The sequence below is a fragment of the Emys orbicularis genome, chromosome 4 (genome assembly GCF_028017835.1).
Source record: "Emys orbicularis isolate rEmyOrb1 chromosome 4, rEmyOrb1.hap1, whole genome shotgun sequence".
In the NCBI taxonomy this organism is placed as follows: domain Eukaryota; kingdom Metazoa; phylum Chordata; order Testudines; family Emydidae; genus Emys; species Emys orbicularis.
The window spans coordinates 106,019,196-106,545,387 of record NC_088686.1 but is presented as its reverse complement, the minus strand read 5'-3'; the positions used below and the strand labels follow the sequence as shown (position 1 = coordinate 106,545,387).

Genomic DNA, 526,192 nt, shown 5'->3' with positions numbered 1-526,192 from the left:
TGAAGTCCTCTGTGCAAGTCACTGATGATTTGCAAACTTTGAATGAAGACTGGTTGTTTGTGGTGCCATGTGAGTGTGGTCTTCCAGCATTTTAAAACAGTTCTTAAAATTTCAAGGACCTCCGTAGTGCAGTCAGCAAATGCATTTGCGATTCATCTAGGGACTTGGGTTCAACTATCGGGTCACAAATGTTATTTACACATAAGAAAATACTTTACCCCACAACTTCACATAATTGATTCTCCCTACTTGAAAAACATAGGACACCAAGAGCAGATATGTTGCAGGTCAGAAATGATTTGCATTGGCAGATATACTTGGCTCAGACTAATATTGTCAGTCCCTCACCTCTTGTAAAAATAACTCTATTGATAAATTTTATTCGTTTATGTGATACAACAATATTTAAAATCAGAGGGTGCAAATACAATTTACTGTCTCATGCATGTGATTAGTTACTCCACTGGGTCTGGCTGCACTACATGTATAGGTTTCTTATTCACCTATCAGTTTTATGGTGACCACAGTCTGTTCTCTTTGGACAAAGCTGTATGAAGACTGTAAAATCACACACTATAATTTTTAGCACTATTTTAGAAACACTTTTCAATGAAGGCTGACCGTGATAGACTATAGTACTGACTGTCACTAGCAAGGAACTTAAAGTAAAATATGCAATGATGAAGAGACAGCACAGGAAAGTCACAATCTATTTTATTTGCCCAGCAATAAAATGCTCTTTAGATTCTTCCCCCCCTTCCTCCTCTTTCTCCCCCCCGCCCCCCCCCCCAGTACAATGACCAATCATCTTTCCAACCCAGAAGAGCAAAGTACAATTGAAAAGTACACTTAAAGCTTCTTTTGGTGCCTAAAACATTCATGGTCCAATTTCTTAGGAATTATTACAATAAAAATCTAAGAATGTCTTTCTGAATGTTAAACTGGGTTGTTACTAATAGGAGCTAGTTAAAATAAAATCCAAAATCCCAGTTTTATTAGCTATCGTGTGCATAATTTTTTCCTTCAGTATATAGCATGTAAATAGTAACATACAGTAAATATAACTAGATTTTATTTCCTGCTCACTTGATGCTTTTGAGACTTATTCCATTCCATCATCAAAACCACAAGTCATGTAGACACAGGAAAGTAGACTACTGTTTTTGTGAAACGTTCCATTGTTAAATAAATTGAAAGCAATACATACTGCCTTTTTGCAGTGTTATTACAGCACAGTGTCTTACAGCACAAAATATAAGTAGAAACTTAATGCTTTTTTAAAAATTTGATTTTGCGACTGACAGTTGTCTGGACTTCAGTTAGAAAATATGTAGTACTGTATGATTGTTAGTATTTGTCCTGACTTCTGGTTAACAGTGTTCTTCATAGCTCAACTGATTTCTGTGCCTTTCCCTCCCCTCACAAAATTCACATTGGCTCAAGCTTTTTAGGATCATGTTTTAATTTTTTGTCTGTAAAATCTAGTCTTGGGTCCTCAGGAAAATACTAGAGGAACAGCACTGAGTTTGCATCTCTTTGCACTATTCTTGAGGGGTTAGAAAAAAATCAGTGGTCAAGACTTTTGAGAAACTGTTTCTTTTCTTATTAAAGGATAAATAAAAATAAGCATGATAAAGGAACATACTAAAATTGGGATGAAATTTGTCAGAACACTCATTTGATGTTTTAAAATGAATATAGTCTCAACAGCTTTTTATACCTTGTTTGATCTAGTAAAAAGATTACATTTTATGCAACATGTGTGGCCTGCAGCCAGAAATAGAATTGTCTCTAAGGAGCATATGTTTTGATATTTGAAAATAACAGCTTGCTCTACGAACAGTTACCACCTCACTTTCTCTACTAAATAACCTAACCTAGGACTTTGCACTGATATTTTTATTACTGCCTTTTTATGATCTACAGGTACCTATATGTAGAAGCGTGTGTGATCTTTGATAAAAAGTTCATTTCTCTATTTTTAAAAATAAGGTTGTGTAGACATCTCAATATCTTGCCTTAAAGTGACTGCTCTTTCTAGGATTCTAATATGGTGATTTTTTCCCCCCCCCCAAATTAAATAAATCTTATTTCTGGTATTTGCAGGATATGCATGTTACATAGAGGGGAAAAATGTTTGGGCAATGTTGCACCATTCTCATAATCCACAGGAAATTAATTTCCTTGTATGCTATTTACTCACATACTGTGATTAAAATAGTGTAAATATTTCATAGATGGTATTGGTAAAACTCATTGGGAGCAAATATGGTAGTTTGCCTCACATTATCTATACATCTGTAAGAACCAAATATTTCAATTATACTGATAGCTAATAAAGATGCACAATATTGCCATCAAAACCCTACCTGTAATGAATGGGTTAAATGTGACTCCATAACTGTCTTACGATTACATTAAACACTATTCTGGAATAAAAAACTTGTGCTGTCTCTTTTCCCTCCCTTCTCCACTCAAACAGAAACCTCTGAAGCCAAACTCTACCCTAAGATGTGTGCAACTTTATTTGAAAGCCAAAAGGAAAAGTCTACATGAGTCAAGATACAACTTGGCCTTAAGTATTCAAAATACCCAGTGCTGTATTGTGCACGCTTGACTATAAAGCTAAAAAACAGCAGATTATTATTATTTTTTTAGTATGTCAGTATTAAATTAACCCTAATAGTGAGCTTTGTAAACATCCTAGTTGAAACTTTCAGTGCAGGGGATTTAGCCGGTATCTTCCATGGTTAGGGGTTCGTTTGTGTCATGGAAGTCCAGATTTTGTGACTTTTGTGGGGGCCAGTGTGGCTGACCCCAGGGCTGCCCAAGCAGCTGGCTTTGGGGCCAGCTGCTTAGGTGGCCTTGGGGACAGCCAGACCTGCTGCTGCTGGAGTGGCCCACAGCCACCCACACCAACCGCTGCTCGGGCAGCCATAGGAAACTAGCCCTGGGGAGTGCCTGAGCAGCAGCTGGTGCAGCCGCTTCCCTGGGGCAGTGGGTCTGTCATTGGTCTCCTCCCTTTCCGCTCCTTTCCCTGCCCCCCTCCAGGCAGCTGGTGCTGCAGCAGCGACCTCTGTATTTCTAGTGTGTCGTGGGCAGGTCACAGGCCCGTGAATTTTTGTGCATTGCCCATGACCTGTCCACGACATACTATAAATACCCATGACTAAATAGTAGCCTAACTTATGGTTCACTTAAGCATATTCTACCAAATGCTGGGTTAGGGTTCCTCTCCTCACTGGGAAACCTCAGCATGGTGATAATCCCACCAAATTATATTTGTGTGCATGTAAAATACAAAACACTTATTTCTACAGATGGGCAGTGGGGAAGGGCTGGAATCATCCTTAGAAACCTTAAGGAAGGGAGAGTATAGAAGAAAAATGATTAAGTAGCAGATTTGTGGTCAATAAAAATAAATTAGCCCTCTCCTGAACTTTGGAAAACCTAAACTTTGTACATAGAGCTATGAAATCCTGAGTTAATGCACTGGCAATCAGCAGCAAAAACCAAAGGCTACCATTTCCAACTATTACTGTATCTTATGAAATCAATAAATACTCCTTAATTCACTCAGGAATTAATCCTTCCATTTCTTAGGTATGCATGTATGATTCTGACTTAGTATGTTTCTTCTCCCTTCAACCTGATGCCCTTTTAAAGGAGGAGGGAAAAAAAAACTGTAAGATTAACCTCGAGGAAGAGTTTTTAAACCTGTATCAAACAATCAGCTCAAGTCAATGGAAAGTGGTTAACTATAATTTGTCCTTACTGGGTTAGAAGTCCAGTAACACTCAGTGAATAATGGATAAAGTAATATTACTTGTATTCAAAAGACTTTCCTCTGCAGGCTTCAACTTTTTTAGTATTTTCTTCCCTCTACAATCACATTTGCACCAACTTTTTTCTAAAAGAATCCTAGTGTGGTTAAAGTTGTAGGACTAAACAACTTTCAAGACTGATTCTGGGCTGCATATTTATACCTGCCTTTGGAAATTTCCACCACATGCGTCTGATGAAGTGGGTATTCACCCACAAAAGCTTATGCTCCAATACGTCCGTTAGTCTATAAAGTGCCACAGGACTCTTTGTTGCTTTTTACAGATGGGAGTAAGGGGGATAGGATAGTGGTGCAGATGCAGCCGTCTGTGCCTGTCTTAACTACCAATACCTAACAGAGCACTGCAGCCTGGTGAACATGATGCACAGATGTTCTGAGCAAAACACCTGCTGGATGCTACAAGAGTAAGTTGTGCATGGCCCATCTGGTGCTGTTGTTGACAGGAAGAGGTTTCTTCCCCTGGCAGGAGCTGAGTGCACTATATAAACTGCAGCACTCAGTGTCCTGACTTGCAAGGAAAAATGAACCATCTCACATAGTCTAACCTTTTGCATATGAAACTTACAAATTGTTGGAAATGGCAAGATTCAAAGAATTTAGTCAACACCTGTGGAAATGTCACCAGGAGGAAATATTAGGAGAAAATAGCCACTTTAGAACATTGAGCAGTAACCAGATTAGGAACCTGCAGTACTTTTCTAGGATACTAGATTAATGGTAAGGAATATATTGCTTGGCAGGCTAGGATAATTGGCAGTGCTGCTTCTTCCTAGGAAGAAAAATATTTCTTTCACTACCTGCGCCTACTCTGACCACGGAGGCTACTTATGCACATGGCCTCATCCTTGCTGTCACCTTCTTCCCTGGCTGTTTACACAACTGTTGCATCTTGCCAGAGTTGCAGAGGTGAGTGCCCTGGGGCCTAGTCTGACATGAGCAGGTGTGGGCGCAGGCCCTGTCTGCCTCTGACACAGGCTAAGGTGCTGTGGGCACCCGGGCTTTTACTTTCCCAATTTAGCAGGGGTTAGAGAGCGTGTGCCTTGTTTTGAGGACTGGAGTCTCGGTTAGTGCTGGGGGGGGCACATAGTGCCTCTTTGAGTCTGAGCCTCGAGTGGGGCTGTTGCTGCGCAGGCTCCCAACATAAGCATGGCCAGCGCGGGTCAGACGAAAGACCTGTCCCGCCCAGGGTCCTATCTTCCACCAGTGGCTGGCATCAGCTGCTTTAGAGGCAATGAGGACGAGAGCTGCTGGAGTGGATCCAGCCCGCCCCAGCCCCAGCTCCTGACAGCGGGCCAGGCCCACCCCGAGCATGAGGTTGTATCTGACCAGCTGGGCGAACACGCAGAGCTGGACCCAACTTCCATGAGTTTCGCTGATGCTTTTGTAAACCCGGTTACAGTTCTGGCCTTCACGAGCCCCCCTGGCCCCGCGCTCCCCGCCGGCGTTCCCGGGGTTTGCGTTACACCTGCTGCCTGTTACCGGCGCTGGGGAGGGTCAATTAGAAGCGGTTCGCTGGCGCCCAGGCCGCTCCCCCGTCAGGCGTCCCGCTCCGGCAGCTGTTCCCGCCCCCTCCCCGCCTTCCTCTGGGCCTCCCGGGCCTGTCTGTGCCGGGGGAGCCGCAGTGCAGGCTGGGATTTCTCGCCCGTCCCTAGCGCCAGCTGGGAAGGCTCCTCCTGCCGCGGTGCATGCTGGGAGCCATGGTCCTTCCTCGGAACGGGTGAGGAGAGCGCCTCTCTGGTTGGCCGGCGCGCGGACAGGGCGGAGTTACGCGTTGACGTCTCTTCCGGCGGAAGGGGTGAGCCACGGCCCCCACCTCCCTCTGGTCTTTCTTTCGCTGCCCGGCGCCATCATGGGTCGCATGCACGCTCCGGGGTAAGCGGTGGCGGCGCCGGTTTGTTCCCGGGGGCCGCGCCTAGCGAAGCGGGAGCGGCCGGAGGGTCCCGGCCCCACGCCGCGCAGAAGACGGGCCTGGGCGGGGCGGGCAGAGTGAAGCCGGGGCGTCCGGCATGGCCCTGCGCGGGCCTGAGTCCCGCTTTCGAGCCCCGCTGGCGCGTGGGGCACGTGTCGGGTTCGGCCTCGGACCGCGGGGCTCTGTGGCAGCGCTGGGCCCTGCACCCCGCTCGCAGCCGAGGGCAGCGTTGGTATTTGGGTGCTGGCACCACCCGCCCCGCAGGCTGCCCCTGCCCGGCTGCAGGGATAAGCGCGCGGCTGCCCGCCCAGCCCCCCTGAGTGTCGCTTGTTAAAGACCTCGTCCTAGCTCAGAGCAGCGAGGCCGGTGGCTGTGGGGAGCGCCGAGCAGTTAATGGGGTGGTCACGCTGGTGAGGGCTGATAGATACATTCCTCCAAAGGAGGGGGAAAGGGCAGTGCGGGAAAGTAGGGCAGATACATCGAGTGGCTCGGCAGTAGTGACCGTGGTAAGTTACAGTCCCGGGGGTTGCCACATGTATGTGTCGCCCTGAGGTCTAAAACTTAAAGATTTTTTTCCTTTAATTTTTCCACTCAGTATCGCATGCCTCTCTTTTCAACAGGAAGGGCCTGTCCCAGTCAGCCTTGCCCTATAGGCGCAGTGTGCCCACAGTAAGTAAACATTTTGGTTGCTTGTCATATTACTTTCACCTCTTGACCATTGGTTTGACTTGACTCAGGTGTACAGTGTTAAAGGATCTGATTTTCACACATGCTTCCAGTTTGGTGGATGCAGCATTATGCCCCCAGTGAAAACAAAGCACAGCTTGTAGTATGTAGATATTTAGTTACATGAGTTGCATGTGCTGACAGTTTGGTGTCTAAATCTTACGAATTTGGCTTTTCAATAGAAAACTAGGTCCTACAACCTAGTGGCTGCCCCATTTCCTTGGAAAGAGTTCATGGTCTCTGCAGTTTATGGGATAGTTCTGTATCTTTCCAGTTACTTTCACAAAACTTCTGTAGGCAGTATCAAAGACAAGGGATTGACTATACTTGGAGAATATGTGGCTTCCTAAAGAAATGTCTGCACATGGACACAGGAAACTTTAACTGAAGGTGTAAATGTAAAGCACACTAACCACTTACGCAAATGCTTTTGTTCAGATGTAGTGGCCTTACTTCACTTTAGCTTAATTGTGTAAGTGAATTAAGCTAAAGTGAACTAAGGCCACTTTACTTCTGAAAGAGAGCATTCTCACAGGAGTTTAATGTGTTCTACGGTCATAACTTGAATTAACTGAAGATAACTTTCCTGAACATCCTCGAAGAATGAACTTCGCTATGAATAGAGCACTGAGGTAAACCCTGCAGTGCTGCTACCAGAGCAGTCTTTCCTCAAGAAAATCTTAAAGGGATGTCCATTAGAAATGTTAGTCATTTAACTTAATATATTTTTATTAAAAATAGTTTTCCTTTGCAAGTTACCCTTTTAAGTTAAAGAACTACACAAACATTAACCTACTAGGCAGAAATTGTTGTCCCATGCACAAAGTAAACTAAAAATATGGAGTAATCTTTTCTCCATCTTAATTTCTAGTGATAGATAATGGAGTAATAGAGAAGGCAAACTGGCTGTTTTTAGGTTTGAGATCCTCTAAGGCTCCAGTTAAATTTCAGTAATGCTTAATTCACTTTATAGATTTGCATTACTTTTTTGTATGTGATTGTTTTGTTTGACAAATCAGACAGTAAAACCAGGTAACTACTGGAGACCATATTTGAAGATCCAATTGGAGAGGAACGTCCTTGGTGTTACAAATCTGAGTCCATTTAGTTCCTTTTAGGTTTTCTTATCAGATTGTTGTGGAACTTTAGTTCTCCACGTTTTGTCAGGTAGTGTTCTGTTCACTAAGGCAATCTTTTACTTCAAACCACGAAATGCCTTTTAACAATTCACTCACCAGAACTGGTTTTTTGTATGTTACAATGTACAACATGATCATGGTAGTTGCACTGCTGCTATGGGTTCAGTGATAACTCCCTGGTGATATAATATTTTCTTTACTGTTATGCTGTAGTGCCAGTCCAAGTTTTGTTGTGCTCTTGGGCACCACAAAGCAGTCTACCTCCAGCCTCTAGAGGAGATTGTAGAGTAATCATGTATGTGCTTCTGATGATTAGCACTGACTGTTCCATGCGTGCCACATGCCATTAGCGAAACATGCTAAGAATATCCCCTTTATAGTGCACATAAATATTTAATAGACTATTATTGCATTTCAAAACTATTAGGGTTGTAGTTTCTCCTATGCAATCTATACTTATTCATCACTGTGGCTCTTTACAACAATTTTTTTTCTAGTGGTTAAAACTAACTTCTGATGATGTAAAAGAACAGATCTACAAACTGGCTAAGAAAGGTCTGACTCCCTCACAGATTGGTAAGTTTTCTGAACTCTTATAAAGAATGGATTTAAAACCGCGAATCTGGGTTTAATTCTCACTTTCGCTAAAACTTCTTGGTGACACTGTACATCTTAATGTGAAACCTTAATGTCTGTCTGCTTTGATTTTCTTCTTCTCTCCCCCCTTGTACAATATGGGAGGTCTGGGGAGCTAGGTTAAATTAATTGTTTGTAAAGTGCTTTGTGGTCCAGCAGTTGCATTGCTCTGGTAAGATGTAGGTCTCACTGTGATGATTGTTTTCCAACCATTCGCAGTTTCCACCAGAAAGGTTTTCCTTAATGTTGGCTAAACCTTCCTTGGATGTCTGAGTGAGCCTTTAGAATAGTAGCACTTGTTGGCATGTTTTTTCTGGTATAAAGTATGTAACTTTTAATTTCAGGTGTAATCTTAAGGGACTCTCATGGTGTTGCCCAAGTTCGTTTTGTCACTGGCAACAAAATTTTAAGGATCCTTAAGTCCAAGGGACTTGCCCCAGACCTTCCAGAGGATCTGTACCACTTGATCAAGAAAGCTGTTGCTGTTCGTAAACATCTTGAGAGAAACAGAAAGGTAAGCTTTCATTGACCAAGGTCTGAGAGTGGCAAAAGTGTTTTTAAAAAAAAAAGGGGGGGGGGAAGTTTACCAAGATAAAGTACCTTAAAAACTTAAGCTAAACCTGGAAGAGTCTTTGAACTAATTTTAGACACTTTGCGATAATCAGTTGGATTATAAAGATTTATTTGCCTTTCCTTCATTTGTTTTTTGAAATATATAAATAGCAACTCTGTTGTGGCTTTACTTATTTTATTAGATTAATTGAATTTTGAAAATGAACCTTGTGATACTGTTCTGAAATTGCTATACATATTTGAATTAATATTATATACAGTTATACAAAGTGCAGATCAGTTTTTGATACTTAGTGTTTGTTTTCTAATCTTTACATGACTGGTAACTTTGCAGTCTGAGCAGAGATTTTCAGTATGCTTCAGGAAATGTTGGCCATTACTTCATCTGAGTAAATGTAAAGGGCACAGCTGATAAAGCTAAGACTTTTATTGCCTATAAAACAATACAAACAATTTTGGACTTGCCTGTCTTGTTAGCACAAATGCTTATCTTATACTTAAGTCTGCATGAACTTGATGGGTCAAAGAGCAGGATTGAACTCAAAAGTGGGGATAGTGGCCCTTTACAATAGCTGTGTGTAATACTGAAATACTTCCCCTTTCACGAAAGCTTGTCTTAAGTGTAAGTGGATCTCTTTGGATGTTACAATCAAATCAAGAAATTCCCATTATATCTTCCTTTCCTTTTTAAGGATAAAGATGCCAAATTTCGTCTGATTCTGATTGAGAGCAGAATTCACAGGCTGGCTCGCTATTACAAGACCAAGAGAGTACTCCCACCCAACTGGAAGTAGTAAGTGTTTGTCTGTTCTCTTGTCGGTTCCAACCTGGAGGTCCCACAGGCCTAGTTGACAGTGGAGTTGAATCCCCCACCCTCATTCTAGGCAGGACTGTGACAGAGATAACAAACTTAGCTAGGTTAGAAAATCCAGTAAATTTGTAGGCTGCTATAGTGACCAGCATCAGCTAGATTAATTTATTATACAGTATCATACATAAACTGCAATCTCATCTACCTTGTTTCAAATTATATATTTTTAATCTAAAATTGCCTTTCTCTATAGTTCCCACATTACTTCCATTGCTCAGGTCAGACAGCTCACTATGATGATTGATTTTTTTTCAACCATTTGCAGTTTCCACCAGAAAGGTTTTCCTTAGTGTTGGCTTAACCTTCCTTGGATGTCTGAGTGAGCTCCTGTAATTCTGAAAAGTCTAAAATCAGCTAGTTAGACTGTTAAAAATTACTGCTATTGTAGCTGTTCTTTGCTCCAGTCAAATATAACAAAGCTGATTTGAAGCAACAGTTTGTTTTGTTGTTTTGGCAACTAACTTATCTGAGAAGTTGCCACTGCACTGGCAATATCCAAAATGAGAGGGAAATAATTTTCTTTTCTTTTTTTTCCCAGCGAGTCATCCACTGCCTCTGCTCTGGTCGCATAAGAGTTCACTCTTCTTTTTACTGAAAGAATAAAGTCACATTAAAGACCTGTGTTGTCTTCTAAATTCTGTGTGGAAGTTTCAATAAATAAGTTTTGGGAAGCTGGTGTAAATTATATCTAATATTATATAAGGGTGCTTGTTAAAAAATGGAGGTATGTGTAGTATACTGGATCATATTTGGACGGATGTGAAGTGAACTGAACTGGATCATGCCAGCTGAACGTATTTTATGTGGTTCTCATTGAAGCCTGTGCCCGATCTGTGAAGCTAGTGACAGTAGCCATCTTGCTGCTGTACACCCAGTTTCTGAACTATTTGTTCTTACCTTGTGGTTTTACAATAGCACGTGTTCCTCTTGCTGCCATAACTTAGAAAACAGGTAAACAATTGATTTGCCTTTTCTAATGTGGCAAATTCAAATTGAGCTGCTGCATTTCAATCTGGGAAAGGGTTGGAAATATAATAGTTGAATCTAGCCCTTGCAAGGAGAAATTGACTAGTATTTGACTATTTGTTAGACCCTCTTAATACCCATAATTTAATGGTTTCTGTATTATATGAATTTTGCAGATATTCCCATGCCCTTAGCACTATTTGAATCTAGGGTCTGTGCTGATAAATCAGCCACTGATACAAGAAAAATAAATAACCCAGTTGCAGTTATACAGGTTGATTGAATATAGTGGTATCTGATCCATCTTGTTGTAATAGATTAAGAAAACCAGTTGTAATCCTGCTCTTGTGCCATTAAAATCTGTCCATTGCCCTGCTCACTGCCTTTTTAAAAAAGCAGGTTTTCAAAACACTTTTGGAAGGTTACAATTTCTAAATATTTTGGTTAGATGACCTGACAAAGGGAAAAGTTTGTGCCCCCTTAGGCTTTCTGTACATATAAAGCAGAATTTCTTGCCTTAAAATGTTAAATCTAGTATCCTGTTTCATTAGAGGACCTAGACAGGGGCTTGAAAGCTTCCACAAAACGATCCTTACCTGTTGTAAGTTGAGCTCTCGGAAAGGGTGGTTGATTTCAGGAGCAAGCTCTTACCAGAGAGGCCTCCTTCCTCAGTGGCAGTTCTCTAGTCCAACTGTGTTCCTGTTGACTTGTGCTGACCTAAAAAAGCTTAACACAGTACAGCAGCTGAGGTTGCTTTATGTATATAGTAGAAGGATTTGCTGCAAGCTGGGAATGTATGACCGGATGCATCACTTGGTGATTACCTGTTCTGTTCATTCCTTCTGGGGCACCTGGCATTGTCCACTGTCAGAAAACAGGATACTGGGTTAAATGGATCCAGTATGGCTGTTCTTGTGAGATCCAGTTGGCTTAGGATGCTATCCTGGGACTGGCTATCAAGGCCTGGCTGTGTCCCACTTCCTGTATGACAGTTCCTCTGTAAAATTAAGATAATAGTACTGCCCTACCTCATGGGTGTTATGAGGATAAATATATCAAAGATTGAATAGCTCAGGTTTTATGGTAATTGGTGCCCAAGTAAGTTAAATTGCAGCAAGAACTTCATGCAGTAGATTTTTCCTTGTAACCTACTTGGTCCAGTGGAACACTTCACTGCCTCAGTAGTCATCTTACATCTTGATTGCATTACAACCACTTCTTTCCAAGTAGAGACTGCCCAGCAACCCTAATCTCTACTCCATTTTGAAAGGGTAGGTGCAAGAAATAGTAACTGTAAGGAGTTCTGAGATTTTGACCCTGCTGGTTCTGCAAATGCCTGCTTAAAAGAACTGTTCTGTAGGGGCAAGATACCCACCATGCACCCTACTGTTAATGCTGAAGCTCTGTTCTAAATTTTCTTAGTAATGACCAAAGCGTATTGGGGGTGGAGAATTGCTTCTTCCTTCACAGCTCCAGTTTTTGTGCCCCACAAACACTACTGAATTTCTCTGTATGTCTACCCTCAGGTAGGAAAACTTTATCATCCCTATTTTACAGGGGGAACTGACATACATAGGCAAAATTGTGGCCATAACCAAAAATGTTGGCATCAGATGTTATCTGGAAGAATTAGTAAAGTTCTAAGTCCCTTAACCACAGGCCCATCCTTTATCTTTCTGCAGCTACCACCCTCTTCCACTGTTTTCTGGCTTGATGTTAGGCTTGGTCTACACTCCTGAGTTAGATTTCACAGCTCTGCGCTGCAGCAAGGGGCTCACAGCTGAAGCTGTGAAATTAAAAAAGGCTGGTAGGCTCCCTACCATGAAATTGAGCCTGGCCTCAGGCTCACAGCTGGAGCTTTCAAACCCCACTCCACCTTGGGGTAACAGCCCCAACTCTGAGCCCAGTGCTGGGCACAAATTTCACAAGAAGGAGCCTACCAGCCTTTCTTGTCAATTTCACCGCTTCAGCAGTGAGCCCCCCACTGCTACTCTGAGCCTGAGGCAGCTGTGAAATTGACAAGAAAAGCTGGTAGGCTCCCTGCTGTGAACACTGCTAGGCTCACAGCTTGGGCAGTCCACAAATGTTGGTATTGTGCTATTTACATAAAAATACGGAATGGTGGTTTTTAATGTTCATAGTCCATAGCAAACATTTGTGGACTAATTGCCAAAAATCTTCTAGAGGTCTCTCCTGAGAAATGTCATTTTGGAGTTGGGAGCAGAGAACAAAGGATGCAGTTTTAAAAAAAGACTCTGATAACATTACTATAGTGCATATATTCCTAATGCTTCATTAATTTTTTTTCTGTGGCCTTTCATGAAAAATATTTTGAGTAAGTTTTGACGATAAAAATTATTCCATATGCAGCTAGAATAAAAGCAAAATTTTATTGATGCTTTGAGTTTGATCTCCAAACTTCAGGATTTGTAATACTCTGTTGCTGTCAAATGCTTTCAAGGTACAGATTCTCTTCTGTATGTACAATACCAGGTGGCCTTTGGGTGCTACCATTATATAAATATTTGTATTGCTACATAGCTGACTATATGAAGGTTAGTAATTATGAACAGAGATGAGACCAACCCTTGTAGTTCAAATGCTGAGTTAGAAACCATCCAAATTTCCCCTATGGGTTAATGTTAGTGTTCCTGTTCATTCCTAACGCTACCACTGTTGTGTCTAGCTCCCACCAGCCATCCTCCTGGATTCTAATAATTCAATGCTGGAGATATGTGGATGCTATAGGCAAAATAATACAATTGAAGGAGACTGATAGCCTTATAGTGAGCCTGAACTATTTTTTTCCCTTCTATGCAACTCCTTCATTAACGATTCTGTGCAACTTTTGTAACAGTTTGTCCCAATGTCTTTACCAATATTTTCCTTCTTGCTAAACTTCCTTGGACTTGTTCTTTGCCTGCCTGATGCCCTCTGCCCTAGAGGTGGTTGCATTTCAGCGGTACTGTATGTCTTATGTGCAGCTTCAGCATGTAAAATACTTTGAGATGTAAATGCAATTAGTTATGAAAATTATAATTCACAATTATGTAATGCCTCTGAAAAGCACAGAGGCCTGGGGAGGGGAGATGTATGTACTGTAATCTGTAGAGGACTGCCTCCAGTGTTTGCATGTGACATACCCACACTAATCTCAGCCATACACACACAAGTACTTATCTTTGGTGTTATGAGAGGTCTTAACAGGCACAGTCCTGGTAGGTGGCGCTCAAGAATATATAGCATAGGGCCTGTAGTTGTAGGACCAGTAAAACTTCTTGTGGTGGGCTGCAAATAGCTTTCTTCTTTTTGTGCAGCTCTTTCCATTAGCACCTAACAGGTCTGGTCTACTGTGCTGATGGAGGTGCAGGAGCGAAGTCAACAGCTAATATCTTTTGATGTGACAGCAGCTTGCAGAGTTGGTGGGAAGGATGAGGAGGCAGGTACCCCTTCTGGCTCTTGCCGGGGGGAAGTTTCTGTAGCCTCACTGACTTATAAATTGCAGAACCATTCCCGTGCTCACCACCTTCAAGTTAGCATGACAGCTGGAATAGCCATGGGACTTGAAGACAGGCAGTATAGTCTCTAAGGCCATGTTGTTGAGTGACCAGAGCTCAGTCCATTCTCCCTGCTATATCCACTGAGCTGTGTTGCCAAAGTGGAGCCTGAGTTAAAACCTACTATTTTCAAATGTTTAAATTTTCTCAACTTTTGAAAAGTCTTTAAGGGAAAGAGGAGGTTGGAAAAAGTATTTTAAAAGTACAGAAGCCCATCACAGACCTGGGGGTGGGGGGGGAGATGGTAGCCTACAGCAGGGTTTGTTTCAGACACCTTAATTTAGAACGTGTATGGGAGGTAAATTCAGAACAGAGCCTTTGTATTCTTCCCAGCGGATTTAGCTGGCCTGAAGATGCTGACACTGATCAAAGTAAAATACTGCATTAGATTTATTTTTAAAAGGTTGGACAATTTTAGGACTAATATTTGTATTTCATCTGAACAATCAAATCTCGGATTTCTGGACATGCCTACAAAAACTGGCTGCTGGAGGGCCAAGACCACTGCCTATCATGCTGACCAGTATCCTCTCATTATTTCCTAGTGCTCCCCCATTTGTCTGTATCCATCTGTTGTTTCTTGACTTACACATGGACCATAAGCACTTTGGGCAGGGTCAGTGTTTTTGTTCTATGTTTGTACAGTGTGCCTAGCACAGTGGGGACCTGGTCTGTGATTGGGCAGGAGCAGTTGGCCAGTGGTCAGCCCTGGGGCTGGAGCAGCACGCCCCCCTCCAGCAACAGTCCCACTGTTAGTTTCCCCCCCCCCCCCGCCTCCGGGTATTTTTAGTAAAAGTTAGGGGCTGGTCATGGGCTTACATGAATTTTTGTTTATTGCCTGTGACCTGTCCCTGACTTTTACTAAAAAAATACCTGTGACAGAATCTTAACCACCCTTGAGAAAGGAGGGGTGTCCCTATTACATAGCAGTTGTAGTGCATTGGCCTGGGAGTGCTCTCCTCTTCTGTCACACACAGGGATTGTCTTCACTGCAGAGTTAACCTGGCTCCCATTCATACAAAAACCTCTCACCAAGTATGGGGGTGCTTTACATCCCAACTAGCTGACTTGTCTGGAGCTATAGGCTAAAACCCATTTTCAACTGGGATGGTAAACTGCCAACTTTGCAGTGAAGACACAGACTAATCCACTTGGGGACTTCATAATCCAACACCTTTCCACAATTTCCATGACATGGCCAGAAACAGGTTCTCTCACAATTCACTTGGAAAGAATCATAGAATGGTGCAACCTAGTGCAGTGCAAAGCACCGTGGGATAGAACCCCAGAAGTCCTACTGATACACCAGGGTAAGAGCAGCACCCATGTGGACACTGATGCCTTAATGTGGCCATGGGGAAAGGATTGTTCCTTTCCTCTAAAGCATCAAGCATCCACCTCTGCTGAGCACATAACAGGCATCCTGGAGCAATAGTGTGCAGTGAAGTCATGGTGGGTTAAGCAACGCTTACCCTGATTTATCAGGCACCTTTACATGCAGCTGTAAAATCTGAGTCTCTGAACATAATTTCACATGTTAGTACCACCTCTGCCCACTTTTGAGACATCACTTTGCAGCTGCTGACAATCTGACTTGGAATGGTAAGTCCTACATCCCTAGGAATAAATCAATATGTACTTGATATGCATGCATAATTCCTACAGTCGTTAAGAGAGAGCTAGAGAAAAGGTGTGGGAGATAATATACAGAGGGGAGAAATTAGCAACACCACCAACCCCTGCCCTGCATAAGGGGCTGGAAGGAAAGGAAGCCCCTGGTTAGTTAATGTTTGCAGGGTGCTCTAAAGATTTAAAGTGCTGTTTGAATGCTAAGTATATATTTATTATTATCCTGAAGTATTCTGTGGTATGTGACTGTTTATTTGATGATGCTTCCCCTGTGAAAGATAAATAATGGGGAACCATTCCTCAGATTGTGAGAACCACTTTTAATATTTGCAAAATTTTATAACTGTCCAGAGCTCCATTTTCAAGGCCTTCTATGAAGAATAGATGACTTTTCCTCAGGTAATTTATTTCAAGTAAGGAAACACAAACAAAGATTATCTCAGTGATAAATCATTGCTGCCACTAGACTGCTGAAAATATTAAGTGAAAAACAAAACACCACCTCTCAGCACATCTATGACTGTAACGATCGGACAGGGCAGGAGCAGATTAATGGTGTTTAGAAATGTAAGGCTGCAAGTTATGCTGTTCTGCTTTCTCTGGAAAAAATACAGAACTTCAAGAATGTGTTCTCTGTCAGCATTTCGCTACCTTTTCAAAGACTTCAAATCACTGTATGTAAATTAATCCTAAATACAAAATGTGTATAAAACCGATCTTCCTGATTCTCTGGGGAGAGGAAAAGAAGTATCTAGCCTTGTTCTTCCTGGCTAATAAACTGGAGAATAAATATGCCCATCCGCAGATCTTTTTGAGAATTATCAGAGCTGTGAATGTCCCTGCACTCAAAACAGATCTGTGATTTGACTCCTCCCATCATTAGTACTTTCAGATTGGAGGGTATCTGATCAGTCAGTTTCTTCACTGTTAATGCCACCCTTACAGCAAGCAATGTAGTTAAAAAACATTGCACGCGTTTCCTGGAGTTCAAGGGCCGCCTCCTGCTCCCACTCCCATTGAAGTAAATAGAAAAATTCCCACTAAATTCAATGAAAGCAGGATTGGGCTCCCAAGTTTCCAGAGTTGCTGGTGGGTTTGGTTTGGGCCAATGCAGCTGTGCATTCATGCAGCTGTTTTGTTTCCTTTTCAATGCTGGAATCAATCGAGTGAAAAATTTGCTCTGTTGCTGGGCAGTTCCTTGCAATAACTCTGCATAATCTGCATGATAATACATTGCCTTACCATAGTAACCTGCAGCCACTGCATGCCTTGGCAACAGGAAATAGTTCAACAATATTCACTGTACAAATGGGATGTCTGCAAACTGTGCTCATTGCCCTTTTATTCATCTGGAGGATTTTTTTATATACTTTGAGTTTGATGGGCTAAGGCTTTTTTTCCTCCCTCTCCATTGTGTGACAACTTTTTCCTCCGATGCAAGTTGGAAGGCTATAACACTAATGAACAGTGTGGTGACTAGTGCAACCTCTTCCCTTTCACCAGCAGGATTTATTAAAAACATTAACCAGCACAGGTCAAGTAACTGGAATTACATAAATATAAAAGGTTAATGCTAATGGCAGTGCAAAACACATACCAGAGGCACCTGTAAATGGTCTCACTGGCATAGAATTATTGGGAGATTGCTGAGTAGTACTAATTTAGCTTTTAGGACAAAAGGAAGTGAAGCATGCCTTGTTACATCTACCTGTCAGCCTGAGATATAGTGTGGCAACTAATTACTGCTAGCTTTGCTTTGAGCAAGTGTAGTACCTATATTAAAATACATTGCCTGGGTTTTCTAGCAAGGGCCTTTGGGCTAGTTTTATGAGCTAATATTTTATTCTCTTTGATGCTGCTTACTTAGGACCCTTGTCTGGGTCAGAATTCTCATTCTTCAGAGCCCAGAAGGGGCTTTCAAGTTGAGCAGGGCTGTTGGGGACCAGGCTCTTTTATGGTTCCTGCAGGTTCTTTGTGATGGAGATTAGTAATTTGCATAGATCCCTTAACCCCATTTTACTCTGGAGTAGGTAGTGGGCAGCTCCTATCTTGTGCTGGAGAAACTGTCACCGAATCAGCTGTGGTGGGAAGTATGATAGCCATAAAAAAAAAGTTCAGGTTAACTGAACAGTCAAGTTGAGCCAAATTCCAAAGAACCAGTTCCAATGTGGATGATATTGGCAGTTTGGGATTTGGATAAGCATTTACAAATTTTGGGGAAAGGGGTGGAAAATCATGAAGACTTTATGTAAGTGGGTCTGTTAAAGATGGCCAGTTGGGATATATCCAGCATTTGGGCAGGTAAAATTCAGATAAGAGAAACCCTGACTTTCCCCTCTCCCCCACAATGAAAAATGTAATGCTCTATCCAAAACAAAATTCCACCCCCATCCTTGCTAACCTCTATGAAACAGCATAAACAAATTAGGACTGAACATTATTAACCGTTTATAAACTGCAGCGATAATAATACTTAGGAGTAGAATAGGGCATTTCATTCATAGAGCTCAAAACACTTTGCAAAAGAAAATAAGTATGCTTATCTCCAATTTACAGATTGTAGGAAGGAGGCAAATGAGGCACAGAGACCTGCACAAGCAGAGCCAGGAATATCCAGTGCTTCTTTTTTAAGCTCTCTCACACTGATTTTATATCATTGCATTTTACAGTATAACATTTATATCCTCTCATTTAATTGGAATGACTCCTGATTTTTACAGGTGTAAGTGAGAGTAGAATCAGACTTCAGGTCTCCTGGCTTTCAGGCCAGTACCCCAAACCCTGCCTCCTTAGCACTACAACTATATTATATTATTGGCTAACAACAATACTTCTGTAGTGTCAACCGAGGATCTTAAAAGGCTTTACAAGCATTAACTAATAAAGCTTCCTGGCGTGCCTGTGAGGTAGGTAGAGGGGATTTAAATGTTACTCTAGCCATGACTGTAATGCAGCCACTTGTGGTTTGGAATGCAGCAGCTGTTAAGCACCGTGCCCAGGAGTAAATATTTGCTGGGTCGAGTCCTTTACGCTTTGTACTCAGAGTACTACCTTTGAATTTTTCATCCTTACCCTTGCAGTGTTTTTTTTCTCTCTCTCTCTCTCTTTTTTTTCTTTGCATATAAAATATACAGTCTTTCTCCCTTGCTTCATTTGGCTGGATGCTAAGGGTACACAAATGTTAGCCCTATACCAAAGCAGACAGTATGTCAGTTAGCAAGATACACTCAATTGTGTACTGGTAATAGGGTGACCAGATGTCCCAATTTTATAGGGACAGTCCTGATTTTTGGGTCTTTTTCTTATATAGGTTCCTATTACGCTCCACCCCCGTCCTGATTTTTCACACTTGCTGTCTGGTCACCCTAACAGTTAATAAAAGGCAAATAAATTATAAATACAAAATGCAAAAGGGTAATAAGATATATGTCTGTTCAAATTAGTCTGTCAAATGTAGCACAGAATTACTTTTTAATTTTACAACCAGAGGAGTAGCAGGGCAGTTATCTGGAAGCACTAAGGGCCTCTTACTAAAAAGAGGTTAGTCCTAAACTCTGTCATCATCATAGGAAATTTTTATTTATTTAATGTTTGCATCTGTGCAAGCATTGTGACATGCTTCCCATAAATTAATCCTGTTACTTTTTTTTTAGTAGATGGATTATTTTGCCTCTGAGATATTAGCCCAGTTTTACAAAAAATAAAATAAAATTCTGTAGCATGGGTTCCGTGTGAGTCTCATTGCTAGAAAAACCTCAAAACTGTTACCCGTGTAGGTACTGGGCCAAAGGGAAACTCCCACTGATGTTCCTAGGAGCCTTGTCTGTATCAGGTCTGCAAGGTCAGATCCTTAATAGATTTTAATTCCCTGCTGAGGGAGTTTTTTTGTTAAAACTGTTTTTGGGTAGGCATGGTGGCTACCTAAAGATAGTTCACTGCACTGGGATTTAGGAGACTTGGGTTTAGTTCCCAGCTTTGTCATTGACTTGCTGACTGACCTTAGGCAAGTCACTTCACTTCCTTGTCTCTGTTTCCCTCCCTGTAAAATGGGGATAATGATATTGATCTTTGTAAACCACTGTGAGATCGACGGATGAAAAGTGTTATGTAAGAGCTAGGTGCTGCTATTATTCAGTTTAGTAGATGAAAGCATTAAATAATCCTTTAATGATGTTTATGTTTAGGGGGAAAATGTATGAAGTTGTATAACACAACAACACACCCACAAATGAGAGTAGCAGGCATGAGATGCTTTCCTTGCTCCCCTGTGTGGGTTACCCATGTTGCTGGTCACACTATGGGCAACAGCAGCACTGTCTGTTTCCCACTCCCCCTCCTGTACTTGTGGGCTTGCAGTGGCAAGAAGTGGACAGAGCCACAGCCCCACCCTCCAACACACAGCATGACTATAGAGCTGTGGAGAGGAGAATTGGTGTACTAGGAATAGGGCAGGCACAAGTAACTTCCTCCATAGAGTAACAAGGAAGCAGGGATCAAAGGGTATGTCTACACTACAGGATTAATTCGAATTTATATAATTCGAATTTAGGAAACCGATTTTATAAATTCGAATGTATTCGGCCACACTAGGCACCATTAATTCGGTGGTGTGCGTCCAAGCTACCATAGTAGCATCGATTTCCAGAGCGTTGCATTGTGGGTAGCTTTTACATAGCTATCCCATAGTTCCCGCAGTCTCCACCCCCCTTGGAATTCTGGGTTGAGACCCCAGTGCATGATGGGGCAAAAAACATTGTCGCAGGTAGTTCTGGGTACAGCCTCCCCCTCCCTCCCTGAAAGCAACGGCAGACAACCATTTCACGCCTTTTTTCCTGAGTGAACTCTGCAGACTCCATTCTGCATCAAGCATGGATCCCGTTGTGCTCCAGAACGCAGTCTTGAACATTATAAACACCTCGCGCTTTCTCGTGGAGTTTATGCTTACACAGGACCAGAAAAAAGAGGCGAGGAGGAGGAGGAGGCGGCGATTGCAGCGCAGCGACCAGCGTGATGAGGACATGGACACGGACACAGAATTCTCTGAGACCGCGGGCCCCGGTGCTTTGGAGATTATGATGTTAATGGGCCAGGTTATAGGCTTTGAACGCCAATTCTGGGCCCGGGAAACAAGCACAGACTGGTGGGACCGCATAGTGTTGCAGGTGTGGGACGATTCCCAGTGGCTGAGAAACTTTCGCATGCGTAAGGGCACTTTCATGGAACTTTGTGACTTGCTTTCCCCTGCCCTGAAGCGCCAGAATACCAAGATGAGAGCAGCCCTCACAGTTGAGAAGCGAGTGGCGATAGCCCTGTGGAAGCTTGCAACGCCAGACAGCTACCGGTCAGTCGGGAATCAATTTGGAGTGGGCAAATCTACTGTGGGGGCTGCTGTGATGCAAGTAGCCAAAGCAATCACGGAGGTGCTGCTACGAAAGGTAGTGACTCTGGGAAATGTGCAGGTCATAGTGGATGGCTTTGCTGCAATGGGATTCCCTAACTGTGGTGGGGCAATAGATGGAACCCATATTCCTATCTTGGCACCGGAGCACCAGGGTACCCAGTACATAAACCGCAAGGGGTACTTCTCAATGGTGCTGCAAGCACTTGTGGATCACAAGGGACGTTTCACCAACATCCATGTGGGCTGGCCGGGAAGGGTTCATGACGCTCGCGTCTTCAGGAACACCAATCTGTTTAAACGGCTGCAGCAAGGGACTTACTTTCCGGACCAGAAAATAACCGTGGGGGATGTTGAAATGCCAATTGTTATTCTTGGGGACCCAGCCTACCCCTTAATGCCATGGCTCATGAAGCCATACACAGGCAGCCTGGACAGGAGTCAGGAGTTGTTCAACTACAGGCTGAGCAAGTGCAGAATGGTGGTAGAATGTGCATTTGGCCGTTTAAAAGGTCGCTGGCGATCCTTATTGACTCGCTCAGACCTCAGCCAAACCAATATCCCCATTGTTATTACTGCTTGCTGTGTGCTTCACAATCTCTGTGAGAGCAAGGGGGAGACCTTTATGGCAGGGTGGGAGGCTGAGGCAAATCGCCTGGCTGCTGATTACTCGCAGCCAGACACCAGGGCGATTAGAAGAGCACACGATGAAGCGCTGCGCATTAGGGAAGCTTTGAAAACCAGTTTCATGACTGGCCAGGCTACAGTGTGAAATTTATGTTTGTTTATCCTTCCTGAAAACCCGCCCCCTTTATTGACTCATTCTCTGTAAGGAACCCACCCTCCCCCTTCCCCCAGCTTGCTTTCAAAGGAAATAAAGTCACCATTGTTTAAAAATCATTTATTCTTTATGAATTGATTATAAAAAGAGGGAGAGAACCTGAGTGGGGTTTGGGAGGAGGATCAGCGGGAAGGAAAAGCCCAGTAAAAAAAGGTTAAGAAAATGGCAGCCTTTTGCTTGGGCTGTCCACTGGGGTGGAATGGGAGGGTGTACGGAGCCTCCCCCCCCCGTGTTCTTACACATCTGGGTGGGGAGGCTATGGAAAATGGTGAGGAGGTAGGGGGGTTATACAGGGGCTGTAGCGGCACAGAACCTGAGTGGGGTTTGGGAGGAGGATCAGCGGGAAGGAAAAGCCCAGTAAAAAAAGGTTAAAAAAATGGCAGCCTTTTGCTTGGGCTGTCCACTGGGGTGGAATGGGAGGGTGTACGGAGCCTCCCCCCCCGTGTTCTTACACATCTGGGTGGGGAGGCTATGGAAAATGGTGAGGAGGTAGGGGGGTTATACAGGGGCTGTAGCGGCACAGAACCTGAGTGGGGTTTGGGAGGAGGATCAGCGGGAAGGAAAAGCCCAGTAAAAAAAGGTTAAAAAAATGGCAGCCTTTTGCTTGGGCTGTCCACTGGGGTGGAATGGGAGGGTGCATGGAGCCTCCCCCCCCGTGTTCTTACACGTCTGGGTGTGGAGGCTATGGAACATGGTGAGGAGGTAGGGGGGTTATACAGGGGCTGTAGCGGCACTCGGTTCTCCAGCAGCCGTTCCTGAAGCTCCACCAGACGCCGGAGCATGTCTGTTTGCTCACGCAGCAGCCCCAGCGTTGCTTCCCGACTCCTCTGATCTTCCTGCCGCCACCTCTCATCTCGAGCGTCTCTCCTCTCCTCACGTTGGTCCCTTCTGTCCTCACGTTGGTCCCTCATGTCCTCACGTTGGTCCCTCATGTCCTCACGTTGGTCCCTCCTGTCCTCACGGTCACTGGCTTCTTTCCTATACTTGCAAACCGTCTCCTTCCACTCATTCAGATGAGCTCTTTCATTCCTGGTGGATTGCATGATTTCGGAAAACATCTCTTCTCTCGTTTTTTTTTTTACGACGCCTTATCTGGGATAGCCTTCGGGAAGGAGGAGGGAGGCTTGAAACATTTGCACCTGCTGGAGGGAGTGAAAAAAGGAGAGAATTTTTTTAAAAGATACATTTTTCATAACAATGCTTATACTCTTTCACGGTGTATACTATTCACATTACATAGCACATGTGATTTCTGTGCAAGGTCGCATTTTGCCTCTTAATATTGAGTGCCTGTGGCTTTGCTGCTAGAGATCACAGACGCAGGTCGGGGCAACAGAATTCACCTTGCATGCTGCCATGGTAAGCCACTGTCTTTAGGCTTCTGCGCCCTGCTTTCCCACATACCAAGCAAAGCCCGTTGTGCTGCAGTTTTCCTGTTAGCTTGTTTTCTGCTGCTGAAGGTTAACACCCCCCCCCCCCATCCAATTCTCTGGGATGAGTGCTTTATCCCTCCCCCCACCGCCTGGCTGGTATCAGGGAAGATCCCAGCAGGAACCAAACTAACACCCCCCCCCCACCCGCCATGAATTCTCTGGGATGAGTGCTTTATCCCTCCCCCCACCGCGTGGCTGGTATCAGGGAACATCCCTGCAGGAACCAAACTAACACCCCCCCCCCCACCCGCCATGAATTCTCTGGGATGAGTGCTTTCTCCCTCCCCCCACCGCGTGGCTGGTATCAGGGAAGATCCCTGCAGGAACCAAACTAACACACCCCCCCCACCCGCCATGAATTCTCTGGGATGAGTGCTTTATCCCTCCCCCCACCGCCTGGCTGGTATCAGGGAAGATCCCTGCTAGCAAAACGCGAAAAGCTCTGGGCCAATCCTCCCCCCCCCCCTTGCACTTGGCTAAATGCAGGGAAGGATTTCTTTTCAGCCACAGGCAAACAGCCCAGTAGGAACGGCCACCTCAGTCCCCTTAATTAAATTCCCTTATTTCAACCAGGTTACCCTAAGCGATATCACTCTCCTGAGGATTACACAGCAAGATAAAGAACGGATGTTGCTTGAATGCCAGCAAACACCGGGACCATACGCTGCCAGGCTCTGTCAGGCAATGATACCAGATTACTTGCTACTAGCATGGCGTGGTCAAGTGTCCTACCATGGAGGACGGAATAAGGCTGCACTGCCCAGAAACCTTGTGGCAAGGCTTTTGGAGTACCTCCAGGAGAGCTTCATGGAGATGTCCCTGGAGGATTTCCGCTCCATCCCCAGACATGTTAACAGACTTTTCCAGTAGCTGTACTGGCTGCGAATGCATCCCAAGTGCTCAGGGCAAATTAATCATTAAAAATGCTTGCTTTTAAACCATGTTTTATATTTTAAAAGGTAAACTCACCTGAGGTCCCTTCCATGGGGTCATGGTCTTGGGTGCTGGCTTGGGAGGCTTGGGAGGGTACTTCAGTCAGGGTGAGAAACAGTTCCTGGCTGTTGGGGAGAACGGAGAGCTGGGTGCTCTCTGCCAGCTCGTCCTCCTCCTCCTCCTCTTCCCCTTCCGCGGAATCATCAGGTGTCCCTGATGAGATTATCCCCAGCTCGGAATCCACAGTCAGAGGTGGGGTAGTGGTGGCGGCCCCCCCTAGAAATGCATTTAGCTCAGCGTAGAAGCGGCATGTCCGCGGCTCTGACCCGGAGCGACCGTTTGCCTCCTTTGCTTTTTGATAGGCTTGTCTGAGCTCCTTGACTTTCACGCGGCACTGATCTGTGTCCCTATTGTGGCCTCTCTCCATCATGCCCTTGGAAATTTTTTCATAAGTTTTGGCATTTCGTCTTTTCGAACGCAGTTCAGCTAGCACTGAATCCTCTCCCCATATAGAGATCAAATCCAGTACCTCCTGTACGGTCCATGCTGGTGCTCTTTTTCGATTATCAGCCTGCATGGTTACCTGTGCTGATGAGCTCTCTGTGGTCACCTGTGCTCTCCACGCTGTGCAAACAGGAAATGAAATTCAAATGTTCCCGGGGCTTTTCCTGTCCACCTGGCCAGTGCATGCGAGTTCAGATTGCTGGCCAGAGCGGTCACAATGGTGCACTGTGGGATAGCTCCTGGAGGCCAATAACATCGAATTGCGGCCACACTAACGCTAATTCGAATTGACAAATTCGATTTTGGCGCTACTCTGCTCGTCGGGGTGGAGTACAGAAATCGAATTAAAGGGCCCTTTAATTCGAATTAAATGGCTTCGTTGTGTGGACGGTTCCAGAGTTAATTCGAATTAAAGCCACTAAATCCGAATTAAAGGTGTAGTGTAGACCAGGCCAAACTGAGTCACAATTCCTGGGGCCTTTCAGCTACCCACTGCCCCTTACTCAGGGTAAATTGCAAGGTGCCTATCTAACCCACTAATCTCGGCCTTACATATACTGCTATGAAGAAAGTTACAAATCAGGCCACTTAAAACAGAGAAGTTGGGAGCCTTGGATGTGCTGTATTTCTGAGCCACTTTAGTTGTTAGTATTGTAACCTCTTGACTGATACAATATCCTTTGAAATACTTAACTTGGGATTTTATTGTGTAGTATTTATAATTTAACAGCCTTATACGGATAGTTCCTCTGAGAACCTATGCAGAGCCTGTGGTTGCTTCAGGAATCTTTAGAAATGCTCAGCTTATCTGCCTTCCATCTCTAGAAAACAGCAATTGCATCACCAACTGCAGCTGTAGGATAAGTTTCTAAGGGTCACAAGCTTGTACAAAAGATTCTATTTCAGACAGAAGAGATTTGGTTGCCCTTCAGCCTGTTTCTGATCTAATCCACAGATCAGCCTAATAGGGCTGATTATGACGTGAGAAGTATTCATCCCTTGCAGCAGCCCGGGGCACTCTAATGAACCAATGATATCATTTGAGCAACACAATCACGTCCTGCTGCAGTGTTGCTTTCGACTTAAGGAGCAGTTAGATTTTTTCTTATCCCCCACCAAAACTGAAAAGTTCAAGCTATTTCTTGTCTGCAAGTGACTGTAATCAGAAATGTCAGACTACAGATATTGAGACTATATAAATTTAATAAAACAGATGTGAGTCCAGAGTGACACAAAATCCTACAATATACAGAAGTGGAGTGCTGTTTATGTAGACAGGAGTTTGACTTGAGAGGCAACTCTCTCTTTTTGGGAAAACAAAAACATAAGTTTCATTCTCTGGAACTACATTCAGTTGCTCTGTTTACTCATGTTATTTAGTCTTTATTATCAGAGTTGTATGAAGGGATTGTGACGTTCCCCTCTGGTGTTGTCTGGACTGGTGATCTGCTAGGCCACTCCAATCCTTGACTCTGGGAACCAGCCTTATCCTGCTCTGCTGTGAGAACCCCCACTCCTGGGCTGTTCTCGCACAGCCTCTGGCATGTAAGCTGCTCCCAGCTACTTGCTAGCGAATGACACTAGCCAATATCTCCGGTCCCAGAAACAACCCTATGAACCTCCATCTTACAGTGTCCAGTTATGCCCACTGGACGCTGCAAGCTTATATAAGTTTGTCAATTTAACAAAGAAATTGATATGTACCAGGCTTGTTCTTCCAAGGGGAGTCTCTGGAAACCAAACACATTGCTTCAGATACAATAAACAAACAGGTTTACTAACTATAAAGATAGATTTAAGTGATTATAAGTCAAGGCATAACAAGTCAGATTTGGTCAAATGAAATAAAAGCAAAACGCATTCTAAGCTGATCTTAACACTTTCAATGTCCTTACAAACTTATAGATGCTTCTCACCCCAGGCTGGCTCTTCAGCCAGGCTCTCCCTTTTGATCAGTGGTTCAGTCACTTGGTGGTGGTAGTGTCTGCAGATATATGTGAAAGAGAGAGAGCATGGCAAAATGTCTCCCTTTTATCATGTCCTTTCTTTCCTCTTGGCTTTGCCCCTCCTCCCCCCTTTCAGAGTCAGATGAGCATTACCTCATCACAGTCCCGAACTGCCCAAAGGAAGGGGGTGACTCCCTCGAGGGTCTAACAGATTCTTTTGTTGCTGCCTAAGTCAGTGTCCATTGTTCCTGTGAGGCTGGGCTGGGTTTGTCCCATCCATGCCCTGACGAGGTGTGAACTGCCTCTCTGTTCTTGGCTTGCTTTAAGCCATGAAGATACATTTTCAGCCTCATCATTATATACACATGAAATTATAACCTATAACCTTACTATAACCTTACTGTAACAATTACTATAACATCACTATAACAACCGTGCTCAGTGCATTATGAGCCTTCCGAAGACACCCAACATGACAAACTTTGCATTGGATACCACACAATCATTTTGTAAAGATGAACATGGGGATGTAGGGTGTTCCCCCGAGGTACAGAGTGTCACAGAGATCTAGGGTGACCAGATAGCAAATGTGAAAAATCGGGATGGGGGTGGGGGGTAATAGGAGCCTATATAAGAAAAAGCCCCAAATATCGGGACTGTCCCTATAAAATTGGGACATCTGGTCACCCTACAGGGATCCTAATCTAAAGTATACTACAATATTAAAGAACACTTGAAATAAGAATAGTTCAAAGTCCACAGATGCAATTATGTAAACTAAATAATCACCCTTTGCATGTACATACCACTTTTAATTTGAGGTACTCAGATTGCTTTACCATGGCCCTGATTCAGCAAAGCACTTGAGCATATGCTTAATTTTAAGCATATGAACTAGTCCCATTGAAGACAACTCTTTGCACTAAAGTCAGACCCAAAAGGTAGCTACATAATATTATCCCAGTTTTACACATGGAAAAACAGAGGCACAGGGAGATTATGTGACTTGCCTGAGATTACACGGTGAGCCAGTCTCATTCTTCCTAGACCTTTGCTTTAACCACTATCCATGATGCTTGCAGAGTCTGACAGTGCGGACCCCTAATGCCAAGAGGCTTCACAGCAGAAACCCTGCTTTAGATTAGCATAGTCTTCATTAAGGTGCAGAGAATACAACAGTCCTGTTGATGTTTTTCATGGGCCTCATGGATCCTAAGGCTATTCCTGTCTGCCACTTCTGTTGTATCTGCTGTAGGGCAGCCCCTAGCCTTTATGGGGCTCTATGCAAAGTTACAAATGTAAGGCCCCACCCAACACTGCTCCCTCATTATCTATAGCTGGGTTCCCCAACCACAGCTACCTCCTGCCTGTCTGCACCCCCATCTTCAGTCAGCTTCACCTGTTTATGAGTTTCTAAGGGTATGTCTACACTATGGGATTACTCCGAATTTACAGAATTCAATTTTTGGCAACCGATTGTATAAAGTCGAGTGTATGCGGCCACACTAAGCACATTAATTCGGCGGTGCGCGTCCATGTACCGAGGCTAGCGTTGACTTCCGGAACGTTGCACTGTGGGTAGCTATCCCATAGCTATCCCATAGTTCCCGCAGCCTCCCCGCCCATTGGAATTCTGGGTTGAGATCCCAATGCCTGATGGGGCCAAAAACATTGTCGCGGGTGGTTCTGGGTACATCCTCCCCCTCCCTCCGGGAAAGCAACGGCAGACAACCGTTTCGCGCCTTTTTTCCTGGGTGAACTGTGCAGACGCCATACCATGGCAAGCATGGAGCCCGCTCAGCTCAAGACAGCAGTCATGAACATTGTAAACACCTCGCGCGTTATTGTGCAATTTATGCTGAACCAGAACCTGCAAAACCAGGCGAGGAGGAGGCGGTGACTGCAGCGCAGTGACGAGAGTGATGAGGACATGGACACAGAATTCTCTCAAACCGCGGGCCCCGGCGCTTTGGAGATCATGTTGTTAATGGGGCAGGTTCTAGCCGTGGAACGCCAATTCTGGGCCCGGGAAACAAGCACAGACTGGTGGGACCGCATAGTGTTGCACGTGTGGGACGAGTCCCAGTGGCTGCGAAACTTTCGCATGCGTAAGGGCACTTTCATGGAACTTTGTGACTTGCTTTCCCCTGCCCTGAAGCGCAAGAATACCAAGATGAGAGCAGCCCTCACAGTTGAGAAGCGAGTGGCGATAGCCCTCTGGAAGCTTGCAACGCCAGACAGCTACCGGTCAGTCGGGAATCAATTTGGAGTGGGCAAATCTATTGTGGGGGATGCTGTGATGCAAGTAGCCAAAGCAATCACTGAGCTGCTGCTACCAAAGGTAGTGGCTCTGGGAAATGTGCAGGTCATAGTGGATGGCTTTGCTGCAATGGGATTCCCTAACTGTGGTGGGGTGATAGATGGAACCCATATCCCTATCTTGGCACCGGAGCACCAGGGCAGCCAGTACATAAACTGCAAGGAGTACTTTTCAATGATGCTGCAAGCACTGGTTGGTCACAAGGGACGTTTCACCAACATCAACGTGGGATGGCCGGGAAGGGTTCATGACACTCGCATCTTCAGGAACACTAATCTGTTTAACTGGCTGCAGCAAGGGATTTCCTTCCCAGACTAGAAAATAACCGTTGGGGATGTTGAGATGCCTATAGTTATCCTTGGGGACCCAGCCTACCCCTTAATGCCATGGCTCATGAAGCCATACAAAGACAGCCTGGACAGTAGTCAGGAGCTGTTCAACTACAGGCTGAGCAAGTGCAGAATGGTGGTAGAATGTGCCTTTGGACGTTTAAAGGGTCACTGGCGCATGTTACTGACTCACTCAGACCTCAGCCAAACCAATATTCCCATTGTTATTGTGCTTGCTGTGTGCTCCACAATCTCTGTGAGAGTAAGGCGGAGACATTTATGGTGGGGTGGGAGGTTGAGGCAAATCGCCTGGCCGCTGTTTACGCGCAGCCAGACACCAGGGCAATTAGACGAGCACACCAGGAAGTGCTGCGCATCAGAGAAGCTTTGAAAACCAGTTTCATGACTGGTCAGGCTACGGTGTGAAAGTTCTGTTTGTTTCTCCTTGATGAAAACCCGCCCCCTTGATTGACTCATTCCCTGTAAGCAAACCACCCTCCTCACTTCGATTACCACTTGCTTTCAAAGGAAATAAAGTCACTATCGTTTAAAAATCATGTATTCTTTATTAATTGATTATAAATATAGGGAGAGAACTGACAAGGTAGCCCGGGTGGGGTTTGGGAGGAGGATAGGAGGGAAGGAAAAGGCCACTTCAAAAGTTCAAAATAATGACAGCCTTTTGCTTGGGAGGGTGCACGGAGCCTCCCCCCGCCCCCGTGTTCTTGGGCGTCTGGGTGAGGAGGCTATGGAACATGGTGAGGGGGGAGGGCGGTTATACAGGGGCTGCAGCAGCACTCTGTGATCCTGCTGCCATTCCTGAAGCTCCACCAGACGCTGGAGCATGTCCGTTTGATCACGCAGCAGCCCCAGCGTTGCAGCCTGCCACCTCTCATCTCGAGTGTCCCTCATGGCCTCACGTTCACTGGCATCTTTCCTGTACTTTGATACCGTGTCCTTCCACTCATTCAGATGAGCTCTTTCATCGCGGGTCGATTGCATGATTTCCGAGAACATGTCGTCTCGCGTGCGTTTTTTCCCCCGCCTTATCTGAGATAGCCTTCGGGACGGAGGAGGGAGGCTTGAAAAATTTGCAGCTGTGGGAGGGAGGGAAAAAAGGGAGAGAAGTATTTAAAAAGATACATTTTACAGAACAATGCTTATACTCTTTCACGGTGAACAACACTATTCACATTACATAGCACATGTGATTTCGGTACAAGGTCGAATTTTGCATCTTATATTGAGTGCCTGCAGCTTTGCTGTTAGAGATCACAGACGCAGGGCTGGGCAACAGAATTCGGCTTGCATGCAGCCATGGTAAGCCATTGTCTTTCGGCTTCTGCAACCTTCATAAAAGCAGCGCCCTCCTTTCCCATACCAAGCAAAGCCCATTAAGTGCTGCGGTTTTCCTGTTAACGTGCAGCAGCAGAAACCAAACTAAACCCCACCACCACCCATCCAATTCTGTGGGATGATCGCTTTACCCCTCCCCCCACAGCGTTGCTGGTATCAGGGAAGATCCCTGCAGAAACCAAACTAACCCGCCCCCCATCCAATTCTGTGGGATGATCGCTTTACCCCTCCCCCCACCGCGTGGCTGGTATCAGGGAAGATCCCTGCTAGCCAAACACGAAAAGCTCAGCGCCAATGCCTGCCCCGCTTGGCTAACTGCAGGGAAGGATTTCTTTTCAGCCACAGGCAAACAGCCCAGTAGGAACGGCCACCTCTGTCCCCTTCACTAAATTCCCATATTTCAACCAGGTTACCATGAACGATATCACTCTCCTGAGGATAACACAGCGAGATAAAGAATGGATGTTGCTTGAATGCCAGCAAACACCGGGACCATACGCTGCCAGGCTTTGTCATGCAATGATACCAGATTACTTGCTACTAGCATGGCGTGGTCAAGTGTCCTACCATGGAGGACGGAATAAGGCTGCACTGCCCAGAAACCTTCTGCAAAGGCTTTTGGAGTACCTCCAGGAGAGCTTCATGGAGATGTCCCTGGAGGATTTCCGCTCCATCCCCAGACACGTTAACAGACTTTTCCAGTAGCTGTACTGGCCGCGAATGCATCCCAAGTCCTCGGGGCAAATTAATCATAAAAAAACGCTTGCTTTTAAACCATATTTTATATTTACAAAGGTACACTCACCAGAGGTCCCTTCCATGGCCTCATTGTCTGGGATACCGCCTTGGGAGGGTACTTCAGTCAGGCTGAGAAAAAGATCGGAGAATGGAGTGCTGTGTGCTCTCCGCAAGCTTGTCCTCCTCCTCCTCCTCATCTTCCCCGTCCGCAGAATCCTCAGGCATGGCTGAGATTACCCCCTCCTCGGAATCCACGGTCAGAGGTGGGGTAGTGGTGGCAGCCCCCCCTAGAATTGCATGCAGCTCAACGTAGAAGCGGCATGTCTGTGGCTCTGACCCGGAGCGACTGTTTGCCTCCTTTGTTTTTTGATAGGCTTGTCTGAGCTCCTTAACTTTCACGCGACACTGATATGAGTCCCTATTGTGGCCTCTCTCCATCATGCCCTTGGAGATTTTTTCAAATGTTTTGGCATTTCGTCTTTTGGAATGTAGTTCTGCTAGCACGGAATCCTCTCCCCATATAGCGATCAGATCCAGTACCTCCCGTACGGTCCATGCTGGTGCTCTTTTTCGATTCTCGGACTGCATGGTTACCTGTGCTGATGAGCTCTCGGTGGTCACCTGTGCTCTCCATGCTGGGCAAACAGGAAATGAAATTCAAAAGTTTGCGGGGCTTTTCCTGTCTACCTGGCCAGTGCATCCGAGTTCAGATTGCTGTCCAGAGCGGTCACAATGGTGCACTGTGGGATAGCTCCCGGAGGCCAATACGGTCGCATTTTGTCCACACTAACCCTAATTCGAACCAGCAATGTCGATTTCGGCACTACTCCCCTCGTCAGAGAGGAGTACAGAAATCGATTTTAAGAGCCCTTTATGTCGAAGTAAATGGCTTCGTTGTGTGGACGGGTGCAGAGTTAATTCGATTTAACGCTGCTAAATTTGACCTAAACTCATAGTGTAGGCCAGGCATAAGAGCTCTTGAGGCACACTGTATGGGCTGAGTAGCCAAGCAGTGGAGCTGCTCCACAGCTTTCCAAGTGGGGATGGCAGTCAAGGCATTAGATGTACAGGAAATGGCCATGGTTGCAGATGGGTAATCAGAGGACACTCTTTCTGGCAGGCTGTGTGTGTATTGAAGGCAAAACAGTATATACCTGCAGCTCCCATAGCCCTTCAATAAGATCAGTGGGTGCTCATCTCCTATGAAATGCAGGCAATCCGGTATACAGTACTGTGACAAAAGGCAGAAATTTTCCAGGGGGCTGGATAAATTATTCTAGAAAAATACTTTCAAGGAATGAAAATTAAAGACAAACTAAAAGAAACTCAGTGTTACCTTTGAGTAACACAAAGGCTGAGCAAAACACAATCCTATCATTCCACAGATTTCCTGAGACAGCATGATCTCACAGTATTTAATGTTCACAGTAGCCTCATGACAAGTCACAGACCCCATTTATCATATAGAGTTCAGAGGTTCTGTCTCAGTGGTCAGGAAACAGTATTTCCCTTTTAATCCTTCTCTCTCATGGACTAAATTATTAACACTCTAGGGGGGAAAAGTTATTTAAGGGGATTGGGAGCAAAGCTACTTTCATGAGTGATATCTTTATTACTAGCTAGTTATTTTATCACGGCCAGATACTACAGCCTGTCATAGGGTGACTGGCTCTTTAAGGGGATTCAGGCCCAGCCTCACCTGTGATGGACCAGCTACCGCCTAGCTGAGACCAGCTACAGATCATGTGATTATAAAAGCCAGCAGGTGTCTCAGTCAAATGTAGAGAGTTGGTAGGGAGGTTTTTATGTAAGGCCCTGAAGTAGTGCACGATGGAGGTATGTACTCAGTAGACTGGAAACCTATAGCATGTAGAAGACCCTGGATTAGGAGGAAGGGATGATTGATTTGATGTATTGTACTGGTTTTATGGGGGAAGAAAATAAAGCTGAAGCCCTGAAAAAGGAGACTGAATGAGACTTTGGGTACGGTATCCTAGGCTGAAGAGACAGATTAGTAGCATAGACCAGGCCTAGAACACATCAGGAAGGGAAAATGTAAAGGTGCCCCCCCTCCAAAAAAACCACACACACACAATGTAGTTATTCCTGCATTTTAGTAATCTGCATCAGTTTCCAGTACATGAAAGGCAAACAGAAATATTTAAGAATCTGAAAGGAAGGGTTAACAGCCATGGATTGGATAACTCAATATGTATTAATGAGCCCTGCTTGTAGTTACATTTATATAGTGCTTTGGGATCTTTCAGGGTGAAAGGAGCTATATGCTTGCTTTGCGATCTCCTTGTCCTCCTGTAAGCAAGGTTGGTGGTGCAGACACATAGAGCATGTGTGATTGGGAAAGGTGCTATATAAAGGTAAGATGCTCTTATATATTAATGTCAGTGATTAATCATATTCCTAATTCTCTAGCTGGCTTCTCCACATCAGGTTTTCTTGTCCTCTAACACAACCCCGCTGCTAAATGAGGCAAAAGTAGTTATTGTGATGTTTGTATCCTCACTATTGGATTTGAAGAAATACCAGAATAATTGGTGTTCAGAGATGGGAAAGACCTATTAGCTAATCCAGTGCGAGGTAACATTCTTGAAGAGTCCCTGTGCCTGACCATCAAGGAATGTGTCTGAGTTATATAGATATTGGGTGCTACACTGACCTCAGCTATCCCTGTTGCAAGCTGGGCTGGACCTTTAAGAAGAGTGGAGTACTGAGTTTCTGCCCTTATGGTATTTGGGAAGGATCACGTGGCCAAGAGCCAGGCCTGCTGGGACACTTAAGAACTCTGTTTGGGAGATCAGAATTGAGGTAAGACTTAAGAGATTCTCCTCTTTCCTCTGCTAGTGGCCAAGGATGTGGCTAGTAGCTTAGCCTGAGGAGAGGGTAACAGAACCCTGAAGTGGGGAGTGGGATCCAGCCCTGTTCAAAGGGGTGAAGGTTGGGGAGCCTTGAGAGGGGTATGAAGGATAATCCAGCCCTGGGTTAAGAGTGGATGTAAAGAGCTGTGCAAAGGAAGCAATTTGCAGCACAACAGCAACAAATGTTTTACTGGTCCCACAAAACTCAAGAACTGTTGTGTATATATATTCTTAACTATTTACATATATACAAACAGAGCACTCTCATAATGCCTGGAAACTGACATTGTGGTTTGAACCCCGATACAAGGGGAGAAGAAATCCCCTTGCACAGAGTGGTAAAGGACTGTGAAGCCCTGCCCTGGGGAAGGGCTGGAGGACATCTGTTAGAGCTGAACTGTAAGTTGTATGTTTTATCTGTTAGAAAGAGAAAACTGAGGCAGGTTGAAGCACCCATACAGAGGGTATGGTAACCATAGGAGGATTCTCAGAGTGGGCTGTGGAGGTGGGAGTCCCCCAGTGGTGCTGGAACTAGAGGTGCTGGGAATGCTGCCGCACCCTCTGGCTTGAAGTAGTAATAACAAACACCGAATACATGTTTTCCATCATGTAAACCCATGGATTCCCCAGCAGATGTAGAGCTGATATACTGGCTTCTATACTACTCTCTTCCTGGGGCAGGAGTGGGAAGAGCTAGAACACAAGGCACTCTGGCTAATCTGAGCTAGCAGATGGCCCTTTAGGGACCATTGTCAGCTGGCATAGGTTAGAGTAGCCCCCAAATTCTGTTAATTGGATCCAGGGCAGAGTAGAGTGCTCCCTGATGGCCATTCCTCTCTGTTGCACCAAGTGGAGCTCAGGAATGGGAGAGAATATGAACTACTGCCTTTAAATGGCCACAGCAGGAATGATTTCAAAGTTTGCCACCTTTTTACTGATAGGAACAAAAAGCTGTTTATGGAAAAATGGCAGCCCTCCAGGACTAGAATGTATGTCACATGAAAGCAATGTCTTGTCCAAACTGGCCTTTATTTCCCATCACAATACACAATATTTTGCCCACAGTAACTTCCAGGAGGGAATAGCATGAGGAAATAGTTCTTCATTCAGTAGTTCCAGCGGGCCAGCTCTTACATGAGATTCATGACCAGTAGTAAACAACACAAATGTTTACCTCAGTGCTAGTGTACCGGTGCATCCATACCTGCTAATAGTAACGGTTAATAAATTTGCACCCAAAGAAACCTTCACTTCAGTGTTGCCAGTCCCAGTGTTCAAAAATCATACATCAAGCCCCCAATAATCCTGGCTTACTGAAAATAAGATATTGGGGTTCTTATTTACCTTTTGGATTTTGAACCTTTGGGGTGCACTCTGGTCATGTTTTCAATCTTTTTTTCTGCAAACATGAGGGCTAGAAATGTACTTTCATTAAAAAATAAAATTTGAACTGCTTATGTAGTTACCTGAGACCAGGAGCAGTGGCTTTTTGAAACATCTCATCTGACTTGCAGTAACATCATGAGAACTGAAAACACTAAGTTCAGAGTCAAAGCCAAAAGCAGGCCTGTAGCTATGAAGTTTATGTAATTGCTCTAATCAGTATTCTAGATCATCTGCTTTACTGGCAGTATTGATGCTTGAATGAATCTTATTGCCAACCTTTGTAACCTAACACTGAAAGAGATGCTTGGGGTTTTGCGACTGCCTGGAGTAAATCAGTGTAAAAGTTTCAGTCTGGAGTTCAATGTGTGATATGAATGGTCAGCTCTGTATGAGTGTAAGTGTTGTCATCCTAAATGAGCCTTTCACTTTACTAATTCCTTCCCTACACAGGTTTCAGAGTGGTAGCCGTGTTAGTCTGTATCAGCAAAAACAACGAGGAGTCCTTGTGGCATCTTAGAGACTAACAAATTTATTTGGGCATAAGCTTTCGTGGGCTAGAACCCATGCATCTGATAAAGTGGGTTCAAGCCCACGAAAGCTTATGCCCAAATAAATTTTAGTCTCTAAGGTGCCACAAGGACTCCTCATTGTCTCCCCTACACAGTAATTGACTTTAACTGGATACTCTGATTTATCAGGGTTTGTGATAATGGTGGTATAGCAAAATGATCGAAAAGGAAAAGAGATTTTTGTGTGTGTAAAGGGGGTAGGGAGAGAGATATAATCTGATACCACATGTATATGTGGGTGTTATCAATTTCCAATGCTATTGTGCAGACAGGGACACTGGAATCAGAAAGGAGATGTCTGGTTAAAATCTTAGTTTCTTAATGGCACCATAAAGCCAGCTCACTAGGGCTTGATACAAAGCTCATTGAAGTTAATGGAAAGTCTCCCATTGACTTCAATGGACTTTTGCATCAGGCCTTAATGACTTAACTCTGGAGGCCTTACCCAGATAAATCTCCCATAGATTTCAATTAGGGGTAGGAAGCAGTTGCCTGAGTGAGGACTACAGGATCTAGTCACAAATAACTATTGGAGTGCCCAGACTTTTCCAGCAGGAGGAACAGATCCCTCCAGCTTTTGCAAAATAATTGATGAAAACTTTCTGGTAAATTTTGCTGACTGATTTCATTATTGTTGAAGTCTCAACTGAACCTCAGAAGTCATCTCTACATGCTAAATGCTTTCATTATCTTTTACCTTCTTAGGGCCATAGTTTCCAAAGAAATCTCTACATCTGCACTATCCAGCTGTGACTCTGCACAAGCAAATGACATCTTCATGAACATAGTCACTTTAACTTCCCAAAATGAGTGCACATGCTGTTTCCATGTAGAAACCTGTATATTTGGGTACCCAAACTCCTCCTCTCCCCAAAAATGTTGGGTGCACAAATAAAGGCACAAAAAAGTAGAGACCCTTCTGGCCCTTACTATTTAGTTTGACCTTGGGCTGGTCTATTCTTCATTACTGCCACTGTTACTATTGCTATTATTCTTGTTTAATGAGATAATCCAAATCTCATTTGATTCACAGAGCACTGGATACAACACACTTTATTAAAGCATTTCTGAGTTCTGCATGTCAACTCAGCTGTCTGCAGTTCTATCTTCTATGAAGGAAAGAGACCTGCTAATGCAGTTTACAGTTGACTGTTTCTCAGAAGCATTAGCTTTTGTCAGTGTGTATATTTGAACAGCAGATTTTTTGTTAAAGTAATAAATTTATTGTACATTTTGGTTAGAGGTGTTAACTGAGTATATTTAATAGTGATTCTCAGAAAGAGAAAACTACAGCAGTTTCTCTTCTACCAAAAAAGTCACCTTTCTTGTGAAAGCAGTAACACAACAACTGTGGGGCTACTTTTCTTGACTGATGGCAGGATGCCAGAGACCATTGAAGAGAACTCCACTCACAGAGGTTCCTTTGAGTATTTTACAGTGACGCTGGAGAGCCTTGCCGCTGTCTTCTGCTTGCACTTCCTCTTTCAAATCTTCATTGCACCTTGATGCTGCGCACACTTCCCTTAGACATTAATGTTTACACATTATCACTAATACCATGTTGAAGTTTTCCATATTCTGTCTTTTGTTTGGAACTAGTCAAGAGCTGCTTAGTTATTAATGCATATGATGGTGTGGTGGTGATTTGAAACAATGAAAAATGGCACAGACAATTTAAATGGAAACTGTCCCTCAGTTCTTAAACAGGTCCTTAGAATTGTGCTGTGTGTGCCAGCGTTTTCTCTATTTACCTTGGATTTTGTCAGTGTAATATGCAGGGCTCCATGTGCCCTGCAATTTTGAAGCCACAAAGTTTACCAGACTATTTGCCCTTTGCTGAAAAATCGTGATCCAAGGACTAAGTTACCATTTAAAAAAAAAAAAAACCAACCTAGCGCTCATGCTTGTAGAGAAGTCATGGCATTTGCTACTCTACACGTATATATTTTATCACTTGAGTCTGCAGACAGAGTGAAACCATAGTTCTGGGAGGTGTGAATTGCCCGGGATTGCTAACTCTGGAAGTGTAAAATATTGACATTTAAATTGTCACCCTTGACCCTGCCAGCAGGTAGGGGATCTTGGGGGACAACTACTGCACTGGTGGGGTGCAAAATAAGCTTTATTAAGAAAATGCAAAAACAGGGAAAATTCAATAGTGAGGGGTATGGGGTTTGTTAAGGTAGACAATTGGGGAGGGGTTTCTTTTAGTAAATAGGATAGGGGGTTTCAATAGTGGGGTACAATATAGTGGGGTACAATACAGTTGGTAACCAATTAACACTGAAGTATAAATGTAACAGGTAGATAACAGTTTCTATGTAAAGGGTGTGATACAGCAGCATATAACCAACTAACAGTTATGGGTAAAATGTGTTAAATAACCAACAACTCTATGTAAAAATATGTCACAGTGGTGTAAATGTAAAATGTGAGGTGTGTTAGAAAGAAAAAGGGTAACCAATGGGGGTTTATGCTAGACTTTAGTAATACAATTGAGGTTTGGCAGCAGTAGGAGCGGGGTGAGCACGTGGGGGAAGGGATTAAAAGAGAGAGAGAGAGAGAGAAAGGCAGTGGTAGAGGAATGAGGTTGGGGGATGGGGGAAGAGGAGCACGTGGTGGAGCAGAGACCAAAGGCAGAGGTGCTGCGGAGGGAGATTTAAACTCAGGGAGACACAGAGAGCAGACAGGCTGCAAGTTTAAACAGCAGAGAGACTGCAACGAGTGACTGGGGAGCTCGGGGGGGAGACACGGGCAAGCTCGGGGGGGGGGGGTAGCGGGAAGACAGACTTAACCACAATTATACAGAACACAGCAAAATCTTATCTATGATCTAACTTAACCAAGACTATACAAATTAGCAAGTAACAGAACACAATGCAACAATTTTTTAAACCTAACTTACAGAGCACAATACAAACAATTCTTTAAACCTAACTTAACCACAGCTATGCAAAATGAAATTACAACTTATCTGGACTAAGAACCTGATTCTAATAGGTGCACCTTACACTCCCTGCCACTTCTTTGATCGGGAGGGGGAGCAGTTCCAGAGGGCAGAGTGGTGTGTGCCCAGGGTACAACCCGGGGGGAGGGGGGGGTTAACTAGTGGTGGCCGCGGCAGTGGGGTGGCTGCAAGCTGGCAGGCCAGGATACAGTCCAGGAAGGCACAGCCTAGCAGCGGCACAGGCTTATTTCTAGCAGCAAAGGCGCTGCGGAGCCAGAAACAGATTACAGATACAGACCAAGGAGTTAGCTTGGGTCTGTCTGCTGGGGAAACAAGGCCAGCAGCTAGGACAGGGGGAGTTTGCAAGAGGGAGTTCTTACCATTCCCCAGGACAGCAGCAAGCACAGAGACAGGAACGGCAGTAGCATCGGAGGATGGAGAGAGGACTCGATTCGCTTACAATAATCAGGAGATCTCCAGGCACAAATTCGTTGTTCGTGGGAGGGGAGTTTAAAAATGGGGGTACGCTCAAAAACAAACGAGAGCGGGGAGAGGGCCGCCCAAAGACCCCTAGCTGATCAGACCAGGTGGCAAAGCAAGGACCTTCTCCGGGGTCTGATCAGAAAATGTCCGGCTTTAAAGGCAAACTCAGGCAGTTCCCCACCAGTACTTTTGATTGGCTCCTCTTGATACAGGGGAGGAGAGAAGGCAGGGAAAGGCTGCAGGTAAGCATAGGCATGCCTGGGCATGTTCTGAGCCACAGGTATGACTCATATGCTTAATTAGTTGGCCACTTCAGGTCTTGCATTTCTGGGCAGCGCCCCCCACACCGAGCCCGGGTCTGAACAAAGGAACCAAACAAAGAAGCAAGAAGCCCCCTCCCTAGGCAGAGCAATGGCTCCAGTTAGTCTGTACAAGTCATTCCTATGAATAGGGCTGTGACTTTAGTTAGCACAATGGCCGGGAGGGACGGGCACACAGGACAAACAGAAAGGAGAGGGGGGAAAAGGAATGCAGCAGGGGGACAGCTGTAACAGACAACCCTTAATTTTGCATTAACTAGATGTTTCTGATACATCATCAAAGTTCTTATCCTGTTTTCCCAAACTGCCTTCCTTGCCTCTCCACTGGCACCTTAAAGACTAACATTTATTTGGGCATAAGCTTTCGTGGGCAAAAAACTGTTAGTCTTTAAGGCCTGGTCTACACTGGGGGGGGGGGGGGAATCAATCTAAGTTACACAAGTTGACTTACTTAGATCAACTTACCGCGGTGTCTTCACTGCGGTAGGTCGAGATCAACTTACTGTGGTGTCTTCACTGCGGTAGGTCAACTGCTGAAGCTCCCCTGTCGACTCCGCCTATGCGTCTCGCTCTGGTGGAGTACCGGAGTCGACGGGAGAGCACTCGGCGGTCGATTTATCGTGTCTTCACTAGATGCAATAAATCAACCTCCGCTGGATTGATCGCTCCGGAGGTAAGTGTAGACATGCCCTAAGGTGCCACCGGACTCCTCATTGTTTTTGTGGATACAGACTAACACGGCTATGTTATGCTATACAAAGCACATGAGATTAGCTAACAAAATATTTAAATTATACATTAATTTTTATAATATAAATATAAAATCCTACTCCTACAGCTACCCCTCTGATACTTGATACCCCAACTGTCTTTCACCATCAGCCAGGCTTCCCCTGACACAATCTTCAATGCGGTGTAAAATAAATTGAATTAAGTTCCATAGCCCCTTTCAGGACTGGGTCCATTGTTTGTATAAAGTAACTGCAATCCACTAGTCTAGTTGTAAGCAGTTTCCTCTGGGGACCCACTCTTGTAAAGGAGAATTACATCAGTGATTATTGGCATCTGTATGGAAAGAAGGACTAATCCCTTCTCACGTAAAGATTTGGTATAATGATTCAAGTTTCCTTTCGTAATTCACTTCTTCCTTCAACTATATTAGGATGCAGGATAATTAAATGCTTCAGCTTCCTGTAATAAAAAAAGTCACTTTTTCAGAATTGCCCAGGTGTGATTTTTTTTTTTTTTTTAAATAGCTGAGGCTCATTAATGGTCCTGTACATATTTTTAGAGCTTGGCATCAATCAGGAAAGGTCATTAGATCATTATGCAAGTAACTGAATCAGCAAAATGGAATTTTATCTTGTCAAAGTTTAACATTATCAAAGTGATTCAAAGACATTCATTTGCCTTGGATCTAAGTTAAATTTGCCCCTTTAGAGAGACACAATACAAAGCGCTAAGGCTATGTCTACACTACAAACTCTGTTTGATGCAAGTTATGCAAGCATGCGGACGCTTACATTTACATATCGCCAAATACAGGTCACACGATTCTCCTGTATTTGCTGTTCTACAGGAAGTACCACAACAACTGGAGATGTGAGGATTTCTTCTAGGACAGGTTGTTATGGGACATAGTGAAAAAACAATTCAAGGTTATTGGTGGCATTCACGGAGCAGCTGCAAATAGTGGATCGCTGCTTCTGGGCCAGAGAAAAAAGCACTGGCTAGTACGATTGCATTGTGATGCAGGTTTGGGATGACAAGCAGTGGCTGCAGAACTTTTGGATGCAAAATGAGAGCTGCATTGACAATGGAGAAATGAGTGATGCTTGTACTCTGGAATCATGCAACACTGATTTGCTACCAGTCAGTGAGAAATCATTTGGAGATGGAACATTCACAGGAGAGTCTGTTGTCTCGCAAGTCTACAGGGCCATTAATCATCTCCTGATATGCAGGTCTGTGACTCCTGGCAACGTGCAAGACACAATGGTGGATCACAAGGACACTTCCTCTATATCAGTGTGGGTTGGTTAAGGAAGGTGCATGATGACTGCATCTTTAAGAACACAGGCCTGTTCAGAAAGCTGCAAGTAGGGACATTTCCCCCCAACTGGTGATAATGAAATGCCAACAGTGATTCGGGGCGGCCCGGACTCCTCTTTGCTCCTGGGCTTATAAAGCAGTACATTGGCCATCTTGACAGCACCAAGAAAAGATTCAGCTACTGGCTCAACAGGTGCAGACTGACTGTTTGAATGTGCTTTTGGTAGACCAAAGGAAACACTGGCAGTATTTATTCACTAGATTGGATCTCAGTCAGAAACACATCCCAATGGTGTTAGCTGCCTGTTGCATCCTGCATAATATCTGTAAAGTAAAGGGGGGAAAAGCTGCTGTCAGGATGGAGGTGGTGTGGCAGCTGACTTTAAACAGCCAGACACAAGGGCTATTACAAGAGCCCAATGTGGACCTATATAGTTGATGGTGGCTTTGAAAGAGCACTTAAAGGATTAGCTGTGGTAGTGGCTTCGGAGTGCCTTGGCACAGCACTGCTCTCCAGCCGCAACCATGGTGAGTATGGCCTGCTGAGGGGTGGGATGGTTTTTTTTCTGTTGCATGAAGCTATAAAATTTTGGTCCCTATTCCATTGATATGAGCATAGGGCAATGGCATGGAATATTGAAACTATTTTCCAAAGGTGGTTATGATTTTAGCTGATATCTCACTTCTGAGGATCACAAAGGCACAGAGAACACAGCTGCTATTGGCATTCTGAAGCTGTCCAGGCCCATATGCCATTAGCTTGTTTACTGCAATGGTACCAGCCAAACTATTGCAGAGTGGGGTGGGAAAGTGTTCTATTGGGGAGGAAGCAATCCCTAGAAACCTTCAGGAGAAGATTGCAGAGTATCTCTGTGAAAGTTTTATCAAGATCTCAGGAGGATAAATGGGACATGCCTAGGCACACAAAGTGTCCTGCATGGCCCCTCCTCCTGCCTAACCCTACAGGGGAATGAAAAAACGGATGCCAACTCTACCTCTGTTGTACTGCTTTTGTCTTAAATTGGGGATGGGATTATAAAGTCTCCAGGATTATAAATTAGCTTTCATGAACGCTGAACTCACTTTAAAAACCTGGAGAGATGAAGTACTGTGTGGATTGTCATTTATGTTCCGTACAAATAAACATCAGAGGTGGAAATGAGATGGATGACCTGTTTGGAAACTCTTCCTCTCTGTGGGAAAGCCCTAAAAATTCTTCTTGATGAACCAATAATCTCCTCAACCACCTCATTCAAACCAGACCTGTTGCAGCACTGTTGCTGCAGAGAGAGGCTGTACAGCTTTCTCTGGAGCTGGTCAATGCTTTTCTCAACATGGGTGGAGTGAACAATCCAATACATTGTGATGGGCCTCTTTCAGTCCTGGTCCTATACTGCCCCAGGCCCTATCGGTCTTGAAATAATTATATTTAGCAGCTTTTAACTGGAGCATCCTAGCCTTTCTTTGCTAATCTAGAACTTCGGTGTTAAAAAATCACCGGAAAGTGGCTTGTGTTCAGAGATTGAGGTTTTTTTAAACATAGAAAGGAGTTCACTGTCCATGTGAAGCTCATGGGCAGGAAGCACTATTCTCCACCAGAGATCATAAAGCAATGCTTCTGCATCTGAGAAGTGATGATCAGATATCAAAGGAAGGAAAAGGGGAATACTTAGTGCTGGACTGAGGCCTGAAAAATCCATACCCCAACAGAGGTAGCTATGCTGACCTAACCCCCTGTGTAGACACAGCTATGTAGATGGAAGAATGCTTCCGTTGACTTAGCTACCGTCATCTGGGGAGGTGGTATATGGAGAAACCCCTTCCTTTGCTGTATAGGCCAGGGGTCGGCAACCTCTGGCACGCGGCTAGCCAGGGTAAGCACCCTGGCGGGCCGGGCCAGTTTGTTTACCTGTCGCGTCCAGAGGTTTGGCCGATCGCGGCTCCCACTGGCCGCGGTTCGCCGCTCCAGGCCAATGGGAGCTGCGGGAAGCGGTGCGGGCCGAGGGATGTGCTAGGCGCGGCTTCCCGCCACCCCCATTGGCCTGGAGCGGCGAACCGCAGCCAGTGGGAGCCGCGATTGGCTGAAGCTGCAGACGCGGCAGGTAAACAAACTGGCCCAGCCCGCCAGGGTGCTTACTCTGGTGAGCCGCATGCCAGAAGTTGCCAACCCCTGATATAGGCTATGAGCTGTAGATATGCTGGTGTAGTCCCCATAGTGTAGAGACAGTTCTCTGAAGGAAAAAAAGAAGTTCTGTAATGATTCAACACCTCCCTTTCACTCACTCACTAATCTCTGGCAAGTAAATAGCCACTTTGTTTTAATACATAAACAAAATATTGCATTGAAGTGTGGGCCTAGCTGAGTTTAAGGAAGATAGAAAATTTGGCTCTAAACTTATGCTGGTATAAACTGACACAGCTCCATTGACTTCAATTTGACCTTGAAATTGGTGATGTATTCTTGTCCCTTGTTTCTGTGCTGCCAAAGTGTCTCAAAATATTTAGTATGCTGCACTACATGAATGGCATGAGACTGTATCTCAGCTTCTGCACAAAAAGTGACATTGTACATAACTGGCAGCTTTGACTCCTTCTGTGCGGGTGCAAATGAGGTTTGCCCTGTTAATGAATACTGTGAATTGTGCACAATTGCATACATTCCATTCACAACAGTTTGAAAAAACTCACCTATTTGTGGTTTTTAAATCTAAAGAAAACAGACCAATCTGTGGGCTGTCCTCTGGGTAAATACCACCTATGCTTTTACCACAACAGCTTCTTTACAGAAAGCAGGGCCAGATTTTTAAAAGATATATTTAGGTGCCTAGGGGGATTTTCAAAAGCTCCTATGTGCCTAACTCCTATTGAAATCACTGGGAGTTACTTAGGTGCTTTTGAAAATATCACAAGGTGCCTAAATACCTTTAAAAATCTGTCCTTGGTTTCCTCAGCTTTTTCAGTTTGAACACTGTTTTAGTGATGGGACATAAATGTCCTAAATTTCCAAGCTGAGGAGAAAATGTTACCAGTTGTTTGAACAAGGACAGAAATGAAAGCAACTTTTTAAATCACACTGATGACGATTGCCAAACTTAGGCCCTGATTCAGCAAGGTACTTGAGCATGCATATAGCTTTAAGCATGGTAGTAACCCCATTGAAATCAGTGGGGCTACTTCTGAGCTTAACTGACAAATGTGTGTGAGGGTATGTCTACACTACAAAATTAGGTCGAATTTATAGAAGTCGATTTTTAGGAAACGATTTTATACAGTTGATTGTGTGTGTGTCCCCACTAAGCGCATTAAGTTGGCGGAGTGCATCCACAGTACCGTGGCTAGTGTTGACTTTCGGAGCGTTGCAGTGTGGGTAGCTATCCCACAGTTCCCGCAGTCTCTGCTGCCCACTGGAATTCTGGGTTGAGCTCCCAATGCCTGATGGGGCAAAAACATTGTTGGGGGTGGTTTTGGGTACATGTTGTCAGTCGCCCCTCCCTCCATGAAAGCAATGGCAGACAATCATTTCACGCCTTTTTTCTGTGCAGACGCCATACCACGGCAAGCGTGCAGCCCGCTCAGCTCAGCTCACCGACACCGCCGCTGTTGTGTCCTGGATGCTGCTGTCAGCAGATGGTGCAGTAGGACTGCTAACTGTCATCATACACCGCTTCCACTGCTATTCTGCTCTGCTGCTCTTGTCTCAATAGCGAATTTCTCCATGTTGTCTGTCATGTGCTCCTGGATACGTGTGTTCTTCCTCGGGGTAATGTGTGCGGTGCTAACCGTCGTCTTCCACCACTTCCGCTACAACTCTGCTCTCCTGGTGCCATGAATCTACCTCGCAGGTCCTCTTGTCTTTCTGTATAAATATCTATTCTCGTGGCATCCGTCATCATCCACAGCTTCCGCTGCAACTCTGCTGTCCTGCAGATGCCATACCACGGCAAACATGGAGCCCGCTCAGCTCACCGCTGCTGTCGTGAGCATTGTAAACACCTCGTGCATTATCCTGCAGTATGTGCAGAACCTGCAAAAGCAGGCGAGGAGGCGACAACAGCGCGATCATGATAGTGATGAGGACATGGACACAGACTTTTCTCAAAGCACAGGCCCTGGCAATTTGGACATCGTGGTGATAATGGGGCAGGTTCCTGCTGTGGAACGCCGATTCTGGGCCCGGGAAACGAGCACAGACTGGTGGGACTGCTTAGTGTTGCAGGTATGGGATGATTCCCAGTGGCTGCGAAACTTCCGCATGCGTAAGGGCACTTTCATGGAACTTTGTGACTTGCTTTCCCCTGCCCTGAAGCGCAAGAATACCAAGATGAGAGCAGCCCTCACAGTTGAGAAGTGAGTGGCGATAGCCTTCTGGAAGCTTGCAACACTAGATAGCTACCAGTCAGTTGGGAATCAATTTGGAGTGGGTAAATCTACTGTGGGAGCTGCTGTGATCCAAGTAGCCAATGCAATCAATGAGCTGCTGCTATCAAGGGTAGTGACTCTGGGAAATGTGCAGGTCATAGTGGATGGCTTTGCTGCAATGGGGTTCCCTAACTGTGGTGGGGCGATAGATGGAACGCCTATCCCTATCTTGGGACCAGACTACCTTGGCAGCTAGTACGTAAACTGCAAGGGGTACTTTTCAATGGTGCTGCAAGCACTAGTGGATCACAAGGGACATTTCACCAACATCAACGTGGGATGGTCGGGAAAGGTGCATGACACTCGCATCTTCAGGAACTCTGGTCTGTCTGAACAGCTGCAGGAAGGAACTTACTTCCCAGACCAGAAAATTACTGTTGGGGATGTTGAAATGCCAATAGTTATCCTTGGAGACCCAGCCTACCCTTTGCTCCCATGGCTCATGAAGCCATACACAGGCAGCCTGGACAGTAGTAAGGAGCAGTTCAACTATAGGCTGAGCAAGTGCAGAATAGTGGTAGAATGTGCATTGGACGTTTAAAAGCTCGCTGGCACAGTTTACTGACTAGGTGAGACCTCAGCAAAACCAATATTCCCATGGTTATTGCTGCTTGCTGTGTGCTCCACAATATCTGTGAGAGTAAGGGGGAGACGTTTATGGCGGGGTGGGAGGTTGAGGCAAATCATATGGCGGCCGATTACACGCAGCCAGACACCAGAGCAATTAGAAGAGCACAGCTGGGTGCCCTGAGTATCAGAGAAGCTTTGAAAACCAGTTTCATGACTGGCCAGGCTACGATGTGACAGTTCTCTTTGTTTCTCCTTGATGCAAACCCACCCCCTTGGTTGACTCTACTTCCCTGTAAGCCAACCGACCTCTCCCCTTCGATCAGCGCTTTCAGAGGCAATAAAATCATTATTGTTTCAAAATCATGCATTCTTTATTAATTCATCACACAAATAAGGAGAAAACTTGCAAGGTAGCCTGGGAGGGGTAGGTGAGGAGGGAAGCACCGGGTGAGGTGCTAGATGAGGAGAGGAGGGAAGGACAAGGCCACACTACAGTTCAAAACTTATTGAATGCCAGCCTTCTGTTGCTTGGGCAATCCTCTGGGGTGGAGTGGCTGGGTGCCCGTAGCCTCCCCCCCACGTTCTTGGGCATCTGGGTGAGGAGGATATGGAACTTGGGGAGGAGGGCACGCAGTTATACAGGGCTGCAGCAACGGTCTGTGCTCCTACTGCCTTTCCTGAAGCTCCACCAGATGCCAGTTTTCTTCCCCATTAGCCTCAGCATTGCATCCTACTTCCTCTCAGTGTGCTCCTCCCTCCTCTCATCGCGTTCATTTAACGCTTTCCTGGACTCTGATATTATTTGCCTCCACGCATTCTGCAGAGCTCTTTCAGTGCGGGAGGACTGCATGAGCTCGGAGAACATGTCATCGCGAGTGCGTTTTTTTCGCCTTCTAATCTGCGCTAGCCTCTGGGATGGAGATGATAGGGGGAGCGTAGAAACATTTGCAGCTGCGGGAGGAAAAAAAGAGAGAGTAGTATTTAAAAAGATACATTTTAGAGAACAAAGGGAAGACTATTTCACACTGAATCAAGCAATTCAGATTACATAGCACGTGTGCATTTGGTACAAGGTCGCATTTTGCCTCTTATATTGAGTGCCTGCCAGTTTGGTGTGAGACATCACACACGCTCGGCTGCGCAACAGAATTCGTCTTGCAGGCAGCCATGGTAAGGCAAAGAGTTTCGGCTTCTTCAACCTTCATAACATGTGGGAACGGTTTCAAACAGCAGCGCCCTCCTTTCCCATACCAAGCAAAGCTCGTTGGGTTGGCCATTTAAAAGGACGGGGCTGCGGTTTTAGGGTGAATGTGCAGCACAATCCAACCCCCCCCCAATTCTCTGGGATGATCGCTTCACACCCCCACCCCCACCGCGTGGCTAGTATCAGGGAAGATCCCTGTCAGCCAAACATGAACAGCTCAGCATGAACGGGCCTCCCCTCACTGCATGACTAACAGCGGGGTGATTTCTTTTCAGCCAAAGGCAAACAGCCCAGCAGGAACGGGCACCTCTGAATGTCCCCTTAAACAAATTTCCCGTATTTCAACCAGGTGACTATGAATGATATCACTCTCCTGAGGCTAACACAGAGAGATAAAGAATGGATGTTGCTTGAATGCCACCAAAGCCTGGGCCCATTTGCTGCAATGTTTTTTTCTGCAATGATTCCAGACTACTTGCTACTGGCTTGGCGTGGTAAAGTGTCCTACCGTGGCAGACGGAATAAGGCTGCCCTCCCCAGAAACCTTCTGCAAAGACTTTTAGAGAACCTCCAGGAGAGCTTCATGGAGATGTCCCTGGAGGATTTCCGCTCCATCCCCAGACACGTTAACAGACTTTTCCAGTAGCTATACTGGCCGCGAATGCATCCCAAGTCTTCAGGGCAAATTAATAATTAAACACGCTTGCTTTTAAACCCTGTATTATATTTACAAAGGTACACTCACCAGAGGTGCCTCCTCTGGCTTCATGGTCCGGGAGCCTGCCTTGGGACCATGGGAGGGTATTGGCTCCAGGGTGATAAACAGTTCCTGGCTGCCAGGGGGAAGGGATTCTCTGCTTGCCTGCTGTGAGCTATTCTCAACCACCTCCTCCTCCTCATCTTCCTCATCCACAAAATCCTCATCCCTGTTGTGTGACTCCCCTCTTGCAGGTGTCCACAGACAGTGGTGGGGTAGTGGTAGGGGCCCTCCCTAGAATTGCATGCAGCTCATCATAGAAGTGGCATGTATGGGGCTCTGACCTGGAGTGACCGTTTGCATCCTTTGTTTTTTGGTAGGCTTGCCTCAGCTCCTTAACTTTCACGCGGCACTACTGTGTATCCCTGTTGTAGCCTCTGTCGATCATGCCCTTGGAGATTTTGGCAAATATATTGGCATTTCGTCTTTTGGAATGGAGTTCTGCCTGCACGGATTCTTCTCCCCATACAGCAATCAGATCCAGTACCAGATCCGTTCAGTTCATGCTGGAGATCTTTTGCGATTCTGGGACTCCATGGTCACCTGTGCTGATGAGCTCTGCGTGGTCACCTGTGCTGATCAGCTCGCCATGCTGGCCAAACGGGAAATGAAATTCAAAAGTTCCCGGGGCTTTTCCTGTCTACCTGGCCAGTGCATCTGAGTTGAGAGTGCTGTCCAGAGCGGTCACAATGGAGCACTCTGGGATAGCTCCCGCAGGCCAATACCATCAAATTGCATCCACACTACCCCAAATTCGACCCAGCGAGGTCAATTTTAGCACTAAACCCCTCGCCGGGGAGGAGTACAGAAATCGATTTTAGGAGCCCTTTAAGTCAACAAAACAGGCTTGGTCATGTGGACGGGTGCAGGGTTAAATCGACCTAACGCTGCTAAATTCGATCTAAATTCGTAGTGTAGACCAGGGCTAAGTAATTTGCTGAATCGAAGCCATGGCTTGTTAACACGAGAGAGTGAGCGTGTGTGTATATTTGTATTGTTGCTTAGCCACTGAGACCAACCTTCCATATTCTACATATAGAGGCTGGAGGAGAAAAATGAGAAAGTGACTGAATTACAAGTGAAACTCTGATTCAAAATATCAAATGACTTGGAGCTCAACAGCTTAAGGGATATCAGCAATAGTCTTTCATTTCTGGCACTGTGGTTTGAATTTCCTGAAGGCATAAGTATTTGGAAATGAACAGACTGACTCTTAACTCTGCTCGGATAAAGTTGTCTCAAGAATTGGCTGGAAAAGAGAATTCTGACTGCTGCTAGTAGTGGTGTTTTTTCCTGGAAAGCTTGGCATGAACACTGTAGTAAGAAAGATCAGCTGAATACTTCACACCTGAGAAGTTAAGGCCTAGTGATCTCTCTTGTTGCTTTTGCTCTTTATCTTATTTATGCCACACTTCAGCAGCCATATTTATTGGCAGGTGTTTGTTTTGTATTTCCCTCACCAATCAGGCTGTTTTATAGCCTAGCATTGTGGTGCTTAGTGCAAAGCAGATCAATATTTCACTTTAAGTTTCTGCCACAAGAGAGCAGTGTTGATGTTATAAGCTGAGGCAGTGTGCCTCGCATCATCTTTTTTTCGTCCATCAAAACATGTTTGAACATTGCAAGTGAAATTCTGATTTAGTATAACAAATGTTCTGAGAGCTCAACAGATTAGAGGTTAAACACAATGAATGATCTTTAATTTCTGATGCTGTTTCAGTCTCTTGGAGGTATAACGGAAATGAGTTTGGGGTTGTCTTTTTATTTTTTAATAGCTTATAAAATTCGTGGTGTTTCACCCTCACACACAGCATATACAATTGTTTGTTACAACTTTGTTGACGTTAATGGAATTTCCTGGGTGTAAATGAGAGCGTAATTTGGGAGGGGTATGTGGTGATGTGACAAGATTTTCAAAGACGCTGAGCTTCACTGGGAGTTACGAATGCTCAGCTGTGAAAACCAGGCAAGTGCTGCTCATTTACATGAACAGGGTCAAATCTTGATGGTCTTGATTTGCAAAATTATCACTGAAGAGCATCCGCAGTAGATCAAGTTAATGGGAGTTTTGCATGAATAAGCATGCAGACTTTGCACAAGTACATTGCATTAGTAAAGATGGCTTGTGTGTGTGTTTTGTTGGCAAGCTATTGGTGAGGATCACAACTACTGAACCACTACAGATATTCATACAGCATTTGTATCTTGGGGATAGAAATTCAGTTCTCACAGATCAGTTAGAACTGTGTAGGAAAAACACCCCCTCTCCTCCCCCCACACTTCCTCCACACTCTCCCACCAAGCTGGAAATCACAGATGTGGTGTTACTTGAAAAGAGAAAGCATCCATTTAGTCTCTAAACTTTCAATATTTCAATATTTTCCACAAAAATGCGTAATGTGACTTCTTTACTGGTGTAAAAGCTATGGGTTTTGCTCTGATGTAATGAAGCTGATTTGTTCCCCAGTGGAATTTTGCCACTCAATACAATTAATGATGGTTACATTTGGGTCTTGATCAGATTTACCAATTCTCACAAATTCATGAAAATCTGTGTTCACAGGCAAAAGCTGATAATTCATTATTGCAAGAGTGAACAGAATGACTTATCAATAAAAGCAAATTATTCAGTAAACTTATACTTACTTATAAAACAGATATTGGACATGGTCCTTGCCTTGAAAGCGCAGGCGATGATTTTAAAGTTGCTGAGCACACACACTTCCCAATAACTTCACTTCAAATCACTGGCCTACAATTTTTGAGAAGTCGTCTGCTTCAGAGATAAAAAGTGCTATTTATTATGTATTTTGATGTGCTTAATTCAAATATGACAATTAAAACAACTGATTGGCTACTGTTTCTAAGATATTTAAGTTTTTACATTTTATGTCTATGTATATTGTGTAGATAGTAGAGTTTTAATCATAAATTGTAAACCTAGGTCTTTTCATGTGTTTATGGTTGCTTTACATGATAATATTTCACCTGTCCTGTTTATGTAACACTTTAAAAATCAGCAAAAGGGTTATATAAATTTATTATGAAACAAAAGGCAAAAAACTATTATGTACATAGTTTAGTCCTATTCAGTGTCTGCTCGGCGCTTCTTGGCTTGTCTCTTGTATTCATTAAATGGAGCATCTCTTGTCACTGTCCAGCAATAGTCTGCAAGCATTGATGGGCTCCATTTGCCCTGATAGCGTTTCTCCTTTGTTGCAATGTCCTGGTGAAATCGCTCGCCATGCTCGTCGCTCACTGCTCTGCAGTTCGGTGGAAAAAAATCTAGATGAGAGTGCAAAAAATGTATCTTTAGTGACATGTTGCAACCAAGGCTTTTGTATGCCTTGAGGAGGTTTTCCACCAACAACCTGTAGTTGTCTGCCTTGTTGTTTCCGAGAAAATTTATTACCACTAACTGGAAGGCTTTCCATGCCGTCTTTTCCTTGCCATGCAGTGCATGGTCAAATGCATCATCTCGAAGAAGTTCACGAATCTGAGGACCAACAAAGACACCTTCCTTTATCTTAGCTTCACTTAACCTTGGAAATTTTCCACGGAGGTACTTGAAAGCTGCTTGTGTTTTGTCAATGGCCTTGACAAAGTTCTTCATCAGACCCAGCTTGATGTGTAAGGGTGGTAACAAAATCTTCCTTGATTCAACAAGTGGTGGATGCTGAACACTTTTCCTCCCAGGCTCCAATGACTGTCGGAGTGGCCAATCTTTCTTGATGTAGTGGGAATCTCTTGCACGACTATCCCATTCGCAGAGAAAACAGCAGTACTTTGTGTATCCAGTCTGCAGACCAAGCAAGAGAGCAACAACCTTCAAATCGCCACAAAGTTGCCACTGATGTTGGTCATAGTTTATGCACCTCAAAAGTTGTTTCATGTTGTCATAGGTTTCCTTCATATGGACTGCATGACCAACTGGAATTGATGGCAAAACATTGCCATTATGCAGTAAAACAGCTTTAAGACTCGTCTTCGATGAATCAATGAACAGTCTCCACTCATCTGGATCGTGAACGATGTTGAGGGCTGCCATCACACCATCGATGTTGTTGCAGGCTACAAGATCACCTTCCATGAAGAAGAATGGGACAAGATCCTTTTGACGGTCACGGAACATGGAAACCCTAACATCACCTGCCAGGAGATTCCACTGCTGTAGTCTGGAGCCCAACAGCTCTGCCTTACTCTTGGGTAGTTCCAAAGCCCTGACAAGGTCATTCAGTTCACCTTGTGTTATGAGGTGTGGTTCAGAGGAGGAGGATGGGAGAAAATGTGGGTCCTGTGACATTGATGGTTCAGGACCAGAAGTTTCATCCTCTTCCTCGTCTGACTCAAGTGAGAATGATTCTGGTGCATCGGGAACCGGCAGTCCTTCTCCGTGGGGTACTGGGCGTATAGCTGATGGAATGTTTAGATAATGCACAGTCCACTTTTTCTTCTTTGACACACCTTTCCCAACTGGAGGCACCATGCAGAAGTAACAATTGCTGGTATGATCTGTTGGCTCTCTCCAAATCATTGGCACTGCAAAAGGCATAGATTTCCTTTTCCTGTTCAACCACTGGCGAAGATTTGTTGCACAAGAGTTGCAGCATATGTGTGGGGCCCACCTCTTGTCCTGATCTCCAATTTTGCAGCCAAAATAAAGGTGATAGGCTTTCTTAACCATAGTGGTTATACTGCGCTTTTCTGATGCAAAAGTCACTTCACCACAAACATAGCAGAAGTTATCTGCACTGTTCACACAAGTACGAGGCATCTCTGCTCACTTTGGCTAAACAGAAATGTGTCTCTTTGCAAAATCAAACACTGACAAATAAGAGAGCATGACACTGTATGATTTCTAGAGCTGATATAGGGCAATTTGTTCAGCAGACTGATGTAAGCTTCGTTATGATTGCATCATCCATGACTTCTAGGAATAACATGATGCAATTCATATCGTGTATGACGCAATACCAGCTTCAGATTGCATCATTCATTGTTTTGCCTAAAAAGCAAGTACTGTCCAAACCCAGTCATAGATTTATTCATAGATCCAGTCAAAGATGTATTTTAGTCATTTCTGGTTTAAATTGAGATCTCTTCCCTTTATAATTCACTTATCCTCCGCCATTCCCAAGTCAAGGGTCGTATATACTGACCCAATAGCATATCTTGAAAACTAGACCCAATCAACAATTTTAAGCATCATTTTCGTTCTCAGTGACCCAGAATTAGTAAAGATTGACTACATTTATTTCAGAAGCATTTTGGCTGTAGAGCAGTGTTATGAATGTTCAGCATCTATGTGAATCAAGACTAAATGAGACACACCCAAGCCAAGTCACAAGACAACAATTTCAGTGAGTGTGGATGAGGGGAAGATAGGAAGGATTACCTGAAGAGAAGGTGGGTTTGAAGGGGAGCTGTGAGAGATTGCTTGGCAGATAAAGGTAAAGAGAATGTTCCAAGCATGACAGCAGCATTTTAGGTATGAAATCAAGAATGGAAAGAATTATGGGACAAATTTTCTGTGGGCATAGCGCTACTGAAGTCGGTGGAGTTATACCAACAGAGAATTTGCCTTAGTGGGGGCAGATCAATAGGAGCACTGGGAAGAGAACAGGGAGGGAGGGTCTATGGAAGGTGGAAAGGAGTAAACTACAGTGGAGAAGGGAGGTTAGGGAAGTGGGGTTGGGGGAGTCAACATTCTGCAAGGTCTTGTAAGTGAGGATGAGGATCCTGAATAAGGAGTAGTCTGAACTGGATTTGGATGTCTAACTAAAAATAGCTTTCTTCTCTTATTTAAATATGCATAATATCTACAAAGCATTCAACTTTCTATGTGCTGCTATGATTGGAATGACTTGCACCCTAAATTAAGAACCATTCATATCTTCTGGATTTTCCTGTACAGTTTATGAACGTACCAGAGTATAAGCTGTTTTTTTTTTAAATCTGATAAGTAAGGATAACATAATACACTTGTGCAAACCTGAAATGCCTATATTTAATCTCTAGTGGCTGTGTTTTGTCTTGAAGTTTAATTCTCAGTTTGAATAAATGTTGTACAAGGAAGATGTACAGGGATTTTATGCAAGGAAGAGGTATAGGGACTATTAAACCACATTTTTAGAAGAGATTATTCTGTTTGTTCTAATATACCTATGAGCTTCCCCAAGGGTATATTGAACACAATTTCATATGCCAAGGTATTCAGTTTCTACATATGGAAATTACATGAGTGATGCAATGGCAGGAACTGTACCTTTCAACTATACCTCAAAATATAGATTGCTTTGAAATTAAGTCAGATTACCTTGCTGATTATAGCTATAAGCAATAACCATATATTTAATTTAAATCTTAGGCCTATATCCAACATGTAGTAATGTGAGACTGATGGATTTGCTAGAAACTTGCAATCTTGTTTCCATTCCATTAATACTCAGGACAGGGAGAAATATTACATTGGTTTGACACATTAATGCAGAAACTAGTGCTCTGAATAAAATCTTATTTAGTATAGTGTTCTAACCATGACAACAGCAACCCCTATAGAATGCAGGTAGAAATAATGAACTTACAGCCACAGCTATCTGTGTAATGTCTGGATTTCACAGAATGCTTTTGGTTAAATTCAAGCTTAATTCTAAATGTCTTTTTTTTTTAATGCCCATTATAAAACATGGTCATGAACATTTCACATATTCTGTAAAGTCAGATTTAATTTTCTGGCTTTGAAAGACTTGTATGAGGCTATTAAACCTATTGGCACACTGTCTAAATAAAACATATGTTTTTAGATTAGTTGTTAGGCTGCTCACCCACTAATAAATCAAGCTGAGTTCTTGATTTATCCTGAAGTTTTGTCATAGGAGAACATCTTGTAGTTTTTGTGCACTAGCATATGAAATGTTGTTTAACTTAAGGTAATCAGTTCTTTCCCTTCAATCAGCTAACAAAAATTGGTATTGTCTGTGTGAAGTATGAGCTTACAGGACATTGGTTCTTTTTGTATTTGGCAATAGATGCAGAGTTCCTGATGGAATTTTTGTTTAAGAACAGAACTATCCAGTACTCCACACTCTTTACATCTTCCCTTCCTCTTCCCCCCCTCCAAACAGTAGAGATAGCAAAAGTCCAATTATCAAACATGGTAGCCTTAATAGGATTATAAATCCTGACTTGGTACAAAAAATTGTATTGATGGACTGATTTGGGGATCCAAATGCAACTCCGGGCAGTCTGACCCCACAGTGTGGAGTGAACAGTGCCAAGAGTTGATTTCATGCCTAGTATGTCCACCATTATAATTACTCCTGGGGGAATTCTGCACCACTGTACAATGCAGAATTTTGCAGAAATTAACATGTGCTCAGAATTTCCTTTCCCCCACAGAAATGGGCTGCAGTGCTCCTAGTCGCCACTGGACCCAGCAGAGCCCAGCTCCAACATAAAAGACACTGCTAGGGAGAGGGAGCTAGAGGGTTTCTGGCAGCTGCAATTCCCAACATGTCCTGAGGGCAGGGGGTATTTTTGTGTGTGTCTATATTGTTACAGGCATACTTGCTGACAAGTATTTTGAAATAAATGTACATAATCACGCCAGTTTCAATTATTTTGGTGAGTTATTTTGACAAATAAAATTTGCAGAATTTTAAAATATTGTGTGCAGAACTTTTAATTTTTTGGTGCAGAATGCTCCCCAGGAGTAATTATATCTTTGAGAAGAGAGTGTTCTAACCAAAGACCAGGCTACATGGCTAAGATTCCATTCACGAGGTGGGGTGGCACTGTTTGTCTCAGCTCTTTTGGCAGTGCTTGCTCTTTCAGACTACAGGCTTGTTGCCACCTCTGAGAGTTTAGATAGTTTTTAGGGTGTTGCAGAGACTTCGGGGGAAGAATAATATAAGTAAAAATCAATTTTGTAGATAGTGATACACTCAGAATCAGCCATTTTACTTCTCCTACTATGCAACTGTGTTTTACTACTCCTTTTAAAAAATTCAAATACAAATTTTATTTTAAATTTTTTTCAAATGAGTTTACTATTTCCCTCCCACCACATTTGAGATAGTGAAGGAGGAACTGGACCTAATCTTCCCTCCCTAATAAGCAATGCAATCTACACGTAATGCTGAATTAGTCTGTTCAAAACCAAGCTGATGGTATAGTGATGGAAAACCTCCCCAGGGGCAAGACTTCAGATATTTATCCAAATTCTGGCATTGTCCTATGCCCTCCCAGACACACACTCTGACCCTCCCTTCACACCAATGTTTCTTCCCCCACAAATCTGGACTCCTCAAGTTGTCCTACTGTGGCAAGGGCTACACTCCATGGTGAACAATTCACCTCTGGAGGCATTTGGCTCTAATTTCTCAGTTTTTGGGGGGCACAATATTTGCTATATCCAAGGTGCTAGTATCTGCTGTGAATAGGTCACCCTAATTTTTTGGCAGTGAGATCCAGAAACTTTCAACCAGTCCCAATACTTCCTGTTTTATTAAAATTTCAGATAAACTTTAGAAAACATGCCAAGTAAAATAAAAAAGCAATTGAATTTCTTAAACAATCCTGTACCAGTGTCATGGTTGTTCTAATACCTAGGAGTGTTCTTTACTTGATTCCTTACTATACCCATGTTAATTCAGACATGAAATACACTTGTTTGCAGTGGTGTTGTATCTGTGTTGGTCCCAGGACATTAGAGAGACAAGGTAATATCTCTTATTAGACTAACTTCTGTTGGTGAAAGAGACAAGCTTTTGAGTTTCAGGTCAGACCTGAAGAAGAGCTCTATGTAAGCTTGTAAGCTTCCCTCTTGCATCAACAAAAGTTGGTCCAATAAAATGTTACCTCACCCATCTTATGAAATATGCTTGGCTTTCTGAAAAACCGGTGCCATTCTCTTCTTGCACTACATGACCCCATATGCAGCCCTTTAATTAAGCTGAGTACTTCTGTATCCTAGAATCATAGACTTTAAGGTCAGAAGGGACCATTATGATCATCTAGTCTGACCTCCTGCACAACGCAGGCCACAGAATCTCACCCACCTACTCCTGTATCAAACCTATGTCTGAACCATTGAAGTCCTCAAATCATGGTTTAAAGACTTCAAGGTGCAGAGAATCTTCCAGCAAGTCACCCGTGCCCCACACTGCAGAGGAAGGCGAAAAACCCCAAGGGCCTCTGCCAATCTGCCCTGGAGGAAAATTCCTTCCAGACCCCAAATATGGTGATCAGCTAAACCCTGAGCATGTGGGCAAGACTCATCAGCCAGACACCCAGGAAAGAATTCTCTGTAGTAACTCAGATCCCACCCCATCTAACATACCATCACAGGCCATTGGGCATATTTACTGCTAATAGTCAAACACCAACTAATTGCCAAAATTAGGCTATCCCATTATACCATCCCCTCCATAAACTTATCAAGCTTAGTCTTGAAGCCAGATATGTCTTTTGCCCCCACTGCTCCCTTGGAAGCTGTTCCAGAACTTCACTCCTCTGATGGTTAGAAACCTTCATCTAATTTCAAGTCTAAACTTCCTGATGACCAGTTTATATCCATTTGTTCTTGTGTCCACATTGGTACTGAACTTAAATAATTCCTCTCCCTCCCTGGTATTTATCCCTCTGATATATTTATAAAGAGCAATCATATCTCCCCTCACCTTCTTTTGGTTAGGCTAAACAAGCCGAGCTCCCTGAGTCTCCTTTCATAAGACAGGTTTTCCATTCCTCGGATCATCCTAGTAGCCCTTCTCTGTACCTGTTCCAGTTTGAATTCATCCTTCTTAAACGTGGGAGACCAGAATTGCACACAGTATTCCAAACGAGGTCTCACCAGTGCCTTGTATAACGGTACTAACACCTCCTTATCTCTACTGGAAATACCTCGCCTGATGCATCCCAAGACCGCATTAGCTTTTTTAACGGCCATATCACATTGGGGGCTCATAGTCTTGCTGTGATCAACCAATACTCCGAGGTCCTTCTCCTCCTCTGTTACTTCCAACTGATGCATCCCCAGTTTAAACAATAATTCTTGTTATTAATCCCTAAATGCATGACCTTGCACTTTTCACTATTAAATTTCATCCTATTACTATTACTCCAGTTTACAAGGTCATCCAGATCTTCCTGTATGATATCCCGGTCCTTCTCTGTATTGGCAATACCTCCCAGCTTTGTGTCATCTGCAAACTTTATTAGCACATTCCCACTTTTTGTGCCAAGGTCAGTAATAAAAACATTAAATAAGATTGGTCAAGAATAGGTGACCAATCTTTTTTCACGTGAGAGAGAGACACTCTGGAACAGAAATTAATAATTCCTCTACTTGCTGCTCTTGTCATTTTTATCCTTCAGGATGCAAGGTATGGGATTCAAAGGGAGGGAATGCAGAATTTTGAATTTCATGATTTACCTCTAGTATTTTTAGATTTCTTCTAAGTAGCCCTAGTCAAAAAACTAGTGGTCACCAGAAATAGCAATGCAGCAAATCTGTTCGCTCTGCTGGAGGATAGTCATCCTGGAAATGGAACTCACTGCAAGTCCATTTACAGTAGAGGTGGGCCTGAGCTGTAAAGTTCGTATCCAGATCAGAACTCTTCCTAAGCTTTGAGGGTGTTTTGATCTGTGGCTTTGATTCAGCCTTATCTATAATGTATTATTATTATGGTAATACCTAGAGGCCCAAACTAAGATCAGGGCTACACTACTACGTGCTTCACACAAACAAATTGAGTGTCCCTGCCCTCAAAAGCTTACAATCTAAACAGACAAGACAGACTAAGTTTATTTTCCCTGTGGTTTTTACAGATGTGGAACTGAAGCAAAGAGATTGACTTGTCCAAAGTCACACTGAAAGTTTGTGGGAGAGCTGGTAACTGAATCAAGATGTCCAGTTCAGTGCTTTAACCACAAGACCTCTCAATTGTTTTTATTTTATTGCAAACTTTGGTGGAAGAGTAGAGAGAGAAAAAAGTAACTTTTCAGAGTTTTAGTCTTTGAGATATTTGGCAGTTCTTTTAACTTGCTCCCTCCTGCAGCTACTTCCAACTCCCAGGACTTGAGTTTTCACTGGTGCCAAATACTGGCCCCACTGTTACACAAAGATGTTCAGAAAAATGACAGATGAAGCAAGAACTGAAGTTCTCTGCCTGTCCTTCCACCCTTGTCTTAAAGTAAAATGTAAACTCAAAGGACTTTATGAGGCTCTCTCTTGTGCTGTTACAATAGTTCTTAGAAGTGGAAGAATTCTGACTAAATTAGGTTTTCATTACTTAGTTTTCTAGTACATAATCCTGAGTTTAAAATGGAAAGGAAAGTTGCTAACTTTCATGCTTTCATTGTGAGTCTCACAATATTTGGTGTTTTCTTAAAACCCTAGCTTCTGCAATCATGTGATAGGTGAGAATTTCAGCTTTCATTTGGGAGAAAGACAAAGCTCCTTATGGTGGACAAAACCTTGAAAATGTGAATTTAAGGCTCAAAATTAGAAGGCAAATAAGAACCCCACTTATTTTTTTTTAAACTTCATGATTTTAAGCCGATGTCATGATTTTTAGAGCCTGGTTCATGATTTTTGAACATTTGGGATTGGCAATACTATAATATAGTTTACCCACCTAAACAGTGGCTTTAACATAGTGGGCAGGCAGTAGGGTTCCAATTCATTGTTGCCCTATGTCCCCTTTATATCTGCATAACCAGCACGCTGAGGCAGTAAAGCAGGCTCCCCTGGTGAATATCACTGGTATGGAGGGCCTCTCCACAGGTGCAAAGCCAGCTTTGCTGACTCACCATTTCTACTACAGGAGCCCCTGGCACAGGAGACATGCTGAGGTGAAGGGGAGGGGAGGTATGTTGGGGCAGGAGGTGGTATGGCTGTGGGGTCTCTATGCCCCAGCTATTCTGTGGCTTTACAAGGCCAATAAGGATCATGGCAGCCAGGGTGCAAGTTAGGGCAGCCGGTAGGCTAAGCCCAGGGCCGGCTCCAGGCACCAGCCCACCAAGCTTGTGCTTGGGGCGGCACCTGGAGGGGGGCGGCGCAGCGCTCCGGCTCCGGCCGCCGGGGAGAGCGGAGCCCCAAGCGCCGGGGCTCGCCGCCCTCCCCCCGGCGCTCTGGCTGCCGGGGAGAGCGGAGCCCGGAGCGCCGGGGCTCGCCGCCCTCTCCCCGGCGGCCAGAGCGCCCTCCTCCCAGGGCTCCGGCCGCTCTCCCCCCGGCGCCCTCCCCCCGGCCGCCGGGGAGAGCGGAGCCCCGGCCGGGGCTCACCGCCCCCCCCCCGGGCTCCGGCCGCCCTCCCCCCCCCCCCCGCGCTGGGGGTGGGGGGTGGGGGCGGCCGGCCGGAGGCTTTTTTGCCTGGGGCGGCAAAAAAGCCAGAGCCGGCCCTGGCTAAGCCACCTCCAATAACCACAGCATTGGGGAGAAGCTGCCCTCACTTCAGTCCTTGTGTCAGCCATGCTGCTGACATAGGAATGAAATCCCTCCTAAGCCCTCCCTTTGGAAGCAGTGAATGGGGACAGGAAATGATTAGTCAGGATCTGAGTGAGGAAGTAAAAAGGTTGCATGTCTCACCCAGATGTCCTTTTTTCTGCCACTTTGGGCAGAGATTAAACCCAACCTCAGGCAACTAGTTTCTTAAGAGAGTGATTTTTTTTGAAGTCTCATTATTGTTGAATGTTTTACTGATTTTAATAATGTCTTTTTCATTGTTGCCTTTGTCTTCATCACCTCTTTGTCACTGAGAACGGTTTGCCAGGATTGTAGGAACAGGAGCATAGAGCACTAGTAATGTGAATTACACTTGCCCATCTACGACAAAACTTAGAAATGTTAGACACACAGATGCTTGATCCATGATCTGTAACAGACACATGACAGTTACTTTAAGAGGTCACCTCAGACTGTCCGGCTGCATTATTGGTGAGGGTGAATTCTTCTGTCTTTTACCTATGTAAATTCAGGGTAAATCCATTGAAATGAAGTAGAATTTGGCCTAGAATATCTATTTAGTTTAGTGTCTCAAGTGGCAGATTGTATAAAAAGAACACTGTGTATTGTACCTGCAAGGTAACAGACTTTAATAATTTGAGCTCTGTATAGAAGAGCTTTAAAAAGGACTATTCATTTATTATGTTGTTGTTTATAACTTTTCCAGGCGCTAGTGTCAGGAATGTCAGGAAATACAGTGAATTCATATCATGTACACCAGCAGGAAAACTGAGTTAATTTCAATAAATTGGCCTGGATAAGTAGGAACAGTAGGCAACCTTGGAACTGATTAACATGGAAGGTAAGTATCTACCTCAGAAGGTGACTGATACCCAAAATAAATTCACAGTAGTTCCATTAAATAGGCAGTGAGATCTTGGAGATGCCTTCTGGGATATTCACATGTAGGATTACCCTACTTGCAATTTAATATCCCTATAGTTTTGTACAAACACCCCTTCCTCTTCCTATGATTTAATTCTGAAATTATACGATCTCTTTAATCTACAGTAAAAATGACAGTAATGTCTTCTAAATCAGACAACTCTGCACCCTTACTCCTTTCCCTGGCAGTCTTCAGGGGAGAGGCCACAGCTCGCCCTGCCCTCTTCTGCTGTATAAGTACAGTAAGATGCAGTAGTATTCCAAGGCTCATTAATGTCCCTTTCAAATATCATGCTGCTGGATCTCATAAGGTATAGGATATCATTGTAAAGGCTGTCAGTGCAACCCTGTCCTCCTTAACCTAAGCTTGTAATAACTCATATGTTTCAGTGCTTGGCTTCTCCTATAGAGACTTACTAATTGTGCTGAACAGTGCTCATGTGAACAGAATACATTTCTGAAGGGATTACACTGAAATCACCCAACTTCTTCCCCTTGAGACCTAAGCAAGATTTAAAATGAGGTATCTGGAAATGGAAATAAATTAATTTATTTACGGCATTTTGTATTATGCACAGGAAACAAACAAACAAGGTTGAACTCCCTGGGCATCCTCCTCCTCATGTCCAACAACTATCTGCACCTCACACACATCATGCCCTAGTTTTCTATGGATGTTCCAGTTTTACATTTCCAGCCTGTTATAGCTGAAACTAGTCCTTTGTCCCAGTTTCAATAAAGTAATTCTTTGCACTTATATAGCATCTTTCAGCTGAGGTACTTACAGCATGTTACAAATGATAATAAAGCCTCTCTATGCCACTAGGAGATGGAAGTAAGGGTCAGTTCACCTGCTTCTGCAGTGAAATGTAGCAGCTGTTTAATTACAGACGGTGATGCTTATGGTCAGGAAGGGTAGAATACTACACAGAGGGGACAATGTGGGAGGAATGTACGTGAGCAGAATGTAACTATTTGAGTTGGAATTTAGCCAGGTACCGAGAAATCTCTAATCAGCACAAGTGAACAGGACTTTGTCTCTACATCTTATCTGAAAGACAACACCTCTAGCAGTACAGTGTCGCCCCGCAAACACCAGGCCGGGCCACTGATCAAAAACTGACTTAGAGAGGAAAGTACCACCTACAAAATCTACTTCCTGCAGCACCTATTTGTTCCTTGGAGGTCTCTTTTCAAAGTACTGACCCAGTACAACCATCGCCACTTCCCTCTCGAAGTGCAAGGTGTATTCCTTTGACCTTGCCTTCTCTAACAAACAGCAACCTGTCTCTGTATGTGTATGATATAAAACCAAACACTTCACTACACACATTTCTCCCCCTGGGCAAGGATGAGAGAACACAAACAAGCTAGATGTGAGGCAGGTTGCTTAATGCACTATTGGAAGACAGTCAGGTACTATGATGAAGAGCATGGTATAAGAACCTACATAGAATATGTTAGTTGACTGGTTCACAATTCAAGGTGGTTTGATTACAAGTAATCAGATGACTTCCCAGTGCTCTGCCATCCTTGTGGTATTGAGTTGAAATTGAAGCCTAGCTACGAAGGCTCCTCCCCAGTTAACTGTTGTGCAGTTTAGCCACTGTGATACTCAGTACCTCGGGGGAACACCCAGCACCCCCATGTTCATCCTTGTAAAACGATTGTGTGGTATCCAATGCAAAGTTTGTCATGTCGGGTGTCTTAGGAAGGCTCATGATGCACTGAGCATGGTTGTTATAGTGATGTTATAGTAATTGTTACAGTAATGTTATAGTTATGTTACAGGTTATATTTTCATGTATATAGTTATGAGGCTGAAAAATGTATTCTCATGGCTTAAAGCAAGCCCATGCAGAAACTCTCCAAGAACAGAGCGGCAGTTCACACCTCATCAGGGCAGGTATGGGACAAACCAAGCCCAGCCTCACAGGAACAAAGGACGCTGGCCTAGGCAGCAACAAAAGAATCTGTTAGAGCATGGCTACACTTGCAGATGTAGAGCGCTGTGAGTTAAACCCGCCTTCGTAGAGCGCAGTAGGGAAAGCGCTGCAGTCTGTCCACACTGACAGCTTCAAGTGCACTGGCGTGGCCACATTTGCGGCACTTGCAGCGGCATTGGGAGCAGTGCATTATGGGCAGCTATCCCAGCATGCAAGTGACTGCAACGTGCTTTTCACATGGGGTGGGGTGGAGTGGAGTGTGACAGGGAGTGTGTTGTGTGTATGTGGGGGGACAGAGTGGGTTTTTGGGGTGCTGAGTGTGTCAGCATACTGTCTTGTAAGTTCAGACCCCCCGTTTCCCTCCCGCCTTTCTCTCACTCACTCAAAGCAAACAGTAAATGTTTGCTTTTTCTCGGAGATGATAAGCAGCCGGCTTCTCTGAAACGGAGCTTTGAAAGGGCATTTCCACATTCCTGCAGCTGATTTCACAATGACAAGAGTGGCCACTTGACTTAAGGGGATTATGGGATGTTTCCGGAGGCTGATCACAGCGCAGTAACGCAACACCTCGTTCACACTGGCGCTGCGGCGCTCCAGCAGGGGCACAGCAAACGTTAATGCACTCGCCGAGGTGGAGTACCAGCAGCACTGTAGCTGTGGAGTCAGAGCGTTCTACGTGCCTTGCCGGGGAGTGAGCTAGGGCGCCCAGGGCTGCTTTATTGTGCTGTAACTCGCAAGTGTAGCCAAGGCCTCTCTCGAGAGTCTCTCCCCTTCCTTTAGTCAGTTTGGAACTGTGATGAGGTAATGCTTACCTGACTCTGAAGTGGGGATGGCAAAGCCAAGAGGGAAGAAAGGACATGATAAAAGGGAGAGAGATTTGCCATGCTCTCTCTCTTCCACCTACATCTACAGACACCACACCAAGCGACTGAAGCGCTGATCAAAGGGGAGAGCCTGGCTGAAGAGCAACCAGCCAGCCTGTGGTGATAAGCATCTAAGTTTATAAGGGCATTGAAAGTGTTAAGATCAGCTCAGAATGCGTTTTGCTTTTATTTCATTTGACCAAATCTGACTTATGTTTTGACTTATAATCACTTAAAAATCTATCTTTATAGTTAATATCTGTTTGTTTGTCCTACCTGAAGCAGTGTGTTTGGTTTGAAGCGTGGCATAGACTTCCCTTGGGATAACAGGCCTGGTACATATCAATTTCTTTGTTAAATTGATGAACTCATATAAGCTTGCAGTGTCCAGCGGGCATAACTGGACACTGCAAGGCAGAGGTTCCTCGGGTTGTGTCTGGGACCGGAGGTGTTGGCTAGTGTCATTCGGTTGCACAATCTAAGGAGCAGCTTATATGCCAGAGGCTGTGCGTGAACAGCCCAGGATTGGGGGTTCTCACAGCAGTGCAGGGTAAGGCTGGCTCCCAAAGTCAAGGATTGGAGTGACCTAGCAGATCAACGGTCCTGATAACATCAGAGGGGAACGTCACACCCACCAATATCTAAATCTCACATGAAATAATGTGCTGCAAGGTTGAATGCTCACACCTCCATACTCCATTGCTCTACAGCAGGGGTAGTTAATAGGCAGACCACAGGCCAATTCTGGACTGCCAGATGCTTTTGAATGGATTGCAAAATCTTTTTATATACTACTTATTGGTATTGTTATTTTTTATTATTTTCTCTGGATTCTGGACATTGATTATATCTGGACCTTGACAAAAAAATAATTGACTACTCCTGCTGTACAGCATGCAACAGTTCAAAGGGTAAGTTCAAACTGTAGTCACCTCTGGGTAGCAAGCTCACGTTTAAAGTTAAGCAGCAGAGCATGATAGGAAGTGGAAGATAGGGACATTACCTGTCAATTTTCCTACCCAACTTCTATCCTCTCTCAAAACCTGCTAGGAACAAATTCACCTAACCCATCAGTTTGTGTCGTAGTTGAAAAATCCACCTACCTAATGTCAGTGATAAATATCCCCAACTCCAAAGCTGTCAAAATCCACCTGCATCCCCTACCTCCTCTGACAATATTAGGTGACGGCCCCTGCTTTTCTCTTTTGTGCTCACTCCCACAGACTTTATGTATTGAAGATTTTTTTTGACAGTGTTTCAATAACAATTCCCCCCCCCCTTTTGAGTGAAATCCTGACAGCATCCCCAAGTTCTCCCCATGCTCCTGGTCAGAGAGGTTTTGTTGGAGAGAACAGTGCAATAGACTCCTAGGAGGTTAGGGTCCCACTGCACTGTCATCTCTACTGTTGAGGAATTGTCTTGGCTGTCCTGACCACATAACTCAGTTTAGTCTTGATTATGTAAACAGGAGCAAATGGTTTATGACCACATTACCAAACTGTTGCAGCTCTGGGACTATATTCACCCACGATGGAGCAGGGATGGGTAAATGGCCCCTGATACCTTAGCTGGGATTCACTCTTAGGGTGATGTCACTGACTGCCCTCCTTTGGTGTTTCTATTGGGAAGTGGGCAGCTTGAAGTTGTGTCCTGCCCTGGCCATGCTCTCCCCTAGCCAGCACAAGGTATTTTTGGTCTGTGCTTGTGTGACTAAGTGGCAATTTTGGTACTATTTTTATGATTCCTATCTGTGCCTCAGTTTTCACTGTACTTCACACTGCTATGCATGGAGTATAAAAGGTTGAAAAGCTGCTCTTGGGGCAAAGCAGGGGACATGAGGTGGTGTGTCACATAACTGTCTGTGGTGGCATGAATGGTTCTTAAAGGACTGGCTGAAGCCAACCCATATGAATGGAGGAACTGGAACGACAGTGGGAACCCCAATGGCCAGAATGTTCACAATTAGCAACCAGCAGCCAAGAGGAAGGAGATTTTTTCCCCCACCTCTTGGCAGGAAAGCAGGGCAAAATCCCCAGCTGGAGAACAAAGGACAATGGTGTCATGTGGCTGGGTTAAGCGCTGGCCTTTGGAGAAAGAGACAGAGACAGTGAGAGAAGGCCAAGAGGGCTTCAACAGCAGCATGGCTCAAGGGAGCCCTGGATTGGCATTGGTCAGGCTAAACACTAACTTAATCTTTGCCTGCCTTTGTTAACATAAGGACTTTCAGAGTCTATATGCCAGGTGACTAATAAATTGTTGCATCATTTTGAAAAGACTGCCAGGTGTCTCTGCAAATACTCATCGAGAGCATTGTCCTGAAGGGGTACAGTACAAGCCTCCCGCAGGACTCTGGCTTGGCTGGACTAGCTGCAAAGATCCACGGAGAGCGAGACAGGAATCGCTAATGCCTGAAGGCCCAGTTTCAGAGTCTTGGAGGCTATGAGTGGGCTGTTATGGAATTGTGTGGGTGCTTGGGGCTACGCACACTAAAGGGGTTACTCTCAAGGGACTGGTTATAGGCTGAGACATAGACCAGAACCGTGGATCTGTGACAGCTTGGTCACTAAGTCTTTCTATGTGGCAGAGCAGTGGCTCTGACCACTTACCATGACAACTTCCCCTGGTAGACTTTCTGCTTCTGGGGACTGCTGCCAGCGTCTATGCCATGTGGAGTAAACCTGAATCCTGGTCTTTACAACAGGTTTTGATAATGGTGTTAGAACCTGGTTTGATGCCATCTACATAGGTAAGACCAAACAATGCTATAAAATAATATGATCCCTAACGTGGTAGACTTGTCTAAGATGATGGATCCTTTAGAACAGTTTGGCCAGTACAGTTCATGAGTGTGGGGGAATCTTCTGCCATGATATTCCAGGAACTGCGAAAGGGTGAGGGTGTTTGTGGGAAATCAGTTGAGAGGGATCAGTGCATGGGAGTGGGGTTGAAATAAGGACAAGGTGATAAGAATGAGCATCCTTGGTAGTCTGAGTTGATAAATATGTTTGAGCCTCCTTATTTCATACTGTATTTGGAATTAAAATATTAGATCAAAGTCTAATAGAATAAAAAATTAAGACACCTCCCCTCCACCCCCAGCAAAAATGGCATTGATGTTTAGGTAAAAAGTCCCTAAAAATGGTGCTAAAATTTCCTTCATATTTCTACTGTGTCTGCTAGTCAATGTATTATTTTAGCTGTGGGATTTCTCCACTTGTTAGTTGATTTTATAAGCTTAATAAAAAAGCTACTGTTCTTCTTTACTTGGCAGAGTGTTCCAGCTGAACCAAAGTCCTTTACAAATTAATCCAAGATTTTTTTTGCCTTGTTATCCTTAGTAATAATGCCATTTTCCTCATAATTCATGCATGACCTTCTTTACAAAATTCTTTGGGGGCAAAAAACCAAAAAGCTTGTCATAAACGTATCTATGACTCAGTGCTATTCAACATGCCTCAGTTCCATTTCTTATTTTCTTTATTCATTGGTGAGACAGGATTATGCTTAATCCTTTCAACAGCCTCATATTTGTGATGTGCTGGCGTCTTTTCTTTGTTCTGTTCATTATTACAGAGGCTATTAGAAAGATATGTATAAGACATTTCAAATTGTTGAGCTGGCAAATGTTTATTCTAAGTGGCTTTTGATTCCGAGGGGAATGCCAAAGGGATTTTAACTGGTTCTTTGTTGTTTGCCTTGCATGTTAATTTTGTTTGGTGGTGATTTGGCAGAGATATAGAAAATATTTATGTCAATTAAACTGTTTTATTACATTAAAAATGTCACCAGGTGCAAATCAAAATGTTTGGAAAAGCAACTTTATTAATGCACGAACATGATAAATAATCAACACTGTGACCACTCTTTAATCTAAATTTCTTTCCTGCCCACACAAAAATAGTGTTATTCCACTCCAGAGATACTGGCAAATGGTAGGTAGCCAGACTACAGCTATAGAAAGTTGCAATCAAACTTTTTATTACTTGAAATTTGAAAGACTGCTCTACAGAAATGGTTCACTTGGGTGCAGAATGCTACAGGGGAGGCTGTTTTCCCTTTCAAATTAGGCAGCAGAAATTTTGCTTATTCCATGACAGCTGTTCATGGACAGCAAAAAAGAACCAGAGATGATAAACACTATAATACTTCTCCCTGATTTGTAGAATGTCTCAAGTCTCTGGTCACAAGTTTTTAGGGTATGTAAACAGTTTTAATTGTATGTGGTGATGTGTGTTTGATTGTGGGTTTTGTGTTTTTGTTTTTTTTTTAATTACTCAATTCCCCCCCCTTAAGTTTATAAACATACTATTATAGTTTTCCAGCACAGGGCTATACAATATTTGGCTATCTGCCAGACTCCACTTCATACTGTGGCTATGTCTACACTACAAGTGCTGCAGCTTCACCGCGGTAGCACTATAGTGTAGACATTTGCTACAGCAACAGAAGGGGTTTTTCCATCACTGTAGTAAATCCACCCCCTCAAGAGGTGGTAGCTAAGTTGACGAAAGAATTCTTCCATTGATCTAGTGGTGTCTGTAGCAGGGTTTAGGTCACTTCACACCCCTGAGTGATACAGCAAGGTTGACCTAAATTTTAGGTGTGGGCCAGGCCTGACACTGGATTAATGCTCTGCCTTCTGGAAAACACTTCATATAGCTCCTTGGGCAGAGGAGAGACTTTGGGCCCAATTCTTAGATACTGTCTTCCTGTATTTGGAGCTTGATCCGTAACCCATTGAGGTCAATGGAAATATTCCTACTGACTTTGGGTTTGGGGATAAACTTCAGGAAGGGGTAGTGAAGCAAGAGTGGCTTTAAAGTAGTGTGGTCTACTGGATATGGCACTAGCCTGGGACACAGGAGACGTGAGCTTATTTCTACCTCCGTCACTGATATGCTGTGTGACCTTGGGTAACTCACTTCACCTGTGTGTCTCTTTTTCTTCTCCTACCCTTTATCTTGTCTATTTAAACGGTAAGCTCTTCTGAACAGGGACTCTCTCTTACTATGTATTTGTACCTAGCACCATGGGACCCTGATCTGGTTGGGGTCTCTAGCCACTACTGTAACACAAATAAGAACTCACTCAGTCTCCTGCTGCCAGAAACTTTTTCTGTGTTGTCATGGCCTAGCCTGCTGATAGCAACATGTATTTGCCCACCTTGCAGAATGTTAAGCCTTATTATTTATTTGTATTAGCTAGCACCTAGTAAGAGCCTAGTCACAGATCAGGATCCCATTGTACTGTACAAACACAGAACAAAAAGATGGTCCTTGCCCAAGGAGCTTAAAAACGAAGTATAAGACAAGAGACAACAGATGGATAAAGACAGAGAGGGGAGTACAGAGAAACAATGAGACAGTATTGGTCAGCATGATAGGCAGTGGTCTCTGCACACCAGCGGAGACCTTTATTTATTATTATTTTTTTTAAATACGTCATGGCAAAGGAGAACTTTGAGGAGGGATTTTAAGGTGGATAATGAGGTAGCGTTGTGGATTTTATGGGGAGTGTCTCCCAAGTATGAAGCACAGCATAGAAGAAATCATGAAAATGCTTGTTTAAATAAGTGGTCAATGGAGGCTGGCATCATGTGCCATTTGGAGATGAGCATCAACAGCTTGATAGTAAACGAGAGATGATAGGTAGTGTTGGAATTGACCATGAAGGAGCTTGAAAGTGAATATAAGCAGATTATGTTTGATGTGATAGAGAAATGAGAGCTGGGGTGGGGGGGGAGGGATGCAAAGAGAGGAGTGACATGGTCAAAGTGATGGGCTAGAAAACTAATCTTTGCAGCAGCATTCTGAATAGTTGTGAGCACAGCTAGATTGCAATTGTAAAGGCCAGAGAGGAGGAGGATGCAGTAATTGAGATCGGAGATAATGAGAGTTTGGATGGGAGTTTTAGTTGTGTGGATTGATAAGAAAGGCAGTATCTTTTTGATCCTTTATGTCCTTGGAGAAGGAGACCTGACACATACAGTGGCTCCTCCATACCATAGTCAGACAATACCTCTTTGTTTCACACAGTAACTAAATCATAAAAGTGATATGGAGGGGTTTGTGTAAGCTAGGGGTGAGAAGGTAATGTGTACCTGCTTTTCTTTCTGAGGGTCCACTCCATTCTGTGCACCATTTCTTCTTTTTATTGGAGGGGAACATCTAGCACTTGTGTATACTTGCACCTTGTCTATAAACAAAAATTGAACCAATTAAACTATATTGGTTTAGAAAATGATTTAGCTAAATTGGTGAAACTTTCTTGGTATAAATGTTCTTAAACCCATTGAGGGAGTTGCACAGATTTATACAAATCAGTTTCTAAACCAATTTTCTTAAAGTGATACAATGTTTTTGTGTCGACAAGGCCTTAGTAAACATTTAAGAGGTAAACTCCCTTAAGTTTAAGGTTTCTAGTAAATTTTTGCTCAAGCTTTGAGGACCCTCTTTAGGCATCCGATTTTTGCTGATTCCTTAAGTAGCTTGTGAAAATTTCAATGTGCATTGGGGGGGGGGAGGGAGAGAGGAGAGCATAAAAACAGTTGAGACTCTGTTTTGCTCTGTTCATAGCTGTGAATGTTTCCCAGCAAAAGCTATCATCATTCAGTACTTGTCATCAGGAATTCAAATCAGATAAGAGTAGGGTACAGGGAATGTAGTTCCCATTTCAGCATATGACAAAACAGGAGGCTTTCCAAATTGTTAGGTAAAATAAATTTTTATAATTTTGATTAAATTATTAATACATTTAAAAGTAACATTCACTGTTCGCTTAAAATTCCTCTGCTATCCCATAGTTTCAGATGGAGTTGTCCTACTCTATCATGAAAGCTCCTTCCTCTTTGATTAAGTGCCCTCAGGATCATAATTGTACCACAAACCTCATTAGATAAGATTACACTATTGCCACTTAATATTGTGCCAAAATATATTTCAGTGGTCGTTTAGAACTTCCAATCAGCTTGCATGTTAAATTGTAAAGGACGCTTATAAGAAATACTGCACACAGAATCATGGCTTGCATGGATACCACAGGACCCTTTCAAGCACAATAGATGCCAGGTGACAGAGCCCGAAACAGAAAGAGTTTTTCTCTCCATTTCCCTGCATCCTGTGTCATTTTTTACACCCATGAATAGTGGGTGTAAAATTATGCCATTCTGATTGTTACTTCCTTCTCCACCCGGCTGAGTGCTGCTTGAGCCCAGTGCCCAGAGCAGCTACCGCAATTGGTCCTAGGGTATGTCTACACTACAAAATTAGGTCGATTTTATAGAAGTTGCTTTTTAGAAATCGATTTTACAGTCGATTGTGTATGTCCCCACTAAGCGCATTAAGTCGGCGGAGTGCATCCTCACTACCATGGCTAGCATCGACTCACAGAGCCGTGCGCTGTGGGAAGCGATCCCACAGTCCCCACAGTCTCTGCTGCCCATTGGAATTATGGGTTAAGCTCCCAATGCCTGATGGGGCAAAAACATTGTCGCAGGTGGTTTTGGGTACATGTCATTACTCTCCCCTCCCTCCCTCCCTCCCTTCCTCCATGAAAGCAACTGCAAGCAATCATTTTGCGCCTTTTTGCCTGGGTTACCTGTGCAGACGGCATAGCACAGCAAGCATGGAGCCCGCTTAGTTCACCACTGCTGTTGTGAGCATTGTAAACACCTCGCGCATTATACTGCAGAATGTGCAGGACCTGGCTAAGAGACGGCAGCACGAGGACGATTGTGATGAGGACATGGACACAGACGTTCCTGAAAGCATGGGCTGTGGTAAATGGGACATCATGGCAGCAATAGGGCTGGTTGATACAGTGGAACACCAATTCTGGGCCTGGCAAACAAGCACAGACTGGTGGGACCGCATAGTGTTGCAGGTATGGGATGATTCCCAGTGGCTGCGAAACTTTCGCATGTATAAGGCCACTTTCCTAGAACTCTGTGAGTTGCTTTCCCCCGCCCTGAAGCGCAGGAATACCAAGATGAGAGCTGCCCTGACTGTTGAGAAGCGAGTGGCAATAGCCCTGTGGAAGCTTGCAACGCCTGACTGCTACTGGTCAGTCGGGAATCAATTTGGAGTGGGCAAATCTACTGTGAGGACTGCTGTGATTCAAGTAGCCAATGCAATCACTGACGTTCTGCTATCAAGGGTAGTGACTCTGGGAAATGTGCAGGTCATAGTGGATGGCTTTGCTGCAATGGGGTTCCCTAACTGTGGTGGGGCGATAGACGGAACGCATATCCCTATCTTGGCACCGGACCACCTTGCCAACTAATACGTAAACCGCAAGGGGAACTTCTCAATGGTGCTGCAAGCACTGGTGGATCACAAGGGACGTTTCACCAACATCAACGTGGGATGGCCGGGAAAGATGCATGACACTTGCATCTTTAGGAACTCCGGGCTGTTTGAGCAGCTGCAAGAAGGGACTTACTTCCCAGACCAGAAAATTACTATTGGGGATGTTGAAATGCCAATAGTTATCCTTGGAGACCCGGCCTACCCCTTGCTCCCATGGCTCATGAAGCCATACACAGGCAGCCTGGACAGTAGTAAGGAGCAGTTCAACTATAGGCTGAGCAAGTGCAGAATGGTGGTAGGATGTGCCTTTGGACATTTAAAAACTCGCTGGCGCTGTTTGCTGACTAGGTTAGACCTCAGCGCAACCAATATTCCCATTGTTATTACTGCTTGCTGTGTGCTCCATAATATCTGTGAGAGTAAGGGGGAGACGTTTATGGCGGGGTGGGAGGTTGAGGCAAATCGCCTGGCTGCCAGTTTTGAACTGCCAGACATCAGGTAGATTAGAAGAGCACAGGTTGCCACGTTGCGCATCAGAGAGGCTTTGAAAACCAGTTTAATGACTGGCCAGGCTACGGTGTGACAGTTGTGTGTGTTTCTCCTTGATGCAAACCCACCCCCTTTGTTGATTTTAACTCCCTGTAAGCCAACCACCCTCCCCCCTTCGATCACAGCTGGCAAAGGAAATAAAGTCACTATTGTTTTGAAACCATGCATTATTTCTTTATTAATTAAAAAAAAAAGGGAGATAACTGATAAGGTATCCCGGATAGGGTAGGGTGAGGTGGGGAAGGAGGGAAGGACAAGGCCACATTGCTTATTATAGCCACACTACAAATCAAAACTGTTTGAATGACAGCCTTCTGTTGCTTGGGCCATCCTCTGGAGTGCAGTGGCTGAGTGCCCGGAGCCTCTTTCCTCTCTCCCCCACCCCCCCATGTTCTTGGGTGTCTGGGTGAGGAGGATATGGAACTTGGGGAGGAGGGCAGGCAGTTGTACAGTGGACGCAGTGGCGGTCTGTGCTCTTGTTGGCTTTCCTGCAGCTCCACCAGACGCCTGAGCATGTCTGTTTGCTCCCCCATTAGCCTCAGCATTGCATCCTGCCTCTTCTCATCACGCTCACTTAATGCTTTCCTGGACTCTGCCACTGAATGCCTCCATGCATTCAGCTGTGCCCTATCAGTGCGGGAGTACTGCATGAGCTCGGAAAACATGTCATCACGAGTGTGGTTTTTTTCGCCTTCTAATCTGCGATAATCTCAGGGACGGAGATGACAGGGGGAGCATAGAAACATTTGCACCTGCGGGGGGATAAAAAGGGAGAGTAAAATTTAAGATGATACATTTCTGAGAACAAAAGGGAGACTCTTTCACAGTGAATCAAGCAATTCACAGCAGACAGTACATGTGCTTTAGGTACAAGGTTGCATTTTGCCTTTTATACTGAGCGCCTGCTGGTATGGTGACACATCACACATGGCTGGGCAACAGAATTCGGTTTCCAGGCAGCCATGGTAAGCCAAAGGGTACCCGGGTTTGGCTTCTAATGCCTTGATAACATGTAGGAATGTTTTCAAATAGCAGCGCACTCCTTTCCCATAGCAAGCAATGTTGGTTGGGTTTGACATTTAAAAGGAGGGGCTGCGGTTTTCGGGTGGATATGCAGCACACATCTCCCCCCACCCCTCCGCGTGGCTATTTGGGATGATCCCTTCCCCCTTCACCCCGCTGCATGGCTATTCAAAGGGATGATCCCTTTTATCCAAGTGCAAACAGCCCAGCACGAACAGGGTCCTTTTTCTGTTCACTTACAAAAATCCCCCTATTTCAACCAGGTGACCATGAACGATATCACTCTCCTGAGGCTAACACAAAAAGATATAGATAGAATGTGGCTTGAATACGACCAAAACCCAGGACCATTTGCTGCCATGCTTTGTGCGGCAGTGATTCCAGACTACTTGCTACTGGCTTGGCATGGTAAAGTGCCCTACCGTGGAGGACGAAATAAGGAAGCCCTCCCCAGAAACCTTCTGCAAAGGCTTTCAGAGTACCTCTAGGAGAGCTTCATGGAGATGTCCCTGGAGGATTCCTGCTCCAGCCCCAGACACGTTAACAGACTTTTCCAGTAGCTGTACTGGCCTCCAGGGCCGGCTTTAGGAAGCGCGGGGCCCAATTCGAACATTTTCGGCGGGGCCCCGGCAGGGATGACTAACAACAACAAAAAAAACCCTGTAAAAAAAACCCTTTCATTTCTTCCATGTATTATTTACTTTCCATAACTATATAAATAATAAAATTATATATTATGTACATTGCGTCATATATGCTCTTGATTGGTTATTAATGAGCTCCGTTTCACATGTGTGGGTCCCCACCAGTCCCTGGGGGTGTGCTAGGGTGACCAGATGTCCCGATTTTATAGGGACAGTCCTGATTTTTGGATCTTTTTCTTATCTAGGATCCTATTACCCCCCCACCCCCGTCCCGATTTTTCACACTTGCTGTCTGGTCACCCTAGTGGTGTGCACATGTGTGGGTCCCAGCTGCTCCCTGCCCCCCTCATTGAAGCAGCTGTGCAGGGTTACTGCCCTGGGAACTGCAGGGCACCAGTGGACATGGGGCTGGCTGGAGGCAGGGCAGGGGCTGACTGGAGGTAGGGTCTGGCTGCAGGCAGGGCAAGGGGTGTGGGGCTGGCTGGAGACAGGGGTGTGTGGGGTGGGCTGGCTGGCTTCAGGCAGGGCTGCAGGGGGGCACGGCAGGGGTTGGCAGGGCTGGAGACAGAGGAGTGCGGGACTGGTTGGCTTCAGGCAGGGGGGTGCGGCAGGGATTGGCTGGAGACACGGCAGGGGGTGCGGGGCTGGCTACAGGCAGGGCAGGGGGTGCAGGGCTGGTGCGGGCAGGGCAGGGGGTGCAGGGCTGGCTGGCTTTGGGCAGGGCCGCAGGGGGGTGCGGCAGGGGTTGGCTGGAGACAGGGCAGAGGGCGCGGCAGGGGCTGGCTGCAGGCAGGGCGGGGGGGCAGGGCTGGTGCGGGCAGGACAGGGGGTGCAGGGCTGGTGCGGGCAGGGGGTGCGGGGCTGGAGGTAGGGCGGGGGGGCAGCAGGGGCTGGCTGTGGGCAGGGGGTGCAGGGCTGGCTGGAGACAGGGGCTGGCTGCGGGCAGGGCAGGGGTTGCGGGGCTGGTGTGGGCAGCGGGTGCAGCAGAGGCAGCTGGAGCCCCAGCCCTTTAAATAGCCCCCGAGCCCCCCACTATCCCAGGGCTCTGGGGGCTATTTAAAGGGCCCGGGGCTCCCCTGCTTCTACTGCTCCGGCCCTTTAAATAGCCACTGGAGCCCTGGGGAAGCGTCGGGGCTCCGGCGGCTATTTAAAGGGCCGGGGCGGTAGAGGCAGCGGGAGCCCCGGACTTTTTAAATAGCCCCCAGAGCCCCGCAGTCCTACCCCAGGGCTCCAGCAGTGGGGCTCTGGTGGCAATTTAAAGGGCCTAGGCCCTTTAAATTGCCCCCTGGGGAAGCCGGGCCACCCCAGTATGGCGCACCAGCTCTTGCCCGTATGCCGTACCGGGGCTTGGGTGCAGGGCCCTCTTAGACACAGGGCCCGATTCAGGGGAATTGGTTGAATTGGCCTAAAGCCGGCCCTGCTGGCCGCGAATGCATCCCAAGTCTTCAGGGCAAATCAAACATTAAACACTATTGCTTTTAAACCCTGTACTGTAGTTACAAATGTGCACTCACCAGAGCAGCCTTCTCCACCTTCAGGGTCGGGGATCCCACTTTGGGAGGGTATTGGCTCCAGGGTGATGAAAAGGTCCTGGCTGCCAAGGAGAACGGATTCACCGCTTGCCTGCTGCGCATTCTCCTCTTCCTCCTGCTCCTCTTCCTCATCCACAAAATCCTCCTCCATGTTGCGTGAGACTCCCCCCTTGCAGGTGTCCACGGATAGTAGTGGGGTAGTGGTAGGGTCCCCCCCAGAATGCCATGCAGCTGATCATAGAAGCGACATGTATGGGGCTCTGACCCAGAGCGACCGTTTGCCTCCTTTGTCTTTTGGTAGGCTTGCCTGAGCTCCTTGACTTTCACACAGCACTGCTGTGTGTCCCTGTTGTAGCCTCTGTTCATCATGCCCTGCGCAATTTTGGCATATATATTAGCATTTCTTCTTTTTGATTGGAGTTCTGCCTGTACAGATTCTTCTCCCCATACAGCATTCAGATCCAGTGCTTCCCATTCGCTCCATGCTGGAGCTCGTTTCCGATTCTGGGGGGACTGCATGGTCACCTGTGCTGCTGAGCTCGCCACGCTGACCAAACAGGAAATGAAATTCAAAAGTTCCTGGGGCTTTTCCTGTGTACCTGGCTAGTGCATCGGAGTTCAAAGTGCTGTCCAGAGTGGTCACACTGGAGCACTCTGGGATAGCTCCCGGAGGCCAATAATGTCGATTTGCGTTCGCACTACCCCAAATTCGACCCAGCAAGGTTGATTTTAGCATTACTCCCCTCGCCGGGGAGGAGTACAGAAGTTGATTTTAAGAGCCCTTTAGGTCGACAGAACGGGGTTGCTTGTGTAGACGCATTCATTATAAAATGGACCTAACGCGGCTAAATTCGACCTAACCCTGTAGTGTAGACCAGGGCCTAGAGTTGGTAGGGAAAGCAGAGGACGGGGATGGAGAGACATAGTCTGCTGCTGCCCCTCCAGGCAACTGGGGCCTTTTATAGGCTGCCCCTGGAGGAAGCTGCAAGGTGAAAGCTCATGTGGATGCTGTTTGGATTTAGTGTCCTGGAGTGGTCTCCTGGCTGTAGTGGGGAAGAAAAGAGAGCCCACTCTCTTTCCTTCCTGCTACCTTCCTCGGAACAGGGGCCTTCTGTATATATATTTACATCCACCATTTTGTCGTGTTTTATTTATTTATTTATTTTGAAGTTCAGTATCCTACATTTTGTCTCTTAAGTTTGCAGGTAAGTAATAAATCATCCTACAATAGTACAAGGATGGCCAAGATGACCTAATAGGTCTATTCCATCTCTGTCCATAATTTAATGAATAAACCTAGCAACACATTGTACTAAGTGGCTAATCATAACAAATTGCTTTGGCATTCACTATAATATACCATTAACCATGATAAAATATTTTGGAATCAATATAGTGTAAATAAACTTGCCAATTAGTAAGACAATGAAAATAATTTTGGGGCCCAATCCTGTTACCATTAGGACTTCAGCAGGAAAAAAATTGGGCCCCAATCCCACAAACACTTATGCATGTGCTTTAACCTTAACTTTACTACTGTGAGTAATTTCATTATAAGTAGTTCTGCTCATGACAGCAACTTAAGCACATGTATAAGGATCAGGGCATTACTTTGGAGGTTCTGATAGGTAATTCAAAAGATCTAATGATCCTCTACATAGTACAAATGAGACAAAACATAGTACATACCTCAGTGAGACATCTTGGTTCAGGCAATACTAGAGCACATAGGCGCCGACTCCGTGGGTGCTCTGGGGCTGGAGCACCCACGGGGAAAAAATGGTGGGTGCTGAGCATCCACCGGCAGCCCCCCTGTCAGCCCCCTTTCTCCCCCAGCACCTCCCGCCTGCCAGCGGGCCCTGCACATCAGCACCTCTCCCTCCCTCCCTGTGCCTCCCGCGATCAGCTGTTTCGCGGCATGCAGGAGGCTCTGGGGGAAGCGGGGGAGGAGCGAGGATGTGGCGTGCTTGGGGGAGGGAAGAGGCAGGGTGGGGACTTGGGGAAGGGGTGGAGTGGGGGCGGGGTCTGGGGCAGAGCGAGGGTTGAGAACCCCCTGCACATTAGAAAGTCGGCACCTGTGCTACAGCAGGGCGCACAAGAACTGGGTTTTATTTTTGGTTGACACTGACCACTTGTGTAACTTTGGGCAAGTCACTTTATTTCTGTGCCAGTTTCTCCATCTGTAAGTGAGGCCAGTAATACTAGTCCACCTTTTTAAAATGCTTTGAGATCTATGGTTGTAAAGTGCTAAGTATTATTTCTATGAGTACAGGTTAGATCCAGAAGTATTCCAAAGTCTTTCACACCAGATCATCCCTGTTCATAGAAGAATCTTAATTGCCATTTGTATCTGTCTATCTAGGTTATCATATTGGTGTTCTTCACTGTAATATGTGAGCACTTTCCAAATATTTAAAAAGACATATTTATCTCTCTCCTTTCCCAGTGGGTAGAAAAAACACTAAATTAGAGTTAAGGTTATTATTAACTGCTGTCCAGAAAGTACTTATTGCAGGAAAATTAGTACAGCTCACCGTGTGTGTGTATCTGTGTATATATATATATATATGTGTGTGTGTGTGAATGAAAACATATATGAATGAATGATTTTGTGGAAACAAGTTATACTTACTTTAAAATGTACTTACTACATTATATAGGATAAATATTCAGAGGAAATTCTAAATAATTGCAACTGGGCTAGCTTGGAAGCAGTGTAACTGAGAACAGAAATTGGCTCTATTCTAGAGTAGTTAATTTATCCTGTGTATTTTGGAAACTGGTCATCTGGAAGCACACATTTATTTTAGTAAGATATAAAATTAATTAATTACAATCAGTGAGACTCCCTATTGCACCTATTTTCCGCTCAAAGAAAGAGAATTGCTTTGGAACAATTTGGAAAATGAGCAATGAAAGATGTATCAAATTGTACCTTTTTAAAATCTATCTTTCTAAGGATCTAAAAACCTTTGCAAATAGGGCCAGCAAGCAAATGTTTAATCTTTGCAAATGCAAAAGCCTGTGGCTCCAGACAAAAGATCATTAGACATAACCTTCTTGCAAAGTTGTAATGTAAGATTAAATATGATTAATAGGATACATTTAATTAACTGAATGCCTCTTTCTGACAGACAATGGCCTCTGTAAACATTAACTTCATAAACAGTACTGTCAATGATGTTGATATAATCTTGAGTCCCAACCATCTTTCTCATGCAACTCATTTTTTTTCCTCTCAGAGGAATACAACCTATACACGTATCCTTGTTAATTAGGCTACATTATAGCCAATATATTTATCAAGCCTTCCTAATGAGGAAAAATAGCATTTAGATTTAAAGTTGGCAGTCTAAAAAAAATTAAAAAATCACAGATTAACCATTTAAATCCTTAAATGGTTCTCTCCCCATCACGTAGCCCTGATGTACAGAAAGCTTTATCCTTCATCGAAACATTGTCATGGATACACTAAGGGACTGCTGCACTGAGGGGAGGGATGCTAAAATGGGGCTCAGCCAAAGCCATGCCTCCCACTGGACCTAGAACTGTGCCAGTGAGTTCCCAATACACTCTGGGGGCTCTAGGATCCATGGCTGCAGAAAGGAGCCAGCCAGAGACAACAGCTGGAAGGGGCAGACGCTGGCAAAGCAGGGACATTTGGACCTCTTCACATTCAGAGAACTTTCTACAGTTCTGACTGGACTTTCTCTGCTCTGTGCTAATTGGCTGTTTGCTTCAACAGTCCTCCTCCCTCTTTCTCACAGTCTCTTCACCACAGCTTCACTCCACGCCTGCCCCTCTTACCCTCTGCTCCCCTGCCCTGTGCCCCTCACCCATTTTACTTTCAGTTTATCCCCTCCTAACTAAAAAATAACAAAACACACAAAAAAGTAGCAGGAACATGATGTTTGCTGCCATCGTGTTGTTCAATCTGCCGGAGCATTCTACGTATTCCCCCACTTTGTGTCTGTCTTGTATATTTAGATTGGAAGCTCTTTGGGGCAAGGACTGTCTATCGTCCTGTGTTTGTACAGTGCCTAGCACAATGGGGCCCTACTCTTTGTTGGCTCTTAGGCACTGCCATAATAAACATGTTAAAATAATAATTATAAAATGTCAGTTCTCCCTAATGCCCCGATGTACAATAGAAGCCAAATACGGATGAAAGTCATAACACAGGCAAGTATCAGAGGGGTAGCCGTGTTAGTCTGAATCTGTAAAAAGCAACAGAGGGTCCTGTGGCACCTTTAAGACTAACAGAAGTATTGGGAGCATAAGCTTTCGTGGGTAAGAACCTCACTTCTTCAGATGCAAGTAATGGAAATCTCCAGAGGCAGGTATAAATCAGTATGGAGATAACGAGGTTAGTTCAGTCAGGGAGGGTGAGGTGCTCTGCTAGCAGTTGAGGTGTGAACACCAAGGGAGGAGAAACTGCTTCTGTAGTTGGATAGCCATTCACAGTCTTTGTTTAATCCTGATCTGATGGTGTCAAATTTGCAAATGAACTGGAGCTCAGCAGTTTCTCTTTGGAGTCTGGTCCTGAAGTTTTTTTGCTGTAAGATGGCTACCTTTACATCTGCTATTGTGTGTCCAGGGAGGTTGAAGTGTTCTCCTACAGGTTTTTGTATATTGCCATTCCTGATATCTGACTTGTGTCCATTTATCCTCTTGCGTAGTGACTGTCCAGTTTGGCCAATGTACATAGCAGAGGGGCATTGCTGGCACATGATGGCATATATAACATTGGTGGACGTGCAGGTGAATGAGCCGGTGATGTTGTAGCTGATCTGGTTAGGTGCTGTGATGGTGTTGCTGGTGTAGATATGTGGGCAGAGTTGGCATCGAGGTTTGTTGCATGGGTTGGTTCCTAAGTTAGAGTTGTTATGGTGCGGTGCGTGGTTGCTGGTGAGAATATGCTTAAGGTTGGCGGGTTGTCTGTGGGCGAGGATTGGCCTGCCTCCCAAGGTCTGTGAAAGTGAGGGATCATTGTCCAGGATGGGTTGTAGATCACTGATGATGCGTTGGAGAGGTTTAAGCTGAGGACTGTAGGTGCGGATGAAGGATAAAGCTTTCTGTACATCAGGGCTACGTGATGGGGAGAGAACCATTTAAGGTTAAACCTTCATCGAAACATCACAGATTAACCTGCATGGCCCCACAATATGCCAACATTTTTATGGCTGACCTGGAACAACGCTTCCTCAGCTCTCGTCCACTCACGCCCCTTCTCTACCTACGCTACATTGATGACATCTTCATCATCTGGGCCCATGGGAAGGAGACCCTGGAAGAATTCCACCATGATTTCAACAGCTTCCACCGCACCATCAACCTCAGCCTGGACCAATCTACACGGGAGGTCCACTTCCTAGACACCACAAAGAAACAACAAAGGAAAGGAGAAAACAACAAAAGAAACAAAGTAAACTACAAGTCTTTCTATCACTCCCAACATTTTTTCCTAACATCCAACCTAAACCTTCCCTGCTGCAATTTAAGCCCATTGCTTCTTGTCCTATCTTCAGAGGTTAAGAAAAACAATTTTCCTTCCTCCTCCTTGTAACAACCTTTCACATACTTGAAAACTGTTATGTCCCCTCTGTCTTCTCTTTTCCAGACTAAACAAACTCAATTTTTTCAATCTTCCCTCATAGTTCATGTTTTCTCGACATTTGTTGCTCTTCTCTGGACTTTCTCCAATTTGTCCACATCCTTCCTGAAATGTGGCACCCAGAACTGGACATAATACTCCAGTTGAGGCCTAATCAGCGCGGAGTAGAGCGGAAGAATTACTTCTCGTGTCTTGCTTATAACACTCCTGCTAATACAGCCCAGAACTATGTTAGCTTTTTTTGCAACCACGTTACACTGTTGACTCATATTTAGCTTGTGGTCCACTATGACCCTCAGATCCCTTTCTGCAATACTTCTTCCTAGGCAGTCATTTCCAATTTTGTATGTGTGCAACTGATTCTTCCTTCCTAAATGGAGTACTTTGCATTTGTCCTTATTGAATTTCATCCTATTTACTTCAGACCATTTCTCCAGTTTGTCCAGATCATTTTGAATTTTAATCCTATCCTACAAAGCACTTGCAACTCCTCCCAGCTTGGTATCATCTGCAAACTTTAGAAGTGTACTCTCTATGCCATTATCTAAATCATTGATGAAGATGTTGAACACACATACATATTGATACATAGTGCTCCTTCATTATATGTGTCTTCTTGGTGTTTTCTTTCCCCCCCCTGTTGTAAAGCTATGCTCCACTGCAGACTATTATAGTCTTACTTTTAGAGAGGACTGTCTTTATTCTTAAACCCTGACAGAAGGTGGAAACCAAGAGAATGGACGCTTCAGGGAATTTGTGGTAGAATATAAAGACTTTTACTCCTAAATATCTAGACTGAATGTGACCCAGCTTGTTAGGGCTAGTCTACACTGGCAACGCTAAAGCGCTGCTGCGGTAGCACTTTAACGTGGCTTGTGTGGTCGCGGCATAGCGCTGGGAGAGCTAAAAAACCCATCTCGGCAAGGAGCGCTGGTGCACTGTCTACACTGGCGCTTTACAGCGCTGCAACTTGCTGCGCTCAAGCCCTTAGTTACTGAAGGTTTTTTATTGGATGTTAATCACCTTAAGTGAAGTAAATTTGATGGTCTCAATCCACATTAAAAAATTATCACCAGAATTGGAACCCTTTTTGGCAGTCTCACACTGAGGCCAAAGTATGAATAAGTATGAAGAATTAATTACACACGCACCCCTATAATCTGGTCCCACATTGGTGGAGCAATCTGTGGGAGCCTGTACTGTCACAATCCATGGAGTAACTGTTCTGTGGATTAGAGAACACCTGTCGCTAGAGAGGTCAGTCTGGTTTTGCTAATAAACATTACATTCACTCAAGGAAACAAGGTAAAGAAATTTCCTCAAAATTGCTACAACTCCAAAGAGTAAATCTAATTAGCCATGGTACCTGGTCTTAATACTTTTACAAAGCCTGTATAACAGCATCATTGTTAACATCAGTTCCTTCTGCACTCTGGAAAAAGGGCAGGGGCTGACAGTACAAAATAAAAAGTGGAATTTTTAATTTAAATTACATTTTTTTTTGGTTCAGCAACAACAACAAAAGCAGCGTTAATAGCAATCATGACTTTGGGCCAAGGCATTTCCTGGGAAATTAGTCGGTATCTGAGGAGAACAGCCTGAAGCAAAACTTGTTATCCTGATCAATCCCTAGGAAATGCCCCAGGCCTCTGTTAGTAGTACAGCAAAATTGTGCTAAAGTTCCACTTGAGAATTTGCACATTCTCTGCAGATTTGCATACAGTAAGAAGGAGGCTTTGTGGTAGTTTTTCAGGATCTTCATTTTCACCATACCACAACGTGGCCTTACCAAACCTCAGCCAGACACATTATGTGGGATTTTTTTCTTTTTAAAATGGGTGCTGCTCTGACAATGTCTCCACCAGAAAAATTTGGAAGGAAATGAGCAAAACACCCACATAATTATTGTTGACAGAACACAGCTGTAATTTAACCAAGAGTGATATATTGTTAAGCCAGCCATCCACATCTCTGTTAATAAACCAATGATTTTAAAAGTATTTAGTGCCCAAAAGAACTGTACAGTCATTTTGCTTGAGAAACAAATAATGTAAAAGACATCTGCTGGACTATGATGATGTGGGAGTAATTATTGCTAAGTCTCTGAAGAACAATTAGAATTAGTTTTTATTACATTTTTCACTTTATAATTAACATTGTAACTGAAAGAATCAAGATGTAAATCTGAATTAAAAGGAATTTTAAGAGATACTGAGAAATATAATACTTTACAAAGCCGTCTGTGGAAAGACTATACAATGCGGAGTCAAAAAGACAAGTTTACCCTTGTACTATACAATACATTGCTTTGCTTTTGTTCTCTTCTGTATTCAGTCTGGTTAATTGTTAAAATTGGATTTCAGAGAACTGTGTAATTAAGAAGTAGTAATGAATGTATCATCAACCTAGATGATTATTGCATTCATTAGATATCTCAGTTATAAAAACAGTTTACAACAAAACATTCTGGAGTCTTGTGAGAGTCTTAACTATTACAGAAAGCACCAATAAAGGGATATCAAAGGAGGGAGGGAGATAAACTGAACAGGGTACAGCAATCTTTCAGTTTATCTGAAAAACACTGATATACCCTGTTAAACTATAAAGATCCCCAATATTATCACTCCTTAATTGCATAGTAACTTCATATGTAGATTTAAAAAATGCAAATTTGTATCACATGGATTCTGAATGGTGTGAACTGTGATGCTTCAGATATAACCAAAAGGTTATTATCCATCAGAGGCTAGAGTAGAAAATAAAAGAGCTCTGAAAGTAGTACTATTTTAATTGAAGGAAAATACTTAATTTTCATTTTAACTCACATAAAACAATACCAAATTTCATAGAGAACTTAGTTTTTTTGTACTGGCCCTAGTTATTAAGGTGTCAGCACTGTTGATCTGTTTCAAATGCCTGTATTTTAAAAGCAGGAATGAAAAGGTTTGACATATGTATAAGTCATTAAATTACAGAACAGTGTTTTGCACCCTGATGACCTATTCGATTATAAAGTAAGCTGAGACACAGAATCTATTTTTGACCTATTATATGAAGGGCCACCTACACAGACTCAAGAGGAGTGGAGAACATATTAGAATGTTTCTCTCCACCCCTTCTGTGATAGTCTGATTCAATAGTCCAGTCATAGCAACAATTTCAAGAGCTCTTCTATGCAATTTCAGAAAATATCCTTTCCCCCTTTTTTTTAAAGCATACCCACATTATTTAGCACTCTGGACAGAAATGGCCATCCAGGTTACTACCTAACAGATCATTGGTATTTAATAGAATAATGGCATTTTATCTCTGTGGCTAGTGGCCAAGCAATAGAGCTATTTAGCCAAATTGAGTCTTGATGTAAGAAACGAACCTCATTGAAGTTAATGGAATTGCATCAACTTATATTAGGGCTGAATGTGGTCCCTGTGACGTTGCACTCTATATGATTTTATGAAAATATGCTAATGGGTGAATATAATATAATATAATATAATTAATATAATATAACTGGAATATGCTTCATGCAAAAGGTCTCTTGTAAGGTATCATTACAAAGCTTATAATCTACTGAGTGTGGTCATCATATATGTATAAATGTATCACTCTTGTATTTGAAACTAGAAATATGAAATATAACTCTGAGGTCCGATTGTAATTATGCAAAGTGTGGGCCATTAATGGTGGTTTGGAATCTTGATGGCTCCCAGCAACTGGGACAATTGACCGTAGATGGCTCTGTTTACTTGTAAGTCTTTGTGTATACGTGTGTGCTGGCAAGTGGGTAATGAAGTCTTACAGTGACACATGATCATGTCACCTGAACTGGAATCCATCTTTAACCTGGTGCTTTTCCATTTAGAAGAATGGGTGGGAACCCAGAGAGGGACAAAGGATTCCTGCCTTGTGCAAAAGATATATAAGGGGGTGGAACAGTCATGAGAAATCCTCTAGCTACCACCTGAGCTGGAACAAGGACTGTACCGGGGGAAGGATTGGGCACAGACTAGGAAGGTGTCCAGTCTGTGAAAAAAGCCTGTTGAAACATCTCTGAGGGTGAGATTTACCTGTATTCAGTTTTCTTACTGTATTAGGCTTAGACTTGCGTGTTTTATTTTATTTTACTTGGTAATTCACTTTGTCTGTTATTACTTGGAACCACTTAAATCCTACTTTTTGTACTTAATAAAATCACTTTTTACTTATTAATTAACCCAGAGTATGTATTAATACCTGGGGGGGGGGGCGCAAACAGCTGTGCATATCTCTCGATCAGTGTTATAGAGGGCGAACAATTTGAGTTTACCCGGTATAAGCTTTATACAGGGTCACATGGATTTATTTGGGGTTTAGACCCCATTGGGAGTTGGGTATCTGAGTGCTGGAGACAGGAGCACTTCTTAAGCTGTTTTCAGTTAAGCCTGCAGCTTTTGAGGGACGTGGTTCAGACCTGGGTCTGTGTTTGTAGAAGGCTAGCGTGTCTGGCACAACCAGGCAGGGCACTGAAGTCCCAAGCTGGCAGGGAAAAACGGCTCAGAGGTAGTCTCAGCACATCAGGTGGCGTCCCAAAGGGGTTTCTGTGACCCAACCTGTCACAGCCCCCTTTGTGCAAATCCAGAGAATTCCAATTTTCTACTGAACAAAACCATTTAAAAATATTGTGTTGATGCACTGGGCTAGATTGTGGAGTTAACATGAGCCTGGAGTAAAGATTCATGTGTAATTGTGCTGCCTTAGGAGTCACAGCTTAGTCCCTTCTTCCCTCTTTTCCAGGGCAAGAGTAAGCTACACCAGCCTGCACCTTTGACTTTAGAAAAGTTTTCTAGCTTTTTTTTTTTTTGGACTCATCTCTCCAAAACAAATTAGCCTGCAAACTCAAAAGTGCTAATGCTGCAGCTTATTTAGAATAGGCACAGGAGTTGTAAATGCAGAACAAGTTGTAAATCAGGGCTTATAAGTGTTTTGTTGTGTTACTCTTGCTGAGGAGAGGTGCCTCAGAGTTACTTTGTGAGGTTAATATGGGAATTTTACAAAGACCTATAATATACAAGGATTGTGATGAGATGGGAGCACATACCCTACATTAAGATAGGCAGGGAAGGGGTAAACTAGGGGTTCATTAGAGCAAGGTGATAAAGAAGAAGCAATCTTTCCTTTTCAGCCTGTAAGGAAGCTCCTAGGGTTGGACTAGGTCAGGAAGCAAGGAGAAACTAGGAAATTGACCATCTTGCATAGAGTATACTTTGTAAGATAAGTTTCAGAGTAGTAGCTGTGGTAGTCTGTATCAGCAAAATGAACGAGGAGTACTTGTGGCACCTTAGAGACTAACACATTTATTTGAGGATAAGCTTTCGTAGGCTAAAACCCACTTCATCGGATGCATGCAATGGAAAATACAGTAGGAAGATATATATACACAGAGAACATGAAAAAATGGGTATTGCCATAGCAACTATAACAAGAGTGACCAATTAAGGTGGGCTATTAGCTGCAGGAGAAAAAAAACTTTTGTAGTGATAATCAGGATGGCCCATTTCCAACAGTTGTCAAGAAGGTGTGAGTAACAGTAGGGGAAAAAACTATTTCCCCATGCTATTTTTTTTCCCTACTGTTACTCACACCCTCTTGTCAACTGTTGGAAATGGGCCATCCTGATTATCACTACAAAAGTTTTTTTTCTCCTGCAGCTAATAGCCCACCTTAATTGATCACTCTTGTTATAGTTGCTATGGCAATACCCATTTTTTCAAGTTCTCTGTGTGTATATATATCTTCCTACTGTAGTTTCCACTGCATGCATCCGATGAAGTGGGTTTTAGCCCACGAAAGCTTATGCTCAAATAAATTTGTTAGTCTCTAAGATGCCACAAGTACTCCTCGTTCTTTTTGTAAGATAAAGTTGTTTATTTTGGGTCCCCTGATGAAGTTGTCTCTCTTTTCTTTGCAGTTTTTGTTGTTGCTTGTTATTACTTGAACCAACCTGAAGACCGCTTCAGTTCTGACTCCATGCACATTGGGTTAAGAAGGAGAAGCACCTCTGTGCATAGGCACTATGCAATATTTTTCTTTTTATTTCTCTTTGTTTTTACATGCTTTCTTGCTACTCATAGCTATTGCCTGGGTCACACTCATACAGAGTTGTTGTGTTGTATTGTATATACAGGGAAAAGTAAATGTATCTTTAAATGTTTATCAATATAAACAAACTTACTGCTGATTCCAGACTCAGCTGTTGCAGCAGCTCAGTTGAGACTGTGGTAGGAGGGATATGGATATGGGGCAGGAAACTTGGAGAAAGTGTAGATGGATGTGAGCCTAGGTGTAAGAGTTTGTCCTATCTCGGGGAATCTCTTTCTGCCCCACCACCCCCACGAACATGATACAGTTCTGTTGTGATCTGGAAGCCTACTTTCGTCGTCTCCGACTCAAGGAATATTTTCAACACACCACAGAACAGGCACTGACCCACAGGAACCCTCCTACCAACACTACAAGAAGAAGAATTCTGTGTGGACTCCTCCTGGCGGTTGAAATGACAGACTGGACTTCTACATAGAGTGCTTCCGCAGACGTGCACAGGCTGAAATTGTGAATAAACATCATCACTTGCCCCATAACCTCAGCCATACAGAACGCAACACCATCCACAGTCTCAGAAACAACTCTGACATTATAATCAAAGGGGCTGACAAAGGAGGTGCTGTAGTCATAATGAACAGGTTGGATTATGAACAGGAGGCTGCCAGGCAACTCTTCAACACCACATTCTACAGGCCACTTTCCTCTGATCCCACTGAGGAGTACCAAAAGAAATTACACCATCTGCTCAAGAAACTCCCTGCTACAGCACGGGAACAAATCTACACGGACACCCCACCCTAGAGCCCCGACCAGGGATATTATCTGCTACCCAAGATCCATAAACCTGGAAACCCTGGACGCCCCATCATCTCAGGCATCGTCACTCTTACAGCAGGATTATCTGGCTATTTGGACTCTCTCCTCAGACATTACGCTACCAGCACTCCTAGCTATCTTCGAGACACCACCGACTTCCTGAGGAAACTACAATGCATTGGTGATCTTCCTGAAAATACCATCCTGGCCACCATGGATGTAGAAGCTCTTTACACCAATATTCCACATGAGGATGGAATACAAGCTGTCAAGAACAGTATCCCTGATGAGGCCACGGCATACCTGGTGGCTGAGCTTTGTGACTTTGTCCTCACCCACAACCATTTCAGATTTGGGGACAACTTACACCTTCAAGTCAGTGGCACTACTATGGGTACCCACATGGCCCCACAGTATGCCAACATTTTTATGGCTGACTTAGAACAACGCTTCCTCAGTTCTCATCCCCTAGCACCCCTCTTCTACTTGCACTACATTGATGACATCTTCATCATATGGACCCACCTGGATTTCAACAATTTCCACCCCACCAGCAACCTCAGCCTGGACCAGTCCACACAAGAGATCCACTTCCTGGACATTACAGTGCAAATAAGTGATGGTCACATAAACACCACGCTATACCGGAAACCTACTGACCGCTATACTTACCTACATGCCTCCAGCTTCCATCCAGGACATATCACACAATCCATTGTCTACAGCCAAGCCCTAAGATACAACCGAATTTGCTCCAATCCCTCAGACAGAGACAAACACCTACAAGAACTTTATCAAGCATTCTTAAAACTACAATACCCACCTGGGGAAGTGAGGAAACAGATTGACAGAGCGAGATGGGTACCCAGAAATCACCTACTAGACAGGCCCAACAAGGAAAATAACAGAACACAACTGGCCATCACGTACAGCCCCCAACTAAAACCTCTCCAGCACATTATCAACGATCTACAACCGATCCCTCACTCTCACAGACCTTGGGAGGCAGGCCAGTCCTCGCTTACAGACAGCCCCCCAACCTGAAGCAAATACTCACCAGCAACTACACACCACACCACAGAAACACTAACCCAGGAACCAATCCCTGTAGCAAACCTCGTTGCCTACTCTGTTCCCATATCTACTCTAGCAATACCATCAGAGGACCCAACCACATCAGCCACACCATCAGAGGCTTATTCACCTGCACTTCTACTAATGTTATATATGCCATCATGTGCCAGCAATGCCCCTCTGCCATGTACATTGGCCAAACCGGACAGTCCCTACGTCAGGGGCGGGCAAACTTTTTGGCCTGAGGGCCGCATCGGGTTTCCAAAATTGTATGGAGGGCCGGTTAGGAGAGGCTGTGTCTCCCCAAACAGCCAAGCATGGCCCGGCCCTGCCCTCTATCTGACCACTCCTGCTTCTCGCCCCCTGACAGCCCCCCCGGGACTCCTGCCCCATTCAATGCCCCCTGTTCCCTGTCCCCTGACCGCCCCCCGGAACCCCTGGACCTGACTGCAGCCTGCCACCCCATCCAACCCCCCCATTCCTGACTGCCCCCCGGGACCTCCGCCCCATCCAACCCCCCCGTCCCCTGACAGCCCCCGCCACCCTATCCAACCCCTCCTCTCATTCCTGACTGCCCCCCGGGACCCCTGCCCCATCCAACCACACCTTCCCCCCATCCCCTGACTGCCCCGCGCCACCCCATCCAATCCCCCCCATCCTTCCTGACTGCCCCCCAGAGACCTCTGCCCCCATTCAACCCCCCCCGTTCCCCGCCCTCTGACTGCCCCGACCCCTATCTACACCCCCGCCCCCTGACCACCACCCCGAACTCCCCTGCCCTCTATCCAACCCTCCCACTCCCTACCCCCTTACTGCGCTGCCTGGAGCACCGGTGGCTGGTGGCACTACAGCCGTGCCGCCCGGCTGGAGCCAGCCACGCCACCGCGCAGCACAGAGCACCGGGTCAGGCCCCAGCTCTGCAGCTGCGCTGCCCCAGGAGCTCGCAGCCCGCTGCCCAGAGCATTGCGCCGGTGGCGGGGCGAGCTGAGGCGGTGGGGGAGGGGGAACAGCAGGGGAGAGGCTGGGCTAGCCCCCAGCAGGAGCTCAGGGGCCGGATGTGGCCCGCGGTCTGTAGTTTGCCCACCTCTGCCCTACGTAAAAGAATAAATGGGCACAAATCGGACATCAGGAATGGTAACATACAAAAGCCAGTAGGAGAACACTTCAATCTTCCTGGACATTCTATAACAGATTTAAAAGTAGCTATACTTGAACAAAGAAACTTCAGAAACAGACTTCAAAGAGAAACAGCAGAGCTAAAATTCATTTGTAAATTTAACACCATTAATTTGGGCTTGAATAGGGACTGGGAGTGGCTGGCTCATTACAAAAGCAGCTTTGTCTCTCCTGGAATTGACACCTCCTCATCTATAATTGGGAGTGGACTACATCCACCCTGATCGAATTGGTCCTGTCAACACTGGCTCTCCACTTGTGAAGTAACTCCCTTCTCTTCATGTGTCATTATATAATGCCTGCATCTGTAATTTTCACTCCATGCATCTGAAGAAGTGTTTTTTTTACCCACGAAAGCTTATGCCCAAATAAATCTGTTAGTCTTTAAGATGCCACCGGACTTGTTGTTTTTGTGGTAGAGACTAACACGGCTACCCCGATAGGTGAGGGTAGGGGACAGAAAGGATATTGATGGATGACATGGTGTCCTACTCCCTGGCCTTGTAATAGAGGGGCTATACAGCAAGCAGACGAGAGGGAGAAGGGCAGAACAATGATGGATTTATAGTGGGGTATAGTAGTGGGGGAGATGGAAGTGAGGTGCATTGAATTGGAGGAGGCACAGAAGGGGATGCAGGAAAAGGCGGAGTCTTCTCTATGCATAAAACTTAAAATGCTCAACATATTCTAGATTTAAAACTTTAAGCCTCTTAGGTTTAAATCTATATAAAAGCCTCTCAACACCCTTTCTGCTCCCGATATCTCTCTCAAAGATAATTTCCCTCAAACGCACACCACTTGTGGACTTGCAAAGTCTGCAGGAGGGCAGCCCTGCTTTGGAGAGTCTCATAAGTTCTGTTAGAGTAGGGCTCTGCTCCTATAGTCTATATTCTTCAAGCTGATTTAAAGGTTTGTGTTCATTTCAAACAAACATATTCACAAACATCATTCTATTGAAAGTGTTAAGGGTGAAGTATGTTTCATTGCAGTTCAGCTAAAAATTCCCCTGACCAAAAAAACCCACACGAAAAACCTCACCACCACTCTCTTTACAAAAATCCAAACATTATAAAGTCTGAAAAATTAACAGTTAAAGGCTTTCTACTGCTATACAATTGTTCAGCTCTATCCCCACATACACTTTAGCACAGACCCAGTCTTAATTGTGCTACCTTGTTTTATTCTGTAATGAAAATATGGTATGGATGTATACTGTTGCCTTTACATAAAGTTTGTTAAATGTGTAAATACAGATTTTGAAAGAAAAGTAGTCTTAGGATACTTTGGTATGTAATAGTTGCATAGTTGCATAAATTCAGTGTGATGTGTAGTGAAATAGAAAATAATTTTATTAACGGAATTGGAATGCTTAATCAATTTTTAGCTGTGGAATATGTTTGTGGTGTCACAATTGTATCTAAATAGACTGTTTTCACTATGTATATTATATTGTATAGCAACTAATACATCTAGGGTTTTTTTGTAGTCCATAATGTTAGAAAATTGGAACTGAATTACTTTACTAGGAAATCAACTAGAAATTCATTTTGATTTATGAATATAGTTTTGCAGATTTTAGAGAACAAAGTTAAAGTTGTGTGGGCAGTACAAGTGATAGTGAATGATGAAGAACGATATGGCAGTGGGGAACTACCTGCATATCTTAAAAGTTAATTTCCAAATTTTAATATCCAATTTTTTTAAAGGTGGAGGAGTTTTGTAAAGAAGGTATAATTATATAGATAACATTAGCTGAACTCCATTAAAAGACATGTTCGACATTAACACTTTCTAATCCTTTTTGTTGTGAATAATCTTTTTTTTTAAACCAAAAAGAGTATTTAGCATTTTTCTTTACTCTAAGGAGACTTCACTGTTCTGGAAGCAGGAGTTTGAATTTGATTTGCACCACAAGCATTGCTTTCTCTGTGGCATTTTCCCATCTGCCTCTCTCAGTTGTTACAATCTCTCTGTTGACCTGAGTGTGAACTATCAATCAGATCACACTGGGTGTTGATTTGGTGAGCATGAATAATAGCCTTAAACATTATTTGCTGTGCCCAGTGTCTTCCTCAGTGCCTTCCAGGAATTGTAGAAAGCAATTAAACTTATTCATATTCTTTCCAGCATCCAGAAAAATGAATAATTCTTTCTTCAGACTTTTGGATTCCCCTACGTATAAACTGACCTGGTTTACTTTGAGCTATATTCATTTTAAGATAGTTGTAGCATTATAGGGTGTGATCTTGCGCCTACTGAAGCCAGTGGCAAAACTTCCAACCTATTTCAATGGGAACAGGGTAGACTCTCATATACACACACGCACGCACACAATTTGCCTTCAATTTACCTTTATTTTCCATGTCCTTTGGAGCTTACATTCTGTGTTTCACTCACAGTATGCCTGTTTTAAATACACAATAAAATTAAATGAATGTATGTTAAAGTACAAGAGAATATGCTCATGTTCAACCCTTATTTGGCATTACTGTTGATTGATTTATTATTAGCTGATACTGAGTAACATTGTGATGATTCCTTCAAATATTTTTTGATATATTATTTTATGCAACAGCAACATCAAAGTTAGAAATGGGTGACCAAACACTTCAGCAGTGTGAAATGTCAGAACAAACAGTTGTCTCTTTCCTTCTTTCTTGTAGTTGTCTCATCTAATTTTTTTACAGCTGTTGATAAATTTTTGCCACACTTATGTCTATTCCCACTGACTCCTGTGGTCCAATTGATAGAGCACCGTACTATGAGTCAGACATGGGTTTTATCCCCAGCTATGTCATTTACTGTGACATTGGACAAGCCATCCTTGCTGTATTTCACTTTTACTATCTGTAAAATGGGGCTAATTCTTATTCACCTTTTAAAATTACTTTGAATCCAAAGCTATCAAAGGGCTATACAAGTGCTACATATTACCGTTTGTGATACTGAGCCAGAAAGGGTTAAGAAAAAAAATCACCATTTATTTCCAGGAATTAAATCTCCCAATCTCACTTTTTTTGGAGCAATACCTTCAAAAAAGGATCTTGGAAAAAGGAATTTACTTAATTTCCTCAATGACTTTTTCATATTTCTATCAGTCCTTAGCCTAACAGTAGCACAGTCTTTTCACATGAGGAGTCAGTGTCGGATTTCTGACTTGTTGTAATGCTTGGGAATTTTCCCTTACTGAACTGGACTTTTTTTTTTTTTTTTGCATGGCCTTGGGGGAAGATGAGCAGGTTGCACCATCTAGAATTGGGTATAAGTGATTTTGTACACATAGCATTTGTTAGGGGGGCTGTATCTCGGGAGGCTTTTGTTCAAATGATCCCAAATTTAGACCACTAACCCTACTCTGCACCCCCATGAGGCGCACAAAATTTCAAGACCATCTGAGTCAGCACGTGGATTTTCGAGTACTTAGAAGGGTTGTCTTTTAATCAGTAAGTGACTTAACAGTAACTACTGTTACTCTGCTGTAATACAATATTCTGCTTTTAAGTATTGTATATAAGGTCTGTAATAAATGAGTGCCAATGCAGCACATTCTAATAATGCAAAAAAGTCTGTGTAGTTGTTTATAAGGTATATGTTTAACCTTTATGTTAAAATACAGATTATGCAACTGCAGACTAGACTCTTGATAAACAGTTTATTTAAGTCAATGGGAATCTCCACTGACACCAAAGGTCTTTCAATCAGGCCCTTGTAACTCAAAGGGAAATGTTTGCCTTCAAGTTAAGAAACTTTCTTATTTTATTATTTAACATATATGAAAACTAAGCTGTATATTTGTATGGTTTTATTAAGAAAGCCTGTTGTTGGTTAAAGGACAATAATTAAAAATATTGATATGAAACCAGCTGAGATTAAAGTGTGTAAGTGCATGTAACGGAAGTTAAGGTATATCAATTGAATCATGTAGAAGTCTTTCATCACCACCTGATGTTAAAGAGCAGTAGTAATTCAACATGTCAATATCAGTAAGAGAATTTAATATCTCTGTGGGATAAGAATGGGACTTTAATGTGCAGATTAAAGAGCTCAAATCAATAATGAGAAGTAATTATCTCTGGTAGGGAGAGAAGTATGCAACATCTTTTTCAAAAGTTTATAGTTGCTTACACAGCCTCAGAAGCAGGTTTTAATGTTGAACAATGCTAGAATAGGTTCCTTTTGAATTATTTAAAATATTTTCCATTACGTTACTGAAGACAAGTCACAATATCATTCCAAGTAGTGGTTTACACAATGAAGGGTTATTGTTAAACTCAGTTAGTGGTCATTATGAGTACAGAAGTCCACGCAATCATGCGGGTCTAGAGGCAATGCTATGGGAGGGAGCTATAGGCCAATTTAGTCCATGCAATTAATGGGTGTAAAAGGACTTGCCCTGGGAACTACAGTAAATTAAGCTTGAGTCTTGTTTTATCTGCTTTTTACAGCTATATGCACATTGTTGACACTAAACAAGTAAATAATTATAAAGGCAATAATAACAAATGCAGAGGACGGAGCTTATCACAGTGCGAAGTATCTGCAAGAATATACTCCTTTCTGAGCACCACACCACTAGAAAGATATTGACACTGGTGGTAATTCAAAGAAAAGTAACAAAAATGTTCAGGAGTTTGTAATGCTGACTTAAGAGGAAAGGTTAGGAAAAGTTTGGTTTATTGATGATCTAGGAGTAGCGGTGCATAAGATTCTACCAATACTTGGAAGGTGTTAGCAGTGAGGGAGAGGAATTATATGATATGGTACATGAAGACATAACTAGGAAGAATGGGATAAAAGAAAAAAATTAATCTGTATAATTAATCTGTATAATCCTGCATGAGCAAAATGAATAGGAGTTTTTCACTTTCAGCATCTGTGAATCAAAGCATAGGAAAGACATTCACCCCTTAAGCGCTCAACAATTCATTAAAAATCCATCCTATGTTTTTCCTGTGTTTAGTAGAAACCAGCTTACTTTCCAATATCTTTCCCAATTTAAAAGTTCTTGAGGCCTGATTCTCCCTGGCTTTTATCTTTTGTGTAGTTATTTGCACTTCTGCAAAATCAGGATGCAAAAACTCTACCATGGTAGAATGGTAGGGGTGTGTTTTACATCCACTTTGCACTGGTATATGTAGCTGTGCAAGACAGTGGGGAATCAGAGTAGAAAAACAGGTTTCAATGAATGTCAAATTCATCTCAGCTCTACATCTTTCAGTAGAGGACTTAGTTTGCTGTATATAGGTCCTTGGAACCTAAATATCAAATGAGACCTTGGAAACAGAGGGCCCCTGTGTACTGTGTATACATTCAAGATCCCACAGTATTTTAGTAAAAGAAGGAGTTTGACCCAGTGACTTTAGCTAAAATTTTCCCTTCCTCAATGCTGTGTAGGGTATGTACATTTTAACCCTAAAGCAACTGCATTTCAGCAGCATTGCATATAGGAGGTACTGTGCAATAAAAGGTGCCATGTAAATGTATTGCAAAATTCTGCTTCATTAACGATCTGGTGTTTCCATTCCCTTGGCTGAACAACCACACAACCTACCCTCCCCCTACTTCTTCAGTATAGCCACAGGTTGCTGGCAAGATAGCAATTAATCTCCCTCATCCTCTTGTCCTCTACATCAAAGGCCTAGACTGACTAATGCCTCAGCCTGGGAAACAAGTGGAGGAAGGAATAATAACTTTTTATATTCAGTCCCCATACTGAGTCATTCCATCTGCCGTGGACTTGCTGGTTTCCTCGCAGAGCGTTCTCCATAGGAAAAACAACAACAAAAACCAGCAGGCAAACAATTTTTTGCTAGGAAGTGAGGGACTTTATGAATTAGGAGAAAACAGAGAATCATAGGTGCTGAAACAAGGGGTACTGCTGCACCTCCTTTCTTGAAGGGGTTTCCACCATATACAGGGTTTACAGTTCGGTTCAGTGGCTCTCAGCACCCCTGCAGAGAACGGAGGCTTGGGTCAGATTAAAGGGGGGACCAGACACATGGTTGTATCCCGTGTATGTATGCGAGCTGGAGTTCGAGGGGAAGAGGAGGGCAGGAATGGGGGAACAAACAGCAATCGCTGATCAGCAGGAGTTACTCCGCTGCAGTCAGCGGAGTTGCACCAGCTAAGGTAAGCGGAGAATTCAGCCTGTTGTGCCCTGTTTGTGTGGGGGCATTTCAAGCGCGTTGTGGCTGGGGGGAGCGTATGTGGAACAGGCACCGTGAGCCCAGCTCCGTGCGGGGAAGGGCTGAGCAGTGGGACGCCCGCACTGTAACCAGTGAGCTGAGAGAGGACCGGAGCGGGTCTGTCTCTTCCCTCTGCAGCCAGTTCCCCGGGGAGAGGGATTCTCTCGCGGCTGTACAGCCAGGGACCCGCCACCCCTGCCCCGCTCCCTTCTCCTCCTCTCCCAAGGGAGCGGGCAGAGTTCTGCCTGCGCCTTTACCAGCCGGTGGCGGTGGCGCTGCTGAGCAGAGCCGGGCACTGGGCGCCGGCCGCCCGCCCGCGCTCCCCTTGGCACCCCCTCCCCGGCCGGCCGGCTGGCTGTGCGCACGGCGAACATGGCGGCGGCGGAGGCGGTGGGGCGGGACGCTCTACCTGAGCACTGGTCCTATGGCGTCTGCAGGGACGGCCGGGTGTTCTTCATCGAGTAAGGCGCGGGGAGGCGGGTGTGTGGGGGTCCGCCCGGGGCTGCCCGTCACTAACAGGTGCATGTTTTCCGCTTCTCCCTCCTAGTGACCTGACCCGCTCTACTACTTGGCTGCATCCTCGCACCGAGGAGCCCGTCAACTCCGGCCACATGATCCGCTCAGGTGGGTGCCCGCCCGGGGCTGGGGGTGTGTCGCGTGGCGGGGGAGGAGCGGGTAACGACCGTTGTGTGGCGGGGGTCTCGCGCCCTCCCCAACCTCCCCCGGACAGGGAGGCACCTTCAGGGCACCAAGTTCTCACTCCCTCCCCCTCCCTTTGTTCTGCCTCCCCAGATCTGCCCCGCGGCTGGGAGGAGGGGTTCTCCGAGGAGGGAGCCAGCTACTTCATTGAGTGAGTACCTCGCTCCCCGGCCCCCGCCGGCGGGGCGTCCCCCCGCGGGGCAGCCGGCGTTGGTCGGAGGGAGGGAGCCGCTTGTTTTACGGCTCGCAGGGGGGATGGTCGGTTTCTGCGTGTGTGAAATGGTTCCCGCAGCCTGCGCTTGGCTCCTGTTTAATGATTACCGCCAGGGAAAGCGAAAATAAAGGCGGCGGGGAGCTGGTCGCTTGGAAAGCGAGGAAGGAGCCGGACGGGAGATGGAAATCCAGGGTCTCTGGCTTTGTCCTGGGCCGGCTCTTGCCTTGCCCCGTCTCCTTGGAGCTTTCTCTGTTTATTTTTTTCCCCACTGAGAAGCAACAAGTTTCACCGGGGGGACGGGGACGTCTACTCTTGGCGGTGTTTACATTGCAGGTTGGGGCAGCTGGGGCTCTCCCTGGCTGCGCTGGAGTAGCGAGCGGCGGCTGAAACTTGGCGGAGTGTTTTGCTCACGCTGAATGGAACGTGTTTGGAGCCGCACCGCAGCAACCAAGTGTGTTTTAAAAACAATGCTGCGTGAATGAATGAGGGCTGCGGCGGCTTTTCTTAAATCCGAGTGGATTTTATTCATTGGTTAAAAAAAACAACGGAGGTGTATTCTCAGGATGTTTCTGCGAGGAGGCTTTAAATGATAAATGACAGTACAGTAGGATGGGAGGTAATTGAGAAGTGTAACTTTATTCAAAAGCAAATTAACAGGAGCTGGAGGACACCCATGCTATCCTAAAGAGGGGGTGTGATCACAATTAGGGTATTTGGAAAGCTGCAGAAAATGTGGGGTAAATTGTGGAGGTGTCCGTATTTGGGTTTTGATGCTCCTACAGTATAAATAAACTCTTGTTGCTTTACACTAGTGGTAATTATATAGATAAGTATTGCAAAGGGGAGAAAGTGGCCTGATGTTTGGGCATATATTGAACAACTGGGATAACTTTGTCTATATTTCCATGTTCGTTATGCCAGACTCCTTGCCACCCTGAATCAAATGATGAAGGTGCTATAATGAATGTATATTTAATACCTACATTGATCTTGTGGAGGGTTTGCATTCCTTTTCTCTCTGCCCCATAACCCTATTCATTCCTCCACATTTTTAATCTACTTTTTAAAATCTCTGTTTGGGAGGGAACACGTTAAAATGAACAATAAACTTGAACAGTTGTGGCAGTGCAATAAAATGGAGGATCATTATATCCTAAAAGAAACAACCCCTCTGCCCCTTTATACCTAAAGGAAAGATACTTGCCTGGGGAAATGTCAATTCTGCAAAACTTGATCCTCTTTCAAAGCTGTGGTGCAGCATTACCAGTCACTTCCTGCAAATATTCAGGATGTAGGACGATTTAAAAATAAATGATCAAATTCCCATATGTTGGCCTACACAGGTGAAATAGTTCAGGGATGTTCCAAAGTTAAGAAGATCCATGGATACTATACACTGAGTATTAGAGCATGCAGCAGAAGTGAAATACTGAGAGATTGACAACCCAAGGACACAATATGCCTTCAAACTCCTGGGAGGTAAATTAAGATCTCAACCCATAAATGGAGTCATTTGGAAACTTCGGAGGTTGTGTGCCTGAGGACAGGTGGAGTAGCTTCTGTCTCCTGTCGTATAATAGCTTGTTTTTTTTAAAGATATGTTTCTGGGCTCTTGTTTCAGTTGAATAGCTTGTAATGGGAGTTGTCTACTGAAAAAGTTTGCCTCTTGGGCTAGGAAATTTCAAGAAGATGGCTGTCATTTTGCATATCCTATGGCTTTCATGGATGATGTAGTGTTTTTGGGGTGTTCCCAGAAAACCAGTTGTCATTTTACTTGTGCAGCATATGACCTTTGAGATCATGTACTTGGATTTGATATTTTCGAGATGCCTTAGTCATTTTGCATCCTACAAAATGTTTTGGATAATTGAGTACTCGGTGTGTTGGCATTCCTTGAAAAACTCCTGCTACATAGGAATTTATTTTCTGTCCTTCTATGTGTGTAATGATATATGGTGCCTAATAAGCTTCAGAGAGATTTGTAGGAGCAGGTACCATTCTGAATCTGCTATGGATGGTTTAGGGGGAGAGAAGTAATCAGTGTTTGTAGGTTGTCATTCCATGAAGAGAGGTTCTTTTCACTTTGCCTGTGCAGACTGCCACCGGACCTAGAAAGTTGTAAAACTTACTTTGGGTTTCTATTCCAGGAAACTTCTTCCAAACTTCACGGTGTATTCATATTCCTTTTTTAGTTTAATTTATTTTAGTATAATATGTTTTACTTTTATCCTTTGCTCTCCTTCATACACATTATTGCTCTCCTTGTAGTTTAGTTTCCCATGTTGACTTTCTTGAATACTTGATTGCTAATTTTAAGTGTTGACTTTATAAAGGAACACATTTAAAACTTTCCCAAGTCATCCCTTTATTAGTGACTCATCTCTGAAAGTTTGATTTATTCTGGATGTTGTTAATTTCCATTGTCACTTGAAATAATTTAGGAGAAGAATATATACTTTACACTTTATATTTGCGTATTAACATACATGATAATTAGATGCACCTCAAAACCATGCAAACACTTTTAAGTTAATCCACTGCATTATACATTAGATGCCATGCAACATGGTGGTAACTAGTAATACCTGAATGTGTACCAGAAAATATCTCACTTTAAAATTTAAGTCAAGATTAAAAAGGAAACATGATCATGGTAGTAAGAAGACAATATTTTGATTCAAAAGTAAGGAAGAATTTATTACTGTTTAACTCTGTTTATGGTCTGTTTACCATGAAAAAAATGCACTGACTCTAAAGGCTTCACTTGGTGATGGTGACTTTTAAAAAGGACTCCAATTTGCTTCTTCATTATTTAGAAGCTTTGACAATTCTGCATTGTATTACAGACGTGTAACTGATTTCCCCCCCCCCCCCAAAAAAAAAGGCAAGTCTGTTTCAAGATGTGGCAATTCTATAGTTACCTGCTTCCTACTATTACTTTTAAGACAGGATCATCTGGTTTTAGAATTGTCATTTTTTTCTTGTGTAATCAACTAAAATTATTATATTAAGTGGAAATAAACACTAGCAAATGATAGAATAGATTTTTTTCGTGAAAAGTGAATTCTTTATGCAATATTTATTTTGACTCTTGAAATTAGAATATCAGTAGCTGAACACTCCATTTTTTTTGTTGGGCAATTATTGAAATATGTGGAAACACTTGCATTTTTGTTGTTTAAATGAACACGTCTTAATTAACAGTCACACTAAGTAGTTTTACATTTAAAATGAGAAATAATTGAAAAGGATCTTTTCTTCTAGTACCTGTTTTAAAACATTTTATTTGATACCATCTTTCAAGCCTTGTTAACCTAGTTCCTTAAAATGTCAATCTATTCAAGTTTCAAGGAATACAAATATTGTTAACATTAAACAGGCTCCTTTTAAAGAAAAAAAACACCCCAAACTAAGCAACCAAACTCTCCAGCCTATTTTTAGCATTTATATAAACTAAGTAGCAATAATAATGTGTCTAACCTAATGTGAAGCAAAATTGGTTTTACTTTCTAGGGTAAAGCCTTTCTTGAGTTCAATTTTTGATGAAGGAAGGAAGAAATCTATATCTGTAAGCCTGACTATCATTTTTCATCTCATGGGATCATTGAATGCTGATTTGTGACATAAAAATTAATCAAACCAGTTAAGGAGATGCCTTTCCAAAATGCTGAAAAGACTTGATATGTTGTTAGAGTATGGCCCACCTACATCAATATCAGATAAAGGAAACACATTGATTCTTTTAAATTCTGCCTGATTAAAATGTATTAAACACACAAGCTTTGTGGAGAAAAGTTGAAACATAATTATTTAACCTGTTGAATTTGATTTTTTTTGAAGACTGAACACACAGAGAATACAGTGATCATGGTCACAGAGCAGCATGCTACGTTTAGAGAAGCATTGATTGAGAAGTGATACTAGAATTTGTGTTTTCTGCCTGGGAGTATCATGGTAGGTGGACCTGTGAGAGCAGAGTACAGCGTAAATTGGCATTATTTTCTATTCTCTAATGATTGGTTGTAGCTCAGGGACAGTTGCTTTCCATCTAGTTATTATAGGATGAGCACAGCATTGATGAATGAGTGCAGCTGTAGTAGAAGTGAATGAAAGCCCTATTAGACTTGCTCAGACTGGTTTCAGAAACTTGAGTTACTGGCATGTGCAGGTGAATTGGCTTGGTACACTCCCTGCTTGGGGTAAAGATAAGGTGAATGCAGGGAAAATACTGAAACAGTTGATCAAAGTAGATACACACATACTTAAGCCTTAACGTGTGTTCATTAGGTTAGTGCCTCCACTAAACATCCAAAGGACTTTAAAGCTGAACAAGAACTGGAAGTTCTGTAAATTCTGTTCTTATGTTGCCTTTTTATAGTTTATTAAAAGAACTGAGAGGTATACCTATGTAAAATGCTTTGCCCTCCAAAATAATCCGTTCGGATAATTGTAACCGGGCTTTATCTGCCCGTGGTAATATAGAAATACGTATGTAACATACCAGAAGAAATTGTGTACTACACTATTAAAACCTTCGGCAGGTGTAGTGAATAGAACTGACTCTAATGGCACCAGTATGTTAAAATGGCAGCTTTGGTATTGAGAAAACTAAGAAATTATAACTGGAAATCAGCACTTAAAATAACTCAAGATATTTCATCATTGATTTGTTTTTAAGCAATGTCTTTGATCTATGGCTTATGTACCAACTTTGACTCTTCTTCAGGGAAGATTGATCAGACCGAGGTGTGTTTGTGTTCAGCTAAAGAGTCATTGTTTATAACAACTATGGTATTATTCTTTAATGAGTATTCAGTGTTTTCCTGTGTGCTGAAAATATGCATAGCACATCCTTCAAGTGTTTTAGAAACACATGGCTCTTACTAAATATTACACACAAAAAACTAGTTTAGTTTAAAAAAACATTGTTAGGGTTGCAAAGATAAGCACTCAAAAGTGAGGAAATACTAGAATTCTGGTTGCCTGTGCAGCCTAAATTCAACCTCCATATGCTTATGCCTTTATTTACATGATGGCATACTATTTTATTTTTTTCCCCACAGGACCCCTGCTATATTTAGTGCTCAATTAATGAGCAGCTATTCAACATTTTATTCTCTCCTCCTTGTTTAGTGTGCGGCTGTAGGTCTTAGTACCACCCTGTGAGGAGATGGGAGAGTGTGTGGTGGTGGGGGCACTAGGGATATGTATTGATAAATGGTCAGATCTGTGGGCCGTCACAGAGGACTTGTTGAATCTGATGGTTGTCCAAGATGCTTTCCATTCAGGCTAACTGAGGGAACAATTAAATGTCCCTTTGTTTAGTGAGAGCTGAAACAATAGACGTTACCACGCAAAGACTAGACTGAATGCAATCACAGGGACATGAGTTGTCCTTCTTCATTTCATAGGTTCTTTATTTTAAGAAAGAAAATTGTATTTAATTAAAATAAAAATCCAACTTTTAAATTATTTCTTAATTATTATTTTTATTTATTGCGACTTCTAGAAATCAGACTCATTGTCAGGCACCCAGAAAATAAGGAACTCACAGTTAATGACTACCTGTGAAAAGTTGTGATTTAAGTGACTTGGCTAGCATCACATAGAAACTTGGTGGCAAAGGCAGGGATAGAATCTGCTTCCCCATTGCAGCATTCATTTGCCTTAACCAAAATCATCCTTTCTCTTCCTTCCTGCAATTTCCTGTCTTATTTACTACACACCTTCCAGCTTCTGCAACAAATGAAGTGACAGCCTCCTTCACACACAACCCCGATTCATCCCCAGAGCTGGTCTATCCTGTGGAAAAAATAGTCTGTGGTCATGTAATCAGACTGTATCATAATGTGTATGCACAAGGGGGAAGAATTATTAAGGTTACACGGGCCACTTTAATCTGAGCATTTCCTAGGTTTTGAGCATTTGACTTTGCAACCTTAATGTTGTTTTAGTGTGTGTGTGTGTGTGTGTGTGTGTGTGTGTGTGTGTGTGTGTGTGTGTGTGTGTGTGTGTGTGTAAAATACATGTATAGAGTATAGCATTAGGTTGTAAGCTCCCAGGGTAAGAGACCTGTTTTCCTATTTTGCTGTAAAGTACACCTCTACCCCGATATAACGTTGTCCTCAGGAGCCAAAAAATCTTACCGCGTTATAGGTGAAACCACGTTCTATCGAACTTGCTTTGATCCGCCGGAGTGCGCAGCCCCGCCCCCCCAGAGCGCAGCTTTACCGCGTTATATCCAAATTCGTGTTATATCAGGTCGCGTTATATCGGGGTAGAGGTGTACTTTTATTGGGGAGATGTGTATTCATGGGAGCTTTTTATTACTTTCAGATATTCTGATCTAAAAGCCTCTCTAAAATGTGAAGATTTTAAAAATGCAGTTCTTAAATCATTTTTTATTTGTAAAACAAAGTCCATCCATAATCTTTCTGTCTGTCATATAATTCTTTGTTAGAATTTTTTCTTGTGATCGTTAAAGCAGCATTAAAGAGAACTAGAATCTTGGCTACAAACACTGATGTTAAATCCCCAGACCACATGATTCACAAATTATATCTCTCTTTAAGCAAAAGGATGAGTACTACTGTGTGTTTTAGAAATGGTAATCTTAATTACACTTCATTTTGAAATACATAGTTTACATGTCTCATAATATGCTTCCTAACTAGGGTTGCCAGGTGTCCTGCTGGAGTAGTCCGGTTTTTAAATATTACAAAGTTGGCAACCCTATACACTGTTCTAATTATAATGGCTGCAGTTTTTTAAGGGTGAGCCAAACTCATAAAAGGGAAAATAATTTTTAGGTTGAGACTGGTGTTCTGTTTCAGGTGTCTCCTTGTACTGTAGGTGTTAGTGCAGTTATCAAGTTCTGCTGCCTATAGGAATAAATGCCATGATTTTTGTCTGGAGAAAAATTGTTTAAATGAGGCTATTTCTTCCATATGATGAATAATTGAGTACAATAAAACCAATTAAAATAATAGAGTTTCTTCAGGTTTTAAGGTTTGAATGCTAGTGAATGTGTATGTACTGTAATAGTTTGCTTGGAAATAAAATAATCTGAAGTTTTGTGGGGAAAAAAATCTAAATCTTGTTTTTGAATTTAGCTTTTTCTCTGAGCAGAGAACAAATAGGCTATATCATCTTGATCCTTAGTACTTTAAAAAATTTTTATCTGAAATTAAATACATCGTCATTTATAGTAATACATAAATTTACATAATGCAGTTTTGTTTACATAATTTTACTGCTGTGTAGTTTGAGATGTGGTGAATATATATTATTGATCTTTCACAGTGAAGCATAATGTGTTTCAGATTGCATAGTGTTAAATGTGATATTACATTCCTTGAGTGGTTCTTTACAAGAATGCAGTAGATCAGTGCTAAAACGATACACACTTAATATAGCCAATGAAATACATCAATTTCTAGTGAGGCATTCTAGTGTAAAGTATTATAACACTCTCCTTTGGAACATAAAAATGTTCTATGGTAAAGTAAAGCAATATATTCTTCTTAACTAAAATTTTTTATTGGTTTTCTCCCCTTATTATTTTATAGAATATGCTTCTGTGTTTATAATATTTTTGCCTGCAGCTATGCAATTCTCTTAACTTAGCTGTAGTTCTGAGAGAATTGAGTGGCTAGCTGATTAAGAAAAAAATTCTTGAGAGCTACAATATACGGTACAACAATAAGGATTTTTTTGTTGTTCCTTTCAGAGTCAGATGATTTGATGCTTTTTTTTTTTCTTGTGATGTGGTATTAGTTTAAAATATTGTATACGGAATATCTGTAGTATTTTCTCTCAGTTATTGTTTGGTTAGAGCCGTTTAGAAAAGTGGTGGAAAAATTTTAATTAAAAGCTTGCCAAATTAAAAAAAAAATTCAGTAAGCTGTATTAGTTAGTATGCAATCTGTTTTACTGGTAAAACCACACTTCCTGTCTCTTGGAGGCCAAAATATTTGCAATGTGATTTTTATTATGATGCAGCAAGTAGTATCCACAATGTATTGGTTGCTATACAAAAACAAAAGGTATAGTTCCTACTTTCAATAATAGAAGAGTCATGGCTTTTAATACAGCCTGTTGCTTTAATATCGCTTTTTGTTGTTGTCAGACTGCTCCTTTTCCTACGTTGTTATGACTGACAGTTTTACAAGACTGCCCTGGGATATTGCATTCAGAAGCAGAACTTACATTTTCTACTCTAAAGTTTTATCATTTAAAAAAGAAAAAAACTTTTGATTCCCTAGAAGTATCTGGCTAGTCTCCCAACTCTTCTCTTTTTGATTGTCTGCCATATATAAGGACATTTTATGTACTGTAATACTTAGCAAAACCATCACTCTAACTTGTTTAGACAGATGCAAAAACTAGTTACTAAGACAGTATATGGTAGGGATGAGCTTTGCTGCCTTTTACATCTAATTCCTCCTTCCCCCATTGCTTATATTAGTTTTATCTTTAATTTTAAAGCCTTATAAAATGAATTACAAATACATCCATGAGATAAATGCACTTGAATAGTACAGAATTTTCTGATTTATGTGTGGTTTATTTAAATTGATCTGGTCAAGGACATTTCTATTAGGTTATTTATGGTAACTCCCAGAGGCCCAGTGCTGTGTAAACAGGTGAGCACTCTGTGTTTTGCCTCCTTGGCTAAAGTGGTAATTTTGAGTAACTCTGCATAGATTATTAAAATCTGACTAAGAGCAAAGTGAGCTGCTAATTTTTTACTATTTTTTTAAATATGGTAGAAATATAAAACTACACAACGGAGTTATTGGCTTTTGCAAACCCGCAGATTTGTTTCAAAATGGAATATGTTGTACGCATTGTGAAATTGACATTTGCCTCTCAAGTGTTCTGCCAATATTTGTGGTATCAGGTGACAATTGTAACAGTAATAGGCAACACAAAAATTCAGACAAATGTAATTTTTTTAAGTTGGTGTCCTGTTAAGCTGCTTTTTTTGTAGTTAAGTATGTACTATGCAAATTTAACCTCTGAACACCTGAGTTCAAAGGAAAAAGGGGTTGGTCTTATCCAAATGCCTATACTAATAAATCCTGTTACACCTAATTTCCCAGAATGGTCAGTCATGTTTGAGAGTTGGGCTATATCATGAGAGATGCTTCATGAATATCCTTTTGGCTGATTAGTAAAGCAACATTTTCTTCATACTTGCCTGTAGATGAAGTGCCATAATACTAGCTGTTTGGATGGGGAAATGGGATTGACAAAGGTCAGAAGAAAACAGTTGCTGCAAAATGAAAGGACATTTTGGTCAGAGCCATGTTCAGATGCCTGGAAAGCTACATCAACAATAAATACCTAGCTACAAAATTACTCTTAATAATGTGATTAGAGAGTGACTTTCTTAAACATTTACTAACAGTCATTTGCTGTGTACTGATGATTTTCCAGGCCTGTTTGCAGCACCGATTATTAAGTCTGGTGTCTGGTTACCTGGATCATTAAGAAGAAAATAAAAGTTAATGGTTTAAATCAGCAAATGATATCCAATAAATGAACAAATGTTCCTGGCTCACTTTGTATCTATCCATTCCCATGTCTCTTTAGGTAGGGATTTTTTTTAGACTCAGTGGGCACTGTTTCAGTTGCTTCCTAATATGAAGATTTGCTGCTTATTTTAGGATCCAAGGTAATGATCTTGTTAAATAGGGCAGTAAAATGTCTTTATTTTCTTTCTCACAGAGAACATTTTGTGTCTAGCAGAGATATGCCAGTGGTTTTCAAACTGCGGGTCACGACCCAGTACTGGGTCGTGGCGGCTCTGGTCAGCACCGCCGTCTGGGCCGTTAAAAGTCCCATCGGTGGTGCTGCCCTGCTAAGGCAGGCTAATCCCGACCTGTTCTGACACCGTGCTGTGCCCCGGAAGTGGCCAGCAGCAGGTTCGGCTCCTAGGCTACATGGGGCTCCGTGTGCTGCCCGAGTACCGGGGAGCTGGGGGGTGGGGGAATGCCTGTGGGTGAGAGGCGCGCAAACGGTGCCGAGCAGCTACACTTCCGGGGTGCAGCGTGGTCCGCGGTGCCAGGACAGGCCCGAAGCCTGCCTTAGCACCCCCACTGCGCCGCTGACTGGGAGCCGCTCGAGGTAAGCCCCCACGCCTCAATCCCCTACCCCAGTCCTGAGCCCCCCCCAAAACCAGAGCCCCCTCTTACATCCCAAACCCCTCATTCCTGGTCCCACCCTGCACCCCAACCCTCTGCCCCACCCTTGAGCCCCTCCGACACCCCAAACCCCTCATCCCCAGCTCCGTTGAGTCGCGGGCATCAACAATTTTCTTCAACTGGGCCACCAGAAAAAAAGTTTGAAAACCACTACCTTATGCTACTTGTGTACCTGAAGTTTGGTTAAACCTTGGGCATCTAAAGATCTGTGTTCCATAAATATTTCGTTTGTACTTTGTCTTGGCACTTTGACTGCTGCTTTTGCCCAAATATACTTGCTAGTCAGTTTATTTTCAGATATCTACAGAACTCAGTCTGATCTAATCTACCTTTTTCAGTACTGTGTATATTGTCTATCTGTATTTTAAAATGGTGGCTATTTTAAAAAAATATAATTATATATTAAAAAATATAAAATAGTGGCTTTGAATAGGCTATCATGTTGCCAATAACAAATAAAGTCAAACCAACCTAATTTCATACTTTGACAGGGTTACTGGCCTACCGGATGGGTGGAAGCAGTAGACGTGATATGTCTTGATTTTAGTAAGGCTTTTGAAACAGTCCCACATGACAGTCTCATAAGCACACTAGGGAAAAGTGGTCTAGATGATTTTACTATAAGGTGGGTGCATAACTGGTTGAAAAGTGGTACTCAAAGAGTAGTTATTACCAGTTTGTCAAACTGGGATGGCATATCTCGCGGTGTCCCACAGGGGTCAGTCCTCGATCTGGTAATATTCAATATTTTCATTAACAACTCAGAGTGGAAAGTACGCCTATAAAACTTGCAGATGGCAGCAAGATTTGGGGGTGGGGGTTGCAGACACTTTGGGAGGTCAAGATTAGAATGGAAAAGGACTGCTGAGAATTTTTCTGAAATCAACTATATGAAATCCAATTTAAAAAAGTGCAAAGTACTCTGCTGAGGAAGGAAGAATCAGATGTAGAACTACAAAATGAGGAATAGCTGGCTAGGTGGTGGTACTGTTGAGAAGGATCTGAGAGTTGTTATAATGGATCGCAAATTGAATTGGAGCCAGCAATGTGATGCAGTGGTGAAAAAAGCTAATATCATTCTTGGATATGTTAACAGGAGTGTTGTATGCTGGACACGAGGTAATTGTTCCGCTTTGCTTTGCACTGGGGGGCCTTAGCTTGAATAATGTGTCCAATTCTGGGTCCGACACTTTAGGAAAGATGTGGACAAATTGAAGAGAATCCAGAGAAGAGTAACAGAAATGATAAAAGGTTTAGAAAACCTGACCTGTGAGGAAAGGCTAAACAAACTGGGTATGTTTTTAGTCTTGAGAAAAGTAGATGGAGGGCGGCCTGGTAACAGTCTTCAAGTATGAGGGCTGGTATAAAAGGGTCTCTGATAAATTTTTTTCCTTGTGTACTGAAGGTGGGACAAGAAGTAATGGGCTTAATCTGCACAAGGGCGACTTAAATTAGATATTAGCAAAAACTTTCTAACTGTAAGGGTAGTTCGGCTATGGAATCCCTGTCATTGGAGGTTTTTAAGAACAGGTTGGAGAAATACCTGTCAGGGATGGTCTACTTGGTCCTGCCCCAGGGCAGGGGACTGGACTTGATGACTTTTCAAGGTCCCTTCTAGCCCTACATTGTATGATTCTATGTTATTCTCCCAAACAGCTATGGGTAAAATGTAATTTGGGAATTATTGATTAATCCAACTAATTGTTAAATTGCTGACTGCAAATTAGCATCAAACAGATTATACTGTTGCTTGATGTGTAGTTGTATAGTAAATAAACTGCAGAAGTTGAACTAGACACTTTGACATACTAGTGTAACAGTGGATAAATATTAATTTCTTCAATTAAAGAGTCATGGTGGTAGATCCCTAATTTCATTTTGTTTAATACTGATGTAATCTGTTAGAGAATGTCCTTTTCCGGGGGGTGGGGGAAGAAGTGGAGTATGTATGTAAAATAAATAAGTTTTTATACTTTTTAAAAATGGCCACCTTTTTAAAATCACAGTTTCCAACTGAACTGCACTTGTTGGCTCTGCAGAAAATGTTGCATCCCCATACTCCTTGAATAGGATATAGAGCTGTCTAGCTTGTAAAGAAATATTTAAACAGTTGAAAGTGGAGGAGGGGGAGCTACAACTATTGAAGTACTTGGCAGTGTCCTTTAACCCAGGATTGAAGAAACTTACTTTCTATAACTAGTGTCAGCATGTTCCAGTCTACCAGCTTTTCTTCAGCATGTGGTTCTTGGACTTGAACAGTTATCTACAGGATCCATAGAATTCCATGCACCTTAATGCCCATTTCTGTGACAAGCGTTCTTGAATTCTGCAAAGGAACATTTTCTATAGCAAAGTTCCTTTATTTTGTCAGAAAAAATTATTTATAGTTTGGAAAATATTTTATCACTAGAACCAAAAAGATATAAGATTCAATATCAGTTCTTATAAATTTATTGTACTTAAAATAAATCCAAACACTAAGTTTTGGAGGAACCCAAACAACCTTAACTCTGTTTTGTAGTGATGCCATGAAATAAGTATAAAATTATGCTCAATAGCATTTGTAGTCCTAGATTAGGTTAAACTGAATTTTAAATATCTATTTTTCTGTTACACCCAGCTTCACTCCCACACTGCGCAGAACAAAGCAGTCATAGCAAGTACTGGCTAGTTTCTCCCAGCTCCTAACCTCCATTTTCTCCTGTATGTGTGCATGCATTAGTTGTCGGAGAAAAACACAGTTCTCACTCTTTTGGTTGGGTACAGCAAAGTTTCTCCTTCTCTCTTGCGCCCCAAATCTCCTGCACAGTGCTCCATGAATTTCCCTCTGCAGTTCTTTCTGAGTAGATCTGGTGCAACAGGTGGCTTTTGAAAAAAAACTTTTAGATTAATGGTAATATTTTCTGTTGAAAAATGGAAGCTTCGTCTACAGAGTTCCAAAAACTACCATCTTTCAGAAGGGCTGCCATCTCTTTTTATCAATGGAAGTAAGACCAGACGAGGCTGCCCTTAGAAAAATGTTCTCTTTCAAAAGACCTGACATCTCTCCTTGTTCTTAGTGGGAGCAAAGCCAGACTGCTCTTGGGGAAAATAGTAACCCCATGTACCACAGATAACCACCATCTTCCGTGAGAAGAGTGTGGCTTTTCTTCAGAAAGAGAACAATTATGTACAAGTCTGAGATAACACAACCAGATTGGTAGTTTTGTCATGTGACCCAGTGAATTGCTGCTGAAGTACCTTTTTAGGTGGTTCTATGGTCCCTGTAACTAGAGTGTCTGAGTACTGGTGGGTGGCTACTTTACAAATATCTTTTCTAATTGAAATATTAAGGCTTTGGAATTTAATGAATTTTTTAAAATTTCCTATTCTGTGGTTGTGGAAGTAATTCTATTGTTATTGAATTGCAGAGAACAAAGACTCTTGAACAGATCAGAATATGAGAAAGATAACATATAGATGGTAATTTTAATGGAAATTATGGTGCCTCTTCACCCAGAAGAACCTTACTGACAGAGAAAAATATTTTGCATATGTTAAGTATTTGGTGTCGTTTCTATTTACAGTTACAAAGTTTTCAACACATCATGAAGTACTTATGGCCTGCAGGGTGACTCTCAAGCTACTTTCCACAGATAAATTAACTAGTTACTATGTAAACGTTAAAATCTCATTCACAAATCTACAACAGATGCACTTGTAAAGGCAGGTTCTAATCTCAGACATAAAAAACATTGTGGTGTATCTTCATGGTATTCCTATAAAAATAATTTGCATCTGAGAAAAAAATGGCTATTAAATTGGACCATGGCTGTAGCTTTCAGATATTGATTGGGTCTCCTCATTTTACCTAACCCAACGTAAGTTAACTTGTCACTTATGGTGTATGTGTTATATATTGCATTATAATGGTAATTCACACAGCATACAAGCGTTTCAGTAATGGGTAATGGAAAATGTTGGAATATTTGTGGCCAGTGGACTATGAGAGCCATGAAAGGATGGTGGTAGAAGTACTGTCAGAGGGGGAACTAGTTTACATTTTACTGGCTTCAGGCAGCATCTATACGTTTGGGGCTGTGACTTTCAAAAAGGATGATTGCAGTCAATCAGACCCTCCAAATAGATTGTGTAAACTAACTTTATCCAGAGCAAAGTTTGAGTGGTGATCAAAAATGGCAGAGCAGTGGGAGGGAAAGGTAAGAACATGTAGGACAGGGATAGTCAATTATTTTTGTCAGGTCCAGATTTCTTTATCAAGATATAATCAAGGCCCAGACTCCAGAGAAAATAATATAAAAAATAACAATAACCCTAACAATGAGTAAATAAAAAGATTTCAGTCTCCATTCAAAAGCATTTGGCAGTCCGGATTTGGCCTGTGGTCCGCCTGTTGACTTCCCCTGAAGTAGGATGATCTTGAAGGCACAGATAGAGAGCAAATGAGGGGATTGTTTTAAGAAATGGTAGATGTGGTCATATTCTCATTTATAGCTTTTTGCTGCATTTTGAACAGACAGAAGTTTGAATGTGAGCAGGACTGAAGTGGCAGTTACAATATCCGTAGAATAGGCCACAATATAATACGTTGCAGGAGAGTCGGGCCTCTTTTAGGGAATCCTAAGATATTGTTCCCAGGGAATTAAAAAAAGTGGGGGGGAAGCAAACCTACATGTTATTTTCTGCAATCATTTCACTTGCTATCAGTGATATTTACAAAGATACTGAGGTGGATGGCTGTTTTGATATTGCTAAGTGGATGAAAGTAGAGAGAGGAACAAAAAGAGCTAGGGATTTTTATAGAGGAGTGAACTTCCCAAGAGTAAAAAATGGTGGTTTAAAGAAAGAAGAGAGCCATAGACTCATAGACTTTAAGGTCAGAAGGGACCATTATGATCATCTAGTCTGACCTCCTGCAAAACGCAGGCCACAGAATGTCACCTACCTGTAACAAACTCCTAACCTATGTCTGAGTTATTGAAGTCCTCAAATTGTGGTTTAAAGACCTCAAGGTGCAGAGAATCCTCCAGCAAGTGACCCGTGCCCCACGCTGCAGAGGAAGGCAAAAAACCTCCAGGGCCTCTGCCAATCTGCTGTGGAGGAAAATTCATTCCCGACCCCAACTATGGTGATCAGCTAAACCCTGAGCACCTGGGCAAGACTCACCAGCCAGCACCCTGGAAAAAATTATCTGTAGTAACTCAGATCCCACCCCATCTAACATCCCATCACAGGCCATTGGGCATATTTACCGCTAATAATCAAAGATCAATTAATTGCCAAAATTAGGCTATCCCATCATACCATCCCCTCCATAAACTTATCAAGCTTAGTCTTGAAGCCAGATATGTCTTTTGCCCCCACTACTCCCCTTGGAAGGCTGTTTCAGAACTTCACTCCTCTAATGGTTAGAAACCTTTGTCTTAATTTCAAGTCTAAACTTCCTAATGTCCAGTTTATATCCATTTGTTCTTGTGTCCACATTGTACAGAGCTTAAAAAATTCCTCTCCCTCCCTGATTTATAAAGAGCAATCATATCTCCCCTCAGCCTTCTTTTTGGTTAGGCTAAACAAGCCAAGCTCTTTGAGTCTCCTTTCATAAGACAGGTTTTCCATTCCTCGGATCATCCTAGTAGCCCTTCTCTGTACCTGTTCCAGTTTGAATTCATCCTTCTTAAATGTGGGAGACCAGAACTGCACACAATATTCCAGATGAGGTCTCACCAGTGCCTTGTATAACGGTACTAACATCTCCTTATCTTTACTGGAAATACCTTGCCTGATGCATCCCAAGACTGCATTAGCTTTTTTAACGGCCATATCACATTGGCGGCTCATAGTCATCCTGTGATCAACCAATACTACGAGGTCCTTCTCCTCCTCTGTTTCTTCCAACTGATGTGTCCCCAGTTTAAACAATAATTCTTGTTATTAATCCCTAAATGCATGACCTTGCACTTTTCACTATTAAATTTCATCCTATTACTATTACTCCAGTTTACAAGGTCATCCAGATCTTCCTGTATGATATCCCGGTCCTTCTCTGTATTGGCAATACCTCCCAGCTTTGTGTCATCTGCAAACTTTATTAGTACATTCCCACTTTTTGTGCCAAGGTCAGTAATAAAAAGATTAAATAAGATTGGTCCCAAAACCGGTCCCTGAGTATCTAGTATCCTCCCTCCAGCCTGACAGTTCACTTTTCAGTATGACCTGTTGTAGTCTCCCCTTCAACCAGTTCCTTATCCACCTTTCAATTTTCATACTGATACCCATCTTTTCCAATTTAGCTAATAATTCCCCATGTGGAACCGTATCAAATGCCTTACTGAAATCGAGGTAAATTAGATCCACTGCATTTCCTTTGTCTAAAAAATCTGTTACCTTCTCAAAGGAGATCAGGTTGGTTTGGCATGATCTACCTTTTGTAAAACCATGTTGTATTTTGTCCCAATTACCATTGACCTCAATGTCCTTAACTACTTTCTCTTCAAAATTTTTTCCAAGACCGAACATACTACAGATGTCAAACTAACAGGCCTATAGTTACTCGGATCACTTTTCCCCCCTTTCTTAAAAATAGGAACTATGTTAGCAATTCTCCAGTCATGCGGTACTACCCCTGAGTTTACAGATTCATTAAAAATTCTTGCTAATGGGCTTGCAATTTCATATACCAGTTCCTTTAATATTCTTGGATGAAGATTATCTGGGTCCCCTGGTTTAGTCCCATTAAGGTGTTCGAGTTTGGCTTCTACCTCGGATGTGGTAATATCTACCTCCATATCCTCATTCCCAATTGTCATCCTACCATTATCCCTAAGCTCCTCATTAAAGACTGAGGCAAAGTATTTGTTTAGATATTGGGCCATGCCTAGATTATCCTTAACCTCAGTGTTTAGCGGTCCCACTACTTCTTTCTTTGTTTTCTTCTTATTTATATGGCTATAAGAACCTTTTACTATTGGTTTTAATTCTCTTTGCAAGGTCCAACTCTACATGGCTTTTGGCCTTTCTCACTTTATCCCTACATGTTCTGACCTCAATAAGGTAGCTTTCCTTGCTGATCACTCCCATCTTCCACTCCTTGTAGGCTTTTTGCTTTTTCTTAATCACCTCTCTGAGATGCTTGCTCATCCAGCTTGGTCTACAACTCCTGCCTATGATTTCCCCCCCCCTTTCTTGGGATGCAGGCTTCTGATAGTTTCTGCAACTTTGACTTGAAGTAATTCCAGGCCTCCTCTGCCTTTAGATCCACGAGTTCTTCAGTCAAATCCACTTCCCTAACTAATTTCCTTAATTCTTTAAAGTTAGCCCTTTTGAAATCAAAAACCCTAGTCCCAGATCTATTTTTGTTTATCCTTCCATCTAGTTTGAACTGAATTAGCTCATGATCACTCGAACCAAGGTTGTCCCCTACAACCATTTCTTCTATGAGGTCCTCACTACTCACCAAAACCAAATCTAAAATGTAATCCCCTCTTGTTGGTTCTTCAACTACTTGGTGAAGGAATCCATCAGCTATTGCATCCAGGAAAATCTGAGCCCTATTATTATTACTAGCACTTGTCCTCCAGTCTATATCTGGGAAGTTAAAGTCTCTCATGATCACACAATTTCCATTAGTGTTTACTTCATTAAAAACATTAAAGAGGTCTCTATCCATATCCATATCAGATTCCGGTGGTCTGTAGCACACCCCAAGCACTATCCCAGGGGAGGCTCCAGTAGCTTTCTTTCCCAATGTGATTTTTGCCCAGACAGACTCTCTTATCCATTCCATCACTTCTTATTTCTTTACAGTCTACCTCATCATTGATATACAATGCTACTCCACCACCTTTGCCTTTATTTCTGTCTTTCCTAAACAGCACATACACTTCAATACCTGTACTCCAGTCATGACTACTATTCCACCATGTTTCTGTTATCCCTATAATATCTGGTTTCACTTTCTGCACCAGTAGCTCTAGTTCCTCCATTTTGTTACCTAGGCTCCTCGCATTAGTGTACAAACATCTTAATTTAGGCCGTTTGGCTTCACTGACATTCTTTACCCGATTAGGCACAGACATTCTACCACCAGTATCACCTATTAGACTGGTATCTACACTACCCTTCCTCCTTATGTCCATTCTCCTACCCACGGCTGTATCCTTTCTTACGTCGTTTTTTCCCCCCTCTCCGTGTTAAGTTCCGGCGTGGAGATTACCTGGACATCTCCCAACCATCTCCCCCAAATTCCTAGTTTAAAGGTCTCTTAATCAATTGTGCCAGCCTCCATCCTAGAAGTCTATTTCCCTCCTTACTCAGGTGAAGTCCATCCCGAGAGAACAGTTATCGGTCCATGAATGCTTCCCAGTGGCCATACATCCCAAAGCCCTCCTTATAGCACCACTGCCTGAGCCATCTGTTGATCGCCATAATCTTGTCACACCTTTGTTTCCCTTCTCTAGGAACAGGCAGAATCCCACTGAAGATCACCTGAGTCTCGATTTCCTTAAGCATCTTCCCCAGCCTGGCATAGTCTCCCTTGATACGTTCCAGCGAGAATCTAGCCATATCATTTGTTCCCACATGAAGGGCAATCAGCAGATTCTTTCCCGCTCCCGTTAGGATCCTCTTCAGCCTCAGGTCCACATCCCATATCTTATCACCCGGCAGACAGCACACCCTTCTGTTCTCCGGATCAGCTCTATTTACAGGCCTGTCTATTCTTCTCAGTAAGGAGTCCCCAATCACGTAGACCTTCCTTTTCCTGGTGATGGTGCGATTCTCCGGTCTATCCCCTGTTCCCTCTGGCTGCAAGTCCTCTTGATTCCTATTCTCCCTTGCAATCCTCTGCAACCCATCCCGAATCCTCCTGGGGCTCATATTTGGTGTTGTTTATTTCCATTGACTCTTCCCCTCTTCCTATAGGACTAGCTGATTTTCTCTTCTTCCTTGCCCTCTCATCTTCAGCGACCACCCGCTGTGCCCCTTCTTCATTTTCCAACTCCGCAAACCTGTTCCTGAGCTCTATTTCTCCTTCACTAGCCCATCTTTTCCTCTGCCTGGTTTTCTTAGTCACCTGCTTCCATTGTCCACTTTCCTCACCCAGCAGTCTCCCCTCAGAGTTCTTTGGTCCTGCTTCCATCTTCAAATCTAAGCTTTTCCTTTCAGCTTCCTCATGTCTTTGCTCCATCATCTGGTCAAATCCCCTTCTAAACTCAACCACAGTTTCCACCTGCATCTCCAGTCCTCGGATCTTTTCGTCCATCAGCTCTATCAGGCGGCACTTCATGCAGATGAAACTCTTTTCAGGTACCCCCTCCACGATCATGTACATGCTGCAGCTTCCACATACAGTCATCTTATTGTGTCTTCCACTGCTGCCTCTATATCTGTCATAGCCTTCCCATCTAAAACCTGAAACAGAAACCAAACCAAACCACCACCACCCATAGCAAAACAACCCCCCAACAGGCACCAGAATACTGGCAGGGCACCCCACCCACTCCCTTCACTAGCCTGTCTATTCCTCCGCCTAGCTTTCTTAGGCTAGGTCTAAACTAGGGAGAGGGGTCGATTTAAGATACGCAAATTCAGCTACGCGAATAGCGTAGCTGAATTCGGCGTATCCTATTAGACTTACCCCGCTGTGAGGACGGTGGCAAATCGACCGCTGCGGCTCCCCCGTCGACGGCGCTTACTCCTCCTGACGAGGTGGGAGTAAGCGTGTCGATTCGGGGATCAATTTATCCGTCTAGATGAGACGCGATAAATCGATCCCCGAGAGATCGATTTCTACCCGCCGATCCGGGTGGGTAGTGTAGACTAGCCCTTAGTCTTCCCCGCAAACTCCCCTTGCAAACTCCCACTGAAACTCCCCTGTTTACAGCTCTGTTTGCTGGCTCCTGTGCCGCTGCAGCTGCCTACAATGTTAAGCTCTATCAAGAAGGATAGGAGTACGAGGGAAGCATAGCTAGCAATGTGGAAGATGTTTCTGGGTACACCGAGAGTGCTATTTCAGTGCAATGGAAGCAGGTAGTAACAGATCAAATGTACTGTAGCTGAGGGGGCGTGCACATTGGCTCAAATGTCTTGCTCAGAAATGGTAAGATAGATGTGAGGGACTAGCTGAGTGTTGTGGATTTAAGTGGTATGATGGTTGTGGAGAGAGTAATAATGAGAGTATGAGGCTGTTGATGCATAGTGGTGAAAATTTTTGCTAGCATAGGGAGGCATAATGACTGACACCTTTTGTGGTCCAGGGTTTGAGATAGTTGCAGAGTGGTTAAGTCAAATGTGATGAAGGTGTAGATGTTGGAGATATGCCTGTTAAATTTATCAGATGGAAATAGACTATTGTGTTTCTTGTTAGCTAGCATGCAGATTATTCCAATGTTTTTTGCGTGTTTTATTTCTGAGAATTTGAAAAAGTAAGCATTACACGTTAGAAGTGTGATATGAAGATCGTCAGTCAAATGAATAACTTACTGCAGACCCAAATCAAATAATGCATGGTTCATCTGATTCCATAATTTGAAGTTTTTCCTAATTTTAAAGACCGCTTTGGAGGTCCTGTTCTCTCATGTCTTGCTCTTCTATGCACTTTTTTTATATATCGTGTTAGTAACAACCAGCAAGTTATTTCCAAGCACTGTATCTGTCCAGTTTATTAGATTTCTGTTAAATCTTATTGAACTGAGGATTCTGATTGCACTTTAAAGCTGTAATTACCAATGAGTTTCTGCATTTCATAAGACGGATAGATGCAATATAAAACAGCATCTTATGTGTTCATCATCTTAATCAAGGTCCTGTATAATGTGTGTCAGGCCTGACCTAAATGCTATGGCAAGACTTCTAAATGCTGCAGCACTGTTGTATGGTAGCTTAGAAGATCAGAGACATCTTCAAGTAAATTAAGAAATTGAGACTTGAATTGCATTAATTTTTGTATTTTATTCAGTCAGTACAGCAGCCTCTGAGCCAGTTAACTTGATATTCAATTGATGTTGACCTTTGGTTTTCAGTGTGCTACAGATATTTGTACTGACAATGCTTAACTGCACTGTAAGAATTTTCAGGGGGAAGACTGGGGTTTTGGCACCTGGGAATCAATTTGAGATTGTGGGTTAATTGTATTAGCTGGATGTGTCTGCTAGAACAATGAAACCATTAGAATTTAAATGGACATTTAGAGTTTCTGAGTTAACATGCTGTTGAGATGAATGGGACAACTCACACTTAAAGCTATTGTTTCAGAGTATTGGATATTTAAAAGGTACAGCACTACTCCAGTTTTCACTCTTTTCATGTTTCTTTGCAAACATAAGGGCTAGAAACCTCATTTCTCTTAATGCGTCTGACGAAGTGGGTATTCACCTACGAAAGCTTATTCTCCAGTACTTCTGTTAGTCTATAAGGTGCCACAGGACACTTTGTCGCATTTCTCTTAATGAAAGTTTAGGCCTGTGTACATTTACAAATGTAACCATTATGCCAATTTAGTTAAAGCAGTGCAACTTGTTTGTAGCCAAGATCGTAGAGTCTAATGCACCTTAGAATTCTGTGCCAAATTCTTTTGGGTGCAGAATTCTTGAGATCCTGATAATGTGTACAACATTTTTGTATTTAAAATGCTGTACAAACATGCATTAAGCTCCACAAATGTCTTTGATTTCCAATTAACTCAAGGTAGTCAGTGTTTCTAAAGCATCATCTGGATACTCCCCAAACATTTGTTCCAGAATACAAAAATATTTGTGGTTTACTTTAGGGTGATCTTTGGTGCAAACAATGAACATTTTGTAACCTGGAACAAACATTTGGGTAGTATCCAGACTACTATATACAAATGTGTTAATGTGTTTTTAAAAACACAACAAACCAAAAAATTAATATAAACAAGCTTTGTAAGGGAGATAAGTAGTATTACCTCCATCTGAAAGGTAATATCAGTGGGAACAGCTACGTGTTCACATAAAAAAAATAAAAATAAAAAGAGGGATAGCTCAGTGGTTTGAGCATTGGCCTGCTAAACCCAGGGTTGTGAGTTCAATCCTTGAGGGGGCCACTTAGGGATCTGGGGCAAAATCAGTACTTGGTCCTGCTAGTGAAGGCAGGGGGCTGGACTCGATGACCTTTCAAGGTCCCTTCCAGTTCTAAGAGATGGGATATCTCCATTAATTTTATTTTTTTATTTATTTATTTCAATCGATGAAAGTGTCTCTGACTTATAACTGAAACAACTCTGTTGAACGGAGATAAATCTGTTTAGTTGAAGTGGGGAGATGGTTTTGATTTAACTAAATTGGTGCAAGAAGATATTCCACTAAGGGCAAAGGAGCTAACAGACCTTTAGACCACACACCTCTGTGAGCGTCCACAGGACTACTCCTTTTAATGAAGAGCTTGTTGGGATCTTGTCCAAGGAGCCCTTCCTTCAGCTTAGGCTAGTAATGGACAATGATGATTTGGTCTGGGAGATCCATGGCTACAATGAAGAAGAGAAGGAACATGAGATGGAGGAGGATAATACTGACCCATCCCAGATATGTTAGAGACAAGAGGTTGCAGCCTCTGGAGAGGAGTAGACCTTGTATTGTTGATTTTTATTGCAATATATAAATCATTGTGTGGTTTGTTTTTTCATGCTCGTTTCAGAGGCTTTGGAGAACTTTAATCCAGGTGTGGCTGACTGCTGCCATTAGCATTTGTAAATGGGTGTACATAGCTACAGACTAAGACAGAGGTGTCTGCTTTATGGGTATTTACCACTTGCCCTATTATACTTTTTTTTAGAACTGATTAGAGTTAGGAGCATCATGAATGAATATTCTGTCACTTCTCACTTAAGGTTTGGTAAATAGCCTTAGTTGATACTCAGTAAGGAAATGTCTATGTAAAATAGATAGGCTTAAGTTTCATGGCCAGATTTTCAACCCTGAATATATGGGTTGATAATGGAAATAGACACAAGTTTAAATAGGTTAATCACAGACTTGTCACTATAGCAGTTTTCTCACATACAGCTACTTCTCAGCATCACTGACCCACATTGTTGGGGATCCATTGTTTATGAATGCAAAGAGTGCTGACCTCCTTGTTCCCTCAGTGATGAATAACCAGAATGTATTTTTGCTTCTCCTTCTATTACCCAAAGTTTGTCTTTATCACCAGAGTCTGGATGAACCCCTGGGGCTCAAACTCCAGTATCTTCCCATGCTGAGTTCACATCCTCATGTTAATTTGTTTCTCCTGTTCACCTCTGATGCAAATGAACTGCTTCGGCCATCACCATGCTCAATTTATATTAGAGACAGGGAGATAACTGTCCTCCCTCTTGTCTGGAAGAAAACCTGTTTCTCCCTTTGTTTGGTTACAGACTTTAAAGCATAGTGTCAGTAACCACATTTCCTAATATAGTGTTAATACATAAATTTCACAATATTAATGACTGATGTGTTACCAGCTTTCATTTGATCTTTCACAACATTCTTTATAGATAAATATTATGACGGCAGTGTGTTAGGTGTAGTGAGTTTGTCAGGCCTGATGAGTTACTGACAGAGCAGTGAACCAGCAGTGGTTCATAGTGTCCATTTTTCAGTATTGGTTGTGCTTGGAATGGTTGAAACGGTACTATAGGTAGCGCAGGGCATTTTTACCAGTGTCACAAAAATGTATGAGACACAATAGTAAGCCACCACTCCACCCACTCCCACAAAAAATCCCCCCAAAAAACAAACAAAAACCCAGACCCCCCCTCCCCTGGTGTCATGTCTGTGCTAGCACTTACATAGTTCCTTGGATCATAGGGTAGCAATAGTAAGCCGAAAGGATTTAGGAGCACAAGTGCCATTGACTTTTAGATTTGTCAGGAGTCTTTGAAAATCTCGTGCCCCCCCCCAAAAGTCTGGAAATGGACATATGGACAACTGCAGTTTAATACATATACATTAGAAAGTACATACAAAATTAATCTTTAATTGAACATTCTGTTTTTCAAATATTCTACTTTTCTACACACACTTCTTGTGAACTTAGACCTAGCATTATTGTAGCAGAGTGAGCTGGGCCCTTTAAGGGTTTGTCTTTGCTTCAGAGCTAACTTGAGTGTGGATAACTTCTCTGCAGATGTGCCACTATAGCTTGTTGGCGCAGACAGTACAGTGATGGAAGGGTTTTTTCTGTTGCTGTAGTTAATCTCCTGAGAGGCGCTAGTGGTGTCTACACTGGGGCTTAGGTCACCTTAACCACATCTCTCAGGGGTATGAATTTTTCACACCACTGAGTGATGTAGCTAGGTTGACCAATGTTCTAGATGTAGACCAGGCCTTAGTCCAACATGATGAGAATAGCCACACTGCAATACACTTGCTACTATACTACAGTGCAATGCTACGTGATGCTAAGACTTCTGGGGGTACATCCTTCATTTCTTAGTGCTGAAGTAAACTGAGACACTCTATAAATTCTTTTGCAGTGAATTGAGGGAGAACTTATCTATCCTTTCTGAGGATGAGAGCCAAAGTGGCGTTTGTCTGATTGAAATGACTGAGTTCTGTGCAGTTACTGCTTGTGAATATGGAGTTTGAATGCCGAACCCGCCTGCATGAATTGATAAGTGACTAGTGAAGACTAGTACTAAGAGTGGATGCTGCCACCCTGGGTTGGTACTGAGGGTGTGACCCTGTAAGCACAGACATTATGGGGTACAGCAGAACCTCAGAATTATAAACACCAGAGTTATGAACTGACCAGTCAACCACACACCTCATTTGGAACTGGAAGTACATAAACAGGCAGCAGCAGAGACCCTGCATCCCCCCCTCCCTGCCAAAAAAAAAAGCAAATACAGTACAATGTAAGCTACTTTTTAAAAAAAGGGAAAGCAGCATTTTTCTTCTGCATAGTAAAGTTTCAAAGTCAATGTTCGGTTGTAAATTTTTTTAAAGAACAACCATAACATTTTGTTCAGAGTTACTGACAACCTCTATTCCCAAGGTGTTCGTAACTTGGAGCTACATACAGTAGAACCTCGCTCAGGGATCTGAGAATTATAGTTCCTGTTGGGGTCATGTGATGGTCACGTGACCAGGCACAGTATTATAAGGGAAGCCTATGGCTCAATACAAGGAGACTCATGGGAGCGCAAAATGGCTGAGTGAGTTGCTTCACAGTAGCTCTCCAGGGACAACAGATTTGAGAATGAGCTCCTAGTCACCAACTTCATGAATAATCTGTGTTTCTGCCAAGTTATTTGAACTGGCATCAGTTGCATGAAAATGCACTCAAGAATGATCAGTTAATGAATGCGCTCATAGTGGTTTAGCATTGTAGGTGCAAAGCTTCCCCCTCTAATGAAGGCACAGATATTTTGTGCCTAAAAATGAATGCAATTGTTCAGACCTGACCTCTTCTCAGAGGCTTTGTATTACTGCAGTACTTACAAATGAACTGCTGCATTGTTAGTCTTTTGCAGATTAATGCTTAAATAGTGGCATATTTGCTAAAACCTAAGTAAAGCAACATTCTGCCTTCAAAATAGATTAAATGTAAAAATGCCATAGCCAAAGACCTTTGACACAGTGTTACTGGAAAGATTTGTGGCGTGCTTGATATAGAAAAGTAAAACAGTTGAAAGTGTAAAATTTAATAGTTCTTCTGGAAACTGACTTCTTGACTGATATTCTTCTGACACCATTGTCCCTTCTCTGCTGAGTGTTAGCATATATTGGGAGGTCAGTGGATAGGTGGTTGCTTGCAGATTGATTTCTTGTTGGAGGAGATTTCAGTGATGTGAAGTCTTCAGTCTGGGTATTTTCTTAGTGTAACTTATTTTATTTATGTTATATACACAAGGCCTTGAACGGAGGAGGTCAAACAGTGCGCAGGAAATCCCTTAGCCAAAACACCAGTGCCCAGTCCCCATGAAGCAACTCTCCCCAAGAACTGATTGTAGTTTAGAGAGATTAAGGCTGAAAGCAAACTCTCCTGCTGCTTGCAAGTTACCCAAAAGGAAACCACGTCACAAAATTAATAATGGAGCATTTTTTCAAAGCCTGAACAATACACCTCTACCCCGATATAACGCTGTCTTCGGGAGCCAAAAAATCTTACCGTGTTATAGGTGAAACCGCGTTATATTGAACTTGCTTTGATCCGCCGGCGCGCGCAGCCCTGCCCCCTGGAGCGCTGCTTTACCGCGTTATATCCGAATCCGTGTTATATCAGGTTGCGTTATATCGGGGTAGAGGTGTATTTGCTTCCTAAGAAAAATAACTTGTAAAACTGTGTGCCATTTAGTGTCTCCCCCATAACAATATTTTGTTTAGAGTTCAGTTATGAATAGGAAAATAAATGAGTGTGCTATTAAATATTTCACTTTGGATAATTGAGAAGTTTTCACCGTTGAAAGTGGAGTGAAATATTTAAATTAATGGAGATATCCTATCTCCTAGAACTGGAAGGGACCTTGAAAGGTCATCGAGTTCAGCCCCCTGCCTTCACTAGCAGGACCAAGTACTGATTCTGCCCCAGCTCCTGAAGTGGCCCCCTCAAGGCTTGAACTCACAACCCTGGGTTCAGCAGGCCAATGCTCAAACCACTGAGCTATTCCCCCCCCCCTGTAATATTTATATACTGAAAACTACAAAAATATAGCTAATGCGCATAAATATTCAGTTATGCAATTTTACTTTAATGATTGTCTACTTTTTATTTTTTGGCTGACACATTGGACTGTTTAGACATTTTCTAAATTACATAAAATTATAACTGAGTATTCTGAAACAGTTGAAATTATTTCTGTTGAATTCAAAACTTTGTTTAAATGTTTATCAGATACAAACTTTTTCATTACATAGGAATCTATCTTGTCAGTACTGACAACCAAGAATAAAGTCACATGCAGTGACAAAATGAGATTGTAGATCAGCTTTCTTTTTTAGGTCCAGTAATATTGTAAAACTTTGTTGTAATTAACACTTTGAAAGGCTATGATTAAAACTGAGTGCGAAATAGGCTATTATTTTATTCAAATGGCTCTTAATAGACTTTAATAAAAATAGAGGAAATATCTCTGGAACTGCTAGATTAATATATATATATACACTAAAATTTTGATTAGATTTTACATTTCTTATATGGTATGTAGTTAATATTGTAGATAATGATTGTGACAATGTCTATGAAGAACAGAAATCCAGTTATAAATCCAGTTGTGAGCCTGATTAGTCTTTAGAGGCTTTCTGATCACTTTGAATGTTTATAATTTTTCTTCTTTTTTATTTAAAGAATAGATTATACTATGGGGGACTGCTGCTTTTTTATGCTGGGATTATCAGTAGTTTTGAGAGAGGAACTGTGACTGAAATATATTTAAGTGCTCATCGATACTTTTGAGTGTGTTCTTAAGGTGGTGGGATAAATTAATATAAACATACCTGTAAATGTTAAAACTAAGAATTTGGAAACTTGAAGTGATTACATATTCTATTTGCAGCACAGTTCTGCTGGATGAAGTCAATCTTTTAATATAGTCTTCACATTGTACTTTTTTTTTATACAAATAGTTTTATTGCTGTAATTGTAAAGCTCTGCATTAATTGCTGCAAAATTATACTAATTTTAAAACAAAATTGTTTTATTAAAAACAAACAGCAGCAATCTGGCACTTGTTCATTACGTAATTAACAGTTTAGCAAAATGTCTTTAGCTTCATTCTCTCAATTTTCCTGTTTTTGCACTAGGAAGAGTGGGCTCCTATAGTCTTCTCTCTAATAATTCACTTATGAGTTTTCTTGATGTCACCCTAGTTTAATGTTTTGAAATATATACTTAAATGTCTTTCTAGTTTATGAACTGAGGTGGTACCAAATTTGTACCTTAAATTAATAGTTTTCTCTAAGTTACAGAAATAAACAATTGTGCTACTGTAATCTGGATTCCACAACGTCATCTCTGCATGTTCTCTCCTAGGATGTCCTAAGCCTATTGAATGTTGCATGCAGAGAGCCAGTGTGGCACTAATGATTTTCTTACATAGTTAAGTAATCTGAATGCTTGTTTTTAATAATGCTGTTCAGTCAGATTTGGCATGGTTCATTGTGGAATACATTCTTTCTGCTGTTGGTGTAGTTACTGTATTGAGAAGCAAATTTCTGTTTTTTATTGTGCTGTCTCTTTCAGAATAATGCCCTTTTGTACCATGATCTACCAGTTTTTATGATCTGTTTGCTGTCTATTATCTTGACAGCTCTGTTTTTTAAAAAAAAGTCTAGGCAACAATCTATTTAATTGATTATGAAAAATGTTCAAAAATACACAACTGTAATGAATATATTTTCAAAGAAGAAATGACAGATGAATGGATGCTGAAAAGAGGATTTTCTGAACAAATTCTCTAGATGGATACTTTCAGCACACTTTCCTTAATAAATTTGCTATTTCACTTTAAGGCTGTTGCTGAATTCACAAACCTTATTGCAGTAGATCTGTTAAAATGCATCTGCTGTTATATAATTCAGCTATAATTTGCTTTTCTCATTTACTGGTAAGAACAGCTTTTCATTCATTAGGAAGGACTTTTTATCTCTAGGTAGCACTTAAAAGTGCAATGAGGAACTACTCCCATGTTTACTCAAGACTGTCTTTAAAAGGTTAGTTTTCTTTGCAGTGTGTTTCATAATTACGTGCGGATGTGTTCCATGCTTTACATTGGTTTATGGAATACAAAGTATGTCTTCTCTGCCCCCCCACCCTTCCTCCCAAAAAAGTGTGTTCCTAACTCAGGTTAAAATAGCAGTGAAGACGAGGAAACTTGACTTTTAACTCGGGTTAGCAGCTTGAATTAAAGCCTATAGGAGAGCATGGGCAGAACTTGAGCTGCTAACCCAAGTTTAAAACCAAGATGTCTTCACTGCTGTTTTAATCTGTTAGTTAACTTGGGTTAGGTAACCCAAGTGAAGAATACACTTTTTTTTTTTTTTTTTTTTAAAGTAAAGTTATACCTAGAGTTAAAAATTTGAGGAAAACTGCCAGACCTCCGAATTCAGTTTTTTACAAGGAAACTGTTTCACAAAGAAAACAAATGTGCAGGCAAAGTATTTGTAGTCCATGGTTGACTTTTTCAGGTCAGATTGGTGAAGATATGTTCATATAAAAATTATTAGCACAGTTGGCATTTATTAAGCCTAAATTTTGGAAGCCATGATAGAAACTCAGTTTGGACTGTGCCATGGAGACAGAATTACTCTCACCATAAATGTTCCTCTTGGTCAGTGCTGAGTAATAATTGCAGGTCAGTATAAAGATGCTTGCACTTTTGTTGCTTATATTGTACATGTATGTGGGTAAATACAGAACTTAAGTCTCTTACTGCCAATCCAGCACCTTATACATGTTAAGACCTGAAATTGTTTAAAATATTTTTTTAGAAAAGCTGAAAAGCCATTCCATCTCTGTGTGTATTTAAAAAAAAAAAAATCACAAATGAGGGGGCTGCATGTTGATGAATCATTTGTTTCAAAATATAACTATAGACCCTATACCAGCAAAAGAAATTATGGGGACTTCATACTTTACAAAAATCCTTGGAAATTACAAAGAGGTAAGTCTGGGCATTGCTAAATCTAAAACTCCTCAACAAGTACACCAGACAAACCTTGTTCAGTATGAAGACTTTATCAGCTCTTTTGACCATATCATGGGATCTGATTATATTAGTAGATGGTCTATCAGTAGACATGGAATATATGTCACTAGACATCAGACTTGTGGAATCGATATACCAAATATGACCTGCTCTCAATTTGTCAAATGTATACAGAGATACCGTTAGTAATAATTCATCTCAATCAAGGCATATCTAGACAATAGAAAAGCAAATTCTACAGAAGTTTTATAAAGAAACTCCTATCTTGTGTTGACTCTTTTAAACTTTTATAAAGCCCTTGGATATCACAGTGACAGTCATTATTCTTATTCATTATTCTAGTTATTCTTAGTGCAGAAGAGTCTACCTTCATTCAAGCGAATAGCTGCTGAATGCTATGTTCAGGTGGTACTTGTAAAATTGTGATGTATTAAATGACTTTTCCATAAAAAGGTGGGGTGGGGACAAAATTTTAAACTTTTATATATAATGTATTGTATCCTATCAAGTAACATTATTTATGGCTTCGCCTAACATGACTCACAGTGTCAGTTCTTTACATAATAAATCTTTTCCCATTGTTGTTTCTGTCTCGTAATTTAGACCATAACTTCTCCTTGGAAAGGCACTTACTTCAGCAAAGTGATAACACTATGTATGGATTGGAATATGTCTATGTCTTGTTAAACCTTATCAGGTGGCCAAGTGACTCTTCCTATGCAACAGTTTGAGACCTTGCTGTAACCTTTTGTATTTTATAAAAGGGTAGGAGATTCATGAGTGGTTGGGTACAAGAGATCTCAGTACATGACTTTCCCAAACCTTTCATTTGTTCTTATATTATACACATGATTCTCTTGAAATAACTAGGAGCTGGAAGAGCCTTCTGGACATTGCACTGCATATGAACACTCCATATAGCCTACTGCTGAGATTTCCATATCTCTTGCTGTGGCAGGAAACATAGTAACTTTAAAAAACAAACACCAAAGCACAGCAAGAGTTAACTAGACCAGATGTGCGCTCGTGGAGTTGTTCGATCATTTTACAGCCAATGAGGATGGTATGTATCCATGGCCTATTATAGGAAAAGCTAACCTTGGCAATGACACGCGTGTCCACAGTTGCAGTGGTTTGACAGTAAGTCACATTTATTTGCGGAGAAGTGTATGTACGTTTCTGTTAGGAGTATAGAATGGTTGCCTCAGAGAATACAGCAGTGTATTTTATTTTTGTGAGACCTTCTACATGTGGTGATCTGGGTGGGGAAAAGTTTCATTTTAACATGAAAACTGTGCTTTTTAGAGGAGACAGTGCTTGATTTTGTATAAATATTGTCTGAGCCATAGTTCTTGGAAATACACTTGGATTTCCCTTATACTCCGTTTCTAATTTTTGCATCTCAGAGAGTTAGTAGATAGTTCAAAATAAACACACATATTTAACAATCTGATTTGTTTGTCAGGTATCTCGTCTACAAAGATTTAGAAATTAAAAAGATAGTAAAGGTAGTATAGCCAATAAAAGCTGACTTTGATAGTGATCCCAAGAGTATGTTAATTTTTTTTCTCCTCTACCTCTTTAAATCCTCTTTAAACTTGGCACAAAACCACGACTGTTACTCCTGGGAGAATTCTGTGCCACTGCGCAGAATTCATGTACCCCCACAGATTTTTGTTTTCCCAGCAGAAAATAGATTCTACCGGGGATGCACAGCAATTACACTTTTGCCCACCAGGGGCTGCTGTGGTGCCAGAAGAGAGGGCAGTTGGCTCAGGGCTGGAACAGCCAGACATGGAGAGGGAGTGAACAGTGGCTGCCTTCCTCACAGCACATTGCCCATGGGGCCAGGTGAGGAGGCACAGGATATGGGGGGGACAAGACAGAGGAGGACACATGGGTTTGCTGGGGGGGGGTCACATAGACTGGGATTCAAAAGGGCTAGTGGGGGGGGACAGACTGGGGTGGGGCACAGGAGCTAGTGGAGTGACAGCATTGAGCCAGGGGCTGAGTGGGATGGGAGTGGGGGTACAAGGACACATGTGGACATGGGTAAATGTGTCTGACTGACTGGGAGCGGCTACGGGTCAGCCAGGGTCTGCATGTGGGAGGCTCCCCAACTTCTTAAGAATCCCCCGCCCAAAAAACTTTCATATTCCTCCCACCCACACCCAACAACCTTTCAGGTTCACTCCCCGGCTCCTTCACAGCAATCACTTCCCTCTCCCTCAGCTCCTCCATTACCCCTGACTCCCCCCAAGTCTTTGCATTGCGTCTGAGGGGTGCGGGAAATACATTTAAATACAGTTGAAACACATTTTTACTCAAAGTGCTGTATTAATATGCCTAGTAAGGAATCTATTTGTCAAGAAACATTTTTTGTTGTCTGTATTGTTACAGACATACTTGCTGAAAGGTATTTTGAAATAAATTACCAAAATAATTGAAATTAGCATGATTGTATTCTGTTATTTTGACAACATTTGCAGAATTTTAAAATATTGTGTGCAGAATTTTTAATTTTTTGGTGCAGAATTTCCCCCAAGAGTAGACTGCTAGCCGAAGAAACAAGTGCAAACACAGTATGATAGATGGTTCCATTGCACTGACAAGGTTATTCTTTCTCTGACAGTCACATTTGTGGGGTTTTTTTTAAATGGGTGATGAGTTGTTTGGTGTAAAATAAATGTATCAAAATATTATTTATCTTGTCCGTCTGCCTTGACAGCGTCAATAAAAATGAAGTTTATTTAGTCATTAATATATTGATTTTATAGTGCCCATGGCTTTGTGAGTTGGGCACTTCTATACAAAGTTAAAGAACCTTGTTTTATGAAATTTGTTTTTGCTTTCAAACAAAAAATAAAACTGAAGATACTGTATATCTCTTGAAATTTACTAGACTGCTGTAAACACCAAGGGAACCAAATATTAAAAGTGAAGAGTCATACTCTGAGCAAATTCATAATGGAAGAATGCTTACTGATGACTGGTCTTGGAGACCACCACAAAAACTGACACCAAGAACATGCAGCTAGACCCCACTGTTGGTAAGACCGTAAGGCAGTTTCTCTGATAGCAAGGTCCCAGAATAGTCAAGAAATTTTACAGAAGGTCTTTCTTAATTTTTTGGGGTTTGAGTTTTGCTGAGAGTTATGGGGAAGATTCATATAAACCTTCTCCCCATTGTCTTTGTTGGGGACTGTGCAGATTAAACTTTTGGTTTGGAAATTCAAGAATAAACAGTATTCTCTTATGTAAATCAGTGAAATAGTTAGTGTTTGCCTTATCTTACCTTCTACAACCTTACTGTAATCTGTTGTCTCACAACTTTGTACATTGGCATGTTAGTTTCTGGTAATTTACTGGTGCTGAGTTTGCGTGGGCATAAACTTTCAATTATGGATCACGTGAGAACAATTAAGTATCACTGTGTGCCTCGTAGGTTCTATTCAAGCAACTGGGTTGTAATCAACTGAAAAAGTAGTAGACATACTGTATTAAGCAACAATCCAGAAGAAATGCAGGAATGTGTAAACAGAGCTCTGATTTGTTTTTGGAGAAAATTATTGTGGATTAATTGTCACAAGGTGGTAGTAGTACAAAAGAGGAGGAGAACCCTGTGAAAAAGGTAAAGTTAGCAGATGTGTAAGAACAATACTAGCTATGACTTTGCAAGTAGAGGGGAAGATAAACTACTCCAAGATAAAACAGAAAAGGTGTAAAATACTGCTTTCTGAGAATATTGTAGCTTTGGGAGTGCAATAGACGTGTACACCTCTAATGATGAAGCATTCCCTTATTCTAATAGAGGAAGCAATATTGTCAATACCAGTAAACCTCAGTGTCACCCCTGTAATTGAGACATTAAGCTTTAAAGTATGCCTCCTATTTGTGTCGCTGGAATTTTAAAGGGTCCAAAGTCCTCATGACTTCTGGGTGTTTGCTGGAATGTATACATTTTGTCAGTTCTCTGTTTCATGAATTCTGCCAACCAGCTAATAGAGTAGGTACTATGAAATTTATGTAATATAAAAAAAGTGGGGGCTTGGGGGGGAAGATAAGAGGAACCTTTCCAAGAAGCAAGCTTGTACTGGCAGGCCAAAAAAGTATATGGAGATTTTAGAAGGTAAAATGGTTAGTGTTAGTTATTCTTGCCAAATAATTTAATCTTTTATCCTGATCTTCACCTTTCACATCCTGCCTCACCAGTTCCCAGAAGTCACTTCTTCTCTACTTTGTTAAACCCACAATGTCTGTCTGTCTAGCTCTTTGTAAGCCTTTGACTGCCGCCATGCTGTTTCCCCAGGGTACTGACAGTGAAGAGAGCACTACTCAAATAAGTGAATTCAACTGCACTTTTTTCTTTTTTTTAAGGCCTAGCGGGAGGGAAATATAGGATGCCAAATAATGGCCCACTCAGCTTAGTGTTTGACTAAAAGCAGCTCTTTGCTTGAACAAACTCTGTTATTTAAAGGAATATTGTCCAAACAAGTTGTCTGAGCTACCAACCCCACCTTACATTACTACACTTCTGATATAAAAATATTTTTAAAACGTCACGTTATATGGTTTCCTTACTTTTTGCGTTTGTTCATCTTGGATGTTGAAACTAGTTATGCTTCTCTTTCTTCAGCTGTGCTTTATGGTTCTCCTACACTAGGACAATGCTTCAGTGTTTGGGTTGTAAATACTATAGTGATGTTCAATTAAAAAAATTAAATACTTTTCAAAGAATTTGAGTCATAGAAATGTTTCTCTTTTGCAGTGTTAAATCCACATTTGGGGCCCACAAGTGGGAATGAGTTTATTATAAGTGAAGGAGTTAAATTTAAAACAAATTCTGATGGGTTTTATAGTTTTACTTTCTGTACATTTTTGATGCTGTATTTGTCTACATGTTTTCACTGCGGTTTAAGTAGCTGTCTTGAGTACAATAGTGAATTTGTATAATCTTGAGATTGATTTATTCATTCAGACCTTTAAATACGTTTTAGGACTACGTCTATTTTTATAATCTGTTCTCTTCCTCCCCCCCCCCCCTTCTCATGGATAAAACTTGCTTGGACTTCCTATGTAAGGAATGCCTTTGAGGCAGAGCTCCTGGAGTCCTTTGTCCAAAAAATTACATAGGATTGGGTTTATGGGGATGGGAGTATAAAAGAGGTAACAGGAAAAACTGAGGCTTACAGACATGCCTCCTCTTCTGGACGGGGCACCTGGAGGCAACCCTGGGACCACATTGCAGTAGGGAAACTTGAGATCCCATATTCATTGCCCATCATTTCAAGACATGAGGGAGGAGGAGGGACTCTCCCTTTATAGTCAGTCAGTGATGCCCTAATCTGCAAGAAAGGGCTATTACTGAGCAAAAAACCAAAACTGTCTCTTCCTCTGTGTTGAGCATGCTACTTTCTAACCACTAATCCAAAAAGAGAACAGGAATCATGCTTGGATTTTTCATTCTACATTTCACAACCTGGGACGCCCCAAATATAAACAAGTTATCCCCATTGTAACAAGCCATTTGTTTTTCATCTCACCACAACATATGAATGTTAACTATCTTAGACATTTGCAACTGTGTAGGATTCAAAAAGTTTTTGCTGTGTCTGGTGTACCTAACCTTTTATTAGAAGGTGATAATATTTTAGGAGGTTTTTTAAAACCATATTAAACTTTAACTCAAAGGATTAGTGAAAATATTGCTTTTTAAAATATATTAAAGCAAAACAGATAATGTAAGATGATTAACTTCTTCAGATATGTGATTTGATTTTGAAAGCAATCATTTTAAGTTTGTCAATCTCTTACCCTGAATTAAATTCTTTTTCCAAACACTCCTGGTGGTAGTCCCAGGAATTCTCTTAGATCAGTGGCAATCCATAATAAACAAATTTATTTGTGGAAATAAGAAACCTGAGGTTACTCAGTTTACTTTACAAAGGCCATGGTAAAAGGAGGATTGGCTTTTACCAAATGTTAAGAACTATTATGAAGCTAGTCAGTTCAGAAATCTGGTGTACTGGATAACACCAAACACTAATAAGCACTGGGGAGAGATGGAATAAGATCATTATTGTGCAGTCAAACTCCACATGATCCCCTGGATAAAGAAATCCAATAGGCCAAAATCAACATATAATCACCCTTTTTTAAAAGCAACAATAGAAACTTAGGATAATTTATTTAAAAAGCTAAGCTCATACCCATCACCTCTAGTGCCTGCAGTAGATAATATAGAATTTAACCCATAAAACCCTGGAAAGTTTTGACATTTGGGAATTTATAGGTATATCAACATTTCGCCAACTGTTCAGAGACAGTACATTTAGCTCACTTGATGAAATAACTTGCAAAAGACATCTAAACTCCACAATATCAATACCTTCAATAGAGACATTTTTCAACCCACTGCACAAAAAGGCAAACCTAACAGAAAATTGATGGAATTTGAAAAAATACTCTCTACAATCATGAAAACACAAAGGCATACTCTCCATTCAATACAGAGTAATCTCTAACCATTACTGAGAGGAAATAACTGCATTCGTGGAAAGTTGATGCAGGCATAGACTCCAAAACTGAGAAATCGGAGACCATATGACAAAATGGTCTCCACACCTAAATAAACACATTAATAAAAGAAAAGTATATTAGAATTCTTTATCCATGGTACCTCCCTCCCCATAAAATTCAACAATTTGATGGCACAGGGACAGGCAAATGTGTGAGAGAATGCAAAACAATGAACAGATTTCTCCATATGTGGTGGAGGTGCCCATAATTAAGAAATTTTGGAAAGCCATTGGAGACTCCATAAAAGACTTAAAGTGCCATCTGTCAGATAAACCCTTAGTATTTTTATTAAATTGTCCAGAAAACTCTGTGGCTTTTTAAAGTCAAAGAATTGATTACTTGTCTCCAACTTGCTTCTAGAATTACTATAGTAAGTTGATGGAAATGGAGTGACTCCCTTATATCTATTGATGAATATGGAAAAGTGTGGGAAATTCTGATACTAGAAAAATAAACTCATCAAGTTAGAGGTTTACAGGGGAGAAGGAAGAACGATTACTACTTAGAACGATAACTAATAGAATATTTTGGAGTTGGCTGGAAAAGGGTCATCACGCACCACCAAACCTGATGGTTTGAGTATTTTTTTTTTTTTTAATACTAAAGAAGGGAGAAACCCCTTCTGCAAAGGTCAAAGTTAAACTAAAAAATAAGATATTAAAATAAGGAAAATAGATAGGAGTAAGAAGGACAAAAGCTTAATTTTGTGTTGAGTTTTGATAGGACACCTAACAAACAGGGTTTGCATCTAAAAGAAAGAAAAACATAAGTTTGGACCTAAACATCAGGTAATGAAAGTCTTTAACTGACACCAACTGAAAATATGATATCTTCCATTGTTGTATGCAGTGGTGTTGTAGCCCTGTCAGTCCAAGGATACTAGAAAGACAGTGTGGGTGAGCTAATATCGTTTATTGGACCAACGTCTGTTGGTGAGAGAGAGAAGCTTTCCAGCTACTCAGAACTACAGCTAAATACAACTTCAAACAGATAGTTTAGCATAAGGAAGAGCTCTGAGTAGCTTGAAAGCTAAACATCATCAATATAATAAAGTTAAAGTGACAGGTAGCAGGTCTTATCAGTACAGATTTAGGGATTTAGGGATTTCCACAGGCTGATATATAATTGTGTATATATTAGGCTTGTCTCTATTTAAATGGTAAAATAAATGTTCTGTTATAAAAGAATGGAACTATTAATAATATTTTTTTTAAAACTGTATTTAAAAATGGTAGTGCTATTGGTATAGCTGTGAATGTACCAGTTTACCAGTTTAAGAATGCTTTAGTATTACAGTTTCAGAGTAGCAGCCATGTTAGTCTGTACCCGCAAAAAGAACAGGAGTACTTGTGGCACCTTAGAGTCTAACAAATTTATTTGAGCATAAGCTTTCGTGGCAGTGTAATGCAAGCTTTTTAAAAATCAGTTCAGGTACATCTGACATATATGGACCTGAGCTTTCTGTAATGTGCTGTCATCTGAGTCAGTCTTGGGAAATATTTAAGATTTTCTGCAGTGCTTGCTTTGAAAGAAAGTCAGCCGCCTGACAGAATGTGAGCATTTAGAATCCATTGGACACAGAACTGTGGCAATGATGGCTGACCTCAAGGGTGTAGCTGAGTTATTTTATTTTTTCGGAATGTGGGGGAGTGGTCCCCATCAGAGAGGTGATTGTAAATACCGTATTACTCAGTAAGGCCACAGTCCTGCACCTGCCAAACACTCTTGCCCCACCCTCTGCCCTGAGGCCCCGCCCCTGCTCGTTCCATGCCCCCTCCCTCTATCACTCGCTCCCCCCCACCCTCACTCACTTTCACCTGGCTGGGGCAGGGGGTTGGGGTGTGGGAGGGGGGTGAGGGCTTCAGCTCGGGGCTCTGGGATGGGGCCAGGGATGAAGGGCTTGGGATGCGGGAGATGGCTCCAGGCTGGGGCAGGGGGCTGGGGTTTGGGGAGGGGTGTATGGACTCTGGACTGGGGGTGCGGGCTCTGTGTGGGGCCAGGAATGAGGGATTCATAGAGCGGGAGAGAGCTCCGGGCTGGGGGTTGGGGTGTGGGAGGGGTGAGGGCTCCAGCTGGGGGTGCGGGCTCCGGTGTGGGGCCGGGGATGAGGGGTTTTGGGTGCAGGAAGGGGCTCCGGGCTGGGGCAAGGGGTTGGTGTAGGTGTGGGGGGGTGCAGGCTCTGGGAGGGAGATTGGGTGCAGGAGGGGACTCCAGGCTGGGGCAGGAGGTTGAGGTGCGGAAGGGGGTTTGGGGTGCGGCATCCCAGCAGCGCTTACCATGGCTCCCAGGAAATGGCTGCCAGGTCCCTGTGGCCCCTAGGCACATGGGTGGTCAGGGAGGCTCTGCATGCTGCCCCCGCGCCTGCAGGTGCTGCCTCCGCAGCTCCAGTTGGTTGCGGTTCCCGGCCAATGGGAGCTGTGGAGCCGGCACTCAGGGCGGAGGCAGTGCGCGGAGCCTCCCTGGCCGTCCATGCGCCTAGGGGCTGCAGGAACCTGGCGGCCGCTTCTGGGAGCCGTGCGGAGCTAGGGCAAGCAGGGAGCCTGCCTTAGTCCCTGGCCCCTGCTGCGCTGCTGACCAGATTTTTAATGTCAAAAACCGGATGCCTGGCAACCCTACTCTGTACAGGAAGAGCTTTGTCCCACACAGATCCTCATTAGTTAAATGGGGCTTCATATGGGCATAAAGATGTGCTCGATCAGATCTGATGCAAGGATTGGAGCTCATAACTAAAATTTAGGACTAAATTCAAAGGTACATTAAGAAGTTATGTCAAATTTGGTCAAAATAAATGTTTTTTTTTTTTTTTTTTTTTTTAAACAACAAAAAACAAGCTTTTATAAAACTTAACAGAAATGTGTTCATGAAAGTGTTCCTAAACTAATCAATACTCCCTTGCAGTCTTTGCAACCAAAATGCTATAGCATTTCCTAATGCATAAAAATCTGAAAGTAAAGTGGCCTATTGTACTTTAATTTTTCAAGCTGAGAAAAATGCAAATTGTTAGTAACAAAGATAGACAAGGAATTTTTAAAAATTCTTATTTAATTATACTAAGTTGTTACTAGTAATATACAATAGGTATGAATATTTTATAACAATGTTTATTTTTAATCTGATAACTTCTCTCAGGTATTGATTGTATTTTTTTGCAGTGTGTATTGACTGCTGACTTTAATTTATTCATAGAAATAATTAGTAATCCAGATATGATGGTGATAATCTCTATTACCAGACTTTAAAATATACACTTTATTTCTCTTTGTCTGGCTCCTTTTAAAGGTGAACTACAAACGTACGTTCATCTGACGAAGTGGGTATTAACCCATGAAAACTTATGCTCCAATACGTCTGTTAGGCTATAAGGTGCCACAGGACTCTTTGTCGCTTTTTAAAGTAAATGGAGTTATATAAACGGATTATGCTGAATGCTGTTTGCCACTAATCAAGCCGTGGGATGCACTGGGTATAGTGTATTTTAACTAACGCAGTAAAACTTCTGTTCTGTAAAGTCCTCTTGATGCACTCTGGTTCACTGAAGATATTGCAGAATGATGTGTACTAAGATATCACAGTTACTGTGGATTGCATTAGATTGTTGTTTGTGGGATACTTGCAGTGAATCGGGAAGTGTCGAGTATTTTAGAGGATAAGAGATATATAGCATTTTTTAGCTGCTTTATTCCTTCACAAGGACATTATGAAAGTATATATTCAAAGTTCCTCTGTGAAGTTTCCTATTTGGTAAGAATTTTGACCCATCCTTCCTGAAGAGGCACCTACTGATCTGTCATGAACTGATGGGTTTTCTTCCCTACTCCTATGCACCTCTTGTTTCTTTTCCTGTGTTTTAGGTAGTTGCTAGCTCCCTATGTCCTAATGCTTAGATAACACTCCTACAGCCCAGTCTCCACCAGGACGGTAGAGGTTCCTTTTGGGCTGCTCCATCTAGGAGTTTTTGGCTTTATTGCTTCTTTCTTTTCAGCCTTTGTGCTGCTCAAATTTATGCTCCAGCAGCCCCTGGCACCTTAGGAATTATGGGCACCTAAGAATAGCTGGAGTGCATTGGCATTCTGGACCCATCCTAGCATACTCCCTAATCCAGGAGCTGGCATAGAGCTGTTCCAAAGCTGAAGATAGGTAGAGATGCTTTGCCTTTAAGTCCCCTTTATGCCATTGGAGAATCAGACTCAAAATAACTACCAAGATCCTTAGTGAGGAGTGCAGTTGAACATTGGTGCCTGAATTTGGTTTGATATGTTCTCCCCATTGAGCTAATGGGGAGAAGTATCTGTGGGATAGAAAGGGGTGTTGAGCACCAAGTAACTTTATGCAAAAAAAGACTGTAAAGTTTGTAGTCTAGAGAAACAAGAAATGGTAGGTCAAATCTTAATTCTCTCAGTGCTAATTGAGGGATGTGACCCTCACTACTTTAGTCACATTGGGGTTATCTCATCAGGATATAGGTATGACAGCAATTAAAGACTAGCAAAATACTCACAATAAACTGTTTTTTTTTATTATTGAAGAAAGGAAAATAAAAACAAAACAGAATACAAACAATGGTTACTTAAATTGAAATGTTTTCTGTGAAGATCTTTCAACAGAGATTATACCTTGAGAGTGTGTCTGCTTTGGTGGGGGCACTCACTTTTCTCCATAAAATGAGACTAAATTATATTTTCCCCAAAATCAGTAGAGGGTCCTGTCTCAGTATATCACAGTTAGATGAAGGAATTTCATTTACCGGTTGATGAATCCTGTTTGACATATCATGGGTAATTTAAACAGTTTATAAATAACAAAGCTAGGTGGTCTTAATTCCTATGAAACTAAAGAAAGTATTTAACTCAGTTACTTAAAAGAAACCATTCCAGGGGAGGGGTCTTGAGAAAGCAACCACAAGCTGCCCCTTTATTGTTCCAGAGGGGCCATGGGAGAGGAGATGCCCTTCTCCTTCCCTGGATGGGCAATCTGAATGATGACTTCCTCCCATTCCCCTCCTCCTGCAAGTTCTCCACAAGATTTGCAGAGACTGCGCTATGATGATGCTGATAGCCACATTCTGGCCTCATCGGTATTGGTTCATAAACCACCTCTGCCTCTTCATTGCCTCTGCCTCTGAGCCCACCCAGATCTCAAGCAAGACCAGGGACAGCACCGACATCCCAATGCAGGTACTCTCCACCTCACAGCTTGGTTTTTGGCTGGGACTCGGGGATAACCAGGTCATACTCCACCCCGGTCTGACATATCCTTACTGAAAGAAGAAGGACCTCCACTAGGGCCTGCTATCAGGCCAAGTAGAAGGGCTTCACCTCATGGGTGCGCCAGCCTCAACACCTGCTGCAATCGGTCTCCATACCCGTCATCCTGGATTACCTGCTCGAGCTCAAAGCCTCAGGCCTCGCGCTCTGCTCTGTCTGGGTCCTCTTGTCAGCGCTCAGTGCCTTTCTTCCCCCAATAGACGGTGTTTTTGCACCTTACCACTGTCCACTTTCTGAAAGGTCTGCTTAATATCTTCCCACCGGTGCGAAAACCCCCGCCTCCATGGGACCTTAACCTTGTTCTCTCTGCGCTCACTTTTATCTGCCTATATTTAGGGCACCCTGCCTATACCCTGCCAAGGACTCAAGGCGTGACCCAGTCAATTTAGGCACCCCACCCTTTCCCTATTGAGGGCTCGGGGTGTAAGGCACCTATCCTTACCCATGGGGCTCAGGAAGAAACTTGGTCAATTTAAGTATGCCCCCCTTTCCCACGGGGCTCAGGACTCTTCGGGTCTATGGAACCTTTTCCCAGTGCAAGAGCCTTACACAGCTGTGTTCTAAACATCTATTTATTAGCAACACACACAGAATACATCTCTTTTATGCTCACCATTCCCAATATACAGACATATTTCACCCGATGGACAGTCAGGATCCACTCTCTGGGGATTCCTGGTGATGCCTCTGCACGTCACAGTCGTGCAGAGTGGTCAGAGTTCCAGCAGCTTGATGTTGAATGCAGTCGGGAAATGGTTCCCAAAGAACATTGTTTTTCATTTACATTATATATGTAAAACTAGATACCTTCTTCAAATTTGCTAAACCTATCACATTATCCACACTCCTAAATAACAAAAATGTTAACCAGTTACACACTGGCACCTATGTGTTCTCCTTCCTGCCCAGGTTTTTTACATTTTATCTTTCATGCCCAAATTGTAACTTCGTTCTCCGTTCATAAGAATGGCCATACTGGGTCAGACCAAAGGTCCATCTAGACCAGTATCCTGTCTTCCGACAGTGACCAATGCCAGGTGCCCCAGAGGGAATGAACAAAACAGGTAATCATCAAGTGGTCCATCCCCCCCCCGTCGCCCATTCCCAGCTTCTGGCAAACAGAGGCTAGGGACACCCTGGCTAATAGCCATTGATGGACCTATCCTCCATGAATGTATCTAGTTCCTTTTTGAACCGTTATAGTCTTGGCGTTCACAACGTCCTCTGGCAAGGAGTTCCACAGGTTGACTGTGCATTGTGTGAAAAAATACTTCCTTTTGTTTGTTTTAAACCTGCCGCCTATTAATTTCATTTGCTGAACCCTAGTTCTTGTGTTTTGAGAAGGAGTAAATTCACTTCCTTATTTACTTTCTCTACGGCAGTCATGATTTTATAGACCTCTATCATATCCCCCCTTAGTTGTGTCTTTTCCAAGCTGAAAAGTCCCAGTCTTATTAATCTCTCCTCATATGGCAGCCGTTCCATACCCCTAATCATTTTTGTTGCCCTTTTCTGAACCTTTTCCAATTCTAATATATCTTTTTTGAGATGGGGCAACCACATCTGCATGCAGTATTCAAAATGTGGGCATACCATGGATTTATATAGAGGCATTATGGTATTTTCTGTCATCTTATCTATCCCTTTCTTAATGATGCCCAACATTCTTTTCACTTTTTTGACAGTCACTGCACATTGAATGGATGTTTTCAGAGAACTACCCACAATGATTCCAAGATCTCTTTCTTGAGTGGTAACAGTTAATTTAGACTCCATTATTTTATATGTATAGTTGGGATTATGTTTTCCAATGTGCAGTACTTTGCATTTATTAACATTGAATTTCATCTGACATTTTGTTGCCCAGTCACCCAGTTTTGAGAGATTCTTTTGTAACTCTTCGCAGTCTGCCTGGGACTTAACTATCTTGAGTAGTTTTGTATCATCTGCAAATTTTGACACCTTATTGTTTACCCCTTTTTCCAGATCATTTATGAATATGTTGAATAGGACTGGTCCCAATACAGACTCCTGGGGGACACAACTATTTACCTCTCTCCATTCTGAAAACTGATTATTCCAACCCTTTGTTTCCTATCTTTTAACCAGTTACCAATCCATGAGAGGACCTTCCCTCTTATCCCATGACCGCTTACTTTGCTTAAGCGCCTTTGGTGATGGACCTTGTGAAAGGCTTGTTGACCCCCTCAAAGAATTCTAATAGATTGGTGAAGTATGATTTCCCTTTACAAAAATCATGTTGACTCTTCCCCAACAAATTATGTTCATCTATGTATCTGACAATTTTGTTCTTTACTATAGTTTCAACCAGTTTGCCTGGTAACTGAAGTCAGGCAAACTGGCCTGTAATTGCTGGGATCACCTCTGGAGCCCTTTTTAAAAATTGGCAGCACATTAGCTATCTTCCAGGCATTTGGTACAGAGGCTGATTTAAATTATAGGTTACAAAATACAGTTAGTAGTTCTGTAATTTCACATTTGAGGGGTCCTTCAGAACTCTTGGGTGACTACCATCTGGTCCTGGTGACTTATTACTGTTTAGTGTATCAATTTGTTCCAAAACCACCTCTAATGACACCTCAATCTGGGACAGTTCCTCAGATTTGTCACCTAAAAAGAATGGCTCAGGTTTGGGAATCTCTCTCTCATCATCAGCTGTGAAGACCGATGCAAAGAATTCATTTAGTTTCTTCGCAGTGGTCTTATCGTGCTTGAGTGCTCCTTTAGCATCTCGGTCTTCCAGTTGCCCCACTTATTTTTTAGCAGGCTTATGGCTTCTGATATACTTAAAATATTTTTTGCTATTACTTTTTGAGTCTTTGGCTAGCTTTTCTTCAAATTCTTTTTTGGCCTTCCTAATTATATTTTTACATTTCATTTTCCAGAGTTTATGCTCCCTTCTATTTTCTTCACTAGGATTTAACTTCCACTTTTTAAAGGATGCCTTTTTGCATCTCTCTGCTTCTTTTACTTTGTTGTTTAGCCACGGTGGCACTTTTTTGGTTCTCTTACTATGTTTTTTTTAATTTGGGGTATACATTTAAGTTGAGCCTGTATTATGGTGTCTTTAAAAAGTTTCCATGCAGCTTGCAGGGATTTCAATTTTGGTGCTGTACCTTTTAATTTCTGTTTAACCTCATTTTTGTGTAGTTCCCGTTTCTGAAATTAAATGCTACAATGTTGGGTTGCTGTGGTGGTTTCTCCGCCACAGGGATGTTAAATTTAATTATATTATGATCACTATTACGAAGTGGTTCAGCTATATTCAGCTCTTGGACCAGATCCTGTGCTCCTTTTAGGATTAAATCAAGAATTGCCTCTCCTCTTGTGGGTTTATACAGATGGTCAGCATAAAAACACTGGTCAGAGCTTATCTTACCATTTGTTGAGTCTTTCTGTATCCTCCCTAATTTCCCAGCGCCTTTATAACCTTGGTGGTTATAACTCTCGTTAGGGACATTCCTGAGGTGGGAATGCTTTATCAGCAGCAGAACGTTTGGTTTTTCTTCCAATTTTAGTGGTGAAATTGAGTTTCACCCAAGGCTGACTTAATATGGGGGGTGAGGGAGAGGTAGATCAGGTCTCAGGCCTATACTCACAAAACTGCCCTTCAAGCCATTTGCTCGGTCTCCCACCTCTCCATGAAAGTACTCTTCTTGGTGGCCATTGCCTTAGCATGACGAGTCAGCAAACTGGCGGCCATGATGACTGACACCGTTTACATGGTCTTCCACAAAGATAGCGTCCTTGCACCTGCATCTGAAATTCCTACCAAAGGTGTTGTCAGAATTCCACTTGAAACAGTGCATTCACCTCCTGGTCTTCTATCCCAAACCCCACTCCTCCCATATAAACAGGGTGCTCCATTTCCTCAACGTCTGCCTGTACTCGCCTTCTACTCCTAATGACGCATGCTTTTTGGATTTCTCTGAGACTCTTTATCGCCATTGCTGATCAATATAAAGGACAAGCCCTTTCCTCACAGTGGATCTCTGGATACATCTGTGAATGTTACACCGGTGCTGACACATCTCACCCTGCTGGTGTCATGGCACACTCTACATGAGCGCTCATGGCAACATCTGCCTGCCGGTAACACGCAGACGTACCATGGTAAGACATCTGTTATGCTGCTACATGGCGCTCCATTCATATCTTCATGGCTCACTACGCCATTGCACCGGTTGCAGCAGCAGATGCTGCCGTAGGCCATGCTTTACTCTACACAGGTCTCCCTCTCATGTCCTCGCACCCACCTCCACACTGCTCACTGCTCACTACCTACACCCATGTTTGGAATCCATATAGGGACCATCGCTCAAAGAAGATGAGGTTACTTACCTGTAACTAGAGATTCTTTGGGATGTGTGATCCCTATTTGGATTCCAATACCCACCTTCTATCCCCTCTACTGCAGACTGTACTGCTTCGCGGTAAAAGGGATACTGGAGAAGCATTGACCCTAGTGGTCTATTATAGCTTCGGCAGTGAGCATGAGGGGGACGCACGGCGCACATGCAGATCAACAGGCACTGCTACAAAAACCTTCCTGCACCCAGGGCCGGCTCTAGGATTTTTGCCGCCCAAAGCAAAAACAATTTTGGCCGCCCCCCCCCGTTTTTTAATTACCCCACCCCCGGCCCCGCCTCAACTCTGCCTCTTCCCCAAATCCCCAGCCCTGCCTCCTCCCCCCAGGCTCTCAAGCCTAGGAGGGAGGGAGGGGGAGAAGCGGCGCCCGCGCCGCGGCCGCTCGGGATCTCCCCCTCCCTCCCAGGTTTGAGAGCCTGGGAGGGAGGGGGAGACTCCGAGTGGCCGCGGCGCGGGCGCTGCTTCTCCCCCTCCCTCCCTCCCTGTTTCGCGCGCCGCGGCCGCTCGGGATCTCCCCCTCCCTCCCAGGCCTGAGAGCCTGGGAGGGAGGGCGAGTAGCAGCGCGCGAGCGGCAGCAGCAGCGGAGGTGAGCTAGGGTGGCCGGGGCACATTTTTAGGGGCAGCATTCTGGCGCCGGCCATGCCGCCCCTAAAAATGTGCCGCCCCAAGCACCAGCTTGTTTTGCTGGTGCCTAGAGCCGGCCCTGCCTGCACCACGTTTGGAATCCAAATAGGGACCACACATCTCGAAGAACCTCCAGTTACAGGTAAGTAACCTTCTCTTGTCAGTGTATTCTTTCAGTAAATGCTGTAAAAAAGTTGTTTTGAACTCATCTAATGCTGCTTTTGGACAAAGGATTCTTTGATCTTTCTTTAGTTTCTTTCTGCATAGCTCTTACAATAAAAATAAAACCATACTCTTTATTTTCTGGATTTTTATTGGTTCTGTCCCCTAGAGATCTATTTTCCCCCTCCTGCTGATGAAGGATATTTGCTACTTCCTACCGAGATATAGAGCAGTGGGTACTCATAAAGGAAGGTAAAATTAGTTTCCTTACCCATAATTTAATTCTCCCAATTTGGATATTTAATGTTGTATCACAATCTGCCGTGTGCTTATCTATTAGATTGGTTATGCTTTCCTCTGGGTTTACTTCAATTTTATTGATATGGTGGTATCTGGAGGGAGATAACATTGCTATATCTTTATCTGAATTGGATGTTCAATTTTTTTCTGAAATGTGTGTTTCTGCTGTGTTTGATTAAGTTATCTAACACAGTCCCTAGTTTTGTTTCTCAGACAGAGTAGTTGCTCTGGAAATGAGCATGCTTAGTAAGGCATTGTAAGTTCGTGATTTGGCATTAATTAACATAGAGTGTGCAAGAAGTCTCTGTGGTATGGGTTTAAAGGCAGAAAATGCATTAGTCCAGGAGTGAGAGAGCAGCGGTTACCTGTTTGAAGATAAAAAATATGTTTAAGGAAACTACTCTCCATGCTTTCTGCTCATGTGAACAGTTGTCCCGTGTCTAGTACCTATGTATTTCTCTTGTTCAGATTGTAAACTGTGGGCAAAAGGACTAAGACTTTTTAAAGAAGTGACTGGTGACTTTGGGCGCTTCAATATTTTGATGTTTAATATTGGGACCTGATTTTCTGAAGGTGAGTGCTCAATACTTTCTGAAAATGGCTGAAGTTGGGCCCCCAAAATCACAAGTAGTTTTTTAATATTTTGGCTGTAAAGTACTGGGAATGGACGACCAGGGTTGGATCACTTGATGATTACCTGTTCTGTTCATTCCCTCTGGAGCACCTGGTATTGGCTACTGTCAGAAGACCGGATACTGGGCTAGATGTACCTTTGGTCTGACCCAGTATGGCCTTTCTTATGTTCTTACTATATGAATTTATAGTTGTATAATATCTTTTGTAATGGTCTTTATGCATTTGGTTGTATTGAAAGTAGGAGCTCACCCGCAACCTATGTAAGTGACTTCTGTGACGTTGTGCAGTCTATATGGTTTTATAAAAACATGATAATAAGTGAATATAATGTAACTGGGATATGCTTCATGCAAAAGGTCTCTTGTAAAGTATCATTAGAAAGCTTATAATCTACTGAGTGTGATCATCCGATTTGTATAAATGTACCACTCTTGTATCTAAAACTAGAAATATAAAACATAATTCTGAGGGCCTATTGTAACTATGTAAAGTGTGGGCCATTAATGATGGTTTGGAATCTTGATGACTCCCATTGTCTGCAGATGGCTGTGTTTACCTGTGAGTCTTCCTGTATATGTGTGTGCTGGCAAGTGGGTAATGAAGTCTTGCAGTGACATGTGATCATGTCACCTGAACTGGAATCCATCTTTAACCTGGTGCTTTTCCAGTGAGGGGGGGTGGAAACCCAGAGGGACAAAGGGTTCTCGCCTTATGCAAAAGATATATAAAAAGGTGGAAGAGAACAGAGAGAGAGAGGAGCCATCATGAAGAATCCCCTAGCTATCACCTGAGCTGGAACAAGAGCCGTACCAGGGGAAAGAATTGTGCCCAGGCCTGGAAGGTGTCCAGTCTGAGAAAAACTTACTTGAAGCATCTCTGAGGGTGAGATGATCTGTATTTAGTTTGATTAGACATAGATTTGCGCATTTTATTTTATTTTGCTTGGTGACTTACTTTGTTCTGTCTGTTACTACTTTGAACCACTTAAATCCTACTGTCTGTATTTAATAAAATCACTTTTTATTTAGTAATTTACTCAGAGTATGTATTAATACCTGGGGGAGCAAACAACTGTGCATATCTCTGTATCAGTGTTATAGAGGGTGAACAATTTATGAGTTTGCCCTGCATAAGCTTTATGCAGGGTAAAACGGATTTATTTGGATTTAGACCCCATTGGGAGTTGGGCATCTGAGTGCTAAAGACAAGCACACTTCTGGGAGCTGTTTTCAGGTAAACTTGCAGCTTTGGGACAAGTGATTCAGACCCTGGGTCTGTGTTGGAGCAGACGGGAGTGTCTAATTCAGCAAGACAGGGTGCTGGAGTCCTAAGCTGACAGGGAAAACAGGAACAGGGGTAGTCTTGGTACATTGGGTGGCAGCTCCCAAGGGGGTTTCTGTGATCCAACCCGTCACAACTTCCTTCAGGTATATATGCTTGATCTATAGGCTAACAGTCCTATATGTGGTTCTAATGTAGCCTTTTAAAGACATTTTAAGTGCAGAAGCATACTTTCCTAATTCTGGGTAAGCCAGCATCTCTTGGCTTTTCTCCCTTTCTGGGTTCTTGTAACTGATGAATGTACTCCATCTTTAGTAGTAACAAAATTGAGTATTCATAACTGGAAAAATCAAAGGAATAAATTCACACCATACCAAAATCTACCACATTATAGTGTTACGTTTGTTTAGACCCTTTTTATGAGGGCAAAGGACCAGTGTATTAAAAACATTTACTTTCATCCTTTGCAAGTCATTAGGGATCTGATCAACGGCTCATTGAAGTTAGTGGAAAAACTCTTATTTACTTCAGTGAGATTTGGATAAAGCTGTAATTGAGCTGTAGAAACTTCATTTACATCTCTAGAGAGAGGAGGAATCCATCCAGTCTATTCCAGACTGTCAGCTAGAATTTATATATATATATATAAATAAATTCAACTAGCAGTCTGGATTAGAATTATATATATATATATATATATATATATATATATATATATATCTATTATATAAAAAATCAGGCAGCTATCAAAAGGGCGTAGCTTCTTTGCTGATTGAATGCCAGTCAGATTGTGGACCAGGGACCCCCTTGTGCTAGTCACTGTTCAAACACAGATCCTGAAGTTGGTCAGGCTGGATGTTCTGTCTGTGTCTATCATTGGTGATCTTACCATACTACTGAGGCTTTTGGTGACCATTTGATTGCTGGCTGTGTAGCTGCATTCCTTGATAAATGTGCTTTGTAACTCTTTGGTTTTTCATCCTAAAATGTCCATATCAAGAAAGCTGCCAAAACCAAACCAATGCTGATGGAGGTAATTTTTGGGCTCAGCTATGAATATCCTCATTGCTGATCTTTCCTGCCACCTAATATGAAGCAACTGTCAAAGATGACAAGCACTGAAAATGTCACTGTTGAGACTTTCTAAGCACCCAGGTTTCATTGTCGTACCATAAAGTTGGTATAATTGGGGTTCTATGAATCTACAGCTTCTTGTCAAGCTTGATGTCATGACATCTCCACAGAGGAAGTTGAAAGGCCCAGAACACGGCAGTGGCTGTTGCTATATGAGCATCTTCATCTGTTGAACATCCTCTAGCATGATCTGTGATGGTTCCCAGGTATTTAATAGTTGCCTCCCTGCTCAATATCATGTCCAGACATGTTAATAGTGAGCTGGAGGCTGCTTGTGGTCATAGGCAGGGACTTAGTTTTATCTAGTTTAATAACCAGACCAATGAACGTTGCTTTTTGCCCAAACACGTCAGCCATCTGCTATAGCAATTCACCAAACTGAGACAGCAAGGCAATATCATTAGTTTAGTTTATTTGAGGTTTAGAAGCAAAATGATACTCAGCTCAATGCCATTTGAAAGTACCTCCTAGTCTTATCCATCAACCAATGAATGCTGATATTGAACAATGATGGTGACAGGAATCAGCTTTGCTGAACTCCCAAGGAAATAAGAAACCATGCTATATATTTCCCATTATCTTGAACACAACTTTCTCTTCCTTTGTAGAGCTCTTCTAGCTTGCTCAATGTAGTGAATCAAAGGCCTGACAGAAGTCCTATAAAAAGTGCTGCGCACAGGTTATTAAATTCAGCTGTCATCTCAAAAAGTTGTCTCAAGATAAAGATCTGGTTAATAGTAAAATTAACGGATCCAAAGCTGCATTGAGTATGCAGACCTTCTCCAAAAAGTGCATCGCTGATATGAGATATTATTAACACAGAAACAGAAACTTTCTGTGGAACTAACTGTAGCATAATAGCTCTATAGTTGCTACACTTGACTTTATCACCTTCTTTGAATAGCCACCATATATGGGACTAACAAATTGTCTACTTACTGCAACTGAGTGGCAGACAAATATTAAGAGGTGCACGTTCTCTCTTAGCAGCTTAGACCTCCCCAGAGATTAGCCATTTCTTGAGATTTGGCAGTAGTCCTTGAAGGCCTCAAATTTCCCTTTTGAGGCAATTAATGTATTTGATTTTTTTGAAATTCCCTTAATCTAACCTTAGCTTTCTTATTGCTGTCACATCAACTAGTACAGTGGGAATAGCTCGAGGCTGTGGTGGTAACCAAATATAATGTATATATTAAGATGAATCGATTTTTCTTATCAAAGAATACTTTGAAATTTCATGTGAACTTTAAAATCAGATTGATATTCATTCCAAAAATACTTTGATGGAGCTAGATATAATCACTAAAGCAATAAATATCTCTTTGTCTTCAGACCTGTTGGTGTGTGACACAAGCAACTGAAACGTATGAGAAATGACATATGTATGGGACCATTGGGTTTTGTTGCATGGAGTATCTCATTCATTTTTAGCTATGAAACCTGTTAAGGATATTTTCTGCATGAGCCAAATGAACCTGTTTAAAGTAGAAAACTGAAAAAAGAAATTCCATCATGTGCAATGAGAATGGCCTCATTTATTAGTAATCAACATGGTTTCAGTTCCAGCACTTGATTACTGTAGCTCTGACCTCTGCCTCTTGAGATGAAGGGAGTTCCTGTTATCCTCCCTCTGTAGACTAGCTACAAGTGTGGGTCATGACACACACTTTGCCAGTGGATTGCACGCTTGTTTACTAGACAGTTTGACCAAGTGGGCAAAGGCATCTAATCTAATTTTTCTCATGTATACATGAGGTCACCCAAGCCCTCGTGCTATGTTACGCAGTGGAGGCGATGGGGTTGGGGGAGCTTAGATTGTTTATGTAGCTGTGACCAGACTCATCTTCTTGGAGAACTCCTGTTCTTTCAGGGTCAGCCCTACAAAGGTGGAAGCAGGAGTTAAGGACTCTTTTTGTAGCTGAACCAATGCAATTTCCTTTAAAAGGGCAGGATTGAATAGTCAAATGTGAGTGTATTCCTATGCCACTGTTGGGCAATAGCACAGTATAATAATAGGAGGATCTGCCATTATGCAGATCATCCTGTCTGTCCACCTTTATAGAGCTAAGAGGCTAATTCCGCTATTAGTCTGGAGAAGCTCTGCAGCATTGGGGGAAGAGAAGGATTCTTTTCCCTCTTCCCTCTGCAGAGTTCCCAGTGCCCATGAAAGTGACTAGCGTGGGGGTAGGATTTTGCTGTAACTGAGAAGATGCGTGGCTTGTAGTATATCTAGGATTTGGTTTTACTAAAGTTTTAATAATCTATATGTACATTTTACATGATTCAGTCTGTTACAATATCTATTTTCAGCAAAATATTTCAGAGTGGAGTTTTAATTTATCCTAAAATGCATGCAGTGATATAGGGTAATGTTTAACCAGAAGTTTGTTTCTTTGTTGCTTTCTAGTGATCCTCCTCTTCATACTTGCTAGTATAAAGTAGATTAGAAATGGTGTAGAGGGACATGAGGCTAAAGGCCAAGCATGGAAGTTTAAATTAAACTAAAGACTTTTTCCACATAAGCAAATATTTGCTCAAATTCATTACCTGAGTTCCATCAGGCTTTTAAATACTGGCTTGGTAAATACTGGTTTACTGTGGTAGTCCTATCTGTAACCCTTTTGTAGTATAACAAACTGAGAAATTCATAATCCTTTCATGTTACAAAATTGTAATTCATAGCTTTTCAACACACAAAATAAGTTTAAAAGGCATCATTATCTCCTTCTCCCCTACTCCCACTCCCTTGAGGCAGAAACCTTACTTGTAGCATTTCATTAGCTCCAGATTATAAATGTTCCTCTTCATCATTCTGAACCCAGCTAAAGATCAACATCAAGTGGACACTTCCATTACTGAGCCAAAACTTGAATATCTATTATGGGTGGAGCTGGTAGCACTGCCAGTTAAGTTTGTTTGAAACTTCCCATTATAAGTCTGGTTTCAGTTGCTTACAATGTTTACCACATTTTAACTATGTAGGTCGAACTATTGTATTCTGGAGGTTTGCCTTAAACTGATTTTATTTTTATTTTTGGTGTAATAGTGGGGGAATTTCAGCTAAAACAGTTCAGCCATTTTTGACAAAGAGATTTGGAAAAATACATTGTTTTTCTCTTGTTAAAATAAATTCTTATGACCTTTTCTTTGAAGTGTGGACTTTGCTTTGTAGCCTGGACATGAAATTTGGCAGACAGGACGACTTTTTTGTTGTGAATAAGCCTTCCGCCATCCCCACAAAAATCCACCCAAAATTGACCAAGTTAAGTTTTTGAAAAATCACAGTTGTACGTGCGCAGCAGAGATTTTGTTGTTTTTTAGGAGCTGAAATCTCTGAGGATTCTGCCTTCATGGCTTGAGCCTCTCAGAGCTCCTACCTATGATAGGGCTGTGCCTGTGCCATCCCCACAGAGCAACTGAGCATGCTCCATCCCTTTATAGCTCCTTCATGTTACTGGACGGCAGATGCACTATCCTCACAGAGTGACTGAACGTATTCTGGACCAGGCCTACAGTGGCAAAGCCGAACTTCTCCTGTAAAAGCTGTGCTCCCAGCTACTCTGGGCTGGGCGGACTTGAGAGCAGGGAGCCTCTGTCTGATGTGTTCTCAGTGACCCCTTCTCCCTGTTGATTCCTAGGCAATATGGAGGAGGAAGCTGTCTGATTTGAATACAGAAGGGACAAATGCTGGACTAAGGGAGCAGGTTGAAAGCAGTATATTTGGGACTACGAATCAGAGACTGGGAGTGGAAGAAGAAACTGGGACTGGACTGGCTGGGGAAGGAAACTGGGACTGAGAGGCCGGGAGGCGAGGTAGAGAGGGCAAGATGGACTGGTTGGTCGAGGAAACTGGGAGCCAGTGAAGGAATATTGTGCACGTGTATGGGGGTGTATGTGACTAGGATTTATTGGGCAAGCAAACTTTAATTGGGATGAAAAGCCTGAGTGGAGACTAGGAGTAGGGAGTCAGGGAGAATGGGACTGGTGGAAGAAACATAATGGATAGGTTGGAGGGGATGGGGCATAAAGGGTCAAGCTTGGAGGATATGGGTGGAAGAGTCTGTGCCCACTGTGCACACTCTCCTCCAGAACCTAGAATGGAAGCCAAAATTCCTGAGTTCCACCATTCTTCTGCTGTTGTCATATGTCTGTGAAACCCACTGGCGAAGTGTTTCATATTCCTGTCTAGTGGTAGTCCACTTAGAGGATGACAACCTATTACTGTATCATTTGCTCTGTTAGCTCAAGTGGCAGATGTCAGTGTGGTGGATCTAAAGGTTCCAACCCTGCTGATGAGCCATGTAGGTGTCAATATGATGCCACACGATGGAATTTCTGTTTTTTTCAGTTTGCTTTTTAAAAACCCAGAAAATTAGTGTCACAAAATAACATGAGAGGAACATTATTAAGGTTGCAGAGTCTCTCTAATATGTCAAATGTTTTTCACAGTACCCTTAAAAAGTAGCCTGTTTAAGTTTCTTAAAGTTTGGAGAGTGTGTTAATGTCCTGTTAGAACATTGTTTTATATTTTTAGTGTGAAAATACCTGTTTTACTTTTTGTTACAAGTTTCCTTCTAAATTTCTGTAGTATTGTCTGACTTAAACTTGTTCCTTTTGTGCTGACAATATAGTGCAGTGCATTAGTGTCATCAGTGGAGGATTGAGCTGTGCATACCAACACTATGACAACAACTTGTTTCTCATTTTTGAGTCTGTAGGCAGTGTATTTAGGTTTACACAATGGTAGCACTGTTGAAATGCCACTACATTGGTATAGAAGTACGCATTTTAATTATTTTTTTCTTCAACATGATCTGGGTCTCCTCTTCGTTTTTTAAAAAGTGATGAAGTTTTTTTATTTTAAAGTAGGTGTCCTGTTTTGATAAATTACACTAATAATTAAAACTAAGTTATTTCTATAGACTTCTCAGTTGTGATCAGCTGGGCAAAATAAAGAAGTGGTCTGCATGAGACTTTTGTTCCTGACCTGATAGTATTAAGAAGATGTAGTAATGGATATGAAACAGAAACATAATTTGATTATATTTGATATGCATTTATACAGTTTTTTAAATAATTTTTATGATGTGATTTTAACAAAACTAGAGGGTCAAATATTGCAGTCCTTGCTCACTTGCTTAAAGGCTGTGAAACTGGTCCCATAGTGTTTTACATTAGTAGTTTAAGACGGCATTTCTGTTTTAAAAGTACTTGTATTCAGCTGCATATGACTGTTTGATAAAACTGCCTGTTGAACTATAACTTCTGCTTGGTTATAGCCCAGAAGTAAGTTTACTTTAGAATAGTCTGATAGCTCAGATGTCCAAACTGATATTTGTTTGTATGCATATGTTTAATATATTAATATATATTTATGAATATATACTATGCATTCAGTACAAGGATTTTATTTTTAAGTAGTCTTCTGGAGGGTTTTTAGTGAGATGGTTTATTACTAAAAAGCTAAAACTTTTTTGAATTGTTTAATATTTTTGCACATGGTTAACTCAAACTTCACATGTATTACATACATTTTGTCTTGTTAGAAGAAACTCTTTTGAATAAAAGATTTTGGAGGTTTGACAGTAGTATGTTGTGGGTAGAAAGGTGTAATTTTAAACTGTTGGGTGCCAACTAATTTTATTTTAAGAGTTATTAAAATATTGAGTCCAGAGAAACAAGAAATGGTAGGCCAGCTCTTACTGATTTTTTTTCTTTTATTGCCATATCAGGGATGGAACTCCCGCTATTTTAGTCACAGGCATTCTTTTACGTATCTTAGCAGACGACATGTTTAAAACCAAGCAAAATAATCACAATTATTGACCATGGCTATTTTATTATTAAAGAAAAGAAAACACATTAAGTGAACCAACATGAATGGCAACACAACTGAGAAACTAGTTCCTTCCTTTATAATCTTCTGTATATCTCTCTATGAAGAGCTTTTGGACATCTTTGGGAGTGGTTCACATCTGGTGGCATTCTTTGTTTGCTAAGTTAAGACTAAAGTATATTGTTTCCCAAAATTATTGTAAATCCAGTCTTAATATCTTATTAGATAACTAAACTGTTACAGTTGGGCAACAGAATTTAAGGGAAGGTGAGACTGGTCTGGTTATGATGAATAACCAGCCAGTCTATAATTGGGCAAAGTAATCTTAACTGAATCCTATGAAATCTAAGAAAATATTTAAATCATTTATTTAGAATAAACCATTTAAAGACTTGTCTCGGGAAAGGTCAATTAAAAGTATTAAGAAACTTAGATACAGTTAAATTCCACTCTTTTTCTGTATACCAATGTTTAATCCCTGTCTCCTCACCAGGAATTACATGGTCTAACCATTTGGTGATTAACAAGAGAAATGGTTAGTATAGGGTTGCCAACATTCTAATTTCTGAAAACCGGACACTACAGCAGGAAAGTCGGAACCTCCCCCTTCCCTTCCTCTTCCCTCAAAGTCCCACCCCTGCTCCGCCTCTTCTCCTGATGCCCTGCCCCTGTCACTCGTTGCTTCCTCCCCTCCCCCTTCCTCCTTGCTCAATCCTGTGCACCTCCCCCCGCCCCACCAGCTGGGCTCCCTCTGGTCCGGGACTAGGACGGGAACCTGCCTGCCCACGAGATGCAAGTAGTAGCAGGGGCTGGTGTGGGTTGATGACCTAGTGTCTCCTCCCTTGCCCCTTCCCCCCCGGCATGGTAACTGGACTTTTGGTGTCCGGTCAGTACGTGTCCCCTTTCAACTGGACTTTCTGGTTGAAAACTGGACACTTGGCAACCCTAAATTAGTAACTTAAGTTACAACAGCATTTTCATTTTCCAATGAAGTTATTACAAGAGTTTTAAAATCTGATCCCTTAATAGTGTCTTAATTAACTTTCTCTCACCAATCCCTGATGAAGTTTTTGGGTTGGCTTCTTTTTGAGTCTTCTCTTTCTTAGCTGTCTGTATTAGCTTGCTTGTAGAGATGACCCAGCTTTATATCAGGATCAAATAGATTTTATAATATATATGGTTACCATTTTTTGAATTTGACCAAAATAAATTCCCAGGTAATAAAAGGTTGACCAAACACAAATACATCTCTTAAAAGTAACAGATACAGGTTATGAATAAGATTTGCTAATATTTGTTTGGAAAATATATATATGTTAATATTGATTTAAAAAAAATCTTCTCTAGAGCAGAGATTTTCAACCTTTTTCTTTCTGAGGTCCCCCCAACATGCCATAAAAACTCCATGGCCCACCTGTGCCACAATAACTGGTTTTCTGCATATAAAAGCCAGGGCCTGTGTTAGGGGGTAGCAAGCAAGGCAATTGCCTGAGGCCACATGCCACAGTGGCCCCCGAGAAGCTACATTGCTAAGGCTTCAGCTTCAGCTTCAGCCCCGGGTGGCAGAGTTCAGGACCCCGAGCTTCAGCTCCGTATGGCGGGGCTTTGGCTTTCTGCCCTGGACTCCACTGAGTCTAATGCTGGCCCTGCTTGGCAGACCCTCTGAAACCTGCTCGAGGCCATCCAGGGGGCCCCGGACCCCTGGTTGAGAACCACTGCTGTAGAGCATTGTGCTTGACCTCAGTAGAGTTCACTAATTGGGATATAATCTTTATACTTACCTACAATAACTTCCTAATAGAGACATACTCTGGCTGGAAAAACATTTAGATCACCGTTCTGTTGGTAGAACTAAATTTTTAGCTGGAGACTATTATGTAGAGGTCAAGTCATTATAGCTTTGACCCTTCATGCTAGCATTTTTTCCTGTGTATATACTTAAAACTTAGTATGAAAGAATTAGCTAAACTGAATGTTGTGCTCACAATTACAAGGAAGCTTTTTGAAAATGCACATTAGCTTTAGCCATAACAAAGTAGATGTATTGAGTAATCTGTTTTACTTTAGTACTATGGGACTAACTGCGCTTCTGGCCCCTTTTTGGCCTTAGAGTGTGCCCCTCAGGTTTTAGTAGTCTTGCTGTTGCCTGTCTTGCAATGGAATCTCACTATTCTTCCACTGTTAGAACTGCATCCTGTCAGTCACTTATTACTGTGTAGGCCCATCTTGGTTTGGGCACCTACTTGATCTTCTCTTTGGAAACTGTGACCAGTGATGCTGACCAACAGCCTTCTTAAAACAAAGTATTTTTATTTAGGAGTTAGAACACAGCATTAGAGAGAGGTTATTAAAACAGCCTATGTGCATATTTAGTCTCATCTAAGCTTATGCTTCACTACAAGCGAAGGTAGCTTTTTCTCTTCAGTTACAGGAACAGAACTGAACCAACTCATGTTTCTTAGACAGCCGAGATCCTTTTGTGGGCGTCTCATTCTAGTTCTCAGAACCCCTCACCCCTTTCAAACTGGTTTGGGTGTTGCCTAGGAGAGCAACACTATTGTAAACCTTTGTGTGACAAAGTATAGCCTAATCATAGCTGGAAGAAAAATGTGGCAAATCTCTCTAGCCCCCTCCCCCCCCCGTTTCCTCTGGCCCCATGCCCCTGAACTAAATAAATTCTGTGTGCCATATTCACAGCTTCTGTGAAAAGATGCAATTCTGAACTCTACCAGTTCTGAATTTGGTCAGTTGACTTGTTTGAAAAAACATGTATTATTGATCAGTCAAGTTCTTGTCCTAGCAGCTGTAACTTGGATACAGCACCATCATTGTCCACTTCTCACAGTCTACTTCAGTCTCACAATTCTTGTGAAAACACAGTACATTGACATTTACAGTAATCTTGCTAAGAATCCCTTAGAGCAGGTTTCTTGGCATCTTGTACAAGAATACTGTAATGGTACTTACATGGCCTTCACACAGTAGTATCTGAGGGACCCCCATATAATTTAAAAGATTAAAAATAAAAACTGTTCCATGGCTTATGCAAACATTGAAACACGTGACACATTGTGTGTTTAGTTGGGACACTGATTAACAGTACAGGTGAGGAGAGCTATCGTAGAAGATTAGGGTTGGAAGAGACCTCAGTAGGTCATGTAGTCCAACTCCTTGTTCAAAGCAGGACCAACCCCAACTAAATCATCCCAGCCAGGGCTTTGTCAACTCGGGCCTTAAAAACCTTTAACCTTAAAAAAAGCTATACTGAAGAAGTGTGGGATGCGTTTGGTTCTGAATGCTCCGTTTTATATTTACGTGAGTAAGTTCTGTAGTCTAGGTCCAACTCTTGTTAAAGTTCTCTTCTGCACTCATGAGGCTCCTCCTTTTGGTCGGCAATTTCATTGTTCTGTTGGAACATAGTTGCTGAGGGAGGTCAGAGCTGTAGAGGGGGAAGTGATCTCTCAGGTAGCTAAGGTCAATCCCATGGAGAACTTCAAATATTAGGACAGCAACCCTGAACAAGAATGCATATTTAAGTGGGGAGCCAGTGAGCAAGTGGAGCCATTAGGGCAACACATTCACTGCAATTTATATTGCTGAGTTTGTACTTCTACATTTTGTACTAAACTGGAGCTTTTTATGGTTTAAAGGCTTCGTTCTTAGGTATGAAGAGCAGTTTTTGAGCACAGCAAAGAAAGTGGTATGTGCATTATAGAACTTGATTTGTTTTTTAAAAACAATGTAAATTCTCTCCCTGTCCCTCAACCCCATATTCAGTAGATGATAAACATATCCTAGAAGCAAATCAGAGGAAGGAAGTGTTACATTAGGCTGATGCCACTGGCAGTTTTCCTTAATTGTTTGTTTTAATGGGAAGAGAAACTGTTTAGTTACAGAATGCTGATGAAAATTGATTTCATTGTTTTCTGGCTCTGTAGTAGCACATGTGCTGGTAACAAAAACACACAAGCATCCTCCTACCTCTTTTAAATTAATATACTTTTACAATTGATTGTGTATCACCACAGACATTCACCTTTGCTGTATTTTCATCAACACAGGACTATAGAGTATTCTTATATTAAATTATATTAGAGGCAAGTGGATGTGAATATCTATATTTTAAAATGCTCTAATATAGCTACCAATTGCAGGAGTGCAAATAACTTAACGTGCACAAAAAGTTGCTGAGAGACATCTCTGGTGGAAATCCCATGACCGGACAGTTCCTCCATTACAGATTTGTTGTGTAGTTCTTCAGTTCTTCTACCATCTTCTTAACTAAACAACACTACCTCTGCAGTTTAACTGAATTCCAGCTGCCTTTTCACCACCCTTGAGTCATTCCTCTTCCTGCTTCCTCTTCTCACTCTGCACAGGTTCTTGCTGATTTCTTGCAAGAGAAAACTGACAAAATATGTCATGACCTTCCCCTTCTACAACTGTCTCCTCCGCACAGATGTAGAATTCTGTTCTCCTCTAATCCCTCCGCTTTTATCAATCCCTTATTCTTCTCCTTATCTTCTTGATCACCTCTGGCTCTTCCCCTTGCAATGCAAACGTGAAACAAAGAGGACCTGGGAAATTACAGATCAGTCAGCCTAACTTTGATACCTGGAAAGATACTGGAACAAATTATTAAACAGTCAGTTTGTAAGCTATAAGATAATAGGGTGATAAGGGTGTCAAGAACAAATCATGCCAAACCAACCTACCTTCCCTCTTTGACAGGGTTACTTGCCTAATGGGTAGTGGAAAGGCTAGACATGATATATCTTGATTTTAATATGACTTTTGACACAGTCCCACATGACATTCTCACAAGCAAACTAGGGAATGTGGTGTAAATGAAATTGCTATAAGTTGGCTACACAGCTGTTTGAAAAACTGTACTCAGAATAATTATAAATGGTTGTTTGTCAAACTGTGGTGAACTATCTAGTGGGGTACTGGGTCTGGTACTATTCAATATTTTCATTAAAGACTTAGTGGAATGGAGAGTATGCTTATAAAATTTGCAGATGACACCTGTGACAGGGCAATTTCCTGCAATATACTGGACAGACCTTATTGAATTAAGTTTTAGGATCATAGGAGTTCATTGTATTGAAAATGCAAATATGTGTGCATTATCGTGGGATTGTATGTAACATCTCTGAGGGGTGTGGGAGTGGTGGTGGAAGAGACATGACTAATTCCAAGAATTATTTGAAACCATGTGCCAGATGAGTGGACTTTTTAAGTTAAGTGGATTTTCCAGGAAATCCCTGGAAATTCCCTTCTGGAAATGCAAGAACTCAGCCTTTTGAAGCTTCACCCTTAGGAGGGGACATTTGTCTGCTCATCACCAGTTACAGGAGGTCAAGATCAGAGCATAAAAGAGCAATTCTCAGATTCCTGAGTGTGCTTGTTCTGAGCTAACAGCTATTATGAACTTGTGACCACAGAAAAACCCACTGATGGAGTATGAAGGACTGACTCCTCTGAGAGCCCTTACTGGTGTTGGGGGTGATCTCTGGTAAACATTAGAATGCATGTAGGTTCTTTAATTATTTTAATGTTTTCTCTGTAATATTTTCACCTGAAGAATAAATGTGCTTGCTTAGAAAAAGCTTTGTGGTAGCTATTTTCCAACTTTTTGCTATCTCCAGTAGGGAAGAGTTTGGGTTTTTTCCCTCTTGATCAGCCACACATGCATTTATTTAAAAAGTTTAATAGCTACTGCTTATAACTTAGCTTGTGGCTGGAACATGCTTCCTCAACGTCTTTAAAACATCTGAGAGCAAGACAAACAAATCTTGCAGACACAGGAATTAGTTGTCACTCAAGACTAAGCCCTTATCTATTCAAAGTTGCACCAGTTTAACTTTAATTGTCATGACCACACGTACCTTGAACTTGGGTCTGTGGGGATCCCAGTCAGCTGATGCCTCCCTGCTTTCACTCAGCTGCTCACTACCATCTGATTGGGTGGAAAGACCATGAAACCTGAAGCTACACCAGGGAAGCCTCCCTTGGGCCCTGGTTGGAGGAAGACTGAGACCTCTGATTGGTCAGGACTTCCTCTTTAAACCCAAAGAGAGGCACAGTAAGTTGTCTGCACAACTGGACTATACCTGGTTACTGCTCGAACCCCTCACCTGGCACTACAGACTCCTTGATTCTCAGTATCCTGACCTTGGCCTGACTTCTGGTGACCCAAATAGTGCCTGATCCTGTCTGGATTAGTTCAGTTGGGTCCAGCCTGTTTCCGAGTATCCTGAACATGGCTCTCCTGAACCAGGTTTCAGAGTGGTAGCTGTGTTAGTCTGTATCAGCAAAGAGAATGAGGAGTACTTGTGGCACCTTAGAGACTAAATTTGTTAGTCTCTAAGGTGCCACAAGTACTCCTCGTTCTTTTTGCTGAACCAGGTTGTTAACCACTCAACCCGGCTGCCTACTTACTGGCCCTACAGTTTGTGTGGACCACAACCCCAAGAGATGGGCCCAGTGAAAGAACGAGGATGGTGTCAATCGGTCAACTTCAGCTCCAAAAAGAACTGGGCTCCCCCAAATGGGCCACTTGCCTCTTGGTGGACAGCCAACAACCACAGGCTCAAGTTGCACAATTGAACACTGAGAACCAACTGTTGCAGGAGTGGATGAGCAAACTCTGCACTGAAAATACAACGCTGTGGGCACAACCCATGGTATCAGCCCTGAAAAGAGTCTCTCAATACCCCTGCTGGAATGTTTTGATGGTAATCATCAAAGGTTTCTGGGTTTCATGAATCAGTGCTGCCTCCAGTTCTTACTCAGTTTCCAGTCCTATGCTTTTGACCAGGCCAAAGTAGGTATGATAGCTAGTTGACTGTCTGGGGAAGTGTTAAATTGGGCCTCCCCTTTGTTGGAGGGCAATATTCTGGTATTGTTAAAAAAGACATTTTCTTCAGTCGATGTTGTCAGTTTATTGATGATCCTTATTGTGTCCACTTGGCAAATGCTGCTTTAAGGAAGCTTCGGCAGGGACATTTCTACTGACTTATCACAGACGCTGAATGGAATGTGGCAGCACAACAACACCAATTTTGATGGGTCCTGTGGGAGGAAATTAAAGATGAGTTGTCCTGGGCCTCAAGTCAAAAGATGCCCCCAAGTTCAGACCTCCACTCTGATCAGCATCCCAAGAAGGTCTTGTAACTGCAAGTATCGATACAATTGTGTATATCGGAGAGGCTTGATGAATGCCAATACAGCAGCTCCTGATCGGGGGCAGATAGTTTTATAGACATTGCAGTGGCCCATGCCCTGCAAATCCCCCTACAACCTAGGGCCATGACCTGATGTCAAGACTGACAGCTTACCCCTACCCTTGGGACCTGTATGATTTAAAAAAAGTGCATTTCCTGCTTTCCCACATAATGTCATTCTTCTTTCATTCATTGAAGCAGTAGATATCAATGCTATGGGAATGAACAATTTTTTAAAAATAAAGGTGCTAACCTAAAAGTTTGGTGCAGTAGCAGGGGCCAAGTGTTTGATCCTTCCAGGAAGTTTATAGTTATTTTCATGGCAGCATGTTTATTGCTTCCCCTACCCCCCTAAATCTTAGGTAATCTATAGTCCAAGAAGAAAACTCAATCACAATTACGACATAATTGGCATCACAGAGATGTGGTGGGATAATTCACATGACTGGAATAATGGTATAGAAGAGTACAGCTTGTTCAGGAAGGAGAGGCAGAGAGAAAAGTGTTGGAGGTGTTGCCTTGTATATCAAAGATGTATACACTTGTGCTGAGGTTGAGACAGATGTGGGGGGCAGACCTGTTGAAAGATTCTGGGTAAAGATAAAAGGGGTAAAAGAAAGTGTGATGGTAGGGGTCTACTATAGACCACCAAACCAGGAAGAAGAGGTGGATGAGGCTTTTTTTAAATAACCAAAAAAAAAAAAAAAAAAAATCATCCAAAGCACAGGACTTGGTGGTGATGGGGGACTTCAACCACCAGACACCTTGTGAGAAAGTAACCTGTGCCCTGCTGTATTATATCAAGTTCTTGGGCTGTGTTAAGAGACAAGTTTTTATTACAGAAGGTGGAGAAATTGACTAGAGAGAGGGGCTGCTCTTGATTTGAATCTGACAAATAGGGAGGAACAGTTTGAAGATCTGAAAATGGAAGACAGCTTGGGTGAAAGTGATCATGAAATGAGAGTTCATGATTTCAAGGAATGGTAGGCAGGAAAACAGCAGAATGAAGAAAATGAACTTCAAGAAGGCAGATTTTTAGCAAACTCAGAGAATTGGTAGGCAGGAGCCTGTGGGAAGTAAGGCTAAGGGAAAAAAGAGTTCAGGAGAGTTGGTGGTTTTGTAAAGAGACATTGAGAGCCCAAGAGCAAACTATCCCAATGCATAGGAAAGATAGGAAGTATCATGAGACCATCTTCCCTTAACTAGGAGATCTAGGAGACCCTGAAGCTCCAAAAAAAAAAAATTCATACAAAAAGTGGAAAATAGGTTAAACTACGAAGGATGACTATATATGAAAAGAAAAGCATGTGGGCAGAAAATTAGACAGGCCAAGGCACAAAATGAGATTAAACTAGCTAGGGATATAAAGGGTAACACGAAAACATTTTACAAATACATTAAGGCAGAGGAAGACCAAGGACAGAGTAGGCCCGTTATTCAGTGAGGCAGGAAAGACAATAACAAAAACCACAGCAATGGCCAAAGTGTTAAATGCCTTTTTTTGTTTGTTTTCACCAGAAAGTTTAGTAATGATCAGATGACTAACATTGTGAACATCAGTGTAAATGCAGTAGGATCTGAGGCTAAAATAGGGAAAGAACAAATTGAGAATTATTAAGGGCAGGTCTACACTACAAATTTACAGTGGCGCAACTGCACCGCTGTAGTGCTGATGAAGATGCTCTAAGCTGAAAGGAGAGAGCTCTCCTGTTGTCTTAATAACTCCACCTCTGTGAGAGGTGATAGCTATGTTGGCAGGAGAAGCGCTTAGGTCGGTATAACTGTCACTCGGGAGTCTGGATTATTCACCTCCCTCCCCCTCCGAGAGACGTAGCTATACCGAAGTAATTTCATAGTGTAGACCAGGGTCAAGAAAAAATAGATGTCTTTAAGTCAGTAGGGCCTGAAATACATCCTAAAATACTTAAGGAAGTGGCTGGAGTGATCTCTAAGCCATTAGCAATTAACTTTGAGAACTCATGGAGGACAGGAGCCATCCCAGAGGATGGGAAAAGGGCAAATATAGTACCTATCTATAAAAAGGGGAATAAGGAGAACCCAGGGAGTTATAGACCAGCCAGCTTAACTTCTGTAATGGAAAGATAATGGAGCAAATAATCAATCAATATTGTATCAAGTGGGGTCCTGCAGGGATCTGACCTGGGTCTGGACGGTCCTAGTCAGTATTTTCATCAATGATTTAGATAATGGCATAGGGAAATACAACCTAGATGGCGTTACTATAAAGTGGGTGCATAACTGGTTGGAAAATCGTTCCCCACAAAAAATTTATTAGTGGTTCACAGTCAAGCTGGAAGGGCATATTGAGTGGGGTCTGCAGGAATCAGTTCTGCGTCCAGTTCTGTTCAATATCTTCATCAATGATTTAGATAATGGCAGAGAGAGTACACTTATAAAGTTTGTGGATGATACCAAGCTGGGAGGGGTTGCAAGTGCTTTGGAAGATAGGATTAAAATTCAAAATGATCTGGACAAACTGGAGAAATGGTCTGAAGTAAATAGGATGAAATTCAATAAGGACAAATGCAGAGTACTCCAGTTAGGAAGGCACAATCAGTTGCACACATACAAAATGGGAAATGACTGCCTAAGAAGGAGTACTGCAGAAAGGGATATTCAGGAAAGATGTGGACAAATTGGAGAAAGTCCACAGAAGAGCAACAAAAATGTTTAAAGGTCTAGAAAACATGACCTATGAGAGAAGATTGGAAAAACTGGGTTTATTTAGTCTGGAGAAGAGAAGATGGAGAGGGGACTGGATAACAAATTTCAAGTACTAAAAGGTTGTTACAAGTAGGAGGGAGAAAAATTGTTCTTGTTAACCTCTGTGGATAGGACAAGAAGCAATGGGCTTAAATTGCAGCAAAGGGTTGTTTAGGTTGGACATTAGGAAAAACTTCCTGTCAGATTGGTTAAGCACTGATACAAATTAGCTAGGGAAGTTGTGGCATCTCTGTCATTGGAGGTTTTTAGCCTAGATCAGCGGTTCTTAAACTATGGGGTGGACCTCCTAAGGGAGGTGCGGGAATGTGTCAAGGGAGACATTAGCTATGTGCTTTTTTGTTTTTTGAAGAGCTCTGGCTGTCAGCCCCGGATGGCTGGGGCTTGTGCAGAAGGGTCATGCACATCTCAGAGGCAGGGATAAAGGGGTCAGCTGGAGCCCCACCACCTGGGCTCAGACTCTCCTTCCCTCCCATTCCCTCACCTGGAGGCAGCCTGGGCTCGGGCTTGCCTTCCCCTGCCCAATCCCTCACCTGGAGGTGGCGGGGCTCCGTCTCTCAACCCCGAGGTGGCAGCTAGGGTGACCAGACAGCAAGTGTGAAAAATCGGGACAGGGGGTGTGGGGTAATAGGAGCTTATATAAGAAAAAGACCCAAAAATCGGGACTGTCCCTATAAAATCAGGACATCTGGTCACCTTAGTGGCAGTGGCAGCACAGAAGTAAGGGTGGCAATGGGACTCTAAGTCTGCTGTGAAAAGTGATATTGACGAATATCACTTTTCACATTGCCACCTTTACTTCTGTGCTGCTGCCTTCAGAGCTGGGTGCCCAGCCAACAGCTGCTGCTCTCTGCTCTGCCTTCAGTGCTCAGTGGTTATATATGTACTTGGGGAATGCAGGGGGCGTAAACAACTACAGACACAGACGAAGAAGGGGGGGAGGGGCCTGATCAAATAAGTTTGAGAACCACTGTTCGAGATAATACTTAGTCCTGCCTCAGTGCAGAGGACTGGACTAGATGACCTATCAAGGTCCTACCTTCCGTCCTACCTTTCTATGATTCCTTATGTATTATTCGTTGTGGGTGCCAAATTAAGCATTTTACTTAGTAAGCCAAGTACGATCTATAGAACTCAGTTTCTATTTCATCTGTTGAATCGACTGTCCTGTTTTTGATGGTTTTAATCAATTTTTAGCTAGAGATGGGTCTAAACTGGAACCTCAGATCTTCTTCCTTCTCCCCACACCATTTGGTCCCTGAATATTTGAAGATTGAGACTCAAAGCCTATAAATAAAACCCTTGCTATATTTTCATCCCTGGCAAGATTTAAAAAAAAAAAAAAGAATTTTACAGGTCTTGTTCGTACAAAACCCAAGAGCAGACAATCTTCTCAGGCTTCTGCCATTTTGAGCCCCAAATCTTGAGTATTAGTGCAGCTATATTTGCCTCATTTTGCTTGTAACCCTTATTTTAGGCAAAGTTTAATCAGGATCCAACTCTGATTTGAAAAAAAAAAGTATATTGTTTAATAGTTGTAGCATTTATGATCTAAAGCTGTGTTACCCTCTCAATTTTAGATGGTAGAAAAATGTCTTGAGAGATTGTGGTCAAGAGAATCATTAACCATAAATTTAAAGTTTTACTTAACTACTCTCTAACCCTCTGTTTGCTATCCCAGATGATCGAGACACTGTACATACAGTAACTCCTCATTTGACGTCGTCCCGCTTAACGCTGTTTCAATGTTACGTCCCTGCTCAATTAGGGAACATGCTCGTTTAAAGTTGTGCAATGCTCCCTTATAATGTCGTTTGGCTGCCTGCTTGTAAGATTCTGTGGAAGAGCAGCGACTTTACAAGGGAGCATTGCACAAGTTCCACTTCTCTGCCTCCTCCCTCTCCCTCCCAGCGCTTCCCCCACCGCCAAACAGCTGTTTGGCGGCACTTAGGACTTTCTGAGAGGGAGGGAGAGGAACAGGGAAGCACCGCGTCTCCACTCCTCCCCCACCCTCCCAGAAAGTCTTTGTTTTGTGGCAGGGAAGCGCTGGGAGGGAGGGGGAGGAGTGGGAAAGCGCCGCAGGGAGGGGGCGGGGAGGGATGTGGCGTGCTCCGGAGAGGAGGTGGAGTGGGGGTGGGAAGAGGTGGGCCTGGAGCGGGGACAGGAAGAGGCAGGCCTGGAGCATTCCCATCAAAGTCCAAGCCTGTTCTTCTCCGGGGAAGCTGCCGCTGCTGCTGCAAAGGTGCTTCCTAGCGTCCTTGCCTGCAGCGGGCTGTGCCTGTGTGGGGTAAGCCAGGGGCACTTCCCAACCACAGTACAGTACTGTACAGTATATAATGCCTTTTGTCTGTCCCCAAAAAATTTCCTTGGAACCTAACCCCCCGCATTTACATTAAATCTTATGGGAAAATTGGATTAGTTTAACATTGTTTCACTTAAAGTTGCATCTTTCAGGAACATAACTACAACATTAAGTGAGGAGTTACTGTACTTATGTCAGATATGTCCTTATGTTTATAGCAACTTTGCAAAATTGTTTTTAAAAAAATCCAAATTCTTTTACCAGTTCAAGTGTAAAGTCTTCTCACCAATCTTTTCTCTAGTGATGGTAGGTGGTTTTGGGGTGATGTTGAGTACAGAGTTCTATTCCATGTTTTGTATCCCTTTAGAGGAGACAGTAATGTCTGTACGTAAGCATACATGGATTACTAACAAAACATTGTAATATAGGTTTATAAATTTAAAAAACTCTGAGAAATCAAACGTAAAGTGAGCTTTTTATGAGGTAGTCGTATGGCCCTCAGTACCATATTATCTGAGCTCCTTACAGTCTTTAATTAATTTATCCTCAGGACAGCCCAGTGAGGTAGGGAAATGGGAGCTCCGTGTTGTTTTTGCTTTTTCAGTTTTATATTCTCCTATCCCACAGTTGACTTTTCTTCTCAAGCACCTTCTAAATGATGGAGCATTGTTTTGGTGTGTGGGGAGATACTTTTGTGTTTGAAAGTCTATGCGCTTTAAAAATTCAGGCACAAAATATTTTATTCCTTTTTGTAAACAAGAAATATAAAAGCAGCCATTCAAATTTACTGCTCTAGTGGGAGGATGTGACTTGTACAGGGACATCACATACATTCCATTCCATTTCATGTGATGTAACTGGTGACATTTAACTCAAGGTTTTCACTGTTTTACTTAACATTCATTTTATAGACCAGCTTAGCTCAAAGATGTATATAGTGAAAATCTTTCCCGAGAGATGGCAAATATATTTTATTAAATTGTGGAAAAGAGATGTCATGGTACAGAATGGGTTTCTGCTATAACTGCATGCTATCCAGATGTTTCAGACCTAAACCTAATTACAAGAGAAATACTTCTGAATGTGGCAGAAAGCAGAAGGATTACCTGACTAATCTCAGTTCCCGGTGAGCGGTTTTAAATGATCAAATTGAATACTTTGCTCTGTCTGTTGGTTCTTTTTTCATGCATTGAACAATGCTAAACCACTATTATTCAGCACTACTGTCTGTTGCTATTATCATTTCGTAGGTTCAAGTTTAGGAGAAGAGCCTGTTTGTTATATTTTTTTTAAAGTTTACTGATTTCATAAACACTTTTTACTGTTTAGTCAATTTTATTAAAGAAGTAAGTTTGTCTGCTACCTACTTTCAGATCGTAGATTTGATGCTGCCCAGTGATATTACTTAATGAAACCAATTGAGAGTGTAAGAACAGACCAGATTTTTCTGTGGATAGTTGAACTAGCTGAAATATTTGTTTGAGAGGCTTTAATAATTTTTTTAATGATAAGTGGTGAGTAATACTGCTGTTGAAAACTTTCAGTACAGATAACTAATAACACTAAAAGTTTTTTGATCCACACTTCAAATATGTAGAGTGGACTGATGGTTGTTCGTGGTGGTAATATAGCTGCCAGAGTTTTATTAACCACAGATTTCCTCTAGGAACAATGAAGTAAAACAATGAAGTGTGAATAGTCTTCACTGAGGAGAATTCACTAGTAAATATACTGTGTGGTCACAGTGAGAGGTGACAGAAAATGTAGACTCCATGCTAGCCATGGGTTGGATGTGGTAAAATAGGAAAGAATACTAATTCTTCTGTGAAGAATGTGGCTTTTAAATTTATTACACATCAGGCAATTGTCCTTAGAGACTGTTGCTTATACCCCAAAACACTTCACACTAGAGGTACCAGATCATAATTACTCTTTCATCTTCATGATCACAAATCATGTCATACATCTCTTCTGTTGGAAATTGTAAAAATCCTTTTCCTCTATTCAGAGTTTACTTCTTGTACTTTTCTGTTTGGATAATTAAAATAGACTGTTTATTTTTACTTTTGTTTCCTCATTTATGGTTCATGATCTCTCTCCCAATTGGAGAAGTGGGTCTGTGTTCCTGATGGATAACAAAATGGAACAAACAAAAGGACTAGAAATGCTCAGTCTGTGAGGAGAAGCTTTTGTGAACTGTAGAAGGGAAGCCTTCCCACTACTAAGCCCTGTCATAACTGTTTCCCGCCCACAGTCCCTCTGTCTGTGAGTCTGGATGGTAGTTGAAACTTCCACATCTCTTTACACCAGTCAACATGGCTCTAGACACCCCTCTGTAAAAGTGGGTCAGTCCTCTTCAGTGACCTGAATCAAGGATTTTTTTTTTGCCCCAACCATACCTTGGTCAGGAAGAAGTTTGAGTTCCTCCACCCAGTACTAGATTTGCTATGGTGCCGGGCCCACGGTCCAAAGGGCCCACAGCCCGCTCTTCCCCCATCCCCCGCTCTCTCCTGCGGGGGTAGAAGCTTGATGCTGCCGGCTCCTGGGGCTCCTGCTGCAGCAGGGCAGGCTCTGCTGGCAACCAAGCTCCTTCCCCGCCTCTTCCCCCAGTGTGCGGCGTTCCGGCCCCTCTCCCTCTTGCTGCTGCCGATCAGCTGTTTGCCAGCAGGAGGGAGGGGGAAGAGCGGAGCCGCAGTGCGCTCGCCGCTAGGGGTGGAGGAGGAAGAGAAGAGATGGGGGTGGGGTGGGGCCTTGGCGAAGGGGGTGGAATCGGGGCATATGCCCTCCAGGCCCCTGCTGTGAGCACCCCGTCAACCCCAGCCCACTCCCCCAGCCCTCTGCCCTGACCCCTGCATCCCCACACACATACCCAGCCCCCCCACACCATGCCCTGACTCCTGCACTCCCCCACATCCCCACCCCCATCATGAGCTCCTGCACACACATCCCATTCCCACCTGCACCCCTCGCACCAAACAGGAGCTGCCCCAGGTAAGCATGCCACACCCCAACCTCCTGCCCCAACCCTGAGCCCCCTCCCTCACCATAACTTCTGGCCAGACCTGGCACCCCAATGGTATTTTACATTTTTTTTATAAAGCGCTCTTATCCAAAGCACTTTACAATAGTTAGCTAATGGTACAAACAATATTTGGAAAGATCATTAAGTGGTCCATCGAGACCCTCTGCGATTTTCAGGTGGTCTGTGGAAAAATAAGTTAGACTACAAGAACAATCAAGGTATCTCACTTTATTTTCATTTACTTCCTATTACTTATAGGAGGAGGATGAAGAAAAAAAGAATGAAAAATGGGGACGGGGGAGAGATAAGAGAGAACATTCTTTTTCTTGGCTGGGTCCCAAGGAGGGGCCCCAAAAATGAAGCTGAGCACAGGGCCAGGGGACCCCACTAATTATAAATCCACCACTGGCTGTCATGTCACCTGGGCTGAGGATACTCTGTCGACTGATCCCAACAGTCTCTAACCTACCTGGGCAATACAGCAGACATGGCCCTGCCCACTAGCTCCTCTCCACTCCCTAGCCCACTTGCTTCCTCCTCTCCCCCCCGCTTAAGGTGTAGCCCTCTCACTGGCAGCCCTGTTGCCAGGTATCCAGTTTTAGACTGGAAACTCCAGTAGAAAATGGGACCTGAGTGTCCGGTTAGCAGTGCTGACTGGAAACTAAAAGTCCGGTTATAGGAGTAATCACATTAGCCTCCACTTCTCCCACTCCCAACACCCACCCCAGAGGGCTGGAAGAGAACTTGTACTGCTGCTGCAGGAGGAGGGGCAGCTCAGTACAGAGAGAGACTAAGAGAATGGGCTAGAACCAGGTTGGTACCCGCTCTATGTTGGCAGGGGCGGGGATCCTGTTTACCCCCTCCCCAGCCCTGCTGCGCTTGCAGTTTACCCCTGGCCCCTCGCTTGCTCCAGGGACCAACCCTAGCTCCTTCCCCACTGTGCTTTTGCCCCCACCCCATTTTACAATAATTCCCCAGGGGGGCCCACAAAAAGTTAATCCAGCTCTGCCCCCACCTCAAGTTCTGCAGTGGGTAAGTCTCTTGGCAAGGAATCTGGCATACTTTCTTGTTCCCCTTCTTTACAAGAGTAGGATCTGGGCTCTTATATGGATGAACCTCCACATTTAGAGAGGTAATTGGATAACAAATTTTCCATAGCTGATCAATTTTGCATTCAACTCGTAATGGGCTAGAACAATGCCATGAAGTTGGTGTTTTGAACACTTTTGGAGAATATGAATGTTCATAAAAACTGTTTCCCTTGTGAATTTAAAACCGTATTTGTGGTATGCTTGGACCAGTTTTTGCCTGACAGTGTTCTCTTCAGCCCTTCTTCTCTAATGCATGAAGAATAGTTAATGGCAAAGATTTTTTTGGGCCCCATCTTAACAGCTGAGGGCAAATTATGTAAGTTTCTCTGGTGGACCACAAAGTGTGCTACCATTCTAACTGAATTAAAATATAGTTAAGTTACAGAACATTATTAGCATCAAGGTAGATCTAGTGAGATAGATATCTTGTGGTTTCACAGGAAGTCTCTGTCTGTGCTCAGAAAAGAGTAGAGGAGCCTGTAAAGGAAGTGGTAGTTGAATGAATTTAAGGCCTGAAATATTCAATGTTTTTGGTGCATATCTGTGAGTGAGATTTAGAAATATCCTTTCTAAGTAAAAATTCAATTTTTTAGGGAAATTGTGTTTCTTCAACCAAACCACTGCTATAGGGTATGCTATTGGTGTTGGTGTTATTACCAACAACACTCACAAATACAGGCTCAAGCCAAATTACAGCAATTCTGGTACCTATCAACGTATCTGGCTCTGACTTCTCTCTCCAAGTACTTTGCTGTGCCTAAGTTGTCTGGCTAGTTAATTTTACTTCTGTGTAAGGGTGTGACAGACCCAGACCAGTGGGGTACAGGAGTCTGGTAGAGGGCAAATATACTGGTCACTGGATGAGTAGTTTTCTGTTCCCTGAGTGACCAGAGCAGGGGCTGCACTAGAGTAATCAGGAACCTGCTAGAACCAGTTAAGGCAGGCAGGCTAATTAGGACACGTGGAGCCAATTAAGAACTTCTCCAATTAAGAAGAAGCTGCTAGAATCAATTAAGGCAGGCTAATCAGGGCACCTGGGTTTTAAAAGGAGCTCACTTCAGTTTGTGGTGAGAGTGTGAGGAGCTGGGAGCAAGAGGCGCGAGGAGCTGAGAGTGAGAGGGTGTGCTGCTGGAGGACTGAGGAGCACAAGCGTTATCAGACACCAGGAGGAAGGTCCTGTGGTGAGAATAAGGAAGGTTTTTGGAGGAGGCCATGGGGAAGTAGCCCAGGGAGTTGTAGCTGTCATGCAGCTGTTACAGGAGGCACTATAGACAGCTGCAGTCCACAGGGCCCTGGGCTGGAACCCGGAGTAGAGGGTGGGCCCGGGTTCCCCCCAAAGCTCCCAATTGACTTGGACTGTGGGTTCTTCCAGAGGGGAAGGTCTCTGGGCTGTTCCCCAACCCACATGGTGAATCTCTGAGGCAAGAAAATCCGCCAATAAGCGCAGGACCCACCAAGATAGAGGAGGAACTTTGTCACAAAGGGCTATATCTGTGATCTCGTCAGGAAAACACCAGAGATCCCTGTCCCCTGAAATGGTGTTTGAAGTATGAAGGGACATATGAATCTTTAGCGCATCCGGCACGTAAATACCTTGCTACGCCAGCTACAACAGTGCCATGAGAACACACGTTCTCACTTTCAGGTGACATTGTAAACAAGAAGTGGGCAGCATTATCTCCTGCAAATGTAAACAAACTTGTTTGTCTGAGCAATTGGCTGACCAAGAAGTAGGACTGAGTGGACTTGCAGGCTCTACAATTTTACATTATTTTATTTTTGAATGCATGTTTTTTAACATAATTCTACATTCATAATAAACAGATTCCACTACAGTACTTGTATTATGTGAATTGCAAAATACTATTTCTTTTGTATTTGTACAGTGCAAATACTTGTAATCAAAAATAAATATAAAGTGATCACTGTACACTTTGTATTCTGTGCTGTAATTGAAATCAATATATTTGAAAATGTAGAAAACATCTAAAAATATTTAAGTAAATGGTATTCTATTATTGTTTAACAATGCGATTAATCACGATTAATTTTTTTTATTGCTTGACAGCCCTAAAAAGAAGTAATTTTTATGTTGTGTCTTTTAAATGTAATGAGCTGACCCTTGGCCATGGATGTGACATGCTTTGCACAAGTCTCATTATAATGTAACAGTCTTACTTGTTTTAAGTCAATTTCCTAATATATTAACGTTATCAGTATATCAGGGTTCAAGTTAGATTAAATTCTATCAGCGGTTCTCAAACTGTGGGTTGGGACCCCAAAGTGGGTCGAGACCCCATTTTAATGGGGTCACCAGGGCTGGCTTAGGCTTTCTGGAGTCTGGTGCCAACCCCCAAACCCCACCACCCAGGGCTGAAACCAAAGCCGGAGCTGAAGCTTCAGCCCTGGGTGGCAGGCTATGGTTACAGGCCCCCTGCCTGGAGCTGAAGCCCTTGGACTTCGGCTTTGACCCCTTCCGGGGCAGTGGGGCTTGGGTTTTCAACTGAAGCGGTGGTACTCGGGTGGGCTCAGCCTACGGTCCCTCCGTCGCCCCACCCCCTCAGGATTATGTAGTAATTTTTGTTATCCGAAGGTGGTTGTAGTGCAGTAAATTTCAGAACCCCCTGTTCTACATCAAGAAAAGTAGTTTGCTGCTTTGCTAAATTCCAGTAGAATCAATAAAATGTTTATACCTTATTTATCTACTGGGCTTATTGATTTAGAAGTATAGTAGTTATCAATATAAAAGATATATTATTAAAATGATTAAAATGACTCGTTTTAAATCTTGTTTGTATTTCAGAAGTAGCACAATGCAGTGTTTTTTATAGAAATTTTATGAGACATTGCAGTATTTTCAGCATTGTTACTTACCATCAAACCATAATATAAACTAATTTTGAAAAGTTTCTTTTTCTCTGAGGTATTTGTATGCCTTGCCAGGTAGTGTTGAATTTACAAATGATGTAATCCATAAAGCTATTGAGTGCATAGCGGGCAGGGGATCAAAGCAAGTGAATTTTCCTAACTAAACAGGTAGACATTTAGAAATGTTAAAGTTTTCTGAAGAAGAGCTCTATGTGGCTTGAAAGCTTGCTTCTCTCACCAACAGAATTTGGTCCTAAAAAAAAATACTATCTCACCCACCTTGTCTCTCTAACATTTCCATAGCAGTTCACAAATGATTATTGGAGTAATGCCTCTGCCCACTCCCTTTAGAGTGGTGGCTGTCATAAGGCGAAGTAGTGGAACGTTTTAAAGTGATGTTAATAGCTTAAAGGCAACGTCAATAATGTGAAGAGTTGGAGCACGATATAAATTCTAGCAGCAGAAGATATGGTAAGATGACAAAAACCTCAAGGTTAAAAAAGGTTTAGAAAAAGTTACAGCTTACAAAAATGTACTTATCGAAGACACATGAATAAAGTTAATAAATTGTGAGGAGCCTTAAAGACTAACAGATTTATTTGAGCATAAGCTTTAAGGCGCCACCGGACTCCTCATTTTTTGTGTGGATACAGACTAACGCGGCTACCTCTCTGATACCTGTTAATAAATTGTGTTAATGTGATTTGTTTTGTTTTACAGACTGCTTTTCTTTGAGGAATCCTTCAATATAATTAAATAGAAATTATAGAGGTTAAATGACAATTGTATGTTAATGAATGATCTAGTGTTAATTCATATGGTATTTTCTTCTGGTTTATAGCATGTAACAATACTCTATCTAAAAAAATTTTGTAATTGTTTTTAATTCTGTAGTTATACTGTACTTCATAGAATAACTTTCAGATAAGTTAGTATTCTGTGTCTAGTCATAGATATACATTACAATTATAAACCTCAATGTCCTGGTAGTTCTACTTTGTGGCTTATTATCCAGAAACTATCGGTGAGTTTACAAAAGACAATCCGGTTAGATGCGATATTTTAGAAATTAGGCAGGATTCTGCTGAACTGCAAGCTAAAGAGGAGCATTGAAATTAGTTGCAGCTCATTCCTATGAAAAGTTGGCATGCTTGGAATTTCAAAACCTTTCCAATATTTGCTTTGTGGCACAGTGTGTTTGTAATAAACAACAGGATTATGCAGTATTTCCCCCTTAGATGAGTTTCTTGCAGTTTTCCAATGAGAACAGAAGAATTAACCAGGAGAAGGTTTTCCATAGTATTTCTTAATATTCTACAAATCTAGTAGGCCGGTGTTATACTTTAATCAGTGTGGCTGATCTGTGACAGTGGATGGTCTCCAAATAATATTAGGGAGGATGGAGTGACTGGGTATAGTTGTTTTATATTTCCTATTTCTACAGAAATGGCCATCCTAGTGGTAGAATAGGCCTCTCAGTTGGCTGCCAAATCATCTATTACAGACTGCAGCAATGTAAGAGAAATATGGGTATTCTAGAGCAGTGGTTCTCAAAGCCGGTCCGCTGCTTGTTCAGGGGAAGCTCCTGGCGGGCCGGGCCGGTTTGTTTACCTGCCGCATCCACAGGTTCAGCCGATCGTGGCTCCCAGTGGCCGTGGTTCACTGCTCCAGGCCAATGGGGGCTGCGGGAAGCGGCGCGGGCCGAGGGATGTGCTGTCCACCCTTCCCGCAGCTCCCATTGGCCTGGAGCGGCGAACCGCAGCCAGTGGGAAACGCGATCAGCCAAACCTGTGGACATGGCAGGTAAACAAACTGGCCCGGCCCTCCAGGGGCTTTCCCTGAACAAGCGGCGGACCAGCTTTGAGAACCACTGTTCTAGAGCATGCAGAACACCAAATCTTCAGTGTATAGAAGAGGTGATTGAAAATCAGGATTTTTTTTAGCTCATATTACTCAGCCTTTTCTAACAAAATTGCATCCAAATATACTTGGAAAAAAGTGTCTATTTCTTAACAAAATCTCCCACTCAACAATAAAGAAGTCAAATGGACATATAGAGGTAAATAGGATTATAACAGTGTTGTTACATCATGCCAAGACCAAATCCACTACATTCTCAATATGCAGTTGGACAGACAGTTTGTTAATCCCACAGCCAAGCAGTTCTGATGGTCAGTTTCAGCTAATGTTAAGCAAAGTAGCTTTATCTTGCCAATCCTTTGTGCACCATTTCTGTGGCTGTACAGATAACTCTGTGTCCCTGATGACTTGTAAATTTCATCAAATGGGCTTTCTGATTTCCTAATGTATTTTCCTACTTAAGAATACCCATTTTATCCTTATGACAGTTGACCATTTCCCCTATATGTGTAATGGACTGAAGCCATCATGCATTGTCTGCTGTTGAATCCATACATAAATATGGCTTGCTGTAGAATTTTTAATTTAGCAACTCTTTTTATACCAGATGGATAATATGATATCTTTCAGCAGTCAAATAGGTTTTCAGATGTTGCCTTCTTATCCCAAGTAAACCTTGTAATCTTTGGTTTCAGGGTAGCAGCCGTGTTAGTCTGTATCCGCAAAAAGAACAGAAGTACTTGTGGCACCTTAGAGACTAACAAATTTGAGCATCAGTTTTCGTGGGCTACAGCCCACTTCTTCGGATGCATGCAGTGGAAAATACAGTAGGAAGATATATACACAGAGAACATGAAACAATGGGTGTTACCATACACACTATAAGGAGAGTGATCAGTTAAGGTGAGCTATTATCAGCAGGACAACGCTTCCTCAGCTCTCGTCCCCTAATGCCCCTACTCTACTTGCGCTACATTGATGACATCTTCATCATCTGGACCCATGGAAAAGAAGCCCTTGAGGAATTCCATCATGATTTCAACAATTTCCACCCCACCATCAACCTCAGCCTGGACCAGTCCACACAAGAGATCCACTTCCTGGACACTACAGTACTAATAAACAATGGCTACATAAACACCACCCTATACCGGAAACCTACTGACCGCTATACTTACCTACATGCCTCCAGCTTTCATCCAGACCACACCACTCAATCCATTGTCTAGAGCCAAGCTCTACGATACAGTCACATTTGCTCCAACCCCTCAGACAGAGACAAACACCTACAAGATCTCTATCAAGCATTCTTACAACTACAATACCCACCTGCTGAAGTGAAGAAACAGATTGACAGAGCCAGAAGAGTACCCAGAAGTCACCTACTACAGGACAGGCCCAACAAAGAAAGTAACAGAACGCCACTAGCCATCACCTTCAGCCCCCAACTAAAACCTCTCCAGCGCATCATCAAGGATCTACAACCTATCCTGATGGACGATCCATCACTCTCACTGATCTTGGGAGATAGGCCAGTCCTTGCTTACAGACAGCCCCCAAACCTGAAGCAAATACTCACCAGCAACCACAGAACAAAAACACTAACCCAGGCACCTATACTTGCAACAAAGCCCGTTGCCAACTCTGTCCACATATCTATTCAGGAGACACCATCATAGGACCTAATCACATCAGTCACACTATCAGAGGCTCGTTCACCTGCACATCTACCAATGTGATATATGCCATCATGTGCCAGCAATGCCCCTCTGCCATGTACATTGGCCAAACCGGATAGTCGCTATGTAAAAGAATAAATGGACACAAATCAGATGTCAAGAATTATAACATTCAAAAACCAGTTGGAGAACACCTCAATCTCCCTGGCCACTCAATTACAGACCTAAAAGGCGCAATATTACAACAAAAAACCTTCAAAACCAGACTCCAACGAGAGACTGCTGAATTGGAATTAATTTGCAAATTGGACACCATTAAATTAGGCTTGAATAAAGATTGGGAGTGGATGGGCCATTACACAAAGTAAAACTATTTCCCCATGCTTATTCTCCCCCCCCCCCCCCTTACAGTTCCTCACATCATCTTGTCAATTGCTGGAAATGGGCCATTTTCATTACCACTACAAACAGTTTTTTCTCTCCTGCTGATAATAGCTCACATTAACTGATCATTCTCCTTATAGTGTGTATGGTAACACCTATTGTTTCATGTTCTCTGTGTGTATATGTATTTTCCACTACATGCATCTGATGAAGTGGGCTGTAGCCCATGAAAGCTTATACTCAAATAAATTTGTTAGTCTCTAAGGTGCCACAAGTACTCCTGTTCTTGTAATCTTTGAAACACTTTGTGAAACTTCTTGTCTTCTCCTCAGTATTGTACAACTACTTTGTTGTATCTTTTGTTTCATTACCTGATAATTTTGTATACCAATACTATTTGTGATGTTCATAGCCATGTTAGTTCGTTTGGATTTGTAAATAGCCCCAGTGGGGACCATATCCTCCTATTATTTGGATAGAATTACTGCAGAGGACAACCTGAAGGGAACCTTAACTCTGAAACTGAAATATAGGGATAGCCATGTAGAGAAAGAGGAAATGGAAAAAAGTCTAACATTCTCATAAAGAATTTGGGTTTGAAAGACAGAACTAGCAAGGCTATGGTCACTTAACACTTTGAGACAAATTGTGACAGCAATAACAATCAATGGAGATAAATTCTACATATTTCTTTCATCTCTGCATTTTCTAAAGTTGTCGCATGAAAGATTAGGAGAAAGGAAATGAGTATTTCTGGCATGTTGGTGAAATTCTAGAATCTTAATGACAGGTAAAGCAACCAACATAGTGTGGATTGTAGAATAATTGGAAGAGTTCTGTTTTATTTTTTAGATGCCTTTGCTCATGTGACTATTTCCAGTGGATTAACTCTTAATAGCTAATGTAAAGTCAGACAATGGTTCAGGTACATTATTTTCTCTGCCATGTTTACTAAGGGAATGACTATCAATATTTTTGATTGTAAACTCCTCAAGGCATGGACAGTTGTTCTTTCTTTTCTTTAGAGCTAAGTAAACTATCTTAGTTCACTAAACATTGGATACCAGAATGTGGTTCCTAACTGTTTTTTACCATTGACCTCTTGGTTTAAATATTCCTTTGTTTATTTTCTTGGAAATACCCAGAAAAGTCATTGCTACATTTACTTATGACTATGCTTTTTCTACCCTTCTGTCAGTTTATACCCTTAGTAAACAGTTCTTCTTGGCTTTTTATTAGCTGCTTAAAAGTCATCTTGAATATTGAACAGGTTACAAGTGCACCTTGGAATAAATTTGTTTCTGTTCAGATATTATCTGTTTGGGATCTGTTGGTAAAATATATGGCACTGTAGGAGACGACAGTATATGAGAGTGGCCTTGTCTCATTCCATGTTGTGTGAGTAAATATTTAGGGTTTTTTTAGAAAATATGTCCATCCATTTTCCAGGAGTACTTTGTGGCATTGTGCCTTCTTAAATTGTCAGTTTAAGTGCAGGACCAAGTGGAATCCATATAGAATGGATAAGTGGTTTTCTTTCATTACTGTTAAGAGATAAATGCTAGTCCCTCTAATGTTCTGTTGCTGTGTGATACAACAGATGTATGCTGCTGGAAAGAATTCAGTAAAGGAAGCAGAGGTGTCTACAGTAATTAGGAAACGAGACAGTCTTTAAAATCCATTTACCAAAGTGTTTGTGATGCACATTTCATAGCAGATGAAATATTTATAAATACTGAGCAAAGAGTAAATTCTCCCATCATGTCAGAAATCTTTAAATATCTTGACAAGAAAGTTCACTGTGATGTTTTATATTGCATGATCATTGCTCAAGGAATTTGTCTACTATTCTTAAATGGAGACTAAACTTGTCCGATCAATCTTACCAATTGAACTTAAAAATTACATATCTGAAGTAAACTTTCCAAATGCATTATCACTTCTGGTACAGCTTTCTGATTTTGGGGTTTGTATCACCTACAGAAGGTGATTGTTTCTACTGATGCAAATCATTTGCATGTGGAGGCAAATATGAAGTAGTGAGTATTTTAAATTGTGTGTGCAGTGTAGTGTTCTATTTGGGTAGCGTGTTGGTTTTGGATTTTTTTAAAATGTGCTGGAGAAAGCAAGGTTGAAGAAATGTGCCTTGCATTTGGAGCAGAAGGTAGTGACATTTATGATAGTCTTTAGTTTTTATGGAAGTTTGTTCCATCGTCTTGTACTGACCCCTGGCATAGCTCAGTCTCTGGCACAGATGAATTTTTACCCTTATGATAGAAAATTTGATTGTGATGAGTGGAGTTGCTGACAGCAGTCTTCATCCTAGTGTGTTGGGTGATATTTTAGATATGCTGGGCCCAGGCCACTGAGCACCTTGAAGATAAGGACCAAGACCTTGAATATGACTTGATATTCTGTGGGAAGCTGGTGTAGAGTGCGGATGACCGATTTGATATGCCTGTAGTAGCCTGCATTGCTGAGGAGCTGTGTTGCCGTATTCGGTATTGGAGTTTCTGAAGAGGTTGAAAGCTTATCTGCAGGTATTGCTTTGCTGCAGTCCAGACAGGAGGTTACAAAGGTATGTGTAACTGAGGCCAGGTCATGTCTGTCAGGATGGCACAGTCTCCTAGCCAGCTGGAGATGGTAAAAAGTGTTCCTTGTGGACACTGCTATTTGAGAGCTTACTGTCGGTGAGGACTCCAGGAACACTCCTAACCTATAGACCTGAGTGTGTACCTTCAGCCAAAAGAGTCTGCACCATACCTGCAAACTTTTCAAAATACTTTCCTCTGCTCACCAGAATAACCTCTGTATTGCTTGGATTCAACTTCAGGCAACTGTTCTTCATCATGAGCTGATTTTAGCCCAGCGCTTGGACATCTTGATGGTGTTTGTAAGGTCATATGTACGGGAAGTGTCAGCTGCATGTTTCTGGCACTTGAGTATGTGTGGTCTGACCAGTTCCAGTTAGTGGCTACATGTCAGTGTTGAATATGATCAGTGAGAGAATTGATCCTTGTGGGACTCCAAAAGTTAGGCATGGATCTAGTGGTGGAGATTCTGTTTCCTATCCCTCCAAGAAGGACTCAAACCATTTTAGCGCATTCCCATGTACCCCTCTTTCCCCCCCTTAAGTCTCTCAAGTGGAACACCACCATCTCATGGTTGACAGTGTTGAATGATGCAGAGAGGCCCAAGAGGATGCGAATGGATATTTGCTGATTTTCCATTAGCAGTAGGGACCATCAGTGCCACTAAAGCTGTTTTCTATCTCATGTCCTGGCCTGAATCCTGACTATGCCAAGTCTAGGCTATTAGCTTAACTCTTAGTTAAATTATCTGTAAGTGCTTTAAAATGTCATTTCCATTCATTAAATCATCCCTGGTTTGATCAAAGAAGGTGTCTAGTCTGAATTCCCCTGCTGTGGGAGAAGACTGAATATTCTAGCAGGTTTTAGGAAAATGTTCAGATAATTAAGACAGAGCAGATTACCTATTTGATTTTAAAAGATTTTTGCCCTATCACATTTTTAGATGCAAACAGTCAATGGAAAGGCAAGTCAACCACTCACCAATCTCTGAATCCTCAGTCAGCTTTCTTTGTCTTTTCCACATCCTCAAATTCATTTTCTTTATCTGATTCTCTTTGAAATCTCACTCATTTCAGTGGCTTTTATTTTCTTTCCCTGATTTGGTCAGAATCATTTCTTGGTTTTCTGCATAACCTTGATTTAAAAATAAAATAAAATCAGGACACGGTATTTTTTTCAAATGTGTTCGACATTTAAAGGGCCGAACCTGAGACTTGAAGTTAATCTAATACAACTACTTCTGCCACACAACCTTTAAGTACAGTGCATTTACATTAATTCAAGTTAGTCCAGAGTATCCGGGAAATAGGCAGAGTAAGCCCAATACAAAAGAAAGTATCTAGACTTTACCAAGTAGAATTGCAAATAAGTTTATTAAGAAATACATATTAGTATTCCCAAGGGACATATGCAAAGACATTTAGAAAATTGTCTGTTGAATACCCTTTTGAGTTTCTATTAAGTGAAATGTTCTACTGTTGTATACTGTCCATGAGCTCAGAAATTTTGAAAGGTACAATGAATGATAATACCATAAATAAAAGTTCACCTTTATGTCAAGAACACCAGAATTAATTGCTAGAGTACAGTTTAACAAAAGCTAATATGAATGTTTTAACTTCTTGGTCATGATTTTGGGAATAAAATTTAGACTGCAGTAGAGACAGTAATGTTATTAATGGATCCTCACTCCTGTAGTTTGATCCTGCCAGAAAGATGTGACTCCAAAGTCTGGCCATGTTTAATATTGTATGATGTGTCCCTTGATTCAGTTGTCTTGAAATCCCTGGCATTTGGTCTTCTAGCTTTATTCTTTTTTCAGAGCAGCTGATTACAGGCTGCAGAAAACATGTTCCCTTATTAATCTAAAGCATTATGGTGATGTAGGTTTTTATAATTCCATATAATAATAATTTAGAATTGTGCTAAAATCTATTATGGCTTTATTTGAAATGCTACAAAGATAATTCTAATAAAGAGACATGCTGTTCTTAAAATGGAATTCTGTGGGCAAGAACTGAACATAGTTAATGAAGTATAACTAGCTAGAGGCTTACAAATCTGCGGATACCCACTTTTTATATCCACAGACCATGTTTGCGGATTGGATGTGGATACAAATTTTGTATCGGCACAGGGATCTATAAATAGCAGTAGACAATTCTTCAGAGGAAAGACTTTTCAGTAGTTGTTCCATTATAGTATAGTCTTGATTTAGGGATTGAAAAGTCTGAAGTATCACAATGCTAAGCACTGCTTCTTCATTGGATTAATATATAATTTCTAAAATGAAATTCACATGAATTTTTACTGAGATGAATTAAATGACTGCTCTTTGGATGTGTTTTAGTACGTCTCTGAATGCCAAGTGGTATAGAAAGTTTTGTTGCATTGTTAGGTTTGGATTTAAGGTAAGAGATAATTCTCATTTGGGAGATTAATGTGTCATTTTTATAAATTCTAAATTTAAGAAATGGTAAAGTGTTACTATTTAAAGCACTCAACATCTAAAAGCTAATTTTTTTCCTGATGTGCTTAAGCCTAACTTAAAAACCCCCCCTAATTTTGTATATCCACCCCGTGCCATGATGCCCATAAACGTTCAACCAGGTAATAATATCTTGAGGGGCAGATGAGGCTACCTGGCACTTCAGTTACTCTTGCTAAAGAGCTAGTGACTGCCAAGAAGACAGAGGAGCTAATTTCTTCAAAACTCACTGAAAGGGAGTTAAAATTATTGATAATGCAATACTAATGGATTTAGTAAACTCAGAAGCTTGTAGAGTAATCCCCTTTGTAAAACCATGATACCTTTCATACAAACTCAACATTATCAAGAGTCATTAGGAGAGTAGAGCAAAGCTAAAACTTGCTTTATATGATCCACAGGATTGCTTTTAGTGAGTAAACGCCTATTTAAATAATAATAAAAGGTAGACAAGCATACTCTTGCAATTTATAATTGTAAACATGGTTCATAATAGATTAATTACTTTCTAGTGCAGTAGGATCAAAGACTGTATTTAGGTTTGCCTGATTCTAGAGATTACATGTTGTCTGGATTTTTAAAGGAGGTGTGCACTGCCATGGCCACTGTCACATTAAGTGGAAGAGGAAGATCTCTTGAACTGAGAAGGGTAGTCTATTAGAATTAATTGATGTAGTAGCTGGTGTTTTGTATGTAGTTTGTATGTTTTTAAGGGCAGTTACCTTCCTGGAAAACTAGAGCTAAAATAATTCTAAGCAATCTTCTGAGTGTAGATGAATGTTTACCGTAATTGTTTAACTACTATATGGATATCTATATTAGAGCATCACCTAGTCCCATCAGCAAGATCTGGGATAACGCCCGTTTCCATTATCATGTACTAGGAAAGGATTCTTAACAGAATCCAATCCAGCGACCTTGCTTTCTGGCTAGTAGGTGTCAGATACATTTGATACTTCCTTTCCCACACCTTTCCATTTCTGGCTGCTGGAAAGAAAAAAAGCGTTCTCACTTTGCTCTCCCATATACCCCAGCCAAGATCCTAACTGCAGTGGTGTTGATGAGGGAGCTGTTTGCTATTCTCACTCCCTCAGCTCCTGGTTGCTGCCATGGGAGGCTACATTTTTCTGATCTGCTGCTTCCATGGCCTGTTTTTTTGCATTGTCTTCCCATGTGAACAGCTTCATTGTGTCTACTTCTGGTGGTAAGGAGAGGCAGATTGAAATTGACATGCCTGTTGTCTGTTTCATGCTTTACTGCTAGGCTTCTGAAAAGAAGCTGAGAAGTGAACCCATATTTTGTTAATTTCACTCTGCTGCTGTTTTTGAAAGCTATCAGTAGCAAGACATGCACTGGAGATGTGTGCAGACTAAGGATCACAACACTGCATTGGATTCATTTGGAAGGTTATCTTTACACCCATAAGGATTAGAAATGCTTTTCAAATGAAAGCTTAAATGAAGCAGAAGTTGATATTTGGGCCTGGCCCACTTATCAGGGAAAGTTTCCTATTTACCTAGGCAAGTAGATTTTTCAAATTTTGATTTGAGTTTCAAGTTCGCCATCTATCACATCAACATAATGGTTATCTCACAAGAACACTGTGAAGCTAAATACATTAAATATCGTAACATGCTCAGATACTATGATAAACGATACATAAATATCTTCATCTTTCTTTAGAATTTCCAGCAGTACTCATGTTTATACTTGTTATTTTAGACCTATTCTTACTTAACTTAGTCCTTAGGTTCAAAGATCAAAAAGATTTGACATTCACAAAAAGGAGAAATGTGCTTAAGATGAATGAACGCTTCAGATTCAAGAAATGCCAACGTTATATTCCTTTGTAATTTTACTGAAAAGCAATATAGCAAATTATCTTCATGTAAGAAAACAAACCTGACACTATCAGATTGTTTCCCAAGGTCAAAACTGGATAAGTAAATTACAACATAGTGTGTGGAATCTTAGCCATTCAACTCCTGTTAACATTAAAATTTGAAAGTTGTGATGTCAGACATTGGAATTTATTAGATTTCCCTAATCCTGGCTGGAGATTGTCACATGCTGTTTTTTAAAGCATGTAGCTGCCTGGAGAATGCATGCTTCAGTGTATTTCACCGGTTCATCTCCGGTGGTTTTTAAAAACTATTTTCACAATCTGTCCCTTCCTGGAGAAAAGGGATTTTTCCTTTAAAAAAACATATGCTTGGATTTGGTTCCTTCCCAATAGGGAATATGGGGGGAAAGGCAGGAAATAGAGCCCCAGATTTTCTGATTACCTCTTACCAGGTGGTGCTGAGCCAATATTATTTTGTCTTGTGAAAGTGCCTCAGACCTCTGATCTGTTGTGCCAATTCATGCTGGTGTAAATCCATTGGTTTGTTATCAATTATTTCACTGTCAGGTGTTCTGCACTTCACCAGGTTACTGTTAAGAGTGCTGTTTAGCTAACACCTGAAAACCTATTCCTAGCCCTAATTTCTGTTTGTTTGGTTCTTTTTTTTTTTTTTTTTTTTTTTTTTTTTTTTTTTTACAATAACATAGAAGATAGAGGTCTAATAAACTGTTTGAGGGTCTTGACTACTATTCACTGAATACATGGTAAATGAGTTGTTTCCGATATGACTGCTAAAGCCCTTGTCTTTTCCTTTGTTTAAAAAAAAAAAAAAAAAGTTACAAGTTGAGATGAGTGAAAATCAAGCCAAAGAGCAGCTCACTGATAAAAAGGTTGTACTTTCATTCTTGGTAGGCACACAGATTAGATTAGAGTTCGACAGTGGGTCTTTTGTTGCATAATCATGTTTGTAATTAAGACAGTGGAATGTAATAATGCTTTTACTGAGCTAAATTCGTTTCACTGAATTGATTTGTTACTGATTTTGATGTAAATTGTGTTCACGTTATCTCCCATAACCATGTCAGATCTTGTTTTTGAATTTGATTCAGCACTGCTTCCTGTCATTTTCATAAACAAAAAATAATTCTGTTGTGTTTTGTTGGAGGAGGGGAGAAATTGATACAGACAAACACATCAGTGAGCAATCTTGTATCTTTTTAAAAATTAAAATTTATTTTCTTTAGGTAATCTGGCTCAAGAATTATGACACTTCAAATTCTTTTACATTCATGTTTATTAGTAAAGACAGCTCTTTCTACATAGATTGCAAATGCAAATTAATTAGTCTAGTGACATATTTGAGACTAGAATCCATTAATGGGCTTCAGTATGCTGTGCCTTAGGTCGTTAGGTCTTAAATGTTTGATACTCTAGCATTCTACAGAGGAATCCATTACCAGTACCTCTTAACTTTCTCCAAATGCAGCCCTCCTCAGTTTATGGAATTAAACTTCACCTTTTAAGGTGACAGAGTCAAAAGTTGCAATTAATTGCAGTGGGTTTTGGCAAGTGTCCCTTTGTTGTGGGTTTTGTAAATTTGGGGGGTGGGGGGCGTTTTGTTTTTGGTTGAAGCTGAATTTTCAAGCTCTCCTCTTGGATGGGTTGGGATGTGGGGATTTCCCCCTTTCCTTTATTACCTATTTTTTTTAACAGGAATGTTTTGCTTCTAACTACTATTTTAACTTTTAGACTTCAATCATGTGCTCTGCCAGCTAAATATAAAATCTTTAAAAAAATATTTGATGCTTTCAAGGTGAAAAGATCCTACCTTACCTAACCAAGTACTCGGCTGTAAGTGCTTGACATTTACAAGTTAGCCTTATGCTGGTCTATGAATTTGTTGCCATGAAAATTTGGCTATATAATTAAAACGCTTTTAGAATAATTTTGTTTCCAGAACCATGGTTTCTACTATATATGTGGGTTTTTAGATCACATCCTTTCCCCAGAGTTAAACTACCAGCTTATTTAAAGGAACAGAGATTGTAATTCAAATGTAGGGTAATAAATAATACCACTGTCCCCTGGGGAAATTTTGAATTTAAGACCAGTAATTCTTCTGTTTAAAGTGAAGGATTTACTATTTTCTCAATTTATATTTTCTGTTTACTACTGAAGGATATGGGGATACCCTTTGAGGCTTCATCCTTTGGTGAAAAAAACCCACCAGCTGTGGAAATTAGGTGAAGTTGTGACTCCGATTTGTCAATCAGAGCTGGTGTATTTAATTATCCTGCAGAAGATTATGAAGAAGAAAAAATGGAAGGACTTACAGCAAGAGTCTATGGGTAGAAGCCATAACTAATAAAGGGGATAAGTTTTGCTTTAAACTATTTTGTCTTCATTTGATTTGTTATATGCTGATTATCTGTACTGGGAACATACAGCCTAGAACTTGAGACACTGGTAGTTCTTGTTTCTGCTTTAGCCTGGTAAACATAACCACTCCCTCCCTACCCATCCATAAATAAATAAATAAAATAACTAATAAATATATCTATACCTATCTTCGGATTTACCTTGCACTTATGTATCAATGTAACCTGATTTTGTATTACAGAATGGACCTCGGCTGCCCTTCTTACCATAACATAGATAGAATGTCACGGCATACCAAGTATAAAATACAAAGATGTACTGGATATGCACATTTTTCTGGTATACCTGGTCTAGTTCAGTGTTGACCAGTTACATATTTCTCTCAGTATTCCTCCTGGCTCTTAGTTTATACAGAATAGACAAATCTCATTTTCCTTCTTTTATTCTCTGCGTGTGTTCTCCAATTTCTTATCCACTTCCAGAAATGGGATAAGTGGCAACGTACTGTGACAAAGTTCCTCCTCTATCTTGATGGGTCCTGCGCTTATTGGCGGATTTTCTTGCCTCAGAGATTCACCATGTGGGTTGGGGAACAGCCCAGAGACCTTCCCCTCTGGAAGAACCCACAGTCCAGGTCAATTGGGAGCTTTGGGGGGAACCTGGGCCCGCCCTCTACTCCGGGTTCCAGCCCAGGGCCCTGTGGACTGCAGCTGTCTATAGTGCCTCCTGTAACAGCTGCATGACAGCTACAACTCCCTGGGCTACTTCCCCATGGCCTCCTCCAAACACCTTCCTTATTCTCACCACAGGACCTTCCTCCTGGTGTCTGATAACACTTGTGCTCCTCAGTCCTCCAGCAGCACACCCTCTCACTCTCAGCTCCTCGCGCCTCTTGCTCCCAGCTCCTCACACTCTCACCACAAACTGAAGTGAGCTCCTTTTAAAACCCAGGTGCCCTGATTAGCCTGCCTTAATTGATTCTAGCAGCTTCTTCTTAATTGGAGAAGTTCTTAATTGGCTCCAGGTGTCCTAATTAGCCTGCCTGCCTTAACTGGTTCTAGCAGGTTCCTGATTACTGTAGTGCAGCCCCTGCTCTGGTCACTCAGGGAACAGAAAACTACTCATCCAGTGACCAGTATATTTGCCCTCTACCAGACTCCTGTACCCCACTGGTCTGGGTCTGTCACAGTACCTTCAGCCTGAAGGATTTGTAAGATTCCTTCATTTAACCACTGTGGTGCCTGAATTGAGGAATAGCAAGAATTGGCCTGCTGTCTTAGGGCTTGTCTATAAGAGTAAATTGCACCGGTATAACCTGAACCAGCTTTTAAACCAATATAATTAAATCAGTGCAAAAGGCTGCACAGCCACTCCTGTTTTGGTTTAGCTTAAACTTAGTCCTAATCAATGTAACCTAAACTGAAATAAGCCACTTGTAAAGCTAAATAAGCTTGTCCACACAGCTTTTTGCACTATTTTAAATTCACACCTTAAGTTATGCTGATGACATTTTTTTTTCTAGACAGACTCGTGACAGTCATTTAGTGCTGTGGATCAGTAAGACAAAATGCAGCACCTTTAGTGTCCTCCTACCACAGCTGTATTAGGGGTTTTAAAGTTGTTTTTATTTCTAAGAATTCTATTTGAGCTTCTTCCATCTTCGAAGTGATGGTATTATACTCTTTATAATGCCCAACTATTTTAAAATTTGAGGGAAAATAATTCATCTGAATTTCCTAGAACTTCGGTGAAAGTCTCAATTTGCCAGTTGTTCATGCAGATAGATGTTTACCTTGCTTTTATAAACAAAACCTTTTTCTTGAAAAATCAATTACACTGTGAGTGAGGTGCCTCCACAAACTGAGACCTCAAAGGGCAAAATGTTCTGCAGTCTGACACTGCCCTTGTCTGAGTAAACTCATTTCAAATATTGGTCTATACAGTACTTTGCAGTAGTGTTGTTGAGTGAATAAAAAGCTAGTAGATAAATACATAGGTGATAGTATGAGAAAAAGATGGTTTACAACTAATTTAAATACTTTCAAGAGCAGTTCTGATCTCGCTGTTGTGCTTGAACAAAGGGGGTGGGTATGTTGCCACTAAAACACAATTCAGGATGGTTTATGCTGCCATCATGAGGAAATCTATTAAATATGATTAACTTCCTCTGTACAAAGGTGTTTATTCTATCACTTAAAAACAATTCAGTATCATATAGGTGAAAAGGCAGATGCTACCATATTTAAAATTTCTCGAACAAATTTGCGGAGTTAATAGCATACTGTGAATTAAATTCACTGCAAGAAGGGATGATTTTGGAATCTTCCAAGCCCTGGCACTTGGAAAATGTAAGGTGAAGTGTAAAAGAGAATACTTGTGTTCATGGCTCTGTGCTGCTGATGTTTTCCTCTCTGTAAAGAGAAACAGCCCAGCTTGCAATAAGCTTTTTTGTGGGGTTTCTAAGAAAAGATGCATAAGAATACCTGTGCATTTTTCCAATAAATAAATAAACAAACAAACTGTGGCACTCAAGTCAGAGAACAAAAATTCTTCCAAAATAACCAACCCACTTAGAGTTTGGATGTAGCATTTGTTTGTATTTTAAAGTATTCTACTTAATGCTTGGGAACTTCAGTAATGGTTGGCAATGGGCAGTTAAAAATGGGGAACATAACTACACCTCTACCCCGATATAACGCTGTCCTCGGGAGCCAAAAAATCTTACCGCGTTATAGGTGAAACCGTGTTCTATCGAACTTGCTTTGATCTGCCGGAGCGCGCAGCCCCGCCCCCCCAGAGCGCTGCTTTACCGCGTTATATCCGAATTCGTGTTATATCGGGTCACGTTATATCGGGGTAGAGGTGTACATTATAGTAATGATTTGGGCATATTTCATCAGAGTATACTAAAATTTTGGGACAAAAATTTGAAAACTACACTAAATATGGGGGTACACAGCAATGGTCTCTGATGTTTGACTAGCATTCTGTTTATACAGTCTCAGTGCACAATAATACCCCTGGTTGTGTATTTCACAGGTTAATTATTTGTTATGTAATGTGTTATATTTTTTTTGTTCCTTTGAGTGTCCTTTTCCCCTTTGTATTGTAGGTCAGGAATGCGAGATAACTGTTTTCTCTACCTTCTTCCCTCCTCTATACTGTTCACATACATTTGTTTTCCCTTTTAAAATTAAATAACCCTAGAATGCTGTACAGTAACAACCCAAAATCTGTGTATATGGAACCCCACTCTCTCTTAACAAAATAAAACAAACATACAAAAAACCCCAAGCCCCTAGCCAGCCAACTAGACTAATTTCTACATTTTGGTTGCTGTTTGGGAATCTCTCTTGTTTCTACATTCTTTTTAGATGAGGTGACCAAAACTGAAAACAAATAATTGAAATTTGAACAAATCAACAAATGTAGCATATTTGTGGCCAGTTTCTTTTAAAAAACACAGCCAATGCAATTCTCATGTTTTTAACATTTAATTTTCATTCACTTTCAAACTCGCAAAGGGCTATTATTAAAAGTTACATCAGTTTCTTTGCTGATTATCTTTTTTGATTATATGGGAGAACAGAATATCCTGTTCCTTCTCCTTTGTGTTTGGCTGCTGACACTGATTTTTAGAGAAAATCATGTAATATATTAATAAGCTTTTTAATTGTGAAAATTTTGTTTCAGGCCTTGGCTACACTCAGGACTTCACTGCCGTGGCAGCGCTGTGAAGTGCAAGTGTAGTCACGTTGCCAGCGCTGCGAGAGCTCTCTCGCAGCGCTGTATGTACTCCACCTCTCCGAGGGGAATAGCTTGCATCACTGCGAGCGAGCGTGCAGTGCTCCAGGCTCTGATTACACTGGCGATTTACAGCGCTGTACTCGCTGCGCTCAGGGGGGTGTTTTTTCACACCCCTTAGCGCAGCAAGTTGCAGCGCTGTACACCGCCAGTGTAGCCAAGGCCTCAATCTCAGTTTCAAGGCTTTATGTTTCTGACCTCTCAGATTTTCAGCATAAATGATAAGAAAACCTATTTGAGAGAGATACAGGGAACTCAAATAGTAGATATACCCAGAGCTACTTCTGGGAGATATGCCAGTGATTTGGCCACATGTAATTAGTATGCTTTGTTAGCTACTGCATGTTTGTGCTAGACATACTTTTTAAAATAACAAAACTTGTTTTATTTAATTTGTCTAACTATACATACTTTTGTATCCCATATCATCAATTGCTGCAGAAGATGATATTGCTGTCTGAGATTAGAGTTGATCCTAATCTAGTCTACTCATCTGTAAGAATGGGGAATTAATTGCTTTGCACTGATTGGCTTGTACTCCCCCCCCCCCCCATAACTGACATGTAATTCCTTTAGGGTATATCCATCATCAGAAACTGAGAATGACGGATCAAGTAATTTTTTTTTCTTCATTATTTGGTAGATGTTTCAACGTGAAAGAAATTTAACCATTAGACTGACAATACCAAAAGCATGACCTAGATTTTGTATTTTGGTGATGGCTTTTAGGGGAGGGGAAGTTGCCTTTCACTCTGCAAGCCCTACTCGATTGGAGAATCAAGTAATGAGTTACTGAAGTTATACGGATTCAGACTACGTATATTCCAAGCACTTGCTTCCCTTAATGATGGCATTGAGTCTAAACAATTATAAATGTTTGGTTTTGTTGGTTTTTGTCATGTTTAGTGAAGTTGATGCTTCCATATTAATTTTTGTTACAAAGTTTAACATTACTTTTTTTTATCTGAGAGTTTGCTCTGATTTCTTGTTTGGGGAAGATGTGCTTTAGCAGATTTAAAAAAAAAATTAGTTAGCTAATAGGAGTTAGGGCTTTTGACCAGTCTAGATATTGCACATTTTATATAAGAAAACTGGTCTGTGATCTATTGGGCAAACATGTATGTACCATAAACTAATTTAGCTCCCTGTTTAATTTTCCTTTCTCACACAAAACTACTTTGGATTTTTGTGTGAAACACTAGTGCTGAATAAGGCCCCCATGAATATTAAATGGATAGTAAATTTCTTTGGGTAAAATGCACTTCAATACAGAGGACTCAGCCAAAGCTTAGAAGTTGCTTGAAAGGTTTATATGGCATTTTACATGGTGGCAAGGATTTTGCGTGGCATCTGCAAAATTTATATATGTATGTGTATATGTATGCTTTTTAATTTTCTATATAGAAGCTACGTTGGAAGTGCGCAAATGCAAAATATCAAAGGCAGTGAAAACCTACCTTTTCTTTTCCTTAAAGTATACTTTAAACTAAGCTTTCTTTTAAAAAATGGATGGCTTTTTATTAGGGCTGTCAAGCGATTAAAAACATTAATAATGATTAATTACATGATTTAAAAAAATAATTGTGATTAATTGCGCTGTTAAACAATAATATAATACTATTTCTTTAATTTTTTTTGATGTTTTGTACATTTCCAAATATATTGATTTCAATTACAACAGAGAGTACAGTGCTCACTTTATATTTATCTTTGATTACAAATATTTGTGCTGTAAAAAACAAAAGAAATAGTATTTTTCAATTCACATCATACAAGTACTGTAATGCACTCTCTTTATCATGAATATTGAACATATAAATGTAGAATTATGTACAAAAAATAACTGCACTTAAAAACAAAACAATGTAAAACTTTATAGTCTACAAGTCCATTCAGTCTTACTTCTTGTTCAGCCAGTCACTCAGACAAACAAGTTTTTTTACGTTTGCATGGCACTGTTTTAGCCGGCGTCGCAAGATATTTACGTGCCAGATGCGCTCAAGATTCATATGTCCCTTCATCTTCAACCACCATTCCAGAGGACATGTGTCTATGCTGATGACTGGTTCTGCTCGATAACGATCCAAAGCAATGTGGACCAATTCATGTTCATTTTCATCATCTAAGTCAGATGCCACGATCTGGTTTGGGCTCTGTAGTTTCCGCATCGGAGTGTTGCTCTTTTAAGACTTCTGAAAGCATGCTCTACACCTCGTCCCTCTCAGATTTTGGAAGGCGCTTCAGATTCTTAAACCTTGGTTTGAGTGCAGTAGCTATCTTTAGAAATCTCACATTGGTACCTTCTTTGCATTTTGTTAAATCTGCAGTGAAAGTGTTCTTAAAAAGAACATGTGCTGGGTCATCATCCGAGACTGCTATAACATGAAATATATGGCAGAATGCAGGTAAAACAGAGCAGGAGATGTACTATTCTCCCCCAAGGACGTCAGTCAAAATTTAATTAATGTATTATTTTTTAACGAGCGTCATCCGCATGGAAGCATGTTTTCTGGAATGGTGGCCGAAGCATGAAGGGCCTTATGAACGTTTAGCATATCTGGCACATAAATACCTTGCAATGCTGGCTACAAAAGTGCCATGTGAATGCCTGTTCTCACTTTCAGGTGACATTGTAAACAAGAAACCAGCAGCATTATCTCCGGTAAATGTAAACAAATTTGTCTTAGCGATTGGCTGAACAAAAAGCAGGACTGAGTGGACTTGTAGGTGCTAAAGTTTTACGTTGTTTTGTTTTTGAATGCAGTTATGTAACAAAAAAAATTTACATTTTACGATAAAGAGATTGCATTACGGTACCTCTATGAGGTGAATTGAAAAATACTATTTATTTTATCATATTTACAGTGCAAATATTTGTAATAAAAATAATATAAAGTGAGCACTGTACACTTTGTATTCTGTGTTGTAATTGAAATCAATATATTTGAAAATGTAGAAAAACATCCAAAAATATTTAATAAATTTCTATTTGTATTCTGTTGTTCAACAGTGTGATTAAAACTGCGATTAATTTTTTTAATCGTGATTCATTTTTTTGAGTTAATGGCATGGGTTAACTGCAGTTAATCGACAGTCCTACTTTTTATTGGAAAAAAAGAGAGGACTTCTCAGCTGAGTGATTGTTTTGGTAAGTTTAATGCTAGAGTAAATTTTTACTTATGTGTTAGAATCCCCTAAAGACAATAGTTTATAATGGAAACTTCAACTCATTCTAACTATCATAGTGGGAACAACTGCTATAAAACCAAATGAAATTACCACTTGTACTTTTCTTAATATTCTGAGGTTATAGAGAATGTTAACTAATCTTCAGTCTATTGTATGATCTTCAAAATAACAGGCTTTAAAGTTCTTGGAAATGAGAAAATGCATTTGGAATTTCAGTATATGTGAGAAGACAGTGCTTTGCTCTCTATTTAGGTTATATTGCTGAAGCTGAAAATATTAGTCTATTCTCCGTTTTAACACTTATGTTCTACATTTGCAATATAAGCCTAAGACTTGTATTTTTTTCCATTTTAGAGCATCACCTAGTTTTGTGGGTTGCATATTGTGCACTCAAATGCTATGGTTATGATTCCCTACATTCTTTTGTGTGAAATATTATACGTCAATGCATTGGTTTCTGTTTGAATTTCTGATAAAGTTAGTATAACCAAACAAACTGTTTCCTTTTAAATAGGCCTTGATTGTCTGGTAATTTTCTTTGAAGTATAATACAAGAGCTGTGAAGGTTTTGCATTATCTAAGTCTGAGCTTGGTTTATGAATCTCTGGTACAGCCTTTCTCTTAAGAAAAAAAATAAGGATCCCAAGGACACTTCTAATGAGGGATCCAACATTTTGTGTAATTATAATTTTCAGGCAGTATTGTAGGCTGCTTTTCAACTCTTTCCCCTTTGAAAGCATGATTAAAAAATACAATAAAAAATAAGGGTAGTTACTTTGATAATGAGAAAATCCAGAATTATGGTAGTAAGGATTTTTAAAGATAGGGAAATAAATGAAACACAAGAGTTTTATAAGGGATATAAACTTTTTCACCAGGACATACAGCAACCTCTAACTAAGGAAGTTAAGAAGAAATTTTCCCGGTAGACCTGTTAAATATTTTCCCACTTCACGGTTTCTTATACTTCCTTCTGCAGTATCTGGTACTGGCTACTGTTGCAGAGAGCCTGCTGGACTCTCTGCAACAGTAGCCAGTGTATAAAATGGTATACTGCCCTGTATTAATACTCTGCCAATTCTTTTAATTGAGTTACTAGGACTCTTACTTATACCTTTAAAAATAAGCTGTTTATTTAATGTTATGTTTTTATAAGTCTGTTTTGTTATGAGAATATCTGTTTTGAAAATTTGTTTTCTTATCTTGAGCAATTAGGGAGAGTTTATGACCTTATGGACATTTTGTTTTACTTTTTATAATATTAGTATATACATCCAGAGCACTGGGTTCATTAAATACAAACGTAAATAAAATACTTGATGTTTTCAGGGTTTAGAAACCGTGCATAATGTTTCCTGTGACTTTCAGTATTTCATTTTATGTAGAAGTATATTGGTCAGAAATGCACATCTGAAGTGGTGCAACTTCTTTCTGACCTAGCTGTAAAGCTTGTTTTTATCTGTCTAGTTGTTTCCTAATTTGAATATGTCCTTAGGAAAAATAACTTGACATGTTTTTTGATGGACTATCATACCATTATGATGTCAAAGCAGAAAATAAGTTATGATATTATGATTCCAACTCAAAATACAAAATGCTAGAGGAATGGGGAGCCCGCAGTTGATGAGGTTTTACCTTGTGAGCTCCTGCAACTAGATGTAATGTCATTTAAAAAATATTTGTTGTACAGTGTGGCCCGTTGCTTCTCATTACAGAAAGAACATTCTATATTCTGGTAGGTTTTGATAATAACACTTAGTATTTATATAGGGCTTTATATTTTCAAAGCACATTACTAACCTAAATTCTTACAACTCCCCCATCAGGTAATTTAGGAATTACAGAATCATTTATAAGCATGTGTGTGTGTATATATAGATACTTTATAAGTATGAGAAATGAATTTTTTTGTGTTCTCACTGAGTGAGCAGAAAAAGCAAGACAAATGTTTGCCAGGATTTCCAGGTCAACTAGTGCAAGACAGCATTTGTTTAGTCATCGTCTATTGCATTTACTTTCATTAAGTTGAATATACTTTACATAAAATTAAAATACCTGACTTAAAAAAATTATAACATTCTTTGATTCTTGAGAAATTATCAGGAAACTTTTAGAAACTTAACAGCTTGGCACTACATTTTTTTTCATACAAGCAGATATCTCATTGCCTGTGTGAGGAGCTGGATGCATTTAAAACATGATTTGAAATAAGATATGTCAAGTTGATATGAAATTGGTTTACCATTTTACATATGCAAAGTTAATGCCATTAATTTCAATAAGATTGGGAATGTAGACAAGATTCAAGGGGGGAAAACAGTAGTGTGAAATGTGGATGCTTTTTTCCAGTGATAGTGGGATGAGGCATTAGAAATTCAGAGAAATCAGCAGTTCTGTCTTAACCTGGAAGTAGACTTGAATCCTTATCCCAAAACTGAAAATTTTTGAGCAGTTTAAAAAAAAAAAAAAAAAAAGAGAGAGAGAGAGAAATTGAGCTTTGTCCTTTTAATGACTGTGCTTCCCTGCCAAATACTTATTAGTGTGTGCTTGTGGTTTGCTGACAGTGTGAGTGGTTAATGACTGACTGAAGCTGATGGTTGCAGTAGTTGCTTCTAAACAGCAGATACTGTTACAAGTAAACAATTATAGGTATGTATTTTGTCACCACATCATTATTCGTCTTGCCTTTGGACAGCTGGAAGTTGTTGGCAGAGACACACTATCAAATTTGGTGTATTCTATATTTTAGTAGATTTCTGAGAAACCTGCTATTCAAAACTACAAGAAAAATGGTATACTGCCCTGTATTAATACTCTGCCAATTCTTTTAATTGAGTTACTAGGACTCTTACTTATACCTTTAAAAATAAGCTGTTTATTTAATGTTATGTTTTTATAAGTCTGTTTTGTTATGAGAATATCTGTTTTGAAAATTTGTTTTCTTATCTTGAGCAATTAGAACAGCTCACGAAGGATATTTTTGGCATGTACTGTTAACGCTGTTGGCTTCTTACAGCAGTTATATTCCAAGCTTGTTAAAGTTTTTAGAGAAGGGTAGGCTTGGGATTTGTCATTGTGGAGTTTGCTGTGAGGTTGATTGTTGTCCTTTTAGAATTAATATTTTTGCTATTTCCTTTTGTGAAAGTGTGTAAATATTAAATTAGATATTGTTTTGTTAAAGTAATTGGGGAAGAGAGACAGAAGAAATTCAAATGCCTTATGGAATAATTGGATTCATCCAGTGATCTGAAGCTCAGGTACAAAGCTCAATGAAGTTATAAATGCTGCCAGGGAATTAGTTTAGTTATTTCTTATAATTTATCAAACATAGTATTCTCCATAGTTGTGCATGTGTCCTTTCCTTTCTACTATTGACTTTTTTCAGAACATCTTATACAGCTTACATTTTTTAATTCACGTGAGATGACATGAGATTTTTCAGTTGCTGTAAGTATGAATCATTGAGTCCTTATGCTTGAGAGGATGCTTCTGAATATTTAGGTCGTGTTATTTATTTATTTATTTTTTAAAAAGACAATATATTATTCCAGAGTAGAGAAATTTCCCACATGATTGAAACATTTTTTCTTACAGTTGTACTTTGGGAAGATTATAACTTTTTGGTTTCCAGGAATATCTCTGGGTTTTGCCACACCAGACTTTTTACATTCTAAAAAAATGTTTAGTAGTATGTCTATAGTTAAATATATGTGACAAAACACGTTTTATGTTGCCAATTATTTATTAATTACAAGATAGATTTGTAGTCCATTTGAAGGGGTGACTTATCTTATAAAACACAAACTATTTTAGTATAATAGAATGTTAAAGGATACCAAAGCATTACTTGGGCAATTAATTGGTGTATAGTTTTCTCTCAGATCAAAGAAATATGACAAAGAATACACCAGAAATAATTATCAATTCAGTTCTTAAAGCAGCACAGAATGCAATGGTTAAACAATAGTAAAGGCTTTTCAGGATGGGGCCTGAAATTTTTGATATTTTGGTAAATAAGATAGATTTAACTCAATTTCCATTTGTGTGCAAAACCATTGTTTTCTCATGTTCAGTTTTATCTATTAAATTAGAATGTTTGATTATGTCATTTAAAGTTCTAAGAATACGAACATGGAACAAATGTAAGCATCATAAATGCAGCCACATGCCTGTTTAATTAAGCAAAAGAAAAATTTCCTCAGAAAAAGTGAGATGAGGAGCTCTTAGTCAAAACTATGTATGCCGTTCTATAGTCTTGAAAGCAAAAGAAAAGAGAGAGAGGAGAAAAAAAACCCAAACAAACAAAAAAGACTCCTGACAGGCCAAGTCCATCCTTGGGGTAAATTTTATTGACTTCAATGGATTTACACTGTGGATGAGTTTGGTCCATTGCTTTTAATGTTCAAATTATAATAGGTTCAGATTACTGTAAGCAAAGACATACACACAACTTTAAATATAGGAGTTCTTAAAATACTTTGTCTTTCTAGGGATTAATTTATTAACTTTCCTTTTATCTGAGATTTATTTTCTTCATCCTCAAAATGACCTTCAGCCTGTTCTTATATGCCTGAGCCAAACAGTGGCAATACTAAAAATATTTTATCAAGAATATTTCAGATTGTTTGTAGAAGGGATGTTAATTGAATGTCAGCCAGCTCTGTTTAGAAAGTCTTAATAAGGAAAGATTATTTTGAAAGCACTCTCATTATCACTGCATTGACAGAGTTTATTTGTAAGCCTTATCTTTTCCATTACTCCAGTTCTAAGAGGTTTCCTAATACAACATTTAAAATGTTAAAATTTAAAAGCAGAATGAGTGAATTTTGTTCTTAAAACTGTAAACCTCTTCCATAACAATCCAGGTATACTATACATTATAGCATAATTTAAAATAAATTGTATATGAGATCATGTTATAACTGTCTTCAACATGTACAAGTCCGATGATATAGCTCTTATCAGGGTCCTTAACACAAAACACTGGCTTCTAAAAGTAATAAGATATTATGTAAGAATAATGGTCTCTTGAGAAGATTGCCCTTCAGGTTTCCTTGGAGGTCAAAAATAGACTTCAATCTTCCCAAATTACAGCCATATCATGTACATATTATGTATAATGAAATGCATTTAGAGGGGCAGGAATGTATGTACAGTAAACAAAGTACAGTTTGGAAACTTAATGTAGTCTTAGGTTGTGTTGAAATATTAAAGGCAGTATTAGTTAATATTGCAGTGTGTGAAAGCAAAGACATAGGTACTTTCTGGTAATTCAGATATCAGTAACCTTAATCTAGAATAATCAATATGTATATCTGTCCAGTATAAATAGTCCTCATATAGGATAAAGCAGATCAGTCCAATTTCAAGCTGCGCTTGTTTGTATTTGCAAGGGTGTTGGGTGTTATGCTTCCCAAACTCAAAGAATAAAACATGTTATTTTAGTTCAGATAATTTATTTCAGATTTTAAAAAATGAATAAATGAAAATACTTTATGAAGAGAAGCAACAGTGACATGATGCCATATTTTTACAGTGCCTCCACAATAGGACTCCTGTTCTGGGGCCCACCAAAATATATTGAATAAAAATTGTATGACGTTTATGATTCTTTTGCTTGTATTCATTCTGGGCCTGTCCAAATTCTGCTGAAGTCTGTAGTCCTAACTTTTCAAATTTGGGCACATTTTTAGCAACCAAATCCTGCTTTCTGAATGCTGAAATGGGCACTTACATGCCTAAAATAAGTATTGGGGGTTCTTGAATGCTAAAAATGCAGATTTGGATGTCTGAAGGTACTGACATTTGAAAGCTGCAATTGTAAATATGTAAATTATTATCAAACAAGTTGAAACCAGTATGGCAGGTTTTCTTTGAACTCCCAAATGTAAGGTATTACTGAAACTGCATCTCCGCAAGAAGTATAAGACTGTTAATTCAGCTCTTGTTGAACCTCCTTCCATGCTTGGAGACTCTTACACATATATGTGACATTCCCCAGGGAACAATCTGGACTGTTGAACATACTGCTCTTAATTCTCTATCGTGGTGTGCCTTTTACACTGCTTTGTTGTCAGAACATCCATTCCTGACCTGCTCACACAGCCTTTAGCATGCAGATTCACTCCCAGCTAAATACGTGAGCACTCTGACCAGTCACTTATGAATTACAAACAGGGCGACAAATGAAGTTTCCCCCACACTTTAATCCAAACTCGCTGGTTAAGATAAAACAATAAGATAAGTTTATTAACTACAGAGAGACAGATTTTAAACGATTACAAGTGGTGATACATTAAAGTCAAGATTGGTTACAGAAGAAAATCAAAGGGTAAAACGCAAGCTAATACCTAACTTAACAAGCTAAGCAAAAGGTTTTGTCTCACCATACACTGTGGTAAATTTCAGAGGCTGGATCTCCTTTCAGCCTGGGACCCCTCCCCCTTAGTTCAGTTTTTTGAGAGGAGTTGATGTTATGGGGGAGAGATAGTTCAGGGGTTTGAGCATTGGCCTGCTAAACCCAGGGTTGTGAGTTCAATCCTTGAGGGAGCCATTTAGGGAACTGGGGTTTAAAAAAAAAACTGTCTGGGGATTTGTCCTGCTTTGAGCAGCGGGTTGGACTAGATGATCTCCTGAGGTCCCTTCCAATTCTATGAGCAAAGAAGAGAGAGGTACAGTGGAGGCCACTGTCTCTCATATTTATACCATTTTCACCTCTTTGAGGGTTACCCCCAGATGGGGTGCAGGCAACAAGTAGTCTCTTGTGGATGTGAGGGTTGAACCATCCCTATGATGAAATGTAAATTTATTGTTTATAGCTTCCCATTGCTGGAGAATGGCTGCTTAAGCCTGTGATAGCTCTTTAACACCTGGCTGGAGTGCCAGTGAGTCTTTGTCTGTGAAAAACTTGTTTGGGCCTGCTTTACTTAATCTTGGAGCATGTTATAACAATGCTATACAGTAGCATCTTGTAACTTTACAATCAATACTGATACACATTTTACCAGGGCAATAATGTTCAGCAGATTATGACATTTCAAATGATACCTCACAAGGCACACTTTGTACAAAATTTATCATATTCTTGTAAAAGTGGTGACCATAATAGTATATACCATCACAATGAATAATCCTTTTAACTACCTGCATGTAAGAGAATGGAATCCTATAACAAAACCCCCAGAACATTGTATGGATAAGTAACTGAACTGAGAGAAATCAGAGCTGCAATATTATTGTCCTCCCATCCACCTCTTTACCCATTGTACTATAGTTCATTCATGTCTTCTCCCTTTTCTTCCCTCCCATACCCTCTCTTCATTTAGAGGCTGTTGTTTCTCCTTTGCTGTTGACCTCACTCTGTTTTTGCTTTCAGGTAAGCATAATGTCAAGTTGTTAGTCATAGCTTGCTCTGCCATTAACTTGTGATGTGACCTGTCAAGTTACTTAAGGTATGTCAGTAAAGATTCGGCTTCTTTGGTGCGGTCAATGGTCTAAGCTCCTCCATAGACCAGGTACAGGTGTATTAACATTGTGTCATCAAATCCTGTTCACAGCCTGACATTCACCTCTCTGACTCAAGTTTCCATCTGTAAAATGAGGACAATACAATATTTGTTTACTTGTTTGTAAGCCTTTTTAAGATCCTCGGCTGAAATTTGCTGTAAATGTGTGTGTATTTGTGATACTTTCTCAGGGTCCCCAAACCATAAGTTACCATGTAACCCCCATGCTTCAGTGAGAAAAAGATTTGCTGATGCTAACCTGGGAGACATCTCCCTGTCACCCCTGGCTGTTAGCTACCCCAGACAAACTTCTCAGAACTCTGCCAGCCCTTTATTTTTCCTTGTAGGTTAACAGTGTACTCCAGTTCCTGAACGTCTCAGGAGCATCCCCCTGTAATATCCATCCTTTGGCACTGGACACTGAGAGAAATTACCAAGTTCACTGTCTACAAAGAGACACTGTACACACCTAGCCTGTTTGGTCCAGCTGATTCAGTTAATATTACAACACTGAGATAAACATATTCATGCTTTTATTATAAATTTATTAATAAAGAACAGTGATTTAAGGGATACTGAGTAGAGATAGTGAAAACAGAACTGGTTACAAATAAAACAAAAGTATAACATGCTTCTAAGAGACTAAGCATAACTTTAGCAGGCTAGACTCCTTCTACGCAAACAGTTTCTCATTCGCAGTCCTTTTGCAAGCTTGCTGATTTTCAGTCAAATTAGGATCCAGAGTTTTCATTAATCACTCCCCTCTGCCAAGAGTGTTCCTCAGCAAAATTGGATAATGAAATGTCGTTTGTTTCTCCTTATAGTTCCCAAAGTTTATTGTCTTTGCTTCCAAAGTCAGGATGAACCCCTGGGTTTCAGACTCTGCTGTCTTTCCATGCTGATTTCACATCCCCAACCTGTTTTTTCCTGTTGACTTGTATGCAAATACAGCTCCTGTTGTATCTGGCTTCACAATTCTCAATTTACGTTATAGAGAGGGAGATAACTGCTTTCCCTCCTGTATGGAAGAAAACCTGGCTCTCTTTTGTTTGGTTACAGGCTTTAAAGCATAAGACCAGTAAGTGTCACCAATTCCTTTTATAGTGTTAATACGTACATTTTGCAGTGATATTAATGATCAGTGTGTTACCAGCTTTCATATGATACCTTAAAAGACACACTTCAGAGATGAATACTATGACAGCGATGTGTTAGGTGTAGTGAGTTTCTCAGGCCTGGTAGGAGTTGTTGAAATAGAGTAATGAACCACCAATGGGCCTGTGTGTCTCGGTATTGCATGATTTGTCATTTTTTCCACTTGAGTGAGCAGATAAAGATTGCAAGGAAAATAGGTTTACCTATGTTTAGCAATGGCAAAAATGTTTTTGTCCTTACCATTTGCCTATGTGCTTTTCATCCCGTTAATGGTACAGAAGAACATCATCTAAGAAATCTGCAATGAAGCAGTCACAGCAGGATTTAAAGCTCTAAGGACTGATTATGCAAACCTTTATGCATGTAAAGACCACCTACATAGGTAATGGTTTTCAGGATTGGATCATTGAATGCCTTTGTTTGAGATACTCTGCGACTGGAATTGATAATACCATGCCTGCCAATTGAGAAAATGAACTTTCTTTATATAGGTTTTATGATAAAGGCAATCACTTTAACAGACAGGATCCACTTAGTAAAACTATATACTTTTTTATTCCCAAGATTGGGATGGGTTTCAAATAAAACAGATTTTATAAAGTCAAGAGAGTTTGATTTGTAACTACATCAGATACTATGCCTTTTAAACAAGATTATTTTTCTCAAGTAGAGAATCAGTTTAGCAGGAATATGGAAATTGCCATTGCCATTCTGGATCAGACACTTAATTCATCTAGTCCAGTATCCCGTTTCCAACAGTAACTAGCATGAGATGTCTCTGAGGAAGGGACAAGTGAGCACCACAATAGGCAGATGTGGAATAATCTGCTTCTCGAGTGAGTCTTCTCCTAACTCCTACTTGTTATAGATCTTGGGCCCTGAAGCATGAGAATTTATATCCCACGAAGCTTCTTTTTGGTTTTTAATATTTTCTGTGATAGCTTCTGGATATTCTTGATGTCCACACAAATGTCCAATTCCTCTTTGAATCTTGATGAGTTCTGGGCTTCAAATATTGTGATGGGGTACCACTGAGCCCTCTGACTCACCAGCCTGGGCTCCCTCTCACACTGTGCTGCTGTGACAAGCTGTAGATCGCTCCCGGTCTTACACTCCCACCAGCATTCACATAGGCAGGGACACACACAGCTGCAGTTACATGCAGGCACCGACCAGCCACTGCATGAACCAACAATATAGAAGCTACAGCCAAGATAACCCCCAGCTTCCGAGGCACGCACCCCCCACTGGAGTAGAAACCCAAAATTATACTGTCTTGTACTGCACAGGGATCTGTACAATGTAAGCTCATAAATAATTCACCTCTCCCTCAATGTGGAGGAATATGCAACAAGCATGTTGTTAACCAAGCTGAGATTTTCCCCAGACATGGCAGTCAAAGGCACACTGGTTTAGATAAAGCAAAAAACAAGTTTATTAACTACCAAAAGATAGATTTTAAGTGATTATAATTGATAGCAAACCAATCAAAGCAGATTACCTAGTAAATAAACAAAACCGCAAACTAAGCCTAAAATACTAGAAAGATTGGATATGAATATGCAATTTCTCACCCTGGCTGCTGATACAAGCAGTCCACTAGGTTTCCATACACAGGCTAGAAATCCTTTCAGCCTGGGACCAGCACTTCCCCCAGTTCAGTGTTCATTCCTTAGGTATTTCCAGGAGTTCTCTTGTGTGGGGAGTGATGCCCCTAGATGATGTCACACCCCACCTTATATAGCTTTAACATATGGTGGGAATCCTTTTGTTCCAAAAACAATTCCCACCCAATTTGTGGAAAAATACAGGTATCAAAATGGGGTTAAGTGTCATGTGATGTGGTCACAGGCCCTTGCTGAGTCATAGCAACCATTACTTATAGGCTGTCTAGAGCGTTCGCAGGAAGGCTCACCAGGTGGGGGATATGCTTCTCCTAAGGCCTATTGTTTTTCCTAATGCCCCATTACCCTGAATAGGCCCTTCACAACCAGCTGTCTAGACTGAAAACATTTTGTCTTGTGGATGTCACCCAGGTATAATCACATTTGAAATACTGATACATAGTCAGCATTCATAACTTCAGATACAAAAATGCTACATGCACACAAATAGGATAATCATATTCAGCAAATCATATCTTTTCCAAAGACACCTCAAATGACCCATCTTAAAAAAAAAAAAAAAAAAAAAAAGCGCACCATAATTATGTCATAATCATATCATAATCATACTCCCAGGATGAATGTAAGCTGTAGTGTCACAAATATGTCCTCTGACAAATGAGTTTCACAGTCTAATTATGCACTGTGTGAGAAAGTATTTCCTTTGATCAGTTTTGAATTTGCTACCTTTCAGTTTCATTCAATGTCCCTGTAGTCTTGTATTTTTGAGACCGGAGAATAGAAGTTCCCAAACAATCTTCTCAATACCTTTCATTATTCTGTATACTTTAGTAATGTCTCCTCTAAAGTACACAATCTTGATCTTTTCAATCTCTGTTCACAAGGGTTTTTCCATCCTCCTACTCATTCTTGTCGCTGGTCTCTTGACCCTCTTCTAATTCTGCAAAATCCTTTTTGAGATGGGGATGACCAATACTGAACACAGTATTTCAGATGAGGGCAAACTCCTGATTTATATAATGCTGTTATAATTTCTTTATTATTCTCCATTCCATTCTTTATCCATTTTAACATTTAATCTACTCTCTTTGACAGCAGCTTCACATTGAGCCTAGGTCTTCATTGAGCTGTCTTAAATGATGACCATATCCTCTTCTTGGGCTGACAGTTAATTTAGAGCCTAGTAAGGTAGTACAAATTTTTCCCTCTTATGTACATTGTCACTCTATTTTAAACTATTTTTTCAGTTAGTTTGTTAAGAACATTACTGGTCTGTAATTCCTGAGATCATCCCTAAAGGCTTTTTAAAATATAGGTGTACAAGATTTGCTACCCTCCAGTCATCTCCAGTAGCCCTTTTTAAAGAGTGTATGCATATTTTTTCTAGCAGTTCATGCTTTAGGTAGTTTAGAACTATTGTATACTATCTGAACCTGGTGACTTATTTTGTTTATTTAACCTTAATTTGTTTCAAGCACTGTAGTTTTCTTATTTGGTAGTTTGAGTGGAGCATTTTATAGTCCATCAAACAGTATCAGTATTTTGTTAAGTTTATCTTGATTGGCACTGGCTATCAGTTTAAAACACAGAAGTAAAAAATACATGTGATCAGGCTCGGAATGAAACTTTTATTTGTCAAGTATATATGGATCCAGGAAGTAGATTTGTACATAACAATAAGCTTGCATGAGGAAAAGTATGCCCGGTCGGTTGGTCTATTTTTTCGGTTTGCAGATATGCTTGTGTGAGGTGTCAATATCTACCCTCACCCCTATTTAAAAAAACTTCCATAATATTAAACTGGTATGTTATAATGGAGGGATCCCACTTTTAAAAATACATTCCAGTTTCAAGTCTGTGGGCTGCTTATAAACTCTCTTCCCAGTCTTAACTATTGCTTAAAGTTGTCCAGTCCTTTATATCAGGTTCATTCAAATTTAAAAACGTGGAAGAAGCAATACAGTTCTTACTGTGAGCTGCAGGGTCAATTAAATTTCTGGTTTGTCTTTTTATAGTAATTAAGAGTGGGAGGCCACTGGAAAAAAATCAAGTATCCTCAGACCCACACCCTCAAAATATTTTAGCTGCTTGTCCTTCACAACACACCTTTAATCAGAGGGTTTCAAAGATGTAATTACAAAAACTGTTTAACATTACACCTTTGCTATGAGCAACTATTATCCTCATACACATGGTGAACTGGACACAGAAGAGCTAAATGATGGATTAGTGGATTTGCTCAAACATGTTGGAGCCCAGACCCATCTAATAAGCATTCCAAGAAGTAAAGACTTTTTTTGCTCTGAGGTAACTACACCAATGTTTCAAACTTAGGGAAAGCTTCACTAGCACGTCTCTTTTTTACACCAGTGCAGCGTGTCTATGCTAAGAGTTTGCATCAGTGTATTTGAAGTGGCTGGCTGCAGCAGTGCAAAACTTGCCAGTTAAATTAAGCCAGGGATTCTCAAACTGGGGGTCGGGACCCCTCAGGGGGTCACAAGGTTATTACATGGGGGGTCGCAAGCTATCAGCCTCCACTCCAAACCCCGCTTTGCATCCAGCATTTATAATGGCATTAAATATATAAAAAAGTGTTTTTAATTTATAAGGGGGTGTCGCACTCAGAGGCTTGCTATTTGAAAGGGGTCACCAGTACAAAAGTTTGAGAACAACTGAATTAAGCCCTATGTAAGGCATAAAGGGCAGGGATTTCCCTACACTCCCCTCTTCTCTTCTTTTTGGATTTCACCCTGCCCTCCCCCCCCCCCCCCCCCCCCCCCGTGGTCAACTAGTTACATGCAGTGTTGCCAATGTAGTCGGGTTGGAAATTTGAATTGAAACATTAATACACACTTTTAAAAGCATATATGGTATATGATAAAATACATGTACCTCAAAAAGCATAATAGATTTGAAAAGTATGAAGAAAGACTAGCTTCCTCACATAGCTGTTGTTTTTTATGACGATGTCAGCGCATTCGTTCTGGTGATGTTGGCCAACCTTATAATTTCAAATAATGATTCGTAAGCAAGGTCTGAATGAGCTCTCTCCTGACAGCTAGTGATGAGCTGGGGGTGAGGGGAAAGGCTTCAGGACCAGACTGTATTTACATGAACACATCCACTCTGGCTAGGTATCCAGCAGACAGAGATGTGTTGCCCAAGTGATCGGTTTTTGCTGGTGTTGGATTATAAATCACTTTAGTATTCAGTTCAGGGGTAATTAAATGTTGTTGTTGTTGTTGTATGAGTAAAGGGGGCAGCAGAGCCTTTCCTGATTGAGGGGATCACCCTCAGTGCTTAATTTATGCCAGGGCTGAGCCCTGGCATCTCTAGGCTTGGCAGTTCATAGTCCCAGAGCCTCTGGGCTTGCCACTTCAGTGATTAATGTAAAAAACTTGCTTGAGGCCCTGCACCTCTTTCATTACAAATTAAGCACTGGTCACCCTCACCTGAATTGACCTTGCTAAGCAAGAGATTTGTATGCCAGATCCCAGTGGAGGGGTGGCAGGAGGGAGACAGGTGTTTTGCTTGGTGGTGTGGGCTCTGCTTAAGTGTCACAGGCACTATTTGACTTGCCCCTCTGCCCTGTTTAAATATAGAGCTGATTAGGCTCCATAGAGAGTCTTTTGTTTTTTTAAGTGACCACTAGAGCTGAAATCACTGATAATCAGGTCTAAGTGCTTAGTCCAGCTGTGGGGACAGTGTTTCTGTGGATGAGACTGCCCAGCCTGCACTAGCAGTGAGGTTCCCCCACTGAGAGCTGAAATCACGAGAGCTGGGTAGAACTTCAAGAGACAGACTCGCAGAGGTCACAGTGCCAGGTGGCAGCAGAAGTTGCAGGGCCATCGGCAATGCAGCGGTGGAGTGAACGGTCACAACGAATAACAGCGGACAGAGTGAGCGGCTGGAGCGAGCACGAGCAGCTGAAAGAACAAGCGGGGTGCCTTCTCCCTCCCACCCAATCCCCAAGGTTGGAGCTGAACTCACACGAAAGCACCTCTGAACTCTGGGTCTCCACTGACCAAGGACAACTACTATAAGTGGGGTGCAGTGGAGGGAGATGGGAGGGGCACATTAAAAGAATATTTGTTTGGACTATATTTTACTGCTTCAGAATGCTAGATTTGTGACTGGGAAACTTGTGTAAATATATGTTTCCTAGTAGGCCAAGATTTTTTAAATGCATTATTTGCAAAGGTCATTATCTCACATGGTCGCTATCTTGAGAGGTTATCTTAGGGAGTTTCTGTGCTAATTTTTTTTTATTATTATATTATAATTAAATTTTACATAAGAACGGCCATACTGAGTCAGACCAATGGTCCATCTAGCCCAGTATTCTGTCTTCCAACAATGGCCAATACCATGTGCTTCAAAGGGAATGAACAGAACAGGCAATCATTGAGTGATCCATTTCCTGGCGTTGACTCCCAGCTTCTGGCGAACAGAAGCTAGGGACACTCTAAGCATGGTGTTACATTCCTGCCCATCCTGGCTAATAGCCATTGATGGATCAATTCTCCATGAAGTTATCTAGTTCTGTTTTGAACCCTGTTACAGTTTTGGCCTTCACAACATCCCCTGGAAAAAAGTTCTAAAGGTTGACTGTGTGTTGTGTGAAGAAATGCTGCCTATTAATTTCTATTGTATTATGTGACGGAGTTAACCATACTTTCACTTTCTCCACAGCAGTCAAAATTTTATATACCTCTACAGTATCAGATCCCCTCTTTGTCATCTCTTTTCCAAACTGAAAAGTCCAAGTCTTTTTAATCTCTCCTCATATGGAAGCTGTTCAAGCAACTAATCATTTCAGTTGCTCTTCTCTGTACCTTTTCCAATTCCAATATATCTTTTTTGAGATGAGGTGACCAGAACTGCACACAGTATTCAAGATGTGGGAGGATCGTGAATTTATATAGCAAAAGTGGAGGAGCTTGGTTTGCTAGGCCGATCAGCAAAGCCAATGCTGACAACCTACGTGAAAAGGCTTCAGAACACCAAGCCTCTGGACTGCAGGGACATGTAGAAAGCCTTAGAAGCCAATCACTGTAAAAGCCAATTTTAGAAGTACTTACTGAGGCTTTTGAGAATGCTCTAACACAAACACAGTTTACGTGAACAAACTTGGCTTTTGTATCATACTTTCTATTTAAGCAAGAGATACCACACATTACAAACTGGAGGCCAATGTTAAGTCCATTGTCACTTGTTGATCCTGAAGTTGGACACCGGTTCCAAACAAGACTGACAAATGGTCACTATCTTTCTGCAAGAAACTCAGCTGACAGGTTAGAAGCATGTGGTATAACATCGAAAGACTCAGCAGTTGAAAAAGTGAAGAACTCTCTCACCACATTCAAAAAATGTGCATACACAGCTGATGAATGTACTGATGCAAATAGTAATCAAGTATTAAGTCATTGTGGTTATCTTCATGTCAGTGGTAGGCCAATAGATTCATTTCTAGATGTTCAGGTTATAGAAGACACATTGGCCGCATCTGTGAAAACCCACATCTTCGAAGAGTTAAATGCTTGTAAATTGAACCCCAAACAGATGGCTGCTTGTGCATTTGATGGAGTTGCAAACTTCTCTGGAAGACATAGTAGAGTACAAGTTTTGCTCAGAGAAAAGCAATCTCTTCTATACACACTGCGGAGACCATCTATTCCAACTAGCACTAGTATGAGCTGCAGAATCTTTAAAAAACATTTAAAAAGCCATCAATTTAATGTCTTTTTTTATACTCTTTTTTTTTTTTCCAGCAAGAATCCAAAAGGACTTGGGAAAAATAGAAGATCAAATTAGTCCAACCTGGGAAAACCTGTGGCTTTCTCGTGAGCGGTCCTTGGCTGTTGTCTTAAAATTACTGCAGCAGTTATTACTGGCTTTGGAAAGCATCTACTGAGATGGGACAGATCTAAGTAGTGAGGCTGGTGAACTATTTTTGCTACTAAATTCAGAGCAGACTATCACCATTCTCTCTCTTGTAAGTGTACTGATGAAGCCACTTGGGTTATTAAACAATGCCATCCAGGCTTCTGCTACAACACTAGTAGATCTTTGTCCAGCAATAGAAGCTACACTTGGATTGATTGAAAACATACTGGAAGAAGCAAAGACTTCTGTCCAGAGGCTGACTAGTGAAGGCTCTTCTATTCAATCCATATGTGAAGAGGACAAGAAGTGTTTGTTAATCCAGCTGAAAAATTACTCAGACTTGATTCTACAACAGCAACTTCTGAATTCTACTCAATGTCTGTCCAGCTTTTACAGATGCCTTTTGTCATGGAGTTTAGGGGGAGACAAGGCCCTGCACTCCTGGCTTCCTGCGATTTACCATGACTGTCAGCCAGCCAGTAAAACAGAAGGTTTATTTAGATGACAGGAACACAGTTCAAGACAGGTCTTGCAGGTACAGACAACAGGACTCCCTCAGTCAAGTCCATCTTGGGTAGGGTTACCATATGTCCGGTTTTTCCTGGACATGTCCGGCTTTTCGGCAATCAAACCCCCGTCCGGGGGGAATTGCCAAAAAGCCAAACATGTCCGGGAAAAATGCCGGCCGGGCACTTCCCCTCCCGCGGCTGCTCTGCTCCTCCCCTGACTCTTCGGCTCTGTTTAAGAGCTGAGCCGCCCGAGCGCTACGGGCTTCGGGCAGCCCCCTTGCCTCCGGACCCTGCGCCGGTAGCGCTCGGGCAGCTCGGCTCTTAAACAGAGCCGAAGAGTCAGGGGAGGAGCAGAGCCTCCGGCCGCGGCGGCTCTGCTCCTCCCCTGACTCTTCGGCTCTGTTTAAGAGCCGAGCGCTAAGGGCTTTGGGCAGCCCCCATGCCTCCGGACCCTGCGCCACCGGAGCCCGGGAGGGGAAGTGCCCGGCTGGGGGCGCAGGGTCCGGAGGCATGGGGGCTGCCCGAAGCCCGAGCGCTACCAGCCTCACGGTTTGCCGGGTAGCCTCCAGACCCTGCGCCCCCAGCTGGGCGCTTCCCGTCCCGGGCTCCGCTGCGCTGGGGAAGCGCCGGCCAGGGGTGCAGGGTCTGGGGGCTGCCCAGCAAACCGTGAAGCCGGTAGCGCTCGGGCAGCCCTTTTCGCGTGGCTGGGAGTGGGAGGGAGGAGGGGGCGGAGTTAGGGTGGGGAAGGGGCGGAGTTGGGGCGGGGCTGGGGGTGGGAAATGGGCGGGGCCACGGCCCCAGGGAGGGTCCTCTTTTTTTATTTGTTAAATATGGTAACCCTAATCTTGGGGGGCCAGGAGAGGCCAGGAGGTCTGTTTAGCCTCCCCTCCATTTTCCCAGCCAGCCCCAAACTGAAACTCTCCAGCCCCTCCTCTCCCTTTTGTCGCTTTCCCGAGCCAGGAGGTCACATGATCTCTTTGTTCTACAACACCTTCAGTTGGCACCTTTGTAGAGGAGGGGCCCAGGCGATTAGTTGCCAGGAGACAGAGGATCGGCTATTCTCTGTGCAGACTATATCACAGGGGCCCTTTTGGGCTCTGCAACAATCACACACCCTGATCCTCCAACCTAGATACCTAAGAAATGCATAGGGGAAACTGAGGCACCCACACAGAGAAAACATTAAGAACATTCCCACTTTGTCACATCTGAATTATAAAACACCAACCGTTGGGTGGAATGAGGCACTACCAGCAATGGGGCTGCCGTGTGATCAGGACAGAATAGAGAATTTGAACACAGAGTGGAATGTCATACAATGAACAAATGAAGGTTTGACTTCAACTTCTTCATCATCACTAGTGGTTTGATCCAATCTTTGTGCTATGTTTCCTGGGTTGAAAGAAGTAGCAATACATCTCTTGCTTCTCCCAGTCACAGCAGCTACAGTTGAGCATTCTTTTTTCTCATAGAATAGAATTTTGTGTTCTGAAAGAAGTCGCCTTCTGCCTGATCATGAGCATATCATGAAGAACTGGAAGTGTACCGGACACATAAGACGCCACCAAAGATGAATGCGCTGCTTTTGAGAAATTCATTAACAAAGTTGTGCAAAATTACAAGAAGAAACCAAGAAGGATTTAGATGTAGTGCTTCATAGTAGGCTTGAGTAGCCAACTTTAATTTGTGAGATGATTTTAAAACATGAGTTAAATCTAATAAAATGGTCAAAACATTTTACAGTTTTTACTGTGGTGCCATACAACCTACCTTCGCCCTCACGGTCTCACCCCTTGTTGGTTCTTACCTCCTGTAAATTCAAACACTCCCCCTAATTTCAATCCTGGGAAAAAACACTGCATAAAGCAGATTTGTTGGGTGAAATGTGGAAATCTTTAACTTTACATTTTGATATGACCAAAACCCCAAACATCTTAAAATTGGTTAATTTCACTATTAGATCAAATTTGCTCTGAGATGTAGGCATTTTAGGATACAACACACACTTTTTTTTTTTTTTTCCTTTGAAGGTCATCTTTAAACATTACCCTGAGTGTTTGCAGACCAAACTTTGCACCATTTTCATAGTGAATGAGAAACTGACCAGAAATTGAAAGTAAACAAAGTTGATTCCTTTTTTTATTTCCAAGATGAGAAACAAAAAGAAATCAGAAATAGTAAATCATAATTTAGATGTTTTAAATTCTCCTTTCAGTATTTTTGCTAGCATATGTAAGGAAATTTGTTTATTTTTAACCTCAATGTCCTTTAAAAATTATACAGTACTAAAATTAAAACCCACATCAATCTCCATTTTGGCTTATTGGAAGGACATGTACAAATTCTTCACTGTAAAACTAATAAATACTATGTATGGTTTAAACATGTTCAACATAAGCATTATGGTACTAGAATGTAGAGGCTTTAGTAACACTGAGTTGCTCACATTTTTTCCTGCGTTTTATTCAGTTTTTCTCCCTTCTTCTTTAAGAGGAAAACACACACACACACTCTCTCTCTCTCTCTCTCTCTCTCTCTCTCTCTCTCTCTCTTCAAAATTACTTTATTTATATGCTCAGTTGCCTAAAGAATTTTGTCAGTATGTTTTTAAAAAACAAAAACAAAAACCAATACCTTTTAGCTGAGTTGCCAGAATAGTGGGATATTGTTTCTTTTTAGCACAGAGGGATTCTGTCATATTACTATAATGCGCTGTGATGTTGATTTGAGATGGTTGATAAAATAACTATATAAATTGTAGGGTTTTGTTGAAACGATTCTTTCTGAGAATTTTGTAATAGAGATTCAAGGTCCTATCATAGATCTTATATGCATTTCCAAGGGAGTTCTTGTCATGGGACTAAAATCATGTTTCCCCTGCAGTCTTGATCTTCTTTAGCTGATAGGAGGGATTTGCAGCATTGGCAATAAGTTCTGCTGGTTGCTGGCTGACTGCCAAACCACGGCTGCTGTTTCAGACAGCAGGTCTCTCTCTTTTTTTCTCTTCAGCCTTACATGTGCCGTCTTTACAAGAAGGATGCATTGCAGGATTTTATTTCTGATTAGAAATGAGAGAGACTCTTTTCTTTTTAAGGAGATGATTACGTTTGTAATTTTGTGTCATGTGATGTCATGAGGGTGTTGGCTTTTAGGAATTTCAGGAAGAAGTAGTCTGATATGCAGTCAGAATTTTAAGACCTTTGAATATGCACTTGGTTTCTCTTCAGTTATCTTCTGAACAAGTCTACAGATGGATGTTTGTACTTAATTCTTTGGTAAGGAATATGGAAACACTTTAAGTGGATACAATACGTGAAGGCAATGTGTAGTCAGTCTCTATTTTCAAACTCTGTTCCTAAACCAGGATATCCTTTCTACCAGGTGTCAGACAGGTATGTATGTGTTTTCAGTTTTCATTCTGTTAATGTTCTTATGTAAAACTGTACAATAGTGCCTGTCTTGCTAGCAGCAATTTTAATGGTTGGGTGACTGAAAATGTGTTAAATTAGAGAAATAAGGAAATCAAATTTGCATGTGCTTTGTATGTGCCTGATCTATATGATTGAGTTTTCAAAATCTGTTTTCATTTTAAGCAAGAAGTTTATTTTAATGATCAGGATTTTATCTGAGGTCTTATGATTACACTAAATGTTTTGAAATCAGTGCTTCATGAACAAATGAAATTGTAGCCATAGAAATTTTTTCTTAAATGGTTCATGTATTTGGATCATTTATTGGAAAGATACATTTCGGTATTGCTGAGAATTGGAATGTCATGCACACATTTCTAGTAAACATTGTTTGATCACATGAAACAATTTCTTAGTGAATCACTCTTATGCTAAATAATGAGTTCATTCATGTTTGTAGTTGTGCTTTATAAAATGAGACAGTTTACAAAACATGCATATGTAAAAAGGTGATGAATGCTGATTTTCAGATGATTTCTTATCATGTACACTGTTAGTGTTTACCTTTGTCATACATCTGATCAGTTTGACCTTTTTCACAGTAAGTCCCAAAATAACTTTTGTCAGACATACTGTAAGATTCAATGACAGTGAAATAATTGAAAAGTCATTATATTGTTATTGCTAGTACTGAAGACTGCAGTATACCACAGAACAATTGGAGTAAATGTGTTGCATTCTCAACCTTTGATAGTTAAAATACTTCCGGTTTCTGGCACACCTTTCTAAAGGAATGTGAAGTCTTTGTTCATTGTGTCTGTTTGAAGTCTCTGACTCTTTATGGTTCAAGAGTGACACAGAGTGAAAACTTGAGTTCAGCCAGGAGTTTGTGCTATTACACATCTTTTTGTAATGTATTTGAAGAATGGTGTAGGAGAATAAGTTAATAATTAATGTGTTCATATGCAGAGAATGCACCTTGCAAATAGTATTTATAAAATGTTCATGCAAACAGTGGTTTCTCTTAGAGTGTCATAAGGAATAATGTTAGATCGCATTCACAAGCAGAAAACTACTTAATGGGTGAATATGCATATTACCTAGGAAGCAGAAACCTGAAGACTTAGAGTTGGTCTACACTACAGCTCACATCAAGCTAATTATGTCAGCGTATGTACTACAGCCTTGCTCCTTCCAATATAAGTTCCCTACTAAACCACTAGAGGCATAGGGCTTATGTTGGTGTAGTTAGGATGACGTAGTGTCAGTGTAGACACTGTGGGTTACTTACATCCACTGTTGGCTGTAATTCTTGTCAATTTGATGGCTCCAGAGACAGGGGGGACTTCAGCTAGCGCCCGGCTACCCCGGACTCCTTGCTCCCAACCAGGCAGCTGCCCAGGCTCCCCGCTCCCAAGTCAGGCTGCGCCCGCTGGGCTCCTGGTTCCCGGCTCCGAGCCAGGCTGCGCCCGCCGGGCTCCTGGTACCCGGCTCCGAGCCAGGCTGCGCCCGCCGGGCTCCTGGCTCCCTGCAGGTAGTTAAGAGCCCGGGCAGCTGCCATGCTCCTGGTGGGCTTTCAACATCCACACTGCTATTTTTAGCACTCCTAGTTTGAGCCCCACTAACACGCGTCTGTCTTCCTGGGCTGGGAGGCTTGTTCCCACCTGGAGTGTAGACAAACCCTTAGTTCCTCTGCCTGACTTCAGAGGAAGCTGAGTTCTGATCAGATTAGTGCCATCCTTTCTTTTCAGTTCTTTCCTCCTCATGCCACATACGTGGAAAAGTTAGAAATTAAAAAAAGGTAGCAATTCAGCAGGCAACAACTGCTCCTTAGATCAAAGTGACCTGACCTTTTATCTCTTTCTGCTGTTTAGAATTGCTGACTCTCACTACTCCCATAATGAGCTGGGGGGGGGGGGGGGGGAGAGGTGTGCATAGGTGCAGACTCCGTGGGTGCTCCAGGGCTGAGGCATCCAAGGAAAAAAAAGTTGCCAGTGCTTAGCACCCACTGGCAGCCAAGCTCCCCTCCCTCCCCCACTCCTGCCCACCTGAGGCTCCCGCCAATCAACTCCTCCCCCACCTCCCAGCACCTCCTGCCTGTCGCGGAACAGCACTTGGGAGAGAGGGCGGGAAGAGGCGGGATGGGAAAAGGTGGGGTGGGGCCTTGAGGGGAAGGGGTGGAGTGGGGGTAGGCCCAAGGGTGGGGTGGGGACTTGGGGAAAGGGTGGAGTGGGGCAGGACTCCGTGGGTGCTCCAGGGCTGAGGGGTTTGAGGGAAGGGATGGAGTTTGGGGAAGGCCTGGGGCTGAGCAGGGTTTAAACACCCCCAGAAAAAATTAGAAGCCGGCGCTTGTTGGGGTGTGTATGTGAAATTGACATTAAGGAACTCCCAGAATTCATGTGTGGTGGGAGAGAGTAGACTAAAGCTTTGTCGACACTGGAACTTCATCAGCAAAACGTTTGTCATTCAGGGGTGTTTAAAAAAACACCAAAAACAAAAACAAAAAAAAAACCCTAACCCTATCCTGCCAACAGAGCTGCTGCCGCTCGTGGGGGGTGGAAGCTTTTTGTCGGCAGGAGAGCTTTCTCCTGCACACAAACAGCAGCTACACTGCGTGCCTTTTAGCGGCACGGCTATGGCGGCATAGCCGTGTCACTAGAAACGAGGTAGTGTAGACAAAGCCTAGGTCCCTGGACTTCCTGTTCCCCTTCGTGTAACTTTGATTTTTTCCCCCCCTCATAACTTTACTTCAAATGCTGAGGAAATATTTTAAAATGGGAAACCCTTGTTTGTAAGCTAGTTACGTAATCTGAAAATCACTACAGTACATAACTGAAACCATTTAGAGAGATTATTTAAATATCTATTTTGCATGTGGCTGAATAAGAACAAATTCATTTAGTTTCACAATTCATTAAATCTTAACTTGCAACTGAGTCTTTATTGTAACACTGATAAGGAGATGTGCTTCTTACAAAATACCCAGCCTTTGAAAATCTTTAATGATTAGGGCTGTCAAGTTGATTATCACTTTCTTGTGTTACCTTGTTTAGTCCATCCCCACTGTCAACTCTCCTGTTTTAAGCTAGTGAGTTTAATATAGTTTAGTCTTGCTTGTATAGGTGGGACCAAATTATGTTCTGTTCTGTACAGGTTCTTATGCCACCCTTGTATCTGACCACCTTCCAGTAGCACAATAAACATGATTGATATTTATCATGTGTGGTTCAGTCTCTCTCAAATTTAAAGTATGCAAACATTTCTCGGGTTCACCAACTCTGCCTTATTCCAAGTTGTAACCAAGCCTAGAGCCCTATGTAGGTCTCCATATGGATCAAACTCCCTCCTACTGTGACGACTGGCTGGTTGCCAAATTCACAGGAAAGTGGCATTGCCCATCTCAGGACTTGTTTGGGGCCAGGAGCACCAACCAACACTTCCATTAAATTTTTTTTGTCCATGGAGGAGAAGCTGGGCAGCAGAATAGGTGACAAAGCTATAATTCTGTGAATTCAAGACAAAACAGTTGTACCATGTGCCTGCACAGTTGCTTCAATATTCAGAGGTGCAGGCCATATCCAGTCATAATACAATGTGCAACAAACAACCCTTTACATACAGAGTGACAGAATGATAACCACATGGAACCAATAACCTCAAATGGAGAAGAGGGAGGGATTGACAGCAGCAGTAGAAGATTAAAAAAAAAAAAAGGTTCACTTCTGCTGTTCATTTGAAGGTGCCTCCCTCACCTGTGGTCAGCCGTCCAATATAAGCACTTGAAATAAGCTCTGGGAATTAATCAGTAAGAATGTCCCTAACAGACAGGTGTGGCTGAGCAAGGGGTTTAACTTTGCCCTCTTCATCCCACTCCACATTCTGGACTAGCCATGAAGGGCCAACTTTCTTATATGGAATTAAGCAAATATTGTGTTTCATGGTATAACCTGACAAGGTTGGGATGGATTTAAATGTGTGAAATGTAGTGAATTCAACCAAATGGCAGTTGACAGCTACCCAAGAGGTGACAGGAAGGGGAAAAAGATTAATAAAAATATTTGCTGCTTTTATAGCATTGAAAAATCTGCTTCACTAATTGTAGTTCATGACTTTTCAGGAATGGTGTGTGTTTGTGTATCTTTGGTTTCATTTTCATGGTATTATTTACAATCCGTCACATGGCTTGTCTGGCAGCCAAAAATGTATCTCTAAGAGACAAAGAGATAAAATATCCCACTCGCAGAAGCAACAAAGTAATGTATAATGCAGTTGTATAGTTTTGCTTGCAGGAAATAAACGTTAAACACATGCTGCTCTCTGTGAACACAAAATAATGGGAAAAGCTATTAAAGATGCAGCATGTTGCAGGAGTACTATACCTAAAATTTGTTCTGATAGCTCAAGCATATAATCAGAGTGATTGAGAGATGATATTTAATGTGTGGGCTAATGTGACGGTTCCTGTGGCAATTACAGCAATTGTTTACCTGGAAAAGTAGTCTTAAGTAAGAATTTATTTTTAACTGTCTTCAGTGTGATCAATCTTGTCATTTTTAAAAAAGAGGTTGAACATGTTTTTGTACATTAATATTTTCATTTATTTTATCTCCCCCCATCCCTCCCTATCTGTTGTGTGTCAGCTGGAAACAAGCAGAGCCAGCCCCATTTGAGCTGGCAGCAATTTGAACTGAGGTTGACGAGCGGTCTATAGACAAAACTTTGAAACCACTTCCCTAGTTTATGCTACACCTATGTTTAAACAAAGAGCAGTTATGAAACTTTGCTCGTGCATAAGTATTTTATCCAGTTTAACCTGTGCTGCATTGTATTAGATGTGAAGTAATGCCTTCCTTGGCTCTGAGTTTAGCTTTCTGTGTTGCTCAATCATATTATCTTCTGGGTCCCTAACTTCGCTTTCCAGAATTCAAAGCATGGCTTAAGTTAAAACTGACTATAAGGGTGTTTTCATGATTAATGAAGTTGCAGATTGCAGCAATTCATTATAAATCATTCTGTCAGAAAGAAGGAACTCTGACAGAAAAATGAGCTTTATAATGGGGTCCTCTATTCATGAACTGTTCTTAAAGAAGAAAACAAAATAAATTACATATATTGCAAATGGAAAATTTAGACTTTTTTTCCTACTTGAATTGTGTGATAGCTGACACACTTTAGGTTCTTCTTTTATGTTCAGAACTTTGGTAACTTTTCTTCTAAAGACCTTGATCTTGGCTGCCAAAGAAGCTTAGTTGAGATAAGTGGTACAGTATTTGGCTTTTTTAAGAACCGTTTGCCAAAACATTATTTCAAAGGAATGTTAAACCATCCAGTGTGAGTAAAGTATAAGAACTTTATACTTGTGATGTTGAGTTGCTTGTACTCATTTTGCATGATACAGAGAATTTTATTAGATAAGGGTAACTTTCCTTATTATATATTTCTGAATCATTTTGCATTATTTCTGTTATTTAGTGGAATTATTAAAATAACTATTTTTTGTGAGTTTTGTACCAAAGTTCTTCAAGGGTGCTCAAAGAACTGTACACACACAGAATATTTCCAAAACAGCAGAGTCCAAAAGAAGTCTTTTAAAGAATGGAAAGTTCAGAGTTATATATTCTTTCCATTATGCTTTTGCCTCATATCAGCCTGATGATTTACTTTTGGAGCTATAATTATTTTCCCTTTAACTATATTACCTCCCAAGAGACATCATTTAGCCACCATTCTTCAAATCAAAGATGATTGGATGAGACACCCATTGTAGCCCATCAATAAAATTTCTTAATGGGCCAGATAGGTGTCTCTTGAATAGTGCTGAGGGACTGTGAAAGTGTTAGATCAGCTGGCCCTGGAACTTAAAGTGACTCAGGAAATAGAACCTGAGTCAACAGCATGGCCAACCCAGAGCAGTACTTTTAGGATACTTACAAGGATAAATCTTGAGTTCTTCTTTGAATGTGTCTCTCTGTGGGTGCTCCACAATAGGATGCATGTGTGCCTATGTGCTCTCGACTGGAGAATGCAAAGCAGTAGCTGGGGGCCTGTGACTGCACAGAGCAGCACCATGTCCCTCGAAATGAGGGAATATAGGAAGGAGTGGGCCTGCTGCCTCTCAGTTCCTTCTCAACAGTCTGCAGTTTGAGGCTGAGAGATTGCGTGTCCATTGATTCTACAACTACCCACCTTTCTTAGTATATCCTTTATTCTTAAAATTTGCTTACTTATTTTAGTTTTATATAGATGTGTTTAGAAGGGGGGGTTACTCCACTGCCCTTTTTGTCTCCTCCTTTGGTTCACAACTACTTTAGGGTATGCCAAAGGTTTAAGCCCTACCAGACCTGCCACAGGTCTTCTTCCCATAGTAATGAGCATTTGCGCTTCCATCGATAGGCGCCAACTCCCATGGGGAAAAATTAGTGGGTGCTCTGCATCCACCGGCAGCCAAGCTCCCCACGCCACCCCACCTCGCCTCCACCTCCTCCCCTGAACGTACTGCGTCCCTGCTCCTCCGCCTACCTCCCAGTGCTTGCCGTCGCCAAACAGCTGTAGCAAGCTCTGGAGGGGAGGAGCGGGAACGTGGCAGGCTCAGGGGAAGAGGCGGGGCCGGGGCCAGGATTTGGAGAAGGGGTTGGAATGGGGGTGGGAGAGAGCGGGGCAGAGGTGGAGTTGGGGCAGGGCCGGGGCAGAGGCGGGTCGAGCACCCACCAGGGCCAGTAGAAGTCGACCCCTATGCTTTCACCCACCTCCCATCTGAATGTAAGATTTGTATGGACTTTAAAGGCATGTCTTTGAAAAATGTAGAGGTTAGACTGAAGATCCTTCCAATTCACTAGCCCCAGTGGGGTCATCTCCCCCTTCTGTTCGTTGGCCCCAGAGTTCTTTGGAAGAAGCTTCTATTCCAACTATTTCCTAGCTCCAAAGAGGGGTGGAGGGTTGAGATGGCTCTTCGACCTGAGAAACCTGAAATATCCTTTGCAAGCGCTTCAGGATGGTGATGCTAGCCACTATAATCCACTCCTAGATCCAAGAGACTGGTTCATCATCTTTGACTTCCTGGACGCTTACTTTCATGTAGCTATCCAACCATCCTACAAACGTTTCCTATGCTTCAGATTAGGCTCAGACTTCTACCAGTACCAAGTCCTTCCCTTTGGACTCTCCACAGTCCTGAGGGTTTTTACAAAGCTTCTCTCAGCAGTGGTGGCCCATTTATGTCAATGGAGCATAGCAGTATTCCCTTACATTGATGTTAACTCCTCAGAGGTCAATCAGCTCTAGAGGTTCAGTTGACAACCTCCAGGGCTCTAGATCTTTACAGTCTTTGGGTCTTCATTACATCACATCATTAGAAAGAAGTCTACATTGACCCCAGTCCAAAGAATAGACTTCACTGGAGCCACTCTAGACCCCCTTACTGCTCTGTTCAGTCTAAGCTTGACAATACAACACAGCCTGCAAGGACCTGGCTACAACTCCCAAGTCATGTGTTGGCCTCTACGTTCTTCACATCTCATGCGAGACTGCACCTCAGGTGCCTTGAGAGATGGATGAGGTCTGTTTACACCCCGCACAGACACAGTCTCTCCAAACGTGTGTCAGTACTTCAGAAAGTTCTGGATTTTCTCAGTTGGTGGAAGGATCCACTGGCACTCTGCAAGAGAAGCCCTTTCTCATATCCCCCACCCTCAAAGATCATTACAACAGGTGCTCCTTCTTTGGGATGGGGGGCCCTCACCTCCAAAGGACTACAGCCAAGGATAAGTGGTCCACACAAGAGGTCACACTCCACATCAACATTCAGGAGCTGAGAATAGTTTGTTACATTTGCCAATTTGTATGAAATGATTTGCAACTTGTTTTTAAGGACTATGTACATTAAAAAGTCAAATTTAAATAAAAAAATTCATACTAAACTTTGGAAATGGGGACATACACTAAAACAGCAGAGAAGTATTTTGCTTTGGATGTCGCACAGTCAACTTAACCATACCATGGCAAAACCTGAATTCCTGATCTTTCCTCTCATACTTTCTGCTACTTCATTTATCTGTTTACTGTTGACAAAACCATTGTCCTCTCTGTGAGACCAGAAGTCTGGGGGATAATCTTTGGTACCTCCCTCTTGCTGCACACATCTGGGCGGTATCAAAACTTCTGTCTCTTCCTTTCTATCTTTTTCTTTTGGTCCAGACAGCCAACTCTCCTGTTTGGACCCTCATCATGTCTTTGATTATCACACTCTTTGTTTTATCCTCCTTAACATCTACTTTGTCCCCCCTCCAATCTCTACAAAATGCAGGTTGTTAGGTAATCTTCCTTGGTTGTTGCTCTGATCACATCACCCTCTTCTTTGAATCCTTCCAGTGGCTCCTTTGTTTCACTGCATTAAGTTCAAGCTTTTTGTCCTCACCTTTAAGGCACTTCATAAGTTTATTCCTCCTTACTTGTTCATTCTGGTTTTTTGCTGTGTTCACCTCTGCAAATGTTGCAGTAGTGAGAGTGATTGAGAAATTCTCACTTCTTTTATCCACTGTCTAAAATTGTCTCTGTATGGAACTGTAGGATAAGTCCCAAGATTACAAGTGGTAAATAATACAGTGTAGTACTGTTTAGTATTGTTACCAGCAAATATTTGAGTATATTATGCACAGAAGTTTGTAATGATTCACCTTATTGGCTTTGTTCTCAAGAGTTATTAGTTTTTGTGTTCAGTGTATTTTGACGTAAGTTGACATTTTGAAATAGGACGTATATTTTTTTTCTTCTCTAGTTCTCTCTATTCCTCAGTACTATAGAAGGATGGTCTGTGGGAAAAGAAAAGTCATAAAGTAGAATGTAGTCCTTAGCTCCAAACTCTTTAGCACAATTTGTGCTTTTTTCTTCCAGCCACGTGATATGAGTTCCAGATGGTGTATCAGAGATGCAGAAATATCATTTATAAAAAAATCTTTGTTGTACAGCTATCCAAGGTAATAAAATGAAGTAAACACTCAGAATAGGGCCTTGTGTCAATCAACTTGTTGAACATGTAAATCTCAGATCCTAATTCTTAATTGTTGAAATTAAGATAAGCAGTGCCTATCTATTAATACTTGCCAAGAGTCTTTTTAAATGGTATTTTATTCAGCCAGTAGCAAAATATTTCTCTCCTATGGTTTTATTGCTGCTGTCTGCCGAGCCTGCCCTCTTTCAATGCTGGAAACATTAGAGAAGCCTGCAGTGGATTTGCTAATGTAAATTTTCCTTTTGCTGTTCCACATGCCACTTGATTGCATTTTCTTGTGCCCTCTCTATATATTATTTTCTGTCCACTCCACCACTGAAGGCTCATGATTTGCTACATTTCAAATTCCAGAACCTCGCAAGGGACAAGCCCCCTGCATTTCCAGGACATCTTATATTTAAAACTGAGTTGACTAAATATCATGGTTTTCCAGGCTTTCAAATCTAGCTTTCTCCCTCAGCCCCCACCCGTTATACTGTTCAGTATTTGTACTTTCCTACATTTGGACAATGAAAATAGATTTGTCACTTGTACTTTCTGGCGTTTATGCACTAACACAATGCTGCAGTGTTTGGGTTAGAAACACTGATGGGGTATGTACATTTAAAACAAAATGTCCTTTTTTGAGCAACAACTTTACATTCCCATCTTAAGATGCAGCTGTGGAGTACTTTGGACTGATGGAACATGGTAGTATCAGTGCCTGTTGAAGTGTTGTTGTATCCTGCCTCTCCCCTCATGGGGGCTATAAAAAAAAGGGGCTGCATGGCTGCATTTAGTTCCTCCAGGAACCTCAGCAGGTCTTTGGACCTGGATTCCTTAGAACAGATTGTGCCAGTGCTGCTGCCTTTTTAGTTTAGTTAGGGTTTAGTTCGTTCTTTTTTCTTTTATTTTCCTTTATTGTTTTTGACTAAGGAGTGTGGTGCATGGGTCTTTGGTTTTGATATGTTGGAGTCAAAGACAAAAAAGCTGGGGTTCAAGAGGTGTACCCTTCTTGCCCTGGCGTTTTTCCTGCTGTGGATGCACGTGTGTAGTGTTCGGCTTGTTTGGGGGAGGGTCATTTGCCTTCTCTTTGCTTCATATGCAGCACGTTAACCCCCAGGGTCAGAGATGAGCGTCTGAATTTACCTCCAAGCTATGCTATTGAAGTGGTTAAACCTTCCGGCTCTGAAATGTACAGACCCATAAGTGCTGGGAGATGAGCCTCCGATCCAACCACTGGCTGGGTTAATAAAACTCACAAAGTCTTGGCACAGGTGTTGGCCTTCTTGACTGGTGCAAAAGTTAAGGTGCTGGTGTCACAGCTCCAGCTGATCACACCTGCCATGAGGGGGATCAGCCACTTAAGTTCTGAATGGAGTCCAGACACTGCCACTGTCTTAGGGCCCTCTGGGTGCAGATCTTCTATCTGGTACCCCACCCCCCCTTGAAAGTTGCAACTATGTGGTCCCCTGCCAGGCCTCTATTACCAGTACTGACCTCTCAGACTCCATCCACAGCTTGGACACACCTGACATAGTTTCAAGTAACTGCACCTGTATTTCTCCCCTGAGGTCCACTCCAGGAGTGCCCAGTCAGCTCTCTGGGTAGAGACCCGAGTCCAGGGGTCTCAAACATGTGGCCCGCGGGCCGCATGCGGCCCGCAGAGCTCTTCCCTGCAGCCCGCCAAGCTCCCCGCGCCCCCCCCCCCGAGTTATTTTATGTGGCAGCTAAGCTCCCTGCTTGCTGCTCCCCAATGTTTGGGGCCGGGTCTCTCCCCCGGCCCCGCCTGCCACCCCCACGCGTCTCCCCGGCCTCACTTGCTGCCCCCTCACCGCCCCGGAGCCTGCAGCTCACGCTGACTCCACTCTGCTCTGCTGGCTTCCGGCATCACCTGCTGCCGCAGGGTCCTAGTGCCCCCCTCCGCTATGGCCAGGGCAGGCTGCCCTTTCTCTGCCCTTCTGTCCTAGTCCTGAGCCTCTCCAATGCCTCAAACCCCTCATCCCCAGCCCCACAGCCCTCACCCCTACATCCCCAAACTCCATCCCAGAGCCTGCACCCCTGCCCCAGCCCGGAGCCTGCACCCAGCACCCAAACTCCCTCCCAGAGCCTTAGGCAGGTGGGGGTGGAGTTTGGGGGGGGGCAGGTTCTGGGCACCACCAAAATTTCTACAAACCTGCCACCCCTGGAAGAAGCAGAGCAGGGGTGGAGTGGTGGTGCAGCCCAGTGCAGTGGGGGGGCTTTAACAGAAGTAAATCTTACTAAGTGCGTGTTTTGTCCTTTGAGTGAGGTGCATTACTGTTGGTGGCGCTTAACACTTTCCAGGAGGGAGGGGGGAGGAGCAGGGAGCCGCGCGCTCAGGGGAGGAGGTGGAGAAGAGACGGGGCAGGGGCAGGGGCAGGGCCTCATGGAAGGGGTGGAGTGGGGGCGGGGCTGGGGGCAGCGAGGGGGGGTGTCAGTGATGCGGCCCTCGGGCCAATGCACTAGTCCTCATGTGGCCCTCGTGGTCATTTGAATTTGAGACCCCTGCCCTAGTCCCACTCCCTTAGGATGGGGTGGTTTTACAGATGCATAGCTCCTGTCTCACATTGTTCTATCTTCAGCAACTCAGTCTGCCTAACGACCAGCGCCTGTGCATAGTATTCTCTCTGAGGACTATGAACAGTGCATTGCTAGCAGTTACAAGTTACCACACAGCTCTTTCTAAGCAAGAGCATTGATTCCTAAGGGTATGTCTACACTACAAAATTAGGTCGATTTTTATAGAAGTCTATTTTTAGGAATTGATTTTATACAGTCGACTGTGTATGTCCCCACTAAGCGCATTAAGTCAGCGGAGTGCGTCCTCACTACTGTGGCTAGCATCGACTCATGGAGCGTTGCACTGTGGGTAGCTATCCTACAGTTCCCGCAGTCTCCGCTGCCCATTGGAATTATGGGTTAAGCTCCCAATGCCTGACGGGGCAAAAACATTGTCGTGGGTGCTTTTGTGTACATGTCGTCACTCTCCCCTCCCTCTGTGAAAGCAACTGCAGACAATCATTTTGCGCCTTTTTGCCTGGGTTACCCATGCAGATGCCATAGCACAGCAAGCATGGAGCCCACTCAGCTCACCGTTGCTGTTGCGAGCATCGTAAACACCTCGCAAATTGTACTGCAGTATGTGCAGAACCTGGCTAAGAGACGGCAGCACGAGGACGATTGTGATGAGGACATGGTCACAGACATTCCAGAAAGCACAGGCTGTGGCAATTGGGACATCATGGTGGCAGTGGGGCTGGTTGATACAGTGGAATGCCGATTCTGGGCCCGGCAAACAAGCACAGACTGGTGGGACCGCATACTGTTGCAGGTATGGGATGATTCCCAGTGGCTGCGAAACTTTCCCCCATCCTGAAGCGCAGGAATACCAAGATGAGAGCTGCCCTGACTGTTGAGAAGCGAGTGGCAATAGCCCTGTGGAAACTTGCAACGCCTGACTGCTACCGGTCAGTCAGGAATCAATTTGGAGTGGGCAAATCTACTGTGGGAACTGCTGTGATTCAAGTAGCCAATGCAATTACTGATGTTCTGCTATCAAGGGTAGTGACTCTGGGAAATGTGCAGGTCATAGTGGATGGCTTTGCTGCAATGGGGTTCCCTAACTGTGGTGGGGCGATAGACGGAACCCATATCCCTATCTTGGCACCGGACCACCTTGCCAACTAATAGGTAAACCGCAAGGGGTACTTCTCAATGGTGCTGCAAGCACTGGTGGATCACCAGGGACGTTTCACCGACATCAAAGTGGGATGGCCGGGAAAGATGCATGACATTTGCATCTTTAGGAACTCCGGGCTGTTTGAGCAGCTGCAAGAAGGGACTTACTTCCCAGACCAGAAAATTACTATTGGGGATGTTGAAATGCCAATAGTTATCCTTGGAGACCCAGCCTACCCCTTGCTCCCATGGCTCTTGAAGCGGTACAGGCAGCCTGGACAGTAGTAAGGAGCAGTTCAACTATAGGCTGAGCAAGTGCAGAATGGTGGTAGAATGTGCCTTTGGACATTTAAAAGCTCGCTGGCGCTGTTTGCTGACTAGGTTAGACCTCAGCGCAACCAATATTCCCATTGTTATTTCTGCTTGCTGTGTGCTCCATAATCACTGCTCTACAGCCAAAATGCTTCTCAGATAAATGTAGTCAAACTTTACTAATTCTGGGTCACTGAGAACGAAAATGATGCTTAAAATTGTTGATTGGGTCTAGTTTTCAAGATATGCTATTGGGTCAGTATATACGACCCTTGACTTGGGAATGGCGGAGGATAAGTGAGTTATAAAGGGAAGGGATCTCAATTTAAACCAGAAATGACTAAAATACATCTTTGACTGGATCTATGAATAAATCTATGACTGGGTTTGGACAGTACTTGCTTTTTAGGCAAAACAATGAATGATGCAATCTGAAGCTGGTATTGTGTCATACATGATATGAATTGCATCATGTTATTCCTAGAAGTCATGGATGATGCAATCATAACGAAGCTTACATCAGTCTGCTGAACAAATTGCCCTATATCAGCTCTAGAAATCATACAGTGTCGTGCTCTCTTATTTGTCAGTGTTTGATTTTGCAAAGGGACTCATTTCTGTTTAGCCAAAGTGAGCAGAGATGCCTCGTACTTGTGTGAACAGTGCAGATAACTTCTGCTATGTTTGTGGTGAAGTGACTTTTGCATCCCAAAAGCGCAGTATAACCACTATGGTTAAGAAAGCCTATCACCTTTATTTTGGCTGCAAAATTGGAGATCAGGACAAGAGGTGGGGCCCACACATATGCTGCAACACTTGTGCAACAAATCTTCGCCAGTGGTTGAACAGGAAAAGGAAATCTATGCCTTTTGCAGTGCCAATGATTTGGAGAGAGCCAACAGATCATACCAGCAATTGTTACTTCTGCATGGTGCCTCCAGTTGGGAAAGGTGTGTCAAAGAAGAAAAAGTGGACTGTGCATTATCCAAACATTCCATCAGCTATACGCCCAGTACCCCACGGAGAAGGACTGCCGGTTCCTGATGCACCAGAATCATTCTCACTTGAGTCAGACGAGGAAGAGGATGAAACTTCTGGTCCTGAACCATCAATGTCACAGGACCCACATTTTCTCCCATCCTCCTCCTCTGAACCACACCTCATAACACAAGGTGAACTGAATGACCTTGTCAGGGATTTGGAACTACCCAAGAGTAAGGCAGAGCTGTTTGGGCTCCAGACTACAGCAGTGGAATCTCCTGGCAGGTGATGTTAGGGTTTCCACATTCCATGACCGTCAAAAGGATCTTGTCCCATTCTTCTTCATGGAAGGTGATCTTGCCTGCAACAACATCGATGGTGTGATGGCAGCCCTCAACATCTTTCATGATCCAGATGAGTGGAGACTGTTCATTGATTCATCGAAGACGAGTCTTAAAGCTGTTTTACTGCATAATGGCAATGTTTTGCCATCAATTCCAGTTGGTCATGCAGTCCATATGAAGGAAACCTATGACAACATGAAACAACTTTTGAGGTGCATAAACTATGACCAACATCAGTGGCAGCTTTGTGGCGATTTGAAGGTTGTTGCTCTCTTGCTTGGTCTGCAGACTGGATACACAAAGTACTGCTGTTTTCTCTGCGAATGGGATAGTCGTGCAAGAGATTCCCACTACATCAAGAAAGATTGGCCACTCCGACAGTCATTGGAGCCTGGGAGGAAAAGTGTTCAGCATCCACCACTTGTTGAATCAAGGAAGATTTTGTTACCACCCTTACACATCAAGCTGGGTCTGATGAAGAACTTTGTCAAGGCCATTGACAAAACACAAGCAGCTTTCAAGTACCTCTGTGGAAAATTTCCAAGGTTAAGTGAAGCTAAGATAAAGGAAGGTGTCTTTGTTGGTCCTCAGATTCGTGAACTTCTTCGAGATGATGCATTTGACCAGCACTGCGTGGCATGGAAAGCCTTCCAGTTAATGGCAATAAATTTTCTCGGAAACAACAAGGCAGACAATTACAGGTTGTTGGTGGAAAACCTCCTCAAGGCATACAAAAGCCTTGGTTGCAACATGTCACTAAAGATACATTTTTTGCACTCTCATCTAGATTTTTTTCCACCGAACTGCGAAGCAGTGAGCGACGAGTACGGCGAGCGATTTCACCAGGACATTACAATAATGGAGAAATGCTATCAAGGCAAATGGAGCCCATCAATGCTTGCAGACTATTGCTGGACAGTGACAAGAGATGCTCCATTTAATGAATACAAGAGACAAGCCAAGAAGCGCCGAGTAGACACTGAATAGGACTAAACTATGTACAGAATAGTTTTTTGCCTTTTGTTTCATAATAAATTTTATTTATATAACCCTTTTGCTGATTTTTAAAGTGTTACATAAACAGGACAGGTGAAATATTATCATGTAAAGCAACCATAAACACATGTAAAGACCTAGGTTTACAATTTATGATTAAAACTCTACTATCTACACAATATACATAGACATAAAATGTAAAAACTTAAATATCTTAGAAACAGTAGCCAATCAGTTGTTTTAATTGTCATATTTGAATTCAGCACATCAAAATACATAATAAATAGCACATTTTATCTCTGAAGCAGACAACTTCTCAAAAATTGTAGACCAGTGATATCTGTGAGAGTAAGGGGGAGACGTTTATGGTGGGGTGGGAGGTTGAGGAAAATTGCCAGGCTGCCAATTTTGAACAGCCAGACACTAGGGTGATTAGAAGAGCACAGGTTGCCACGTTGCGCATCAGAGAGGCTTTGAAAACCAGTTTAATGACTGGCCAGGCTACGGTGTGATAGTCGTGTGTGTTTCTCCTTGATGCAAACCCACCCCCTTTGTTGATTCTAACTCCCTGTAAGCCAACCACCCTCCCCCCCTTCGATCACAGCTGGCAAAGGAAATAAAGTCACTATTGTTTTGAAACCATGCATTCTTTCTTTATTAATTAAAAAAAAAAAGGGAGATAACTGATAAGGTATCCCAGGTGGGGTAGGGTGGGGTGGGGGAGGAGGGAAGGACAAGGCCACATTGCTTATTGTAGCCACACTACAAATCAAAACTGTTTGAATGACAGCCTTCTGTTGCTTGGGCCATCCTCTGGAGTGCAGTGGCTGGGTTTCCGGAGCCTCCCACCCTGCATTCTTGGGTGTCTGGGTGAGGAGGATATGGAACTTGGAGTGGAGGGCAGGCGGTTGTACAGTGGATTCAGCGGCGGTCTGTGCTCTTGTTGGCTTTCCTGCAGCTCCACCAGACGCCTGAGCAGTCCGTTTGCTCCCCTATTAACCTCAGCATTGCATCCAGCCTCTGCTCATCGCACTCACTTAATGCATCCCCAGACATGTTAACAGACTTTTCCAGTAGCTGTACTGGCCGCGAAATGCATCCCAAGTCTTCAGAACAAATCAAACATTAAACACTATTGCTTTTAAACCCTGTACTGTAGTTACAAATGTGCACTCACCAGAGGGGCCTTCTCTGCCTTCGAGGTCGGGGATCCCGCCTTAGGAGGGTATTGGCTCCACGGTGATGAAAAGGTCCTGGCTGCCGGGGAGAACGGATTCACTGCTTGCCTGCTGTGCATTCTCCTCCTCTTCCTCATCCACAAAATCCTCCTCTGCATTGCGTGAGACTCTCCCCTTGCAGGTGTCCACGGACAGTGGTGGGGTAGTGGTAGGGTACCTCCTAGAATGCCATGCAGCTGATCATAGAAGCGATATGTATGGGGCTCTGACCCAGAGCGGCCGTTTGCCTCCTTTGTCTTTTGGTAGGCTTGCCTGAGCTCCTTGACTTTCACGCGGCACTGCTATGTGTCCCTGGTGTAGCCTCTGTCCATCATCTTAATATGATATGGTCCCCATAGATACTGCATAGGATTGCAATATCTGTACAACACCCTGTTCCATAACTCCACTCAGAGGTTTGAGCCTTCTGGTTGCCTTTTTCAATGGAGACCTGGTACGGTGTAGCACATTACACATATAGACTTTGCGAGAATTATATGTGTTATTGCACATTCTTTAATAGCACAAGACACACACAATTTATACAAAAATAATATACCATATATGCATCCCCCAGCCTCTGTTTCCTCATCACTGCAGAGCATTCTTTGGGCTAGGACAGGGTTGTCTCGGGCCACCCAGGGCCTTTCTGTTGCAGTGCATGGCTTGGGTTTTGAAACTTGGAGCCTTCTTCCCTTAGCTCTTCTAGTCTGACTTTTATTAGTCTGTCCTCTTTCCCTCTCCTGCCCAAACTTCTGTGAATCTCAGCTGACTCAGGCTTGGGCTGTGGGGCTAAAAATAGCAGTGTAGACGTTCAGGCTCAGGCTAGAGCAATGGTACACCGACTTTTCCAGTCACCCCACCCCCCACCACTATTAATGGAATCTGTCCGCACCCCCCCCCACCCCTCTCCTCCCTTCTTCTCCCCTCCCCTCCCCAAATTACAGCACAGTCAAGCCTTCCTCAGCAGCAGAGCTTGGGCTGAAGGCGGAGCTAGGAGCAGATCTGGAGATGGGGGAGGGGCTGGAGCTAGTGGCAGAGCTGGTCTGGGGAAGAGAGGGAATGGGGTGGAGCTGGGCTGGGGGTGGAGTGGAGTTAGAAGTAGATCTGGCCTGGAGATGGAGCAGGACTGGGGGCTGAATGGAATTGGGGGTGGAATGGGGCTGGGAGTGTGGTGCTTCCACCCCAGAGGGGCTGGCCCACGTACCCCCCAACATGTTCCTCTGTGCCCCACAGTTTGGGGACCACAGGGCTAGAACCTGTGCTCTGAAACCCTCCACTTTCATGGGGTTTCAGAGCCTGGGCTCCAGCTTGAGCCTGAGCATCTACACTGCAATTTAGTAGCCCCGCAGCTTGAGCCTGGGCCAGCCACGGCCGTGTTGTGGATCTTTGATTGCAGCGTAGACACATCCTTCAAGTGCTGATAGTCCTTAATGATTGAATATTGCTTCTGGTCTGGGAGGAACATGCTTAAAGGCTTGTCAGCAATGACGGATATACAGAAACAGGCGTTCGTGATACAGCAATTTTCACAGCAACAACTGCATAATTTCATAATAACCAGAAATCATAAATTGTATATAGGTTCCCCAAATATTCATAACTGGTCACTATGAATTTGCAAAGATCAGATCCAACTGAAACATAAATGCATAACCTCACAGGTGTCGGCCTCTGTTGAAAAAGCCAGCCCTCGAGAACATACCCCTAAGGATCCAATACTTCTGATTCTGTGCACTGAAATGCAAAAGTATACTTACAAAACTTGCAAGTCAGAGACAGAGCAAAGGGTAATACTGCGTGCCAATGCTGTTCTAAGGATCTGCACTCTGCCCTAGTTCCATGGTGGGGGGCAGGGGTCTGACTTCCCCATGGTGGGGCAGACACATCTTTCCCCCTGCCAGGACAAGACCCTCTGCCACAGGGAGGAGGGTCCTGGAACCCTTACGTGTCTTTCTGTGCATCCTGATGACTGCTGCTAGAATGGAGCTACAAGAGGCTCCACATGGCCCATGCGCCAGGTTAAATCCCTGGAACTGGGGGATGCAGGTCAATCAATAACCCTCACCACCAGCTAGCCAATGGGTGCCAGAAATTCTGGGATGGAGGGAGTAGCTACCTGGTGTCCCTCATCAACTATCTCCCACGCTGCTAGAGCTGTCCCCCCCTTGCCACAGGCCTGTTTAACTTCCCTCACATATTGAGGTGGGTGTGTGGAATATGTGTTATTACATATGTACATCTAAAGATGAGGCCTCTACAGCATTGGATAGCAAGACACTATATACCAAATATAGACACATGTTTATGCTTCATTGACCTTCCTAGGTTGTGTTCCAATCCCACGTATGGTGGACTCAAACTTGCAATGTCAAGAGTTACTTTCAACTTGTCAGATCTCAGTCACAGTCACCTCTTCTGTTTACAGTCTGGGTTGGGATGCTCATTACAAGAATTTGACAATTCAGAATCACTGAACTTTCTGGGAGAAAAACCTCCACATCAGCATCCTAGAATTAAGAGTAGTAAGTTGGATTCTCAAAAATCCTTTTACCCACAACTACATGACAGAGTGGTTCTGTCGTTACTAACAATAATTCAGGGAATCTGATATAAACAAGCACAAGAGAGCACATTCCAACCAGCTGTGCAAAGGGTCCATAGATCTTAATGAGTGGTGCATAATACACCTCTACCCTGATATAACACTAATTCGGATATAACGCGGTAAAGCAGTGCTCCGGGGGGGGCGGGGCTGGATCAAAGCAAGTTCGATATAACGCGGTTTCACCTATAACGCGGTAAGATTTTTTGCTCCCGGGGATAGCGTTATATCGAGGTAGAGGTGTACAGCAAATTTATCCTATAACTCTCTAAGGAGGATATATAGTGGCAGATTAGCTGAGACTTACACATGAGTGTGAGTGGTCACTCAAGAACCTGGTAGTAAATGACATCTGTGGGGATACCCGTGGGGGTATCTGGAGGGAGATGGATCTATTTGCAACAAAATATAATTCCAAATGTCAGAGGTTTTGTTCTAGTAAAAGAGCAGGCAACCAGTCCATCTCGGATATGTTTCTTCTAGATTGAGAGAATAGGTCTCCTCTACATGTCTCCCCAATTCCTCTAATTTAGAAAATTCTCAGGTAAGTCAAACAAGGTAAAGCAAGGGTTGTTCTGATTGTCCCATCCTCAGTGAGATCAGTGGTTCTCTGATCTACTGCAACTGTCAGAAGGGGTTTATCTGTCCTTCCTTGCGATTCCAGACCTACTGACCATTGGAGAGATTGGATTTGTCATCTGGACTCTCTCTCTCTCTCTCTCTCTCTCTCTCTCTCTCTCTCCACATGACAGTACGGGCCATAGGACTTTGGAGATCTAGAACTGTCTTGTTTGGAAAAGGTACAGGACATTCTGTTGAACTCCAGGAAGCAGTCAGTTCATCTGTGCTTTGATCATATGTGGAAAAGTGTCTCTCTGTGGGTAACCAATAATAACACAAATCAAACTTTTGCTTCTTTTCAACTCATATGGGAATGCTTAATTTTAAATATCAGGATTCTTCATATCATCTTTAAAAGTATATCTGACTGCTATCTTGGCTCATCACCACTTAGTTGAGCAAAAAACTGTATTAAGCCATGGTATAGTAAAAAGATTCTTGAAGGGTTTAGTGAACCCACACCTATATGGGACCTCAATCCTAGTACTTAGTCCGTAATCTTCCCTTTGAACCCATGAGAGAATGTTTCCTGTTTTTTCTCTCAGTTAAGATAGTTGTCATTGTAGCTATTACATTTGCCAGAAGAGTGAGTAAGCTGCAGGCTCTTATTGCTCACTCCCCTTTTACAAAAAATATAATGGTCCTGTGTCCCCACCCAAAATGGCTCCCCTCTCTATAATGAAGAATAATATAAACACACCTGTTCTTCTTTCAGAAGAGCTTGGAGGACATTCAGCTAGAGTGAAGGCTATTTCTATGGCCTCGCTTAGACATGTTCACATAATAGAAATCTGTAGAGCTGCCTCTTGCAGCTCAACTCATACTTTCACAAAATATTATTCTTATTCCTTGGATTTGGCATCTAGATCAGATGCACAATGTGGTAAAGCAGTATTCATCTCTATTTAACTAGGCTTCCTCATCCCACCATCCGTAAGGAGGAGCTTTGATTGCCAGAATCCCAAGAGTTGGAGTATGCAGAGGCTATTCAAAGAAGAAATGAAGATTACTCATGTTCAGGATGACCTTTGTATATTCAAACTCATGGTCCACTTTCTCCTTTTCCTCAGAGTCCTAATTTCAATTCTTCCCACCAGTTGCAGTGTGGTGGGAAGAACTGAGTTGGATTATTTTATTTTATATTTTACTACTTGTAACCATATTTGGAGGGTGGTAATATTAATTTAACTGCTGTCTGTGAGACACTGTACAGGACAAAGATAAAAGGTAGTCATTAGTCCCTGCTCCAAAGAACATACTGTTTAACTACCAAGTCAAAATTCATATATTGGCAGTGATACTCAGAAAATATCTGAATAGTGAATCTGTCACTCAGCATATGGGAAATCACATAGGGAAATTAGCATTCAAACTGTTCTTTTATTGATATGTATGACACTCTGGGGTGCAATCCAGACCAGTGAGGGATTGTGTCACCCCTGCTCTGCAACCTGGCTTGCCTCACAATGCTCTACTGCTGTAGATCTCAATCTGGGCTCCTCACAAACAGTCTGCAGATTACACCCTTCATGTCTATTTATAGCCACACAGCAACTTGGTCCAGCAACTCTGACCCAGCAGCCTGTTAGCAAACACCAGCTGCAATCTGGCTTCCAGCAGCCTTGGTTACTACTTGGAGGGTGACCCCAACACACTCCCAGTCCTGAAATTTCCCCCCAAATGTGTGTTCTGCACTGTCCAGCCCTCTTCCTGACAGTCCAGACATATTAGGTCTGTTGCCCTTCTAAGGGGATCAATATACAACAGTTTGCTACCCTAAATGAAGTTATCCAAATAACTCACAACACTGCATTAGTTTAATTAAATAATAAAACAAGTCCATTTTACTACAAAGAGAGGTTTTAAGTGGGTACAAGTATAAGGCATTAAAAGTCAGAAATGGTTACAAGAGAAATACAGACAAAATGCTCTCTTGGGCTAAATTTAACAAATTAGACTGGGTTCATGATAAAGTCCCTTACCACATTTCCAGTAACATTGCTGACCAGATTCTGAGGCCAGGATCTGCTCCAAAAGTCCAATGGCTGTTTCTTTTGTTGTCTGAGGTGAAAAGGAGAGAGATGGATAGGGAAAGAGAACTTGGGATGCTTTTTCTCTCCACTTCTATAGTTCAGTCATCCTTTGAAATGCATTTTCCTGAGGGTTGCCGCTAAGTAAAGTTCATTCCTGCTGTGAGGACAGAGACCGAGTCTGTTCGGGGGGGAAAAGTTCTGTTCTGCTGTTTGCTAAGAGGGAGATCTGTTTGTTTCTGCCCCACCTCCTTGCCAAGGAATGGCCACTTGATAAGTGATTGTTCATCAGCTTTGATGACTCCTGGCTGGAGACATCAGCTTGTCCTTTGAGAAGCAGGTTTATCCACTCCCCAGACTTGTCTGGTAAACACACTTCAGCCTTGATTTCAGCTTATGTTGAAAACTTTACAAATAAGGTTGCCACATGCATTTCACCAGGACATTATTGACAAGCAAATTATTAGTTTTCAAATGATAGCTTACAAGGCATATTTTGTACAAAGATTATTACAATAGTATTTAGGATGCGAATACAGGGGTGAATTCAGTCCATTATTGCAGTGCCTTTCTATTAATTCCTTGAAGATCTTTTTGGATGCTGGTGAGATTAATTACACTTTAGTCCTGAATGCATTGACCAAAAAGATTATTTGAGAAGTAGGCAAATATATAGGAAATGTTTGAATACACCGTTGAGGCGAAAATCTCTGCAGTACAAAGGGGCAAAGAACTTGAGCATTCAATATTAGAAATACTAAGAATGGGAAATGCTTTGGATATTTGTTCCAGTCTCCTACTTTTTATTGTAAAGTAGTAGTTTTGTGCTTTTTTTGGTCACAGAATATTAATTTTAAGTAAATTAAAATTAAAGATTGTAAAGATTGTAATTTGACATTTTTCTGTGGCTCTGTTGCCTTTTTTAATGTAACATGCTGAATATCATGAGTTCTGAGAATTTTGTTTCTTACAAGCTCATTCCTGTATTTCAGATAAGTGATTTCAGAAGTTAACTCCAATGACCTCAAACTATGGAATAGACAGTAAAATTAGACTAATATTACTGTATTATCTGGAAGTTGTTTCTGAAGCACTTACCAAATATTAAAATCCTGTAGACTTAATTCAGGCACATTTTTTCTATTACTGCGCAGCTAATGTTTTCAATGTTATGTAATCACAGAACTTGAAAAGTGAGTGATACATGTTCTTTTCAAGTTCCAATCTTTTTAAAGATTGGTGAGTAAAACTAGCATAATTTGTACTGGCTCATTTTTTTTAACTTAATATTCTCTGACAAAGAGCTATAGTTAATACTTCATTCCGTCACTGCAGAACCTAATGAGTAAATTTTGTTTAAAATGTGAAGTATCATAAAAATGATTTAACTATAAATGTAATCAGATATTTCTAATCAATTAGATCTGTTTCCTAGTACAGAAAAGAGAGAAGAAAGTCAAAAGCTGCAGTAATGGAATCATTCTTGCTACCACCTCTGTGATCTAAAGAGAGAGTGAGTGTGGTTTTACAGATATATATATATATATAGGCATTTTAATAGTTGAATTCTCCACAATGATAGCTGGCAAAATGGCTTTCTGGAACTGTTGAGTTACATTTGACATGTCTGTGGATAGTGTGATTTAAGCTAATAATCAGGTTACAGTCAGTGTGCAGGTTTATAATGGCCTTTCATTTAAGTATGCTACGACTTCCATGAATAGCTCATTTCATGTTGTATAAAGCTGTAATTAATTTCCAGTAGAATTGAGGACACCTGCAGCTACTTTTCAACTCACTGTTGTATTTTAAAATTTTATAGGAATAAATTCTAGTGAGAAGGGAAAAATGCATATGAAAGAAGCATCAACGTAATTTTACTATAAGGTTTTGCTTGGAAAAGAAATTCTGAAATAGTTGCAATATGTGGCTCATGTGTCTTAAATTGTAACTACTTTTTGATGCAGCACAAAATCATCACGGTTTCTTAATTTTCTGCTGTTAAAATAAAATCCCGTGTTTTCCCACAGAACAAGTATGTAATAGTAATGCAAGCTTCCCTATAGTTGGGGCTTCTATTTTGGGGTTTATTTTTTTTGCAATTTTAGAATTTTATATAGCTGTCCAAAAATCAGGAGTTTTGGGGGCTTCCTGTTTGTGTATACTGTAATGAGTAACGTATATTATATATATTACTCTTTACAGCAATATATACTGTGTACTGTAATGAGTAATCTCTTTGTAATTTTCCCAAATAGCTTTAATGTAGTAATGTTTCAAATAGTACTATATTAAAGCACACTTGGTAACTTTTAGTGCACATCAGTAAGGTCTACACAGATCATTTAATGTGCAATATGCTAATATGCTCTAGGAAATCACATCACCGTGGTCTTCCTTACTGTTTCATATAGACAAGTCCTTAAATACAAGTAACCATTTCCATTGTTATTCTGTGGTTTATTGGATAAACACCAATTTTCTTTTTTTTAAATCGTGGTGTTTTATAGATGTTTATCGGTTAAAACCTAAAATCAGAAACTCTATACCTATATTGCCTTGCTAATCCTTAACTTAATAATCCTTAACTCTGTCTTGGAGGAACCAACTATAGGGGAAGAAGGAAGTTGAAGGGTTGCCAAGCAATTACAGAAATTAATCACGATTAATTGCAAGATTAAAAAAATTAATCACGATTAATCGCAATTTTAATTGCAATGTTAATCACACTCTTCGCTTATTGAAGGTGTAAGATTTTTTATCTCAAAGTCAGTATTCTGGACATGGGAGGGGTGCAGAAGAAGGGTGAATTCTTGATGCTGCTTGGGTTGGGTTTCTGAGCTTGCAAGGCTCGCCTCCTGTTCGAAGAGGAAGAGAGTTTCATCTTAGAAATCTGCACTCAGTGTACAGGGAAGATAGGGGGGAGCAAGCAATGACTTGTGCAGAAGGAGGGTCTGGGAGGACGGGGTGACGACGGGGGAAGGGACAAGCAATGACTTGTTCAGGAGGAGGGTGAGGGAGGTGTCTTGCTGCTGCTTCTGGAAGGGTGGTTTCTGTGTGCTCGCCTCAGCTGAGCGAGCCCTTGTTTGTAAGGGAGGATGGATTTTACCGCAGGGACTTGGCATGTGGAAGGGGAGGAGAGGCTGGTGCAGAAAGCCTGGGCTCGCCAGGCTCCTGTTCTCTATGGGGTACCGCTGGAGCGAGGGGCCAGCCAGGGGCAATGGGACACGGCTGGGGGGTGGAGGTCGGTCCCTGGAGCAAGGAGCCAGCCGGGGGAAATGGGGTATGGTTGGTCCCTGGAGCAATGGGCCAGAAGGGGGCAGTAGGACACAGCGGGGTCAGGATCCCTACCTCTCTGCCGAAGCCTGGATGGGAGCCATTTCCTCTTTTCTCCTCTCCTCTTCCCACCCTCTGGAGGTGATTGGGTTACTGTGCCTGACTGGACACTGTCAGTCCCTCCGCAGCCAATGCCTCTCTCCCCACCCAGAGGTATGTGATTAACACCATTAAAAATTAATACATTAATTTTGTTTTCAGTTAATTGCAAGCATTAGCTGCAATTGACAGCCCTAGCTGATATCACTTTTAATTTTTGTGATGTGGAGACCATCATTAGTAACTGCACTGATAACGATAACATTTCATGTAGGCCTGTAAATCATTATATGCCAGTCACTTTCCATCTTTACGAACCTGAGTTGGATTCAAACTAATGATTGAGAATAATTCCATTATTAGTCCACAAAATCATCTAATCCCTTTGTAAATTTTAATGTAAGCAGTATCAGTGATAAAACTCTTAGATCTTTTGACTACTAACTTCTATAATGTAATTGCCCGTGTGATATGGAAATAAATGGAAGTTATGGCCATAGATTTTATTTGCTTGGGTGTTTTTAAATAATTAAATTTTGAATGTTCATGAAAAAGAAATTTTGTTTGTTCTATCTTTGAATATTCTCTTTGAAGAACTTGCTACAGTATATGAATGCATTTGTCATTGTCATATGGTGCAATTTTGATGGAAATGAGCATTCAACATTACTTGGTCACTGACATAGATCAGAGAGGAATAAGTGCAGAAGGAGAGCTTTGATATCCCACCAGTTATTGCCCTTGAATGGTGCATAAAATTTAACTCAGCACAAATCCTCAACAGAGGAAGACTATTTAGATTTTCAGAAAAATGTGCAAAAGTTGTCTAGAAATCATCCCCATCACTTCAACTATTTATTCCTTAATGTAAGTTGATCTGCATTACTGAGCCTCAAAAAAACAAAAAACAAAACAAAAAAAACGATGGTTTCACAGTATAAAGAATTTCAGAAGACCAGGAATCTAGTCTCTAGAACCACAGAAATGAAATGCAGGAGGAGGGAGAACTTAAGTTATTATATGCATTTTGCTATTCGGTCAGGATTATTCCCTACCTAGTATGGTTTTTTCCCAGTTCTCTATCCCTTTTTTTTAAATGAGTCAAAAATGTAATTTGAGCACTTCCCGTGGGAGACGTACACAGTTGTCGACTTCTAACAGATCTGAAAATTATGAAATATTTTTGGTATCCAGACTAAAGTTGCCTTTATCTCACTTCATCCTATTACGTTTTTTGTACTTCAGCTTATCTTCCTAAATAATTCTCCTAACTTTGGTGATCAGACTCTTCAAATATTATGTGTAGACTGTTACGTCCCCTTAGTGAGTAAGCCGTATAGGTAATTCTTGCACTTCTTCATTCTGAAAACGAGTCTATTCAGTCCCTTAATAGTTTTTGTTGCTCTTCTCTGAATTCCTGGAAATTTGTTGCTATCTTTCTAGTACTGAGAGTCTAGAAATTAACACAGAATTCCATATGTAATATCATAACTCTCTTTTCCTAAGAGACACTATAGTCTCACTGGTCAGTTAAAAACTGCAGTGGCTTTTCTGTCCATATTGCAACCCCAAATGTTTAAAAATAATGAGTCAGGCTCACGAAAGTCATGAGAGTGGCTTTAAAATAATGAAATTATGTAAAAATAATAATTTATTTTTATTTGCCGTCTGTTTTTTGAGCCTTTACTGGGGTCACATTTTGAAGTTTTCTACAAAGCCACGAGGGCTAGAAACGTCCTTTTTCTTTAAAAATGAAGGCTGAAATCATCACATATCCGCTAGAGCTTTAAGGAAAACAATAATTATCATGAGACTCATGACAAAATCATGAGAGTTGGTATTTTTCTTTCAGCATTGCTGCTTTCCAATCACAGGCTTTCCATTGTGCCGGGTGGTGCTTTTAACCCCTGACTCTGACCAAGGCCCCGCCCCATCTCTTCCTGCCCCGTTCCGCCCCTTCCCCAAGCACGCCTTGACCTCACTCCTCCCCCTTGTCCCCCAAGCCTCATGCATTCTGCAAAACAGCTGATTGCGGTGTGTGGGAGGCGCAGGGAGGGAGGGGGAGGTGCTGATTGGTGAGGCCCGCCGGCGAGCAGGAGGCGCTTGGGGGAAGGGGAGGTGCTGATGGGGGGCTGCACCCACCATTTTTTCCCCCGGGTGCTCCAGCCCCGGAGAACCCACGGAGTCGGCGCCTATGTTTCCAACTACATCTTCCTCCTAAGGAATACTTGTGTTTCAGATAAATTTTCCCCAGATACATTTTTCCAGCCTGAGTCCTTTTCTTTTTTTTCCCCTCACTTTTTTTCCCCGTCCATAACAACTTGAATCCAACACACTCTGCATATAAAGATGTGTTGTTTTATGATACATCCCTCCTGGATAATTGATAAAGGCCTACATCAGGGGTCGGCAACGTTTGGCACGCGGCTCGCCAGGGTAAGCATCCTAGTGGGCTGGGCCAGTTTATTTACCTGCTGATGCGGCAGGTTCAGCCGATCGCGGCCCCCACTGGCCGCGGTTCGCCGTCCCGGGCCAATGGGGGCGGCGGGAAGCCGCGGCCAGCACATCCGTCGCCCGCGCCGCTTCTCGCCGCCCCTATTGGCCCGGGACGGCGAACCACGGCCAGTGGGGGCCGCGATCGGCCGAACCTGCTGCGTCAGCAGGTAAATAAACTGGCCCGGCCCGCTAGGGTGCTTACCCTGGCGAGCCGCGTGCCAGACGTTGCCGACCCCTGGCCTACATTTTCAAAAGTGACTAATGATTCTGGGTGCCTAACTTCTGACACCCTAAAAGGACCTGTTTTTCAGAGGGCAGGTGCTTAACACATCTGAAAATCAGATGCCTGAAGGTGTCAGAAATTGCACACACAAATATCATTAGTCTCTCTTGGTCTAACAGCTATTCCTGCAGCACTCCTGGAGTCTCCCAAGCCTGCTTCTCTTTTTCATGCATACACCTTGCCTCCTTCAACTCTGTAGTGTTTCCCGTGGATTCTGTTTTAATCTGCCCTGGCATTGCTTTTATTTCGGTTCACGTTTTATGGATTAAAGGACAGCAGGATGACCAAAGTGCTATACACCATAATATACACACAAAAAGATTACATCTCTAGGTATATCTCCGTACCAGCTTATAACTAAGGCAATGTCTATGCTATGCAGCTTTTAGCAACCCGGCTGTGCCGCTACAGCTGCACCGCTAAAAGGCGCGCAGTGTAGCTGCTGTTTGTCGGCAGAAGAGATCTCTCCTGTCGACAAAAAAATTCCACCCCCAATGAGCAGCAGCAGATTTGTCATAAGGAGAGCGCTCCTGCCAACAAAGCGCTGTTCACACCGGCGCTTTTCGTCCGTAAAACTTTTGTCGTTTGGGAGGGGTTTGTGTGTTTTTAACACCCTTTAACAACAAAAGTTTTGCCAATGAAGTTCCAGTGTACACAAAGCCTAAGTGGTAGTTTTTGTGTGTCTTGTCTTGTGAGAATATCTGGAAGTGTGTTAAAATGCAATTCTACTCTCAATGTATATATGTCTGTAACTAGAGAATACTGTTTTAATTATTCTAACAGCATCTTTTCATATATATACATATAATCATATAGTTCATCTGGTGATGTTGACAGTATCCTGTGGTATAATCAAGCATCAGGTCCATAATATATTTTAAAGGATTTAAGTTGAAGACTGTAGTTATTAAAAAAAAAAAAAAAATAGCCGTGTTAAATTTAAGCTGCTTTAACACTTCTACAATGTTCTAGTATTTTCATTGGGCATGCCTCCTTATTTATTTGTACTTTGTCAAAATCTAAGCAGAACTGGTCATTCTGTAAACATGATACAAATAACATTTTTTTTCTGCAGGTCAGATCTCTGATGCTTGTTTGCAGATTCTGGCATCTTCTGTTCCTACGCATTTCTTAGTGGAACCTTGGGGGACAGATTACTTGTTTAGAATAGAAACATTATAATGGATCCTCCCCCCAATTTATGACATAACTTAATGTTCCAAATATTCCTGGAGTATTACTGCCTGAAAAGCTATAATGTATGAAGGCATCAGCTGAAAATAGTGACAAAATGTGAAATGATCAAACTGCATCCATTTGCCAGCCAGTTAAAGCAAATCATTCTGATGTGGTTAGATTAAATAGCTACTGTCATTCATGTATAGTATTATCCCTAAGGGAAAACTATACCGAGACTTCTTCCTGTCATCCCTTTGTATGCTTTTATGAGGGAACTGAAAACATTTTGCAATCTGAGGACCAGAATCTGCATACTTTCACTCAACAGTAGTTCGGTTAAAGTCATTGGAGTGCTCACATGAATGAGGATTATCCTTAAGATTTTGCAGAAACCAGCATTTACGATTTGGACAATGGATGAATTAATTCAACTTTTAAAAATATATATACAATATGTTTAAAATATAAATATTTAAAAGCAGGGTTTCTTTATTTGTCTCTTTCTCCCCCTGCACTCTCTCATATCTGACTCGTTGTTTGGGGCAAAGGGAACAGTAATAAAATAGTCCTCAGCTTTGTCTGTTTCTTTTGTAATTAAATGTTCTGTGATTATATTTATTTAGATAAGTGAGTCCCTGACTAACATTTTAGGTTTCAACATGAGAAGCAGACTTCTGAAACTTACTTTGTATTGACGTCAGAAGAATTTTAACAGCCATCTTAAAATTCAGTTTCACAAAAATGTTTGGTAAACAGGCACTGTTGAATGTTAATTTATGAAGAGCTGCAAAGAACATAACACTAGGGGAGGAAAGAGTGGTAATGTGTACATGGCAAGGTTATTCTTGAAATCTTAAATTAGTATTTGCTGCCTTTTCATTCTGGGTAACATTTTGGTAAATGTTTTCATTCAAATTGTCAGCAGAATGAATGGCAGTAATTAAAATCCCCATTGTCTTTTTTACTCAAGGAAAGCTTTTTGTTGTTGTTGTTGTCATGGTAACACTTGAGTGATAGCTTGAAAGTGAGTAATTGCTAGTGAGAGCTTGATTATAAACACTTAAAATGTTTCAGAAAGATTTGCAGGACAAAATTGCAGATTTCCTTAATGGGCTTTTAAAAATCTTTTTGTATAAAGGAAAACTATCTTGATGGTGGTTTTGGTGCAGCAATTTTTTTGAATAAGTGTGTCTGAAATATCATTGCTAATTGCTTCATCTTCAAAAATACAGCACATGGTCTCATGAAGACCAAATGGATAATTAGGAACTGCTAGTTGATAAAACCATTAAAAATTGTCAGCTCCCTTCAAATATAGTACCTTAAATGGATTTGATTTTCTTTTAACAGCCTTTCCTTTTACAGTTAAGTACAATTCCTTGTTGTATGAAATGCAATGTTATGCCTTTTGTACTTGACTTTTGCATTGCATTTATAGCACCATGAATACCAGAACATGTTTTTGAAATTAGAGATTTTACTGTGTCATTTATGGGAAGCTTTTCTTGTGGATACAAATGTTTGATGAATTCAATTGGAAGATTTTATTGCAAAAAGCTGTCTTAGAGCTACGTTTAATTTCTAGCGCCTAAAGATTTTGAACTTCACTGTTGATACACTTCTGAATACCATGGGTCCATGAATTTAGCAATGAAGTTTTATACTCTTGCCTTTACAACTTTACCAGTGTTTTTAACTTACATTTTATGGAGTTTCCTAGGCTTATTTTTTTTAAAAAGATGGGTGGTGGTATTCGGTGGTGTGCAACTCTAGTGAGGCCCATATGCATTATTATCAGGGTTTGAATCCAGGACCTTCAAATCCATATTACAGGTATCCATCAGTTCACCTAAAGAAGAAACTCACTTAGCTGACAGCATTAGTAGGATTTTATCCTCTCTGAAACACCCACAAGATAAGAATTTAACCATTTATTAGACAGCAGAGAAATGCTGGGAATCAGGGTTTCTGGGCTCTACTCCTGGGTAGAGATAGGAGAGTGGTCTTGGTTAGAGTATGGGACTAAGATTTATAACTCTTGGGTGCTATTAATATTTATGTAGTGCTTACTTATGTGTGGGTCTCAAAGTTTGTTATGAAAGAGTAGTCCTTGTGACATTGCACAAGTTTTATGAAAATATGCTTATGAATGTGAATATAATGTAACTGGAATATGCTTTATGCAAAAGGTCTCTTGTAAGGTATCATTACAAAGCTTATAATCTACTGAGTGTGTTCATCCTATTTCTATGCATGTATCATCCTTGTATCTGAAGCTAGAAATATGAAGTATAACTCTGAGGTTCTATTATAACTATGCAAAGTGTGGGCCATTAATGGTGGCTTAGAATCTTTATGGCTCCTATTGACTAGGACAATTGGTTGTGAATGGGCTTATTTACCTGAAAGTCTTCCTGTGTACGTGTGGGCCAGCCCGTGGGTAATGAAGAATGAGGTCTCATAGGACATGTGACCATGTCACATGATACTGGAATCCATCTTAAATCTGGTACTTTTCCATTTAGAAGAAGGGGTGGGGACCCAGAGACACACGCCTTGTGCCAAAGCTATAAAAGGGGGTGAAACAGAAGAAAAGGGGCTGCCAGTCATGAGAATACCTCTGCTTTCCACCTAAGATGTCTGCTAGAACTAACAAGGACTGTACCAGGGGAAAGAATTGGGCCCAGACTAGGAAGGAGTCTAGTCTGTGAAAGAAGCTTATTGGAACATCTCTGAGGGTGAGATTTTACCTGTAAACAGTTTCTTAATGTATTAGGCTTAGCCTTGCGTGTTTTTGCTTTATTTTGATTGGTGACTTACTTTGTTCTGTCTGTTATTACTTGAAGCTACTTAAATCCTACTTTTTATAGTTAATAAAATTACTTTTGTTTATTAATTAACCCAGAGTAAGTGATTAATACCTGGGGAGCAAACAGCTGTGCATATCTCTCTATCAGTGTTATAGAGGGCGGACAATTTATGAGTTTACCCTGTATAAGCTTTATACAGAGTAAAACTGATTTATTTGGGGTTTGGATCTCATTGGGAGCTGGGTGTCTGGGTGCTGGAGATAGGTGACCTGCTGAGCAGTTTTTGGTTAAAGACTGCAGCTTCAGGGGCGTGGACAGACCTGGGTCTGTGTTGCAGCAGGCTAGTGTGTCTGGCTCAACAAGGCAGGGTTCTGGAGTCCCAAGCTGGCAGGGAAAACGGGCTCAGAGGTAATTCCACCAGGTCAGGTGACAGTCCCAATGGGGTCTCTGTGACCGAACCCATCACAGTCCTATTCCTGGCATGAAAGCAATCACATACTTTTGGCATACTTGTTCTGCAAGGCATTGGGTGTAGTGGGTGATTTTTGGTTCCATCACAAACCTGTGTTCTGTTTCCAAGTCGGCCAGAAGTGACCTTGTCAACCTCCTTACATTGTCTTCTCTAAAATACTTGTCTGCCTCTTAAAATAGGGATATAAGTCCTTGATCAATAAGTATTGTGGAGTACAAAAAATTATTAAAACCAATCTTTGGAAGAGGTAAAACTGGAACTCATGGTGCCCTGGCTTCTAGCGCAATGGAATTTCCATAGGCCAAAGGGTATTTTGATGGGGAAAAGCAAAAGCAGGCAGGGGATGGTCTCTTTCGATCATATAGCAATGCAGAAAGGTGGGGCCTGGCTGCATACACAGTGTAACTGGAACATTCCAAAAAATGTGGAACAAGTTGTGTTGAGTATGTGTGATGGCATTTTTCCACAATTTCTAATTTGGCCAAACAGGACTGACTTTCTTGAAGACAGTAACAAGTCTGGGATTTTATTACCAAAATTTTGTCTCTACATAGTTAAGATTTTTGGAGTTTCTTAAATGCTTTCAAATAATTTAGAGTTGACTCCACTCATATAAACACATGTTAGAAGAATTAGGTGCTATTGAAGTATATTCCTAGAACACCAGAAATAAGAGATGTTGAGGTGATTTAATGTGATTTACCTTCTGTTTGTTTGTTTGTTTGTTTGACTGGTCATAAACTAGAGAATGGACAAGAGCAAACAGAAGGGCCAGTTATCAAAGGTTCCATCACCCATAAAAACAAAGTTACTAGGAAACTGGTTGAGTGAAGTATGAGGAGGGGAGAATGTGCTAATGCAGCTGTGTTCTAGAACTCCAAAAGAGAATTCAAATGCTGCAGTTGCATAGCAAGTGCTTGATAGTTTTTCACTATCAAAGATTTGGAGAAAAAGGGGGGAAATATTAAGGAAGCTTATAGGACCAGTGCAATTTGAACATTAAGCCATTTGCTAGGGGGCAGCAGAATATCTGTCCCATCTGCTTTTAGGCATTTACAATGTTTTTCAGTAGTACAGGGGAGCTTTGGGCTTAAGAGAATGTAAGGCTGAGAGGAGGCTCAGATGCTTGATAACAGAATAAAACCATATGTATTGATTCTGAGGTTTTAAATTAAACAACACTTTTATTTTTAATTTTGTTGTGGCGGTTCTAAGCTCCATAGTCGAAGTGGAGTTGGAATTTCCATGTATTTAGTTCATTTTATTTATTTTCAGTGAGGCTCAAATAAGTTTTAGCGGCAAATTTGAACCACTTCTATCATTAATTTTGAGGACAGTTTTGAAAAAAAGTATTTACTCTGTTTAAAGTGTTTTTAAATGTCTCCCTTTCTAAACTGCTCCTTTTTGGATCATTCTAGCTCAGACAATACTCTTATTTCAGATTTATAATTATAACTGTAACTCCGTTACAGAAGTTATGCTAAAACCTCTGATAATACTAATGTATTTATATTCATCATAACGTTAGTTTTTTTGGTATTGGAGGAGATGGAGATCTCAATGTCTGTGGGTATATGGGTGTTGGAGAGAAATTGCCTTCAGGTGCTGGGATTATCTGCAACTCCTTTAGCAGGGAAGCTTTAGTGGGAGCTGCAGGGAGCAGAGAAAGCCAGGTGAGGAAGCTGAAGAGCAGCTCTTCTGTACAGGAGTAGAAAGAAGGGGGAAATCTAAGTGCTTACATGCCTATTCTAGCCAATGGACCTGCTAATGCTCACGCATGGGAGAATCTTGCACTTGTGAACTAGAAAGGATTTGTTGCAGTAGCATTCACCTACTGCAGAAGCTTAGCAGGTCCCCAGCTTCTAACACACCAACCAGTCCAGTCTTTCAGGTGGTAGGCCCTAAGTATTGTCTGGTTCCTGGGTTGTGAAATTGGTTTTGCTGCAATAGAGCCTAGGCTCCTTGCAAACCCTTTATTCTCACCCAATACCATAAATCCTCGCCCATGCCAATCAACTTCCTCTGCTTCCATTGCCACATCCCCCTTATGTCCTCCTGTATTCAACATTCCTCATTGTCCCTGCCTCTCACACGCCTGCTAAACACTACTCTTGTCATTTTTACTTAAAACGAAATTACCTCTTGAGGGGAAAACTGAACTGTGAAAAGCCACCAACAGCCTTAACTCTGGTCCTGTTTCACAGAGTTCTGTCATCCGTTGCAATTTGAGACCTTAACTGTTAGTTCCTATTACACATATTCATTTAGCTTCTAGACCAGGGGTAGGCAACCTATGGCACGCGTGCCGAAGGCAGCACGCGAGCTGATTTTCAGTGGCACTCGCACTGCCCGGGTCCTGGCCACCAGTCCGGGGGCTCTGCATTTTAATTTAATTTTAAATGAAGCTTCTTAAACATTTTTAAAACCTTATTTACTTTACATACAACAATAGTTTAGTTATATATTATAGACTTATAGAAAGAGACCTTCTAAAAACGTTAAAATGTATTACTGGCATGCAAAACCTTAAATCAGAGTGAATAAATGAAGACTCGGCACATCACTTCTGAAAGGCTGCCGACCCCTGTTCTAGACAGTGTCTTCATTATGTGTATGTTAATATTTTTTTATAGGTATGAATTACAGGATGGCATTGTGGTCCAGTAGATAGTGCACTGGGCTGGGTCTCGGGAAACCTGGCTTATTCCTGGCTCTGCCACTAGTCTGCTGTGTGATGTTGGGCAAGTGACCTGCTCCTCCCTGTGACTCAGTTTTCCACCTCTGTAAAATATAGATAATGAGACTGACCTGTTTTATAAAGTGCACTGAGATCTATGGATGAAATATAAATTTATAAAATAAATAATATGTTGTTTAATTTTTAAAAAATCTACTGTAAGTTACTTTTAAAACTCAGGAGACTTATCATCCTTCTTTTTTTTAGAAGAAGCCTTACAAACAGTTTGTAGGTTTATAAAAAGAGAGCTAAAGGAAGAAAATGTGTGTATTTTCTAATAATGCTAATATGGTACTTGAAAATACATATGCCTTTCTGTATATTTTTCTCCAATATTTTGTTGTGATTAATTATAATGACTAAATTTAAAAGAGAAGTGAAAAGGTGCAAAACCTTATAGCCAGTTCAGAATCTAGGTCATAGGAGGCAGTTTCTCTTCAGGCTTTGCTACAGTTAATATGAGCAAACTATGAACCTCTCTACAGTAATGCTCCAAGTCAGGACTGGAGTATTTGCCTTTCCCCAAACAGTGTTTTGAAAGAGAAGTGGGTGTATAAATTTATGATTATGATTATCTCCTTCACCCCCCAAATCCCTTCTTTTTTTCTGAGGCATCTGGAGTCAAACAAGATTTTTTTAAAATAAACATAGCATTGGTTGCTTTCATTTCACACTAAATGATTGATTTGTTTTAATATTTCACAATTTAGCATTCATTATGCTTCCCAATGTATTTCAAAAGTTTTGGATCTTCTTTGAAATACTGCCTAAGACAAATAACATTGTAGGGTTCTGGTATCCTGATCCTGCAAGGTGCTGAGGTTCAACTACTTCTGAGAGATGTGAGTGCTTCTCAGGGTCAAACCTAAATTGAAGATATTTTAGCACATTTTGTTTCACTTACCCTGTAAATGCCTTCCTGTCATGTCTTGGTTTAATGACCATGAACTGTGATCATTTTCCGCTGCTCTTTTTTCTAACTGAAATGCACAGACCCTTCCAGGAGATCTACAATACAATCGACATTAGCAGGAATGTATACAGATGATCTATGCAAACATTTTACAGACCAGTGTACTGCAGTCAAAGTGTATCTTTGACTGGTCCCATGTGGCTTCAGTGAGAGAATTATGTAAAAATATGCCAGACATATTGCCCCAAATATGTCTGGCATAGTATAAAATAATTCAGACTGTTAGTTTTACTGTATTCAGTCTAAACATGTCTAGATGAAAGAGAAAACTGAATGTACTTTCCCAACATATAGAAGATATAGATGAAAGTAACCTGGCTCTAGAACCATGTGACACTGTATTTGGCTTATTGCCCGTGATTGTGATACAACTCATTGTGTACAATAGTTTTGTAAAAAGACTTTATCACTTTTATTGACACTTTAGATTTTCAGACAGTTATGCAGTAGTTTCAAGCGTCATCAAAGAACCAGGCAGGTCAAACCCACAAGGATCTAGACAGACACATTAAATTGCACTAATGAAGTAGTATATGAAACTGGCCCTTAAAGGTAAATCCTGATGTATATAATTGCCTTATATCTATTGGTCGGTATTAATGAACTAATGAAAGGGAAATCTAAATTAACATTTTTCTCTTCGGCTGGTCAAGAGGTAGTTATAGAACAACTGGTTTTGTGAACATGCTATTTTTGTATATAAGGCACCTGGCTTTTTGATGTAGATTCATTTGCTCCCAAAAGTACCTTACTTTATACCTTGGGGTATATTTTTTCTTCTATACATGCCTACACAGTTTCCTTTAACAATAGCAGGAATTCTCTGTTTTTAAGTTGAGACTGTATCCGTTAGAGCATGAAACTTTTTTCTATAGGGTAAAGTAGATCAGTTAAATTCAGATGCATTATTTTAATTTTCATTTCTTCTAATAATCTTCCAGAGAGACTAGTAAGCAACAGAAATGCTCCCTTATCTTATAGCTGAGGATGTTGCCTTTTCAGTAGTCAGTTGTGCTCTGTAGCCTGGGAGCAAGAGAGAGTCTCCTGGTAGAACACTACTGTTAGGTCACCGACCTGGTTTGAAGCACCTGGATTTTTATTGTGCTAGATTCTTGACTTACAACAAATAACAGCTGACAGCAGACTCTTATTTCTATTTTCAAACATTCACTCATAAAAGCCAGACATAAATTTCATAATCCTGTACTGACTTGTTTCCGTTGTTTTTAATGAGAAATGAGAAAATCTTTTTGGCTCTGAGTCAGGAATGTATCATTATTCAGGACAGCACTTAAAAATAAACTAACAGTTAAACATGTGTTTATATGCTGTACCAAATAGGGATGGACTTAAGCATGTGTGTAAATGTTTTTCTGAATCCAGGGCCTTTGTATCTGAGACTAGTGAATTGAAAAATCTTCTTATTAGAATTCCTAAATTCTTTGCCCTTACGTGACTGTTCTTTTTTAATTTTTAAAAATATAATTTTATTTATTTTTTACAATAATGTTCACCACAAAGTGTGTGAACTGAAAGCATAGTCTTGAAGTATATATTTACAAAAAAACTATCCGTATATTCCAATGAAAGCAATGATAAAAATAGGGAATAAAGTGATCTGATTGTCTAAAAAGAATGCATAGCTGTGACGATAAAAATCATCATAGCTCAGAATATGAAGCTCATCCTTTTAATAAGCACAATGTGGAAGATTTTTTTAATAGTATTTGATTATAAAATTTAAAAACTGTAATAAAATTCCAAATGCTTTCATGCATGAATTACGGTGTACATATTGGCAAAGTGTTTCTTATGGCATGTGTCTTACAAACACACTCAATATGAATTAGTACGCACACCATAATAACCTTGTCACATCATGTTGTTTAAATGTCAAATGCACCATTCCAGAAGCTAGTAACAACAAATGTTCTCCATTCTGTGGATAATAAAGCAGACATGATTATGAGGAACAGGAAAAAAATTGCTGCTGAGGTCTTCATTTTACCCTTCTTAGTATTTCCTTCACCACATCTCAACGATGATGTCCATTCATATATATGTCCCTCATTCTTGCTTTATATAACATCAAATTGCTTTTTGCTTTTCCTTTTCACTATACCAAGTTAAAGAAAGAGGCATTGTGCCAAAATTAGTACTTTACATAATGCAGTTAATTTGATTTAACATGCCAATTTATTTAACACAATGAAAAGCTTATTTATTATTCCTGACCTTCTGTAATCCCTTTAATCTCGTATTAAAACCACATTTTCACTTTGCATCTAACCCCTAAGGGCACATTCTGCTTGGCTTTCTCATTTGCGTAGTCCCATTGGCTTCCACAGGATGACTTGTGTGAAAGAGGGAAGCAGAATGTGACCCTTCATTTTTATGTTTCTGTTGATTTTTAGTGTAAAATGGTTTTAGAAATTATTTTTGTTTTCTTGAATTCAGACAGCAAGATCTACGTTTCCACTAGAAATGTCCAGAATACTTTTTAAAAGAACATTTACTTTAATCTAGAATAAAATGTATCTTCCACTGGAAGCCATATGATCATCCTAACTTTCAGTTTTTTGCTAGCATTTGCATCTTCAGCCTAAATCCAATTTCTGGTGAGTGAAGCCTTGGAAAGCGATGTAGCCTAGTTTGAATTAAATATACAGCTACATTTGGGGCTGCAATTAATAGAGCAAACACTTCCCCCTCCCCCTTCCTAAATAACCATTTTTCTCTTGAGTGGATTTAGCCTAACCAAGGTTAATTTCAAAAGCAGACCCTGGCAGCTCTAGCTGAAAATTGTGGTTGCAGAAGACGAAGATGTTAGCACAACCAAAGCTTTTTAATTTATTTTTAAATTAATTAAAATTAACAAGAACAATTAAGGGGGGAAATGCTCTTTCTAACTCCCCACCCTTCTTGGACAAAGTCTCAGTAACTTCCCTGGATCATTAAGTTCTGATCTGTATGTCAGATCAGCCTAACTTGGAGCCTTTATCGGGTGACATTGTTCCCTTCATTTCTAGATTATTTTATAAAAATACATTCAGTCATTCAGACTTCTATTGATAATAGTTGGCTAATTATTTCCAAATTAAGCCCACTTGACTGTCATTCTCTCATTTGCCAGTAATATAATTTCCATACCAAGAACTTATGGGCTCAACTCTTACAGGGCTTACACAGGCAAAACTCCCATTCAAGTCAATGGTAAGGACTGTAGGATGAGGCCAGAGTAAGGCATGCAGGATCAGGTCACTTAAGGATGCCAAAGTAGCAGGAGCTACCTCTGCTTCTTTTGTTAGGAATAGACTCTCCCTTCCCATGCAAGCTGTTCATATCAAAGTAATGAAAAAAGTGAACATCATTATTGCGTTTGAGTGATGTTTGTATATGAACACTATTTAAAGTACAACTTAAAGTAGTAAATAATGATATGTAATTTCTGAAATGCTAGGTAAAACTTAGTGTCTGTATTACCCAACATAATGAGAATATATTGTCTTGTTTTCTGCCAGATTGTCTTGTTAAGGAAAACGTCTTATTTCTGAGTTCTCTCTTATGAAATATTCTGCATTAGAATGTATAGTTGTGTCTTCATGCATCACACTTTGTGATAAATGACTATTGGCACCTGTCATCTTTCTGAAGTGCACTTGCCATCTCTTTTAACACTGCTCATCTCATGATTTAATTTAGATTTTAGAATAAAATAGTATTGAAGAAATTGTCTGTAATAGAATGACAGTGTCTGGGACAACAGCCGAGAGAAACAAGGTTCCCCTGAGTCATCCTGTTGTCAGGTGGTTGAACCCTACATGCAGGTGCAGTATAATTATTGCTGAGTCAAGCAAGCAGCTGGATTCAGTTAGCACCAACCAGCTATAAAGTAAGTTTACCTAGGATTTCGGTCAAAAAGTCTGCTAGGAGAAAGCCTAGCAATAGCCAAGCTTGGAGGGGAAGTTTTGGCTGAAGATTGTTACTGTTTAAGTTAATAAATCCAAATCCCATGAAGGGATAAATTTGAACTTCATAGACTGCTTTCATTCTGTTCACAGCAGGGTGCTTACACTGATAAATTCATATTATGCTTATATAGAGTCCATGACATCTTGTACAAGCACCTTGGGTTGGGAGGGGCATCTAGAAACGTGATCTCCTGAATAAGTTTGTCAGACAGCAACATGTCTCATTTAGGCAGATACACAATTTTTTCTAAACTGCTCTCAATTCTAACTACTTCCTTATTTTTAAAGATAATACCCTTTAGGGGGTCTAACTGGATGATCAGAATTTTTCTTCTGGCCTTGAAATTGAAGAATATTTGTTATTTAATTGTATTGCACTAGCACAGAGACCCCAAATTTTGCTAGGCACTGTTACAAACATAAAGTAAGAGACAGTCTCTACCTTGAAGAGCTTACAATCTAAATACATAACACACATTGTGGGTCTTGTACAAATGGAGAACTGAGGCTCAGAGAAATTAAGTGATTTGGCAGGGTCACATAGGAAGTCTGTAGTAGGGCTGAAAACTGAACCCAGATCTCCTGAGTCCCAGTCCAGTACCTGAGGCACAAGATTATCTTTCTTCTGTGTTTATATAGCACCTGCTCTCAGCTATATGCTTTGCAGGAAAGTATAAAGAAAAACTTGCTTCATCAAAGATACGTCAATACAGCAGTTGGAGGTGTGATTGTAGCTTGGGTACGCATACCTTTGCTAGCTTTAATCTAGTGAGCACTTCTAAAAATAGCAGTGACAATGTGGTGGCATGGATGCTGGCATGGTTTGTACAAGTTCTCCGAGAACGGAGTTCATACATTGCTAACCAATGCTGGGATCCATGCTGCTATGCCATCACTATTCTTTTTAGCAGTGCTAGCTAGATTAAAGATAGCTCAGGTATGCCTATCTTACCTCCGATTGCAGTTTGCAATACCCAAACAAATTACACATTAAGCCCCTCATCCTTTATGCTCTTCCATATGGGTGGAATCCTGTCTCTGTGTGGTGCCACATTGAAGTCACTGGCACTCTGCATGGGTTCAGGGGTCTGCATATATAGGACAGGTCTTGATCCTGCAAGCAAAGTGAATTGAGAATAATTGAAATTTATTCATTTAATGAAATTGTAATTAAGTTAAAAATGATGGCAGAGAAATTCTGCTTAAAAATCAACTCATTGAGTCAGTGGTGAATTCTGCTAAAAAAATCAACACATTTGGGCTTTATAATATTAACTGCGCTTGTTACAAGTGTGGATCATTTTTTAACATCAGTTTAACTGATCTGTTTACTACTTTACATTATACGATTAAATGCAAGTTGTCAGCAAAATTATTTTTTATAAGAATCAGATAAATGTGACCAGCGGGTGTTTAGAGTGATAATGACCTTGATATGTGCCTATAGCTGGCTAATTGAAGTTAAAATGGGATTGTAGCTGAAATTAAATTAGCATCCACATAGAAGAGAAGCCTCAGTGAGGCGTCACAATACTTGAGATGTTAAGAAAGGATATACAGCGTTTGGCCAGTTAGTACCCAGCCACTTTAATATGAAACCCATCCAGAAAACTTGATACAGTATCTTGTAACTGGATTGGATCCCAGAGGAAAGTGAATATCAAAGTCACAGCCCAACAGCAATTTTGTGTGTGTGTGTAATGATTACTAAGAGCCTAGGCTTCCTTCAGAGATGCAAAATTCAAGCAGAGGGAATGACAGACCAAGTGAGTGACTGCATTAATCATTGTACTGCTTGTAACAGCTTGGGAAAATAGCAAGGATGCTTGAAGGAGAAATTAGTTGTATGCTTTACAGGTTATCTACTGTTCACTTAATAGAATCTATACAACTAACTGAAGTGTATTTATTCAAGTTAAATGTAGTAAAGACTCAGTGGCATATTCTACCCTGAAGATGGGACATTAGTAGAAATTATGTCTAGTTCCAGCTGCTGAAAGTTCAAAGGCATGAATTCTTGAGGAAATCTGTATAGTTTTTTTGGTGTTGCTTAGAGATGGTTTGAAACTATATGTAATGTTCAGTATAAGGTAATCCTAATTTAGTCGTCTTGTTTAAAAGCATTGACATGCCAAGCTCTAATTTAAGGGCACATTTCTTTGATGCTCTGTGCTGCTTAGTCCTACACTGGGCTGCGTAAGGGGTTGTAAATAGAAAAACTGCAGGAGGATACCTGTGCAGCCTTGGAAGTTTTATCCACACTGGCCCCATGTTGGCTAGTATGGAGTGCTGTTATGCAGGACTGTTGTGAAACTGCCTACAGGATAAATAATATGCAGATAATATCCCAGCAATGCTGCTCAAGTGGCATAGGAGGAATGCAGCTGATACCTCAACAGAATAGTGGGGCACAGAGTCCCTTATAGTTTGGAGTTTCTCTAACCCAGAGATGGGGATGCTTGATTTCACCTCCCCAGTCAGCTCTCACTTGGAGATTGTCTACATAGAGAGTTAGTGCACAGCAAGCCAGGGTGTGAATCTTCAGCGCACTAGCTTGCTGTGCACTAATTGATGGTGTGGACCCTGTTACTATGCACTAGAAATTGCAGAGTGCTCTTTGCTCTTCTCCCATTTCAGAAGTTAAAACAGACTACCGAACTTCTAGTGCACGGTAGCTGGGTCCCCTGGCCAGTTAATGCACGACAGGTCAGTGCGCTGTAGATTCACACTCTGGCTTGCTGCACACTAAGTCACCATCTAGACAAACTCTTCATCTTCGTAGGGTCCAATTACTGGCCTTCTGAGAAGGAAGTGGCCACTTCTCGCTTGTAAGAGGTGACAAAAATAGTTGTGCTCTCCATGTATTCTGGGTGGAATTTGCCTTCTAGTTGTCCTCCTGTGACAGTGTGGCTTCACATCAGGCTCAATTCAGAATTGTCCTTTGAACACACACGCTAGAAGTATGTATGTGCATGTTTGTTTATGTGGAGGAAGAAATTCTCACCCCCCTCACACAAAGCCAGAAATCATAGACTATCAGAGTTGGAAGGGACCTCAGGAGGTCATCTAGTCCAACCCCCTGCTCAAAGCAGGACCAATCCCCAGACAGATTTTTGCCCCAGATCCCTAAATGGCCACCTCAAGGATTGAACTCACAACCCTGGGTTTAACAGGCCAATTCTCAAGCCACTGAGCTATCCCTCCCCTGGGAAAGGGAATTGTAGGGATGGGATTTTCTACCTATGCCCACAGGCAAGTTGAAAGGCTAGAAGGTGCTTCTTTGCAGACTCCTGGGGGATTTTTGAGCCATTGTATAAAAGTGTGGGCAGTCCCTGCATGTCCCCTTGTGGCCCAGGGTGGCTTTGGAGGTATGCCCCACCTTTATTTCCCTTGAATGGGCAGCAGTAGCTAAGTTTTAAGAGCCCAGGTAAGAAGAAGCCAATACAAATCAACAAAAATAGTATGTCCTGTTTTTAATAAGGCTTCAGGACAGGAGCAATTACATAAACAGTTCATAAGATTCTCCCTCTGGAGTCTAGTTCAGAGCTCCCAGGCTTCAGGTCCATAACATCAGCTCTGTGAGTCTAATTTAGGCTGGTCTCCTGGAGCCTAAGAGAAACTACCACACACTGCAGTCTGCATGGCTTCTGCTCTCCTCTCTCTTGCTAGCTTCCTCTTCTATTTATATAGTTCAGCCCTAAGGTGGGGCAGGGCCTCCTTGATTATATCCCAGGCTGTATCAGCTGTAGGCTCCAGTTTATCCCTTAAAGGGGTCGTATGCTCCTTCACACACCTAGATGGGTGTAATCATCTTGCCAATAGGCATCTACATTGGTCTTCCTCAAACTGTCTTTGGGGCCAGTTTGACACCAGATTAGTATCCTTTCAGTGACACACAGGGAATGCGGACACCCCTTATGTGACTGCTCTGGCTATGCCATGATCTTCTTTAGAGCCTTAACCTTGAACCTTGTACCAGCTCTCTGCACTCAGGTGAATTTCACTTGGTGTGTGTGCAGTATATGTATTGTATCAAGAGATCGCACTTGAGAACACACAAGGACTACAGAAGAGATTATTTAATAACTTAGATTTATCTTTTATCGGGTTTGTCCATACCCCTAGAAATTAAAAGGCATAAACAAACATGAACATAATGTAAACTATTGATATGAATTATTGATCCTATCATGAAGAGATTGTTCTGAAGCTGTGTAATCATGGTAATTTTTTTGAGAAAATGTGGTTGTTTCTATCAGCTCCAAATGAGCTTATTTGGTGAAAAAATCCATCTGTTAATATGTCACTAAATATGGATTCCTGAGTTGAGTAAAAGAATGAATTCTTCATAATCATCTCCAATAAATAAAAATAGTGTACCCCACTTGAACTACTCACTCACATCTTGTAGAATGAAGCAAGGAAAGGTTATATCGTTTAGATTTGTTGCTCAGTATATTGTAGTACTTTCATGAGATTCATGTTCTAATTTTTAAAAATAGGTTATTTTCTCTATTTGTATAAATGAGCTATGGTAATTTTTTATATTTGATCATGTTTTAGTTTGTATAAGAAAATGTTCGAGAAAATACTTCAAGTTAATTCTGTTGCAGTGTTTGTGTGACATGTTCGGAAAGGTCTGAGGAAACCTGAATTTTTCTCTCTGGATGACCTGAGGCTGTGTAGAATTTCTCCACTTTTATACAACTAGATTGTTAAACTTTAACCTACAAGGATAATTTCCCCTCTAAGTTATTCTCTGTACTAGTTTTGATTAAGGTCATTGGCAGTTTATGTAACCATAAGGATAACTTTTTAGTTTGAATATTAAATGTAGTATTAAAGACGACATGTCTGGATTCCAAGGATCATAATTTAACTAGCCAGAATTTGGTGTAATATAGATAGAAAAGTGATTGTGTGGTTGTCTTGTGTTTCTAATTGATGAAATAACTGCATATCCACTTTAACTTCCCAGACATAGATTGGGGAACAAATGCTAGTAACAATAATAGGGCTCAGATGTTTCTAGACGTGCTAGCAGATGAATTCCTTCATCAAGTAGTAGCTGAACCGACGAGGGGGGATGCCATTTTAGATTTGGTGCTGGTGAGTAGTGAGGACCTCGTTGAGGAAATGGTTGTAGGGGACAACCTTGGCTCGAGTGACCATGAGCTAATTTGGTTTAAACTAAATGGAAGGGTTAACAGTAATAAAACTATGACTGTGACTAAGGTTTACGATTTCAAAAAGGCCAACTTTAATAAATTAAGGCAACTACTTAGGGAAGTGGATTGGGCTAACATACTTAGAGAGCTAAAGGCAGATGAGGCCTGGGATTATTTCAAGCTGAAGTTGCACGAGCTGTCCGAGGCCTGTATCCCGAGAAAGGGGAAACGGTCAGTAGGCAGGGGAATTAGACCCAGCTGGATGAGCGGGCGTCTCAAAGGGGCGATTAAGAAAAAACAGAAAGCGTACAAAGAATGGAAGAGAGGAGAGATCGGCAAAGAAACCTACCTTATTGAGGTCAGAGCATGTAGGGATGCGGTGAGAAAGGCCAAAAGCCGTGTAGAGTTGGACCTCGCGAGGGGAATTAAATCCAATAGTAAGAGGTTTTATAGCCATATAAATAGGAAGAAAACAAAGAAAGAGGAAGTGGGGCCACTGAAGCTTGCAGATGGAGTGGAGATTAAGGACAATCTAAGCATGGCACAATATCTAAATGAATATTTTGCATCGGTCTTTAATAAGGCTAATGAAGGGCTTAGGAATAGAGGGAGCGGGACAGAGGGGAATAAAGGAGGGGCAATTGACATTAAAGTATCAGAGGTGGAAGCCAAACTTGACCAGCTAAATGGGACTAAATCGGGTGGACCGGATGATCTTCATCCTAGAATATTGAAGGAGCTGGCGCGAGAAATTGCAAGCCCCTTGGCGATAATTTTTAATAAATCTGTAAACTCGGGGGTGGTACCGATGGACTGGAAAATAGCTAATGTGGTTCCTATTTTCAAGAAGGGGATAAAAAGTGACCCGGGTAACTACAGGCCTGTTAGTTTAACTTCTGTAGTATGCAAGGTCTTGGAAAAAATTTTGAAGGAAAAAGTGGCTAAGGACCTTGAGATGAATGGCAATTGGGACAAATTACAACATGGGTTTACGAAAGGAAGATCGTGCCAAACCAACTTGATCTCCTTTTTTGAGAAAGTAACAGACCTTCTAGATAAAGGAAATGCGGTGGATCTAATTTACCTAGATTTTAGTAAAGCGTTTGATACTGTGCCGCACGAGGAATTACTGGTTAAATTAGAAAAAATGGGGATCGATATGAAAATCCAGAGGTGGATAAAGAACTGGTTAAAGGGGAGACTGCAGCGGGTAGTACTGAAAGGGGAACTGTCGGGTTGGAGGGAGGTCACCAGTGGGGTTCCTCAAGGTTCGGTTTTGGGTCCGATTTTATTTAATCTATTCGTTACTGACCTCGGAACCGAATGTAGGAGTGGGCTGATAAAGTTTGCGGATGACACAAAGTTGGGAGGTATTGCCAATTCGGAGAAGGATCGGGATATTTTGCAGGGAGACTTGGATGACCTTGTAAATTGGAGTAACAATAATAGGATGAGATTTAATAGTGGGAAGTGTAAGGTGATGCATTTAGGGATGACTAACAAGAATTTTAGTTATAAGTTAGGGACGCATAGGTTGGAAGTGACGGAGGAGGAGAAGGACCTCGGAGTCCTGGTTGATCGCAGGATGACTATGAGTCGGCAATGTGACGTGGCTGTGAAAAAAGCTAATGCGATCTTGGGATGCGTTAGGCGAGGTATTTCTAGTAGGGACAGGGAGGTGCTGCTTCCGTTATACAAGGCGCTGGTGAGACCTCATTTGGAGTACTGTGTGCAGTTCTGGTCTCCTATGTTTAAAAAGGATGAACTCAAACTGGAACGGGTACAGAGAAGGGCCACTAGGATGATCCGAGGAATGGAAAACCTTTCCTATGAAAGGAGACTCGAGGAGCTCGGTTTGTTTAGCCTAACCAAAAGAAGGCTGAGGGGGGATATGATTGCTCTCTTTAAATATATCAAAGGGATTAATACCAAGGAGGGAGAGGAATTATTTCAGCTTAGTAGTAATGTGGATACGAGAACGAATGGATATAAACTGGCCGTGGGGAAGTTTAGGCTTGAAATTAGACGAAGGTTTCTAACCGTCAGAGGGGTAAAATTTTGGAACAGCCTTCCGAGGGAAACGGTGGGGGCGAAGGACCTCTCTGGCTTCAAGATTAGGCTTGATAAGTTTATGGAGGGAATGGTTTGATGGGATAATGTGATTTTAGTCAATTAGGCATTAACGTGCCATCGCAGGTAAAATGAGGGTCCGGCTGTAGAATCTTGCCTGTATGCTCGGGGTTCTGCTGATCGCCATATTTGGGGTCGGGAAGGAATTTTCCTCCAGGGTAGATTGGCAGAGGCCCTGGAGGTTTTTCGCCTTCCTCCGCAGCATAGGGCAGGGGTCGCAGGCTGGAAGATTCTGTTGTGGGTGGGTCAGCTTTTGTGGCCTGCATCATGCGGGAGGTCAGACTAGATGACCATATTGGTCCCTTCTGACCTTAAAGTCTATGAGTCTATGAGTCAGTATTAGGATGTAAATCAGACTCTCTCTATGTGCACTGTTGAGGTACATCTGGATAACCATAAGGGGGGCATTTGGGTAAATGACATACCTTTTAGTAATGTTTATCAGCTTCATATTTTAGATTGGCCCCATGGACATTATGATGCATTGTTTAAAAATCACAAAAAGCTTTCTATCAAGTAGGGATTAAAATGAATATATTATTTGATGATTTTAGATTCACCAATGTTTGACACAATACAAAAAAACCTTTGAAACATCGCTGCTTGAAGGAACAGAAGGCTGATTGAAAAGAAATTTTGCTTCCCTTTTCTGGCTCTCTTCGTGTCTTTATATGGTCCTGTTATAGGTGGTTTTAATTGTAACAAAATAAAATTAACACTGAATTTTTATGGAAGTGCACATGATTTGCAACAATGTTGTATAAACAGATTGTAGCTGACATGGAGCTTCTGTGTAATCTAAAAATATGGATAAATAATTATATGAATACTTTGCTAAGTCACACGCAGTAAGTTACTGTATAGCTATATTGGGTTATTACTTTCCTGTATGAATGCGTTAGCTTAAAACAATAGGGAGCTGTGAAAAACAAGGAAAAAGGCAAGACAAAGGCTCCCAGATAAGAGCATCCTGGCACAAACTTGAAAGACAATATGAAAAGCTGTTAAATTAAAGCCTTATTTTGTCAGTGCTGGGAGTATTTTGCCAGTGCTGGGAGTTTAGAGTTGAAAGGGACACTAGGTGGTTAAAAGGACTCTATGGAGAGAAAGAGGGAGTATGAAGGTGCAGTTCCTAGTGGCACAAACTGAGATGAAAGAGAGACAGGTCCTGCAAGAGGGTCTGAATGCAAATGGAGGCTTTCCCCAGCTTGCAGGGAATGGTAAATGCTAGGAAAAGACAGGCAATTGTACAGACTATTTTGAGATCTGTTTCTCTGAAATCTTTGGTTCTAAATAAAATACTTTGCTTTAAGACGACTTTCTGGTGGACACCACTGTCATGGCTCCTAGAGGGAAGAGAATTGTGGATATTTGAACTGAAGTCAGGCCTGCTCAGATAATCATGGTTAGCACCTGGGTACTATAGCCTGTGGTGGTGATCTGCTAAGCTCAGCCCTAAAAGGCCCAGTCCTCGACACTACACAGCCCAAGATCTTATCTGGAAGTGGGAGAACTGTATGATTCCACATTGAGAGGTGATGACACAAATCCTGAAACAGCCCTGCATCCTGAGTCCCACAAGCCCAAGTCAGCTGGCATGGGCCAGCCACGTGTACCTAGCTGCTGTGTAGACACTTTCTCCCACTTTCGGCTGGCACTGACTAGCCATGGGTGCCTTGTAGATGTGTAGACATACTCTTAAAGACCAGGAGGGGTCAGAGGTGCAGTTATCCCAGTAACTGTGACTCATATATTAAAGTAATTTTGGTACATCTTGGGTATTTCTTCATTGTAGGTTCTGGTACTGTCTGGAAGATGAAAACAAATAGTCTAGGAGTACTTGTGGCACCTTAGAGACTAACAAATTTATTTGAGCATAAGCTTTCGTGGGCTACAGCCCACTTCTTCGGATGCATATAGAATGGAACATATATTGAGGAGATATATATACACACATACAGAGAGCATGAAAAGGTGGGAGTTGTCTTATTGTCTTAATTGGCCTCTCAGAGTTGGTAAGACAACTCCCACCTTTTCATGCTCTCTGTATGTGTGTATATATATCTCCTCAATATATGTTCCATTCTATGCATCAGAAGAAGTGGGCTGTAGCCCACGAAAGCTTATGCTCAAATAAATTTGTTAGCCACAAGTACTTCTGTTCTTTTTGTGGATACAAACTAACACGGCTGCTACTCTGAAACAAATAGTCTGTATAGTTCAAAACTGTGAAGTTTTGGTTTCAATGGACAACCATTTGTAACAATTTTGCATAGATTTACCACTCCCATAGACAGATGTACCCTAGTATTAGTATCATTCTCACAAACAAAAGCTTGATATGTATCTATCAAAAATGACACAATCTATTTTATACTTTTGTATATTTTTATATGAAACTTTTAAATCAGTTTTTCTAAATACAGTAGAACTTCACCTCCGGAATGGAGGTTGTTTGTAACTCGGAAAAAAAATGTTATGGTGGTTCTTTCAAAAGTTTACAACTGAACATTGACTTAATACAGCTTTGAAACTTTACTATACAGAAGAAAAATCCCAATTTTTATCATCTTAATTTAAATGAAACAAGCACAGAAACAGTTTCCTTACCTTGTCAAATCTTTTTTTAATCTTTTCCTTTATTTTTTTTAGTAATTTACATTTAACATAGTACTGTATTTGCTCCCCCCGTCTCTGCTGCTGCCTGATTGTGTATTTCCGGTTCCAAATGAGGTGACTGGTCAGTTCGTAACTCTGGTGTTCGTAACAGTCAGCTCCCTTTCAGAATAAATGTAAATAGCAGCTGAGCTCCTTTATGGAATAAATAGCTAAAACAATAGGGGCCTTTGCCCAAAACAAACCCACGTGCAAGGCTGGAGTAGTAGTTGAATGGAGTCCAAGGAGTTTCCTAAGGGGCTAATAAAATGCAGGGGCAGGGGAGTGGCTGGATTTTGGAACTTTGTCTCTGTGGGTGTGAGACTGAAATACCTGAGAAAAAGTAGAGAGTCAAGGAGACAGCAGAACAAATACTGGGAGTGTGACCCTGGGGAAAAAGCCGAGAGAGCGGGCTTTTTGGGAAGAGTGCTGATTGTGAGAGGAAAAACTGTCTCCTGTTTGATTCATCCTGCGTTCAGGTAAACAGGACTTTGTACATTCTTAATAAATAAACAAGGCTGCATCAAAGAAATATGTGACCTCAATTTCTCCTCCTAATGGAAACAACCCGCTAGACCAGGGGTGGCCAACCTGTGGCTCCGGATCCGCATGCGGCTCTTCAGAGGTTAATATGCGGCTCCTTACCTAGGCACTGATTCCGGGGTTGGAGCTCTAGATGTTAACTTTCTCACTGCTCAACCCCCTGCTCTGCCCCAAGCCCTGCCCCCACTCCACCCCTTCTCCCAAGGCCCCTGCCCCTGAGCCTTGCATGCCCTCGCTCCTCCCCTCCTTCCCCCCATAGCCTCCTGCGAATGTGAAACAGCTGATTGCAATAGGAGGGAGGACTAGGCGCTGATTGGTGGGGGCTGCCAGCAGGCTGGAGGCACTGGGGGCTGGGGAGCAGATGGGGGGCATATTACACATATTACTGTGGCTCTTTGGCAATGTACATTGGTAAATTCTGGCTCCTTTTCAGGTTGGCCACCCCTGTGCTAGATCTTGAATTTTGGCTAACCAGTGAGGTTAAAAAAAAAAAAAAGTAACAGTATCAACAGTGGACTTATAAAGCAAGGTGTGTGTTACAGGAATGAGTTTAGTTCACATTATCTTATAGTGAAGCTCATTGATTTTTTTAAAATAGAATGCAAATGGCTTTAGATAGAATTAATTGCCATTTTGTTGGTATAGTTAATGCCCTGTTAAGTTTGAATAAAACTCGTAAACAGAAATGGGATAATTTTTTTTAAATGTGTTTTTGTGTGACTTGTGGGTGCCTTTCTTTTCCTGCATAATGTGGAGTGTCTACATTGCAGAACTTTGTTAGCTACATGACACACCATCTTCCAATTGTCCCGGGGGGGTGTGTGCTCAACCCTTGCTCAGCCCCAGGCCCCTTCCCCACTCCACTCTTTCCTCCGAGCTCCCACCCCTGCCCTGCCTCTTCCCATTCCCACCCCCATTCCACCCTTTTCCCCAAGGCCCCACCCCACCTCTTCCCGTCCCTGCTCCGCCCCGCCTCTTTTCACCCCTCCCCTGAGTGCACCCCATCCCTGCTCCTCCCCCTCTCTCCCAGCACCTCCTGCACGCTGGGAGGCGCTAGGAGGGAGGGGGAGGAGTTGATCGGCTGAGCCACCGGCAGGCGGGAGGCGCTGGAGAGAGAGGGGGAGCTTGGCTGCGGGTGGGTGCTAAGCACCCGCTAATTTTTTTCAGCATCTATGCTACATGATGTTCTGCCTCAAAACAGACAAACTAGCCAATTTGTACCGTTGCTCGTGGGAGAACTTGGTCAATAGAACAGCTGAGTATGATGGGAGTGGGAAAAGATTTCCCACCATCCCATCTAGCCCCCATTGCCACATAAAGGATAGCCCTAATGTTGCCTTCATTGCTGCATGGAAGAAAATCTGTCTCCTGTTTCTTTCTTTGGTTTTGAAGACTCTGAAGGGATATGAAAGTGTTTGTTCTGGGTCTTCGCATGTCAGAATGATGCCAATTCTTTGCCCTACTGAAAAGATTTAATGGAAAATAAATATTGACAATAAATATTGCCACTTTCTGTTTGGCATTGAAATTTTAAAAAGAGCTCTTACTGGAAAGGAGTAAGACACGAATGACTAATAGATCCTGTACTGCAATCTTACCATGAGATGTACAGTAAATGTAGATGGTATGAAGATGGGTTTTTTACATAAAAATACAATCTATTGGAAAATCAAGAGGGGTGTGGATGTGTATACATATACACACATGCTTATATAAAGGGATACTGCAAAGGACTGTCGGCTCAACAATTGAATCATGCTATACAATGTTTTTTCAAAGATGAAGTAAACTTAAAAAAAAAGCCTCCAAACCAAGGCCTGCAACACTGGGAGAAACTCAGCTTCCTGGATAGATGACCTGCAACCATCTAACTCATAGAATCATAGAATATCAGGGTTGGAAGCAGGGCCAGCTCTAGGTTTTTTGCTGCCCCAAGCAAAAAACAAAACAAAAAAACCCTCCAAGAGCACAACTGCCAAAGCCAAAAAATAAAAGAACAACCTGGAATGCCGCCTCTGGAATTGTGCCGCCCCAAGCACGTGCTTGGTTTGCTGAGCCTAGAGCCTGTCCTGGTTGGAAGGGACCTCAGGAGATCATCTACTCCAACCCCCTGCTCAAAGCAGGACCAATCCCCAACTAAATCATCCCAGCCAGGGCTTTGTCATGCCTGACCTTAAAAACCTCTAAGGAAGGAGATTCCACCACCTCCCTAGGTAACCCATTCCAGTGCTTCACCATCCTCCTAGTGAAAAACTCTTTCCTAATATCCAACCTAAACCTCCCCCACTGCAACTTGAGACCATTACTCCTTGTTCTGTCATCTGGTACCACTGAACAGTCTAGATTCCATCCTCTTTGGAACCTCCCTTCAGGTAGTTGAAAGCAGCTATCAAATCCCCCCTCATTCTTCTCTTCTGCAGACTAAACAATCCCAGTTCCCTCAGTCTCTCCTCATAAGTCATGTGCTCCAGCCCCCTAATCATTTTTGTTGCCCTCCGCTGGACTCTTTCCAATTTTTCCACATCCTCCTTGTAGTGTGGGGCCCAAAACTGGACACAGTTCTCCAGATGTGGCCTCAGCAATGTCGAATAGAGGGGAATGATCACGTCCCTCGATCTGCTGGCAATGCCCCTATTTATACAGCCCAAAATGCCGTTATCCTTCTTGGCAAGAAGGGCACACTGTTGACTCATATCCAGCTTCTCGTCCACTGTAACCCCTAGGTCCTTTTCTGCAGAACTGCTGCCTAGCCATTCGGTCCCTAGTCTGTAGCAGTGCATGGGATTCTTCCGTCCTAAGTGAAGGACTCTGCATTTGTCCTTGTTGAACCTCATCAGATTTCTTTTGGCCCAATCCTGTAATTTGTCTAGGTCCCTCTGTATCCTATCCCTACCCTCCAGCACATCTACCACTCCTCCCAGTTTAGTGTCATCTGCAAACTTGGTGAGGGTGCAGTCCACGCCATCCTCCAGATCATGGATGAAGATACTGAACAAAACCAGCCCCAGGACCGACCCTTGGGGCACTCCGCTTGATACCGGTTGCCAACTAGACATGGAGCCATTGATCACTACCCGTTGAGCCCAACGATCTAGCCAGCTTTCTATCCACCTTTATAGTCCATTCATCCAGCCCATACTACTTTAACTTGCCGGCAAGAATACTCTGTGCTTTCAATTTGTTTTTGATCCCCAGGTATGTCACCCTTCTACTCCGTCTACCTACTCTGTTCTTGTGAGCCTGCAGGATAGCAAAGTTGATATAAATCCTGCTTGTGGAGAAAAGATTTTGATTTGAAAAAGGCTTCAGAAGTAGAAGTTTCATTAGCTCAGGAACGCTTCAAAAGCTCAATTCATATGAGAGGAGCTGGGGTTTTTTTGCTTTCCAACTGATATAAAGAATGTGACAATTCTGAATCTGAATGTATTGAGAAATTATTACAAAAACTTAGATAGGAAACAAATAATGAAAGAGTTCTCCTCTTTTTGTACTTCTTTATTTATAATGATATTTTTAGTTGTTTTTCTCAAATAATAAAATTAGGAAATACATATTAGTAAGATGTATTTCTGTGCAAATAAAACTATTTACCTGTGATTTATCAGTGCCTGAGGTAACTTAATTATTTCCATTTTACAGATGGGAAAATAGAGGTGCACTGAAGCAAAGTGACATGCTTGAGATCACACAGATGAGTGCAGCCAAATCACTCAACCATCAGTACTGTGCGCTAATGACTGGATCACATTGCATGTTGAATTCAGTTCTGTGAAGTATAAATTGGAAATGCCTTCTCCTTATGATGCTGAAATTTATGGTCAACATAAAAAAAAATCATCCAGGAGAAAATATTTGAGGTTTTGTGAACTAATACTGAAGGAGAATATGCTAATTAAACTTTTTCAAAGCTGTTCTATTCAGTTTTCATAGTTGTCATATTAAATTGTTTCAGCTTTCTACTTTATGGCTTACAAATGAGAGAGTTGAATGCTGGAGGGTTTGTATTCATTCCTGTTCTCAGAACCTTATTAGTAGATTGTGAGATTTATCGTTATTTAGGCTTCATATAAACTGATGATAGTTTCAATCCCTACTGATGAATTTTTAAAGTACAGTATTATATAAGCACATAACTTTTTATTTTAGCCAATTAATCTTTTAAACTACAACTTCCAGAAGATTTAGGTTTTATAAAAGTTTTCTTCAATTTTTGAAGTAATTTTGCACTACATTATTTGCAGATAGTGTAATTGACCATTTTGTGGCAAATCTTTTCATTATTTTTATGAATTTTGTGCTGTATTGGTTGGTCATGATTGATCTCTTAAATTGTGCTTGGTATTGGATTTGGTTATTTGATTTGTTGAGACTAAACCACGTAGTCATGAGAGTTAGCAGAAGCCATTGTGGCTTATCTTCCTGTGTGAGAGAGAAGGGGGCTGGGCTTTGTGTGTTGTGAGCCAGACGGGGGGGAAAATAGATAAATGGTTGCCCCCTACTTGATTTATGCTTTTTGTTATGGTGAAGCTAGTTTACTGAATAGGTTTTTGTGTTACACAAAATGAATAGGTAAAAAATACTTTAATTTCACCCAGCCTACGTCTTTTCATGAGGGGTATTTCATAGGTGCACAATCTCTGGTATCAAAATATTATATTGATGTTCACTCTCATACAAGGTGCCAACACTATTCCTTCAGTTTTATATTGAGGGGAATACACATGGTTGTAGTGATTAATTAAGACAATATCTTGTGTGCGACAGCCACACTAATAGAATCTTTCTTAATCTACTTACCCACCTGGTTTTGTTGCTTGTTGGAGTGAGTTAGAGCCAGTGTATCAGTACATTTATAAGTGGGATCCTTGCGATGGCACAGAATAAATGTATGATCCTCTTTTAATTTGTAAATCACAGGAAATCAGTAACCTTTCAAGAGCTTTCAAAAATGGCATGATTAACTTGTTGCAGAATGGTGTACAAGAGTGGTATATTTTCAAAAGCTGGGAGGGAGGGTCTTTAGTATTTGAGAATAAAGTTCAAAACCAGCCTCAGATGGTTGCTGTTGTTTTTCTTAAATGTTTTTGTCTTAACTGGTTTTTAGATATGATACGACTTAGAAAGTTTGTGCATTTCTTAAATTGTCCAAGAATAAAAGTAGCAGGAGGGTTTCACTTCTATTGCATTTTTACTGTTTTCTTTGAATTCCAGTCAGAACAGGCTCTTTTACTTGGAACGTGCTTGAAAAATAGTACAGTAGCAAGTAGCAGAGGGGAATTTAGCAATCGGGTTGGAGAAGAATTAAATCACATGGAGAAAGATGGAGGGAGCAGCAGAGCCTGATGGCATTTTGCTGTCATGTATAGCTTGTTCTGACTTGCAGTCCTTGTATTCTATGGACCTGATGAGGCAAAAACAGCTACATTTATACCTTTTAGGCCCACAGAAACCACTATTTTTCTTGGCTATGTGCTATTGACCATGGTATGATGTCTGTTCTTGTATTCAGACCCTAAATATTTTTAGAGTAGTTTTGTAAAAAGTGCCACTTTGTCTTATTTGCCAGTGTAAAATTAATGTCTTAAACGTAGGTAATACAGTTCTTGAAATAGCTCAAATAGGTTGTGAAGAAACTTTGAAACTCAAAATGTCTATTGTAAGAGGAGAAAAGACTGTTATACCTCCTTTCCCTCTGTGGTAGTCTATTGCAAAATCATACTTCCCAAAACTCAACTAGTGTTGGTAATATATTTTACAAGAATGAGTCAGTCAGGCTGGGACAGAAGTTCATATTTGTATACACTCTCTACAGCTAAAATGCCCAAACAATACACATTTTAAAGTGTTGTTACTCACTCACTCACTCACACTATATGAAGTAGGTTCCAACCTTAGGGTTATTTTGGCTGTCATCCTCCTTGGTGCTGAAAGAGAATAAATCTGGTCTCAAGGTTAACTTAGATTTCTGAATGGTTCTGAATTAGTTCCAGTATATAGTTTTTCACTTCTAGGTCAAATCTACCCTGGATTTATAATGACTGAAAGTGAGTATGTGAAGGCTGTTTTGTTTGGGATTGTGAAATGTGTTGGTGGGTTCAGTACAGTTCCTAGTGAGAAAGTGATGACATCACAAAATCTGCCATCACAATTGGTATCTTTGTTGGCAGCCTTAGCAGAAGTGTCAAAGATTGAATAGGCATGAAGACCTGACCTAGAAGGAATACTTAAAGCATTTGAGGAGAGTGTTGAAACTGCTTGGACCATATGAAGAAAATAGAATTTGGCCACTGCTGCTGTGTTTGTTTGTTCAAATTTTAAAAATACATCTATAGATACCCACTCAGTACTTTGCGGGCATATCCCATAAATCACAAATTACGACATAATGAGACAAAAGATGACTGAAAAAAATATCCCCTTCAGCCCACACTTTCCTCAACAGCTTTAACAAAGCTGTAGGTTTCTCCCCTTATTGTACCCCTGGAAAATGTCAGTTGTGATGTTCATCTTTACAGACCTAGCAGTAGCATGGCATGCTAAAAAAAAGGTGGAGACTTTACAATATGAACAGCTTCTTCTCCTGACTCTCTCTTTGTCTAACTAGGAACCAAACCTTGAGAGCAGTTAGAGTAAGAATTGAGAACAGACTAAAAAGAACAGGAGTACTTGTGGCACCTTAGAGACTAACAAATTTATTTGAGCATAAGCTTTCGTGGGCTACAGCCCACTTCATCGGATGCATAGAATGGAACACACAGAAAGAAGATATTTATACATACAGAGAACATGAAAAGGTGGAAGTAGCCATGCCAACTGTAAGAGGCCAATCAATTGAGATGAGCTATCATCAGCAGGAGAAAAAAAACTTTTGAAGTGATAATCGAGATGACCCATAGAAGGTGTGAGGATAACTTTCACTATGGGTACCCGCATGGTCCCACAGTATGCCAACATTTTTATGGCTGACTTAGAACAACGCTTCCTTAGCTCTCGTCCCCTAACGCCCCTACTCTACTTGCGCTACATTGATGACATCTTCATCATCTGGACCCATGCAAAAGAAGCCCTTGAGGAATTCCAACATGATTTTAACAATTTCCATCCCACCATCAACCTCAGCCTAGACCAATCCACACAAGCGGTCCATTTCCTAGACACTACTCTGCTAATAAGCGATGGTCACATAAACACCACCCTATACCGGAAACCTACTGACCGCTATACTTACCTACATGCCTCCAGCTTCCATCCAGGACACACCACACGATCCATTGTCTATAGCCAAGCTCTAAGATACAACCACATTTGTGCCAATCTCTCAGACAAAGATAAACACCTACAAGATCTCTATCAAGCATTCTTAAAACTACAATACCCACCTGCTGAAGTGAAAAAACAGATTGACAGAGCCAAAAGAGGACAGGCCCAACAAAGAAAATAACAGAACGCCACTAGCCGTCACCTTCAGCCCCCCAACTAAAACCTCTCCAGCGCATCGTCAAAGATCTACAACCTATCCTGAAAGATGATCCCTCACTCTCACAGATCTTGGGAGACAGGCCAGTCCTCGCTTACAGACAGCCTCCCAACCTGAAGCAAATACTCACCAGCAACTGCACAACATACAACATAAACACTAACCCAGGAACCTATCCTTGCAACAAAGCCCGATGCCAACTCTGTCCACATATCTATTCAAGTGACACCATCATAGGACCTAATCACATCATCCACGCCATCAGGGGCTCGTTCACCTGCACATCTACCAACATGATATATGCCATCATGTGCCAGCAATGCCCCTCTGCCATATACATTGGCCAAACCAGACAATCTCTACACAAAAGAATAAATGGACACAAATCTGACATCAGGAATCATAACATTCAAAAACCAGTGGGAGAACACTTCAACCGCTCTAACCACTCAGTGACAGACTTGAAGGTGGCAATTTTGCAACAAAAAAACTTCAAAAACAGACTCCAAAGAGCGACTGCTGAACTTGAATTAATATGCAAATTAGATACAATTAACTTAGGTTTAAACAGAGACTGGGAATGGTTGGGTCATTACACTATTTGAATCTATTTCCCCATGTTAAGTTCTCCTCACACCTTCTATGGGTCATCTCGATTATCACTTCAAAAGTTTTTTTTTCTCCTGCTGATGATAGCTCATCTCAATTGATTGGCCTCTTACAGTTGGCATGGCTACTTCCACCTTTTCATGTTCTCTGTATGTATAAATATCTTCTTTCTGTGTGTTCCATTCTATGCATCCGATGAAGTGGGCTGTAGCCCACGAAAGCTTATGCTCAAATAAATTTGTTAGTCTCTAAGGTGCCACAAGTACTCCTGTTATTTTTGGGGATACAGACTAACCCAGCTGCTACTCTGAAACCTGAGAACAGACTGTCACTCTTGAATACTCACTAGTTCAGGTTTCTCCTGTTATTCTTGTATTTATATTTCAACATTATAAATGTTTTGTTGTTTTATTTTCAAGCTGTCACTTTGTATGGAAGGCCTGCTGTTGTCTTTATGGAAATTAGGAAGCTTTTTTGTTGTGCAGATTTGATAGATACCTTCTAGCTTGCCTAAATTCCATTTCTATCTATTTTGGGGGCATCCTGGGATACCAGACAACTGGGTGCCTCAAACCCTAGAATACCGGATGGCTAGGTATCATGGGAGAAGAAAATCAAATTCCTTTTTTTTTTTTAAAAGAAAAGTTGCAAAGACATCTGGTATGCATTTTTGGCTCATACAGATATTAATCATTTAATAGGTTTACATTTTCATATTTTTGCATTACTGAATTTGATTCCTATATAAAATTATTTTATATTAATGCTTTATGTTTGGTTGGATTTATGTGGCATTTTGAATGCTGTGCAGTTAAATACCATTAAATAAAAATATGAAAAATTCAAAGTTTAAGTAACTGTCCTTTGGTTTATATCTATTAAAAATTAGATTAACAGATTTTACAAATGAATTTCTTTGGAACACTGAGGCTACCTAAAGACATTGCAGCTGACCCTTACTGTTCCTTTGAAACAATAACATTGAAAATTTGTTTTCAGTTTTTCTTGATGACTTAACATATTTTTTGTGCTGTAGACTTGAACTCTGCATAAGGCTTCAGAAAATGTTTGCTACGTATAAAACTTTATTAGAGCATGTACATTGCATGACATAATCCAAACTGAGATGGTGACTGAAATTAGATAACTTTTTCTACGCCAATTTGCCTTTAATATTCTTGTAGTAAGCAAACTGTAAAATACGAATTTCCATTACATAACAACAACAATAAAAAGCTTATGGCAAATTGTGCTGCACCTCCCACAAGAGTTTCACTAAATGAACTTATTAAAAATTCAAAAGTCCCTAGTAGGTTTCTAAATTATTGACTCTATGGCCATATCATATTCTGAGAGCTTCACAGAATTTAGTAAATCGGATTATGCCCTTTCTATGTTAGTGTTAAATAATTTGGTACTATTAAAATTTAAGTTGTCATAAACAGTGTCTCTCTTTTGCTGAGCATTGCAATCTGAGCGCTTCAAAATATGAGCTTGGTTAACATTTAGTGCAGTGGGCCACTTGCAGATCCACAAGCCTGTGAGAGAGTAATTGAAAACATTTGTCCTAAAATACATGACAGAAATATGATTCATCTTTGCGTAGCAACAATAAACTATCAGTAGAAATAAATAATTCTGTTTTTAAAAAAAAAAACTAATTTTCTACTAAGCTTAGCACTTAAATCACATTTTTTTTTCTCCTTTCAGCCATAACCAGCAGACCACGACATTTAGACATCCTGTGACAGGACATATTTCTCCAGAAAACATTGAATTTATTTTACAAGAAGAGTAAGTAGTTTTTGACGCATTCTGAGACCTTTAAAAGTAACTTCTTACATACTGTATTATCATAATTACTTGAACATTTCTCATTATGTAGAAGTGATATTACACAGATACAGAGGATGCACTTAAAAACATTCTTGTTTTTCTTCCAGTGTTGGTCCCTGTGTGTTTTCCACAGGTGGGTATGCATGCGTGCCATGCGTCCGAGTCCAGAGATTCTTAGTAAGCAGTGTCTGTGGACCCCCCCCCCCCCACGCAATTGCCCTCCTGGTTCTCCGGACCAAGGGCCTAAGATGCAGTGCAGGCTGACGCCTCTCTAGTTCCTTCTGACTGCCACATGCTGTGAGTCAGAATCTTCTATGTTGGCAGATTTCTCTAGCTTCTTTCTTATCAGCTTGTAAATATATATTGTGAATAGCTTTAATATTTAGCATAGTTAAAGTTTTAGTATAGCATAGATAGCTTAATTTATCCCTTTTCAGGGAGTCCCTCTTTGCGGACTGGGACTATGCCTAGAATCCTGGGGTTCAAGAATTGTTATTTTGCCCTCACTCCTCTCCATGGGGGACAAACAGTAATGCTGCCTCTACTGTCTGGGTGAAATACATATCTCGGCACAGTGCAGTATATGCCTCTCATTTCCCCTGTGACGCTCATGAGCTTCAGTTGAGGAAACACCTTATGGAGGAGGCTATGAGACCTCACTCTGATCTTGGCCAAGGAAGATCCCCTTTTTACATCATCCTCAACTGATAAGGAGCACCCCTCCAAGTATGAGTTTTGGAGCGGAGCCTGGAGCTTCTGAGTCCAAGGAATCATCATCCAGGGCTTCACCCAAGAGTAAGGAGAGATCCTATCCAGGTCTGCTCCTAAAAGAAGAGACCCCTCTCCAACTCCATCCAGGTTGAGAGAGCCTTTGTGCATGGATCGTAAGGGTTCAGGACTGCTTAAGATTCCTGGGCAGGATGATAAAGCACATAAGAGTCAAAATCAATGAATCCTTTCTCCTAAACATAAAGACCAACACCCACCAGCTAAATCTAAGAGTGGTAGACATGACTCTTTGGCAGTACTGGCCTGCCCTTCTAAGGACTGACTGTCTATCCTCAACGTTTTGGGACATATTGGAATCATCCGTCCCAATGGCCAGAATGCACCAAACACCAGGCCATGCAGACACTTATGTCTCGCAAGAGAATATCTTCCTCCTTTATCCTCAGTCTCCTCTTCTTTCGGGCCTGGTTCTCCTGAGACATTGCTACATGGAAACTACTTTGACAACATGGGAACCCTTAGGTAGGAATGTTCACCCTCTGGCACCGATGGCCACATTGGTATAACGAGAGCAAGTCTCCTACTGGGATGAGTGAGACACTCCAGCTAATCCATCATCCCCTTGCAGAGAGATGAGTCCTGACGTAATCAAGGAGATCCAGACACCCTCCTCCCAGATACGACTATCTTAGGGACTGTTAGTACCTGATGCCATGGAGTCCCCCTCAACCAGTCCGCTCTTTGTACTGGCTATACTGGGGCCTGTGGGATCCATATGACAGACATCCCAGATCTGTCCACAAGTCTTACTGCACCTGTTCCACACACAATCTATCAGATTGATCAGAGTATGAAGAAGAGAAAATCGTTCTAGATCTACAGGCATCGATGAGGATCTAATCTTTTTCTCCAAACTAAGTGATCACCGTCTCCACTGGACAACCATAGGCAGTACCAAGAGCTCCTGCAAAGGATGGCAAATGACCTCCAGATCCCACTGGAAGAGGTCGTCCAAGATACCCAGCATCGGGTCCTTGACATCCTGCAGCCAATGAGTCCCAGCAAAATGGCTCTCCCAGTAAATGAGGGCATCATGGAACCAGACAAGGTGGTCTGTCATACCCCACTGTCCTGCGCCCCCACATCTTAAAGAAAGGTGCTATTTTATCCTGGCCAAAGGAGCTGAGTTTCTTTTCATTCATCCAGAGCCCAACTTGCTGGAGGTGCAGGTAGTCACAGACGGAGCAAGATTACAACACCCTAAAGCAACCCCATCTGACATGGGCTTGGAGAGGCTGTACCTTTCAGAAAGAAAGATATTCTCCTCTACAAGCTTGCATTTCTTACTGTTGAGGTTTGTTAGTGAAATATGATTTTAATAACTACTCCAGACTGACAGACTTTAAGGACAAACTTCCCCTAGAGGATAGGGCCTAATTTCAAACCTTAATTGAGGAAGGCAGACTAGTGGCAAAAACCTCCCTACAAGCTTCAGTGAATGCAATGGATATGGCATCAAGAGGGCTAGCCATTTGTATAGTTATGAGGTGAGTCTTGGCTTCACTCTTCAGGGTTCCTGTGGGAGATGCAGAGCACCATAGAGGATTTAGCATTCAGTGAGATTCAGTGAGTAAACTATCAGAGGGGTAGCCATGTTAGTCTGAATCTGTAAAAAGCAACAGAGGGTCCTGTGGCACCTTTAAGACTAACAGAAGTATTGGAGCATAAGCTTTCGTGGGTGAATGCCCACTTCATCAGACGCATCTGATGAAGTGGGCATTCACCCACGAAAGCTTATGCTCCAATACTTCAGTGAGTAAATTGAGTCCCTACAATCGTTGAAAGACTCTAGATCAGCCCTCTACTGCCTGGGAATTTACACCGCAGCCCTGAAGAGAAAACCCCAGAGGCAGAAGTATATGTCAGGACTGTCCCCTTCACAACCATTCTGCCGCCAGCTGAGCCTCCACTCAAGAGACGGAGAGTTCAAAGACCTCGATTTTCAGTCCCCTTTGCTGCTATGACCTCCACCCATTCCCATCCATCCACTAAGGGTTATTTTTGGCACCTTGGTTGAGAACCACCTGCCTTTATTGATGCCAATGACTTCTAGCATATCACCCCCATCTTTGGGGGCCATCTCTCACTTTTCACCCACAATTGGAACTCAATCACAACAGACAAGTGGGTTCTAAAAATCATCCACCATGGTTTTTCCATCAAATTCCTCTCCCTCTTCTCCTCCCCCACCCCCACCCCAGTCTCCTTTCCCAGCCCTTCTCCAGGGACCACTCTCAGGAGGAGATTCTTTGCCAGGAGGCGCATTTTTTCCCCCTTCAGCGCAGTACAATAGAACAAGTACCACCTTAGTATCAAGGGCAACAGTTATATTCTCCATACTTCTTAGTCCCAAAAAAGATGGCAAGTGGAGACCCATTCTGGACCTTTGACAACTCAACATCTTTATTTGAAAGTCAAAATTCAAGCTGTTTACACTAGCATCAAAGAATTCCCTCTCTACAGGAGGAAATATGGTTTGCAGCTCTTGACATAAAGGATGCCTGTTTTCATGTGGATATTCATTTATCCCTTGGAAAATGTCTCTGGTTTCTGGTAGGTCAGGAACACTGCCAGTTCAGAGTCCTTCCCTTTAGACTAGCAATAGTGCAATGGGTATTCACGAAGGTATTCTCAATGGTGCAGCCTAAATGAGACATCATGTCTACGTAGTCTTCTCATATTTGAATGACTGTCTCCTAACAAATCATTCCAACCACAAAATCAGGTTGGCAATTTTGTTCCTGCTCCATCTTCTAGTGGTGATGGGTCTATGCATAATCAAAGAAAAGTCCTCTTTGACCCCCCGCCATCCTGCCGCCCCAAGGAATGTTACGCTTTATTGGCATGACAGTGGACTCAATTTTAGCAAGAGCTTTCCTCCCAGCAGAAAGATTCCAATTAATGAGCAGATCATTTGCAATCCAAAAACTATAGTCAAAGGATGTCATTCCCTACTAGGCCACAGGACCTCATGTACTTTTGTGACACCATTCACTGGACTTCTTCTACGCTGCCTACAGGCCTGGCTCTGGTCTGTCTACTCATTAGACAAAAACCACTTGAACTCCAGAGTGACTCCAGAACTCCATAGCCTCTCACTTGGTGATCAAACCCAGAATGAGTACAAGTGAGAGTCCTCTAGATCCCTCCTACCCCTGATGCCACCATCATAACAGATCCATCCCTTCTGGGATGGGGTGCTCACCTGAACAACCACACTATACAAGAAAACTTGGACCCCATAGAAGGCCAGGCTGCATATCAACCTGCTGTAACTGCCTGACCTTTAGGGCCTTTCTCTTGCTCATACATTCACACAAATAATGTTGGACAATATCACCATGGTCCTTTTTATCTAAACAAGCAGTGTGGAGTAAGATCCCTTTCCCTTGGCCTGGAAACAGTCAGCTATGGAAATGGTGCATCAGAAACAATGTCACACTGCTAGCCACATACCTATCAGGTGTTCAGAATCTCTAGCTGACAACTTTAGCAAGCACTTTTCTGCAGAGCATGAGTGGAAGGTATATGACTCCATCCTGAGCAAGTTACTCACTCAGTGGGGAACACTGCAATAGGATCTCTTTGCATTCTGAATGAACAGAAAACTTCCCCTGTATTGGTCTCGAGCAGCTATGGGCCATGACTCCCAGGGCGATGCTTTTAGATTATCATGGGCAGATCAATTCAGATGTGCCTTTCCTTTCATCCCTCTGATACCACAGTCTTGAGAAAGATCCATTATGACATGGGCAGGGTCATTCTCATAGCACCCAGCTGATACAGACCGTTCTGGTTCCTGGGTGTTTTGACAATGTCAACCAATCCTCTTATCAAGGTCTGCCCCTTCCCAGAACTTGTAACTCAGGAGAATGGCAAAATCAGATACTCCAATCCAGACCTACTTCACTTCACAGCCTGTTCTTTGGATGGGCATCAGAACTAGAATGATCATCTTCAGAAGCCATTGGATCCATTTTCACTCAGAGCAGGAAAGATTCCATTAGGAAATGCTACCTAGTTAAAATGGAGATGCTTCTCTGCCTGGGCAAGGCACAATGAGTCTTACTCAGAATCTGCAGATATTCCAGTCATTTTAGATTATCTCCTGTTATTGGAGAACTCAGGTGTTTCCATTAGCTCATTGCAGGTCCATCTCTCAGCAGTCAGTGCCTTCCTTCCTCCAGTACATGGGGGTTCCATTTTTACCAATCCAACAACAATTAGATTCCTAAAGGGCCTAGTCAGGACCTTCCTTCCAGTGGTCATGCCTACACCTCAATGGGACCTCAATCTCATCCTGTCAATATTTACCAGACCACCCTTTGAATCTTTGGCCATGTGCTGTATGCCCCACCTTTCCATGAAGGTTGCATTTTTAGTTGCTATTACTTCAGCTAGAAGGGTGAGTGAGATGGGAACACTTATGGCTGACGCACCATACATTGATTTTTATAAGGGGAAGGTCTTTCTTTGTCTTAATCCTAAATGCCTCCCTAGCATAATTTTGGAATTCCAAGTCAATCAGCCTGTCCACTTACTGGTTTTCTTCCTAAAACCCCATGCTCCTATAGACAACAAAAGATTTCATTCTCTGGATGTCAGACGCACCCTGGCATTCTACCTGCAAAGGACCAAACCAATCAGAAAATCACCATGATTATTTGTCACTATGGCAGAAAGGTCACAAGGACAAGCAATATCTTCTCTGAAAATCTCTAAATGGATTTCCGGTTGTATTGTTTGCTTTCAATTAGTGTGTGTCCCTCCCCCGGAAGGAGTAAGGGCCCACTCCACAAGAGCACAAGCTGTCTCCACAGCATCTCTCCAGGAGATATGGACATATGCAGAGCAGCTACCTGGAGCTCTTTTCACACATTTACAAAGCTTTATGTGCTAGAGTAGGCCTCTGCTGCAGATGCAGCTATAAGGATTGCAGTTCTTCAGGTTTTACTGACTGCATCCTCACATCCCCCTCTGGTCTCAGTACTGCTTGTTAGTCACCCACGTGTGGAATACACATGGCGACCAGCCTCAAATAAGAAATGGAGGTTATGTACCTGTAGCTAGAAGTTGTTTGAGATGTGTGATTTCCGCTGTATTCCACTACCCACCCTTCTTCCCCTCTCCTTCGGATCTTTTTTGAGTTGCGATAAAAAAAGGAACTGTAGAGGCATCGGCCCATGCTGCCTCTTATGCCCTTGGTCTGTAGTATGAGGAGGACAACTGTGGATATGCAGGCGAACAAACACTGTTTACTAAGAATCTCTGGATTCAAGTGCATGGTGTACAGGTGTGCCCATGTGTGGAATACAGATAGGGACCACCATCTTAAAGAACTTGCAGTTACAGGTGAATAACTTCCATTTTTTAGAGACAGAAAAAATTAAGTGATATCCTCCCAAGTTTACTACTGCTAGAACCAGTACTATGCCTCTAGAATTGGAATTAACTTTCTTGAGTGTGCTGAATCTACCTTAGAAGGTAAAACAAATGCCAAATATACAGTACCAGCCTTAAAGGAATATGGTATAATAGTATAGTGAGAACTATAATAGGTGAAGTTACTAAACAGTTTCCATTCTCATCTTCTATCTTCAGATACTCCTGACTTTTTGGAATATTGGGCTAATATTTTTTCATGCTTGACCTCTGCTTGAAAATGAATTCTTAAGGAAAATTTGAGCAAAATTTGTATTTTTTTTTATATCAGCAGGACCGAAAAATATGTTTTTCATTGAAAAAATTTAGCTGCATAATTTTTAGACACAGCAACAGGAAAACGGGCTTAAGTTTGAAACCCTGATGAGATTTAGAAAACAGGCTGAGTCTAAAGGAAATCAGTTTGGTACTTTTAAGTTAGTTCATGTTTAATATCAGCAAGTCCTTAAATCAGTTCAAACTGGTTCAAAGTTAGGTCAGTTCTGTCTCCTAGACTGAGATGACCTTAATAGTTAGTTCTGAAAATGGAGAGTCATTACCAGATTCCTTCTGCTTAACTTGTGTCTTCCTATTCTCAAGCAAAATACCTAGCCCCTTTGCTGTTCTCCTAAATTGTGGTTTTTGGAATGTTCTTTGCAGTTTCTGATCTAAGGCCTTATACCAGCTTAAATCAATCTAAAGCCTTAGATTGCCTTCAGATACTTATGGTTATCTTACATTGTTGCAACCTGTTTGATAGTCTTAAGACTTTTGCATTATGGTAGCATGGCCAGTGTGCCATTGTACTGGGTGTTGTACAAACATATGACGTTCAGAGCTTGAAATCTAAGTGTAAGACAGTATACCACAATTAGATAAAACAGATGGAGGGAAGCACAAGCACAATACTGGTCAGGATCAAAAATCAAAAATGGGAGTCACAGCAAGCTAACTGCCTAACCGTTGACAAGGTTTTTTGTAAGCATCATGACAGAGAAGTTTTAAGGAGGGATTCAAAGGAGCATATTGAGATAGCATAATGAGGAAGCATGAGCGGGAACATGAAGGTGCTTATGGGAAGACTTTTTTAAATGAGCAATCAAGATTGGCATAATTTGCAGAATAGAGGTGGTAGTGACTTCTCTATACTTTATTAGAAATCACAGGAAGAGTGGAAATGTGACACTTATCACCCCTGTATTCACACCTTATACACTATTGTAATAATCTGTGTATAAAATATGCCTTGAGGTATCATTTGAAAAATAACAACTCATTGACCATTAATATACTTATTAAGAGCTATGGATATATGATAGAATTATGACTAAAGTGTGTTTAAACCAGGCATGGAACGCTGGTTGGAAAAACAGGCCTGCATCAGACAAAGGAATGTGTTTTACCCACATAGGAGTTACTGCCAAAGTACTTTGAAAGACAATGAGAACATATTTACATATTGCATAAATAGACTAGGGCTGTCAAGCGATTAAAAAAATTAATTGCGATTAATCGCACTGTTAAAGAATAATGGAATACCATTTATTTAAATATTTTTAGATGTTTTCTACATTTTCAAATATATTGAATACAAAGTGTACAATGTTCAATTTATATTGTTTTTGATTACAAATATTTGCACAGTAAAAAACAAAAGAAATAGTATTTTTCAATTCACCTAATATGAATAATGTAGTGCAATCTCTTTATTATGAAAGTTGAACTTACAAATGTAGAATTATGTACAAAAAAACTGCATTCAAAAATAAAACAGTGTAAAACTGTAGCGCCTACAAGTCCACTCAGTCCTACTTCTTGGTCAGCCAATCGCTCAGACAAACAAGTTTGTTTATATTTGCAGGAGATGCTGCTGCCCGCTTCTTGTTTACAATGTCACCTGAAAGGGACAACGGGTGTTTGCATGGCACTGTTTTTGCTGGCATTGCAAGATATTTATGTGCCAGATGCGCTAAAGATTCATATATCCCTTCATGCTTCAACCACCCTTCCAGAGGACATGCGTCCATGCCGATAATGGGTTCTGCTCGATAACGATCCAAAGCAATGCAGAACGACACCTATTTATTTTCATTATCTGAGTCAGATGCTACTCCATAGAATTCCTCTCCTTCCCTCCATACAAACTTCCTACCATTTGGGGACCCCTCTCACCAATTGATTCTTCAACAGGAGGCAAACTCTCTGCTACATCAGAGAGCAATAGAGAGCATCCCCCTCCCCCCCCCCCAGTACCAAGGGAGAGAGTTCTATTCTCCTTAATTCCTAATCTCCAGAAAGGGCGGGGAATGGAGACCCATTCTGGAACTTTGGCAGCTCAACATCTGCATCAGAAAGCTGAAATTCAGGATGCTTACACTGGCATCTATAATCCCCTCCCTTCAGGAGGTAGTGTGATACGCAATTCTCTACATGAAAGACACATATTGTCATGTGGACATTAACACAGGAAGTTCCTGCTCTCTAGGGTTGGCCTGGGTTGGCATTATCAATTCTATGTCCTTCTCTTTGGGCTTGCGACGGTGTTCAACATGTTCACAAATGTGTTCTTAGTGGTGGTGGCCCAGATCAGGTATGGGAACACCATAAACCCCTGGCATCTGGACAACTGACTCCTTGTAGGACAGTCTCGCCAAGAAGTTTTATCAGTGATACAGTCCCTTTGATGCCTTCTCACCACGTTCGGGGTCTGAATAAACGAAGACAAGTCCATTTTTGTCACCCACACAGACAATCCATTTTATAGGGATGTCAAGGCTGTATCCCTACTTTGAACTTTAGGGTACAAATGTAGGGGCCTGCATGAAGACTTCTAAGCTTAACTACCAGCTTAGTTCTGGTCCGCTGCCACCATCTTAAGAATTCCCTCCCTGGGAAGCCTTGAGAAACCTTTCACCAATTCCCTGGTGAATACAGATCCAAACTCCTTGGATCTTAAACAAGGAGAAATTGACCCTTCCCCCCTCCTTCCTTTCACCAACTCCTGGTGAATACAGATCCAAACCCCCTTTGGATCTTAAAACAAGGAGAAATCAATCAGGTTCTTAAAAAGAAGGCTTTTAATTAAAGAAAAAGGTAAAAATCATCTCTGTAAAATCAGTATGGAAAATAACTTTACAGGGTAATCAAACTAAAAGAGCTTAGAGGACTCCCCTCTGTCTTAGGTTCAGAGTGTAGCAAACAAAGATAAGCACTCTAGTAAAAGGTACATTTACAAGTTGAGAAAACAAAGTAAATCTAAGACGCCTTGCCTGGCTTTTACTTACAATTTTGAAATAAGAGAGACTTGTTTAGAAAGATGGGGAGAACCTGGATTGATGTCTGGTCCCTCTCAGTCCCAAGAGCGAACAACCCCTTAAACAAAGGACACACACAAAAGCCTTTCCCCCCCCCAAGATTTGAAAGTATCTTGTCCCCTTATTGGTCCTTGGGGTCAGGTGTCAGCCAGGTTACCCGAGCTTCTTAACCCTTTACAGGTAAAAGGATTTGGAGTCTCTGGCTAGGAGGGATTTTAGTACTGTATACAGGAGAGCTGTTACCCTTCCCTTTATAGTTATGACAAGGGACGTGGCTCAATTCCACCTCTGCACAAGCTTTTAGGGTGACCATATCACCACACTAAAATATCGGGACACATCTTCTTCTAGATTTAAATTAAAATATTTATCTGAAATGGAATATCAGCATTTTGATGGAATTTCAGCTAAATACCTATTTGAATCAGAATTTCATTACAGCTCTAGTGTGAACTGTTCTGCTCCGAGCGTAGCTGGGAAAAAAGATTCCGTAGAAGTGACGCTTGCTGTATAAATACTTGTTTTTCACAGTATTCCCAGTACAATCCCAGGAATAAAACTCTGAAATTACATTTTCTGTATGGAGTTCATCTCTGAAACTGAGCATTGTGCTATTGAAGTTGGACCTTTTAAAAATATGAACTTTGTCCTAAATATATTTAAGTACTACCTAAGAAAAAAGTACAAGCAACCTAAAAGTTCTTACTTTACTTCACCTCAAAGATCCTTTTTATATATTTGCATAGTAAGTATGGCTAAAGTTCATGAAAACACTCCTTTTAAATGCATGAATTTAAAATCAGGACTAAAAAATTATATTATGTAAAGCAGACTAGATCCAAAAAAAAGTTATTTTTGTTTTAAAACTGCTTTTATGGTGAAGCAGTGCTAAGAGCAAATATTCATAATTGTTTAAATATTTCACTTTATATTGCACTGATTTTCAAAAAGTTATTTTTACATGCATACTAATAAGAAGCAGGTGTTTTAACAGCTGCATGTTTGAAACTGAATCTGTTGTGAACTACTGATATTTGTGTTAGATGTTTTTAAAAGTTTCCACAGTGTATGGGTTAGTAGTACAATTGCATATGAAATCATGATAATTTGAGGTATGGAATACTTCAATACAAAATACAAGCACGTTTTTTGTGTTTTAATTATCAAGCCTGAGTTTTATCGTGCCTGTTTGCTTGTATTCTGTGTAACTGCAGTTGATCAAGCCAGTACACCACCCCTTGAGAGAGAGCCTTGTGCTTGTTTCATCCATTGCATTTGGTTACTATGGCAGCAAAAAATGGTGAATAAAACCCCCACCAAAACACCTGGGATATAGAAACATAAACTTAGGCTATTTAGTTTTCTGCCTAAAAGAGTAGAAGGTTTAATTAAATTAAAAGGTAGACAGATTAATTTGAAGCTGTTTTGATTCAGTAACAGAAGGTTGTTTGTGGCTTTTATTTATACAGGTTTTTTTCTGTGGGTTAAATGTTTGTATCTCTTTTAGGAAAACTGAATTAGCCATCTCATAGACATTAAACATTCCGGTTGCTGGTGAAAATGCTGCAGTATCGGATTTTGTTGTTTTGTAAAAACAAGTGAGGTTTGCCAAGAAATTCTTTGTAATCAATTAAATGTGCTCTCCATATAGATAGGAATGCAGTCTAAGTATGATGGGGAATGGCATAGTGAGTCAGGAGGTACTGTACCAAACGGCCTGCTTTCACAGGCTTTATATTGATTCACACAGGTCCAGAATGCCAACTGCAGCAAATGGCAGTTTTCCAAAAATGTGTGCCAAGTAAGGTGTAATCGTTTGGATTAGCTAACCTTCCCCTGAGTATGTGCCTGTGTGTGTGCTTGTATGATGGGAGAGAAAGAGAACTGAAAAAGTAAGTTGAATAACGTGGCACTGTTACGGCAGCGCAGCTGTTGTTGAATAATAGATATCATTAAATTCCAGTATAGGTGCATTTGAACTGATGATGTTGAATATGGATTATGGCTTTCTTTACTTATTTGTAAAAGTAACTTTGTTTTTAACTCTGTCAATGTTAATATGCTTGAGTGTTCCAGACAGTAAAATGGGATTGTCTCTACATATATTTCCTTTTTATTTAAAATAGTAACTGGCTAAGGATGTCCTCTTTGTTAATTGACAATTAAGAGACTTGCATTTGAGTGTTGTGCGTGGAATTGGGTTATGTTCTGGATTGATTTGGTTTTGATGAGCATGTAAATTCATCCTTGAAATGCCAGGTAGAAACTGATATGATTAATCCTTTCTTTTCGGTTGTTCTCATTAGCCCTTATATAGTTGCAGGTAGTTTGGATCAACACATGGGTGGCTCACAAGCCATTCTTTTAGCTGGAGAGTTATACATTTGTTTAATATTAATCAACTGGCTATTTTTCAGAAAAGTTTCCAACAGGGACATGGAAAAATAGGTCTTAATTATTTTAAAGGAATTACTACACTGACACAGGTACAGATTAAATATACCCTTTCTCTTTTATTCTCTCATGTTGTATTGGATTGACACCACATCCTGCTATTTTTTAATAACTACCTAGGATGTCTTAACAGGTGTCTTAATAATCTATTAGAATTCTTTGAAGGGGTCAACAAACATGTGGACAAGGGGGATCCAGTGGACATAGTGTACTTAGATTTCCAGAAAGCCTTTGACAAGGTCCCTCACTAAAGGCTCTTATGTAAATTAAGCTGCCATGGGATAAAAGGGAAGGTCCTTTCATGGATTGAGAACTGGTTAAAAGACAGGGAACAAAGGGTAGGAATTAATGGTAAATTCTCAGAATGGAGAGGGGTAACTAGTGGTGTTCCCCAAGGGTCAGTCCTCGGACCGATCCTATTCAGCTTATTCATAAATGATCTGGAGAAAGGGGTAAACAGTGAGGTGGCAAAGTTTGCAGATGATACTAAACTGCTAAAGATAGTTAAGACCAAAGCAGACTGTGAAGAACTTCAAAAAGATCTCACAAAACTAAGTGATTGGGCAACAAAATGGCAAATGAAATTTAATGTGGATAAATGTAAAGTAATGCACATTGGAAAAAATAACCCCAACTATACATACAATATGATGGGGGCTAATTTAGCTACAACAAGTCAGGAAAAAGATCTTGGAGTCATCGTGGATAGTTCTCTGAAAATGTCCACGCAGTGTGCAGAGGCGGTCAAAAAAGCAAACAGGATGTTAGGAATCATTAAAAAGGGGATAGAGAATAAGACTGAGAATATATTATTGCCCTTATATAAATCGATGGTACGCCCTCATCTCGAATACTGCGTACAGGTGTGGTCTCCTCATCTCAAAAAAGATATACTGGCACTAGAAAAGGTTCAGAAAAGGGCAACTAAAATGATTAAGGGTTTGGAACGGGTCCCATATGAGGAGAGATTAAAGAGGCTAGGACTCTTCAGGTTGGAAAAGAGGAGACTAAGGGGGGATATGATAGAGGTATATAAAATCATGAGTGATGTGGAGAAAGTGGATAAGGAAAAGTTATTTACTTATTCCCATAATACAAGAACTAGGGGTCATCAAATGAAATTAATAGGCAGCAGGTTTAAAACAAATAAAAGGAAGTTCTTCTTCACGCAGCGCACAGTCAACTTGTGGAACTCCTTACCTGAGGAGGTTGTGAAGGCTAGGACTATAACAGAGTTTAAAAGAGAACTGGATAAATTCATGGGGGTTAAGTCCATTAATGGCTATTAGCCAGGACGGGTAAGGAATGGTGTCCCTAGCCTCTGTCTGTCAGAGGGTGGAGATGGATGGCAGGAGAGAGATCAGTTGATCATTGCCAGTTAGTTTCACTCCCTCTGGGGCACCTGGCATTGGCCACTGTCGGTAGACAGGATACTGGGCTAGATGGACCTTTGGTCTGACCCGGTACGGCCTTTCTTATGTTCTTAACAGGTTTATGAATCATTGCCATGTAAACATTGGAAAAAAAATGTTAATCATTCCAACACTGAGCTTTTCATTTTGTTTAGAGAGAGATTATGTGGTAATACAAACATCAAATGTCTCAATTTAGCAAGGTGTTACCGTATTGCACAGTAAGCCTCTTTATACAATGCAGGAAGTGTAGTTTCCGGTAATTTGATTAAATTGAGTGAAACTACTGACTCGACTCAGATTTATCAAATCAAGCATGTCTATTAAATGTCAGTATTAAAAGCAAGTTTGACAGGTGTGCAGTGGTTTTTTTTGGTCAGGCAAATGTACTTCGAGCTAAATCTTCAAAAGGACTTAGGTGCCTAAGTCCAACGTTTTGGTACCACTGGGATCCTCTGACCCCCCACTCAGCTTCTGCCTAATTTTGTAGGCACCTACATTTCTGCTATTTAATGTTCTCATGGCATGTAAGTTTCTCACTGCTGTCTAATCCTAGGCACCTAGAAGCCTATCTCCCATCTAAACCCCATTAGCGTCCTTAGATGAGGCATTGTAGGACCTGATCTGGTAGGCATTCTCCAAAGCACATCTAAACTCACAAGTAGGTGATGGTAGGGGTGCCTGCCTTAAACTTTTAGCTCAGTGAATGTGGGGAGACCCCAGTTCAATTCCACATTTTGTCTGATGTGGAGAAGTCTCCCACTTCTCAGGAAAGTAGCCTAACTACTGAGCCATGGGATATATATGGACTATGGGTAAGGGTATCTCAGTCTCTCTTGTTGGAGTTGTTCCACTGTGGTTAGCCTAGTGGTTAAAGCACTCACCTAAGAATTGGGAGACCTAAGTTCAAATCATTTCTGAAGATTAGGCAGACGGGGGGAATTGAACCTGCATCTGCCACATCAATGGTTTGTGCTCTAAGCTGAGCTAAAAGTTTATAAGGGAAGAGAAGGCAAAAGAAACCAGCTTAGACTTTTTCTTGGGATTTCACAGTACAGTCAGGGAACTGCAGCCTGAAAGCAAACCTGTCAGAAAGGAGAAAGATGCATGTCTGCACCCAAGACAGTCGATGGCTGGGGTGCTGGAGCCAAGAATGGGGACCCTTGCTGACCCATAGAGTGGGACTACAGGTACAATTACTCTGTATTGTGACACATAATGCCTAATCTAAAGGTATTGTTACCATGGGAGAATGGTCCAGTTAGTTTTGATTTTTAAATAAGTTAGATTGTGTGTGTGTGTGTGTGTGTGTGTGTGTGTGTGTGTGTGTGTGTGTGTGTGTGAGAGAGAGAGAGAGAGCATGCACAGCTGGCCAACCATTATGGGCGGTGGGTATCATAGGCTAGGGAAGGCTGTGCCTTCCCAAACAGCCAGGCGTGGTCCCACCCACACTCCACCCCCAGGCCGCCTCCGGCTTCCTGCTCTGGCCCACTCTTCCCAGATCCCCTGTGCAGTGGCTCGGGCTGGTGCTGGTGCTGGGGACCGCTCTCCCAGCGCGCTGGGGCTGCGGGGTGTGTCTGGCTGGGGCCGCTCTGCCTGCCCTCCTGGCACTCCAGGGCTGGGGCTGCACTGCCTGCCTGCCCGGTGCTCTGGGGCTGAGCTGCACTGCCTGGCCACCCGGCACTCTGGGGCAAGGTATCGGCTGGAAGGGATGGAGCTGGGGGCTAGCCTCTCCCAGCCAGCAGTCCACGTGCCGCCCATGCCAACCATATGTATTCCATGGCTTTCCCAGTCTTTAAAACTTCCTAATTTGTGATTTGGGTTAAATTTTGGATTTTTTTAAAGCCCCAAACTGTCATAAAAAAACCAAGAGATTAATTTCTTCAAGGCCCAGCCAATTTCCTGAGAAATGCCCACTCTCTTTGTAAATCTTGTATTTTATTTTTAGTGGCCATCTTGGTGCTCTTAAATCTAGTGCTTTAAATTATTTTGGATGAACATGTGATGAAATGCAGGATACCTTAACATCTTTACTGGAAATAGGCTGGAATCTCCTGCTAGGTACAAGAACTAGAAAAATGAGGGTGAGGAGTATGGAGAAGGACATGTTCAAATTAAGCCTAAAAAAAGATTCAGAGGTACGAAAAGGTCAACTGAGGTCTGCAATCTCCACGTCCTGTAAAATGTACCTTAGAAAGAGGAGAATAGGGAATCTAATGAGAAGCAGAAAGTAAAGGTTAATGGTTCACAAGAGGGTACGGCAAAATTGTATATATAGAACATCTCAAAACTCCCTGCTAAAACTGGACACTAAAGCTGACAAAATACTGAAAAAAGGGTATCTGCAAGGCAAGCAGAACAGACTGGGAGATCAAGCTGTCAGGCATACAAGACAGGCAGAGGTTGTAAAGGCTGCATGAAGCTTAAAGAGATTATTTTAAGGGCTCTAAAATCCTCTTCTTCCCAAACCTGACCCTACTTACAAAGGCTAGAAGGAAAGGCTTGATGTCAGGCATTTGAAACAGAGGGAATCAATGTTGCACTGTTATTTCCTCCAAGCTTAATTTAAATTACATGTTCAGAAATAGTCTCTCTCTTTTGGGACTTCAAATCAGCCGAGAAACTGTTGGACAGGTAATCATTCAGGATGGAATAACTGGTGTAATTTAGGAAGAGCTGATGGTGGCTGACCTCTTGTCTTGAATGAACACCTTGTGGCAGACTGCTCTGATGGCAAACTGTTTTCCTCTGATTGTTTGCTGTTTTGTATGAGTGATAATGCTCAAAATGCTACTGTTCCCTGTTGTACTTAGTATTTGACTGAATATCTCTGGCAGCAATGTTTAGGGTGGGTAATTTGCCAAAGTTTTTATGTAAATTTTAATACATGCATTTTAAGATTAGAGTGGGAGAAATTCATAGATTGTCATTAACCTGTTTGCACTGTTAATCATTTTTGTTGTAACTGTGGGTGTGTTTACAAAGCAACTAGACACCCGTGGCTGGCCTGTGCCAGCTGACTTGGGCTTTGGCTGTGGGTCTGTTTCATTTCTGTGTAGACTTCCGGGCTTGGTCTGGAGCCTTCCTCTGTGACCCTGCAAGGTGGGAGGGTCCCAGAGCTCAGGCTACAGCCCAAGTCCAGAAGTCTACACAACAATGAAACAGCCCCGCAGCCCAAGCCCTGCAAGCCCAAGTCGGTTGGCATGGACATCTAGTTGCTGTGTAGACATACCCTTAATTGCCACTTGTCTAACAAGTTACCTTCATTATAGTTGAGCAAACTGCATTGTATTTTAATGTTTCAGACAGTACCACGTAGGCTCTTTAAATCCTTGGAACAAGAATGGTCTTGTCTTTAAATCACAGTTCTGAGAGCCAGAGCTGGGAATTGAAGCTGGCTGCAAAAGGGGAATCCCTCTGTGAACATGTTCATGTTTTTGGGAAAAGTATTGCCCTGTAGAGGGACAAATGTCAAAAATCTGAATTTTTTCATAGAAAGGGCTTTAAAAAAGGGGGGAGGAGGGGAGAGAAGGAAACAGATTTTTTCAGCTTCCTAGTGCCCTCAGGGAAGGCTCTTGTCAGTTTAACTTGTGAAACTGTCAATAGTCTTCCATGCTGGCTGCCAGAGAGGCAGAGTGCTCTGTGCCTCAGGTTCCTCATCTTGAAATTGAGAGAATTCTTATTTCATCAGTGGCGGCATTGGTGCTCTGAGGTGAAATTAATTAATGCTTCTATAGTGTATGAGATCCTCTTTGGTTCGAAGGGGCTATGTAAGTGTAAAATATACAACAGTATTAGGAATATTGTTATTACGGCTGCCACCACTACTACCACCGGATAGCTTCCTCGCCTGGTATGCTTTTACTAATACCAATGTGCTAAGTACACCTCTACCCTGATATAACGCGACCCGATATAACACTAGTTCGGATTTAACGCGGTAAAGCAGCGCTCCAGGGGGGCGGGGCTGCGCACTCTGGCGAATCAAAGCAAGTTCGATATAACGCGGTTTCACCTATAACACGGTAAGATTTTTTGGCTCCCGAGGACAGCGTTATATCGGGGTAGAGGTGTATAGACAGACAAAAAGTTAGCTCTTTTTGTTTAAAATATTTTTCGCCTGTATATTACTAAATAAATGTAGAAGATTGTATGTTCTGGTAGTTTTGTGAATAGTTGAGGTCTGCTGCTTGAGAATTTATCGCATATGGTCTGTTACTACATTAAAAAAAATCTTGGTTTTTTTTTTAAGTATATTTCATTTAACTTTACTATGTTAACAAACAAGTTCTGTCTTGATCCTGGAACAAGATAATTGACTTCTTGCATCAATACAATTATTTTTTTACTGTTGGCAATCCTCTTGTCCTCCAGTGACCTAGTCTTACTAATCCCACCTTCCTTCAAACCAAATAATAATTCTTTATTGCTTCCTGTTTGATGTCACCTCCCTCCCTCTGTCCCTCTTTCTATCTGAACAATCAACTCTCCTGTGGCATAAACAACAGACCTAGCAAAAAAGTTTTGGACTTTAATTAGCGTACCAGACCTAGCAAAAAAGTTTAAATGACACTGCCATATCAATCTCTTCTTTTCCCACTCACCTACATCTGTATAACTAATATACTACAGGGCATAAATATGTAAAAAGCACAAAACCATTTAAACAAAATTGATACAGACCCAGAAACTCAACTGAGGAAAGTTGATGTATAACTAGAACACAATGAGTTTAAAACAAATCTGTAAGATCATAAGAGTAGTTAATAAAATTACCATGTTTTTATTTGATGATAACCAGTTAGCAAAAAAATCCTAATTTTTTAAAATATTCCATATGACAATTTAAAACTGAAAACACTTTGTTCTGAAGACTTGTTTAAATCTGTTCAGAATATCAGTTAAGCAGAATTCTGAAATTTTCCAATATAGAAAACTAAGCAGAAATGTTAAGATTGTCCCTTTTGTGTTTTTTCAGGTCACTTTACAAGAGAAAATTACAATATGGCATAACTTTCTCCTCTTTTGTTCTACAGAAAGATTAGGGCAACTGAGAGAGACAAAGGAATGTAGAAATTTTTAATGTTTCTCTTCATTTACTTTGACTAAGGTTAAAAGTGCCTAAGTCACTTTTGAAAATGGGGGTTAAGCTTTAGCTCTCTGTGCATCACTTTCCTATCGCTGTTCCTTTACCTATTTAAATTGTAAACTCCTCAGAGCAGGGGCTGTCTTGTGTTTGTACAGTGCCTTGTGCAATGGGGCTTTGATCTTGCTTGTGGTCTCTAGCCGCTACCATAATACAAAAAATAATAATATTTTTTCTTCATTGCAAAATTATTACATAATATGATCCTGGCCACTGTTTATTTTACAGGCTTACTCCATCCAAGGGCTGGAGTAGCTGTAACATAGACCTTAAAGGTGTAACCTTAGTGCATACATTAATATGAATATTCTCTTGCTTGCACCAGCTAGAAGAGATGTTCTGTATTATCTCTGGCTGCTCAGCCTCATGTTCATGCTTTCGTCAGGCTAAATGCTTGTTGTCAAAGTTGGTATTTTGGCTAGATCACTGGTACCAAGTTAAGATGAATTTAAACGGGAAAGACGATGTTGCATTTAGGTGATTAGTGGCAATAGAGTACAACCGCAGCTTAGTTAAATGGATGACACAACAAGCTTGGCATTTTCCTGAAAAAGAAATGCACCCAGCCAAAGGTATATTGTGAATGCTGTTGGAATAAAAGAATGTGTGAAGATTTTTTTCATGCCACAAGCAAAGGCAGACATATTTGTGCATTTGAAATATCTTACTTTTTTTTACTGAAGGTAAAGCTATGAAAATAGATCATTTGGCTTCTACACACAGAGTAAACCATTGGACCAAATCGAATAGAAGTAGTTGAGTGTGCTCGTCTTGGCTTGGTATATGGCTGCTGTGCAGAGTAAGAAGTGTACATTTCTTGTGAGGAATAGGTTTGGTGATAAATATCTGTAAGGAGTTCCTCCTCTAGGGTGTTGGCTTTTTGTTTTGTCCTTAAGGGACATGTCCATTTCATTCAATGATACATTATAAATATTAGCCATCTTCTCTCTCTGGGTAATGCGGAGGATCTGACCTTTAATTTTATTAATCAGATTGGATGATTCTGTGTGGGCACAGGGCTCTGCCCTTGTGAAACAACTTGCAGCGTCGAGGCCTATGAAAGCATAACACTTAGACTTTCAGCTTCTGAATGAAATACAGGCTGTATGACAATCAAGTCTGAAACAATGTTTTGCTGAGAAAATTCCACAGAATTTTAATATGCACCCTTTGAGGATAACTTTTAATTTTCCAGACTAAAATAATATATTTTTCAAATATTTTGTTGATATTTTCCCTTCAACTTATCTGTTACTACCTGTGGTTAACTATATATGGTTAATGGTTAGCTAATGATTATCTATGTATATTTCAGCTCCTTTTTACAGACATTAGAAAAATGTTACAATGTGTGGAATAGTGTATCATACTACTGTTACTTTTTTGTTACCAATAAAGAATTATGAACCACTAAATACTATTGGCAATATCTTCTTAGAAAAGACCTAGTACCAAAATGATGGGTGTTCCAATTGATCCTTTAAGTGTGTATATATAAAAAAGCAAAATCTGATTGTTTTAAATAATGTGTTTTAAAAATACTTTTTCTTTCTTTTCTAGGCAGAATTCACACATGTCCAAGCAACAAGTAAACCAAAGACCCTCAAGCATGGTCAGTGAAACATCCACTGCAGTAACTACATCCACTGTAGATACAAAACCTGGCTCCAAGGTAAGACAAAAGTCGTATAATTTGGTCTGGTGGTAAAACCCTGGATTCCTTGAAGTCAAGGGGAATTTTGTTACTGAATTCAGTGAAGTCAGGATTTCACACTGGAAGTCTAATAATGGTTTTCCAGGGAATGACGATATTAAAATATCTTCCACCCATGCAAAATTGGGGAAAAAAACAAGAATAACTAAATAAGCTTTGGACAGCTCGGAAGCCCCCAAGTAGATGACAATTTTAGGTGAGTATGTGAAAGTTATTGATGAGATGAAATGCAGAGTTTGAGAGGTTCCTAAGGAGTGGAAGTATGTGTAAGTAATACTGGTATTCCCACGGGTCATATGATTGTCCAAAGCACTTCAAAATCACCTGCAAAATAGTGGAAATATTAACTTGGTCTTCCACTTAATTTCCCTTTAGTTCTCATCACTTCCTCTTCCTTTTTCTTAGGCACTTCTCCACTTTAGCCTCATGTATCATTAGTGCTTGCACCACTACTATATTTGGAATATTTAGATTACAAAAATAATAGAAAAAATCAACAAGCAGAACTGGTACAGAATATGGCAAAAATGATCATCTTTCTGAGGGTACAAAATATACCTGTGCTTTACTTTAGTAAACCCAAACTTACTTTAGTTGCATCTCCAAGACTACAGTAAATTAAAAAATAGAAGATGAGGGGAAGGGGGAAATGACTATAAGGAAGCAAAAATAATAGGAGAGCTAGCTAAGAAATATAAATGAAGCCTTAAATTTGTCTGTGGCCTTTTCACTTCTCAAACCTTCTTCATTGGGAAGGTGTAAAATCTGTTAAGTATCTAAGTCAGTGATACTCATACCTCAGTGGTTCAGGACCAAAATTAGCTATCAACATTACCCAAAAGAGCCACAATATTGTGAATTCATTGTTTCATTTACACACTAAAGAGCCACTTGTGGCTCACAAATCTCAGTCTGAGTATCGCTGATCTAAGTAAAAGAAGAAAGGGTTTCGCCAAATTGTAAAGAATGTTTACTGAGTTAACCTCTTTGTTATTGTGGCATCAGCTGAAAACTTGAGTTCTGTTGTATTATTTTTCTTGGCTGATTACTGGGGAGAAGTAAGTCATTTAATGAAAAACTCAAAAACACTTTTTAGATCCAGAGTGTAATAATGCAATTACAGGTTACTAGACCAATGCACATGTTATTATATGGCAGTCATTAGTATTACATTTAAAGCCAAACGTGTTAACAATAAAAGTATACTAATAGATGGATTTTTCATCTTAAAATAGTAAGCTTAAATGTCCACTTGAGGTACATGGTAAATTCTTTCAGTCACAGTTGTGAATACTTACATGTTTATATTTATTTTATTAACTTCCTTATGACGATTTTTTTAAATGCCATTTAATTTTTAAAATTTTGCTTTTGTTGATTATGGTAGAGACAATTAGTGACACTGCCAAAATTGACAGACTTAACAGTTTACCTAATGTAAGTAACTTTGGTGTGTAGAACTCTGTTGTAAGGTAGGAAGGAGACTTTTCTCACCCCCTTCTCCAATTTGCCAGTAACTGATGTCCAACATCACCTTACAACATCCTTCAGTCTTTCTCTTTGCCCCATGAGGAACTCTACTACAGTTCTGTCTGCATCCTAGAGATGAGATGAGCCTGTGTGCTCTTGGCAGCCTACCAGGTGCAGCATTTCCCCCGATGCAGCAGCATGGGCTCTGGTACAGAGCTGGGCGAACTGGTTGGGTAGAATCTCTTCTGCTTCTCGTCCTCCTCCAGTAAGATTTACTGAGGTCCTCTTTACTCTAAGTCCTTTTTACCTCACCTTTGCTTTGCCCCACAGAGATTCTTATTTATCATCGGGATCTTCTCCCTTGTGGAACCTTTTGCTTCCAATAATCTACTTGTCTTCAGGAGGAGGGGGGACAACACGACATCCAAGGTCTTAATGGAAGCTCAGATCCACTCTTACTCAGAGCTAGACTTAATTATTCCATGCATCCCTAGCAGTTCAATCACTCCTGCTCCTTCACAGACTCAGAAGTGGACATTTTTGGCTACCTCTCAAACAAACAAAGATTTTCTTCCCCCTTCCCAAGGATCACTTGGGCAGTATTGAGCAGCAGTGAGAATCTCTGGACAAACATTAGGGCATTCCGAATTCATGTAAAGATAAGACACTAAGTATCATATTATACCGTCAGAAGAACATAAGAATGGCTATACTGGATCAGAGCAATGGTCCATCTAGCCCAGTATCCTGTCTTCCAATGGTGACCGGTGCCAGGTGCTTCAGAGGGAATGAACAGAACAAGGCAATTATTGAGTGATCCATTCCCTGTCATCCAGCCCTAGCTTCTGGCAATCAGAGGTTTAGGGACACCCAGAGCATGGGGTTACATCCCTAACCATCTTGGCTAATAGACGTTGATGGACCAGTCCTCCATGAACTTATCTAATTCTTTTTTGAACCCAGTTATATTTTTGGCCTTCACGTCCCCTAGCAATTTAATTCTTCAGGTTGACTCTGTTGTGTTGTATGAAGAAGTATTTCCTTATGTTTGCAGGGAACATACAACATAACCTGTCAAACATAACTTGCTGTCTACTAATTTCATTGGGTGACCCCTGTTTCATGTGTTGTGAAGGGGTAAATAACAGTTCCTTATTCACTTTCTCCACACCATTCATGATATTATAAACCTCTATCATATCCCCCCTTAGTCGTCTCTTTTCTGTGCTGAACAGTTCCAGTCTTTTTTAATCTCTCCTCACATGGAAGCTGTTCCATACCCCTAATAGTTTTGTTGCCCTTCTGTAGTTTTTCCAATTCAAATGTATCTTTTTTTTTTTTTTAGCTGGGGGTGATCAGAACTGCACAGTGTTCAAGGCACAAGGCGTACCATGGATTTATGGCATTATGATATTTTCTGTTTTATCTATCCCTTTCCTAATGGTTCCTAACATTGTTAGGATTATTGACTGCCACTGCACATTGAGCAGATGTTTTCAGAAAACTGTCCACAATGACTCCCAAGATCTTTCTTGAGTGGTAACAGCTAATTTAGACCCCACTGCTTTGCATATATCATTGGGATTATGTTTTCCAATGTGTATTACTTTGCATTTATCAACACTGAATTTCATCTGCCATTTTGTTGCCCAGTCGCCCAGTTTTTAAGTTGGAAAAGTTGGACACCAACACTGTTATGATTCAGATGAAATTGGAACAGCATTTGGTACTGATATGTTGATGATAATGGGAAGCTGACTTTCCTCAACTACTTACTTACTTAAATACTATTGCCAATACATATGTGCCTTTGAAGAGTGCTAGAACTATTTCATTACTGTGTAAAAAAATATGAAACGATGCCTCTGTTATTTGTAGTCTGACTGATGTGACTCTAGTACAGTATGTTTAGTACTATTGTAACGTGCTTCTTTTCAGGTTTTAAAATCTGGCAATAAAGTTCACAGCTTTGGAAAGAGGGACCAGTCTATCAAGAGGAACCCTAATGTTCCTGTTGTGGTGAGAGGCTGGCTACACAAACAGGTGTGTGAGAGATTATATATTTCTCTCTTTGTATTGCGGAATGTACAACAGAATATATCAGATAGCTATGAAAGCTTTTTAGATAACAGTAAAAGAATTGAAGGGCCTGAATTTCAATTTTGTGGAACACCTGAAGCTACCATTGACTTCAGTAGAGAGTTCGCTTGCTCAGCACCGCTAAAAGTCAGGCACTTAAGTTTTCAATAGAGGTTTGATTTGAACATGGAAAAAATGAGAGAAACGCTATAGTATGGTTTAAGTGTGGAAGCCACAACTTTATTTTAAACTGCTACCTAACTCTGGTAACCACTGCACACTACCTGGCAGGGTTATTCCAGTGTGGCTCTCAACTGGCACCGATGACCCTACTGTGTCTAAATCTGAGTGTGATTATAAAGGCCTGCCAGTGGATTCTGACTCAAACCCAGAGTCCTGACTCCTTCCCATCCTCCACTGTAGAGGTAGGAGGGATAAGATAAAGGGAGCCACAAGCTGAGCGAGACAGAGGCCAGCCCTCTCATCATGTATTACCATACCAGGACTATTGCCTGAGCAGCCCACTCTAGGTTACAGGGACTTTAGTCAGATCCTTTTTAACCCACCAATCATACTGGAATCTGCCAGCGTTGCAGCAGTTGTAACCTAAATGCCCCAGAACAAGACCTCCTGGATGTCATAGTAAGTGGAAAAAAATCCACACAGCAGTTTGCCAGTTTTGCCATATGAACAAATTCCCTTCCATATCCTACACTGCTGATCAGCCTAGCCCCCACCATCACTGGAGATCTATCAGTTAGATTAAAAGGCGGCGAGGATGGGAGCCCTTGATGGCTAACCTCTCTAGGTAATAAACTGTATCAACTCACATTCCACTACCAGCAAAGGGGAGCTAGTATCCTGGCCCCGGTAGCACCCCAGTGCCCAGTGGCAGCTGCAGTGGGTGAGGCAGGCCCCAATAGTCCAGATCATAAAGGCCTTTTCCTTTTGTTCCAGTATGGAACTGACAGTTTTGTTCTTTTTAACTTATAAAATCTTATCTTAAATCAACAATCCACACATGGTTAAGAGGTGTCAATTCATCCTAAAATGTATTGACAATGTTCAAAACCCCTTTCTTTCCTAAAACATGAATTATTTCATACAAAAAAATTAAATTGTAATTGCTTTTCAAATCTCTGTGCTATAGCTGATAATACATATTCTGTTTAAAATCTTCTCAACTGCTTAAGGCCTCATAGGCTATAGTGTATTCGAAATAGATTTTTTAAGTTACATTGAAGGTTAGTGACAAAGTCTTCTAGGAAGTGTGTCTTAGCCTTTTTGTGTTTTCTATGAATTTTGTCTCTTGATTTATTTACTGTTTTTTATGCTTTTCTGTGCTGTTCCACTAAGTTTTCCCTGTTCACTCCGCTTATATGCTGATACTCATCTCTGTCAAGAAGCAATCCTTGGAATGAGTATCACTTCCTGATACACAACTAATTATCCTAATTACCTGATAAATCTGTGAGGAAAATATATGGTAGCTACCCATACTGCGCAATCCATGTACCCTTCAGATTTTAGATTAGTTAGAGAATAAAAATAATTTTTTTGAAAATTGTCCTGGATAGCATAGGGAAGCTTTGTCCTGTAACTAGATATTAGCCTTGATGATTCTATCATTGCATAATGTTTCTCCAAGCACAAGTACAATATTTATTTTTGTAATTATTAATATTGTATTTTGGGATATCTCTGGTAATCTGTTAATTAGTAGAGCACTGTAGGAATTAGATAATAAAACAGACACTATATGAGCTTTTATTTGAACTGAAAGAAATTGTATTAAATTCCTTGCTTTTGCAGGATAGCTCTGGAATGAGATTATGGAAAAGACGATGGTTTGTGCTGTCTGATTATTGTTTGTTTTACTACAAAGGTGAGTAGACAATGTAGTGGTTTTCAGAGTTTTCATGAAACTGAGGCCATTGTGAAAAATGTTCTAATTTGCTCTTCAGAACTTCTCTTTAGAGCTAAAATAAACTGTTAAACTTTTTCGCCGCTGTTTACCCTTCAAACAATTGTTTAACATTAAATTGTGACTCAAACCCTCATTAGAAAGCAACATTACTGTTTGCTTGCTTGCTTGTATTGTATTGGTTTGTCACACTTATTGGAATAAAGTTATGGTTAAGATATCGGTAGTCCAGAGACGTGTGTTTCGAGCAGTGATATAGACGATAGATGATGTTGCTTTGTATTTTTATAGCACTTTACATGTTCAAAGCACATTTCCAACATTAATAAACATGTAGGAAGGTAAGTATTTGTACAGCTGGAAAAAGAATGAGATTGTGATTTGCCAAAAGCCAGACAATCAGTGGCAAAGTCTGGATTAGAACCCATGATACCTGACTCTTGCTCCAGTCTTTAACCACTAGGTTTTTTGTATGATCTTTGGTAAGTCACACAACTTCTCTATGCCTTAGTTTGTTCCTGAATCGAATGGGGATAGTACTTCCCTAACTCACATGGATGTTGAGGTTAAGTACATTGTTTGTAAAGTGCTTTGAAATATTTGGAAGGTTTTATAGAAGTGCAAAGTATTATTTATTCATATTTATGGCTATTGTTCCTCTATGTAGTGCCAGTAATAATGAATGTTCATTAACTATAGTAATTATTTGGTTAGATGTAAGAATCACTGAGTGAAATTATTTTAGATTATCATAATGGTCTATTCTGGCCTTAAAAAAAAAAAAAAAAAAAACTAAGAATGTTTACTATATATTGATCTGAGAACATTGCACACATGAGTGAGGAAAAAGACAGGAAGGAAGAAGAAACAGGACAACATGGGTGGCCAGTCCCCATGCATGGGGCCTTACTAGGAATGGATCCAGAGGGGAGTCTAAGTGGAGACAGTGCTGCCTATCAGTAGGCCCTTGTTGCTTCAGTAGATTTTAAAGGAAAGCTGAACAAGGACTGTCTCTCTGCTTTGTCCCTCTTTAATTCATTGTCACCTTGGTGGCCTTCTTTTCCACTTTCCCATGTTTCTGCCCTTTGGTCACTAAAGGAACATCAGCAGGAGCTGTGTTCTGGAATTTTATTCTTCTGACTAAATAAAAATAAGGGGGAAAGTTTGATTGGCTGGAAGAATTCTGGTAGCATTACTTCATATAATAAGCACTTGTTTTCTCCACTTGTTGGTACTGTTATTGGTATATGTTAGGGCTGTGGTTCTCAACCTTTCCCAACTACTGTACTCCTTTCAGGAGTCTGCAGCCCAAGCCCCACCACCCAGTGCTCAAGCCTGAGCCCACCACCCGGGGCTGAAGCATATAATTTAGCTTCGCGGGGCCCTGGGCAATTTCCTTGCTTGCCACCTCCTAACGCCAGCCCTGCACTTGTGACACTCCTGGGGGGTCATGTGCCCCAGGTTGAGAAACACTGATCTAGATGAGTTGATGTATGCTGTGGAAGACCTCTGCGTATCCCCAGGGTTATGCGTATACCTGGTTGAGAACCACTATGTTAGGGAATATGTTTGTTTACACCTGTTGAAGAAGTGCCCTGAATCATTTTGATTTTTCTTTCATTCAATAGACAGCAGAGAAGAAACTGTTTTGGGTAGCATACCATTACCTAGTTATGTAATATCTCCCGTTGGACCTGAAGATCGCATAAACCGCAAGTATTCCTTTAAGGTACAATTAATAAATTACAAAGCTTATGATTTATGTTCAGCAAATAAATACACTAGATATTTTAAAATTGTTTAGAGGAAACGGTAACAATCTCCATTTTTAAATAATTGTAAAAATGAATGTTTTATTTTTACATCATATCTACTTCATACATACTCACAATATTACATATTTCTTTCTTGGATCTAATAGTTTTATCATAGTTCATTTTTCTGCTATGCTATAAGTTTCCCTGTTGCTTTAATATGTGCCTGTGGTTAATGATCTTCTGTCTGTAAAATATCAGAAAATAAAACTGACAAACCTTATCGATAGTCTTATAAATAGAGAGAAATATTGACTTTTTCCCCCATAGAATGCTTTGCTTCACAGTGGATGGGGATGACTTATTTTTTTGCAATAAAACCACCACTAAGTGTTGACAAGGAGAGGAAATGACAGTGCCATGACTTTAGTTGCTTTGTTGTATAATGCATCGTGGCAATTAAACTTCTCATTTATTTTCTCCGCAAAAAATGGATAATTAGTATGGCCTCTATAATAGTTCAAAAGAATTAATTTCCTCCTTTTATCTCTTAACTCATGTTGTAATTTCGTCATCTTAGGGAAGAAGAACAGCCACCTTTATCTACTAAATAGAGTCTTGAAGCTATAGTTGTTTAAGGTTCTACTTAGAACAACATTTTAATTTTGCCTTCCATGTAGTTTAAGTACATCTATTGTTTTGATAAGTAGTGTTCTTTGTTAAAATTCTATGTTGAATGATTTATGGTTTGCTGTAGCTATTTATTGCTCTTTGAAATTACAACAAAAGAAAATAAACCTATTCTTGGTAATGGAAAAGCCTGCTTCCAGCTCACTACATGTCTGAGCACATGCATTAAGGCAAATTATAGAGGCTTCAATGCAGGTTATATTTTTAAAATATACAGATATTTGGAACAGAACATGACACATTGAATCCATCAAAGTAAATTACAAGCATTAATCATGCACAGTTTCATCAAGTGGTATGCAAATGAAGTTCTAGAAAGAAACTTTTTTCCATCTATTTTGCCTTATGAGAATTACAGAAAGACTTAGCTTTTTAAATCTGCCCACCCAGAGCTTTTTCTTTCATCTTGATTTGTGGGTTTTAGCAATTCAGATTGCCTGTTGCTGATCTCAGGTTTATTTTCTGTGGAAAATAGAATGAAATTGATTTGTTTGTTTAAATGAATGTTTCTTCTTCAAGTAGTGTCCCTACGGGTGTTCCACTTCAGTTGCACATGTGCCTTTGATTGGCGATTTTCAGTAGTGCCTGTTAGAAGCTCATGTGCCCTTTACCAAGGATACATAGAGCTGCAAAGGCAAACCGTCCTCAGTTCCTTCTCAACCACCCCACAACTTGAGACAGAGCATCTAAAATGCCCACTTCAGCTTTGCCTCGACTTCTTAGTTTAGCTTATTTAGTTCTTTTGATAATTGTATTACTTTAGTTATAACTTGGGGGTTTCTGTTTAATTCCCCACTGTTCTGAAAGGTTTGCTTTTGGGGGCATCATCAGCTTGGCATGTTGGTGTCCCTGAGATTCAAGCACTGCCTTACCTGCGGGGAAGCTGTCCTGGTCAGCAACAGACATTCTATGTATCCATTTTTTGGGAAACACCCACATCCCAGCTAAATTCAGTTCAGTTCGTAAAAAGTGGGATATTAAACGTTGGCTCCTTGTGTTGGATCGCTCCCTCCTCCGATCTGCCTCAGATACAGGCCCAGATCCTCCTCTCCCCCCCCAAGACATCAGCCTCAGAGTGAGCACCATGCTCCGTTGACCTTAGTACCTAGGTCTTTGCAGGATAAGAGCACAGCAGAGATTCTAAACACTGCTGCATCTAGGCAGTCTGTAACATCATCAAACTTTTCTTTACCACCTCTAGTACCTAAACAGGTGACCCATACTGCAACATTGATACTTCTACACAGCTAGACATGTACAGCTAGACAGATACTACCACCAACACCTTCAGTATCGACATTGGTTACTGTGGAGCCCCGTCTAATCCAGATGCAGATTCACGCACAAGAAGTTCAGATTCTACAAGGACTTGTAGTGTCTGATGAGCCAGAGACTCCACTATGAATGGGTATCTAACAGAAGCCAGTATTGAGATTTGCCTTACCTTTTCCTGGTACCCTCTGGTTCTCTGATACCATTCCATCAAGCAGACAATGATCTGCTCCTCCTCTATACTATACTGCGGACTCTTCTTTAGATTCCTGTAGCGATGTGGGACTCACCCCTGTGGCGCCTCCTGCTGGTTGTCACTGGGAATTAGCTCGTCCGGAGCGCCCTCTGCAGGCTGGTGTCCCGCTGCCGCTTGGCCCCCGTGTTCCTCCTGGACCCGGTGCCCCCTTGTCTTTGGGGTGCTGCCCCCGGCAGTACACCCCTCAGTCTTGGGGTCTCCCCTCCCCAGGGAACCCCCACCCCCTATCCCCACCTCATCTCAGTCGTAGGCTACTGCCAGTCACCAACTCGCCCCTGCGCCCTGGGGCAGACTGCAGTGTCAGCCACTCATCATAGGCAAGGTTGGGTCTGGACCTGCTGCCTCTCTCTGCAACCCAGTGCCTTTATGGGGCCTTGGACAAGGCCCTGCAGCCTGGAGAGTTACCAGCCTGGAGCTCCTCAGCCCCTCTGGCCTTTCCCCAGCCCTGCCTCACTCTAGGCACCCTAAGCTTCCCAGCAGCCAGGCCCTTCTCTCTCTGAAGGCAGAGAGAGACTGTGTGCGCTTCTGGCCCACTGCCCTCTTATAAGGGTCAGCTGGGCCTTTATTAAGCCAGCTTCGGCCTGATTGGGGCGTGGCACCCAGCTGAGGTTGCTTTCCCCAATCAGCCCTGCTTTTCCTTCCCTGCCACAGCCCTCTCCCCGGGCTGTTTTAAGCCTTTTAAGGCAGGAGTGGGTGACCACCCTGCTACAATTCCCATATCGCTGTACAGGGATCTCCTATTTACCACCATAGAGACATCTTTCCAGGCACCTTATCTGAGAAAAAGCCCAAAGGGAAAGAGAATCTCATGCCCCTTCTCCTGCGTATTAGCAGCATTGGATGCATCCCCTTCTACCTTATGGTCCTCCTCAGTGGCCATATTGGGTCCCATGGGCAGCCTTCCATCAGCAATATTGAGGGGTCCTAGCTACTCCTGTGGGGAATATTGTGAATGGCAATCGCCTGCTCCATCTCTCCCTCTTAAACAACCACAACTTCGTGAGGAGCTTTTTGAAGTGCAAGAGACTAGAGTGGACAAGGATGTAACACCACAAACTCGTATCTCTTCATCTTCTCCAGACGTAGCTGTCCACTCTCTTATGCCAAAGATTTTAAACAGTTTTAGGAGCTGACTAAATGGATTGCTGCCTTGCTTCAGATCCCATTGAACAAGATCCAAGAGTCACAACATAAGCTCTTGGATATACTCCACATGACAACTTCTGACTGAGTAGCTATGCAAGTAATTGAGATTCTACTGGATCCTGTCAAAATGATCTGGTAGACTTGAGCAAGCCGATTAAAAGTACTATGTTCCTCCAAAGAATTCTGAGTTTTTATTTTCACATTCTTCTCCTAATTCTTTGGTAGTGTGGAAGCTGTTAATGAGCGTGGTAAACAGCACCACACTGAGTCTATGCCATACAATCACATCAGAAGCATCTTGACCTCTTTGGGCTTAAAAACTACTCTTCCTCGACACTGCAGTTTAGAATAGCAAATTATTAGGCTCTGATGGCAAAGTGTGATCAGACCAATTACAGCAAATTAAACACTTTTATTGATCATCTTCCCCCAGATCATCAAGAACAGTTTCAGGCCATCAGAACTGAGGGTTAGTTCTTAATGAGGACCACACTGCAAACCTCCCTGGATGCAGCCAGCAGTGCATCTTGTTCTATCTCTACTACTGATGTCATGCATTAAGCATCTTGGCTGCAGCTATTAGCATGTCTTAGGGAGGTCTAAATATCATAGAAGACCTTCCTTTTCACACTGAGACTTGTCAGTGAGTCCACCAAAGAATTTTGCACACTTTAAAGGACTCAAGGGCCACTCTCTATAAACTCCTACAAATGAAAGACAATGTAGTAGATCACAAAGGGGACGGAGATCCATCTGGTCCAATTCTCCATCTTTCATAGACCCTAAGAAAAGACAGATATCAGAAGAAGAGACCACCTGCTGCAACCACTACCACCACCCAACCCTTATTATCATCGAAATGTCAATTTGATTATCTGATTGAAGATCAAGAACCCCGTCCTACCTTGGGAATCTTCAGCAACACCACACCTACCCATCTTCCTCCCTTTGGTGATCATCTCTCCCATTTTTGACCTGCATGGGGGCAAATTATACAAATTACAGCTTATAACATTGGGTAACTCCATCCATTTCTCCTCCATCCTGCCATCCCACCCTTCTTTCCTTGTCCCTCCTCAGGGATTCTTGTCACAAACATTTGCTTAGACAGGATGTCCCTTCTATACGTAGGTGCCATAGAACCAGTTCCAGTAAAGAAGGGGGCATGGTGACCAAATCCAGTGCACTTTCTAGAAACATTCAGTGTATTTTTGCAAATTTGTACAAATAAATAAATATGGAGAGCTGAGACCCTGTCTACACTACAGGTTACTTCGGTGTAACCCTTGAGCGACATAAGTTACACTGACCTAAGAGCAGGTGTAGACAGCACTGTGTCGGCAGGAGAGCTTCCCCCACCAACATAGCTACCACCTTTCGCGGAGGCAAGGAGTTATTAAACCAATGGGAGAGCTCTCTCCCATCAACTTAGTGCGTTTCCACCACAAGCACTACAGCTGCACAGCTGCAAGTGCTGTAGTGTAGATGTAGCTTCAGACACCATGTAACAGGAAAAATTTACAAAGGAACCTTTGTAAAAGAATCTTCACTCCAACATTTAACAGGTATGACTCAGTAAGCCTTTTCTCCTTAGATTCTTTTCCCTAGGAAGAAGCAAATATTGGAAAAAGAGATAAAATGGAGGTCCAAGCTTTTACATCTTCTGAAGTATTATCATGGAAAAATAAGAAACAATTGCAAAGGGAATATCTTCTTTAGGATAGTTGTGCTAGCTAAAACATACCTTTTTAGTGAAAAATTGCTGCTTGGAAACATTCTCATTTTTATAATAAAGTTATAAGATTGTAAACCAATGTAAAACTATCACAAAAGAAAAAAAGAATGTAGATGGGTTTCAAGAGCCAGACATCATCTCCAGTATGCAAGTTCTGGTGTTGATATTGACACCTACATCTGTCAACCTTGTGCTTTTACCTAGGGTAGATCAACAAATTTGTATCACTCCTCACTAGTTCTGCAGTTTGCCATGTTTATGGTTATGGTTAAATAACAATTTCAGAAGCAATTAAGTTACTTCTGTCAAAATTCCTTCTCAAATGATTTAGAGTATCCTAACTGGGCTTCAGTTAGTCTCTGACAATCAGCATTATATAGTCATAGACTCAGCCATGCAGGAAGAAAGCGAAGAGGGAAAGTATGTGGTTTAATTATGGACTTAACATATCTGGGAATACCCAGCAATAAATCGTACAGTTCAGGTCATTGTTCTTTCCTTAATTGTTTACACTTATCTGGAATCCAACTTGGTCCCAGTCCATTGCTGGGACACCACCACTCTCTCCTCAAATGAGGGTTAAGGAGGGCTGGAAAAGAGGGGGCGGGTTGTTTTCCCACTGTACTGGACATTAGGAGCCCCAACTCCCCTTTTTCCAGCTTTCTTAGGGGATGCCATCCCTTAAATCCCCTTCCAATTCCTGTTTATCAGGGAACCATATCCCCTCTGTAATGAGTACCTGCACTGGACACCTGCCACCTACTAAGTTTGCCACATCTTGACCTGTCCTCCTTATGTACTTTGCCCTGACTTGCTGTGAGGAAAGGAAAAAAAACATGCCTCAGCCAATCTGGTGGTGAAGCAAAAATTCCTTCCAAGGAACTAGTACAATGTCTACAGCAGATGATGATAAAGCTCAGTCCTATTCTGATTTCATGAGTGAGAAGTTGCGTGCAACTGATTGGTAATTGATGAGAGTTCCTTCCCAAATGTACAGCGTATAAATACTTCCCCCTCCTCTGGTGCACAAGGTAGGTCAGTGCTGCCACATTGTCCATCCACTTCCTATCCCCTCCACCCCTTGGCTCTGCTAAAGTAAGTCCATCCCCTTTCCTCCTCCCTTGTAACCCAATTGCAGTGGGAACCTTAAAAGGAACTCTATCCCCTTTTTCTTGCTGGATGGAGAAAGACCCACCACATTCAGTTGTGGTGAGGACATTTGGTTAAAATCACAATAAGCTATTATACTAAGACTTTCAGTAATGATCTCTTCACCAAACTAAGGGGGAAAATATCTCCTGATGTCATGTAGGATTTTATTGCAAAGCTGATGTTATGCTATTATTGGAGAACTCATAAAATAAATCATGCACACATAGACTGCCGTGTATTATTTGTAAAAGATTATTTGTTGGGCTAGAATTGACTCTACTTAAGCTTTTATCTGATGTTTGAATGCAGGTTTAAAGCCAGGACCTGTGGCTTTCTTAACTCAGAACAAAGTTTATAGCAGGGGCAAGAATAGATTTCCTAGGATTTCTATAGTAGTGATAACGTGAGACTGTCTCAAATTCCACACCTACAGCATCACGAGTCAGCTTGTAGAATTTCAAGAGCACTTCCTTACCAGAATTCCATCACTCACTAGCCATTACATTTATCTAATCTGTTCAGTACCCTTAAATACACAGAGCATGGGTGAACATTATATGTCATAACTAAATGCTGCTAGAAATAGAAAACACAACAAGATTAATCCCAAAATAAAGATAGGACTTTTTTCACACTGAAGTCCTGAACAAGTGGAAAATGTATCCTGTCATATTTTAAACGTGGTCTGTCTTCTATTTAGATTAGTACAAAATTCCAATTACAGTATAAGTATGAGTTTAGTTATTGGTCAGCTTCCATTTTAAACATTTATTTTCTGACAGATGTATTTAGTTTGTTGAGCTGGTCTTAGTATTAAACAGTTTAAAACACATAGTATTGTCAAGTCATTAAAATCTTACTAAAAGCTGGAGAGTTCTCCCTGAGAAAAGATTACTTTTGATTGTTCTTGTGTGTGAAAAGTATTTTCATAGGGAATGTTTTTTAAGTTTATCCAACTATAATACTAAAAAAATAGTTTAGGAATATTCCTCCATTATACTAGATTGAGAAAGTGGGGGAGCCTTCCATCATTTCTTTGGCAAAGGAACAATTCTTTGTAAGCATGTATACAAGCATAGGTTCTGATCCTGCAGAATCATGTCCATGATTTGTTGCTTTAAGTCCAATATGGTGAAGATGAATAAGATGGAGTAGTAATAAAACTTCAATGAGAGATCACAAATTACATCAGCCCTACCAAGACACTCTACTTTTACATTGATACTACCATGTATAACTTCTATGACGGGGAGGATTCATCTCTTGAAGAAACGAGAGAGATCCCAATTTTTGCCTGTAAAATAGAGGCCATTGCAACACTGTTTCTGGGTATTTTAATGTCCTTTATTAGCGGAAATCAGGATTTACTATGTGGAGCTGCTCTTCATTGCTGAGACCTGTTGGGATCTGGGCTGCCACCTTCGTCAGTTGCTCGTAGTATCTTGCTGCTTCCTGAAGTTGGTGTTGACATACTTCACTCTTTATATATAAATCCATTAGCCAGATTTAAGGCACATGTGCTACCAGGGAGCCTTCCCTTCAAGCTCTCTGGTAGCTTATGTACCTTAAATCTGTCTAATGGATTTATTACCATGATGTAAACTGAAGAAATACTGCGCTCTGTATACCTGAAAGGGACTGTTTCAGACTTTAGAATGGAGGAAGAGGAGGGGGAAAAAAGTGGTCCCAGCTTCTAGATTTCCTGAAGAGCTGTTATAACTAATTCCTCTTCCCTCTCCACATAATGTTGATAATTTTTACAGGAAACTGATTCACTGTCTAGCTGAGGGATGAGATATTCCTTTAAGTTTGGCTCATAAGTGTTCCATAAATTTGACACTTTTCAACCTAAGAGTAAGAGGAATTATTCTGCTGTATTTTCATAAGTCATTGTGATGCCTGACTTTCAGAGGAATGTGTAAAAAGTTGCTAACTTTCTCTGTGTAATTGTGACTTTCTCTTAGTTTAGTATTTCTATCTATGAACTTAATGGTTCTAGACATTTAACATTAGTTATTACTTACTTTAATCAGTGTAGTTTTGTGTTAAAATATAGTCCTTGAAAACCTGAATCCTTTTACTATTTTAACTTCAACTTTTTTTGTCCTTGTCTTGTCCTTATTGGTATGCTCTTGGGGTTTGCTCTCCATTTCTCGTTCTGTGCCTTATGGGAGAGAGCCTGCCTTTTCCTCTGTCTGTCCAGAATAAGGCATCTGAATGCATGAATAGGTACCAATATTATTTTTCCCCCCGTTGTGTATGTGCATGTGTTATATTTCAGGCTTATTTAGTATGCTGTAGATATCCTTAATAACAATTGTTTAAAATAAAAAATAAGACTCTCAAAACTCTTCTGTGTCTGTTAGCAGTGACAGCCATCAGACACTAGCATAAGATTGTGGTTTTCTTTCTTGCGTGTTTGACGTGCTACTAATAGATATCTGGAATACGTTTGACTGTTATTCTGACCAATTTTACATTCTCTTAACTCTTTTGAGAGTCATGGTTTGTTGATAATAGCACTACACCTTTATTCCTCATTCTCTGAGGCTATACATGTAATTTCTTCAGTCTTTGAAGGGAGAAAGTGCCATATACATATTGCTTGCTGCTTATACAGTTTGTTAGGCAAATAGTGTCCTGCACTCTCTTCCAGTTGCATGGTGAACATGGCTACCTTGAGAGAGAACGTAATAGAATTCTATGAGAGAAAAGACACACCACGTTAATCAGGATATACAGGTGAATGAAGACAGAGTTCAATTTAACCAGCAGGCTTCAGCTTTATTAACTTAACCCTCGGGAGCATGTCTCATCTCCTGTGACTCTCATGCACCAGGCATTTAAGTGTGTTCAATCCAAGGTTGCATGGCTCCCACCCTACAACCTCATAACTTGGAGTAGACCCTCTTCAGCCTATCCTTAGGGCTCAGCTCACTTCTGAATCCTCCCATCCTCCCCACTCCAAGGAGGGCAGGAGGTTATCAAAGAGGGTCCTCAATCTGCAAAGCCTTCAGCTCGCCCCTTCTCCCATAGTCACAAGGTCCACCAGTGAAATTCCAGGTCTCTTACTTCTGGGAGTTGGCCCTTTTGGCCTTTATCCACACTGGACAGTGGCAGCAAGTTGCAATGAACTAAACATTCCTACAAATTACTAATATTAATTTCTAAGTCCTACTTCTTTTTAACAAAACTATACTTCCATTTTACTGTGAGGAAGGTGAAATAACCCAACAGGCCTCTGCCAGACTGGCACAATGGGAAAAATTTGTTCTTGATCCCAAAACAGGTGAGTGGTCAGACTCTGTGCATCCAAGACCACAGCTACTATACTACAATTATAAGGAGGGAGGATAGGCAGCTGAGGTGCCCCCAAAAACCTCAGTAGAGGTTTAAATTAATGGTGAAGTTAGGGGGATGTGAGAGGCCAGTCAGCTTCCCTCTTTGCACCACCCTCTCTCCCATCCTCCCCTCCCCCTGGCTGGCCAATAAGACGTGGAAGGCCTTGGAATCCCAGGCATGTGCTGTCCCCCTTCTTTCTAAGCTGTCCTGTTTAATACACTGCTGGTCCGATCAACCTTCCTGCCTAGTGAGATGGGAAGTGGCAGCCAAAAGACTTGCACTAGAACAAAATATATGATAGAGCTGTCTTAAAGGAAATAAGAGGGCTCCCTTGTAGCGGTCATGTAGGTGAGTGAAAGACCATGTTCAAATGTTTGCAGCCCTTCTGGGAAAAAAAGAAGGGAGGGAGCAAGTTGTCTACAAAACATGAAATGCTGAAATAGTGGGAAAACCCCCTTATTCTAGAATAAGTTTGCACATGATTGAAGTGAGAGTCTGATGTTAACACTAACTCAGCAATTTTAGAGTATATAACAGATCATGTAGCTTCACACAAGATCAAACATATTGTGTTCTGTCAAAATTGTTTGTATTTCTAAAGCCAAGTATGATGATAGGGTATTTTTCAGTGTAGAATAACAAGTGGGAAAAGACTCCATCAAAACAGAAGTCCAGCTATAAGAGTTATATGTGGAATGTAGCTTATAAAATAAAAGGCATGTTTGTTTTATACATATGTATATGTGAATGAAAAATTCACTTGGTTAAAAAATGCTTTTGTGTAGTTAGTATTTGTGTGTGTTGATACTAGCTGTAGTTTGTCCAAAAACTGTGAACTGTTAAATTACTAATGTGCTCAAAATATTGATTTCATGAGCCTACAAGATAAATGGAGTTTTATAGTCCGTTCCAGTGCTTGGTAATGCAACAAAAAAGAGGGAGATTCATTGATTCTGTCATTAAATAAATATAACCAAATAAAACCAAAGCTTCTCAAGCTAAAATAGAGGATTTTTGAAGTACTAACTAGTAGAGAGAACTTGAAAATTGCTGACCTCACTTACGATTCTGTGAATGGCTGTCAGTTGCTGTTAATTCTGTTAACAGTAGCAGATGAGTTCTGATTGTCTACTTTTGAAGTGCATTTATAATGTAACACACAGGAAATATTGTAGCTTGTTTCAGGAAGGAGCATCTCATGAGACTTGCTTAGTAATTTAGGTACCATGTCTTTTTATGGAACTGTGGGTAAGATCTGACTAAACATAACTAGACTAGAATAATGAAAACACACATTTGATATAAAATTATGTACATAAGAACAATAGAAATGTCAGTGTTGAAGTTTAATACTTAGCTGCTAGCAGCTTGATGTATCTAAATATCTCAAATAGTTTTGGTTTTGAGATGGCACATGGAAGCTTTTTGTATGCAATAACATTTGAAATACAATACCATGTGCTTTAATAATTCAATAAATGTTGCTAACTTTATTATCAAGTGTAGTGTTTTTTGTAGCTAATTTAGTGTTTTTTGTTTAAGTATATTGTTTAACCTAAAGGTCTTAACATGCAATACAATTATTCCTAAAATGCTAGTTTAAAAAACATGTATGATAAGATTTGTATTGTGTTTCTTCTAAACAGATTGCTTCATGATATGATCTAGGAAAATTGGCTCACTTAAGCAATTCTTGCTAAAAGATCCATTAGTTTGTTTTGTATTGTGTTCACCGCAAATAAAATGCATCAAGTAAGATAGGAGTAAAATGAAAAACTCCAATTATTGGTATGAAAAACAGAACAAAATGCTGCAATTTTTTTTTAATGATATGAAAAAGAGGGAAAGGAACTACACAGCGTCAACTGATCTAAAATAAAATTGCAAAGTGACATTAAAACTCAACATTTGTCACACTGCAGTGGTTATATTAGTGTGATATCTTCTATTTTTTATACAGGAGGATACTGTGAGAACTCTTAACTTTTTTTTAAGGTAACCACTCAAGTTATAATAAATTTTTAGGCTCGGAATAATAGTTTTGTCTAATTTGTCTTTGCTTTTTGCTTTTCCAGGCTGTCCACACAGGGATGAGGGCATACATTTATAATAAGAGTTCTGTTATTGGCTGTCAGGGAGAGCATTCAGGAATGCGCACATACTACTTCAGTGCAGATACCCTAGAGGATATGAATGACTGGATCCGTGCCATGAATCAAGCTACTCTGATGCAAACACGTTCATCACTGAAGAGGCAAGTTTAATATGTTACTAACTTGCAGCTAAAAACTTATTTCAAAAATCAAGAGTAGTGAGTTAAAATATATTTTTAGAAGCAAGAGAATACTCTTTTCATTTTAACTTTTTAAATCAGTGAATAAAGATGTATACAATTCATTCTGATTTTAAAGAAATTTGTGGGGGTTTTTAATAGCTGTCCTACATTAGTATACTTAGATGCTAATGAATCAACAAGCTAGGGAGCACAAAGTAAAGTTCAAAATTGTTTTGACAGCATCAGTGGTGCTGGTACACAAAGAAAGTACTAGGGCTTGTCCACATGAAGACTTAGTATGCAGCAAGCCAGGGTGTGAATGAAATTACAGCTCACTAGCCTGTTGCGCACTAAGTCACTCTGTGGACCCTCCTACTGGATTCTAAAAGATCCATAGAGTGCAGTATGTCACAGCACACTATGGAACTTTTAGTACACTGTAGCAGGGTCCACAGTGACTTACTGTGCAACAGGCTAGTGCGCTATAGATTTATTCACACCCTGGCTTGCTGCGCACTAAGTCTCTGGACAATGAAATGAAGCAAGTTTAAAAAGAAAAAAATAGGGCAAAAAAAAACTTTTGGAGAGGAGTGGAATGGGGATACTGTTTTCAAATTTCTAAGAGGGGTATTCTAAAGAGTAGAGAGTAAAAACCAAACTATAAGAAAAGGACAAATATACTTATCAACTTTAATTTTCCCATGTTTTTCAGTTATGGAATAAAAGTGTGTAGATACATCTTGGAAACTAGTATTAGTTAACATCTTGACTTACTGTATTTTCTAACACTGCGTTTTGTAACATTTTGGGGGCGGGATATGCTCTATGTTACATAACTAGCACAGTGGAGTCCTGGTCTGTGATTGGAGCTCCTAGGCACTACTTTTTCTAAAGCTCATTTCTGAAGTGCTGAAATTCTGAAGTCCATGAAAAAGCAATCATGGAGCAGTACATTTCAAAAGAGGCTGGGATGAGGAGCTAGCAGTTGAAAATGCTCTCAGAGACCAGAAAAATTCTATTTTGGCTCAGACAGGACATAAATAGACAAAAAGTAAGAGAGACTCCATTTTTAAGACCAGCCCCTATGATGATGGATAAGAAGAGACTATGAACTCTACAACAGTAATCAATTTTTAAGATTATCTCACACCTTAAATAATATTTATTTTCTTTTTTGTGATGTTAGTATAATGCCATCTTAAAGGAATTTCCCTCAATGTTCACATCAAGGATATATAATATTTACCTCCCTTTTATTCTTTTTTTCTGTAATTTTTAAATTAAATACCTCTTTGGAGGGCTCTGACTGATATGTGGATATGCAACGTGAAGAGGTTGTTTAGTTATATATGTTTATTTCAGGTAAAAGATAATAAAGAAAAAAACGTATTAACTGTTGAGTTGCTGATATGACACAAAGGGGGGGGCATAGTTAAAGATGAATTGTTCTTACAGCTGGTCGCCAAACGGGACAAACCGAGAGGCAAGAGCAGTTTGTCCTTGAGAGGCAAACTTTGAAAACCCATCACAGAAATAAAAAATTGATAGTCTGAGTGTAATAGCAAAATGCAGTCAGCAACAAAATACTGTTAATGTTGGCTCAGTATATGACGTGTAGGTCATTGTTACAGCTTATTCAAACGTTAATTGATTTTAATCAACTTTCACTCCCTTCTTCTGTTTCATGTATACTCATTACATATTACATAAAATTAGTGGGACCTGAGAACACTCAGCCTTGATCTATCTCATCCTTGCTACCAGAGTGCAGCTTTGATGGGTCTGGAGGGAACGGGGACACCTCCTGCCTTCACATTCTTTCCCCTACACTCCCTGCCATTGGACAGTGGAGCGTTGCGGGGTTGGCTGATTGGCTCTTACCTGCTGGGATAGGTAGAACGGGGTAGTTTCTCTTTCCCTTTACTGCTGGTAGTAGCCAGTTTGAGTTCTTTTGCTTTCTGCTGATGACTCATCAGTTTGACTGTGTTCGAGACCTGCCGTTACCCACCCATATCTAATGAGCTTGATCTCTTTTGATAGGGGGCTAGGTTAATGGCCATACTTTGTTTGGGGTCTGAAAGGGATTTTTCCCATATGGCAAAACTGGCAAACTGCTGAGTGGATTTTTTCACCTTCCCTCCAGCATCTAGGAGGTCGAGTTTGCGGGCTTTCAATTTCATTGTTGCAACTTTAGCAGGTTCCAGTGCAGTTGGTTGGTTAAAAAGGGTTTGACGTGAGGTTCCTGTAACACAATGGGATGCTTGTGCATGGCCCATAGCACAACATTGTTCAGTGAGGGGGTATGTCTCCATGTCTGTTCAGTGTGTGACTCCCTTCATTTTATTTCTCCTACCTCCTACATAGAGGAAGGGATCTCAAAGGATCCAGCCAGGATCTCAAGGCCTTTTTAAAACATATTATGATGTATGTGTCTCATTGTTTCACAGCATGAGGGAGGGTGTGGTACACAATGGCAGGCAGAGGGCAATTCTCAGACTGGGAGAGAGGGACTTGTATAAAGGAGTGTGATGCCTGGATTTGCTTCTCCAGCAAACCCTGACCTGCCTGTCTCCCAGGAACCGCAAATCTTGCCTTCTCTTTGGCACATCACCCTCATTTTCTTGACACCGCCTCCTGCCCCGAGTGGCCTAGGTAAAGTTCTATGACTATAGAATTAGGGTCTTGGATACACACAGAAGTTGCAGTGTCTTAACTAAAATCATTTTTTAAATTGATTTAGCTAAATTGGTGCAGCCCTCTATTGACCACTCATTAACTTGATTATATCTATGTAAATCATGTGTAAACAGATTTGCATATCCACATAAAGGTTTGCACTACTTTAGCTAAATGGATTTAAAAACTGATTTTGTTGAACCACTGCATCTTTTGTGTGGAAACAAATAATCCTCGGTTTAGCTAGTTGACAGAAATTCACATTCAGATTCACATTTGAATTTTTCAAAGAGGGATCTCAAAACTCTACTTAAAGTGGTAATCAAAATTAGTGAAGAGTTAATGACAAGTTCAGATACAGATGTAAATGCATAGAAATGCAGGTGATAACTATTTTTTTCTGAAAGATTTTGGCCCACTTCACTAGTAAGCATCCTACACAATTTCAGAAACATTTGTGCCAGTCTTTTAAGTTTTATAAAGTGTAGAACAAAGGAACATGTAATAGACAGGAGATATCCTCTAGCCTGCTGAAGACTTCCCTATCTAACCTGGGATTGGTGAGTGAGGGGAGGACTAAATCAAACAATAACTGTTTGTCTTCAGCTGCTTCCAGTTTTTCCCTGTTCTTACAATTGACTTAGTACTACTTTTCTACATTTTGACTTTGGCAATGTATTCCTTTTCTTACACCTATTCTGAAAAGAGAACTCATTTTATACTGAGGGCTTATCCTGTTTTTAATCCTTAGGCTCTGAAGATTAAAATTTCACAGTGCAGTTTCCCAGAAGTACTGCGCCTAGTGCTTGCTTTTGGCAAAACTCTCAAACAATAAACAACGGATAACCTTCAAATTCCAGAACCCTTGTGTTTTCCAGTTAATTATTGTCAGAAGCAGTTTTAACAATGTCCATACCTGTATTCTGTAATGAGATTACTTTTCTTTTTCTAGGTATAAATAACAGACCTACCAGTAACTAATCTTTTTGCTCTGGAATCTAGCTCCAAAACTGTGATTTTGGTTTTGGCTGCATGCTGATGCCCATTATGTACCGTATATACTCGTTCATAAGCCGAATAATTTTGGTAAAAAAGTGACGCATCAAAGAGTGGGGGTCGGCTTATAAACAGGTCTACACCAAAATTTGATTATTTTAAACTCTATTGAATCATTGAATTGAATATCTAATACATTGTCATTTTGTTTACCTGGAGCGTCTGCAGGCATGGAGCCCCTCAGCTCTCTCTGGCCGCAGTTCGCCGTTCTCAGCCAATGGGAGCTGTGGGAAGTGGTGCACCACTTCCCGCAGCTCCCATTGGCTGGGAACGGCAAACCGCGGGCACTGGGAGCTGAGGGGCTCCATGCCTGTGAACTCTCCAGGTCAACAAAACGTTCCGACCCGCCAGCGGCTTACCCTGACGGGCTGGGAGCCAAAGTTTGCCAACCCCTGAAATATAGGGTCGGCTTATGAAAGGTCATACAGTTTTTGCTATTTTTACCTAACCATCTTGGGGGGTCTAATGAACGGGCTAATGAACAAGTATATACGGTATGTTCTTTATAAGTTATGGCTAGGAACAATTGAAAGGAAAAATATCAGGGAGGCCTGCAAATTTTACATACTGATTCCATTTTTTCACCCATATTTAACATTGAATTGTGAAGGAATAAAACAGAGAGTGAAGGTAGAATAACATTTGTTTGAAGGAATTAATATTCAAAAGATGTGTACTTACGTAACTGTCTGAAAAGCAATTTGAAAAAATAAGAAAAGGAGCATCTTTATTTGAACCTGTGACGGGATGTACCAGGCCCAGAGGCTCCTTTCTGGAGGCCTCAGGGTCTAGGCACACCCATCCCAGGAAAGGAGCAGTGGAGCTAAGTCCTCCGAGCAGCTTAGAGAGACTGCTCAGGAAGCAGCCAATCAGAGAGGCTTCAGGGAGCAGCTAATCGGAGCCTGGAATGGCCATATAAAAAGGAGCTGCAGTGCCAGAGACAGGCAGTTCCTGGCTGGAGCCAGAGGAAGGAAATTGGTGCTCCTGGCTGGCCAAAGGGAACTGCAGCACCATGGACAGCTCAGTACTGGCAGGGTCCAGGGGAGTGAGAAAGAGCTCCAGGGTGGCTGCTGGGCCTGAGCACAGAAGAGCCTTGTGCTAAGAGTGAAGCATCGGTGAAAGCTGGGTTTGTGGGGAAGTGGCCCAAGGAATTGAAGGTAGTTTTGTTAAAGGGAAAAAGCGGCATGAGAATCCCTGGGCTGGAACCTGGAGTACTGGGTAGGCCTGAGTCTCCTCCCTACCCCAAAGGTCACTGGGGAAGTGGCCTACAATCGGACAGCGATAAATCCCCGGAAGGAGAACTGAACAGTTAAGCAGCCCAGCTGGCGAGTGTCTACACAGAGAGTTTTAGCCCCAGCCCCGCGAACCCGAATCAGGTGATTCGGGCCAGCCGCGGCTGTGCTGCTGGTCTTTTATCCCTGTGTAACCATGCACTATAAATCTAAACAAAAATTGGTGGGGAAAATCCCAAGAAAGTTAGTAGCATGTAAATTATGACCATGCACAAGACTGAAAATGTGACTGAGAGTTAGTAGTAACTGCTGAAGATGAAAATGCAGACATTTTTATCAGAAAGGTACTCATATCCCTAACTCCAGTTGCTTTAGATGGTGCTCTTTCAGTTAGCAATGATTATTTAATATTGTTTGTATTGGATGAGGTAGAATCTTTCATCATTCATTCCTCTTTTCAGCTTACTTAGACTATGGTTGGAGAGCTGTGTATTTATTTAAACGGTCAGTCTTTATTCTTGAAACACATGGGGCTGGTCTTTGGGGGTGAAGACAGCAGTGTGAGGAGAAAGATAGGGACTTCAAGTGGGAAGAAGAGAGGTGGGAGCTTGGAGAAGGGTGGCAGTATCGAGATTTATTTGATAGGGGTAGGAGTTTGTAGGACAGAATTAATTTATTAATAAGTGGGACAGATTTATTTATAGGTGCAAAATTGATTTATTTATAGGGAATAAAGATGTGCTAGTGGAAACTTAGTATGGTTTTAGTCCTCAGGCAATTAGACATAAGGGCATTTTTCAGGCTCTCTTCTTCCTCATCCTATAATGATGGGGAGAGCTGTACTTTGTGAATAGTGGAGACACCAGCGCCCAGGCTCTGTCCAGACATTTGGAGCTGCTTGCTTGCCTGCTTTCCTTGTTTTGACATGGATACAGGAGAAGTGGGGGTACTTTGTGTGTGAGGGGGGGAGTGATTCAGGGTCCCTTCCTCTTTAGGTTGTCTTTATTAAGAAAAATGTGTGGTCTTAACACGAGCTAGCTAACTCAAACAATTCTAGTGAAGACAAGGCAGTTTGTAGGTTTTGCCCAAGTTGACTGGGTGTAGGCTCTCCCAAAGTCTCTTGAACCTGCTAACTTGTGTGAACACTACACACTGCTTTGTCTTCACTAGGATTTTACCTTGAGTTAAAAAAACAACACTTTTCCCCCCTAGAGAATACAAAGCCTAGGTATTTTACCATCTTGTTTCTTCCCCTGCTTCAGTAACTGTGCCTGGATGATTGCCCTTTAAGCTATTTCAGGACTCTGAAGTGATCATGCTGCCTGCATGCTGCCTATTTCCTGTCTTTACCTCTGGACCTTCCGTCCTTCTCCGTTCTTTCCTGTATACCTGCCCTTGCAATTTGAATCGTATAATTACATGGGAGGGTGGCTCAATTGAATTGATCCTCCTGGACCTCCGAATACACTTGAACCAAGCCCTGCAAACTGGCTGCCATGGTGAGGCCCCTCAAAAAAAAATTTTTTTTTTTTTGAGAATTGTCTCTTTAAAAAATAGAGATGGGTGAAAAAAATTGATATTCAAAAATTTCAACGAAAAAAGGGACAAACCTTATGCAAAAAATGTGTCCTTATTTTTGACTAGCTCTATACGTGTTTAGAATCTTGGCAGCTAAGGGCTTGTGCAGAACTACAGAATTGCCCAGTTCTTGAATGGAATTTGTTCACACAATGGCACTTCAGCAGTGTAGACTCTGTCTGGCCCTTAAAAGGAAAGTGAAAATATAGCTTTAGTCTCTTGAAGATGGGAATGTCACGGTGACACTGGATAGTCTGGTTTAGGACCTCTGTGTCCCAAAATCTTTTACTTGATATAGCGTTTAAAAAAACAGGTTAATATCTGTGCACTGCCAGTTAAAAAATATATCAGCCAAAGTCTGACAGATTTAATAAACAGAGACTCCAAGAAAAGGCTTCACAGCTAGCAGGGGCGGCTCTATGTATTTTGCTGCCCCAAGCATGGCAGTCAGGCGGCTTTTGGCGGCGCGCCTGCGGGAGGTCCGCTGGTCCCGTGGCTTCGGCGTACCCACTGTCGAATTGCCGCCAAAGTCGCGGGACCGGTGGACCTCCTGCAGGCATTCCGCCGAAGGCTCCCTGACAGCTGCCGCTACAGTGACCGGCAGGCCGCCCCCCGCAGCTTGCCGCCCCAGGCATGCACGTGGTGCGCTGGTGCCTGGAGCCGCCCCTGACAGCTAGGCTATGTACTTTGAAGCTTTACAGATTCTGATACCAAAAACTGACTATCAGGTCATATGGTTTCAGAGAAGATGTAGTGCTACTTAGAGATCAGTGACATCTTAATAAACTGCCAAAAAGGATTAAATGAGGAAAGTTACAGATGAAGTGGGCTAGCTATCAAAAATAATATAAACCAACAATAGTACCTAACACTTCCAATTATCAAATAATCTCAAAAGATATTCTGCCTTGGGTTTTGGCAAGGTTTAGAAAAAAGGAAAATACCTAAAATAAAGTACTTAAAATAACATATTTAACAATTTTATCTGTGATAGTCTTGTTAAAATTTAGCCACCAAATTGACGAAGGGTTAGAATGATTTCTCTTGCTTCTGATGGGACTTCATCTCTCTCTGGATATTGCTATATCATCCTTATGAGAAATGCCTTATTCTTGGACCTTATAAAAATACTTCTAAGAGAATGTTTTCCCCTTTGAAATGGAGACGCTTATACCACATGGCAGGTGTTTTCCTCTCCTGGGAATTTTTTAAGTCTACAACTTCTTCCCTCCCAACCCCTGTAACACACAATTTTACATTTACAGAAGTTGAACACTATGCTGTGCTATCAGTATTTTCAGTTTATTTTTCAATAATTAAGTATAACTGTTTCTAGCAAAGTGCAGCTGAAAATAAGTTTCTTTGGTGCTTCCTTAGTAATGGTTTGTATAAATGGGGGAACAAAGGATTCTCACCCAGTCCTATCTGCAGTCACACACCCCTGGTGCATCAGGTTATCACCAGCTGTAGAGGCTATTTTTGTGGGCTTCCCTTTCTTAAAATCTTAGCAAATCTACACTGACTTTTCTTTTAAGATTTCACACTAAAGTGGTGTTCACATAAGCACATATTTTCATTGCAGAGAAACAGAAAAAGCGGATCAGCAAGCTGTTCCCCAAGCTAACCATGTGGATTCCTGCAAAGAGCGTGCAAAGGTGGATACTGCTGATATAAAAGAAAGTTATCAAAAAGCAACTGAAACCTTTGGATACGATAGGCATGAAGAGATAAGAAAAGAAAGAGAAGATGAGGAACGTTATGTCTTCAGAAAAGAAATTCTGGAAGCTAAGAGGGGAAAATTTAAGCATCCATTAACATCAGGAGAAGTTGATCAGTTTCCAGATTTAACAAGTGCATCTCGACCCCAAGTAGCTCAGCCTCAGCCAGTTGAGAAGAATGGGACATTTCCTAGTTCATTAAACATGAGTGTTGGCCCAGTGGAGCAGAATGGTACCAGTTTGTATAAAAGAGGGTTTGTTCCCAGAGCAAATCCGGATAAACAGATGCAAAGGAAAAACAACATGACTCAAGTGGAGCATTGGGTAAAAGTCCAAAAAGGAGACACACAAAGGTTAGTAACAAGCCAGTCTTTAAATAGTTAATTGTGGTGTTTTCAAAATAAAGGAAAACAAATGTCAGATAACTTGTTTTATACCAAGCAGAATGCTACCATATTAAGATAGTATGCAGTGATTACTATTAATTTTCTCATCCATCCAGTGCAGAATAACACTTTTAAAATATGTACTTTGAATTTTGGAAAAGTCAGTATGATACTGATGAAAACATTTCCTTAAATGTGTTCACATTTTGATTGTCAACTGAAAAGATGAGCTATTGGTATATGTTTATATTCTCTTTGAACATATTGGATGTTTTCTTTAAAATTTTGACCTGAATTTATTCAAAATTTAAGAGCCAATATGAAAAGACTAACTCTTAAAGTCCTCTTTTATTCATGGACAAAATAGATTACAAGTTTAACCTGTTTTCCACTTAAAAACAAGAGAGAGAGAAATTTTAATCTTTTCCCCCTTGTTTGTTTTCCCCCACAATACTTGTATATGGGTCATGTTGGTATGTAACACATACATGAAATGCAGTGTAACTGGATTCTTCAGTATTTTGGATGCACAATATGTCTAACAAAGCAGCACTAAAATGTCGCTGTGGCATACAAGATGCATCTTGTTCCTTTTTAGTCTGAAATTTACATGAAAGCCAGGGCGTATAAGCAGATGGAATGCTTAATGTTTGTATTATCTGTAACTTACCAATATTTTCATCTGTTTATTTTTCTTCAAGGTGGGTGTGCACATATGTATTTCTCTGGTCTCTCTCTTTCTGGAAAGTGATGGTCTGATAAGTAATAGGTATCTGCTTTTACGGATCCTGCAAGTTACTCCATGTGGAGTCCCAGTAAAGTTAGTTGGGGGCTATACGGTCACACAAGTCCTCCCACATGGAGTTAACTTTTTAGGATCAGAGCCTTAGATATTAAAGGAAACTTATGAAATTGAGATGAAATGGTAATATTGAATGAATAGGAGAAAATCGAATGTGTGACCTATGGGTGGGGAGGACTCAAATTGTGATTTAAAAAAAAAAAAATTAAATACATATTAAAATTGTTCATATTTCTCTGCTGGAGTTCCAGTAAGAGACTTCAATTAATTAATAATGCAAACTATGTGAAATTCCAGTTTTCTGCTCCTCTCATTTCCTCTTCTGTCCACTCACCTCCCCTCAAAAGAAACCAAAAAACAAAATAACCCCATCAGAGGCCTGTATGCTGCCTTAATCTAATATTTTCAATAATTTTTAATTCTTTTATCATTCTGTTTTATTTGCCTATTTATTTGTTTGGGTGGATACTGTTAAAGGTAGGGGAAATTATGTCTTTAGTATTTTTTTCCAAACATGCACTGTTGCTAATGTATGCTATATAAATACAATGTACTATCTTCTTTTGGTGTTCTATACTAGCCACACAAACATACAAAAAATTAAAAACATTATAATTATGATTAAAAATTAACAGAACAGTTTAAAATCTATCAGTGTTATAGGAAACCCACTGAAAACATTCGCTTCCCTCCTCTCTTCCCCCCCCCCCCCCCAAAAAAAGAAAGAAATCGTGGGTAATGGTCAGACTTGATTAGTACCTAACTAGGAGGCATTAGGAAAATTAACAGATTTCACTTTTCCCTTGAGTCAATATTATGCAAATTTCCCAGCCTGGTGCTAGGGACATTGCAATTACAGATGCCATCTTTTGAATGAGACATAAAACGACCGGGCGTATTGTTACCATAAAGCTTTCTATGAAACTTTTGCTAGTGGGATGTGATGAAGAGTGTTATAGAAATTTAAGGTAGTAATATTAACTTTGAGAGATGGCCAGTGTAATTCACTTTTTATTTTAATTTGTTGGATTTGACCATGAACAACCCACTTAGTTTTATGGTGCTTCACAGTTCATGGATTATGCTGTCATTCAGTAAATTATAATAATAAGTTTGCAGTATATGATTTGCAGAATGCACTATTTTGGGGCAATAAATCTGATGCCTATTTCTTAAATGTATATACCCATCATTTTAAAAAGTAATATTTATAAACGTTAGTTTTTTATTTTAAATTTTAAAAACCTCATAATTGCTGATGCATGAAATACATATGAAGTTGCTTCCTGGCTCAACTCAACAAACCAAGACCCTGATCCTGCAATGTGATGCATGCTAGTGAACTTCATGTGTCTACACAGAGACCTATTTATATCACTGAGACTCTGTGTGGGCTCTAGGGGTCCATTTGCATAATTATTGTAGGCTCAGGATCAACACTTTAATATCTGGAAGGTGGCATAAGACCTTTTTAAAAAGGTACTCTTCCTCCCATTTCATATAGTGCCCATAGCTGGTTCTATGGCATTGATAAGCTCTGGCTCTCAGTAACACACCCTTGTAAAGTAAGACAGCCAAAAAGATTATGCAGGTTGAAAATGACTGAGGTAGAAAGTTTTAAAAGATGTTCCCAGGAGGTTAGTGATTTTTCTTTTAAGCAATTCCAAGTGAGGGGCGCCCACATCCTGTAGTCATTCAGAGGTGATGCTCCAGCCTTCAATCTGAAGACTTCAATGCACAGGCAGACATGGTGAATACTGAACTTTAGAAGAATCTGGTCTTTGGGGTTTTTTTTTTTTTTTTAATTCTTTTATGAGTCAAACCCAAGCTAAACCTATTTAGTACTTTCCTATTAAACACGCTCATGCTGAGCAATATCCTCCCCTTTCAAATATAGCAAGAAATAATTCCTGTTGCAGAGAACTTTTCCTATTCTTGGCTCTTTTCAGTAAGAGCCATACTTTTCTTGTTCAAGAGCTTCTATGCGTTTCCACTTGTGAGATTTCGCTCCCCTGGTATCAAGCTGTAGAACTGCCTTGAACAACTGTCTCTGTTGAGGGGATTTCATACGCATTCTCACACAAGGGTGAGGGTCATCACCCTACTTTATATAAGGGTGTTCACACCCCCACCTGCCTCACTTTTTTTTGCTGCCGCTTTAGAAAGTGAACAGAATTTGCTTTGTGTCCTTACGATTAGACCTTCCCTTAGTCTAGCTTAAAACTTTATTCTAAACTGTTCGTTTAGAATAGTATAAGATAGCTAAGAGTGAATAGCCCTTCACCTGTACTGGGAGCCTTCAACACCTTATCGAGAATAAATCTGACCTTGGGCCACGTAAAGGCTTTGTGAGGTGTGCATCTTGCTTGGCAGTCATACCAGAGATGTCCTGTGCCTTCTGTGTCTTGGAGAGACCCACTCGGTAACCCAATATACGATTTGCTACACCTACACTCAGGCTCATCTGGCTTCTCAGTGTTATAGCCTGATACTTCAGCAGGCCTGCTGAGGAAACTGAGACCAGTCTCTGTGCCAAGGTCCTCTTACACAGGACCCAAGACACGCATTTACTGCTTCATCATCAGGGCTGCCTTTACTACTGTCTCAAGACTGGGATCTTCTTGGCCCTGTACTGACATGGAATCCTTCATCCAGCACAACCAAAGCATCCATTTTAGGCCTCATTAGCCCTGATGCTGACACAGGAAGTGCCCACCTCAGTGCCTACTCCTCACCTGGCACCATTGCTCAGTATAAACTCCAGACCTGACCTCTGGCACTAAAGCTTCTGCCTTGGTACCTCAAGCACAGTCAAATGTGCTTTCAGGAAGGAGAATAGGAAGTACATCTCCCCACAAGAGTCATAAACTGAAGAAAAAGAGGAAGCATCATCTCAATCCTCTTCTGCAATCTGAGACCCATGGGTGCTTTGAAGACTCAGACAGTGGTGTGGTCACCTCTTCTCAATGCTCCTCCAGAACCAGTCATCTTGGCACCAAATAACTTGGACTCCTCACTGTTTCAGATTCTAATAACACTTTTAATTTCTCTGCATCTGACTGTGTGTGGGGTCCGTGGTCAAGGCTATTAACCAACCAATTGAATCCTTTTCTGCAACCTGACTCGGTGCCATCTTTCAGTCCCAATACAGACCTGCCTCAGAGCACCTTTGTAGATGAACTTGCAGGTCCCCTGATTAGATCTCAGGAAACCAGACCTCATCCCTTATCTCAAATCCAGATATCATAGAAGGATATCATGCAGGTCCCTGATCAGTTGCTAATGTGGCCCTACATACAGGACTTTATGAAGGCCTTTTTTGGAAACTGCAAGACGAACTCTGATGCTGACCTAGGAATTGGCACTGATTCTCCTTCTGGAACAGTGCTTTCACTTGACATCAGTGCCCTCTCCAGGGCCTATGCCTCATCTGGTACTAATGCATCCTGATACCACCACTGCATCCATCTTATCCTCAGGTGGATCTGCCTATATTGGAATAATGGGATGAGATTCCTTCAGAGGATCTGTATGGGTCCATTGTGGAGGAACGTGCAGGTGGCACCTCACCAGACAATCAAATGGAGTTCTCTCTGTTTCCTTTTATGATGAACAGAAACCGTTTAGGAGCTATTTGGGAGAATGGCAGAGACTCTTCAGTTACCAGCAGGTGTCATGGCCCCTGAGATATCTGATCCCTTGTTTGACATATTACAGATGTAGACCAGGAAGAAGCTGTCTCCACCTCCTAGCTCCAGCATTTTCAACACAGCCAAAAATATCTGTCTCCCTTTTCATTCCTGCATGTGTCCAAACAAGCGGACAGGATATATCCTGTGCCAGGTGAAGGATATCAGTTCCTGCTACAACATTTGCCAGCTAGTTCCGTGGCAGTGTCTGCAGCATGGGAGACAGTGTGAGGTAACAGAGTAAGCTTTATATATTTGGCATAAGTGTCTTCTGATCTGGCTCATTAGCCTTTTGGGTGGCCAATTATAAGGCCATAATGTCCCATTACGTTTATATCTTGTAGGATGCCGTGAGGGACTCCTTACCAAAGGAACAGAAAAAAATGGCTAAGACTTTAGTCACTAAGGGTTGTAGGCTTGCTACGCACTCAGAGAACAGAGTGTCATTCTGCTTCCAGAGACAAACTTTCTTGTAATGCCAAGGAATGCAATCCCAGAGGCATTATTAGCTACTTCCAAAACAGGCTGCTGGCAAACTACCTCAATGGTATAGGGGCAGGATTCCTCATCATACCTCTTCACGGTCCTCAGCATCAGCCTCCAAGCAGCAATTCTGATGGTGTGGTTGACAGCCACACACCAATGTGCACCACATCTCCAATTCTTTCTCCCTCCTTTTGCGCCTCATCTCTCTTCTACATCATCTGGTGCATGATTTCTTCCAGTCACAGGTAATAGACACTATCCAATTCTGCACCAGGCCACCTCACCATCCTCCAGCTCCTGCTTCCCTCTTCACTGATTCATCTTTCGGAAGAATCCTGTGGGAAGAAGGATATTCCCTTCTCAACAAGGGAGTCATAGAGGAGATTCCATGGGTACACCATGGGAAAGGATTTTATTACCAGTATTTCCTGATCTCCAAGAAGAGTGACAGTTTGAGACCCAATCTAGACCTCAGAAACCTCAACAGGTTCAGGATGTGCACGGCTTTATTGCAGGGTGTTGGTATGCAGCTCTTGACTTAAAGGACAACTATTTTCATGTGATGATCATATCACATACCTGAGGTTCTGTGAGGGGACAAGATACTACCGTTTTAGAGTCCATCCTTTCTGCTTGTCCACAGACCTTTAAGACTTTCAGGTGTGTCCTGGTGGTTGCTGTATACATCAGACACAAAGGAATATTCATCTGCCCATACCTAGACAACTGGCTTCAAAGGGTCAGCTCTCAACAAGACCTCTTCTCGGTGATTCAATACATGTGCAACTTTTCCAGTCTTTGGAATTAATTATCTGGGAGAAATCATTTCTTCAGCTTGCACAGAGTATCACTTTCATTGGAACAGTCCTGAACTGTACTTGGGCCAGAGCCTTTCTTTCACAAAAGAGACTTCTCAAAATTTGAGATATCCTGACAACTCTCAGAGCACACCTGGTAAAGACCACAATTTTTCTTAAGGCTACTAGGCTTGATGGTGTCATCATCCTACACATTTGAACATTAGATCCTTGCAAAGCTGGGTAGCAGGTAACTATGCATGAAATGTTCACAGCCTTCAGAAAAAACTGACCATTCCACCTCAAGTGCTTCAACAGTTTTATTGGTGGGAAAATGGGGGCAATGTCCTTCTGAGGGTACCCTTTGCTTCCCTCTCCTCTAACGTCACAGTGACCACCAGTGCCAACACTACAGACATGTACAGACAACAACACAGCCATGTACTACATGTCTAAGCAAGGGGGGAGGGAGTACATTCCCAACCTTTATCTGTGGAGGCAAGAAAACAGGCTGTGGTACATCCAAAACCAATTCCACCCTATTTTTCTACAACTTGCGGGAGAAAGAATGTGGAGGCAGACTCACTCAGCAGGAGGTCTCAGAATCAATACAAGTGGTACTTGAAACCAGTGGTGCCCAGAGACTATTTCACCATTGGGACCACTCAATGATGGGCCTCTTCATGTCTGAACAAAACACCAAATGCCACTTGTATTCAACAGAGCACACAGGGACAAAAACTCTCCCTGGTGGATTTCTGCTGAACTGGATTCAACACATTGTATACACCTTCCCTTCCTTCACGTTCCTCTGATAACCTGAGTCCTATAAAAAATCAGGTTGCACAAAGCAAACAATGTATTAGTAGCCCCAATGTAACCTTACTAGCACTGGTATCCCCAAATCTTTTGCTGCTTGTCAGAAAACTATTATACCTGCTGCTCTTTCTCCAGACCTCCTGTCTCAAAAGCCAGGAAGGAATTCTGCATCTCAACCCAGAAATGCTCCACTGTGCAGTATTGGACTTCTGACTAATGAGGACTATTTCTGTTCTCAGAGAATTCAGGCCATCCTTAGTGTAATACAGGGAAGGCTACACCCAGAAATTCTATAAACTGAAAAGGAAATAGTTTACTATCTGTGCCACTAGTAAAGTACTTGCTCCATCTCAAGCTGGGGTCTCTGCAGTCCTAGAGTAGCTTCTACACCTTAAGTCTCAGGGCTTAGCTATAGCCTCGCTGAAAGTCGATATGGCAGCAATATCTGCTCATCACAATTATGTTCAGAACAAACCTATCTTCTGTCACTCAACAATCTCCAGGTTCCTTAAAGGCATGGTAAATGTGTTTCCCCTCAGTAAAGAGCTCCGATTTAAGGCAACCTAAATCTTGTCGAAATTAAGCTGACTGGTCCTCTTTGAACTTCTTGCACAAATCTCTCTCAAGCATCTATTGATCAAATAGCCTTCCTAATAATAGTAAAGTCTGCTAGGAGAGTGAGTGAGCTTAGTGCTTTAATAGCTAGCCATTTCATCTAATAGGGTGGTCTACAAGGAGAAAGTCACCATGAGGCCTCATCCCAGCTCCATACCTAAGGTGGTTTCCGATTTCCACTTCTCTTACTGCATTTCCCTCCCTGTGTTCTTCCCTAGACTTCACTCCCACCCACGGGAATCTCCTCTCCTAGACGTGAAGAGAGTGCTCTTTTTTTACCTGGAAAAGACCAAGCCCTTTAAAAAATCTAATTGGTTATTTGAAGCATATGGGCGAGATGCCAGTGAGAATCCATTATCTTACACACTCACACTGGATTGGAGGTATATAGAATAGTGTTACATCTTGACTAGGAAACCAGTAACATCCTAGTTTAAAACCCCACTCCTTAGAGCCTCCCTCTGCAGCAGCAGCAGCACAGCTTAGATATGTTTCCTTCATGAAGATACTCAAAGCAGCAACTTGCAGTTCAGAGTACACTTTCACCAAGCACCTCATTTTGCACTTAGCATCGTGGTCCAGTGTCCGGTCTAGAAGAGTGGTGCCATGCTACAGTATGTATTTAGCTAATCTCTCTTCACCCACGTTCTACTTGATGGAGCACTGCCCACTAGAATCCCATAAATGGAAGTGCAGAAGCCCTCAAAGAAGAAAAAGCGGTTACTTGGTCTTTTAGAGTCATCTCTGTGCATTCACACTACCCACCTTCTCCTCTACCTCGGAGTTCTAAATAACATCAGGACTGTACAGTTTGGGAGTAAAAATTGAGTTGGGGTGGGGCGTGCACTTCCTTATATAGAGTAGGGTAATGACATTATTCTCACATGAGATTTCTCAAGAGCCTCCCAACTTGAGTCACAATTTTTCAAGGCAGTTCCACAGCCTCTGGGCACCAAATCCCATGAGTGGGAATACACAGAGGCAACTCTTGAAGAACAACAGTTACTGGTAAGTAACCACTTGCTCTCTTTTTGTTCTTCATATCCATCTTGTATGCTAAGAAAATATAATCTTTTCCCTCCATCCCACACTTTCCTTTACATGGTTTGGCAGAGTGAGCAATGTTGCTCACTGGAGATGTTGAAGCAAATGACCCTCAGATACTAAAAGGACAAAATAATGATGGCTAAGTGCAGAATGGGATAATAGACAAGTGAGATCATTCTCGTATTTCAGGCTGTGAAGAGACTTCATGAAGTCAACTAGGTCAAAGTTGGAAGCCAACAGATTTTGCGTGAAAGCTGCTGGCCAAATGTGGAGCTAATTTCTGCAATTTAATTTCTGCATGTTGTACTGAACCCAGGAAGTGCCATTTTTTTGTAGCAGGACTATAAATGAATTTCCTTGTAAATTCCTATGTGCTGCTTAAGATAGCAAGGACCAGTAGCATTATAGCATGTAAAAGAGTAATTCATAAGGACTAGAACATTCCAAACAAATGTTCATATATCAAAGAATTTAAGAAATGGTTTATCTCTTTTATGTATAATGAAGCAAAATCCGCATAACGGTTGCTTATTCTGTCTGGTGAGGTTTCTTCCTCCTCTCTGATTTTTAAGGTAATGTAATTTTTAAAATGAATTAATATATCACATTTGTACAGCAAACTACACCATCTAGTGGTGAACAATGTACCTTTTAACTAAACGTAAAAATTACTTACTTATAGTATTTGCTGTTTATAAACACAACTATGACTCAGTTCTTTGCATACTTGACTTCAAGTGTTTCTAAACATAGAGGTAATGTAACTTATTCCCTTAAAGCTAGCTCTGCTGTGGTAGGTCCAGGCTGATCATTGATCAAAGAATTGTGGCTTTCAAATATTTCTCAAAGTAAAATTACTTACCAGATTACTGCAATCTTAATATGTGAATAGTGCAGGTTTTTTATATAAAGGTACCGGGGCAATAGTAGCTTCATTTTGTACACATTAAGTGAATTTTAATCAGAATCTTGTATAATTCCTAAGGTAACATTAATTAGAAGATATAATTCATGTTTTTACTTTAGCCAGTCCTATTGATAAATGTACATTTAAATCTATATCTCTTTTTCTCACAGTCTTGCTCCTGATCAGATTCTAACTCGTCAAGGTCCCAGTCAGTCTTCGTCTTTTCCTGAAAATTATCATACCTTGCCAAAGAATACCAGGCAGCCTTCAGGGAGCTCTCCTCCACCAAATCGCAACTTGCCAAGTGACTACAAATATGCCCAGGACCGTGTTAGTCACTTGAAAATGTCCCATGAGGAGAGGAAAGCTAATAAGGATGGTACTGTATGGCAGCTATACGAGTGGCAACAGAGACAGCAGTTTAAACATGGCAGTCCAACTGCTCCAGTTTATGCAGGTTCTCCGGACTTTACTGACCGTGGTAAAGCAAAAAGTTCACTAGATGTTCCACGATCAATTTCTGTTCCTCCATCTCCTTCCGATATTCCTCCACCAGGACCTCCAAAAATCTTTCCACCAAGGAGACCGCACACTCCTGCAGAAAGGGTTACTGTTAAACCGTCTGATGGGAGACAGAGTATAGACATACCTTTTGCTGGATCTCCAAGGAGGATACGAAATCATGCTGTAAAGGTGTGTATAGAGTATAACAGTAATCATACATAGGTTTGCATATTAATCCAATTAATCTAATTAATGTAGGCATTTGCACTGCAATCCCTACTGTGGTATCGAAGTGACACACAAGTTCTAAAAGTAAACCCGGTAACACACAATATTTTTTTTCCAAACCTACGTCTTCAGTTGTCACAGGTTTATTTTTGTTGTGGAAAGAATAAATGGGTAGCTCAGAAAGAAAGATCCCATTAATTTGAAATGTTCTGATTTTATAGTTTCAATGGAGTGCCTTATTAATATTGTAAAATTTTGTAAATATATGTTAATATATGCAATATTTAGCTATGCATAAGTAGGATATATGTATCTGTTACATAAATATATGTATAGGATGTTCATGCACAATATTAATGGAGAAGTTTAATATTAAGTTAAAGAACAATTCTTTTATACCTTATCCAAACACATTTCAATGGGTTTTCTCACTGTTGTTAAACAGATAGGATTTTTTTTGTTTTGTTTTTTTGTTTTTTAATTTTTGATGACGCAAGTTGTGGATAATTTCTCTTCTTCAAGGTTAACATGTTTTGCAGAAAAGCTCTTTCAGGTAAGCCACTGTATCTAAAGTAGTGCATAGTTATTTTTCAAGTGATTGTCCACATAGATTCCAGTCTGGGTGCGCATTGCCCCATGTGTGCAACACTGGATTCTGTTAGCTCCAATGGAGATGGTTGGCTATGCCTGTGCCATAGATGTCCCCTGCCTCCTCACCCAAGGGCATAAAGACTAGAGCAGGCTGAATTGTTCCTCAATTTCTTCCTAATGCCCATGGCAGTAAGACACAATTCTTGTGTGGTGTCTGTCTTCTTCTCTGCACACTATGCAAACATATTTAATAGTCTTCGTACTTAGTAGTTAATACATATAGTTATTACCTGCAGGCTTTTATTTATTTATTTATTTATATATATAGAGAGAGAACACGAACCTAGATACATTTCAGTTTAGGCTAGAACCCCTCCCTTTTGTCCACCTCACGGGAGTGCTAGCGACACTGCAGGAGCTAGATCTCCTGGGTTCAAAACCTGCCCTCATGTGACGCTTCAGTGGTGCTTAATGACTGGCACTCCTGGTTGCTATTCTGCTTAGGACATGGACATATTTCCAAGCTATGCTCCATATGTGTTGTCGTCTTGAAGCAAATTCAGAAAGCTAAAGAAGCCTGCCTGAAGTTGTTTCCCTTGAGAGCTTGAATACCAGGAGGAAAGGCAGAGCTAAACCCATGTTCCTCTGGTTCGTCCCTTTCCATTAGTGCTGAGGGAGCTGAGTTTCTGCCTTCCCATTTGCCACCATTCTGGTGTTGACTTCGTCTGACAGGGCAGAAAGCACAGGTCACCTTTTCTAGTGCCTAGAGAGTAAAGACATAGATATCAGACTTCTGACTTGCCTCGGCCTCAGCCCCATAAGGGCCAAAAGCTCTGTGCCAGCACCATGTATGAAAAGAGCACCATGTGTACCCACTAAATCTGTGGACTGTATTTCTCTCAATGCCTTCCCTTTGGCACGAACTTGGCACCTGCCATCTCCATACCAGTCAAATCAGAAATGTGTTCCTGAGTACTAGCACTTCAGAACTTGCTATCTGGGTACCCAGAGCATATATGGTACTGCATGGTTTAATTGTGGGCCTAGTACTGGACTCGTCTCCGAGTGAGGCTGACGGTGGCAATATCTAAGACACCAGAACCAGTCTCTTCCCCTCAAAAACAGGGTACTCTGGATAGAACCGGCTCCCTTGGAAGCTGTGTGCTTCTTTTCCCCATTCCTATCTAGACAGAGCAGGGAGTCCTCTCCCACTCATCTGCCTGATTGGCTGAACAGAGCCAGCAAGGCCTGTTTATAAGCTCAGCAGCAGCAACAAGCTCAACACTTATGTCCTCAGTTGTGATTACTCCTGTGCCAGCCTTGTTCCCTGCCGCACTCAAATCCATTCCAGCCCTGCTTCCCTGCTTGCTCCTGACTCCAGCTGTGACTCTTGGCTTGATTTCTGGTTACTGACTCCGGCTCTCATCCTTTACTCTGGTTCCTGACTCCTGCTCCAGCTTCTAGGCTTGACTGTCCACACCCTGGTCACAACAGTCTGAGTAGCCTGAAAGTCCCTGGCTTAGCTACTAGGATGGACCCCTCTAAAGCCAACATCTTATTCGTGGAGCTAGAGAATGCTTTGCGGAATCTACAGACCCAGATCAGTGCCCTGCAGTGAATGCCACCCTGCAAGCACAAGCTGTGCCACCTGTGACCCAAAACCTACTGAGAGCCAAAAATAACGTTGCCCAGCAAGTTCAGTGGTGACTGGGGAAAGCTCTGTGGGTTTCTAAATCAGTGCCATCTTCGCCTTCTACTGTACCTGCAGACATGTCCTACTGACAAGACCAAGGTGAGGCTTATCAGCTTGCTGACTGAGGAGGTGTTGGGCTGGATGTTGGTGATTTTTGGCAACCCGAACCACACAAACACGGCAGTGGTTGCACTCCAGACACTAAGGCAAGGATGCTGGTGGGCAGATAATTATGTTGCTGACTTCTGGTGCAGACACAGAATGGGAAAAGGGTGCTCAGTGCCATCATTTTTGGCATGGTCTCAATGATGACATTAAGGCTAAGCTGGCTTGGATAGAGTCTCCAGCTGGCCTGAACACTTTTATCAATCTATATATTAAAATTAACAACTGTCTATCTGAGTGCTGCCAAGAAAGGAGGGTGACGCTTTGAGCCATGCTGGTTTTGATGGCATGAACCAGTCAATATCCTGCATCCATGCTTCAGCCTGAACCCATGTAGGTCGACATGGACTAGACCCGCCTCTCTGAAGGGGAAAAGTCTCTGCTGAGTGGGGGAGAGGTGTCTCTGTCTGTATTCCGGACAATCTTGGCATTTCGATTGTTCTGCCCAGACCTGTACCTTGATTGGGAAATGCCCCAATCCCAGTGAGGGGTCTGGGCTGGGTTGGTTCTTCTCCTCTTCATTTTAGCATCCAATGGGGCTCTTTTGGTCAAAAGACTGATGACAACTAGCACCACCGTGCCAAAGTGGGAACAAGGCAAATCCACTATAAAGTCCAGAGACACAGTGGACCGGGCCTGGGACTGTGGGCTATTGCTGGAGGAGACCAAGTGGCCTCACATGTGGGTTCTTAGTTTAGGGGTATTATTTTCTCATCCCAAAGAATGGCATCCCATTTTGGACCTTCGGTGTCTCAACAAATTCATCCACTGTTTCAAGTTCAGGATGGTGAGGCTCTAATGAGGGAATTGTGGACGTTGGTCAAGACTGGTTCATGGCTCTCAACCCATCAGATTCCCATTTCTACATATCCATTCAGCCAGACCACAGGACATACCTCAGAATCAGGAGCATCTCACTGTCAGTAGAGCCTTGCGCAGATAAAAAATTTGTATCCGCATCCGATCCACAATCCACAAACACGGTCCAAGGATTTTCAACAAATGCTTGGTAGTCATGCAAACTCATCTTAGGAGACAATGAATTCAGGTCTGCCCCTACCTTGACAACTGGCTGATCTGAAAATCATCACCCCAACAAGTGATCCAACTCAATTCAAATAACCTTAAAGATCCTTGCCACTCTGGATCTCAAATTCAACAGAGAGAGAGATCCACGCTTACTCCAACTCAAAACATAGACTTTATAGGGGATGGTGTCAAATTCCAGGCAGTGGTGGATTAACACACAAGGCCATGGGGCCGATGCCCAATTTGGGGGGCCCTGGCCAATTTAGGGGCCTCTGAAAAAATGGGTGCCCCAAGCCCTTGTAGAAGCTGCAGGGCTGAAGGAGCGCCAGAAGCACCCTTGAAGTGCGGGGGCCATCGGCACTCAAACCATGGCCCTGCCTGCTGCTCTGCTCCTTCCCCAGGAGACCCTGCCCCATGCTGCCTCTTCCCCCGAGGCCCCATCTCCGCTTGTTCCTCTCTGCCTCTTCCCCCTCCGTCGCTCATCTTTAAGGCAGGTTAAAAGTGGGAGGGCATAGCCCCTCAAGAAGCTCCCCTCCAAATAAATGTAATTGAGTTCAGAGCCATAATTATTCCTACTACTCCCTGGATCCACAATCCAAGTACTGATATTATGTCAAGAGTCAAGGAGGAGCCAGGTCATCTCTACTCTGTCAGGGAGCCATTTGGCTCTGGACTTGTGCATTCAGAATCAAATCACAATAGTGGCTATGCACCTTCCTGGCCTTCAGAACACGTTGGCAGATCAACTTAGCAGACAGTTCTCAGACAATTGCAAATGGTCTATCAAAGACTCAATCCTGCAGAGTCTTTCCAGAATTTCTGGATTTCTAGAAATAGACCTGTTTGCCACAAACCACAACAAGAAGTGTCAGATATTATGTTTCAAAGGGAATCCCAGCCCAGACTCCTTGATGGATGCCATTCTCACTCAATGGCACTTGGACTGATGTACACCTTTCTGCCAGTCCTTCTGATAGTGAAGGTTCTGATGAAACTGAGGCAAGATACAGAACTGATAGCCAAAGCATGGGCCAGTGAGTTCTGGTATTTGGATCTGATGAACCTCTCAACATAGCCCCCAAATCACCTTACCTGTCCTACCCAACATAGTCTAGCAACACAGCGGTCAGATCCTGTAACTGGAGCCAGCTTTGTTATATCTGACAGCCTGGATGCTAGCTGAATGACGTCCACTGAAAGAAGCTGTTTAGCTGAAATTCAAAATGTTCTGGTCCAAAGCAGGAAAGACTCAACTAGACTGACTTAAAAAGGAAGTGGAAGAGGCTTTCTATATAAACATCTCAGCTGCAGCTGAGCTGTCTCTTTTAACAAGACTCGTTTCAGCAATATTGGAGTATTTACTAGCCCTGAAACAATCTGCTCTGTAAGAGTGCATCTAGAAGCAATATCTGCACATCACTCACCTAAGCAGGGCCATGCTATAGAGTGGCTAGATTTCTTAATGGCTTTACTCATGTCTTTACTCCAGTTAGGGAGTCCCCCTCCCTCTTGGGACTTCAGTATAGTACGAACATGATTGATGAATCCCTTTGATCCCTTAGCAACCTGTTCCATGTATCACCTACCAGTGAAGACTGCCTTTTTAGTAGCCATTGCATCAGCTCGAAGGGTAGTAAAAATTCAGTCCCTCATGACTGGGTCCCCCTTATACAGTGTTTCATAAGGACAGGGTTACTGTCAGGCCTCATCTCAAATTCCTGCCCAAAGTAATTTCAGAGTTCCGTGTGAACCTGTTTATTAATCTCCCAGTTTTCTTCCCCAAGCCTCACTCATCCTTGGGAGAAGCTAAATTTCATACACTTGATGTACTAAGGGCACTGTCATTTTACACTGAAGGGCAAAACCATTCAGGAACACACCTAGACTGTGTGTGGCCTTTGCAGAGAGGGTTACGGGTCAGACTATATCCTCTCAGAGATTATACAGTTGGAGATCTACTTGGATAAGGACATGTTACAAATTAGCCAGATTAGATCCACCTAGCCACATTAGAGCCTATTCCACTAGAGTTCAGGCAGCATCTGCTGCATATTTGTAGAAAGTTCTTATTTCCAAAATCTGTAGAGCAGCTACTTGGAGCTCTATCCACACCTTGACAAGACACTATTTTTTGACAGAGTCTTCTAATTTGATGCCTGCTTTGATAGGACTGTCCTACTATCATTGTTTAAACAGGGGTCCTCCAAGTACCCACCTCCAAGCAAATATGCTTGTTAGCCACCAAGAGTGGAATCCATGTGGACAATCACTCAAAGAGAGTAGTTACTTACCTTACAGTAACTGTGGTTCTTCAAGATGTATTGTCCACATGGACTCTCCAACCTGCCCATCTTCCATGCAACCATGGAGTTCTTCTGCTCTTGGCTTCTGTACTGGTGAAGGAACTGAAGAACAGGCCAGCTCTGCCCTATATGCCCTCAGGTGGGTGGGCATGAGGACATCTAAGTCATTAGTACGGCTCCAATAGACACTTATGACCAAAAGTAACTCATGTTAAATGCATGGGGCACATGCACACCAAGAGTGGAATCCATGTAGACAATGCATCTTGAAGAAGCATAGTTACTGTAAGGTAAGTAACTGTTCTTTTCTTGTGTCAGCTGCTTCTTTACAGATGTCATCTTGGGGGGATGGGAGAGATACCTTTTTAATTACACAATGTATATAATGCATATTATTTTCCGAAGTCTCCTCAAGCAGTCTAAAGTCTGGTACAAAAGACCTGATATATTACATTGCTGGCAAATTGAATAGACTTAGCATATCATAAAAGTAACACCATAGAGCAGTGCTTCTCAAACTTTTGAACTGGTGTCCCCTTCCACATAGCAAGCCTCTGAGTGCGACCCCCCCCCTTATAAATTAAAAACACATTTTTATATATTTAACACCATTATAAATGCTGGAGGTGAAGCGGGGTTTGGGGTGGAAGCTGACAGTTCACGACCCCCCATGTAATAACCTCACGACCCCCTGAGGGGTCCCGACCCCCAGTTTGAGAACCCCTGCCATAGAGGAATGGTAAACCCAGTCTTTGTAAAGCTCACAAATAGGGGTTGCATGAAGTCTGCAAGGTTTAGTTCCGTAGGGTTGGCAGCAGGCTATCCCTGCAGTTTTCTTGAGAATTCAGATTTTTCCAACCTAAAATGAAAAAACTCCACAAAAACCCAGACCCTTATGTCTCTTCCCCCCCCCCCCACTTTTATAGTTTTATTGTAGAGGCCTGGTGGCCTGTTTCTCTTTTGGCTCCTTTCTTGAAGACGAGTCACCCTCTTGATCTTTGAGTGGGAGGAGATATTTTCCCAACACTGACCACTGTCTTCCATAGTCCAAAAGAATTTTCTGGTGAGACAGAATGCAGTCCACCCTGTCCTATGTTAATTAGCTAGCTGATAATTCTTGGAAAGAAAATGAACATAGATTTTCTAACAACTGTTCTACAATCCCATGCAACAGATTATGGTTAGTCTCTCCACCTCAGCTCAGTGTCAGTGCTGGACTGTAGCATAAATAGGTTTTCTCTCCCAGTGCACTATGAGCAGAGGGAAGGTAAAGGAGAGCATAGAAGATCCTTTAGCAGTAACACTGGAACAAAGTGGGAGCGCATTACTCATCCTTCAGACGTCAAATGTTAGGAGTGGGAAGGGAAGATGACTTGCAAACCCACACCCATTTCAGATTCAGTAACGTGCTGATATTCGGCAAAGAAGATTACTTCATGTCGTTTTGGGATTTGTTGCTTATGTGTACTCAGCACAGTTCCACTCACGGCTTCACATCTTTTCCACTGGTTCAGTTTATCATAGATCTTTCATCACTGTTATTGTATATATGGTTTGGGGTCTAGTTTTATAATGCCATACTTCACATATATAAATGGGGGACAAAATTACCTGCTGATTAAACAACCCTAGTGAAATATAGCACTGGAAATGACATGTTCTTAAAGTTCCTGTTATAGCTCACCTACCATTGTTTTTCTAATTACATTGGCTGTACTGCTGTTGAAGGTATACCGTTGTAAAAGAACATGCAATATCATTCTTCCCTTACTCCATCAAAATGTTAGAGTTGCTCCCTGACACCGCAGCTCCTTGCTTTTCATTTTTGTTTTCTTTAGGTATTTATATTTGTGTGACAAAAAAACTAATTCTTTTCATGCCATATTAATTTCTATCAAGCTGTGAACCATAAAATTGTTTTCACTTTCTATACAATTTGTAGAAGAAAATAGTTAGTGCTTATTTAATATTTTTTGATTTATAACACCCCTATATATATCCATGGTACTCCCTCACCTAGAATACTGTGTTTTAATTTTAGTTACCCTGTCTCTTAAAAATAAGATAGCAATATTTGAGGGTGTTCCGGGCAGACAATGAGAATCATTTGAGGCATGGAAAGTCTTTGTATGAAGAGAGACTGAAAGGACTGGGATTAAGAGAGGAACATGAAAGATGTACACAAAATAATGAGTAGTATAGAGAGGGTAAGTCAGGAACTGCTCTTTACCCTTTTTTGTGTTACAAGAACAAAGGAACATTCAGTGAAATTGAAATGTGGCAAATTCAGAACTGATAAAAGGTGATTTATATGTCTTACCAAACACCACATTGGTGTGTGGCACTCGCTGCTACAAGATGTCACTGAGCCAGGAGCTTAGTGGAATTCAGAAAAGGATTAGACATCAATATGGCTCAAAAAGGACATCCATAGTAATGTAAGGGGAAACTGTGCTTCTTCAGAGCATAAACCAACCACTAACTAACAGGTTTAGGAAGAAGCTTCCTGTATGGGCATCTTATTCCATAATTGTTGACCACATTTCTTGCACCTTCCGCTGAAGCATCTGGTACTGGCCAATGCGAGAGACATGTACTGAATTAGTCCCTGGTCTGATCCAGTATAGCAGTTCCCAAATTCCTATGTTTGTTTATTTGTAGGCTTTCCTATGATGCGTATTGTAATATCTTCATTCCTCACAAGCATTAATGAATTTACCCCAAATTAGAGCCTACCTAAAGTCAAACAGGAAGTCTGGCAGATCCATGAATATAAGCCAAATCTCCTGAATCCCAGTCAAGTACCTAAACCATAAGACCATACTTCACACTTGAGGTAGTCTTCATAATTTTGATTATGGCTCTTATTACAGAATTCAGCACACGTTGATAGACGCTCCATGCCTACTATGGGATATATGACCCATACTGTAAGTGCACCCAGTTTACATGGCAAGTCGGTAAGTTGAAATGTTAGAATTCTTTTTCCCTTCCCTGCCACCAAATTATTGTAGTAAGGTTTTCAAGTCCTGCTATTTTCTTAGTCATATTGTTTTTTCGTGTTGTTTGAAAACCAGCTAACTCTTCTTAAACTTGAACTACGTAAGCTTAAGCGTGGACCATGTCCAGCTCTCATTAAAGTCAATGGGAATTTTGCTGTTGACTCCAGTGGGGGCAGGAGTAGGCCATGTGTAGAACTTCTTTAGTTTTGTTACTATACTACAGTTTTCTAGTAAACCCTTTTCTTTTATTGCGTTTATTTGACCAAATGCAGAATTAATTAAATAGTTGCTTAATCAGGTCAAGTAAATGCTGTCTGGGCACTGAGGTGAAGAATGTAATTACAGTGACGCTCCCTGAAGACTGCTAATATCCTCTTTACAATGTGTCTAAATACCTGCAGCCTGAAGAGCTAACATTGCTTCTCATTCGATTAAGGAGACATCAGGCTAAGTTGGCTAGTATACGAAATTACACAATCGCCCAATTACTGCAGCATTTGCCAACTAATTCCATCTATCAGGTCAGCTGCTGATTGGCTCATCTGTGCTGTATGATAATTTGTGACTCTGCAAATGCTCCATTAGTGACGTGCTTGAGTCTGTGCTTCCTTGCCCATTCTTTGGTATTCTCAATCCTTGAATCATTTGTGTTTTTTCTTTGTTGTTGTACATGCTGTAAATTATAAGTATTTTAAGCTACTGGATGCTGTTGCTTATGGTTTCAAAGCTTTAAATATCACTTCGCTTTGATATTATTTCTGAAAATGCTGCCTCTTAAAATCTGTTCAGAAAAGAGAATTAAGTATACTTTATTCATTCTGACTGAAGCAAAACAATGTCTTTGCACTGCTTTCATAATGGGAGTGGCTCACTTCACCACATGCTGCATTAACTCCAAAGTGAGATATATCAACCAGCTAGAACACTCATAGTAGCTTGTAACTGCATAATTTCTGCAGGTAAAGATTAGCTCATAAAAGTCGAATTGTCCTTTTGCTTAATTGGTCAATAACACTAGCCATCATAGGTCCATAACAACACAGCTGATAGCATTTATGTAAGAAGTTTTAAAATTGGAGATGGGGCAGAAATGCAGTTGTTATTAATCTCTTTATCAAGGTACTAGATTTGTAACATTCTCCAAAGGGGAGCCATCTAGTAACCTGGGCACATTTATGACCATGAAGCAAAATTTGGGGGCTCTCTTTTAAAGCTTTCAGCAATTTTTGTTTTGACCAAATTTAAGGAATTTTTCACTATTTTTTCTTTAAAACACTTATTTCCCATTTCCTTCACCTGTCAAACAGCTGCAGTGAAATAGTTTATATACTGTAGAGTATTCAGGCAATCAAGTAAGCTAATTGGTCAAACATAACTTTCTCTATTACAAAGAATATTGAACATACCAGAGCAATCTTAAATTAATCCTTGCAAAGAAATGTAAGTGTGGTATATGGATTCGCTAGCACAGAGTTTTTTCAGATAACTATTTTCATTGTATCAAAACACTGAAGTCTCAAAACTTGAAACCAGAATAGTTGTCTTTTCCTCTGTTTATGCCAATAAGTCCAGAATTCAAAATAATGAAAATAATTCCAAACAATGTTCTGGATATTTTGCCCAGTTAACAAAGATTGTTTGCAACAGTTATGTCTTGCTTTGTTGTTTGTTGAAAATATTTCTGTTGAAAGAAGAGAAATCATTTTCTGTTGTGACTCTGGTGTGCACATTTTTGGGAGTAACTTAAGTAAAGGTAATACTATCTTTGTATAATTATAAGACCATACAGAGAGCAGCTACTAACTAGACAGTGTTTCAAAAAGAAAAAAAAGTATTCATTTGAACATGATCAGATGAAAAGCCAGAATGGTTCTCTAACTATATGATAATTTTTATTTAATATTATCCATGAAGCGGCTGTTCCATCTCTCCCAAACTGAGGGATGCATACAGTATTTTAAAATGTGTATGAAATTTGACCAGAAGTGTTTTGATGACTTGTTATTTAATGAAATATTTTACATTTCATATCTAAGACCAATCCTAAATAAGGCAAATTTTTCTGTCAAAAAGGCATGTAATACAGGATTCTAAGCCATGGCTTAACACCTTTTTCAATAAAGTATCCTACTCTGAGTATACTAGCCATAAAAGTGTTGTTCATGCCTTCGAAAATAATTTAAGCCATAAGTATGTTTTTGTAACCCTGTACATTATGGAAGGGGGGGGGAAATCTGTTCTCCATCATACTTTGCCTATTTCATATTCAGCCATAAACAGCAATGTGACAGTCAGGCCAATGTGCTTATTTTGTGCCACTTGTGTACCCGCTTTGTCACTTTACTTTTTATTTCTTACATATAGCTTAATACAAGTTTTCCAGTATTTGCAAATTACTTTTAAAGTAGTGGAATACCGTACATTGCATTGTTGTTCATTCTTTTTATATATTTAACTGAAGGCTGATGACACCTACATCCAGCTGAAGAAAGACTTGGAATATCTGGATCTAAAGGTAGGACATATTTATAGGAATCATATTTCCAATATTGATCATCCCATCAGTCCTCTGTATATCTTCTCCCTACTTGCATTACTCACAATCTTGTGTATCCAGACTTTAGAATGCTGAATTTTCTTTTGGTGTAACTGGAAAATCTCTAAAATTGAGTCTTACTTCACTGACTATAGGCTGAAAATGTAAACTCAGTAAATTTGTTGCAAGTTTATTTTGTTTTAGTTTAATCTGAAAACAGTGCAAGAATAATTTATTTTATCTTTTGTAAATTTAAAGAAACCAGAGTAAAATCTGATTCAGAATATTAATGTCTGTTACAGCATTATGGTAATGCTGTTATGTTTAAGACTGAGTATTCTAAGTTAACAGAATACAGAATTTCAGTGTTTATTCATTCCTATTTTTCCTTTATTTCTATTAGAAGCTGTCTCCTTTTATGATAACAGTAAGAATATTATTATTTCTAAACATATTTATAATGTAGTAGTGTTGTGATAATTTAGTTGAATATAGTGCAATCTTCCTCTCACTTCCATATTATTATGTGTGGGTTTTCCTTGCCATACTTGCATTTCTGAAGATCCTAAATAATTCCTTTCTTCAAACCACTCATCCTATGAAATTTAGCATCATGGCCCCACAGCTCACAACCAAAGATTAGGTGGAACTCCTTTCAGAATGAATTAAACTTTTCCCTACATTATTCACCATGGTTCACTTAAGAGTAATGCAATATTTTCCTAACCACTTTATGCCATTATTGAGCTATTAAATAGCCAGAAACTTCCTATAATTAGCCTACTGGACAATAGGGTAGGTTTGAAAAATAAGCCCATATTGCTCTCATGTTCCTACAGCTTGCATTCATAACCTTGACAATGTCACTGAGTTTTTCAGTGCTGTTAAATTCTTCTAAATTTGGTGCATTTTGTTTCAATTTTATAGTATATATTTTTGATACACTCCTTTTTATTTAAACAAATTTTCCAAGTTCAGTCTATCAAAATATTACTTTGTGATTATTCTTTAGCAATAGGATCAAATTCATGTGACATTGTTTAAAGTTCAAGTTTTACACAGCCAGTGAAATTCTGTATTAACATCTGTATCAAGCAATAGTGGCATCCAATGGTGAGTTCAATTCATTGACATTTCTTCCCAAAGAGAGATCTCAAATTCTTATTTATATCAGGTCGCCAATATCATATTGCATGAATTCAAGATGTTAAACAATGTTATTATCCTGAAGCTCAAACTCTGTGTCTCAGTTAAAATAGCTATCCTCCATGGTAAGCAGATTGAAAACAAAACTAGATTAATAAACTTTAGGTTTTGAAAAATCCATGAAAAGAAAACTAATAATTTTGCTCAACACAACAGCCTGCTAGCTCTCATAGTGTGAAACTCTTCTCCTCATGCATAAATCATTATTGAAGGGACTGAGCAAGATTTTCTCTGCAATTGCATCTCCCAACTGGGAACCACCTTAGTGCTGGGCACAGGAACTGAGAGTAGAAAGACTCTCCTGTGCTCTCAGCGCCCGCAGTTGGTGTCCAAGCAGTGTGGAAGAGGAGAAGGAATCATAGAATTGTAGGACTGGAAGAGACCTCAAGAGGTCATCTAGTCCAGTCCCCTGCACTCATGGCAGGACTAAGTATTATCTAAACCAGGGGTCGGCAACATTTGGCACGTGGCTTGCCAGGGTAAACACCCTGGCGGGCCGGGCCAGTTTATTTACCTGCTGACGCGGCAGGTTCGGCCGATCGCAGCCCACACTCGCCACGGTTCGCCGTCCCGGGCCAATGGGGGCGCGAGAAGCGGCGCGGGCGAGGGATGTGCTGGCCGCGGCTTCCCGCCACCCCCATTGGCCCGGGACGGTGAACCGCAGCGAGTGGGGGGCCATGATCGGCCGAACCTGCCGCGTCAGCAGGTAAATAAACTGGCCCGGCCCGCCAGGGTGTTTACCCTGGTGAGCCACGTGCCAAACATTGCCGACCCCTGATCTAAACCATCCATGACAGGTGTTTGTCTAACCTGCTCTTAAAAATCTCCAGTGAATGAGATTTCACAACCTCCCTAGGCAATTTATTCCAGTGCTTAACCACCCTGACAGGAAGTTTTTCCTAATGTCAAATCTAAACCACCCTTGCTGCAATTTAAGCCCATTGCTTCTTGTCCTATCCTCAGAGGTTAACGAGAACAATTTTTCTCCCTCCTTCTTGTAGCCACCTTTTATGTACTTGAAAACTGTTATCATGTCCCCTCTCAGTCTTCTCTTCCCCAGAATAAACAAACCCAATTTTTTCCATCTTCCCTCATAGGTCATGTTTTCTAGACCTTTAATCATTTTTGTTGCTCTTCTCTGGACTTTCTCCAATTTGTCCACATCTTTTCTGAAATGTGGCGCCCAGAACTGGACACAGTACTCCAGTTGAGGCCTAATCAGCGTGGAGTAGAGCGGAAGAATTACTTCCCGTGTCTTGCTAACAACATCCCTGTTAATACATCCCAGAATGATGTTTCCTTTTTTTGCAACAATGTTACTCTATTGACTCATATTTATCTTGTGATCCACTATGACCCCCAGATCCCTTTCTGCAGTATTCCTTCCTAGGCAGTCATTTCCCATTTTGTATGTGTGCAACTGATTGTTCCTTCCTAAACGGAGTACTTTGCATTTGTCCTTATTGAATTTCATTCTGTTTACTTCGGACCATTTTTCCAGTTTGTCCAGATCATTTTGAATTTTAATCCTGGCCTCCAAAGCACTTGCAACTTTCCCCCCATCTTAGTACCATACACAAACTTTATAAGTGTACTCTCTATGCCATTATCTAAATCACTGATGAAGATATTGAACAGAACCAGACCCAGAACTGATCTCTGCAGGACCCCATTTGATATACCCTTCCAGCTTGAATGTGAACCACTGATAACTAATCTCTGGGAACAGCTTTCCAACCAGTTATGCACCCACCCAATAGTAGCTCCATCTAGGTTGTATTTCCCTAGTTTGTCATGTGAGACAGTATCAAAAACCTTAATAAAGTAAAGATATACCACATCTACCACTCCCCCCCCCATCCACAAGGAAGTAGTCATACAGGATTGCAGATATGGAGGGATGAGGTTGCAGGAGCTGGAGGGTAGGGGAAAGCAGAAGCGGACAGGGACAGGAGCTAGGTGGAGAGGGGTACATGAGCTGAGGGGTAGATAGAAGGAGAAGGGGAGGGAGACAGGAGTTGGGGGTGAGAGTGAATAGGAGCAGGGGGGCAGGATTCAGATGATGAAAGGGGGGATAGGTGCAGGGGAGAAGAGGGCCAGGGTGGGAGTTGAATAGGTATAAAGTGCGTCAGGAGTCAGGGTGGAGGGCAGAGAGAAGAGGTAGGATATGCAGGGGGGCATAGGCAGAAAGGTCTATATAACCATTAGTTAACACTCACCTCCTGAACCTGAAATTGAACCCTGTGGTCCTGAGTCTCTACATTTCTTTGCTGTTAGCAAATACATATGAAACCCAGTGGCAAAGCATGTTTCTTATCCCTCCTCTACAGCCTGGTCCACACAGAGGATTACAACCTAGTACTGCTACCAGTTACTCTGCTAGCTCAAGTGGTAGAAATCTGTGCTGTGAATCTAAGGATCTAGATCCTGATGGTGACCCAAATTGGGGAAAGGTGTCAATATGGTTACAAATGATTGAATTTCTGCATTTGTAAATCTGTTTGTTTTTTAATTAGAAAATTACTCTAATAAAACAACATATTAAAGATTGCAAAGTCAAGCACTCAAAAATTAAGAAAAAACAGATTGTTGCCTGTGCCACCTTTATTTGCCTTCTTTGTGTGTGCATATTATGATTAAAGCTACAATTTTGTCACAGCAGTCACAGAAACAGTGAATTTGAATAAAGTCTGTGAAATGCTGATAGGCGTTGCGACCTAGCGCATGGGATCATGACACCATGCAGGTTTGGCATGTCCACCCCTCCAAACCTGAGTGGTGTTGCGACCCCATGTGCTAGGTCACAATGCCAATCGACTTTAGCCATCTGTCTCCATCTATTGAGGTGTTGTGACCACGTGGGCCAGGTCGCAATGCCAAGAGCGGGGGACCTGGGCCTAGCCCCACGGGACAGGAGCCATGAGCGTAAGAGGTGAACTTGTTCTCCCACAACCACCCATGGGCTCCCCACTGTCCTGCTTTCCAGACATAATTGTTTTTTTGCACCTGTGCCATGAAATATATTAAAAATTTGTGTGACAAAATTGTAGCCCTAATTATGACTCCGTTTTTAATTACATGATCACATACAGTTTTTTTCCATAGGATCCCTGCCTCATTCAGTGCACAGTAAGGAAGGTGTTCACTGAATGAGCAACTATTTGATATTTTGTTTTATCCTCATTGTTTAATGTGTGGCCCCATGCCTTAGGCCTGATGTACACTAGAAGACTAGCTTGATTTAACTGCATCAGTCAAGGGTGTGAAAAATCCACACCCCTGAGCAGCGTAGTTAAAGTAAAGCAAGTCACCACATAGACAGCACTAGATCAACAGAAGAATTCTTCCATTGACCTAGTTACCACCTCTCGGAGAGGTGGATTATCTGTGCTGACAGGAGAATCCCTCCCGTTGATGTAGGTAGTGTCTACACTGAAACACAGAGTGCTGCCCAGTGGCGCAGCTATGCTGCTGTAGCATTGAAAGTGTAGACAAGCCCTTATTTACTGAAAACTAGTCAAATCCTTACACAGTAAGGAAAGACATTTCATGTGTAAGCTTATAATAAAGTATGCTACAGGCAGTGGAGAATTGAGAAATGCTAAAAGGAAGTAGTTTTTCTGCTTAATAATTAAACTATCTGTCTGTAGAGTGGGTGGGTAAATCTGATCTCATAATACCATAGTAACTTGTTGATTTTTTTAATTCAAACATACATTCCAGATTAGGAAATGCAGAATGTGAATGAGGAAGGCCTAATGATGTGTAGAAGAGTGTATTCCATTAGGCATTTGCACTAGAGCAATTCAAGAAAATCTGGGGTCCTCTATGAAGCCATTCAGTGGTTCATCATAGAAATGTAGGACTGGAAGGGACCTTGGCAAGTCATCAAGTCCAGCTCCCTGCATTGTGGCAGAATCAAGTAAACCTAGATCTTCCCTGACAGGTGTTTGTCCAACTTGTTTTTAAAAATCCAATGATGGGGATTCCACAATGTACCTTGGAAGCTTATTCCAGAGCCTAACTACCATTATAGTTAGAAAGTTTTTCCTAATATCTAACCTAAATCTCCCTTGCTGCTGATTAAGCCCAGTACTTTTGTCCTACCTTCAGTGGAGATGGAGAACAGTTGATCACCATCCTCTTTATAAACAGCCCTTAATATATTTGAAGACTGTTATCAGGTTTCTCCCCCTCTCCCCCCCGAAACTTCTTTTCCCAAGACTAAACATGCCCAGTTTTTTTAATCTTTCCTCATAGATTAGTTTTTTAAACCTTTTATCATTTTGTTGCTTTTGGACTCTACAATTTGTCCAGATATTTCGTAAAGTGTGGTGCCCACATTTGGACATAGTATTCCATCTGAGGCCTCAGCAGTGCCAGTAGAGCGGGACAGTTACCTCCCGTGTCTTAGTTACGATATTCCTGTTAATGCACCCTAGAATGGTGGTAGCCTTTTTTTCAGCTGCATCACATTGTTGACTCAAAGTCAATTTGTAATCCTCTGTAACTCCCAGATCCTTTTCAGCAGTACTGCTGCCTAGCCAGTTATTCCCCATTTTGTAGTTGTGCATTTGATTTTTCCTTCCTGAGAATAGTACTTGGCAATTGTCTTTATTGAATTTCATCTTGTTGAATTCAGGCCAATTCTCCAATGTGTCATGATTGTTTTGAATTCTAATCCTGTCCTCCAAATTGCTTGCAACCTCTCTGAGCTTGGTGTTAGCTCCAGATTTTATAAGCATACTCTCCACTCCATCATCCAAGTCATTAATGAAAATATTGAATAGTCCCAGGCCCTGGAATGACTCCTGAGGGACCTCCTAGATACGCCTTCCCTGTTTGACAGAGACCACTGATAACTACTGGTCTTTCAACCAGTTGTGCATCCATCTTATAGTTGTGCACCCACCTAGACCACATTTCCCTAGTTTGCTTATGCAAATATGTGGGACATGTCAAAAGCCTTACTAAAATCAAGCTATAACTTTGTAACCTTCTCTGTAGCATCTGCTCCAAACTTATGTCATAACAACTGGAGTTCAGTTCCTCTGAGGTGAAGAGGAGAGAGAAATAAGGTGGAATGTGTGTGTTCATAGAGAGAATTAAGGAATAGTGGATAGCGGTTTTTTTGTTAATGGAGGAGTGCAGGATCTGTGATGTGCCATAGCCAAAACATTGATCAAAAATAGATAGCCTGATTCTGAGGGTGCTCGTGTTATCACCTCTAAGCAGTCTGCACAAAGCAGATTGTACTGTACTGCTAATTTCCTGACACTGGATCATGACCAGAAAATATCACACTATACTTGGTGGGGCCCTTGGAAACTACAGGTTTGGCAACACTGTAAGGCACTGAGTTACACTGTGTTTGCATATGCTGCAAAAGTAAAATTAAAAAAAAAATTAGTGTCATGGTTGAACTAGCAGTCTTTCCAAATCATAACTAATGTTATATCAGAGGAGAAGCAGCCAGTTATAATTTCCAGGTTGTTTTTTTAAATTTTGGTGATCAGTTAGGAAAAAGAATGTGATCTACACATATCCATATTCTTCATCTCTAAGTCAAGGGGTAACAATCAGGAATGAGGCAGCTACAGTACCTGCTGGTTGCCTTCCCCTGGAGAATAGTTGCAGAAAGAGAGAGGAGATCAACTTTACAGATATTTTATCTAACTTCTGGAATCTCTATTTCTGTTTTTCATGGGATTCTGAGTTGTAATATCTTTTTTTCCCCAGTAACAAACTATTGCTAAACTTTTGTTTGAAACAGATAAAAAATAATGGACCTCTGATCAACATGGTTTACAAAGTGCTAAAGAACTCAGCACAAGGGTTACTGTCCGGTATAAATGTAAGACTGCTTGTATCTGAAATGTGACCATCCCATCGCTTTTTTTCAAATGGCAATCAATGTATATACCCTAGCTTCCACAGGTGTATCATGATCAATAGAAGAGCTTCCTGCAAAATGTTTTTTTAGGCTGTACGCAAAATTATGGCTGACCTCACTGTGCTTGGTTTCGTATTACCATATGTTGAAAATGAATGGCTGTAGTGACTCCTTTATGTAATTCCTAAAGTGTGAAAGCATGCTAAACCTTATTTTATGTTCTCATTTTCACTGCTTTGAAATTAAGATAACTTTTGCACTTGTGATTATATAATCCATTTCAAAATATAACAAATTATTCATCGTATTTTCATTGCAGACTATGAGAAAAGTTCACCTATCCACTAGCTTGCAGATTATTAAAGCAGCAAATTTTGTACTTGAACACACATCTGTTTGTTTAAATATACTAAATATTTTCCTATACTTGAAAATGTGACTGAATATTTACTATCAATAATGCTAAATGACTTGCATTAATAAATTTAAAAGGAAAATCATTCCTATTAAAATATTGTACTATTTGGCAATTTATATTGAAAATATAAAAATAATTAAGACTGGTTTCTTCTAAGGGAGAGTAAACCCTCTTGTATTTGATGATGGGGAAGTAAACGTCTGGCTTTTATTTCATGAAATTCACATGATAAATATATGCATTCTTTGAAAATGGAGAGGTGAGATGTATAGGCATGAATAATATAAAAATGGTAAATGTACTTATAGCTTAACACTAGAATAATATTTGAAAATCCTACTTGGTGACCGGCTAACTTCATCTAAAATAAAATGTTGAGGGATAGTTGAGTCTCTGTACCACTTTAAATTGTGGGTAGTCCCTAAGGATTATCTTCTTTCCTTCTAGAAGTTGGATTTGGAGCCAGAGATTACTGGAATGAGAGAGGGTGAAACTAGAAAGAAGTACATCCAAAATGAAGTATATTTAAATATCAATTTCGCTCCTGCCCCAGACTAATATCCCTCTTTGCGTTCCCATAACATTCATTGTGGACTGAGGAAGAGTGAGCCCTTTGTAGATATGCAGGAACTACTAAGACACGTTTTTAGTCAGTTGGGCCTCTATCCTGCAAACGCTTATGCACGTGTTTAACTGTAAGACCATGAATAGTCCTATTTACTCCAATGAAGATGACTCATACATCAAAGTTTTGTAGGATAGGGGCCTTATTTTTAAACTAAGGACAAATGGGATCGATGTTTCCTTTGATTATAAATCTGACACAATTGCACTAGTCATTTGTCACTGGTGCTGCTCCACCCCCGTCTTCTGACCTGCAGAAACCGCACAGTGTCCTCCAGGTGTGCTCTCAGTGAAACTTTATTTCAAAGCCCTTTCACCAGTATCACTACAGCCCCCCATGCTCCCACCTATTTACAGTGTTTGCCAAGCTTTAGGCACTCCCAGCAGGACTTGAGGGGAACAGAGGTCTCCCTAGTCTGAGCCCTCTGTGTATTTAACCCCAGCTAGCCCTGTTCCTCTCTTCTCTCTCTCTCTCTCTCTCTCCTCTTTTCTTGCACTTCCTTCCTGTGCCTTCTTTAAGCCCTGGGGTGATTGGCCAGTTGAGTTCATTAACCACAATCAGCTTCTCCTGGGGCACTAATTAGCCTATAAGTGATCAGAGTGCAGGCTCACCTACTCACTATCTGCATTCTATCACATCATTAAACAGCCTAATTTAACTAATTGGCAATCCTTTGGAATTAGATATTGATGTACCATTGTCATATTTCAAAGATTTGATATGACAAGCATTTTGTAATAATTCTAGAGTCGTACATTTTCTTTTCGTGAAGAAAATAGTATTGATCTGTTACTTTTATACAAGTTCTACAATTTATCTAAAATTTCTTATATTTCAAAAGATAAGCCCTTTAACATTTATTTTTAGTGTCAGTAAATCATATAGTGTGTTGGCTAGAGCATATAACAAAACTTTTTCTTTATCACTGAAGCATAATTATACTTCACTTTGCCACCAGTCTAATATATCTTTAAACCTTATTCTTTTTAGGTGACAGGGCGTGATATACTAAAAGAACGAAGTACAAAACCTGTCAAGATTGCAGAAAGTGATATTGATGTAAGTATCAAACATCAATTCAAAACTCTGTCAAATATAGTTACTTTAGCATTTAGCTGTTTCTGTTACACTGTAATTGTTCTCATTCTGATCCAAATGAAAACGAAAATCGTGCTACAAAAGAAGGGTTTCTTTCTTTTTTTAAATCTAACTTAAATATATTTGGTTTTATTGGTAGGTCAAGCTAAGCGTTTTCTGTGAACAGGACGGGATTCTACAGGACTTGGAAGACAAAATAAGATCCCTTAAGGAAAATAAAGTAATACAATTCAAATTTTTATATGTTAATAATAATAATAATAATAATTAATAAATTCTCTTGGACAAACCTTAAAGTTTCTTATTCAGGCTTTTGGGATTCCAAACCAAGCATTAGATTATTGTAATGTACCAATATTGTAATAATTCACTTTGGACAATATATACACCTCTTTTATTAAAGAATGAAAATGGTATGTTTTGAATATTACAGATGAGTAATGTATTTGGAAAATATACGTTTTTAAAAGTTTCAATAATGCATATTTTAAAACTACTCACATTTATTTTTATGTGACCTCCATTACAAATTTTGCTGAATGCACATTTTCAAAATAGTTTTGTTTTTCTTTTTAAGTTGACAATGGTACGGGGCTGGGTCAAGGAAAGGGCTCAACCTATATCATTATTTTAACACAGTTATAAGATTAAAAAAACAGTCTCACCAGAGAGGCAACTGTGTTATCACAGTTAGCAATGTTTTAAAACTTGTGCTAACAAGAACCATATTTAAATAGCATTGTAGGTAGTATGATTGCACTAGCATTATGCAAAAGGCTATAAAAAACGGGGGAGCAGATCCTGAGTTATTTCAATGTAGCTAAGCCAATTTACAACAGTTGAGGTTCTAGCTCCAAAAGTCTCAACCAAACTTGCAGTAACTTCTTTGACCTGTTTGCTGCTAAGACGGGTTCTCAAACTTTTGTATTGGTGACCCCTTTCACATAGCAAGCCTCTGAGTGCCACCCCCCTAATAAATTAAAACACTTTTTTATATATTTAACACCATTATAAATGCTGGAGGCAAAGCGGGGTTTGGGGTGGAGGCTGACAGCTCGTGACCCCCCAGGTAATAACTTTGCAACCCCCTGAAGGCTCCCGACCCCCAGTTTGAGAACCCCTGTGCTAAGACCTTCTTGTTCCTCCCCCCAACCTTCTTCCTTCCTTCTGTTTATATCCCATTTAGAATTCACACAGTAAACGTTAACAAAAGGACCTTTTCTTCCCTTCTCTTCCTTTCATTGTGTGTATGTATAAAACTAACATTTTACTAGCTTTGAGCCCTACCTATATACTCTGGGGCTGCTGAAATTAAATGTGCTCATTAAAATGAATGTCTGAATATAGTAGGTAAATTAATTAAGTTTAGAAAAAAATGCTTTCTACTGTTTGCACAGAAATTAAACATGAAAAATTTCACCCCCATTGGTTAATGTTTTTGAAAGGTACAAACACTAAAACAGATTTATAATGGCAATTGTGTTGCAACTTAGTGGTTGCTACTGACTATTGCTACTGTGATGGTCCAACACTTCACACCTTCCAATAATCAGTTTCCTTCTTTGTCCTCTCAGTAAAAGGAAAATCTGTGATCCTAGTGATTTAGAGGAAAGACTTGAGAGGTAGAGAAGATTTTTCATATTCTCAGTAGTAAATCAGTACAGACCCATACAAATGTAAGTCTATTGTTATTTTCCTTTTTTTCTTTAGGACCAGTTGGAATCTGTTTTGGAGGTTTTGCATAGACAGATGGAACTGTACAAAGACCAACCACAGCATGCAGAAAAAATTTCTTCCCAGCAGAGACTTTTGCAAGAGGACCTCATTCATATTCGGGCTGAAATATCCAAGGCATCCACTGTATGTGTTCAGTGCTTCCAAAGAAATGCTAAACTAATCGCTAGACTAAAATGAATTACTTTTCAGACATAGGGTTAAATCCTACAAACCAATTTAGATAATGTACAGAATATGAAAACAAATCATGCAGATCTGTCTTTTTAATGGCAGTCTTAATTGCAAACCTTTGTTCCAGTCTCCACTGGTATCCTGGTATAAACTAGATTAGTGGTTTTCAAACTCTCTTTCTGGGGACCTAATTGAAGAAAATTGTTGATGCCTGTGACCCAACGGAGCTTGGGATGAGGGGTTTGGAGTGTGGGAGGGGCTCAGGGCTGGGGCAGAGGGTTGAGGTGAGGGCTGTGGGCTGGGGCCAGGAATGAGGGGTTCAGGGTGTGGGAGGAGGCTCTGGGCTGGGACAGGGGGTTGGGGTGCAGGAGGGGGTCAGGGCTCTGGGGTGGGACCGGGGATGAGGGGGTTGGGGTGCACGAAGGGGTTCCAGGTTTGGGGGGGGCTCAGGGCTGGGGCAGGGGATTGGGGTGTGGGGTTGGAGCGTGGACTTATGAGTTTTTTCCTGTCCTGGCACCGCGGACTGCGCTGTACCCTGAAAGCGGCCAGCAACAGGTCTGGTTCCTAGGCGGTGGTGCGCAAGTGGCTTCGCTCCACTCTCACCCTCAGGCACCGCACCCCCTTCCTCCCCCCCAGTTCCCATTGCCTGGTTCCCGGCCAATGGGAGTGCGGAGCTGGTGCGCGGGGCGGAGTCGCTTCTGGGGTGCAGGGCGGTGTCGAAACAGGTAGGCACTACCTTGCCTTAGCTGGGCAGCACCACCAACAGAACTTCTAACGTTCCGGTCGGCGGTGCTGACCAGAGCAACCCAGTGCCTGACATGTTGCAACCCAGTACTGGGTCGCAACCTGAAGTTTGAAAAATGCTGAACTAGATTCCCTGGAACTTTTCTAGGCGGAAAAAGGAATTGGGTCTTACCCTGGAGTATTAGCCAGAATTTTCTCTCTCTCAATTACCATGACCTAATAAGAATAAACATTAATAAAGGCACCACATCAAATTAATGTTATGTTTCATTAATAGGCCACACAAGAAAGGAAATTTTAAACCCATCTAGCACTCTGTACTCAGCCATATAATCCCTAACTCCTACAGCACATGAGGACAGTTTTTAGAAAACTGCCTCTAAAATTGTACTCACAAGTCTTGTGTGTATAAGTCAGGTAAATTAAAATGTCTACATCATATACATGCACATATGCAGTGATTTTGTGTCTGCAGACAATGCACTGTTTTACGGGTTGAAAATTTACATAGAGGTGTGTAAAATCAAATCATCTTCCACTATTTTGAGTCAGAAAGCAGAATGTACAGCTGCAGATGTTAGCCATAATGTAAATGATTTAAGGATTCTCTGGTGGCCGCGACTCAGGGGTGAATTTGTACCAACATTTTAGAACTCTCTTAAAATAGTATGTTCAGTTTTACACATTACAGAAGTAAAGTGAGCAGGGTATTGAAATTAAGCTGTCTTCCTTCAAGAATTCATATCAGTGCCTAGGTTCCTTTGAACTCCTGCTTTGTCCTTAAATAACTAATAGAGCATTCTGTGTTTGCAGATTATCAAAAAATTTCTAACTAAAGATCCTGCAAGGTGTGGAGCACTCGGGCCACAACCCAGTAAAGCATTTAAGCTCATGCTTCATTTTAAGCTCATATCATTACATTCTGTTCAGAACACATCATTTTTCTTTTTTCAATCGAACAACCTAATCCTTAAAGTTAAGAACATGCTTATTTGTTTAACCGGCTGAAAGTGCTGTGTTCCTTTTATTTCTTATTGTAGGGTTGCATTGAAACCTTTCTCTTTGCCAACAGGAAATGGAAAATGCTTGGAATGAATATCTGAAATTGGAAAAGGATGTGAACCAGCTGAAGCAAGCCTTACAGGAACAGATGAACAGATCATTTTTTCCTCAGGTGAGTCTGTTTTCAGGTACTAAATTACTGTTGTTGAGATCTTGCCTGAACTCTAAAATGATTAACTCCGGGGAGGAAGTCTCTCAAATGCTTGTTCTGTGTGGGGAATACTGGAGGGTTCCCTGCCTGCTGCTCCTGCTGGATGTATCCAAAATCAGCAAACTATACTTCAAGGTACCTAGCTAGCTTGAATGAAACATGTATTTAAGAATCTCATATTAGCTTTAATATTAAATACAGAAACAATCATTTGCTTTTGTCCTTTTGTTTTTAAATTAATTTTGATACAGGAAATTTAAACATGCCATATAAATATAGTCCTGAGCAGGGAGACATGCTTGAAAGAAGGGTCTAATAGAGAAACACTAGACATAGGTTGACATTTGTAACAGGAAAATAATTAGAAATTCTGCAGAAGTATCTTCTTGGAGAATTAACCGTTGGTTAAAACCTAGAGTATGAAATTCTGCTAACAATGATATTGGAGAGTAAAGAGAACTAACAGAAAAATTCTATCTCCTAAAATGTCAACATCTATAATTTAGAAGTGGTGGTGGGGGGGAAATTAGAAGTATTACCTGGCAAAGGATATGGGGAAATCCACTGGCAGGGCATTAGTACTAATGCAAACTCTTTGAGAACATACATTGGGTGGGGGAGGGCAACCATTAAAAAGTCATCATTTACTAACACCATAGTGTGGTATTTAAAATATTGGAAGTAGCTCCAATCATACTGTTCATGCATGGCTATCCTAATGAATGTCCCGTGATTCAGGTATTGTATTTACAGCTGCAGATGTTTGAAACTTCTTCTAACAGATCCTTGTTATTCCTGAACTTAGGATAAACATCTAGGAAGATATTCATTTTCTATATGTTTAATTCCTAAATGCTGCCGACTCCTGGCATTCTTAACCCTGAAGTATCCACTAATGCCTGTTTGTATCCTACATTCTTTTGGCTCGTAAAGTGGAAAAATGGTGGTAACATAGCAATGAGATGTCTAGGTTTATTTCCAGTGCTGCAAGTGTTTTTCATAACGTTGTGTCTGTGCAAATTTGTCAGTATTTTATTAGATACTGTCATTTTTGACATTAATAACTTTTTAATTTATAAGTCTGTGCAGGACTTTCTAGTTTTCCATTTATTTGATCTGTCTTTGTTGATTCATCTATCCATTTATAAGGTCATCAGTCACTGACGTGCTATTTTCCTTACATGTTCTCTGTCATGTTGGGATATTAGTGGATGGTTATCTCTGCAGATCCCTTGTAAATTGAAACAACTGTTTAGAACTTATCGGTGATTGAAAGATATCTGGATTTTAAGCCAATTATTTAATTATGAATCATGCAGAGAAGCGCTATTTTCATCTGTCATCTTATTTGCAAAATTGAATGTGCAATGCCAGATTTTTTCTACATACCTGTTGTTTGTAATTATTGCTTTTTATCCTTAGAGCAAGGTAGGTTGTTGAGGGTATTTTTACATTCTTCTTTACAAAGCATTATCTTAAACAAAAAAGCAAAAACAACAACAATGTGAGTATTCATTCAAATCCCTGGCTATTTATCTGGATATTTCCTACCAAAGGAAAACAGCAGTTATATTTTAAAATTCTTATCTGGTTACACTGTTCTTCTGACCCATTATCAATTAGTCCGTTTGTTTTGATCGTTATCAACTAAACCTCTTCTATCAAATTATGGGTTTGAGAAGCTTTTTATATTGTATCATCCATCTTAAATTCCATTCCCTTGCTTCTAAAGAAGTCATCTCTCAAACTTGATGTCTGGGCAGCTTTGAGTGCCAGAATATTATTAAACTGAAGCCAACTGTATAACATACCATACCAAAGAAACTTCATTAACTTAGAGTTAAAGTTGCCCAAATTCATGTCCTGTCAACTCAAAAAAAAAAAAAAAAAAAAAAAAAAAAAAAACCCCACCAAGGAAATTAACACTGGTCATATGTCCATACAGAATACACTTCACCAAAGGTCACAATTTCAGTTGTGCATTTCAACATAGTGAGGAACTGGGTTTGTACATTGTAGTTGGTTATACACTCTCCCTGTGCCCTCCTTCCATATCCTAACCCTGTTCCCAATAGTTGGAAAGGACGGGGAGAATTCCATCCAAATTGTTTGAGTTGCTAGTAGTTTGACTATGAAGGCAGCATTTTCCCTGGGGGAGCCTCCACTGGCTCACCAGAGGGACCCTTGATCTGATACCTTAGCATGACTCCCGACTTGGAAGATTAAGATGCCCTGTGGGGCAGGGAGGACATGGATAGAGAGTGGCATTGACATTAACTTGGGAAGTGGGTGAAGCAGGGTTTCCTAGTGGCTAGTTCAGTTGTCTAACCTAATTCCCAAGCTGGTTTCCTGATCCCTCCCATTGCATGTTTTTTTCTTTATCTTTTACTAACATGAAGTTCTTCTTTCATTTCTGTCTGTCAGGTCAACAGTGATGATGGGGCGGAGTGAAGTCTTTCCATCCCTCTCTATCTTGTGCCACCTCCATGGCTTCATTCATCTTTAACATTTTCGTTCTATGTCATTCTTTACCATGTTTATCCAACTCATCTTTGGTCTTCCTCTAGTCCGAGTGTCTTGCAGCTAAGTATGTATCGTCATTTATGGTATCCTTTCTGGGTTCATTCTTGACATCTGTCCAAACCATCGCAATCATCTTTCTGGAACCTTCTGTAACAGCATTATTTCTCCAAAGCTGTTTTCCTGTCTCTTCCTTTTTTATTTTCTGCCGTCTTGAAATGCTCAGTATTCCCTTCCACCAGTTCATATCTGCAGTCAAAATCTTTCATTCATGGCCATTCTTCATACTCTGGTATTCTGACCTGTAAGGCAGTATTAGCATGACAGTTGTCTCACATACGCTGACTTTTGTTTTTATTTAAATGTCTTTAGCCTTCCAGATCTTGCAGAGTTTTCCGAATGCAATACTAGCTGGTCCGATTCTTCTTTTTACATCATCTTCACAATTCTCATTCTTCAATACTAGTCCTCCAAGGTACATACATTTTTCCACTTATTTTAGTTCTTTATCTCCAAGTATGGTATTTACCTTTCTCTTGTCTTCTCATTGCCATAATTTTTGTCTTCTCCATGCTGATCTTTAAGTTGAATTTCCTGCTTTTCCAGTTTACCTTGTCGGTTATGCTTTGTAAATCCTCCTTGATCAATTCTGCAACCTCAGTGGTTGTGTTGTCACTTCCAGAGCCTTTTTCTTTTTTAAACTTTCTATCAAGATCTTTAATACAACTTCTAAGAATTCCAGCATCTCCTCTCCTTTGTTTGTGCTGGGAAGCTTCTCCAGGATCATTTCATCTACTGTGTTCTTCGCATTGTACATCTCTTCAAGATATTCTTTCCATTGTTTATTCTTTGCTTGTTCGTCCTCAATTATTTGTCTGCAGTTGTTATTCACCACCGCCATCTCCATTTCATATGTCCCTTTCAGTTCTCTTATCTTGTGATACAACCAGTGTTCCCTCTAATTTTCCCACACATGTGCGGAATGAATTTTGTTATGCGCACCAATATGGAGGTGACACATCACCTTCGTATTGGTGCACATAACAAAATTCATGTGGTGCGGGGGGTGAGTGGTTTGGAGTGTGGGAGGGGGCTCAGAGCTGGGGCAGAGGATTGGGGTGCAGGGGTGTGAGGACTCCAGCTGGGGGTGTGGGCTCTGGGGTGAGGCAGAGAGTTGGGGTGTGGAGGGATGAGAGCTCCGGCAGGGGGTATGGGCTCTGGGGTGGGGCTGGGGATGAGGGGTTTCGGGTGCAGGAGGGTGCTCCAGGGCTATGGCAGGAAGAAAGGACTCCCCCCCCCCCCCAGCAGCAGGTGTGGGCCGGGGCTGGGTTGGGGTCGGGGGAGGGGAGACCAGCCCGGCCACTGGTGCCTCTACCTTAGCAATGATCTTTCATCGCCCACCGAGAACCAATCACAAAGCCTTCTCGCCAGGGCATGTGGGCCAGCACAGATTACAAGTCCTAGCACACATTACATCCTGGAATGGGAAGGTCGGACCAGCAGGAGGTGCCTGATAGTCCGTGCTCCTTCACAGCTCTAAACCAATCAGAGCCCTCTCCACCATGAGGCGCGAGAATACAAACCAAACAGCGCCTGAGTTGATGTGATGTGATTTGGACCAATTAGCGCCTGTCCCGGCCACGGCAGGTCTGGGACAGGGCTAGGTTCCGGCTGCCCCTCCTCTGGCCATGGCAGGTCCGGGCCGGGGCAGGGTTCAGGATGCCCCTCCCCCAGCCGCAGCAAGTCCAGGGCTGAGTTTGGGGCCAGGGGAGGGGCGCCCCGGTCCCGGCAGGTCCCGGCTGGGCGGGTTCCCTGAGCACCTGCGAGGCACTAAATAGGCTGCTGCGCATCCACACAGCTTACAGGGAATTTAGAATACAACCCCATATCACATTCTCATTGTGTATTCTTCTGCTTCTTTACATTGTTTGCTTATCCAATTGTTTCTGTGTCTCTCTGCTTTCTGTTTTATCTCTCTGGTCAGCCTGTTGTACTTAGCTGTTAGACTTGTCCTCATATTTTATTCTCCTTCAGCTTCCTATGCTTGTCACTCAACAGCAGCACTTCATCTATTATCCACCTTGGTTTCTTCATTTTGGCCTTGTAGCCCAACACTTGTAATCCTATTTTTTACACTGTTCCATGTCTCTTCAACTCATGTTCCATGTCTCATTTCTTCATTCAGCAGAGACAGAATGTTTTCCTCACAGCTTCTTTGCATTCTTTCCTAATATCTGGTGTGACTGAATGCACTCCTCTATTTATACCCTACACACTATTATAATCTTGTACAAAATATGCCTTGTTGAGGTATCATTTGAAAACTAATAACTAACTGGTCAATAATATTCTGGTGAAATGTATGTAGCAACATTATATGTAAAATTATGAACATAAGCTGAAGTTATGACTGAAATATGGTTACCAGACAAATCTGGGGAGTGGATAAACTTGTTTCTCAAAGGCAAAGGACAAGCTGATGCCTTTAGCCAGTTGTCAAAGCTGTCAAGTGGCCATTCTTTGGCAAAGAAGTGGGGCAGAAACAGATCAATCTATATTTTAGCAACCAACAGCATGGAACCTCTTTCACCACAAGACTCCATGACTCCAACCTCACAGCAGCAATGAACTATATCTAGGGGTAACCCTCTGCAAAACGCATTTCAAAGGGTGACTGGACTATAAACGTGAAGTACAAAAATACCCCCAAGGTCTCTCTCCCTATCTATCTCTCTTTCAACTAAGAAGACAAAAGAAGTAGCCATTTGACTTTGGAAAAGATCCTGACCTGAAATTTGGTCAGCCCTGTTGCTGGGAGCATGTGGTAAGAATTTTATCTTGAAGCAAGTCAAGTTTGTTAAGTTTTAGCACTAGAAAGTGTTTTTATCTTTGTTTCTTGTAACCATTTCTGACTTTAGTACCTTGTACTTGTACTCACTTAAAATCTATTCTATGTAGTTAAAGTCTATGAGTCTAAGTTAATTTAAGGCCAGAAGGGATCATTGTGATTATCTAGTCTGACCTCCTGTACATCGCGGGCTGGAGAACCTCACACACGTCCTCCTGTAATAGACCCATAAAGTCTAGCTGAGTTGCTGAAGTTCACAACTCATGATTTAAAAATTTCAAGTTACAGAGAATCCACTATTTACTCTAGCTTAAACCAGCAAGTGACCCATGCCACAGGCTGTAGAGGAAGGCAAAAAAAAAAACCCACCCCAGGGTCTCTGCAAAGCTTACCTGGAGAGAAATTCCTTCTGGACCCCAAATATGGCGATCAGTTGGACACTGAGCATGTCAGCAAGACTCACCAGTCAGACATCTAGGAAAGAATTCTTTATAGTAACTCAGAGCCCTCCCAATCTAGTGCTCCATCATTTTTTGCTACTAACAGTCGCAGATGGGCCATTTGCCACTATAGGCAGTGTCATCATATCCTTCCCTCCATAAACTTATCAATCTCATTCTTGAAACAAGTTAGGTATTTTGCCCCACTGCTCCTCTTGGAAGGCTGTTCCAGAATTTTACTCCCCTGATGGTTAGAAACCTTCCTCTAATTTCAAGCCTAAATTTGTTGATGACCAGTTTATATCCATTTGTTTTTGTGTCAAAAATGGCACTTAAATACTCCTTTCCCTCCCTGGTAATTATCCCTCTTATGTATTTATAGAGAGCCATCATAACTCCCCTCAGCCTTCTTTTGGTTAAGCTAAGCAAGCCAAGCTCCTTGAGTTCCTTTCATAAGGTAGGCTTTCCATTCCTCTGATCATCCTAATAGCCCTTCTCTGCACCTGTTCCAGTCTGAATTGATCTTTCCTAAACTTGGGAGATAGGGATTGCACACAGTATTCCAGATGAGGTCTCACCAGTGCCTTGTGTAATGACAATAATACCTTCCCTATGTCTACTGGAAATACCTCATCTGATGCATCCTAGGATTGCATTAGCCTTTTTCACAGCCTCATCACATTGGCAGCTTATAGTCATCCTGTGATCAACCAATACACCCAGGTCTTCCTTTTCCTCTCACTTCCAATTGATACATCACCAGTTTATAGCAAAAATTCTTGTTGATAGTCCCTAAGTGCATGACCTTGCACTATTATATTTCTTTTACTACCATTTCTTTTACTTCAGTTTTCAAGGTCCTCCAGATCTTCTTGTATGATATTCCAGTCCGATCCTGTTTTCACATTAAAATCTCCCATCACCAATAACAAGTCTTGTCCTGAAACTTTTTATATAGTTTCCTGTAGATTGTTATAAAATGTGTCAATTTCTTCCTTGGGTGCTGCTAAGGTTGCTTCATATACTTGTACTATCATAACTGCAACAGATTTGATTATGTATCTCACCTTCAGAATACAAGAAGATACTGAGTTAAATGAAATCAGAGCCTGGCTTGCCTTTAGTTTTAGCATCAACACAGCTCTGTCCTGGTGTCCATCATCTTCTCTTCCCGATGTCAATATCCGATGTTCATCAAAGTAGACCATGCCAGACTAACCTGTCTGCTCTATCTTTCTTGGACAAGATAACTGAATTTTGTAGGCAAGGGAAGAGTGATAGATATAATATATCTGGATTTTAGTAAAGCATTTGATATGGTTCCCCATGGAAAATTAGTACTTAAGATGGAGAAGATGAGCATTAGTACAATAATTGTAAGGTGTGTAAGGAACTGGCTACAGTGAAGACTGAGTTGTACTGAAAGAAGAACTATTGGGCTGGAGGAAGGTTACTAGTGGAGTTCCTCTAGGATTGGTCTTGGGACCAATCTTATTTAATATTTTCATTCATTACCTTGGCACATAAAGTACAAATGCGCTAATGAAATTTGCTGATGACACAAAATTGGGGGGCATTGTCAATACAGAGGAAAATTGGAATATTATACAGGAAGAATTGGATTGAGGACTGTAGTAATAGAAATGGGATAAAATTTAATCCTTCAAAATGCAAGGTCATGCACTTAGGGATTAACAACAAGAATTTCTACTATAAGCTGGGAGCTCCTTAGTTGGAAATGACAGAAGATAAGAAAGACCTCGGTGTATAAGGCTATGTCTACACTGTCCACCTTACATTGGTGCGGCTATGCCGCTGCAGCTGCACCATTGTAAGGTGCTCTGTGTAGCTGCTTTTTATCGCCGGGAGAGGGCTCTCCAGGCAACAAAATAAAACCACCTCCAACAAGGGGTGGTAGCTTCGTCGCAGGGAGCACGGCTCCTGACGATGAAGCGTTGTCCACACCAGCGCTTTTCGTCGTTAAAACTTTTGTTATTCAGAGGTGGGGTGTGTTTTTTCACACCCCCGAGTGACAAAAGTTTTAACAACGAAAGTACCAGTGTAGACATAGCCTTAGTCGATTGCAGTACAACTACGGGCCACTAATGTAATGTGGCTGTGCAAAAGGCAAAAATGATCCCAAGGTGTGTCAGGCGAGGGATTTCCAATGGAGATAGGGAAGTATTAATGCCACTGTACAAAGCAGTGGTAAGACCTCATCTGGAATACTATGTACGATTCTGGACACCCATGTTGAAGAAAGATGGACTCAAACTGAAACAGGCACAGAGAAGGGCTACTAGGATGATCAGGACAATGGAGAGCCTATGGAGACTAAAAAAGCTTGGCTTGTTTAGCCTAGCAAAATGAAGGCTGAGAGGGGATGTGATTGCTCTCTAGAAATACTTCTGGGGGGGTAAACAAGAGCTATTTAAGCTAATGGACAATGTTGAGACAAGAACACATGGGTATAAATTGGGCAGGAATAAATTTAGACTGGAAATTAGAAGGATTCTACCCATCAGAGGAGTGAGATTCTGGAACAGATTTCCGATAGGAGTAGTGGGGGCAAACAACCTAATGAGTTTTAAGATGGAGTTTGATAATTATATGATGGGATTGCCTGTGATAGCAAGGGACTGGACTCTGTGACCCAAGGGATTCCATCCAGTCCTATGTTCCTAGGTGTGTTTTGGGGGCCAGGGAATTAGCAGGGAGCTTACCTGCAAACATCGGCATCTCCAACTTGGGACATCTTAGCCTCTGCAGCTTAAGTCCCATTCTGATAAGACTGGTAACCTCTGGCAACCACTGGAGTATTCATCAAAGGAAGAAACTGCCTCCATAGTAAAACTGCTAGCTCTGTTCCTCAGGCACTTTTGGTTACAAGTCTTTCCCAAGGATTGGATGGGAATGGAGATTTATTTAGACTTTAAGTTGATAGTCTGTCCGATTCTGGTTTTTGCAATATTGGCAGGGCAGTGTCGGAAAGCTTAGCTTACATTGTTATCACCTGTGCACTCGCGGTGTGTGTGTGTAAAAAAATATTCTGGCTGAGATTTTGACAAATGGTTTTGGGTGCCCAATTTAAAAATGTTGAAGGGGCCTGACTTTCAGAAAGTGCTGATGTCCAAATCACGGGCCTTTATGTTGTTTCAAATTGAAGCACCCAAAATCAAAAGTGATTCTGAAAATCATCTTCTCTCTGTATAGAGGAATTTAGGCTCCAGAGCAGTTCATCTACCATCTTGATTACTTTTATTTTATTTTTAAAAAGTGGTCCTTATGGAACAGTATCAAATGTTAATAAAGGCATAGATTTCAAGTTGCTAGAGGGAACAGTTGATACTGAACACTAGCGTAAAATGTTCATTCATCAGAAGGTTAAGAACTCAAGGCTTCAGGCAGCCTGTTCAAGCGAAATCTTTATTTTAGAGTGGTGATTGATGACATTTTGCCTGAGGGGCGGGACCAGGGCAAGCTGGAATGAACTCAGATGTGGGGTTTTTTTGTGAGTTTTAGCTTCTCACTTAAGTGTTTATCCTGTAGTTTTATCACTTTAAATTATGCTTCTGTGCTGGAAAATTTAAGGAAATGATTTATTTCTTCAAGCCAACTTTTCTTGCCTTGCACATAAAGTATATTTACATCTTCTTTGTAAACATTAATCTGTGACTGCTCATACTTTAAAATATATTCAACTGTTTAACTTTCTAGATCTACTCTGTTTGCATCAAGATTTAAGTAATGGGGAAAATCATAGAATCGTAGGACTGGAAGGGACCTTGAGAGGTCATCTAATCCAATCCCCTGCACTCAAGGCAGGACAATTATCTAGAAATAATATTGAAAATTCTTCCTTATTCTGTATACTACTTCAGCACTGATGGAAGGTGCATTTTTTGAGTTGGTTCAAAGTTTTTCTGACTGGTTACCTTTTTATGTCTTCACTGTAAATCCATCATTCAATATCCTGCAGTGTGATTCTTCTCAGGAAGTTGAAGTGGAACAAGTATGATTGTCTAGTTTGTGTCTTGATAATCTTTCAATAAATATTCCATCTGTCCTGTGAGTCTACTACTAGCAAATAACATTCTCCATTGTTTAAATGTCTGGCTCCTTGGCATTCTACTTTCTGATACATAGCCTGACTGAATAGACTTTCCAGGTCCAGGAAAGCAAAGGTGAAGCAATGTATCTCCCTTCACTAGTGCTAGGAGGTTTAGGAGCCAGTAATGAAGTTGTCTTTTCTTCCAAGAAAATGCTATGTTATATGGCTTAATTAGATGCTATTTTTCGCCCTCATGATAGGTGAGTGCAGGCTCTTTTGAATGGTCCTCAGGCTTAACTTTCTTAGTGACCCTTCTGGTTCACTAAGTGTACAGGAAAATTTGCAAATTTAGTTCCACTTCTTAACTTTTTTGTTCAGTAATGGAGATGTTAAAGATACTACATCCAGGGCATTGCCAGCTTTCTTACAAAGCTGTGAATTTTCATGCCAGTTTCCCCAACCAAAAACAGACAGAAGAGGAGACAGGAAATGGGAGGAAAACAAATGGTTCTATTATGGTCTAGTAGTAGGTTAGTGGTGGTTGCTGTCTACAAAAGTTAAGTTCAGAAGTTCAGCAAGGTTTCAGCATGCAACAGGCCATACTAGTGTGGCTTTGGTTAAATGAGTTTTAGGCCTTTCCCCATAGGCTATAATACATTATTAGCAGTGTTTCCCTAACTCTAGAAAGCTGAGCCCCTCTTCAGGAAGATGGAACCAACCACACTCCCTTTTAATGGTGCCATGTGTTGTTAATTTGCATGTCCTTCCCCTACGCTTTTACAAACAATGGATAACAAACCAGCATGACCTACACAGTGCAGGGGCTGGGAGATGTGCTGCTGTGGGTGGTATTGGCCATCCTTCTTTTCTGGGGTCTGGCAGGCTTGTCTGTCAGGGGGGAGACAGGAAGTGGATGACTGTAACAACTGTCCTGCTGTGAAGCTTCAAGCCACACATGTAAAGGAAACGGTGTGAGTGACTGCTTCCAACTCCCCTCATCCCAGCTGTCAGTTGCGACAAAATCAGTGGTCACTCAGAGTAGATTGAATAAAACTTCATAATACAAGTGAAATATTTAACAGTGGTGGCATTTAAAGTATTATAAATAGTACCCATTCAAATGAATGGGGCAATTCACACCTCAGAGCTGTTTCAGATTCTCTGTAAACCCAGGCCCATTTACATGGTTTGGTTTTTACTTGTTTTACATTCTGAAGGTTAAAAGCTAGAGGCTATTTTTTTATTTTAAATTAAAGCTGGGACTCTAGAGAACAATTCAGAGGTATGTCTGTGCTCCTCTTGCCTCCCCCACACCTCCCCAAACTTTGGGAAACACACTGCATTACTTATGGCTCCACCTATAGGTAGGGCATGTTGTGAACCAACAGCAGGAAAAGGTCTTAATCTTTGCTCTTACTTCAGAGAATTATTTAACCTACTTCCAGACTCCTAGGCATGCATGCAAACTTTGGAAAACTGGATATATTCTGACGTCATAGTCAGGGATAGGCACCAGGGTCATAAGGAAGCCAATCTCTGTTTGAACGTATATGTAAAACTATTTAGTTGATCTCTTGTCTGGATGGTACTCTGTTCCCACCAGCATAGTCATGCAAAAGACTCTAATAATTCTGAACTGGCTGAATTAAGATGCTAACATTTGTGTTATGCCCAGTTTTTTCCTATAATCTTTCCAAGCCATGTAGCCTGTGTTCAAGTGTCACTAAAATGTTTGGTTCAAACTAGCTATAATAAATGAAACTGACAAAATCTTGGGATTGAACTGATTTTTAAAATCTTTCCTCTTACTAAACATTAGGAGAAAACACAAATGCAAAAAGATTTATGGAGAATTGAAGATGTCACAGCTGGCCTAAGTGCAAATAAAGCAAACTACAAAGTCATAGTAGATTCTATAAAAAATCCAGGTAAGAGAAACTGAGTAAAGATGTTAAACTGTATCTAAATTCATCTGAATCTCTTGGGTCTGTGGAATTGGGCTAGCAGTGTTGAGGTCATCATTTATTATAGAATTTCCAGTACTTCCTGCTGCTGGTTGTGTTGGGAGTCCCCTTATCCCAGTAACATCATCCTTTCTCACAGGTATTTTTGTACTTACTGATGGAACCAAGAAATGCCAAGGCATAAGAAAACAAACAAGGGGATAAATTAGCCAAACCTGAAAAATTGTTTTAATCCTCATAAACCTCACTCTCACAGTTGCTATCCTGCCCACCACCTGACAGCTCCTCCCACCTGCAGTCTGTCTGCCTTTTCCACTTGGTCCTGCCCCCTCCCCTGCCTGCACTTCACACTGTTTTCCATTGTGGGGAATGGTTGGCGGACAGAACAAACAGCCTTTTATTGTAGGAAAAGGTGAAGTGAGAAGGTGTATATGGGCTGCATGCTAGTCCGCTTTGTTGGACTTCAGAGAAAAGAGCCAGTAGGTTGGGGAAATGAAAGTCAGTTGGATGCCTTATGTAGATTCAGTTTGTAGCATATGCATAAGAGTATATTTATTAACTTTATTTACCATTTACCTATAAACAGAGTGTGAATTTGTTTTGAGATCATAGAGCTGTGTATTAATTTATTTTTAAAATACAACTATAGACACCTATCTATGTCCAGGTGTCTGGACGTTTTATGGCATAGCCATAACATCATAGGATTTTACATCTTAAAAATATAGTCTATAGTCAGAATAATGAGGGAAGTTTAAGGTTTTTCAAAAGCCAGCGCATAGATATATACTGCTTATTATTTTGTGTGATGTTCTTGTGGGAAAAGTGTGTGCTCATGATGTAGATATAACATCCATACAACTTTTAACTTATTTACCTGTTTCTGCCATAGAAAGAAAAACAGTGCCTTCATTTTCTCAGCCTATAGTGCCTTCATTATCAACTTCTCTCACAACTATGGAGAGCAAACTTTCTACTCAGCGAACTCCTCCATCCAGTCCTGTTAAGTCCTCTTTGGAGGTTAGGCTGTTTCCACAGCCTTATACTCAGCCTAGAACACAGTCTCAATCACAACAGCTGAAAAAAGTTGAGCATCCTCTTCAGTCACCAGTGAAGCTAAAGTCAAAAATTGTAAGTATTACTACCATGAATTGGGTGTAAATCTATCTACTGCTCTCACCACCATTGTATCTGAGGAGCTAATGCTATATGTGAAAACATTTTATAAATAATCCCTTCCTTATCAATGTGAAGCCCAGGCCACATTACAGAATTTAGCCTGGTAAGGAGAAACTTGGGCTCAGGTTCTAAAATTGCCCTGAATCTGTTCACAGTTTAGGGTTTGACACTGAGCATATTGCACCTGGCTTTGTGTTTTCATTAAACAAGGTTCACGTGTAGTTCTAATTGTGAAAATAGAAGGCATTCACCAGCAAATATTGCACAAAATAGAGGAATTTCCGAGATGTGCGGCGTTCGATGTCTTCAAGTTAGCAGGATCTGATGAAATTCACACTAGGGCACTTAAGTAATGAGCTGAAGCAATCTCGGAACCATTAGGAATTATTTTGAGAACTCATGGAGGAAAGGTGAGGTCCCAGAGGACTGGGGAAGGGCTAACATAATATCTATTTTTAAAAAGGGGATCAAAGAGGACCAGTCAGCCTAACTTGGATATCCGGCAAGATACTAGAACAAATTATTAAACAATCAATTTGTAAGCACCCAGAAGATAATTGGGTTATAAATAATAGCCAACATGGATTTGTCAAGAATAAATCATCCTAAAGCAACCTAATTTCCTCCTTTGACAGGGTTACTGGCTTAGTGGATTGCGGGAAGCTATAGATGTAATATATCTAGATTTTAGTAAGGCTTTTATACCGTCCCGGATGACATTCTCATAAGCAAACTAGGGAAATGTGGTGTAGATGAAATTACTTTAAAGTGGGTGCACAACTGGTTGAAAGGCCATACTGAGAGAGTAGTTATCAATGGTTCACTGTCAAACTGGTGGGATGTATCTAGTGGGACATGTACCTCACTGGATTCCTGGGTCCAGTACTATTCTGTTTTCATTAATGATTTGAATGATGAAGTGGAGAGTATGCTTATAAAATTTGCAGATGAGACCAAGCTGCAGGGAGGGGTTGCTCGTGCTCTGGAGGACAGGATTAGAATTCAAAAGGACCTTTACAAATTGGAGAATTGGTCTGAAATCTACATTCTAATCTAAATTCAGTAAAGACAAGTGCAAAATACTTCACTTAAGAAAGAAAAATTAAATCACAATTACAAAATGGGGGATAACTGGCTAGGCACTAATACTGCTGAAAAGGATCGGGGGTTATAATGGATCATAAATTGAATGAGAGTCAACAATGTGATGCAGTTGCAAAAAAGGCTAATATCATTTTGGGGTGTATTAACAGGAGTATCATATGTAAGATGGGGAGGTAATTTTCCTACTCTACTTGGCCCTGGTGAGGCCTCAGCTGAAGTACTGTGTTCTGGGCACCACAATTGAAGCAAGTTGTGAACCAATTGAGGAGAGTCCAGAGGAGAGCCACAAAAATAATAAAAGGTTTAGAAACCTGACCTATGAGGAAAGGTTTAAAAACACTGGCCCTTTTAGTCTTGAGAAAAAAGAAGATTGAGGGGGGACTTGATAACAGTCTTCAAATATGTTAAGGGTTGTTATAAAGAGAATGGTGTTCAGTTGTTCCCCATGTCCACTGAAGGAAGGACAAGCAGTAATGCGCTTAATTTACAGCAAGGGAGATTTAGGTTAGATATTAGGAAAAACTTTCTAACTCTAAGGATAGTTAAGCACCGAAGTCGGTGTCAAGGGAGGTGGTGGAATTCCCATAGTTGAAGGTTTTTAAGAACAGGCTAGACCAGTGGTTTTCAAAGTTCGGGTCGCAACCCAGTACTGGGTTGCGGAATGCGAGGCACTGGGTCGCCTTGCTCAGCACCCAGGGACCCTGGCAGCCGGCCAGTAAAAACTAGTAGTCCCTACCCAGAAGTGGCCAGCAGCAGATCCGGCTCGTAGGCAGGAGGGCCATGGGGCTCCTCATGCTGCCCCCACCCCGAGCACTGGCTCCACCAGCCAATGGGAGCTGGAGGGGGGGCAGTGCCTGTGGGCGAAAGCCGCGCCAAGCCGCTTGTGCGCCTCCACCTAGGATCCGGACCTGGTGGACGCTTCCAGGGTGCAGCACGGTCCGTGGTGCCAGGACAGGCAGGAAGCCTGCCTCTCCTCCCCGGCTGTGCCGCTGACCAGGAGCCACCAGAGGTAAACCCACGCCCCAACCCCGCTCCCCAATCCCCAGCCCTGAGGCCCCCCAAACCCAGAGCCCCTTCCTGCACCCCAACACCCTCATCCCTGGCCCCACCCCAGAGCCTGCACCCCCAGCCCAGAGCCCTGACCCACTCCCACACCCCAACCCCAGCCCAGAGCCCTCTCCCATACCCTGAACCCCTCATTCCCAGCCCCACCCCACCGCCCTCACCCCCGCACTCCAACCCTCTACCTCAGGCCTGAGCCCCCTCCCACACCCCAAACCCCTCATCCCCAGCTCCATTGGGTCACGGGCATCAACAGTTTTCTTCAACTGGGTCCCCAGAAAAAAAGTTTGAAAACCACTGGGCTAGACAAACACCTGTAAGAGATAGTCTACGTTTATTTGGTCCTGCCTCATTGCAGGGTGTTGGACTAGATGACCTCTTAAGGTTCCTTCCAGCCCTGTATTTCTATGACTCTATAAAGGAACTGAGCGATAGTGCTTGAAGAAGAAGTTGAGTAGATAACATGTAAAATCATATGCATTAGTTGGTGGGATGAGGGGACATGCTTCACCATTTTATTATATATTAAGACAGCCTTCTTCAGTAGTTAAAATAACCCTTTAAAACTCCAAGAACATAGGGAAAAGTGTGTTTTAAATTTCATAGCATATTATTTGCTGAGTCTCAGTTTATTTACCTTTTACCAGGAAAATGAAGCACCACCCAGACCTCCTCTCCCTCAGGTCTACAATCCTGATGATCACCCACCAGCTGTTCCACCTCTTCCAAGGGAAGCCAATGTCATCAGGCACACATCAGTGCGAGGCCTAAAACGTCAGTCTGATGAAAGAAAGAGAGATCGAGAACTGGGGCAATATGTGAATGGAGATTATAGGGTGAGCAATATGCTTATGGAATCCTTATGGAATGACAGATACATGGAAACCTGGAAACACAAAGACTCTAAGAAAACTATTTTAATTTGTCTGAATCTGTGGTCTCACTTGATCAAATGAATATTTTTCTATGTAGGGAGAACTTCGTTCATACATGAGTGAACCTGAATTAGCTACAATAGGTGGTGACCTCAGCCAAACTTCACTTGGTTTCATAGGTTCTGACAGTGGATACCAGACATTACCTACCAGAGGTAAGCCAGAGAATTGATAAAAGGCCATTTTAAAAAAATACTTGGTGTCTGACATATTATGTATGGTGTGTGTGTATTTGTTACAGATTAGGGGTGCTGTTTGAGTCATTATCTTAAAGTTATCAAAATATTGCTTGATATCATTGTTTAGCTAATTTTGCCAGAGAAATAATCAGCCTCTACAAAACATTTTCACATTTTTTGTTAGAAAGTGGGAGTGTACCATAACAGGAAAAATTAGTTTGTCAGAACGGCTCTTAAATTATTGCCTGACCCAAAATATTTCTTATGTTCATAATGGCTTAAATTGTAGAGGTTTTTTTAAGTGAATCTATTCCACCAGTTTGGCAGCCCTAGAGAATGAAGACATCACAGATACAGCATAAGCAGAGTTCGTACAATTTTCCCTATGCCACCTCCAAAGTGTACCTCAGTCCTAGAACCACCTTAGAGGAAAGAGTGGGGGCAATTCAGTTTTTATCCCCATTCAGTTCTTGACCCTCTGCTCTGATTGTAAGTACCATTTGGGTCAGGTTTGCTGGTAGTTTAGTTACATTAACACTTATTACAGGACTGAGGCTACAAACTTCTCATTTTACATGAGCTTCCAAACTGTCTTCAGATGGTACTGAATTATGGTCGCTATGAACCACAGAATGAATTTGACTGGTGACCTAGATGTGAAAGTCCTGTATCCCATTACTGCCCTACCTGGCTGAAAATTTTGAGAAGTGAACTGTAACAAAAATATATAATAGAAAATGTAAAATGTTTTTTTGAAACACCCACCTGTTATCTGTCTCTCGAGCATTGTTTTGCTTCTTTGTAAAGGATTATCTGGATCAACTTCCAGACTGCACCAGACATCCACCAGTTCATCATATGCAACATTTCAAAGAGATAGCTCCAAGGTAACTTTAAATAAATATTTTGGGGACAGGTGTCTGGATCTCTGTAAACAATATGCTGAGTGCAGATGTATTTTGCATAACAGGAGCTGATTCTGATAGCACCCACGAGATGGAAAACTGCTTAAATTTTTTTTTACACCTGTCATATTAAGGCCTCTTACCAGTCACATTGCTAAACTGACTGGGCATCCCTAGAGACAGAAGTAACACCATAAATGAAAAAATTAGGGAGTACAGGCTCGGATGATTTGGTCATGTAAACAGACACGACAATTCTGTGGGTAAGAGAGTCCAGCAGATCAAGACTGAAGGAAAAAGATTAAGAAGCTGACCCAAGAAGAAGTGGTGGGATGTTATAAAGGAAGATGTGTAAGCATGTGGTGTGATAGAGGATATGGCATTGAACAGAGTACTTCAGAGGGAGAACCCTTGTAGAGTGGACCCCATTTGATAGGATTAATACAAGGAAGAAGAGACAGAGTCAGAACGACTCACTGAAGTTGCTGCAGATTCACAAAGGAAGGCCTTGGACCTAGTTAATTATATAGTGTGTTTATTATCTTAGTAGAAATTGCAGAGTTGAAAATATGCAAAATAGTGTAAAAAGCAATAGGATAAAATCAGTTCATTTACACTGAGAAATAGAGGAAGAGTAAACTTTTTTAGTATACTACTTATAAAGTATTAATTACAACATATGTTTTGTATTCCGTGTCACTTTTAACAGGAGAGACCAAAGAGTGCCTTGGAACGCTTATACTCTGGAGACCACCAAAGATGCAAGATGAGTGCTGAGGAACAACTAGAAAGAATGAAGCGACATCAGAAGGCATTAGTTCGTGAACGCAAGAGAACTCTTAGCCAAGGAGAAAGACAGTCTGTTTCATCTCGGTCTTTCATCCGGCCCGTTTCTGCAGACATAGGCTCAGTATGTTAGACATGCCTTAAAAGGACTTAACTAAAAATATGATCTGTAGTTTTTCTAGGAAGCACTTTTACCTGAGCGCATGATACTTCTACTCTAAATATATCATAGTGTAATACCAGTTTCAAGACTGTGAATAACAAATGATCAGTTTTTGATAACAAATAGTTGCAGTCTGTGTAGCTGGTTGTGCAGGTAAGTTGGTGAGAGAACAACGTGGCAAGAAGAGAATAGCATATATTGAAATGACTTCAGAGACAGGAATTGTTTTTATTGATTGGAACTGTATTTAGAAAGCATAATGAAGTTTGTACACCTTTCAGATTGCTTATGACAGAATGGGCCTTTTAGAAAGTTCTTATATAGCGTGTTTAAAATAAATCTTTATAACTAGTTTAAGAGCTATATATGGTTATAGGAAACCAAGATTTTTTCCATGAGGTATTGACAAAATATAAATAAACTGATAATCAGTTTTAAAATCTAATCCTATTTAATGGAAGTTTATGCAACAGTTAATGTGTTTTCATTATTATAAATTATTCTTTAAAGCTCAAATGTGGAATATTTTAATGAGGCTCAAAGTTCAGTTGCTGAAGAAAGGATTTTTTAGTTTCTGAGAATAAATGCTGTACTGAACAGAAGTTTTTAATTATACATTTTGGACACTAACCAAAGCAATTCTAATTGGTGAAGTTATCTGATCATGTCGTGGTATCAAACGAAGGATGTACTGTAAATGTCACAGCCACTGTAATGCTAGCCTTCCTTTTCTAAAATTTATTTTTCTTTTGGTTCACTAGAGCCTTAGAATGATCACCTTATTTACCTAATTCATTGCACAAGATCTCTTGCTTTTAGAATTGTCACTCATAATACCTAATTCCTTCTTTTGTTTAAAAAAGTTTCTAATTATTTCAAAATAATTTCTAACTAGACTACTCAATTTTTACCAGGCTTAATTGCATTTTAGTAGCTGTGTGTCAATTATTAGCACTTCTAAATCCCTTGATGTTACTCAATTTTTTATTCCCATTTTTTAAGAATCCCTCAGAAACACTAATTTACAACCCAATTATCCTTGTTTACTTCATCAAATAAATATGGGTAATTTCTTGGAGACATTCGTCCATTCTGGCCTGCATTTTGCAATCTCAAATTTGCAGAAAGATAATGTATAACATTTGGGAAATGTAAAATTTTGATATCACTGCCATTTTCATGTTTTAGTTAGCAAAACTAAACCTGAACTTTTAATGTACAACTCTAACATATATGCACTCTTCTAATTTAAACATATCATAACACTCCTTTAATAATTTTAATGAATATTTTATGTACAAATTTGTGTGCCATCTTGTTTCTTGCTATAAGGAATTAAAATGATCTCCTTTAGCTATTGATATGTTTCATAGAGATCTCTTCCTGTATCTAGAGGACTCCAACACACAAAAGCATGTTTGATAGCACATTTGCTTGTTTGCAACCTTACAATTATTTAGCGGCCAAGATGGTAAACAGTTAAATATGTAATTAGTTTAATTGCTGCACAGTATGTAACATTCTATTTTAAACATACATTGTATGTGTAACTCTAATTTTAATATAATGCACTGATTTTTTTAAAAAATTCATCACCTCTCAAGCGTAGTATGACATTTTAAATATTGAACATAGTACATGGATTTATTTGTTATATAAAATGCCTTTTTAATGTCTCAACATCAAAGCCAATAAACATATTTCTACATAATAATGGTTTGATGTTTTTCTTACCAATATAACAATATCTTGAAATTAATATTGTGTGAGTATAAAATATATTATGGCAATCAGGCCTGGTTGAATATGAGTAGAAGATTGCATCTTGAGCACTGTGTGTGTAAGAAAATGTATTTTCCCCTTTGAATCCTAAAAAGAGATTTCTTAATTTTTTACATGAGCTTTAACTGCCTTATAATTAAATAACATTTTGAATATATATAAAAACTACATATTTTTGAGTGATTATTGAGAGCTTGTGCATGAATAGGTTTAAATCAGATTTTTTTTTAATATGTATAACCTAATGGAGTAAAAGTGGCTGTAAGCTTTAATCAAAGCCAGTCAAGAGTTACTGGAGAGAGATTTAAGAAAAGCAGATGTGTGAAACATATAGCAACATATTCTGCTTTCTACATTGTCAAATACTGAAGGAGTGCTTTTCTTGTTCAGAATATTTGTGGATTGAGGGAGTATGATATTTTCAGTTTTCAGCTTTATGAGATAAAATTCCAGGGCTCCACTAATATGAATATGACATTGCCACCATGTTAGGCATTTGTGGCATTTGATGAGAACATAACTACATCCGTAACGTCGTTTAGGCATATAAGTTTGTATTAAGTTTTATATATATATGCCTAGCTGAGGAGGGGCATTCTGTCATAATTTCAACTTTGAACCCCCAAAACATGCTGCTTAATTCAAATCTGCCATGATTCTATGATAGCTAAAAGTTTGCCTTGTAAAGACAATTATTCTTTTAGTAAGCTTTTATTGTGAGATTTTTATAATGATAACCAATAGATTGTAAATTTTGGTTGCTCTTATAAGGAGAATGAAACAATCTTTTTATTGAAGTTTTATGATTAAGATGGCTTTGAGGATATTTTAAATATTTCCAGGTCCAGTGGAATTTAATATTAGCATTATAATTTCAGTTAATTTATGTATCTGTGGAGAATTAGTAGTAATAATTACTGCTCACTTCTGAAGAAAGCTGCATAATATCTAGTGTAATTTTCAGTCTGTTGTGTAAATGTCCACCCTTCAAAGCCATCTTATTTTGTAAGATATGTATTTATAATGTTTATTGCTCCGTATTCTATCATTCTCTAAGCTCATTGAAACCAAAACAGTCTGCCTATGGTCCCCTTAATGTGTGTGCATGGAGCACTTACTTCTTATTAATGGGACTTGTGCACAGTCATGACAAGATTACTTATTAGAGCTTAATACTGATCAACAGTTTTTTACAGCATGCAAAAAATAAAGTATAATCTTATAGCATAGCTAAAAATCAAAAGTAATACTAATAAGACTAACAAACACTTTTTTGCATGACAGTCGTGTTTTTTGTGTGTCAGTTATTTAAGAGTATAACTTCATGGACTCTTTCAGCAACCTAATATTAGAGGCTATGGCCATAAAGATTTCTAGATCTATTTGTTGGTATACACCATTAATTGTTTTGTATCTGTTACCAGTGGAAACGAGAACAAGAATTTGATTTGCAGTTACTTGAGAGAGCAATACCTGGGGAAGAGAAAAACGAAAATGACAGGTTAAAAATTCAGCCTGTACCAGTGACAGAGATGGACCTGGAACCTCAAGATTATAACTTAGATATCAGCAGAGAGGTAATGCTAGTGGCATATTGTTCCATACAGTATGTCCAAAATTCTTTGGTCTTTCAGGTTTTCTAAGTTTTAGGTAATTCTTCTCCTCTCAAATTCTTGTTTCAAGAACACAAAGTTCCAGTTTAATAGAGAGTTTTATAAACAATTAAGAACTAGTCTGGTGGCCTTGTGCTGAAAGTGTCTCACTTTCGGAGAACAGGATCATATGAGTGTTTGACCTTATTAGAAAGAAAATGTTAAGTGTTCACTCTGTGCTGTAGAAAATATTTACAAAAGTTTTAGAAGAGAAAAAGCAAACAAATTATGTATTGCATATGCAGATTTCAGATTATATTTGAAAGGGTTAGACACTAAAGGCTAATTTAAAATAGGAAGTAGGGAAAGCAATAGAAGAAAAAGCTAGCTCAAGGAAACTATCCAGCTGTGACTCATGGTTAATGTGAACGGACACAACACAATACAGCAGATGAGTGAATGTCTCTTTTTATACTGGTCAGGAAAGATAAATCTTGTCTTTACTATAGGCTATCTGAAAAGTATAAATCAGTGATATCAGTGCTGGATTTTGTTAGCAGCTTTCATAACTCAGTACAGCATTTGTTTAAAATGCTATAGAGCCATCTGGTGGCTCAGAGGCAGTATAACATAGTGTTGTGTGAAAAGGGAAATGAAAGAATCTGAAAGTATTTGTAATATAGAATGCAGTGTTGTTGTAGCTGTGTCGGTCCCGGGATTTTAGAGAGACAAAGTGGGCGAGGAAATATCTTTTATTGGACCAACTTCTGTTGGTAAGAGAGAGAAGTTCTTGAGTTTACACAGAGCTCTTCTTTGGGTCTGGGAAACTGATTCAGTGTCACAGCTAAATAATAGTGGAACAGATTGTTAAGCATAAGTAGTTAACACATATTTCAAGGGACCATTCAAGGTGAAATGGCCCATTAATACCCCTCCAGTCATAGGGAGGAAAGGAAGGGATGGGGGAGCAGCTGTAATAAGCCATAAATCCAGTTTCAGTATTCAGTCTATGATTTTTAGTGTCTAGCAAAGCTATGAATTTAATCTCCCAGGCTCGTCTTTTGAAAGTGTTGTGCAGGTTTTTTTCGAGGATGAGGATTGATAGGTCAGAGATAGAATGATCGCTTTGTGAAAAATGTTCACCCACAAGTGATGTGGTGTTTTTGTCTTTTATCATTTTCCTGTGTGCGTTCATTCAAGAGCATAGTGATTGTCTGTTTTCACCCACATAGTTGCTATTGAGGCATTTAGTGTACGGAATGAGTTGAAAAGTCAGTAAAGATCCTTAACAATGTCTTGAATTGCAGTACATTGCCTGTGGAATCAGGAAGTTGTTATACCTTGATACCTTTATATTGGAGTCTTTGCTGATAGAGTTCAGTTGATGATGGATCAGTACTTTTGATGAATCTTTGTATGTGTGCAATGAGGAGCACTCCACTCCTGTGGATTTTGGGAGTCGGGGAAGTGATGCCCTATTCTTACAAAGCTGCTCAGCTCTACCCTGGCCCATTGGAATCCTTTGCAATACTTAAGGAATAGAGCTTTACTCCTGTAGACCCTGCAAGGTGCACTACAGTACAGCTCCCCTCATGCAGGTATTTGGACATTTGCAGGACTAAGGGCATGTCTACACTATAAAATTAAGTCAACCTCACTTACGTTGGCACACAGACACTGCAGTAATTACATCGGTTGTACGTCTTTACACTTTGCTCCTTGTGTCAGTGGTGTGTGTCCTCACCAGGAGCGCTTGCACCAATTGAACTGTCAGTGTGGGGCTTTGTGGGATGACTTCTGAAAGCGAGCAACAGTCGATGTAAGCAACATAGTGTCTACACTGACACTGCGTCGACCTAACCACATCGACATTGACTCTACACCTCTTGTGGAGGTGGAGTTAAGTCAGTGTAGCGGGTGAGTTGTGTTGGTGAGAATGAAATTTTAGTGTAGACACTTAGAGTTAGGTCGACATAAGCTGCCTTGTGTCGACCTAACTCTGTAGTGTAGACCAGAGCTTAGTGTGAACTAGAATACCAAGGATGGATGGAAAGCTGCAGAGCTGGAGGCTCATCTCCGTTGACAGTGGCAACAGCTGTGCCCTGTTTGGTCAGACCTTTTCTCTATGAATGATATTTCCCTTTAATTAATTATATGCATATCTGATCAGTTTTGTGGTAGATACATAGTCTATGTATCTATGATACAAAGGTTATCATTTTTTTTAAAATGCAGGACCCAGTCTAGAAGTCTGAAGGAGTAGCTAATTCTCCATGCCCATTAGATTCATGGCCCTTCTGATGAAATTCCTGCTAAAGGTGCCAGTTGTTATAGAGAATGGTGGTTCAGTCCTCCACTCTAAGCCACCTTTCTGCCTTCCCCTGCCTTCTGGGGCTGGCTCCTGGTACAAGTTAGAGCAGCCCAAAGCTGCTCTGGTCCCCTACGGGGCTATTATGCTGGCAAGATTTCTGGAGTGCATTGGGTCCTAGCCTCATCCTCTGGCCCCTGGAGTGCTCCCTGTGCTGAGAAGGATATCAAAAGAGGCTAGCATAGAGCCATCTGTGTTGGCATTTTGCCAATTGAAGAATCCCCCATGCCGTGGGACTCCCCAGCTGTCCCTTTAGGGCAAATCTGTGGTCACTTTGCATAGTAAAGTGGCACAAATTTAGTTCAGCAGAGATGAGGATCTGGATTAAGGGCTTCTTTTCCTTGTCACCTCACCAGACCATGTCCAGGTCACCCTGGCCTCATGCTCCCCCACACTCTTTAAGAAAACTCAGTCACACAGTTCTGTCTCTTTGGCCAACTGACCTGCTGCTCACACTTAATAGACTTTTGCTTGATTGTTTGTTTTACACTATACACTGTCTGGCCAGTCTGCTTGAGTCAGTGCAAAGTGATCAGATGAGCTGATCTAGCCTCAGCAGAGATACTTTGCAGGATACCTGCTGAACTCAGAATTAAGTTGCCTTAAAAAGTAAGGAAGTCTGATGGAAAAAGGGAAGTCTCAGGAGGCAGACCTCTATGGCTGATTGAGGTTGGAGGAATAGAACTTTGGGGGTACTCCGTAAGAATATGACAAAAGGAAGGTTAGAGTCTGATATTTTGGTTCTAAAGTTATTTGAGTTCTGAATAATATGATTTCTGTATTATGTTATTTGGGTTTGTGGTCGCTTCTAGTGTACACTTATACCAATAGCTAGGGGTGCCCACTCGGTGAAAAATCAGGTCATTTCTCATAGGCCACTGAATTGGGTTGGATTTTAACGCAGTGACCTAAAGGTGAAAAAGGCTTGGGATCTCTTTACTCAAAACTCTGAATCATACAGTCCTCCAGATAGGTTTCAACTGCAGATCCAAAGAAGAGAAGGAGTTCCACTCTTTTCTTCACCTTTCCTTTACGCTTACATTATTCATTTGTGTTCTTCACAAGCACTTTATGTTTAATCAGTGTTGGCTATCAAAGTGCCCTTGTAAATTTGCTGCTCACTGGCTGGTTCAATATCTTATGAATGTGTCTCATTCAGCTCTGAATTCTTCAAGCTGGAAATCCATCCAAGTTAAAATTGCTAGATGTATTGCCAGCTGTTTTGCAACTCCCTAATTAGAAGTTTTAATCTGCATTATTATATTTGCATAATATGTGTAGTATTAATCACACAGTGTATATGTCTGTGTCATATTGCCTCTGTGGCAATTTTTGGGACTCCTGAGGTTTCAAATTATCATTTAAAAAAACAAAAACAAAAAAAACCTCCAAGCATTTCCTCCTTTGCTATTCATAAGGAAAGGTCGCGAGTGCCCCAGACCCTGTAAAATACAAGCATTCAAACTTTAGGCTATATTTGCTTTGTAGCAAAGGGCACCAAGAGGATCTCAGCTTTGGCCTCCTCTCTCAACTTTATACAGCAACCTTAAGCCAGACAATTCCACTCTGGGCTCTGCTGCCTGACAGAATGAGCTGCAGAAAGAACCTGTATTAACCCTGACTCCTCCCACAATCTCCTCCACCAGTCACAGCTCCACACCAATGACTTACCTCCCAAAAGGAAAGAAAAAGTCAGAAGAGAAAAAATTCTTAAAGTGCATTAGTTCAAGTTCAAAGGGAATGTTTAGAATCAGGGAAATACACAGGGCTGTGAAGACCCATATCACATTCCAGTCAATGTGCACATGCAATTCCCATTTGGGTTAATATGTCTAGTGGAGAATAGCTATACCTTTGAGTTTTTGAAGTCCTAGGTATCAGAAGTTACGTTCTTTCTCTTTTTCCATAGTTGTCAAAACCTGAAAAGGTGGCAATTCCAGAACGCTATGTTGACCTGGACCCTGAAGAACCTCTCAGTTCAGAAGAATTAGCCGCAAGACACCGTAATACAGAAAAGATAAAGAATATTCTTACCAGGTCTAGGTCAGATTATTTTTATAATCCCTCCTTTCTTTTTAATCTCAAACAACTCTATACCCCAGACTGTTTCAGATCCAGTGCTGATTATTAAACCAAGGTACAATGTATTACGTAACTTTTATGAAAAATGTACAGATGTAATATACATGATAAATACACTTAATACTCAGAGAGGGATATGTGTATCCAAACAATATAGGAGGAGGGATTATCTATAAAATTCCAGGCATGTCACTGTGTGCGTCACTCTGAAGCTTTAAAATATCTGTACAAGAAGTCGGAAGTGATGGAATCAGCTACAAGCATGGTTGAAATCTGTTTTTGTTCAGAATGTCATCAGAATCATCACTGGGTTTTGTGGTCTGTTACAGTCCAATTTTTAAATTCTCAGCCACTTTGACTTTACGAATTACACTTGTGCGGTGCTCAGCTACGGTAAGGCATGTATCTATATCATGCCAAGAGGTTCTCAAACTTTAGCAACCTGAGGACCCTCATTTTTATTTGAAATTTTTTGGGGACACCCAACCCCCTCTCCCCCCGCTCAGCCCTTGCCCTGCCCCTTCTCCAAGGCCCTGCCCCCACTCACTCCATCCACCCTCCCTCCATCTCCCCCACTCTCACTCACTTTCACCCCAGGCTGGGGCAGGGGGTTAGGGTGCAGGAGGGGGTGCGGGCTCTGGGAGGGAGTTTGGGTGTGGGGGTGCAGGCTCTGGGCTGGGGCAGAGGGTTGGGGTGCAGGAGCAGGTTTGGGGGGGAGGTTCTGGGAGAGAGGTAGTTTGGGTGCACATCCCTCTGGCAGCTGCTCCTAGGAGGGGGGCCAGGGCGCCTCCATGCGCTGCCCCTGCCTGCAGACACCACCCCCGCAGCTCCCATTGGCCGCAGGGGGCTCAGGGACATGTTGGCCGCTTCCGGGAGCGGCGCAGAGCTGGGGCAGGTAGGAAGCCTGCCTTTGCCCTGCTGCACCGCCAGACTTTTAGAGTGCAGGCGGCGCTGGGAGGGAGGTGGAGGAGTTGATCAGCAGAGCCTGCGGACCCCTCGGGTATCCTCGGGGACCCCAGTTTGAGAAACCCTGTCCTAGATCATTGTGATATCAGAGGTAACCCAACCAATCACTACCCTTATTCTGCTGCTAACTTGCATGCTACCGTTTCATTGGTTGTATGAGGGAGATTGCACTGGTGGTGGATTAATTGGCCCAATTGCCACTTGCACAGACCTCAAAGCACAACCCCCCCAGACACAAATCAACACAACCACCCACATAACAACACAACCAGCTTACACAATAACCCCATCACAGCAGCATGTACCTCTCACTCGCCATCCACACAGCACAACCAGCACACACAAAAGTTCCAAAAACACATTATCATAGAATATGAGGGTTGGAAGGGACCTCAGGAGGTCATCTAGTCCAACCCCCTGCTCAAAGCAGGATCAATCCCCAGACAGATTTTTGCCCCAGATCCCTAAATGGCCCCCTCAAGGATTGAACTCACAACCCTGGGTTTAGTAGGCCAGTGCTCAAACCACTGAGCTATCCTTCTGCCCCCCCCCCCCTATAGAACACTCCCCTCATTTGCCACCTGCAAAAATCTGCGCAAATCTCCCAGCTCAATCCCACCTATACACAAATCAACATAACCACCCACACAACAACACACCTAGGATACACGAGAGCACACATTCCTCATTCACCACCCGCACAAATCCACACAACTCTCCCAGCAGAACACAACCCCCACACAACATAATCCGCACACAGAATAACCCTGAATGTCACTCTGTAGCCTAGAATATCCACTGAGTCAGTGTGAAACTGTGAAAACAGCTATAAGCATAGTTGAAACCTATTTTTGTTCAGAATATCACCAGGTTCAATCATCACTGAGATTTGTAGTCTGTTTCTATTCAGTTGTTCAATTCTTAGCCATTTTCATCTTTTATATACATGTGACTTTATCAATTACAGCCATGTAACAGCATGGGCTGCAGCTACTAGTGTCCTAATAATGACTTTTACTTGTATGTCTGAGTGTTTAAAAGCATTAGTGAATCCTGACAAAATGTCTTTTAGGTAGGTATGGTAGGTAAACTGAGGCATGGAGAGGTTGTGATTTGCCCAAAGGCAGAAAGTCCATGTCAGAGCTGGGGATTAGAACATTGTTTTCTATCCACTTTACTACACCTGTTAGACACAGATTTTCAAAGAACTTGCTGACTACTTAGAGCTGGTATAGACTTCCTCATATTGACGCAGTTGAAACTTTCAGCATAAAGAGTTGCATCATCAGCTCAAGTGCCTGCCATGTCGTTTATAATCTGTTTGAAGAGATGGCACCTGTAGGCCACTAGGTTGTGCCTCTTTCTCTGAGCACTAACAAGTATCCTCACTAACTTCAAAGAAAAGCCATTAATTTTTCATATTGCTTTCATGTAAACAAACCTGTTTTCAACAAAGGGCTTTAAGATGCATTTGAGGCTGTGCATGAGTTGTTGCGGAAGATATAATGACTACGTTATTTGTTTGTGGTATATACTGTAGTCACTGCATTGTCAGTGTATCTAAATCACTGTTTTGTAAAGCATTTTACAAAAGTCTGGAGTGTGATATCTGGGGTATGAAACTAAGCTTTGTTCTGTGCTGCACCATGGATTTTCTGTATGTTTGTAAACGTTAATGATGTTTTTTCACTTTCCCACTAGTATGCACAACCTACAGCCTACTGTTGCTCAGGACAAACACAACTCAGTTGATTTAGATTCACAGCTGCAGGAGCAGGAACGCATCATTACCATATCATATGCTTTGGCTTCTGAAGCCTCTCAGCGGAGCAAGGAGGTAGCAGGTAATGCTCCATTATTTCCAAAAAAATGGCAGTGACAAATGTGTTCTTATTCTTATTGCTACCTACTTTTAAGAGTATATATGGTTGTCTGCTGAACTGCACTGTATACAGATGTTCTATTCAGGGCTGGCTCCAGAGTTTTTGCTGCCCCAAGTGGCACAAAAAAACCCCAAAAACCTGTGATCGCGATTTGCGGCGGCAATTCGGCGGGAGGTCCTTCGCTCCGAGCGGGAGTGAGGGACTGTCTGCCGAATTGCCGCCGAATAGCTGGATGTGCCGCCCCTCTCCGGAGTGGCCGCCCCAAGCACCTGCTTGGCAAGTTGGTGCCTGGAGCCGGCCCTGGTTCTATTGACAGTCTTATTTAAAATTAGGAATCAAACAGCAGATATCAAATTCTACAGATACCAAACTAGACTAGAGAGGCTTGAGGATTGGCTATGAAAATTTGGCCTGGTGTAAAAAGAAAGGGAAATATCTCTCAGGTTATGATTATGAAGCTGAAAGCCTGCTATTGTTATAGGTGGCACTGATACATCTAGCCCATCATATTTGAGATTTTAATCCCGTGACCTCAAAACTGTGACAGCCATTACTGAGTAGCCTAAATTACAATACTTTGCCTTTTGAAGTGACAGAATAGTTTTCTACATTTATTTAAAACATTACTTTGAATGTAAAAAATGCAGAGAGAAATTGGTTAAAGGGAAACAGAGCACTGACATTTGTTTGGAATTTTGATCGATACTATCACTGCTGAACCTTGCCAAATGACACCGTATTTGAAACTTTCAAGTAACCCATCAGATGCTTGCTTTGTATATTGCTAAAGAAAAGTAAATAAATCAATTGAGCTGCGGCTAAACAAGAAAAACACCAGGCCAGAAGAGCTTCTTTTTTTTAAAGAGAAATTAAAGGGGTTCAGTGACTGGGATAACAGAAAATCACCTGCAACTTTAACTATAATCACTACTATACCCTTAAAATGCTGACGATATTGCAAAATTGGCTCACTGTATGTTCCTGTCTCATGAACAAGTTTAGTGATCAGAACAGACCAACCAGGCAAGGATCCTCTTTGCCTGGTGATGACCATGGGTTCTTTATAGTGTGTGTCATTGTTGAAAATGGGAACTGCACTCTTGTTTTCATTACGTTTTAAATATTTGTTAACTTAGAAAATGTCAGCAGAGCTGTATCTAATAGGACAGTGAATATGTTAATAGTTGTTGTTCCAAGTATTTGAATATTCATTTGTAATTGGCACTGCCAACTCTTCCAGTGGAGAATTGGTATAATGGAAATTATTTCAACCCTGATGAGGGAAAAAACACGTTTCTCATCTGAAATTGTCAGTATGAATGACACTTGCCACCCAAGCACTGGAGACCACTGCATTTAAGATAGATGATTTCAATAACTGGACATATAATGTTCATCCATAGAAACACACACTGTTTCCTTTTATTGAATGTGGCTATGTATTCAAAGACACAGTGGCAGCAAACCTTGAGGGGAGGCTGATTTTTTTTAGAGGGGAAATGATATTTTGGGGGTTATGTGTTTTGACTCTTTGGAGAGATTTTGTGTGTGGTTTAAGAGGAAGCTATACGTTACATCGTCTTTGCTTCAGGAAAGATGTCATCATGGCAACTGACTTGGGAGGATAGAATGATTCATTGAGGAGGAAAGACAGCACCTGGATGCATGGCAATAAAAGGGCCATTCAGTTAAAACAAACAAACAAAACACTAAAAAGTGAATACAAAGACCGAAAATCTCCATTTCCATGAAAGAGGAAAATTGCTAACAGGTTAGAAAGGATGTAGGAACCACGACACATTCTCCCCACATCTGAGAAGAATGAGTGCTTGTGTGGAAGGGGAGAGAAATTGTAAATGCACTAAATCATAAGATCGCTGGAGATCAAATGCCTAGCCCACAAAAATAGCTGTTACATTTTTATTATTACAGTTTAACTTCTTTTATATCAAACTGAAAAAGTAGGGCTTACGTGGGTGCCAACAAAATTGTTAGAAATTCAGGAAAACAAAATTCCCACAAACATTTATTGTATATATTCCCTAGAACATCTTAAATGCTGCCTGAAAAACTTATTTCAACTATCAGTAGTCTTTCCTCGGCCCGCACCGCTTCCAGCAGCTCCCATTGGCCCGGAGCAGCGAACCGCGGCCACTGGGAGACGCGATCGGCCGAACCTGCAGATGCGGCAGGTAAACAAACCAGCCCGGCCCGCCAGGGGCTTTCCCTGCACAAGTGGCGGAACAAGTTTGGGAACCACTGCTATAGGATGCTTTAAAATAATAAATGCTGAATATAAAATGTAATATAATATATTATAATATAAAATGTGAGCTGCTGATACCCACACAAGCCACAACCTTCAACGGCAAGGTTTCCGCACTGCTGAAAATGAATCTCTCGTCAATCTATAAATCATGGGACGAAATCTGAGAGATCAAGTATCAAAAAGCCACTTCTCAAATAGCTGTTTGAACTGACCTGCACCCTTTTCCCTCAAAAATTGTAAAGGCAGAGCTTAGCATAGAAATCAGTTGAGTCTTTAATATTATGCCAACAAATCAGGATTTCATGTCCTCTGTATAACACTATTTCTGTGCATTGTATATAGAAAAAGCCTTAAAATTTAGTAGTAAGCATACATTATACTCGGAGGATACCTCAAGCTGAGGCCTTAAAAGATATTTGACTTCTCATATAATTTATTACTTAAGCTACAAACTATATTTATTTTGTTGTAAAGTATTTTTTCACCTTCCTATTTGCTGTACATCTTCTTACTTTCTGCCCATTTATACCAGTGTAACTTCAGTCAAATTATGAAACTGGACTAACCAGTACAGTATCAGTGCTATCCTGGGATTTCAGATTTTGTGTACAGAGTTTAACTGGTGTAAATCAGTGTTTTTTGCCATGTTGTTCCACTGAGCTTCATATTAATATGGGTTTTCCTTATTTTGTTTCTGCTTTTAATGTGTGACTGAACGACACAGAAACAACAGTGGAGATGTTGTTAAATAGTGTTTTCCATGTAACTAAAATAATTTTAACACCCCATTGCATTACTAATCTGGTGCAGTGTTTCCTTTTTATGTAGTAGTTAGATAGTTAAGGTAGCTCTGTTGCAATATGTATGTTTAATTATGCTACCTAATTCCTGTGTGTGTGATCCCTTTTAGCTCACCAGTTGACCTACCCATCTAAAGCACCCTCACCTTCTGTACCACAGCCACCTCACTCCCCCTTAAGCAATGGATTTCACTACACATTTGTCTAAACACCTTAAAAGTAAGAACTAACTGCTCTTGGCATGTCTAATTTGTCCTTACATCTTTGCTTTAACTTTGTCAAAAACTAACACTTTTTACTACAATAATGTAAAATTTATCCAAATTAATGCATGCATGCAGTTTTCAGTGATCAGAAGACTCTGTTCTCAGACCGTAAATATTTCTACTTACGAACTAATACATGAGATAGCAAAAGCCATTAAGGTGATTGCTGTAGGTTAAAAATAAGTAAAGGTTATTTTGATCATCTTAGCGTGGCAAAAGAAAAACTAAAATGTCAATGCTATTGGCAAATTTGGGGCCACATTTTCAGCAACAATTTCCAGTATTGAAAATGTGAGCATGTGTTTTCACCTGCAAAGTGGCACACACTTCTGTTGAGCACCGTACCTGCAAAAACGGGAATCCTTGTACATGGGCAGTTTTGGGTCTGCATGCAATTTTGTGGGGACAAACAGGTGCATTTTGCAGAAACTAAAATTAAAGATTAGTTTGAGACAAGCTGGCCTTGTGTAATTAACCTTACAGTAGTTTGTTTGACTGATGCCATGCATTCAATGTTTTTCCATTAAATTATTATACTAATGGAATGATAATGTTTTCCCCTCATTTAGGTTAGTTCTTAGCTGCAAGTATCGTGGGCACCATTTTAAAAAGGACATTTATTGAACCACCATTAAAAACGAATGGTATTTGCTGGCCATTTCAATGGCATTTGCATTATTCCCTATACTTAAAATGGGAAATACTTACCAATAGTTAAATATATCATAATACTGACAGTAACCCAATTTGGCACCCACTGTACCTCCAGAATTTACTATTCATTCATTCTTGTCTTTCTGCTTTCAGATGGGCTGGTTTTCTCTCATACGATTGTATGAAAATACATGAAATAAGTTTAGTAGTAAGTGTGACTGAACATCTTTAAAAGAGTTAGTCTCTGGCTACCATGGTATTGTTTTTGGAGTACTTTTAAGATCAGCACTTCTCAGAGTTAAGAAATCTCCATACTTAGATAAGCTCTAGAAAGGCCCAATACTGCGCACACATCAGTTTATGTCAATAGGAGTTCTGTTTAGAATGGCTGCAGAATTGGTCCTTAAGGTCGTAAAAGGTGACTTGCCTTCAGCAAGGCATATCACAAATGATAGACTGACAGCTGTAAAGTTGTTCTGACATCACTCAGAGCAGCAGGGGAACGTGATGGAAGTGGACTAATGTCTGCCTAGTTCACTTTCTGATTTGGAGGGCCTGATTCCACCACCCTTGCTCAAATTGAATGGCACCTGACTCTTCTAGTAGTCCCATTTAAGTCAAAGCGGATTACACATGGAGTGAGGTGTTTTTCCACTAGTAAGAGTATCAGAATCTGGCCTTGAACTTTTCAAAAGAGTGCAAAAAATAAAAGCACTGTCCCCAGATACCAACAGTGAACTTGTACTAGGGAATTACTCCAAAAACTCACATCCAAAGTTCACATTCTCTTTAAGGGACAAGGAGTTAAGGAAAGAATCTAGTAATTTTAGCCATTACATTAGGGGCACAATGATTCTTCTAGATCAGTGGACATCTTCCAGAATTTCAATGGCATCAAGTAATAATTGGTCATACAATTTTAAATATCTATTAATTATCCATCCTATCTTACTGAGGGCTGCAATACAAAAACATGTTTTTCTGAAAATGTGTACTGGTTGGCATCAGCATACACTACCATATTTGACTGCATTTTGTTTTAATTCATACCAGCCAAAGCAGTAACTGAACATTGACATAAGATACAACCCAACAACCATCTGATGCTAGAGCGTGGAAGAAAGAATGTCTTCATTACACCAGCTTCTCTGAAGATACTCATCAGCTGATCACATAATTTTTCAAAAACAAATTCAGAGAATAATAGAGGGATTTTCTATGAAAAACAAATAAATTCAAATAATTGTAGTTTGGCATTGTTTTAGTTCAGACTTTTTATATAAATAAATGGCACTTTTAAGATACTCTGTAAAATACTGATGTATTTTTAGAAACAGAATATATTTTAGATTTTTTTAATCAAGGGCTGAGTTCATTTTTAAAAAAAAGCTGCTTACACAGACTTTACAAAATATTATTGCTTCACCCTCAAGTTCAGATACATATCGTAAAGCCTCTTGACAAAATGTAAATCAAATAATCTTGGAAGCACATCATAGCATTTGGGTAAAGCTAACTCAATTGAGAAGCTTACTGAGAATTTTCTTCTTTTTTTTGGCAAAATTGATCACTCTCATGTGCCCTTTAAATAAGAAATAGCAAAGGACTCAGCTTGCATTTCTAAATGTTAGTAACTATCATGTTTGCACACAATGAACAAAATTATGGCACTCAGCTGCTAACTCCTGTACACTTTTTAATTCCATGTAGTTAATTTTCAAATATCAGTACCCAGTATGTTAGCATTGACAATAGCACTGTCCCCATCAGTAACAAAAAGCTACAAAAATATTTTTTTCTTAAATTAAGAGGACTGGGAAGTAAAAGAAATTTTAATTCTAATGTGTGCAGTAAGCAATAAAATGTTAATAGAATGTGTGATTTTACTAGTAAATATATATATATATATATAATTGTTTTAATTAAAAAGCAATATGTGATGTATTGCATTATCCTGGAAACAACAGAAATAATGTAATGTGGCACTTGCTAATTTTGTATGTAAATTTTACTGGTGCTTAATTTTGCCAAAACTTTCAAATCTGATGTTTTGCTTGGGTATAGGGTGAAGAGTTGGCCAGTTACATATGAAGAAAATGAGTTTAAATGAATTGCTGTTGCTTCTTTACTTGAAAAAAGTATGTGTACACTTTCAGTGTAAGGCATGCAAAAATCGCACAATACTGTGTAATTTTTAGTTGAGTCCAGTGCTAAGAGAGGAATGATTCATGAATACTTTGCAGTGTTTTGCGAGAGTTTTAAGTTCTGTTTCTTTGCTGCATTCAGATAATGGGTTTAAAAAAAACTACATGGCTTCACATTTGTTTAAAATGCATAAAATAAAAATTGATATTGTATTTTTACGATACTCAGAAGCTATTCTTAAGAAATATATTTAGAAAATGCAGTCTATTTTTAACTAACTCAATACTGCCAGTGTCAGCTTCATAACATTTTGCCAAAATAAAATTTTTATTTTTGCCTTTATAAAAAATGTTTGAAAAGAAATTAAATGAATATTTTGCAAGAAAATGTTAATTTAAATAAAATGTAACAGTTTGGGGGAAATGGTGTATGTACAGATTAAAATATTAACATAACACTTCTTCTGCTTTTGTCTTGTCAGCTGTCCTGTTGATCATTTTCAACATTGTTTTTAAAATCCCCGTTAATTACATTTTGCTCTCCCTGGTTCTGACCCAAAGCCCATTGCTGTCCATGGGAGTTTTTCCATTTACTTATATAGGATTTGAATCAGGCCTCCTGTGTACCAAGTGCTGAACTTAGGACGGCTCTTAAATACATACTTAAGTCCATCTCTATTCAGGAAAGCACTTAAGTACAGGCTTTCCTGAATTGGGACCTAAATGTTGATCTTTCCTAGTTTACAGTTTTCTCAACTGCCAAATTCTTGACACTTGATGTAGTATGAAATTAAAGTAGCTAGAATAATTTACATATTCTGCGTGCAAAAACTGCCACTCCGCACCTCTAATCCTGTAAACATGCAGTTGCTTGTGCAATGTATGGACACATATTAACCAATAAAATGTATGGAAACCAACTGGAATTTAAGACTTCTGTAATAGCTGGTGAGAGTCAATTGGTACTATGACAGTGCCTTCAAATTACATGGGTTTGATACAGACTACTGGAGGTTTTTAGTTCTTGACTTTCTTAAACTTGAACTACTTAATACAATGGAATGTAGGGAACAAACAGTCAATAACTTTAAAAAAAGAAAATCTAGATATTTCTGTGATTCAGTATTGACATTGTGAACTTCAGAGAGTTTAAGTGAATATTTGACTTCAAATTGTGAAGAGGAAACGCAAAGCTGACATGCTTATGAAACCCTTGTCCCGTTTGTGGGGACATGCATGGCCTGAAAAGTAAAGGAACCCTCAGCCATAGGGATTTGTGATGTGCCATGGTTCTGTAAAAAAAATGTTGTTGATGCAGAAGGGGGAAGTGTGTGGGCTATGCTGTGGGGAGGGGGTGCAGCCAGTGGGTTCATGAACTACTTCAACCCACTGACCAAAAATTCCACTTGTCTGTTGTCTTTTGGGGTGGGTGTTGGGCAGGGGGAGAGAAGCACAGCTGGTTGTCATAGTAGTTGTGCAGCTGCTCTACAGGTTGTGATGAGACTATTCATATTCTCCTCCCCTGCCATGTACATCATTCACACACAACCTGCTTACTTGAGCTTCATATGAGATGCAAGAATTTCACCCTTAACACATATACCATTAATGTTTTGAATAATAAACTGATCTTCTTGAAAACTCTTGGTCTGAGACAAATCAAGCAATTTATATGTCCATAATTAATCCCATATTTTGGAAAAAATATCCCCAAGTATGACACTTTATTTCAAAGCCCTTATTTAAATATAGATATGGTAATGAGTTATCTGGTGACCACTCTGTGTGGTGGTTTTCTTTTTTCAATTTCATTTTGCATTTATTCACCAAAACAGTCTTATCTATGTACTTATACAGCACCCATCACTAGCATCAAAGCTAGAAAATTATGATATATTCACAGTGGTATCTTTTAATCAGACAACGTTCAATTTCAAGTCATAAAATAGTTGGAATAAAAATAGGGTTTTTTTTTTTTCATTTTGATTAACTAAAAATATTAGACAAATAGTATCTGTTTTTCTTTTGGAGGAACTAATTTGTAATTGATCTGTGTAGTTTTTACACCAAACAAAAATTCAGTGTTTTTTAATCTAAAGACTCTTATGTTTCTTCCTTTCACCCGTGTGTGTTTTTAATTTGTTACATTACAAAGTGGTTGCACTGATGACAGGTTACAAATTCACAACACCCTCAGCCTTGTAATCCTCAGACCTGTCATTAGTCTCCCTTTTTTTTAATTGAATGGGCACTCCTTTTGTTTATTTTCCTACCCATTGCTCTAGTTTTGCATTTGTGTGGCAGGCTGCTAGGGAGTTTTGGTGATGACATTGCCCACACTGGGTTAACTACAGCTCTTCGAGGGAATGGAGAGCAATAGTGGTGATAAACACTAAAACTAATTTAATCCAGGACAGCCAGAAACACCCACAAGGAGCAAGCTGTATTGGAGAGATTTTTTTCACCAGTCATATTAGTTTAGTGGATTTTATTCTAGAAAATCTGGTTTGTGTGCAGAATATTGTTATATATGGCTCTGCCACCTGCAAGTTCATAAAAATATTACCAAACCTTTACTGTTTAAAAAAATGACAAACCCTGAGTAAAGTTGATTTAAATGGCTGAAATCTGCTCAAGGATTGCTGTTTTGAATCTATATACAATATAATGCTTATGGCATCTTTTAGGTATTGCTTACAGCTTTATTTTCAACTCATGCTATTTACTTAGTTGATTTCTAAGTCTCAAAAATGAAAACAAAAACAAAACAAAAAACAAACTTATGAGGTACATTCTGAGGCTTCACTTCTCTGATTTATGTCTGTCTTTGGGTATTTTAAAGCATTTGCTTGTGTAGTACATGTGTGGATTGCGTAGTTATAAAAAGAAAGAGACATGCACAGGAAAGACATGAAAAATTGCTATATTTTTCCACACCTGGTAAACATTCCCATTGGTTAGTTGGCTGTATTCAAAAGGCTAAGACTTTTATTGCTATGCTAGCAAAAGCAACCTTTCTTCATAGTGGAACAGTACAAAGGAAAAGCACAAAATGTACACACATCACAGTGACTGGAATTCTGTTTGAACAACTGTATTGATTGGGTCTGACCCCTTTACACTTTTTTTTCTATTATTTGAAAAGGTGCATCTAAGTGTAGCTGAATTGAACCAACTGAGATGAACTTTCCATGAAAACTTCTTGAGATACTGCTTTTAGTTCAAAGCTTTGGAATTTTAAAGGGCATTTTTAATATAAGCCTGTTGAGGTATTCTGTGCCACAACCATACTTTGAATGTTAAACTACAGGTAAACCTAAGGAGAAAAACATAAAATTGTGAAGCCTACCATAAATTATTGGGATATGGCAGAAAAACATTGGACTCTAGGTATAAAACAAATTAAAAATACAAAACTGTACCATGTAGAATCCTAGGAATTAAAAAATGTGGTGTTCTGTTATTCATGTAGAGAACCATGAATGTACATGGTGCTTTACAGACCTATAGAAGGACAAACAACAAAACGACAACATTGGACGACAATTTCAGCTAAGGTGTAAAAGCACTATTGGTGAGAACATGTTACAAAGAATTCTTGGAAAATGTGAGCTTGAAAGATGGAGTGGGCTGGGGGTGGGAGGTTCTTGATGCCCTAAGAATGGAAGGCTTTTTCAAGAGGTTGTGGGTATCAAAGGGGAAGTTTACTGAGTATGGGAGATGAGTGGAGCAGTAAAATAAGAGGATTTGGAGGAAATAAGAGCAGAGATCAAGTTGCAAGCAAGATTGAATAGGATCCTGAAGGTAAGGATGAGGGATGTGAATTGTGTGGTGAAAGAGGATGCTAGTAAAAGGATTCAAGGAGAGGGAAGAAAGATGGCTCTAGTAGTTGGACTTCAGTTAGCCTGGAGAGGGAAAGGTGAGAAAAGAGAGGCCTGGTAGGAGAAAGATAGTGATAAAGTTGAGATGACCAAGGTGTGAAAAGCATTTTTTATGGGAGTGGGATATGGAAACAAAGGGAGGGGCAAGGTGGTGATAATGTGGAAATTTGAGGGACTTAGCAAGAATTGGAAGCAGAGGGGAAGGAGAGAGAAGTCAATGATGTCACCCAAGTGATGAGCTGGGAATTAGGGGAAGGTGGTGGGATGTAGGTGGTATCACGAAAGAAGATGGGGGAGATGGATTAGCGGGGGAAATAATTTGTTTTGAAAATCTGGAGTTTCACAGGACAGAGGAGTATTTGAGAGTCAGAAATGAGACACAGAGGAGGGATGGAAGGTGTGGGGATCCAACGAAGAATTTGGAGTTAATTTCACAGAAGGGGTAACTGAAGCCATGGTAGCAGATGAGATTACCTTAAAAAGCACAGATGTAATAAAGAGGAAGACTAAGAGCCAAACTCTGAGGGACAGAAACAGAAAAATGAAGAGGAGCCGCCAATGAAGACACTGAAGGACCAGCCAGCAAGGTAGGAGAACCCAGCAGAGTACAATAGTAGTAGAAAATTAAAGTGTTTCCCGTATTAAATGAGTCACAAGCTTAAATGATCCAGTACTCTGGGGAATTTGCAGTGGTGTGTTGAGAATTAGGATAATATATTTTCAAATCTGGACATTACTAATGAGGGGCGAGATTCCACAAAATCACACTTGGATTAATGCAAATATTTTAATACATCTAAACATTGACCTGTCATTACGTATTGGCATTATTAATAAGAGGCCCCAATCAAGGAGATATACATATATAATATACATATGTATAGGACCTAGCACTGTTAACTACAAATTACATAAATATACACACACACAATAATGCCTATATTTTGCTGTGTGAGCAGGGGTTTGGGGTTTTGTTGATTTTTTTTGTTTGGTTTTTTTCCCCATGTCTGTCTCTAGATATAAACTTTGACAGCATAATTTGTCTGTCTATCTTTAGAGCTGTGGCACAATTTTTAAAAAAAAAAACAAGTCTTCCAAAGCTTAGTGATGGGTCATATAAGATTAGACCTAATGAAATAAAGAAGTTGAATGTTCTTAACTGTGTTCTAATGAAAAGCATTTTTAGTTACCATTAGAGCTTTACTACTATGAAAACTAAATGAAAAGAAAGAGAATAATGTGGGATGATAAAGGAAACTGCTGCCTGGTTCTGAGTGATTATTTTGCCTGTATGGATTCCCTTTCTGATTGTTCAACTCTGCTAAATAGACAGATGGGTCAACTGCTTTTGATTTCCTCCCATACTATATATTGTCTACAAGAATCGCCTTTTGTCTCCGATTTGTAATTTGTGGATGGATTCCTTGCATTTTGCTCTTTGCCCAGTTAACAGGACTTACAACAGTGGCAGTATGTATTCTGTTAACCTTCCTACATCTTTGTGTTATAAGAAAGAATCAAAAAGTGCTGCAAAATAGCTCCAGGAAACTAACCATCAGGTAGGGCGTGGGCTGCTTCTTCAGAGCTAAGGTATCTCTGAAACTCGAAGACTCCATAAGGGAGGAGAGCTTCCTACAGTTATAGTTTTACCGGACCAGGTACCCAGCCTGAAGCTATGTAGACTGTAAATAAGCAATATCCAAGGAGCTCAGTAAAGAGTAAATTGCAAACCAAATGCCTGGTTTTATTTTTCTTATTTGGGATAGCAGTAGGTGCTTCAGCTCTTTAACACACTAAATAAAATCCAGCACGTCACTTATGCAATGATTGCTTCTTTAGTTATGCTTATCACTTGAAAATACATGAACTATTGCATTTTAAAGAGAAGTTGTTACTATTTATAGTTATAATAAACAAGACCCATAACACTATAGTTTTGTAGCTTTCATGAATAGCAGATCTCAGCCTTGTCCATATAAGTAACATAATGGTTTGAACCCCACATTTGTGTGAAAACTTAGAATAAATAGGATGAAAAGGAGCTATTCAGCTTGTGGACCCCTCTCCATTTCTGCATCGTATTATAGCCCCAAAACATTCTATGCTTTATTTAACCTAGTTTGAGTTGTTTCTGATGTGTGGGTAGCTTGCAACCTACCTCTGATATGGAAAGAGCTGAAAACCACCTGATTACAAGACACAGTTTTCTGCTGTGACACTATACTGGGAATGGCTAAAAGGAGTCAGTCTGCTAGTCAAGATTAGTAAATGGGAAAACCTCAAAACACAGGGAGGTTCCATTCAGATCAGCCCTGGAACATTTGACTTGAGATACATAACTTATTTGAGGTCTCTTTTCTGGCATCCACCACCTCTCATTCTTTTCTCTCCTTTTCCAACTATGTCCCACTGAGCGTGGAGACACCTTAAATGCCATCTTCAGAGTTGGATGGATTATATAGCAGGAACTGCTGGCCTTTAACGTAGTCTCATATTGTACTTTTAACTCTCCCCTGGGAATAGAAGCATCAGGAATAGTGCTCCAGAGGAACACACTCTTTGGGTGATATTTCTCAAAGATTCAGGGGAAAAAATGTAGTTGGTGTCACTTTTAAAACCCAGATAGCACTCTGTTCTGTCCCTTGACACCATGTCCCTTTCACTTTCCCCTCACAGGAAACTGATGCAAATAACGATGCCAGGCTTTGATTATGAGAAAGTGCACTGCCACTTATTCTCTTTGTCTCCTGCAGTTTATAGAGGCAGCTTCAGTGCATAATTTAATCTCTGTTCTGGGGACTGTAGTAAATCCACAGAGATTTCCACCAAGCGTCAGCGCTGACATTGGAACAACATGTGCGTATCCTCTTTGATGTGAATTCCCCAACCACAGCTGTAGAAGGACTTTTAGCTTTGAAGCTGTCCTAAAAATTGTACTTTCAGGAATAAAGTTGCCAGGCTTCTTTTCAAGAAAAGGGGGAGTGTAAACTGCAAAGCAGTTGTGTAAAGCCAGAGAGCACCTTATATATCATACGACTTGGCCCTAGAATTCCTTCACATCTGAAGGGTGGGAGAAAAAGGGATCCCTTTTTATTGGAAGCATTTTTTCTTGACCATCTTCTCATAGGGGGATTTTGGAGTAGAGGGTAGTAGTGATGTTGCTTTCGCACAAGGTGCTCCCCATCGTACAAAGAAGTGAGGGGGTGGGTCATTCCAATGCTCTGCCTGTTCAAAAGGGTACCCCATCTCCCCAAGACTGTGTGCTAATGCTACCTACATACTGACAGTGATGAGAATTGCAAAAGTGTGCACTAAGCAATTATATAGACTGTATGCTTGTTCATTTGCTTTCTCTTCAAATACAGACTTTTTTGACTTCATCAAGTTATAGCAGAAGACTGAGATCAAGATTTCTCTGTCTCCTGTTTTGGGCTTTCAAAATATACTGGCTTTGGGCTACCCTCATCATGAAGGTTGAATTTAAATGTTTGATTAGTAATAACTTAGGAGTTTAAGGCACCTATCCTTGACACAACTGAGACCTAAATTAGAAGTGCTAGTGATTTATTTAATTCCATCTTCCTGAAGGACATCAGTCTCCATGTTACTATTTGAACTATTTGTATATAAATATCAGTGAGGCTGTTCTGTAAAACGTAGGACTACCTGCGACCACATTTTTAGTGTTGCTCCTATCTCCAGTAATAATGGGGATGCATGTACAGCCAGGGGGAGATAACTTGGTTCTTGAGGCACTAGTTGTGCCTATCTTTAAATGTAAATGCAATTCTGATGTAGAGACTATTTCACAATGTAGGGCTGACATAGTAGCAGAAACCAACACTACAGAAAGGTTGTATCCTTATGCATAAAGTTAATTTATTTACCTATCACTATTATACTAATATCTAAAACTAATAGAGTATCTTTCATAACAAAGCGCCTCTGGGGTGGTTCTCAGCTGCTCTTTAACAGCGCACAGTAACACTGCACAACAGCCTAGGACCTTCAAGTGTGCAAGGACCTGAACACACTTTCCCTGATCCAGCAATACTAAGCATCTGCTAAGTCTCATGTAAGTCAATGGTGAAGTCTAATACCACTCCTGGGAACTTTTTCCATAGCAATGCAGAGGGGAAAGGGTCACCTACAGAATTAAGCAAGCTACATCCTGTAGCATACTGATTTTTCCATTAAAGACTCTTCTGTGTGTATTAGAGATCAGTTTACCATTAACTGTAATATATGATTTACACCAGGCTGGGGATATATAATGATGTGGGGCTGCAATCAATATTTTGGGGGCAAATTCTAGTATATGGTACAAAGGGAGTGGTGCAAATTAGAGTAGCCCTTGGGCTGCTATAACCTGGGCTATGGCAGAGAATCAGGGAGCACTAACGGGTAGCTTGTTCTCAGCTTCTCCTCCCCCACTTCCCCTGGACTGGGTAGTGGGTCCCAAGGAGATGCCAGTCCAGTCGCTATCCTGATCTTCCTGGAGCTCCCACAGCCTGGCAGGGAAGAATGCAATGAGGTACCTAGAACTACTCCCTTATCTGACATACTGCTCAGATGTTGTTGTGCCAGCCGAGGAGCTGCAGGCCGATTTTAGCACCTGAGAGATTACATGGGTGCTGAAGGATAAGCCATGGTTGCTAACAGAAAGATCTAGCAAGGGTCTTGCTGTGCTACAATACTACCTGAGCAGCCATGAAATGAAGAGTATGAAAGAAACCTGAGCCTAAATCCTGGGACAGAAGCCAGAGGGGCTCAGGGCAGGTGTAGTCTGCTAGCATGCAACTAGTTGCAGGATCAGGCTCTAAGACTTTTAATCCTGTTTTTGTTCATGTGTATAAAACATCCAGATTGGCTAGGGATGCCAGTAAAATTTTTGCTCTCTCAAACCTGTGTTTAAAAGAACCTGACTGGACATAAGTGCTGCTAAACATTCTAGCTGGGAGGAAATTGACGTCAGGCCTTCAGGAAGGTTGAATTAGGAGAGATGTACCAGACTGAGAAGTTGATGCTAGAGCTATGGCCTGTTGAACACCCCACAACACACAGGTGCTGCATGGATGTTGGTTCCATTCAGAGTATGGGTGAAGACCATGACACCATGAGACTGTTGACAGTTATGTGCTGGATGGGATTTCTCATTGCAGAAGCTGAATTTCAGATTTTTTTGGTTAACAAGAATCTCATCTGCTGTAGGAAAGCCAGCTCAATAAAATCCTAATTGAGAAAACCTGCCAAAATATTAGCAGTTTTGGTAGATGTTTCCTTTTGGGACAATATCCTAATAGTTTTCCCCTTACTGACACAGAGAAGTGAAACTCTTTCAAATTTCACATGTATTTTCCTTACTAGGCAAACCAAAGACATTAGCTAATGACAAATATATTAAAAGCAAAATGGTTCCTACCATAATCTTCTCTGTGTAGATATATCTGCAAAGGTGATTTAGCTAAAGTAAACTAAGGCCACTTTGCTGTGAATAAGAGCATCCCCACGGAGTTTAAATGCACTTTGTAGTTAATGTACTCAACTGTAGTTAATGTCTTAATCCTGGAAGTTGCATATAAACAGGCCCTCCTCAATGGTGAAATAACATAATATACACATTTCCCACCTTAACAATAGGCTTATATAATGACCTCTTCCCAATTTTTATTTATGCATTAGAGATAGTAGGAGTCATTGAAAAGATGGTCAGTGATTTAACATTATGTAAAATGGCAGTTGATGAATTCCTGGTGCTTTTATGAATATTGGCATCTTATAACCACCATTTTAACCACTAAAAATAGAACAAAATAAGGTAGTTGGTAAATACTGTGCGTGTGTGTCTATATATATATAGACACACACACATTTTTTTACATGGATGGTTGTTGTACCTAATAAGTGAACAATCTATGCACATTCTTTTATATGCAAATAAAATGAAGGGGTTACTTCCTTGCATAGTGCAGAAATGTACATACGTATAAAAAGGATCAAATTAATAACATATGAGGGGGACAAATCCATAAGCACTTAAATTCAAAAGTTCAGACACTTTGCCCTTTCCCGTGTCAAATATCACTACTCCTTTACTTAATGTGAAATATGGTATGGTTATTTTTTAAAATGAAACAGGCTCAATTTCATGTTCAAAAACTAGGTTAAAAAGTAAATGCAGATTCTGATTAGTCACTTTTTGTGTCACATTTAGTGTATAATCACACGTATCTGGTTTAATACTGCTTGTTTTTTCCATAAAGTAACATTTGTTTCAAAGTCTTTCAGTGTAGCTGAGGCTCAAGTACTAATTTTCAATTATCTTACAATCACTGTACATATTTCAGCTCATACAAATTAGCAAACAGTATGGAAATAATCACTGCAACAGATTATCAGTAAATTAGAAACATAGCTTTACCAGATACAGAAAAAAGTGGTAAGTTTCATCAAGAGCCTCAGGTAAGCTTTTTCTTTCAGACGTGGGTGCAGACAAAGTCCTGCTCTCCCAGAAAGAAATGCATTCAGAATGTGTGCAATATGGCATTCCTTTTGTGATCCTCAGATTAATTCTGATGATCAATTTTCAAACAGATGCCATTACAATAGCTGAGAAAATGCATACAATATGGAAGTTTGATCTTTAGTACACCAAAAATATATAAATTTGCAGAAGATATGGGCTTTAGTCCTTACTGTGTCTTAGAACTTCTGTTTCTTTCTTTGTACACAGACTAGAGCAGGGGTCAGCAACATTCGGCATGCGGCTCGCCAGGGTAAGCACCCTGGCGGGCCGGGCCAGTTTATTTACCTGCTGACGCGGCAGGTTCGGCCGATCGCCGCCCCCGCTGGCCGCGGTTCGCCGTCCTGGGCCAATGGAGGCAGCGAGAAGTGGCGCGGGCGAGCGATGTGCTGGCCGTGGCTTCTCGCCGCCCCCATTGGCCCAGGACGGCGAACCGCGGCCAGCGGGGGCCGCAATCGGCTGAACCTGCCGTGTCAGCAGGTAAATGAACTGGTGCGGCCCGCCAGGGTGCTTACCCTGGCGAGCCACGTGCCGAACGTTGCCGACCCCTGGACTCGAGGATTTGGTGCAAGGAAAGTAAGAGGTGGCATGCCTTTCACTCGTAATTGTGACTAACTCTCTTCACCTCAGTTTGATCAGCAGCACTCAAGTCAGGGGGGACTGCATACCACAACTTTGCCTGCATATCCCTTTAGGTTGCATCCCCCTCTTTAAAAAAAGGTAACTAAATTGAGGCACCTGTCATTTTCCATAGCAAAGTATCTTTTCCTTTCACATGAGCTCATTTCCTGGTTTGGTTCTTTATCTCCTGCAAATCTCACTTCTGTAGAGAGAAATTATTAAAACTAATATGTTAATACGAGAACAACCTCCCTCCCCAAACCCTGCTTTTACGTAGCTCTCATGCATACTGCAACTCAAGCAGTTTAAGGATCAGTCCTTCATTTCAAAAGGGATATCTACACCCAGGAACATCAAGCTAGTTGCAGAATGTATCCCTCTTGTACTATAGCTGTTAAAAACAGGCCTAGAGAAGTAAATAAAAGTACATCTATACAGGGATGAAAAACCTGTGGCATGGCCGTGGCTGGCCCAAGTCAGCTAACCTGGGCTCAGGCTGCAGGGTATCACTGTGTAGACATGTGCACTCAGACTGGAGCCCATGCTGTCAGACCCTCCTCCCTCACAGGCTACCAGTGCTTAGGCTCCAGCCCGAACCCCGCAAGCCCAAGTCAGCTCACCTTGGCCACCAAAAGTTTTTTTTCCAATCTCTGTGTAGATGTACCCTAAAGGCTCTCTTCTGCATCCTGGTATGATGTAGGAGCCCCCTACACTGATGGAGTGCCACAGACAGCAGTAGGACTCTGCCACAGAAACTCATTACAGAATCAGGACCTAAATGAATAAACCTGTTCTCTGGCAATTATGTCAGACTGTACTGCTGGTATTACCAAACAGAACCAATAGTTGAAGCTGTATTACACCACAGAATACTGTCGTCATTGCTACTGTATCATAATTAATACAGCAACAGGCAACTCCAATGAAACCTTATTTCTCAAACAAACAACAAACACCCAAGACAAAAGGATACTAATCAAAGAAAGTAGTGTCAGAGGTTTGACAACTACAATGGAAGGAGAGTGGGTTCAGAGAATATTGTAAAAGGAGGTTGGGAATTACATTTATTTTCATCCAATGCATCTGTTTATACTTTACCCCCCAAAAAATTACACTCATGCCCATAAAAATGTCATCCATGGCATCTGAAAGCAAGCACTATTTTTTTCTTTCATCTAAAAGGGCTTTTTTAAAATCATAATACAAAAATCTGTGCTGTAAGCAGTCCTCCACTTTGCACTAACAAAAAGGCTTACTGTACTTTAAATACAAAGACTTATTAGACCTGAAGTTATGAGCCACTGGATTTAACAAACATCATTTTATAATTGCTTTTCACATCTTTCTTGCTTTCTGGATCATCAGCTTCACTGTCTTTTTCAGCAGATTGCAGTTCTTCTGCAGATTCCTCTTGCTCTGACTCAGAGTCACTTTCAGAGTCCTCTGGACTTTCAGGTTCAGGAGAGTATCTGTTCACATCATCTTGTCCTTCAGCCTCCTCCAGCTAGAATAAAATTCAGATTACAAAAGGAAGCCAAATCATTCCCCCAAACAACCTCTAATTTTGCCATTTAACATACAAGTTCAATGACTTTTCACTAGTTGCTACATTGTTCCTTTTGTGTTAGTGGCTGAAGATGGGACATGAGATTAAATAACAGAGGTACCAGATAAAACCCATCTCTATCTTTAATAGAGAGAGGATTAGTCTGTCAGATACTGGAATGACTGACTGTCAATTTCCTTAATGACATCTGAATTACAGTGGTAAACGGTACTAAAGTTCTAGGATCCCTTGACATTACTAATGCAGTAACTGGACCCTCTCCATTTTGTTTGCTAACATTTAAACAGCAAAGGAAGTAAATTTTTAAACAATAATGCTTTATGCCGGGAAGGATTTTTTAAGCAGGAATTTGTGTGCACACAATATGCAGCTACTTTGTGGTTGACCACTAGCCTCATATTACTCATCATGAAGGAACCAACAAAGAGAACTTGGAAACATTATCAAATGCAATTGAGCATGCAAGGTTTTTACTGCTTCGTTACTTCTTTAGCTTTGGTAGGAGTTCAGAGAGTCATGCATGATGCGAGAGAATTGCTGCCATACTGTAGCCAACTTTAACATGAACCACATTATTTTTATGTGAGGGTCATCAGGGACTTGTGTGCAAGACTGCAATGCTTCGTAAACCTGACACTATTTGGCAAATACAGCACTTAGAACCATGGAAGAAATTCTCAATGCGCAATCTGATAATGATCAGAGGGGTAGCCGTGTTAGTCTGGATCTGTAAAAAGCAACAAAGAGTCCTGTGGCACCTTATAGACTAACAGACGTATTGGAGCATAAGCTTTCGTGGGCGAATACCCACTTCGTCAGACGCATGTGGTGGAATTTTCCAGAGGCAGGTATAAATATGCAGGCCAGAATCACTCTGGAGATAATGAGGTCAGTTAAATAAATTGTTATCTCCAGACTGATTCTGGCCTGCATATTTATACCTGCCTCTGGAAAATTCCACCACATGCGTCTGACGAAGTGGGTATTCGCCCACGAAAGCTTATGCTCCAATACGTCTGTTAGTCTATAAGGTGCCACAGGACTCTTTGTTGCTTAAATCTGATAATGATGGGCCAATACAGGTATATCTTCTATTTACACAAAAATGCCTTTCTAAGGGAAAAAGTGCATGTGTGTTTGGAATAGTAAGAGTTTGCTAGTGTGGCACAGGTTCTTTAACTCAAGTCTAGCAACCTCAAAGTTTTCTACAATTATCAGTATTAGCTCTGACCAAGAGTAAACATTCACTGATATTTCAACCTCATGCTCAAATATCTTGTTTCGAGGCTTCAAAGAGGTACGATAGTTTCATAATTTTATTTTGTCTTCCTTCACTTTTCTGTGTCTCCTCCAGACAGTGGAGGCCCTATCTTTTCCTCCTTTGAGACTGCCTCATAACTATATGACTGAGGAGAGATAGGATCATTTGAAGATTTCATCTGTGTCCAATAGTCATTTCCTACCTCTTCCAGATTTCCTTCTCCCCACCCCTCCTCACGCATTAGGACTACACAACATAATTATAACTGGAGCACGCAATCATAGCGCCTCAGGCTCCGACTGCACCTCTGAGCTAAAGCAGTTTAATCTGGGTCAGTACATGAAGAGGAAGCATCCCCCGACCTTTCCTAGGGAATCTCAGGAAATGGGGCTAGCAATTGGGAGGGCACTCCTCTGAGTTAGCACTGAATGGATACCCCTAGCTTGTCTTAAGGCATTGTGCTACTCTCATGTGGGTGCTGGTTTTTGGAAGATGTAAAAAGCCTTAACTATTGTAGTCATTCCACAGCAGGCGTGAGTCCCATAATTATTTTGGTTCCTGTTCTGTCTATTTAAATTCCCCTGGCGGTCAACTGAATAAAATATTCTTCACTTCCTATGCTAAACTGTTGGATAGAGCTGCTATGTACTGTCAAGTCACCTGCTATGTTACATCTCTGAGGAGCTTAACATGATCTAGCTGTACATACTGTAGAGTATGAATGTTTTCAGGTGTTCAAGAATTCTCACTGGTACCTCTGTGTCCAAGCACAGGAAGCTCTTGGCTCCTGTAGATTTGTACTTGGTAAACTTATAGGGGCACTCTGGGATAGAGTAAATTTGACATGTTGTAAAAAAATGGCCATGGGATGTTTGTCATTCATTCTCTTTGCCCACTGGAGCAAGCCTGTCTGCGTCAATAAGAGTAAGTAAACTACTACCTCACTGAAACCAAGTCCACAGTGTCGTCGATTTCTTCCAGACATAGTGCTGTCCATGCTTTGCTGGAACTGAGACTCCAGGTCTTCATTCATTTTCTTGTCTTCTTCCCCTGCATGTCCAGTGTACTTGGTTATGGTTCAGTCAAATTAACAAAAACATCTGATTACACAAAATTACCAGATCTTTAGGATTTAGCACTGTATGAAAATATTTTTAATGCAATTTATTGGGTTGACTATATACTGCATAGTGAATACACCATCACCCTTGTAAAGTTATCTTTGCCTGGAGCAATTAATTTTTCAACAGGCAGGTAAAATACTCTTATATTGTAGTAAAGGTGGAATGAGATTATCAAGTTCGCCACAGGCTCAATATTGTACCATGGGTAGTACTATAAACAGGGTTTACACACTACCTTGTAAAATCAACCACGTGTCTACACTAAAACAACAGTTCATTTTTAACATTACCCCATCCTGCCACTATTGCCATTTTTCATAGCAAGATGAAAATGTTATATTAGAGCAGGAGCTTCAAGACATTCATTTGTGCAGCAAGCAGTCTCTACACTGGCAAATCAAGGCACTGCAAACCACTGGTTAAAATGAAGTAGCACACACATACACAGCAGTAATTCAGAAGTTCACTACTGGACTTAACTTGCTACATTTTAGATGAACTACCTGTGTCTTAGGCCACTTCATCTCACACATTTGAATTCTTAACAGCATAAAACAGAAGCTGCTTAGCTTTCTTTTCACCAGCCATGGGAAGCAATTTGAAAATTAGCTCTTTCTTATGTCTATTAAATAGATGCTTTCACATAGGCTATCCTGCTGCTTATTTTAATAAGTTAATACGTCTATCCAGGTACAGGCTACATTATGAAAAATGTAGAACCACCCTTGGCCTAGTTTACTGAGAGAGAGAGAAGCTAGGGACTCCTAGTTCTACTCCCATCTGCCACTGACTTCCTCCCTTGTAAAATGAGAGAGAATTACTTATCCTTGCTGTGAGAATTAGTGTTTGTACAGTACTTTGAAGGTAACTATATACGTTTTTATTATTAAAGGAGGAAAAGACTGCCAACTGTGGGAAACAGGAGGAGAGGAGAAAAGGAAGATTACTTTACATACGAACAGAGGAAGTTGGTTGCTTTGGGCTTTTAGCAAGGAGCAGGCCTCTTATCAAAACCTAATCACAACTTCCTGCTAGTGATCAATAATAGTACTTAACTCTTTCAGATATCCATCTATCTTTGTAAAGTACTTTACAAAGGAGGTAAGTATCATCAGTCACTTGCTCAAGGTCACCCAACAGGCCAGTGACAGAACCAGCTATAGAATTCAAGTTTCTCACATCCCAGTCCAGTGCTTTATCCACTAGACCACAGGGCCTAGATCAGCTAAGAAGTTGTTACTACCAAGGCAAATTGGAGAAAAAAAATGCAGAGGAGTCTGGCAGTTCCTATTCTATACAGCTAAGAGAGGTTTTTACCAAAGCTCTTATTCCGAACTTTGTCCGATTTCAAACTTGATAAAGTCAGAGATATCTTGGCTTCTGATAATTAATCATCAGAGTCTGACTATGGGAAAAAACAGACTTGCAGAGTCACCTACTGATTAGAAATAAGTCATAGTTTTGTACGTCTTATGTCCATGGCAATTCATCTCAAAGTTTGCTCAGTTTACAAGAAAAAAATCTTGCTGTGACTATCAGGACTACATAACCAACAGGGACTCTGAAAAGTCAAGCCCAATTCTGATTTATGCACAACATCCTCCATCAAAGGTCATCAGCTGGTAGTGTAACTGGTGATGATGTGTGAAGCATAATACACTGCACCCCATCAGTCTGCAGCTACAGTCACTGTCTAATAGCAATAAGATCTTTTTTTGACATAGAAGTAAAACAGAGACAGCATATGTGGACCCCAGTTTTGCAAAGCATTTCAGCATGTGCTAAGCACATGCAGAAGTGCTTTGCTGAATCTGGGCAGGAGGAAGTAGACATGTGCAGCAAAACTAGGCCTTTTTCAGTCACTATACTGACTAGTAAAAGAGGATGAGATTATGCCAGTTCCCAGAATCTGACTTGTTTTCTTCAGCTTTAGTCACAAAATTGAAAGCCCCCACTGCAACAGTAGTGAAGGTACAAAGACTCAGCTCTGCCTCCCTAGATCAATGTTAGTTTACAGATTTCTAATTTGTATCAGCTATTAAACTGACCTGTTCTGAAATGAGAAGTTGATCTGTGGTCTCCGATAACAAGGCGGCCAGTGTGTTCTTTCTAAAAGAAAATGCAATTTATTGTGAACTCTGACAGCTCTACCTACATACTAGAATTCTTGGATACACACACCCTACTGCGCACTATCAACAAGCTTTTTTTCAGGGGGGAGAGAACATGTATTAATGAGCTCTTTAACCAGCCAATGACTATCTGTTGACAAAGCTAGCTTCATTTTTACCTTCCACTGATCATATTGGAGGAAACACTAGGTACCCTCCCAACCCCCAAATCTGTTCCTTTCCTTTTTACTTGCCAGTGTCACTCCAAAGGGGATGATTACAACCCCGCTGAAGTTGCAGCAGGATGAGGGAAAATAGGTCACCTGAGCCCAGTATTATAATGCACAGTAAAGTTTCAAGTTACAACCCAGGTTTTGCCAATTACAGTAATAATTCAACCTTTCTTTGATTCCCCTAGAAATGACTTAGCAGCTCAGAATCCTCCCCTACACAACTTTATTTTCTGATTGTTTATTTACTTTTTGCTTTTCCTTCTCATTCCCTTACTGGACAGAAGACCACCTGCTGGACTGAATTGATAGTTCTATAGGGCTGTATGTTCTTTTCCAACGAAACACCCACACAGGATAAGCAAAGATGTGGCCAATGTGCCTTAACCCACAGCCCTGAATGTGAGAGCCAGCACCATCTTCAGTTTCATTGGGAGCCTCTGTGGGAGCACAACCTGCAGTTTATGTAAATCCTTAGGTTAATCCAGGGTCATGCTACCATCCCCAAGAGCACTAAGTTATTCTGTTAGGGACAGAGAATAATGACTCCACCAGGTTAGGGAAATACAACATTAGAGAAAAATAATTAGTTTTTTAAGGGAAGGCAAATTTTAATTTTTGCCTCCAATTTAACTAAAAGCCACCCCATCTAGTTATTGACACCTGTATAAAAGAAAAAAATTGCAACATTAAACTGTATTTTAGGCACATATGAAAACATTCAGGCTCCAATATTGGTCTCTCGATATATAGATAGATAGATAGATCTATCTATCTGTGTGTGTATCACTGCGTATCATCTACATTAATCACATGAAAAACAAAACTTACAATACGCAATGTCCACACATGTAAGTGGATTTAGATTTTTTCCTGCATAAGTAATTAAATTCCAAGCCATCTGATTGTGTTTGCTACTGAGTTACTCCAGTCTGGTTGCTGTTATATTTAGCCTTTGTATCTCATTCATCTGAAGCAAACTTTCACTTGTCTGGAGCCAACAAATTTGGGGGGGGTTTTTGGTGAGTAAAACATTAGGCTGTTGATTATTCTCATAAGGGTGGGTAAGAAAGTGTTCCTGACTATTTTGCAGGCTGATCTAAAGATATAAGAATCTGGAAAAACAATGAATTAGAATCAGTAATTTTCAGAGGTGAAGTTGGAGCCCTTTTTTACTGCAAAGCAGTGCTACCCAGGCTAACTGTGGAGTAACACGCCAATATGCTGATATTACATTTTACAGACACTATGTAGCAAGTGCTTTGGGGCCTTGAAATAACTGTAGATTATAACTACAACTGTTAAATGCAGAAATCCTGCCAGAACTAAACTTATGTACAAAGGGATGCACAGATGAATGTAAGTATAATAATGTTTTAAAGAAAACTTTTACCTTCAAGAAAGCACTATCTTATCAATAACACTAACGCATCTTCACTTCCAAAAAGAACAGAAAACACTATGCAATCACTTTCAATGTGATCAGTGATTTGTTTTGTCATTTTAAAAATCCTTTCCTAAGAGCAACTACCCTTTATTTACACGGAATGTTTGGATTTAAATAGATAATTAACAAAATCTCACCTTTCCCGCTCCCATAAGTCTCAAGAACTTTTGCTTTCTTTCTTCATTACCTAAGTCTACTGCCTCCCAGCTGCTCGATCCCTGCTGGAAGATAGAAAGTAATAAATTATTAAAAAAAAAAACAAATAGATCAGTTTCATCTAAAAGCTTGTTTATATTAAATTGACCATTTTTTCAATGCACTATGATGCAACACTTACAATCATGCAATTTCAATACAGGACTAGGCCTCCCCCTGGACCTGATCATAACTCACTCATTCAATAATGTCAACTTTGAGAAGTGTTTTAAGGACATGGGGTTTGTTTATATTAAAAAAAAAAATAGGCTCTCGTGGAGAGGGAGCAGGAAGGACTTTTAATAAACTAAACAGACTTAGGCCTGGTCTACACTAACCCCCAAATTCGAACTAAGGTACGCAACTTCAGCTACGTGAATAACGTAGCTGAAGTCGACATACCTTAGTTCGAACTTACCGCGGTTCAGACGCGGTCCACACGCGGCAGACAGGCTCCCCGTCGACTCCGCGGTACTCCTCTCGCCGAGCTGGAGTACCGCAGTCGACGGCGAGCGCTTCCGGGATCCATTTATCGCGTCCAGACCAGACGCGATAAATCGAACCCAGAACTTCGATTCCCAGCCGCCGAACTAGCGGCTGGGTGTAGACCTGGCCTTAGACGCAGCCTCAACGGTGGTCAACAGGCACTATAAAAAGATGATCTTGCAACATCAACAAGCCATTGAATACATTTTTAAAATGAAAGAATGGATTCTGACTTCTGGAGCCATTTGCAGAGAGATAACATATCTAGCAAGAATAAACCCATGAAAAACTTGCATAGGGAGGAAGAGAGAAAACTCAGCTCCAGCAAATGAAAAATAATCGTACAGTTAACGAACACACCACCTTTGAACTTGATCAAGATTCACGCCTATCAACTTATCAAACAAAATCTTGAAAATGAACAGAGATTTGGGCCTCTTCAGGAGGCATAACAAGCACTGAATGGTACCAAGCCCAGACCAGCGGCTTGCAGGCTGGGCTAGTAGTGGCAACTGACCACGTCCATTATACAGCGAGCACTAGGCATTAATGCAGCAAACAGCGCTCCCAGCACGGAGGCACATCCCCTTTGAACCGACTACCCCCCCCCCCCCCGGCTGCCTGGGGGGGTGGGGGGGGCGGCGGGCGGCCTTCACAGCAGGGGCGAGTCCGTTCAAGCGGGACACACGACGGCTCAGCCCAGTGAAAAGCCTCGGGTCCCTCCCCGCCACCAGGCAGCGTTAGAGCCTCGAGAGGGGGACGGAGCCTGGGACATTTCACTGACTTACAACAAGCCGATCAGCGCCTGCCAGGCGAGAACAGCCACCCCCGCCCTTACCCCGGCGCAAGGGGATAATCTCCCGCCCCCGCATCGCCCCCGGCCTCCCATGGCCCGGCCCCCGCGCGACTCACATCGGGGGAGGCCGCTCGCTTCTTGCCGTGGCGGGGCTGCGTCTCCCTGGCCGAACTCATCTTCCCTCAGGCTGCGGGATCGGCGCCCAGGCCGCGGCCTTTACGTCTTCCTTCGCGGCCTGGCTGGCGGCAACACGGCGGCAGCCCCCGCGAGCAGGTCAATATCCCGGCAGGCGCCAGGCACGCTGGGAGTTGTAGTTCTTCTCTGGTGACTCGCACTGGTGGAGGGCGGGAGAGACTTCACGTCCCAGAATCCTCTGCGACGGGAGAGGGGCCGGTACCGGCCCATGATTGGCCAAGGCGCAAAGTGTCCCGGTCCTCGCGGGTGGTGACGGTAGCGGCGGAGTAGCCGGGTCCTGCTTAATAGCAACACGCCGAGGCTGTCAGGAGCGGGTTCGAGTCCCCGGCCCGCCAGCGTAACAAACTCGCCATTTACTCTTTGCTAAACCCTTCGCCTCCCCACAGCGGGTGGATACGGGCGGTCGTGGGGCTGCCTGGCCGCGCCCGCTCTTTCTATGGAAAAGTGCTCGACAGCTGTTTGACGCAGAGTCTGAGGCCGGGTGTTAAAAGGGAGCACAGCTCCCCCTGCTGTGGGCACCTCCCCTCTGCGCCGCCCGCCCTGGCGAACCCGGGGAGCCGCTGCCTCCTCTCCTGCTCCGCAGCTGGTGTGATGAGAGCCCCCCTGATTCCGTTTGCTTTGACTCCCGCCCCAGACTGTGTGTAAGCCTAAAGTCTCCCAGGTTGGGCCCAAAGCAGTTAGCCCTTCTCACAAAGCCGGCCGGCTTTTCCTAGGCTAGGGTGACCAGACAGCAAGTGTGAAAAATCAGGACAGGGGTGGGGGGTAATAGGTGCCTGTATAAGACAAAGCCCCAAATATCAGGACTGTCCCTATAAAAGTGGGACATCTGGTCACCCTATCCTAGGCACAGATGGGCTGAGGGCATGGCCACCTCCTGTGTGCTATGGGCTTCCCCTCCTTCCCCCTCAAGTAAGGTGGGGTGTGAAATAATAACAATACTTGGGCATTTTCCAGCACGTTCCACTGGTAGGTGACAGGGCTCAGAGCCCTCCTGGGCTGGTGGGAGCAGAAGGAAAGAACTGGGCAAACTTGAGGGGACATGAGGTTGTGAGCAGCTTCTCCTGAATATGCAGCTGGGGATCAGATACATGGTAAAAACAGCCCCATGTTCTGTTAGGCAATGAATGTGCATGCTAATGTGAATTTCATTTATATTTGTGTGGAGGGTTTTTTTAATGCAATTTTTATCTGAAGCTTCAATGGCCTGTCCTAGCAAGTGGTTATATCTGTACAGAGCCTAGAGCAATAGGACCTGAGCCCTGACTGTGGCTCTTGGGTGCAGCTGTAAATGATAACAACGTGCTTATCCACCCAAGAAAAGGCACCACCAGAAAAACAAAATAAACAATTCATCACCATAGAAGGCTGCAATACTACATTTCTGCCATTATGTGGTGCTGTGGAAGCTTATAAGTCTACAGCCCATGCAGGCCATATCCCATAATTCCAAGAAGGTACCTTTCATGAGGACCTAAGCAAGGCTATTTTCTCATGAGACTCAAATTCAGAAGACCTAGGACCTTAGGGAAACATTTACCTGAAGTAAGTGAGTGCATTTGTCACTGGTGTATGTGCCTTCTCTCTTTTCTTTCTTTCTTTATATTTCACTTGGGGTGCCACAATTTTGCTAAGTATCATACTTAGAGAGTAACAGTCATGCTTGTAAGCTGTTTGGGGTGGGGACTATATTTTTGTTCTGTATTTGTACAGTGCCTTGCACAATGATGTCCAGCTTCAGAATTAGGGTTTGTATGCACCATAGTAATACAAATAGTAAATAACAATGCTTGTGGATCTCCCTCACACATACACACACATATTTTCTCAGCTTGCTAAGAGCTCATACACCAATCATTGTTGCAGGGACTGAGCAGCATTTTCCCAACAATTACCCCTCTCAGGTGCACTGTGGTGACATATGAAACAGACTGGCAGTCTTTTTTCTGCCTCCCCTCTGACTGCTCCCTGCCCTTGGCCCTTTCTGGCTTGCAGTCTGTTTCTCACTCAAACCAAGTATCCATCCTTCTCCTCCACGCTCTCCTACTCACACCCCAGTAACCTATCCCTGGGTCCTATTTCCCTATTATAACAACTCCTCAAGGTTCACTCCATTAACTCCCTCAGTTTCCCTCCCACCCAGCAACCATATCTTCTCCCCCATCTCCTGATTCCATCAGTTATTGCTGCATTGCATCTGGAGCCCCAAAGCCTTCTAATTACCACTCCTAAAGAGTACAGGGAATAAAAGCCCGACTTCCCTTGCACCTGTTGCTACTGTTCAGAAGCCTTAGGAGGTAAATTAGTGACTTGTCATTCATGGAGGTGAAAATACCTTAAGTCACCAGGACTGGATGGTATTCATCTAAGTAGTTCTCCCCATTTAGTTTCTCTTTTTCCTGGAAGCAGAGGTTCCTCTTTTCTGGGATTGTCTTAATCTAGAGGGACAGTCTTGATAAATTTTAATGAAACTGAAATTTTACTTCAGACTCAGTAGATCTCTAGACAGGTAAATGCACAGCCATCTCTGTGGCTCCTACCCTCCTACATTAATACTAACTGTAATCCTCCTCCACTGTGATTTTTTTCATGCTACTAGAAAATTGCACCAGTTTAACTAAAGGAAAGATTTTAAACTGATTCAGTTAAACTGATGCAAATGAATGTGTTGATACTTTTATTTCAGTTTTTAAGCCATGTTTATCTTGGTTTAGCTTGATTACTTAAGGAATCCGTTTTTACTAAACCAAAATAAGCCACTCTTAAACTGAAAGCGCTCACAGAGTTTGCATTGGTTTAACTACATTTATGTAAAAACATGTTAAAGTTAAACAAGGAAAATTTCTTGGTGGCTACAAAGAAGCAAATTTTCAAAAATGCCTAAGTGACTGAGGAGCCTAAATCCCATTTTCCAAAGTGACTTAGACATATTTAGAAGCCTAAGTCCCATGGACAGTCACATTGGAAAATGGGATATAAGCTTCTCAGTCACCTGTGTAAAATTTTCAAAATTGCCTAAGCCTGTGCTTCAGATTCCACCCTGCTCCCCCAATTCCCTCCCAGAAGTGAAGCAGAATCAAAGAAAAGCAGGAGTGGCTGATAGATGAGCATTCTGCAGTGTAGACAGAGTAGAAGGTTCAGCAGATCTAGTGCAGGGGTCGGCAACATTCGGCACGCGGCTCGCCAGGGCAAGCACCCTAGCGGGCCGGGCCAGTTTATTTACCTGCTGATGCGGCAGGTTCGGCCGATCGTGGCCCCCACTGGCTGCGGTTCGCCGTCCCGGGCCAATGGGGGCAGCGAGAAGCGGCGCGGGCGAGGGATGTGCTGGCCATGGCTTCCCGCCGCCCCCATTGGCCCGGGACGGCGAACCGCGGCCAATGGGGACCGCGATCGGCCGAACCTGCCGCGTCAGCTGGTAAATAAACTGGCCCGGCCCGCTAGGGTGCTTGCCCTGGCGAGCCGCGTGCCAAACGTTGCCGACCCCTGATCTAGTGTTTTGTAGTACATTGGATAGAACAGCATCCAGGTAGACCTGGATAGAGATACGAGGTCAGAGTTAAAGTTGTTTGTAGAAACTTAATTCTGAATTTCATGGCTTTCAAATTTTTGCTTTTTGTTTTATAATACAATATTAGGATGACGTTCTTTTGAATTAACTTGCAATCTTAATGGAGATTTTTTTTTTATTTTGTCTGGGAATGTAAAATAATCTCTTTTGTAGATGGTCCACTAACTCTAGTCATATTTTAATATAATTACAAATTTTACCTTTTTAATCACATTATCCCACAGTAGAATAGTGATACAGTAATAATAAAACCACACTAGCTTTAACTTTCCAAAAGTTTTGTAGAGTTATAGCTGCACCTTGACTCCTGTAAATGTTAATGGAAGTTCCAGTGCCTTGAAAATGTAGTGGAATTGTATCTTTTTCACTTTTTATATTGAACATTTACAACAGTCAGTTTATGTGTTGGTTAGCCTAAGGACTTGTTTCCTTATAAAAAAAACTTCTTACCAAAAAGATCATGTTGTCTCATGTGATTCCAAAAAAAACCATAGCTGTGATTGTTTATCTCGACAACAGTAGCATCATTAAGGAATGGAATTGCAAAATGTTGCAATTTATTGTTTTTTTAAGAAAAGTACAAAGAAATGAGAAATATTGTTGTACTCTAAAATTAACCCAAAGCTCAGATGAGCTTTCTTTTAAATTGTGGCTTGCTGTGATATGCAGTGCAGGTTTTTTGTAAAATAGTAAGATCCACGTGGCTTATTGTATTGTTAATTGTATAGGAACAATGATGTCCTGGTAGTATTTTAATAATGGGCTCTCACAAATGACCTGCAATAAACCCAGTCTAAGGTGTGTGTACTTGCAGGAAGGCTGAGGAAAGGGATTTCTAAATTAAAGAGCCACAAGTCATCAGGACTGGATAGTATTCATCCAAGGCAGGGGTGGCCAACCTGTGGCTCCGGAGCCACATGCGGCTCTTCAGAAGTTAATATGCGGCTCCTTGTATAGGCACCGACTGGCAGGGGCAGCTCTATGTTTTTGCCGCCCCAAGCACGGCAATCAGGCGGCCTTCGGCAGACTGCCTGCAGGCAGTCTGCGGATTTGGCAATGTTTCTGCGGGTGATCTGCCGATCCTGCGGCTTCGGCGTACCCGCCGCCGAATTGCCACTGAAATCGCGGGACCGGTGGACCTCCCGCAGGCATGCTGCCGAAGGCCGCCTGACTGCCACCCTCACAGCGACCGGCAGGCCGCTCCCCGCGGCTTGCCACCCCAGGCACGTGCTTGCTGCGCTGGTGCCTGGAGCCGCCCCTGCCGACTGGAGCTACAGGCGCCAACTTTCCAATGTGCCGAGGGGTGCTCACTGCTTAACCCCTGGCTCTGCCACAGGCTCTGCCCCCACTCCACCCCTTCCTGCCCCCTCCCCTGAGCCTGCCATGCCCTCGTTCCTCCCCCTACAGCCTCCTGCATGCCGCGAAACAGCTGACTGGGAGGTGCGGGGAGGGAGGGCTACCCGTGTGCGGGAGGCGCTGCGGGTGGGGAGCTGATGGGGGGCTGCTGACATATTACTGTGGCTCTTTGGCAATGTACATTGGTAAATTCTGGCTCCTTCTCAGGCTCAGGTTGGCCATCCCTGATCCAAGGCTTCTGGAGTAACATAAAAATTAAGTGATTGATCCTCTAACAAAAATATGGACTTTTTCATTAAAATCAGTTAGGAGTGAAGGATGGCAAATTTTTTACCTCTCTTTGTAGAGGTGTTTTAAGTAATTCTGGTACACCTCTACCCCGATATAACGCGACCCGATATAACACGAATTCGGATATAACACGGTAAAGCAGCGCTCTGGGGGGCAGGGCTGTGCACTCCAGTGGATCAAAGCAAGTTCAATATAACGCAGTTTCACCTATAACGCGGTAAGATTTTTTGGCTCCCGAGGACAGCGTTATATCGAGGTAGAGGTGTATAGGCTTTTACCAGTGAGTCTTATGTCAGCACCAGGAAAGCTGGTAAATTATAATTAAAAACAGAATTATGAAACTCCTGTTAGATGCATAAGATAGGGACAAAAGACCATGTCTGTGTAAAGAAAAATTATGCTTCTCCAATCTGTTAGAATTCTTTGAGTGGGTAAACAAAATAGGGGATAAAAACGGTCTGGATGACATTTATTTGGACTTTCCAAAAGCCTTTCACAAGGTTGTTATGAGGCTGTTATGGAAACTGAGTAGTCCTGAAGTGATGAGTAGAAGTTCAGTCATGGCATGGGGGGAAAAACTGTTCACAAGTCAAAAAAACAGAGTAAGAATAGATGGTCGGCTTTCAGCAGAGCCAAAGGTTAATGGTGGGGTGCTGTCAGGTTACGTATTGGAACTGATGTTTAATGTATTTATTGATTATCTTGAAAAACAGATGAACAGTGAGGTGGCAAAATTATTTGATAACTTTTCCCTCAGCCCTCTGTCCGAGTCTTTATATAGTGAGTTCTGCCCTCAGTGTGGGGAGCGTGCCTTCTTTTCTAGTTGGAAAGAGCCCAGTGCATTGTGAGAACTACTGGAAATAAATTATACATAATAATGACCTCAGTGAGGATTGTCTGTCTCTGCCAAGTTTTGAGTTTCAGACTTCAATTATATTTGTTATAGCTCTAGCCTCTGTCTTGAAAGAAGCATGACTACAGCTTTATTTTAGCTGAATTGAAAAATGTTTAAATAGATTTTTCTCAAACTTTTGGCAGATAAAAGCATAGCAAATTTCAGTTCTAAAGGTGTATGTTTTGAAAAGTTGTAAGTACACCTCTACCCCGATATAACGCTGTCCTCGGGAGCCAAAAATCTTACTGTGTTATAGGTGAAACCGTGTTATATTGAACTTGCTTTGATCCGTCTGAGTACACAGCCCCGCCCGCTCCCCGGAGTGCTGCTTTACCGCGTTATATCCGAATTCATGTTATATCGGGGTAGAGATGTATGTGAAAGCAGGGGACTATAATGGAAACTCTTCTGCAAGGTCTCCCTAGCTTTGAAGAGCCTTGTATAGTATCTACATTTTTTGGTAGCTGACGATGTAGAAATGGCTTGATATAGAGGAATAGGATTGGGAATCAGGATCTCCTGAATTATACTCCTGGCTGCACCACTGACTCATTATGTGGCCTTGGGTGAGTTATTTCACCTTTCTGCTTTAGCTGTAAAATTGGGATGATATATCTCTTTGCCTCAAGGCACTGTTGAGGATTTATTGCACAGCATTGTGCACGTTGAAAGCACTATGGAAATGCTAAATACAAAGTGTAGTGTAACTGGACTGGATCAATTGTTAATATGCTAACAGATTAGCCCATATAATTCAGAGCATTTAGGAGCAACCAAAGTGGTTTAGGATTTTTATTGTAACTAAGAACATTCTGATCCTCAAAGTAGCTATCCTTCTGGGAAAAGGGAATGTTAGCAGAACCTCTCTATAAGAAAGCTTAGCAGTATAGCCGGTCAATATTTTTAATTTTAAACATATTTATAGAGTAAAATAGCTATTTTGTAAAAAAGGAAATTTTAGCAGAAAATCTTTCTTTTGAAAATTTTCTGTTTTTTCTTGAACAATTTCCGGTGTGGTCTTTTTTTTTTTCCTTGAACAATTTTGAAAAACCAAAACTCTTGAAATTTTCAGATTTGTTTTAGCTGAAAATATTCTTTTCTGACCAGCTCAATTTAGCAGTGATCACATCAGACAACCTATAGATATTAACACAAAGGAGAGTGGAAAATATACAATATGTGAGTGGAAATGTGAGGAAGATCATTTTTAATTGAAATCTAACTTGCACAGGATATCTGTTCAGTGTCTCAGGCTATATATTTTAGTATCATGATGCCAACCAAAAATTCAGGTCTAGTCTCTTTCTGGATTTTTTTTTTTTCAGAGGAGAAGAAGGGGAAATGGTAAGCGCAGTCAAAAAGACAGCTATAAAGGGAAAGAGCTGAGAAAGGAGCATCAGTTGAGGAAGGCAGTCATAGCTGTTAACATTTAAAAAGCCCTTTCAAGGACTAAGGAAATAAAAGGTAGAAATGCCCTCCTCTTGAAATGGCTTTTATACTTCTGAACCTGTTATAAAAGCTTTTCTTAGAACACTTCCCCTCTAAAAACAAAATAGTTTTTATCGTAAACAAGACAGGAAGCACATCAATATAAAAAGTGCTGTCTTCATTACCTTTATTTCTGGACTAGCAGAACATCTTTTTATTTACAGTGCAAAGGAAAGAGGAATTGTTGCCCTAGTTTAAAGCCTGAAGGAAACAAAGACCTGAGAAGTGGTTATATCCTTGAACCTAGTAAGCTACTGGCTTGCTGAAGCATAGGTACATGTTAGACTTTGTCTTTATTACTAAAAAGATGTTTTTTACATCATGACAGCTAACTCTGGACAGCTAGCTAAATGTAAAATCCTAATGGAGACAAGGCATGGGTAGTTTTTACTTCCATGTAGCTAGTGGAGGTCAACCCTATGCCTCCTATTTGGATTTACCTCGACTAGATACCTGGAGGTAAAAACTACAGAGCTTTGTCTCCACTGGAATTTTACATTAAGTTGGATTGAGTGGGACACTTAATTCATTGCTGCCCACGAGCTACGAATCTTCTGCCTCTGCTATAATATTATACTTTTGGTAAAAAACCTTTTTTTGCAGTGAAGACATGGCCCTATACTTCTGCTTCCCTGGTTTCTATTCCTTCCATGTACTTGTATGCAGCCAAGAGCACCAATAAACTTCTGCCAAATTCAATTATTTTGGTGTGAATCTAAGCAATGCCATGGAAGCATCAATATTATCAACATATATTCGTATTCATGTAGAGAAGAAACCTCAGTAGTCCTTCTGTTTTCATCAGCTTGTAGTCAAACTGAGGAAAATCCATGTGATGCGAGGAACAAAATACATATATAGGCAGGGCTGCTTTTACACCTTACGTGCTCCTAGGCACAGCATCTTCAATGCCCCCCTGCCTCTCCATATGGCTCTGCCTGGAGCCCCCCCTCCTGCATCCCTCTGTGAGCCTGTCTGGAGCCCCCCTCCTGCATCTCCCTGTGAGCCTGTCTGGAGCCTCTCCCCCACATCCCCATGTGAACCTGCCTGACCCTAACTCCCCATGTGGCCATGCCTGGAGCCCTCCTCCCGCATCCCCATGTGGCCCTGTGACCCACCCACCCCAGCCACCTGTGTGGCCTGCTCTGCCTCCTCCAAGAAGGCTACTGTGACTTTTCACTTGAGGAAAAAATGCACCCACCACCTGCCTGCTAGCTGTTTGCTGCCGCCGCCCGCCAGACTAGTCAGCCTCAGCTAGCTCAGGCTGTTCTGGCACCACAGCAGCCTCAGGTGGGCAAAAGCTGAAACTGCAGCACATTTTCTGCAGAAAAAAGAATTCTGCCTCCCTTGGACAAGAATTCTGCGCACACAGCAAACATCACCTAAGGGGAGGGATACGACGTGAGACAAGTGGTGTGTGGAGCTTCTTGGCAGAGTGCGGGACAGCTAAGGAGGCTCCCTCCCTCCTGAGAACTTCTGAGCAGTGCAGCTAGCAGCAGCGGAGCAGCAAAATAGCCCCAAATACCACAACTGCTAAAAAAAAACCTGGCAACTGACAGCTAAAAATACCCCAGTTGGGCTAGAAAATCGCATACTTGACATGTGCCTCCTGTGCCTAATTGGAAATCCGGCCCTGTATATAGGCAGAATCCTGTATTGCTTAGAGGAAAATTGGAAACCTAATGGAAATCTGTTTCCATATGTGTTTTCCTAACAACGTGATGGAAGACCACTGCTGAATAATTTGTAAGTGGACTGGACAAAGCACTCCTGTAGGGAAAAATCCTGCACTGGCACATAACCTAAGAAGTTTCCCCCCCCCCTTTTCTGATTTCGGTATTTCTGTGAAATTGAAATCATTGGAAGTGGCAAGTACCTGTCTGAGGCTAAAATTTGCCTATTAGAATTTTTATTCCTGTCCAAAAACATTTTACCTAAAAGCCTTGAGCCTGCATTATGATCAGTCTTTACATGACTGCATACTATTTTTTCTACACGAACCCTGCCTCATTCAATGTACATGATGGATGCATCGGGGGAGGAAGGGGTCAGAATTAAGGCTTCACAAGCTACCTTATATCCAGTATCTCCTAATTTTCAAATGCTTGACTTTGCAACCTAAATAATATTTTTTGACTTAGTTTTGTTGTATGTAGTTGAGGAGACTGAGGGAAATATGTGTAGTAGTTGTTATAAATATTATATGCCTCTCAGGTTATCTGTTTGATGTTAACCTGCCTGAATGTCAGGAGTTAAATCAAAGGAGTCTGTAAAGGAGAAAAACCACAGGAAACAAAACAATGGCAAAGATAATCTGGCTTCTTGAAGAAACTATCAAATTGAGGAATACCTGCTGTCTATCTCCATCCAGTCTAAAATGGTTTACTCTTCCTACAAATAACTTTGTTTCAATCATGTCTAGATGTGTTTGGGAAAAATTTGCCAAGTTTAAGTTCCAAGTTAGAATTTTAGTTTACATTTAGTTTTAACTAAAACTCTTCTTAAGAACGTTAGTTCTTCGAGTGTCTGAAGAAGCTCTTATTTTGTTTTTTGATTTTTTTTTATGAAGAAACTCCTATTCAATCTCTTAATTGTTACATTTTTTTCTTTTCTGCAGTGAAACACATCTGCTGCTTCAGAACACATATCCAAAACCTCTAACTTGGGTTAAAGCAACTGTTAGATCCATTTATAGGACTAGTAACAGAGGAAGGTACCAGAACCTTAGGATATGGATTAAGGAATTCTGAAAGACAAAAGACAAAGCCTAAAAGCAACTGGTTGCTAGACTTGGAGATGCATAAGCCATCATGAAGGCTTGAAGAACTAGAGGAGGAGCTCTAGGATCCACATCTTAAGGAACCAGCACTGTTAAATATGTTAGTATGTTGCCATAATTATCTAATTTTCCCCACTTTCCCCCACACCTAGGAAGTCTACTTGGAGAACAGAACATGAGGCTGATAATCATTGTAGCCAGACGATATATATTTTTGTGTTTTGTTATTTTTTAAAAAAGATTACCATATATATTCGTTCATAAGCTGAATATTTTTGGTAAAAAAGTAATGCATCAAAGAGCGGGGGTCGGCTTATAAACGGGTCTACATCAAAATTTGATGATTTTAAACTCTATGGAATTGAATATCTAATTCATTGTCGTTTTGTTTACCTGGAGCGTCTGCAGGCATGGAGCCCCTCAGCTCCCTGTGCCCGTGGTTTGCCGTTCCCAGCCAATGGGAGCTGTGGGAAGTGGCGCGCTCTTTCCCATTGGCTGGGAATGGTGAACAGCGGCCACAGGGAGCTGAGGGGCTCCATGCCTACAGACCCTCCAACTAAACAAAACGTCCCAACCCGCCAGCGGCTTACCCTGACGGGCCGGTAGCCAAAGTTTTCCAACCCCTGAAATATAGGGTCGGCTTATGAAAGGGTCATACAGTTTTTGCTATTTTTAACCTATCCATTTTGGGGTGTCGGCTTATAAACGAACGGGCTAATGAACGATTATATACGGTATGTCTCTTCTTGGCAATGCTGGTTTGGCCATTTTGTTGCTGTAACATCTTCACTCTAAAGTTAAAGAGAAGTAAAGTTCATTCATTTCTCCTGTTCATGTACTAGGATTATCAAGAAGTAACAGTATAGCAATTGCAGGCTATGGGAATTTGAGTGACTGTGTAATGAATATTCTAAAATAACAGAAAATTCAATACCGCTTACTTGCCAAGATCTGTTTCTTTGCAGTGGACCCTTTAAAAATCATGCAGTGACATTTGCAGACTATACACATACAGTATTAAATAAACCATACAAGTTCTTGATAACAATGCCTAGAACCAACTCTACGTTAGTATATACCAACTTTGACATTTTAATCAACAGTCATCACTGAGATCTCAGCTCAAGCAGATGCAGGCACAATGCTTAGCCATTCATATTAGCTTTGAGAATAGGTGTTCCTAGGCACAGTATCTGTCATGGTATTTTCAATTTGCTGAGTCAAGATGTTTTTAATACAGTTTGACATGGTGATGGACATAGAAGAGCAGCATTGTTTAAGAACATAAAAAAGTGTTAGGAAGAGGAAATGGCCATCCAGCCCAGCATGCCTATCCCTTCTTGTTGTTTATTTTAATGTTTACTCCTCAGCTTTTTTTTAACCATAGCCATTGATTCCCTTCTTCTCCATAAACAAATGTAGGTGTCTCCTGAACTCCTTAATGCCCTTTATTTAATTGGATTTCCTACTATCTTATTCCATATGTTTATTGTATGAAATAATTTGTCCTGAGTTCACGTGCTTTATGACTTGCTTCCTAATTTTTAGGAATGGCCCCTAGTTCTTTTTCTTTCTTATATGCTGATGATGAGAGGAGGAATTCCAAGGCTGACCTGTTTATGGCAGGTCTGACAATGTAACAGTGTTCTGGTATCCCCTCTAGAATTTATTTAACGGTTAGGATAGTGATGGTGATTTACAGGAACCATGTGCCTAGGGGTAAATGAAATATTATACTGATTTTTCTGCTAGCCCATGAGAGTGTTTTCTTGATTAAAATATTCTAGATGGCTAGATGTTTGCTCTACCTGGTGCCTCTTTTCTAGTTAAAATCATGTTTTTCTTGTAAAGCACTTTTTAAGATCCTAAGTGAGAAGGCATAACTTAAGTGCAACTTTTTAATATGAATATTCATTTATTAGGAATCTTTACTGAAAATTGATACTTTTACTTTGAAAAAAATGTAGGTTTGGCAATAATAATTTTAAGGACTTTTATGGTCCATAAATAGCATAGTGAACATGTGCAGTGTATTGTTTGCATTCATTTAAGCAGGATACACCTTAATATATGCTTCTAAATGTATCCAGGTGTGGCAATATCAAAGCTGGTACTTACATGCATTTGATTTTACTATTATTCTAGTAAATACAAATGGCTGTGTTTGAGTTTATAATGTGGGAAGAGCGGCAGGTGAGCTTTCTAAATATTAAGATGAGAACCAATTCAGAGGGCATTGCATAATTTGAATCTTCTACTTGGGTAGTAAATTAATCTAATTGCTGATGCATCAACTGCATTCTGGGATGAATAAATTACAGGAGTCCTAGTAAATTTCAATTAAAGAGAAAGTGAATTATTTCTTTGAAGCAGATGGCTTTTCTGGAGTAAGCGTGTCTGATTTTGTCTAGTTTTAAAAGCTAAACAGTTTTGGTCTTGGATAGTATTTGGCAGTGAACCATATGAACATAGTTGTTCAGGTTTGTTGGGTTTCTGTGATGGCAATAGCTTCTAAGATCTTGGCGTGATTCCTACTCCTGTTTTTGTATATCTATAACAAGAAAGATTACTAGCCTGTGGCCAAAATACCATGGACTCTGGTCTTGTCAAATCTTATAAACTAAGCAGGGTTGGGCCTGGTCAATATTTGAATGGGAGGCCTCAAAGGTAAAAGAGTCCATAAACATTTTTGTTGTTTTTTGCACTTGCATTTTAATCTCGTTTTCTCCGGGACTGCACTTCTCCTCTTACCTTTTTATTTATATTTTTTCATCTTATTTTTCTCACTACATTTTCTATTTAAAACAAAATTGAGGCAGGGATTTTAATTGAATATAATATGACAATTGTCAATGAAGGTTATAGAAAAAGTGCATAATATCATATTTTGTTACTATTAAATAGTATTATCCAGTGTTGTGATCATATGAAAAGCAGGGTAATTCCCACATACAGAGTTGTGCAACCATTAACTACATTCCCTAATATATGTACAGTAGAACCTCAGAGTTACAAACTGATTGGTCAACCACACACCTCATTTGGAACCAGAAGTACTTAGGGTTGCCTATTTTCTAATCGCACTAACCTTAACATCCTTGCCCCGTCGCTTGCCCCACCCCTTCTCAGAGGCCCCCCTACTCTGAAATAAGGGGTTCAGGGTGTGGGCTCTGGGCAGGGGGTTGGGGTGCGGGAGGGGGTGAGGGCTCTGGCTGGGGGTATGGACTCTGGGGTGGGTCTGTGGATGAGAGGTTTGGGGTGCAGGTGGGGGCTCTGAGCTGGGACCGAGGGGTTCAGAGTGCAGGAGGGGGCTCAGGGCTGGGGCAGGGGGTTGGGGTGTGGGGGGTGGTTTGGGGTGCGAGCTTTGGAGGGAGTTTGGGTGTGGGAGGGGGCTCAGGGCTGGGCAGGGGGTTGGGGTGCGGGAGGGGGTGCGGGCTGCGGGAGGGAGTTTGGGTGCAGGAGAGGGCTCAGGGCTGGGGTTGCGGTGTGGGAGGGTGCGGGCTCCAGCTGGGTCGCACTTACCTTGGGCAGCTCCCAGAAATGGCCAGCATGTCCTAGGCTCAGGATGGCTCTGTGCGCTGCCCCTGCCTGCAGGCACCACCCCCGCAGATCCGATTGGCGGGGCCAATGGAAGCTGTGGAGCCAGCGCTGGGGGCGGGGCATGAGGGCAGCATGCGGAGACCCCCTGGCCGTCCCTGTGCCTAGGAGCTGGACGTGCCAGCCGCTTCCGGGAGCCACACGGAGCCAGGGCAGGCAGGGACCCTGCCTCAGCCCTGCTGTGCCACCGACTGGACTTTTGGCCTATTAAAATCTCCTGGATTGCTTTTAATAGTCACTGGGAGATTGAGGCCGATTCCGGAGGGTTGGCAACCCAGTGTAGCAGAGACAAAAGCAAATACAGTACAGTACTGTGTTAAAAGTAAACTACTAAAAAATAAAGGGAAAGTTTAAAAAAAAAGATTTGACAAGATAAGGAAACTGTGCTTGTTTCATTTAAATTAAGATGGTTAAAAGCAGCATTTTTGTTCTGCATAGTAAAGCTTCAAAGCTGTATTAAGTCAACGTTCAGTTGTAAACTTTTGAAAGAACCAACCATAATGCTTTGTCCAGTGTTATTAACATTTCTGAGTTACGAACAACCTCCATTTCGAGGTGTTCGTAACTCTGAGGTTCTACTGTATTGAAATTCTCCAACTGAATGTTTGTTTAATGTAACTTTTGCATATAATATATAAAATTGTTCAATTTAAATGTTTGAACACTTCAAAAATATCTAAAGGAGAACAATCTGGTGGCTCAGTGTATTTTGACAGTAGAATAAAAACACCTCCTTTGTCTTGCTAGCCAAGACCATGAAAGATTACAGAAGTCTTTGCTCTTGCTTCTCTTCTGTTACTTTGGTTGCCTTTTTTAAGAACACTGGAACTTTTCATAGGCCAATCTGGGACGATGAATCCACTCATGGTCCCTTGCAGCTTCCTGAAAAGATACTTGAATATGACTGAAAAGATAAGCTGATGGAAGGATGTAATGTTATGAAAATTTGGCATTTTGTGATTTGAGCTTCACTGCAGGTCACTCTTAAGATAACAGATATTATACAGAAGACAAGCATTTGTTGATGATGCCTACAATTGTCAGTAGATGACATCCCTTCATAACGAAGCATGCAAACTTAACTTAGCATGGGTCACGACTAAGATGATCTTCTTGCAGAAGAAATGTCATTTGCTGAATTTCTGGGTATTAGTCTAAACCTATATTTGGTTGTTCAAAAACTGTTCAAAACTGGCATCCCACCCTGTGAGAAAGCATAATGCTACTCTGACAGATGGGATGAGAACCAATGTATGCATCAAGGGGTTAGATTTCTCTCCGGTATTGTTGAAATACCAGTACAGGCAAAGCTTCTGTATCTGAGGCTCACATGTTTCTTGGCAACGACCAAAGTTCCTGCTAAATATTTTGGCACAGTACTCACGGAAGCTCAGTGAATTTTCATGGCTTCCATAAGGTTTCTACACTATGGGAGCCCATATATAATTTCTGCTAACCATGGCCCTATGAATATCAACAGAAGAGGGAATATATTTTGCAAATTGTTCTTTCTTAATAATAGATTAAAAACTCTTAAAATGCAATCATAGCTTTCATGGACTATGACTCTTTTTATTAGTTAATGGTTGGTTTATCCTGGTCTGAGAGCAATAGAAAGTGTGGTTTGGCAATCGACCCAAACTGCCTATGTCACAGTTTAAAACTTCATTCTGTTTGTTTCTCATATTTTAATACTTTTTATTTAAAATAAATTCTGGATTCCACTCACACTTCAGTACTTCATCAAGAAATTAGGTTGCTGTGTGATCCTATGTATGAATTAGTGGACTAATATTAACTCAAGGGCATTCCTTTCTTTTCCTGAAGGTAATTCTGCATGGTTTATTTCAGTTTATTTACTTTTTTCCTTCAGAATTACTGTAAAAGTTTTCTATTTCATCCATTACAGCACAGTGTTTTTCACTTTTGAATAACTGCATCAACATGAATCCTTTATAAGGACCTTAAAAACAAACTTTGCCAAGTCCCAGAATACAGAAGCTAATTCACATCCCAATACTCAGCTGCCTCATGAATAAAGGAGAGTCTGTGCCTGACACTTTGAAGCTGTAGCTGTTAAACCATACAGAATATTTACCTCAATAAATCATTATAAGAAACTAAGGTACAATTATACCCACAGAGAAATAGAATTCAAAACACTGATTTATGTGGTTCAGTGCCTGTTCCCTTTTCCATCATGTTTTGAATTTTATGCATGTTTGTCATCTTTGGCTGTTTCCATGTATCTTTAAACTAATGGGTCCTGCTTTTTTAACATTCCTCATTAGGTTTGTTATTTTACTTTGACATACTGACATGATTTGCACAGTGTACAAAGTTTTGCATTTAAAATTATCTCATTTCTTATGGTATAAACCAAAAATAGAAAATGAGACTAATTTGTTTAGGCTAATAAAGAGCCCACTCTGCTTAATTTGTGACCATTCAGGGTGAAATTCCATATTAGTTAAGGCTTTTATTTGGCTCCTAGTTGCGGGATCTGGGGAAAGAGTACAACAAACAAGGAACAGGAACACACCACTGTCCCTTTAAGAAAGTGGCCACTATTCTAGAGTGTTAAAGAGACAGAGCAATATAAAATGTCATTTGACTGGTGTTGGAATTCCCTCCTCCCCCTGAATGGGGAAAATAAAGCTAAAAGAAAGAAACAAAACAAAATAAAAACCCATGGCCATATGAAGGAATGGCACTGAAACCGATAAATGTGAAATGGCAGCAGGAAGGTAAATACATACGGCAAGAGGAGTCTGAAATCAGCCGCAGAATCTATGAGGCCACCCACGCCTTGAAGAGGATGAATGGATATGTAGTGCTGTGCTGCAGGGCAAGAGGGTGGAGAGTGATTTAATAACTAGTAAATGTTCCTTAATAAACTTTAAAAAAAAATAAAAGTTTTAAATAGAAATATATTTAGAGTCTCTCTTTTTCTCTTGACTCTCTGAACTATTTATTTATTTATTTTGACTTGTATTAGTAGCACCTAGAAGCCCCAAACAGGTTTGGTGCCCCTTCGTGTTAGGTGTTGTACAAACACATAGTAAGTGTATCCAAAAACTATGCTTTTACCTTTCTGCTAATGTTTAGCCCTAACATTCAAATGGATTTATGGAAGGGAGATGTATCATAGTAGCACCCACTAATACTGCAGTGGTTTAAGTTGTGGTAGCACTTTGATTATCATCCCTTATTATTGCAATTGGAGCCGGTTTAAATCCACATTTAAATTACTTTTGAACTGAATCTTAGTATGGAAGCTTTTAGCTCATGGATGAGATTTTTTTCACTAAATACGAATAAATTTAATTACATTTTGAAATAGATACATTTGTAAATTACACTTTTAGTCATTTCACACTTTTTTCATCTGAGATTTAGCAAATCATCAAGTTAATATCTTTACCAAATTTTCAAAAGACCCTCAATCTGACCTCCGACCATGTGCACAAAAAACAGTGCACAGAATCATTTGCTTGCAGTTTTGCATGCACTATAATTTGTGTGAGCAGATCAAATTTGCACTTACCACCTGCATATGAATGTGTTTACCCATATAAATCCTCTTGTTCCATTTAAATTATTATTTGTATGAGGAAACAATAATACAGAGAATTCCACGTGCAAACAATTGGAAGCCACATTTAGGAACTTGTGGCCTAAGTCAAGTCCCATTGCTCAGTGTTCTGGGAACCTATATCACATTACTTTACAATCTGATTAGTATTTAAAATGTTTCTGTGCCACTGTCTACATATAATGATTTTTTGTGTGCTTAGACCAAGGTGGTAGGGTCCTTAGAAATATGTATGTTAGATAAGATTTAATAATCCATAAATATTGCCAAATAAAATTTTATTGCCAACTGTTGTGTTCATGTAATGAAAAAATTCATGTACTATCACACAAAGGGGCATGGTTTAAAGATGTGGAAGCAGAAACTCATGACGACTTCGCCCCAGAAAAGGGAGAGATACTTAAGTTCATTATCAAGTTTATTTTTCATGGACTCTATATAGATCTGCTGAACTCTGTAAAATAAGACTCATAGAATACATAAATATTTGTTTTTCTACTGTGCTTAGCACAATGCAGCCCAGATGCATGACTGGCACTTTAGGCACCATTGTAATACAATTAATGTGTAATAATGTCAACAAAATTTAGATATTGTCAGAAAGTAAAATTTCAGACAATTTTATTGTCCAACATTAAATTATTATATTTCAATACAAGTTTTATTTATACTGTACAGTGGTTTTAGCAAAGCATAATTATACTCTATAAAATATTGAAATTTTCATTGTATTTTAAAACAAAATTAAATTAGGCTTTTAAAATGTTTAAAATGTCAAGTGTTTACCCCGAGTCAATGGGCTCAGAGGGCTGGCATGAGGATTTAGAGCGTTTCAGTTTTTCTAGGCCTCAAGTTCTAATACAACCCAGGGCTCAGTTAACCAAAGCTGTTATCTTCTGCCGGCAGTTTGGTGGACAGTGAAAAGAATTTGGTCATCTCAGTCCAATTTGAGTTACAGAAAAATTTACTACCAGAAATGGCATTCTTGTTGACAGAAATGCCAAGCATTGACTGTGTCAAGAAAACACAACTACATTTTCATCCATTGAGGTGGTCCCTTGAGGGGTGAGGAAGCTGCTGCCTGTGTGATACTTGTTTCGTGGATAGATGGGAAACTTGAGTCTCCCAGGCTGTCAAATCTGGAACCTTTCAAGCTCTAAAATATTAAGAGTCACACATTAATCTTTTTAAATTAGTCAATTCCTTTTAACATGGAACATATCTAAGCCCAGTTCTACATACAGTTTTTGGTTTTATACTACAACCCAGTATATAGTATATATTTTGGTTAAGATGTGAGCTTCTACCAAAAGAGTTATACAGGTACCACCCAACTGTGGATGCAGTTATACTGGTATAAAGGTGCCATATACCAACATAGCTTGTTCTCCTTCCCTTGCAGAAATAGCTCTACCAGTATAAAGAACATCTATGTTGATATAACTGCATTTGCACTCCGGGGTTTGTGTTTTGTTGGGTTTTTTTTAATGCTTTAACTTTATTGATGTAATTAAAGTGGTATCACTTTTGCATGTAGACAAGCCTTAAGCATAGCTTGAACAAAGAAAGAGAAAACAGCTGTTTCATTTATAAGCAAGAAGGCTTATGGCTGCAGACTTGCTGTCATACAGTCTGGGAGAGCTTTTTTTTATTTTTATTTTTTTAAGGGTTACCAGTTGGCTTCGGGGACTAAAATTATGCACCTCCCATTTAAATCAACAGAAGTTTTGGCTGAGTAAGGAGGACAAGATCAGCCCCAATGAAGTTGTATGGATGTCAGTGATTGCCAAATTTAGTTCCTTGAACCTATTTGATGGAGCCATCAAACATCATTTGCGGTGGCCAACTTGAATAGGTAGTGATGGTGGAGGAATGCAGTCGTCCTAGAGATGGTACTGTATTGGTGATACCGAGATTCATTAACAAGGAACATTGGATTTTAGTACAATCATTGTAGCAATTCATCTTCTTCTTTTAGCATTCAGCTTTCATTCATTGAAAGTTTAAATTGTTATTGGGATCAAAGCGTTTTAATTTGACCATTGATTATTCAGTAGAATCCAGTGATTATGGATATTGGTGTATGAATGAATAGAGCAGGGGTCGGCAACGTTTGGCACGCGGCTCGCCAGGGTAAGCACCCTGGCAGGCCGGGCCAGTTTATTTACTTGCTGACGTGGCAGGTTCGGCCGATCGCGGCCCCCACTGGCCGCGGTTCACCGTCCCGGGCCAGTGGGGGCTGCGGGAAGCGGCGCGAGCGAGCGATGTGCTGGCCGTGGCTTCCCGCCGTCCCCATTGGCCCGGGACGGCGAACCGCGGCCAGTGGGGGCCGCGATCAGCCGAACCTGCCGCATCAGCAGGTAAATAAACTGGCCCGGCCCGCCAGGGTCCTTACCCTGGCGAGCCGCGTGCCAAACGTTGCCGACCCCGGTCTATGCTACATTTTGTACGCATGTTAGGTTTATTTCTTAGAAACAAAATTATCTCAGTTTTGGTGTCTTTGATAAGATTCAGTGTGGCTAAACAGCAGTGGAGTTTAGGATGGTCTAGTGGTAAAGACAGAGGCTGGGGAATTAAGATATCAGGGTATTGCTTGCAACTCTGCTACAGACATCGTTTGTGACCTTAGGTTTCCCTCTATGTAAAATGGGGATAATACTTACAATATGTCACAGGATACACAAGGCTTATTTCATTATTATTTCTGTGGTGCCCACACACTACAATGGTTTTAAATGCATTTGTGATGTTGCTGTAGGGTGTTGGGTTTTGAGCAACATTTGTAAAAGTGAAGAACTATCCCAAAAGGAGTGGTCTTGGGAAAATAAGCGATGTTGTCTTTCAACAACCCAAATTTGTTGTGATTGAAAACACTGTTGTTGAGAGCACCTTAAACAATGAAGTTTCAGGTGTAGCGCCATCTGGACACTTAAAACTATTTGGGCAATCTCATTCTACTGTGAGGAGTGCCATAAAAATGCTGAGCATTTCAGTAGAGTGACTGTTTTGACTTGGGTATTTTGTGAGATGTCTAATACATCTTTGAAAACTTGGAAAAATTAATACCAGTTAGATAAATCACTGTAATATACAGCAGGGCTTGGATGGTGGGGCGGGAGGGGAAGTAGGGCAAGTTGTCTCACAGAGGCAGGAGGAGGGCAAGGAACATAGGTCCAGGAAACAAGTCACTTGATTATATGTCACTTGCTCATGCATTCAAGCTAGTGGTTGTGGGCAGGATGTTCCCTGTTCCTGATGTTTCTGTCTAAGGGTATGTCTACACTACGAGGGTAGTTCGATTTCACTTAAATCGAATATGTGGAATCGATATTGCAAAGTCGAACGTGTGTGTCCACACTAAGGACAGTAATTCGACTTTGTGAGTCCACACTAATGGGGATAGCGTCGACATTGGAAGCGGTGCACTGTGGGCAGCTATCCCACAGTTCCCGCAGTCCCCGCTGCCCATTGGAATTCTGGGTCGAGCCGCCAATGCCTTCTGGGTAAAAAAAATGTGTCAAGGGTGCTTTTGGGTAACTCGTCATCCGTCCGTCACTACCGCCCTCCCTTCCTGAAAGCGCCGGCGGGAAATCAGTTCGCGCACTTTTCTGGTCAGTGACAGCGCGGACGCCACAGCACTGTGAGCATGGATCCCGCTGCGACCATCGCTGAAGTTGTGGCCGTTGTCAACGCCTCGCAGCTTATCATCCACCTTTACCAGAGGCAGATGCAGATAAACCAGGCGAGGAGGCTACGGCACCGCGGTGAGGACCTGAAGTCTGAGAGTAGCACAGGCCTGTCAGAAAGCACAGGACCCAGCACCGAGGACATCACGGTGACAATGGGTCATGTGGATGTTGTGGAACGGTGATTCTGGGCACGGGAAACAAGCACGGACTGGTGGGACCGCATAGTGCTGCAGGTCTGGGATGAATCCCAGTGGCTGCGAAACTTTCGCATGCGGAAGGGGACTTTCCTGGAACTTTGTGAGTTGCTGTCCCCTGCCCTGAAGCGCAATGACACCCGGATGCGAGCAGCCCTGACTGTCCAGAAGCGAGTGGCCATAGCCCTCTGGAAGCTTGCAACTCCAGACAGCTACCGGTCAGTCGCGAACCACTTTGGCGTGGGCAAATCTACCGTGGGGGTTGTTGTGATGCAAGTAGCCAACGCAATCGTTAAGGTACTGCTCTCAAAGGTAGTGACCCTGGGAAATGTGGAGGTCATCATAGATGGCTTCGCCGCGATGGGATTCCCAAACTGCGGTGGGGCTATAGATGGAACTCACATCCCTATCCTGGGACCGGAGCACCAGGCCAGCCAGTACATCAACCGAAAGGGCTACTTTTCAATGGTGCTGCAAGCACTGGTGGACCACAGGGGACGTTTTACCAACATCAACGTCGGATGGCCGGGCAAGGTTCATGACGCTCGCGTCTTCAGGAACTCTGGTCTGTTTAGACGGCTGCAGGAAGGTATTTACTTCCCGGACCACATGTGGAGGTGCCTACAGTGATCCTTGGGGACCCAGCCTACCCGCTAATGCCCTGGCTCATGAAGCCCTACACTGGCGCCCTGGACTCTGAAAAAGAACTGTTCAACTACCGGCTGAGCAAGTGCAGAATGGTGGTGGAGTATGCTTTTGGCCGTCTCAAGGGGAGATGGAGAAGCTTACTGACTCGCTGCGATCTCAGCGAAACCAATATCCCCATTGTTATAGCAGCTTGCTGTGTGCTCCACAATCTGTGTGAGAGCAAGGGGGAGACCTTTATGGTGGGGTGGGAGGTTGAGGCAAATAGCCTGGCTTCTGATTACGCCCAGCCAGACAGCCGGGCGATTAGAAGAGCCCAGCGGGACGCGCTGTGCATCCGGGAGGCTTTGAAAGCTAGGTTCCAGAGTGAGCACGGTTACCAGTGACTTTTCAGTTTGTGTACAGAGAAGCTGAACCTGCCCCCGTTTCTTTACCCAGTTAATGTTGACTATCCTCTCCAGTTACATACCCCCTTCACCCCCTTCCAAAAAAATAAAATCAGTTTTATTTTGTTAATGAACAACGTTGTCTTTATTACTGTTTTCGCGGGAATGTTTTAAACCTGGGACGCAGACTGTGGAGGGGAGCGGGTGTAGTGTACTGATGCAAATGATGCTTCTAAACTCCAGGAATTACAGGATTCGCAGTGGTGGACTGGTTGTTTCAACGGAGCCTGCCAGCCCTCCTGTGCGGGACTGCGTGTATGTGGGGGCTATGTGACTTTATGGCAGGGGGAGGAGGGTTACAGATCCCCTGCTGCGTGGCTCTGTGATCCAGGACAAGGACCGCTGCATAAGATCTGTAACTGCCCTCCCCCGCCACAAAGTCACAGAGCAACGCCCCCCCCCCCCAGAACATGACAACCACCTCCCAGACTGACCAGGATAACTAGTCACTGCACTGTGTATGTGCCCTGCTGCTGGACCTGCCCCCGCCTCTGTACCCTGGTAAAGGTGACTGTCCTGTCCAATTACCAAGCCCCTTCCCCCCCTTCAGACAGACTCTCCTCCAAAAGAACATGATGGAAACAGTAATGAACAGAAACGTATTTTTTATTAATAACCACACATGAAACTGGGGGGTGAAACTTGGACGGGGGCTTGGGTGAGGCGGGAAGGAAAGGACTTTTCAAATTTTGTGGAATGACAGCCTTCTGGTGCTTGAGCAGTCTGCAGGGGTGGAGTGAGAGTTTTCACGGACTCTGCCGCCCCTCCTTCTTTGGACTTTGGGCGAGGGGGGTATGGGACTTGGTGGCGGGGGAGGGCGGTTACTGATAGACTGCAGCGGGGCTCTGTCCTCCTGCCTCCGTTCCTGCAGAACATCAACAAGGCGCCGGAGCGTGTCCGTTTGCTCCCTCATAAGTCCAAGCAGCGTTTGAGTCGTCTGCTGGTCTTCCTGCCGCCACCTCTCCTCACGTTCCATGTGTGTCCGGTGCATTTGGGACAAATTCTCCCTCCACTGGTTCTGCTGTGCTGCCTGGGCTCGGGAGCAGCCCATTAGTTCTGAGAACATGTCCTCTCGCGTCTTCTTCTTCCTCCGCCTAATCTGCGCTAGCCTCTGGGAGTGTGATGCCAGGCTGGGTTGGGAGACAGTCACAGATGTGGCTGTGGGAATGAGAAAAAGGTAGTGAATTCCTCCGAAAGATAAATGTAGTTGTGAACAAAGAACATAGTCTTTCTCTGTGAACAAGACCATGCACTGCACCTATCACATGCGCACTCAGGACAAGGTCGAATTTTCGGACCTCGCCTTCAGTGCCTGGGGTCTTGCACTGCCGATCTGGGAAGCGGGGCAGGACACCGGAATTTCCGTAGCAGGCAGACATGGTAAGCCGTAGACTTGTGGCTGCTTAAAACTTTAATAGTAGCACTGGCCTCCTTTCACGTTGAAAGCAATGCCAGTCTCTGCTGCCAGCAATCGGCCAAGCATGAACTCTGCCCCTGTCCCATCCCCTCGCGGCTGTCCCAGGGAAAGATCCCTGTATGCTGCCCCTCTCCCACCTCCACCGCGTGGCTGTAAACCGGCGGTTACAGTTCTGTAAAGGAACGGGCAAGCAGTCCCAATACTAACAGTCCCCTACCTAATTCAAAGCAGGTCATCATGAGCGACATCACAATCATGAGGATCTCAGACAGCGATAAAGAACGAATGCTTCGGGAAAGCATGCAAAGACCAGGGCCGTATGCCGCCATGCTGTGCAAGGCTATGATCCCGGAGTACTTGAGGATCTCCTGGCGCGGAAACGTCTCCTACTTCGGAGGACCCAATAAGGCCGCTCTCCCCAGGAACCTGATGCACAGGCTTTCCAATTACCTCCAGGAGAGCTTCCTCGAGATGTCCCTGGAGGATTGCAGCTCTATCCCCGGACATATAGACCGCATTTTAATATAGCTGCACTGGCAGGGACTAAAGAGTGGAGCGGCTTGGGCAGCAGAATCATGCAAAACCGGACATTGTTAGATTTTTTTTAAATAGTTGGGACTGAATAGTTAAGCGCCTAGGGCAAACAAATCATGAAAAACACATTGTTGTTATTGTTAATATTCCAGTTCTGTTAAAAATAAATGTTTGGCTGTTTAAAACACTTACTGCTTGATCCTTCCCCTGAATCTCTGTCCGGGTTAAATGCTGGGGACGGTTGGTAGGGGATCTCTGTAAGGGTGATAAAGAGATCCTGGCTGTCGGGGAAATCAGCTTGGTAAGCGCTGTCGACTGCCTCGTCCTCCTCATCTCCTTCCTCATCTTCCCCGTCCGCTAACATGTCCGAGGAACCGGCCGTGGACAATATCCATCCTCAGAGTCCACGGTCAGTGGTGGGGTAGTGGTGGCGGCCGCACCTAGGATGGAATGCAGTGCCTCGTAGAAACGGGATGTGTGGGGCTGGGATCCGGATCGTCCGTTTGCCTCTTTGGTCTTCTGGTAGCCTTGTCTCAGCTCCTTGATTTTCACGCGGCACTGCGTTGCATCCCGGCTGTATCCTCTCTCTGCCATGGCTTTAGAGATCTTCTCATAGATCTTTGCATTCCGTCTTTTGGAGCGCAGCTCGGAAAGCACGGACTCATCGCCCCACACAGCGATCAGATCCAAGACTTCCCGATCAGTCCATGCTGGGGCCCTCTTTCTATTCTGGGATTGCACGGCCATCTCTGCTGGAGAGCTCTGCATCGTTGCCAGTGCTGCTGAGCTCGCCACGATGTCCAAACAGGAAATGAGATTCAAACTGCCCAGACAGGAAAAGGAATTCAAATTTTCCCGGGGCTTTTCCTGTGTGGCTGGTCAGAGCATCCAAGCTCGGACTGCTGTCCAGAGCGTCAACAGAGTGGTGCACTGTGGGATAGCTCCCGGAGCTATTAGCATCGATTTCCATCCACACCAAGCCTAATTCGATATGGCCATATCGAATTTAGCGCTACTCCCCTCGTTGGGGAGGAGTACAGAAGTCGAATTTAAGAGACCTCTATGTCGAACTAAATAGCCTCGTGGTGTGGACGGGTGCAGGGTTAATTCGATGTAACGGCGCTAAATTCGACATAAACGCCTAGTGTAGACCAGGCCTAAGAGGCTTATTTTCCCACTTCATGGTGTCTCCTTCTGAAACACAGTCAAGAACTCCTCTTGGTGTCCGCTTCTTCCTTCTCAGATTGCTGATTGTGGGCCTGGATTCTAGTATCTAGAAACCCTTTGACAAAATACTGCTTAGTGATACACCAGTACTTCCTCAGCAACTTCACTGGAGGACTCCACTGCAGAGGGAAAGAGGGGATGAAGGGAAAGTTTAAAAACTTAGTTAGAATGAATATAGCTGTTCCATATTTGCCATATACTGAACTGATATGCATGACGATGGAAGATAAGCTGTAAGTTACCATTATTTAACTTGCTCTTGGGTTTTCCTTTTTTGTTTTATGCATGTTTAGAATGCTTGCAATGTTTGCTTGTTTTTTTTAATGTGCAGTTTGGGTAAACATTGAATTTAAATTCCTTTTCCAAATTTGAGAAAGGCTTTTTTTCAGTGTGAAATTTTACACAGACTCTTGCCATGTTTACTCTAGGATAACTAGAATCTTCCCATTATTCATATAAAATGATGGGGTCTAAATTAGCTGCTACCACTCAAAAAAGAGATCTTGGAGTCATTGTGCATAGTTCTCTGAAAACATCCACTCAATGTGCAGCGGCAGTCAAAAAAGTGAACAGAATGCTAAGAATGATTAAGAAAGGAATAGATAATAAGACAGAAAATATCATATTGCCTCTATATAAATCTATGATACCCCCGCATCTTGAATACTGCGCCCCATCTCAAAAAAGATGTATTGGGATTGGGAAAGGTTCAGAAAAGGACAACAAAAATGATTAGGGGTATGGCACAGCTTCCATATGAAGAGAGATTAATAAGACTGGGGCTTTTCATCTTGGAAAACAGATGACAAAAAGGGGATATGATGGAGGTCTATAAAATCATGACTGGTGTGGAGAAAGTAAATAAGGAAGTATTATTTACTCCTCACTGACACAAGAACTAGGGGTCACAAATGAAATTAATAGGCAGCAATAGGTTTAAAACAAACAAAAGGAAGTATTTTTCATACATCGCACAGTCAACCTGTAGAACTCCTTGCCAGAGGATGTTGTGATGGTCAAAACTATAACGGGGTTCAAAAAAGACCTAGATAAGTTTGTGGAGGATAGGTCCATCAATGGCTATTAGCCAGGATGGGCCGGGTGGTGTCCCTAGCCTCTGTTTGCCAGAAGCTGGGAATGGGCTCAAGGGATGGATCACTTGATGATTACGCGTTCTGTTCGTTCCCTTTAAAGCATCAGGCACTGGCTATTGTCAGAAGACAGGATACTGGTCTAGATGAACCTTTGGTCTGACCCAGTATGGTCGTTCTTATGTTCTGCCAGCCTCTAGCATATTTCACTTGTGAACTTTCTCCATCATGTTCATTTATGAGCTTATGTGAGGCTGTTCAGATAAATATGAGTTTGAACTGCTTAAAGTAATTGTCCTGGGTGAAGCCTTTGTGCAATGAAAAATCTCCAGTGGACAAATGGAGGGGTGGGGGAGAAATACTCTTTTGTGTACTTTAGTAATAAAACTAGAATAGTGGGTGGCTGAGAAATTTCCTTCCAGAATTGATCACAGAAGAGCCGACTGAGATTCAATCTAAAATAAAATCTTATCTGAAATTGAAAATTTTTCTGATCTCATCTTCAAGGAGGAGAACTTCAGCACACTGCTTAGTTTTGTGGTGGCCACAGTGGTCCAGGCATAATGTTGAGGTTAGCCGAATAAATTGCTTAGATTTTTTTCATCAGCTTTATTAATGCATATTTCTTTTATTTTAATCTGCTGTTGCAACCTGGTAATTCCAGGTCTAAACAGGGATTAGTTATGCTGTCACAATGGCAGTAATGGTAGCACCCAGGTGCATATTCCAAGCAGAGGCAGGATATTGATCAAAGACAGCAGATATGGGCTTTGTTTAAAGGCTGGGACGAGCATTTTGTGGCCTTGCAGTTGATTTTGATTCCCATCCTTCCATGAGCATTTTGACCTTCACTGGGAACCCAGCAATTTCCATCCTCACTAGTGGTCAGTTCTGTTTTTACAATCACATAAATGGCAGCCTCTGTCTTGGAGGTAAGAATTATGATTAGAGAAACAATAGAGGATATTTAGGACCTTTGTGTGTTTCTGCATTAAAATCTGATCCTGAGAGGGGCTGAGTCCCAACCAAATTCCAACACAGCATCTCTCTAGATCAGGACCCACAGCTTCTCTCTCTCTCTCTCTCTCTCTCTCTCTCTCTCTTTTCTTTGGGGGGGGGAAGGGGGAGACGGGACGGAGGGAAGACTAACAGCTTTGTTTTGCTAAATGCATATTGGAGAGTCTTTGCAGGGCCAAATCTTCATCCACCAATGGTAGAATGAGTCAGGCTGCATTTGAAGATTGCCCTTGAAGTCTTGTGAAAATACAAATAATAGAAGTGTGAGTAGGAGAATGATTTGATTGTTACAATTAACCCCTTTCGTTAGAATGTTGCTAATATTTGTGTCGCCCACCCACCTACCCAGGAAAAAATTCCACAGAATTAAATTATATAGCTAGATATATAAAGTCACATATATAATTCACATAGAAAATTATTCATAATTAATAATTCACATACATAAATCTCCACATACATATATATTTTTAAGGAGAGAGAAATTATTCCTAGGCAGTCTATGCTCATTACCTCTAGGGGAAATGTTCATGCAGGGTTTTCCTACAGAAATGTACACAGTCATAGGTCTTATTATGGATACATTTTTAAAAGCTTCTGCAGCAGTAGATCTGTAACTTAATCAAAGGGTATAAACTAACCATTCCCCCCCCCCCCCCCCCCCACACACACACACACTTTTTTTTTTGTATGTTTAAATAGACAAGTTTTTTTTAAAGGCTGGTATAATTTAATCATATAAATAATACCCCCACAGAACTCTTACCATTTAAACATTTATGAGTAAATATACTGCTTATAACACTGAGGAACTAACAGCACTAACATGATATAGGCACAGTATAGGTAGGTACTATGCAGGCTTCCTCACATAGCTCTACTGACATCCATAAGTGTCACTCCATGCAACACATTTTCTTTTGCATAAAATTCATGTAAAGTTTCCATTTATTTCATTGTGAATTTTGAGTGAGTTAGTACTGCTCACCCAGAGTCTGGAGAAAGGCAAACAAAACTACACATATAACTTTGAATGAAGGGAATTAGGAAGAAGGTCTGGTCTTGTGGATAAAGCACTGCATTTGGACTTGAAAGCAGGGTTCATTTCCTGGCTCTGTCATAGACTTCCTGTGTGACCTTGGCCCAGTTACTTAATCTTTCTGTGTCCCAATTTTATGTTGTATCCCTTTCTTCCACCTTCTGTCTGTCTTGTCTGTGTAGATCATAAGTTCTTCATGGCAGAGTCTGTCTCTTACTATGTGTTTGTGTTGTGCTTAGCACAATGGGGTCCTGCTGTTGGGTGTGGTCCCTAGGCACTATTATAATATAAATAATAATAATGAATGAGATTATTGTTTAAGACACATACACGGAATGTGAATGTTGAACTACTGGGCAATGGAATCAGGGCTAAAATTGCCCTCTAGATTCTTAATCAAGCTGTTATATGTGCAAAGGTTATTTTTTGTCCTGGCTTTGTGTCACCAGTCAGGTACTTGTTGTATTTGGATAGAGAGATAATTCATTGCACTTTATTTTTATGCAACTATCACTTTTATACTAACATTACATGAGTAATTGGATTTAAAAGATCAGATTTTTGTCAATTAAAAACAGGAATTTTTTTTACAAGATCAATGTAATTGATCGCTGTTTTTCACTCCAAGAAAAGAGGAGCTCAGTAACATATTGAAGTAAATTAAAATTTAGTCCACAAAAATTTTAAAGGTGCATATTGCATAATGTTGTTTTTATAATCTAGCTTAATGAAGTCTTTGTGTGCGGTGGTTGGACATTTTGAAGCAAGAGAAGTCATTGATTGTAGAATTGTTTATTTGATTCATGGACCAACTAACAGTTTCTAGTTGATCAACTTCAGGCCTGGAGAACTACTTGAAATTGTTTGTTCGTAAATGCTACTTTAATAAAGTCCACAGCCCACTGTAACTGAGTATACCTATAATTTTAATATACAGTGAGTGGAGGAGGAATGGCGCCATAATCCATTTCCATTATGATGTGTGACTTAACCACATAGGGGAATGGGAAAACTTTGTGTTTTAAAAATGGCTGTAATAATGTATGACACTTGAAGACAATATGTAATTGTGTATAATTTGTTAACTAAGAATACATAATGCTTGCACATTTGAACTTCTAAAGGAGCAGGAAATATGTCTGCGATGAATTTGAAAGTGATTTCCATAGGTGTACAGTGACAGATGTTTAAGTCTAGTATTTTGGGGTGTGCCTTGAAAATGAATCTGCAGTGGAATATATTTTGAAGTAAGCTTATTACAGCTACTCTGCAGGCAGCCCAATTTCTTTCGTAGCATTACTACCACTTGACTTGTACTTCTTGATGACTCTTTCATGAAGTAGAATTCGGATTTTGGCTTTTCCTCCCTTTACAAGCTTTGGTGTTTGTTGTCTCTATTGGGGCAGAGTTAAGGTAGTGTTAGTGATCTGAGTGTGACTTTGACTTGTTGTGGAAGAGAAACCTTCATTTTGAATTTCCTAGGTTTCTAATTTTTGTCTTGACTATTCTCCTAAGGTAACCTACTCTCACAACATTGATATGTACCCACAACCTTAATTTCACCTTAACTTTGTTTTAAGAATTGCTGTGTAAAAACAAAACAAATAGCTCCCCATCCCCCAAAATTCCACTGGAGAAGAGCCCTGTTCCTTTAGAAGTTCACAAGAAGGGCGTCCCAATCCAGCAGCTTTTCAAATATCAGAGGGTTGGGGGGAAATTATACACCCTAGCTCTGCTGCCCATGAAGTGTCCTGCCAACCACTATCCAGTGGAGAGGGATTCTGATGCTGCAAACATCCTAAGATCCATGCAAAATGAGTCCACCTCCTAGGAACCAGAGAATGAGGGCTTTCCTTATGCATAATTTGGGATATGCATCGAAATGCAGCTCCCCTCCTATAACTGTCTAATGCCCTTAGAACTGGGGTCTCCAAAGGCCCTTGGTGAAGGCCGGGAACATAACTGATAGGGACTTGGAGGTCTGCAGAACTATGGGGAGAATCATCACTCCCCTCTACTGTTTTCCAGCAGGGGTCCCATGGAGTAAAGACACACACCTCACCTCATCCTTCTCCCTGAGGAGATAGTCCTGGGAATGAAGACTCCTCCCTCCATCTCCCTGTGAGCCTTAAAAAGGGTCTTTAGCACCTTGACAGCCTCCACCCCCAGGGAGCCTTTAGAGGCTCATGGCCCAGCTGCTTTCCCCTCTGAGCCACAGAAGGTTCTTCAGAATTATCCCAAATCAAGATAATACCATGGGCCCTTTGTGAAGGATGTCAGGCTGATATGAAGTAATTTATCAATATAGTATGTGACCTGGTTATTAGGGCAGGTACTGTATGAGTATATTGGGTTTATTGGAATGTTTAATGTATACATATGTTAGTTTAGGTTAATAGCAGGGCTGTTAGGAAGCAAGCAAGAAAGCAACACAATGGATCTAGATAAGCCACCTCCCAATAAACATGTTGGGGGGTCATTTAGGAAACAATGCCTGAGCTATTAGGTGCAAAGATGCTACTTCCAGGCTCCAGCTAAAGTAACACAGCTGTTTTGCCAGGGCTGGGAATGAACAGATCAAAAGGACTGTAACAGTTAAAAACTCTTCCTCTGCCCAGAGTGGGGAGGCAGATGTCAGGGAGCTGTTTGCAGAAAACAGACTAACATAGACAGATTCCTGCTTGGGGGCCTGAAGCAGTTAGGCCTTCCTAAGCATCTGGGGGATGGTGAACTTGAAGAAGAGAGATGTACTTGTAGCCCTTTTCATTGGTTCTGGAACTAGAGGTGCTGGGGGTGCTGCCGCACCCCCTGGCTTGAAGTAGATTCCATTATATACAGGGTTTACAGTTTGGTTTAGTGGCTCTGAGCACCCTCACTATAAAAATTGTTCCAGCACCCCTGGCCCTTTTATTGTTTTAAAATTCCATTTCTCTTATGCTTTGGTGTATTCCAACTGTTAAGATTTTACAATACTTTGCCTGAGAAGGCTCTCAGATCACCTGTATTGACCACTGGCTACAGTTTCTTGAAGGGAAGACTTGCAGGTGCTAAACCTTGTTGGGCCTGCTGATAAGCACAGTTGAATCACAGGGTGCTGTAACCTGGGGCCTGGTCTAAGAGTAGGAGAATTGCAGGATTCCATCCTGACTGAGGTGAAGGCATGGGGCCTAGCCACCTGAAGCTATGCACTGAGAGAGACCAGAAAGGGGTCAAAGGTGCAGCTAGCCCTGTAACCATGACTCTTTAGCTAAGGTCTCCCCCTCTTCCCCAACTTTCTTTAGAAGGCTTTTCAGAGACCACCACTTCCAGCTTTAATAGGCTCCTAACCTCACCACACACCCAGCACCACCTATAGATTCATCTGCCATTCCTTGCCCTGTGAGCTAAAATAGGATTATGAGGGGCATGGCGATTTAAATCTTGCTGGGTGTTCTCCCCTCTTGCAAGACCTAAGGAGGTCCATGGAAAGAGGAGGAATGCCCCTCTAAGCTCCACCCCACAAGAAAGGTACCAGAGAGACATCATAGCGAGGGGGCATTCCTTCACATATTGCCTGCCTGGGTGTATGCAGGAGATCTCGAGAGGGAAGAACCCATTCTCCCCCAGCACTGCCAGGTTACCTCCTGCTGTTCTCTGGCCTGTTCTGTGGCATTCCCCATGAGCTAAACATTAGGAAAATTACTATGGCACATCTGACCAGGTGATCTATGTTTAACTCACAGGGAATGCCACAGAATTGGCCAGAGCATAGCAGGAGGGGTACTGGGGGAGCCAGTATATTTGGCAACTAGATTTAATCAATTAAACTTTATTTTGTAATCTCAGCTAGGGCAGTCCAGTAAACTAAGTTTCTTTTGGCTACAAATTGCCAAAATTTACAAGAACTTTTAAACTCTGAAAACCTTTGTTTCCAGGGTCATAATCCAGGAACCATTTGGCTCTGAAGAAAGTATCCAAACCACCTACATAAAGCCTCATTTTGCTCTTGACCTCTTTGCTGTCTCAACTTCAAGCCCCCACCAACCACTGTAGACTCTGTGACCCCTGATCCCTGCTTTTGGCCCCTTTAGTGTTATTCCTTTATACTCATTGGTGCTGCAATCCATTGCTCTCATTTAGCTGCAAATAGTTTCCTCTTTCATGTGCTAAAATATTAGTATTATCCTGTAGCACTCCTTGTCTTGACCTTTGGAAATGTTTTCCCATGTTATGTCATTGATTGTTCTACAGTGTTTTCAAAGGAGGTGCAAAGAGGTGGGGGGGGGGGAAGCCAAGGGAAGAGTGGAAATTGTCAGTTGGATTGGTGTCGCTAAGGGTATGTCTACACTACAGGATTAATCCGAATTTATATAATTCGAATTTAGGAAACCGATTTTATAAATTCGAATGTATTCGGCCACACTAGGCACCATTAATTCGGTGGTGTGCGTCCAAGCTACCGTAGTAGCATCGATTTCCAGAGCGTTGCATTGTGGGTAGCTTTTCCATAGCTATCCCATAGTTCCCGCAGTCTCCACCCCCCTTGGAATTCTGGGTTGAGACCCCAGTGCATGATGGGGCAAAAAACATTGTCGCAGGTGGTTCTGGGTACAGCCTCCCCCTCCCTCCCTGAAAGCAACGGCAGACAACCATTTCGCGCCTTTTTTCCTGAGTGAACTCTGCAGACTCCATTCCGCAGCAAGCATGGATCCCGTTGTGCTCCAGAACGCAGTCTTGAACATTGTAAACACCTCGCGCGTTCTCGTGGAGTTTATGCTTACCCAGGACCAGAAAAAAGAGGCGAGGAGGAGGAGGCGGCGATTGCAGCGCAGCGACAAGCGTGATGAGGACATGGACACGGACACAGAATTCTCTGAGACCGCGGGCCCCGGTGCTTTGGAGATTATGATGTTAATGGGCCAGGTTATAGGCTTGGAACGCCGATTCTGGGCCCGGGAAACAAGCACAGATTGGTGGGACCGCATAGTGTTGCAGGTGTGGGACGATTCCCAGTGGCTGAGAAACTTTCGCATGCGTAAGGGCACTTTCATGGAACTTTGTGACTTGCTTTCCCCTGCCCTGAAGCGCCAGAATACCAAGATGAGAGCAGCCCTCACAGTTGAGACGCGAGTGGCGATAGCCCTGTGGAAGCTTGCAACGCCAGACAGCTACCGGTCAGTCGGGAATCAATTTGGAGTGGGCAAATCTACTGTGGGGGCTGCTGTGATGCAAGTAGCCAAAGCAATCACGGAGGTGCTGCTACGAAAGGTAGTGACTCTGGGAAATGTGCAGGTCATAGTGGATGGCTTTGCTGCAATGGGATTCCCTAACTGTGGTGGGGCGATAGATGGAACCCACATCCCTATCTTGGCACCGGAGCACCAGGGTACCCAGTACATAAACCGCAAGGGGTACTTTTCAATGGTGCTGCAAGCACTTGTGGATCACAAGGGACGTTTCACCAACATCCATGTGGGCTGGCCGGGAAGGGTTCATGACGCTCGCGTCTTCAGGAACACCAATCTGTTTAAACGGCTGCAGCAAGGGACTTACTTTCCGGACCAGAAAATAACCGTGGGGGATGTTGAAATGCCAATTGTTATTCTTGGGGACCCAGCCTACCCCTTAATGCCATGGCTCATGAAGCCATACACAGGCAGCCTGGACAGGAGTCAGGAGTTGTTCAACTACAGGCTGAGCAAGTGCAGAATGGTGGTAGAATGTGCATTTGGCCGTTTAAAAGGTCGCTGGCGATCCTTACTGACTCGCTCAGACCTCAGCCAAACCAATATCCCCATTGTTATTACTGCTTGCTGTGTGCTTCACAATCTCTGTGAGAGCAAGGGGGAGACCTTTATGGCAGGGTGGGAGGCTGAGGCAAATCGCCTGGCTGCTGATTACTCGCAGCCAGACACCAGGGCGATTAGAAGAGCACACGATGAAGCGCTGCGCATTAGGGAAGCTTTGAAAACCAGTTTCATGACTGGCCAGGCTACAGTGTGAAATTTATGTTTGTTTATCCTTCCTGAAAACCCGCCCCCTTTATTGACTCATTCTCTGTAAGGAACCCACCCTCCCCCTTCCCCCAGCTTGCTTTCAAAGGAAATAAAGTCACCATTGTTTAAAAATCATTTATTCTTTATTAATTGATTATAAAAAGAGGGAGAGAACCTGAGTGGGGTTTGGGAGGAGGATCAGCGGGAAGGAAAAGCCCAGTAAAAAAAGGTTAAAAAAATGGCAGCCTTTTGCTTGGGCTATCCACTGGGGTGGAATGGGAGGGTGTACGGAGCCTCCCCCCCCCGTGTTCTTAAACGTCTGGGTGAGGAGGCTATGGAACATGGTGAGGAGGTAGGGGGGTTATACAGGGGCTGTAGCAGCACAGAACCTGAGTGGGGTTTGGGAGGAGGATCAGCGGGAAGGAAAAGCCCAGTAAAAAAAGGTTTAAAAAATGGCAGCCTTTTGCTTGGGCTGTCCACTGGGGTGGAATGGGAGGGTGTACGGAGCCTCCCCCCCGTGTTCTTAAACGTCTGGGTGAGGAGGCTATGGAACATGGTGAGGAGGTAGGGGGGTTATACAGGGGCTGTAGCGGCACTCTGTTCTCCAGCAGCCGTTCCTGAAGCTCCACCAGACGCCGGAGCATGTCTGTTTGCTCACGCAGCAGCCCCAGCGTTGCTTCCCGACTCCTCTGATCTTCCTGCCGCCACCTCTCATCTCGAGCGTCTCTCCTCTCCTCACGTTGGTCCCTTCTGTCCTCACGGTCACTGGCTTCTTTCCTATACTTGCAAACTGTCTCCTTCCACTCATTCAGATGAGCTCTTTCACTCCTGGTGGATTGCATGATTTCGGCAAACATCTCTTCTCTCGTCTTTTTTTTACGACGCCTTACCTGGGATAGCCTTCGGGAAGGAGGAGGGAGGCTTGAAACATTTGCACCTGCTGGAGGGAGTGAAAAAAGGAGAGAATTTTTTTAAAAGATACATTTTTCAGAACAATGCTTATACTCTTTCACGGTGTATACTATTCACATTACATAGCACTTGTGATTTCTGTGCAAGGTCGCATTTTGCCTCTTAATATTGAGTGCCTGTGGCTTTGCTGCTAGAGATCACAGACGCAGGTCCGGGCAACAGAATTCACCTTGCATGCTGCCATGGTAAGCCACTGTCTTTAGGCTTCTGCGCCCTGCTTTCCCACATACCAAGCAAAGCCCGTTGTGCTGCAGTTTTCCTGTTAGCTTGTTTTCTGCTGCTGAAGGTTAACACCCCCCCACCATCCAATTCTCTGGGATGAGTGCTTTCTCCCTCGCCCCACCGCGTGGCTGGTATCAGGGAAGATCCCTGCAGGAACCAAACTAACCCCCCCCCCCCCACCCGCCATGAATTCTCTGGGATGAGTGCTTTCTCCCTCCCCCCACCGCGTGGCTGGTATCAGGGAAGATCCCTGCTAGCAAAACGCGAAAAGCTCTGGGCCAATCCTCCCCCCCCCTTTGCACTTGGCTAAATGCAGGGAAGGATTTCTTTTCAGCCACAGGCAAACAGCCCAGTAGGAACGGCCACCTCTGTCCCCTTAATTAAATTCCCTTATTTCAACCAGGTTACCCTAAGCGATATCACTCTCCTGAGGATTACACAGCAAGATAAAGAACGGATGTTGCTTGAATGCCAGAAAACACCGGGACCATATGCTGCCAGGCTCTGTCAGGCAATGATACCAGATTACTTGCTACTAGCATGGCGTGGTCAAGTGTCCTACCATGGAGGACGGAATAAGGCTGCACTGCCCAGAAACCTTGTGGCAAGGCTTTTGGAGTACCTCCAGGAGAGCTTCATGGAGATGTCCCTGGAGGATTTCCGCTCCATCCCCAGACATGTTAACAGACTTTTCCAGTAGCTGTACTGGCTGCGAATGCATCCCAAGTGCTCAGGGCAAATTAATCATTAAAAATGCTTGCTTTTAAAACATGTTTTATATTTTAAAAGGTAAACTCACCTGAGGTCCCTTCCATGGGGTCATGGTCTTGGGTGCTGGCTTGGGAGGCTTGGGAGGGTACTTCAGTCAGGGTGAGAAACAGATCCTGGCTGTTGGGGAGAACGGAGAGCTGGGTGCTCTCTGCCAGCTCGTCCTCCTCCTCCTCCTCTTCCCCTTCCACGGAATCATCAGGTGTACCTGATGAGATTATCCCCATCTCGGAATCCACGGTCAGAGGTGGGGTAGTGGTGGCGGCCCCCCCTAGAAATGCATTTAGCTCAGCGTAGAAGCGGCATGTCCGCGGCTCTGACCCGGAGCGACCGTTTGCCTCCTTTGCTTTTTGATAGGCTTGTCTGAGCTCCTTGACTTTCACGCGGCACTGATCTGAGTCCCTATTATGGCCTCTCTCCATCATGCCCTTGGAAATTTTTTCAAAAGTTTTGGCATTTCGTCTTTTCGAACGCAGTTCTGCTAGCACTGAATCCTCTCCCCATATAGAGATCAAATCCAGTACCTCCTGTACGGTCCATGCTGGTGCTCTTTTTCGATTATCAGCCTGCATGGTTACCTGTGCTGATGAGCTCTCTGTGGTCACCTGTGCTCTCCACGCTGTGCAAACAGGAAATGAAATTCAAATGTTCCCGGGGCTTTTCCTGTCTACCTGGCCAATGCATGCGAGTTCAGATTGCTGTCCAGAGCGGTCACAATGGTGCACTGTGGGATAGCTCCTGGAGGCCAATAACATCGAATTGCGGCCACACTAACCTTAATTCGGATTAACAATACCGATTTTGACGCTACTCCTCTCGTCGAGGAGGAGTACAGAAATCGAATTAAAGGGCCCTTTAATTCGAATTAAATGGCTTCGTTGTGTGGACGGGTCAAGCGTTAATTCGAATTAAGGCAGCTAAATCCGAATTAAAGTCGTAGTGTAGACCAGGCCTAAGAAACATTTCCAACATTTTCAAATAAACACAATCTTTTTAGTTGAAATACCTCAGCTAAAGGGCTTCAGTTAGAAGTGGGATCTCTTTACCGCTAGTCTGCGCTCCAGATCAACATTTCCTAAACAACGCCTTTTATCTGTCCCAGTATAAAGGTCAGATTTGTCATCTATATTGCAGAAGCATATAAGTGTGCGTATGTACATGTGTATGTATGTGTATATATGAATGAGAGGGAGAGGTTAGGAAAACAATAGAGTTGTGAGAAATTGTTCTTTTAAAATTATTTACCATATATACTTGTTTGTAAGCCGAATATTTTTGGTAAAAAAGTGATGCATCAAAGAGCGGGGCTCGGCTTATAAACGGGTCTACACCAAAACTTGATGATTTAAAACTCTATGGAATCATTGAATTGAATATCTAATACACTGTTGTTTTGTTTACCTGGAGCATCTGCAGGCATGGAGCCCGTCAGCTCCCTGTGGCTGCGGTTCGCCGTTCCCAGCCAATGGGTGCTGCGGAAAGTGGCGCCACTTCCCGCAGCTCCCCTTGGCTGGGAACGGCAAACCGCGGACACTGGGAGATGAGGGGCTCCATGCCTGTGAACGCTCTAGGTAAACAAAATGTCCAGGCCCGGAAGCGGCTTACCCTAATGGGCCAGGAGCCAAAGTTTGCCAACCCCTGAAATATAAGGTATACAGTGCCCCAAAGTGTGCATGTTTCTTTACATATCACATAAAGAGATGGAGGCAGATCCTCAGCTGGTGTAAATTATCATTGCTCCATTGACTTTGATGGAGGTATGACAATTTACAACAGCTGAGGATCTGCTCCATACTCCCTCTTCTGAAGAGTTTACACACTAATTTTAGAAGTAAGGCAGAGTGAGAGCAACAAACAGTAAAAGACAGGAAGTGAGACTGAACAAGAGTTACAGTAGTAACCCAAGTGTGAGTTTACTCAGGGCTGGTCTTCACTATCCACCCGGATCGGCGGTAGAAAATCGATCTCTCAGAGATCGATTTATCGTGTCTCGTCGGGACGCGATAATCGATCCCCGAATCGACGCGCATACTCCACCAGCCCAGGTAGGAGTAAGCGCCCTCAACAGGAGAGCCGTGGCGGTCGATTTGCCACCGTCCTCACAGCGGGGTAAGTCGGATCAGATACGTTGAATTCAGCTACGTAGCTGAATTTGCGTATCTGAAATCGTCCCCCCCCCCCGAAGTGTAGACGTAGCCTCAGTAATTAAGAGTGCACATTTTCATCTCCATAATGAAGAAAATTATAGGACCATCAACTTGATTTTCCTATTAACAAACCTCAGTTGTTTCATCTGCTTTTCTGATTCTACCATTCTTACTCAGGGAAAACTCCCATTTATTTTAAAGGAGTTTTGCCTGCATAGGGAGTGTAGGATCAAAAGACAAATTCAAAAAGCCCAAAAGAAAATTTCAATAAACATGTGAGAAACATATAATTGCTGAGTTTTTTACATACAATAAAGCAATGCCAGAAATGTAATTGTTTTGGTAATATGCTGGGTCCTCCACACAGAACTGCTTACTTTGTCCATTACATTTATGGAAACCTTCATTAAGTTTTTGGAGTGGAGTTTGCAAATAATAACAGGAAGCCCTAGTTTGCTATCAATACTAGCACAGCCCAGGTTTTCTTCTGTAATTCCATATTCCAGAATCCTTTGACAGTATTTAAGGATCCCTTATTCTTTATATGCCAGAGCACCACATCTGTAGTATGCAATAATTAACTGGGATATTTTTTAAAAGCTGTTTGCCTATGGTCAGAGTAGGTGTTTACACTCAAGTTAAATAAATGTGATAATTTCACATTTTAAAAGTATATTAAATAATATAATTTGTATGTTCTCACTGAAAATCACAAATTCCACATTCCCCAACCTCTAACATGGCAGTTTTCTCTGCAACCATAAGAATTACTCATCTTTCTGATCGGAAGATAACCGGGGGAAAAAGCAATGTTGAGTCATGAATACTTTCTTTTTGTTCATAGTACTGTGCTTTTTAGTTCTAACAACCACTGCCATGCACTGTTTTGCTCTTGAATGTGAACATCTCCTATTTTAACTTATTTTTTAACTAGGCTGTCCACTTTGGGCATAAATTCCTATTGCATATATGAGATAGCTAATTGAAAGGGCATGTAAAATATGAATATACAGAACTGAAACCTCACAGTCAGACATTTCAGATCATAGCCTAAAACACTTGCAGCTCTATGTTATTAACATATCATATTGAAATAACAGCAAAGTAGCAAGTGAGACTGGGGCAAAATCCTGCCCCCTTCTTTGGAGCTATGGAGGGTTCTGCTGGTAGCCGAACTGGTGCTATTCTGCTGCTCATGGGACAGGTGCCAGGATTTTGGGAGCCAGACAGGGGTCTACACATCTCTTTTGGCATGCAACCGAGCTCTGTGGGGGCGTGCTGTGTTCCAATGCAGTAGGTTTTGGGATTGGAGTGAGCCGGTGAGCTGCAATGGGTTGATTATTTCCCCACACGGTGTTTGGGCATAGTACTAGTGCAGGCTGCTGCAGCCTAAGAGATTGGTTTCCTTCCCTTGCCCCTATTTCCTGTGCCAATCATACCTATTGGAGGGGGATTTGCCCCATGGATACAAAATATTGCTCAATAACTTCTTGCTATTGTATACATAAATAATTCTGTTTGGGAGAATATGGGCCTATATTAAGTAAATTATTGCTTTCTTGGGCCCCAATCCTGCAAACATTTACACACATGCTCACCTTTACCCATGAGTAGTCCAAGTATGTATGTTTGCAGGACTGGGGCCTTAATTTACTCTGTATATTGTTACACACTAAACTACAGTAGCAGCATAAATTTTATTCTAGGAAAGCTACCCTATGTGTAGGGATGTAGAGTAGTTCAAGAGTCCATTGAGAAAAATAAATCTGGTCAGGTAATATGAACTGAATATTTCCATAATTTACTGGAATACATTCATTCACAACTGGATAAATAAAAGAAACAATGTGGGCATTAACTGAAATTAGAATTTATTCAGTGTCTGAGATAAAAATCAAATTACTCAGGCTCTGATAGCACACAGGTGATAGATGAAGGTCTTTTTATGATTATGATTAAATCTTAGGAATTATTTTTAGAAAATAGAAATGTAAAACCTTTTTTTTACAAATGTGTTTAAATATCACTAGTCAATGACTTTTTGTAATGTTCAATTTACTATATGTCCTCCTACCTGTACCAGAAAACATTTATAATATATAAATATTTATAATACTTCTGTAATTCCTTCTAGCTGAAGGTTTCAAAGAGCTTCACAAACCTTGGGCCTGATCCTGCAAACACTTAAGCATGTGAGTAACTTGACACATATAAATAGTCCCATTAATTTAGGCCCTGGTCCTGTAAAGACCTACACATCTGCTTAATGTTTTGCACAGTGAGAAGTCCCCTTAAAGTCAGCGGGACTCCTTAGACTGTGTAAATGTAAGCATGTGCACAAGTCTTTGCAAGATTGGGACCCTTAATGCAAGTCCTTTTTATGCATTAGGATTGCTTGATCACGATGTAAGGAATCTAATTAAGTATCCTGACATCCCTACAAGATCGGTAAAATAGGATAATCTCCATTTTATGGATAAGACTGAGACCCCAGAAGGTGTAGGTCTGACTTTTCAGACATATTTTTGCATGCACCCAATTTAAGTACACAGATCACAATAAATGTGCCTAAGCTGGGGTCGAAAAACATTTGAAAATTTTGAAAAGTTACTTGGTCAAAATCACTTTCTTTGTCTGTAGCAGAACCAGGAGTAGAATCCACATCTGCAGACTCTCAACCCTAGGCAAGGCTTTCTCTCAAATTCATGTTAAATAATTTGCCATTTTTCAAAATGACACTGGGTAAATAAGACTGTTGCCATTTTATAGTATTTTATGATATTCACTAGATTATCATACACAGTGAAGGTGTAGATTTGAATGTGGACCTCTTTTGTGTAGACAGCTAGCACCTGGGTTACAGAGACAAACAGTTTCACACCAAAAAGGAAAACTTGGAACTGTAGATTGTTTAATGCACAGATCTTGTGCTGTAGTTGCAGTGTTGAGAAGTCCTTGTTGTTATGAATGTGCATTATGAGTATATTGTACACAGTCCTGGTATGCAAATGTGTAGCATTCAGAGAAGTGAAATAATTCTGTGTTATTATTATCTTTGTAAATTACATCTTAAGAGTTTTTTGAGGACTTTATGACGGCAGTTTTCTATAGTCACACACAGCACAAAGTGTTTCTTTCATTATTAACAATAACTGAGCCAATGAAAATGCTTTTAAATATACACCAGGCAAGCAGTTATCCAGCTCTTCCTTCTTACCATCCACAAACCATCTTTTAGCATCTTATAAACCAGCATATAAAATAGCTTTGTAAACATCTGCTTTTCATTGTTAATTGTCAGGGAAAACTAGAGATTTAAATGCTTCTTTTGTAGCACTCCTTAATCCTATCAAGAAGAATAGCTCTAGATGTTTCTTCTTTCTCTACTGCAGATAGCTACTTCAGTCTCTCTCTTTTTTTAATAACAGTGTTAGTTTTCATTTACTTGAAGATGACTTATTTCAAGCCTCAAATAATTTCAGAGGTCTTGGATATAAAAAGCTGTATGGCAAGTCATTAAATATATAAAAATTCTTATATATTTCCTGATCACCATTAAAATATGTTAGTGAGAAAAATATATTGGATTTCTTATTTAAGTGCTGCTCAGTATTTTTCTCCATAGCCTCACTATTGAATTGGATATTTTTATGAAACATGTAATAAGAGAAATCAGAGTAAATGTTGTTGCTCCATAACATAGCAAAAGACAGATAAATCAAGAGCTAAATCTTCTTACATCACCATAGTGTGATTATTATTTTTAAAGAACACTGTCTTTATTTTGGTAAACTTTTCTGTTCTAATAATCAAGTCAGTAATGCCAATTGAGTGTGTCTGGCAATGATTTACTTAAGGTAGCATTCATAACACACAGTAGCTGCATTATAGAGGAAAAATAAATCTATTCATGTTACATTTCCTACCTTGAAAAACAATATTAAATTGCAGATCCAGAGCCATAACACAATGTTAAACTCCCCCCCCCCCTTATACATACAGAAAGAGTATTCATGGTTTAAAAATTATTGTTTAATACTTCACATTCCCTAAACTGGAATTGATCATACAGTTTTTTAAATATGACCAGATCTGGTTCACTGAGCACTGATAATTTTTCAGTAAGTAAATGTTCTCTCAGCTTTCTTTGAAATAAAATTCTACTCAATTGCATACTGAGTTGTAATTTTAACAATAAGTTGTATCTTGCATTGTTTTTTTTTTTGAGCAAGTAATAATTTGAAATGTGCTGTTTCCTATTTATATTTCTTATTCCTTGCTCTTCAGTCTACTTTTGGAACTTGTTTTATAGAACTGATGTAGACATAGACCTTATCATCACTGCATGGAAAATTAATTTAAATGACATATTGTTGCAGTTTCTATGACAACCATATCATGATGCTGATGCTCTCAACATTTATAAAGTACAATTTCAAGTATGCTAATACCAGTGAACAGGGTTGACATTTATTTACTTAATGCTCAATTTAAAACTATACTTTCTCTACTTTGTCAAAAGGCAAATTACAAGAGAATATACTTTAGCAGTTTTGCAACTGAATTCTTATTTTTATGTAAACATTTTTTGTTTTAACTCTGCTACATATTATAGTCAAAAACATTATTCCATCAAAACAAGGACAAACTATATACCAGCTATTAAAAAAATTTGCAATGTAATATTCCAAAACAACTGTCACAATTTACTACATACAACATTGCTCTATTTTGGAGTAAATAAAGCACATTTAGTCTTATCTGTGCAGTCATAGGTCCCAGTCCTGCAAATACTTATGCATGTGAGTAGCTTTGCTTCCCTGGGGGAAGGCTCATGTAGGTTAAGTTACTTGTATAAATGTCTGCAGAATCTGGCCCATAATGAGAGAATAATAAACAAGCCTTTAAAAAGATGTCTACATTAAGTCCTTTATTCTATTATTTAAATGTTAAGAGGTTGACTTTTTCTAAATTGCATGATTTTTGCATATTAAATACACATCTTCAGTATGGTCATGTGGTTGTATTAATTTGGAGCCTTTTTGGATGTCACTTGAGTAGAAAGGGCTTGACTATGCACTCTGTTATTCAAGCAATATTCACATTGAAGTCAGTGGATGTTTTACTTGAATCAGAAGTGTAGTACCAATTTAAGATAGCTTGTTTCAAGTTAGTTTATAGCTATAGGTTGTAAAGATTTACACAGGTTTTGCTGTCATAACACAATTTTATGGATTCTAACTTGCACTGGTAATAAACAAAGTGTGCTTTATATTTCTAATGCATATTACTTGTGCATGTGACTTGCCAATCATTGACACAGATAAGAAATAAAACACTATGAGCCAAATCCTGCAGTGCTTACTCTCAACAAAAGTCCTAAAGCAGTCAATATGAGGTTGAATTGAGTAAGGACTGCAGGATCAGGCCCTGACTTGGTACTAGCCAATAAGAAAAGTTATCAATAATTGAATGTTAAAATAGATTGAAATTGTGTCACATTTCAGTCTAAAATTATCCAGTACTTTCAGCAGTTTCTACCTAATGTTTCTGGTTTAGAAAATTACAAAATTTAGCCACTTATCAATAGACAGAGCCAATTTTATTTATCTCAACAAGTTCCAGCAACAGACTGTGGTAAAAAAATAATAATAATGTTCTTAGAAGTGAAGAAGGAAAGGAAACAGCCTTGCAATATTCATTTATAAATCTCATGCAAAACTCATCTGCTTAGTAAAACTTAATGTCTTGTTTCTGCCCCCCACTTCATGATCTTTTTTGTATATCTATTCAACTACTTCAATATTTCTAACCCTGCTAATAAAAAATACCCTTCCTAAGTACACAGAACCTGAACCATCAGTTCTTAACTCAGACTAAACTGCCACTGAAATAATTAACAATGACATGGGCCTAACAGGATCAGGCCCATACTGTAGCAAATCCACAAGTGCATCTTGAAATCAATGTAATATGTAAGTGCAAAGTGTTGTTATGAATAGTGTGGGATACAGAACCATTGTCCTATACCTGACAGTCACTTTTCCTCCTATCATTTGGCATACATATGGGACTTAAAGAACAGGAGTACTTGTGGCACCTTAGAGACTAACAAATTTATTAGAGCATAAGCTTTCGTGGTCTACATCCCACTTCTTCGGATGCATACCCTGAAATATGCATCCGAAGAAGTGGGTTGTAGCCCACGAAAGCTTATGCTCTAATAAATTTGTTAGTCTCTAAGGTGCCACAAGTACTCCTGTTCTTTTTGCGGATACAGACTAACACGGCTGCTACTCTGAAATATGGGACTTAGTGGCAGTGCTTGTATTTACAATGCGGGCATGCCCTCAGTTCAAAGATAGCTGTGTGTATTTGTTCTCTCATTTGAGCTTCTTTCTCTCTTTATATAACCAATTGTTCATGCTTTTGTGATTATATCAGTCTCTTTAAAACATGTTTTGTTCTCTTTTGATCCACGAAACAAACAAACACCAATGGGGTAAAGCATAGGTGTATCTTATAGACAGCATATAAGTGCTCTACTACGTGCTTCATATTGCATCCTAATGTGCAATGTTAGATTAGGGCATTGCCACTAAGAAATAAGGAACTCTGTGGACTGATAAACACTTGGAATTTTCATAGTGGATCAGAATAGCCCTATTTAACAAAGGCTTTTTAGTAATTGGTGGTTTGGGGAAAAAATATTCAGCAACAGTCATATTTACACCAGTGATCTACACTTAGCTCACTGGGCTATAATATGAAATATGGGGACAGTGGGTTACTCAGTACCTGCTAAAGGGTGCTTTAATCCTGTCTTCCCTCCCAACCCTTTCAGTGTTTGTGTGTGTTTAAATGAGGTAGTATTTCTTTTTGCCTTTCTTTATTTATTAAATAATATAATTTTAACAAAGTCAACATAAGTACCACAGAACTATCTTTAAAGGTGGGAATATCATATAGTAGAACAGGCCACACAGGTGTGTGCTGCAGGAGCATATGACAAAATATGGTTGTAATGATGGTTGTGAGTCTCTAACACACGGCCTTTAAAGTCTACTGGAATATAAATGTTAAATATTTTATCTCAAGGTACATTTTTGTATCTGTTAAGGTATTTTACCCATAGTTTCAGAGGGGTATACAAATGGAAGTTACAAATTAGTTTTTACCAAGAAGAAGGGCTCAGACAAATCTAGTAGCTGAATTACTCAGAGCTGGGAGTATACAGCTTCTTTTTAGCTAATATTTTTGCTTCTTCAGCAATCACATTAGTTAGTCCCTCTGTTTCTGTACCTGCTATGTATCAGGAATTCATTGGTAGTGTTGATTCTAGTCACTCTAATTAAATGAAGTTTGAATTCTTCTTTCAATTAGCCCTGAGTTTCTTACCACCCTTCTCAAGATTCATTTGCAAGAGACACTATTGCACTAGTCCAGACTGCAATTAAAAGTTTGATGACTGTACATTTGCCAGGGAAATTACTGCTCTTCCAGTTGAGAGTGACTCGATACCATGAATGCTTTGCTGTGGTTTAGAAAGGACATCAGTCCCCAAAAGGAGACCACCAGCTATAGTAGGTCTCAGCTTCTAAAAGTCACCGTGTATTTTTTTTCTTCTTCTCGATGTAAACTTAGTGAAAGCAGGGCTGGCAGTTTACACTACGCCATAACGTATTTCCATAGCTTCCAGGTAGAACAAGACCTGTTCCAGGACGTTGTTTTGTTGTGATAACTTTCTTATGTCTGGCCAGTTGAAAATAGGCAAACCCAGTGTGGTAATTATTGCCCTCGACCTAAGCCAAGCCTCGACCCTACGAGCTGTTTATAGGTCACAGCAACGTGTTTCCATAATTCCTCTTTCATTCAAACCATTTAGCAAAGATTATAAACCAAACTCAGCCCCGCCTCCAAATCGAGAGACAAACTGAAAGGCAAAACACTCCAGGGAAACCTGGGCAGTGCACGTGCCTTGAGTTTGCCCAGAGTCTGGGGATCTGGTGGGGAAGTCAGTCAGCGATGCTCTGAGGCACGTGCTCTGAGGATGTGAAGGGAAACTTCCTTGAGTGAGTGGCGCTGTATAACTCTCCCCCGCCCCCCTCCCCCCCGTCCCCCAGGTTACTTTGTAAAGATGGGTAAAGAGATGTTCTGCCTATCAGGCGCTGGTTTCTGCGATGGAAACCACCGTTGATGTGGTCCACAGTACAAAAGGTGCAGAAGCGAAGCAGGATTTGGGAGCAGATGGTTGGGAAGCGAAGTCGTGGATGCGTTTCAGTACTTCTGTCCCCACTTCACCTCCTCAATTTATATAAATCTCTTTGCATATGTTTTCCCGAGCCCATCAATGTGGCTGAAAGTGAGGGAAGATCCTGCTTGATCCTCCCCTTATCCCAAATTCATTAGCAGAGCCGTTAGAACTGGGGTTGCCAAAACGAGATTCTTCGATGACTTTCCCGATGCTACTGACAGTGTTTGTTTTGCTTTGCAAAGTGCTAATCCGAAAGCTCCTTGGCAGGCTTTTCCTTGGCTGCCTTATTTGCGCTGACCTCAGGGTGGCGTTTTAAGCACATAAACAAAGCCCAGGCAAGCAGAGAGACTGGCAAGTGTGGTTACCTTTATCGGAATAACAGTTCCATTAATGTTTTGGATAAATCAAACCTGCCTATTAAAAACGGTATAAAGTATAAAAGCTGCAAGTCTTCCGTATAAATGGAAAGGGTTTTAATTCAGCCGGCTCTGGGCACTTCTGAAAGTTCAGAACTAGGTGCGAGGTCCGTTTATCAATCTTAATCTCACCTGTTTTTACAGGAGTAGTTTACAAAGAACGTGTCAAGCAACAGATCAAGATTTTTAAACTCTAACTAGATGTTAGCAGTAATGATGGGGGGGGGGGGGGACATCCCTAAATTGCTGTCCTGTTTACACCGGAACGTGTCTCTGGACCTGAATTGCATGGAGAGAATAAACACAATATAGAGTCATCTTACCTCCGAGACGAAAGGGCAACTTTAGAGGAGGAATAGGGGAACAAATGTAGCTATCCTCCATCCCATCCTAGGTCGGTCTGTCGCAGGGCTTTCTTACCAGCACTGCCTTCTTCTGACTAACTTGGATCACATCTCGAGCGTGTTTTCCCTCCCTCCCTGTCAGACATTCCCTAAACTCAGCCCAGGACAAATCCAGAAGTCAGTCACAGCGTTTCTAGTCAATCGCTGTTGGTGCAAATCCCTTACAGCTTCTTTTAGCCCGCGCGTGGAACACACTGCCGATCAGAATGACTTTTTGTAAGCCTTTCTTTGAGCTCTAGAAGCAGGTAAGGCTGCCAGTCACTGCAAATGATCCACGTTGCATTTGTGGAGCGCAGCAGCAGCCGGTGAAAATGGGAGTGTGATCCGCTGTTCACTAGGGGGGAATGGACCTGGAGGGGATCCACTGCAGCACTTTACTCCCTTGCATTGTATTCTCACTGATCACGCTTTCTGCTTTTGTGACCCTCACTCCAAGCATTTTCAAACCCATCCGGAATAAGTTCAGATCCTCCCCTTTAGTTTACATTGGAGATGTCAAAGGATTAAGTAAATGCAACTTTATTTGACCGTGGAGTTTACAGACCCTGGGATCCCTCCGCTCTTTGGCCTGATTCTAATTCCATAGCGGTAATTACCCTTCGTTTCTTTAAGTGCAATAGATTTATTGCCTTAGAGACTATGCACAGTTTGATTGAATTATTCATTTTTTTTCTTTGGTGTAGACTGCATCTGGGGACTCTGATGTGACGTGTAGATTTTTTTTTTCAGGAACAAAGGGAATGTGGAAATGAAAGAGAGAGGGAGAGAGAGGCTGGCAGATGTGATGAGATGCGGTGAAGGTGTATCCAGCTTGGCACTCCCACTCCTCTCCTCTCCTCTCATTGCAGCCCTGGGTGACTCTCAGGCTAACACAAACAGCTTTTCTTCCGCAGCCTGCCCTCTGTCACTGTAAGTACAACAGCCTTCTCTTATCAGCATGCAAATTCCAGCCACTCACTACCTTAGCCTAGTGTTTGCACTTTAGATTTACAGAGGAGACCTTTAAAATGAACTTTCCGAGACAGGAAGGGGTTTCATGTCAAACTTGCTTTTATTTTCTTTGTAAAAGTTTATGTGGTTTGCCGGTTTTGGGGGGTTGTTGTTACTGCGGCTTCTTTGCTTCTGTGTCAGGATGATGCACAGTTTCAAATGAAATTAAAATGTTCCTTTGATCTGCTTCCGCCAAAAGGACAATACATTGTTAGCAAATGACGCCTTAAGGAATTCAGAGTTTTGTTTTCAATTGGGTCCTTGCTAAAATGTAATCGGTCCCCCCCTGTTTTTTTAAGAATATCACCCAAGGGTGCTGTTATTGGGGAACTCAAATCATCTGATGGGTTTGCCTATAGAGAAACATGTAGCAATTTTGGTATCAGTTTAACAAAACTTTTCTCCCTGTCGGATAAGTTTTTAACTCCTTTTCCTTTACCTCTTTCTGACACTTAAAGTTTGAACACTTTGAATCCTTTTTTTTTTTTTTTTTACAACCTATAAAAAGTCGTCCTTGTCGGAGTGTGTCACCAGTGAATTTATAAGCATGCCTACTAATTGTCCGGCATTAATAAGAGGGCTTTTATTGCTTGGTGAATGCCTTCTAATATAGAATTGCTTACCCTTTGTATACAAACTTTAGACTATACCAAGAACTCTATAAGTCCTAGGTTTGCTCATCTTCTCTAGGAGGTGGCACAACAACACAGAGACACAGGTTGCTTTGCATGTTGGACACTGTTTTCCATGCTTGTATTAGATGAGTGGCACAGCACAAAATGCAGTGACAGCTGTGAACAGGTAAGTGCTCCAACGTAGCTGAGTGCCTCTAATTCCTTCACTGTAGAAGCGAGAAAGGAACCACAGCACGAGATGTTCAGCATCCCTCTTCAACATCTGGCTGCGCTGCTGTGGCTAGCCTTTAGGAGTGAGAGGCAACCAGAGTAATTTAACGAGCGGTAAACTTTTGTTAATACTAAAAATAAAGGATGTTTTCTCTCTTCCACTGCATATCTAAACAGCATGAGATCACTTACTCAGCATTCAGAGAGATAAATACACAATTGTTATCCGCAGAGCACAACCCTCCCATATTTACATACAATGCACAATGAGACTTTTTAAATGCGGTCCATCTTTTACCTCTGTGTATATTTACACCTGTAGCTTAATTTAAAGGAAGCAACAAGGTTTATTGCCCAAGTTATTTATTTGAACGCAACCCATCTGTGCCGTGCATTTCTGTCCCGACTTCATTACATTCTTTGCACGATAGTTTCGGTGGTGAAGAGATGCTCTTCAGATTAAGGGCTAGTTGGGCTTTGAAACTTCCTAAATTCTTCTGGCTTTTTAATTGTTTGATGTTCATTAGCACCTAACACTTGATAGTTTCAGTTGTTCGAAAGAGATGATATAACTGCCAATGTTTAAAAAAGAGGAAAAACTTTCAGCAGCAAATTGATGGGACAGTAGATACGCATCAGAATCTTTTCTTTGTACATTGACTAGATCTTTTTTCTTACAAATCTCAATTTCTTGTGCCAATAGGTTACAAATTATGCAAAAAGTCAAGGTGTCTTCATTTGTGAAATATTTGAATGTATCACTATAAAGTCATTACTGTCAAATCCCGGGCATTATAATTAGTTTAAAAAAAATCTCTATAGTACCTAGAAAGGAGAGTTATTTCCTGTTTCTAAATCTGTGCACAAGGCAGTAAAGGCAGGTGAATGGTTTGAAGTTGCTGAAACCAGGTGAATGTACAGTCACTTAAATACCTTATAAACTACAGTCCCTCTGCCTGACTGTAGATTTTAGCACTTTTATTTAAATGAAAAGAATACATGAGAATGAGACTTAATGTAGCCAGTCAGCTAATTTGAGGATAAAGTATTATGAGAGTCTCTGGATAAATTAAAAGTTCTGTTTGGAGGTGATCTGCTTACAAAATGATATGTTGATTCCCTTTATTTTGTGGAATTGCCCCAAATATTTTTAAAATGCTTGTTATTCCTACGGGTTCTTACTTTAAACTAATTTCTCCAGGACTTGACTAGAAGGGCAATAGCATAAAACACTTTGAATAGCAAGGAAGATGATGCAACATTTATATCTCTTAATAGAGTTTTAAGTTGTAAAACTTGTAAAGAAAAGAAAATAGAACCAGGTCTAATCAATCCTATGTCATCACGCTAATGCTGATTTTCAGCATGTTCCTGGAGAGCAAGGTTTATTTGCAGTAGATGATTGTACTTCTGTTTCTAACCGACTCCGCAAATTTGGGTTTGGGTGTGAGAGAGAGCATGGAAATTCAGCCTTTCTGCTCGTCTTTCTGGCCTCTAGAACCTATGAAGCCATTTAAAATTAAAAAGTTTCTCTGTTACTAACAGTTCCAGGCGCCTTCTGGAAAATGGGGAAAGGGTTGCCAAAAATATAAAGAAGGATCAACAACTTTTCCCCCTCTCTCTCCCTCTTTCCAGGAGGCTGTTTTCCGCACTCCCAGACTTACAATAGTTTAGCTAAGGTGTGGATCATATCAACAGGGAGAGACGCTAGTTTTACAATTTGGTTTGCCCACCTGATCCTCGGGCCCCCGACAGTTTGTAAAGCCTCTTTCACGTTTGCCTTTTGGAATTTAAAAGTAAACCATTTAGACCTTCTTTCTGATTGTTGCAACACTCCAAGCCGCTGGTTGATTTACTCCTGGTCCACTTACAGTTGTATCTTCATCCCCCCAGATTTGCTTTTTCATTAACACTTATGAGGAAGCGCTAGTTCCTAAATCACTGTTCACTTCCTGTCTGTCGCCTTTTTGTAGCTGTACATTTTTTGCCGCAGATAAAGCTCTCGTCATCACAAGCAGAACCAGAACTTCAACCTGAATCTGTTGTTCTGTATCAGATATTTCCTCCCAGATCGTGCCTCTCCTTTTGTTTTAATTATGTGCATCTTCTTTATCTTTCAGTTGAATGCATCACTCTATACTTTGCACTCCCCCTTTTTCCTTCTCTCTCTTCCCTTCCCTCCCCCAGCCGTGGGTTTGTCTAGCCTGTATCTGGATTCCCATCTCTAGTGTAATTTATACATTTCACCTGGATTTACCCAGATTTAGCTTTGGGAGAGGGCTCCTACCCACTTGCCAACTGGCAATAAGCGTTTTTGTTTTTTGCTGCTTTTACTTGTATTTGATGTCCCTTACTCTTGACCAGTCCATCCCTTGCCCTCCAGATTTTTCTCCTTGTCTTCTTGAACACGGGTCCTTTCTGACTTTTGTGTGCGCCCTCCTAAACACATCCTTTAAAGTACTTGGGGGAGAGGGTGTCAGTGTGTAACACGATTCTTTTCTCCTTTAGTTTATTCTCTTCTTACTCAATTCTCCCAGGACTCTCCACATCCCCCTCCTGCTTTTCCGGCCCCCCCTCCCCGTAACTTTGTTACCTTTCCTCACCACTCAGAGCAATCAGTGGTCATTAGGCGAGAGAGGTTTAAGGTTTCATTTGTCTAATAGCAATGTGAGTGGTGATAGCTTCTCGGGGATGCGGCTGGCAGCCTGGGGTGATTTCACTTTCTGTTTTGCGCTCACTTTCTCTTCGGTTGTTGCGTTTCGCTCGCTCGCTCGTTCGCTCTCACTGTGTTGTCTCATCTTGCCTCTGCTGTCTGGGAGGGGGAGCCCTGCCTCCTCTTGCCTTCCTCAGATCAATGCCCTGGCCACTCACTTTCTGATGTTGCACGACGGGAAATGCTTTGAATACTTACGACATGGCCGCTCACATTGATTGCCAAGATTGACAGCAGTAACCATCGCCTTCACTTGTTTCAGGAGGAAAAAAATTAATAATAATGAACCTGATTGTAACCAAATCTCCAGGCAACCCATCAGCAAACTTCTAACGATCCGGACCCTGCACAGCCATGGCCCGGAGAAACACCAGCAGACTTTAGTGCATTTATTTTTATTTTATTTGCTGAATTACTCCCCGTTTATTTCTTTCCTTCCTACACCCCCTTGCCCCTTTTTTAATGAAAATTACTGAAGCGCGTAAAAAAAAAGGGGGGCGACTCTCCCAATGCTTTGTGCCACACCGGATTCCGAGGAGGTAACCAGGGGGAAAAAAGCCCTATTGTGTTGTATACCTGTTGTTTACTATGGTGTGTAGTGCAGCCTTGCTTGGTGGTGGTGGTGGTGTTTTAATGGGGTTTCGCTGGATTTATGTCGCTTTGCAGGAGAGAATCAGGGTTCCCTTGCGCTGTCTTTAATGGGTTGTTAGTTGCAATTGTCTAAAGCAGCAGCGTCCGGAGGTAGATGTGTTGGTTAGCTTTTAACATTCTGAATTAATCCCCTCCCCCTGCGCGATTATTTACTTTTATACCACGAGGGTTTTATTTTATTTTAGGAAAAGTACTTACAGTCTCCTCCGTGTGTGAGGTTTCCAAGGCTGTGAAATCTTTCAGGGACCTTAAGGACTCCACTTCCTTGAAATCACAACACTTTCTCATCCTCCCCGAGAGTTGAATCTATTTTAAAATGTAGTGACAGATCAGCGTTGTATTTTAAGATCACCCACGGCAGAGAACACATGGTGCTAGGGAGATAGTTTCTTACGTACAGTAACACAAGAGAGAGAAAGAAATCCTAAATAAATCTTTCAGAGCAGAAAGCTGCTGTCATTACTCCGTAGTGGTCGCGTGGGTTTGTCCTCCGTGGATAGACCCAAAGAAACAGAATGGAAGAGGATGCAAGGACTTTTTATAGCGATTTTAAATTCTCCGTTAAGTTTGAGGTGGGTAATTGTATTGAAGTTTGCCACAAATGTGTTATTGGTGGAGCATATTATACAAAGATATTGGACCAGTGTGGGTGGTAATATTGCGTTTGGCCACAGAGGGGCACTATCCCGAGGATTTGCAGTTCCTGTGGTGGCGTCTTATCTCTCCAGGCAGAAGGCTTGGATAAAGTTATACTGAAAACTTTAAAATTGATATCACACCCTAATTTGTGATACACAAGGAGGGGGGGAAAAGACCATCATCAGAGAGCTCTGTTTACACCATGAGAAAGGGAGAGCTGTGCTGCATTGTGGGCTTGCCCACAACATTCAATTTGGGATTTCTTGCTGCCTTAGCTCTCGCCGGAGGTCATGCAAATCGACCTTAAAAGAATGCATAAGCCATAAATTAAAATAAACCCTTAGCCAGGGGCTGATCCATAAGTAGACAATACCTAACCTGGACAAAACGGCTTCCTTTGCGAGCTGAAAAAAAGAATAGCGCCTAAGCTAAATGCAACGTAAGTTTTCAGGAAGTATTTCCCTTATTTTTGTTTTTAATTAATCGCAATGCAACTACATATAGTAGCAGTTTATAGACAATGCTGTAAGAATCCGAGTGAGAGGCACGGTATGTTTGTGGAGAGCTTGTGCTTTCTCGAGTTTTCACTCTTTCGGAGCTGTTGGTGTGTTTGATTATGAAGAAGAAGCCTCTTTATGTAATCAGGTTTGATGTTTTATCTTAAATAATGATTTTAGGTTTATGAAAACTCTGAGTTGGCTACAAATGTATGTAATAGGCACACACACTGTATCTGTGTATAATCATCTCGTGAGTGTGGTTTTTTTCTTGCGTTTTTGGCAATTGTTCCATTCATGATTCTGAAAAGAATGATCAGTAAGAACTAATAATTCTTCTACTTCTTGAGTTCTAGTCTTTAAAGTAGGAGGTACTGGGCATGCTGGTGGTTATTCTTATGCATATGCCTGTATGTGTGCATCCGTGTGTGACACTGTCTGTGTTTGTGTGTGATCACACACGTTATATGATCAGATACATACACATGTACATTAATAATTTAGCTGTCAGTGAATTACTCTTCCGACGAGATCTTGCCAGCTCCGTTTCCTACTTCTGTTTAACAGCATTGAACAGTTAACCCGCTAGGGCTGCGTGCTTTTAGGAGAGCAGGGCCTTGAGGTGAATCAGAGACACTGATCATATCGATTTGATTGCTGCCTTTGCTTTGGACAGGACCGTTTCACAGGGTTTTGTTTAAGGACGGGAAAGAGTGAAAGTGGCAACGTGAAAAGACAATTAGTGTTGTGTCTGAGTGTGTCAGGGGTATTTTACAAGAGAAAGTCAGCGTGTTGGGAGCCTGGGGAGGAGAGATTAGCTCTGTCCTAGGGGTGTTTCCCAAAAACACAGACAGTGAAACTTTCAGAGATAAAGAAGCATGTTTTTCGCCTGTTGTATGCAGATAAGGTATATGTCTGGGTTCATTTAAATAGCTCTCCGCACATGGTCGGCAACTTTTAAAATAATTTTTATTTTACATTTATTTTGACATTTTTAATATTTCCATCTTTAAAACTGATCCAAAGGATGCGCAGCCCTCAACGCAGGGTTTCAACAGAAAATAAACGAATTTCCCCTTTTTCATATTCGTGTAAGGGGGTAATTCTGAAGCCTGCTTTGAGACTTTAACTTGACTTGACTTGTTTTATTGACGTGCTTGTGCCCAACTCACTTAATTAAGCCATTATGCCATAAAGTAAATAATGAAATGGATGAGATGTATGACTATAGGCTGCCATTATATACAAATACTGAATAGAAAAGACGCCCGCCTTTTTTACTTTTCCACAAACCCACTGCATATCACGAGCTATTTTCCACGACTTTATTGCAGGTTCCTCCCGGCATGAGATTTCTTGTGTTCAGTATTCACAATGTTATATACACACCGTATGCACATTATAAATAGTGACCATACCTAGCATTTCATTCTAGTAAAATAAAAATAATCTATTTATAGTGAGTACATTGAAAAGAAAATAATTAGGTCACTTGGATTATGCAGCAGTTTGAAGTAGCACAACACCTGGCAGGAACTACTTAGCATTTTCTTTAAACTCTGTACTATCCATAACTTTGTTTCTTATAATACATTCTTGTGTTAAGTGAGAAAGGCTGTTTGTAAAACAATCCCCTGGCTAGTCCCACTGTTGGGTGAAGTTGATCCTGTAATGGCATTTTGTTTTGAACAGTTGCTGTAGTTGAAGTTCCCTCATAAGGTAAGGTGGCACTGGGTCTGAAAGGAGGTCCAAATGCCACATTTATAATTAGACTGCCAATTCAGCACATTGTATCCATTGCTATACAGGGATATACTGCTGTGTCTGGTCTCTCAATAGCCTGTATTCAGAATTAGCCAATTCAACTGCTTAAACTTCGGAGTCAAATTTAGAATAGGCAATGAGAGAAGGAAAGAAAGAAAACAATAATGCTTTCTCTCTTTCTCAGCTAGCTATTAAAAGCCAAAGAATGTACGGAAACCAAACCATGCACTGTACTTGGAATCAATACATCAAACGTAGTTTGGCCAGAGTCTGCACGGTTTTTTTTTAAAAGTGCACTTGAGGGAGGCGGAGGGGGGTAGGTGACACAAACTACCCCCCCCCCCCTTGCAAATCACTCAGAATGGGATGTTAATCCAGTCAGTGCAGTTTAGAAGGTAATTTCCCTAGCAATTGGTTGATTTTTTTGCAGAGGGAGAATGCGTATTAAACTAAGGAGCTGTCAGTGCAGCTTGCCCTGGTTTCAGAGAGCGAGAGAAGTATTGTTGATTTCAGGTCTGACCAGAGATGCTTGGACAAACCTTGGCAGGTACTTTACCAAATGTTAAGGTCCTTACATGCAGAAGAAGTAACTTTCCTTGTCATTGTGAGGCAGTTGCCTGCCTTAACTCCATTGCCCGCATCCCTCCTGGCAGGGTATGTATAGAGGCCACAAAGATGCTGGGAGGGAGGATGCATCTTTCTGCTCTGTAGGGCTGAGGTTGGCACTCTTAGACGCAGGGAGGGTTGGCAATGTGCATCCCCCGGACCTTACACAAGCAGTGACCTGCTAATTGCTGGGCCACCCACTGGAGCTGCAGACAGAGACTCCCCGGCCAGCTGAGGCCAGCAGGTTCTGCAGGAGGCAAGACGCTGGTTGGTTTGGAGAAATTCATCCCCCCTCCCCCCGCTCTCCATGTCCCGGCAATCACGTTGGGGAGCCACCCAGGCGATTGGGGATGGGAACAGACAGGGGCCAATGCCCCCGGATTGCAGCTCCGGGTGTTGCGGAAGCCCCTGTGAATCTCACGCGGCGATTCAATCCAAGGGATTTGGTGGTTTCCTCAACAGCCCCAAATTTCCCCGCAAAAGGCCGTGAGCCAGCGCGATAGAGGGCTGGGGCAGCGGCTGCAGCAGCAGCAATCAGCAGCTCAGGGAAGTGGCGGCCAGAGCGAGCGAAGAGCAGCTCTGCCAGCAGGAGAGGGACACACGCTAGGTCTGAGCTCATGAAGGCTCCAAGCCCGGCGCCTCCCCGGACACCTCGCACTGGGCACTTGCTGCTGGCGTGCCTCGTGCGTTTGTGCCTGGATTTACAGTGCCTGGCTCCTTCTCTGCTTGTTGCGCCCCAACCTCCGCTCCTAAAGCTTTAACTCATTCAGGAATGAACACGAGGGGCCCTTTGCCGAAGCACATTCGCTCTTCCTTTCTCTTCCCACTTCTCATCCTTGCAGCTGCACTGAGAATGTCAGAACTGTTTGTGAGACTTTGCTGGAGACTACTCGAGAGCTTGTCTGGTTTCCTTTCTGTTGGCTTGCAGGGTGAAAACCGGTGTAATGCGTAGGGAGTGAGAGTAGGATAGATATCGCCATATATGCGCATGCACATGTGTGTGTTGCTGATTCTGTCTTGTATTTTTGTAGCTCTTCTGTGCTTCCTTATTACACCAAAGAATAATTTAAAAATACATACACCTTTATGAAAGCAAGGGGAGAGGAGAAGAGCAGAGCGTACCAGTTCCCCAGGCCAGGCCAGTAGTACCTGACTTGTACAAACAATTAGCCAGTGCCAAAAGTTAGTTGCCTTTGTTGTCAGTTTGGTTTTTGTCAATAAATATTGCTCCACTCCCCCTTTATTAGTTGTTGTGTGTGGGGGGGAGAAGAGGGGGCGTTTTTAATATGTGGCCAATAGTTGCTCAATTCAGGCCAAACTTTCTGTTGAATAATAAAAAAAAAATCACTGGAGGTGTTTTCCAGCAGGTCCTCGCTCCTGTTATGAGTTGAAATGTCTGCATCTCTTTAAAGGCCTTGCAGTACCCTTCAGAGTGATGAAGACCAGGACTTTGAACGATGATAGCAAAACCAGATATTTTCTTCTCAGTGGGCACAGAAAGTTTCTTCAGTCATGACCTTATATCTATTAAACACCTTAATTACCTTGGAAGATACCACTTTTTTAGGAAGAATATCCATTAATCTTTTACAGTTGGTTTGATTCTCCCCTAAAAAAGTATGTGGATCAAATGTAAAGGGCTACTGACATTTTTAAATATTTTTCATAAACAAAGAATTATGGAAGAGAAGTAGCAATATAGCTTTCTCTATAGTATGTATTGTGGGGTGATGTATATTTCTCTCTCAGTAGTGTGACTTAAAAGATTACTGGGTGTACTTGGTAAAGGATACCTTTAACAACTTACACTTTAAATGTTATGTAAATAAAAAAGTAGTTTATTTTTGTGTGCGTATATAAACTATGTCCGTCTCTGTAATTGTACAAGGGTGTATTTTTTAAGGTTTCTGTCGATAATATAAATCATAAAAACCGAGTTTTGAGTAGCTTGTAAATTATGCCAGAGCCCCAAGATTAAAATACAACCTAATAATATGTACAGTAGTTTGGGTGTATCTTGTTACTGAAGTGGCAACAAAAAACTCAGACACTAATGTAAAGTTTTTTAATCTTTTAGTAAGTTGATATATTGTCTTTCTCACTGTATTTTTATTTGTTTGAGCTTACATACATTTTTCTGTATTTTTTTTCCAGGTAGAATATCATATGTGGTATGTTTGGGGACATATTTTTGCAGTATAACACATGAAATTCCTTTTACTATATATAACACATATTAGGTTGCTTATATAACAAAAATCTGTAACTATTTATTGATGTATCATTATGGCTCATGACATCACACTAAAATCCAAGACTGTAAAAAGCTGTGATTAATAAGGCTCTATCTGACACAAGTGTGATGTCTGTATGTGTATGTTTGTGTATATATGTAACCATATGCAGAGGAGGGTGATCGTGAAGATGTGTTGACTAGAAAACAACTGATTTTTACCATGATAAAACTGGATAATGGCATGTTTTCAAAGCATGTCCATGATACCAATACATTATTCTTTTAATACTTTATTCTATAGCAACAGCAAATATTTGTGACATCACAATGAGAGATTTCATGCCAGTTTTTAGTTTACGATCTTTTAGAAAGTCTTCAGTTATTTGGCACTGATGAAACTGCTACACATAACCATGGTATATTCAAGTATTCAGTGAAGTTTTAAATAATTCTCTTTCAATTAGTACAACAGGAACTTGAAAAATGGATTTTCTCTTAAAGGAACAAGAATCATTACATGCAGGTTTCTTCCCTCCCTTTTAAAAACTTCATATCGGTTTTATGTTTTTTGTTTAGTCTCGCTACATAAAATTAAAAAAAACAAACAACACTCTTGCCCTCCCTCTTGCCAAGTTTGAAAATGTTGTTTTGAAATGATTAGACAGTAGAAGTATTTTTATCACATTTCTCTTGAGGTTTGCAAATTTGATTGGGTAATATAAAATGGGGTACATTACTGAAGTTGGTTAATCAGAGTCATTCATTTATAACACAGAATACATATATATCAATTGATGTTTTTGAAGTCAAGCGAAACATTCCATCAAGTTAATGTGTTTAAGAGTATCATATCAGGCACAGACAGGTACTAGAAATGATAAAAAGCAGATAACCTGCAACAAAATGATTTACAGATGGGTCATTATCTACTACAGTGAGGTTACAAAGATCATATTCTTTATAAAAACAGAATGTAGTTTCTATAGAGTTAGCAGAATTATTTAGACAAATCTGAATAGTGAATGTTTTCTGAAGGACTGGTAGAATTTGTCGAAGACAGCATGTATTACATTTCTAACCCTCTTGTAGTCTGCATATTATTTTAATATGTGGAAACATACTGGCATGTGTTTTAAATACTTTTTATGCTGGGAATCCCTAAAATAAGTTTGCTGATAAAATGCTTTTTTATATTCTGTATAAATTAGATATTTAAACTTTAAAGTTTTCATACTCCACACAAAGGTTCTTAAGACTAAATTATCTCCTCTTCAGTGAGAATGTAGCACATTTATTTTACCTGCTTTAAGTGATATGGGAAAGCATTTTAACTCTTGTAGTGCAGTTAGAAAACATGTGTTTTAAAAATAAGCATGGAGAATTTTACGTTATCTACACATTTAAAAAACAAACTGTGGGAAGGTATTTTTTTATTTTTGTATTTTGTAGGATTGCTAGGTTTAAGAACCTGCTCAGTGTGGTGGCTGAGGGTATAAATTATTACAACTGATGCATCTCTTCTATAGATTGGTAGACAGGACCCTAGTTAAATGTTTGCTATTCACTTCTTCAACAACATATAGAGGTGTGCACTCCCATTATTTCTCCAGTCTACTATGGTAGACTGACATAAGGCAATATGAAACCGTAAAACCTCAGAGTTGCAGTATTGATTTGATTCTTAACTGCAAATCCTTCATATCATTGCTAAAAATATCTAACTTTACACCAATATTAGCCATTCTTTTTATAGTGACACCATGCTTAGTAAAAAACTTCTAAGCACTGAGGTCAGGTGTTGAGATTGGATTCTAGTTTATTTTTTATGAATCAGATAAAGATTTCTGTGCATGAGACCGTATGTGAAGATGAGAGAACAAGAACATTTCCATATCAAAGGCAATATATCTGAGGCTGCATAGTAATTAAAATGCAGTGGTTTGGACTCTGTGCAGTAGCACTTAAGCAGAGCGTTGTTGGGACCTTGTGCAGCATGCAGGCGGTTGCCACTTGCATACTTCTAGAAATATACTTATAATTTTGTACAAACATTTATGCCAGTCCACACTTTTCTGTGGATAATTTGTATTTCATCCAAACCATTCAAAGTAGAAGATATTTTTTGAGCAACCCCTTCATTATGGCTTTTGTGCATCAACTATTTTTATTCTGCTTGTTTGTATTTCCTCTTACCAGAATGATGGCTTGTTTATATTCAGATTTTTTTTTCTGTTTTTCTAAGACCCCTTCTGTATATCACTCAGATTTTAATGAAAATATCTTCTTAGATTAATTGAATACAGCATAATTTATTACATGCTGCATTTTAGAATAAATTCACTGTATGCATTGGAACAGACTATTTTTAATGATACAATACGCATAAAAAAATTCTGACTAATTCTTACATGATACTAAGAGAATGAGGAAATTAATTCTAAGGCCCTGTCCACGTAGAGAAATTGACCAGCATAGATATTGGGGGATAAACTATTCTGTATTAGCTATTCCAAAATAGCTCCACATGTGGTGACTTTATTCTGGATAATTAGTCTGTTCAAAAGCAGAATAATTACAAAAGATTACTTTTATTCCAGAACAGAGTATCTGCAAGGAGAACTATTCTAGAATAGCCATTCTGGAGTAGTTTATTCTATAGTAGCTATGCCATGTTGACAAGGCCTAAGAATACTTTCATCTCAGAATGCACCTCAGGTGTCCTCATCACCCCAGCCATCTATGCTAGGGATTCCTATTATTTGTTACATCCATTTAGTAACCAAAATTATTAATTAGAAGCCATCAGGAAACTTTATATTTAAACATATTTTTGTATCTTGTGAAAGTGTTCTGTTCTGTTAATCTTATTATAAGTCTCACTTTGGCCATTTCTTTCCCACTTTTAGACTGTGCTTGGTTTAGTCGTATGACACTTGAATATAATAGACCACGTGACCAGGGTTTTACAGCATATTGTGTATGCATTTGACATCAGTATTATTGTGGACGAGCTATTAAACTGAAGTCCTGACCATTTGTGGTTAGCAAAGAGCCCAAGGCATTGTTTTGCAAGAGTAGGGTTATTAATCTCAGTGTCATGGCCAAATTCCAATCTAGATAGGATGTAGTTACCCATCTAAATTTCCCCCTGCAGTTTCATCAACTGGCTGAGTTAATCCTCACTTCCTCTCAAAAATACAGTTGTGTATTGTCACTGGTGCAGAAAATTTGTGTTTTATCCAACTGCAGTCTAGCAGTTGGTGACGTTATTACTAGAGCTATATAATCTGTAAAGCATTTTGGGAACCTTCTCAAGGAAAGGTTTTAATATATATATGTTGTAAGTGATTTATTATTTTATTGTTAAGATGAACAGTTAAAAACATTATATTTATTCAGTATTTTACTTCTTGAGCTAGTTTTGGAAGAAAATGTTTAGCAAGATAGGGACAGATCCTCAGCATAGCTCTATTGCAGTGGTTCTCAAACTTTTGTACTGATGACCCCTTTCACACAGCAAGTCTCTGAGTGTGACCCCCCTTATAAATTAAAAGCACTTTTAAAAATATTTAGCACTATCATAAATGCTGGAGGTGAAGCGGAGTTTGGGGGCATGGAGGCTGACAGCTCACGACCCTCCACGTAATAACCTCGTGATCCCCTGAGGATCCCGCTGCCCTATTGACTTCAGTGGAACGATGCCATTTTACATCAGCTGAAGATATGGCCCATAGGAGCTGATCTAGCTCCCACTGGAGTCATGGAAAGATTTCAAGGGGACTTCAAAAGGACCTACTCTCACTGAAGTCAATGGCAAAACTTACATTGATTTCAGTGGATCAGGGTCAGGCCCTTATGTGTGATGCTATCTCTTGCTCTTTGGACGAAATTCACTCCCCACACTTTTGCCCTGTAAAGACTAAGTAACAGGAAGACTGAAATTTATCTCTTTCAAGACACCTCTTGGGCTCTCTTTCAAGAGCTGCTCTTCCAGTGGATCAGATGGAATAGGAGATGCTGCTGCTTCCTCACCCATTATGTGTGGTTTCTGGGCCACTGAATCCATGTAATAATCCTGGAGACTGGCTGTGCATACTCCCTTCCTCACCCACATCATATGTGGAGTGCAGGCTCCTTGCCTGCAGATCCTTGTATATAGTCCCTCTGCTGAGGGCTTTATGCTGGCCCTCACAATAAGGGTGAATTTCACTTAGTCCTCAGCACAAGTATATGGGTTGTGCACAAGCACAGTTGTCATTTATGTGCAGTGATGTATAGTTCAGGATATTTTCGTTGTGGTTTAGAATAGAGTAGTGCCTCGGATTGAGACTTCTGTGTTCAACTCTGATTTACTTAAGTACTTTCTTAAACGTAATACTAAAATATCCTCCAGACTTGCCCAAAATTTCAAAAGGCAAATGTCTAAAAAGGCTTTCATGTTCCCAGACACCATTTGGTATTTTAAATACAATTACCTTTTTGTCTGTAAAATGTAGACTTTACTAGTTTTGATATGTGCATTCAGTTCTAAAATGGGATTTTCTGTCCCAGTTGCACACTTAACTACAATTTGTATTTTTTGTGTGTGTGTGTGGTGTGGATAGACATATATTAATTGAACAGGATTGTTAAAACATACTGTGGATAATGTGTCCACCCTGAAATGTATATCATCAAGGTTCTACTCTTAATATTTTTTCCCTACTGGAGGGTGAGAAAAGAGGCAAAAAGGAAAACACCAAATGAATCTCCCTCCACCACCTTCTTCCCCCACTAAAAAAGCATCAGAGAGAGAGAGAGAGAGAGATGTGGGGAGAAGGGTATAAGAGACGGGAGAGACCCTGTTGCATCTTTTTTCTGGTTTGATGGTATAAATAGTTACAGTAGATGCAGCTTTAACTATAGAGTCACTTGTACACTTCCTAATTATGGTGGTGCCTTGTTGCCCTGTGCAGGATCAGGTCTGCATTGGGGGAGGTGCAGTACAGACATAGAGGTAGACACAGTAACTTGTAACTGGGGCCGGTGCAAGGAAGTTTCGCGCCCTAGGCGAAACTTCCACCTTGTGCCCCCCCCTAGTCCTGCGGCAGCTCTCCGCCCTGAGGCACCACCCCCCGCGGCAGCTCCCCCCCTCTGCCCTGAGGCGCCCCCCCCATGGCAGCTTCCCCCCCCGGGAGCCATGCGGCAGATCCCCACCCCAGCTCACCTCTGCTCCGCCTCCTCCCTGAGCACGCCGCCCCCGCTCTAATTCTCCTCCCGACCCAGGCTTGTGGCGCCAAACGGCTGATTGGCGCCGCAAGCCTGGGAGGCGGGAGAAGTGGAGCAGTGACGGCGTGCTCAGGGAGGGGGCATAGCAGAGGTGAGCTGGGGTGGGGAGCCCTGCGGCAGCTCCCCTCCGCCCCCCGCCCTGAGGCACCACCGCGGCAGCTCCCCACCCCCCCGGCCTGGGGAGCCGTGCGGCAGCTCCCCACCCCAGCTCACCTCTGCTCTGCCTCCTCCCCGAGCACGCTGCCCCAGCTCTAATTCTCCTCCCCTCCCAGGCTTGCGGCGCCAAACAGCTGATTGGCGCTGCAAGCCTGGGAGGCGGGAGAAGTGGAGCGGCGACTGCACGCTCGGGGAGGGGGTGTAGGAACTCTGTAAAAAAAAAAAAATTGGGGGCACCGCTTTTTGGCGCCCTAGGCAACTGCCTAGTTTGCCTTAATGGTAGCACCTATCCTGCTTGTAACAGGTTTCAGTGGTAGCCGTGTTAGTCTGTTTCAGCAAAAAACAAAAAACAACAACAACGAGGAGTTCTTGTGGCACCTTAGAGACTAACAAATTTATTTGGGCATAAGCTTTCATGGGCTAGAACCCACTTCATGGTATCCTGCTGTTAATTGCTTTATCTCGTTAGACTGACTTAAGACTTGGTAAAGCAACCCACATCCTTTCATGTATTATACCTGTATCTTTTACTTCATACATCTGATGAAGTGGGTTCTAGCCCACGAAAGCTTATGCCCAAATAAATTTGTTAGTCTCTAAGGTGCCACAAGGACTCCTCGGTTTTTTTTGTGTGTGTTTTTTTTAATACAGTAACTTGTAGTATTTCTCCTTTTGGTTAGTGATTAGAACCTTTTTATTTAAAACAAGTTAGATATGATCAGCCTTTTCATCTTGGCTTGGTGGGATAGAAGATGATTAAAGGGGAGGTGTATATGTGCTAGAAGATGTGGAGGCCATGCGGACTATGTTTGGAGAAGTGTAAGGATATGGGAAAACTTATAGGAGAGAAAAGGAAGATCAAGGAGGAAAGGTCTTGCCAGTTAATATTTTATTTACTGGGGTAAGATCACACATAACTTGTTCTTGGTTCTGCTGCGCAATAGTCAAAGAGAGCATTTGTTGTGGTGTCAGTAATGTTGCTTGTGTTTAGATTACTTTTAGAGCGTCCCAACATACAAGTTTGCCAGCATGCCTACTTGAAAAGGGAGTGTCCCAAATTTAGGACTCTTCTTCCACATTTTTTTTTCTTAAAACCTCTTTACCCCCTGCTCAGGCCACTTTCCACTAGCCCATTCCTCTTCCTTCCTCACTTCTCAAGCGTGAGAGACAGGCGCTGATCACTGCCATGTTTCTTGTGCTGTTTAACAGCAGAATACTTTCTTGATCAGTGCTCAACAAATTGCACTGGCCAAGTATGTTGGACAGAGCTTGTGGGTTCTGATGACTGCAATGAGAGAGGGAGTGGAGTAGGCTGGTTGGTTCAAGGTGGGCAGCATTCTCTTGCAGCCAGCAGAATTGGGGCTGGTGAGAACTGGTGAAAAGACAGGGCTGGCTCAGGAGGAGCGGGAAGAGAAACAAAATCGAAAACTTCCTCCAGTAAATCTCTTTCAAGTCTCTGGGCAGCTTTGCTAGGTTGGTGTTTTTACATCTTCTCTAAAAGTAGTCCCTCCAGAAACAAAGTAAAAGAAAAGTAGCAGAACTTTGTCCAAGCTCTGTGTGTTGTAATAGAAGAGAAAATAGAGTTAAAGTTTTCTTATTGATTATGTGAGATCTTGAGTCTGATCCAACTTAATACAAAACAAGGTTCTCTTCTGTTCCTTGCTGGCCCCATTTAAACTTTGTAAATGAATACAACAGGTCACAGTGCTAAGAGCTCTGTATGCACTGGAAGGAAGCAAAGCTGATTGGGAAGTGTCAGGTGAGCGATCAGTCACAGGGATTCCCTCAGCTTCAAGGAGGAAGAAAGGAGCTATCACTGGCCTCAATCAAGTCTTGCTTTTCTGGGCTTGGAGAGCAGACTCCCATTGACTTCTCTACCCTGTGGTTTATAGAATCATTGGGCGTGAAGCAAGCCACAGATTCCCTGACTATCTTGTAGAATTGCTGCCACTGGGAGAGGAGAAGTGAGTTTACCCATTATCACGCCTGCTGGCTTCCTGGTGCATTCAGGCTGTTTCTGGAAAGAGAGTGAGTGGCAGGCAAGTGGCTCTCTTTAGCCCCCACTATTCCTCATCCCCTTGTGCTCTTTGTAAGGTTGGGTGGAGATGCGGCTTTGGCATAGCAGAGGCAACTTCTCTGTTTCTCTGCACTGTCCTATCAATATACAGACCACCTTTAGGTTAGAGAGCGTATAATAATAATAATAAGGGGTTCAGGCATGTAAATGTGGTTCTAGTTTCAGCTCTCCAGCAGACTTCTTTGGTGACCTAGCACTAGTCACTTAATCTCTCTGTGTCTCAATTTTGCTATCTGTAAAATGGGAAATAATGCTACTTCCCTATTTGAGCAAGGATGGTGCTAGGTGTTCAGATATATCCTGTAGTAAAAAGGAGTCAAAATAAGGAGAAAAGGTGGGTGGGGAGAGCAGTGTTTCCTCCTCCCCATTGCAAAGGTTGGGTAAGCAGTTCTCTTCCATAGTTTCCTTTCCTCCTTGGTCAGTGAAAGCTCTCCCTCTTGTTTCAATCTACTTTACCCACTGATAATAAACAATGTTGATTCAATCCTTGACCTGTATATTTAGACTGTGACAAAGGTGCAGATTAATGCTCTTTATTATGTTGGGTTTTTATGCGTGGGGGTGTGTGTCCATGATCAAGTGGATTGAAAACACCATTTCATATAGGTCAACTGTCCTGTAGTATTGAGACTGAATAATTGGGCCAAATTAACAACCATTACCTAGAAGCAAAAGTTTCTATATCTTCTGAGTTTATCCAGTCCCTCCGTGGAAGAGAGAAATCGGTAGGAGAGAGAAGGTAAATTGCAGTGGCAGCCAAAAGAATAATTTATGAGGATTGGCCATAGTACCCAATTTATGAAGGCTGGCCATAAGCTGAATTTGAGGTTCTGTGATCTTCATTGCACAACATGATGAAAAGCAGAATTAGAAGGAAATCTTCCTGCAGAGGATAAGGTGAGATCATTGATGACAATGTAATGTTCAGGATAAACGGTTGTTGAACCCACTCCTGGTAGGCTTTCTGACAAAACACACACAAAATGATTGGGACAACAAATAACAAAGTGAGGGACAAAGCCCACCATTATCTTATGTGGTTTCTTCTTTGCCTTGAGGGAAGCTTTCCTTTCAATTTCAGTATTTCAAAGTGTGGAATGATAAGATAAAGAGGGTGAACGCTTGCTTCCCCCCATGCTGCCTAACTGTGGCTCCCACCATGACATTTCCTGTCCTCAATATATTGTATCCCTAGTATTAATAGTAAGTGGATGCAAATCAGTATGGCATCTGGTAGACTGTTTTCAACTGACCAGGCTAAACAGCAGATATGGAATTTATCTCCATGAGACTGTGACCTCACACAAGTGGTATTCCCACATGTAGGTAATGAAGCACCCCTACTGAGTGTAGCTAAAGTCCAAATCCTCAGTAGAGTTATTACATATAACATATATTAAAGCTGTTCCTTGATTTTTTAAAATCATCTCACTGTTGTAGCTGGAACAACAGCTGCCGCTGGTCTCTGCTGATATCACTGTGCTGAATTGGTCCTTCTTGAAAGTGTGTGGGAGAAGAAAAGGGATGAAAAAACAAAGAGAGAGGAAAAGGAGTGGAAAGGACATGAAAGGACAAAGATAGAGAGGAGAGACAAGGAGAATGCATTTATTTGAATTATATGATCAGTGATACTGTTAGGGCTTTTGGACATACGTGTGAGAATTTCTGTAGTCTTTCCACATGATTATTTGTATAGCTTAACTTTAATAAAATATTTAAATAATTTATCTTAATACTGTGTGTAGTGTCAATCCAACCAGTAAATCAAAACAGTACACAGTAAGTTAAAGGAGGCCCAGTTTATGCCCGCTATCCTTGAGGTTGAGTTCCAAATTCCTTCTCAGTTACATGTAACTTGCTCATAACAAATTCTTTGAGGGTGAAATTATCCATGTTTGGTCTCATACAAAAGGTGAGCTTTTTTAGAAAGATTGATTATCAAATCTGTTCAGTCATTTTTGGCATCTGTCAATCCATTTTGTGTGTGTGTATAAACATTGTATTGTGTGTGTGTGTGTGTGAACACGTGCGTACACACATACACACACAAAATGTATAATTAGGGTGAACATCTTAAATAAAAGTTTGGTGTTTTATCCCTCATTTTAGAAATGGATTAATAGTAAGATATGTTAAGTCTTCAAATTCTAAAATATCATTTTAAATTAGTAGTCCCCTCAGACTGTTGCACACAAACAACAGTGTGTTTACTCAAACAACTTTGAAGTTTGTATGAAAGACACTATGCAAGATAAAGTTGTGGGGTTTTGAGTCCTTACCTTATGAATGGTAGGGGAATAGCTTGCAGGTCTTGTAGGCCGGGCAGGTTTGATCTGGCAGGGAGCAATACAGAACTGAAAAGGGAGCTTTATGGGTTGGCAGGCAGAAGATTATTCACTCGGTAGAAGGAACTCAGTTTCTGGGGTAGGGAAGTGTGCACTAGATTGAGAGAAGAGGAGAGAAAAAGGAGTATTGGAGGACAGAGTGGGAGGGAGTCAGAGAAAGAATGTGTCAGAATGATGGTAATGGATGAGATGCATCCAGTTATAGAGGCGAGTGTACGAATGGTGTTTCATTGATAACTCAGGAGAGGCAAGAACTCTTCTTCTTCTACTTTACCCATCCTCCCTTCCCCCCCAAAAATCAGTTCAGAGGACAAGACCCTGAATTCATCCATTCCGCCACCCACAACCAAACAGGAATATTATACTAGCCGAGACTTGGATTAATGACTGCAAGGCTGTACAGCAGTGGTTGCCAAGGCTGTATGGTCCCCAGACAACTGCCTCCCAGGAAGCTGTGTGACTGTGCTTTGGGGATGGGATTTTTTGGGCTTCCACAGCAGGCTGCTCTTTTTTTTGGCCTGCTACAAAGCCATTACCTTCAGCCTTCCAGTGTGTGTATCGATATTGTTGGCTGGATTGAACCCAGTGTGCTGCATCTGTTAAACAACAGAGCTGCCAGTGCTTGTAGATACACAGGAGAGTTGAAAATAGGGGTTCAGTCTATAATTAGTACAAAATGGGGCCTCATCCTGAAAGGCACTGAGCTACTGCAACTCCTATGGGAAAAGTTACAGTTCCTCCACACGTCTAAGGGTAAGGCCCACAGTTAGTACGATCATCCTATTGCTGTGGTTTCTTGAGTAGAGCTGAATAACTTTGTACTGTATATGTCAACCTTTCACTGGAGAAAAAAAGAAAAAGGTATAACCGGTGTTTCTGACTGTAGTGATTTCTGTTGTGAAAGCTGCTCGATTATCTTAGTTTCAGCCATCTACTGCAGTGGTTTTCAACCTTTGAGTCTGCAGACGTCTAAGATTTCCATACACCCATTCAGAATTTTTTAGGGGTCCACAAATGAAAAAGTGTTGCAAACCACTGATCTAATGATTGTGGTTTCAATCTGTGGCTGGTTCTTCATATTTGTTAACTGATTTCTGTGTCTCGGTTTCGTGCAATTGTTGAAATGAGGCAGAACAGCCATTAAATTAAATATCCATTTCAGACATTGGTCATGTGATCAGACATAAAGGTGTGTTTTCTTTCTTGACATTTGATTTCTATGTGTAAATCCACACTTGACTAACCTGCCAATGTCTTGCTAAGCGTTGTTTTTTTATGTTCATATCTGATAAAATCCACACTCCTGCCTCATGCTTAAAAAAGCCTAAAACGTGTGAGAACAAGATAGGCATTTTGTATACAAGTTCTTTGTAATGAATAAGGCCTTAGGCCCAGACAAATTCATTCAGAAAAGATACATAATTTTACCATTTGTACTCCTTGCCTGATGTCAGAAATTAATTTTGTACTTTTACATGGCAAGTCTCATTTTACTTGTCTTAAGTCATCCTGTATGGTGAAAAGCATATTTCCCACAAGTCAGATTCTGGCATTGGTCTGTTTGTGGGTGAATACCAGAAAAGCTGTGGCAGAGAAGGAACTGTGAGGCACTAGAGTACATCCTCTCCAAAATCTATGAAGCTCACATACCAGAGGTTCCCTAACGCTGAAGCCTCAGAAGGGACATTATATGATCAAATATATGAGAAATAGATTTTTTTTATTTGTCAGAGTCTTCATATGAAAATAAATTGCAATGACTGTATTAGCAATAATTCCAATAAAAGTGGTTCTTACAATTAAACTAAAGAGTAAATTTTCAGTGCTGTGTGTCTGCAGTCTGCACAAGTTGCAGAAATTACTTCTAAATGGACAAAGTTTGAAATCGCATGCCACATATTCAGGAAGTTTTCAAGGACAAAAGCAAAATATATTGTGCATGAACTGGGAAAGGGCATATCTAGCTTCCAGATCCATCTCTATGAATGCCAATAGCTTCTTCCCCCCCCCCCCCCCCCCCGGTAACGTGATTGGGAAAGCTTGGAATCACGCTGTATTCTAGTGTGTTGAAATGCAGATGAAGATGCTGCAGAGTGAGAGAGAGAGTATTTGGTCTGGTGGAATTTTTGTCTGTTTGTCCTGTGGAAGAGGTAGCTTTTGGGAACAGCCTCTGATGCCCTAATACAAAACAAAAAACCCCTAAAATTCAACAGAATGTAGTCTGCACTCTCCAGTGTACACCACACATTTGAAGAACTATCCTTGAAATTCTATTTTTAAATATTGGCTACTATGCTTTGGATGACTTCAGGAATAGACTTTGTCGGCCAGGGAAGAGCAGTAAAGCTGCCAATCATGGTCATGAGATTTATAGGGCTGAAAAGAGTGCATTTGGAAGCTTCTTTATTTATCATCTAACAGTCAAAACAGAACATTACAATGGATCTAAAGATTGGCTGCTCCACATTCCCCCACTTGTGGTTGTGCAAGAGAGTTATCTAGACTCTCACTTTCTGCATGGCTGCATGTCAGGGCTTTGAAATGAAGATAGGGAGTTATTGACTATGGCGAGTGGAACAAATCATTTGCATGAACTCTCTACTACTGGTTGTCAGTATTTAAGACTTAATCCTTAAAGGTACTGAGCACTCTGACCCCGATCCCGAAAAGTACTGGAGCACATGCTGAGCGTTAAGCACATGAATAGTCCCAGTAGGACTTCTGTCCAATGGGGCTACTCACGTGCTTAAAGTTCAGCACATATTTAAATGTTGTGCAGGATTGGGATCTTGCAGGACTATCCCTTATTGCTTCCAGAGATTTGGGGGAGGGGGAGTCTTATGGGTTTCCTCAATGAGATGACCTGTTGTTTAATGGTCAGCCTGTCACATGGTCAGGATTAGCAACCTTCTTGGGCTTGTTCTGTCTAGAAGGCTATGGATAGCTTCTTGTGGGTATGGCTCATATGTAATTACTGATGCTCAGTAAATATGTTCTTAATAATCAACTGGTGTTTAATGTGAAATGGCTAAAATGTTAGATCAAGATGAAGTGCTTTGGGCCGGATTCTAATCTTCAATTTGTTTTGAACTTTGATATTTATCTCAAAATTTGCTAATGCGCTAACACAGTCTTCTTAGCATATGCGTAACGTACCTCAGGTGGCATGTGACCAGATTTCATCACCAAATTTGGTCCACTGGTTGGATCATTAGTTTCCCTGGGCTAGGCACTGATGGGGAGTGCGCCGTGAATGCTGATCCATGCTGCCCCCCCGTAACACAATAAGAGAAATCAGTAACACTTAAAATAGTAGCTGTTTATTTATTATTCCTTTTACTTCCAGTTTTTCTTTGCCTTCTACCAGCTATTTTGTTGTCATTCGAAAACAATATTCTGTGCAACACTTCTAACTGATGGCAAGCAGCAGGCTTTCTCTCTGTACAGCCACAGCGTTCAGTTCATTATTTTGATAGGGTTGCTCTGTGGTACAAAATCACTACACTTGAATATTTGTTATCCCCTCCAAATGTTCTCTTTTTCATGGAGGAAACTAATTCAGAATTATTTCCTTCTTCATCTGACCTGATCTGTTACATAATGTAATCTTGCTGCTGCTTTTAGTTTTGTTATATTGAATCACAGAAATTAGAGAAAAGAAATAATCTAATCTCTTCCTCTGGCATTGTAAAATTGTTCAGAAAAATTTCTATAAAGATTATTGGGAACACTCTTGCAATGATGTATGTAATTTGCCCATCATAATCTCTAGATGTCTGATCAATCGATTTTAAGCATCACTCACAAATTCCAGAAAAACTCCAACCACCTCTGCCAAAGGCTGAAGTGAATACGTAAATTTTGGATTGTGTCCTGAAGGTGAATAAACTTTGGCTTTGTCAGACCACTGGGGAAAGAGAATTTCATTGTCTCTGTAAGAACTCCCTGCCTGCAGCCCCACAGAATTCAAATCTAGGGACTGTTAACTAGCGTGGTCTAGCTGAACTCTGACTCTCTCATTATGCACCATTCCAACAGAAGTATCTAAGGCATCCCGGGTTCAACAGCATGTAGGTTTTACCAGTGTAGTTAGAGTGGCAGTGTGATCTAGCAGAGAGGACACTGGACTGGAAGTCAGAAAACCTAATTTCTAATATTGGCTCTGACAGACCTGTTGTGTGATCTTGGACACATCATTTCAGTCTCTCCTCCTGCCTTTTGTCTGTCAATTTAGATCCTAAATTCTTAGGGGTAGGGACTGTCTCTTACTGTGTGTTTGCACAATGGGGTTTCAATTGGGTCCCATAAGCACTGTAATTCAAATAAATAATAATAATTGTTGTAAATGTTTCCTTAAATGTGTGCGAGTAGATTTTTTTTTTATACTGTTTGTGGTGGTGCATCCTGTGAATGCAAGAGTAGAATCTCACTTGTAGTTCAGTGTCTGCAAGGGACTATATTTCAAGTACTGTATTACAAATTATTTGTTTTTAACTACAGTTGAAGATTCAATGATTCACTGAGAGAGTAATGAGAAGCACCAATATTTGACATACATTTATCGTCTCATGACTACCAAAATTAGGTGGCCTCAAGATTGCCTTTGAGAAATTTGTGTACTGAAAGTGCTCACTATTATGTGTTTACTTTCAAAACCTCTTAAAAGCTCTGACACTGACTCCTTTTGTCTAAATACTTGGGTTGAATTTACTATTAATGACAAGGAATTTTTTTTTATACTTTCACTATTATTCTAGATATTTATTAAGCCTGACAAGTTGTAGGATTAAGCTTTACAAATGAAAGGGTAATATATCCAATGTTTACAAGTAAGACAGAAGCCAGGTTTTATAAAATTTAAAAAATATTTCTATTGCCGGTGTATACAATAGACCAGTCAGCTTTCCAAAAAGAATAAATCCAGCAGTGGAGTTGATTTGTTTGGGAGTTGGTACTCTCATTCATAATAATTTGTTGGGACCAAGAGCAATGTTACATGGGAGACTTAAAAGCATTTTGAAAAGAGGTCAAATAATAGAGCTCATTCTTGAAGCTAGAGAAATATAGGGTCCGATCCTATGAGGAGCTGGGGGCCTCCTACAAAGTGCTGAGAATCCTTCACTCTTATTGAAGTTGGCACCCCACAGGAGACACTCAGCACCGATTGGGATTGAACCCATATAAAATCATAGTGCCTGATCTTGCAGATGTTTACTATCTATTGTGCATTGTGCTTCCTCAGTAGTAAGCACATTGCTTGGAAGTGAGCATCACACATGTTAGCAAGCTGGTGAAACATTGATGGGTTTTGACATGCACCAGGACTTAATTTGATGCACAAAACAGTAATAATCCATATGATATCCTGAATCTATTTTGTTTTGTGGTGGAATAACAAGAAGTTCACGGCAACCAAAATTGCTAATTCACCAGAAGAATCTGCCACTCAGAAGTATTAGATGAAACAAGTATCTTTGATTATAAACATATTTAGTTATCTGGGAAATTCCACATAAAGATGTTTGTTTTATAATTTGCAGTGCAGAATCCTAACACATCCTAACTTTAAAATGTTTGTATTCATAGAAGTTTGAGAAAACATCTTTGATGTGTTAGTGCCACAATGCTGGGTATTTTAATTTTGTGTGTATGTGTGTTTAAGTTGTGGATAGTGTATTTAAAATGATGGGATTGGATTTGCCAGTGACTCTGGTGCACAGGTCTCCTGTAGCATTGAGGAGGTGCTGCCCTGCTCGTTCTCAATCTTGTCACTTCTGGGGAACAGCAGTGAAACTGTTTGTTCCTGACAGCAGACAGCCCCACTGCAGGGCCCTGGTTTCATGTTACATTAAGTATTAGTGCTGTTCTTTCAGGAGCTATTATGCTGTGACATCAAAGATTTTCTGACAGGGCAGTTGTAGGTTAGCACTGAAGTTGTCTGCTGAAATTTTTAAGAATGGAATTAAATATATATGATCGAATTTAATATGAGATATAGGAAACTGCATATAAAATGCAGCTAGCGGTTAAAGAAAGTTGCAGGAATGATTATTTGATCTGACCTATTTGTCCCTTTTTGTCCAAAGCAATTTTTATTGCTTTTAATTTCTACAGAAACTCCCGAAATTTTGCCACGTGTTAACACTTTTGTGCAGCTGATCTTGTTCTGAAAGATATTTTGAGAAAAGGATGAAAAAGGACTTTTATGAAATAAAATGCTTAGCTTAGTCTCTGAAATGTATGGTATAAATTAAGCTATGAACAATAATTGTAATGGCCTGACTTATTTCTTGCTGATAGCCTAATTACTTAAAAGGATCAAGATACATATTTTTTTAAAGTGGTGAGGAAGCAATTTAGATGGCTAGTAGAATCATAGTAGTGATTTAAAGGTTTACATGAGAGGCAGAACTCACAGAATGAAGATAAACTATAAATATTTGAATTGGAAGTTTATAGGCAGTGTTGTTTTTAGGAAACTCTCTGAATCCAGTTACTGTTCGACTTAAAGAGAAGATGATAGCAACTTGAAACAAACTGATTGTATAGCTGCTCTGCACAAGACAAATACGTTCCTGAGCATATGCGGTCTAAAATGTTCCCGTAGATTTTTATGTAGTTAAATCAGCATTGCTACAAAATTACGATTATGTTCTAATGAGGCAAATTTGGCAACAGGAAATATCAAAATTAATTTTGGAAGTGCAAGTCTGAATATTTTTGACTAAGTTGCTAAGACATTTGATCCATACGTATCAGGCAAGTGAATCTTCTATTAAAATGGAAAAAGATGTACGATAAAGAGTTTCCAACAACTAACAAATAGTAATAAGCTTAACAGTGCTGGTTCAGTCATAAATGAGATACCAGCATCAATTTGCTTCTGAGGAATAGAATACTGATTTTTGCCTTTTGAGACATAAATGAATATAATTAAATAAGGGCTTTAGGTGGCACTGAACGTAATATTTGACCCATGTGAACAGATTTCTTGTATTACTCAGTATCAGTCAATATGTGTGAAAATAAATAGTTAAAAGACATGTATTTAAAAGAATTGTTCTATATATTTTATACACACATAGAGACATAAAATCTACCTAAAGAATGGCTTTCTTTCCTCAGACAGAACTTTTTTTTGGTACAGCGTAAAATATGGGGCTTGATTCTGCAGCCTTACTCAATGAAGCCCATCTGTTGACTGCAGTGGTGCAGTTTACTTGATTAAAAGCTGCAGGATCAGGCTCCAAGTTTGTAGGATACTATAATGTGCTATTTATAATATGCTAATCGACTAAAATTGGTTACCCCTGCTAGTGCTGTACAGTAGCTTTGATCATACACAATTGTTTTTAGTTTATTCTTTATTTAGATTAAATTGCTTGACTTCTCCTTTGATTTTCCTGTATTGTAGAACACATTTTGCAGCAAATAAAAATCCAGTTTTATGTGGATGAACATTCAGAAATAGCCAGTTTAGGATGAAAACTAAACTCTTTCTGTTCAGATGTGTGAAGCCTTTGGAATAGTGGCACTTCCCTCAGGTAATATTTACTGACAGGTGGTAACAGTGGAATAAAAATGTATCTAAGTCACTTTAGCTTTATAATCTCAACTCACAGCACTTATATTCAGAAAGAAAAGCATGAGAGTTACTGGGTGTGTGTGTGTGTGTGTGTGTGAGGATGGCATTTTTTGTTTTTTGTTTTTTAAATACAGATAAAATTCCACAATTGGTCAAAATTAAAAAGAATCACTGGTAGTAATTCTCATCTATCTAAACTTCCATCTGATAGGTGGATTGAAGGCTATTTTTTAAGACAGAGAAGCTGGGATCTCTAAGTCAGTCTGATTGTATGAATCATTAGTTCTAAAAGTAATCAGACTTTTAAGAATTATAATGTTTCCATCACAAAGATTACAGTTTGTGAAATTATTATATGAATATTTTGAAGGTCCACTGCATATCTACTTAATGGAAAGGATTACTGAAAAGCCTAAACCTGCAAAACTTAGGTGCTTTTCAAATTACTTTAACAAGATGTTATGACAACTTGTTTATTTGAACTTTTTGGTACAACTTTAAGGTCTACTTAACTTTTTGATTGCGTTTTATGTAAATAACTGCAAATACATATATGAAAAAATCTAGTTAACTACTGTATCTGTAAAACATTTGCTGTTGAATAGTTTTAGTAATCACAAAACTGTGAGATTATAGGTAGGGTTATCCTTCAATAAGATAAAGTTTAAGAAAATAAAAAGGCAATATACTCTGTGTGCAGGGAATTTAAAAGTGTCTGTTAAAGCCGTGTTTTGAGGGGAATTCTAAGAAATCTGTTTATACTTTACGGAGCTCATTTGACTATTTTGGTATTCTGCTCAATGGTATCCTTTCATTTAGCCTGTAATCACAGAACCTAGGGGCTTTATGTTAAATTCAGGTATATAATACACACCAGTATGTCTGCAGTGTGTCCATCTTTGGATACATTTGCCTTTTTATGTTCATATTTCCAGCTTAGTTATATTTTTTTCTTGAGGTTTAGAGTGGTTATTATACTTCAGAACAGGAAACTGTTTAGGAGAACATGTCAAAAGTTCTCTCATTATAGGAGAACCTAGAATCCTTTCAATTTCCTGCTTAGAATGCCTGGTGTTTGCTGGGTAGCTAATCTTTCAGTTTCTATTTAAATAAACAGCAGTAGAACTGACTTGATAAGTATGCCACTAAATAAACCATATTACCACTTAATTTAGGTCTAGTGCTTAACAATCTGGTTTGTTCCTTTTTTGTGTGTGTGACAGCATTCACATAAAGGCCAAATGTATACAGAAAAGAAACGAACAATATGATTATCTTTGTAACACAGCAGCAAGTATGATTAGTCCATTACAAGTCTGAAGATGAAAAAAATCAAAAATATGTATATGTAGATTTTTGGCAAATGTTCAGTTCTCTGGCAGGAACACAGATTGTTGATACTATTTCATACCTAAAATATGGTTAAATAACATTATTTGTCTGTCTGTGAGCAACAAAATCCAGGAAATTCAAATCTGCAATAGGACAGTCTATCCCTAGTTTACCCAGTTGGGGGAGGAAAGTAAGAAGCACCAAGGCATAAGTTAATGACTTAGTGTCAAACTTAAGTTAGAATTTCTTGGCTTTGTCAGACACCACAGCATATAAGTATTTTGGGGTAGTCATGTCCCAGTGAGCTACCCAACCAAAAGGCCAAGGACCAGAAGAATTAGAAAAGCATTATAAACCATTCCCAGACTATGGCTATAGAAATTCTAGCAACAATGCACCATCTTCCACCACGCTGCCTGCGCAGATTGCTGTGTCATGGTTCTTGGACAAAAGGCAACTGTGAAAGGAGGAAGGTGTTGGTGGGAAACAGTCTGGTACAGACTGGACACCTAGAATTTCAAATCTGTGAAACATTGTGAAGTACACAAATTGGTCCACAGCTTTTGCTATCCAGTTCCAAGTCTCTGACTTGATATTCGAAGCCCTCCATGGCATTGGTCCTAGCTGCCTGCGAGATCTCTGGCTTCTGATGACAAGCATTTTCCTACAGAACAGAGAAACCGTTAACCAGTAGGGAGGAAACTCATATTCTACAGTGATAATTGTCATATGAGGACTTCGATAGAAAAACCTCTAGTACACACTTTAAATAATCTTCCACTCAGTATGATTATTCCCATTTTGCCAATTGGGAAACTGAAGCTGGGAGGTTGAGATTTACTCAAACCCACGGACGTGGTCTGGGTCACAGCCAGGAATAGAACTCAGGAGATGTGGCTAGTTTCCAGTCCTGTGCTCAAGTTAGAGACTCTCTCTCTTATGTAGTATATCATAATGGAGGTAAGGAATGACTTATTAGTTGACATTCTGCATCATTACTTTAAAAATGCAGTAAGTATGCATACACCTGCAGTTAAAATGTAATTGTACAGAGTGTATATTTTAGGCCTGTTGCTCCAGTTTGAGGTGGAGGTCTACATTTCTGCATGGTTTTTGATGTAGCACATGCCTGTTCATAGAATATAAGAAATGTAGGTCTTGAAGGGACCTCAAGAGGTCATCTAGTCTAGACCCCCTGTGCTGAAGAACAAGTATACCTATACCATTCCTGACAGAAGTTTGTCGAACCTGATCTTAAAAACCTCCAATGATGGGGATTCCAGTAACCTATTCCAGCACTTAGCTATCCTTAGAGTTGGAAATCCCCCCCCCCCCAATATCTAACTGACTCCCTTGCTGCAGATTAAGCTGATTACTTCTTGGCGTACCTTTAGTGGACATGCATTTGATTCATACTCAAGTGAAACTGTGGACTGTGTGTATTGCATCTGCTATTTATTACTGTTTTACTTCTACTGCTGCTGATTGCTGCTTTGGGTGTTAAGTCATAGCACAAGTCCTCTTGCAGCTGCAGCTTTGTCCTGCCACACAGAATCCCAGATTGCAGCAACATCCTCTGGTGACCAGGAATCTCTCTGGAGTTTGCTAATATTGTTCTTCGTTAACTAGCCAGGGCTCTCACCAGAGGTGTGACTCGCCTCCCGCCCCTCCCCCACTCTATTTCCAATTGCTTCCACGGCATGGGAGGCCTTGAATGCAGACCCCCCTTTTGGTAGTACAGTGAAGAAAGAAGTATCAGAAATCATCAGAAACTTTTAATTTCCTGGATTTTTCTGCATTTGTTTCATCCTTGTTTCTGTTTTGCGACTCAGCTATATGTTCTCATCTTGAAAACAACATTAAGTGGAGTTACACGCACACACACTGAGAGCAGAATATCCCCCCACAGTGTTTACGGCAACACCTCTAGGTGACGGCAGGCAGTAAGCTTTCTTTTTATAGAGCTCCAGATTACAGATCATTAGCTTGATATGGTAGCTCAGTGGTGCAAAGTCATTTGAATATTTATTACCCTGCTTAAGACTTTTTCTTTTCAAGTGGGAAATAAATGTGATAAGACCCCTTTCTGTCCCCTTGCTTGATTTGCCAAAGCAGGAATACACGAAACTGACTCTAAATTGTATTTCTTTGAACCACCACACTAGAGAGCAGCAACTTGGACATATTAGGCATAAAAGTGTGTTGAACGACTGATCAAGTCTGCAAGTCTGTTTAAAAAAATATTGTGAAGGCCAGCTCAAGAAAATGAGCTGAATTTTCAAACTTTGACTTGAATATAAGTGAGCTTTATAGCTGTGTACTTGAATGGGGCACTGTTAGTTAAGCAAAGTACAAGTTCAAACGCCCTGAAAACTGAGCTTTGCCAACAGTCCATAGACTTTTAGAAATAGTAACAAACCAAACATTGTGTAAATGAAGGTTTTGGAAAGGAGACTATTACAATATGATTAGCAAGACATGAAAGGCAACAGCAGGCAACAGAGAGACTGAGGCGGGCTCCTGTATTTATTTTAAAGGTAGAATGTTGTTTGTGTGTTTTCATTTAGCTATTTTAAGATGTCTGTGTTTCACTTGCTACAATCCAAATTCCAGCTGTGAATAATAGGAATCATTATATGTAGGTGTAAATGGTATATTGACTACATTTTTCAGGCTCTAACACACCTTCCTTGTTGGCAGTGGAAAGCAATGAATGAGGCATTTTATTAAAACTGGTGCTTGTGGTTCTAATCAAAGGTCACTGGTTAGCACTCACTTTTCAGTCTCAGATTTGTCTAGATGTTTGATCAGGGGGCTGCAATGAAATTATTATGACAAAGACTTTGTACTAGGCGGTATCTGTCTGCTGAAACTTGAAAGTCTTTGCCACAGTGATGCTGACAGCATGTGAACGCTGAAAGAATGTGCAAGAAATGTTATGTCTTAAAGAAACCTTTACTAAGTATCATCTTCCTTTTGTGTTACGTTTGAAATCATTTCAGTTGCTATTAAGGTACCAGTGAAAAGGTGTTTCATTGATTAAAGGTGGCGTGTTTTTTTTTTCATAGTGTACTGTATGCTTTAAGACAGTCTTCCCATTACTTACTCTGCTCAGTCCCTGCTGCACACAGCACGTTCATTAACATGCAGATATGCAGCGATTGAAGTCAGGCTGCCTTTTACATTGGAGTTGTCTTGATATAATGAGCTTCTCTTTAATGTTCAAAAATTGTTGTTACTTTCTAAAAGGGGTTGTTTGTGAATTTCATTAAATTTAATTCCATCTTCAAACAATTTCAGTATTGTTCATTTTACTACAATTAAAATGCTTTCTGATATTAAAAACTATTTTTTTTTCACAGATTCACTTCAGTTTTTAGGCAATGTAAGATGGGGGGTTGTTTTTAACACGGAAAGAGAAAAGCTGCTACATAACTGATGGATTCCATATTTTAATTGGTGCCCCATGTGAAAAACTAGAGAGCAAAAGTAGGTTACGGTTAGGTCTTATTGCTTTGCCTCTTGGACAAAGATAGACACCATTCTCTTAGGGATAAAGAGAAGAAGTACATTACCATGACAGCTACCCACCACTGCCTCATTTTCTTTGTTAAACTAGGCCATGTGGGGGTGAAGGAGAAAAAAAAACACTGGTGAGGTAAGCCACTGTCGGGGGGTCGGTGGGGATGAGACCCTTTATAGAAAAATGTAGTCTGTAGTTTACAGTATTTCTATTATGAAAAGCTCAGGAGATCTAAGTGGATACTTGCTACAAGGAGGGAAACTGCCCCAATCCAGTGCATCAGTTTCACATCTAAGCCTTCCTCCTTGTCCTGCTGTTTATTCTGATGCTGATGGCTCTTTGAGACTCTTCTTAGAAAAGAATGTGGCATGGCACCAAGGAACTGGTTCATTTGGTTTGGAGACTGTTTTAAATGAAGGTGATGCCAGATTTCTGAACAGCTATCACTAAAGGAAGAAGAGGCTGCCAGTGACCTTGACCTTTTCAGTTAATGGGGCTTCTGTAGCTCATGACAAGATCCTACTGCTTCAGTGCTTAAAGATGCTCTAATGGCATCCTGAAGAGCTGTGTTGGCATTGTATATTATAAGAAAGGGTTCAGGAGATGATTAAAAACTGACCTAGCTCAATAAAAGAAGGGAGCAGGTCAAACAGCAAGGCAGTGGAAACAGGCCTGCATCAGATATTGGGTGTAGGGTTGTTTGTTTTTGATAAACCATGCAACTTTTGTAGCTGAGCTTCCAGGTCCACTCTGGGTGAATGATGCCTATTCACGCAATAATGGAATTGATATTTTTGGTTTGGACTTGCAGAAGAAGCTCTTTAACTTCCAAGTTTTCATGAGGAAGGCATAATTATATATGGAGCCATGTCTCTGTGGCATAACTGTGGTGATCTGGGACCTTGCTTAGCTGTAGTGTAGAAATATAGGGAGAGGTGTTCAATCCTGTTTTGGACAACTCAAGAAGCTCCATTCTGGCTGTGGAAGTTCCTAGTTTGGAAAGGGTCTAGCTGAATTCCTGGTATACCTAGAGGAAAACCTGGTGTGGATGGGACATGGCTGTACTTTCTTTCTACACAACTGAAAGTAATTTGTACCTACTGTGGAATAAGATTTTATCTTTATACCAGCAAAAAAGAATCACCTGCCTAACCACCTCATTGTGACAAGTGGGAGTTATTAAAAATGGTGTAATTCTATAAGAAGTACAAAATTATTATCTGTATTATCGCTTATCTGGACTACTCACATGGACTACTCACATGCTTAAAGTTTTAAGCTTGTGCATAAGTGTTTGCAGAATTGGGGCCCGAAGAATGTAAAAACTTATTAGGATCATCTCTGCCCATGCAGGATTGTTCCCTCTAATAGATTTTTAGTGTCTTGTACAGTATAGTTTTAAATGTCCCGTGTCATGATGGGGCTTTCATCACTTCCCTTGGGAGAATATTCCATAGTAGTCTAATAGACTTCACTGTCATTAATTTTTTTCCTAATATTTAATTTAATTTTTCCCTCTCATAATTGCATCACATTATTATTTTCCCTTAAACCTGCCTAAATTATTCCTTTAGTGATAAGTCCTCAATAATAATAATAAGAAAAAATACACATAACTCTTAGAAGTGATCTTTAAAAAAATACGCTACAGTTTTGATTTATTTTCTTTGCAAACTAAGACACAAATCCCACAAAGAGGAATCACATTGAATTCCCATCGAAGCTACCTAGAATGACTTTTTTTTCTAAGTTGATACATTTGAATGTGCCCTTTAAATACATTTGTTCAGAGTTTCCTCTAGCTATGTAGAAATATCTGATGGCAATTCCATTTCTTTAATCAGGGTGTCCCTTGTATCAAAGGTCCTACTGAAGAAGCTTGCAAATTGAAATTTTCTCCTTACATTATCCTTAATTTCTCTATTTGTTCTAAACTGCCCACCTAAATTTTAAAGCTCATGTCCTCTGGGTGGAAAAACCCTCAAACGTAATTTTTGTTACCTTAGATAATATCTAGTGTCATTGCACTAGATTCTGCTACCCTTGGCCTTATCTTTTCTGGGGGGAAAAAGGTGTGTTGATGCATTCTGACTGTGTTAGCTAATATTAATGTGAGTTAACAGATTAAGATAAACCCTAGGCTCCCCCCTACTCTTTACTTGTGAGAAAACAACAAAGTGCCTTGTCTTCACAAGGATTTAACCTCATGTTATTTGTCATATATTAGCTAACACGTGATAAGAACACACTTTTTTCCCTAGTAAAGATATACTCTGAGTAGTCCTATTGATATCAAATCAAACTAAGGACAGTGAGACTTCCTGGGTGATTAAGGGTTGGAGATGGGGATCCCTAATTAGTAGTAATTTAGTTTCACTAAATATACATGCCAAAAAATGAAGAGCCTGATCCTGAAATCTTATTCTTGTGCGTGGGCCCTTACACATGTTGTGGATTCTTATGCCCATGTGGAGCCCTACTGAAGTCAAGTGGTACTCCTCTTGGGCTCCAACATCTCCCACACAGCTCCAGTTGCAAGACTGGGGCCTTAATAGATATGCGGAGCATCAATAACTGTTTGGGTATATTTGAATTTTTCTTTTTAGGGATTTCTCCTTCTGCCCTCCCCAAAATGACTTTTTATACTTTTTTGAGATCATGAATTTTTAGCTTTGGCTTGTGAATTTGAGTTTGGATTGTCATTTAGACAGTCAACGTATTGTGTTAAGGGGTTGGTTTTTAAAAAAATGTTAGGATGAAAATATTACTTTTGTTTTTGGCTGTTTAAATGGTTGCATATGAAAATTTCATTGAAGTAAACTTGTCACTGCAAGCATATGCAGTCTCTGCTTGAAAATGACTTTATAGTTTGTTAAAATCAAATGACATTCAGTACGGATACTATGAAGAGAAAAATCAAAATAGACACCTAATTATAATTACTTTTTTTTCCTGTCATTATATCCGTACGTGCAGAACAACTGATTTGAGATTACAACAGCACACTTTTGGTAGGTACAAAGGCTTTTCCTCCCCCACTTTTTAACATATGATGGAAGTAATAGAATTCTCATACTTACCTAAGCCTGAAACTTCCTCTGTCAGTAGATACTTTACCTGAATTAATAAAATTTACAAATCACAAATAAATAGAGAGAAACTGGTGACTAATCTGACCCACATGAAATTAAAAGAAAAAAAATAAATCATGCCTCAGGTGTTTGTTATTCTAATTGTTTGTAAATGACTGCTGTATTCTGATTAGCATTCAGACCTCCATTTCCCTAATGTTAATCTTCCTACCCTCAAGGCTTTGTGTCATGGTCACCCACCTTGTAACTAAGAAGGACTGGACACAATGTATTTTAGAGGTATGTAAGTGCTGTCCCTAAATTGATCAGTATTCAGAAAAGAGTTCAGTGCATTGCCTTAAAAAGTCGTCCCAGACCCTGCTGTCCCAGAATCGCCGCAGACCCCCCCCATAAGTAATGCAAAGCAATGTCTCATGACTACAGTTTTTGTGAGGGTCTCTATGGTTGAACAGAGAGAAACAGAGTTATCAAATTGGTACTAATCCTCCATAATAGGTTCAGTGCTTGAGCCAGAGACATACTTTCACTTCCTCCAGTCCCTAATTCTGAGTCATTCTCAAATTCTCTGTCCTTCGCAACAAGCACAGAAAAATGAGATAGCACAGAATGATTTCTTAGGCAAAGGAAAACACTTTAAGATGAAAGGCTGTCTCTAGTAAATCCTTCATGGCTTGTTTGGATTAGTAGTCCATACTACCAGTTACATTTGTAGATGGGAAGTCATGTGCTCTTACTAAAATAGCCATTCTACCTGCCGTTCTCCAAATACACTCAAATGCAGACACACATGAAAATGCAAAACTACATCAGTCCATAAATGGTTCTGTTTTCAGAATTAAATAATGATGTCGCATATGTCCTGTTAGTCCGCTTCAGTACATTCTTGAAGAGATGTTGTCTTCATCCTTAGAAGGAATAGTATACAGTGCTGAAGAAAAGAAAATAGGTTTAATGTTAGACACTGATTTGCTTCAAAGCTGATCCTTCAAAAACCCAATTTGCACTGTGCTAATTCCAACGGTGTGTAAACACCAGTGTAAGTGCGTGTGGGAAATCACTGGGGGAGGCACGCAGAAAGCAGTTTATCTACGGCATGGTTTGATCAATACGGTTCTCAGGAAAAGCAAAACAAATGCAGCCCATGGTGGCCAGGGACATGGTGCTCTAACCCTGTCAGCAATAATTTGATGAAACTTGCAAACTTGAGTGCCTAAAATTATTTTCCTAAATCCATTTTTAGACCCCCTCAATAGAAATGGCCTGATTTTCAGAGGTGCTAAGCACCTACAGCTCTCATTGACTCCAATGGGAGCTGGGGTTGCTCAGCACCTCTCAAAATCAGGTTACTTTTATTTAGTTGTCTAGAAATAGATTTAGGAGCTAAACTTTAGGCACTCACATTTGGAAATGTTAGCCAGTCATGTTTAGAAACAGCCACTGTGGTTCTGATTCTAAAATAGCTAGGGTCTATAATTCAGTCTACATTGCAATTTACAACCAAATCTAGGGATCTAGAAACACACATGGTTCCATTGCATACGGATGAAAGTGTATCTATCTAATAGAACCATGTTGTAGCCATAGCCCCAGATTTTAACTGCAGTATAGCTGTGGCCTTGATATGACCATTGAGGAAACTTTGGTTCAACTAGTTGGTTTATAATCTAAAACCTGTAGAGGAAGCTGAATTGTGAATATTATAAATCTTTCAAAAGATTTTCCATAAGTGAGCCTGACCTTTGTAAATCATATACATCAAATTATTGGCACTAAGAACTTGTCTCCAACACTTTTAGATTTTACATTAGGCTTTGTCTGCAAAATGTTAGCTACATACCACTTATTTTTCTGTTTTGGTTTAGGCTCAATCTGCATTATGCTTCATAGAGATTCGGGTGGGGGGTAGCCCTTTTTACCATGTAATCTCTCTGGTTCCTTTGTAATTTGTCAACAGATACTAATTTATTCTAAAGTTTACAGTGTTAGAGACAATTTGAGGTGTTTCCTGTGGTTCCCCCCTCCCCTTTTTGGAAATTGACTCTAGCAAATATGGGGAGAGATGGAAGGGAAAAGAGCAATTTGTTGAAATGTAAGAAAAATGTGAACTACAAATTTGGTTAACTAAATTGATTGGAATAATTCCACACAACTCTGGAGTTTTTTTGCCTAAACATAGAGAGAATAAAACACATTCTGTGTGGTCAAGAAGTTTTCAAGAAGTTTTTCATGTCAAAAATATTTACATGCCACTACTTTTAGTTTAACACTTAGTTTAACCTAGATAAAGGTTTTGGCATGCCCTGTAAACAGGAGAATACCACATAGTATAAGTGTATGTATCAGATATTACCAAAAAGAATTTTCCCTGACTTAAAATGCACAAGAATTTCCTAACCTTGTCTCATCCAACATTGAAATTGACTTACCTGTGTGTGTGTGTGTGTGTGTGTGCGTTAGGGATTTATGATGACAGCATGTCAAGAGGAGGGGGGTGGGAGTGACAAGGGTGTAAACTGCCACAAAGATTCAGTTTTACACTTGTCAAATCAGTAGTAGGATTTTCAATAAAACTTGCTGTGGAAGCACACCCAAAAATCCTGTCATAACCACACTAGGGGTGGCAATGAAAAGACATTTACAGTCCTAAATGTGGTGGCAATGTTGCTGAACCAGGGCATGTAGTGGAGTAAAATCCAGGGCCAGACATGGCTACCAGCATAGCAGTGGGCAAATAGATGGAACATACCCCAGGAGCAGCTTTCCACAGGTAGATGAGAGAATGATGAGTAGCTATGGTTGTCCGTACATTTCCTGTGTTTCCCTTCGTGTGTTGCTTTCTGATAACAAGTTACTGCTTTCTAGAACACTCCTGGACTTTGGTTTGTTGTTCTGGACTCAATGGGAAAAGCACTGGACTTCAAACACTGATTTTTTTAAAGTACTCTTGTTATATTGGAAAAGAATGTTTTAGGCAAATGTAATTTTGTTTTAGCTTACCTTGCAGTTCTTTGTTTGCTAGATGGTATCCAGAAATGTTGGTCATGAGGTCAGGCTTCAGGTTGTGAGAAAGGTAGGTCTAGGGCTGAGGTTACCACACTGTGGTAGACGTACCTTAGGGGTACATGAGACATCTCTGGGCAGTATGCGGGAGAAATTGTGAAATGGTGGATTTTTATATATTAATTATTTTATTTATTGCATTTTCATAATAGGCTACTCAGATGAAGCTTAAAAACTCTGTGGGAATTGGTTATATAAAACATGTTAGTAAATTTACTTCAAGATGTACCAATGAGAATACAGATACACAGATGTACAAAGCCCTCACCTCCAATCACTGTACAGCGCAGGTTCAGTTGCTCAGCATTGTTCAGTCTAACTGAGCTCAGAACTTAGGGTTTTTTTTTTCCAGCTGTGTACATCACACTATAATTATATCTGTATGTATAGGTTTATGGAAATATGGACCGATAGCTAAAGACAGGTAGTGTTAAGAAGAACACACAAAGTATCAGTGATGAGAAGGGTAGGGCAGCTGGTAGATCTGGAAGGGGTACTCAATAAGTAAAGTTTGGGAACCCTTGGTCTAGTGGCATCATCTTGTCAGAGAAGACTAGGGAAAAGGCATGAGCCATTTCTCAGTTTATCCTTCATCTTTTGAAATCATTGGACACCATATAAAAATAAAATTAAAATACAACTTAAACAAAAACCACATTCATCTTAAAAATGTTGAAAATTTTATATTCCATATACATATGGAATCTTAACTAAAAATCTGCCCAGAGTATTAAAACAAGGCCGAATGAAAAACACAAAATTGAACACTATAGAACGCTTGTAAATGTTGGCCTTCTTTAACATTAAACTGTATAGGAACTGTATTTTAAGTAGGATGATATACGCAGGGGAATTATATATGACAAAAATAAAATATTGGATTCACTAGAATAAAAATATCATATGCACACTTGAGTGGAAACCATAAAACCCTATTGTTCAAGCTAGGGCACAGTATATAGCTCACACTTAACAGGGAGCGGTTGAACTGGTTTCTCTTTCAGATTATTGTGCCAGGATTTAATATTTTCTGACTGTTTGACACCATGGCTGAATTATGCCTCTACTTTAGCTTAGCATCAGGATTTGACCAGGGTGCCTAACTGCTTCTAGGCCATCATGATTTGCTATTACACTAATGACAGGAATTACTAAATATCTTTGCCACCTTATTGACCATTTAAAGTACTTAAGATGTCTAAGTGCATGCATGCTTTTAGGAGGTTTGTCTGGATCAACATTTTAAAATACAGTTCAAAAGAACAGTGTAGAAATTTTTAAGTCAAGCCATGATTTATAATATTATTTTTATAAGAAGCAACCACAAAAATAATCATGTTACTGGAGCCAGAAGCAGTATTTTGAAATGGTAGGATCTAATGTATGAGGTTATTGCATATGAATGGAGAGATATGCTATTGCAATGATATATTTTTATTACTTGCTTCTGTTTTTATTAAGGATGATGAAAACCTTGTGTCTGGCCCTGTGAACAAAATTAATGTGACCTTTCATGTGACCCACCTGTTGGGCTTTCACAATTGATAATAGTAACCTCATGTTAGGGTGATCTGGAGAATAACAGTGTGCCACCACCATAGAAGATAACATTTGTGTTTCTGTAGTTTGAATTTGTATATATATTCGGTTCAGGCATGAAATTAAAGAAAAAAATGTTATCTAACAAAATATTTTGTTAAGGAAAAAATATTATTGAACAGTATGTTCTAGACAAATGCCTGTTTTCAGGGGCTTGCATCTTAGCTGTACATTTGGCCAAAAAGGCTACAGATCTTCAGAAATTTTTTAGCTAATTGTATCATTTGTGTGTGCGTGTGTTTTGTGTGTGTGGGGGCGGAAGCAGAGAAATCCAACTGGCTATTTTTAAAGTTCCCAGAGTGTGGAAAGTTTAATAATAATAATAATAATAAAAAGTTAGGAGGTGTAGATGCATGTTTTGCCATCTTGTTTACTTGTAACATAGGAAAAAATAAATACTGGGTATAAAGTCAGTAATATTAATTTCTTTTGAGGGAAAATGTGAAAAAGCCGGAATGGTTCTAAATGAGATTATTTGTACATGTATATTTATGTCCTGATTCTCCAAACACTTAGGCAAGCCAGTAACTTTACACATGAGTGGTCCCAATGAGTAGTTCTAGGGTGTACTTGGGTAAATATGTATTTTGTCTCTCACTGGGACTACTCACGTGCATAAAGTTATGTGCATAAGTATTTGCAGGATCAGGGCCTTGATTTCAAAGGGATTTTTTGCACGTGTTTTTGGAGTTCATGCGCAGCTGCTGGATTTGATCAACAGACCAGAAAGGCTCTTTTCCTTTGGAGCCCTTACGGTTTATCTGGTCAATGGTCTGCAAGCTAAAAAGGATTTACACATTGGGTCAATGATCCATGAAATAAGAGGGATTTCCACAGTGTCTTTCAGTGAGGAGTTACGGTTCAGCCAAACAATATGCAATTTCAAAATGAACATGTGCCAAAATACATGCTTGTCAAAGTACAGTGTAACTGCTCTATTGGAGAATAGTGTCTAATAATAGAGTCAGTATCCAAATGATGTATAATGCATGTAACAAAAAGTTTGCAATTTCTGCCTATGGTTTTATTTTTAAAATGTGCCACTATATAAATTGTACACACCCAGAAGAAAAACAGATTTAATATTACCCTAAATAAATCAATAAAAATTCAGACCTAGTCCTTAACCAGTTAACCCAATAGGAATATCAGTAGTATCCCGTCCCTGAAATCCAAGTATACTGTCCTCGCCCTCCCCCTTCCAAAAACCTAGGTAAATAGATGGCCCGTACAGCATGCCCTGAAGATCAGCAGATTCTGGCTTTGTTACAAGAAGAGTTGAGTGTGCTTAAATGAAAATGTCCTGCCACCAACCCTATCATGGTTAAACCATGGGACTGTCAGCTTGAGTGCCTCCTGATAGCAGCTGCTAACTTAGTTATAACACGGGGAGAGTGGTGGCCTACTCAGTAGCAAGGGCCTGATCAAAAGCCCCTTTGAAGTCAGTGGAAAGATGGCTATTGACTTAAATGGGCTTTGGAACCGGCCCTTAATTACAAGGTATTCAACCAGCCAAATAACAAGCGTCTTATTGCTTAATTGCATACAGTGGTGACCTTAAGCCTATGACCCCTATGCAGATTGCATAGGGCCCTCGATTTCCAGCAGCCCCATGCCACAATCAGATCCTCTAGCAAAGCAGTGTCTCAGATTCTTCATCCTTTGTATCATCTCTTGCCTTAGGCTTCTGACTTGATAAGATTCAGTTCAACTCCTCTTCATAGCTTCCTGCGAGCTGGCTTGTATTCTGACAGCTTTTGCTAATAGATGTCAGAGCAAAGGCTATTGCAGGAGTGAACTCGGGGGGGCGGGGGCGGGAGATCCATTATTTTACTTATTTAGTTATATTTATTTTGCAGGAAGGGTCTCCGACTGCAAAGTAGGCCACATAGCCTGTTCATAAACCCTGAAAATGCCCCAGGACCAGCAGGAAGCCAGGCCCATCCACAAAGAGGCCGGTGTCTCTGCATGTGATCCTTTTCAGCGTGACGCCATTCGAGTTGTGCTAGCAGGAACTCTTTGGCTTTAATGAGAGATCTTCACTGCAGAGGAGGCTTTACAGGAAAGGCAGGGAAGCCTGAAGCTGTATTGTCTTGTCTTAGTAATCTCCCCAGGGCCATTAAAGGGGGAGGTGAGGTGAGTCCCTCTTGGTCTGCTGTCTCTTCCCCATCCTGCCCAGTCCCTGCCCTCTCATGCTGCATGAATCCCCAGATGTGTGAGAAGGCCTTTTGGGGGGACACTGCCACAGAAAGGGGACTGTTTTCTGTGCAGGATGGCAGAGGGGGAATGATCCTATTCCTTACATAGGACTTAGAGCAACTAAAAGTTTACCATGGTTTAGCTTGGACAATGAGTGAGATGACATGGTATTTTCTTTGAACGTGAGGTACTATTAGCACTGGCTGCAGCCAGCCATACTGTGAGTAGGTGATGTGTAAGCTTCCTCACATGGCTCTGCTAGCTCTCCTTTTTCCTGGACTGCCACATCTCCTGTTTCGCTTGTGGACTTCTCTTAAAGAGATTGTCTATAGTGACAGATTATGTCGTTGGCTTCACTCCTATGTCCTCAAGCACAAAGACACTAGGAAATTTCAGACCTATTTTTCAGCAATGGTGTAGCTGCAGTTGTCTAGGCTCAATTTTTCCACCACAGGTAACTGCAGAGCTGCTGTGCACTGCTGTTGAGCAAGTATGAAATTTTCTAGTATAGACAGACTATAGGAGAACAAATTAAATAACCTTCCTTTCACAAGTTTTTGATGGACAGCTATTTGGCTACGGTTTCCCTTTTGGTCTGTGGACGAGGCCTGAGGTTGGGGTCAAGAAAACCAGAGAAGGGCCCAGATCTGCATGTGCTTTTAACCTCTCTTCCTTGGCTTTTGCCTTTACTTGTCATATCATATTTCTGTTTAGATTGTAACTCTGTGTGTAACCTGTGGCTTAAGTTTTCTAATGACTAATCATTTTGGGAGCCTCAATATTTGAGACACTTTTAAGGGGCCTGATTTTCAAATGGGGGTACTCTGCACTTTCTGAGAGTCCTACCTCTATAAGGTGTCTCAAAATGGGCACCCCAAATCCTTGTTAACTTTTGAAAATTTAGGCCTATGTCTTTTATTTGCCTTTGGCATCCAGTCATAATAAAGATATCAAAAAAGCAAACTGCAGATTGGCATTAGTTTAAGCAGATAAGCACTACTTCTTTCCACACAAAAATATACCAATGTTAGGTGAAAATTTTAATTCAGTGATTTTCATTTATTGGAAATATTTCTATCAGCCATTCATCTAACATTATTAAGTATTAAGAGGAGGATGTTCTCTCCAGCTCTTTTCCCTGTTGTGTCCTTATTGCAGTAATTATCAAAACCATTTGAAGAGTTTAATTTAAACTTAAATGGATCCCCATAGAATAAACAGAATATCTCACCTGTGAAGGATGATTACATTTTTAAAATGTATTATAAAGGAAGGACCTTCATAATTCACAGGTCTCCTACTTGGGTTTCTCATGAGGGAGAAACCAGACCTATTTCAGGTCTGAAAAGAAAATCTTACTACATTTGAGCACTGCCATGTGTTGCCATATCATTTCCTGTATCATTGGGACTGAAGGGTAATTGTTAAAGTTTCATTTTGATCATTCATCTTGGCATCTGTTGCTATTTTTTGTTGTTTTATTTGCTGAGCACTGATGATGGGCTGGGTGCTGTGCAAAACACAAATGAAGACTGTCAAGCTGTCTAGAGTAGCTCACGAGCATTAGTGCCAACTTCAGGGCAGATTGTCAAGGAACAGGGCATAAACCCCAAACTGGTGGTATGTTCTATAGTGAAGACCCACTAAATCAACGGCAAAGTGCTCTCTAGTTGACCCCGGTACTCCACCTGGAACAAGAGGAGTAAGGTAAGTCGACAGGAGAGTGTCTCCCGTTGACCTAGCGCAGTGTAGACACTGCAGTAAGTCAACTTAAGCTACATCGACTTCAGCTACATTATTAGCTGGAGTTGCATAATTTAGGTCAACTCACTGAGGTAGTGTAGCCATAGCCTTAGTGGACGGTGATAGCTTAAAATTCTATTACATCTTTGTGAGTATTCCCCCATCCCCTCTCATATGTGGCTTGGCCTGTGGCCTGGCTGTTTGAGCTGTGTGATCTTTCTGAGAATTTCACATAAATGTCTTACTCAGACAAGTCTAATTGAATGCCAGTAAAGATGGAGAAGCAAATCTTGCCCCCTGCTCCTCTGCGCCTCCAGTGTCTCCCTGGCAGCAAAACCAAAGCAGATCAGCTTTACAAGGGAGGGCATGATTGCAGAAGGGTCGTACAAAAGGAATGCGGTGTAGCTCATGGAATTCAGTGCAAAACCGGAGGATTCACTGGTGCAAGCTACTCTTACCTTCCTCACAACCCTCACAGAGCATGTGTAATGGCTATGGTGGGTATTGTGGCCTTCAGTCCTTCATGCCCTCTCAGGAATTAGCTGTTGTCTCAGGAATAGACAGCTATTCAGGCTGGGTACTGCCTGAGTGGATTTGATCCTGAGTGAGGGTTGCAGGATTGGGTCCTTCAATGATAATAGGAATTAGCTAGGCTATGAAGAGGCCTACACCCTCATCTATTAATAATTTCATTAAATGAAGTATTCAGATATAGTCTCCTATCTATATGTTTTATGCTTTATGTATATGTTTAAAACCACAAATTTCCATTGATTCCTAAATGCTGAAAAGCCTTTGTTGTGGCCTGAAATAGTTCTGTACTTTAACAATATGCTGCCATTGTTATTTCTGAGATTTCTTACACAAACTTAGCTATTTTCTTAATGTCAGTTTTATTTATTTATTTATTTTTGCTGCCTTTAGAGTAGTGTATACAATGGACCACTTGAGTATGTTTCAGTTGCTATTTACTGAATGTTTCTTGGGATACATATTGCTTGACTGACAAGTTCAAGCAACCTAGATAGTAAATTTTTCAGCACCTCAGAAAATATTAAGGCCAGAATTTTAAGTGGATTGCTAATCTTGTGTGCCTTAATTTTTGGTGCCCAATTTGTAATACTTTAGGCATGATTTTTCAGGCATGAGGTATCTCAAGCTGAGCACCAAGAAAACTTCTGAAAAATTGGCTGCATTAATTTGTGGGGGAATTATTTTTTTTAACACCTACTGCCATTTGGTGCAATCTGGTATATTCCAAACAGCAAAATAAATTGCTCATAAGATGTATCTATGAACCAGTGACAAAACTCATGCCTGTCAGTGTTGGTTTAATAACAGAAAGCAGGGGGAGGGAAGGAAATAAACTCCTTCAGTGGAAGGGAAATTTCTCCTTCCCCATCCTCCATTCAGAACCTGCTTGTACTACTTAAGATCTTCTGGCATACTTATTTTTCTGACACAGCATATAGTACTTATTCTACAGCACCATGTGTGCTTAGGGAGTTCTGTCTACCATATACTCTATGTTACAAGAATTTTATTGTAATATTTTGAGATTCAGCTGTCTAATATTATTTTTTAAATCTAACTTACTAGATCTCTCTTGCATTTGTTCCTCCTTCTTTGCCTTCCTTAACTTCACCTTTCTTTTTCTTGAATAACTTGGGTATCTCTTCCTCTTTCATTTTCAATATTCTCTCTCTCCTCCCCACGCTCCCTTACTCTAAGTTGTGTTCTTTCCTTTCAAAGGGATTCGATGGCTTTAACGTTCCTCATGTATTCCTGATAGTTTTTATGAAACACAGGATCAAAAAAACAAAGCCAAATCTGCAGTCCTTGGTCTAACAAAATTTACATTGGCTTGAATGGGATATGGGACTTTGCTTCTAGACTTCCTTAGGCTTTCCATACCTTAGGAAATGTTTATATTTGTGTTTTTCATTTGTTGAGCAACTTTTCATTCAGAAATACTGCCTGTGCATTTGGTCAGTTGTGAATGTAGGATGTGGATGTTTCTGGCAACTCATTATATAATTTATGGGTAGAGAGTTGTTAACCACAAAATTACAAAAAATCATCCACTGTCATATGGATGAACTGGCTCAGTTTTATGCTGTTTGTCCATAAAAAGGGCCAACGAAGTTTCCGTTCTGATCCAACAGTCAAATAACTAGAAACGTACAGTAAAGTCTACTGATGCTTGAACATGAACAACACAATAATTTGGTGAGACTGATATGGCTCACTGTAACCTGATCATTTCTGGATCAATTGATTCTATTCTAGTTTAATTTACCATATGATTGACTTGAAGCTCTGAATTATAGGAAAATATCCACACTGAGCTTATTAAAAATAGCATTGTCACTTCAATATAGATGTTGTACAGACAGAGAATGAGGTAGATACAGCCTGATAAATATGAGGGGAGTGGAGAACAAGCATCCCTCTTCAGGTTAAATGTGTTTTGCTATTGGCATACTTCAGTGTTTGAAGCTTAGAAAAGGCACTGTGTACTTTCTTGTACTTTGTATTATAATTACCTCTTAGGCAAGAAGGGACTTCAAATACAGAATATAGCTGTATGGAATAGTTTATCACAAGATAACTGCAAATTTTAACCACCTGGGCTATGCCGCTCAGGAGCTTCCCTCTCTACCCCCCAAATAGCAAAAACTTCCCAATTATTTAAAAAACAGAGGATTTTGGACAGTTTAGGAGTGTTAGCCTCCATACCTAAGCCTTGTAGGCTTGCAAAGCTTTTCTAATTCACTGATGCTAGTGCCAGCATCCTATGGTTCACATACAGCTCTAATTCTAATTGACTTGGCAGTTATTTCTTAAATGGCCTAATTTTACATATGATTAGCTTTTAATTCTTGAATAACAATACAAACTGCATGAATTATATTACTACAAAAGCACGTTAATACACAAGCTATGATTAACACGAACTACTAGAATGGATGATGGTAGGCATAAGTGCAAATTCTGCTCACCTGTGTGCAACCCCTTTGGCTTCAGTGGGAGATGTTCGCATTGTATCACATTCTATTGAGGGAAGAATTTGTCCCAAAGTGAATAGTGAACCCAGGGCCACCCAGAGGATTCAGGGGGCGTAGGGCAAAGCAATTTCAGGGGCCCTTTCCATAAAAAAAGTTGCAATACTATAGAATACTATATTCTCGTGGGGGCCTGGGGCAAATTGCCCCACTTGCCCTCCCCCCCCCCCCCCAGGCGGCCCTGAGTGAACCTGAACATACAGGATGTAACTAAGGAAGAAAACAATGTTTCAGTGAAAAGCAGCCTTAAGGATCAAACCTATCCCCATCTGTTTTTTGCATACAGGTATTGATGGACTAATCCATGGCTCTGAAAGGCCCTAGAGACACTTGAACTGGTGTGTTTCTGCTGTGTTGGGGAGGATTTGGGAAACCTGTGCCAGAGTTCTGCCCTCCTTTGGGGGTCAGAGTGAAGCAGGCCAATGTATCTGCTGCTATGCACATACACTAGCCTTCCCTTGCTCTCATTAGAGTGGGGTGAACAAGCAGCCATGCCATGGCGTCATGACCAAGAAAGAGAATTCCGTACCCAAACCCTCATGCCCTGTGAGATCCCTCCCTTTGTCAAATCTGGCAACTCATGCTTAGTGGGCAGGAAGAATTTAACTTTTAAAATGTTCCTGATGTAATGGTCTACTATACTAAGTAACTGGTTGTACGGGATTTGTTTCAAAAATATGTTGAAAAGAGTCACCAGGTTTACAATAGAAGTATCACAAATCACATAGTTAAATTTTCATTGAGATTCTCTGTGATAAGGAGATGTTTGAATGCCTGTTTTTATGGCTATTTGGGCGGACGCTTTTAATTCCTGTGCCATTTGGTTCTTTTTCTTTGACTCCTCTATGGGCTGATGCAACATTGTTGCATCATGATGTTGCATAGCATCCTGAAGACACAAGATCAGGAATGTTGCAGTGCTTATGCAGGGAGACCTTGGCCCAGCGTATCCTGCCAGTGCCTTTCCCCTTTTAAGTTAATGGTTCTAAAACAGGTATAGATTTTATGAAATGTTGGCAAATGCCATAGACTTCAGAAAATCATGTGTAAGTTTAGACAGTGAGCAGAATATGGCTTATATGTGAATTTGCCCTTTTGCACATTTCTTATAAGCTCTCTTAACCATGATGATAAAACTGAAAAACCGTAGAAAAAAAGTAAGCCATGTACTTATTTGATCTTTAAATTTTGATATTAGGGAATCTGCTAGGAGATTTTTATAAAAGCAAGGATGTAAAGTGAAGCTTGTTTTTGCAAGCAACTGCCAATGGCTGAGATGGATTTTTTTTTGAATGACACCCAGTGAGATGCGACACTCATGCAGTCAAATATTTGTTTACTCGCTCATATATTACATTCTGGCTGTCTCAAAGCTTGTTTTATTAGGATGGTTACACTCTAATTTTGTAATGTAATTTTGCAGGTTGCCATATACATTTGAGATGGTGTATTAATCCATTTGAATACAGTGGCAATTATTGTCTAAGCACCAGTCTGTGTTAGAGAGTATGACAGGTAACCATAGGCTGTAGTTTCAGCTATTGCAGTGATAATCTTAGATTTTATTTAGTTGTGGAGCTATTTTGCCTTTCCACATTAGGGACTCTCTTGATGCTGAGTATAAAATAATCCTAGTAAGGATTCTTAGGTACATTAAGACATTTGCCTGCAGTCTTCATCTGCTAGCAGAACCACGTAACCATTATTTCATTACATGATGTTTTGTTTTGGACATTTTGTCCCTATTACTACTTTTTGCAAAGTCTTGATTTTAAGTTTCTAACTCCAAGACTGGTACATAATATGGTACAACCAAAAGTGATCAGTGAAGCAAAATGGCCACACCTTAGGCTTCTGAATCAAAGTGGGAAAAATCCCATGCATCAGATGTTATTGTTCACATTGTGCTGTTGCCATCAAGTGCTAAGGTTCTTTCCAGGGGACCAACAGCATCACTACCCTGTCTTCTCTCTCATTCACGCTGTTAATGTTCAAATTTTAATCTAAGATAAGAGAGTTTGTTTTGTTTCTGTGTCTTTTTTTTCTTTTTTGGAATTTATTTGATCTCTGAGGCTGCTGATGCTTTTTTTGTTTTTTAAGTTCTCCTTGGTTAGGGCTCAGCATATTCCTTTATGTCTACTTTTCTTTTTCCAGCATCTTCTACAGTGATTTAATATCTCTCCCACTATCTCAGATATAGTCTTGTCTGTCACTAATAAGTACACTACATTAATGTGCACTAGGAAACTTTTAGTGCATGCCAGCAGAGTCTGCATGGGCCAGTTAGTATGTGATACCCTGATCACATTAGAATGTACATCCCTCTAATGCTGACTAATGCACAGTGTAGATAAACCCTTAATCTCAAGATCACCTAATCTGCCCAACCTGGTATTGGCCGAAGTGATCATCTATAAATCTGGTAAGCAGAAATTGTTGAGACTGGGGGGTTCTTGTTTCAGTGGTACAATATTAAGGATACTCCTAATAATGTGTCTCCAGGCAGACTTGCATCAGCTGGTGACCTATGATGCTGTAGCCTTTTGCAGATTAATGGGCACTTATTGGAAATCTGTTCTCAATGTCCTCAAAAACAATTTGAATTTCCAGATTTGAGACTTTCCTTCTGTTTTATTGATCACTATTACTTTTTATTAAATTCAGCTGAGTTCTCTTTTTTCTTTTTATCCACACTTCATAGGGATAATGCCATCGTCACTTAAAGGTTTTGACTTTTAGTCATAAACTTTCCTGAGCGAAATTAATAAAATAAATGAAGGGTAGGAGATCTTCAAGAAAGATATTTTATAGTGTTTTTGCGGTCTAATCTGTGTTCTTATTGTCTTTTCATCTTTTCTAGTTCTTTATAATAATCAAGAGCCAAAGTAAAATTGAGTGGGAGATTATGATGCAATGGTCTCATTCTGAATATTGTTTTGCAACACTTTTGGCTTCTGCACTTGTAATACTTTGACTTCTGGTGAGTTAGTAGCTTGACTTCAGGGCCAGACATCATGAAGCAAACATAGTTTTGAATTTAGGCAGTTCACTTCAGTCCTTGTCATCAGCTTTGACTGAGTCACTATTCTTTGAATCATCATTTCAAAGAGGAGGAGAAGAATAACCAAATTGGCAACAGGAGTTTTGTGTGCGGACGTGAAGACAGCAGCTGACTTGTCAACATTGTATTTGCCAGAATATTTATGCGTAGGTTTCTGTTTTACTAGGAGTTGTCTCAGTACAACCAGGATTCTGGTGAGATGAAAGCTCCATTTGAGGCTTTGGCAAGATGATGTCTTCTTGGAGTTGCATTGGCAATTTTCTTACTGAAAAAAAAAATGACTCACGTGTCTACCAAATGCAAGTGCCAAGTCAAAATGTTTTCCATATTTTGGTAATTGTGCAGAGAGAACACCAGATGGTTCTGATGATGAAACTCTTTTGGGTGGGAACATCAAGGGTCTAGGAGAGGTAAACTCCAAAGATCTCTAATAATCAAATTCTATAGCTGCATGTTTTTCTATCACAGTGGAAAAGGCAAATTCAGAGAAAGGGAGGGAAGAATCTGGACCATAGCAACAACGTTAACATATTAAATATTGTTTGTTTTTAAAGATTTATCCAGCTTCTTAGTATGGACCTGAGAGATTAAGAGACTCACTGTAGCCAATATCAGGGGGTCCAAAAATGATTACACTCCCAAAACGAGAACTCTATATCATGAACACTGTATGTGTTGGTTTAGTTTAAGCAGTTTGTTTGTTTCCATCATGTCAAATTTCTATTCACCTTAACAGGATGTTTTTAGCATGCCACTTTGTTGGCATCCCCTCTCTTGCAGCACCAATATTCCATAGACTTTTTGGTCTAATTAAAGAAGCACATCACCAAGGTATTTATTGTTTCCTACAGCTGGTCTGACCTGGTTAAGAGTGATCTTCCCACACAGAAGAATTGCAGGGAGATAGACTGACCAAACTATTAAGTGAGCAAGAACAAACAGAAAAATGAAAGTACAGTAATAGAAACATACAGCATACTTGTTTGAATGCTAAAGGGTAATTTACTTCATTGAAATAAAACTCTGTAATTAAAGACAAATTGTTGATTGATTCTACTTGCTTCTGCAATGCTAAAATTGTTTCTAAGAAATTCCAGACAGGCCTAAAGGCTGAATATCAGATGTTTGCCTCTCTCAATCATATATTAGTTTGTAATAGAGCCTTTTGTGACTTCTGTCACCTTCTTTTCCAGAGAAGTAGCCCTTGTTCTTCACTTAGGGCCCCTTTCTATGTGCAAATTATGTTCTGTAAAACAAAGATCCTACTTTTAATGTTGTCACATCGCAGTGAGGAACAAAACCAAAAAGACTTTTGGGTCATGTCTTCAGAGCATATTATTTAGTCTGCCATAGCAAAGGCTTGCTGCAAAGCGTAGCTGTTTTTTCCGGGTATGGGAGTGGGTGTTGAGTAGTGTATCAGACATGATGGATGGAAGACTCTTTTGTTGGCATTGAGCCAATTTGTACTTTTTTTTTGTTTAATTATGATTTTAAATTTTGTACCTGCACTAAGTCAGTATAGTTACAGACACTGTTCACCTCACTCTGAGTGACATGGCTTCATATTTTTTTTATTCCTAATACCTTTTTCTAGCATTCTTATCTACTTGGCAAAATTTTGTATGGCTTATATCCAGACTCTGCCTTCCTTGCCCGCAGTGATTAGTACCTTACTCATGTTGAGTAGGCTTATTGATTTTGAAGAGATTACTTGTGTTAGGGTACTGCTCAATTGGTGAAATTTTCTCTTGTGCAGAGGGCCATGTAAGGACTGAACATTGCTTAAACACGCATTGAGGGCCTCAAAATATGGCTGAAGTGGTGCATAAGCTTTGTGCTGGTCCTCTGCACTGGTGTGAATTTAATCCAAAGTGAATATGGGTCTTTAATTGGTTACTGTTGGTAAAGTGCTTTGAGATTCTAAGTTGAAAAGTGCTATATATGTGCAATGTGTTGTTATTAGTTATTGTGATGCAATGAATTATCAGATTTTTAGAAGCTCCATAAGCAGAGTTCTGAAAATAGCCATGGTTCACAATGATGGGGGGATAGCTCAGTGGTTTGAGCATTGGCCTGCTGAACCCAGGGTTGTGAGTTCAATCCTTGAGGGGGCCATTTAGGGATTTGGGGCAAAAATCTGTCTGGGGATTGGCCCTGCTTTGAGCAGGGGGTTGGACTAGATGACCTCCTGAGGTCCCTTCCAACCCTGATATTCTATGATTCTTATCACAGTTAGGGGACAATGGGTGAAATCCTAGCCCCATCTAGGTCAATGGGAGTTTTACTCTTGACTGAAGTGGGGTAAGGGTTTTACCCAAAGTTCCAAACAGAGTGTCTTACTGCTTATGAGAGAATGAGAGCCCCGACATCTGATGAGTTAATTCGAGGGACCAGATTTAGTCACATGGAAGAGGATGTCTAATGACACTTGTAAAGTGCAAAACCTCTTTATTTAGGCTGCAAGTTGTTTGGGGGCAGGGACAGTCTCTCATACAGAGTTCATACAGTGCCTAGCACAATGGGGCCCTGATGATAGGTGGCATCTTTAGGTGCTATTTTAAGACAGTCAGGCCCAAACAAAGCAAAGGACTCAAGTCACTTGAAAGCAGCGATTGTTTATCACTGCAATACCTGAAATTATAATAGCATCCATTAAAGCTGTAACCAGAACTTTGTAGGTTCAGCATTCAGGCAACAGAAAAATAAGCACTGGCAAAAGGGAAAGTGCATTCTATTAATGTATATTGTGCAACTGAAGAAAGATGGTGATAAAAGGCTTCAAAGTGCTTTCTTCCTTTGATTCTCTAAAGACTTTTTTCCTTCTACACAAATAGTTAACTATCCACTGCATTCCCAAGGGATGTGTGTGTGCCAAAAAGAGGGCAGGGTCACCTGCAAAAAGAGATATTTCTTGCTCAAGGAAGTAAAGTATGCCTGGTTAAAATAAAATAAAGAAGTCAGAAAAATTTACAGAAAAGGAGGGATACATACATTGTACCTGCCTGGGAGAAGTTATAACTTGTACTATAATCATTTATGTGGGATGTTGCTGTAGTGTTTACTCTGGTATTCATTAAAGTAAAACACCCTCAAATTCCACAGCAATAGCTCCTTCATCTAGCACAACCAAGGAGTATGTTTGAGATTCTTCTTTAAGAAGTTTCTTTTTAAAGAAACACAAGTTTTCTATATATGTTGCTTCCCCCCCCGCCCAGTTTTTCTTTGGTCTTAGTTAAAGCACTTACAGTATCTGATCATAAGAAATATCATGCTGATGTGTTACTTTGAAACTTTTTTGTTTGCTCTACAGACTTATGCTAAGTTTTTGTGTTGTTTTAAATTTATGTTACGATTACATTTTTAAAATATCATCCTTAAAACTCCCAGTAGTCACCTCTCTAGCTGTCAGCTTTGCATCATTGCTTGCCAATTTCATACTGGGGACAGGTGCTGGTAGCCTGGGGCGCACTGATTGCAAGCAGTGCTAGTAAGTGCCTTCAAATGCCTGGAAGATAGTTTTATAAGATCTCATACAGAATCTAAGAAATATCCCCAATTTGTTTTCAGCATTTATTTAAAAACTAGAATCTCTAATTTAAATGTTTGTAGTTTAGGCTTAGTGCTGTAAAGTGCTGAGTTCTTTCAATTCCCAGTAAAGTCAATGGGAGTTGAAGACATTCTACACTTTGCTGGATTGGGCTCTTAGAATACACTACAAAAATCACGCTTTGAATATGTGGCCAGTCTTCACAGACTGATTCAAAGCATTTCTTCATGGCCACTTGTTGATTTTCCTATGCACCCTGCTTTTTCAGGTATGATGAGCTATTTAAATGTTTTAACCTGTTGAACAGCGAGTGTCCATAGGTGGGTTTGGATAGTTTGGGGCTAGGGAGAAGGCCCTTGTTGTGCTTATTTGACGGTAATATTGTCTTCCAGGAATTCTAACTCTGGCAAGCATGAATCAACTCAGTTTGCAAAAATTTCTTGCACTGGCCAAGGCTGAGAAGAGTTAGAAAACCAGAATTCTTAGCTAATGAACAACAAGAAGAGACATGCTTTTGATAGGATATCATAGGTGAAATTCTAAAGAAACAGGGGTTCTGTTTGGATAAGTCCCCAAAGTCTGGATCCCTCTCTGACTGATACCATTTGGGTCTTTCTTCATTTTCAGGTGCAACCCTCTCCCCCAGTAACTATATTTTATACCCATAAACCACAATTATCCATTAGCTGAGGAGGAGATGGGGCTGAGAAGTTTCTACTTTTGAGGGTCTGGCAAACTCATTTGCATGTTTTTCCTCTAGATTATTATTTTTTTCCTTCAGCAGATGGATAAGATCAGAAACTTGGCTTAATAGTTTGTTTTCAGGTTTGACTTCCTGGTGACGGTCACAAGAGCGATGGTCCACAGGGCAGAATGAAGAGCAGTGTCCTTGCTGATATCTGTGTATATCATGTTTTCAGTGTTTTCTGACTCAGGATATATGTAGTAGGTTGGATTCCATCTGGATGAGCTGTTGAAATGGAAGGTTTTTATTTAGCTGATTATCACGAGAAAGCTTATGCGCGTTTGAAGAATGATTAAAATTGGGACAAACAGGCCGTCTTTTCTAGGTCTGTACTGTCAGCCAGGAGAAATCTGTTTCATAAACAAGAGTCGAGATGGATAGCTAGAATGTGTAGTCTCTTCCTTTTTTTTAAGACTGAAGACTGCAGTTGTATTTGTGTGTCTCATAGCAAAACATAGGTAAAGGGGTGACATGGAGAGGCATTTTGTCCTTCAGGCACTCTCTGAAGTTAGACCCCTGGTGCAGCCATGCATGCTGAGTTTTTAAAGGCTGTCTAAAGGATTTGGATGCTGATTCTCATTAAAATTTATGATAACTGAATTGCTATGATGGCCTTGAAAATTTCAGCTTCAGTGAGTTGTGGGCATTGTGCACCAGAGGACCTTCACAATTTCCTGGTATGACATCCAGCATTGGTGAAAGTAAATGGCATTTTTTTTTAACATTCTTTCCAAAACAGATTTTTCAAAAAATGAAAAACATGGACTTGGAGATAGAATGCAACACAGACATGGCTAGCAATATGCTTGGATTCATTTGGGCTCAAGGTGTGGGTGAATCTTTAGGTCTTTTATTTTTTTTAAATCCAAACTGCTTCATCTATCTTTAATTTTTGGTTTTACTCCTGGGGGCATTCTGTGCCAAAAAATTAAAAATTCTGCAGACAATATTTTAAAATTCTGCAAATTTTATTTGTCAAAATAAAACTACATAATCACGCCAGTTGCAATTATTTTGGTAATTTATTTCAAAATACCTGTCAGCAATGTCTGTAACAATACAGACACACACAAAAATTCCACCCAGGAGTAGAGAGTTAAAGAAACCCCTATGACAGCCCAGTTCCTGTTTCTCTGAAAACCTGACATATGGTTCAAATTGACAAACTGACAAAATAAAAAGAGTCAAACAGTCTTTAACAGTATATTGGTTTTAATACCATTTATCAAGAAAAATATATTAGGCTATTAAACTAACAAAATTGGTGTATGTGTTGCTGTTTTATATTCCAGTAGCACCCAAAGGCCCCAACTGAGACCTCAAGACCTCATTGTGACTCAGAGTAAGAGTCAGTTTCTGCCCCAAAGAGCTTACAGTCTAAATATACAAAACAGCTTAAGGCCATGTCTACACTATGGGCACTACAGTGGCACAGCTGTGGTGGCGGAGGTAGGCCACTGTGGTATGGCGGTTTCCTACAGCAAAGGAAGTGGTTTTTGGGTCATTGTAGGAACTCCATCTCCCCAAACGATGTTAGCTAGGTTGACGGAAGTGTTCTTCTGCTGACCTAGCTGCGTCTGCTGGAGGTTTGTTTGGCACAGCTATGGCGGTCATGGAGTGCTGTAGCGCTGTCGACCTAAGTGTGGGAAGGGAAACAGAAGCACAGAGAGGTGAAGTGACTTGCCTAAGTTCACACAGCATGTAAGGGGCAGCGCTGGGAGTAGACCCCAGAATGCAAATCTGCAGCTTGTGCAAACTATCATAGTTCCATTGACTTCAATGGAGCTACGCAGTTTTCAAACTCTGAGGATACATACACACTTTCTCCCTCCTGTTTCCCCCCCCCCTTTCCCCACCTAGAAAAGTTGATGTGGAATTGTTAATCAAAGAAATACTGTAGAGATTTACCAGTTCTCGATGCTTTTTCTGTTTGCTTAAGCATCTACTTTTTTAAAGTGAAATTTCATATGCCCCTAATTTACAGTGTGGGTGAAGACCTTTTGGAGTTTTTAAAAGTTATTTTAAAAAGGCAGATATATTAACATTTTAAAATTGGTTATTGGGCAATGCACAGTAACCTTTGATCAAAATTCCTTTTAGTACCTGTATTATCCTTCTGAGGACTATATGTTATGAAATTGCATAGTAAGCGATCCTTAATTTGGTATCTAGCACTTATATCCTAAACTGATTGGATGCTTTATAGGTAGGCAGGCAAACAGCAGAGAAACCTTAATGAGTTTTCTATTGAGGACATAAGACATGCTTTCAAAACTGCATATGCATTTACATAAGAGACCATAAGGAGCTATTATACTCTATATCAATTATATAATACAAGCCAGTGATCTACTAGTGGTCCATACAGCCTTTCCTGGACAGTAGAATGAAATATTTTAAGAACTGTGCACTGGGACTGGCAGAGGATCCTTTTCCTAAGAAGACGTTTGCAAAATTAAAGTTTTGGAGAACCACAGTCTATCTAAGGTTCCTGTATGATCCCCATTACTGTAGTATCTGAGCACTTCACAGTCTTTAATGTATTTATTCTCACTACACCCCTTGTGAGGGAGAGAAGTGCTATTATCCCTATTTACAGATGAGGTACTAAGGATCTGAGGTACTAAGTACATTGCCTAAGGTCATGCAGGAGGTCTGTGGCAGACTGGGAATTGAGCCCAGGTCTCCAGAGTTACAGGCTAAGGTCCTAATCACTGGACCATCCTACTCCACTATCAGACTATGTCTATACTGCAGCCTATGTTTTCATAAGTTATGTTGCTCAGGCGTGTGAATAAACAACCCCCCTGAGCGTCATAAATGTCACTGGCATAAGTGGTAGTGTGCACAGCGCTGTCGGTGGGAGAGGTTCTCCGGCCAACATAGCAACTGCCGCTCATTGAGGTGATTTTATTATGTCAACAGGAGAGCTCTTTCTCATTGGCATAGAGTGGCTACACAAGTGCTCTTACAGCGGCGCAGCTGCATCGGTACAGCTGTGCCGCTGTAATCTCGCTAGTGTAGACGTGGCCTAAGTGGGTTACAGATTGTCGTAATGAAACATTAAACCAGTGTCTCTAGTGAGTCAATGATTTTTGGTATCTAGCAGAGTTCTGAATTTAAGTTCCCAGGCTCATTTCTGAAGGTAGTGTGCCAGGTTTCCTTTGAGGACAAGGACTGAGAGGTTATATATGGAGTGATTGTTTTTTGAAAAGTGTTTGCCCATGGGTGATAGGGTGTTTTTATCTTTTATTATTTTTACTATGTGAGTTCATTTGAGGGCGTGGTGGTTGTCTAGTTGGGGAGTTACTTGAAGGCCAGAAGAGCGGGTATGGGAGCCCATATGGAGTATCATCAAACAGTTACAACCCATACTTGATGGGGACCACATCCTGGAAAAAATCTTTCCTGAACCCCCTCTTCTAGCATTCAAATAACCCCCCAACCTCACCAAGCTCATAATAAGAATCAAGCTTCCCACAGACCATGACACACCAACTCAAAGCAGCACCAGACTTTGCCACAACAACAGATGCAAAACCTGTAGCCCTATCTCCACTGCTACAGTGATGAATCCCCCCACAATGAATCAAGATCCATGCTTCCTACTCATGCCTGTCAAAACATGTGGTATACCTCATCTTATGCATCAAATGCCCCAACAATGATTTTGTAGGTCAAACTAGACAATCACTATGCTCTTAAATGAATTCATGCAGGAAAATGATAAAAAACAAAAACACTCTGTCACCCGAACACTTTTTTCACAAAAGCATCACTCCATATCTGACAAAAATCGTGGACTCAGTAGACACACTGGTTTTATGTCTCATTACAACAGTCTGTAGCCCATTAAGGCCAGGTGTATGCTCAGAAGTTAAGTTGATCCAGCTATGTCGCTTGGGGGTGCTGAGGAACATAGTTAAACTGACCTACTTCCCGTGTAGGCTACATTAGATTGATTAATTCTTCTGTCGACTTAGCAACAGCCTCTTGGGGAGGTGGGTTAATGATGCCAATGGTAGAACCCCTCCTGTTGCTGTAGGAAGTATCTACGATGATTTGCTACACTAGTGCAGTTGCACTGCTGTAGTATTTCATGTGTAGACAAGCCCTAATTCTCTGTCCTGTAACTCCTTATGCGTAATCTGTTCCACCTTGTACTGAGTTGTGATACTTTGATACAATACGTGGTGTGATCTGATTATTCTTATGATAGATCATTTTGCAATGGTTTCAGTTATCAGGCAGAAAAATCAAGTTGTGGATTCTTTTGGAAGGCGGAACTGATGATATTTAGACAGCAAAGAAGTGGGAGGATTTCAAAAGGGAAAGTCATGAAGTAAACAATACTTTTCCTTAATGGATGGAACTGTACCTTTGATGGCTTGTCTACGGGGGGACCCTCAGGAAAGAGAAGATGAATTAGCTAAAAGTGTGAAGTTAATGTGCATAAGATAAAGCACATTAAACCCCAGTGTGGATGTCTTGTTCAGAAATAAAATGATCTTAGTTTGTTTTATGATCCTTGAATTTCAAGGCAAAATTGTTATTATTTCTCCAGTAGATGCAGGTGTATATTTATAGGGTAAGATCCTGGTTGCATTGATGTTATTGGGAGTTTTGCCATTGGTTGAAGTGGGACCTTGGATTAAGCTACAGCAAACTAAGACTACTTTACTTCTTTAATGCATTTTTACTTATAGATTCATAGATTCATAGATTCTAGGACTGGAAGGGACCTCGAGAGGTCATCGAGTCCAGTCCCCTGCCCGCATGGCAGGACCAAATACTGTCTAGACCATCCCTGATAGACATTTATCTAACCTACTCTTAAATATCTCCAGAGATGGAGATTCCACAACCCCCCTAGGCAATTTATTCCAGTGTTTAACCACCCTGACAGTTAGGAACTTTTTCCTAATGTCCAGTGCACTAACTTCACAGCTTTAGTTAATTTTGCCCTAACTTTCCTGAATGTCACTGTGTAGACAAACCCTAAGGGTATGTCTACACCGCTGCTGGGAGTGAGCCTAGACACTCATGCATGTGCTCTAAAAATAGCTGGATACTGTGGCACCCCTGGAGCTCAGGCGAGCCATCCGAGCTCGGATTCACTGGGTAGGATGAGTCTGAGCTTGGCTGGATAGCCTGAGCCTCTGCCAGTGCTGCAATGTGCACACAGCTATGTTTACCAAATGTAAGCAGGCTAAGGCCTTCTCTACACTTAAAACGCTGCAGCTGCACTGCTGTAGTGCTTCAGTTTAGATGCTATCTACACTGATGGGGAGGGGGCAATTCTTCCATCGGCATAGGTAACCCATCTCCCTGAGAGGCAGCAGCTAGGTTGATGGAAGAAGTCTTCCATCGATTTAATGCTGCCTACACCAGGGGTTAGGTCACTGTGGCTATCTCTCTCAGGGAGATGGATTTTTCACCCCCCCGGCCTCCCGAGACACAGAGCTATAGTGATGTAAATTCCTAGTGTAGACCAGGCCTCAGACTAAGCCACTCTTCCTGTGGTGGTAGCAGAATATAAGCCAGGTAAAAGATTACAAAGAGGGAAGGCAACAGGATTTCCCTCTTGTTATTTGTAGCGGAGCGTCCTATGAATAACAACGTTAATTACTCTGTTTAATGTCACTTCCAGACAGGAAAGTAGTCTGGGAAGCATTGCCAATACCTTAGGCTATGTCTACACTAGCACTTTTGTCGGTAAAATTTAGGTCGCTCAGGGGTGTGTAAAAACCGCCCCCTGACCAGCATAAGTTACACCGACAGAAGCGCCGGTGTGGACAGCACTATGTCGGTGGGAGATGCTCTCCTGCTGACATAGCTACTACTGCTTGTTGAGAGTAGTTTAATTATGCCGACGGGAGAGAGCTCTCTCGTGGGCATAGAGCAGCTACATGGGAGACCTTAATGGTGCAGCTGCAGCAGTACAGCTGTGTCGCTATAGGGTCTCTAGTGTAAACAAAGCGTAAATAAAGCATCCTTCACTGACTCGTGTGGAAACTCTGCCTTTTACTTCAAATAAGTAAAAATCCAAAGAGACATGGTAGATGTAACAGAACTCCAACTCAGAGGAGCTCAACACAATCAACTTAGTGCCCCCTTCATTTTTATTATCGTGATTATGGCCTTGCATATGTCATTACTGTTGTTTTAATTGTGCAATTTTGCACGTACAAAGTGTGAAATTACTATGTGAATCAGGCCCTAAATGTATAACTTCACTGTCTGTATTATACCTTTTTCTCATCTCATATCATGCTGTAATTCTTAAAATAGGTTTTTAACAGTTGTTGAATGGTACATAGTTTGGTCCCAGCAGCCACAATGATAGGCCACATTCTTAAACGATATAACATGATACCATGCTTTCTTCTAAATAACTGCTTCCATTTTTTACATGCAGGCTTCTTTCGTGCTCACTGATGGTTGTCCGCAGAAAATCCACACTACCTGTAGAATCTGGTTATCTTAGAATAACTATGGTCCTTTATTATCATTGAAAGCTTTTATTAAATGAATACACTCTCAGCTTTCTGTAGAGAAATGTGGTGAAATCATATGTTAATACAAGCTATTTTCTACTTGGGATTACTAAAGCTATTGAAGAGGAAGAGGGTTCACTGATAAACTAAAAAAAAAAATCCTGTTTTTGTTAGAAGTTTCTTTGGTAGCTGGTATTTATAGTGATACTTTAAGTATTGTGGGTTTGATCCTGCAAACTTTTACTCATGAAAGTAGTCTCTCTTATGTCCATGGTTTTATTTGCAGGAGTATGGTTTTGCAAATAAGGCTTGACTTTTGTAAAGCAAATTTCTCAGAAAGTTTCCTGGAAATTCTTGGTTGTATGTGCATGGATTTAATTGAAGTCAATGGGAGATGTGCTTATGCCTGTGAGGGTATAATTTGTCCTAGTAGTCGTTGTATATACAGTCTGTATATACAATCCCTGCCCAACTTAAGCCAATGGCAAAATTCTCATTGATAAGAATGGTGCTAGGATTTCACCCTATAAATATATACATGTATGTATCTACTGGAGAAATAATAAACTTTCCTTCAAACCAGGCCCACTGAATTTTGGTGTTTTCCTTTTTGTTAGTCTGGAATTCTGTACATCCCTCCTGACACCTAGACCCCTTAGGATATATCCACACAGCCTGCAGCACTGAGCCTCCCAACCTGGGCTGATAGACTTGGGTTTGTGGGGCTTGTGCTAGTGCTCTAAAAAGAGCTGTATAGACAGTGCTTTTAAGTTGTGGCTCAGGCTCTGAAGGCCACCTGCCTCCCTAGGCTTCAGAGCTCAAGCCCCAGCCCCAGCTGCAACTTCAGAATGCCTGTGCACAGCTGTTTTTAGAGTGCTGGTGCAAGCCCTGGAAGCCTGAGTTTATTGACCCGCGCTGGGATGCTTACTGCTATAGGCTGTGTAGTCATACCCTTATCCTTTTCAAGGGCAACTTTTATCTGATTGCCATTTGCCCTTGTGTAATCCCTCATATTTAAAAGATGCCACTTTGTCTGGCTTCTTAGGCTGGGATTATCCAAGGGGGCTAAGAGGAGTTATGTACCCAGTTCCCATTGACTTTCAATGAGAGTTGGGCACCTTAACTCCCTTTTGAAAATCCCAGCTTTAATTTTTTGTTCTTCACGTTTCCTGATGTTTTAACTGTAGTGTGTTTCAGCTGTTTTTATTCCATCTCCCAATACGTTGGCAGTTCACAGGGTGCTCTCAAAATGTATTTGTACTAGCGAGTGTGCTGTGGTCGTGGCAGGTGGATCTAAGCGCTGTACAGATCTACTGCACTGCATCTTCTGCTTTCTCCTTTCCCTGCATGCTAGCCATGCCCCAGTTGCATGGTGGCTGCCGCTGGTTGGGGCATTACAATGCCATGATGCTGGAGCTGATTGGTATCGTGCAATGTCCTTTCACTGTGGTGTTTATTATAAAGTGGTGGGACAAAAGAGTCAACAGAAGAAAGCTTATAATTTATTTGGTTTGGGGAGCAATGGGCTTTAAATATGGAGCACCTTTTGGCAAAAATGCCTGAATCTGAGTGCCGGATGGTTTTTTTTTTTTTTAAAGCTTCACTTCTGTCCCTTGAAAAAAAAAGAGCAAGCCAATCTTCAGTAAATATGCTAGTAGCTTTCCAAAAAGCTGTGTAAGAATAAGCTCTGACATCACTACAGCATTCTGACTACAAACACACATTTCCATTAAGTTACTGATAGGAGTAGTACCACAGAAATCAATGGGAATACTTCACTGAAGAGGAACTTTATTCTTGTGTTTATGCAATGACTATTCATCTCAGTCATCACCTGGGATTGAACCAGAGACCTCTAGAGCTGAAACACAAATATCTTGTCTGGTGTGAGGCAGCAGTGCAGACTTATGTCCTCTATGAATCAGCTACAAAGGGGGGTGCATATTACACATGGAACAGTGGGTTACCTTGACAAGTCTATACTACTTTATCTAATCAATAAAAATAAATGCGTGTTCTAAAAATATATATTCAATATGGGTTTAATATTTGTGATGTTAACTTTCTGATGATGGGGAAAGATTGTTTCCCTTTCACAGCTGCATCTTTAGTCTTTTGATTGGAAAAATTATCATCTATTAAACCAAGTAGGAAAAGAATAAGGGGCAATGCTTACTGGTAGAGCATTTCACTACAAATACAAAAAGAAAAAGTCTTGAAACCACTTGAGTTAATTAAGTCATGAGGTGTTGTTTTGTACTTGCAATATTGTTTTTCTTTTGATCCAATAACTATGCATGGTAAAATGAGTCATGATTTTAGTAACTGTCTCTAATTTTCCTTCATTTAAAGTCAAGGTACTTTATATTTTGAATTTGCACTGTAAATAAGTGTTTCAGGTAGTCTGGAGTGTTTTCACTATTGTTACTTATAGTCTGGTTGTACCGGTAGACTGCTGCTACATTACTGCACATTTAGTTGATTTACTTTGAATGTATTATATGGGATGCACTATTTTACCCTCACATTTCCTTGGTTAATTTAGTAAGGGAAAAATCATTTTTTTATTATTTTGTATGATGTATACTAAATATAACCACCTAGCTAAGATGAAACCATTTTGAATAGATTGGGCTGTTTATTTTATTTTCTTTTCAGCCTGACTAGCTGCATAATGGTGCAGCCTGCAGCCGATTGCCAGTTTTGAGGTGTTATCTGAACAACAACAGGCTTTAATTTGCTCAGGATCACTGGGCACAGTTAGCCACTGTCTCTCACTTACTTGCATTGTTATGAACATTAATGTTTTTACATGCATATTTCCAAGCTACATTTTTTTCTATACTTTTAATTTTAGCTGAACTTTGAGGCTAAATTTTAAGTTTCATGTGTTTAACCTTCATCCTAATTGCTTGTCCACCATAAAGTGGTGGTGCTTTGTTCCTAAATTCTCTCTATGAGGTGGTGCGCATTAAAGTTTATTTATACTCTTTCAGATTAATTAACTGTGACCTTACGAACCACTGTCCTTGTTTAATTGGTGGCTCCAAAGCACACTAATGGCATAAATCAACTGATAATGAGATTCAGACTTGCTTTTAACATATATAATAACACTGCAATGATATGGCAAATGAGATTTGTTGACTCTGTATTGGCATTACAGGAGAGAAGACACAATT

At 41.2% G+C, this 526,192-nt stretch overlaps 4 protein-coding genes and 2 non-coding genes across 12 annotated transcripts in view; 5 read left to right on the top strand and 1 right to left on the bottom strand.

Moving 5' to 3' along the window:
- Positions 1 to 5,613: 5,613 nt before the first annotated feature.
- On the top strand, positions 5,614 to 10,317 carry RPS13 (ribosomal protein S13). Its single transcript, XM_065404512.1, has 6 exons — positions 5,614 to 5,716; positions 6,374 to 6,422; positions 8,116 to 8,194; positions 8,599 to 8,768; positions 9,520 to 9,620; positions 10,237 to 10,317. The coding sequence occupies exons 1-6, from the start codon at positions 5,694 to 5,696 to the stop codon at positions 10,268 to 10,270; spliced, it is 456 nt and encodes a 151-aa protein (XP_065260584.1). The 5' UTR covers positions 5,614 to 5,693; the 3' UTR covers positions 10,271 to 10,317.
- Positions 8,441 to 8,531, top strand: LOC135878797 (small nucleolar RNA SNORD14). Its single transcript, XR_010561405.1, has one exon. It is a non-coding gene; the product is annotated as a small nucleolar RNA SNORD14 (small nucleolar RNA).
- On the top strand, positions 9,927 to 10,021 carry LOC135878798 (small nucleolar RNA SNORD14). Its single transcript, XR_010561406.1, has one exon. It is a non-coding gene; the product is annotated as a small nucleolar RNA SNORD14 (small nucleolar RNA).
- Positions 10,318 to 98,799: 88,482 nt separating the features above from the next.
- PLEKHA7 (pleckstrin homology domain containing A7) lies at positions 98,800 to 389,859 on the top strand. Its single transcript, XM_065403332.1, has 29 exons — positions 98,800 to 98,888; positions 98,975 to 99,051; positions 99,220 to 99,277; positions 275,339 to 275,422; positions 295,561 to 295,672; positions 299,123 to 299,227; positions 301,076 to 301,148; positions 302,816 to 302,916; positions 314,610 to 314,788; positions 322,934 to 323,422; positions 332,788 to 333,310; positions 342,004 to 342,090; positions 344,594 to 344,647; positions 345,072 to 345,095; positions 351,648 to 351,728; positions 353,801 to 353,869; positions 354,048 to 354,128; positions 355,619 to 355,768; positions 357,633 to 357,734; positions 369,452 to 369,560; positions 370,489 to 370,727; positions 373,589 to 373,777; positions 373,914 to 374,031; positions 374,863 to 374,942; positions 375,670 to 375,870; positions 379,116 to 379,268; positions 383,561 to 383,694; positions 386,401 to 386,543; positions 389,762 to 389,859. The coding sequence occupies exons 1-29, from the start codon at positions 98,800 to 98,802 to the stop codon at positions 389,857 to 389,859; spliced, it is 4,002 nt and encodes a 1,333-aa protein (XP_065259404.1).
- A 14,929-nt stretch (positions 389,860 to 404,788) lies between these two features.
- On the bottom strand, positions 404,789 to 413,245 carry C4H11orf58 (chromosome 4 C11orf58 homolog). 2 transcript variants are annotated; one of them, XM_065402671.1, is made up of 5 exons: positions 413,074 to 413,245; positions 411,618 to 411,701; positions 409,741 to 409,801; positions 407,509 to 407,618; positions 404,789 to 405,244 (listed from the first exon to the last, which is right to left on the bottom strand). In XM_065402671.1, exons 1-5 carry the CDS (start codon positions 413,131 to 413,133, stop codon positions 405,032 to 405,034), a joined length of 528 nt encoding a protein of 175 aa, XP_065258743.1. In that variant the 5' UTR covers positions 413,134 to 413,245; the 3' UTR covers positions 404,789 to 405,031. The 2 variants fall into 2 exon arrangements, with proteins under 2 accessions (XP_065258743.1, XP_065258744.1); XM_065402672.1 differs by having other exon boundaries at positions 411,618 to 411,698.
- A 52,607-nt stretch (positions 413,246 to 465,852) lies between these two features.
- Positions 465,853 to 526,192, top strand: part of SOX6 (SRY-box transcription factor 6) — a 459,030-nt gene continuing 398,690 nt past the window's right edge. For 5 of the 6 annotated variants that reach the window (XM_065404489.1, XM_065404492.1, XM_065404486.1 and 2 more), the window contains exon 1: positions 467,150 to 467,452. The gene's annotated coding sequence lies outside the window, so the exon portion shown is untranslated. Of the gene's footprint in view, positions 466,263 to 467,149; positions 467,453 to 526,192 lie in introns of those variants that run through there. The other variant, XM_065404484.1, reaches the window with a different exon arrangement.

Excerpts from the sequence above, each read along its gene's own strand:
- RPS13 (XM_065404512.1), top strand. The coding sequence starts at position 5,694 with ATGGGTCGCATGCACGCTCCGGG. Across the intron at positions 8,769-9,519 it reads ATCTTGAGAGAAACAGAAAG|GATAAAGATGCCAAATTTCG; the intron begins GTAAGCTTTCAT and ends TTCCTTTTTAAG. Across the intron at positions 9,621-10,236 it reads CTCCCACCCAACTGGAAGTA|CGAGTCATCCACTGCCTCTG; the intron begins GTAAGTGTTTGT and ends TTTTTTTCCCAG.
- C4H11orf58 (XM_065402671.1), bottom strand. The coding sequence starts at position 413,133 with ATGAGTTCGGCCAGGGAGACGCAGCCCCGCCACGGCAAGAAGCGAGCG. Across the intron at positions 407,619-409,740 it reads AACTTCTCATTTCAGAACAG|GGGAAGAAGACAAGAAAATG; the intron begins GTCAGTTTAATA and ends CTGGACATGCAG. Across the intron at positions 405,245-407,508 it reads GTGGACTTGGTTTCAGTGAG|CTGGAGGAGGCTGAAGGACA; the intron begins GTAGTAGTTTAC and ends ATTTTATTCTAG.
- PLEKHA7 (XM_065403332.1), top strand. The coding sequence starts at position 98,800 with ATGGCGGCGGCGGAGGCGGTGGGGCGGGACGCTCTACCTGAGCACTGG. Across the intron at positions 99,278-275,338 it reads GGAGCCAGCTACTTCATTGA|CCATAACCAGCAGACCACGA; the intron begins GTGAGTACCTCG and ends TTCTCCTTTCAG. Across the intron at positions 375,871-379,115 it reads TTTCTGCAGACATAGGCTCA|TGGAAACGAGAACAAGAATT; the intron begins GTATGTTAGACA and ends ATCTGTTACCAG.